This window comes from Heterocephalus glaber, unplaced genomic scaffold, assembly GCF_053883595.1.
Source record: "Heterocephalus glaber isolate CG9 unplaced genomic scaffold, H.glaber_assembly_v1.0 deba00001072, whole genome shotgun sequence".
Lineage (NCBI taxonomy): Eukaryota > Metazoa > Chordata > Mammalia > Rodentia > Bathyergidae > Heterocephalus > Heterocephalus glaber.
This window is the reverse complement of record NW_028258189.1, coordinates 1,153,697-1,604,602: the sequence shown is the minus strand read 5'-3', so window position 1 is coordinate 1,604,602 and position 450,906 is coordinate 1,153,697. Positions and strand designations below refer to the sequence as shown.

Below are 450,906 nucleotides of genomic sequence, written 5' to 3'. Positions count from 1 at the left end.
TGGATTTAAGCCTGTTTTCTTTTTCTGATAAGGTTGGCTAAGGATGTATCAATTTTATTTATTCTTTCATAGAACCAACTCTTTAATTCATTGATTTTTTTTTTTTTTTTGGTATCATTGTCTTAGTCTCCGTTGCATTGATTTCTGGTCTGATCTTTATAATTTCCTCCCTTGTATGAGCTTTGGGTTTGTCTTGCTCTTCTTTTTCTAAGAGCTTGAGGTTTAGCATTAGGTTGTTTATTTGAGTTCACTCTATTTTCCTAATCACTGCTCTGAATTTCCCTCATTGTGTCTGTTGAGCAGTGTGGCTGTTCATCTCTTCCTTCTTTTCTCTCAGGGCAGCAAAGTGGCCCAGAGAGAAGGGAGGGGAAAAAAAGTGGGATGGGGTGGGGCCGTACCTCTCTCAAAATGGCAGGTGGGACCCAGCTGCCATTCACTTTGGGTGAACCAAGTTTCTACTTTTCGACTTAAATTCCCTCGGTCTGTTGCCCAGCTGCCAGCAACCCTAAATCTGCCATGTCTGGGTGGCTTTTCCTCTTTGTCTTTCTGGGCCATAGTGTAGCGGGAAGGTGTGCAGCTCCAAGATTATACTTGAAAGTTGGGACAAGGTGGACCCACAGCTCAGTCGAGAGCTAATGGCCCTACATTCTTAACTGTCTGTGTTGCCACTCCTGTCTCATAAGGGTTTGTTGTTGTTGTTGTTTTCTTTCTCATTTTCTTTTTTTTTTCTCTCTCTTTTTTTTTTTGGTTCTGGGGATCAAACTCAGGATCTTGCACTTGCCAAGCAGGAATGGCACTACTGAGCTACATCCCCGACCTATCATGAGGTTTGTTTCTTTTTCAGATAGGCTCTTGCTGTGTAGTTCAGGATGGCCTTGAACTCATTTTGTAGCCCAGGCTGGCTTCAAATTCACACCAATCCTACTGTCCCAGCCTCCCAAACACTGGGATTACAGGGATCCACCACTTTACCCGGCCTGTCTCTTTTAAATCTTCAGTTAAAACCTGATTTAATGGAAAATTTGTGAGCCCTGTCCTCAAAGACATTGTGACTTGGTTGAAGAATCTATGATGTAAATCACTTAGCAGCTGTGTTGCCAATGCATTATGAGTGGGCTACACAGGTAAGTCATCATTTAAGGAGATCTCAAGTGATGAACATGAGAAATTGGGGCCAGTGTTTCTACAGGAAATGGAATTGCAAGAAATTTAAGCCATGATTCAGGGGTTGGAGAGTTTATGATGTTGTTTCAGAATAGTCATGACTGGTATTTGAATAAATGTAGATTTTTTTGTAAATGAATAAACGTATAATGTATGTGAAAAAAATAAGACATCTGAAAAAAAGCCCTCCTGTTTTGGAGCAAAAATTAATGTTGAACCTTGACTTAGCATGGTCAGTGTTTAGTTTTTCTTGATGCTATTGTTTTCCACATTTCTTTTTTGCTGAGTTCATTATTGGAGCACAAAATGCTGTTGGGTTTTTTGTATTACCTATCCTATGCTGGTAAATTTGGTTATTCTAGGAGGCTTTTGTTGAAATTTTTTTGTCTTTTATGTGAATCACCTGCAAATACTGTAATGATTATTTTGACTTCCTCCTCTGTTATGTACATGTCCCTTTTATTTATTTCTCTTGCATGATCAAGCTAATGTTTTCAGTACTCTGTTGAGCAGGAATGGTGATAGTGGACATACTTTTCTTGGTCATAACTTTAGAGAAAAACTTTTTAGCTTTTTCCTGTTTAATATGTTGACAGTAGGTTTGTCATAAACGGCTTTTGTCAGATTGCTATAAAATTCTTCTGTACCTATTTTCTAAGAGTTTTTAAATCATGAATGAATGCTGGATTTTGTCAGAAGTTTTATTCTGTACCTGTAGAGATCATATAATTTGTGTCCTGCTTCCAGTATTGATTCGTATTTGCTTCCTGTATTTGATATTGAAGCATCCTTGGATCCCTGAGAAGGAGCCTCATGATGTATGTTGATGTTTGTTGCATTCTTTCTGTCTGTATCTTGTTGAAGATTTTTGCATATGTGTTTACTAAAGAGACTGGCACATAGTACCCTTTTATAAATTTGTATGTTTGGATTTGGAATTGAGGTAATACTCTCTTTCAGGAATATGTTTAGAGATACTCCTCTTTTATTTCATTAAAGTGTTTGAGAAGTATTGGTATTAGACCTTCCTTGAAGTTTTTGTAGAATTCAGTGGTGAATTCATCTGGTCCTCAGCTTTTCATTGGTAGGATTTTTTGTTTTGTTTTGTTTTGTTTTGTTTTGTTTTGTTTTAATTCAGTTTCATTGTCTGTTCCTGGATTATTCAGGTTTGTTTTATTTTGATCTTGGTTCAGGCTAGGCATGGTAGCTCAAGCCTGTAATCCCAGCACTCAGGAGACTGAGGCAGGAGAATTGTTGTGAGTTCAAGGGCAGCCTAGGATATATTGTTCGAGGCAGGCCTGAACTAGAGAGACCCTGCCTCAAAAAACCAAAAAACAACAGCAGCAAAAAAAGTCAGTTTTCATATATATATGTGTGTGTGTGTGTGTATGTATGTATGTATATATATATGTGTATATATATGTGTGTGTGTGTGTATGTATGTATATATATATATATATGTATCCAAGAATTATCTTTATTCTGGATTCCCCAGTTTATTGGAGACAGGTAGATCTTCAAAGTAGTAATAATTTTCTGGATTTTGGTGGTGTTCCTTGTGATTCTGCCATTTTCATTTCAAGTTGCATTGATTTGGAACTTTCTTTTTTACTTGGTACTGGGGATTGAACTTGGGTCCTTGTGCTTGTGCAGCAGGCAGAGAAACCACTGAGCTAAATTCACAGCCCTATAACTTTACTTTTTGGGGTAGGAATGGGTAAGGGGTTTGTTTGTTTGTTTAATATTGTTTATTCTTAGAGGAGCAGCAAGTATCTAGCAGAGCCTTCAAACTAAAAAGAATTTAACACTTTACAGAATGTCTGTGTTTGCCTTCAGCAGTTTCAGTTATCATATAATCTTTATGCTCCATAGAAGCCATCATTGTCTCTGAGCTATTAAGTCTTTGAAGTTGTCTTCACATCTTCAAGTTTCAAGAAATTCAGTGGTAGCTGGGGATAGGGGTGCCTTTAGTGTCTAGTTCTTTGTTTCTATTATTTGAAGCATGAGCATTTTATTAATCTCAGTTTTTATGTATATTGTTGAATTTTCACCATTGATGAAAAGGTCACATTATTTCATAGATCACTATTTGTGCCTGGCAGTTTCTTACTGAACATAACATCCATCTGTCTGTAACCACCTATTATATGGGGATGTTTCACTTTGGATTTTGGTATTTATGCAAAAATGTGTCTGTTCATTGATATTTTGCTGTATTTGCCCATGTACTTGTGTGAAAATTTTAGTCTTAGAAAATGGTGAATGATCTGTGTCTTATTATTTGTGTGTATTTATTTGTATGTGTATTTATATTAAAATAATTTTAAGAACTTAAAAAATATTGTTTATTCTTTTGAGGAACAAGCTTTTCAATGTTTTTGTTTTGTTTTGTTTTGGGTACCAGGTGTTGAACTCTGGTCCTTGCGCTTCCGGGGCAGGCGCTGGAAACATTGAGCTAAATCTCCAGGCCCATTCAATGTATTCTTTTATATTTCTTTTTAAGTCTGAATTTATTAGTTTTGGCTCTGATTTTTCTTTTTTCTTTTTGGTACTGGGGATCAAATGCAGGACCTTGAGCTTGAGGGGAGGCACCGGAACCACTGAGCTAAATCCCTGGCCCTTCTCTAATCTTTATAATTTCTTTCCTTTTACTGGATTTGAATTGGATTGCCCTCATTTTTCTAGGAACTTGAGGTATATCATAAGTTATTTATTTGGGCTTACTCTTTCTTCTTCTTCTTATTTTGGCATGGGGATTGAACTCAGGACCTTGGGCTTGAGAGGCAAGCATGGTGCCACTGAGCTAAATCCCTGGCCCAGGGATTTACTGTTTCTTTTTGACTTACTCTTTCTGATACAGACATTCACACCTAGAAACTTCTCTTTTAAAACCTTTTTCTTTGTGTTCTGTAGGTTCTAGTATATTGTATTAGCATTATTATTTGATTCTAGGAACTGTAATTTCTTGATTCATGACCCGCTGACTGTTCAAGAGTGTATTATTTAATTTCTATAAGTAATGTATATGATTCCTTTTGCCCCTGATTTCCGTGTCATCACACTATGACATAAAACACAAGATAATTTTGAATCTTTTGACATTTACTTAAGCATGCTCTATGGGCTAGAAAGTGTTACACTACATTAAGGAAAATGTGTATTCTGTTGTTGGGTAGAAGAACACTATAGATACCTATTATGTCCAGTTTTTTCAAAACTGGTTCAACTCTGATACTTTTTTTTAAATTTTTTTTGTCTAGTTGATATATTTGTTATAATGGGGTATTAAGGCCCTGCTTCCTTATTTTTTAAGAGTTATGTAGGGACTGAACTCTGAGCCTTCATACTGAACTGCATCCCTAACCCTTTTTTCTTTTTAGACAGGGTCTCAGTAAATTGCCTATGACAGGTTGAAACTCTAGGTCCTCCTTTGCTGTGAGTTTGAGGCCCACCTGGCCTACATAGTGAGCTCAGCCCAGCCTGACCTACATAGTAAGACCCTGTCTCAAAAACCAAACAGCTGCACCCTCCCTGCAAGTCCTCCTATACTGGGATTACAGTTGTATACATTCTGGCTGAAAAACAGTATTTTTATTGTCCTTGATGGTAATTAATAAAAGGCAGACAATAGTATGGAACGTTTTTTGTTTAATTATTTTGAAGAATAGCTGAGCTAAAGGAATTGGTTGAAATCTTGAGTTCTTTTGTTTGGTTTGATAAAAGCAAGAATTGGAGGGCCAGAGATTTAGCTCAGTGGTTCTGTTGCTTGCCTCTCAAGTGCAAGGTCCTGAGTTCCATCCCCGGTACCAAAAGAAAAAAAAAATCGGAACAGCAGACATAAGACAGGTTCTTGCATAATTTCGATTCTTTCTATTGATTGACAATCCATTACCACAGTTGCTGCAGACAGCTACTACCAATTGTCAGACATGACAGACAGGCCTAATTATTAATACCTAAGGTAAATATTACCAAAAAATTGAAGTCGGTATGTCTCTGTTACATAATTATATTTGTTTTAGGAAATTGATAAAAAAAGGGAAATTGATAACATATATATCATATATCCTATCCCTACCCCTCCCTACCTCCCCTTTTCTCTAATCCCCTTCATCTCCAAATTACTTTTTTTCCTACGATCTTTTTTTTTAACTTTGTGATTTATATTTTTGGTTTATCATAAGCAAAACTATGAGAAAATTAGTCCTCTCTGTTTTATTTTACTTAACATTATGGTCTCCAGATTCATTTGTTTTTCTATATAACTGGCTCAAATTTATCCTTTATGTTTGAGCAATCCAGTGTATAAATAAACCACATTTTCTTTTATCAATTTATTGAGCATCTAAGCAGCTTACTAAGCAATCTTAAGTCAGTCTCAGTGCCCTTTGTTTTAATTTCTTCAGCTAGCTTCTTACACCATTAAAAACGATAAATGCGACACACACCTGAACTCAGGACCTTGTGTTTGCAAGGCAGGTGTGGTGCCACTGAGCTAAGTCCCCAGCCCAATGGAACCTTATTTTTTATCAGCATAGCTTTTTGTTTGGGCTACAGATTTCTGTAAATGAAGTCAGAGTAAATCAGGATCCTGTTGTGTAGCCCAGGTTTGCCTTAAACTGGTAATCCTCCATGGCTCAGCCTCCTGAGTGCTGTAATTATAGATATCCACCACTGTCCAACTTGTAACTTTTTTGTGTGTGTTACTGGGGATCAAACTCAGGACCTTGCACATGTGAGGCAGCTGCAGCGCCACTTAGCTAAATCCCTGGCCCTCCAACTTTTTACTTTTTTTCTTTTCAACTTTTTACTTTTGATAAGGATAACTATGTAATGAACACCTGGTTGGTTCCATTTTGTCCTTTATGAATTATGTTAGTATGATTTTTGGTAGATGCATTTTCCCTTGGGAACATTTTAATGTAGAATTTTGTAGTTTGCATCTCCTATTTTTTTTTAAATTTTACTGATACATTTTAAGTATACAATATAATGACGTTACCATTGGAAATTTGCCCCTATACATAGTCACTCTTGGTTCTAATTTTTTACCCCTTCCCCTGCCCTCCCTCAACCCCTCCACCCCTCCCTATTTACAAACAGTTTGTTTCCATTTTTTCATTTTCTCATATTAATTCCATTCCCTTTCCTCTTCCCTACCCCTCCCACTTCCCCTTCACCCCTTTCTTCCAATTTCACATTATCTATTAGACCTTTTAGTCCTTATTTACACTTGCAGTTTCTCACACTAGAGAAACTATTCAGTATTTACACGTGTGTGTCCTGTTTATTTCACTTAAGAGTACCTCCTCAATATGCATCCATTTAGGTATAAATGTCTCTGATTTCTTGTTTGTCATGGCTGAGTAGTAGTCCATTTTATAAAGAAACCACATTTTCTTTCCAGTTTCCAGATGATGGGCATTTAGGCTCTTTCCAAATATTAGCTATTACAAACTGTGCTGCTATGAACTTGGATGCACATAGGTCACTGTGGTATGATTCTTTTAATTCTTTGGGGAAGATCCCCAGCAGGGGAATAGCTAGGTCAAATGGGACTTCCAGTCCTAGTTCTTTGAAGTATCTCTGTACTGATTTCCACAGTGCTTGGACCAGTCTACATGCCCACCAGCAGTGGAGCAGTGTTTCTCTTTCCCTACAGCCCTGCCAGCATTGGCTATTGGTTGATTTCTTGATAGCAGCCATTCTCTCTGGGAGGAGGTGGAATCTCAGCATTGTTTGCATTTGCATCTCTCAAATGATCAGTGATGTTGAACATTTTTTCCTATGTTTATTTGCCATTTCTACTCCTTTGTCTAGGAAATATCCGTTCATTTCAGATACTCATTTTTGGATTGGGTCTTTAAATTGGGAAGGTCTGATTTTTTAAAAGTTCTTTATAGATTCTAAATAGTAGACCTTTGTCTGAGGAACAGCAGGTGACAATTTTCTCCCACATTGTGGGTTGTCTCTTCACACTGTTGGTTTCTCTTGCTGTGCAGAAGCTTTTTAGTAAGAAGAGATCCCACTTGTTGATTGTTTGTGCTAGTTCACAGGCAACTGAGGTTTCGTTCATAAAACCTTTTCCTATACCAATGTCTTCAAGAGTTCTACCTAACCTCTCTTCCAGCCAGTTTAGTGTTCCTGTTTGAATGTTTAGATCTTTAATCCATTTTGATTTTAGTTTAGTGCATGGTGAGAGATAAATAGGTGTTGTTTTAGTCTTTGGCAAGTTGAAACCCAATTTTTCCAGCACCATTTATTAAAAAGGCTATCTTTCCTCAAGTGAGGATGCTTAGCTCCTTTGTTGAAGACGCAAATGCTTGTTACATCAGGAATTTGACCAATTCCTTGGGGCTACAGACTGCTTCTGGTCATGCACAAAATTAAACCATTACCACTTCTGTATCATGTGCTATTTAAGGGGCCTCACTGGTAAGGGCGCTTTGAAATCTCAGCCATGGAGAGGATACTCAGCCTGGACCCTTCCCAGTTAGGATCCATATAATGGGATGCTCAACATTGGAATTTAAGTTTCAGGTGTTAAAGCTCTTCTGTTATGGTGATGTAACTTTTCTCTGTAAAATCATGCATGTGTCAGTAGTTTAATAAACTTTATTTTACTGCTTTTAACTTGTTGTTAAAGGCCTTTGTTGGCTGTGAATTTGAACATCTAAATTAAGCAGTTGTGACAGAGTATAGTCTCTTTTAAGGCCATATTGCCCCATGTCTTTCTCATTATTTAGTGTTATGGTTTATATCTGGATGTCCCTCTGGAGCCTTTTGTGCTCATATATAGGGCTTTTGAGAGATGACTGGATCACGGGGATGTGATATTCATTAATGGATTGGTCCACTGAAGTGTTTGTAACAAAATGTGATGTTGGGAGATGAGCACTGCTTAGAAGAGCTTGTTTCACTGAGGAGAAAGACTTAGAGAAAGGCCTTCCTCCTCCCTTGATTGCTCTTTGCTTCCTGTCACTATGTCACAGTATTTTCTAGCACATCCAGTGTTCCTTGGAGTCAGCCAACTAGGGACTGAAACCTCTACAAACTATGAGTAATAATAAACCTTTGTGCCTTTAAACTATAAGTGTTGGGTATTGTGTTTCAGCAATGAGAAAGACACTTGGTTTTTCACACAGTTTAGATCCTTAATGTGTTATTTTAATTTGGGTGGTTTTTGTTTCTGTTATTTTGAGACTGCATCTTACTGTGTAATTCAGGCTGGCCTTGAACTCATTGTGTGGGTCGGGCAAATCTCCAACTGTTATCTTCCCACCTCAGCCCTCTCAGTGCTGGTTTTATAGGAATATGTCACCACACCTGGCTAAATTTGTATTCTTGTAATAACTAATGATTGATATTTTAGCTGTCTATATAAGGGTCATATAGTCACAAAGTGCCTAGTATATAACTTGATAACTGCCTAGTAATAGGCCTAGTATAATCCTATAACTGGTGGCCTTTTTCTTTTTAAAAAAAATCTTTGTGGTGGTGCTGGTCTGTAATTTTAGCACTCTGGTTAGGCAGAGGCAGTTGAATCCCCAGTACTGCAAAAAAGAAAAAGAAAAAACCCAAATTGTTTTTTTTGTTGTTTTTTTGTTTTGATACTGGGGCTCGAACTTGGGTCCTTGTACTTGCGAGGCAGGTGATGGAACCACTGGGCTAAATCCCTGGCCCGAAAAAACCCAAATTGGATTAACAAAATATTGGAAATTGTTGGTTGACAGAACATAGTCCAGTAAATGATTTACTTTTGATGCTTAAAAATGGATAGTACCTGGCAAGTATACTGGGTGAGGACTCACCAGTGGACCAATCAGACAACCAATTTCATGGCTTACTTCATTTAAAATTGAAGGCACTCTATTCTATACCACTTTAACGTAGTCTACTATTGAATCATTCCATCTATCTCTAACATTTTTGCATGCATAACTATTTAGGGAATCTAGTGATAGTGCCTAATCTGCCCATTTATAAGTGTATGGATACAGTATCTCTTAATATCAGAGCAGACTCCCTGATGAGGTAGAATTGTGTATCAGCAGTAATTACATTACAGTAGGGCCAAAGAAAGTAGAGACAAGTCTGTCCTGACAACAAATGTGAATGATGTTACTGTGTGCTATGTATGGAGTTGTCTGGATAGAGGGATGGGCTATTTTAGAACATTTCTGAGTCAGCTCCTCTTCATCAATAGTCAACCAGAATATGGCCTTGAATCTCAGGTTACTGGTGCCATTTGCAAGGGTGCTAACGGTGGGCCAGGAACTTCCCAGCCAAAGTAGGTGGTGTGATTTTGTTTCTTGCTGGCAACCCAGGATATGATTGTGTGAGGCTGAAGCTGCAGGAAATTTTTTAAAAATAAATTTTATTTTATTTTATTTTGCAGGAAATTTATTGTATAGTCACGCATAAGATTTGAGACCATTTGGTCCTGGTGAAATTTAGGTGCTGACTCAGGTGAATATATGATATATCTTATGGCTGCATGGATTCCATAATTCTAATTTTCTCTGGGCTTATATTCTGTACGCTTTACCCTGCTTACTATTTTCATTTCTGAGAGATTACCAATTCTCTTCAAGAATTTTTTCATGAGCCAGAGTTCCCACCTGCACTAAAGCTCACTAGTCAGCACTTTACTGTCTGGAAGTAACATAAGAAGCAAGGAAAATTGTGTACTATTTCTGAAACACAAAAGATTGAAAGCTACGATGTGTCTGTTACTGACATCTGGAAAAAAAGATAGTGAGAGACACTCTCAGCAGTGCTTAGCCAAACTTTAAGTCAACTCACCCTGAGAGGAATCCATTGATATTTTTCTTTCTTTTTTCCTTCTCCCTATACTTTTACTTCCTTTGGCCACATTTCAAGCTAAGGAATAAAGTTCTAAAAAGCAAGCAAGAAAGCCTATAATCATTGAAAATTGTGTTAATTCCTGTTCACCCTCAGGTGTCTATGAGATTGGTTATCAAATAGAGACAAGAAATAGTTACTTCTTTTCCCAATACTAGGGAAGCTGTGCCATAGGAAACAATAAATAGCCATAATTTTTACAGATTTATATAGAGAGCTGAAAGTGTTAGAATTCTGTTACCTGTATATTAAGCACTAATGCAACCCCTGAACATGAGTAAAGTACATTTTTATGACACAATGACAACGTAACACATATTGCTGTGGTATGATTCTTTTAATTCTTTGGGGAAGATCCCCAGCAGGAGAATAGCGGGGTCAAATGGGACCTGTAGTCCTAGTTCTTTGAGGTATCTCCATACTGATTTCCACAGTGGTACAACCACATTCTTGACTTGAGAACTTAAATGAAGATGGCTGGAGGAGGAAAGAGAATAACTCAACTGATGTATTTCAGAAGTATCACCTAAACAAAAAGCTTTGAATCAAGGCACTTATTAAAACAGGAGGCTGAATGAAGTAGTGTGAGAGATAATAAAAAGAAGGTAAGGTGCAACAAAACCAGTAACAGAAAACAAACCAAATAAAGCAGGACCAATATACTTCTTTGTGGAGGTATTTATAATGGGACCAATTACTGAATACTATCAATGTATTGTTTTTTGTTTTGTTTTCTTTGTTGGATTTTTTTTTTGGTAGTTGTATTAGTTCCTGCTATTGCTTCTATAGTGTTGTATGTTGCTTTGTCATATTTTCCCACATCATTGGTTATTTCATAGGTTTATATAATTTTTACTGTTAGTTCATTAATTGAATTCAATCTCCCTATTTTTTTCAATTTCCATTTATTTTTCCTGTTCTTCCTTTTTCTTAATTTTTTTATAAGTATATATTTGTCATACATGTTCATTGTATTCATTGTAGGGAATTTGTGCATGTAGGTAATTTATCTTAATTTTTTTCCCATTCCCATCCCTTCCTTTAAAATGTTCTTCCCCTCTCCATTTACAAAAGTGTTGTTTCCATTTTACTCCTTTCATTGTCTTTTCTTTTCCTTTCCTTCCCTTCCCCATTCTTATTTGAACATGTTCTTCCTATTTTTGAGTATCTGTCCTTCATTATGTTCCTTATTTACCCTTTGGGTTTCTCACAGATGAGAATGTGATATTTAAACTTTTGTCTTACTGACTTCACTTAAGATTATTGTATCAAGGTGCATCTATTTTCCTACAAATGATTAAAGTTTATCCTTTATGTCAGAGTAGGACTCTATAGTATATAAATACCATGTCTTCTTTATCCATTCATCTTTTGATGGGGATCTGGTTTATTTACAAGATTTAGCTATTACAAAATGCTGCAATAAATCTGGGTATGGATATATCACCGTAGTATGATTATTTTAACTCTTTCAGGAAGAACCCTAGGAGAAGAATACCTGGGTCCAATGGAATCTCCATACTGGTTTCCATAGTGGTTGCACCAGTCTACACTCCCACCAGCAATGGAGCCGGGTTCCTTTTCCCCCACATCCTCACCAGCGTTTGTTATTGGTTGATTTCTTGATTACAGCCATTCTTTCTGGAGTGAGATGGGATCTCAGTGTTTGTTTTGTTTTGTTTTGTTTTGTTTTTTGTACCCGAAAATCCCCGGCCCATTCTCAGTGTTATTTTAATTTGTATTTCTCATATAACCAGTGATGTTGAGCATTTTTTCATAAATTTCTTTGCTGTTTGTATTTCATCATCTGAGAAATATCTATTCATTTCAGATGCCCAGTTTTAGATTGAGTCTTTAACTTGCAGGGCATGTCTGAATTTTTTTGGATTCTTTATATATTATAGATGTTAGGATATATATATATAGATATTATTTGTCTGAGTAGTTGGTAAAAATTTTTTCCCATTCTGTGGGTTTTCTCTTCACTCTGTTGGTTATTTCTTTTGCTGTGCAAAAGAAGCATTTCAATTTGATGTGATTCCAGTTGTTGATTCTTTGTAATATTTTCTGTACAGTCAGGGTTCTGTTCATAAAGTCTTTGCTAGGGGCTAGGATTTTAGCTCAGTGGTGCTGCTGCCTGCCTCACAAGTGCAAGGTCCTGAGTTCCAAATAAATAAATAAATATTTTAAAATACCATATACCAAATACATAAATACATAAAGAAAGTCTTTGCCTACACCTATGTCCTCAAGAGTTTTGCATATTCTGTCTTTCAGCAGATTGTTTCTGTTTTAATGTTAAGGTCTTTGATTCATTTTGATTTTAGTTTAGTGCATGGTGAAAGATATGGATGTAGGTTCAATTACTGGCATGCAGAAAGCCAGTTTTCCCATCACCATTTGTTGAAGACGCTGTTTCTTCCAGTGAATATGTTTGGCCTGTTCTTTCAGAGATAAGGTAGCTGAGTGGGCCTGGAATTGTTTCTGTTCCACTGATCCTTGAGTCTGTTTCCTTACCAATACTGTGAGACCTAACTAACTCCATTTTAAAGTTTGACTCCATCTTAAATATAAGACAGTAAAGTGGCCTTGACATAAATTCCACTTCACTGAAGTCAACTATTCCCCTAGTCTCCTTTGTGCCCATAAACTAATGCTAAAATGTCTTTGCTGTGGGACAACAGATAAAAGAGACACAGCTCCTAACTCAATCCTCTGTCTGCCCAGAAAACAGCTGCTCCCAGGCCCGTTATCTATAGAACATTCTGTCAATGTGCTGATTGTTCCTTTTTCTCATAAACTCTACATGTAGCCACCCCTCAACCCCCCATGCTTGCTAAATATCAACCAATCATGTAACTGCTAAATAGAACATCCCCAAACCTTGCAGTAGCCACTATAAAAATCCTGCTGATTTGGAATTTGGGGCTCTCAATCCTGATCCGCTGCGTTGGTGACGGTTGAGTGCCCCTGCTCAAGCTTGAATAAACAACCCTCATGTGTTTACATCGGAATTGGCTCCTTGGTGGTCTTTGGGGACTTCGTGATCTGGGCACAACGTTTAGGGTCTCGTCCGGGATCCCCAAGACCCTCAGGATTCCTGTACTGGAGGGTTGATGCCAGCTGGTGAGTGTTTCTGTGTCTGTAAAGTCTGAGGCCCATTTTCTGGGAAGGTCAGCAAATGGTCTAGGCGGACGAGCTACGAGGGCCGCCAACCCAGGATTCTGGAAGACGTTCCGGGATCCTTCTGGAGGGGATGCAGTGCCCCGTGAGTATAAGTCTGTGGGATACCTAGGGGGATGGTGCGGGTTGCTCCCGTGGTACAGCATGAGGCCATCATCCCATGCTTTTTGCTTTTCTGTTGTGTCTGTTTTTGTTTATTGTGTTGACTTGGACTGAGACGATGAGACAGACGGTGACTACCCCCCTTTCCTTGTTAACAGGTTGTTTCAGGGAAGTTAGAAAGTGAGCACATAATTTGAATTCAGAAATTAAAAAGAAAAAGTTAATCACCCTTTGCAGATCAGAATGGCCAACTTTTAAGGTAAACTGGCCACCAGAAGGTACATTTGACCTAGAAACAGTCAAAAGAGTTAAAAAGAAATTGTTTTTTGTCCCCGAACGGGACACCCTGACCCAGAACCATACATCGTTACCTGGGAAGACCTGGTGCAGAACCCTCTCTCTTGGATCAAGCTCTTTTTGCCTCCACAGAAGCAGCCGCCTGCGGCAGTCCTAGCAGTGCACGAAAGAACCACCAGAGGAGACTACCGGAGAGAACAAATCGACACCAAAGCCACGGCACCGCTATACCCAGTTCTCCAAGGAGGAACTGAGGAAGATCTCCTTTTTCCCCCTCCCTACCACCCTCACCCCGCTCCTCCACTCCCCCCGCCCCCGGTGGGGGTGGATGGAGGAGCCCCAGTGGGGGCGATAGCCAGGGAGGAAATGCATGCCCCGGGCGGGCATTGCTAGAGGGGATGGCCCCGCCCAAAACACCCGCAGCCACTGCACAGCCTCGCAGGTGGCGGGGCCTATGAATTCCACTGTCTTCCCGTTAAGGGCGACTGGACCCCCTGATGAGCATGGCACTCAGCCTCTCCAGTACTGGCCCTTTGTCAATAGTGACCTCTATAATTGGTGGACACAACACGCCAAGTTTTCCGACAATCCCAGGGATCTAATCCAACTCTTGAAAACTGTTTTTTTCACCCAGCAGCCCACTCAAAATGACTGTCAACAGCTTCTCCAGATCCTGTTCATGATGGAAGAACATAAAAGAATTCAGAACGAGGCCAGGAAATTGGTTCCTGGCAACAATAACCAACTTTGATACTATTAACCTTTCCTTCCCATTGCCCCGGCCCAACTGGGACTTCAACACAGCAGAAGGTAAGGAGAGACTCTGGGTCTACCGCCAGACTCTGTTGGGAGATCTCAAGGTGGCTACTTGTAAGCGCACCAATTTGGCCAAGGTAGGAGATGTACAACAGGGACCAAACGAAAGTCCTGAAGCCTTCCTAAAAAGAATTCAGGAAGCCTTCTGTAGGTATACTCCTATAGATCCAAAAACAGTTGAGACAAAGGCAGCTGTAGTAATGCATTTCGTCAACTAGGCGGTGCCAGATATTAGGAGAAAGTTACAGAAAGTAGACAGACTGGGAGCGAAGAGTATTCAGGACATAGTGGCAGAAACAGGAGAGAGACTGCAGAGGAAAGACAGACAAAGGCTGATGATCGACAAACTAGGAACCTAGCTCGGATCCTTCTTGCCACCACCACGGGAGAGCCAAAGGAACATGAACACCGACTGAGAAATATTGCAGCAAAAGGACAAGGTAAGGGGGAATGTAGGGATCGCCCCCGATTGGGAAAGAACCAGTGTGCTTATTGCAAAAAAAGAAGACTACTGGGCCAGAGAATGCCCTAAGAACCCAAAAAGCCACCTCCAAAGCCCCCAATTGACTCTGTTGCAATACGTAGATGATCTCCTTATAACAGCTGAGACACAGGAGGACTGCCTAGATGGAACCAAGAAACTCTTAACAGTTATAGGGGAACTGAGATACCGGGCGTCTACCCAAAAGGCCCAAATCTGCAAACCTGAAGTAAGCTACCTGGGGTACATACTTAAAAAGGGGCAAAGATGGCTATTGGATGCTAGAAAAGAGACAGTTCTTAAGATACCTACACCAGACTCTCCTCAAAAAGTTAGAGAATTCCTAGGATCAACTGGCTTCTGCCACTTATGGATACCCAGGTTCGCGAAACTTATGAGGCCCCTTTATAAGATAACTGAAAATAATCAGGCCTTTCGATGGACAGAAAAACTGCAAAAGTCCTTTGATCAAGTTAAGGCTGCTTTGTTGTCAGCGCCAGCCTTAGGCTTGCCTGATGTCACTAAGCCCTTCTACCTTTACATTGATAAAAACAAAGGAGTAGCCAAGGGCGTCCCAGTCCAGTATCTGGGCCCATGGCGCCAACCAGTAGCATACCTGTCCAAGAAACTTGATCCTGTTACAGCTAGATGGCCCCCATGCTTGAGGATGATCGCTGCCTTAGCCTTGATGGTCAGAGACACTGATTAGTTGACCTTGGGCCAGGAACTACATGTGACCACCCCCCATGCCATTGAAGGGGGTCTAAAACAGCCTCCAGATAGATGGCTCAACAATGCCCGCCTAACCTACTATCAGGGCCTGCTCTTAAACCCAACCCGAGTTGTCTTCCAGACCCCGGCCACCCTAAACCCAGCTACTTTATTGCCTAACCCAGACCTAGAGGCCCCACTGCATGACTGTGCTGACATCTTGGCTCAAGTACACAGGACCCAAGAGGATCTGAAAGATCAACCATGGCCAGATGCTGAAGATACCTGGTACACCGATGGGAGCAGTTTTGTTCAAGATGGCCAGAAGTATGCTGGGGCAGCTATGGTCATGAAGACTGAGGTCGTTTAGGCTAAACCCTTGCCCACTGAAACATCAGCACAGTGAGCAGAGCTCATAGCATTGACCAAGGCACTGACTCTGGGAAAGGGCCGAAAGCTAAACATATACACAGACAGCAGGTATGCTTTTCCCACTGCTCACGTACATGGGGCCATCTACAGAGAAAGAGGACTGTTGACAGCTGAAGAAAAGACTATTAAAAATAAAAAAAGAAGTTCTTGCCCTACTGGTGGCCCTATGGCTACGAAAAAAATTTGGCTATTATCTATTGTCCCGGGCAACAAAAAAATGATACTCTGATTGCCCGAGAAAATAATTTAGCTGACCAGACAGCTCGAAAAACAACCTTAGAGGCTGATCTGACACTGACCATTCAGCTGCCTGATCAAGGGGCACTGCTTTACCAGAAAAACCTCAGTACACTGAGGCAGACTTAAAATGGATGAAACAATTACCCATGCCCCAATGCCTCAACAGATGGTGGAAATCCTCTGATTGTAAAATCATCCTGTCTGAAGCACTGGGAGAACAAGTTCTCTCCAAAATACACTGAGCCACCCACATGGGCACCCGAAAGATGCAGGACCTCCTGAGACATGCAGAGATAAAGATTCAAGATGCCAACTCCAAAATTGAACGTATTGTTACCACCTGTAAAGCCTGTCAGTTGACAAATGCTACCCACAACAAAGCCAACCCAGACAATAGGCTGAGGAAAAACCGACCTGGAACATATTGAGAAGTGGACTTTACTGAGGTAAAGCCTAAAAGGTATGGCTATAAATATCTGCTAATGTTTACAGATACTTTTTCAAGATGGGCAGAGACCTTCCCCACCAAACATGAGACGGCACAGGTTGTGGCCAAAAAGCTGCTAGAAGACATCTTGCCAATGTATGGTTTCTCAGTAATGTTAGGGTCAGACAATGGACCCGCCTTCATTTCCAAGGTGAGTCAAAGTTTAGCACAGATACTGGGGCCAAATTGGAAATTACATTGTGCATACAGACCCCAGAGTTCAGGACAGGTAGAAAGAATAAATAAGACCCTTAAAGAGACGTTGACTAAATTAACCTTAGAGACTGGCAGTGGCTGGGTGACTATCCTACCCTATGCTCTCTATAAGGCACACAATTCGCCCTATAAAGTGGGACTAACCCCTTTTGAGATCATGTTCGGGATACCTCCTCCCGTCATCCCTAACCTTCAATCTGCGGTACTTGCTGAATTTAATGATCAAAAACTGTTATTTTCCTTAAAGAGCCACCAGCTTGTTCATGAAGACGTCTGGCCTAAATTAAAAGCCCTGTATGAGTCTGGACCACCACCTGAGCCCCTTCGCTATCGACCAAGGGACTGGGTTTTTGTCCAAAGATATCGACAGGGAAACCTTGAGCCTCGCTGGAAGGGACCCTATGTTATTGTTTTAACCACGCCCACCACTCTCAAAGTCGAGGGATTGCCTCCTGGATACATTACATTCATGCCCGCCCCGCAGGTCCACATGCTGTTCTAGAAGACTTCGTCCCATCATGGCAGGTGTCCAAAGACCGAGACAGTGCACTCAAACTCAAACTGCACCATTGTCAGTCATAATTATTGTAACTGTACTTTTAACATGGGTAATGGGAGGACAAAACCCACATGCTCCTCTAAACCTAACCTGGGTTATCATTAGTACCTCCACAGGTGACATTGTTAACAGTTCATTTAAAGTGGCAGTGCTGCTGACCTGGTGGCCTGCTATAGACTTTGACCTGTGCCTGCTAGCAGCAGGAACATGGGATATTAAAGACTGGGAAACAAAATCAAAGGAAAAGTCTAAATGTAGACAAAATATCAAGGATTGTAAGATGAAAATGCCAAACTCTTCTGCCCCCGGTGTAATCACTCAGTCTGAAGAGCCGTTTTACAAGTCACCCTGTTCTATGTTTGCCCAGGGGGAGGATGCAAACGAGCTCAATCCAATAGATGCAGAGGTCCTGATAAGTTCTATTATGCAGAATGGGGATGTGAATCCACGGGCACTGTCTCATGGACTCCATCTGTCAAAGATGATTTAATCTCATTAAAAAGAGTCCCCGGGCCCACTGGCCTTCAAACGCACTGTGGTAATGGTAAATTCAAGGTTGTTAATGGCACATGCTCAAGGTTCCTCTCTGACCCAGTTAGACTTTCATTCACCAATCAAGGAAGAAAATACACAAGATGGGAATCGGGCCGAACATGGGGACTTCGCCTGTATCAAGATGGTCATGACAATGGGTTACTATTCACTGTAAAACTAAAAATAGAACCATATATTGCAGGGTCTCCCCAACCGGTAGGGCCAAATTCTGCACTGGTCCCACTGGACCCCCTAATTCCTCCTAGACCCATCAAGCCCCCTCAAATAACCCTACCAACATCCCCTCGGCTCCCCACTCAGGCTGTCACCAGGAAAACTAGCCAGGAGCCCCTATGGGGACTAATAGTTCACAACTTCAAAGCCCTAAACACCTCTAGGCCTGATCTCAGTCTTGCTGGTTGTGTTATGATATCAAGCCCCCTTACTATGAAGGAATAGCTTACCTAGGCAACTTTACTGAGTCTGATAGCCCAACCCAGTGTAGTTGGCAACAAAATGGGACAGCCAGACTAACCCTACAGTCTGTGACGGGGCATGGAATTTGTGTTGGCAGTGTTCTGGCCACTCACCAACACCTTTGCAACCAAACGTATCAGTCTAGTCCAGAAAGATACCTTGTACCCCCTTCTGATGGATGGTGGGCTTGCTCCACTGGACTCACCCCTTGTGCACATGGAAAGGTACTCAACCAGACTGGGGACTTTTGTGTACTAGTACAATTGATTCCTAGACTATTATATCATTCAGAAAAAGATATTAGTCATCTGCCTGAGACCCCAAATAGAGTCAAACGAGAACCTATAACAGCTGTCAGTTTAACAGTTCTCCTAGGTTTAAGATTAGCTGGGGCAGGAACAGGAGTCTCATCGTTAGTGTTGCAAAACAAACATTACAATGACTTGAGAACAGCCATAGATATAGACATCAAGAGACTAGAAAGCTCCATCTCCCACCTGCAAGAGTCACTAACCTCCCTGGAGGAAGTAGTTCTCCAGAACCAAAGAGGCCTAGATTTAATCTTCCTACAACAAGGGGGGCTCTGTGCTGCCTTAGGTGAAGAATGCTGCTTTTATGTAGACCACTCAGGAGTGGTCAGAGAAACTATGGCCAAAGTCAGAAAAGGTCTCGCTAAGCGAAAGTGAGAACGAGAGCAAAATCAAGGTTGGTTTGAATCTTGGTTCAGTTCCTCCCCATGGTTGACCACTCTGATCTCTACCCTGCTGGGACTGTTACTCATTTTGTTACTCCTGTTAACATTTGGACCTTACATACTTAACAGGCTGGTATCCTTTATCAGAGAACACATTAGCACAGTACAGCTGATGGTACTTAGGTCCCAGTACCAACCAGTTTCTGAAGACCTAATAAAATTGGCCCCCAGAGGCCCATGATTGGTCCTCTATAGCTTCAGGAGAAGGGGGGAGTGTGAGACCTAACTCCATTTTAAAGTTTGACTCCATCTTAAATATAAGACAGTAAAGTGGCCTTGACACAAATTCCACTTCACTGAAGTCGACTATTCCCCTAGTCTCCTTTGTGCCCATAAACTAATGATATAATGTCCTTGCTGTGGGACAACAGATAAAAGGGACACAGCTCCTAACTCAATCCTCTGTCTGCCCAGAAAACAGATGCTCCCGGGCCCATTATCTAGAGAACATTCTGTCCATGTGCTGATTGTTCCTTTTTCCCATAAACTCTACATGTAGCCACCCCTCAACCCCCCATGCTTGCTAAATTTCAATCAATCATGTAACTGCTAAATAGAACATCCCCAAACCTTGCGTTAGCCACTATAAAAACCCTGCTGATTTGGAATTCAGGGCTCTCAATCCTGATTCGCTGCGTTGGTGACGGTTGAGTGACCCTGCTTGAACTTGAATAAACGACCCTCATGTGTTTACATCGGAATTGGCTCCTTGGTGGTCTTTGGGGACTTTGTGATCTGGGCACAACAATACCACATTGTTTTTATTTCTTTTGGTACCGGGGATCAAACTGGGGACCTTGTGCTTGCGAGGCAGGTGGGAGAACCACTGAGCTAAATTCCCGGCCCATAGTATGCTGTTTTTAATCACTGTACTTTGTGGTATAACTTCAAGTCAGAGATTGTGATGCCCCTCCTCCCCCCCTCCTTTGTTGCTGAGAATTGCTTTTGACATTGTAGGTCTTTTCTTGTTCCAAACGAATTTTGGGATTGTTTTCTCTAGTTCTGTGAGGTATGCTATTGGTATTTTGATTGAGACTGCATTATGGTCGTATAACAGTGTTGGAAACAGCCATTTTCACTATTGTGTTTCTTCCTTTGAAGAACAGAGGATTCCTTCCATTTTCTGATATCTTCTTGTATCTCTTTTTTCACAATACTTTAGTTTTCAATGTATAGATCTTTCACTTCCTTTGTTTGATTGATTCCTAAGTATTTCATTTTTCTTGATGTTATTGTGAAAGATTGTTTCTCTAGTTTCTGTGTTAATGAGTTTGTGATTTGTATTTAGAAATGTAACTGATTTTTGAGTGTTGACTTTGTATCCAGCTACGCTTTTGAATTTGATTGACTTATTAAATCTAGGAGTCTTTGGGTGGAGGTTTTGGAGTCTTCCATGTTGATTATCATTTGTTATTCACAAATAATGATAATTTGTCTTCTTCTTTTCCTATCTTTATTCCTTTTATTTCTCTTATCTAATTGCTCTGGCTAATGTTTTCAGAACTGTATTGAAGAGGAGTGGGCATCCTTGTCTTGTTCCTGGTTTTAGAATGAAAGCATCCAGTTTTTGACCATTTAGTATGATATTGGCAGTTAGTTTATTATAGATGGTTTTTATCAGATTGAGAGAAAGACTTTCTATTCTAATTTTCTGTAGGGTTATTATGAACAAGTGTTGGACTTTGTCAGGTGTTTTTTCTGCATCTGGTGAGATGATCTTGTGGATTTTGTCCTTGGCTCTGTTGATGTGGTGTATTACATTGATTGATTTGTTTATGTTGAATAATCCCTCCTGGGATGTCATTGTGTATAATCTTCTTGATTTGCTGCATTCTGTTTGTCAGCATGTTCACTAAGTAGATTGCCTGATGGATCTCTTTTTTGGTTGGATCCTTCTCTGGTTTTGGTATCAGGCTAATGCTTGCTTCCAGGAATGAGTTTGGGAGTATTTCAATTCCATTAAAGCATTTAAGGAGTGACTAGATTGTCAAGTTCTTGACTATTACGTGTCTTGGTATACTTTTTTTTTCTAATCATCACTATTTGGAGTTCTATATACCTCACTTACCTGTATCTCAAGATCTATCTATCATGGTTTGAAAGGTTTCTGCTATTACTACTTTTGTGAACAAGGGGGTTTTTTGCCCTTTTTTTTTTCTGGTTCTTCATTGATTCCAGTTAATCCTAAGTTAATCTTTTCATCATCAAGCAGATTTTGGATTGATTTTTCATGGTCTCTTGCTACTCTTAAGAGGTCTTTCATTTAATCATCACTGACCACAAGCCTGTCTTCTAGATATGATATTCTGTCTTTGCATTGGTTGATTCTGCTGTGAGTAGTTTTGGTAGAATTTTTAATCTCCTGGATTTTTGTTTAAGTTTGTTTTATTGAATCCAGTTCCTTTTTTCTGTTGAACATTCATGGTTTCCACATCTTTGCTAATATCTCTCTCTGTCTCTGTCTCTCTCTGTCTCTCTCTCTCTCTCATATCTGTATCTACCTCCTTTATTTATTTTTTGTTTTTTGAGACAGAATCTTATTATGTACTCTAGGCTGGCCTTGAATTCATGGCAGTCCTCCTGCTTCAGCTTCCTGAATGCTGCTGGGATTATAGTTGGGTGTCACTATATCCAGCTGTACCTAGGTTCTCTATTTCCTTTATCATTGTCATTATGTCTTTAATGATCTCTGTTGTTTTTGTCAAGAGATTTTTGATCTGTTTTGTTACTTCTGCTGCCACCATTTTATAAAATTCAGCTGAGAGTTTTTTATTTCTTCTACCTCATTCCATTCTTGACTTGCCCTGGGCTAGCTGGGGACTATTGGTTGCATCTTGCTTCTGTGTTTTCTGTTTCTGTTTTTTAAATTTTGTTTTCTGCATTGAGGGTTGTAAATTTCTTATGGTTGCTAGCTTTACTAGCCATATTAAGACCTCTTTGAGAAATGACTTTTTCAGAGATTTCTTCTAGGCATAGTTGTCTTTTGGCTTTTGAGTCTGTCCCAATTTATTAGGGATGAAATAGTCCTGCCTGTCTGGCCTTGCACCCAGTTCTTTGGTATTGTTTATGATCCCCTTCTAGGGGTTGGCATACAAAGATGATGAATTGATCACAATAACTATGTCACCTTGGCTAGAACTGTACAATCAGTAATAACAATAGCATCAAGCATTGACTAGAAAATGACAACCTGTGATAACTATAAATTTCCCAACTTTAATCTTAGGTACAAGATTTATAATTATACAATAAGATCTAAGACATATCAGACAATTATATACAGTAAACATCCACTCTGTAGGGGCCAGGGATTTAGATCAGTGGTTCTGCCGCCTGCCTCAAAAGCAAAAGGTCCTGTGTTCAATCCTTGGTACCAAAACAAACAACAAATACACTCTGTAAAGCAATTTTACCCAAGGGGGAGAAAATTCAAAGGGAATAAGGGAAAATTAAAGATAAATATAAGAAGAGCAAGAGATTAGAAGCAAGATTAAAGAACAAAGGATGATTACCCAAACTTTGGGTAACTCATGAAGAAGACGAGAGACAGAAAAAAGGAAAGAACAAAAAACCAAGATCAAAACAAAATTTAAAAATGTTTACACACAGGAAAAACAACAACAAACAAACCAGTGGTGGCAGTGGGGACCAAAAGCAGAGGGAAAAAAGTTCTCAGATTTCCAGCCTTGGCTATCTTCTGGGGAGTACAGTTTTGTGGTATTCTCCAAATCAGGGTGTGAATCTGCTCTTGCTGGTAGAGGAAGTCAAAGGAGGCAGTTAAAGCCCAGATCTGTGCTGTATAATCCCAGCAAGCCTGCAGTAGAGTTAAGGTAGGTTGCTGGTTCTGGTATTTCCTTTCAAAGCCACAGAAGTTCAGACTGATTTTGGCCTCTGGTTGTGGGGTCGGACCTGAGTTGTTCAGCTTAGAACACTATAGATGTCTCCAGCCATCCTGCCCAAGGCTGCCCAACTTTGAACATTTCTCGTGGTTGTCCCTCACCCAGTCACTATAGAATTTCCACACTGGGAACTCTAGAATGAAGCCAACCCATGGCTGCTCCAAGTCGCAGTTTCAGTTGCTCCCTCCCTAAACTGAGGTCTGACCAAGCATACCCTCCAGGGAGCACAGAAGTTGCTTGGACAGTCATTCACCAGGTGTATAGTGCCCAGCATCCACTGCTCCATTCCACTGATGTTTCTCCCTAGAGGCCTCTGGAATCACTCATCCTTACTGTATCTCTGTTGATTGGATCGTCCTCTCTCTAGGACCCGAGAGCCAGGGAGAAAGTGCTGTTTGCCACCTCCTTTTTCGGCCTCTTCACTTTTTCCGTAGGCTCTAATTTTCACTTCAGATCCTCCTTGGCTCCTGAGGGATCCACTTTCCTCCTTTTCCAGTGCCTGGATTCTGAATTTTTTTAGGTACTGGGGTTCAAACTCAGGACCTTGCACTTGCGAGGCAGGCTACAGAACCACTGAACTAAATTCCCCAGCCCATTGGATTCTGAATCTTACAAAGTTTGATTTGTTGCTGCTTACTGCTCCATAGGATATCATAGTCAAATTGCCAAAAATACAGAACACAGGAAAATGCTAAAAACAAGTTTCAAATCACACCAAATGGTAAACCCATCAGAATAACATTTCTCAATAGAAAACTGAAGACCAGGAAAGCTTGAAATAATATATTTCATACCCTGAAATACTGTAACTGTTAACCAACATTATATTCTGCAAGACCAGCCTTCAAAATTGGAGGAGAAATAAAGAACTTCCAAGATAGGTGTAAGCTAAAGAAATTTGTGACCACCAAACCTGCATTGCAGATAATACTGAAAGGCCTAAATGCAGACAGTTACAACCACAAAAGCAAAAGAAAGATGAACTGTCTTGGGAGAGTAGATATACACATTAGAATTAAGAATGAAAAAAAGAAAAAATGATAAGAATTAGTATATACTTTTTGATGATAACATAAATTGTTTTAATTGTCCATGTAAAAAGACAGAGGTTAGATTAAAAGACAACACCTACAGGTTGCCTACAAAAAAAACAAAGTGAAAGGATGGAAAATGATAATCCAACTGTTGCAGCCCAAAAGTAAGCAGGAAAGTACAGTTATACTTATATCCTACGAAGTAGATTTCAATGTAAAATCAGAAGTGACAAAGACCACTGTATTTTCTTCCTTTTTTTTGTTTTTTTGGTTCCAGGGATCAAACTCAGGTCCTTGTGCTTGCAAAGCAGGCATCAAAACTACTGAGCTAAATCCCTGACCCCCACCACTGTATTTTAATATAGGGACAAACTCATCAAGACAAAAGAATAATTGTGAAAATATAAGTACTGAATATTGACATACCCAAATTCATAAATGCACTGGACATAAGGGGATTGACAGATCCCAGTACAATTATAATAGGAAACTTCAATATATCATTCTTATAGATAAAAGACCTGCCAGACCAAAAATAAACACAGAAAAATTAATCTGTAGATCTGATGGACTTTGTAGACATCTGCAGTGTCCCATCCAAAAAAGAAATACACATTTTTTTTTTCAGCAGCTCAAAGAACTTTCTGCAAAATTGACCATAGTTTACAACATAATGCAATTCAATATCAAAAAACTGAAAAACTCATACATCCTATCAGATCACAATGGAATGAAAGGAGAAATCCATAGCAAAAGAAATCACAGAAACAAACAAATGAAGGTTGAAAAATACACATCTGGAGCCAGGTACAGTGGAACACACCTGTAGTCCCAGTACTTGGGAAGGTAAGGCAAGAGGATCACTGAGTTTGAGGTCAGCGTGGGCTACATAATGAGTTCGAGACCAGCCAGAGCTACGTAGTGAGACCCTACCTCAAAATACAAAAGAAAGGGCCGGTGATTTAGCTCAGTGGTTTTGTTGTAGAAATCTTGGAAAGAAATACACAGAGACACAGAATTCGGATAAAATAATAAAATTTCTTCTCGGGAGCAGATAGGCATGCCAGAAACCAGTCTGGTCAATATCCGTGCCCTTTGTTCAGCATTTCCCTTTTTATATCCTTTTTAGCCATTATCTCATCCCTAGTGGTCTTTGATATGTAAATACAGTTCCAGTTTCTATTTACAAGCCACAGACACAAGATGGCCATATACATTGTAAATTCACCCTCGCATGGTAACTTTGTTAGGTTAATGAAGTTACCAGTTAGAGTCAGATAATTGTCACCTTAAACAAGGAGTTATGGGAAAAGCAAATCTTGAAAGAACACATTACTTATTTTGCTTCTACAACTACCTTAATATTCAATTATTATTTTAGATAATTTATATAATTAGATAATTAAATTAGATAATTTAAATAATATATTATTTAGATAACTATTAAGTTATCTAAAACTTTTCCATATCATTCCTTCCTCTGTTTACTTCGAGATAATTCTATTACAAGTTCTATCCAGTTTATCTACATTTTTTAACACTAGCATTTGGTAGTCTTGAGCTGCAGCACTGCGCTACTGTATAAAGTTTGAAATCCATTGGATGACACAAGGACCAAACATTAATAGTAATATTATAATAAGAAGGGGACTCATGAGTTCCTATCCAAGTTTTTTTATTCTAAGTAAAATTAATCTCACAGGACAGCTCTCCTATACCAAATTTCTCATCAAAAGCCTTGATCTGATCTTTTAGTTTGGCTAGTGATTCTTCTACTACACCAGATTTATTAGGACATTAACAACTCTCTTCATCAAGAAATAAGCAAGTCCCTCCTTTCTGAGCAAATGGAGAGCATGCCTATTTTGTAATGACATTGGCCAATCTAGTTGAGTTTCTCTCAAGCCTGAAGTGTGTCTCGAATTTCCTCAAGATTTTTTAAAACTTGTCCTAATGAAATATATTACTCCTTGTAGCCAAATAAGATCCCATGGGGCTGGCATATACATAGATACAGGATTACATTGACCTTGTTTACAATTGTTACAATTACCAGTGGCTCATCCAACAAGGGAGCTGTTGATCCAAACTTGTGTTTTCTCTTTGCAATATAATTTTTCATTAGAATAGTCCCCCACAGTCAGAAGTTATCCCAGGTCCCCCTTAATGTTTTTATCAAAGAATATTTTAAATGCATAGCCCTCCAGTTCCCATTTTACCATTTTAAAAGTCACATATTGTTCATCAAACTTTTCATAACTAGGCCTAAACACCCGTAGTTCGAAAACGAAACTTAAGGCAGTGGTGATCTGGCACAGCACAATAACCCATGTCGTCCTTGTTGGTATTCTTCAGCCATGCATTGATTCACCAGCCTCTGGAGTGGTGAGAGCAGGGCTTTGAGTGCATTGTCTTCCTCAGCTTTCAGCATGAGCTTTGTTGTTACCTTGTGCAACGAAGTCTTTGCCTTTCTGATGTCCTGAACAATATATTACTGTGTTTGCTAGGTTTCTGTTGTGCCCAGATTGTGAAGTCCCAAAGACCACCAGGAAGCCATTCCTGATGCAAGCACACAAGCGTCATTCAAGCTCGAGCAGGGGCTCTCAACCGTCACCGATGCAGCAGATCAGAATTGAGAGCCCCGAATTTCAAATTAGCGGGGTTTTTATAGAGGTTACAGCAAGGTTTGGAGATTTTCCATTTAGCAGTTACATGATTGGTCAGCATTTAGCAAGCATGAAGTGTACATTTCTGATTGGGTAGGTACATCGGGGGTTGAGGGGTGGCTACATGTAGGTTTTATGAGGGAAAAGAGGGACAAAGGTTAGTGGTCGACTGTCAAGTACTGATGGTCAGCAGACAACTGACTATTAGTCACAACCACCTTGTACTAACAGCACATTGACAAATTGTTCTACAAATAGTGGGCCCGGAATGTTCATTTCCTGGGCAAACAGATGGCTGAGTAATTAACTTAGGAACTTTGGTTTGTTACAGATTGTATCTTTTGTCCCAGAGCAAACACATTTTAACCATTAATTTGAGAGGCTAGGGGAATGGTGGATTTTAGCAAAATGGAGTCATTTTGGTCTCACACGTGAAAGTGATTTATCAAAAAAAATGTATATTTGTTGGTTCCAATTATGTTATAAAAGGTTTAAATATGTTTACATTAGTTATCAAAGGGTTAAATTCTAAATATGTTACTATAATTTGTGTACATTGGGTTTAAGAGCCAACAGGTTACAATATGACCTGCTTTATGGTGAGTTAGAAAAAAGACTGTTGGAAAAAGGCACAAATATGTCAGACCAAGGTGCAATATTTGAGATTTGACTTTAAAAAGGATAAAAATGAGGCCCGGTCCAGAGAAAAAAGTCATTTATTCTCTGCCAAGACCCCTCCAAAATGCTTCAATTATTTGATTCTATCTTTGCTATCCATTGTCCTAATTGGGAGGACCATGAAAAACTTTGTGGAACTATGTTAACCTCTAAAAAATACAGAGCATTTTAGGAAAAATTAAAAAGTTAATGCCACTAGAATACCAGGTGCTATGCAGAATCCAGATGCTTGATATGAACAGCAATTCCCAGTAAGGTGTGGCCCAATTGGGATCCCAATACCCAAGCAGGACAGGAAAACTTAAGAAATTATCAGAAAACCCTTTTAGCAGGAATGCGGCCTGCAAGTAAAAGGCCTACAAATATGACTAAAGTGCTAGAAACACAGCAGGAGCCCAATGAGAGCCCTGAGAGATTTTATGAGTAGCTCTATAAAGTTTACAGAATGTATACACCTTTTGATCCTACTGTTCCTGAAAACCATCAGCTAATCAATACAACTTTTGTAACCCAATTAGCACCGGACATTAGAAGGAAAATCCAAAGGCAGGAGACTTGGGAAGGCATGAATATAATGCAAGTGTTGCAATTAGCTGGGAAAGTTTATATGACTAGAGAGACAGTGAAAGAGAAAGAGGGCCAGGAAGGAAGATAGCAGTAGCTATGGGAGCCAAGGAAGAGAAAGAAAAAGAAAGACAAGGCTCAAGGAAAAGAAAAAGGAGGACTTGAAGGAAAGGAAGGATACTGGCACATTGTTGCCTGTGATGGAGGACAGTGATTGACACAGACCAGGCTCAGTACAGCTAGGCCCCCATGAGCCCATGGTTGATATATAAATAGGGGGCCAAAATACATCCTTAAGGGTGGACAGTAGCACAGAGCATTCAGTGGTAACAGCTCCAGTTGCCCCTCTGAGTGGAGAGCACATCCAAGTGATTGGTGCCACTGGAATTTCAGAAAAGCACCAGTTTTGCTATGAAAGGACATGTGAAGTTGGAGGACATAAAGTGAAACATGAATTCTTGTATATGCCAGAATGTCCTAGCCCCTTACTAGGAAGAGATTTATTATCTAAATTGGGAGCTACAATAACTTTCACCCAATGAAGAAATGCATCTCTGCATTTAGACCCAGGAGGAGATCTCATCATGATGGTAACAACTAAAAGAGCGGGTGAATGGCAGTGTTACCATGTGGATGATGTTTTCCAGGCTCTGCAAGAATTAAGAACTATGTTTCCTAGAGTATTGGCAGAGGAATTGCCCCCAGGCTTAGCTAAGAATCATCCACCCACAATTATAAAATTAAAAGACAATTCAGCCCCATTGGTGTAAAACAATACTCAATGTCCAGGCAAGCCCAAATTGGAATTAAACCTCATATCATGAGATTAAAGGAATTGGGACTCATTAGAGAACATATGTCTCCTTGGAACACCCCTTTGCTGCCGGTTTGGAAACCCAATGGGGACTATAGGCCAGTGCAGGATCTACGGGCTGTAAATGACAGAACAGTGACGCTGCACCCAGTGGTCCCTAACACCTATGCTTTGTTGGGTCTGAAACCCTCAGAGGCAGCATGGTTTACTTGTTTGGATTTCAAAGATGCCTTCTTTTGCCTTCTCATCACTCCCCTCAGTCAACCCATCTTTGCATTTGAATGAGAAGACCCAAGTGATGGAAAAATACTCAGTTTACTTGGGCTAGATTGCCACAGGGACTTAAAACTCATGCTTTTGGGGGGAAGCCTTAGCCAAGGACTTGCTTGCCTTCCCTGGGGAACAATATAGCTGTGTCCTACTGCAGTATGTGGCTGACTTACTCTTTTGCGGCTCAACCCAAGAATGGTGCTGGGAAGGCACCAAAAAGTTGTTGCTGCACTTACAGGAAAACTGATGTAAGGTATCATGGGGAAAAGCCCAGATTTGTGTACAGCATGTTAAATATTTAGGATTTCAAATAACACATGGCATGCGTTGCCTAGGAAATGAAAGGTTATTAGTGCCATCCCTATACCCCAAACAAAGAAACAGCTGAGAGAGTTTCTTGGGGCAGCAGGCTTCTGTAAAAATTTGGATTCCAAGCTTTACAGAAATCTCTAAACTCCTTTAAGAAGCCCTAAAGGAACAAGAGGAAAATCATCTGCATTGGACTGTAAAACAGGAGGAAGCTTTAAAAAAAAAATTTAAAAATTGACTTAGGCAGCCATCCCAGCCCTATGCATACCAGATGTAAAGTGGCCTTTCACTCTATATGTGACTGAAAAAACCCCAGGTGGCCCTTGGAATGTTGACCCAAGAAGTAGGCCCGTGGTATCAACCAGTGGCATATTTGTCTAAGAATTTAGATTCAGTATCAAAAGGATGGCCTCATTGCTTTTGGGCCTTAGCAACTCCAGTTCTGTTGATTAAAAAAAACAGACAAGCTGACTCTAGGTCAGGAACATACTGTGCAGGTTCTACACCCAGTCCTAGAACTGCTGAAAACAAGGGAGCATCATTGGCTCTCAAATAATTGGGTTACTCAGTATCAACCCATTCTCTGTGAGAATCCCTACTTATGGTTTATTTCTATAAAAACTTTAAATCCTGCTACCTTCTTGCCCACAGAGACAGGCTTTCCTGATCATGACTGCTTCAGTGTCACCCATGAGCTCTTTTCCAGCCACCCTGACCTACAAATGACACCCTTGTCCAATGCTGACCTCGTTCTGGTCACGGATGGGAGCAGCTTCGTGGAAGATGGGATTTGTCATGTTGGATATGCGGTAACCATGAAGGATGAGGTGGTCCTAGCCAGGGCCGTTGGTGCAATGTGCTAAGCTCTGGGCACTCATACAGGCACTCCAATGGGCAAAGGGTAGAAAAAGTATAAATATATATGGACTTTTGCTATGCATTTGCTACATTATACATCATTGGCATTATTTACTGAGAGTGAGGTCTCATGGCAGAAGGGAAGCTAATTAAAAATAAACAGGAAATTATACAGTTGCTAGAGGCAGTGTGGAAACTGTGAGACCAAAGTGACTCCATTTTGCTAGAATGCACTAGTCCCTATTGTCCTCTCAAATTAATGGTTAAAATGTGTTTGCTCTGGGACAGAAGATACAATCTGTAACAAACCAAAGTTCCTAAGTTAATTACTCAGCCATCTGTTTGCCCAGGAAATGAACGTTCCGGGCCCACTATCCGTAGAACAATCTGTAGATGTGCTGACTGTCAGTAAGTAACGGTCGTGACCATTAGTCTGTGTGTCTGCTGACCATCAGTACTTGACAGTTGACCACTAAACTTTGTCCCTCTTTTCCCTCATAAAACCTACATGTAGCCACCCCTCAACCCCCGATGAACCTAGCCAATCAGAAATGTACACTTCATGCTCGCTAATTGTCAACCAATCATGTAACTGCTAAGTGAAAAATCTCCAAACGTTGCTGTAACCTCTATAAAAACCCCACCAATTTGAAATTCGGGGCTCTCAATTCTGATCCGCTGCGTTGGTGATGGTTGAGAGCCCCTGCTCGAGCTTGGATAAATGACCCTCATGTGCTTGCATGGAGAACGGCTTCCTGGTGGTCTTTGGGACTTCGCAATCTGGGCACAACACATGCATCTTTTGACATACCTAGACCTTCTGGTCTTGTATATCTTTTTATCTTTTTAACCAGACAAACATACAAAATTTTTTATATCAAAATTGTATCTCTTTTAAATATATATTTTTTATCTCACTATAGACCTTTTATCATAAACTAGTCTTTAGCTGTTAAAATTTTAAAGTGTCCCTTTGTTCATTCTCAGATTGTTACACTTTAAATGTAGTTGGCTGTCAATTGAATGGTAGTAACCTTGAGGGGTTCTTTTATTAACAAAGTGCAGAAAAGAGCAAGTTAATCTTATAATTACAATGGAAGAATTTGCAACATACAATACTTTAAGCACACCAATTAAACATCAACTCAAACAGATACATATATTAGTTAACTAAAATTTGTAACCCTTGCAAAATTTCTTACTTTCTCTGGCTTTATGTCCTTCAGAGCTTTTTTTAGCTGTTTTTAATCCATTAAAAACATCTTATTTTTTCTTACTAATTTTTAAAATTTGAGTGTAAGCCCTATTCCTTCCTCTCTTGAGTCTAACCACAGCAGGGTGCTCTGAAGTCAAGCAGTTTTCATGCTTTTGTCCCCACCTCCTCCAAACCTGTGAATTTAGCAACTCAAAAAGAGGGGGAAAGTCTAAAGTTTCTTGGTCTGGATCTGAAAGAACCAGTTACTTTTCAGCATCATCCCCTTTCTGACAGAGGACCAGGATGTTGCTTTTTGCTTCCAGGCCACACATATGAAGCCAAGGAGGCACAATTTTGAGCCTTAAATCAATATAGGGAAATTGATCTGGATATTCCCATCCAGGGGCAGTGACTGTTAGCCAGACAGACCAGAGGAGACCCTCACCTAGGGATCTCTCAGTTGGCCAAGCTAGGCAAAGCTTGGGCCATTCTAACTTACAAAAGGCTCTAAGTTTTGGAGTTTCATCTCAATACCATAATTTCCAGTAAAACCTTTCTTAAAATTCTTAAGCATGCATTCCAAAACAGTAGGATGAGATGTGTCTGTCCCCATGATCTGCCAATCAGAGTGTTGGCACCTATATAGGTACCCTTGTACAGAGACACAAGACAAAGGTGGAGGAATCACTTGCTCACCTGCGTGGCTGCAGGCCTCTTGCCCATTGTAAGGTCCATTCAGGCTATGGTGGGCTGTTGCCTAAGCTCACCATTGTACCTTTGTTAAATGCAACCACATACAAATTCTACAACTTGGGGAGGACTCTTTAAGCACAAGCGCTTCCTCCCTCTGTCGTGTTCCACAGCTTGTTTCACACACTCTCCTGTCCAGAACTCTTTCACTCACACATTTATTCAGAAATTATCACATTCCCTCCTGGTGACCCCCTAACCATAACCAAAATGAATGAAAGAAGCTACCTCCCCAGATGGCAAAGCACAAGGGGTGATCAGTCCCCTGCACTATGTTTGCCCAAAGTTCATAAACTGAACCAAAACAAATGGGAGGAGCTATCTTTCCAAATGGCAAAGCACAAGGGGTGATCAGGCCCCTGTGCTTTATTTGCCCAAAGTTACAGTCCAAATTCACAAGGTGAAACCAAAAGTTAATGACTAGGCGGTTTCCCGGGGTTTCTCACCCAGCAAAGGAAAGAGACAGACAAGACACCAAGAGCAGCAGTCCTCCTTCTGTAGCCCCCTTCTTGGGTTTGGGCAAACCTCCAATGGTGAGCGGATCTCTTTGTCCTGTTGGGGAGCCTAGGAAATTAGTCCCAGGGGCGTGCCCTTCCTCTCGAGGAGACAGAGAGCTGCTCCCTCCAGTGGGGTTTGGGCCAATGCCCAAAAGGGCTATTTCATTCCCGATTCTTGGCCAACACACCAAATGTTGTAGAAATCCTGGGAAGAAATACACAGAGACACAGAATTTGGATAAAATAATAAAATCTCTATTGATTGATTGATCTCCAATTTCATTGCACTATGGTCTGTTGATATACAAGGAATAACTTCAGTTCCTTTGCACTTAAACACGTTCTGTGAGCAAGTATGTGGTCTATTTTGGAGAGCAACTTGTGTGCAGCTGAAAAGAGTGTGTATTCTGATTTTGTGGGGGTGGAACTGGCAAAGAAACAGATCTGAGGACCAGTGTTCAGATTAAAAGATGCTGAAACAATGCCAGACACACTCAGCCATCTCATCTTCGATAAAGAAGCCAAACACCCTCACTGGATGAAAGCTAGCCTCTTTAATAAATGGTGCTGGAAAAATTGCGCTTCAGCTTGCCAAAGATTAAAACTAGACCTATATCTCTCACCATGCAGTAAACTAAAATCGAAATGGATTAAAGATCTAAATATTAGAATAGAAATGCTGAACCAGGTTGAACAGAGGTTGGGTAGAACTCTTTTTTTTTGGTACCAGGGATCGAACTCAGCTCCTTGGTTGGGTAGAACTCTTGAAGACATTGGTGTAGGAAAAGATTTTCTGAACAAAACCTCAATTGCCCATGCACTACCACAAACAATCAACAAGTAAGATCTCTTTTTACTAAAAAGCTTCTGCATAGCAAGAGAAGCCACCGGCAGTGTGAGGAGACAACCCACAATGTAGGAAAGAATCTTCACCTCCTGTTCCTCAGACAAAGGTCTACTATCTAGAATCTATAAAGAACTTTAAAAAAAATCAGACCTCCCCAATTTAAAGACCCAATCCAAAGATGGGCATCTGGAATGAACAGACATTTCTCAAAGAAGTAGAAATGGCAAATAAACACATGAAAAAATGTTCAGCATCACTGGTCATTTGAGAGATGCAAATGAAAATAATGCTGAGATTCCACTTCACTCCAGAAAGAATGGCTGCTATCATGAAATCAACCAATAACCAATGCTGGCAGGGCTGTGGGAAAAGAGGAACTCTGCTCCATTGCTGGTGGGAGTGTAGACTGGTGTGACCACTGTGGAAATCAGTATGGAGATACCTCAAAGAACTAGGACTGGAAGTCCCATTTGACCCTGCTATTTCACTGCTGGGGATCTTCCCCAAAGAATTAAAAAAATCATACCACAGTGATATATGTGCATGCATGTTCATAGCAGCACAATTTGTAATAGCTAAAACTTGGAAGCAGCCCAAATGCCCATCAGCAGGAGACTGGATAAAGAAAATATGGGGTTTTAAAAAAATAAAATGGAGTACTACTCAGCCATAAAAATGAGACACTAGAGACATGTATACCTAAATGGATGCACACTGAGGGATACTCTTAAGTGAAATAGGGCCGGGGATTTTGCTCAGTGGTTCCAGAGCCTGCCTTGCAAGCGCAAGGTCCTGAGTTCGATCCCTGGTACCAAAAAAAAAAAAAAAATGTTGTGCCCAGATCACAAAGTCCCCAAAGACCACCAAGGAGCCAATTCCAATGTAAACACACGAGGGTTGTTTATTCAAGCTCAAGCAGGGGCACTCAACCATCACCAACACAGTGGATCAGGATTGAGAGCCCTGAATTTCAAATCAGGGTTTTTATTGTGGCTACAGCAAGATTTGGGGATTTTCCATTTAGCAGTTACATGATTGGTTGATATTTAGCAAGTATGGGGTGTACATCGTGGGGGGGGGCGTTGAGGGGCAGCTACATGTAGATATTATGGGAAAAAGAAGCAATCAGCACATTGACAGAATGTTCTCTAGATAATGGGCCCAGGAGCGTCTATTTTCTGGGCAGACAGAGAATTGAGTTAGGAGCTGTGTCCTTTTTTTATCTGTTGTCTCACAGCAAGGACATTTTAGCATTAGTTTATGGGCACAAAGGAGACTAGGGGAATAGTTGACTTCAGTGAAGTGGAATTTATGTCAAGGCCACTTCACTGTCTTATTTTAAGATGGAGTCAAGCTTTAAAATGGAATTAGTTAGGTCTCAAATTCCCCCCTTCTCGTGAAGCTATAGAGGACCAATCATGGGCCTCTGGGGGTTACTTCTATTATGTCTTCAGAAACTGGTTGGTACTGGGACCTAAGTACCATCAACTGTACTGTGCTAATGTGTTCTCTGATGAAGGATACCAGCCTGTTAAGTATGTAAGGTCCAAATGTTAACAGGAGTAAGAAAATGAGTAACAGTCCCAGCAGGGTAGAGATCAGAGTGGTCAACCATGGGGAAGAATTGAACCAAGATTCAAACCAACCTTGATTTTGCTCTCGTTCTCACTTTCGCTTAGCGAGACCTTTTCTGACTTTGGCCATAGTTTCTCTGACCACTCCTGAGTGGTCTACATAAAAGCAGCATTCTTCACCTAAGGCAGCACAGAGCCCCCCTTGTTGTAGGAAGATTAAATCTAGGCCTCTTTGGTTCTGGAGAACTACTTCCTCCAGGGAGGTTAGTGACTCTTGCAGGTGGGAGATGGAGCTTTCTAGTCTCTTGATGTCTATATCTATGGCTGTTCTCAAGTCATTGTAATGTTTGTTTTGCAACACTAATGATGAGACTCTTGTTCCTGCCTTAGCCTCCCAGACTTCCGGGATCACAGAAGTGTACCACCACACCAGGCACCTTTAGTTTTTTTACAATAGAATAATCTATGCTTTCTGAATCTATAAAAGACTAATACAATCCCCTTTGATCTTTTAAATGCATAAACTGAAAAATAAGCATTTATAGTATATTTGACTAAAATTGTAGTCTTAAAGCACTATCTTTAAAGGACAATATGTTTTTTAATGTCAAAAGAGAAAGTGTAGTAAATGTCTAATTTTAAGCCGGAACTAAACCAGGTTTTTTTCATGTATTTTTAATTTCTGCATAAATTGTTATTCACACAGTCCCAAGATAAGAAACAATTTTTAATTGGCCCTTAGATTTACTTGTCTCTAGACAAGACTGGGAAGCCACCCAGGTCTGTCATGTGACTATGATTTCAAAAACCAGGACTCAGCATTTAAATTAGTAAAAGATCCTGTTTTGGTATGAATCAAACTGTCAGCTGCAGTAATGCATATTAATTCAATAATGCAAACTTTGTGCACTTTTTTTTTTTTACAAAATGTCAACAATACATGATTTGTAATTTTAGCAGAGCTTTTAACCTTTGGCACAATCATGTATTACCTCTGTAGAATCAAAATATTAAAAATTATTTCAAGCATTAGCTTCAGAAGGCACCTCTTGGTGTTAGCTGTTGTATTACAAACATCTTTCATATGTAGCTATCTTGGTACTCTAGACATTTAAAGTTGGAAAAAAATACGTTTTAAATTTAGCATGTTTCCAAGATTCTTAAATTACTAGCAAAATACAAAAGAACAAGGACATGTATTTAAATAATCTTCAAAGACAAAGGTCTAACATTAAAGAATTCTATAATCTTATATATTTCATAATTTAAACATAGGGCTTTATCTTTGTTACTGTCTCATCATTACATGGTAACAATTTTTACAAGCACAATGGCAATAAAGTAATCTTGATTTAAATTCTGAATTGTTAATTGTAAATGATGGAAACATGATTTGCCCTGTATCAAACTGAAAATATTATAAATGTTAGGGTTTGGGATTTAGCTCAGTGGTTTCACCACCTGCTGCACAAGCACAAGGACCCAAGTTTGATCATCAAATTCGGCAAGTACCGCAGATTGAAGGTTAGGGATAGTGGGAGGCGGTATACCAAACATGATCTCAAAAGGGGTTAGCCCCATCTTATAGGGTGAATTGCATACCCTATAGAGGGCATAGGGAAGGAAAGTCACCCAGCCATCGCCAGTCTTTAAGGCTAATTTAGTTAAGGTCTCTTTTAAGGTCCTGTTTTTTTTTTTTTATCTGTCCTGAACTCTGGGGTCTGTATGTACAATGTAATTTCCACTTTGCCCCCAGTACCTGTGCTAAACTTTGACTCACCTTGGAAATGAAGGCGAGTCCATTGTCTGACCCTAACATTATGGGGAAACCATACCTTGGCAAGATGTCTTCTAGCATCTTTTTGGCCACAATCTGTGCTGTCTCATGTCTGGTAGGAAAAGCTTCTGTCCATCCTGAAAAAGTGTCTACAAAGACTAGCAGGTATCTGTAACCATATCTTCCAGGTCTTACCTCAGTAAAGTCTAGTTCCCAGTATACGCCAGGTCGGTCTCCTCTCAATCTGCTGCCAGGGTTAGCCTTATTTGAGGTAGCATTGGTCAGTTAGCAGGCTTTGCAGGTGGCAACAATATGCTCAATCTTGGAATTAGCCTTTCGAATCTTTATCTCTGCATGTCTCAGGAGGTCCTGCATCTTTCGGGTGTCTATGTGGGTGGCTCAGTGTATTTTGGAGAGGACTTGCTCTCCCAGTGTTTCAGGCAGGATGACTTTATAATCAGAGGATTTCCATCACCCATTGCAGCATTGGGGCATGGGTAATTGTTTCATCCATCTTAAGTCTTTTTCAGTATACTGGGGTTTTTCTGGTAAGGCAGCACTTTTTGGATCTGGCAGCTGAGTGATTAGTGTCAGATCAGTCTCCAGGGCTATTTTTCGAGCTGTCTGGTCAGCCAAATTGTTTCCTTGGGCAATTGGGGCATCACTCTTTTGGTGCCCGGAACAGTGGATAATAGCCAATTTCTTTGGCAGCCATAAGGCCGTCAATAGGGCAAGAATTTTTTCTTTGTTTTTAATAGTCTTTCCTTTAGCTGTCAACAGTCCTCTTTCTCTGTAGATGGCCCCATGTATGTGAGCGGTGGCAAAAGCATACCTGCTGTCTGTGTAAATATTTAGCTTTCGGCCCTTTCCCAGAGTCAGTGCCTTGGTTAAGGTTATAAGCTCTGCTCGCTGTGCTGACATTCCGATGGGTAGGGGTTCAGCCCAAACAACCTCAGTCTCAGTGACCACAGTCGCCCTGGCATGCCTTTGGTCATCCTGAACGAAACTGCTCCCATCAGTGTACCAGGTATCTTCAGCATCTGGCCATGGTTTATCTCTCAGATCTTCTCGCATCGTGTGTACCCGAGCCAGGATGTCAGCACAGTCATGCAGCGGGGCTCCCAAGTCTGGATCAGGCAGTAGCATAGCTGGGTTTAGAGCGGCCAGGGTCTGGAAGACAACTCAGGTTGGGTTTAAGAGCAGGCCCTGATAGTTGGTTAGGCGGGCATTGTTGAGCCATCTATCTGGAGGCTGTTTTAGACCCCCTTCAATGGCATGGGGGGTGGTCACATGTAGTTCCTGGCCCAAGGTCAACTTATCAGTATCTTTGACCATCAAGGCTAGGGCAGTAACCATCTTCAGGCATGGGGCCCATCCAGCTGCAACGAGATCAAGTTTCTTGGACAGGTATGTTACTGGTTGGCACCATGGGCCCAGATACTGGACCAGGACGCCCTTGGTGACTCCTTTGTTTTCATCAATGTAAAGGTAGAAGGGCTTAGTGACATCAGGCAAGCCTAAGGCTGGTGCTGACAACAAAGCAGCCTTAATTTGATCAAAGGACTTTTGCAGTTTTTCTGTCCATTGAAAGGCCTGATTGTTTTTAGTTATCTCATAAAGGGGCCTCGCAAATTCCACCAACCCCGGTATCCATAAGTGGCAGAAGCCAGCCGATCCTAGGAATTCTCTAACTTTTTGAAGGGAGTCTGGTGTAGGTATCTTAAGAACTGTCTCTTTTCTAGCATCCAATAGCCATCTTTGCCCCTTTTTAAGTATGTACCCCAGGTAGCTTACCTCAAGTTTGCAGATTTGGACCTTTTTGGTAGACTCCTGGTATCTCAGTTCCCCTATAACTGTTAAGAGTTTCTTGGTTCCATCTAGGCAGTCCTCTTGCATCTCAGCTGCTATAAGGAGATCATCTACATATTGGAACAGAGTCAACTGGGGGCTTTGGAGGTGGCTTTCCGGCTTCTTAGGGCATTCTCTGGCCTAGTAGCCTTCTTCTTTGCAATAAGCACACTGGTTCTTTCCCAATCGGGGGCGATCCCTACATCCCCCCTTACCTTGTCCTTTTGCTGCAATATTTCTCAGTCGGTGTTCATGTTCCTTTGGCTCTCCCGTGGTGGTGGCAAGAAGGATCCGAGCTAGGTTCTTAGTTTGCCGATCATCAGCCTTTGTCTGTCTTTCCTCTGCAGTCTCTCTCCTGTTTCTGCCACTATGTCCTGAATACTCTTCTCTCCCAGTCTGTCTACTTTCTGTAACTTTCTCCTAATATCTGGCACCGCCTGGTTGACAAAATGCATTACTACAGCTACCTTTATCTCAATTGTTTTTGGATCTATAGGAGTATACCTACAGAAGGCTTCCTGAATTCTTTTTAGGAAGGCTGCAGGGCTTTCGTTTGGTCCCTGTTGTACATCCCCTACCTTGGCCAAATTGGTGCACTTACAAGTAGCCACCTTGAGACCTCCGAACAGAATCTGGTGACAGACCCAGAGTCTCTCCTTACCTTCTGCTGTGTTGAAGTCCCAGTTGGGCCGAGGCAATGTGAAGGAAAGGTTAATAGTATCGAAGTTGGTAGTGGGTTGGTTATTGTTGCCAGGAACCAATTTCCTGGCCTCATTCTGAATCCTTTCATGCTCCTCCATTGTGAACAGGATCTGGAGGAGCTGTTGACAGTCATCCCGAGTAGGCTGGTGGGTGAACAAAACAGTTTTCAAGAGTTGGATTAGATCCCTGGGATTGTTGGAAAACATGGCGTGCTGTGTGCGCCAATTATAAAGGTCACTATTGGCAAAGGGCCAATACTGGAGAGCCTGATTGCCATGCTCATCAGGGGGTCCAGCTGCCCTCAATGGGAGGATGGTGGAATTTGCTGGCCCCACCACCAGTGAGGCAGCACGGCGATGGCTGCAGGTGTTTTGGGTGGGGCCATCCCCTCTAGTGATGGCCGGGGGCAGGCACTTCCTTCCCAGCTGCCTCCTGGGCTCTTCCCTCTACCTCTGCCAGGGGTGGAGGGGGTGGAGGAGCAGGGTGTGGGTGGTAGAGAGGGAGAAAGAGGGGATCTTCATCAGCTTTTTGTTTTTTTTGTATTAAATTCTTTTATTGGTACGTTGTAGGTATACAACACAATTACATTTATCATTGGGAATTGTACCTTTATATAATGCATCTTGGTTCTTATTTTTTCCCCATTCCTAGCCCTCCCTTCATGCCCTCCACCCTTCCCTATTTACAAAGACTTTATTTCCATTTTTTCCATTTCTCATCATTTTTTCCTTTCCCTTCTTTCCTTTCCCCTGTGCCTCCCACTACCCCTACCCCTTTGGACCTTTTATTCCTATTTTACATTATCAATTATTTATTGTAATCATTGGTACATTTTAGGTATACAATATGACATTCATCATTGGAAATTTGCACCTTTACATAGTCTCTCTTGGTTCTTGTTTTTCACCCATGTCCAGCCCTCCCTTCAACCCCTCCAGCCCTCCCTATTTACAAAAATTTTGTTCCTATTTTTCCATTTTCTTATATTAATCCTATTCCCTTCTATCCTTTCCCTTAGCCCTCCCACTTCCTTCCCCTTTGCCCCTTTTTTTCCTATTTCACATTACCTATTATACATTTAGTCCTTATTTACACGTTCAGTTTCTCACACCAGAGAAACTATTCAGTATTTACACATATGTGTCCTATTTATTTCACTTAAGAGTATCGCCTCAATGTGCATCCACTTAGCTATAAATGTCTCTAATTTCTCATTTTTTATGGCTGAGTTGTACTCCATTTTATAAAAAAGTCACATTTTCTTTATCCACTCTCCAGTTGATGGGCATTTGGGCTGTTTCAAGTTTTAGCTATTACAAACTGCGCTGCTATGAACATGGGTGCACATATATCACTGTGGTATGATTCTTTTAATTCTTTGGGGAAGATCCCCAGCAGTGGAATAGCAGGGTCAAATGGGATTTCCAGTCCTAGTTCTTTGAGGTATCTCCATACTGATTTCCACAGTGCTTGCACCAGTCTACACTCCCACCAGCAGTGGAGCAGTGTTCCTCTTTCCCCACAGCCCTGCCAGCATTTGTTATTGGTTGATTTCATGATAGCAGCCATTCTTTCTGGAGTGAAGTGGAATCTCAGCATTGTTTTCATTTGCATCTCTCGAATGACCAGTGACGTTAAACATTTTTTCATGTATTTATTTGCTATTTCAACTTCTTTGTCTGAGAAATGTCTGTTCATTTCAGATGCCCATTTTTGGATTGGGTCTTTAAATTTGGGAGGTCTGATCTTTTTAAGTTCTTTATAGATTTGAGATAGTAGACCTTTGTCTGAGGGACAGCAGGTGAAGATTTTTTCCCACATTGTGTGTTGTCTCTTCACACTGCTGGTGGTTTCTCTGTTGCTGTGCAGAAGCTCTTTAATAAGAAGAGACCCCATTTGTTGATTGTTTGTGCTAGTTCACAGGCAACTGAGGTTTTGTTCATAAAATCTTTTCCTACACCAATGTCTTGAAGGGTTCTACCTAACCTCTGTTCCAACTGGTTCAGACTTCATCAGTTTCTCCTTGGAGAACTAGGTAAAGCGGTGCCATGGGTTTGGTTTCGGTTTGTCCTCTCTGGTAGTCTCCTCTGGTGGTTCTCTCATGCATTGCTAGGACTGCCGCGGGTGGCTGCTTCTGTGGAGGCAAAAAGGGCTTGATCCAAGAGAGGGTTCTGCACCAGGTCTTCCCAGGTAACAATGTGTGGTTCCTGGTCAGGGTGTCCCGTTCAGGGGTGGAAAACAATTTCTCTAACTCTTTTGACTGTTTCTAGGTCAAATGTACCCTCTGGTGGCCAGTTTACCTTAAAGGTTGGCCATTCTGACCTGCAAAGGGTGATTAACTTTCCCTTCTTAACTTCTAAACTCAAATTATGCGCTCGCTTTCTAACTTCCCCCAAACGACCTGTTAACAAGGAAAGGGGGGTAGTCACAGTCTGTCCCATCGTCTCAGTCCAAGTCACACAATAAACGGACAAACAGACACAACAGAAAAGCAAAATTCATGGGACGACGGCCTCACGCCGTACTGCGGGAGCGACCCGCACCATCCCCCTAGGAGTCTCACAGACTTGTACTCACGGGGCACTGCATCCCCTCCAGAAGGATCCAGAACGTCTTCCAGGATCCCGGGTCGGCGGCCCTCGCAGTGCATCCGCCTAGACCGTTTGCCGACCTTCCCAGAAAATGGGCCTCAGACTTTACAGACACAGAAACACTCACCAGCCCGCGTCAACCCTATGGGAATCCTGAGGGTCTTGGGGATCCCGGACGAGCCCCCAAATGTTGTGCCCAGATTCCAAAGTCCCCAAAGACCACCAAGGAGCCAATTCTGATGTAAACACATGAGGGTCGTTTATTCAAGCTCGAGCAGGGGCACTCAACTGTCACCGACGCAGCGATCAGGATTGAGAGCCCTGAATTTCAAATCAGCAGGGTTTTTATTGTGGCTACAGCAAGATTTGGGAATTTTCCATTTAGCAGTTACATGATTGGTTGATATTTAGCAAGTATGGGGTGAACATTGGGGGGGGGGCGGCTACATGTAGAGTTTATGGGAAAAAGGAACAATCAGGACATTGACAGAATGTTCTATAGATAATGGGCCCAGGAGCGTCTGTTTTCTGGGCAGACAGAGAATTGAGTTAGGAGCTGTGTCCTTTTTTTATCTGTTGTCTCACAGCAAGGACATTTTAGCATTAGTTTATGGGCACAAAGGAGACTAGGGGAATAGTTGACTGCAGTGAAGTGGAATTTATGTCAAGGCCACTTTACTGTCTTATTCCAAGATGGAGTCAAACTTTAAAATGGAGTTAGTTAGGTCTCACAACAACACATACATTCTTAAGTGAAATAAATAGGACACACGTGTAAATACCGAATAGTTTCTCTAGTGTGAGAAACTGAAAGTGTAAAGAAGGACCAAAAGGTATAACAGATGATGTGAAATAAGAAGGAAAGGGGGGAAAGGGAAGGGGAAGTGGGAGGGGTAGGGGAAAGGAAAGAAGGGAAAGGAATTAATATGAGAAAATGGAAAAATGGAAACAAAGTCTTTGTAAATAAGGAGGGATGGAGGGGTTGAAGGGAGGCCAGGGGAAAGGGGAAAAATAAGAACCAAGAGAGATTATGTAAGAAGGTGCAAATTTCCAATGATGAATGTAATGATATTGTATACCTAAAATGTACTAATAAAATATATACAAATATTTTTTAAAAAGACAAAAAGAAGTATTAGCAATGAAAAAAGTGATATTAATTCTGGAATGGTTAATAAATGGGCACTACAGACAATGCATTGCACATACTTTACCATCTTGTAGGGAAGGAATGGATTCTTTGAAGGGAACAAATCACCAAGACTCAATCAATAATTAAGAGATAAACTAAATTGTTCTAATAAAAACAAGACTCATAATTACAACCCCTTTTCATAAATATAAAAAAAGCAAATGAAAAGTGCTACACACACAGTAGATATTTTCAATGATTTAAAAGTAATAGCAATGAATTCTACATAATTTTTTTAGAGGATAGAAAGAATAAACTGGACTATATAGTGAATTAAAGGCCAGCCTGAACTATATAGTGAGACCTTATCTCAAAACAAACAAAATACAACACAGAAAACTTAACAAGTAAGGATATGATGAAAATATTCTACTTTGAATTAATCCTGCTTTTTTCTCTCCACTTTTACCTTAAATCTCAGTCTGTGAACTTTCTTGCTCAATTGCCTTTTTGTCAAAAAGAGCTAGCATTGCTGAAAACCTTTAAAAGCAATTGTGCATTTATAAGATTTTTATTAGGTATTCCTAAGTTTTTTCTTCCTTCCTTCCTTCCCCTCCCTCCCTCCTCTGTCTCTCTCTCTCCCCTTTCTTTCTTTCTTTCTCTTTCTTTCTTTTTCTTTCTTTCTTTCTCTTGCTCTCTCTTTCCTCCCTCCCTGCCTCTCTTTCTTTCGATAGGCTCTTGCTTTGTTTCCCAAATTGGTCTCAAACTACTACACTCAAACTGTGAGACCCAATTTAGCAACTTAGCAATACCAGCACCGTGTTGAGAACATTCTCTTCCATTTTTGTAAATATGTGACTTCCAGCTGCACTCTATCTCCGGGGAGAAAACACTACCCCTAACCGATGCATATAATTGTAAGGTAAAATAAACAGAAACTATGTTTCAGGTGATCTGCAACTATCCCTTAAGCAGGAGAATGGGGGGATCTAACTGCTTATTTTGGATTCTATAACCAGCTTCTGCAACAATCCGTAACCCCGGGTAATGGGAGGAGGGACTTTTTCTGCGGTTTTTCCCTTTAAATATGCAGTCCTCATCTCAGTAGGGGCCTTTTGTCCTCAATTTGGTTGGAGTGTACATAGGTCCCAGATGGAAAATAAAGTTCTCCAGTAAATTCTCATGACTGTGTTGTGCTTTAAGAGATTGTCACTAATCTAATCCAGGAACGAGGTCCAACAAAACCAGACTCAAGCAATTCTGCCTCAGGTTTCTGAATGCTAGGACTATAGACATATGCCACTACACTTGGCAACACCAAAAGTTTTGATAGCTCAAAGAAATTTGAGAAAGTTGTAAAGGTCTAAGAAAGATGGATCTTGTAAAAGGAATTTAATGCATGATCAAATTGGCCCAGATTACAGCCAAATTGTTTATACATTTTTCTGAGAAATTAAGCCTTGATATCAGTAGTTCATTGATGCAAAATTAGAATATGATCCTCACAATTTTCATAAAATATTTGTTCTGGAATAAGAAATTATAACTAGTGTAAGAAACAAAGATTGTGTGGTTTGCAAGATAATTTCTTGCTCTTCATGTTATGTTTTTGTTTTTGTTTTTAGTTTTTTTTGAGACAGGTTTTGGTCTGTAATTCAGTCTGGACTTGAACTCACTATGTAGCCCAGTCTGGCCTTGAGTTCTTGGCAATTCTCTTTCCTCAGCTCATGTTGTTACTATTAGGTATTTGATCACTTAGGAAAATGCAGTCCCCTTGATTAAAATTAAATCTATTTTATAAATATGTAATTTTTATCTTTTATCTTATTTTTTTCTAGACAGGGTCACACTATACAGTTCAGGCTGGCCTAGAACGTGCAATAATCCTCCTACCTCAGCCTCCTAAGTGCTGGGATGACAGGTGTGTAGCACCATACCTGGCTTTTGTCCTTTTCTTGAGCTCAAATTCATCGTGGAATTTTTCTGATGAGTTTTGGAATATCCCAGAGCTACATTCCTCTTATGCATATATTAAGTTACTTATGAGGAGGTCCAAATAGTTAAATAGGAGGAACACTGTCAAATAATAAGTAATCTAACCATTTTAGTTTTGTTTGTATTGATTTGTCTCATTATTCTTCAAATTGTGCAAAATTCCTAGAAATCTAACCTTACTAAGAATTCCCAAAATTAATGAAGAAACCAGCTGGTGTGGTGGCACACACCTATAACCCCAGCACTCAGGAGGCTGAGGTAGGAAGATTGCTATGAGTTTGAGGCCAGCCTGGGCTACATATTAAATTTAACATCTGTCTGGACTATACAGCAAGACTCTGTCTCAAAAAAATACGAAAACAGGGCAGGGATTTAGCTCAGAGGTGCCGCTGCCTGTCTTGCAAGTGCAAGGTCTTCAGTTTGATCTCTGGTACCAAAAGCAAAACAAAAACAAAAACACCTAAGAAAAGAAAAAACAAACAACAATATCAACAAAACCAGAAGAAGAAGAAACCAGTTTGATCCAAGCATAGTGATGCATGCTTGTAATCTCAGCACCCTGTGAGGTTGAGGCAAAAGGATTTCAAGTTGAGTTCAACCTGGGAAACTTAGCAAGACCTTGTCTTGAAGTTGAAAATGAGGATGAAGTGTAGAGGCAGTGGCTTTAATCCTTAATACAAAAGAAAAAGGGAGGTGGGAGAGGGAGAGAAGTATAATGGCTTTTTGTTCTGTTTTTTTTATTGTAAAGGTTTGTTTGTATTATTTCAGAGTATATATTCATCAGGTAAAAGAAGGATTTTGTCACTTATTAACTGATAACAAACAGACCTCTTTTGAGTTAGAACCTGGACTGGATCTTCTGGAAAGAACATCAGAGAAAGTCTACCTTTAAAACTCATGGGAAAGAAAATTTTTTATCACTTATTCTGCCACAAAGCTTCAGGGCTTTGAAACTTGAGTCCATATCTCTCAATTTAAAAGGGGTCTCCAGCCTTTTGGAACTGTAGACTTGTTGGAGACTTTAAGGTAATGTTAACCAGCAAAATTCTTCCCCCAAAGGAGATGGCATTATAATACACGGTTAGCTTTCCCAAGATCATGAACCTGTAAGTCTTTAGAACCCTGCAGGCCTTATTTTTTGTTTGTTTGGTATTTTTCTTATTCTTCTAATTACTGTCATTCTAACTCTTTTCCTTTCCATATAGGAGAATCCAATAATCTGTGGGTGGTTTTAACAAAGACTATGCTATAGCAAGAAACCAGAGTACTTGTTAGGTCTATGTGTTAATGCTAAAAATAGCTAGAAGCTATTCCATTAACGCTAGTACCTCTCTGTGTTCCCCAAAAAGAAAAACACTGAAATGCTAAAGAAAAACTAGGGAAGTGTTCTTGACATTTTAAATATCACATTCTCAACTTCCCCAGATTATAAGAAATAGGAGTGTAAACATTCCAGTCAATGGCCTTGTTGCTACCAGTTGTAGGAAACCTATTCAGGGCTAGGGATTTAGCTCAGCGGTGCTGCACCTGTTTGGTAAGTGCAAGGTCCTGGATTCAATCCCCTGCACTAAAAAACAAAAACAAAAAACAAAACAATATTTTAAAACCCCCAAAATGCAAAACTATTCAGGTGATGCTTACACAAGATACATTCTTGTTCTTCTAAGCAATATATATTTAAGACCTAGAGCTGTCTATATGGGTGTAAACAACTGCTTGTATAATATCACTGGAGCAGAAGAAGGGTTGCTTGTTCATAGTATGATTATACACATTAACACAGTAGAGCAAGCCCGTGAGAAATTTCTCACTGTGCCTTCTTTTTTTGGTACAGGGGATTGAACTCAGGTCCTTGGTGCTTGTGCAGCAGGTGGTGAAACCACTGAGCTAAATCCCCAGCCCTGTTGTGCCTTCTTTTGGAGATAAACAGATTTATGTTGAAATAGAGTTATTCACATTCAAATACCACCAAGTGGCCCTATTTTCAAGTTCCTGAGGACCTATATTAGATCTCCGCAGAAGTGATTTATTTTGATCTATCCCTCTTGGCTGGTTAAGGTTTTGCTATTTGGCATGACTCAGTCCTGCTTTTCAGTCCTGTTTTCCAAATAGCCTTATCTTTCATCCCTTAATCAGAGGTCAAAGCAGTAGGTGGAGTGGCTCATAGCTATAATTCCAGCATTGGAGAGCGTAAGGGAGGAGGATTTCCGTGAGTTCAAGGCAAGCTTGGACTACATAATAAGTTCAAGTCCAATATGAAATATTGAAGGCCAATATAAAATGAGATTCTCAAACTAAACTACATTTTTCTTATTCATTCTTCTGTTGATGGACATATACAAAGTTTCCAAGAATTAGCTCTTATATATTTTTTTTGTTTTTGTTCTTGTTTTTTGAGACAGGATCTATGTAGTTCAGGGTGGCCTTGAACTCACTATGTAGTTTGGCTGGCTTCGAACTCATGGGAATCCTCTTGCCTCAGCCTACTGTATGCTGGTATTACAGATGTGCACCACTAGCTAGCTATTATAAATTGTGCTATTATAAACGTGGGTATGCATGATAATGATACACAATGTGTTAGCTATTCTTATTCTTTTATTATTTTGTTATGAAATTTTTATTTTCACACAAAATAAAAAATCTGCTAATAAATAGAAGTGGTATAGTTCACTGATTATGTACTTAGCATCTGTGAGGTCCAGCACTCAATCCCTAGTGGTTCCCTACCCACAGTCAATAAATGAAATTAGTACTCGTTTTAAATGGATGAAAACAAGTCAATTTCTACTTAGAAAAGATTTTTAGTGTGGTTTACTCTTGGGTGTAATAGAGTTCAAGTTATATGATACTAAAAAAAAAAACTTTTCCTTTGTAGTACTGGTGATTGTAGGTAGGGCTTTTTAAAAATTTTTTAAAGATAGAATCTTGGGCCGGGGATTTAGCTCAGTGGTTCCACTGCCTGCCTCACAACTGCAAGGACCTGAGTTCAATCCCTGGTGCACCCCCAGCCCCCCCAAAAAGATAAAATATCAAAGTCATTACGTTTCCTAGGCTGGGCTGGGCTACAATTTGTGATCCTCTTGTCTCAGTCTCTCAAGAGTGTTGGAATTATAGGCATGTGCCATCATGTCCCTCAAGTTGTATAGGATTTCAGGTTAATAAGGTGGAAAATTTTTTGAACTCTGCAGTCAATCAGATCTCTAAGATACAAATGGAAAAGACCACCCTCTAACATATGGATGAGAACTTCGTGTTCAAAAAAACACTAAAAGGATCATTAAGGAAATAACTGAAGAGGAAACAAAACACATGATTTGTTTGTGGGAATGGCTAACAACTTGTTTGTTTGCTAGTATCCTCAATGGTAGACGGCAATGTTGGCTGTTTCAAACTTATCTTTTTTGAAGTGGATATCCATATTAGAATGGCTGTGTTACAGACTGCAAAATTAAATGCCACTTTGCAGCATTCTATTCTTTGTGCTTCAACTTTTTTTGTGTGAGCTTCAAACTTTTAAATGTTTTTTTTTGTATATCCTTTTATTGGTACATTTTAGGTGTACAATACAATGACACTCATCATTGGAGACATGCACCTTTATGTACTCTCTTGGTTCTTATTTTTCTTCATTCCCCTGCCCTCCCTTCAACCCCTCCATCCCTCCCTATTTACAAAGACTTGGTTTCCATTTTTTCACTTTCTCATATTAATTCCATTCCCTTCTTTCCTTTCCCCTACTTCTCCCACATCCCCCTCCCCTTTGCCCCATTTCTTCCTATTTCACATTATCTATTATACCTTTTAGTCCTTATTTACACTTTCAATTTCTCACACTAGAGAAACTATTCAGTATTTATACACATGTATCCTATTTATTTCACTTGAGAGTATCACCTCAATGTGCGTCCATTTAGCAATAAATGTCTCTAATTTATCATTTTTGATGGCTCAGTAGTACTGCATTTTATAAAAAATCCATATTCTTGATCCAGTCTCCAGTTAATGGGCATTTGGGCTGCTTCCAAGTTTTAGCTATTACAAATTGTGCTGCTATGAACATGGGTGCACATATATCACTGTGGTATGATTCTTTTAATTCTTTGGGGAAGATACCCAGCAGGGGGATAGCTGGGAGAAATAGGACTTCCAGTCCTAGTTCTTTGAGGTGTCTCCATACTGATTTCCACATGGTTGCACCAGTCTACACTCCCAACAGCAGTGGAGTAGTGTTCCTCTTTCCCCATAGCCCTGCCCGCATTTGTTGTTAATTGATTTCATGATAGCAGCCATTCTTTCTGGAGTGAGGTGGAATCTCTGTGTTGTTTTCATTTGCATCTCTCGAATGACCAGTGATGTTGAACATATTTTCTTATGTTTATTTGCTATTTCTACTTCTTTGTATGAGAAATATCTGTTCATTGCAGATGCCCATTTTTGAATTGGTTCTTTAAATTTAGGAGGTCTGGTTTTTTAAAGTTCTTTATAGATTCTAGATAATAGACCTTTGTCTGAGGAACAGGAGGTGAAGATTCTTTCCTACATTGTGGGTTGTCTCCACACTGTTGGTGGCTTCTCTTGCTGTGCAGAAGCTTTTTAGTAAGAAGAGATCTTACTTGTTGATTGTTTGTGGTAGTTCATGGGCAACTGAGGTTTTGTTCATAAAGTCTTTTCCTACCCCAATATCTTCAAGAGTTCTACCTAAACTCTGTTCCAGCCAGTACAGCATTTCTTCAACTTTCAAATGTTTGCATTTAATTGGTTTTATTAATGAAGTCTCCTATTGAAAATGTCTTTCAATTTCTTGGAACTGTGTTATACTCACTCTAATGTTCTAACTACCTGTATAGAATCATTCTTTGTCTATCAAATTATCTGAGAGTTGAATAAAAAATGAAAACTTACATTACCCAACCAATTTAATATTGAAATGAAACAGATTGCAGTGGAAGAAGACAATAGCACTGCATACATCCATGCTTCAGCCAAACTTTCTTAAGGAGAGGACAACTAAAAGGGGACAATTAACCAGGGACAGTGGCACATATTTTAATGCCAGTACTTGGGAGACTGAGACAGGAGAATTTGCAGTGAACTTGAGGCCAGCCTAAACTACACAATGAGACCTTGTCTAAAAAAAAAGGTGGGGTTAGGGCTGGGGAATAAGTTCAGTGGTTCCACCACCTGCCTTGCAAGTTCAAAGTCCTGAGTTCGAGTCCCAGTACCCAAAAAAAAGTGTGGGGGAGGGGATTTGTTAAACTGAGTTAAGCTTGACTTAAACCTGCTTTTGGGATAGGGAGGAAAGGATGCTTGAAAGGAGGGATGGCATAAAATAAAATAAAATTTGTTTTTTAAAATCTGTTTTTGGACATGCTGATAGTGCTTGGCCAATAGTGGCCTCTACATTTAGAAACTAGTTTAGCTTGTTGTGCAAACAATTATAATCTAACCTAAGAATGTACCTTATAACTAAGCAGTTGAGCATAATCCAATCTTAGTGGCCAAATCCTGAGCCATTCCCAAGTGAAACCTACCTAACTATGCTCAGTGAGGGGAAACCACCAATCAGATTAATTCTGCATGTCATTTCTTGTTTTTCTGGTTATACAAATAACTATCATCATGGAAATGGGGGCATTCTGAATCATTGTATGCAATTATAGAATTTTTGTTCACATAAATCGTGTTAAATTTAATTAATTGGCCTAAAATATTTAAAAATTTTTCTCTATTAATAAATTTAAAAATTCTCACAGTTTACCATTAACTTATGATAAAAATTCTCAGAAAGTGGAAATGAAGCAAACTGCCTCAACCTAATTAATCTATAAAAAATACTCCACCTCAAATGAGCACAACAGTTAATAATGAGAGTGCTCATTGAATCAGAATTTCTAACAAGTGGAATAAAACAAAAATAAGATAGAAAAAGTCTTTTAGAATGAAGAACTAAAATTTTACTTGCAGTTCAAGTAGTTTAATTATATTGACACTCAAAGAATCCACAAAATGAAGTTAAAAATTCTATTGATTTAACAACCTTTGCTTTTTTGGATATAATACCATCATTCAAAAATCAGTGGAAACAGCTTTTGCAAATGGAGAGAGGCTCTCTGGCCTGCCATACCGCCTTGAAAGCTCCCAATCTCTTCTGTAAATTCTGAGGGAAAAAAGGTTGGAAGGTGGTAGGGGGAGGTGGAAAATAATAATTAAGATCTATTATGCATAGGTATAAATTCCCCATGTTGATCATTATGTATGGCAAAGATGTACTCATAAAAAAGTGAATAAAAATCCGTGTATTTCTACACACTAGAAATGAACTATTTGAAGCAAAATTATAGCTCAGAAAATGGAATTCTTTAACATAAATCTAAAAAAATAATTACAGGGTTTGCATGATTGAAACTACAAAAGCACACTGAAATAAATCTTTAAAAAGATTGTAATTCAAGAAATAAGCCACATTCATAGATTAGAAGGGATGTTGGCCAGTGGTAGAAAACACACTTAGCAGGCGCAAGCTTCTGGTTTCAGTTAATCCCCAGTGCCAGAGATGTTGAGGAAAAAAAGGCAATAAGAAACAGCATACCTAACATCAATAAGCAAATATAGCCTATATTATTAGTTATTAGAAAATTTAAGCTACAATGAAATATCATTACACACCTGTTTCAGTGGCTAAAATAAAAAATTATGATAAATAGATATGGAGAATTCAGAGTAATAATGTTGGTGGGGATGTGAAATTATACAGCCATGTTGGAGAAACTGTAAACCTATTTGTCTCACCATGCACCAAACTAAAATCAAAATGGATCAAAGATTTAAATATTAAAACAGAAACACTAAACAGGCTGGAACAGAGGTTAGGTAGAACTCTGGAAGACATTGGTGTAGAAAAATATTTCATGAACAAAACCTCTGTCACACATGAACTAGCACAAACAGTCAACTGGGACCTTATCTTATTAAAAAGCCTCTGGACAGCAAGAGAAACCACCATCAGAGTGGAGAGACAACCAAAAATGTGAGAAAAAATTTTATCAGCTGTTCCTCCAACAAAGGTCTACTATCTAGAATATATAAAGAACTTTAAAAAAAATCAGACCTCAGGCCAGGGATTTAGCTCAGTGGTTTTGTCATCTGCTGTACAAGCACAAGGACCAGAGATTGATCCCTGGTATGAAAAAATAAAAATAAAAAAAAAGTCAGACCTCCCCAATTTAAAGACCCAGTTCAAAAATGGGCATCTGAAATGAACAGACTTTTCTCAGACAAAGAAGTAGAAATTGCAAATAAACATATGAAAAAATGTTCAACATCACTGGTCATTGAAGAGAGGTAAATGATATCAATGGTGAGATTCCTTACTCTAGAAAGAATGACTGCTATCCAGAAATCAACCAAGGGCCAGGGATGTAGCTCAGGGGCACTGTGCCTGCCTTGCAAGTGCAAGATCCTGAGTTTGACCCCTGGTACAAAAGAAAAAAAAATCAACCAATAACAAATGCTGGTGCTGTTGGTGGCAGTGTAGACTGGTGTGCCCACTGTGGAAATTAGTAGGGAGACATAAAAGTATAATTAGAGGTCTCATTTGTTCTAGTTATTCCCCTGCTGGGTAACTTCCCAGAAGAATAAAAGCATTGTACCACAGTGATATATGTGCACCCATGTTTATAGCATCACAATTTGTAATAGCTAAATCTTGGAAACAGCCCAAGTGCCCATCAACTGGAAACTGGATAAAGAAGATGCATACACACACACACACACACACACACACATATTTATAATGGAGTACTACTCAGCCATAAAGAATGAGAAACTAGAGACATTTATAGCTAAGTGGATGTGTATTGAGGCCATACTCTTAAGTAGTTTATTTACAACTACTCTGAGGTAGTTTTTTAAGAAACAAATAGGATAAACATAGTAAATAGCAAATAATTTCTCTGGTGTGAGAAACTGAAAGTGTAAACAAGGATCAAAAAGTATAATAAATAATGTGAACTAGGAAGAAAGGTTCACAGAGGAAGAGGAAGAGGAATTGGGGGTTAGAGGGAAGGAAAGAAGGGAAAAGAAAAGATATAAGAAAAGCAAGATGTGAGAAAAGAAAAGAAAAAAGAGAAGAGGGAAAGGGAATGAAAGAAATCTAGTCACCTGAATAAATAAAGGCAATTGTCTTAATTACTTTCTTGTTGTGGTGACAAATTACCCAATACCCACATGTTAAAAGAGAAGTTTATTTTGCCACATAGTTTGTAGAGATTTCAGTCCATAGTTGATTGGCTCCAAGGCACAATGGCATGGCAGATAGAACATGGAGAAATAGTTCATGGCATGGCAGGCAGGAACCAGAAAGTGATTAAGGAAGGTAGATGGATAAATACTTTTCCAGTGATCCACCCTCAGTGATCCATCTCTTTCCATCAGGTGTCACCTCCCAACATCATACTCAGGTATAAACACATCAGTGGACTAATCTAGTGATGAGTATCACACAACCATGATCCAGTCACTTTACAAAGCCCCATGGTGAGCTTGAGCACATGAGGCTTTGGGAGGATGTCTAGATACAAACCATAAAATGAGGACAAAAGACAGCAATATTTAATAAAACTGAAGAGAGAAATTGTAGGGGCATTGGCCAGAGGTATGTATAAGATTGATGAGCAGAGATAGAGGACTTTGGGGGATAATGTGTATTTATAAGTTAACACATTGAAACATTACATACATGTATTAACCTAAGTCATATGTAACAGGACCATGGATCTAGCTCAGTGGCCTGGCAAGCCCAAAGTCCTGAATTTGATTCTTGGTACTGGGAAAAAATCATATGTAATATTTAGGTTATCAAATTTTAAGGCTTTTATTCTTGTGTAAGCCTCAAGCTTGTCAGTCTCTGTCTGGTAATGTTTTAAATGAGTTTGGCTACCCTGAAAACCTACATAAATGCCTCTTCCATGGAAGGTTCTAAAAGAACCAAAAATTTTTTAAAAAAGAATAGAAAGAAAAGAAAAGAAAGAAAAACAAAAAAAAACTGTTGAGCACAAAAATATTTTTTTTTTAGATGAAGCAGCTGCAGGTGCTTTAACTAGTCATTAACACACATTACACATACAGCTAGATAAACATGTAATATGAACACACAAGACTTGTTTTTATTTTATTATTTATTTATTTTTATTTTTTATTTTTTGGTACTGGGGATCGAACTTGGGTCCTTGTGCTTATGCAGCAGGCAGTGAAACGACTCAGCTAAATCCCTGGCCTGAGACTTGTTTTTAAACCAGAGTGCACTCTCTATATATTGGCCAAGTAGAATAACAATAACACTTTTACAGTTTTTAGGTTCATCACTCTAAACAGATTAGTTAGAATTTTTCCTACAGGTCATCAATTAGATAGTTTGTCTAATAAGATCAGAAAGAAAAAACCCTTTTATACCTGTGAAAGGAAAGACTATTGTTAAGACGGTATGGTATCTACACTGATGGTTTATCTTACTCAAATAGACTTGTTAATAAATTCATAAGGCTTTCTAGGAATATTTTTTGTTTATTCAATGAACTTATGTGATGTGTACTATAAAAGCCAGTCCATTTCTCCTATAAAGCTGGTAGAAGGAAATGAAAGAGGTTAATTTTCAGTTCTGCCCAAGGTGTGCTGCTTTTGTAGAACCTAATGATTGTTTTTGGTCCATGTGCTCCCCATCCTTCATCTCCAAACTGTCCTACAGAGGAAACTGTGGACATTGTTGTCGAATAACTATCAATCATTTATTAAGTGGATGCCTTTAAGAAACATTGGAAATGTGGTTTAAATTGCTTTTCCTCTTTGGATAAAGTTTGATCCATTCTTCTTTTTTGGGAGGGGTTGTACTGGGGATTGAACTCAGGACCTTGCACTTGTGGTGCCACTTACCCATAAGTTTGATCCATTCTGTATGAATGAAAGAAAAACAAATGCACTGGCCCTGCTCACTTAGCAGATGGATAGCTAAAAGACTTCTGAGCTGGTAACCTTAACCTGTGTCCTTGCTATGATGTGTCAGGTTATTCTTGTGGCCATCTTTGTCCCCTTACCAGGATGAAGAGTTGGATATGTCCCTGTTCCTTTTCCAAGTTTTGGGAGGTCAATCCTCTGCAATGAGTTGCACAAATGGTGCCTCACTTGGACCCTACATTGGGTGCCACTTGTTGCTGTTCATGACCATGGCATGGTGCAAAAAATGAGAGATTACTCAGGATCCATTTCCAGTCTGACTTCCAAGAGGGCCCAGAGGGGCTGTCTTAACTGAGAGCTCTCAACGTGAGAGAATCTCAGTAAAAAAACCCAGCCCCAAACTGAAGATTCTGTGGCTTTTCTGTTTTTTCAATTGATAGAAAATGAAGCAAGGATAAAGGACAAAAGAAGGACATCTGTCCAAGAATTCATATAGGGAACAGAAGAAAGAGAGGAGAAGGACAGGGAAAGGTGAGGGTGGTTTGTTATTATGACTGACATTAGGGCCAATCCAAGTGATAATTTGGGAGCATGGGGAATACAAGGGCCAAAGCAGTCATTCCTTAAGGTAAATGTAATTTTTAAATTAATTTTTAAAATTTTTAAATTTCTTTCCCCCATTACCTGTGCACCCTTCACCCCCTCCACTCTTCCCTATTTACATAGATTTCCATTTTTTTTTCTTTTTTCATAATTTTTCCTTTCCCTTCTTTCCTTTCCCCTTCCCCTCCCACCACCCCTATACCTTTGGACCTTTTCCTATTTCAAATTATCAATTATTCATTTTAATCATGTTAAGCCTTATTTACACTATCAGTTTCTCACACTAGAGAAACTATTCGGTATTGACACATGTGTGTCCTATTTATTTCACTTAAGAGTATGGCCTCAATATGCATCCATTTAGCTATAGATGTCTCTAGTTTCTCTTTCTTTATGGCTGAGTAGTACTCCATTTTATAAATAAAACTACATCTTCTTTATCCAGTTTCCAGTTGATGGGCACATGAGCTGTTTCCAAGTTTTAGCTATTACAAACTGTGCCACTATAAACATGGGTGCATATATATCGCTGTGGGGAAGATAATTAATTCTTTGGGGAAGATTCCCAGTAGAGGCATAGCTAGGTCAAATGGGACCTCTAGTCCTAGTTCTTTGAGGTATCTGCATATGGCTTTCCATAGTGGTTGCACCAGTCTGCACTCCCACCAACAATGGAGATGGGTTCTTTTCTCCCTACACCCCCACCAGCATTTGTTATTGGTTGAATTCTTGTTAGCAGCCATTCTTTCTGGGGTGAGGTGGAATCTCAGTGTTGTTTTTATCTGCATCTCTCAAATGACCACTAATGTTGAACATTTTTTCATATATTTATTTTCTGCTTTTATTTCCTTGTCTGAGAAATGTCTGTTCATTTCAGATGCCCATGTTTGAATTGGGTCTTTGAATTTGGGGGGTCTGATTTTTTTCAATTCTTTATATATTCTAGATAGTAGTCCTTCATCTGAGGTATAGCTGCTAAAATTTTTTTCCCACATTGTAGGTTGTCTCTTAGCTCTGTTGGTGGTTTCTCTTCCAGTGCAGAAGGCTTTTAATAAGATGAGATCCCAGTTGTTGATTCTTCATGCTAGCTCCCGTGCTACTGAGGATTTGTTCATAAAGTCTTTTCCTAACCCAATATCTTCTAGAGTTCTACCTAAATTATCTTCTGGCAAGGTTAGAGTTTCCTTCTTAATATTTAGATCTTTAATCCGTTTTGATCTTAGTTTAGTGCATGGTAATAGATATGGGTCTAGTTTTAATCTTTGGGAGGTTGAAATCCAGTTTTTCCAACATCTTAAGGTAATTGTTTTGATCCTACTTACACTTGTGGCCCTATAGACTACCTTTTAATCTACAACCATGTATTCTGGGAGGTTTTAGTCTTGTGGCTTCTTTGCATATCTATCTCACACATACCTCTAGCCAATGCCCCCACAAAAATAGATATTAATAACTAATAATAAGAGAATTTCAATTCCCAGTTTTACTAATGGATAAAATAAAACAAAATAAAAGAAAACAAGGAAACAGGCTAAATGAACCTAACAGATATGTACAGAAAATTCTATCCACCAGGGGAAAAAAAAATACATACTCTTTTCAAGTGTACATACATCATTTTCCAGGATAGAACATATGTTATGACAAGAGAGAAAACAAGCAAATGAACAAATAAATAAGTATAATAAAAAATATGGTAATAAACAAGTCAACAAATTTAAAAGATTGAAATCATGTCAGGTTTTCTTTCAAAAAACAATTATGAAACTAGAAACCATTAACAGGAGGAAAGTGAAAAACAATCACAGAAAGGTAGCAATTAACATATTCCTGAGTAACCTATTGGTCAAAGAAGCAATCAAATGAGAAAGTGAAAGACATCTAGACACAAATGAAAATACTGCCTAGTAACACTTATAGGATAGAAGAAAAATGGTTTTAAGATGAAAATCTAAAATTACAACTTTATTTTAAGAAAAAAATTCCAATAAATAACTTTAACCTCAAGGAATTAGGAAAAAACACCAGAGTTATCAGAAGGATAGAAAAGGCAGAAAAGAAAACCAAATGGAAAATAGTTGAAAAAATAATAAAATTAAGATTTTTTTAAAAAAGATAAAATTGACAAAACTGTATCAAATCTAAAGAAATAAAGACACAAAATCAGAAATGAAAAAGACGTTGCAGCATGTAGCACAGAAATGTAATGAAACATGATTATCATGAGCAATTATGATATGGATAGAACTTAACATTACTTTAGCCACCTTGAGGCATAAGAACCCTGATTCCTTGGTGGTAACTCTACCTGGTTTTTCCTACATACTTACTTAACAAACCATAAGTAGATAAAGCCATTAAAGTCATATGTGAAGCTTAACAATAGGATTATGGTTCAAGGAGTACATCTTATCTTCAGTATTATGAGGTCACTTTTTCCTTAAATCATATGTATCTATAACCCTCTTTCATACCCAAATGACAGAGATCCAGCTGGTTTTCATGCCACCCAGAACCATGCTTCTGTCCTATACCATTTTGTTGTTTCATAAGGAGTTACTTCCTGTTAAGATTTACCTATTTTTGCATGGCTTGATATCTTTTTTATTGTTGAATAATATAAAAGTTTTTTGTAGACATAGCACAGTGTGTTATTCATTTATTAGTTGCGGGACAACTTGTGTGATTCTAGTTCTCAGTTATTTTAAATTGTACTACTATATATGTTCCTATGCAAATGTTTGTGTGGAGTTACACTGTTCCATTGACTGGCTACATACCTAGCATCAAGATCTTCACCATGTTTAGTTTTTGCATTCTACTAGCAATGTGTGAGAGTTCCTGTTGTGTCACCATGCATCTTTACCAAATGGTATTATCAGTTATAAAATTTTCAGCTATTCTAGGGGTTGGGGATTTAGCTCAGTTGCACTGTGCCTGCTTCACAAGTGCAAGGTCCTGAGTTTAATGCCCAGTATTGAAAAAAAAAAAATTTAAGCTATACTAATAGCTGTAAGTGGTATTCCATTATTTTAATTTGAACTGCACTAATGACATATGATATTGAGCATCTTTTCATCTTGTTACTATATTTTCTTTGGTGAGCTGTTTTTCAGATCATTTATCCTTTTTTGTTTTGTTTTATTTATTTTTGAGAGAGAGTCTTGCTTTGTAATTCATTTATTTTTTCATTAGTTTATTGGTACATTTTAGGTATACAATATAGTTACATTTATCATTGGGAATTTGTACCTTTAGATGATATATCTTGGTTATTTTTTCCCCATTCTCCTTCCCTCCCTTCAACCCCCCCATTTACAAATACTTTGCTTTAATTTTTCCTTTTCTCATATTTTTTCTTTTCCTTCTTTCCTTTTCCCTACCCCTCCCACTTCCCCTACCCCTTTAGACTTTTTCTTCCTATTTCACATTATCAATTATTAATTTTTTTGCGGGGGGGGGACTGAGGATCAAACTTGGGACCTTGCACTTGCAAGGCAGGCAGCAGAACTACTGAGTTAAATCCCGGGCCCCTATTCATTTTGATCCTTATTTATACTTTCTGTTTCTCACACCAGAGAAATTATTTGGTATTTACATGTGTGTCCTATTTATTTCACTTAAGAGTATGGGTTCAGTGTGGATCCATCTACCTATAAATGTCTTTAGTTTCTTGTTCTTTATGGCTGAGTAGTACTCCATTTTGTAAAAAAAAAAAACGATCGTTTTTCTTTTCGGTACAGGAATTGAACTCAGGACCTTCTGTTTGTGAGGTAGGTGGCAGAACCACTAAACTAAATTCCCAGCCCTAACCACATCTTCTTTATTCAGTCTAGTCGATGGGTACTTGGGCTGTTTCCATTGCTTTGTAATTCATGGTGGCTTTAAACCAACTATGGAGCCCAGGCTGGCCTCAGACAGCTGGTCAGTGACCCTTCTGCCTTATCCTCCCAAATGCTGGGATTATAGGCATGCCCCCAGGATGCCCAGCCTAGTTTTACATTTTGAATTTAGGTCTGTGATTCATTTAAGGTTCATTTTTGTGAAAGAATGACTTGGTGTTTGACTGCAACTTCTGTAACATCTGTAGGCAATTTTGTAATGACTATTCGTGTGAATGTGGCAATCTATCCATAATGACACAAGTGAACCTTATTGTTGAAAAAGACCATGTTTTAGATATTTGTGTAACAGCTTGTGCGAATGTGTATTTATGTGTCAAAAATGGCTGTATTGTAGATCACTATCTGTTATAATTAATGTACACGTTAGTATAGCTATGGGCAATATTCAGACCCATTTAGCTGTAATGGAACAAAGAAGGACATAAAATACGTTTCAGAGAACATAACGGACTATCATATTAGGAGTAAAATTTGGCTTAAAGTGAGAACGGAATTTTGGAGATACAAATTTATAGCAGAGAACTAGACCCTTTCGGCAATATTTCCCGGGCTTGGTAGGGTCAGTGGGACTTCATACTTTGTTTAGATGAGTTTAAGTGGGGTGGCCTTGAACACAGGCCCAACAAACAGTACTGACAAGATCCTAGGGCCAGCGGTCACTCCTAGAAAAGGCTATTTTCCTCCCTCTATTTTCACCCTCATAAAATTAATATTTTGGGGGTGAAACATTAGGGTCCTTTCCCGAAACGCAATCCTTTTGAGTGTATGCAAGCTTCTGCATGGACAATACATGGAACTGCCCAAGAGTTACTCTGAGATCTCCCGCTCGGCCTGGGAAGGTCAAAGAAGCGCTCACTTCCCTTGGCGGGAGGTGGCAATTGTTTTTTTCACTGTTCCCTTCCTCCTCGCGAGGCCTCCGTAGTTATGAAGTGACTCGATCTCATCGTTCCGTACTGTACCCTAATCAATTTATGAAGAATTTAAAGGCTGTTGATATGGTGCTACACTTTCTCGAAAATCTTATCAGTTAACCCGACACCCACAGAATTACTAGGTGTTCGGCTCCCTGGACCCTAGTATTTCTGAGTTAACCCAGTTTTAGCAGCTAGCAAGTTTAGTGGCACCACCGCTGTCGTAAGTCAACAAAAGTCACGTGAGAAAAACTGGATTTTTCCATTGGTGAATCTGACTGGCTGTAGGGAGAGGTCACGGCAGTTGCGTGGGGTTCACTCTGTGACACTATTTCAACAACTTTGTACCGGCTAAGTTTGTAATTCTAAGAAATCATCCCGGGTTGTCCACCATTGCGATCTTCCGTCTTCCTCCGGTCACTGCTCAACCAGTCTTGTAACCTGATAGTCGAGCTTTGCGGCCGCTGCATCAGCAGCTCTCGTCTTTGCCTCGGAGTTTTTCGCGACCACCCTTCATGGCGGCGATAAAGTTGGTGTTTTAAGTCTCAAACTGCGATAAAGGGTATCATTTCAAACTCTGTTTTTAAGTTGAGTGGGCGTCAACGCGGGAGTTGGAAATTTGCTGCGTTTTAATGAAATCCTGCGGATTGTTGCTCGCTACTGCCGCTGCTACCTTCGGTGATGAGGAAAAGAAAATGGCGGCGGAAAAAGCGAGTGGCCAGAGTGAAGACGCATCTCTTAGCTTGACAGTCGAGGACAGAGAAGCTCTCCGAGAATTGGACAGGTACGGTCCGCGGTCACCGGCAGGTTTTGGGTCTCGACCAACCTGGCGTCACTGTACAAGAAAGCCCGACTGCCGCTCGCCAGTGGTGGCGACGGGAAGTCCGCCTCAGCTTGGCGCTCACCAAGCGGCAGTCGCTTGCCGGGCTTCAGGTTCGGGAAGGGACAGGTTAGTGGCTTTTCGCTAGCGTTAACTGGCCGCGTATGCTTGTCCCCACAGCAGCCTCTTTGGGTTTCTGAGTCGTCACGAAGATGGCGCCAGGACGAAGACCCTTCTGGGCAAGGTAGGGCAACTATTGCGCTGACCGAAGTGCTTACTCTGTCTTTCTGGGCTTGTATCTTGATTTTCCCAGGTCTTGCAACCCCCACGACCAGCCAGGCGTTCATTGTAGTCGCCAACAATGCGCAAGGGCCATTCGGAATTTTTCTTGCCTTTGCTCTTTTGCGCCAGAACGCTTCGTCCACCACCTTGCCACATCTTTCCTAATAGCTTTAGACAGCATTCTGGGACCCGGTTTGCATAGAAGATAGCCAGTTAGTTTAGGGATTTTTGGTTAGGGCAATGGTCCCTGAATTTTAGTATCACAGATAATGAATCCGTAGTTTTCAGAACTAACGACTTACCTTCCATTATTTTTTTCTTTCCACTTGACATATAATTTGTGATGTCTAATATTAACCCAGGCTCTCATACACCTTACCTCAGAAAAACTAAGTTCCATCATTTACTGTGGTGAAGAGTTTGGATTGGTTGCTTCACCTATGTATACTGATTAGTGTATATTTGCGATGAAGTTATAAGTATTTACTTTTTTTGGATTTAGCATCCACACAAACAATGGTACAGATGCTATTTTATGAATGCATGGGCTCATTTTCTCTGTAGAATATTGTTTCCAGAGTATTTGACTAGATACTGGGGAGGTTTCCTTGTTTGTATGTGTGAAAAGTTGGCACTGACATTTAGTTAATGGCTGCTCCTATCTGCCAAGATGGCGGGAAATAGTAGGAAGAGAAATGAAGAAGGGCGCTTTGGTGGAAGGCGGAGATAAAAACGGAAATCTTAGCCAGTTGATTTTAAAGAGCTCTCTGGTGTATAATAAAAATTATTGCCTAGTATTTAAAAATAGAACACCTGGGTCTCTCAAAATTGAAAGCAACATTCTTAAAGCTGGTGTATGTTTATTAGTTATAGCTTATTTAGTTGCTTACTAGTAAACCGTTGCTTAAAGTCCACAGAACCTGTGTTAGATTGAAAGCAACATTTTTAAACCTGCTATGTGTTTATTAGTTGGAGCTCATTTGGTTACTTGCTAATAAAGGATCGCATAAAGGCTACAGAACCTGTTTCTGTCATTTTATCACCCAGCCAAAATCCGCTTAAAATGATACTTTTATTTTTTTTTACCTTATTACCATGAAAGGAGGATTATGTGCAACAAATGCTGCAACAACTCAATGGATATTAAATAATTCTCTTCTGAAATTTTATTTATTGATTGATGCTAGACATCAAATTCAAGGTTTTAAACATGGTAGGAAGTGCTCTACCACTGAGCTATATTCCCAGCCAGTAATTTTATGAAGTTAAAGATTTTTTTTAAAAGGATGCATAAAAACATTATTACTATGTAATTTCATTACATATATATTGGGTAATGTTTAAATCAGGTTAAATATCTTTATGGTGGAAGATTCCAAGATTGTTTTTCTACCTTTTTGAACTATAAAGTATATTACTGTTATCTATTGTTACTGTGCTGTGCTTCTTGCTCCCAGCTAACTGCAACTTACTATCCTGCATCCCTTCTCCCCATTCTGTTCTAAGCCTCTGGTAACCAGCATTCTATTTTCAACTTTTTGACATTGAATTTTGTTAGAGTTGACATGAGTGAGATGGTATGGTACTTAACCTTTCTGTGCTCGACTTACTTTGCTTAGCTAGCATAATGACCCCAAGTTCAACTTTGTTGCTGCAAACATTAGGATTTCATTAACTTTTATGGCTGAATATTATTCCATTGTATACATGTGGCACTTTTTAAAAAATGAAAACTTGCATGAATTTTTATCTATATTTATTTTAGCATAGTAATTTAAAATTTTTATTTCTTTGTTTTGTTTAAGACAGGATCTCATTATGCAGTTCACGCTGGCCAGGAACTCACTATGTAGCTCAGGCAGGCAATCATCCTGCTCTAGCCACCTGAGTAGTGGGATTACAGGAGTAAGGAACATGCTCAACAGTCTTTTTTTGTTTTGAGACAAGGTTTCCCTGCATTATATAGCCCAGACTGCCCTTGAACTCACAATCTTCCTGCCTCAGCTTCCTAAGCACTGAGATTGCAAGTGTGCATTATTAATTTACCAGCCACTGTTATTTTACCTGTAATCTTTTATTGTTTTAGTCACCAGCAAACTAAACAGTAATAATGTTCAGTAAATTCATTTGACTGATAAATGAAACTCAGACTTTGTGTAAATTAGAATTGCTCCATAAATAAGATCTGTGGCAAAATAGTGACCAGCTTTGATATAACATAAGCAGTAGTAACTGTTGGTCTCTCTCTTTTTTTTTTTTCTGGCATCTGGGATCAAACTCAGGACCTTGCGCTCCAAGCGGAGGGCCACTGACCTAAATCCCCGGCCCTCTTGGTTTTATTTAAGAAAAGAATATTTAAGTATCTTCAAAAAACTTGAATACTTTCAAAATTGTCATCCTAATACATTAAAAAAGATTTAAAGTTAAGGAATTTATTTTGGAGTGACTGTTGCTAATTTGGAGTTTGTGGAGTTGCTCACTTTGATAGTATTTAAAAAAATGGGTTTATTTATTGTTTTGGTATGGTAGGGCAGAAATAAATGCAGTCTGATGTTTCATATAGATGATATGGGAAAATACTTTTGTATTTTTATTTTCATTTATTTATTTTTTGAGACAGTTCAGGCTGGCCTTGAACTCACTATGTAGCCCAGGCGGGGCTCAAATTTGTAGCAATTCTCCTGCCTCTGCCTCCTGAGAGCTGAGAGTACAGGTGTGCACCACCATTTCTGGCAATGAGAAGATACTTTTGGGAACTTTAAATTTCAGAATATTAGAAGTTAGATTAATGTCCAATGAATTATACTTAATATTCATTTAAGTTTGGAATGGACTTTACAATCTATGCCATACAGACAGACATTCCTTCACGACCTGCCTGTTTGACGTCCATTCAGATTTATGACACACTGCTAAAACTTAAGACCTGTACTTGTTTGTACAGTTCTTTATTTCTTGTTTTTTTTCTGGTGCCCGGGATCGAACTTGGGACCTTGTGCTTGTGAGGCAGGCAGCAGAACCACTAAACTTAATTCTCGGTCCTATACCTTGTTTATATAATACTGTAATTTTTGGTGTATTGTATCTTACTGTTTTGTTATACATTACAGTTCTGCATGTAACAATATGCAAATAAAAACAAAGTCATCAAGGGCCTGAGATTTAGCTTAGTGGTTCTTCTGCCTGTCTAGCAAGTGCAAGGTCTTGAGTTCGATCCCCAGTACCAAAACCTAAAAAAACAAAAAAAAGTCATCAAGTTGGAGTTTCGTTTGACCATATCTTTGTCTTGAATATTGTAATGTACATATGATATTTAGTTCCTTATTTAGCTAGCAATGCAACTAATGACCCAGTCATAAGGCCTAATTTCTGTACTAGGTTTAAACTATAAGAAACTTATTAAGTATTAGTTGTGAAGGCACGAATGTTTTCTATAAGTCTGATAATAACATTTTAAAGATGAGAAATTGAAGTTCTTTTGTGCTTCCAATTATAGTTTTTTATTAAACACTAAATAATAAGTATTATATTACTATACATTTTCAAAATGAAAATATTAATTTGATTTAATTTCACATAGAGTTGACTCATTAAACTTAACATTAAAGTTATTTAATGTAACGTCACAGTAAATTATGCTATTATATGTGGGCTTAAAGCCTCATTGGAATTATTATTATTATTATTATTATTATTTTTTTTTTTTTTTTTTTTTTTTCCTTACTATTCCAGATTGAATTCAGACCTCAGCCATGCTAGTTAGGGATTTTACCAGCTGGGCTACATCTCCACCCTTTTATGTAGTATGTATATATTTATTTATTGGTTTTTTGAGATGGTGTCTTATTTTCTAGATCAGGCTGGCCTTGAAATCACTATAGCTCAGGTTGGTGTGGAGCACTCTGAGCTCTTTCTGATGCCTCAGCCTCTCTGATGCTTGAATTATAGGCATGCTCCACCACACCTAGCTTCCTTTTTTGTCTTTAAAAATAGTTTTTTTTAGGTATTATTGACTTAGACTAAAATTACATATTTTTATTTATTTATTTATTTTTGGTACCGGAGATTGAACTCACGTCTTTGTGCTTGTGAGGCAGGTGCTGGAGCCACTGAGCTAAATCCCTGGCCCAATATTTTTATTTTTTAAAATTTTATTTATTTATAGTTTTGGGGTAATGGAGTCTGAACTCAAGACCTTGCACTTTCAAGGCAGGTGGTGGAACCACTGAGCTAAATCCCCAGCCCCAAAACTGTATATTTTTAGCATATACAACATTTAAATTTTGACATTTGTATATACATGAAATCATCAGTATAACCAAGAGAGTGAACATGTCTATCACTTCTAGAAATTTCCTTCTGCCCTTTAAAACACTTCCGTTTTCTTCCTCATGTCTTGATATCATTATTATCTACTGTTCTGCTTTTTGCTGTTTTAGTTTTTCCATTCCTGGAATTTAAAAAATGGAATCTTTTACTTTGTACATTTTTTTTTTCTGGGGGTGGTGATTAAAGTGGCTTTTTTAATCATAATTTTTGACTTATTCATGTTGCAATGTAGCAGTCATTTCTTTCTCTTTTAAAGCTGAGTAGTATTTCATTGCCTCACATAATTCTGCATTGCTTCCTGTGAATCACAACATGACAGTGAAATGTTTACCTGGAAAGTTTTAAGTCAGTGTGTCTTCAAACTTTGTTTTTGATTTACTTGCTAGAAGGAATGAGCTGGAGTTCTGGTCAAGGAAGTATTTTTGGTTTTTAGTTTTCTGCTGTAGTTCATAAGCTGCACTAGGTGAAACAGCTGCTATTCCATCGAGTGTTGAACTATTGGTTTCAGGAAATAATTAGGCTAAGAAGGTTAGGTCAGTTTTTACCTATGGGAATTGATTAACTTGGACATTTAAAAATATCATGTATCTATCAATCTATCTTTTTTAGGGATGGGCTAACAAATTTAAGGCTTGCACATTTTAAGTAGGCACCCTCATATCCTAGCTTAGGTTTTTGTCATGCTCCTTCATTTTCTCTGCAAAATGTATGGTAAGACCTTCTTACCACTTTCGCAGAAGCTTGACTTTCACTACTGATTTTCAAAATTTTATTTTTGTCAATATTACTGATCTTTCCGCTTGTTTTCATTTTTATATAGTCTATATAAATTTTATTTATTTATTTCTGGTACTGGGGATTGAACTCAGGATCTTGTGCTTGCCAGGTAGGTGTGGCGCCACTGAGCCACATCCCCAGCCTATTCTACATAAATTTGACTTACAGGTTTTCCAGTTGTTAAGTGTTGACTTACAAACTTTTAAAGCTTTAAAAGTTGTGGTGAACCAGGAATTTAGCTCAGTGGTTTCACTGCCTGCTGCGCAAGTGCAAGGACCCGAGTTCGATCTCCAGTGCGGAAAAAAAAAAAATTAAAAAAAAAAAGTTGTGGTGAAATACCTTTCTCAACTTTTCTAGACATCAGAGATGCTTTATTCTTTGAAGATGTTTTTAATTCCAGTGCTTATTTTCTCTGAGGCCCTGATGTTTAAAAAAACTTAGATGTATGGGCAGGGATTTAGTTCAGTGGTTCTGCTGCCTCCCACACAAGCCCAAGGTCCTGAGTTTGATCTCCGGTACCAAAAAAACCCCCCAAAAACCCAAAAAACATATGCAAATTCTTACAATAGTTATAACAAACCCTCATAATGATCCTTTAAAAATTTTCCACCTAAAGGATTTTTGTTTTTATTTTACTTCTTATTTGCAGTACAGTGTTAGGGCTTTTAGATGAAATACAAATTAGCAGTAAATACTGTAACAAGTACTTTTAAAAATCAAAGTAGGGCCGGGGATTTAGTTCAGTGGTTTCGCTGCCTGCTGTGCAAGTGCAAGTACCCAAGTTCGATCCCTGGTACCAAAAAAAAAAAAATCAATTGTAAATGTTCTTTTGTATGTCCTTTTATTAGTACATTTTAGGTATACAGTATAATGACATTCATCATTGGAGATATGCACCTTTCTGTACTCTCTTGGTTCTTATTTTTTTCCCCTTTCCCCTGCCCTCCCTTCAACCCCTCCATCCCTCCCTATTTACAAAGACGTTGTTTCCATTTTTCCATTTTCTCATACTAATTCCATTACCTTTTTTCCTTTCCCCTGTCCCTCCCACCTCCCCTTCCCCTTTGCCCCTTTTCTTCCTATTTCACATTATCTGTCATACCTTTTAGTCCTTATTTACACTTTCAGTTTCTCACACTAGAGAAACTATTCGGTATTTACACGTGTGTCCTATTTATTTCACTTAAGAGTATCGCCTCAATGTGCATCCATTTAGCTATAAAATGTCTCTAACTTCTCATTTCTTATGGATGAGTAGTACTCCATTTTATTAAAAAACCCATGTTTTCTTAATCCAGTCTCCAATTAATGGACATTTGGGCTCTTTCCAAGTTTTAGCTCTTATAAACTGTGCTGCTATGGACATGGGTGCACACATATCACTGTGGTATGATTCTTTTGATTCTTTAGGGAAGATACCCAGCAGGAGAATAGCTGGGTCAAATGGGACTTCCAGTCCTAGTTCTTTGAGGAATCTCCATACTGATTTCCACAGTGGTTGCACCAGTCTGCACTCCCACCAGCAGTGGAGCAGGGTTCCTCTTTCCCCACAGCCCCACCAGCATTTGTTATTGGTTGATTTCATGATAGCAGCCATTCTTCCTGGATTGAGGTGGAATCTCAGTGTTGTTTTCATTTGCATCTCTCAAATGACCAGTGATGTTGAACATTTATTCATATGTTTATTTGCCATTTCTATTCTTTGAGAAATGTCTGTTCATTTCAGATGCCCATTTTTGGATTGGCTCTTTAAATTGAGGAGGTCTGATTTTTTTTTTTTTAAGTTCTTTATAGATTCTAAATAGTAGAGTTTTGTCTGAGGGAACGCTGGTGAAAATTTTTTCCCATATTGTAGGTTGTCTCTTCACACTGTTGGTGGTTTCTCTTGCTGTGCAGAAGCTTTTTAGTAAGAAGAGATCCCGCTTGTTGACTGTGCTAGTTCATGGGTGATTGAAGTTTTGTTCATAAAGTCTTTTCCTACACCAATGTCTTTTAAGAGTTCTACCTAACCTCTGATCCAGCCGGTTCAGTGTTTATGTTTTTATATTTAGATCTTTAATCCATTTCAATTTTAGATTAGTGCATGGTGAGAGATATAGGTCTGGTTTTAGTCTTTGGCACGTTGAAGCCCAATTTCTCCAGCACCATTTATTAAAGAGCCTGTCTTTCCTCCAGTTGAGGGTATTTGGCTCCTCTGTCAAAGATGGAGTGGCTGAGTGTGCCTGGAGTTGCTTCTGCATCTTCTAATCTGTTCCACTGGTCCTCAGGTCTGTTTCTTTGCCAGTGCCATGCTGTTTTTAATCACTGAAGCTTTGTAGTGTAGTTTCAAGTTGGGGGTTGTAATACCCCCTGCCATATCTCTGTTACCTAGAACTGCTTTTGTTATTCTGGGTCTCTTAGTGTTACAAATGAATTTTTGGATTGTTTTCTCCAGATCCATGAAGTGTGCTGCTGGGATTTCAAATGGGATTGCATTGAATCTATATAGAAGTTTTGGAAGTATGACCATTTTCATTATGTTGATCCTTCCTACCCAGGAGCAAGGGATGTCTTTCCATTTTCTGATATCCCTTTCAGTCTTTTTTTTCAAAGTGCTATAATTTTCACAGAAGAGGTCTTTGATTTCTTTTGTTAGGTTGATTGCTAGATATTTCAGTTTTTTGGATGCTATTGTGAAAGGAATTGTTTGCTGTATTTCTCTCAGTGAGTCTGTTGTTCATGTAGAGGAAAGCTATTGATTGTATCCAGCTACTTTACTGAATTTGGTTATTAAGTCTAGAAGACTTTTGGTGGAGTTCTTGGAGTCTTCTATATAGAGTATCATGTCATCTGCAAATAATGACAGTTTGACTTCTTCATTTCCTATCTTTATTCCTTTTATTTCTTTCTCTTTTCTAATTGCTGTGGCTAATGTTTCCAAAACTATATTGAAAAGGAGTGGTGATAGTGTACATCCTTGTTTTCTCCCCGATTTTAGTGTGAAGGATTTCAGCTTTTGACCGTTTAGTATGGTATTGGCTGTTGGTTTTTCACTGATGGCTTTTATCAGATTGAGATAGAGACCGTCTATTCTGATTTTTTGTAGGGTTTTTATCATTAATGCATGTTGGATTTTGTCAGATGCTTTTTATGGATCTATTGAGATGATCATATATGGTATTTGTCCCTGGCTGTATTGATATAGTGTATTATATTGATTGATTTGCATATGTTGAACCATCCCTGCATCCCTGGGATGAATCCCATTTGGTATGATCTTCTTGATGATCTTCTGCATTCTATTTGCCAGTATCTTAGTAAGGATTTTTCCATCTATGTTCATTAGTGAGATTGGCCTATAGACCTCTTTTTCGGTCGGGTCTTTCTCTGCTTTGGGGATCAACGTGATGCTTGCTTCCAGGAATGAATTTGAGAGTATTGCTTCCCTTTTAATTTCATTGAAGAGTTTAAAGAGTAGTGGCAGTAGTTCCTCTCTAAATGTCTTGTAGAATCCAGCAGTGAAACCATCAGCACCCGGAGTTTTCTTAGTTGCTATGTTTTTAATTACGTTTTCAATTTCAGTGATTGATAATGGGTTGTTTAGAATTTCATTCAACTTCAGTAATTCATATGTGTCTAGGAATCTGTCTGTTTCTTCTGTTTTCCATCTTACTCGCGTGTAGGTTCTTGAAGTAGGTTTTGATGATCCTCTGGATTTCTGCTTTGTCTGTTATAATTCCACCCTTTTCCTTTCTAATTGCATGCATTTGGGCATTTTCTTTCCTTTTTCTGATAAGGTTGGCTAAGGGTTTGTCAATTTTGTTTTTTTTGAAGAACCAACTCTTGACTTCATTGATTTTTTTGTATTGTTTTCTTAGTCTCCATTGCATTGATTTCTGCCCTGATCTTTATAATTTCCTCCCTTGTATGAGCTTTGGGTTGTCCTGCTCTTCTCTTTCTAGAAGCTTGAGGTTCAGAATCAGGTATTTTACTTGGCCTTGCTCTGTTTCCTAATATGGTATTCACTGCTATGAATTTCCCTAGTAAGACTGCTTTCATTGTGTCCAGTAGATTCTGATATGTTGTGTTGTCATTGTCATTTATTTGAAGTAACTGTCTGATTTCTTCTTTAATTTCCTTTGTCACCCATTGGTTCTTCAGAAGTATGTTGTTCAATTTCCATATGTTTATGAAGTTTTTGGAGTTTCTTTTGCTATTGATCTCCAGTTTTATCGCACTATGATCTGATAATATACAGGGATTAACTTCACTTTCTTTGGACATAACTAAATATGTTCTATGAGTGAGTATGTGGTCTGTTTTGAAGAATGACCTGTGTGCGGCTGAAAAGAATGTGCATTCTGATTTTGTGGGGTGAAACACTGTAAACATCTGTTAAGTTCATATGTTCAAGAGTTTGATTGAGTTCTAGTATTTCGTTGCTTGTTTTTTGTCCAATTGATTTATCTATTTGTGACTGTGACGAATTGAGGTCCCTCACTACTACTGTGTAGGTGCTTGTATGGTTTATCATGTCTGTTAGTATTTGTTTTATATAGTTGGGTGCACTAGTGTTTGGTGCGTAGATATTTATGATTGTCATCTCTTCCTCCTGGATTGTTCCCTTTACAAGGATATAGTGTCCTTCTTCATCTCTCTCAATCAGTGTTGGTTTGAAATCTACTTGATCTGCAAAGAGGATAGCTACTCCTGCTTTTTTTTCGGGTTCCTGTCACATGGAGTATTGTTTTCTGCCCTTGAACTTTCAGTTTATGAGTTTCTTTTTGAATTAAGTGTGTTTCTTGTATGCAGCATATTGTTGGATCTTGCTTCTTGACCCATTCTGCCAGTCTGTTTCTTTTGATTGGTAAGTTGAGACCATTAACATTGATGGTTATAACTGATATGAATTGATTTATCATTGTCATGACCTTTTCTTTTTGTTTGATCCTCCCCCTTTGATACTAATTTCTCGTTGTGCCTGGTGGATTCATTCTGCTGGGCTTCCTGGGGTTGTGATCCTCTTTGTCTTTTCCTAGGATTTTGTCTAAAAGTTTTTGGAGCGCTGGTTTGGTATTCATGAAGTTCCTAAGGTGCTCTTTGTCATGAAAGTATCTTATTTCACCATCAATATTGAAAGATAGTTTTGCAGGGTACGTCAGTCTGGTTTGGAGGTTGTTTTCCTTTAGGGCTTGAAATAATGTCACTCCAAGCTCTTCTGGCCTTGAAGGTTTGTGTTGAGAAATCTGCTGTGATTCTGATGGGCTTTCCTTTGTATATGATTTGTTTTTTTTCTCTAACTGCTTGTAGAACTTTGTTCTTCTGTTGGGTTTCTGGAATTTTAACAATTATATGCCTATGTGTAGATTTTTTTTTGATCAATGCTATATGCCTTGCTTATCTATATGTCAAATTCTTTCCCCGTTTGGGAAGTTTTCTGCCATGACTCCTGTGAACAGTTTTTTTACATCATCTGCACTCTCTCCTGTTTCTTCCTTGACTGCAGTCAGTCTTATGTTATTTTTCTTTGCATCATCTAGCAGTGGCTGGATTGATTTCTCCTGCTCCCTTACAATTTTAGAGCTGTGTATTTTTTTCTCTTTTTGGTACGGGGGATTGAATTTGGGACCTTGCCCTTGTAAGGCAGGCACCAGAACCACTGAGCTAAATCCCCAGCAGGCCTCTTACAATTTTAAAGAATTTTTTCTTTTCCTGGTCACTAATTGCAGTCTTATTGTCTATATCAGAAATTCTGTCTTCACATTGGCTCATTCTGCAACATAGACTTTCAATGGGGTTTTTAATCTCCTGGAAATCTGTTTGTATCTGTTTGATGGATTCCATTTGTTTCCTGTGTTGGGATTCCATCATGTTCCTCAGCTCCTCTTTTTTTTTATCTGTATCCTGTCTAGATTTATTAATTATGTCTTGCACTATGGGCACAATCTTTGCTGTTATATGAGAAGTTAATTCTGATTTCCTGTTTTCCAGATCCTGTTTCGTTTCTAGTTCAGAGAATCCATGTGGTGTTGAGTATGAGTGTTCTATCTCGTTTCTCTTTGGGGTTACTTAGGTAATCTGGAAGTCTGGTTCTGAGGATTGTTTACCTGTCTTCTAGGGGGTTGTTCCTGGCACCCGAGGGGGTCACCTCCTCTGTGCTGGGAGCTGTGGCACGCCTACCCCGAAGCCTCCTCCAGGGTGGGAGCTGTGGCATGCTGACCTGGAAGGCTTCTATGGGCTAGGAGCTGTGGCATGCTCACCCGGAGGCCTCCTCCTTCTAAATTTTTTTTTTTTGGTACTGGGGAGTGAACTCTGGTCCTTGCACTTGGGAGGCAGTCACTGGAACCACTGAGCTAAATCCCCTCATATGTAAATATATAAAAAATAAGATGTAAATCACGTCTCTTCCTAGTTTATCTCCCTTCCTCCCTCCCTTCTTCCTCCCTCCCTTCTTTCCTTCTTTTCCTCCTCTCACTCCCTTTCTACTGTCACTGGGGATTGAGTCCAAGGATCACTGAGCTACATCACCAGTTCTTTCCAGCCTTTTAAATTTCGTTTTGAAACAGGATCTTCCTAAGTCATCAGGCTGCCTTTGAATTTGAGATTCTTCTGCTTCATTCTCCCTAGTAGTTGGGATTATACTTAGCTAAATTAGTCACAGATTTAAAAATTGACATATAATCTTAAATACTTGGAAGGTAATACTTCATATAACTTACTTGTATTTAAATTACAGTGCGGTTTGAGCAATTAGGTGAAAAACTTTTTAATAACTGATTTTTAAAAAAATTGGTCAGAAGAACAGCTATTGCTTTTGACTTTGTGAACATTAACAGTGTAGATGAAATATAATTACAGAATAACTTAAAACATTTAATATAATGGTAGAGGTCTGGGGAGTATTAATCTTGCTAGGAAAGTATTACTAAAATACTCATAACTGGTGTTATTTACATTGAAGTATCTTTATCAACTTTGATGTGGATACAGTTACTGAGAATTTTGTTGGAAAAACAGTATCAGTGTTTACTATTGAACAATATGCATATATTGGTGTACTTTTAGAATAGTGGGTGCTTAGAAATTTGGGGCAGTGGTAGAACAAAACATGAGTTTTAAACATGGATTAATTGCTTGTATGTAAATAGTTGGTGAAAAATTTTAAGTATCTTCAGAAGTATTTCTGTGTATTGAAATATTTGAATGGTGATATTTAAGGTGATTTTATATTGTATATTCTTTTCTCTTTTTTGGTACACGGGATCAAACTCTGGATCTTCCGCTTGGAATGTATATTATTTTCTGTGAGATGATTTTTAACAGATACATTCATTTTCCATTTAAGAATGTAGGTAGTTGAGTTAAGTCATAGAAATGATGTCATATTCTGTTACTTAGAAATTAAATCATTAATTTGATGCATTCATTTAAAAAGGGGTTTTCTTAATGAGGAAGCTATCTTCTCAGTTATGACTTATCATTTATAAATACTGGATAAAGTCTTAAGAGGCATTAATCAGGAATGTATGAAATTTTGGCACAACATGATCATAAGAAGTGAAGATATTACAGAGTATAAGTACAATTCAGAATTAGGATTACAGACAAGGAGTTGTCTAGCTTCGGTTTACTTTTTCTTTCTTTGTTTTTTAAAGAGTTGTGTTTGGGTTTTTTTTGTACCCGGGATTGAACTCAGGTCCTTATGATTTCGAGCCAAGGTAGCAGAACCACTGAGCTAAATCCCTGGCTACTTTGTCAACTATGAGCTTTTAAAAATAGTCAAAGTGAGTAGGGACTGTACAACTACCATTAGTTATGACTGAGTAAACTTTTTGCTTCATATGAATTTTTGTGACTCAGGAGATAAAACTTATTTATAGGCCTCACAATGTTAACCAAAGTTGCATTTTAGTGTTTGGGTACAGTATTAAATTCTGTACTTTTCACTTTTTCTTTCCCCTTTCCTCTCTTTCAGCAACATGGAACTGCAGCCATGTCCTTCCCACTAAGATATTCCTAGCCCTTTTAATATTTTATTTATTTTTTTGTAATTTTTAATTTTATTTTCACAGGACATGTGTGAACTACATAAAGATTACATTCATTGTGGGGAGTTGGTACCTGTGGATTATACACCTTAATTCTTTTTTTTCTTCTGGTAGTGGGAATCGAACTCAGGACCTTGCGTTTGCCAGGCAGGCGCCAGCCCCACTGAGCTAAATTCCCAGCCCATCTTAATTCTTTTTTCATCACCTTCTGCTCCATTTTGTCCTTCTTCCTCCATCTTTTGGTTCCCTTCCCTTTTGTAAAATACCTGTCTCCACATTTCCTGTTTTCTTTTATTTTGCTTGTTAATTTATTTATATTTTGAGTTTCTCATTTAAGAGAGAAGATGCAATATCGAAGCTTGCATGTGTGATTTATTTCACTTAACATTATGGTCTCAAGATACAACCATTTTGTTCTGTATTACTCCAGTTTATTTTTCTTTATGGCAGAGTAGTACTACATTGTGTATAAATACTAAAGATTCTTTATCTGTTCACCCATTAATGGGTATATAAGCTGTTTCAAAGATTTACCTGTTATGAGTTGTGCTGCTCTAAAGATGGGAATAATATGTAACCATGGAATATGATATCTTTGTCTTTTGGGAAGATATGTAGAATGGGAATAGTTGAATTAAATTTTCAGTTTTAGTTATTTTGTGTTTTTTGAGGGGCAGAGTTTTTTGCTTTTTGTTCAGGCTGGCCCTGAACTCATTATGTAGCTCAGGCCAGCCTCACTTGTGGTGATCCTCCTGCCTCAGCCTCCTGAGTGCTAACATTACAGGTGTGCACCACCACACCCAGCTAGTTTTAGTTTTTTAAGGAGTTGCCATACTGATTTCCATATGGTTGTACTAGTTTACATTCCTAACAACAATGTAAAAGAGGTCCCTCATCCTTGCAGTCTCTCCAGGGTTTATTATTTGATTACTTGATGATAGCCATTCCCTTTGGAGTAAGATGGAATCTCAGTGTGTAAAATTGCATTTCTGTAATGGCCAGCAGTGTTAAATTTTTTTCATGAATTCATTGGCCATTTGTACTTCATTTTGTTTAATTGGGTCTTTTATTTTGGGAGGATTTATAAATTTAGAGTTATTTATAAATTCTGGATGTTAGTCCTATATTCAAGTAATGGGTGGCAAATGTTTTTCTTATTCTACAGGTTGATGCTTCACTCTGTTGATTGTTTCCTTTGCTATACAGAAGTTTTTGACTTGATATAACCCCATTTGTTGATTCTTGCACAACTCATAATAGCTACATCTGGGAAGTGGCCTCTAAGTCCATCAACAGATGAATGTATAAAGAATGTGTTTATACACAAGAAATACTACTCTGCCATAAAAAGGCAGATGAGTCACTTGTAGGGAAATGGATGCACATTGTGACAATAATGTTAAAGGAAGTAAATCAGACACAAATTTAAACATTGTATAATTCCTCATGTGAGAAATATAAAATATAAATAAAGAGCAAAATGAATATAGTAGGAAATGGGAAGATAGATTTTTTTGCAAAAGGAAAGGTGACCCAAGAGATGGAGAGAGGAGGAGTCAGAGAAGGGAAAGGAAATGAAAAAAAGTATTAAGATGTGTTATGTGCATGTACCAACTCTGCATTATGAATGTAATCCTTGTGTACTGCAAATATACATTAATAAAACATTTTAAAAAAGGACAATTTCACTTTATTTGAGCAGACGGGTCTGTAGCATAAGTGCCGGTATTTACTTCCCAGAAGTAGAATTTGTAACAATGTGTGTCTTGCTTTAAAGGGCCCAGATTAGTAATTTGTGGCTATGAGCCTGAGTGATCAAGTGTGGAAAGGGATAACAATTCATAGGATAGCTTTCTTTACACAATTTCTTGTGCTAATTTAAATAAAAAAAGAAAACAATCTCACCTGTAGATCTAGTAGATGTTTTTTCTCCTCTAATCTTTGTTTTTAAATGCCAGAGATGTAAATGCCCTGGGTTTGACCCCTGCCCTCGGTGGTGGGGAGTGGGGAAGAAGGAATAAAGGAAAATGACCTGGGATTTATGTCCTACTTCCAGATGAGTTACCCAAAATGAATGTTGAAATGACTTATCAAAGAGCACTACACAAATTAGGTTCAACTCCTATGTACTTAAAATAAGTTTTTAAGTTTGATATAATCTCATTTTGTTGATTCTTGCTGTTAACTTCTTGTGCAGTTGGGGTTCTGTTCAGAAAGACCTTGCCTATGCCTATGTGTTCACTAGTTTTACCTATTTTACCTACTAATGGACTGTTTTCTGTTTTAAATATTAAATTTATATCTTTAATCTATTTTGATTTTAGTTTAGTGCATAGTGGGTGTTCAGTCTTCTGCATGTGGATAGCCAATTTTCCCACCTCTACTTGTTAAGAGGCTATCTGTATTGGCTTGCCACCTTGGAAGTCCTTGGTTTCCTTGGTCCTCTGCTCTGTGTTGCCCCAGGTTCTTGTCTCCCTGTGAGGAGAACTGCAGAGACGGGGCCACATGCTGCCTCGTCTTCTCGTCTTCTGGCCCTTGAGTTCTAGCTGCTGAAGACTTGCGTGTGCAGCGTGGCTGCATGGTTAGCGTCCGCAGCTGGTTCCCGTGACAGCACTTGCACTCCCAGTCCGGTCCTCTGCCTGCCCTCGCTGGGCCCCTGTGGCTGCAGGACTCTGTCTGGGCCCCGACTCCGGGTCAGGTTCCCACTTTTCTGACCAGCACAGTGCTGCACAGGCTCTGCACCCCACCTGCCCGCCGAGGCCTTCCTCACACGCGGGCACCTTGGCGCCCCGGTGTGCGCTGCTCCTTTCAGGGTGCCGTTCCCTCCCGTGCTTTCGTTTGCTCACCCATTTCAGCCCCACCGAGCCCCACGCGCTGGACGTGGACCTTTCACTGTGCATCTGGGTTCCTGCGAAGCTTCCTTTGCATCGTGAGTTTTCCTGCCCGATCGTCTGTGGCAGGTGTTTCACAACGTGTGAAAAACCTTGTTCCAGAAAAGACTTTCCTGAGCTGTTTGGGTTTTTTCTCTTCTCTTTCCAGAGAAGCCTTTCCAGAAGAACAGCAAGGAGGAGGGGCCTAAGTTTAATCCGTGGTAACAAAAAAGAAAAAGAAAAAAGAAAATCTTTAAGTATGCAATAAATTTTGAGTTAACTCACTAACGTTTGATTTTCTTTAAATGAGATAGAAGCGCATCTTAGGAAAGCATGCTTTAAAATATATTTTTGCATGTTAACATTTGTTTAAAGTGTAATATGCTTTATGTTCTGTTTCTCTCAGATCAGTTTGGGACTTTAACTAAATGTTAATAGACCAGTAGAAGAAACTAGCAAGTTTTACAAACACTTGAGAATACTTAAACATGGTTATCTTTAACAATAAACTTTTCTGGTGTTGGGGGAGGGAAGAGCTTTAAACATTTTCTATATATTTTTTGATGCTGTTATAGTTTATTTTTTTTAATTTGTAAATATTACTAGTTTTTCTTATGGTTAAATAGATATACAACATAAAATTCACAAACTTAACCATTTCTCCAAAACCAGAGAGACTGGAAGTAGTTAAGTTTAGCAAGTGCTGCCACTCCACCAAACAACTTGAGTTGTAAAAATTAACATTTTGGTCTAGAGCTCCTATATCTTTGGTATTATTTTGTGGTTTTAAAAAATTTTTTTCAAATTTGCACTATTTTTTTTCTTTCCTACATGAAGGAAACATTTCTTGTTAGGGTGATAAGTTTTTTTATTTTGTGTATCTGGGACTGATTTTTAATAAAAGGATAGTAAAATTAGATATGGAATTATTTGTTGATAGTGTTTTTAAAAAACATAAATCTCCCTATTCTCCCAGACCATCAGTGTTTCCTGGTAAGAGGCCACTGATAGAATTATTTCTGTTTCATCTACATTATAGGTGATGTGTCATTTCTCTGTTGCTATTCTCAAGATTTTTACTCTTCTTTGCCTTTAGAATTTTGTCCTTTAGATTTTTTTTTATTGACTTTTAAAAACTGACATACATGAGTTATGCTTTGCGTTTCTTTGTGAATCTAGTACTTTTACTTACCTGCACTAAATTGTAAAACTATCTCCTGTGAATATCAGTTTAATAATTAACAAAAATAACTAGATGTTTTCTTTTGTCACTTGCCATAGATTATCTCTTTGTCTTCATATTTTGAAGTATAATTTGGGTAGAAACTTTGTTTAGTCATCTCAAAACTATGAAGTCAGGCAGTTTTAAGTCCTAGAGATATGTGATCAAGGGCTAAAGATTAATTAGCAGGACAGCATGCTGGGGGTCTGAAGTCGAGACTTCAAGTGGCCTCAGAGAGGCACAAGACCATACTTAAGCTTGGGGGCAATGGAAAGATGATGAATGCTTTGGGAGCTTTTAAGTTTCAGTTGGGCGGCTAGGGGGAGCTCTTGACAAATATTTTGGCCTTTTTAATGAAGGAAAAAGGGAAAAATAATAATAAAAATAGGTGGTGTATATTGAGGACAAGGAAGGAAAGATAGGAAATGGAGCATACTAGTAGGTTTTTTCCTGTTTCAGGTTGTGTTGGGGGCGTTGGCTGGGTTTGTTTCTTCTTTCCACTGCTGAGGGATTCATTGGAATTTTCTTTTCTTTTTTGAGTAGAAGGATGTAATTTACTTTGTTTTGGGTGAGGTTTTGGACTGTTGTTTGGATAAATCATATCATGGTGGGAATCAGGAAAGGTCCCACTGATCCTTAATTGTTATTAGGCTTTGTGAAATTTCATTGAGCCTTTCCTATAGTTCTGGTGATAAACTTTAGTAGAAGTTGAGAGAAATGGCTCATCTACCTTCAGGAGTCCCTCCTGTGGATATCCCCAATGTTACTAGAAGGGAAATTATAGTGATTGCTCTTTTGGTGAACATAGTCAGTAATGGGAATGAGGGGGCTTTGGTTCTGGGTTGCCATATTGATGTTGTAGAACAAATAGGCCAAGGGACATGTCTGTCCAGTTAGTGGACAGGCATAGGTAGGATTGCTGATTGCAAAGGAAAAAGATTCTTGATTGGAATAGGCAAGTTATGAGGTGGAGTGAAAGAAAGGTTCTGTGACGTATAGGTCCCCCAAATTGAAGGACTTGGCTCACTTTCCTAGACCAAGATGGAACCAGCCAAGGAGGCCTCCAGTTTAGGATGAAATAATATAGTTATTGGAAGGTGAAATGTTGAGATCTCATTGGAGGAGTTGAGAGGGCTAATGAGTAATTAGACTCAGGGAAGAGACTGAGAGCAGGGAACCTAGAAAGGGAACCTTACTAGAACCTCTAGAGTAAGTCTTAGTGTCTTGTGAGCCATGACAGCACAAGGAGAATTAATTAATACATAGACAGAAATGAGACTAGAGAAGAAGCTGAGCTTTGGCCTGATCATTGCTGCTCTGGGAGGCAAAGACCCCAGACCCAGAGCTTGTCACACCTTTATTCAGAATATCCGCAGAAACAAAAGTAGCAAATGACTCAGAGGTCGGGGAGATGATCCTAGAACAAAGTGGAATTATGCAGATGAAGATTTGGTTCCTCCTAGGATGTCTTCAGCTGGTGTAATCTTGCCCTGGAGCAGTGGTTTCTACTGCCTCCTGCACAAGTGCAAGGACACGAGTTTGATCCCTGGTACCAAAAAAAAAAAAATCTTGCCCTGGAGTATCACAGCATCACAGGACCATTGAGGTCTTAGCTGTAACTGGAAGTGAAAATTGTTATCTCAGAATATGCTGTAGCTGGCCTACAGACAGGAAAACTAGGCCCAGTCATGATTTAATGATGAAATGATTTTTCCCCAAAATCATGTAGAATTGCCCCTGACAACTGAGCCTGTGGGTAGTCTGAAGAAATAGACAGGTTAGGGTGATCAAGCTCATGACCTTGCACTTTCGAGGCAGGTAAAGTGCCACCGAGCTAAATCCTTGGCCCCGTCAGGTCTCTTGATAAGTGATGGTTTGGTTGTGATGAGGAGTGTTTCCCATGAAGAGACCATTAAGTATTGGCTCACAGAAAATAAAAACTGAGGCTTGATATTAATAGAGTATCAAGGGTTATGAGGCCAGTAATGTGGTAGTTGTAAGGAATTTAGAGAAGTTTATGAAACATGTCTAAAACAGTATGCTGGACTTGTCTGCCAAGACTGTTGGGTATGATTTAAGGAGGATGTTGGCCCAATCTTTGAAGGTTAGGTCCATGTCCTTTTTTTGTACAGCTGATTTGAGCTTGACATCACCATGTAAGCTGAAGATGATAGAAACGGGCACAACCAGAAGGCTTGGGTTGGAGAGGGATTTGTTCTGTTTAAAATGTTAAACTTGAGACTAATGAAGTGTTCTTTTAAAAAAAAAATTGTAACAGGGTCTTGCTTTGTGGGCCATGCTGACCTGAGACTTGGAGCTGTCCTCCTGCCTCAGCCTCCTGAGTGCTGGGATTACAGGTGTGTGCCACCATGCCTGGCTGAAGTGTTCTAAATGTTGGGCTAGAAGTAAATTTTTTTTGGTACTGGAGATCAAACTTGGGACCTTCTGCTTGTGAGGCAGGCAGCGGAACCACTGAACTAAATCCCCGGCCCTAGAAGTAAAATTTTTAATAGTGTTTCTGAGAAAAGAGGAGGATTGTAAAAGATTGGGTAGATCATGAGAAATATGGGGGTGGATGACTTGAGACCCTGTGGTGTATAGAGAGCTGTTAGCAAGGCTGAAAATATGAATTCTTCCTGTATATAACTATCCTACAGAAAAGAAATGTGTTTTTGTTCTGTCTATGAAAAGGACAGTAGTCTTTTTAGAGGAGCAAACAAAGGTCATGGAATTGTAGGAGACTGGTCATGGATTGGCTCATGGTTTCTCCTGTTGATCAGTTTCTTTTGGGATGTTTGCAAGAAAGAGAGATGTAGGACTTAGAAGTTGAGATTTGTACCTGTGAGCAAAGTGTGGGCTTTTTTTTCTTTCTTTCAGAAATGAGCTTTATTCTGGAGAAATAGATCCAAGAGGAAAGACCCAAAGTTACATGGCAGTTGGTAGGGAAAGGATAATTGTATAGAGTCTCTGCCATCTTGATTGTAGGGATTTGGGGTTGGAGGGTTTTGTGGTAGACCATATCTCCTGGCAGGATCCATAAAAGAGTGGAGTTGTCATCAGATTTTGAGAGTAAGGCTTCGGTAAAGTTTTGTGTAGATTGGCAGATTATAAAGAGCAATGGGGCCACTGTGTTCTTTGCATCGTGGTCCACCCTCATGTTGTAGGATGTGCTTTTCCTATTTTTCCTTTGCCCAATTTGCTGTGTAGAGCCCATTTCTTTTCCTACTGTTAATAAAACTTCGTTATTATTAAAAAAAAAAAGACAGCAGTGGGAGATAGTTTTGAAAAGAGGTTATATTGCAGGGGGTGTTGCTGAGAAGAAAGGGACACCTATACTATAGTTTGCAGGGGTTGAGGAGCAAAATGTGATGTGAATGTGCAGGGCGAAGGGTATGGCATCTACCATGTTTTAGGGGTTAGTAGCATTAGTTTGGTAAGTGTGTTTTTAGTGGGCCATTTGCTCTTTTATTTTATTTATTTATTTTTTGATACCTGGGATTGAACTTGGGGCCTTAGGCTTGAGAGGCAGGCAGCAGAACCATTAAGCTAAATTCCTGGCTCCATTTGCCCTTTTAACTTTGAGGCCTACTGGTTATGTGGAGTGCCCAGGTGAAGTTAAAGAAAGTTGAAATTTACTGAATTATTTGGAAGATGAAATGCTGGGCTGTTATCTGATGATAGTGCTGAGGAAAGGATATCAAAAAGGGGAATAATTTCTATTAGTAGGATGTGGGAAACTGTTTCTGCCATTTTTGAGGTGCAAGCAAACTTCTATTCATTGAATATAATCTACTAGAAGTAGTAGGTATTTTGTTCTTCTGATAGGGACCTTATAGGTGACCTATATTTGTCAGTTTTGTTTACATGTCTCTGTACTCTTGCCTGGTAAGTAGGGAAAGAAGGAAATTTACCATGACCTTGTGAAGAGTATTTTTTGAACCAAATCTTACATAATTTGGTGATGTAAGCTGTGTTTCTAGCTGCATAAATGTGTATAATTGGAAAGCAGAAGAGTAAATGGATTACCCCTACTGTGGAGCTGATTATGAAGAAAAGTGAGAATGTCAAAGCTCTTGAATTGGAGAAGGATGATCTTTTCTTCTTCAAGGAAAGAAACTATCCATTCAGAACGAGGTACCCTGGAATTTGTTCTTTTTTCTGTGAGTAGTGGGGTGTCTGTATAGGTAAGATGAGTAATTAAAAGTGACATAATGGTTTATTGGCCTGCCTTTTGGCTCGTTGGTCTCCCTTTTGATTTCCTTGGGGGCTAGGGATGATGTGAAGTCTAAGATAGGTTATTTCAGTTGAAAAAATTGACCATTGTATGGAGATACTAGGTATCTTTTGGTTGTTAGGAAGTTAAGTAAATGAACAGTGTGTATTACAGAATTAAAGAAGGATTTTATAGTAAAGTCATTGACACATGGATAAGATACCTAGGGTTTAAAGGAAGGGACAGGAGATCTTTGGGTAGTGAGTGTTTCTGCAGAAAAATGTGGACTGCCATTGGTAGGATGGTCCAAGTGAGTTGTTGAGAGTTTTTAGTGTCTGGATCCGTCCACGTAAAGATAAAAATATTTTGGGAATTATGATCAAGAGTGACTGGGGAGGTTGGTCTTTGGTTTCTTGTTTCCAGAATCTCTCCTGTAACATTTCAAACTTGTGTATTGCTCAGCCCAAATTGGGGCTGCAAAATCAGGGTAGTAATACTATGGATTTTTTCCCCTCATTTCCAGTCAAGTTTGTGACTTCTAGTGTGTACAGCTTTAGGTTCCAAGTGACTCCCTGAATTATAATTTACACCTGTCCCTCTGGCAGCACAGCCACTGATTTCTTACCTGCCAACTCTTGTTAGATTGAGCACCTTTTAAAGACAACCCTTCTACCCCAACTCCCCACAGATCTTGATATATAGCTCAGAGACTGACTTCAAACTTGCTTTGTATCCCAGGCTAGTTTTTGAACTGGTGATAACACTGCCTCACCCTCCTGTAGTGCTGAGGTTACAGCTATGTACCACCATGTCTAATTAAAACAAATGTTTTTAAAGCGTTTCCTTTGACATGTGTCCAGTATTCTGACATTTTTGATAGCTTTTCAGTTTATTTTTTCTTGTCTTCCACTATCGATAGTCCTTTCTCTTCCTTCTTTTTTGTGCAAGGTATTCCCTAATTTTATTATGCTAGTCTACTGGGAGTCTTTTTTACCAGGACATTGTGTTTACCAGGGTTTTGTGTTAGGGAAGAAGATTTATGTAATTGATGTTGGGTCTAACAATAGAGACTTACTACATGTTAGGGGTGGGGATTTAGCTCAGTGGTGCCAAGCCTACCTGGAAAGTGCAAAGTCCTAAGTTTGATCTCCAGTTCCCAGAAAACAAACACACACAAACAAAAAAATAAAATGCTGCTAACAAGTTAAATAGTATCATCTTGTAAAGTAGATTTAACTTTAAACTCAGGCAGTGGTTTAGAATTGCAGAGGAAAGAGATGCTTTATGTAATTAGCTTTTGTGGACCTTTTTAAAAAATTATTTTTCAATTTTTTTGTTTTTTTTCTTTTTGAGACAGAGTCTTCCTGTGTAGTTCAGGCTGGCCTTGAACTCTGTAGCCTAGGTTTGCCTAGAATTCAGCCTCCTGAGTGTTGGGATCACAGGTGTATGTCACCACACCTGGCTTCTTTTGTGGACCTTTAGAACATTTATAGCTTTTTAAAAAAAACAACTTCCTTAAAATCTGACACATACAGATTATTAGAGATGAAGTAACTGAATCAAACAGGTATATTTGTATTTATCTAGTTAGATTTCACAAATTTATACCAATTTATATACTAATTTAGTAGAGCATGTGAATAACATTTCTGTTATGTAGTTATGTTATCAGAATCCAGTCATTGCACCTTGGATTTGCTGAACATTTTTTTCATGCATAGAAAAGTCTTTTATTTGGGTATACTTTATTCTGCATTTATTATATATACTTTTCTCCATTCCTATGCAGTAGTTTTACTTATTTTTTACCTTCTTCTACCCTGAAAAGAATAGCACATTATGCTTTGTTATTACTTGTCTAGACTGTATTTAACTATGCCTTAGTCTATGTATCTATAAATACATTCTCAGAGCTCTGGAAAGAAATATTTGGTATTAGGGCAAAAGACCAATAAGAAGGCCTCTTTCCTGCAATTATATAGGGACAAGAGGGTCTAATAGAGTCTTAAGAATGTATTAATTTGTTAGAGCACCCCAAATTTTGTAATCTTTAAATTATTTCAGAGTAAATTCTGATTTTATTTTTAGTAGTAGTGATTTGGTACTAAATATCCTTATTTATAGATGGCTAAAAATGGAATAGGTACTGAAACAGTCATCTTTTGGTATGCATACATAACACATCTCAATTGCTTTATTATTATTATTATTATTGTTTTGGTACCAGGGATTGAACTCAGTTCCACTGAGCTAAATCCCAAGCCCCTAGTTTCTGTCTTAAAACTTATTTAGAAGTGGGTCTTTCTGTGTTGATCAGATTGGTCTTAAATTTTTCTGGTTAAGTGACCCTCCAGCCTTAGCTTTTTGAGTAGCTGAGATACAGACTTTCACCACCGTACTTGGCTCAGGCTTCTTTTAAAGGTTATTGTAAGGATCGTTGAGTCAGTCCAGGGTAATTTTTATTGCAGAGGGTCTTTGAACTTACTACTGAGAAATTATATATCTGCTTAGGTTATATCCTGTATTTGAAATGTTCCTTTCTTCAAAAGAGAAAAAAAAATAAGCCATTACATATGGGAACTCTGTCCAACAAGCCGTTTTTTGTCCTAACTGAATCTTCTGAGGAGGTTATAGAACTTCAATAATAATAGGAAATCACTGTAGTTCTTTAGTGAATGATTTCTCTTACTCTTAGATCCTTTTAAAGAGACATTAGAGCAGTCAGTATTCCTCAGCAGTGTACTTTAGACATCCAAGAAATCATATGTATTTTCTTTAGCAGTGGTTCTGTTAAAAGTAAATTTATGTGGAATTCAGGCAAGAAATTTTGAAAAATTTATTGAGAAACTTTGAGAAGACCTGGAAGAAATTAGAGTTTGACTTTTTTCTAATGAGAAGGAAGCAATTATTAAGTTTGTGTTTTGTGTTCAGCACTCCATAAACACATACAAATTTTCTAATTAAAAATTGCATTAGCTGGGTGGGAGCTGTAGTGCATGCCAGTAATCCAAGTTACTAGGGAGGCTGAAGCAGGAGGATTGTATGTTCAAGGCCAGCCTAGGCAGCATAGGGACCCTGCCTCTTACAAAAAGAAAGAAAAAGAGAGAGAGGAGAAAGGAAGAGAGAGAGAGAGAGAGAGAAAGACGGGAGGAGGTAGTTACAGGGAATGCAGCATTTGCCCATCCAGTATGCATACATAATGCCCAGGGTTTAATCCCAAATCTGAAACCAAAAACAAAAACACCTTGTATCAGCTCTTAAGACTCAGGTGAAAGAAGTTTTCCAAGATCTGTGATTAGTGATAACTCTTATTTACATTAACACTCATTTTTTCCCCTGATTTTTTTTTTTTTTTTTTTTTTTTGGTACTGGGGATCGAACTCGGGACCTTGTGCTTGGGAGGCAGGCACCGGAACCACTGAGCTAAATCCCCAGTCCTCCCCTGATGCTTTAAACAAATCTTCATCCATTGGTTTTTCCTACTGCAAACTTCCTGGAGTATGTAGAAGATTTGATTCTTTTAAGTATTCCTTTTCTTCTAAAAAAGTAAAAGAGTGTGTGGTGTGTGTGTGTGGGGCGGGCTGGGTAGGTTATATGACGTTACATATTTGAAACAGATTTATGGGATTCTAAAAGTTGATATATTTTCTGACAAAAAAATTACAATGAGTAAGTAAAATTTTAGGCATTATTTTTACTTTAAAGCTTCTCTGTCTCATAGCAGATGTGAGTTATATTTGCAGTTATTTATATTTGCAATTTATAGTCAAAAGAAACACGTGAAGTTAATTGTAATATTTTTTTCATTTTTTCTCTATCTCTTTTTTTTTTAATATGGTGGTATAGAGGATTAAACCCATGGCCTTCACATTGAGCTACATCACCAGTCATTTTTTTTTTATTTTGAGGGATCTCAATGAGGGACAAAATTGCCCAGGCTTACCTTGAATGTGCAATCCTTTGTTTCAACCTTCCTTACTGGGATTATAAGCCTATGCTTTATGCTCCTCCGTCCTCTTGAGTGCTGAGATTATAGGTCTGCACCACCATGCATAACTGTAGTAGTATTTTTTATTTAACCTAACATATTGAAAAATATTAGCTTATTGTGATTAGGAGAACCATTAAAGAATATTTATGCTTTTTGATATAAAATCTTTAGAATCTGTTGTATGCAATTATTTTTACACCTTACTTGAGAATAGTTTTGCTGTTTGAACATGGAGTACAGTAACAATTTAGATTTGCACTTTTATGTAATATTATTTAGGTGCTCTTAGATAATTTCATTCAACAGTACTTTTTGTAAGATGAGGATGCATTTAGATCATGATTACTGGCTTCATTAATACTTACGGAAGCTTTCTTTTCAGGAATACTGTACTGAATCCTATGTCCCTTGTACAGAATGAAATTTATTGAATGTGTTGATTTCTGTAGTACTTGTAAAATGTATGTATTCTTTTAGGGTTTACAGTTATTCTTTTAGGGAAATACAGTTTAGAGTTTTACATTTTAAAATATTGGTATTTTTCATTCCTAGGCTGTTCACTGCTATGAATCTTTAATATTAAAAGCTGATGGAAAAGTGGAATCTGATTTCTTTTGTCAGTTAGGTCACTTCAACCTCTTACTGGAAGATTATTCAAAAGGTAATGAATTTTTCTCTTTAAATTTCTGTTTGACTTATTGCATTATGTAACTACGATGTTTTTTAAAATCAAAGGCACTTGCTATAGTTTTTTATTTTCTCCTAAGAATTTCATAACTTTAGCAATGAAAAAGTAGAATAGATGGATATGTGAAAATTTAATTAACTATGTAAGTATTTAATCAATGGAATGATTCAATCAGTATTTTAACGTCCTACATTTGAATGGTTTGTTTGCCATTGTATGTTTTCTAAAATTTCATCACAGTAGAAAGAGGGTAAGTTTAATATCTTTATCTGTATGTACAAATGGACATTTTGGGAAAAGAGAAATAATATTTCTCATTTTTGTTCCTGATTTCCTTTTAAATTTTTCATTTTAATTGGAAAATGTTTAAAAGCATGCTATATATCCATATTATAAGAATATATTCTTCTAAGTTTGATCCTTAAATGGATTTTTCATTCATTTAAAATACTTTTTTTCAGAAATAAGTGGGAATAAATATTTTGAGATAATTGTTTAAGGTCTGTGATATTTATAGTACCAAACTGCTTACTTAGTAAAACTGTTATTCATTTAACACCTCAGACTTTGTCCTCGATACCAATAAAGATGAAAACTATCTTATAAGCAAGAACATTTTATATCTTTTGGGTAGAAATGCACATTTTAGTAGACAGATTATGATTTTCAGCAATCTAGTTAGTGGGAACAGTTAACTTCCTACTTTAGGATTAGAGCTGGGGGCTGGGAATGTAGTTTAGTAGTAGAAAACTTGCCTAGCACCTGCAAAGCCCTAGCTTGATTCCCAGCGACACACATACATGTACACACACACACACACACACACACACACACACACATTAAGATCTTCACCACAGTTTGAAGATACAAAAGGCAAAAATAAATGAAAATGTGTGTGCACACACAGAAAAATACACACTAACAAGTTTTATGAATCATAATACTTTTGGCCATGAGATTTCAGTTGTAAAAAACAACATATATAAAATAAGATTTTTAAAAAAAAATAAGATATTTTAAAACAGGAACACACATAAAATAAGACCACTGCTTGGTCTCATTCAGTTAATGAAAATGTTGTGATCTGAGGTTAATAGGAACTTAATTCTATATTTCTCTTTAGGAGGAAAAGTTCAGTAGTTGCAATTTAGTAGTAACAATGTAGATGAAAAATGATGTTTGTATGAATTTTTGCTATAATATCTTTCCTTTAGTATTTATAATATTTTCCAGTCAAATTTATTTCTCTTTAAAAAGGTTATACAAACAGTCTAAAGTCACATACTTTCTTAAACCTTATCTTCATACTTTCTGCCTCTCAGGGTATTGCTCTAGATTTCCTTTTTGGATTTCTTAAAACAGATGGCTTTTTTATTCTTTAGCCACTCCTTATAAAAACTCACTGAGAAACTTTTAGGTTGTGTAGTACCTGTAAGTGATAGATAGATAGATTAAATATCCTATGTCACAGTCAATGTAGGCCAGATTTAGAACTTGAGAAGACTTGACTTTAAAATCACTTTTTTTTGCTATATTCTGTTGCAGTTTTTTTTTCCCTTTGAGACAGAAAATGTCATTCATACAGGCCTTGAACTCACTGTGAAGCTTAGGCAGGCCTCAAACTCATCTTGGTCCTCTTGTCTCAATCCCCCAGGTGCTGTCTGTTGTCTTTTATGTTCTCTTTTTAACATTATTGATTATTCCTCATTTGAAAAACAAAACCCAGTTAATATTAATGTACATCATGTTCATAGTTTTAAAAAGATCAGAGTACAGATTACCAAAAAGATTAAGAAATGTTATGAATGCTGATGCTTTGTGTTGTTTTGTTCTCATCTGCATTTCCTGTACTGAGCTTTGTCATTGGTGCTTAATACTTGAGAAACATAGTCTGGGTGCTTCAGTGATTTCTTTTCTACTTAAAAGCATCTGTTAACATGTTGATGAAAATTCTAATAGGTCATTTTATAAATTAAAATTTTTCAAAATGTAAAATTTGGAGTATATTCTGCATATCATTTAATGACTTTAACTCAATGGAGTGTACTAATCTAACCATGTCAAATTTAGAAGCTATTATAAATTTATAATTTGTGTATATTTTATTACTTATGGAAAATATTTTCTTATTAGGAGTTTTGGTTATTTGTTGGTGCCATTAATAAAATCACTTTATTAGCACACTTAGCTAAAATTTTCACACTTCCTTAATTATTTCTGTATCTTTAAGTGTTACTGGCATTATAGAGGCAAGTGATAAACACAGCATGTACACACAAATGTACTAGAAGAGCTTTACAAATTTGCACTAATACACTCACTTGCTTTTCAGTAATTTTCTTTTTTAGTGCACAGTGTGAAATTGTCATTTGGAAAGGTTTTACTAACATGTATTGTACAATGACTGATCTAATGACTTGTGTACTTAAATTTTTATGATGAGAATACTTAATTAAAATCTATGGTCAGCAATTTCAAGAAAATAGCAGAATAGGGCCTGGGATTTAGTTCAGTGATTCCTCAGCCTGCCCTGCAAGGACCCAAGTTTGATCTCCTGTACCAAAAAAACCCCCAAACAACCCCCCAAATCACCCCAAAATAACAGAGTAGAGTTTGGTGACACAGTCCAATTCCAAGTACTTGGAAGTGTGAGGTAGGAGGAGGAACTTCTGGAACAGCCTGAGCATCATGGTAAGACTCTGTCTCAAAAAATGAAAAACGACAAGAAAAAAAGGAAAACAAAAATAAAAACAATTGTCCTTAACTATAGTCACTATATTGTGTAACAGATTTCTTAAATTTATGCCTTGTAATACCTAACTTGAATTTTATATTCTTTGACCAAAATGTTCCTATATTCCTCCCCCAAATCCTTATTTGAAAAAAGTGTAGCTCGGTCATGAAAAGACAAGTGACTGTAGGTATATAGCACCTTTTGTAATTCCTTTTTAATTTTTTTTTCTTGGTATTTTCATTCTTTTTTTTTATTACTGGGGATTGAGCTTGGGACCCTGTGCTTGTAAGGCATTTGGTGGAACCACTGAGCTAAATCCCTGGCCCAGTATTTCCATTCTTATAGTTTAAAATGTAGTGTAGGATTATGAAACCTTCCCGTTGTTCTTGTACCTAAATTTAACTTGACTTTTATTGTTTTCTTTTGAGATTTTAAAAATAAGATTATTCATTGTAAATACATTGTGTTTTTCTTTTTTTTTATTGGATTTGAACCCAAGACCTGGATTGTACTTTGAGCTATATATATCTGGGCCCTTCTCCTTGCCTTTTTTGTTGTTTTTTTTTTTGTACCAGAGATCGAACTCAGGTCCTTGCGCTTGCGCAGCAGGCAGTGAAACCACTGAGCTAAATCCCTGGCCCCTACCTTTTTTGTTGTTTTAAGTCTTTTGTAGTTCAGGCTGGCCTTGAACTAAGTATATATCCCAGGCAGGAGGTGATCTTCTTGTCTCAGCTTCCAGGCTCCTGGAAATACAAGCATGCACCAGCACCCCAGATCCCATGGCCTATAAAAAATTTTTGTTTTGAGACAGGGTCTTGTGTTGTTCAGACTGACCTTGAACCTAAAATTCTGCCTGCACTGTCCAAGTAGCTGCCTTTCAGTACCATGTCTGGTTTATACTGCTGATTTTTGCAACATATGTATTTAATTGGTATTTAGTTCATAATTTTAAGGTATGATTTTCATGAGGAAATGAATTTTATGTGCTTTGTGACACTTTTAATGAAATTAGGAATAAAGCATATCACAGACTAAAATGGAAGTAAAACAAATATTGTTTATAAGTGGGAAAAAAGGTCTGTGAACTCAACAGTCCAAGCAGATTTATTATTAAACCTGGGAGGGACTCTCTGTGTGAGCAGAACAGAGAGGGTGTCTCTTACAGGCTAAGAGGCTTTTAAAAATAGTGTGCTGGGCTTTTGAGTGGGTGGAGAAATGGCGAGCTTAGAGCTTGCTGACATGTCCTCTGTAACCTGCTTACATTTCCTCAGAGGACTGCTCGTAACCTGCTGACATATGCTCTGTGGCCCTCTGACATGTACTTGGGGGGACTATTTATAGCTTGTTTATAACTGATATGTCCTATGTAATGTACTGACATGTACTCTGTAACCTAAGTAAAGTGAAACCTATGTTTCTCTAAGGTGGTGCTGGGCTCATTCGAACTGCTGGTGTCCTTGTGTGGACTCTTATCATTCCTGCCTTAAAGGAGTATAGGAAAACAGGTCATTGTTTTCTTAGCTACTTCCTGCTGAGGGGGTGATAAAGTTTAAAAAAACAATATTTTGGAGAGGGCGGGGGATTTAGCTTAGTGGTTTCACTGCCTGCTGCATAAGCTCAAGGACCTGAGTTTTTGATCCCTGGTACCAAAAAAAAAAAAATTTTTGGAGAAGGCTGTTTGGAGGTGTTTTGAGTAATTGTCTGGGAGATAGTCACTATTCATTCCTGTAAAAAAAAAAAAAATCTTTGGAATAGATTAATTATACAGGGAAGAAAAAGAAAGAAAAGAATAATAAGTATTACAGGGTCTAGGAAGGATTGGTGCCAATGGGAACTTCAAGGAGTTTGGAAGCTTTCATAAAAGTGTTTTATTTCTGAATAGACCAGATTTGTTGGTGTAAAAGCAGCATTGTTCTTAGAGTAGAGCACATGCTGCCCTGTGAAGCTGTCAGGAGATCAAGGTCTCTGCAGTTTTGGAGGATGACTAAAGTCAGGGAGTCTGCTTGATCTTGCATGTCCCAGTTGGTTGGTGACTTTTTTGAGTCCTTTAGCAAGCTCTTTTTTTTTTTTAAAGCAAGTTCTTTTGACAGCCTGGTGAACTCTTAAGAAGAGAATCCTAGATCTTTAATCTCAGTCAAGTTCCTGTGATTATTTCCATGGTGGTCATTAAGGGGACCAGTGGTATGGTATGTTGTTCTCTGATGTGGATTATGGGGGAGATAGGATGGGAACATTGGATGTTGCTAAGGAAAGGGTGAGAATGAAGAGACTTAATGTACGGGTTCTGGTCCAGTTGGTTTATAGGCAACTGTATGCCTTCTTTCTGCACACCTAGAAGATGCCCATCTCTAGAGAAAGGAATCCTGTGAGATCAAATCTGTACAGAAGGAGGTCTGGGATGGCTTAGGCAGTAATTGTCTGCCTTGAACGTGCCATATGTTGAAGGAGGAGCTAAAAGTTGCAGCTGTCCAGAGGGAAAGGGGTGAAGCTAGTTGTAATAGTGCAGGACCCTATTGGTTAAGAGTGGCAAATTTGATTTAGGGAAGGCCCCTGTTTATTCTGAGAAGGTGTCAACTAGGACAAGGAGTTATCTTTATTTTTTTTCTGGAGGCATGTGAGTGATGTCTGTTTACCAATCAGTGCTGCAGTCAATCTCCAAAATTTATGGACAGGGAAGGGAAGAGGTCTGAGGTTGCTGTGGGGGTTGATGGTTTGGAATGTGGAACATTGGGTTATAATTGTTTTGTAGGAATGTAATAAAACTAGGGAGGAGATGTAGGTGAGTCTTTAGGAATTGGAGCAGAGGGAATAATCTGGCATGGGATTGGTCATGGAAAGATGAATTTGTTTTGTAAGCTTTCAGGAAGGACCAGTTTTTTTGTGGAGAAACCACTACTGTTTCTTTTGTTATGCCCATTGTTCTCTGAGTAATTTCTTGGGGTGAGTATGAAGATATAAGAGGAAGCATAGAATGGAAAGAGGGTTGGTAGCTGTCTATTTCACTGCTCTATCAGCCTTGTTATTTCCACAAATGAATGCCTGAGCTGTTTATTGCATGAGTTAGGTTTTTGATCATCTTACTATGAAAGACTAAAGTTCTGTGGGGTAGAAGATCTTGAATTCAGGGTGCATTTTTGCAGTTAGGAATCCCCTTTCATGCTAGATTTGGGTGTTTGAGTGTAAGACGTTATGTGAATGGGGCCTGGGGATTTAGCTCAGTGTTGCGGTTGCCTGCCTGGAAAATGCAAGGTCCAGAGTTCAGTCCCTGTTACTAAAAAATATATATATATAATGTGAATATTTGGAGTCTGTGAAAATATTGATTGTTTTATCTTTTGCAAGAGTGAGAGCTCTAGTGAGTGTAATGAGTTCTGCCTGCTCTGAAGTTGCTCCTGTGGAGGGCTGCTGTCTTAGTTACTTCTTGGGGAAAATGGGATGATTGGCTATCATGATGGCCTTCAGTGATGGTGTACCCTGCCTGGAAAGCGGTGGTCTTTGAAGTGCTTTCATCAGTAAACCAGTTGGGAAACCTTAGAATATGTTCTGAGATTATGTAATAGAAGCAGGTGAGAGTAAAATCAAGGAGCTCAGTGCACTCTTGTTGGGAGCTGGAGGCTGGGTATTCAGGAATTGGGAGGAGGTGGGCAGGGTTTTAGGGCAGATGAGTGGCAGAAGATAACAAAGAATGGTATGAGATGAGAGTGTAGGACTTTAACTTAGGCTGCAGCGAAAAGGGTTAAAGTACAGTGGCTGGGAAAATTGAAGGTCAGGGAGGTTGTATGAAGACTGTACCTGTAGGGACTTGTGGGTAGTAATCTCTTGGGTCTCGGGGATAAGGAGGGCAGCTGATACTCAGTCCTGTAAACAGAGAGGCCTACCTTTTATTACAGGGTCAGGTTGTTTGGACAGATAGGCAACAGGCTGGAGGGAGTCTCCAGCTAGTTGTTCAAGGATCCCTAATGACTGTCCTTTTCTGCTGTTTAGAAATAGAAACATAGGGTCAAAGTGGGAGCATGAAAGACTACCTGACTGAGGGCCCAAAAGGAAACAGCAGTTAAGTCTGTTTCTGGCATTCTTTCTTGGGGATCTCCATAGGAAACCTCATAGAGGGGTTTTGCAATGAGTAAGAAATTTGAGATTCAGAGTCTAAAATACCTAAGAAGCCCCAGGAAGGAAAGGAGATCTCACTTTGAAAGGAGGGAAAGGGGGAAAAAGGGAAAGGAATATTGTTCTTAGCCTGTTTTGGGGAGGTAAGTATGCAGAGAGTGGTAGGAGTGAGGTGAAGGGAGAGATAAAACAACCTCTTGTATCAGCTGGCCTTTGTGTTCTGAGACATGGTGTCCACTTTTCCCCAAGAATTTAAGGAGATAGTATGGGATATAGAGGCATTTTTTGAGGGGCTGCAAAGCAAAAAAGATCATCAACATGTAGGGGCAGGTGGTTGAGGGTAAAGTCAAGGGATTGGAGGTCCTTTTGTAATGCTAGGCCAAAGAAATTGGGGCTATCCTGAAATCCCGGGGGAAGAACTGTCCCTATGAGTTGTTGGGGGTGAATAGAGATATGGGGTCTGTCCAGGTAGGCAAAAAGTTATTTGGAATCAAGGCTGATGGAAGCAGTAAAGAAGGTGTCGTTGAGGTCTAAGACAGTAAAGTATTGAGCTAAGTAAGGGGTTATGGGAGAGGAGGGTACAGGGTTTGGGGACCACTGAGTGAGTGGGAGCAACAGTTTTATTCATTTTTCGGGGATCTTGAACTAATCAGAAGGAGCCAAGAGATTTTTTTTTTTTTTTAAAGTAGGAAGGATAAGAGTCTTGGGGGAGAGTGGGTAGTGATAAGAGTTTTGGCTTTAAGAAGCAAGTTGATAATGGTTTGGAGGCCAAATGCTCTTTGGAGGTAAGGGGGGATGTTTGATGTCTATGACAGTTGAAATAGGGGCACTCAGGGTTACTTTGAGGGGGTAGTGGTATAAAGCTGTGTATGGAAGGGTTGTGTCCCGAACAATAGGGTCAATTTGTGATTTGATGAGTTGGAACACCTCAGAGGGGAGAGTCTCATTAGGAAGGGGTATGATCAGTAGGATAAAGAAGGGCTCAGAAGGAAGAGAGGAACCATATATAGATTCTGTCATGTGACAGAGGGTATCTCTTCCTAAAACGGGTGTGGACAGTTGGGGGATAAACAAGAAAGAGCAAATGAAAGTTATGTGTCCTAAAGAACAGTATAACTGTGGAGTCTTAGGCCCTTCTTTCTAACAACTGAGATAGAGGAGGGAAGCAAAGGCCCTGAATACTCAATAAGAAAAGAGAGGCTGACTCCTAAGTTAACCAAAAAGGAATCCTGTTTTCTGGCCACCACAATTATTACACATAGATCCTTGGGAAGCATGCCAGAAGACTACATCAGTTGGCAGCTGAAGATAAGGCCTTAAAGGCCATCAGATGTTCTCTAGATGTGATGCCTAGAGGAAAGAACTCAGGGAGAGGGCCTGAGTTCTCCAGATGACAGTCCATTTTCCAGTGACCGCCCTCCCTCCCATGTCCATAGTTCAGACACGGGCTTGTGGGAGGCCTGGGATTAGGGCAAACTTTTGCCCAGTGGGCTGGATTGCTGCATCAAAAACAGTTGCTAGGTGGGGTTGAGGTGGAGCCTTTCGAAGGTTTTTTTGTCAGAGAGTTTTTTGGCTGAGGAAGGCCAGGATTTGATATTTGGCTTCAGTCTGTTTTTCTTATAGAGTTCTCTGTTCCTCATCTAGGTTGTTGAAAACTTTTGAAGGCAATATCTATAAGCTCCTTCTGTTTGGGGTCCATTTTCTGATTTTTGGAGCTTTTTGCTGGTGTTTGGATAAGATTGGGAAATCAAGTGGAAGTGTTCAAGAATTAGACCTCCAGGAGAGTTAAAGTGGATGTTTGTATATTTAATCATGGTCTCTGACAAGCAGTTTATAAAAAGAGGTCTGGGTTTTGTTTTGCCCCTCTGAGTGTTTTCTCTGAGGTGCTCTTAGTGAACTGTTTATTTTAATTTTTTTCATTCCTGCTTGGAGGGAAATGATCATATGATCTTGATCTGTCTAGACTCTCCAAGTTGATATGTCTGGTTGGGTTCTTGGGGTTTAATCCTGAAGACCACAAGAGCTGCCTCACTGATGTTGGATTGGGAGTGAGAATAGGAGTTTTTGTTGGATGTCGGTGTAGGAAGTTTTTGTTGGCGAGAAAAATTTGGAGGGAGGAAAGAAGATAGAGGGAGGGTTAAAAAACCTTGGATTTGCCATTCTCTGGATCAAGTTGTATATTGAAAGTACCCACAGCTGGCTAACATGACCATGTGGCCACACACCCATGGCTGGCTGTGATTCATTGTAGAGTGTACTGGGGCGACACTGAAATGGAGTAAAGAGTCTATTATTATTATTTTTTGGTTTATGTCTCCTTTTAATCCCAATTTGGAATCATTTCACAGGAAACAGCTGAGGAGCATGTCTCCTGATGTTTTTGAGGGAGAATTGCAGGGGGTGGAGCAGTAGAAGGCAGGTGGGTAGAGGTAGCCAGGGTCCAGAAACAGATTGCTGGAACATTTGGTTTCCAGAGCCAGAGGAAATTTTCCTGCATGCAGAAAGCATTTCCCAGACTTATAGTGCAGGAGGTCCCCCTTTTTGTGGTGGTCTCATAAAGAGATGAGAGGAAGGAAAAAAGAATTAGGAAAAGGAAAACAGCAGAGCGTCATTCTCTTGGCACCAAGAAAGTTGATTGGCCCAGAATATTTCCTTCCCAAGAGTGGCAGTGGATTAGCGGCTAGTGGTGGCTACCTGGTTTGAGGTCTGGCAGGATAGTCTCTGGAATGTAGTTTGTGAAAAGAGAGGTTTGGAGGAAGGAAAGGGAAGGGGGAGCTAGTTACCCAGTCAGGTGGTCAGGAGTTTTGAGAGCTCAACAAAGGATAGCCTTGCAACCCTGGCACAGAGCACAGTTGAGTCTGAACCAACTCTGGGAAGGAGTGAAACAGTGAAATAGGAGGCTCTCAGGATCTAGGAGAAAGCCTGGGATGAGTGGCTGCTGCTCATTACTTTCTTTCTTTTTTTTTTTTTTGATATCGGATATTGAACTCAGGACCCTGCACTTGGCAGGCAGGCTTGGTGCCACTGAGCTACATCCCTGACCTTGCTCATTGCAAAAGAGCCCTGCTCTTAACTCCCGTTCATAGGTTTCAGCACCAAGTGGGTGGGAGAGAAGGGACATGAATTCAGCAGGTGTATTGCTAAACCTGAGAAAGATCTCTCTGTGCCAGTGGCACAGAGAAGGTGTCTTTTAAAGGATAAGATGCTTTTTTTGGGTGAGCTTTAGAGACAGGTAGGTTGAAGAGATGGCAGGCTTGTGGCCTCCAGATCTGTACTCATTGTTCTCTGTAACTTTCTCTTTTTTTTTTCACTTCTTTTTTTTTTGTATTAAATTCTTTTATTGGTACATTGTAGGTATACAACACAATTACATTTCTCATTGGGAATTGTACCTTTACATAATGCATCTTGGTTCTTATTTTTTCCCCATTCCTAGCTCTCCCTTCATGCCTTCCACCCATCCCTATTTACAAAGACTTTATTTCCATTTTTCCCATTTCTCATCATTTTTCCTTTCCCTTCTTTCCTTTCCCCTGCCCCTCTCACTATCCCTACCCCTTTGAACCTTTTCTTCCTAGTTTGCATTATCGATTACTCATTCTAATCATTGGTACATTTTAGGTATTCAATATAATGACATTCATCATTGGAAATTTGCACCTTTGCATAGTCTCTCTTGGTTCTTATTTTTCACCCTTGCCCAGCCCTCCCTTCAACCCCTCCAGTCCTCCCTATTTACAAAGATTTTGTTCCTGTTTTTCCATTTTCTCATATTAATCCCATTCCTGATCCTTTCCCCTAGCCCTCCCACTTCCTTCCCCTTTGCCCCTTTTTTTCCTATTTCACATTACCTATTATACATTTAGTCCTTATTTACACTTTCAGTTTCTCACACTAGAGAAACTGTTTGGTATTTACACATGTGTGTCCTGTTTATTTCACTTAAAAGTATCGGCTCAATGTGCATCCACTTAGCTATAAATGTCTCTAATTTCTCATTTTTTATGGCTGAGTAGTACTCCATTTTATTAAAAAACCACGTTTTCTTTATCCAGTCTCCAGTTGATGGGCATTTGGGCTGTTTCCAAGTTTTAGCTATTACGAACTGCGCTGCTATGAACATGGGTACACATATATCACTGTGGTATGATTCTTTTAATTCTTTGGGGAAGATCCCCAGCAGGGGAATAGCGGGGTCAAATGGGACTTCCAGTCCTAGTTCTTTGAGGTATCTCCATACTGATTTCCATAGTGGTTGTACCAGTCTACACTCCCACCAGCAGTGGAGCAGGGTTCCTCTTTCCTCAAAGCCCCGCCAGCATTTGTTATTGGTTGATTTCATGATAGCAGCCATTCTTTCTGGAGTGAAGTGGAATCTCAGCATTGTTTTTATTTGCATCTCTCGAATGACCAGTGATGTTGAACATTTTTTCATGTATTTATTTGCTATTTCAACTTCTTTGTCTGAGAAATGTCTGTTCATTTCAGATGCCCGTTTTCGGATTGGGTCTTTAAATTTGGAAGGTCTAATCTTTTTAAGTTCTTTATAGATTCGAGATAGAGGACCTTTGAGGAAGAGCAGGTGAAGATTTTTTCCCACATTGTGGGTTGTCTTTTCACACCGCTGGTGGTTTCTCTTGCTGTGCAGAAGCTTTTTAATAAGAAGAGATCCCATTTGTTGATTGATTGTGCTAGTTCACAGGCAACTGAGGTTTTGTTCATAAAATCTTTTCCTACACTGATGTCTTCAAGGGTTCTACCTAACCTCTCTTCCAACTGGTTCAGAGTTTCTATTTTAATATTTAGATCTTTAATCCATTTTGATTTTAGTGTAGTGCATGGTGCACTAGTTGTAATCTTTGGCAAGTTGAAGCCCAGTTTTTTCAGCACCATTTATTAAAGAGGCTATCTTTCCTCCAGTGAGGGTGTTTGGCCACTTTATTGAAGATGAGATGTCTGAGTGTGTCTGGCGTTGTTTCTGCATCTTCTAATCTGTTCCACTGGTCCTCAAGTCTGTTTCTTTGCCAGTACCATGCTGTTTTTATCACAGTAGCTTTGTAGTAGAGTTGCAGGTTGGGGACTGTGATACCCGCTGCCATGTCTCTGTTACCTAGAATTGCTTTTGCTCTTCTGGGTCTCTTCTTGTTCCAAATGAATTTTTGGATTGTTTTCTCGAGGTCTATGAAGTATGCTGCTGGGATTTCAATTGGAATTGCATTAAATCTATATAGCAGTTTTGGAAGTATGGCCATTTTCACTATATTAATCCTTCCTACCCAGGAGCAGGGGATGTCTGTCCATTTTCTGAAATCATTATATTGTATACCTAAAATGTACCAATGATTAGAATGAATAATTGGTAATACAAAATAGGAAGAAAAGGTCCAAAGGGGTAGGAGTAGTGGGAGGGGCAGGGGAAAGAAAAGAAGGGAAAGGAAAAATGATGAGAAATAAAGTCTTTGTAAATAGGGAAGGATGGAGGGCGTGAAGGGAGGGCTAGCAATGCGAAAAAATAAGAACCAAGATGCATTATGTAAAGGTACAATTCCCAATGAGAAATGTAATTGTGTTGTATACCTACAATGTACCAATAAAAGAATTAAAAAAAGGATGTAACAATCCCAGGATGTTTTCAGCTCCCAGGAGAATCACAGGTATAGGTCTTTGTTATGTGGTTAGCCAGTTTTCCTAGCACCACTTGTTGAAGAACCCATCTTTCCCCTAGTGAAGGAATTTTGCCCCTTTGTCAAATGATTGTATAATTGAAGTTATTTCTGTATCTTCTGTTCTGGTCCTTTAATTCACAAATCTTTATTTTATTTATTGTATTTTTTTGCCAAAACCATGCTATTTTTATAACTGTCACTTTGTAGTATAACTTGGGGTCTGGGATACCCCCTGCTTTGCTTTTGTTGCCCAGAATTGTTTTGGGAGTATGGCCATTTTAACTATGTTGGTTCTGTCTATTTTTGGTGCTGGGGTCCAACTCAGGACCTTGTGTTTGTGAGGCAGGTGGCAGCACAACTCAGCTAAATCCCTGGTCTTCTTTCCATTTTCTCTTACCCTCTTGATCTCCTTTTTCAGAGTACTATAGATTTCATTTTTAAAAGTCTTTCACTTCTTTGGTTAGGTTAATTCCTAAATATTTCCTTTTTCTTGGTGCTACCGTATAAGGTATTGTTTTCCTAACTTCCCTGTCAGTGAGTTTGTGTTTGGTGTATAGGAATGCTATTGTGGTTTTATTTTATTCGGTTTGTTTGCATTTATTTTGGGTACAATTAATTAATTAAATAATTTTTTGTACCAGGGATTGAACTGAGGACCTTACACTTGCGAGGCAGGCAGCTGCACCACTGGGCTAAATCCCTTGGGCCTGTTTTTGTTTTTGAGACAGAGTCTTGGTATGTAATTCAGGCTGGCCTTGAACTCACTGTGTAACACAGGCTGTTCTCAAACTTGACGTGATCCTCCTACTCAGCCTTCCAAATGCTGAAATCATAGATATGTACCACTATGCTGTTGACTAATGAGTGTGGACTATATCTTCTGTGAAGAGTATCATGGAATTATCACTTGAAATGCCCAGTGTGAATTCAGTAAAAATTGCAAGAGCTGACCAAAATAGTTCAAAACATATATGGATAGTTCATTAAAGATGTAGAATCCACAAAATGATATCAGGCAGAAATAAATACTTGAGATTAAAAAAAAACTGTATAGAATTCATAAGTTGCAGAAATGAGCAATGTGATGACAGTATCTGAAATTGAAGACAAAATGGATCTTTTCTTTCCTTTTTAAAACTAAGATTGACTACGGGTTGTCTGTTTTGTTCAGTCTTTCAAAGAACTAATTCTTTAACTTTTTATTCCTGCAGTTTTTTGTTTTTTTTTTTTACTGGGGATCGAACTCGGGACCTTGCGCTTGCAAGGCAGGCAATGGAACCACTGAGCTAAATCCCCGGCTAACTTTTTTTTTTTTTTTAAGTCTCAGTTTCATTAATTTCTGGCCCAATCTTCTATTCCCATACTAGTTCTAGGTGTAAATTGTTCTTGTTCATCTGGGGCCTTGAAGTGCATCATTAGGTTATTTATTTGAACGTGTTCTGTTTTCCTGTCATGGGAATTCATGGCTGTACACTTCTCTTTTAGGAATACTTTCATTGTGCCCCATAGATTTCAGTATGTTGTACTGGCATTATTACTTGAGTGTAGAAACTAATTTCTTTAATTTCATGTTACCCACTGGTTGTTCAAGAGGATATTATTTAATTTCATATGTTTACATAGTTTTTGTGGTGTTTTTGTCATTTCTAGTCTCACTGTACTATGCTCTATGGTCGGCTTAGTGACATCTAGCAGCTGCTGAATGATCATTTCTTGTTCTCTTATTTTTTTGTGTACTGTATTTGGGTTGTACTGTATTTCCTTCCATTATTCCTGTGAATAGCTTTTTTTTAATCCATTGTGTTATGTTCTGATTTTTCATTGATTCCAGTTACTCTTAGTCTTTGCACCATCTAGCATTCATTTTTCAAGCTTTTTTGTTGTTTTTAAAGTGTCTTTGAGTACTTGCTGTCCAATTGTAAAAAGTATAGATAGGCTCTCTTCAGCTGACATCATGGAGAAGGATAGTATGGAAGCTTGTTGACTGCAAGCAGGGACAAAGATTTTCTCAGCATCCTACTTAGTTTTCTCTTAATAGCACCATGCAGATTTATATGATTAGTTTTGTTTGTTTGCTGCTGACCAAACCAAAGAAGGCTATTTATTTTAGTGAAAAGGAAAAGGACTTTATTTATAGCTATCTTTGAGGAGATGGAGGTGCTTCATTTCCTTCAAATCACCATCTCACTAATCCAAGTATGCAAGGGCCTTTTTATAGTAAGGAACAGAGGGAAGAGAGAATACAATCGGGCAATAGACTCCTCCATGTTTATTTCATCTTTCATGGCCCCCAACTTGTGATGGCCAGCATCTTACCTTCTTTTCTTCTGTTTTTTTCTATTTTATAGAACAAAATTTCATAAAATAGTAAGAGAATAACAGTACTGTACTATGTATCATTGTTGTTAAGGTTGTTATTTGGAGTACAGGACATAAAGGGAAAAGATTCTTGTAAAGAAGAAACAAACAGATAATAACACAAAACTTTCATTTCCATGAACTAAGGTAAACTAGTATAAGTGAAACAAATTAGCATATATATTAAAATATTTTTGAAGCAATAGATACTGCATGTTCTTTCCATTTAGCTGAGAGGAGTTGGTAGTTATCCCCTCAACTGGAGAAACTTTGAAAAAGTTGCTTGTCTTCAAAGGGAACAATTCTAACTTACGTAAATATTTGTTTGATTAGTGTTTTTAAGACAATTTCTAAAGATTTTAGGTAGAGATTTAAAAATAGCTTAGCTATAGCTATAGGTGCATTTTTGGGGAAAATATGTGTGGCTCTTCTCACTGTCTCTTTGGAAGTTGCTTCCTTCTACTTTTTTATTTTGAAAAAGAAATATTTTAGTCAATAAAATTCTCAGACTTGAAATGTACTTTATATCATGATGTGACTCAACATCCACACCTGTCCCTTGAGTATTATTAGGTTGATTCTTTTCAAATTCTAAGTCTAAATAAGTCTTGTCATTTTATGTAACATTTCAAAAAGCTTTACCTCATTAGACTTTTATTTTCTTTAACCACAGTTTGTCACAGACTTTCAGGTAATGTGTATAGTTCTATTATAAAGATATCTGAAATTTATACAAAATATAAAAATTCTCATCATATAACAGTATGTCACGTCTGCTGTTTCTTTGATATTTTGCTGCTTTCAGTTTTTCTTTTTCATGCTTATGACTTTTTTTTTGGCACCGGGGATCGAACATGGGACGTTCGGCTTGCACGACAGGTGCCAGAACCACTGAGCTAAATCCCTGGCCCTCATGCTTATGACTTTAAAGTGATGTTCATTTAAAAGTACCTCAGGGAACTTAAGTAAATACTTATTTTTTATTTAGAGATTCTGAGTCTGTTGTTCAGTGGTGGAGTTTCCTCATTTAAAAAAAAAACTGTCTTCACTAATGTTATGCTTTATGTATGCCCCCTTATTTTCACCCCTTTTACATCTGTCAGGATTTTATGTGATTTGAGAACATTTTATGCTAGGGGGCTGGGGATAATAAATTGTCTTGGAACTAAAGTGAAAGTAGTAGCCTAAGGTAACATTGATTGTGTGAAGGGGGGGACCACAAGGGTTACTTCTCTTTTAGGTAGTGTTTTGGGAAGTGAGTTGCATGTTAAGAAAAGTGAGATATATTTTATAGGATTATAGAATTTTCATCACTTTTATTTCGTGAGATTAATTGATTCGGGTAATTTTGAAGATTTTACATTTTTTAAGGGCATAGGTAAGACTTGGTGATTGTTCTACATACCTAAGTTGATAGGCCACAGAATTTATATTGCTTAGATTTGGGTCACTGGTTAAAGACTAACAGTTTTGGACGTTTGTATTAAAATAAATTTTAATGTCTTATTGTTAAGTGTAACATAATTTGACCAGTTTTTATTTTTCTTTTTGCAGCATTATCTGCATATCAGAGATACTATAGTTTACAGGTTGACTACTGGAAGGTCAGTACAAATTTGAATGCCTGCTTGGTTTTCCTTTTTTGGCATAAACTATATGCAATGTATGGTTCTTTTTTTAATGACAAATTGCTAATTCTAAGGATATGACATGGAAAGGGAAAAGAAAATTTTATGTGTGAGCATTTTGTATGAGTTTACTTTATTGTTAATTAGTATTTTTTCTTGTATTTTAAAAGAGAACCTAAGTGTGATACTTTAAAATCAAATGATTTAAGCAAAAAGCAAAACCAAACACAAACAAAAAATCCAACTAATCAAATAGTTAAGTATAGTAGATTGCTTCTCGAAAGCATGCATCATTATTCTAAAATATGAACTAAATTTATCTTGTGCCAAGACTGGTGGCATATGCAGGTACTTGGAAGGTTGAGAGAGGAGGATGGAAACTTCAAGTGCAACGTGGAGAATTTAGCATCTGTCTCAAAGTAAAATAAAAAAAACAAAAAGGTCTAGAGTCTAAGGCAACTCAGTGCTTCCAGGAGTCAGTCCCCTCAATCACCAGCATTACTGAAAATAGAGCAGGTCAGTGCAGGGCAGAGGCCAGGAGCCAGGTGCCAGGCAAAACAACAACAATAACAAATTTTTGAAAATGCTATAACATTAATCTTGGCTGAAAGTGCTATGAATTAAATAGGTAGTGCTATATAGATAAAAGGGAAAGCTTTTATATTAGCCACAGACTTTGAAAGTCAAATCGTTAATCCCTGACGACTGTTAGCTTTCATGAAGTATTTCAGTTGAAAAGAAATATAATTAAAAGCAATTTATTTTAGTCTGTTACTTTTTGGTAACCGACTTATGGATATATAGTTCATATGCCTTAGAATTCACATATTTAAAGTGTACAGTTCCTTAGTTATTAAAATATTCACATGTAAGTAATCACATATGTAAATTTGAGGACATTTTCATTATATCAAAATGAAATACTGTTCCCTCATGAAGCAGATACTAATCAATGATTAATCTACTTTTTGTATATTTTTGTATGTATATGTTAATATTTCTATATGCTCTATATGTAGTGTTTTGACTGACTTTTTTTTCAGTTGGTGGAATGTTCATCCAGGTATAGTAGTGTCAATATTTCATTACTTTTTATAACAGATAAATTCCAGTGTGTTAGGCTTCATACATTCCACAAGTGAGTTAAATGTACTGTACGTTCAGATTGTTTTTTCTGTCCTTTGATAAATTCTTGCTGCTTGTGTTTCCAAAGTAGCTGCACCATTTTATGTTAGTCTGCAGTGTATGAAGATCTGAATTATTTTTCAGTACCGTTTTCACAGACTGATTTTCAGTACTTTATCAGTGTTGAGAAAGTTCTTCACTTGAATATCACCACAGTCTTTTACAAATCAAGCCTGCTGTTTGCCAGGCTTGCAGTGCCTGTGGTTTATGTATTCATAAAAGTCTCAGAACTATCACTTTCTATTTGGGACTGGAACAGTGATAGGTTATTTTCCTGCTATTTAATGATTGAAATTCCAGTATTCAAATAATTTTTGTACTTACTGTGTCTCTGCCCTTGATGGGAGCCTTATCAGAAGAGAGTTTTGTCTTTGTGCTGCACTATTCTGGAGCTTTACCTATTGATAGGTGACTAATTTACCCCTCCTTGGAGTTAGAATACCATTTGAGATCTAGGATAGAGATGTTTTTAAGCTCTGGGCTGCCCTTTTTTGGAATTCAGGCTCTATTTTGAAGCTGAGAGGATGGCTAAGAGGCTTTTTTGGTTTTTGTTTTTTGGGTATCAGGGACCAGGGATCAAACTTTAGACCTTCTACTTGGGAGGCAAGCTGTGGAACCACTGAGCTAAATCCCTGGCCCAACCATACCTTTTCTTTAGCAAATGTGTTCTACATTTGCTGGTGATCTTAAGACTTCTTTATTTTGCAGTACTGGAGATTGAACTTAGGACCTTGAGCTCGCAAGGCAGGCATGGTGCCACTGAGCTAAATCTTCATCCCCAGAACCATTTTGACATTTATCTATGGCATTCTTTAGTTTTGTTAGAATTTCTGTTTTATTTTGTACCTCTGAAAATTATATGTATTAAATATTGTTTTACAAGTTAAGTTCTACCATTTAAGGGCTTTTCCTCTCTTTAAAGTTAAACTAACCTTTTCAGTCTATTTATTTATTTATTTACTTACTTATTTACTTAGGGCCCATCCTATCTAGAAAAATACAGGCTGGTTTTGCTTGATTTTTTGCTAATATCCGTGGAATATCTCCATGAAGATTTTTAACTCTGAGAATTTGAGGTATAATTACATACTAAAAATTTTATATTTAATATATAAACAGTGCATGCTGGAGAAGCACCCATTGTAAAAGATCTCCATGCTGCAGCTAATGTACACACACATTAAACAATTTCCATTACTCAAATGTAAAACATCCCATTAAAGAGTTTTTCCCCATTCTAAAAGTAATTGCTGGAGGATAGAATAAATTCAGAGCCTGTGACTTTTTTCAGAGAAAAAATTTATTTATTTATTTTTTCCATTACTGGTATGTTTTAGGTATACTTTATGATAACATTCATCACTGGGAATTTGTACCTATACATGATATGTCTTCATTGTTGTTTTTCCCTCATTCTCCTTCCTTCTCTTCCACCCCTCCACCTCTCCATGTTTACAAAAACTAAGTTTTTGTATTTTTCTTTTTTCTAAGTTCTTTTATTGGTACATTTTATCTATACAATTCATTTACATTTATCATTGGGTGCTTGTACCCACACATGATGTGTCTTGGTTCTTATTTTTCCCCCATTACCTATGCATCCTTCACCATCTCCACCCTTCCCTATTTACACAGAGATCATTTCTGGTTTTTTTTCTTTTCTCATAGTTTTTCCTTTCCCTCCTTTCCTTTCCCCTTCCCCTCCCTACATCCTTTTGTCTTTGGACATTTTTTCCTATTTCAAATTGTATTTTTCTTTTCTCATATTTTTTCCTTCCCTTCTTTTCTTTCCCCCACCTACCCTTTGTACTTCCCCTTCCCTTTTGGACCTTTTCTTCGTATTTTACATTATCTGTCATACATTTTAGCTCTCATTGACACTTTCAGTTGGGGTGGTATGATGATTTTAATTCTTTTGGGAAGATACCCAGCAGGAGATACCTGGATCAATTAGGACCTCTAATCCTATTATTCTGAGGAATCTCCACACTGATTTCCACAGTGGTTGCACCAGTCTACACTCTCACCAACAGCAGAGAAGGGTTCCTTTCTCCCCACAGCATTTATTATTGGTTGATTTCTTTTTTTTTTTTTTGGTACTGGGGATCAAACTTGGGTTCTTGCACTTGTAAGGCAGGCAGAGGAACCACTGAGGTAAATCCCCACCCCTGGCTGATTTCTTGATAGTAACCATTCTTTCTGGGAAGAGGTGGAATCTCAGTGTTTTTATTTGCATGACTTAGATGACCAGTGATCTTGAACATTTTTTTCATTTGTTTATATTTGCTGTTCGTACTTCTTTGTCTGAGATTAATGAGCTTTTTGTTTTCATTTTAATATCTATAGCTGTTCTAATTTTTGTTTCTTTTTGTTGTTGTAGGCGTATGTTACATTTAAAAAACACTGTTGAACACTAATCTATTTCTGACTTTATTTTTCTAGCACCATCATGTCAATTTCTTTCTATATTTGTAAACGTCTGCTGTAATATTTTTTGTTCATATTTCATTTTTATACCAGATTGAACATTTTCTGCCATCTTTTCAAAAAACTATTATTTTATCTATAATTACAATTATTTTGTGACAAGTCAAGTATTCAGGCTATTTAAATGTACAGTGTTGGTAAAATTTTTATGGTTGCATTTATGATTGAGTTCTAGTTTTAGTGTGCTATGATTTGATGGTATACCTGAGTTGATTGTGATTCTTTTATATTTATTTCAGTAAGCTTTATGAATTAATACATGGTCTGTTTTGGATAAAGTTTCATGTGGTGCTAGGAACAACATGTATTCTGATGTAGTATGATAGAACACTGTGTTGATATCTGTTAAGTCCATTTGTTCCAAGGTGTGGTTCAGTGTTGATTTCTTTAATTTTTTATTTAGTTGATCTGATTGTGAAAGTGAGGTATTGAGGTTACCCACTATGATTGTGTTGGTGTTTATGTCATCTTTTATTTCCAGTATTATGTTTCAAGTATAGTGTTTGAAGTACAATGTTTGATATTGAGTGCACTGACAGTTGTATTTGCTGTCTCTTGTTGAATTAATTACATTAATTTCCATAGAAACTGCACAAGTAGTCCTGCCCTTGCACAAAATTTGCATTTACCCCAGTTGATAGCCAATAAAAAAATCAGTGCCTGGGACTGGCCAGTGCCTTTGTTGATTGCACTGGGATTGGTAGTCTTGGCACCCTGCTTTCTCTCCTATTTCTGTCTTTTAGTTTTATTTCTCAGTACTGTGTCATATACTGGGCAGGAGACTGGAACCTAACTGCAGGGGTCTCCAGTAAAAACTAATTTCTTCTGATACCCATAAATTATTCTAGGGAGGTGTCTTTACTTTCCATGTGTTTGGGTAGTTTGTGTGGTTTCCTTTGCCATTTATTTCTAGATTCACTGCTTGGATAATTTTAGTTGTTTTGCATTTACTTAAGCATGCTTTATTAGCTAGTATGTGATGCATTTTGGACAAAGTCTCATGTACATTCTGTTGTTTAGTGGAACACTCTGTAGATATCTGTTAACACATTCTCACAGGCTTGAACCACTGGTAGCCCTGCAGAACGGTCCCAGTGGGCGGTTTGTATCACCCAGTGGGACTGTCCTATGGTGATCAGTGGGACAGTCATGCATGTACTACTGGTTGGTTTCAGCTTGCAGGAATGTAACATGTTCAAATGAAAGCCACCTGGAAGTGAGAAACATAAATTACAGCTTTGTCATGAATATATTGTCTATTTGTTCAAAGGTTTTTTTTTTTTTTCAATTGTCATATTTTTTTATCTAGTTAATCTCCATGTGGCAGTGCAGTATTGAGGTTCCTCATTAAAATTGTATTTTGCAGAGTCTGGATTCTGAATCTTGGAGAGGTTTAGTTGTTGTCACTCACTACACCACCATTTTCTCTCCCTATGGGGGATTCTGTAGTTTCCTTAATAGGCATTCAAATCTCTGTAGTCTCCTGAGTGCTCTATGTAGTTCTTTTAATTTAGTCTTCCTCTTTCCTCTGTGGTGCTAGAGTTTGAAACCAGGGCCTCAGTGGTGAACTGTGACCCAATTATATTTATTTTTTAAATTTTACAGCATGGTCTTTCTAATTTTTAATTTTACATCTGGATCTTGGTAAGTTATCCAAGCTGTGTTTGAATTTGTGATCCTCCTGTCTCAGCCTGCCAAGATGCAAGGGTTTTAGGAATGTACAACCACTCCTGGCTAATTTAGTTGTTGGGTCTTTCTCTGGCAAATAACTGCACATTTAGTCATGCTCTGATACAGGTCTAGGAAAGGTGGTTGTGAATGTTTATGATCTTTCTTGCATGGGATACTTCTATTGTGATGGACAGCCTAATGTTAGCCTTATAACCTGTCACAGTAGTTTATACTGTATATGTCTTTATGACTTTTGTCTCATGTGTGTCCAATTTATTCTTACCGAGATAGCTACTTTTTAGGAGAACCCTGATCAGGAGAGAAATTAAGTTTGGATATATTTGTCAGGTGAAACATTGAAGCCAACACAGCAAAACTGTGAAAAGATGCACTATATTACCTACAGATGCCAAAGAGAAGAGGGCAGCTTGCATAGCACAACTAACAGGAAGAAGGGAGCCATCTAGAACACATGTGTTCAATCAGTGAGTGAGGAGAGCTAATGAAAACAAAGTGGCTATGGGTTAAAAGCTTCACTGGGGCCTAGAGCTTACCCAAGCAGGTTTTTCCAAAGAAGATCCATCTAGTTAGTTTATAGCAAGTAGGTATGAGTTTCATGATGTCATATTAAGACCTAGAAATGATGATATGTGGCATATCAGTTCACATGGGGTATAAGGGAATAGTTCAGTGAATTAAGTAGGCAGGATCTAGCTGAACCATAAGGAAGTGATCAGCAAGAGGTTTGAAGCAAGTCATCCTCCTTGAAGAACTGGGAGAAAACTGAAAACTGGGTCAAGGGTGGCTAAACCTTGCTTCTGGTGTGAGAAAGTTAACTTTTTCCTTCTTTCTTTTTTAAAAAAATTTTCTCCTGTTGCTGAGGATTGAAGCTGCTAGGTCTTATGTATTCTTCTACCATTGAGGCATATCCCCAGCCCTACAAATTTTGTTTTTATTCAGAAATATGTAGTAAATAATCATTTATATTCCTTCTTAATTCTAACCACTTTTCTTGCAACACTGAACATAAAATTGATTTAAATTTAAAAAGTAGATTCAAAGAAAGTAGAAGAAAATTGGAAACATAATAATCTGAAGATTTAATTATTCTCAAATGTTTCTCTTGTATTTTCTTTGTAGACTTCTGTTAGACCTTAAAAGAACAAAAACAAAAACAAAAATCCAGAATGGGGTGATTAAAAGGAACCTAAAATACTACTTTAAGTTGCTTGCTTCCTATGTTATCTGTTTGACTCCTTGTTTCTTTTAAGCATGTTATACAATATGACTTTGGAAACATTATCTTATGTAGCAGATTTGTTAATATTTGTGGTAAATATAAAAACTTAATAAAACTTCCTTTGCCTTACAGAATGCTGCTTTTTTATATGGCCTTGGTTTGGTCTACTTCTACTATAATGCATTTCATTGGTAAGTTAACTTATTCCTGCTTTTTACAATAAATTATGATCTGTAAAAAGAAACACGAAATATTTTAATGCTCATAACCATACAGTTTTAGTAGCACCATATTTATCTCTAGGATTCAGATCAGATTTAATACCCCATTTTTTTCCTTGTATATCCATATGTTGGCTAATATAACTTAATTATAAGTAACTGTATTATAACTTAATTATAGGTAACTATAATTATAAGTAACTAGTAATTTAATTATGAGTTATTTTCTAATAATGACTGCAACTGGGAGGTTGATTATAAACTTTCAACATTTTACTAACAATTCAGTTTTGAGAATTATCTACAATTACAACATATAATAAGATGCAGTAAAGTGCAGAAAACTCTGAACTTTGTTTTCCTGTGTCTCTACTTTTTAAGAAAGATGAACCTGTATATGGCCAAGATTTACGAATATATTTAGGTTACCTTGAGTATCTATCAAATAGTTCTAAATATGCCTAGATGCATTGACAGTATTTTGGCTGCCCAGAGGTAAATAATTCAACTTGTACTGAAATAATTTTTGCTGCTATTTGTCTCCCTGCTCTGCTTTTGGTCTATTTATTTTATCAAGTCAGGTAGTACTTGTTACATAGTTGTGGGGTTATAGATGCTTACAGATTTTTTGCTATGAATTATACCCTAGTTTAAGTCATCTTAATACACATACTTTCATGTGAAGTTAGCCATATTCAATACCAATTCTGAAATTTTATAGTATGAAGAAGTGTAAGTTTAACCCTTTAATTTTGTTGATGGGGAAAGTGAGGAATATGTAAATTTTACTCGGTGTTATTTAATCATTTATTTAGTGATGTCTGCAGATCTGGTGTTTGGGTCTCTATTCTAAAAATTTAAAGTATAATTGTTATTGAAAGAAAAAGTAGTATATTTTGAGCTTGACTGTTACATACGTTGAAATCTTAAAGTCTTTTAGATCACTTGTAATTGGAAAAAGTACAGGAGTCTAAAAAAAGTTAATGATAGTACTGATAAAGATTTTTGGAAAGATTTTTACAGGTAAAGACTATGAGTTGTACTAAATGGTGTGCTTGTTGTATTTTGTCCTTTGTAAAGATAGCTATTTTAAAATCACTATGTAACTGTTCTTCTGAGCTTGTAGATATAATCATTTTATCCAGCTAGAACCAATTTCCATGAACTCTGGTCAAGAGATTCTACAGTTGAGGAATAAATGAGTACCTTATGTCATTCAATTCATATAGTTATAATAAATGATTCTTCCTAGATTGGAAGTAAGAACATAAAATCCATAAAGCTAAAGTGCTTATATTCAAATATTGTTTAGTTAGATGCTAATAGTTGTAAAACCTAAATAGATGTCTTAATATGTCATCTTTAAAAGATTTCTATGTTTCCCTCAGATTATTACTTTTAAAATGTGTTATTTTGTAATCAATATATACTAAACACATACTTTCAGATGTTTAAATTATCAAAATAACTTACAAAAGATATTCAGGGTATTGGTCATGCTTGGTAGTATGACTAGTGTCTACATTTTTTGTACTGTATAGAAAAATAATTTTGGAACCAGTTAAGATTCTAAATAGGTACCCTTCAGGTGTTTGTAGAATAATTAAAATTATAGACATTTTTTTCTTGTTTATTTCTCATATTCATTTTGAGAAAGTGATAGTTCACATGAATTAAGGAATAAAATGTTCAAAATACATGCAGTGAAAAATGAATCTTTGTATATCTTCATTTTCTACATTAGTAATCAAGACCTGTTAAAAGATACAGTAATTAGGATGGTACAAAATTAAGACAAGAGCTCATACTTGCAGCACATGGGAGGCTGAGGCAAGAGAATGGCCACAAGTTTAAAGCCAGCCTGGACTACAGTCTGGAATTCAAGGCCAACCTTAAGTACATAATGAGATCCTGTCTCAAAAACAAAAGCAAACAAATTAAGAGAAAGGTAGATTGGTAGATCAATGAAGATTGTGTCAGATGAGAAAAATCCAGTGTATCACGTGAATATTATTTATGAGGAAGGTGGCACCGTGTTGTTGTGGAAATAAGAATAGTCTTTTTGGGCCAAGGGTTTGGCTCAGTGGTTCTGGCACCGGCCTCACAAGCACAAGGTCCTGAGTTCGATCCCAATACCAAAAAAGAAAAAAGAAAAAAGAAAGTGAGAATAGTCTTTTCCACAAATTACACTAGACCAGTGGTGGTGAACCATGCCACAGTGGGCATGCAGAGCCCTCTCTGTCGGGATGCTAGCCAAATATATGAGTTTTGCTTTCTAAATAAACCTTAGTATTCAGGTTCAATTGCAGTCTTGGCACCTTATGATAAATAAGTGGGTTTGGGGGTTGCAGTTTGGGCACTTGGTCTCTAAAAGGTTACACCATCACTGTAGTAGACTGTGGGAATCTCATGGAAAAAATAAAGATGATCTCTTTTTTTTGTCACACCCACTTAAAGATGATCTCCAAAAGCATTGTAAACCAAAATGTAAAAAGCAAAAGTAAAGGTTATAAGAGTAGACTTATATGGAACAGAATAGAACCTGTATCGATATCCTCAACCACCTCACTTCAGGTACTTTCCTACTACTGCATTTTTTTTTTTGGTCATTGTCGTTTGCTTAAACTCACTGTGGAGCCCAGATTGGGTTTGAACTTGCAACAATTTTCCTGTCTCAGTTTCCTGAGTGGTGAGATTATAAGCGTGTGCCACCATGTCTTTCTAAAATCAATTATGTACAATGAAATTTTTACTGGAACTATAAGTGTTGTTCCATAATTAGAAAAATTGAGAAGAAATTATCTTGGGTTTCTTTCCTCATTTTATATATTTATTTTTGGTACCGGGGATCAAACTGGGTCTTTGTGGTTGTAGGGCAGGTGGTGGAACCACTAGCTAAATTCCTATCCCCCCCCCCCATATTGTTTTTATAAAATTGTGTGTCCATTATAAGTAGGGAGCCAGAATGTTTCCTGTACTATCTTGCAAAATACATGAATTAAAAACTTAACCATTTATTTGTATGTATTTTTTCAGGGCAATTAAAGCATTTCAAGATGTGCTTTATGTTGACCCTAGCTTTTGTCGAGCCAAGGAAATTCATTTACGACTTGGTCTTATGTTTAAGGTGAACACAGACTATGAATCTAGTTTAAAGGTATGTGGTTGGAATTTTCCCATACGTGTGTGTATGTGTACATGCTGTTAAATGTTCTTGAGAACATGTGTGTTGCAATGCTGATTTCCTAAAATGAGGGGAGAAGTGTTCCTTCTTTTTTCTGCTTTATATGTTTGATATAATTTATCAGTTTTTGGATACAAAATGCTAAGACTTGGAATGTAACCAGAATATTAAAGTTCCTAAATCACATATTTCTTTTGTTTTCAGTAAAGAACTTTGTGATTAGGGTGTAAGTATTGATTACATTTCATCATCAACATTACTTTGTTGTCAGTGACTGCCACCATTGAGAGGAGAGTTGTTGAGTGATGCTGTACTAATCATTGAACTTGTGTATGTGTGTTAATAAAAACATGTTCACCTGTAATAGTAAAATACATCATATTAAAATTATATAGTAGAATATTCTCTGGGATTTGTACTGCCAGTTGATGAGTATAAAAACATTGGCAAATACAACACATTATTTATTGTTAACATACTGTGTTAATTTCAGTGGAAGTTTGATTTCTCAAAACATATTTTCTTGGTTTTATGCATCATTTTTTGTTTTGTAAGGCATTTTATGGAAATAGAGCTTTCTTAGATGGCAAAAGTATTACTTTTTAAAATTAAAAAATATTTTTATCAATACCCGTTTGCCATATGTAATGATCACATTCATCACAGGGAATCTAGACATGTACATAATATATCTTCTCCTTTTTTCCCTATTTCCCTTCCATCTTTCTACCCTTTTCTTCCTCTCCATTTACAAAAGCTTTTTTTCTTTCTTTCCTTTCCACTCTCTTCCCCTCCCTTATTCTCCTTCCCTTTGAAACTGTTCTTCCCATATCTAGCCTTTTGCACTTGCAAGGGAGGCAGTGGCACCACTGAGCTAAATCTGAGGCCCCTGTCCTCCATTTTGTTTCTTATTTACATTTGGGTTTCTCACACAAGAGAAACAATCCAATATTTAAATTGTGTGTCTGATTTATTTCACTTAAAATTATGGTGAGAAGGTCCATCTGTTTACCTAAAGATGACTCAAATATATCCTTCTTTATGGCAGATATGTATTTATATCTGTTGCATTATCCTTTACATTATCCATTCATCTATTGATGGGATATGGGCTGTTTCCAAGATTTAGCTATTAGAAATTATGCTGCTGTAAAAATGGGTATGCGTATGTCACTGTATATGATGCTTTTAACTCTTTTGGGAGGTTACCAAAGAGAACGGTCAGGTTAGATGGAACTTCTAGTTTTAGTTTGTTGAAGAATTTCCCTACTGATTTTTGTAGTGGTTGTGCCAATGTAGACTCTCACCAACAACAGAGGTTTCTTTTTTCCCACAGCCTTGTCAACAGTTGTCACTGGTTGATTTCTTGATGATAGCTATTCTCTTTGAAAGGACTTTTTGAAAGGAAATGGAATTTCAGAGTGGTTTTAATTTCATTTCTTGAAAGACCAGTCATATTAAACATTTATTCATATACAGTGGTACCTCAGCTCATGAATTTAAATTTGTTTTGTGATTTTTGAGGAAGATAGCCATGTTTGTGTTCATGTGGAGAAGATGGCCGTGGTTGTGTTTGTCACTCGTTGTGGAGTTTGTGAATGAATGGAAGTAAAATTTTGTCAAATACTTTTGTTTGAGAACTGAATTGTTTGTGAACAGAAGTGATTGTGAACCAAAATATTACTTTATTTATTTGCTCTTCATACTTGTCTGAGGTGTCTGTTCATTTTAAATGCCCATTTTTTTGGTTGAGTCTGTAAATATGGGGTCAGGTCTGATTTTTTGAATTCTTTATATATGTTATTTTTTTGGTACCAAGGATCAAACTTGGGTCCTTCTGCTTTGGGGGTCAGGCTGCAGAACCACTGAGCTAAATCCTGGCCCTGTATATTTTAGATATTAGTCCTTTGAAGAGTAGCTGGTAAAAATTTTTTCCCATTCTGTGAATTGTTTCTTCACTCTGTTCATGGTTTCTTTTGCTGTGCAAAAGCTTATTAATTTGTTGTGCTCCTAGTTGTTGATTCTTTATAATATTTCTTGTGTAATCAGGGTTTAGAAAGCTTTGCCTGTAGTGTATGTCTTTTAGAGTTTACCCATCCTATCTTCCAGCAGATTAAGTGTTTCTATTTTTATATTTAGATATTTGATCCATTTCAATTTTAGTTTTAGTGCGTGGAGAGAGATATTGGTGTAGCTTCAATCTTCAGAAAGCCAGTTTTCCCAGCATCATTAATTAAAGAGTCTTTCTTCGGGGAAGGTATATGGCTTCTTTGTCAAAGATAAGGAAGCTGAATGCATTTGAAGTTGTTTCTGCATTTTCTCTTCTGTTCCATTGATCCTTGGGACTGTTTCTTTGCCTTAGATGCTGTTTTTAATTATGGTAGTTTTATAGTATAACTTCAGGTTTGGTATTGTGATGCCGCTTACTTGCCCTTGACACTCCCAGTTTTGCTTTTGCTAGTCTAGATCTTTTCTGGTTCCATATGAATGTTAGGGTTGTTTCTCAGGTTCTGTGAAATATGCCTATGGTATTTTGTTAGGGATTGTATTAAATCTGTGTAACGGTTTTAGAAGTATGGCTATTTTCATACTGTAAGTTCTGCCTAAGAACAAAGGATATCTTTTCATTTTCTGATAACCTCTTTGATCTTTTTCAGATTACTGTAGTTTTCAATGTAAAGGTCTTTTATTTCCTTCTTTAGATTGATTTCTTTTTTTTCTTGATTCTGTTGTGAAAGTTGTTCTTTCTCAGTGATTTTGTTATGTAATTTTTGAATGTTGACTTTGTATAATGCTATGCTACTGAATTTAGTCATTAATTCTAAGAGTCTTTTGCTGGGCTTTTGAGTCTTTTATGTAAAGTATCATGCCATCAGCAAATTATAATTTTAACATTTTCCTTTTCTATCCATATTTTAAATTTTTTCTTCTTGTCTAATTGTCCTGGCTAATGTTTCTAGAACTGTTGAACTGGAGTTTTGGTGGGAGGTGCCCTTGTCTTGTTCCTGATTTTAGAGTGAAAGCTTTCAATTTTACACCATTCAGTGTGATGTTAGCAGGTGATCTGTCATTGATGGCTTTTATTAAATTGAGATAAAGACCATCTATTCTAATTTTCTGTAGGGTTTTTATCATGAATGGGTGTTGGAGTTTGTCAGATGCTTTTTTCTGCATCTAGGTCACCATGTTATTTTTGTCCTTAGTTCTGTTAATGTGGTGTATTATATTTATTGATTTGCAAATATTGAACCATCCTTGTATACCTGGGATGAATTGTACTTGCTAATGGTTTATAATCATCTTGTGGATTTGCTGCATTCCGTTTGTCAATATCTTATTATGGATTTTTTACATCTATGTTCATAAGTAGATTGACTAGTAGTTCTTTCTCTTTCTGGGTTTTTGGTGTTTTTTTTGGTACTGGGGATAGAACTTGGGTCCTTGCACTTGCGCAGCAGGTGGTGAAACCACTGAGCTAAATCTCCGGCCCCTCTTTCTTGTTGTTTGTTCAGATCATTCTCTGGTTTCCATGTGTGAACTTGGGAGTATTGCTTCCTTTTCCCCAAAAAAGAGTCTGGACAGTAATGCCATTAGATCTTCCCTAACATTCTTGTAGAATTCAGCAGTGAATTCTTCAAAACCTGGAATTCTGTTTGTTGGTGGTTGTTTTTATTACAGTAGTACCTATGTTCATGAGCTTAATTCAATCCATGATTCCAGGGAAGATTGCTGCATTTGTGTTCATGCTGGGAAATGGCTGTCCTTGTGTTTGTCACCTGATGTGGAGTTCACAAATGAGAGCAAAATTTTGCTGAATGCTTTAGTTGCAAACCATATTGTTCACAAACAGAAGTGTTCATGAACTGAGGTATTATTCACCATTGATTGATAGATGCATTGATTCATATTGGGTTATTTAGAATTTTAAATTTTCTTGATTCAGTTTTGGTAGTTCATTTGTATGTAGGAATCTATTTTTTCTGAATTTTCCATCTTACTGTGGTATAGGTTGTCAAAGTGGATATTGTTCAATATAGATTTATGCAAAATATGCTGTGTTTTCAGTCTTGTCATTCCTAACTGAATGGATTTGGGTCTTTTCTTTCTTTTCATAAGGTAGGTTAAGGATTTGTCTATTTTATTTAATCTTTTAAAAATCCACTGTTTGATTCATTGATCTTTTGTATTATTAATCTCAGTTGCATTAATTTCTGCTCTAATCTTTCTAATTCCCTTCGTCACACAATTTGAGTTTAACTAGCCCGCTTTTTTTTGTAGAACCTGGAGGTTTAATGTTAGGTTGAGATTGCCCTCACTGGAGTGCTTTTTTTTTTTTTTTTGTGCTGGGGCTTGAACTTGGGTCCTTGTGCTTGTGCTGCAGGCGGTGAAACCACTGAGCTAAATCCCCGGCCCTGGACTGCTTTTATTCCATCCCACAAGTTCCAATATGTCATATTGGTATTATCGATTAATTGAAGAAACTATATAATTTCTTCTTTGATTTCATCTGTTACTTGTTGGTTTTTCTGGAGAGTATTATGTAATTTCCATGTATTTGTGTGGTTATGGTGGTTTGTGTGCCAGTGATTTCCAGTTCCATTACACTATGCTCTAACAGTATGCATGGGACAATTTCAATTTCTTTGTATTTTCTTAAATATGATCTTTGAGCTAGTATGTGGTCTATTTTAGAGACACTTTCATGTTCTGCTGAGAATGAGTATTATTTTCTTGGGTGGAGCACTGTAGATATCTACTAAGTTCATCTGTTCAAAGGTTTTGTTCAGAGCTGGTATTTCTTTTTTTGTCTTGTTCATTTATTTGCTTATGACAGTGGAGTATTGAGGACCCCCATTACAATTGTCTTAGTGCTGATTTTCATATCCATTACTGTTTGCTGTATATAGTTGGGTGTACTAGTATTTGGTGGATATATATTTATCACTCTTATCTCTTTCTCTTGGAGTGTTCCCTTATGAGGTGTGTAGTGACCTTTGTCTCTTCTGACCAGTCTGGGATTAAAATCCACTTTGTCTGCAAATAGAATGACGACCCCTTCGGTTTTTCTGGGTTCTTGTCAGAGTATTGTTTTCCATCCTCTGACTTTCAGTCTATGAATTTTTTTGAGTTAAATATATTTCTTGTATACAAGATATTTTTGGATCTTGTTTCTTGATACATTCTGCCAGTCTGTTTCATTTGACTAGTAAATTGATACCATTCACATTGATAGTTATAACTGATAGATATGACTTATTTTTCTCATTGTTATTTTCCTGTTCTTGGTTCCCTTTTTTTCCCTTCTGTTGTTTGCCTTGTGTAGTGGATTCATTCTATTGGGAATGTTGGAATTGTCTTTGTTGTCACTTTCTAGAATATCCTTCAAAACTTTATGGAGTTCTGGTTTGGTGATCATGAATTTCCTTCGTAGCTCTTTTTCATGGAAGTATCTTATTTTTTCTATTGATTTTGAAAGAGTTTTGCACAACACATCAGTCTGGGTTGGGGGTTTTCTTTTAGGGCTTGAAATACTTTATTCCTGACTCTTGACTTAAGGATTTGTGTTTAGAAGTCTGCTGTGATTCTGATGGGTTTCCTTTGTAGGTGATTTGTTTCTTTTACCTAACAGCTTTTTTTTTGTACTGGGGATCAAACTCAGGTCCTTGTGCTTGTACAGCAGGTGGCGAAACCACTGAGCTAAATCCCTGGCCCACTAACAGCTTTTTATAGTCTATTTTTGTGTTGAATTTCTGGAAGCTTGACTATTATACGTCTTGGTGTACTCTTCTGATCACGACTATTACTATTTTTTGTCTTAAATTCTTTTATTGGTACATTTTAGGTATATAATACATTTACATTTATCATTGGGTGCTTGTACCTGTACATGATATATCTTGATTCTTATTTTTTCCCTATTACCTGTGTGCCCTTCACCTCCTCCACTATTTACATAGGCTTTGTTTCCATGTTTTTCTTTTCTCACAATTTTTCCTTTCCCCTTCCCCTCCCACTTCCCCTACCCCTTTGGACCTTTTCTTCCTATTCCAATTTATCAGTTATTCATTTTAATCATTTTAATCCTTAGTTACACTTTCAGTTTCTCACACTAGAGAACCTATTCAGTATTTACTCATATGTGTCCTATTTATTTTACTTAAGAGTATGGCCTCAATATGCATCCATTTAGCTATAAATGTCTCTAGTTTCTCATTCTTTCCAGCTAAGTAATACTGCATTTTATAAAAGAACCACATCTTCTTTATCCAGCTTCCAGTTGATGGGCACTTGGGCTGTTTCCAAGCTTTAGCTGTTATAAACTGTGCCACTGTAAACATGGGTGCACATATATATATTATTATTTTTATTTTTTGGTGTTCTGTATGCCTCACTTATCTGAATGTCAAATTCTTTTCTTATATTGGAAATTTCCTATTCTGTCAAAAAGTTCTTTATGCCCTTTATTTTATCCTCTCATTTTTCATTGATTCCAGTTAATCTTCTTTACATTCTCAAACAGTTGTTGGATTGAGTTTTTGTTTTGTTTTACTTTTTTGTTGTTTGGTACAGGGATTGAACTCAGGACCTTGCACTTGCAAGACAGGCGATGGAACCACTGAGCTAAATCCCTGGCCCGGAATTGATTTTTTTTTTTGTGGTTCTTTGCATTTAGAAACGTGCCTTTTCTTTTTTTTCTCTCATTAAGTTTATTGGTACATTTTCAGTGTAAAATACAGTTACATTCATCATTGGGATCTTGTACCTTTACGTGAGTATCTTGGTTCTTATTTTTTCCCCTTGTCTTGCCCTCCCTTCAACCCCTCCACCCTTCCCTATTTGCAAAGAGCTTGTTTCCATTTTTTTTCCACTTCTCATATTTTTTTCTTTCCCTTTTTTCCCTTCCCCTACCCCTCAAAATTCCCCTGCTCTTTTAGACCTTTTCTTCCTGTTACACAATATCAGTTATACATTTTTTAAATTACAAATTAAGATCTAGGAGACATTACCACAGATTTTACAGAATTTAAAAGAATATATAAAACATATTACAAAAATCATTTTTGAAATAAATATGACACCTTCTAAGAAATACCTTGGAAGACAAATTAATGAAACTAACTCTGGAGGAAATATAAAATTTGAATAGCACCTATTAAAGAAAGTATATTCCTAGCTTGAAAACCTACCTATATGACAACAGCAGGCTCGTAAACATTTTAACTGATAAATTATATCAAACAATTAAAGCAGAAAAAAGAAGGAACACTTCTCTCCTCATTTTAGGACCTCAACATTGTGCTAATCCTAAAACTGGATGAAGATAATAGAAGAAAAAAGTATGAACATAGATAGAAATTTGTTTAACAAAACAAACTATTGGAAGTCAGATCTGGCAGAATGTAGAAAGTGGTTTTGCTATATGGATGGCAGTGTTGGTTCAGCATTGGAAGATCCACCCCCAAAAGTCATCATTTTAACAGGAAAGGAAAAAGCCATATGATCCTGTCACTAGTTGGAGAAAAAGTGTTGGACTAAGTTCTACAGCTGTTCATAGTGCAAGCTATCAGGAGCCTAGAAGTAGAACAGAACCTTCTCAACAGATTAAAGACATGTACTCCATACTTCCAGCGAGAATGCCTTATATAAATGGAGAAGATAAAATGCTTTCTCCTTAAGGTGGGGAACAAGGGCAGATATGCTTACTCTTTCTCTGTCCATTAAAACTTTGAAACCTAGGCCCCACCAAAATAGTCTGACAATAAAATGACACAACTAGGATAGGATTGGCACGGCAGAAGCAAAATCTTTACATGTAGATGAAATGATCATCTACACAGAAAACACTAAGAAATCTCTAGGAGCCCCTAGAACTTGTACTTGAATTTAGCAGGATTAGAAAACACAAGGTATATATAAAAATACAGGTCTGTGTATACTTGCTATTAATGAAGAATTGGATATTGAAATTTAAAAGTTATGTAGGAGTACAAATTACCTAGAAAAGCCAAAAACAAAAACAAAAACAGTGTCGGAAGACATTTAGCACCCAATTTTAAGACTTCTTCTAAAGCTACAGTAATCACGGCAGTGTTGGTGTAAGGAAGGACATACACATCTTTGGAATAAAACAGAGAATCTAGAAATAGAACCACACATATATGGTCCACTGAGTTTTGAAAGATTATTTAACATTAGCATTTTATAGACTATAAACTCAATTCAAGAGCCGAGGAAGAGATAGTGTTTTCAGCAAATGGCACTAGAACACCTGGTATCTGTATATAAAAAATTAACCTCAACCCTTTTTTTCCATACATGAAAATAACTTGAAGGGATCTGTGAACCTAAATAAGAAAGCCTAAAAGTATAAAGCTTTAAGAAGAAATTATAAGGGAAAATATTTATGAATTCAGGGTAGGCAAGAACAACCTAGGATACAAAACATATGATGTATAAAAGAAAAAAATTGATAAATGGGATTCCATCAGAATTTAGAACTTTAAATGACATCATTAAAATGAGAAGTAGTCCTTAAACAGACCATATTTACAATGCATATAACCTATGAGCAGAATATATAAAGAATTCTTAGAGCTTATTAATAGACAACCCAATTAAAATGTAGACATAAGAAGATGATAAATAGCCAGTATAGCAGAAGGAATGGTGTGTAATTCTAGAATGAGAAAAATACTAATCAGTACAATAGTAAGATTGACTTATACATTCATTAGGGAGATGAAGTTAATAGTTTTAAAAGCCTTATCATGACTTTTTCTTTTTGTTGGATTCTCCCCCTTTGTGTTTAATTTGTCACACCCTTTCGATTCATTCTGCTGGGTTTCCTGGGGTTGTGATTCTCACTGTCTTTTTCTAGGGTATTGTCTAAAATTTTCTGGAGTGCCAGTTTGGTATTCATGAAGTTCCTGAGGTGCTGTTTATCATGAAAGTATCTTACTTCTCCATCAATTTTGAAAGACAGTTTTGCAGGGTACATTAATCAGGTTTGGAGGCTGTTTTCCTTTAGGGCTTGAAATACATCACTGCAAGCTTTTCTTGCCTTGAGGGTTTGCATTGAGAAGTCTGCTGTGATTCTGATGGGCTTTCCTTTGTTATGTGATTTGTTTCTTTCCTCTCACTGCTTGTAGAATTTTATTCTTCTGTTGGATTTCTGGAATCCTAACTATTATATGCCTATGTATAGATTTTTTTTTTATTAAGACTAGCTGGAGTCCTATATGCCACACTGTTTTTTGCCGTCACTTCTGTGAACAGACTTTTTGTGTCATCTGCACTCTCTCCTCTTTCTTCGTTGACTCCAATCAGTCTTATGTTATTCTTCTTTGCATTGTCTAGGAGCTGCTGGATTGATTTCTTGTGTTCCCTTACAATTTTGAAGCAATTTTTCTTTCCTCCTCACTAATTGCAATCTTATCTTCTATATGTGAAATTCTGTCCTCACATTGGTTCATTCTGCTGGGCAGACTTTCGATGGAGTTTTTAATCTCTTGGAAATCTGTTTGTATCTGTTTTATGGATTCCATTTGTTTCCTATGTTGGGATTCCATCATGTTCTTCAGCTCCTCTATTTTTTTATCTGTGTCCTCTCTAGATTTATTAATCATGTCTTGCACCATGAGCAAACTCTTTGCTCTTATCTAAGTAATTATTTCTGATTTCATTTTTCCCAGATCTTCTTTTGTTATCAGTTCAGAGAGTCCAGGTGGTTGAGTATCAGAGTGTTCCATCTCATTTCTCTTTGGGGTTGCTGTAGGTGATCCAGAAGTCTGTTTTTGAGATTTGTTTATATGTCTTCTCATTTCCACGGGAGGGGGTGCTTCTGGTGCTCATGTGGCTCACCTTCTCTGCCTTAGGAGCTTGGGATGGCAGCAGGGGAGCTTCCTTCCGGGTGCTGGGACTGGCTCAGCTTCTCTGCCATAGGAGCCTGGGATGGAGACAGGGAGCTTCCTTCTGGGTGCTAGGACCAGCTGAGTTTCTCTGCCCTAGGAGCCTGGGATGGAGCGGGGGAGCTTTCTTCCGGGTGCTGGGACTGGCTGAGCTTCTCTGCCTCTGGTAAATCCTCAGTGTTGTTCCTGGCCAAAAAAGGCTTCTGGCGCTTAATTAAGAATTTAATCTCTTCAGGTATGCAAATGAGTTGAATGTAGTTAGGAGGAAATGTAGAAAGATTCTCAAGGAAACAAAGTTCTCTAGGAATGCTGGTTAGCTGGTTATAATTTATATTCCAACATATAGGATTTTTTTTTTCCATTTAAAACTTTAATGTTGTGAAAGACTCCATTCCATTTCTAAAAATTAGGTGTACAATCAAATTCACTAAAAAAAAAAATACTGACTAAAGAAACTGCAGATAAAACATTTAACCAAAAGAAAGTACACATAACAAAAAGCCCTATCACAGGAAACTATGATCGTCACATTTGTGTAGTAATAGTTCTAGTTCCATAGGTCTTTATGCCAATTTGTACCTGAGTTTAATGACAGAAAAGGCAGCAGTTTCTAAATTGGTAGTATATATTCCTTTACCATTTTTTAATGTAAGGCCATTATTAAAATACACAAAGTACAAGATGAAAATGAAGGCAACAGAAAAATTCAGCTTTTCACAACCAAAAAAATAAGTTTATGGCAACATTTTGTTTTCTAAGGTTAGAAACTTGATATGCTACTCTAAACTTGCTTATCATAGAAATTATTAGTAATATAGTGAACATTTACTTTTTTAAGTACATTTTTTCAAATATGATTTTGTTCTATTTTATATTTAAATGTTACTTAAGTTTTAACGCAATTGTTAAAGTAGTTCATCAGTATATATTTGCGATACTAACTTTGGTTTAATTTTAACTTTGCCATTGTTGATGATTATAAAATTGAGTTCATTGTCACAAAGAGCCTGTTGCTTGATTGCCTTTATCTTGGAATTTTTTTATATAATGTCATCTTCAGTTGGTTTATCTCTTTGCCTTTCACTAGATGCATTTATAGACAAAACATTCAGTAAACCTGTTTTGCTATATGTAATTACGTTTGGACAAAATATAAATTTACTTTCCTGATTTAGTTGATAATGTTAAAAACATAAAGTAAAAATAGGCTTGGAAAAGTTAAATGATTCTCAATAAGCAGATATACCAATAAAAGTTTCCATATTTTGGGGTGGGTAGTAGGGATCAAACTCAGGACCTTGTGCTTAACAGGCAGGTGTGGCACCACTGAGCTTTTAAATCTCTGGCCCAAAAATTTCTACTTTTAATTTTATTTGTGCTTTTTCTTGTACTATCTCGTGAAGTTAACATTAAAGATGTTTTAAATTTATAATCTGGATGTATTGCATGTACAGGCAATCTATTACATACACATAAACATATCCCTTATGTACACTGTTATAAAATATACTTTGAGTTAGATGATTTTGCCCAAGTGTAGGCTAATGTAAGTTTTCTACACATGTTTAAGTAGGCTAAGCTTGGGCGTTTGGTAGGTTTATGGAGATGTAATACCCTTGAAATCGAACATCTCTACTAAAAAGTCTGGTTGCTTGTAGCCATTTGATCAATCGTGGCATTTGACAGTACTTTTCTCATCTGTAGTCTGTTCATTGAGACACATTCACTTACTGTATAGATGGATTTTTACAACAATTACAAATGTATTGCCAGTTCCTAACAGTTCCTTTACTTTCTGTGCTTTGAATCCTCAAAACAATCATAGTAAGAAATGAGAACTATGGAAGCTATTTAGGTTTTGAGTGCTGTACTCTAATGATTGGAAAAAGGTTGATTATAAAGATTGAGGCCCGCTTTTCTATTTCTTACATGTGATGCTTTCTGCTATATTATGAAGCAGCCAGATAGTCTTGGCTAGTGTAGCCTCTCAGTCTTTCAAATCTTGGAACTGTGAACCTGACACTAATTTTCATTGTAAATTAACCAGTTATAACATTTTGTCCTGGAAGCACAAAACAGACAAAGGTAATGCCCAAACAAATAGTTAAACTACCCTTCATCCTCAGTTTATTCTTTGAGTAGTGTTTCTCCTCAATACTAGCTAAAAATCAAAGTCTTAAGTAAACCTTTTTTTTCTTCTTTAGTAAGGGGTATCGAACTCGGTCGGGACCTTGTGCTTGGAAAGCAGGCATTGACACCACTGAGCTAAATCCCTGACCCTTTAAATAAATCTTTGTTGTGAAATATTGAAAAAAGCACTTCATTCTCTGTTTGTGACAATTGGGTTTTATAATGGTTCATTATTACATTTTTTAATAATGCAAGAATTTAAGTGAAATAAGTGACTTAAGTGACACAGCACACCATAAGTTACTGCATTAATTGTTCAGTATTTGCAAACTACTGGACAATAAAGAAATAATAATTTCCCAGACCTGAAGCTAGGTTAGAGGCTTGTTGATACATGATCCCCAAATGTTTGGACTGTTCAGTCTGTGGGTCTCTGTTATTAATTATCCCCATGTAATATACAAATAACACTTTCTTTGAGTTGATTTAATGAGAAAGGAAAGAAATCTCCTTAGTTACTGAGTCACATATCCATGAACATGAAATGAGAGAGCAATAGATGGATGAGCAGGAAAACAATATTTTAGCTTTTTTCAACTTTTAGTTTTTATTAGTACGTTTGTAGTATATAGTGACTGCATTTCTTGTACTGGTAATTTATGTAACACATCTTAATTTTTTTTATCCCTTCCTCTTCTCACCCTCTGTCCTCCCGTCATTTCGTTTCTCTTCCCTTTTGCAAAGATCTGTCTTCCTAATTCGTATTATTTGTCTTAGTTTGCTTTTTGCTTATATTTTGGGTTTCTTATATAAGAGAGATTATATGATGTTTAAGCTTCTGTGTCTGATTCATTTTACTTAACATTATGGTCTCAAGGGCCACCTATATTGATAGAAATGACTCATTTATTCTTTATGCAGAGTGGTACTCTATTGAGTATATATATATAATTTTAGAATTCATTCACTTGTTAATAAATATATAGGCCACTGCAAGTAGTTATTATGGATTGTGATGCTATAAACATAGCAACGTAACTATCACTGTACTATGCTCTTTTGGGAAGATGCTAAGAAAGGGAATGAATGGATCAACTAGAATTTGTAATTTTGATTTTTGAGGAATGTCCATACTGATTTTCAAAATTATTGCACTAGTTTATACTGGCACCAACAATTTAAAAGTATTCCTCCTTTTTTTTTTTTTTTTTTTTACAGCTTTGTCATCATTTGTTAATTATTTAATTTTTTTTTCTTTTTTTAGTTTTGTTGTTGCTTTGTTTTTGCTTTTGATTTTGGATCTTGCTGTGTTGCCCAAGCTGGACTTAACTTTCTGGCCTCCATCAATCTTCCTGCTTCATCCTCTAGAGTGATAAGAATACAAGTGTGTGCCATTGTCCCTGGCTCAATTTAAGCTCTTTCTTGGCTTTATTTTTGATTTTTGTTCCTGCTTGTTACTTGCTGTCACTCTCCTGCAGTGACAGTGAGCCTGTCTGAAGGGTGTCCTTGAGAGCCAGCTGTTTATAAAGTCAGTGTCACGGAGTCATCCAGCCCTGGGCTCCCGCTGTGGCCTCCTCGTCCTTCCCCGCAGTGGACAGGGCTCTGGAACCCGGGCTCGGCCTGCAGGAGGCCCGCTTTCCTCAGAGCCACCAATTATTTAATTTTTTGATGGCGGATATTTTTTTTCCTGGAGTAAGATGGAATCTCAGAGCGGTATTAATTCGCATTTCTATAATGGCCAGTGATGTTGAATATTTTTTGCATGTATTTAATGACCATATGTACTCCTTGTGAGAAGTGTCTGTTCATGTTTGTAGCCCCCTTCTTTTTAAAATTAATTTTATTGGTACATTTTAGGTATAAAATACAGTTACATTCATCATTGGCAATTTGCACCTTTACATACTCTCTCGTTTCTTCTTTTTTCCCCATTTTCCTGCCCTCCATTCAAGCCATTCATCCCTCTGAATTTACAAAGACTTTGTTTCCATTTTTTCATTTTCTAATATTAATTCCATTCCCTTCTTTCCTTTCCCCTAGCTCTTGCACTTCCCCTTCCTCTTTGCCCCCTTCCTATTTCGTATTATCTATTATACCTTTTAGCATTTATTGACACTTTCAGTTTCTCACACTAGAGAAACTTTGGTATTTACACGTGTCCTATTTATGTCACTTAAGACATAATGTAACCCCTCAATGTACATTCATTTAGCTGTAAATATCTCTGATTTGTCATTCTTTATGGTGAGTAGTACTCTGTTTTATAAAGGAAAACACATTTTCTTTATCCAGTCTCCAGTTGATGGGCAATGGGCTTGTTTCCAACTTTTACCTATTAACAGTGCTGCTGTGAACATGGGTGCACATATATCACTGTGGTAGGATGCTTTTAATTCTTTGGGGAAGATACCCAGCAGGGGAATAGCTGGGTCAAATGGGACTTCCAGTTCTAGTTCTCTTGAGATATCGCCATACTAATTTTCCACAATGGTTGAACCAGTGTGGACTCCCACCAGCAGTGGAGCAGTGTTCTTTCCTCACAGCCCTGCCAGCACTTGTTATTGGTGGATTTCATGGTAGCAGCCATTTTTTTCTGGAGTGAGGTAGAATCTCAGCGTTGTTTTCATTTGCATCTCTAGAATGACCAGTGATGTTGAACACTTTTTCATATATTTATGTGCTATTTCTACTTCTTTGTCTGAGAAATGCCTGTTCATTTCAGATGCCCATTTTTGGATTGGGTCTTTAAATTGGGGAGGTCTGATTTTTTAAAGTTCTTTATAGAGTCTAGATAGTAGACCTTTGAGGAACAAAGTTTTTTCCCACAGTGTGGGTTGTCTCTTCACACTGTTGGTGTTTTCTCTTGCTGTGCAGAAGCTTTTTAATAAGACGAGATCTCACTTGTTGATTGCGGTAGTTCATGGACAACTGAGGGTTTTGTTCATAGTATCTTTTCCTACATCAATGTCTTTAAGAGTTCTCCCTAACCTCTGTTCCAGCTGGTTCAGCATTTCTGTTTTAATATTTAGATCTTTAATCCATTTTGATTTTAGTTTAGTGCATGGTGAGAGATACCGGTTTAGTTTTAATCTTTGGCAAGTTGAAACCCAAATTTTCCAGCATCATTTATTAAAGAGGCTATCTTTCCTCCAGTGAGGGTGTTTGGCTCCTCTGTCGAAGATGAGATGGCTGAATGTATTTGGAGTTGTTTTGGCATCTTCTAATCTGTTCCACTGGTCCTCAGGCCTGTTTCTTTGCCAGTTCCATATATATATAAATTTTTTATCACAGTAGCTTTGTAGTATAGTTTCAGGTTGGGGGTTGTGATACCCCCTGCCATGTCTCTTGCCTAGAATTGCTTTTGCTATTCTGGGTCTCTTCTTGTTCCAAATGAATTTTTGGATTGTTTTCTCAAGGCCCATGAAGTATGCTGCTGGAATTTCAATTGGGATTGCATTGAATCTATATAGCAGTTTTGAAAGTATGGCCATATTCACTATGTTGATTCTTCCTACCCAGGAACAAGGGATGTCTTTCCATTTTCTGATACCATCTTCAGTCTCTCTTTTCACAGTACTAAAGTTTTCAGAGAAGAGGTCTTTGATTTCTTTTGTTAGGTTGATTCCTAGGTATTTCAGTTTTTTGGATACTATTGTGAAAGGAATTGTTTGCGCCATTTCTCTCTCGGTGAGTCTGTTGTTCGTGTAGAGGAAAGCTATTGAATTTTGTGTGTTGACCTTATAACCAGCTACTTGACTGAATTTGGTTATTAAGTCTAGAAGACTTTTGGTGGAGCTCTTGGGGTCTTCTATATGGAGTATCATGTAATCTGCAAATAATGACAATTTGACTTCTTCATTTCCTATCTTTATTCCTTTTATTTCTTTCTCTTGTCTAATTGTTGTGGCTAATTTTTCCAAAACTATATTGAGTAGGAGTGGTGATAGTGGACATCCTTGTCTGGTTCCTGATTTGAGTGTGAAGGATTTCAGTTTTTGACCATTTAGTATGATATTGGATATTGGTTTTTCATAGATGGCTTTTATCAGATTGAGGTAGAGACTGTATTCCAGTTTTTTGTAGGGATTTTATCAGAAATGCAAGTTGGATTTTGTCAGATGCTTTTTCTGCATCATTTGAGATAATCATATGGTTTTGTCCTTGGCTCTATTGATATAGTGTATTACATTTATTGAGTTGCTTATGTTGAACCATCCTTGCGTCCCTGGGTTAATCCCACTTAGTCAGGGTGTATGATCTTCTGCATTCCATTTGCCAGTATCTTATTAAGGATTTTTGCATCTATGTTCCCTAGTACGATTGGCCTGTATTTCTCTTTTTCGGATGGATCTTTCTGTGCTTTGGGGATAAAAGTGATGCTTCCTTCCAGGAAAGAATTTGGGAGTATTGCTTCCATTTCAGTTTCATTGAAAAGTTTAAACAGTAATGGCAGTAGTTGCTCTCTGATTTGGCAGTGAAGCCATCATGACCCGGGCTATTCTTAATTGATAGGTTTTTAATTACGTTTTCAATTTCTTTGATTGATATTGGGTTGTTTAGAATTCTTAATGTCTTCTTTGTTCAACTTTGGTAATTCGTACATTGTCTAGGAATCTGACCATTTCTTCTGTGTTTTCCATCTTATTGGAGTGTAGGTCCCTTTTTTGATAGAATCTTTTTTGGGGGGGTATAGTTTTTTGAATTCTTTATATATTCAAGATACTAGGATTCATTAAAGGAGCATAGCAGTTAATAATGACTACTGGCATTTGGCAGTCCCATTCACCTCTTTTACTTCTCATCAGCTGTTTTTGTAAATCTTCAGTACCCCTTGCCCCATTTTTCTTATGTAGCATGTGAATAAGCTGAGAAGAGCTAGTTTATGTAGTTATACTTCGACAATATTGTGGGATTAGTGGAATAGATTAGAAGATGAAGAAACAACTCCAGACATACTCAGCCACCTCATCTTTAACAAAAGACCCAACCACCCTCATTGGAGGAAAAATAGCCTATTTAATAAATGGTGTTGGAAAAACTGGATTTCATCCTGCCAAACATTAAAACTAGACCCCTGTCTTTCACCATGCACTAAACTAAAATTGAAGTGGATTAAAGATCTGAATGTTAAAACAAACACTAACCTTGCTGGAAGATAAGTTAGGTAGAACTCTTGAAGACAGTGGCTTAGGAAAAGACTTAATAAACAAAACCTCAGTACCACAGGAACTAGCAAAAGAATCAACCACTGGGATCTCGTCTTATTAAAAACCTTGTGCACTGCAAGAGAGACCACCAACAGAGCAAAGAAACAACCTACAATGGGGGAAAAATTTTTAGCAGCTGTACTTCAGACAAAGGACTAATATCTGGATTATATAAAGAACTGAAAAAAATCAGACCCCCCAGATTCAAAGACCCAGTTCAAAAATGGGCATCTGAAATGAACAGACATTTCTCAGAAAAAGTAAAATCAACAAATAAATACATGAAAAAATGTTCAACATCACCAGTCATTTGAGAGATGCAGATGAAAACAACACTGAGATTCCAACTCAACCCACAAAGAATGGCTGCGATCAGGAAATCAACTAATAACAAATGTTGTTGGGGGTGCAGATTGGTGAAACCACTGTGGAATCAGTATGGAGATACCTCAGAGAACTGGGGCTAGAGGTCCCATTTGACCCCGCTATTCCCCTGCTAGGTATCTTCCCCAAAGAATTAAAAGAATCATACCACAGCGTTATATGTGCACTCATGTTAACAGTGGCACAGTTTGTAATAGGTAAAGCTTGGTAACAGCCCAAGTGCCCATCAACTGGAAATTAGATAAAGAAGATGTAGTTTTTTTTATAAAATGGAGTACTACTCAGCCATAAAGAACGAGACAGTAGAGACATTTATAGCTAAATGGATGCACATTGAGGCCATACTCTCAAGTGAAATAATAAGTTGGACACACATGTGTCAGTACTGAATAGTTTCTGTAGTGTGAGAAGCTGAAAGTGTAAATAAGGATTAAAATGATTAAAATGAATAATTGATAATTTGAAATTGGAAGGAAAGGTCCAAAGCGGTAGCCGTGGAGGGAGGGGAAGGAGAAAGGAAAGAAGGGAAAGGAAAAATTATGAGAAAAGAAAAAAGAATGGTAACAAAGTCTATGTAAATAGGGAAGAGTGGAGGGTGTGAAGGGTGCACAGTTACTGCGGAAAAAATAACAATCAGGATACATCATCTGCAGGTACAAGCACCCAATGATAAATGTAAATGTATTGTATGCCTAAAATGTACCAATAAAAGGATTTAAGGAAAAAAAAAGATATTGTGAGATTAGACTATAATAATGAAATAAAAATTTCATTGAAATGAATCACAGGAGTTTTTTTTATTTCTTAGTGTGCGTATATCACAGTATATTAAATGTGCACTAGCATGATGTCTAAAAAACAATATATGAAATATTTCTTAATTTTAGGAAATTAAATATTTCTAAATTTTAAAATTCTTTATTGCTAAACGATATTAACTGTTGTTTGAGACTTTAGCAAATTCTAATTATTATGCTAGGGGAGGGTCATGCTTTGATGTTAAGTGCTGGTGACTTGCAGTGGTGATGTTTCGTTAAAGTTCAATGAAATGACTTCCACTTTTAAAAATAAGACAGCTTGTTGCCTCAATATAGTCTTTCTTGGCTAGGATTGTATTTAGCTGGTAATTTGATCAGCAAATACAAAACAAGACAAAACATAAATCCAAAATAAACAGAAAACAAAACAAAAGAACAAGAGCAAAAAATAAGAGCACATCGTGGTGGGAAACTGACCCAGGATAACAAATGACAAAGTTTAACAATTTTTAATCCAGCCTGGACAATTCAGTGAGTTATAGAGACCTCATCTCAAAAATAAAAGAGTGAATAAAAGTAGAGGGTCCTTGTGTCTTAGTGTAGAATCCCTGGCTTAATCCCCAGTACTCTAAAATGAAAATAAAAAACAGCCTCTTTCTTTTACTTTTTTATTTGTACGGGAGATCGAACTTGGGTCCTTGCACTTGTGTAGTAGGCGGTGAAACCACTGAGGTAAATCCCTGGCCCATACCCTCTTTCTGTTTTTTCATCCTCTTTCTTTTACAAAAGATTTTTCTGTAACCTGCAGTAATCCTAGAGATAGAATTTTCCCTCATTTGCTATAGTAGCTGGGATTATAGTTACTTGTCATCAGAATTTGGCAGTTTTGCCTAAGTTGAAATTTCTAGTTAGCCAATATAGTTATATTGTAAAATAATTACATGTTTTAAGTTGCAATTTACTTTTTTATATCTATGCACAAAGAAAATACTTTTGGGAATATATGAATCACTTGGTATTTTAAACATTAAATGTCTGGATGTCTAGCACAGTTTAACATATTAGCATCATACATAGGTAGGAGCTTTTTGTAGTTGAGTTTTTTTTGTTTTTTTGTTATTTTTGTTTGTTTTTGATACCGGGAATTGAACTTGGGGCCCTTCGCTTTCAGGCAGGCAGCAGAATGTAGTTGAGTTTTAAAATGGCTTCTTTTAAAAAGCTACTAAGAAAAGCCTAGGTCCTAGGAAGTGCTGCCAAATTCCTCAAGAGCTTTAGAAAGATCTAATGCCAATAGTAGTCAAACTTTTTAATGAAACTGAAAGAGAAGCCATACTCCTCAAGTGATTCTTGGACACAACCATTGTCCTGATTCCAAAGTCAAGACAGGACCCAGCCAAAAAAAGGGAATTAAAGGCCAATCTCTTTATTTAATGCAGATGCAGAAATTGTAAGTAAGATCTTGGTAAACAAAATCCAGCAAGTCATGAAAACGAGCATACATCATGATGATATAGGTTTTAATCCATGGATGCAGGGAAGGTTCAACAAGTGCAAATCAACAAATACACCATATAAATAGAAGAAAAAACAAAAATTTTATCGTCACCTTAGTAGACTCAGAAGTATTTGATAAAATTGAACATCCATTCATGATAAAACCCTGAAAAAGTAGGTTTACAAGGTTTTCATTTTAATCTAATAAAACCTATCTATGACAAAGCAATGACCAACATAATATTAAATGGAGAAAAGCCAAAAGTTTTGTCTGTTAAATCAGGAATAGGATTTTCACTGTCACCACTGTTTCATTATAGTTCTTGAAATATTAGAGTAATTAGGGAGGAGACAGAAATAAAAGGGATATGGATAGAAAAAGAAGTTAAATTATTACTTGCAAATGGCATGATCATAAAAAAGTACAAAATAGAAGACAGAAAATGGGAAAAAATAGGAGAGAAAAATAAAGTTATTGTAATCCAGTATGACCAGTGTAATTAAAAGTGTACTTGTCTTACGTGTTTTTATTTTTTTGGCCTGTTAGTCTTGCTGTTAATCTGTTCTTAGGATTATTAACTTAGTAAAAATATAAGTATATGAATCTGATGCTGGCAAAAAAAAAAAAAGGATGAAGAAGAAGGAAAAAAACAATTGACGTGTATTATGTACATGTACCAGTTCCCCACAATGAACATAATCATGTACTTTAATCATGTACTAATAAAAATTAAAAAATAAGGCATCATGCTATTTTAATTCTAGAAAATTAGATGTTGCTCTTAAAATTGAAAATTTGTTCGAATATTTGGTAGAGCATTTCAGAAATTTACTGAGTTTTACTTAAGTTAAAAATAACTGTAGTGGTTATGTTCTCCTAGGTAGTTTATAAATGTTTTTAAAAAGTATAGATAAATTTATAAAGCTTATTAAACTGATAAACTTAATATTTTCACTTTCTTCTTGCAGCATTTTCAGTTAGCATTGATTGATTGTAATCCTTGTACTTTGTCCACGGCTGAAAGTAAGTATTTCTAAGTATATTACCTAGTTTTGTCTTTTGAGCAAGAGAATATCAAATACATTTATATGTTTGTTTGGTTTTTTTTGTTTGTTTTTTTGTTATATCACAACAGAGATGGAATAACTGTTGTGTTTCAGTGATTTAGGCTATTATAGTTCAGTTTATTTGAGTACCTGTTTTTAATTTAAGAAAATTGACAGTGATAACTGTAGAAATGCCTGTTTTCTTACAGAGCAGTAATACAAATTGCCTACTTTCTTCTTTTTTTTTTTTTGGTACTGGGGGTTGAACTTGGGTCCTTGCACTTGCCCAGCAGGCGGCGAAACCACTGAGCTAAATCCCTGGGCCCACTTTCTTCTTGTTTGAGGTAGGGTCTCCCTTTGTAGTTCCAACTGGCCCTGAACTCACAGTGTAGCCCAGGCTGGCCTTGAAATCAAGGGGATCCTCCTGCCTCAGCCTCTTGAGTGCTGGGATTATAGGTATATGCCACCACACCTGGCTTATATTGTCACTTTTTAGTTAGAAAAATGATCTAAATGATCTAAACCCTCTTTGACTGTCTTTGAAACTTTCAAACATTTTTGTTGTTTTTGCTTTTTTTTGGTACCAGGGGTCAAACTCGGGTCCTTCTCTTTACAGGGCAGGCAGCGGAATCACTGAGCTAAATCCCTGACCCTTTCATATACCTCTGATGTTAGAAAAATCATATTTTCAAAGCAAAGTTAAGAAAATACTAAGTGAAATTACTTTTATAACTAATAGACACAGTTATTTAAAATACACTGTTTTTGAAACTTACAGTAGATGACTATAATATTTGTGAATAATCAGTTAATGTGAAACAACAGTATATGATTGTCTTTTAAGATAATAATTTATTATTATTAAATTTATTCTAGAATTCTAAAAGTAATATTTTGGACTAAAGCTTAAGAAAGCTTTATTGTTAATTTCACATAGCTTCCCATGTAGATTATTTATCTTTATGACATCAAGAGTTTGTATGAGAAAGAGTGCAGATGAACAGAGAGGATTAAAAACATTAATGCCATGCAAATTTTACCATTGTGTGATGTTTCTTAAAAAGAGTCATTATAGTCTGTATATAGTTTTGAAAGGTATTTTTTCTAGGAATAGAAATCTCAAAAGACTTGTTTTTAATAAAAACAAAACAAAAAAATCAGATATTTCATGTTTATTTGTAATTATCCATTGTTATTTAGTTGTTTTGATCAGTATTATAGAATCATTTTTGCTCTGTCATTGGGGAACTGAGCATCAACATGATCTGGAAAAAAAAAGGCAAAATATTCTACTGTTATTTGAGTTTTGAGATATAGTTGTTTAGATGATTGACTTTATTTTTTTTTCACCTCTAACTCCTCTAAGTTTGAAGAATTGAGAGAAAATTTGTTATTCATAGTATCCTCATCTGTCACTTTCTAAGGATTTTTAAAAGAAATTTAATGTAAAGAAAAGATCTGCATTGAAACATGATCTTAATATATGATACCTTCAGTAAAAGAAAATGTTCAGTATCACATATGAAGATATTTAAAAAGTGTATTTCTTTTTTTGTTTTTTTGGTACCGGGTTTAGAACTAAAAAGTATATTTCTTTAATGTTTTTACTTGAACTTTTTTGTGAAGTACATTTGCTAAAAATTATTTATATTTATTAGAACTGTAAGAAAGATTAAACTTTTATTTAAAAATGACTTCATGAGTGTTTCTAAGTACGCTTACTTTAGTAGATTTAATTATGTTTTATTAACAAGGAAGCTTACCTAAATGGAATGTATTTCTATAGTTTTAACATGCTTAAGTTTTGTATTATTGATACCTTAAATTGATTACATGGAAATTGATATTTTTCATGGTCTATTCCAGTTCAGTTTCATATTGCACACTTGTATGAAACCCAGGTAAGTATTTTAATTTACCTTTCTTAAAAATATGAGCAAACAAATGCCCAAATTCTCACCCATGCATGTGAAATAAAATGAATCAATTTCATGTTTTAACGGAAATAAACATATTTTTGTTGTTATTGTTATTGTTCTTGTTCTGGGAATTATACTTTCATATACTTTAATGTTTCATCCTCATTAAATATGTTTCAAATTCTGGTTAGTGATTAACTTATTTATCACAAATAGAATTTGAGATTTCTTTTAATACATGTATAGTATTTTTGGTAGCTGCCGGAAACTCTAAAACTTGTTATTCAGGAAGTATGTTTAATAGGACTTTCTTCTCTGAGTATAACTAAGAAGATTTTACTGTTTTCATGTGTATTGTCCAGGCTTTTTTTGGTATGGAGGATCGAACTCGTGACCTTGTGCTTGCGAGGCAGTCAGTGAAACCACTGAGCTAAATCCCCAGCCCTATTGTCCAGTTTTTTAAAAAAGATACTTATGTTTTTAGTAATACATTATCCTAAAAGTTTCTTGTTTGTCTCTAAGATTGGGATAGCTCTTTAATGATTAGAAATAGCTAGGAGAATTATACCACTGTAGTCTGTGATGGGAAATTGGGAAAAACTTATAGAACAAAGAAATAGTATTTATCTGTAATTTAAATAACTGAACATTTTGAATTTTAAGTAGGAAATATAGTGTACATTTAATTGCACCATTTCAGGGTTAGAAAAGCGTTTTGCATGTGTATGTAATTTATAGGTCTATTGTTTCCTTCCTAACACAAATAACAAAATAATATGGTAGAGGTAAATTGATGTTTGATATAAGAATATACCCCAAACAGGGGTATACTAGTACAGTGTGTTCTGTTGTTCATTCCATTAGGAGATGTAGAAGATAAAGATCTATGGATGATGCAACACGGAGAATTTTTTCAAAATTAAAATTAGGTTTCACTATTCATCTCTTCCTACTTTCTATGACTCTCTCTCTGAATGATTATTGATATGCGCACAATTTGAGTTATTCTTCTATTCTAGGAATTAATTTATTTTTTAAAATTTATCTGAGAATTGATAACCTTACAAGAAAGCCATAGATAAAATTTTTAAAACTGCTTTTTGGATATTTAAAGTTTATTTTCATTTGAAATTGTTTAATCCATTGTTGTAGGGAGAGTAAATAAAAATGAATTTTTATCTATTAGAATAATTTGTGCATATTAGTATATTATGATTCTAAACTTCTGTGAAATTTTTAATGAAAATTATAAATGTTAAGCCAGAGTAGCCACTGCAGAATTTTACCATTTGACTCTTTTTCTTTCATTTTCTTTTTTTGGTTTTTATTTGAGATAGGGTCTCTCTATGTAATTCAGTCTGGCCTTAAACTCACTATTGTCCTTCGGGCTGGCATTGAACTTTTGGCAGTTCTCCTGGTTCAGCCTCATGAGTGCTAGGATTATAGGTGTGTCTTGCAATGGCTAGCTCTATTTAAATCTTTAAAAAATTTTTTTGAAACAAGACCTTGCTGTGTAGTTTAGGCTGGCCTTGAACTCATGGCTATCCTTATGCCTTAGCCTCCGACATGCTGAGATTACAGGTGTGCAGCACAATTCCTAGCCTCCATTTGAATCTTTAGAAAGTAAATTTTGCCTATCAATTATGTAGTAGATTTTTAAATAATGTAATGGGACGATGAGTTCTAAGTTTAGTAGAGTTTTCTGGGAAATAGAGATATAGGTAGTATATTTGCATGTGATAATTTTAGGCCAGTGAATTTTTTTTCAGTGAAGAATTTCATTTTTCTTGGTAATTTAAAACCAACCAAAATTTTAAGTCATGTTTTGTTAAAATAAACATACAGAAATATTGAAAGTAATTTTCTATGAGTAAATATATTGGTACTTTTGACTTTCTTATTTTTTAATTTCTTCACTGAATGTGAAAGTTTTTATTTATAAACACCTTTTACCCCCATCCTTGAAGTGTGATTTTTCCTGTCACCTGATAATTATAGTTACACCACAGCACTCCCACCCTGACCCCAGTGCTTTTGATTGAACTGAGGGAATTTACACTGAACTATATCCTCAGCCCTATTTTATGTATTTTTATTTTGAGAGAGTCACAATAAATGGTTGACTTGTCCAGGTTGCTCTCGAACTTTCAATTTTCCTGCTAGAGCCTACCAAGGTGCTGAGACTATAGGTGTGCAAAGTGATGTCCAGTTTACATTTTCTTAGAATTGCTAAATAAAAAAATCATTGGCAGTTAATGAAATAGTTTTTGTGCTTTGTTTTGTAAACATGATTTTTCCTTTAATTTTTATTCTTATGAGTTATGTTGATCCTAAAAAATAAATATAAATCCTCAACAAAATACCAGGAAAAATCATACTGGCAACAGAAAAGAAATACAAGAACACAGAAAATTAGAAATATTAGAATACACAAAATCAGTCATACATCAGAGTATCATAAATCATGAACAAATAGCATTTTTCCAGGAGCTATAACATAAAACAATGAGTAGGTATGATATATAGTGCATGAACAGAGTGGACAAAAGTATATGACAAACAGATGTAGAAGAAACCGTGATAAAATTTAGTACTTTTTGATGTGAAAGTCTTAACAAATTAGTATGGGAAGAATGTATCTCAGTACAATTAAAGCTATCTTTCACAATCCCACAATTAACATTATACTTACTTAGGAAAAACTGAATGTTTTCCCTTTAACAGCAGCAACAAGAAAAGGGTGTCCAGTGTCACTACCTCTCATGTATTTTACTGGAAATTTTAGAGTAATTAGGAAGATAAGGATGAACCATCCTTAGTGGAAGTGAGATTGTTTACAGAAGACACAATTTATAAGTAGAAAATCTTAGACTTTTAGGCCACATCAAAGAAAACCCTGCTAGCAGTAATAAACTCTGTAAACTTGTAGGACACAAAATCATCTTTAAAAAACCCAGTGGCATTTCCATATACTATTAATAAAACATCCCCAAAGCAATTAAGAAGACAGCTCTATTATGACCATATTGAATAATAAAAAACTTGGAAGTAAATTTAGTTGAAGAGTCCTAGGGCAGAGAAGCTCAGCTGGTGTCAGCATCTGGAAGGAAGCTCCCCACCTCCAATCCCAGGCTCCTAGGGCAGTGAAGCTTAGCCGGCCCCAGCACCTGGAAGGAAGCTCCCCACCTCCAATCCCAGGCTCCTAGGTCAGAGAGGGTGAGCTGGTCCCAGCACCCAGAAGGAAGCTCCCCCGCTGCCATCCCAAGCTCCTAGGACAGAGAAGCTGAGCCAGTCCCAGCACCTGGAAGGAAGCTCCCCCACTGCCATCACAAGCTCCTAGGACAGAGAAGCTGAGCCAGTCCCAGCACCCGGAAGGAAGCTCCCCCACTGCCATCACAAGCTCCTAGGACAGAGAAGCTGAGCCAGTCCCAGCACCTGGAAGGAAGCTCCCCCACTGCCATCCCAAGCTCCTAGGGCAGAGAAGGTGAAGCACCCCGCCCCAGGGAAATGAGAAGACACATAAACAAGCCTCCCAAACAGATTTCCAGATCACCTACAGCAACCCCAAAGGGAAATGAGATGGAACACCCTGATACTCAACCACCTGGACTCTGAACTGGCACCAAAAGAGGATCTGGGATAAATGAAATCAGAAATAATTACTTAGATAAGAGCAAAGATTTTGCTCATGGTGCAAGACATGATTAATAAATCTAGAGAGGACACAGATAAAAAAATAGAGGATCTGAGGAACATGATGGAATCCCAACATAGGAAACAAATGAAATCCATAAAACAGATACAAACAGATTTCCAAGAGATTAAAACCTCCACTGAAAGTCTGTGCAGCAGAATGAACCAGTGTGGGGACAGAATTTCACATATAGAAGATAAGATTGCAATTAGTGAGGAGGAAAAGAAAAATTGCTTTAAAATTGTAAGGGACCATGAGAAATCAATCCAGCAGCTGCTAGATGATGCAAAGAAGAATAACATAAGACTGATTGGAGTTAATGAAGAAAGAGGAGAGAGTGCAGATGACATAAAAAAACTGTTCACAGAAGTGATGGCAAAAAACTTCCCAAGGAGGGAAAAAGAACTTGACATACAGGTAAGTGAGGCATATAGGACTCCAGCTAACCTTAATAAAAAAAAAAATCTATACATAGGCATATGATAGTTAGGATTCCAGAAATCCAACAGAAGAATAAAATTCTACAAGCAGTGAGAGAAAAGAAACAAAACACATACAAAGGAAAGCCCATCAGAATCACAGCGGACTTCTCAATGCAAACCCTCAAGGCAAGAAGAGCTTGGAGTGATGTATTTCAAGCCCTAAAGGAAAACAGCATCCAACCCAGATTGATGTACCCTGTAAAACTATCTTTCAAAATTGATGGAGAAGTAAGATACTTTCATGATAAACAGCACCTCAGGAACTTCATGAATTCCAAACTGGCACTCCAAAAAATTTTAGACAATACCCTAGGAAAAGACAATGAGAATCACAACCCCAGGAAACCCAGCAGATTGAATCCATTGACGTGACAAATTAAACACAAAGGGGGAGAATCCAACAAAAAGAAAAAGTCATGATAAGGCTTTTAAAACTTTTGACTTCATCTCCCTAATGAGTGTATAAGTCAATCTTATTATTGTACTGATTAGTATTTTTCTCATTCTAGAATTGCACACCATTCCTTGTGCTATACTGGCTATTTATCATCTTCTTATGTCTACATTTTAATTGGGTTGTCTATTAATGAGTTCTAAGAATTCTTTATATATTCTGCTCGTAGGTTATATACATTGTAAATATGGTCTGTTTAAGGACTACTTCTCATTTTAATGATGTCATTTAAAGTTCTAAATTTTGATGGAATCTCATTTATCAATTTTTTTTCTTTTATACGTCATGTTTTTTGTATCCTAGGTCTTGCCTACCCTGAATTCATAAACATTTTCCCTTATAATTTCTTCTTAAAGTTTTATACTTTTAGGCTTTCTTATTTAGGTTCATAGATCCCTTCAAGTTATTTTCATGTATGGAAAAAAAGGGTTGAGGTTAATTTTTTATATACAGATACCAGGTGTTCTAGTGCCATTTGCTGAAGACACTGTCTCTTCCTCGGCTCTTAAATCGAGTTTATATTCTATAAAATGCTAATGTTAAATAATCTTTCAAAACTCAGTGGACCATATATGTGTGGTTCTATTTCTAGATTTTCTGTTTTATTCCAAAGATGTATATGTCTTTCCTTACACCAACACTGCCTTGATTACTGTAGCTTTAGAAGAGATCTTAAAATTGGGTGCTGAACGTCTTCCAACACTGTTTTTGTTTTTTTGGTTTTTTTAGCTATTCTGGGTCGTTTGTACTCCTACATAACTTTTAAATTTCAATATCCAATTCTTCATTTATCTCAAGTATACACAGACCTGAATTTTTACATATACCTTGTGTTTTCTAATCCTGCTAAATTCAAGTACAAGTTCTAGGGGCTCCTAGAGATTTCTTAGTATTTTCTGTGTAGATGATCATTTCACCTACATGTAAAGATTTTGCTTCTGCCGTGCCAATCCTATCCTAGTTGTGTCATTTTATTGCCAGACTATTTTGATTTAGACCTATGTTTCAGAGTCTAATGGACAGATGAAGAGTAGGCATATATGCCCTTGTTCCCTACTTTAGGGAGAAAGCTTTGTATCATCTCCGTTCATAGAAGGAGGTTTTTTTGGAAGTATGGAGTACATGTTTTTGATCTGTTGAGAAAGTTCTGTTCTACTTCTAGTCTCCTGATAGCTTTTTAGCATGAACAGCTATAGAATTTAGTCCAATACTCTTTCTCCAACTAGTGACAGGATCATGTGGCTTTCTCCTTTCCACTGTTAAAGTGATGACTTTTGGGGGTGGATCTTCCAATGCTGAACCAACACTGCAATCCCTATAATAAAACCACTTTCTACATACTGCCTGATCTGACTTCTAAGAGTTTGTTTTGTTAAACAAATTTCTATCTGTGTTCATACTTTTTTCTTCTATTATCTTTATCCAGTTTTAGGATTAGCACAATGTTGAGTTCCTAAAATGAGGGGAGAAATGTTCCTTTTTTGTTGTGCTTTAAATGTTTGACATAATTTTTCAGTTAAAATGTGTACGAGCCTGTTGTTGTCATATAGGTAGGTTTTCAAGCTAGGAAAATACTTTCTTTAATAGGTGCTATTCAAATTTTATATTTCCTCCAGAGTTAGTTTCATTAATTTGTCTTCTAAGTTCTTAGAAGTTGTCAAATTTTATTTCAAAAAAGATTTTGGTAATATGCTTTTTGTATCCTTTTAAATTCTGTAAAATCTGTGGTAATGTCTCCCAGATCTTAATATTGTAATTTTAAAAATGTATAACTGATATTGTGTAACAGGAAGAAAAGGTCTAAAAGAGCAGGGGAATTTTGAGGGGTAGGGGAAGAGAAAAAAGGGAAAGGAAAAAATATGAGAAGAGGAAAAAAATGGAAACAAGATCTTTGCAAATAGGCAAGGGTGGAGGGGGTGAAGGGGGAGGGCAAGGGAAGGGGGAAAAAATAAGAACCAAGAGACTCATGTAATGGTACAAGATCCCAATGATGAATGTAACTGTATTTTATACTGAAAATGTACCAATAAAGTTAATGGGGAAAAAAAAATTTACTTGAAGAGCTGTACACTATAGATTTTTACACTTATAAAACTTGGAAGAAATTGAATTGGAATTAAATGAAAAGAATATCTGGAAAAAATGAAATCAGAAATAATTTCTCAGATAATAACAGATTGTCCTCATAGTGCAAGATATGATTAATTTAGGGCAGACACAGATAAAAACTAGAGAAGCTGAGGAACATGATGGAATCCCAACATAAGAAAAAAATGGAATCCATAAAACAGGTGCAGACAGATTTCCAGAAGATTAAAAACTCCATCGAAAATCTACGCAGTGGAATGAGCCAATGTGAGGACAGAATTTCAGATATAGAAGATAAGATTGCAATTAGTGACCAGGAAAAGAAAAATTTCTTAAAAATAGTGAGGGACCATGAGAAATCAATGCAGCACCTGCTAGATGATGCAAAGAAGTATAACTGAAGGCTCATTAGGGTCAATGAAGAAACAGGAGAGAATGAAGGTGAAATTAAAAAACTCTTAACAGAAGCAGAAACCTTCCCAAGCAAGTGAAAAGAACTTGACTTACAGAAAAGTGAGGCATATAGAACACCAACTAGCCATGTTCAAAAAAACAATCTACACATAGGCATGTAATAGTTAAGATTCCCGTAACCAAACTGAAAAACAAAATTCTACAAGCAGAGAAAAGAAACAAATCACATACAAAGGAAAGCCCATCAGAATCACAGCAGACTTCTCAATGTAAACCTCAGGCAAGAAGAGCTTGCAGTAACATATTTCAAGCCCTAAAGGAAAACAACCTCCAACCCAGATTGATGTAACCTGCAAAACTATGTTTCAAATTGATGGAGAAATGAGATACTTCAACAAACAGCAGATAAGGAACTTCATGTATATCATATGGAGAATTTATGACTACCAGCACTTCAGAAAATTTTAGACAATATCCTAGGAAAAGACAGAGGATCACAACCACAGGAAGCCCAGCAGAATGAATTCATTGTGCACCATCTCAAATTAAAGGAGGAAAATCCAACAAAAAGAAAAGATCATGACAATGATAAGTCAATATGTATCAGTTATAACCATCAATATTATTGGTCTAAATTCACCAATCAAAAAAAATAGACTGGCAGAATGTGTCAAGAAGCAACATCTAACTATAGGCTGCATACAAGAAACAGACAATTTAACAACCTCATAGACTGAAAGTTAAGTAGTGGGGAACCTCAATATCCCACTGTCACAAATAGATCAACTAGACAAAAAATAAGCAATGAAATACAAGAACTCAAACTTTTGAACAAATGAAGTTAACAGTTATTTATGGAGTGCACCACCCCACAACATCAGAATATGCATTCTTTTCAGCTGCACATAGGTCATTCTCCAATATAGACCACATAGTCACTCACAGAATACGCTGAAGTAAGTGCAAAGAATTGAAGTTATTCCCTGTATATTATCAGGCCATAGTCAGATGAAATTGGAGATCAATAGCAAAAGCAACTGCAAAATTGGAAATGGAATAACACACTGCTGAATAACCAGTGGGTCACACAGCAAATTAAAGAAGAAATCACACACTTTCTAAAATTAAATGACAATGACAATACAATATACCAGAATCTGTGGAACACCATGAAAGCAGTCTTATAAGGGAAATTCATAGCAGTGAATACTTATATTAGGAAAACAGAGCGAGCCCAATTAAACAACCTGATGCTGAACCTCAAGCTTCTAGAAGAAGATCAGGACAAACCCAAAACTCATACAAAGGAGGAAATTATAAGGATCAGAGCAGAAATCAATGCAGTGGAGACTAAAGGAATGAAACAAAAAGCCAAGAGTCATTTCTTCGAGAGAATAAACTTGACAAACCCTTAGCCAACCATATCAAAAAAGGGAGAGAAAAGGGCCAAATCCAAAACATAATTAAAAACTCACCAACTAAGAAAAGCCTGTGTCCTGATGCCTTCACTGTTGAGTATTACAAGACATTTAGAGAGGAACTACCTCCACTACTATTTAAACTTTTCAACGAAATTGGAAGGGAAGCAATACTCCCAAATTCATTCCTGGAAGCAAGCATCACGTTGATCCCCAAAGCAGAGACAGACCCAACCGAAAAAGAGAACTATAGGCCAATGTCATTAATGAACCTAGATGCAGAAATCCTCAATAAGATATTGGCAAATAGAATGCAGAAGATCATCAAGAAGATCATACACCCTGCCCACGTGGGATTCATCCCAGCAAATGAATCAATGTAATACACTATTTCAATAGAGCCAAGGACAGAAAAAGCATTTGACAAAATGCAACATTCATTTATGATTGAAAACCCTACAAAAAGTTGGAATAGATGGTCTCTACCTCATTCTGATAAAAGCCATCTATGAAAAACCAACAGCCAATGTCATACTGAATGGTGAAAAACTGAAATCCTTCACACTAAACTCAGGAACAAGACAAGGTCGTCCACTATCAGCAGTCCTGTTCAATATAGTTTTGGAAATATTAGCTGTAGGAAACTGAAAGTGGTCATTGCTAGAACCTCTGTAGTAAGTCCTAGTCTCCTGCAAGCCACAGCAGCACAAGATGAATTAACTTATTATACATGAAAGATAGAAATAATGAGACTGAGAAGCTGAGCTTTGGGCCTGATCATTGCTGCTCAGGGCGACAAAGACCCCAGAAACCCAGCTTGCCACAGCTTTATTCAGAACATCAGTAGAAAGAAAATTAGTAGTTGACTCAGAGGGAGCAGTGAAGATCCTAGAATAATGAGGAAATATGCAGATGAAGATTTGGTTCCTCCCAGGATGTCTCCTGCTGCGGTGGTCTTGCCCTGGGATCATTGAAGTCTCAGTTTTGGCTGGAGGCCAAAATGGAATTATGTCTCAGAATGGTATAGCTGACCTGTAGGCAGGAGAATTAGGCCTAATCAAATGATTTTTCCCTAAAATCATTTAGCATTGCTCCTGATAATTAGCCACAGCAATTAAACAAGAGAAAGAACTAAAAGCAATAAAGATAGGAAATGAAGAAGTTAAATTGTCATTATTTGCAGATGACATGATCTTCTGTATAGAAGACCCCAGGAACTCCACCATAAGTCTTCTAGACTTCATTACCAAATTCAGTAAAGTAGCTGGATACAAGGTCAACACAAAATTCAATAGCTTTCCTTTACACAAGCAACAGACTCACTGAGAGAGAAATGGCGCAAACAATTCCTTTCACAGTAGCATCCAAAAAACCTGAAATACCTAGGAATCATCCTAACAAAAGAAATCAAAGACCTCTTCTCTGAAAACTAATACTGTGAAAAGAGAGACTGAAGATGGTATCAGAAAATGGAAAATCTTTGCTCCTGGGTAGGAAGAACCAACATAGTGAAAATGGCCATACTTTCAAAACTGCTATATAGATTCAATGCAATCCCAATTGAAATTCCAGCAGCATACTTCACGGGCCTTGAGAAAACAGTCCAAAAATTCATTTGGAACAAGAAGAGACCCAGAAGAGCAAAAGGATTTTTAGGCAACAGAGACATGGCAGGGGGTATCACAACCCCCAACTTGAAATTATACTACAAAGCTACTGTGATAAAAAACAGTATGGAGGGCTGGGGATTTAGCTCAGTAGTTCTGCTGTCTGCCTGGCAAGTGCAAGGACCAGAGTTCGATCCCTGGTACCCAGAAAACAAAAACAAAAAAATCCAACAAAAACAACCAGTATGGAACAGGCAAAGAAACAGACCTGAGGAACGATGGAACAGATTAGAAGATGCAGAAACAACTCCAGACCCACTCAGCCATCTCATCTTTGACAGAGGAGCCAAACACCCTCACTGGAGGAAAGATAGCCTCTTTAATAAATGGTGCTGGAAAAACTGGGTTTCTGCTTGCCAAAGATAAAATCGACATGAATTAAAGATCTAAATATTAAACAGAAATGCAAAGGGGCGGCGATTTAGCTCAGTGGTGCCACCTTTTGCCTCGCAAGTGCAAGGTACCAAGTGCAATCTGGAGTACCAAAAAATAAAAACCAGAAATGCTGAATTGGCTGGAACAGAGGTTAGGGAGAACTCGTGACATTGATGTAGGAAAAGATATTATGGACAAAACCTCAGTTGACCCTGAACTAGCACAAACAATCAACAAGTCGGATCTCTTCTTACTAAAAAGCTTCTTCACAGCAAGAGAAACCACCAACAGTATGAAGAGGCTACCCACACTGTGGGAAAATTTTTATCATCTGTCCCTCAGACAAAGGTCTACTATCTAGAATCTATAAAGAACTTACAAAAAGAATCTATAAAATTTAAAGAAACAATCCAAAAATGGGCATCTGAAATTAACAGACATTTCTCAGACAAAGAAGAAGTAGCAAATAAACATGAAAAAATGTTCAACATTACTGGTCATTTGAAAGATGCAAATGAAAACAACACTGGAATTCCACCTCACCCCAGAAAGAATGGCTACTATCAAGAAATCATTAACAAATGCTGGTCGGGGTGTGGGGAGAAAGGAACCCTTCTCCATTGTTGGTATGAGTGCAGACTGGTGCAACCACTGTGGAAATCAGTATGGAGATATCTCAGAGAACTAGAACTGGAAGTCCCATTTGACCCAGCTCTTCCCCTCCTGGGTATCTTCCCAAAAGAATTAAAAGGATCATACCACTGATATATGTGCACCCATGTTTATAGCAGCACTGTAATAGGTAAAAGTTAGAAACAGGCCAATTGCCCATCAACTGGAGAGGTGGAGAAAGAAAATGTATTTTCTTTTATAACATGGAGTATTAGCCGTAAAGAATGATGAATCAGACATTTATAGCTAAATGAATGTACATTGTGATGTTACATCATGTCTTAAGTGACATAAATAGGACACGTGTAAATACTGAATAGTTTCCCTAGTGTGAGAAACTCATTGTAAATAAGGACTAAAAGGTATAGGAAGAAGGTGGCGAAGGGGAAGGGGAAGTAAGAAGGGTAGGAGAAAGGAAAGAAAGGTTTGGAATTAATATGAGAATGAAAAAAAGGAAACAATGTCTTTATAAACAGAGAGGGGTGGATGGCTTGAAGGGAGAGCCAGGGGTATGGGGGAAAAATAAGTACCAAGAGAGATTACATAAAGATGCAGATTTCCAAAGATGTATGTCATTATATTTTATACCTAAAATGTACAACTAGCTCTTTTTTGCTTCCTGGGCATCTTGGCTGCTGCTTTTGGTTGGGGGCTATCCCACACCTGTGGTAGGAAGATGGTGGCCGCAAAGAAGACGAAAAAAATCTCTGGAGTCCATCAACTCTAGACTCCAACTTGTTATGAAAAGTGGAAAGTACATAGTGGGGTACAAGCAGACACTGAAGATGATCAGACCTGGGAAAGTGAAATTGGTCATCGCCAGCAACTGCCTGGCTTTGAGGAAATCTGAAATAGGGTACTATGCCATGTTGGCCAAAACTGGTGTCCATTACTACAGTGGCAATAATACTGAACTGCGCACAGCATGTCGAAAATGAGTATGCATACTAGCGATCATTGACCCAGGTGATTCTGATATCATTAGAAGCATGCCAGAACAAACTGGTGAAAAATAAACGATGCAAAATTTTTCATTAATAAAAAAATGTACAACTAAAGTTAATAAAAAGAGAATGTCTGAATGGAGTACTACTCAGCATCAAAAACAAGAAATTGGAGGCATTTACTGCTAAATGGATGCACATTGAGGTGATACTCCTAAGTGAAATAAACAGGACACATGTGTAAATACCGAATAGTTTCTCTAGTGTGAGAAACTGAAAGTGTAAATAAGGATTAAAAGATATAATAGATAATGTGAAATAGAAAGAAAAGGGGCAAAGGGGAAGTGGAAGGGGTAGGGGAAAGGAAAGAAGGGAATGGAATTAATATGAGAAAATGGAAAAATGGAAACAAAGTCTTTGTAAATAGGGAGGGATGGAGGTGTTGAAGGGAGGGTAGAGGAAGAGGGAAAAAATAAGAACCAAGAGAGTATGTAAAGGTGTGTATCACCAGTGATGAATGCCATTATATTGTACACTTAAATGTACCAGTAAAAGGGTATACAAAAAAAAATGTCTGTATAAAAGAATTTTCTTAAGTTGCTGGCCCAATAAAAAGATATTATTATGTTTTGAAAGTTTTTCTCTTGTGGTACAAGTAGATGTTTTATAACAAGCCTTTACTATCATGTGCCTAGTTTGACCAACTTAAGCCATTTTAAAAAATGACTAAAATTGTTTCTTCATCTCTTTTAACTTTTAAGCATCAACTATTAGGAATTATAGCTATTTAGCATTATCTGTAGTACCAGCAGTATTGGATAGATTTCATTTATGTAAACATATGAAAAATTCTAAGTTAAGGAAAACCAAATCCTATTTTGTTGTTTTTTTTTTTTAATTCCAAGTCCTTTCTGTTGTGGAAAATTTCACATCATGAATAAATGTCCTTATTCTTTTAATTAATGACAACTGAGCATAAAGGTATTATAGGAAACATTTTAAAAATAGAATTTCAACATTTAGATGAATTAATAATGTAGAAATTTTGTAAAAAGTATTCCTTCACTCAGTTTTTCTTTCTAAACAAATGTTCAGTGATATTGTCAAGAAAATAGAGAATAAATGTGTTTATTCAAAATTTCAAATGATGGAGATTAGGTCTAAAATCATGGAAATATTTTTATATGAAAATGGTGATACTGTGAGGACAAAGATAGGCATCCTAAGAAATGTGCTGCAACATTTGAAAAAGATTAACTGTATTTCACAAGATGCATAAGATTTATTTCAAATATGTTATAAGTTAAGTCTGGGATATATGTTATGTCTCTGATTAAAAATAAGAGTATTGATGTCTCCAAATAAGATTGTAAGATTTTTTTTCCTTTTTAGTTTCGTCTTGACTTACATTTTGGGACTTAGGTTTCACATATAATGTTTCTAATTTTTATTCATGAGTCAACCTGTGATGTTCCTTTTATCTTTTTTGACATCAATTTGATTTTTTCTTTTTTCTCTTTTCTCTTTTATTCAGTGCTGGTAATTGAACCCAGAGTCTAACACAACTTACCCAAGCATGTTACTGCTGAGCTGTACCTCCAGGCCTAGCTTAATAATGTACCTATTCTACCTGTCTTTTGGTTACTATTAATGTAGAGTGCATTTTTTCTTTTATTTTCTATCTTTTCTGTGTCTTGTATCTAAATTGTCTTTTCTGGACAGCAGAAAATTGAACTTGTTTGTATGCATTTTGCCAGTTCTGCTTTGATTGGAACATTTAGTTCATTTACATTAAAAATAATGAAGAATATCCTTTTGTGTGCCCTCTCTGCTTTCTTCCTTATTATTCTCTCCTGGTTTTATTTGTGCTCGATATTTTTGAAGTGCATTAATTTGATTCTATCCTTATTTTCTTTTGATGTTTTTAAAAAAAATTTTATGTTATTTTTTTGTTTTTTTGAGACAGGTTTTTATTGCATAGTTCAGGGTGGCCTTGAACTCATGGAGATCTTCCTCTGTCATCCTGTTAAGTGCTGGGAGTATAGGGGTGTGCCACCATATCTGCCTCTTAATGTTTATTTTTACCATAGGTTTTACTTTATCTTCTATTTGTAACAGTTGGAACATATACAAATATGCATATATGCTTACTGAATAAGCAACATGCAAAGTAGTAATGTTCAAAATAAGTAACATGGAAAATAGCTTCTGTGTAGATGTGTTCTTTTTATTGTAACTGTTACAAAATATTGTCTATATATTGTATATCTACTAGCATGTTTATAAGGATTATTTTTAACATGTATATCTTCAATTATGTAAAGGGAAAATATCTAAAAAATTGTTAATTCCAGCTTTTTAAATGTACCTGTTTATTACTGTTATCAGGCTCTTATTTCTTTAGTGTTTGAATTACTGTATAATGCCCTTTAATTTCAGCCCCCAAAATTCCCTATTACTGTTTCTTGAAGGCCAGCTACACACTGGGCATCTTGAAATTTCAAAATTTCTCCCCCATTCCTAAAGAATACTTTGGTCTTATGTTGATGATCCTTGTCTTTCTTTGCCTCTCTCACTCTGTCTCGCTCCCGCCCTCCCTCCCTCCCTCTCTCCCTTCCTTCCTTCTTTTCTTTTCTTTCTTTCTTCAGGGTCTGTGGTCTCATATTCTTTGCCGTCCTCCTGCTTCCAGCTACTGACAGCTAGGATTACAGGTGTGCACCACAGCACTACGCCTTGTTGTGTTTTTGTTTTAATTTTACTTTCATCAGTTTAAATATGACACCTTATTTTTCTTGTCTTCACAGTTTGCAGTGAGCACTATTGCTTTCAACATTCTCTTTGTTCTTAATGTGTCTTGAGGTTGCTTTGTTCTTAATCCTCTTTGATTGTTAAGCTTTTTGAATATAGTAATTCACATTTTATCAAATTTGTTACTTTTTGTCATTTCTTTAAGAATGCTTCCAGTTTTGCTTCTCTCCTTTCATTTTGAAATTTCTGTTGTACTTGAGTTTTTTAGTGGTTTGTTAGTACCTTTTACTTTTTCTCCATCTTTTTATTTTCTATTTAAATGTTTTAAACTTAACTGCTTGAGTTAATTTGACTTGAATTTTCAAGCTTTCTGATTCATCTCTCTGCTTATATCTGATATGACTTTCATTTCTTACATTGTAAAGGTCTATTTCTATATTTCTTTCCTGTAGATTTTCATTCTTTCCTGACTTTGTTCATTTATAATTTCCAGTTTTCTTCTACTTTTCTTCCTGTGGTTAGTTTTTTTTCCCAAACCTATTTAGATAGTTGTTGGAAAAGCTTTCCTCTAGTAGGTATAACTTTGTACTTCCACTGAGATAATTTCTTTTATTTTGTTTTATTAACTAATTAGACTACTTTACTTATTTTATTGGTGCATATAGAAATATAGAATGGTGAGGCTTGTTAAAGAAATTAGTACATACACTTAACATATCTTGATAATATCTATTACATTATCCCCTTTTACCTTTTTCCCTCCCACTGATCCCCTTGTGTTTTTCCAAAACTATCACCTGGTTTCCTATAATATTAATTTTTTTACTCATAGAGGAGAAAACATGACACCTAACTTTTTGAATCCTGCTTATTTCACTGAAATCCCTAGTTCCATCCATTTTGCTGCAGTTGACATGTTGCCATTCTTTGTTAGAATAACACATGTACATATAAAGTCATATCACTTTTTTATTCATTCATCTGTTGATAGGCATCTAGGCAGTTTCTGCAGCTTAACTCTTTCAAATTGTGGCACTATAAACGTGTATACATATAGCAAGATGTCTTTTATTTCTTTGTGAGCATACCCAGGAGTGATGTAGTTGGAACAAATGATATTTCTGTTTTTCTTTCATTCTTTCTGTTTTTTTCTGTTTGTTTTGCTGTGTAGTTCAAGATGGCCTTGTTCCCTGTGTATCCTATCCTAGGCTGGTCTGGAACTCCTGGTGATCCTTCTGTTTTAGTTTCCCGTGAGCTGGGATTACAGGTGTGTGCCACTACACCTTGCTTGTTCATTTTTTGAGTAATCCCATAGTGATTACACTAGTGCGCATTCCCTCCAACAATATGATGATAATCATATCAACTGAAGTGAGCCAGAACCTCAAAATAATTTTAGTTTGCATTTTGCTAATGGTTGAACATGTTGATCATTTATTTCTGAATTTAACACTCACTCGTATGACTTCTTGTGAGAAATATCTGTTCTGTTCATTTGCCTACTTCATTAGGTTATTGTTTTGGAGGAATTAATTTTTGAGTTCCTTATATTTTCTAGATATTAATCTTCTATCAAACAAGTAGCTAGGAATGATTTTCTTTCATTCTCTTGGTTGTCTCCTTGCTGTTGATTGTTTTATTGCTGTGCTGAAGCTATTTATGTTGATGTAATCTCTTTTGTTGACTCAATATTCTGTGCTTTTGGAGTCCTACTCAAAAAAGTCTTTGACTGTAACGGATTGCTTTGTTCATTATGGATCTTTTCTGATTTCATACGAATTTTAAAATTTTTTGTCTAATTCTTTGAATTATGATGGTCTTTTAATAGGAACTGCATTGAATCTGTAGATTGCTTTCAGTATCATGGCCAGTTTTACAAGTGTTGTCACAGTTATTTTCCAGCAGTTACAGAGCTTCTGGTTTTATATCTATGTCTTTCATCTAAAGGTAGAATAGGAAAGGTAGGATATAATTTAAGTCTTCTGCCTGTGACCAGTTTTCCGAGCATCATATATTAAAAAGGCTATCTTTTCTCTAACATGTGCTTTTGGCCCCCTTGTCAAAAATGACATGGCTGTGGGTTTGTTTCTGTTTCTCTTTCTTGGTCTACATGTCTTGTTCTCTTGGTTCACATGTGTGTATGTATTTTTTGTGCCAGTAACATGTTGTTGTTTCTATGGCTTTGTAGTATTTTTTAAAATTGGATATTGTGATACTGGCCTCATTACTTTTTGTTTTCCCCAATTCCGTTGCTTTATCCATTGTGGATATTTTCTTATTTCATATGAATGTTTTAATTTTTTTCTAGTTATTTGAAGTATGATCTTGGTCTTTTAAAAGGGATTGCATTGAATCTGTAGATCACTTTTTAACATGGCCAGCTTTACAGCATTAATTTTGCTACTCCATGAACAGGGAAGGATTTTCCATTTTTTGATGTCTTCTTTCATATTCTGTACAGTTTTCATTCTAGAGGTCTTTTAAATTCCTGGATAGGTTAATTCCAGGTGTTTAATATTTTATAAAGCTATTGTGAATGGGATTGTTTTCCTGATTTTTTTCTTGGTGAGCTCATTATTGGTGCACAGGAATACTATTATTTTTATGTGTGGTATCCTGCAACTTTGCAGAATTTGTTTATGCGATCTAGAAGTCTTCTTGGAGTTCTGTGTAAGAATTGTATCATTCATAATATCAACATATATGAAAAAGGGGATAGAGGAACCTGAGAGGGCAGGGAGGGAGAAGAAGGAGAAAGGGATTAAAAAAACAAACAAACAAGTTGTTTATAGTTTTGGTTTTTTCTTTTCGGTACCAGGGATCAAACTCAGGACTTTGCACTTGTGCAGCAGGCACTGGAACCACTGAGCTAAATCCCCAGCCCCCTAAAAAGTTGTAATATGTGCATTTAACTACACCCAAAGATAATTGTAAACTGCTTAAATTGCAAACATATACTAAATTTTTGTGGGATGGTGAATTCTGGGAATTGAACTGAGGGATTCACTCTTGCCAGGCAGATGCTGCATCACTGAACTATATTCCTCTCCCAAATTTCTTTTCTTTTGGTACCAGGTATTGAACTCAGGTCCTTGCACTTGCAAGGCAGGGGATGGAACCACTGAGCTAAATACCCGGCACATCCCAGAAATTTTAAAAAAAGAATTATATCATCTGCCGAGACAGATAACTTGACTTTCTCCTTTCCTCTTCCTATTGAGCTGACAGAAACAAAAAAAGAGAAAGAAAAAAAGAGAATAATTATCTTTCCTTTTTTGACTAAGTGAATATGGAAGAGTAGTTTGTCAATGGTGTTGACTTTAGCTGGCCATGTTCATAAACCTCTTTGTTTTTTAGTATGATGGTATGAGCCTCTTGCCTCTATCTCTGGAGGATCTCAGTCTTAGTCCTACAGCCAGGAACTAGTTATGGACTCCACAGTTAGCTCCTGCCCTTTCTTCTTTTTCTGTCCTTGGCACTCTTAGTTCCTACCTTTGCTGCTACTTGCCCGGTTCCCCTCCAATTGGCAATTTCAGGGACATCTGTGGTCAGGAAGGAGATAGTCCCAGCTAATGCCAATCTGGTAGTCTCTGTGTGACAGATGCTGTTGGTCTCAGCATCAGTTTCCAGGAAGGTGAAAATGAAATTCTAGGGCCGAGGATTTAACTCAGTGGTTCTGCCACTTGCCTTGCAAGCAAAAAGGTCCTGAGTTCAATCCTCAGTGCCAAAAAAAGAAGAGAAAAGAAAAAATAAAATGCAATTCTAGACTGCCTAGTTTACTGCTAACCCCACAGTAATCCTCTGTTTCTCTGGTTTAGGATTTCCTAGCACCTGGGGTGAGGGGTCTCTTTTCTGGGAATATCTTGGTCTCCTGCCTAAGTCCCAGTAGTGTAACCATTGTGGTAGGCAAGCATTTAGAGGGTGGGAGGCATTGCTCACTTTGCTTGTTTAGGAGAGTTTTGGGATTTCTGATGATTTCAAGTCTCTAAGCAGGTATTGGGAATAATGCTGAGGTTGAATGGCTTCTTCACTTCTTATTCTAGCTTACCATAATTCTATATTACACCATTTGACTATCTCATTCAAGATGTGTTCCTGTGGTTGGTCTCTCTTTTATCTGGTGTACCCCAGTATCTACTTGATACCACTTCTGCTAATCCACAGTGATGTCACCTCTAATCAGTACTTTTTAATGGAGTTTTAGTTTTATAGCAGAACTGAAGAAGATGCAAAGATTTCTGTTACACTTACTTCCATATTAGGCTGTTTTATAGCCCACTCATTATCAGCATTTGCAACTAGAGTGGCGCATTTGTCTTGTTAGTGAAACTACATTGTCCAGGTTAGTCATGCTTAATGTTTCACATTACGTAAGTTTGAAAATATAATCCATTGTTACAGTGCCGTGCCAAGTAGTATACTACCCTAAAAATCTGTCTTCTGGCTATACCAGTTTGTAACTGCAGTGGTTTTACTTTGTTCAATTTTATAAGAAAAGAAACTTTGACCCGGGGTTTAGCTGAGTGGTTTCACCACCTGCTGCTGCGCAAGCACAAGGACCCGAGTTCAATCACCAGTACCAAAAAAAAAAAAAAAAAAGAAAAGAAACTTTATTAGGTAGGTGAAAATGCATAATACTAGCTAAAATGTATATAGCAAAGCATCTTACATCCTCCAAGATTTGAATTGTATTTACAGGCACCATGGTTTTTTTCTTAGACCTGCATCATATGATAAGGGTAAAGCTAGTTTTGTAAGAAATTGCCAAAATGTTTTCCAAAGTGGCAGTATTTCATTTTCATCAGAAATACATGCAAAATCAGTGGTCCTCATATTTGAAAGCATTTGATATTATTGGTGTTTTGGATTTTGTCTATTCTGATAGGTGTGCAGTATTACCTCATTTTAATTTGGAGTTTCCTAATGATAGATGTGGTTGATCTTTTTATATGCTCATTTGTATGTCTTCTTTGGTGAGGTATTTGTCATGCAGTGGTCCATTTTTAAAATCAGGATGTTTGTGTTCTTACAGTTAGGTTTTATGAATTCTTTGTATCTTTTAGATTAGTCAACTGATATCTTTCACAAATATTTTGTCACTATATGGCTTATATTTTTTCTCTTGGTAGTGTCTTCTGCAGAGAATAAGTTTTAGATGTTATTAAAGCTCTTGATGCATTCTAAATTAATTTTTCTTGAAGTGTTTAACATCTGCACAGATCTTTTTGCCCATTTACTATTATAGTACCATTTGTTGTAAAGATTATTTTCTTTCTTGGATTGCTTTTGCTCCTTGGTCAAAGACCAACTGACTGTTTATGTGTGTTTGTTACAATGATCAGTGCTCTATGTGGATCTGTATATGCATTCTATTTTTCACTTCTACTAATATTAACTTTGTGATATGTCTTGGAGTTGGGTAGTGTCAATTCTCCAACATTTTCTTCCCTTTCAATTTCATGGCTTATCTGATCATGAAGACATTATATAAGACATCAGTACCGTTACATTGGCATCCAGAAAGTAATCTGTAGAAATATTGAGAGCGTGTGGAACTGTGGAATCTTGTAGATAGTTTTAATTATTTTTTTATGAGTTAAAGAACTGTCATTTTTGACACTGTTGGGTCTTACTGTAAAAGAACATGATCTATCTATCCTTTTTCTTTTTTTTTGTAGTACCTGGGATTGAACTCAGGACCTTGTGCTTTTGAGGCAGGCATGGTGCAACTGAAATAAATCCCTAGCTCTGTTTATCTATTTTTAAAGTTATTCTTTGATATCTTTTAGCAGTTTTATAGCTTTCCTCTCATAGCTTTTGTGCTCATTTTGTTTGATTTGTACATAATTATTTGGGGGGTTACTGTGTAAGTAGTATTGTGGTAATTTCAGAATCTACTTGTGTTTTGCTAGTATAAAAGAGTGACCAACTCTTTTGTACTTTGTATCTTGCAGCCATGAGATAATTGCTTAGTAATTCCAGGATTATTATAATGTGTCAATTCTTGAAGTTTTTTATATAAATAATCATATTATTTCTGAACAAAGCAGTTTTCTTTCTTTCTTGTAGATAATGTAGCTATTCTATTTCTAGTCTCTTGTTTTTGATCTCTCGCATTTCTTTTAGTTTCTATACTTTTCATCTGCTCATTTTGTCCTTGGTTCTTGTTATCTGCTTTATCAGTTAGATGTTTTAGGGTCTTAATCATAATTATATTCCTGATGTATTATTTCAACATCTAGCCATATCTGTTTTTTATTTTTATTTTTCCTCCATTTGTATTTTTTACCTTTTTCTTAACAGCTGGGTGTGATATACTGGTTGAAGGGAAGTAACATGATAGTAGTAAAGTGTGAGGGGAGGGGAAATGTATCATACTTAATTACAAGTCACCTTCAGTGCATTTCACCTGTGCACTGTGACCTCCTCACTGCACTCCCCATTTTGTATAATAGTAAGGCTAGAGTGTGCTGTGGTTGGCCATTTTCTCTTCTGCAGGTAGAAGACTAGAAGGAGCTGGAGTTGGATATGTGGTTTTTCTTCAGTCAGTTAGGCTCTGATAAATCCCAAATAAGCCTTTGATTAAAGTGTTTCTTCTAAGGTCAGATTTGTTAAAAAAGAATAGAGTGCTCTGGTATTTTAATTTTTACTTTATTTTATAAAAAAATTCTTTCCTTGGCACATTTTAGGTATGCAATACATTTACATTTATCATCGGGTGCTTGTACCTGTATGTGATGTATCTTAGTTCTTATTTTTTTCCCCCATTACCTGTGCGCCCTCCATCCCCTGCACCCTTCCCTATTTATATAGATTTTGTTTCCTTTTTTTTTTTTCTTTTCTCATAATTTTTCCTTTCCCTTTTTCCCTTTTCCCTTGCCCTCCCACCACCCCTACACCTTTGGACCTTTTCCTATTTCAAATTATGAATTATTCATTTTAATCCTTATTTACACTTTCAATTTCTCACATCAGAGAAACTATTCGGTATTTACACATGTATGTCCTATTTATTTCACTTAAGAGTATGGCCTCATGGGCTGGTGATTTAGCTCAGTGGTTCTGCCACCTGCCTCACAAGTGCAAGGTCCTGAGTTCGATCCCCGGTACCAAAAAAAAAAAAAAAAGAGTATGTCCTCAGTATGCATCCATTTAGCTATGAATGTCTCTAGTTTCTTGTTCTTTATAGGTGAGTAGTACTCCATTTTATTAAAAAAAACCCCACATCATCTTTATCCAGTTTCCAGTTGATGGACACTTGGGCTGTTTCCAAGCTTTAGCTATTACAAACTGTGCCGCTATAAACATGGGTGCACATATATCACTGTGGTATGATTCTTTTAATTCTTTTGGGAAGATAACCAGCAGGGGAATAGCTGGGTCAAATGAGACCTCTAGTCCTAGCTGTGTGAAGTATCTCCATACTGATTTCCACAGTGTTTGCACCAGTCTGCACTCCCAACAGTGGAGAAGAGTTCCTTTCTCGTCGTATCCCCACCAGCATTTATTATTGGTTGATTTCTTGATAGCGGCCATTCTTTCTGAGGTGAGGTGGAATCTCATTTTCATCTGCATCTCTCAAATGACCAGTGATGTTGAACATTTTTTCATGTATTTATTTGCTTCTTTTACTTCTTTTTCTGAGAAATGTCTTTTCATTTTAAATGCCCATTTTTGAATTGGGAATTTGAATTTTGGGGGTCTGATTTTTTTCAGTTCTTTATATATTCTAGATATTAGACTTTTGTCTGAGGCACAGCTGCTAAAATTTTTTTCCTACATTGTAGGTTGGCTCTTAGCTCTGTTGGTGGTTTCTCTTGCAGTGCAGAAAGTTTTTAATAAGATGAGATCCCAGTTGTTGATTCTTTGTGCTAGTTCCCTTGCTACTGAGGTTTTGTTTATGAAGTCTTTTCCTATGCCAGTGTCTTCAAGAGTTTTACCTAACTTATCTTCCAGCAAGTTTAGTGTTTCTGTCTTAATATTTATATCTTTAATCCACTTTGATCTTAGTTTAGTGCCCGGTGATAGGTATGGATCTAGTTTTAATGTTTGGCAGGTTGAAACCCAGTTTTTCCAACACCATTTATTAAATAGGCTATCTTTCCACCAATGATGGTGGTTGGGTACTTTGTCAAAGATGAGGTGGTTGAGTATGTCTGGAGTTGTTTCTGCATCTTCTAATCTATTCCACTGATCCTCGGGTGTGTTTCTTTGCCAGTACCATGCTGATTTTATCACAGTAGCTGTGCAGTATAGTTTTAGGTTGGGGATTGTGATAACCCCAGCCATGTCTCTGTTGCCTAGAATTGCTTTGGCCACTTTACGTTTCTTCTGATTCCAAATGAATTTTTGGATTGTTTTCTCTAGTTCTTTGAAGTATATTGGAGTTTCAGTCTGCATTGCATTAAATCTATATAGTAGTTTTGGAAGTATGGCCATTTTCACTATATTGGTTCTTCCTACCCAGGAACAAGGGATATCTTTCCATTTTCTTGTATCCTCTTCGATCTCCTTTTTCAGAGAGCTGTGGTTTTCAGTGTAGAGGTCTTTTGCTTCCTTTGTTAGATTGATTCCTAGATATTTCATTTTTTTGGATGCTAGTGTAAAAGGAATTATTTCCCGTATTTCTCTCTCAATGAGTCTGCTATTTGTGTATCAGAAGGGTATTGTTTTTTTGAGTGTTGACCTTGTATTTAGCTACTCTACTGAATCTGTCAATTAGGTCTAGAAGACTTTTGGCGGAGTTTTTTGGGTCTTCTATGTGAAGTATCATGTCATCAGCAAATAGTGAAAGTTTCACTTCTTCCTTTCCTGTCTGTATTCCTTTTATTTCTTTCTCTTTTCTAATTGTTGTGGCTAATGTTTCCAGAAGTATATTGAACAGGAGTGGTGATAGTGGGCATCCTTGTCTTTTCCTGATTTTAGCATGAAAGTTTTCAGTTTTTGACCATTTAGTATGATGGTGGCTGTTGGTTTTTCATAAATAGCCTTAATTAGGTTGAGATAAAGACCTTCTGTTCCAATTTTCTATAGCGTTTTTATCATGATTGGATGTTGGATTTTGTCAAATTCCATTTCTGCATCTATTGAGATGATCATGTGGTTTTTGTCCTTCACTGTTAATATAGTGTATTACATTTATTGATTTACAGATGTTGAACCATCCTTGCATCCTTGGGCTAAATCCAACTTGGTCATGGTGTACAGTCTTCTTGATGACCCTCTGTATTCTGTTTGCCAGTATCTTGTTGAGGATTTTTGCATCTCTGTTCATTGGGGAGATTGGTCTGTAGTTCTCTTTTTGGGTTGAGTCTTTCCGTGGTTTTAGAATCAAAGTGACACTTGGTTCCAGGAATGAATTTGGAAGCATTGCTTCCCTTTCAATTTCCTTGATGAGTTTAAAGAGTAGTGGTGATAGTTCTTCTTTAAATGTCTTGTGGAATTCAACAGTGAAGTGATCAGGACCTGGAATTTTCTTCGTTGATAAATTTTTTATTATGTTTTCAATTTCATTTATTGTTATTGGGGTGTTTAGAATTTCTGTATCTTCATTTAACTTTGGCAAGTTTGTATGTATCTAGGAATCTGTCCATTTCTTCTGTATTTTCCATTTTATTAGAGTAGAAGTTCTCAAAAGTAAGTGTTCATGATCCTCTGCATTTCCGCTGGGTCTGTTGTGATGTCACCTTTTTCATTCTTAATTGCATGGATTTAAGCCTTTTCTCTTCCTTTTTTGATAAAATTGGCTAAAGGTTTATCAATTTTATTTATTCTTTCAAAAAACCAACTCTGATTCATTATTTTTTTGTATCATTCTGTATTGATTTCTGCTCTGATCTTTATAATTTCCTTTCTTGTACCAGCTTTGGGTTTGTTTTGCTCTTCAAAACTAGGATCTTGAGGTTCTGCATTAGGTTATGTAACTGAGTTCTCTTTGTTGTCCTATTATGGGCATTCATTGAAAGAATTTCCCAGGTAGAGCTGCTTTCATTGTGTCCCATGGATTCCTGTATGTTGTACTGGCATTATCATTTACTTGTAGAAACTGTCTAATTTCTTCTTTAATTTCCTCTGTGATCCATTGGTTGTTCAGGAGGGTGTTATTCAATTTCCATGGGTTCGTGGGAGTTTTGCAGTTTCTTATATTATTGCCCTCCAGTTTTACTGCACTATGGTCTGATAATATACAGGGGATAACTTTAGTTCTTTTACCTTTACATAGATAAGTCCTAAGAGCTAGCATGTGATCTATTTTAGAGAATGATCCGTGTGCAGCTGAAAAGAATGTGTATTCTGATTTTGTGGGGTGGAACACTCTGTAAACGTCTATTAAATCCATTTGTTCAATAGCTTGGTTCAGTTCTGGAATTTCATTGTTAATTTTTTTTCTACATGATCTGTCTATTTGCATTAGAGGGGTATTGAGGTCCCCCACTACAATTGTATTAGTGCTTGTTTGGTTTTTCATGTCCATTACTATTTGTTTTGGGTAGTTGGGGGCATTTTTATTTGGTGCATATATATTTAGGATTGTCATCTCTTCCTCTTGGATTGTCCCTGTCACAAGGATGTAGTAACCATCTTTGTCTCTCTTAATTGGTTTTGGTTTGAAATCTACTTTGTCCGCAAATAAGATTGCTACCCCTGCTTTTTTTCTGTGTTCCTGTGGCATGGAGAACTGTTTTCCATCCTTTTGCTTTCAGTCTATGCATTTCCTTTCGAGTTCGATGTGTTTCTTGTTTACAGCATATTGCTGGATTTTGCTTCTTGATTCATTCTGCCAGTCTATTTCTTTTGATTGGCAAATTGAGGCCATTAACATTGATAGATATTGGCTCATCCTTGTCATAATGTTTTACTCTTGTTGGCTCTTTTATTTCTTATTTTACCCCCTTTCCCTTTAGTGTCTTACCTTTCTTGGTGGCTTCCCTCTGTTGGGCCTCATGGTGTTGTGCCCTTTTTCTAGGATATTGCTTAAAATTGTTTGGAGTTCTGGTTTGGTGTTCATAAAATTTCTCAGGTGTTCTTTGTCATGGAAGTATCTAAGTTCCCCATTGATTTTGAAAGATAATTTTGCAGGATACCACAGTCTAGGTTGGAAGTTATTTTCTTTTAGGGGTTGAAATACTTCACTCCAGGCTCTCCTTGATTTGAGGGTTTGTGTTGAGAAGTCTGCTGTGATTCTGATGAGCTTTCCTTTGTAGGTGATTTGTTTCTTTTCTCTAACTGCCTGTAAAATTTTCTTCTTCTTTTGGGTTTCTGAGAAATTGACTATTATATGTCTAGGTGTAGATGTTTTTGATCATGGCTAGTTGGAGTTCTATATGCTTCCGTTATCTGTATGTCCATTTCTCCACCTCTGTCTGGGAAATTTTCTACTATTACTTCTGTGAACTGATTTTTTATGTCAGTTGTACTTTCTCCTGTTTTTTTGTGGTCTCCTATCAGTCTTACGTTATTCTTCTTTGGATCATCTAGGAGCTGCTGGACTGATTTCTCATGGGCCCTTACTATCTTTAAGAAATCTCTGTTTTCATGGTCCTTAACCTCAGTCCGATCTTCTATATCTGATATTCTGTGTTCAGATTCTCTTAAGCTACTCTGCATGCTTTCAGTGGAATTTTTAATCTCCTGAGTATCTGTTTGAATCTGTTTCCTGGATTCTGTTTCTTTCTTATGTTGGGCGATCATGGTTTCCATTTCTTTCTTATGATGTGCATTCATGGCTTCCAGCATGTTTCTCATCTCATCTATTTTCTTATCTATGTCTGTTCTAGATTCTCTAATCATGTCTTTCACTCTGCTCACCATGTCTGTAGTTATCTGGGAGATTATTTCTGCTTTGAATTTTTTTAGAGCCTCATCCATCTGTTTTGTTACTTCGTGTGCTATCAGTTCAGGGTATCCAGGTGGTTATCAGACTTTTCCATCTCATTTCCCCCAGAATTTGCCGTTTGTGGGGTGAAAGCCTGAGTTTGTGCCTTGCTTAAATGTCTTCTCATTTTTTTTTCTTTTTGGTACTGTTCTTGGTTTAATTCCTGGGTTGATATTTCAAAATTGCTTAATGTAAGTATCTTTGTTGCTTGTGTTTAAAACCCTTGTGGAATGATTTTCAGAGCTGTCTTCCAGATATAGCTGGTCTTTAGGTTTTGAGACTAATGACTCCGAGACTATTTCATTTTCATTATACCAGGAAGGACAACTGATTCAATAGCTCAATCACAACATCTTAGTCCAAATGATACAATCAGCAACACCATAGCATCAAGTGCAGCTTAGAAAATGACAGTTTGTGGTAGTTACTAATCTATCACATTTAACTGTGTGAATTAAAACGGAGGACCACCCCAACATATGTTTATAGTGAATAAACTCTTAAATATAGCAACTTTACCCTTCTGGATGGGGAGTTAGAAAGAGTTGGGGAGGGAGGGCCAGGTAGGAAGATCAGGAAACAATAGCAGTGAGGGCAGAAGATACAGGAAGATCACACAAACTAAGAAATTGTTAAAGGCAAGAGGAAAAGGCAGAATGAAAGAACAAAGACATGAGCAGAGTCACCTAACACTAATAGGGAAGAGGCTAGATAGTGTATTTACTTTCCTTTAAAACTAATGATAATCAAGAGAAGGAAAAGAGAAGAAAAGAAAAGTAAAGGAGAAATGTGAATTCAGTCCAGAAAGGAACAAATAGAGATGAAGAGCCGTGTGGGCTGCAATGGGGGGGGGGGCGCGGAGAAAGAGAGCACAAAGATAAAAGAAAGGAAGAATAAGAGAAAAGTAAAAGTTTGAAAAGAGTAGAAAAAAGTAAAAAGAATTAAAAATAAGAGAAAAGGTTTTTTTTCTTTTTTGCAAACAACAAAAGATAAAAATGATGGGCCTCCTTCAGGGTATGTCTCTGCTGTCACAGCAGGCAACATAAGCAGGTGTGTGTATATATGAGTCAATGAGTCTCAGCAAGCCAGTAGCAGACCTGTGAGATTCAGGCAGATTTTTGGCTGCTAGTCCCCAGTTGAGCTCCCTGTCCTCATGCAGGGTTGAACTCTGTAAAGTTCTACTGCAGGTTCCAGTTGCCCTTCCCCTGAAGGTAGTGCAGGTTCCGATGTGAGGTGATGATCCCTCCAACTTACCAAGTATGGTGGTCTGATGTGCCTTTATTGTAGAGATTCTCTTTATTTTTCCGCTGAGCTTCAGTTTTCCGAGGAGCCTGAGAGGCCCTCTTTCTGTTACTAACTTCTGCTCTATCTTGTGGCGCTCAGGACAGGAGCCTATATAATCCCCTGTGCCTCTGTTGTGTGGAACCAGGTAGCAGAAGAGCCAGGAGGCCAGAGGTGGGGGTGGTGTCATGGACGATGGTGTGTGTGTGGGGGGGAACTGGGCCGTGAAGGCACCGGAGAGGCTAAGTGGAGCTTGTAGGGAGCAGGGGCTCCTGGCCTCACCTGGGTCCTCACCAAGCCCTGGGCGCAGCCCAGAGCAGGGATGGGGGATCAAGCTGCCTGGATCCTCAGCTTGTGCTGCTTGGTCGAGTAGAGCATAGAGCAGGACAAAGAGGGGCTCCAAGCCGCCTTGGGTCCTCACCATGCCATGGGCAGAGCCCAGGACGGAAAGGGGCCGGGGGGTGGGCTTCATGCTGCCTGGATCCTCAGCTTGTGCTAGTTGGTCAAGCCAAGTGAATGGGAGGGAGCTGGGACTCCAAGCCACACCTGGGTCCTCACAGTTGCTGTGGGTGGAAATTGGAATGGAGCAGGGGTCTTCATGCTGCCTGGATCCTCTGCTGCTCTGGTATTTTTAAATGGGTACTTTTCTTTTCCCTTGCCTAAAGCTTGAAGGAACTCTATTTACCTTGAGAAACTGGAAGTAAAATTAAAAAAGAGTTTGGGATCTTGTCTTATTCACTTTCAATTGCTGGGACAAAAATATCCCACAACTTAAAGGAGAGTTTTATATTGGCTTACACTTCGCAGAGGTTTCAGTACTTAATAGGCTGGCTCTAAGGTAGGAAGTCATGACAGGCTTCGTGGAGGAGAGCTCCTCATGGTCTATCAGAAAGCAGAGAGGGGAAACAGGATCACAGGAGAGAGGTATGCCCTTCCAACCCACGCCCAGTACTCCATGCATCCTCATACTTAGTTGTGAGTCATCAGTTGATTAATGCAGGGCAGGTTATCATCCCTCCATGTTCCAGTGATCTCCCAAAAGCCCCTGCTATGAGTGCATAAAGATGGGTGGTGGGGCGCTAGGTATAAAGTAAAACAGGTACCATGGTATTTTTCCTATCTCAAATTTGTTTAGGCAGAGCTTCTGTATTTTGTAACATGTACTGTAACATATCTCTGTGATTCCAGTACAAGTTTATTTTCCCCTCCACATTGCAAAGGACTGAACCTAGGGCATTTCGTATACTAGGCAAGCACTCTTACCACTGAGCTATATAGATATAGTGGTACCTCAGTTATTGAACTCAGTTTGAAAAGTTCAAGAAACCGTGAAAAACCATGAAAAGTTCAAGAACTGGACAATTTTTTTTCCCATAAGAAATAATGGAAAACTAATTGGTTCTCAGGCCCCAAAATTACACTTATAAATTGATTTTTATAGTACTTTAACAAATTTCCTAATGATTTCCTTTTTAAAGACTACGGTGGTTCTCACAGTTTTCCCCTTAACTTTACTGATATCATTAACTTTCTTTGGAGCCACAGTTATGATATTTTATGGAACCAAACAACAAAAACAACAACAGCAACAACAAAAGTACAATGATGAATGTTTTTAATGCACTAACATAAGCACTGTATGTTATCTGGGCTAGAGTGGCACTTACACTGAAGCACATCACTTGTGTCCTTGATGAAATGCAACACCTGACTCTCAGCTCCTAGAAGTTTTTTCAAGTTGGATTTTCAGTTGGATTGTCAGCGGAATTATGTACACTAAGAAGATTTTTCAAACTTTGCTGTTCCAGCAGTGTAAAGTTTGAGCTTGTGGCCATTAGACAACCAAAGTATCATGTATCTCTAGACCCAGGCTTTGAATTTTGGTTGGTGTCTGGGTTGCTGTCTGCAGATTCTCTGTATTGGGCTGTCACTCTTTTTATTTTGGATATGATCTCCTCTTTGATCAATTTTCATTCTTTTTTTTTTTTTTTGTGGTTCAAGCTGGCCTTGAACTCACTGATGAGACCATGTAGTAATCCTCGTGCCTCAGCCTTACAAGTGCTGCGATTACAGGCATGCACCACCACACCTGGCTTTTCTGATCAGTTTAAAACAGCTTTGATATTAGCATTTTTCTTGGCTTTTGACTTATTGCTATAGCATAGAGTTTTGACTTTCAACTTTTAACCTGCAAGAGGGAAAAACAGAAGTCTCTATCTTTTGAATGGATAAGTCTGTGTTGTTTCTTTATATGTATCATTATGTTTTGATGAACACTTGACATTTTGGGTTTTTTGGTTTTTTTGTACCGGGGATCAAACTTGGGTCCTTGAGCTTGCACAGTAGGTGGCAAAACCACTGAGCTAAATCCCGAGCCAACATTTTGGGTATTTTAATATGACAGTTTTGGAAGTCAGACTGCCTTTTCTCTCAGGATTTGATTTTGTTTTTTTCTGTCTCTTACAGCTATTTATTTAGTCACTGTATAAATTATGTTAAGTTTGTATTATTTTTATATGTTTTCCTTTTAGTTTGTGTTTAGCTAGCTAACAATATAGGTTTTTTTTTTTTTTTGCATACCCAAAGACAAAATAAGAAGTAAAATAAAATGCAGAAGAGGAAAATAAAAAGAAACCACCAAAAACCCTCTGTTTCTGGAAATTGTCTCTTTCATGGGTACTTTGTTAATTTGTAGATTATTTATAAGTCTTAGTCTTCATTTTCTTCTTAACCTGAGCCTTAAAATTAGTAGAAGTGAATTTTTATAGTCCTATATCTTCATTGAACAAAAGAATTTTGAAGGTATGAGCAGGCTTTCCAAAATGTCCTGCATATACCAAAACTTTCTGAAGTACTGTGGATTGAGCCCAGGGGATCTCCACCACTGAGTTATATCCTCAGGCCATTTAAATTTTTGAGACAAGGTCTTGTAAGTTGCCTGGGCGATCCTTGGACTTTCAGTCTTTTTGCTTCAGCCTCCCAAATAAGTGGTCTTAGAGTTGGGCTACACCAAAACTTTAGAAAGTTCTAATTTCTCAAAGTTCTTTCTCCAGCTTTTTGTTTCATGCATTAGTTGATAGGCTTTGATGACTATAACCTTATTTTCAGACAATTTTTACGTGTTTCTGTGGTGAAAGTTTTGGAGCTATTTATCTTTTTTTAAAAAAAACTGTATTCCTGTGCTACATAATGTTTTAATTATTTACAATTTTCCATTCTCATATTTTTAGTTTAGCTGTGTTGTTAAATTTGAAATGAAAGCTATATAATGCACCTGTTTCAAAATTTACTAAGGTAAATTCTTTTAATTATATGTTCAAAATGTTTTTAATTGGACATTGCATTTAAGGTAATTATTGACATCTTGACCAATGTTTGGCATTTTATTATTTTTTTAAATTTTTAAAAATTTTTTACTTCTGTCTCCTTTTTTTGAATTATCCTCCATTAGCTTACTTGACTAAAAAAATTCTGTGTGGACATACTAATTTTATGTTTGAGTAGATTTTCGTAATCTCCCCTCTTCTTATTTTTCAATGGTCTTGAAATTTACTTTTATAAATTTCATTGTTAAAATAATGTTTTATGTACAAGTAAATTTTATTTCATAATTCGAGGCTTTTCCTTTTACACAGATAATATATTTGGCAAATATTTATCATTATATATATGAAAGTTTTAAATATTGAGGCAGTGCTTTTGTGTAGATAGCAGCATCCCTGAAGATATGTGTGAGAAAGATAAAAAGCAGTGTTATTGTCTGTTTCTGTACTTTCCTTAATCAGGTTGGTTTAGTCTTTTTTGTTGTTGTTGTTGTTGTTAGACTTCTAATTCTACTTTTTTAGACCCAATTTATACACAATTGACTTAGGTACATTACTCATTTAATGTTATTATGACTAGTTCTTGAAATACACTTTCTTCTTCTTTTTCTCTTGTACATAAAAATAAACTGCTTAGGGTACTGAGTCTGTGAGTAAAAGCCACTGTAAGACATTGTTTCACTAAGTGTATTTTAAAGAAAATATTTATTGTTTTTGCTTTGTTAGTTTTTCCTTTTTTGGAAAAGTTCCCTAACTTTATGATCAGAACAGTAATAAATTTTAGTGTTAATTGTACTTCCTAAGGAAAAGCTATGCACAAATGGATTCAGTTAGAAATTTTTCTTTTACCTTAAATATTTTAAACATTGCTACATTTTATCAATAGGAAATGTAATGTCCTTTAAACCATGTATATTTGCTTTATATATATATATATATATATATATATATATATATTTTTTTTTTTTTTTGTACTGGAGAGCAAACTCAGGACCTTGTACTTGTGAGGCAGGCATGGCACTACTGAGCCAAATCCCCAGCCCAGAAAGTGTATATTTTAAAATTTGAGTTTTGAGTACTTTTGTGGTTGTAATAGATTTAGTGTCACTTGCTTTATTGCTCAACTATTCTCTCTTTGAAAGTATTTCCAGGCTAATAATACATTTTCAAATAGTATAATGTAGAAGTGACCTAAAGTATAAAAGGGGCATATAAAAACTTGAATATCTGCAGTTTTTGTTATGAGAATGGATGTATGTGGCTGTTTCCAAAACCCCTGTTGGTGTTGAAGGGGTGATTGAGTATTACTTTTATTTTTATTGTTTCATTACTAAGTTAAATTAAAGGCATTTATGCATTGTTAAAAATAAAGGATGTTTCTACTTAAATATTTACCATTTTATTTTATCCTCTTTTTCATCTGTTCTATAGAGGAAGTATCATGCTGCGAAAGAAGCCTATGAACAACTTTTACAGACAGAAAACCTTCCTACACAAGTAAAGGCAACTGTATTGCAACAGTTAGGTACATAGAAACTTAATTTTTATTTTATATTACATTAACACCATGAGATTTCTGTCTTAGGAACCAGTTTCTACTCTTCGGTTAAAAGTTCGTTTTCATTTTGAAGTCTGTGTTGCATTAAGTGTGACTTGTATTATTTTGAGATTAAATTCAAAATGATTATGTCTTTTATAAATTATATTTTTTTCCTCTTTTTTCCACATTTGGTTTATTTATACTCTATCTCACCATCCACCTAATCACAATAGTTCAGTGATTTTTTTCTTTTAAATTCTTCTTCTTATCTTCTACTTCTGGATCATAGAGCTGAGGATTTGAGTTCCTCCATATACTTACTTCTCAATAAACTTAAATAAGACCATTCACACAACTTACTAAACATTGAACTTACTTTCATAGTTTTGTTGATAATATTTTTAGAGGAAGCATTTCACCTAAAATTTGTAGAATATCTCATTCTGTATTTTCTCCAAGAAATCTGTTATATTCTCTTAATGAAGATGAAAGAATCAATATTTGTTTTTGTTTGTTTGTTTGTTTTTGGTACCTGGGATTGAACTCAGGTCCTTGCACTTGCGCAGCAGGCAGTGAAACCACTGAGCTAAATCCCTGGCCCGAAAGAATCAATATTTGAAAATAATGTAAAATAAAATGTTTCATCACTTTGAAAACAATGAGGCTTCTCCCCAGTTAATTTAGTTAAAGGCTTATCTGTATTTTCTGTATTTATTATTTGGATATAGTTTCCTTTTTTTTTTTCATTATATTTGGTCTGAAGAAATAAACTTGTATGTAATATGGATGTTTTTCCAATGTAACTGTTTTGTATATAATTTTAAAATCAATAATGGACATCATTTCTTACATTAATATTTTTGCTCAGAAAAATTTTTCTCTTTTTGGGTACCAGCAATCCAACTCGGGACCTTGTGCTTGTGAGGCAGGTGGCTGAACCACTGAGCTGAATCCCTGTCCCCAAGGAAATTTTTTTTTACATTCCAGTTGAGTTACTAATGAAACACTTTTTTCTTACCTTTCACTTGTCCCTACAGAGTTTTAAATCAATAGATTCAGTGTACATTTGTGGTACATACTCTGCCATTTTTCTGGCTCTTTGAACCTACTTCCCACTGAACTCTTCCCTACAGTCTTAGAGTGTCTTGATGTTTTTGCATTAAATGCCATTTGTTATGTTTAGGATGTTTCTGTGATCAAGGACTGTGAGGCAAGATCTGAGTCTTTGTAAGATTTTTAGTTTAGTTGAAATGAATTACTTTGGTTATATAAGCCTTTTATTTGGATTTAAAGTACTTGAATTACTAGATTGCTCTAAAAATGCTCTCAGATCATTATGACTTCAAAGGAAAAGCAAATGTATCACCTTTATACATGAATATTTTTCAAACTTAAATTAGAAGTTGAGAATTTATGGTTTTAGGTGATGAGCCAGTTCAGTGCCCCACATCAAATAAATATTTCCCTCTCATTTTAAAATCTTTTATTAGCTTTGATTATATCTTTTTATGATGAGATAGATTTTTTTTACAGCTGTATGTTGCATCTTTCAGTGTGGGGAAATTATGATCCCAGTAACACAATAAATTACTAAAACGGTATTTTGATTTATTCCAGAATGGTATTCTTGACACCAGCAGAATAGTTGGATGATGGATAAATACTTATAACATTTCTAAATTATAGGTTGGATGCATCATAATATGGACCTAGTAGGAGACAAAGCAATCAAGGAAAGCTGTGCTATTCAGTATCTCCAAAGGTCACTGGAGGCAGATCCTAATTCTGGCCAATCTTGGTATTTCCTGGGAAGGTGAGACTGGACACTTGGACTGCCTAGAGTTGATATACAGTGTAAAATGTGTATATTATAGACTTGTCAGGGACATTTTATGTTAAAATATAACAGATTTCAGGAAGATAAAAAATGGATATCTCTGAATTGGTTGTTCTGAGATATTCTTACTTCACATACTTTAGATTCACCTTATCTTAATCTAACTTAAATTATTGTTAATTATTAAGAAGTCCTTAAAAGTTTTCAAGAGTTTTATCTGATAGAAATTGTTGGTATTTAGTTCAGTGTTTAAATTTTGGATTTCTGAATTTTTTTTTTTTTTTGCATATTTACTTAACAGGAAAGCACCCTTATATTTTTTCCTATGACTAGTAGCCATCCTTGGATCTTGATGACTTATAATGTTGTCTGATAATTTTGTATGTTAATAAAGAAATATTATATTGGTCATATATCTCAAATTACAGTTCTACATGAAATCTTACCCAAATGAATAATCATTATTCACTTGTAAGCTGCGCCTGTTCAGTGCATCAAATGAATTAAATATTCCCTCTCTTCTCTTTAAAATTTCTTTATAGCTTTGCTTGTATCTTCTTAGGGTGAGACAAGATTTTTTTACCACTATGTTTGGTGGATTTCACAGTGGGGAAATTGTGGATATGGGAAATGGGAAAGAAATGTAGAAAGTAGTTTTTGTAATCCAGGAATCTTTCTCTGTTCTTTACTAACTTGAGTATTGATTGTTGATGTGTAATTACTGGATAGAGCTTCATAGATTTACGTGTTTGTGTATGTATATGTTGTTCTTAATCATCACATTGTATTTCAGTGTAGTGGAAAGATTAAGACTGAAAAATAAGAAACTTGGATTTCTTGGCTTTGCCAGTGATAACTTGTGGAATCACTGATAGTACAGTTGAATTGGTTGTGGTCCCAATTTTCATTAAATAGTGTATAAGAAGATGGATTAGATCTAGTATGTACCTTTCTGCAAGATTATACTCTTAATTTTCCTAACTTGTTTATTTTTCAGTCCTGGGAAATTGATCCAAGGCCTTCTGAAAAGCATGCTAGGCAAGCACTCTACCACTGAGTTACAGCTCCAGTTCTCTTAATTGATTCTAATTACAAATTTTGTCCCATTTACATCTATGTAGGATAGTCTGTTTTGAATACAATATTTGTCATACAGTTGGATTCAAATTTAGTTTTTATATTACTTTTAGTCTTCGTAAAGTAAATTTTTTCCTTTAAATTTAGTAAAACTTATTTCTGTGATAGGGAGACTAATCTTAGGTGGGCTTCTTCTTTATACAATATTTGATTGTTTGTTAATGTACAGTTAAAGTGAATTGGGAACCCAATTATGTATAGCAGTATTTTTCTCATCCCTCTGGGCTTATGAAACAGTCTGGTTAGCAAGATTTTTTTTTTGTTTTGGTACCGGAGATCAAACTCGGGTCCTTGCGCTTGTGAGGCAGGTGCCAGAACCACTGAGCTAAATCCCTGGCCCTGGTTAACAAGATTAATGTGCTACTTATGACTAAACTTTTCCATTCTCTTGCATTAATACTTACATGAAAAACTAAACACTTTCTTTGTATTTTTACTGACCAGTAAAGTGCATTAGGTAAATTGTCTGTATTACAAAGCAGAAGAAATTAAACAGACCTTGGAACTAATATTACAACTATTTGGTTTTGCAAAATGTAGATGCAGTGACTGTGGGAAACAACCTTACTGCCAGAAAAGGGGGTCGTAAGACATTGGGCTCTTTTGTTAAGTTCCTTTATTTCTTTTTTTTAAATTTTTTATATTTTAATTTAAAAAATTTTTTTAGCATTCCTTTATTTCAATCAAGATTTCTTTTGAACTAAAAACCCAGATTTATACCATATTAATGAATTCTAAGTATCTCTTTAGTGTAAAAGATTGTTTTTGCTGTTTAGTCACATGAGGTATGGAAGATGTTTTAAGGAAGCATTTAAAATTTACAAGTTCAGTCATAAGACATTTCTGGCTCTGAGTGAGGACAGCAGTATTATTCCTAGAGGTCTTTTCCTCCTCATCTTAGTTTAAATTGTTGGGATGTGATTTGTTTTTCACTCCTTTGGAAGAAATTTTCAAAGGTACAGTTCACTTTCTCAACCTTTCCCATAGAAGATATCAATATATTTTTAGTCAGGATTATCACATTAGAAATTAATTTTCTGTAATCTTTCTTAAAAATTTTGCTTTAATTTTACTTATTCTTACCCACTGCCTTCAATTTCATTGCTTCTAATGGCTTTATTGCTGGGGGGAAAAGCCTCACATTTGTGGAAATTTAAATATTTAAAAACATAGAGCTGTGGGTGAGTACCTCAGGTGTTAACCAAGGAACACTGGGATTTGATGGCCCAGTATTTTGGAGACTTTTACTATCCTTGTTCAGTATGGTGTTCAGTATTGAGGTAGCTTACTGTTTGGGATGCATATATCAACATGAAATAGAGTTAGGGTACTTTATTTGTGTAAGTTATTCTCACAGAATTTATCACCTTCAGATTTGTGAAGGATGCAGGAACAAGTTAGTTTATTTTCTCATTTTTCAGATGTGGGAAATAGGCCTAGAGGAATAAAGTGTTTTTCCTAACCTTTTGTGGTAATTGTTAGAAAGAGCAAGAAGCTGAGTTTACCCTGTGGTTCTTATTTGGCCGGGGTAGGGGGCTGGGAATCAAACTCAGGACCTTGGACTTGTGAGGCAGATGCAGTTCCACTGAGTGAAATCCCCACCCCACCCTGTGCTTCTTGTATTATAGAAGACCACAGAGGAAACTAAAGTTGTATTAGAGGGAAAGTGTTTAGCAATAGATGTAGACATCTGTGCTTGATTCTGTCAGAGTCAAACATTGTTTGTTTGTTTATTTATTTTTGGTACCTGGGATCGAACTGGGGATCTTGTGCTTATGAGGCAGGCAGTGGCACCACTGAGCTAAATCCCTGGCCCAGAATCACACATTATTAACAGACATGTTGCATAAAAGGAACTTCTTTGGGGACTAAATAGGACTTTAGTCTACTACACGTATACACAGGTGAGGATGACTTTTAGTGTGTCTGGAGAGCAAAGGAGAGGTAGAAGTTTTATTAGGAAAAAGGAACCTAAGCAAGCAATAAGAGAGTTCAGTGGAAATTTTAGTGCTTCAGAGAGCTGGCAAGCATGGGTTACCATATGGCAAACAGTTATTATTTAAAGGTAGGTTTAAGGCCATAGTTGGTGTTCTACCCTGAGTTGCCAAATAAAAATAGTCTTAAATGATAGGGCATGTGATGTTATTGAATTGATTCTGTGAAATAATTTCTGGAGAAGTATATGTGACCTGTTTCTCTTTTCTTTCCCTTTTCACATGACTCCATTTTAGTGGCGTGACAAGACTGTATTTATACAGTGAATTTTTATAGGTCCAACTGGCTTCTGATTTTTACTTTTTAAAAATTCATTGGGTTTATTGGTACATTTTGGGTATACAATATGATGACAGTCATCGTTGGGAATTTGTACCATTACATGATATATTTTGGTTCTTAAGTTTTTCCCCATTCCCCTCCCTTCAACACCTCCACCCCACCCTATTTACAAAGACTTTGTTTCTGTTTTTTCCTTTTCTCATATTCTGTTCCCTTCTTTCCTTTCCCCTCCTCCTTCCACTTCCTATTCCCCTTTGGACCATTTCTTCCTACTTCACATTATCTGTTATACATTTTGATCCTTACTTACAACTTCAGTTTCTTACCCCAGAGAAACTTCGGTATTTACACATGTATATCCTATTTATTTCACTTAAGAGTATCTCCTCAGTGTTCATCTATTTAGCTAAAAATGTCTAGTTTTCTCATTCTTTATTTATGGCTGAGTAGTACTCCATTTTATTAAAAAACCACATCTTCTTCATAGTCTGCTGTTGATGGGCAATTGGGCTGTTTCCAAGTTTTAGCTGTTACAAACTGTGCCACTATGAACATGGGTGCACATATATCTCTGTGGTATGATTCTTTTAATTCTTTTGGGAAGATACCCAGCAGGGGAATAGCTGAGTCAAATGGGACTTCCAGTCCTAGTTCTTTGAAGTATCTCCATACTGATTTCCACATTGGGTGCACTGGTATACACTCCCACCAGCAGTGGAGCAGGGTTCCTTTTTTTCCCCACAGCCCTGCCAGTATTTCTTTTCCTTTTTTTTCATTAAGTTTATTGGTACATTTTAAATAAACAATACAGTTACATTCATCATTGGGATCTTGTAACTTTACATGATGTATCTTGGTTCTCATTTTTTTCCCCATTCCCGTGCCCTCCCTTCACCCTCTCCACCCTTCCTTATTTACAGAGACTTTGCTTCCATTTTTCCTTTTCTCATGTTTTTTTCTTTTCTCTTTTTTTTCCCCTACCTCACACCCCCAGCAACTTCCCTGGACCTTTTCTTCTATTTCAATTATCAGTTATACATTTTGATCCTTATTTACACTTTTAGTTTTTCACACCAGAGAAACTATTTGCTATTTACAAAGTGTGCTGCTATAAACATGGGTATGCATATATCACTGTGGTGTGACTCTTAATTCTTTGGGGAAGATACCCAGCAGGGGAATAGCTGGATCAAATTTGACTTCCAGTCCTAGTTCTTTGAGGTATCTCCATACTGATTTCCACAGTGGTTGCACCAGTTGACACTCTCCAGCAGTGGAGCAGTGTTCCTCTTTCCCCACAACCCCTCCAGCATTTGTTATGGTTGATTTCATGATAGCAGCCATTCTTTCTGGGGTAAGGTCGAATCTCAATGTTGTTTTCCTTTGCATCTCTCGAATGACCAATGATGTTGGACATGTTTTCATATGTTTTTTTTGTACATGAAATCTTTTCCTATGCCAAAGTCTTTGAGAGTTCTGCCACACAACTCTTCTAGCCAGTTTATGTTTCTATTTTAATGTTTAGATCTTTGACCCATTTCAGTTGTAGTTCAGTGCATGGCGAGAGATATAGGTCTAGTTTTAATCTTTGGGAAGTTGAAACTCAGTTTTTCCAGCAACATTTATTAAAGAGGTTATCTTTCCTCCAGTGAGGGTGTTTGGCTCCTTTGTTGACAGTGAGGTGGCTGAGTGTCTAGAGTTGTTTCTACATCTTCTAATCTGTACCACTGATTCTCAGGTCTTTTTCTTTGCTAGTTCCATGCAGTTTTTATCACAGTAGCTTTGTAGTATAGTTTCAAGTTAGAGATTGTTATACCCCTACCTTGTCTTTATTTCCCTAGAATTGCTTTTGCTCTTCTAGGTCTCTTCTTGTTCCAAATGAATTTTTGGATTGTTTTCTCAAGGTCTGTGAAGTATGATGTTGGAATTTCAATTGGAATTGCATTGAATCTATACAGCTGATTTGAAAGTATGGCCATTTTCACTATATTGGTTCTTCCTACCCAGGAGCAAGGGATGTCTTTCCATTTTCTGATAACCTTTTTGATCTCTTTTTTGAAAGTGGTATAATTTTAGCAAAGAGGGCTTTTTAATTTCTTTTATTAGGTTGATTCCTGGGTATTTCATTTTTTTGTATGCTATTATGAAGGGAGTTCCAATTACCCTCTTAGTGAGTCTGTTGTTCATGTACAGGAAGACTATTGATTTTTCTGTGTTGATCGTGTATCTGGCTACTTTACTGAATTTGGTTATTAAGTCTAGAAGACTTATGGTGGAGTTCTTGGGGTCTTCTATATAGATTATCATGTCATCTGCAAATAATGACAATTTGACTTCTTCATTACCTATCTTTATTCCTTTTATTTGTTTCTCTTGTCTAATTGCTGTGGCTAATGTTTCCATAAATATTGAACAGGAGTGGTTATAGTGGACATCCTTGTCTTGTTCCTGATTTTAGTGTGAAGGATTTCAGTTGTCACCATTTAGTATGATGTTGCCTCTTGGTTTTTCATAGATGGCTTTTATAAGGTTGAAATAAAGACCATCTATTCCAATTTTCTGTAGGTTTTTTTTTTATCATAAATGATTGCTGGATTTTGTTGAATCCTTTATCTGCATCCATTGAGATGATCATAGGTTTTTGTCCACAGCTGTGTTAATATAGTGTATTACATGTATTGATTTGCATATGTTGAACCATCCTTGCATCCCTGGGATGAATCCCAGTTAGTCAGGGTGTATGATCTTCTTGATGAACTTCTGCATTCTGTTTGCCAGTATCCAGTTGAGGATTTTTGCATCGATTTTCATTTGCAAGATTGGCTTATAATTCTCTTCTTCGGTTGGTTCTTTCTCTTCTTTGGGGGTCAAGGTGATGCTAACTTCTAGGAATGAATTTAGGAATACTGTTTCATTTCCAATTTTATTGAAGAGATTAAACAGTATTGGCAATAGTTCTTTTCTAAATGTCTTGTAGAATTCAGCAGAGAAGACATCAGGACCCAGGGTTTTTTGTGTTTGTAAGTTTTTAATCATGTTTTCAATTTTGTTGTTACTGGGTTGTTTAGAATTTTTATGTCTTCTCTGTTCAACTTTAGTAATTCATACATATCTAGGAATCTGTCCATTTCTTCTGTTTTTTCCATCTCATTGGTGTATAGGTTCTTGAAGTAGGTATTGATGATCCTCTGGATTTCTACTGGGTCCATTGTAATTTTACCTTTTTCATTCCTAATTGCATGGACATGGGTCTTTTGTTTCTATTTTTTGATAAGGTTGGCTAAAGGTTTGTCAATTTTGTTTATTTTTTTAAAGAACCAGCTCTTTGCTTCATTGATTTTTTTGGTATCATTCTCTTAGTCTCCATTGCATTGATTTCTGCTCTGATCTTTATAATTTTCTCTGTTGTATGGGCTTTGGATTGTCCTGCCATTCTTTTTCTAGAAGCTTGAAGTTTAGCATTAGGTTTTTTTATTTGAGCTGTGTTTTCCTAATATGAGTATTCACTGCTATGAATTTGCCTCTCGAGACTGCTTACATTGTGTCCCATAAATACTGATATGTTGTATTGGCATTGTTACTTAATTGTAGAAACTGTCTAGTTTCTTTAATTTCCTCTGTGATACAGTGATTGTTCTAGAGTGTGTTATTCAATTTCCATGTGTTTATGAAATTCTTGTGGTCTTTTTTGTTGTTGATCTCCAATTTCATCACTTTATGATTTGATAATATATAGGGCATATCTTCAGTTGCTTTGCATTTATTTAAACATGTTCTGTGAGGAGACGTGGTGTTTTTTGGAGAGACTTGTGTGCAGCTGAAAAGAATGTGTATTCTGATTTTGTAGGGTGGAAGACTGTAAACATCTGTTAAGTCCATTTGTTCAAGAGTTTGGTTCAAAGTTTTTGAACTGTGGGGGTCCTCCACTACTATTGTATTAGTGCTTATTTGATTTTTATGTTTGTTAATATTTGTTTTATATATTTGGCTACAGTAGTATTTGATGCATATATATTTATGAGTGTCATCTCTGTTTGAATTGTTCACTTGACAAAGATGTAGTGGCCTTTTTGTCTTCATCAATTAGTTTTCATCTGAAATCACTTTTATCTGGAAATAGGATTGCTACTTTTCCTTTTGTTCAGGTTCCTGTGTCGTGGAGTACTGCTTTCTACCCTTTACGTTTCTGTCAGTGAATTTCTTTTTGAATTAATTATATGCAGCATCTTGTTGGATCTTACTTCTTGACCCATTCTATCAGTCTATTTCTTTTGATTGGTGAATTGAGACCATTAATATTGATAACTACAACTGATATTATTCACTTATTTGTGTCATGACCTTTTCCTGTTGTTTCACTCTTCTTTCCATTTAATTTCTTTTCTAGCCTGGTGGGTTCATTCTGGTGGCCTTCATGGGTTTGTGACCCTCATTGTCTTTTCTCAGGATATTAAAAAAAATTTTTTTTGAATGTTGGTTTAACATTCATGAAGTTCCTTAGGTGTCCTGTGTCATGAAAGTAGCTCATTTTTCCATCAATTTTGAAAGGTAATTTTACAGGGTACATCAATCTGTGATTCTGTTGGGCTTTCGTTTGTTTGTGACTTTTTTCTCTAACTGCTCATGGTGTATTTTCTTCTTGTGTTTTATTTGTGAAATCTTACCTATTATATGCCTAGGTGTGATTTTTTTTTTTTTTTTGGATCGTGGCTAGTCCTGCATCCCACAGTTATCTATATGTCAGATTCTTTTCCCCTGCTTGGGAAGCTTTCTGCCATTACTGCTGTGAACTTTTTTTTTGTTTTTGTATTGTCATTTGTACTATCTCCTGTTTTTTTATTTACTCTGAACAGTCTTATGCTATTCTTCTTTGCATTGCCTAGCAGCTGCTGGATTGATTTCTCATGGTCCCTTGCTACATTTAAGAAATCTTTCTTTTCCTGGTCATTAATTTCAGTCCTGTCTTGTTTATCTAATATTCTGTCCTTAAATTGGCTGATTCTGCTGTGTTAAACTATTAATGGAGCTTTTAATCTCCTGGATATCTGTTTCCCTGTTTTAAGGATTCCATTTGTTTCCTGTGCTAGGATTCCACCATGATCCTCTATTTTAAAAAAAATCTCTGTCTGCTCTTTAGTTATTAATCATGTCTTTCACTATGGACATAATCTCTTTTTATCTGAGAAATTATTTCTCATTTTATTTTTCTGTATCCTCTTTCATTGCCGTTTCAGGGAGTCCAGGTTTTTGAGTTTCAAATTGTTCCATCTCATTGGCCCTTTGGGTTTCCTTTGGTTATCTGGTAGTCTGTTTTTGAGTCTTAACTATCTTCTCATTTCAGGTGATGCAGTCTGCTGCAGTTTTATTGAGGTGACTATTTGCTCTTCCAGTGGGCTTCAGTTATCAGCAAAGCTCAGATAGGTCTGTCTACTGCTCACCACTATGCCGATTGATGGGTTTAGAATGATGGCCTACTGCATCCTGTGGTGGGCTGTTGTCCAGACAGGACTCTGGCTGGGGCCTGCTTGCCTTCATAGCTGTTGTCTGGGCAGGCCTTTGGCTGAAGCCTGCATGCCCAAGCCACTGGTGTCTGGTTGGGCTTCTGGCTGGGACCTGCTCACAGTTACCAATGGTATTTGGGTAGGTCTCTGGCTGGGGCCTATATGCCTGCACATCTGTTTTCTGTGTGGGCCTTTTTTTTTAATCTTTTAGAAATTGAATGTGAAAATGGCCTTAGGAAATACAGCATGTTTCTTTTAGCATTTAGGCAGATTTGTCTGATAATATGAATTTTGCTTTTTATTTTTAAAATGCCATTTTTCTCTCTATTAACATTCACCTTACCTGTGGCATTTGATGCTTTGTATTGTTGCTGTCTTTTGAATTCCTGTATTCCCCACCTCTTGCTAGATAGGTTATATGCATACTCTGAAATTGGCTTCTTTTTTCTCATTTATAGGTGCTTCTTTTTTTTTTTTTGGTACTGGGGATCGAATATAGGTGCTTCTTAAATTTCTCAACTTCCAAGTATTTTCATCCTCCTATAGGTAGATTTAAAGGTAACCTTCCATTCTCATTTTATATGTATGAAACTTTAGAACTACATCTTTTTTTTTTTACTGAAAATCTCCAGTGTTCACATCATATCTAGATTCACATTTTTAAAACCTCCTTTATATTGTACTTTCCTGCTGTGCTTCACTTTGGGGGAAAGGAAGACAATATTTTAAGCAGAACTAGGCTTACAAAAAGCTTTATATCCCACTGCACCTAGTCAAATCATTCTGTCGAATCATATAACCCCAATTCTTTATCAGTCTTAGGTTTACTGTTTTCTGCCCTTTTTCTTTGTTGTTATTTTCATTACTTTCTTTTCAGTTTTGGGTCACTGTGTGTTTATTGTCTGTCTTCCTAAATTTGTTTTCACTGAGACTTTATTTTTCAGTTTATGCACCTTTAACATGTTAGTGTTCCTAGAAAAAACATTAGTCATCATATTCTTTAAGTGAAATAAATCAGACACTCATGTTTAAATAATGCATTATTTATGTGGTATGAGAATGTGAAAGTGGAAATAAGGACCAATATATATAATAAATATTGGGAGGTGAAAAGAAAATGTTCCAATGAGAAGAGGAACAAGGGAAGGTAGAAAGGGAAAAGAAAGAAGAGATGAGAAGAAAAGAGAATAGAAGGAAAAAAATGGAAACAAAACTTTGTAAATGAGGAGGGGGGAGTTGAAGGAGGAGAGTGGAATGGGAAAAAAAAGAAGCAGCAAGATATATCATATACAGGTACAAATTTTTTGTGATGACTGTTACCATTGTGTACCTCTAAAATGTACCAATAAATGTTTTGCTTTAAAAAACAACCCATTTGTCATGGAGCTTGCCTTTTCAAAAATATGGCAGTTGGATTGTAGGCTGTAGTAAAATTTTTGATTAGTAGACTCCATGATGTTGGCACATATATGAGATACTTTCTATAATTTCAGCTTCTAAGCTTATAAGCTATGCCTTGTCTCTCTTATTTTCTGTGTCAATCTGTGTTTCTTATGTATTTGGAATACACAAATTAGAAAAATTTTATTGAATAAGTGTAGTAGTCAATATACAGAGCCTCTATCATTAGAAAGAAGAAAAAAACACTTTAGTTGTTTATTTTCCAATGTTATAAGTGAAATACTACAGATACATTTTTTCAAAACACTCAAACCAGAGAGGCAGAAAGAGAATTCTACATTGTAGGAATATAAATTTGCAAAAAGAGAACTACATGTGCATAGTTATACATTAATTTTTCTTTCCAAACACAAATAACAAATAATGCCTTTTAAATATTAGATAAGAAAAGAAAATGGAATTCATTACAGAAGTTTCTATCAACAAGTAATGTTCTCTTTGTACTTAACTGTATTCTACTGATGCAGAAAACCTAAGTTCAAACTACATAAGTAGTAGTCTGCATGTTTGTTTAACCCTCAATTTTACAGTGTTGGGGAAATTTGGACAACTAGTTTTGGTAGAATTGATTATTACAGCGTGGTCTAGCATTTCCAAGATTTAACAGCAAGGCACTGTAGGTTTACCATCTCTCTGCCCAAATATTTTTTACTCAGACTTTATTTTCTATTTTACACATTTTTAACATATTAGTGCTCCTGTAAAATTTATTACATAGAAATTTAGACATACACATAATACATATCATATATACATAATATCTTACTATTTTAATTGATGCATAGGACCATCGAAGGGCATACTGGAAAGTAATGTACCATGCGTTAATTTTTTTTTTTTGTATTGGGGATTGAACTTGGGACCTTGTGCTTGCAAGGGAGACACCAGAACCACTGAGCTAAATCCCTGGCCCTTCATGCGTCAATTTTTGACATCTTATTCTTTATATAAATTTAGATATGTGTGTAATGTATGTCACACACAGTAGGTTGATTGGACCTCTCACTTCTTTGAATATTGCTTTATTTTGGCAAATAATTAAAGTGATTAATTACTTATATATATATATATTTTTTTTTTTTTTCTCTTTTAGGTGTTATTCAAGTGTTGGGAAAGTTCAAGATGCCTTTATATCTTACAGGCAGTCTATTGATAAATCAGAAGCAAGTGCAGATACATGGTGTTCAATAGGGTAAGCTTTTACATGCATACTTATAAATGTGTGTATATATATATATAATATATATATGTAGATATTATATGTATATCTATAATATTTTACTTGGTGTATAAGGAGATTGAAAAACATACTGTGCAGTAATATTACAAGATATATCCAGTTTTGAAAACTTATTTTTTGTTCTCTTTTCAGTGTACTCTACCAACAGCAGAATCAGCCTATGGATGCTTTGCAGGCCTATATTTGTGCTGTACAATTGGACCACGGGCATGCAGCAGCTTGGGTGGATTTGGGTACTCTGTATGAATCCTGCAATCAACCTCAAGATGCCATTAAATGCTACTTAAATGCAACTAGAAGCAAAGATTGTAGTAATACTTTGTCACTTGCAGCAAGAATTAAGTTTTTACAGGTAATATTTTGAGTAGCACATTTTAAAAGACACAAATTTCCCTATCTTTAGGGTCAGGAAAAGAGAATCTATTAACTTGTAATGTTAACTTATTTCCATATTTTGTGATAGTATTTTACTTTTTATTTAAAGTAAGGTGTGTGGTGTTTAAAATATGTCCTCTTGCACATATACATGTGTATTAATTTACCTGTTCAACATTAATATACATGAACAATTTTTCATGTGCTGCCTACATTTTTAAGTTGTCATCGCATTTTAAAGAACACAAACACTGTTTTTCACTAGTGCTTGAAATTTTCTGTGAACTCTGGAAATTAGAGTTTTGGTCTGATTCTCTCAAGTATATTCCAGTTGCCCTCTTTACAACATCTACCTAAAAACCCTAAATTTAGAATAATATTTCTGACTGGGCAGGAGAACTATATTTCTGTAAAAATATACATTCTTAAAAAGTTGAGGAAGATTTAGTGGACTTGATCATATCAAATAGGCTTGTGTTAAATTTGCTTTTTACATAATTTTTCCTAGGCTCAGTTGTGTAACCTTCCACAAAGTAGTCTACAGAGTAAAACTAAATTACTTCCTAGTATTGAGGAGGCATGGAGCCTACCAATACCCGCAGAGCTTACCTCCAGGCAGGGTGCCATGAACACAGCACAGCAGGTGAGAAGTTGGGTTATCTTCTGTAGGTGCCCAGCTTTAAGGGTTCTTTTCAGTTTTTAGTAAAATCAAAGTTACTTAACTAAATGTAGGATTGGCTTTTTAAAATGCAAAACTTTTAATTGAAAAAGAAAAAAACATGAAATTAATTGTAAAGGGGTTTTAGATGAAATAAAACTTCCTTGTATATTAAGGAACTTGGGATACCAGTTTAAAACCTTTTGTATTTTTATGATTTGAAAGAGATTGAAGTAAACATTCTGCATGGTTTATTGAATTAAAAACTTGGCTATTTTTCAAAAACAGGTACACATTTTCCATTAATGACTCATTTATTTTTGATTTTCAGTATTTGAAATCAGGGATGTTCACATAGCTTTGAAAAGTAAACACTACATTTTATAATTTTAGGGAATATATATATATATGTAAATATCTCATATATCATATGTCTATATGAGAAATTTCGTTATTTTTTTATTTTTTACTTCTGTGATCCTTAGGCTTGTAAAGCTCATGATTCAAAAGCTGAACCTGTATTAGATCAGAATCAAACACCAGTTTCACAGCAGTCTTTGTCACTACACGTGATTTCTTCTAGCCAGATGGAAGGCCTGCCTGCTTCTGCCAAGAGGAAAAGAACACCTAGTCCAACAAAGGTATAGTGTGTGTACATGCACACACACTCACACACATATCCATACCCACACAAACACACACACACACACTTCTAAAAATAAATAGGGACAAATCCCAATGAAGCAAAACCTCAACTCCTCTGAAATTGGGCTTATCTTAGTATTTTAATCTTGTGGACATCAAAGAACAAAGCAGTATTTCTATCTCATAGTCTTTGCATCTTGTTATGTGTAGAAGGCAGGAACAGATTGATGTTCACCAATCATTTCATTCTTTGCTGATTTGCAATTTTAACAGTGTCACCATCCCTGTCTGCTGACATTGAAATAAATTGTATATATAGTGGACAACATTTCCAGCTTTTTGAGACATAATTTAGATTTAGATACTGGTCTTTCTCTGTAAATTTACGGGTTTGTAAACTGATTATGCATTTTAAGTTATTTTTAGGGTATTTAAAAGCACAAGTCCTATATGTGTTAATATTCTTTTTTTTTTTTTTGGTACCAGGGATCAAACTTGGGACCTTGCACTTGTGCAGCAGGACTGAGCTAAATCCCTGGCCCAATATTCTATATTGTAATTATTTGGTATCATAGGTATTAGTGTCTGAATTTAACCAAATACTCCGGTTTTCTTCTTAAATGACTTTTTCTTAGAATGGTTCTGAAAAGTGGAATAGTGGCCAAATTGCTTCATATCATCCAGTACAGCAACAAGTTCATTCATGGTGTTTGACACCACAGAAATTACAGGTATGAAATGTCCTGTTGAGAAATTATCTTTAATTTCAAAACAAAACTAGTAAGGGTTAAGTATTTTAGGTACTAGGTCTTAAAACTAAATGACACTCAACTAAGTTAATACATACATAGATAAAATGAGTTCCTATTTATCAAGTAGCAATAAAATCATAATAAAATCAATAATAAATCATAATCCATTTGGGTGGGCTTGAGGGAAAGGATTATTTTGGAGCCTTCCTTTGTCCCCCTATTTTCCCTTTCCCACAGACAGCTAATGCTAATAGTTTCTTTTGATACAAATTTTGCATATAGAAAGAAATATGTATGCCTTATAGATTCCTTTTTGTGCCTTTGAAATAGAAATTTAAGTTATATTATACACACACATATATAAACGCATGTATGAATATGTAATTTCAAGATTTTCTTTTTTTTTGTACTGGGGATCGAATTTAGGACCTTGTGCTTGTGAGGCAGATGGTGGTGCCACTGAGTTAAATCCCTGGCCAAGGACTTGCCTTTTTATATATCTTAAAATAGTATCTTGGGGATTTTTCCACATCTGTGTATTGCTTCTTTGTTCTTGCATGGTTCAGTTAAGACTCCATAGACTTTAGCCTTGCTGTAGCCAAATCCCTGTTATTGGACATTTAGATATTTCCAATGATTCTGCTACACCGCTATTTTCTGCTATATTCAACATCCAAAGTGTTAAGTAACTTTCTCTGTGAAATTTCATTCCTCCATAATTCAGTTCTTTCCAGACATACAAAAGTCTAGATTTTATTAGATTTCCCAGGCTTTGGAAAACTTTTCATTTGGCAGCTGATTACTAATACTAAGAGTCATTATCTTCCCTCACACTATGGCTGAGTTTCTATACTTTTCACTGAATGGTTGTCCTTATAATGTCTTTATTTTTAGATTAAACTTTGATTTTATTCCTCTTTTTCCTTTAGCACTTAGAACAACTGCGTGCAAATAATGATAATTTAAATCCAGCACAGAGACTGATGCTGGAACAGCTGGAAAGTCAGTTTATTTTAATGCAGCAACAAGTATGTACAACACTTTTATTCTTTCTAAAATGTATCAGCAAGGTGAATATTTTAAAAAAACAGTACCATTTCGAGGCTATTAGTGCTTGCTTCTCATTTCTATGTGTATTCAACAGAACTAACATATCCGAGTTTTCAGTACTCATAAGGAGTATATTTTCATAAGGAAGAGAAGCTTTAAATTCATTTAGAACAAACATTTGGCATTTTATGACTTATTTATGTACAACTTTGCTTGTATTCAGAGTGCTTATTTTCATTATTTAATTATTAACAAATTATCCTAAATTGAGGTGCAGGTGTTACAGTAGTAATTGGACTTGAGGAATTTGTCATCAGTGTAATAAAATGGAAACTTGAAATGTTAAAATCATAAAATCACTTGAAATCATAAAGGAAGAAAGGTACATAAATTCCAGACTTTCAGTCTGTAAGTTTCAAAATGAAATAGATTTCTTTTTTATCCAGGAATCACATCTGAAAATGAAAATAGTTGCTTGTTTTATAAAGTGTATGTTTTCTTAACCTAGAGAGATGAAATGCTATAGTAAAATTAGAGATGTATGGATTGCATATTTTCATAATGACACAAGTAGGTTTTCTTTTTTGTTTTTGAAGATGAGACAAACAGGATTTGCTCAGGTACAAACTACTGGAATTCCTAATGGGCCAATATCTAACTCATCACTGCCTGCACACTCATTGTCTAGCCAGCAACCACATGCAGCTCTAACCAGAGCACCTAGCATCTCTCAATATGGAGTTCGCCCTGCTTGTCTTGAAAAGCATTTGTCCAACGGACCTTTTTCTGCAGCCTGTGTTCCTTTCAGCATATCAAAAACTCTAGGGAATGCAGACACTGTTTTGGTAGGTGATAATTATGTAACAGGAAATGGAAGTAATGGAAATGTGCCTTACCTGCAGCAAAACACACTTACTCTACCTCATAAATGCACAAAACTGACCAGCAACACAGGAGAGCCGTGGCGAAAACAAGTGTCCAACTCTGCTCAGGTAAAAGATTAGTTTTTGGTAGCTCTTGTGAAATAGTTTATATTTACTTGGCTCAGATACACTTTGAGAAGAAAAAGGCATAAAAATTTAAGGAGTTTTGTTTATAAAGACTTTTAAGAAACTCGTAACTATTTGAGAATTTTAAGCAGTATAGGGCTATTACTGCACTGTAATTGTTTGTGCACTAAGTGTGTTTACTTCCCAATTACTTTATAGGATATGTACAAATATCTTGAAAAGGAGAACTACAAAAGTAGAGCTTTACATTTTCCACAAATCCAGCTGCTAATTAAAGTGCTGCAATCAAATTTTTAATGCAAGTAGTCTCCGCCTTTGATACTTCAACTCAAATTTTGAACACTGTGATGGTGCAAAAGTGAAAGGCATTCAGTAGTGATTGTATTTTGAATTTCATTCATTTTTTGACCCAGCAGTAGGGTATACTACACTTTCTTGAAATACTGGGCAGCAGTAGCAGCTTATAGGCCCTATCATGTGATCCTGAGGTTAAACTAACCCAATCTATAGAGTGAGCTGTGTTGGTTGCCAGTGATTTTTGGATATTGTTTTTCATTAAAGTTTTTGCATCCCATCCTGCCTACAGAATATCCATCTGTACCTCCTGTCTCCACACATGCATTTTGCTTTTCACCTTCAGAACCCAGTACATTACATACGCTAGTCAACATTTTATTATACAATAAGCTTTATGTTAGATGCTATTTGCTAACCATATGCCCGTGTATGTATTCTGAACAAGTTTATGAAAGTTAGGACAGGCTAAGCCGTGATGTTGAGTAAGCAGGGTGTATTAAATTTCATTTAAATTTCCAACTTAAAATGTTTTAAACTTGTGATGAGTTCTGCAAGATGTAATCCTATACTAGGTCAGGGAATATCTGTATCTGTAAGTAAATGTCATTTACAGTTACCTCTATATTTTGTTGAAAAAGTCATGTATTAAGTATTCATTATAGTGGGAGAAAAAGACTAGCAAAGTTTCCCTTTCCATGAATTATGGTAAAATGTGACCTGAACTATGGGCAATAAGTGCCTTAGGAGGGCCCAGATATTAAAGATTCAGACAATCAAAAGTATGTGGAGGGCCGGGGATTTAGCTCAGTGGTTCCACCGCCTGCCTCACAAGCACAAGGTCCTGAGTTCGATCCCTGGTACCAAAAAAAACAAACAAAAGAATGTGGAAAGAGAAAGGGCAGATAAAGCACAGGTAGGAGGCTTTAGTGAAGGCCTGACTTAGCAGAATGGAAAGTAGATCCATTAAGGCTTTGATGTCAAATCCCAGGGTGGAGGCACATGCATATAATCCCAGTGCTGAGAAGGTGAGCCATGAGGATCACATCAAGTCTCACCAGTTCAACTCCTGCCAGGGCCTAGTAAGACCCTGTCCCAAGATGAAAAAATAAAATATAAGGGCTAGTAATGCAGTTTTGTGGTAGAGTGCTTCTAGTTTATTCACTGGTACAAATCATTCTTGAAACTTTATATTATGAATGATTCATGGACTGTATTTGAAGTTCTTTTAACTATAGAGGAAAATTAAACAGAAAGGACAGAAAGATCTCATGCCCTCCTTCATGCCTCAGAGTTTCACCTTCATTAACATCTGCCAATAGTGTGGTACATTTTCTACAGTTGATGAGGCAGCCTGATGCATATTATTAAACTATGGAGTTGCTCTTTCTATTGTTTGCTTATGTGAGTTTTGGCAAATGGTTAACAACATGCATTCATCTTAGCAGTATCAAACAGAATAAACATACTCTATGCTGTGTCTGTTTCTTTCCTTCTCCCTCTACATGGACCTTTAGCAACAACTAAGTTCTTTTGTAGTAGTGCCTTTTCCATAATGTCATATACAGTAGTCATAGGCAGTGGTTAGCATTATACACTGTAACCTGTTCAGGTTGACTTCTTTTATAAGGAAATACACTTGTACATTCCTCTGTGTCTTTGTATGCCATGTTAGGTTTTTTTTCTTTTTAATCTCTGAAAGGAAGTCCCTTACATGGATAGAGTTCCTGCAGTTCATCCACTAACCTATTCAATTCCTAATTCATGAGTTAGCAGCTATGAATAAAACTAAGAGGAACTTCTGTGTGAAGGTTTCGTACACATATCTTCTCATCTGGACAAATATGAAGTGTCATTCCTGGATTAATTGTAAAAATATGTTCACTTTTATAACAAATTATCAAACTTTTCTAAAGAACTACATTGGTTTGGATCCTTAGTTGCAATGAATGAGCCTTAGTCTTGATGTGAAATCTAGCATGTGTTAGTAGGGTGTAAGGGGCATTTCCGTCGTCTTTTAAATTGAAATTTATTAGCAATGAATCATATAGAGATTCTTCGATATCATTTGCTGTTTCTACATCCTCTTTGTTGAGATAGTTTGGAGATCTTTGGATCATTTTAAAATTACTTTCTTCTTGTTGAATTCTAAGTTTTTGTAAATTTTGAAGAACAGTGCTTTTTTGGGTATGTCTTTTGCTATCATTTTGTTCCAATCTGTGACTTACCTCCATGTATATTTGGTAGTATCTTCAAATATCAATTGTATTGAAGTTCAGCTTATAAAATCTTTCTTTTATGAGCCATGCTTTTGCTATTCTACTTAAACAGCCATTTCCAAATCCAAAATGTCTTGATTTTCTAATTTCCAGTAGTTTCACAGTCCTTCATTTAGATAGATGATCCATTTTCATATGCTTTTTGTGAAGAGTAGGAGATCTGTATGTAGTAGTTTTTGTTTGAGTTTTGGTTTTTAGAGGGGAAACAAAAGAATGTCCAGTTCTAGTGTTATTTGTTGGAAAAATTATTTTTGTTTCATTGTATTCCTTTGCTCCTTTGTCAAAGATCAGTTGAGAATATTTCTATGTATCTGTTTCTGGGCCTGCCTTGACACCCTCCACCCCAGTATTACATTGTTTGATTAGTGGGCAGACAGATTAAAAGATCTATAACGACCACAGGAATTATATTCCGTTATATTAGGGTGGGTCACCCCCAACCACAGTAGACCTGGTCTTTCTGAAAACATATCAACATGTTTAGATGTCAGTTAAAAAACCCTGGTGGATATCAGTGGCCGGGGCAACATGGTCAGCTCACTGTCTTAGCAACTTTATCCTACTATAGGACTTGGGATGTGTGCCAGGGCCACCTGGTGGACGTGATGGCACTTACAACCAGGGTGTCTATAGTCAGGCCAAGTTGGATCACTACATTCCCTCCTTTGTATTTGTGTAGCTCTTACGAACTTGTCCCTCTCTGCCCCCCAACAACCCCACTTCTGAGCCCGAGAGGGCTTTTAATATTGTATCAACAGTATCCTCCTGAGAGAGACCACTTGTCTGGCTTGTAAACTGATTCCACAGCAGAAGTAGAAACATCTGCATGAATAGAGACAGACAATTATGCAAATGATAATGATGACTGGATTTTCTTTTTTAGCAAGAGCTTCAGGAGGCAAACCAAGAATTTAGCATCTTTCCCAAGGGTGCTACAGGTCAGAAAGAGCATCAGTTTTGGGTCTTCCCTTCATGTGTGACATGAAGTGTATGACACTGGCATTCTCACTAGAAACTCACATCCAACATTCTTTCTTGATATTGGAACAGATGCTTTTTTTAAAAGATAAAAATGTTGATTTCAAAAGCAAATTCTGTCAGGGAAAACACCAAAAAAAAAAAAAAAAAAAAAAAAAAAGCAGAACACTAAAGATTTATAAACAGAAGAAAATTCAGTGCTCTGTAAGGACGTATAATGGCAAAACCTTTACCATCCAGCAAGGCAGTACTGGTGGACTCAAGTCTGTTAAGACAGTATGGCAACAGCAGCAGCTGGGGGCTGATGCAATGGAATATATCACATGTATGGTCCAATGGGACAGGGCAAATGAGGGTTTTCTAAAACTAGTGTCAAAATGGCATGCCAGATTAAGAGGCAGACTGTAGATCCTAGAGGTATTGCCTTTGCCCTACTCAGTGCACAAGCCATAATATCAAGCCCAGAGCCCAAGAGGGTCAGCAGGAACTGTTTAGGCAGGCTAGACACTCCTTACCCTGTGGCACACACACAAAAAAGTGATCTACTGTGGAAGATCAGACCTTTGAGTTCCTATTTAACTGCACCCTCCTCATGGCTTGGTGTTCAGTTTTCAGAACAGTAGCTATCTTTGCCTTTGTACCAATTTATGCAGCACGAGATCTTGATATATGCCCTGGACATGGAATTTCTAGGGCAGGGCCACATACCCCAGGTTCAGGAAGGCCAAATGTGTGGGTATTTAGATTAGCACTTCTCCAGGGACCTCATTCCAGCTATCCAAGGTAAATGTGTCAAACAAGGGCTGTATTTGTTCTCTTAGTAAGGCATTTCCCCCCACTCTACAGACCTTGCATCTGAGGGTTATTTGGCAGTTGATACACCATATGTTGGCTAGCACGTCCAGTGAAATGGGTACCTTGATCACTGCCTCAGCTGTCAAGGCAAATAACCAGCATCCCTGGCACGTGAGTTACTGCTAGCCATGCTGGCCATAGCTCTGCCCACAAAGTTGCTCTGATTTTCTCCTGCCTCACACCAGATAGTATCTGTGGCAGGTTGTACTGCAATAGCAGTCCATACACATCATTTGCCTCTGTGGTACCCATCTGTACACCAGGTATTTTTGCGTATGGGGCCCATCCTGTCTTGGACTTGGGAGGTCATAGAGTCACCTGTAGTGGAAAAAGCAATTTCAGAGGTAACCAGCCCCACTATCTCCCACAACTTGGGAGTAAACAGCCTGTTGGATAGAGCACTTTGCTGCTGTAAATATATGTGCCACATACACAAGTTAGAAGTCTGTGCTCTTGTAGGTTGAATCCTGCAAAGTACATCCTCTACCTAGTTGATGGGCAGACCAGTCTGCAAAGTGATGAGCAGAGTCTCAGAGGGTCTACCCATAGGAGGAAATTGTATACAACTAGGAACTGATGGTCACATAGAGCGTGTCCAGTTTCATCTCCTTTCTAAAGCTGTGACCAAAACCCCAGGGGGTCCCTTTTGGACTTGTTCTACTTGCCAGAGGATCCATCCCATCTCATCTGTTGTCCCAGTGACATCTAATTGCAGTGGCCTGACCTAGGTAAAGGAATGCCCAGGTCTTGTGCGTGAGCCCTTTGTCTTTTTGTGTGCTCCCTGTTGGAGGACAGTCCTGTATTCCCCTTCTTTAATTAACCAAGGTAGTCATTACAGGTCTTGTGCTAAACAAGTAAGGGAAGTAGGAAGGTCTGCACATTTTGGGGCACCACTGGAAGTATTTGATGGATCTACCCAGGCAGAGTACCCTGGGGCTTTTGAATTTGGGGAGATCTGTAGCCCATCCTCTTACCTGGAGGTAGGTCCAAAGACTGCTGTACAACAAGCAGCACCTTCACCAATCAACGTAATACTACCAATATAGTGAAACATTATCAGTGAAAGATAAGTACAGAGCCAGCATGCCCTGACAGACAGTGGGACTGTGTAGATAGCCCTAGGGCAGCAACTGGAAAGTCCATTGACTGCCCCTCCATGTGAAAGTAAACTGATCTTTTGACTATGTGTGCAGAGGAATGCTGAAAAAGGCATTAGTTAATTCTAACACAGCATGAACAGAACCATTTGAGGAATATTAGTCTAATATTTACATAATGTTGGGAACAGCAGCATGTATAGGATATATCGTCTTTAAGGCCTCCATAATCTGCATTCTCTTAATCCCATCTAGCATGTCTGTCTGTCTGTCTGTCTCTCTTCATGTCTTTTGAGACAGGGTTTTGCTGTGTAGTTCAGGGTGGCCTTGAGCTCACTATATAGCCCAGGCTGGCCTTGAACTCATGGCTATCCTCTGCCTCACCCTCCTGAGTGCTATGATTACAGGTATGCACCACTGTGCCTGGCTATCTGCCATTTTAGAAAAACGGAGGAGAGCCATACACAACTACTGAAAGCACTCTTGTGGGTAGTATTAAGTATTTTAGATATTCCTAATAAATTAATGGTGTGCCCTTTCATGGTGCCCTCTGGGAAAGTGTGTACTACTGCCTTGACAGCCCTATTCCCTCCCCTCCCGTAGGGCAGGGAGATTGAGGGGATGGAAGTTTGGTTGTCATTGCAGCATGGTCTTTATCCCTCTGACTTTAAGCTAGAATTCACAGATACCTGTAGTCTTTCCCAAAAGGTAGTCCATTTCCAAGATGCTTTCCTGAGTCCAGATATGGTTGCTCCCTTGATATCCAAATGTAGTAATACCTACTTCAGCTTGTTAGCCCCATGGTCCTATTTCCTTTCCTTTGTATCCAGCTACAATTGTCCTGAGTCATGAAAGACATCTAGGTTCTTATGAATTAGCATGCATCTAGAGGCAGAGTTTACTATGGTGAGGTGATTCTTCTGCATTGTGTTGTGTGTGGGGGACAAGCAGATAGTGAGTTCTACATGAGTTCCTTTTGTGCCCCCTATTTCTCTCACTCTGCAGTGAATCTCAGAAAACAGAAAGGACCCATCCCTACTTAACCTGCAATGGCTAACCTCCCAACCTGATTTGTCACCCTCTGTGAAGGGACCTTTTGGGAGAGTTAGAACTGATGTGGACACTTCTTAGAGAAACTGTGATAGCATCTGCTTGGTTATCTACCTGTTCACAGAAACACAGGTGCTAATGTGATAGCCAACCCGACTCCATCTTGTGCCTCAATGCCATTTTGTACCTGTGCTGAACAAAGTGCCTGTGCTTGGACAAAGCACCCAAAACTCCCACATCTGGCTTGGTGGAAAACTTGCTGCAGTTGCAGGATGTTTTGTAGCTCAACTAGTGTGTGAAACTTCCTTGTGCCCCCCACTAACCTGGCACGGCTCTACTTCTGTAAGATTGCCCTTGCTCTCCTGAGCCCTCCCCAGCTGAAAGCATGATTTCAAAGGAGAAATCAAACTGCTTCCCATTGCTGAGAAATCTTTCTGGATCCTAGGCCCTCCTTGGCCACCAGCTTAATAAACGGGCTCAAATCTGCCACAGAGTATGGGACATCTCACATTGTTCGAACTCACTCGTCCCCAACACTAACAAACTTATGCCACATTGATTTTCTCACTATCTGGACCGGATTGTTTTACTTTTTCCCAAGCCATGGTTTGCTCTCCTCTATTGTTCTGTTCAGTGACAGGCTTCATTTGGTCTCTGTCAAGTCAACTTTGGCTTTCTCAATATCATACACATCCTGCGTTATAGACAGCTGGACTAAGGAGAGAGAGGATGGCAACTGTACCATTATGGATAGAGATGGTACCATTATGGATGTTTTGTCTTGCCTGTGGTAAAAACTGACTTAAACCTGGCCACACGTAGCCTTCCAAAAACCTGGTCACACGTAGCCTGCCTGCATCACACTGGGTTTCTTCTATACCCTTACATAGAGATGCCACCCTCTCTCATTGCCGTTAGGAACCTTTCTGTGAGGGAGTCATGGACTCCAGACCATGGGGGCATGGAAGGACCTCATGTAGATCTCCTTGTTCCCCCAACTTCCCTACACTTGCTTGAAGTTATATAATGTTGCCTGAGTGCCAGGTGGGTATTATACTCCTCATTTTTTCCATCTTCATTTAAAGCCAAACAAACACCGTCTCCCATAAATACTGACTCCATATTCAGAGTCTCACCACCCAGAATGTCAGAGTCCCATGGGGGAAGTTGTTTGAACAGTTTTGCAATGCCTAGCAGATCTACAGAGATAAAGGCATAGATTGGTAGGGTTTCCTTCATGGTAGGGATTGGGCAGGTGGGTGCTCCATCCTGACTGACCTAGCCCACTGCATTTGCTGAGTTTTGGCATTACACTGCCTGAGTGGTCAGAGAGAAAAGCAGAGCCCATAAGCTGCAGAACCCTCTCCAACTTCTCTCATTATTTTTGTATTTTTCTGTCTCTCATCCCCAGAATTCCAGTAAGTTTCCATTTTTCTCGCTTCGTTTTTCTTCTTGCTGCTGCTGTTTTTGTTTTACATCCCACTCAGTTGTGAGCCAGTAGCCCTTTTTCCACGGCCCCCCTTTCTTTTCCCCTCCTATTGACAAACTGGCCCAGACATCTCTAATTTATAATTGGGTTCTTCTACTTTCTCTACCAAAGTGGAAGATAGAAAGGAAGTAGAAAAGTCATTTTACTTTTGCTTCTGTGACCATTTTTGACATCAGCAGGGGACCAAACAGCCCAGAAAAACAGCTGTCTCTTCATGGTGGCAGTATCCTGGCCCTTCTGGGCACAGTGGGTTAAGCAACATTCAAATGTTCCAAACTCTTAACATTTTTCTTGCATTTTAGGACATATGGGGATTTACTGGTCACTCCCCTCCTTCCCTCTTACTTACAGGTGGTGGATAATACGGAATTTCCCCTGTGAAAGCTTGATTTTCTTTGGCCATTTCCTTGGCAAGTGACTCAGCAAGTGTATGAGAAAAAAAATCCAGTCCTAGTATATGAAACGCAGTCTTAGTATAAGAAAAGTATCTGCCAAAGGCAAAAGGTGATGTGACACCAAAGAGGCAAGCAGATTTGGGATTTTACAGAATGCAATTTGTTGGATACCTGTGCACAGATGTTTGTTTTGGGAAGCAAGAAGAAAGGAGGGTCCTCATATCCTGAGTCAGGAAGAGCAGGCTTATATGCTAAGCTAGACAACTTACGCTAAGCCACAGTTAACTAGAAAGTACATGGCCATTCTAAAAATGTATCAGCATATTTAGATGTCAGTTAAAAAACAGTCTGGCTGCCAGAAGCCAGCACAACATATTCAGATGAGCATATCAATGACTCTGTTACTCCTTTAGGGTTTGGGATACATGTCAGGGTCACCTGAGAGACAAAATGCTATTTACAACCAAGATGGTTGTACTCACATCAGGCTGAGCCCGATTGCCCACTCTACGTGTAGTCTACGTTAACTGTTTCTTTATCTGTGTGGAAGCTTTTTGGTTCCATGTTAGCCCATTTGTGTATTTTTGCTTTGTTGCCTATATTTTGAAGTCTCATCCAAATGTAGCCTTGTCTGGGCCAATAGAAAATGTTTCCCTTCCGATATCTTCTAGTACTTTCATAATTTTGCAGTCTTACATTTAAGCCTTTTAATGCACTTCAGTTGGTTTTCATATTTGGTGAGAGGTAAAGATGCAATTTCATCCTTAAGCCTATGGACATGTCCCTACAGTTTCCCCAGCCCTGCTGTTGTACTGGGTAAAGGTTGTGCTGACTGTGGACAGCTTTAGGTGTTATGGTTATTTTACCTATATGAATTCTTGCACTTCAGAAACACTCCATTTCAATTTCTTTCTCTGGTGTATTGCAGGTTTCATTGTAGAGATCTTTCTCTTGGTTAAATTTATTTCTATGTATTTTATTTTTTAGATAGATAGTAAATGGAATTTTAAGTTTTCTTTCAGATACAGCAGTTCAGATCCTACAAACTTTACTGAATTGGTTTATTAGTGTAGTATTTTTGTGACATCTTCAGGGTTTTCCACATATAGGAACATGTTATTTGAAAACATGGATGATTTAACCTCTTCCTTTGTGATTTAGATGCATAGCATTTATTTTTCTTAATTTCTTTGGGTAGGAGTCCCAATTTTGTGTTAACTGCAAGTGGCCGAAGTAGCATCTTTGTCTTTGTCCAAGTTAGAGGAAAACGTTTCAGCTTTTTTTCCACTTAGTATGATGTTGGTCATGGGGTTTTTCATAAGGCTTTTATTCTGTTGAAGTATGCTGCTTCCATACGTAGTGTGTTTGGAATTAATATCATGAAAGAATCTTGAATTCTGTAAGTGCTTTTTCTCCATCTATTGAAATCAGCTTTTTTTTTTTTTTTTTTTTTTTTTTTGGTCTTTTATTCGATACAGTATATCATGTATTTGACTTCCATATGTTGCACCACCATTAGATCACTGGAATGACTCTCGCTTAGTCATAGTGAATGATAGAAGGCTGTCGGACTTGGTTTGCCAATATTTTGTTGAGGATTTTTTGCATCATTGCTTCTCAGGGTTATTTGCCTATGGTTTTCTCTTTTGGTTGTGTTCTCTGGCTGGTTGTAGTAACAAGGTAATACTGGCCTTGTAAAATGAATTTGTGAGAGTTCTCTCTGCTTCAGTTTTCTAGAATTGTTTAAGAAGTGTTGCACATTCTTTTTGAAATACATAGTAGAATCTAGCCATCATGCCTTTTCTTGAGTGGTATTTTATTACTTAGTCTATTGCTTATCCAATTTTCTTCTTATTTAACCCTTGGTAATTGTGTATGTCATGGAACTTATCCATTTCTTCTGAGTTTTACAGTGTGTTAGTGTAGAAAATTTTCAAAACATTTCCTTTCGATCATTTGTTTTCCTACAGTAGCTGTGGTAACGTCCTCACCTCTGATTTTGTATATTTGTCTTTTCTAGTTTTCTTAGCCAAAGTAAGGTTTGTTCATTTTGTCTTTTCCAAAAGCCGCTCTTCCTTTTCTTGATTTTTTTGCAGTTCTTCTAGCATCTCTTTTGGCTGCTTTCTCTTTATTGTTTCCTTCTATCAATTGTCACTTTCGTGTGTTTATGTTTTCCTAGTTCCTTAAGAAAGAATGTTGTTAACTTGGTTTCACTCTTTTGATGCACACCTTTATTACTAAGCACAAGCCTGTCAGCTGCTTTTTTGCTACTTTCCCTTGGTTTGGGTATGTTACATATTCATTTCCATGCATCTCCAGAAACCTTTTTTTTTTTTTTGGTACAGGGGACACTGAACTCAGGATCTTGCCCTTGCAAGGCAGGCACAGTGCCCCTCAGCTAAATCCAGAACCCTCCAGAAACCTTCTTAATCCTGCTTTCACAGTTTCTTCATTGACCCATTGGTTTTTCCAAGTGTATGTTTAATTTATGTGTGTATGTAAAGCTTCAGAAGTTCTTCCTGTTACTGATTTCTACTTTTATAACATCGTTGCTAGAAAAGATTCTTGATTATGACTTTGATCTTCTTAAATTTTTTAAGACTCATAATTGTTGAGGCCTCATGTATGACCTATCCTGAAGACTGTTCCATGAGCAGGTGAAAAGAATGTGAATTCTACACATATTGCCAGAATTCTCTGTAAATGTTTGTAAGGTACGTTTGGTCTAGAGTACAGTTTAAGTCTGAGTTTTCTTTGTTGATTTCTCTGCCAGATGGTCTGCCCACTGTTGAAAGCATGAAGTTCCCTAAAATTATTGTATTATATAGTCCATCTGTACTTCACATCTGTTGTATTATTCCACATATTTAGGTGCTGCGATGTTGTGTGCATACATATTTACGGTAGTTGTGTATTGTTGCTGAACTATTCCCTTTTTACAGTTTATCTGATGTAAGTATAGCTACTCTTAGCAATACTAATATTGTGGTTTCCATTTGCATGAAATATCACTTGACTTTTGGTCTGTGCATCTTCACAGCTGAAGTGAGTTTCTTGTAAGACGACTCTGGTAGAGTTTCTTGTAAGATGAGTCTTTATCTTTTCAATCCATTCACTCTCTACCTTTTAGCCTGGAGAATTGAAACTTTTTACATTCAAGGTAATTATTCATAGGTAAAAGGACACATAGCTGCCATGTCTTTGTTTTCTAGTTGCTTTGTAGATCCTTTCTTTTTCACTGTCTTCCATTATGATTAAATAATTTTTTCTAACAGTCTGCTTTGATTATTTACTTTTTAAAAAGGTTATCTATTATAGATAGATAACCTTTGCTTGTGGTTACATGAATACTAATAATGTTAATTCATTTTAACGTACACACGGCCATTATATTTTCCTTCACTTTGTGTGTACCCAGAATGTAACTAATGGGTCAGGATTTTTATTAACATTTCATTATGCTGTCAGAGTACTAGTTTTCTTTTCATCAGATTACCAAGGAAAATTTGTAACTCTGTGAAACTGAGTTATGCACCATGTATTCAGATATGATTGCAAATGAAAACTGTGTAATCTCGATTACTCAACCATACAGAACCAGTACAAAGTTTGTAATTATTGCTATCTGAAAATGAAGAGATGTATTTTATGGAGTGAATATATTCAGATATTGTAGCTGGTAAGAGTGTCATTTGTTTGCCTTTCAATGAGCTTTGCATTAATGTAACAAATACGTGAGAGAATCCTTCTGCACACTGAAAAGATATTCCTCTCAAGGTTTTTGATCTTTAAGTCCATGACTGATTGTTTAGTTTGAATTTTGGCAGCATAGGACAGTAAGAACATGTGATGGGGCAATGTTGTTTACCTCCTGACTGAGAACAAAGAAAAACTGAAAGGGACAGGGTCATTGGCTCTTCCAATGGCACATCTCCAATTCTTGGAAGATATCATAATAGTCCCTACCTCTTTCAGTAGTGCCACGCTTGGGCATGCCTGTAGCCTAGGGGCCTGTGGGTGATACTTCTTTTGAAACTGTAGCATTCTTTTTCCTTTCTCCAAAGATTCAGGTTCATCTCACAATGCAAAAATGCATGCAGACCACCTCTCAGAATTCCAAAAGTTGCAGCTGTCCCAGAATTCTTAGAAGTTCAGTTCAGAATCCCCTCTGAGACTGAAAGGAAACTCATCGGTGAGCTGTTGTGAAAATCATAACAAAAGTTAATATGGTTCCAAGATCCTGTGGCACAGGTTAAACATCAACATTCCAAAAAGGTAGAATAGAGGCATGGAAATGAAGGGTTGGACCAGAGGAAGAACAAAACTTGGAAGGACCCTCTTGGGTCTTGCTTATCTGAAGTCCCTATGGCCTTTCTCTTGGGCTAACTCTGCCTTTCTCTTGGGCTAAACCTGCTGCTCCCTTGGCAGGTTTTCCACATTCCTATTATCTCTTAAATTCTGGGGTCTCCCTCAAAGGTTTGGCTTCACTTTCACAGCTTCATTAATCCCCCTGCCAGGAGGGTGCTTTCACAGACTGCAGTCTTGCTCCCCATGCCTTTCCACTGAAATCTCAGTAGAAACTTCCATGACCCCCCCTGTACATCTTACATTTTGTATGCATGGATCATGTTGACACCACAGGTCCTACTTGTGGGTCTTACCTGTACCCAAGCCTGCTGGAGCCAACACTGTAGTGCCCCTTTTTTTTGAGGCCTGTGACAGCTGAGACAAATCCAGAGAGAATAATTAGGTACTTTTGGAAATGCAGAGCATCCTCAGGCTCTCTTTTCAAAATACTCTGTCCTGTCCAGGAAGGCCTTTGAAACCACTTTGAAACCAATCTGTTTTCTCTATTTCTGAGCCTGTGATAGCTGTGGCTCTGCTTATTCCTGATGTTCCCTCTGGTGAGTTTTCCTATGTCCTTGTGTAAAGTGCGTGGCACACTCCTTGTTCTTCTGCTCCACCCCACTTCTCCTCCACCCCACTTCTCCTCCCTGTCCCTCTCACCTTTTTCTCCTTCCTCTTCCTCCTCTTTCTTTTCAGGAGGTACTGGGGATTGAAACCAGGACCTTCACATTGAGCTCTATCCCCAGCCCTTTTTGAGACAGGGTGTTGCTAAATTGTCCAGGTGGGATTGATCTTGGAATCTTTCTGCCTCAGCCTCCCAGAGGGCTGGGATTACAGATGTGTACCATGACATCCATTCAGCTTCCTTTTAATGGTATTAATCCCCTTAGAAGTTGCATATGCCTAAGCTGGGCTGTTCCTTTACATGTACTTCTTTTCTGCCCAAACAGCAAGATTTCCCAACTTTTCTGCTCCGAGCTTTGTTCCCTAGTCTCAGTGTAAGCGTGGCTAAAAGCCTGTAATATCCATGCCACTGCGGGGATGCTCTGCTCCCTAGAAATTTCCTCCACCACGTAAACTAGTCCCTCACTCTTAAACTCTGTTGTCACAGAAAACCATCGCTCATACACACACACGCACACACACAACTGAAAACAAAATTTAAGCTTAGTCATCAAATGGTGTCAGGAACAAGGTTTTATATAGACTGTTAGCTTTTTAATTCTTACAGTAGTATTTACTGAGTATCATATAAATACTACGTGTGTCATATTCAAAGCTCCAGGCATTAAACAGGAAATGCCTCTAATCTCTGTTTTAGTCAGCTAAGAAAACTGACATGGACCAGAAATTAACACTGTACAATGTTAGATGGTGAGTTGAAAAGTATGTCGTAGGAAAATGTACCTGCGACTGAACAGAGGAGTAATGGTATGAATAGGAAGGCAACAGAAGGCTGCTGTCATTGAGAGTGGGATGTTTGATTAAATATTTGAGGGAGGTCCATCGAGCTGCATTCAGAAGCTGGGATGTGGTGGCAGAATTTTGAAATCCTCTTCTTCGAACGGCTGAGGCAGAAGGATCTTTTTGAGTTTGAGTTCAGGTTTTGCCCCAGAGTACTTTCAATGGCAGCTTGAATGACAATATGAGCCTGTTGTCTTGAAGAAGAAGAAAAAAAATAGAAAAAGTACTGCAGCAAGTGGCAGTGCTTGTGGTTTGGTGCTACCAGCATCTGTCTCCAAAACAAGAGTATTATCCTAATCCTTTAACCCCCCTTTCTCTGAGCTCTTTGGAGTTTTTCCTACCTTTAAGTTATTTTAAGTATTATATGCAATTATGAATACCTCTCTAATAGTCTTTGTGGATATATTGTTTTTTTCTGTGCCTAGGAGTGGAATTATTATATAAAGGGGTAAATTGTTCATTTAATTTGCAAAATATTTTTCTGTACTAAAATTTTTTCTAACTCTAACCACTTTAAACCATTTTAAAAGATGACATATTTAAATTCTTTGAAGCAATATTTTAAGTGATGTTAGTTTTATTTTTTAATCTCATTTTCTTTTTTAGCCCATGTTTGTGGAATATAAAGTTGATATTTTTTGTGAAGAGTGGTACATATATTTAATGCCTTTTCATGTCTTTTGTATTCCCTTTAACTTTCTCTTCTTTACCCCTCCACCCATGTCCTCATAGTCTTTCCTTTTTTGCAGTATGTATCATTCACATTAACTCGATGGAGTTGGTAGATGTATGTAACGTAAGTCCTTTTTTCATCCCCTTTTCTACCTCCCCTCTATTTCTTTATTCCCATTGAGAAAGACTTAGCTCCTTACTTCATATTATTTTGTAGTTTGTTCTTTGTTTTTACTTTGGATTTCTTATAGAAGAAAGACAATGCAATATTTTATCTTTATTGTCCAGTTTGTTTCACTTAATATTAAGTGTTTTTTAAAAAAAGATTATGTTGGCCCAGGGATTTAGTTCAGTGGTTTCACTGCGTGGTGCACAAGTGCAAGGATCCTAGTTCGATCCCTGGTACAAAAAAAAAAAAAAGATTATGTTATACTTTTTTTCCTGTTCTCTAGTTTAGTGAGCTTTCTGTGGACCAGTGTTATTGTTTCTCTCATATTTACATTTTTTTTTTATATCCTCTTCTCACCTCTTAAGAGGATAATTGCTTACTCTGGTGATTTTGAAACCTTTCTTCCCACGACAGAAATGTTTAAATCTGCAAGGAATCTTTTAAATGTTTGTTTGAATGTAAGTTTGTTATGACATATTTTCATTTTCATCAAATGCCAGGTATTTTCCAGTTCCTTTTCTTACTTTTTTGTTTTTTTGGTACTGGGGATTGAACTCTGGACCTTGCGCTAGCCTGGCAGGCCCTGGACCGATTGAGCTAAGTCCCAACACCCGCTTTGTTTTGGTACCAGGGATCAAACTCAGGATTTTCTTACTTTTTTAATTTGCCCCTTGAAATATTTTTAAGCTTCATTTTATTTGCACATATGTATTGATTAGATTTTGTTTTTTGCTGATTTATGGATAACCCATTTGTTTAGGGAATATACTGCATATTTTTAAATTTTCTCCTTGCTTGACCTATAATTGATGTTATTCCATTAGAATTTGAAAATATGTGAATTTGTTCTTTAGTTCTTGAAAAGAGTAGTGTTCTATGTATTATAGGTTAATTGATCGATGTCATACATTTCAAGGTGGGTGTTTGGAAGGTGACTGGATCATGAGGGTGCTATTTTCACCAGGAGACGAATCCATTGAGTTTATAGCTGTTTAGTTAGGAGTCAGGTCTCTTGGGGTGTGACTTGGAAGGGTATATTGTCCTCCTCTCCTTCCTTCCCTGTCTGCTTGCTAGCTGCTAGGGAGTGAGCAGCTCTCCTTTCCATCATGACCTTCTTCATGCCTTGTTTTCCATGGAGCCAGGCAGCTGTGGGCTGAATCATCTGAAATTGTGAGGCAAATAAACTTCTCCTTTAAATTGCAGGTGTCAGGTATTTTGTGTCAGCAGTGGGAAAGTAAATAATACAACAGAGATGAAGCTTTCTTATTCTTCCTTATTTTTTTTGATTATATGCTATCAACTATTTGAATGTCATCCCTTGAAATCTATAGTACTGTTGAATTATATAATCCTTTCAAATCTGTAAGGTTTTGTGTAATATACTTTGGTATCTGTTATTTGGTACATATTTGTTGTTTCTAAAATCTTCCTGAAGTAGTGACTTTTTCCATTGTGAAATTTTCCTCTTTTTCTTTTTTTTTAAGTTTATTGGTACATTTTAGGTATACAATACACTTAGATTCGTCATTGGGATGGTGTACCTTTGCATGATATATCTTGGTTTGTACTTTTTCCCCATTCCCCTGCCCTCCCTTCACCCCCTCCACCCTTCCCTATTTACAAAGACTTTGTTTCCATTTTTTCCTTTTCTCATATTTTTTCTTTATTCTTCTTTCCTTTTCTCTACCCCTCACAATTCCCCTAGTCATTTAGACCTTTTCTTCCTATTACAGTTACCAATTATACATTTCAATCCTATTTACACTTTTAGTTTTTCACACCAGAGAAACTAGTAAGTATTTACATGTGTTTCCTCTTTATGTCACTTGACAGTATATCCTTAATGTGCATTCATGTAGCTATAAATGTCTGTAGTTTCTCTTTTCCTTTTTTTCTTTAGTATGTGTTTTCTTTAATATTTTGTATGGTACTAATATTACCTTTGAAACTCTATGGCTGTTGCTGGCTGCATTGTATCTTAAATACCTTTACTTTGAATGTTCCTGTGTATTTGAAGATAAAGAATGTCTTGCATATAGTCTTGTGCTGACTAATGATGTTTCAGCCAGCTGTGAACTAAGCATATAATGCAGGTTACATGAAACTGTATCAGCCAACATAAAAGACACTGTTCACATGAAATGGTGTTGTTTAGTGAAGTTGTAGTCATCTTAACTTACAGAAATACACTCCATCATGCTCACACAACAATATTACCTAAGGACCTGTTTCCTCAGACATATTCTCTCTATGATGCAACTCTTTACTGTGATTGGAACTTGGTGGGGTTTTTTCCCTGTTTAAAAATCTCTGTCCTTTATCAGAATATCCAGTCTGTTTGTATGCACTATAAGAGGATTGGTTTTCCACTTGCTGCCTTACTCATTGTTCTCTTTCCATTACTTTTCTTGTAATGTTATTGTTGTTTTCTTGCTTTTTACTACTTAATGTGTGTTGTTAAATAAATCTTTTGTATGTAGCTATTTGAAATTTTCTAATAATATATAAAATAACATCTGTTTTCTCTTTATGATTTTTTTGCCATGTGTATTACTACTTTGAAAGTTCTAAGTACAATATTTTTGTGTGTTTTAACTACTGTAAATATTCTTCTGTTTTAAAAAGAAAAAGATAGGCACAGTTTTTTATACACAGTGTTTTAGATATTTTCAGTGGTATTCCTTCTTGAGAAGCTAAGTTACTATTTGTTTTAGATGATTTCTGACACTATTTTATTGCTGTTATAATTGCCAATAGTTGTTTTTTGGGGGACTGTGTTTATTTCAAGTTTGCTTTTTCCATATACTTTCACTTGACATAGATGTCTTATTTGGCATTTTATTTATTTGGTGTGTTTGACTTTGTCAGTTCCAATAATTTGCTGTTGAGCAGTGTGAGTCACATTTTAAAAATTATGATTAGTATTTTCTTCCTTTTGGATTTCCTTTTTATCTTCAGATTTAGCAGTTTGATTAGTTCCTTTTGTGATTATTTTAAGTTTTAATGAGTAGCTGACTGTCATGGTGGCACACACCTGTAATCCCAGCACTTGAAGGCCTGAGGCAGGAGGATTGCCAAGGGTTTGAGACTAGCAGGGGCTACATAATGAGTCAAAGTCCAGTGTAAACGTCATTGTAATACCCTTTCTCAAAAAACTTAACAAAAAAAAAGCTTTAATGACTTTCTTAGATATGTATCAGCTTTTCATCATTTTGGGCCTTGTTCTTTTGGATATATTTGGATATAACCTTCTTTGTACATTCATTCAATTTTGGTTGAAAATTGGTCATTTTCTATTTTTTCTGAATTTTGTTTTCCTTTTTTGGTACCGGGGATGGAACTCGGGTCCTTGCGCTTGCAAGGCAGGCAGCAGAACCACTGAGCTAAATCCCTGGCCCAAGAGATGAACCCACAATTTTTTTTTTTTGGTACCAGGGATCGAACTCGTGTCCTTGTGCTTGTACATCAGGCAGCGAAACCACTGAGCTAAACCCCCAGCCCTACCTATTGGATTATTTTGATTATTTTAGAGTGAATTTGGATGATTGTGAATATACTTTTTGTTGAGTACTATACGTTGACAAAATGACACCTATCTAAAAAAAGGATTTTATCTAAATTATGGCAAGGGTGGGTCTTTTCTTCTAACCATTTAGCATAAATTTCCATCGGGACACTTGTTTTTATGGATTCCGTTTTCCTTTTCTCTTCTTCCTCTTTTTCTGTGGGGATATTGGAGATTAGTCCCGGAAGGGGTGAGCTGCATCTTTTTTTTTTTTTAATTCTATTTAGAAAAGATTATACTTTAAAATAGGGTTTGCTTTATTGCCTGGACTGGGCTGGAATTTGCAATCTTCCTACCTCCTCCCATCCTGAATAGCTGTAATTACAGGTTGCACTACCAAACCGGACTCTTTTTGTGTCATTTTTGAAATGTATCCAGTTTTAAAGATTATACATATTTTTTTCTGATTAGAAACATTGTGTTGTGTTCACAGAACATGATTTGAGGCATGTCAACAGAGAGAGGATTAAGTCACTTTGATGTTTAAATAACTAATGAGCATGTTTCTTACTTAGAGTTTATTACTGACTTAGAGTTTATTACTTACTTAGAGTTTATTACTGACAAATTCCAGTTTTACCTGAAAGCAAAAGGACTTTGCATAGGTAGGGGCAGGAATGTTGAAATTGATAGCTTTTTTAAAAATATCTTTATAAATTTACTATTTTTGCTTTTGAGGATTTTTGCTAGGTCTGCATTACAGGTTTACTAATAATTTTTAAAGTTTAATATGTACACTTTGTATATTAAGCTTACTATAAATTAAGTTGGTTTGTGTATTTATGACTTTGTTGATGCTGATTTGTATGTTTTCGCATTTAAACTCTAGGTATATTTTTCTTTGGAGAAAATGTATGATATTATAATTGAACACTTGAAAGTTTTAAACTTTCTGTAAGAAATGCTTTGGGCAACTAATAAATATAGTAGTCATTTTAATCATCAGGGTAGATTATTTACTCAAAGAATACTAAACACTTTGTTAATAATGGGAAGAAACAACTTTAGAATTTGGATTATGTTTCACATTGAGTTGTTTATTTTTGATGAGTTTGCTCTAATTTAATATTTTAATTATCGATGTTGTTCTGTGTGTGGATTTTGATTTTGATACAACTTCTAAATCAGTGTCCTTTGTTTCTTTAAAAAAAATTTAGGGGCTTCCTAAAGATCAAAGTTCACATTTGGCAAGATCTAATGATGAACAACCTCTATTTTCTGCTGGCTCTGCACAGTGTCTCCAGGCAGCTAGCACTGGCGTTCAGAATCAGAATGGACATCACAAGCCGCCTAGAAATTCAGCACCACAGGGTGATGTTTCCAGTCACCTCTCCTCTCACCTTGCTACCTCAGGTGCACAAGAAGGCATTACCTTTACCAAAGAGAGCAAGCCTTTAGGAAATAGATATTTGGCGTCTGAAACAAATAGGCATGCTGGAAAAGCATCTAATAGTTGTGCTGGTGTCAAAAGACTTTCTAAGCTTGTCCATCAAGTCACAGCAGTTGGTATTTCTGGTCATAACCATGGAGGTTCTACATCACCAAATTTAATAATTGCAGACAATCCTCAGCTCTCTGCCTTGTTGATGGGAGAAGCCAATGACAATATGGGTAGTGGAACCTGTGACAAAGTCAGTAATATTTGTACAACTATTCATACAAAGACTGATAATTCTGTTGTGTCTTCACCTTCGTCAGCCATTTCCACAGCAACACCTTCTCCAAAGTCCACTGAGCAGACAAACACACCCAGTGTTACTAGCCTTAAGAGTACTAACAGTGGGTCACACGCAATTAATGGAGAAGGGCTGGAGAATTCACAGATCTCTACAAAAGTAGATTTGCCTGTAATTAGCCACAAGAGTAGTCCTCAGATCATACCATCAATGTCTGTATGCATATATTCTGGTTCAGCAGAAGTTCTGAAGGCATGCAGGTAAGTATGGGAAAGTTTATTAAAAAGTAAAAATAGTTGAACACTGATCAGATCAGAAGACATGGAATATGATTTTTTCTTTAAAAGTAGAAATACTATTTTTTCTTAAATATTGCAAAAGACCTAGTTACATATCTAAAATAAATAGTTTCATAAGGAGCGTTAGTAGGTTTGAAAATTGTGGTTATACCTTATCAAAAGTGAGAAGTATATTTTTAATAAACAGCTTCTGGATTTAGATAAAAATTAAGTGACAAGGCAAATATCCCACAAGTGTCCAATTTAAACATTATTTTTAACCTATCTTGACTATTTTATTTCAATCCAGCTTCTAAATTTCAAATTTAAAGACATCTTTGTCTGATGATTACATAAATCTCCTCCTAAAATTGGAATTTCTGTGTTGCTGTACCTAAAAGTTGTTTATGCCCTGTCTTAGATTATTTTATTAGAAGCCATTATAAGTTAGCTATAAAATGTTTATTAACTGATATACTTCTAAGATGAATCTAGATTTTGTTATTTTTATATAGATTGGTGCTTGTGGAAACAATAATGGAGTAATAATGAAGATTAAGCTTTGTGCAAAAATTATAATTAAGTGAAACTGGTATCTTATATTTCTTCATGGCCTAAGGAATTTATTCTACTTTTGAGGATTTGTAAACATTCACCTCCAAGTGAAAAATATGTACTTAAAGATTTATTTTTGGCTTAAAAGTTTTAAAAGAATTTTTGCTTTACTGGAAGTGCATAATTTTATACAAGTGTTGAAAATATTGTAATTTTTTTGTAGGTGCAAGTGTTATTTCAGTAGGTAAATGTAGTTTAAAATTTAGTTTGTTACTGAAAGCTGTATCAGAAAATGGGGAGGGGGGGAAAGAGAGAGGTAGAAAGAAGAGAAAGAATTTAAAACTTTGGATTACAAAAGCTGGGGATAAAATTATTCTGAACCTTAAGAGAGAGAGTCAGATGGGAAATGACAGTATGTGGGAACCAATTGTCACTTGATAATGTCATTCCTGGCTTAGCAGGAATCTTAAAAGTTCAGAAAAATAGGACTGGGGATTTAGCTCAGTGGTTCCACCGCCTGCCTCGCAAACGCAAGGTCCCAAGTTCAATCGCTGGTACCAAAAAGAAAAAAAAGTTCAGAAAAATGGAAAGGAACATCTGTGTTAGAATGTAATATTACCTGGTTAAGGAATTCCATGAGGAAAGAATTGTTATTGATGAGTTTATCTACAGAGTGTCATTCATGTGTATATTAAACAGTATGGGTAAATGTGAAAGCAGATATAAGTAAGCTATATTTAAGATATTTAAAAATAAATTTTACATATGGCTGGATTTCTGTACTAAGTAAAATACTACATGGGGTAAACAATCGTTCTTACACTCTTTTTTTAGCTTCATTTTGTTCCAATTTTGGATTTTTGTAGTAAAGTTTCATTATTTCTCTTGAACAGTTTTGGGGCATTCAGAAGACAGCCCCTGTTGTATACTTGGCAATTTTTTTGTGTTAAGGTTGGATAGAATATATTTTTAGAGGGAAAAAAACTTACATATTTCTACTTTGTGAAAAAGTATATATTAGTTTCTTTATATTACTAGCTCTAATTAAATTTCTAGCTTCCTACTTAGATTCTAACAGGTAGGAGAATCCTTTTATTTCTAACATTTTCATACTTGAAGAGATTTTTCTAAACATATAAACATTCCTACATTGTTATTTCCATAGAAATTTGTAATGATGTTAGTTTAATAGATCTTCAAGTAAGTAATTTTTACTCATTTTAGGAATTTATAATTTAGCAAATACACTTTTCACTAAAGATAAAAATTTTTCCACACAACCTTAAATGATATTATTTGCAATAGGAGAATGAATACTGAGAATACATTACTTTTAAAAATATATAAGTTGTCAGTTTTGGAATCCTCCTAAATATTAGGTAGGTAATTATATATATAAAAGCAGTTTTTGTTTTGTTTTTTGGTACTGGGGATTGAACTTGGGTCCTTGCGCTTGTGCGGCAGGTGGCGAAACCACTGAACTAAATCTCTGGCCCAAAAGCAGTTTTAATATTATGAAACTATTGAACTTTCTGCATTTACATGCTTTAACAAAGATATTTTGGAATTTTACAATGTGTAGACTTTTATAGTTATTATTTATAAACTTTTTGGTCAGCTATTCTAACATTTAATTAAGAAAATTTAAGGGTAAAATATGTTAGAAAAATAGAAATGATATTTTTTCTTGAGGTAGGAAAATAACTTATGTACTTGTAAAGAGTAAGAGGAATTTTACCAATAATTCATGTCAACTCTAGAGTATATTTCCTTTAGTTCAATGATAGAAAAAAATCAAAAGTATTTCCTGAAATTATCAGCCATTCTCTTTTTTATTGAATTAATCTCAATATCTTAAGAGTGATTATGTTTTGGTAAATTCCTAACACGCAATCCCTAACTGTTAGTTTAGGGTTTTTTTTTCTGTTTTCAAAATAAATACATAGCTGATTTTTTTTTCTGTGTCTTTTTCTATGTTTAAAAAGGAATCTAGGTCAAAATGGCTTGTCCAGTAGTCACGTTTTGTTGGATAAATGTCCACCTCCAAGACCTCCAGCTTCGCCATACCCTCCTTTGCCAAAGGAGAAGTTGAATCCACCTACACCTAGTATTTATGTGAGTCTCAATTAGTTAAAAAGAAATAAATCAAATATTTGTCACAACTTGTTTGTGTTTAGAAGATAGATATATGTTTATGTCCATACAGATGTTCTATAAATAAAAATTTCTTTGCACTGATTGAATATTTCATAAATACATGTATATTCCAAGAGATGACACCTGAGTAGTACTTTCTGAATGATGCTCCATCATCTTTTTTCGGTAACATTTTATTGGAACACAGCCCTCGCCATTTAAAGATTTTTGTTTTTCTGATTGCACTTAGAGTTAACTGATTGTGAAGGGGAAAAATGTAGTCTATAAAATAGTATTTTCTATCTTCTGACAGAAAAGTTTGTTTGCCATTGGTGTATGAAAAAGTATCTTGTGAACAAAAGTTTTTTAATCTCTTGCCAAATATTTACTGATGATTTTCTAGAGATACTTGTTCCAATATGAGCTTTTGGTAAACACATTCTAAATTCTACATCCTTTGATCTTCTAGTTGGACAGTAAAATTTCAGTCAATTTATGTTTTTATAATAAAAGAATTTTTCTGCTTTCAGAAAGATAGCTGAGAATGTGAAAGTGATGAGAGCTTGTTATTTAAACGTTTAACATTAATTTAGATAGGTCTTTTAAAATTTTAATGTGTGCCCAGGCATGGTGCCACCTGCCTATAATCCCAGCACTTGGGGGACTGAGGCAGGAGAATCCCTGGGAGTTTGAGACCAGCCTAGGCTATATTGTGAGTTCAAGGTTAGCCTGAAGGACATAGCAAGACCATGTCTCAAAAAAATAAAAAAAAATTTTAATGTGAAATTAAGTACTATTTTTACATCTCAGCAATATGGACATTTGATACAGAAAGTAAAAATGAGTTAAACAAGATAATGTTCATATTTTTCTCCCAAAGAATTTGTGCTGTCCTTTCTATTCTCCTCCTAAGGCATAAATGAACAAAATCCAAGAAGCATAAGATCTAATACTAAGAACGAACTTGTATGTATGAGAAGATTTTGGAAATTAGGCTTTTTAAAATGTTTTCCAGATTTTATATTAATCTCTTATCCAGTTAAAATTTGTTGATACTTCACTTTTATATGGAGGGTTGGAATTGAGCGTGATAGTGCATACCTGTATTTCCAGCTCTTGGGAGAAGAGTTTAAAGCCAACTTGAACTATAGAACAAGACTGTATCTTAAGAAATGAAAAAAAACCAAAACAACAAAAGAAGGTTGATACTGACTTGAAAATAAACCTCTTAAGCAAAACTGTGAAGGAATAAATATAAGAAATGAGATTTGGGCCGGGGATTTAGCTCAGTGGTTCCGTCACTTGCCTTGCAAGCTCAAGGACTCGAGTTGGATCTCTGGTACCAAAAAAAAAAAAAAAAAAGAAATGAAATTTGTCCTTATTAATCCTTTTTAAATTTTTGTATTCATTTTGAAAACACTGATTTAAAACTTCTAAGTTACAGACCTCCCATCTCTTTTACTCAAGAAGTAATGAAATTACTCTTGATTAATACTCTTAGGAAATACTTGAATAACTGAAATATTAGTATTTTATATGAACATTTGTGTGATATAAGTAATATTTTTAAAAGTATCAAATGTACAGTTAATTTTTAAAAGAGAAATTGATGTGATTTTTATGATTTTTTTGTTTTGGAAACTTGTGTTTTATTTTCCATCAACCTCATTTCCATATGATTTTTAAATTTATTATCTGCACAGGTTTTTGAATGTACTAATGATTAAATTCTGTAATAGGTAGCTATACAGTTCTAATAAGACTCATCGTAACTTTTAAACTGTGTAATTGATGAAGATATGATTCAGATTTGCTTTATAATGTTTATTCATTTTCTTGAGTCCTAAAAAAAATTTTAACTTTACAGTTGGAAAGTAAACGTGATGCTTTCTTTCCACCATTACATCAATTTTGTATAAATCCAAAAAACCCTGTTACAGTAATACGTGGCCTCGCTGGAGCTCTTAAATTAGGTAAGCTTAAAAAAAAAAAGCTGAACTTTTTTTTAATCTTGAAAAAATTTTCACTATTACACATTTGGAGTACATAATTTTTACATTCCTTGTGTGGAGTTGGTACATGTACATAGCATATCTTAATTCCTTCTTTCATTGGCTTCGCAAACAATTTCTCTACCCCATCTCTGGAGCCCCTTCCCATTTAAGAAGGGCCTGTCTCCCTGCTTCCTGTTATCTAACTTTTCATTCTTTTATGATTTTTTAAACTTAGAACACTAGAACTCAATTCTCAGAACTCAATTTAGTCTCAGCCTTTTGAAATTGTATTTTAATGTTATTTGTGTCACTGTATCTATTTCTCTTGCCTGTCTTTATAGCTACCTTTTTCCTTTAACCCCTCTTTTACTATGTCTCTTATTAATGCTTTTAAAATTTTGCATATTTTTAAATAGGCATTCATATCTTTAAGCATATGTTGCAAAAATCCTGGTTATTGGCAACTTCTATGGTGGAATTTTACTTTTATTTAAAATTTGTTGTGGAACATGAGGAATTTAGATTATATCATAAAGTTTCAAATATAAAATATGCAGAATACTTGATACTGCTTATAAACCACACACACACACATCATGATTATTAAATCTGGGACTGCAATGCAAATTTGATAGTAAATGACTCAGAACTATCTGATTAAAGAGTCACTGGAATGCCATAAATATGTTTATAAAATACATTGAAATTATTGAATACAATTTTATTTATTAATAAAACTTATTTATTTATGAAGATCTTGGACTTTTCTCTACCAAAACTTTGGTAGCAGCTAACAATGAACATGTGGTAGAAGTAAGGACACAGTTGTTACAACCAGCAGATGAAAACTGGGATCCCACTGGAACAAAGAAAATCTGGCGTTATGAAAGTAATACATCTCTTACCACAATTGCTAAATATGCTCAGTACCAGGCCTCCTCCTTTCAGGAATCACTGAGAGTAAGTTTGTTTTCCTTCTCTCTGTCCCTTCCCATGTTAATAAAACATACTACTTTTATAGCTACCTGTTTGTTAGGTACTGTTACATGTTTTGTAAGTACTTACACATTATTAAATTTTAAAAATTTAAGCAGATTTATAGAAAATAAAACACATTGTAATTAGAGAAATAAAATTATCACCTTATTTTTTGGACTTTTTATTTTTTTATTGCTGCATTTTATAGTGTAGAGTGGAGAGTTTGTACATGCACATTAGTTATCTAAATTCCTTTTTATAAAAACTTCCCTTTTTCCCTTTCCCTTCCCGTTCCTCTTCCCTTTCCCTTTCTCCTTCACTTTGCCCCCTTCCTCATACTACATTGTTTGGACTGCTTCATTCCTTTATATATATGTGTGTTCATAGTACTTGCCGATCACACTGCTCATGGGGACTTGGTTCATGTACAGAAGGACTTCACAACCCCACCTGCCCCTTTAAAAAAAAAAAAATCTCATTTTTCACCCTCACTATCTCCTCCCTTTACTTCTTAGTTCCCTTTCCATATACCAAAGATTCATCTTGCTATTTTCTATTTTTGTCTTTTATTTTGCACTTCATTCATAAAATAATGGGGTTCTCATACAAGAGAAGTTGTGTGATACTTAAGCTTGTGTTTCTGATCTACTTAGCAGTATACTCTCAAGATATATCTGTTTTCCTACAAATGACTCAAGTTTATCCTTATTTATGACAGAATAGTACTCCATTGTGTATAGATACACATTTTCTTTTCTTTTTTCTTTTTTTGGTACCAGGGATCGAACTTGGACCTTGTGCTTGTGAGGCAGGGAGCAGAACCACTGACATAAATCCCTTGCCCTAGAGACACATTTTCTTTACCCATTCATCTGTTGATACTCAATTAATTTGCTTCCAAGATTTAGCTGTTAAAAAGTGTGCCGCTGTAAACATGGTATACATGTGTCACTGTAATAGAATATCTTTAACTCTTTCAAGAAGATACCTAGTAAGAGAATAGCTGGGCCAAATAGAATTTCTGTTTTTAGTTTTGGGGAAACTTCATACTGATTTTCTTAATGGTCATACCAGTTTATTTTCCCAACAACAATAAAGAAGGGTTTCTTGTTTCCTTACCTCTTCAACATTTGATGTTATTTTATTTCTTGAATATAGCTATTCCTTCTGGAGTGAAATGGAATCTGAGTTATTTTAATTTGACTTTCTTGAATGGCCAGAGATGTTGAACACTTTTTCATGTATTTTTTTGCCATTTCTGAGATGCGTATATTAATTTCAGATGTCTGTTTTTTATTAGATCATTAAATTTAGTCTTAATTTTTGGAGTTCTTTATATATTCTAGATATTTGTCCTTTTTCTGATGAATAACTAGCAATTTTTTTTTCACACTTTCTGTGGGTTGCTTCATCACTCTGTTGCTGATTTCCTTTGCTGCGCGTAAGATTTTTTCCCCCCATTAAGTTTATTGGTACATTTTAGGTATGAAATACAGTTACATTCATCATTGGGATCTTGTACCATTACATGAGTATCTTGGTGCTTATTTTTTTCCCCTTCCTCTGCTCTCCCTTCACCCCCTCCACCCTTCCCTATTTGCAAAGATTTTGTTTCCATTTTTTTCCTTTTCTCATATTTTTTCTCTTCCCTTCTTTCCTTTCCCCTACCCCTCCCATTTCCCCTGCTCCTTTAGACCTTTTCTTCTTGTTACACAATATCAATTATACATTTTTAAATACACAATATCAAGATCTAGGAGACATTACCACATATTTTACAGAATTTAAAAGGATATAGAAAGCATATTACAAAAAAAAAACTTTTTTGAAATAAATTTGACAACTTCTAAGAAATACCTTGGAAGACAAGTTAATGAAGCTAACCTTGGAGGAAATATAAAATTTGAATTGCACCTTTTAAAGAAAGTATATTCCTAGCTTGAAAACCTACCTATATGACAACAGCAGGCTCATAAACATTTTAACTGATAAATTATATCAAACATTTAAAGCAGAAAAAAGCAGGAACACTTCTCCCCTCATTTTAGGAAATCAACATTCTGCTAATCCTAAAACTGGATAAAGATAATAGAAGAAAAAAGTCTGAACATAGATAGAAATTTGTTTAACAAAAAAAACTCTTAGAAGTCAGATCTGGCAGGATGTAGAAAGTGGTTTTCTTATAGGGATGGCAGTGTTGGTTCAGCATTGGAAGATCCACCCCCAAAAGTCATCACTTTAACAGAGGAAAGGAAAAAGCCATATGATCCTGTCACTAGTTGGAGAAAAAGTATCGGAGTAAATTCTACAGCTGTTCATGGTCAAAGCTATCAGGAGACTAGAAGTAGAACAGAACCTTCTCAACAGATCAAAGACAGGTACTCCATACTTCCAGCAAAAACACCTTATATGAATGGAAAAGATACTGTGCTTTCTCCCTCAGGTGGAGAAAAAGGGCAGATATGCCTCCTTTTCATCTGTCCATTAAACATTGAAACATAGGTCCAAACCAAAATAGTCTGGCAATAAAATGACACATTTAGGATAGGATTGGCAATATAGAAGCAAAATCTTTATATGTAGATGAAATGATCATCTACACAGAAAATACTAAGAAATCTTTAGGAGCCCCTAGAACTTGAAATTTAGCAGGATTAGAAAACAAGGTATATATAAAATTCAGGTCTATGTATACTTCTTATAAATGAAAAATTGGATATTGAAATTTGAAAGTTATGTAGGAGTACAAAGGAGCTAGAAAAGTAAAAAGGAAAAGGAAAAAAAAACACTGTTGGAAGATTTTTAGTACCTAATTTTAGACTCCCTCTAAAGCTGCAGTAATCAAGGCAGTATTGGTGTAAGGAAAGACATACAGATTGTTGGAATAAAACAAAGTATCTAGAAATAGAACCACGCATATATGGTCCACTGAGTTTTGAAAGATTATTTAGCATTAACATTTTATAGAATATAAACTCAATTCAAGAGCCAAGGAAAAAATAGTGTTTTCAGCAAACGGTACTAGAACACCTAGTATCTGTATATAAAAAATTAACCTTAACCCTTTTTTTCCATACATGAAAATAACTTGAAAGGATCTATGAACCTAAATATGAAAGACTAAAACCATAAAGCTTTTAAGAACAAATTATAAGGGAAAATGTTCATGAATTTAGGGTAGACAAGAATTTCTTAGGATACAAAAAACATATAAAAGAAAAAACTTGATAAATGAGATTCCATCAAAATTTAGAACTTTAAATGACATCGTTAAAATAAAAAGTAGCCCTTAGACCATATTTACAATGGATATAACTTATGACCAGAATATATAAAGAACTCTTAGAGCTCATTAATAGACAACCCAATTAAAAAGTAGACACAAGAAGATGGTAAATAGTCAGTACAGCACAAGGAAAGGTGTGTAACACTAGAATCAGAAAAATACTAATCAGTACAATAACAAGATTGAATTATACACTGATTAGGGAGATGAAGTCAAAAGTTCTAAAAGCCTTGTCATTACTTTTTGTTGGATTCTCGCCCTTTGCGTTTAATTTGTCATCCCCAATGGATTCATTCTGCTGGGCTTCCTGGGGTTGTGATCCTCTTTGTCTTTTTTTAGGATATTGTCTAAAATTTTTTGGAGTACTGGCTTGGTACTCATGGAGTTCCTAAGGTGCTGTTTATCATGCAAGTATCTTATTTCTACATCAGTTTTGAAAGATAGTTTTGCAGGGTACATCAATCTGGGTTGGAGGCTGTTTTCCTTTAGGGCTTGAAATACATCACTCCAAGCTCTTCTTGCCTTGAGGGTTTGCATTGAGAAGTCTGCTGTGATTCTGATGGATTTTCCTTTGTATGTGATTTGTTTCGTTTCTCTCATTGTTTGTAGAATTTTGTTCTTCTGTTGGGTTTCTGGAATCCTATTATATGCCTATCTGTAGATTTTTTTTGATCAAGGCTAGTTAGAGTCCTATATGCCTCACTTATCTGTATGTTAAGTTCTCTTCACCTGCTTGGAAAGTTTTATGCCATCACTTCTGTGAACAGTTTTTTTATATTATCTGCACTCTCTCCTGTTTCTTCATTGACTCTAATCAGCCTTATGTTATTATTTGCATTGTCTAGCAACTTCTGGATTAATTTCTCGTGGTTCCTTACAATTTTAAAGCAATTTTTCTCTTCCTGGTCACTAATTGCAATCTTATCTTCTTTATCTGAATTCTGTCCTCACATTGGTTCATTCTGCTGAGTAAACTTTCAATGGAGTTTTTAATCTCCTGGATATGTTTGTATCTGCTTTATGGATTTCATTTGTTTCCTGTGTTCATATTCCATTATGTTCCTCAGCTCCTCTATTTTTTTATCTGTGTCCCCTCTAGATTTATTAATCATGTCTTGCACTATGGGCACAATCTCTTCTGTTATCTGAGAAATTATTTCTGATTTCATTTTTTCCAGATCCTCTTTTGTTGCTAGTTGAGTGAGTCCAGGTGGTTGAGTATCAGAGTGTTGCATCTCATTTCCCTTTGGGGTTGCTGTAGGTGATCTTGAAGTCTGTTCTTGAGGCTTTTTTATGTGTCTTCTCATTTTCACCGTGGGGAGTGTGCTACTGGTGCCCATGTGGCTCACCTCCTCTGCCCCGGGAGCAGTGGAATAGCAGCTGGGGAGCCTTCTCCTGCGCACTCTGATTGGCTCACCTCCTCTGCCCTGGGAGCAGTGGAATGGCTGCTGTGTGTAAGATTTTAATATGATGTGATCTGTGTTGAGAAGTCTGCAATAATTGTAATTTTTTTACTTTTATATTTGATTTGTTGTTTTTCTCAAACAGCTTTTAAAATTTTGTCTCTGTTATGGACGCCTGATACCTTGAGCATTCTCTAATGTGGATAAATTCTCTTGGTCTATTAAGGGTTCTATATACCTCATTTATCTCTATGCTTATTTCTTCCTGGATTATATTCATTATTGCTTCCATTACCCTGTTTAGTTGTGTATCAGATGATTCCATTACCTGTCTTCTTTACTTTTCTCATTGTGGAGACAAAATACCTGATACTCAGAGTTAAAGGAGAAAAGGGGTTTTTTTTAGCTCACACTTTGTAGAGGTTTAGTCCATTTTGGACTAGCTCCAAGACAGGATGCCATGGCAGATGGACATTGCAGAGGAGAAATAGAATGAGGCTTTGGAGGCATATTTAGATACATGCCATAACCTTCTGCCGTCGGCCTCCAAAAAGAATCCCGACCATCCCTCTATGCCGAAGGCACTTAGTCCACCTCTAGGAGTTGCCAAAGGACTGTTTCAGTATTGCTGAAAAGACCAAGGCCAAAGTCTCCTCTGAGATTCAAGGTAAACAGCTCAAGCCCTTGAACAAATGATGAGAAAAATAAACACTTCCAGCCTACAATGGCACAAGATGAACATTCCCATTCCAGAAGGTACAACGAGAAGGATAGAAGGAATGGAACCAAAATCAGGCAGGAAAAACATTAAATCCTGTATTTTCATGTCAGCATGTGTGGCAGTCTATGGCCAAAATTTGATGTCCAAAGGACTGAAGTGTTTGCACTCCTATGGCACTGTTAGTGGTTTTAGCTCCCATGGCTTCTGCATTGGATCAGTTTTACTCACTCCTTGCAACTTTCCCCAGACAATCCATTTCTTGACTTCTCCAATTTTCTGCAGTCTCCATTGCACTTTTGGCTTCACACAGCTTCACATACTGCCCTCCCAGGGGCACACTGCCTGCCCTTCCAGGCAGTCTTTCAAAATCTGGAGGAAAGCCTTCCTGACTCCACAACTCTTTTATTCCACATCCATGTAAAACAAGGTCTTCTATCAGCTGCAGCAATAGCTTCTTTTTCTCTTGACTATAGGTGTTGAGTGTTGTACTGCTGAGCACTATGAACCCAAGTCCCCTGGAATAAGTTCTCTAGGCCATGACCGTTCTGGAACATGGTGCTCTGGGGCCCTCTTCTCAGCAGAATCTTTAACCTTTGCAATTCTGAGTCTGCAAAGGAAGGAGTTCTCCTGGTTCTTGTGATGCTCTCAGGCCATCTTTTCTGTTGTCCTCATTGAAAATTCTTGGCCTTTGGGCTGGGGATTTAGCTCAGTGGTTTCGCTGCCTGCTACGCAAGTGCAAGGACCCGAGTTCGATCCCTGGTACCAAAAAAAAAAGAAAAAGAAAAGAAAATTCTTGGCTTTTTATTACTAATCTTTTCAGCAACCAAGTTCTTCTTTGTTCCATCTTTGCGGGCCACAGTGTTACTGGCTTTCTTTCTGGGAAAACTCAAAACTTTTTAAAATTATTCTTTTACTCTTGATTCTCAACATAGGTCTGGCAAAGAGCCCCCCCAGCTGTACCCATGCCATTGTCTCAACATTAGACGACCTTGAACTTTCTTCCACCAGATTAATTAGTCCATCATATTTAATCTCATTTTTCTGCAAAGTCTCTTGACCTGAGCAAAATGCAGAAGAATTTTCTGCTAGAGCATATCATACGTGGTCTGGCAGTGGGGTTTGTCTTCCCAATTGAAACCTTTTGACCCTGGTCTTTCCCACCTGCACTGCAGTCAAAATTCTGGTCTTCTGTGCTTCATCCAGAATCTCCCATCAAATTTGATTTATAGCATTCCAGGGATTCTTCTTTGGCCAACATCTTCAAACCTTTTCAAACTCTTCCCACAAGTCATACCAAAGGCTTCTGAAGCACATGGTTAGATCATGTTGCAGCAAAGTCTCCACTCCTGCTACCAAAATCTGTCTTAGTTACTTTTCTCTTTTGGAGACAAAATACTTGACACCTAAAGTTAAATGAGGAAATTTTTATTTTGGCTTACAGTTTGTAGAGGTTTAAGTCCATATTCACCTAGCTCCAAGGCAGGGTGGCACTGGAGAGAGGCATCAGAGAGGAGAAAGTCCATGGCAAGGAAGGCAAAAGGCAGCAAGCAGTGAGGCAGCCTTCTTTTCCTTTTTATTCAATTCAGGCTATTAGCCATCTGGTGGTGTTCCCCACAGCTAGAATGGCTCTTCCCATTATCCACACCCAGAACCCATCAGTGGAATAATTTAGTTATCAACTCCTTAATTCCTACCCATAAACCTTAAATCCACATTTACACACCATAAATCCAGCCACCTCTGAAAAGTCCCTTCTATGATCGTTGAGGCTTTGGGGGACATCTAGGTAAGAGCCATAACATTGCTTCCGTTACATGTTTTCTAACCTCCTCTGTTATCTTTTTTAGTAACAGCTTATTCTGTTCTCTGTCTTGATTCTCACTGGATTAACTTTGCACGAGTTGGCACTTTTGGGAGACATTTGATTGGCTTGACTTGATATGTCCCATTGATTTTGTTTGTTGACTAAAATTTGTGAACAATTATATTTAAAGACTTTGTTGCTAGTACAGAGGTTTCTTAGTTAATTTCTTTTCAGTAATACACTTTGGCTAACATAGTCTTCTTTCTTTGTCCCACGATCTTACCACCTTGGTTAATTTATGAGGAGGATGCAGTGTTATTGGTCTAACACCAACTTCTTTGAAAATGTATCCTAGTATGGTGATCATTACATTCACAAATGTATTATGGGTGTTATTTTAATTTTTTTTAATTGTAATTTTTTTATCTTTTGGTACCAGGGGTTGAAGTCGGGTCCTTGCGCCTGTGCAGCAGGTGGCAAATCCACTGAGCTAGATCCCCAGTCCCAGTGGGTGTTATTTTAGTAAAAATCCCTTTGTGACCAGTATCATTCAAATCTACTACGTTAATATCAAGCAAATCAGCTGCAAATAAAGTTAGCTGCAGTAGAATTAAGTAAGTCATTCATAGTAGTTTCAAGCATATCAGCTGCAGTAGCAATATACAAGACAAGTTGGAGATTAACATATTATAAGAGCCAATATGTACTACCTTTAATCCTAGGGAAGAAATACATAATTAGAGGCCAAACACGAAGGTGTTGACCCACAGCTAACATCCACTAACTGTGACAACTGTATCTTCACTAATGTTAGAAAAGAGCTCAAGAGTAATTTTAGAGAACAAATTAATAGTATCAAGATTAATAAAACTTTATGGTCATACCTTTAAACATATAAGGAGTTGGGACTAGAGGAGTGCAAAAAGAAAAATTTGAAAGTATGATTTGAGGAGGAGAGAGAAATAAAGCCAAGTATCTTGGTGAAGATAGAGGAATGTTAGTAGAATTTGTTGAAAGTAACAAAAAAACACGGATGAGAAATAGGTGATAAAAAACAGGGTAAAAAAGAAATTAATGCCAAAATGATAAAATCAAAGGGAGAAAAACTAAAATGAAGAAAATAAAGGGAAAAACAAACGGAGAATAAAGGAAGCATGAGAAAGGACAAGGGAAAATTTTCTAAATCTCAGTAAACTCATGAAGAAGAAAAGGAAAGAAAACTACACACTCATAAACAAGAATGAAAGGGAAAAGAAAGAAAGAAAATATCTCAATGAATTTGAATATGTGGTTTTCAGCTAAGATCTACTATTTTGAGGCAGTGTCCAAATCAACATCTTAGGCTGCAACTGACCATTTGCTGTTGGAGCAGGGGCTACCTTCTTTAGTTCTTACCACTTAAAGGGCTACTTTCTAGCCAGTCTTCCTGGGTGTCTAGTACCCAGTTACTATTTGAACCTAACAGTTGGACCCCTGAAGAAGAGCCTGTTGGCTTCTCTGTATCCTGGGTCAAATAGTCAACCCTTCCCTAGAATAGCATCAGACTAAGCACAGTCTCCAGAAATATGGCTAGCACTTGTACTAGAGTCACTCACCAAGTATTAATACAAAAGGACTCACTTGGAGCAGAGTCATGCACGCTCTTTGCAGATCACAGCTATTGCTAGTGGATTGCATTCCACTGTAGCATGGAAAGACTGTTCCTTTCACTTTGCTGGTGAGCCAACAGTAGGTGCAATCCACAAAGTACCGGTGATCCCTTCCTTTGTCTGGGTTGTATTCTGTTTCTTCAGTTTCTCTGTAATTTTAAATTTTTTTCCCAGGGTACTGCTTGTTTCTTTGTTGTTTTTTTTTCCTCCAAGTTTTTTAGCATCTGTGCTTTGAATCTTGGAGAATTTGAGTTGTTATCACAAACCGTTCTGCCAATTTTTACTTTTCTTTTCCCGCCTCAGGGCAGAGATTTACCTCAGTGTTATCATGCCTGCCTCACAAGCACAAGGTCCTGAGTTCAATCCCTGGACCACAAAAACCAAAAACAAACAAATAAAATTTTTTTCTGTAATATTTTTATTTAGAGTGATAAATCTAACCTGCTTTTTACTTGCATAGTAATAATAATGTGATACAAATTAGATGTTTATTCAACCAATGAACCAATATGCTTCCCTATTTTATCTGAAAGATTCTCCTGTAGGATGGATTAATGATCTTTCTATATTAATTGTAGTCTCTACATAAAACTGCAGAAGTACAAAGGTCTCAAAATGTATGGAGACTTGAAAAGCAAAAAATTCTTAAACTTAGTAATGGTTATTAAAATTCCTAATGGGAAATAATTGGCTTCCTTAGGTTTATTAAAATAAGAAATTTTCAATTCTTACACAAGTGAAGGTACTAAATATATTTGTGTAATATTTGTTTGAATTGTTTGTGCTTTACACGACCTCCTTAAATATGAATTTGAAATATATCAGATGAAAAGCATGCAGAAGTCTTACTTTTACAAAGCTAGTCTCATAAATCTTTCATGAAAGTCTATTTTTTTAAACTCAAAGTTCTATAGCTTAACATCTGTATCATTTGGAAGTTTTGTATTTGTGAATTTTTTAATATCACTCATCTCCTGGAAGTGTATAAAATTGGTTTTAATTCAAAATTTTATCCGCTTAATATTAGTATTATATATATATAGATGTGAACATAGGATATTTGTAGAACTATTACAGCTTAAGCAAAAAGTTATGCCTAGAAAGCATGTGCTCTGCCAGTGAGGTACATAAATAGTACTCATGTTCAAGCTAAAGTTTTGTATATATGTATCCGCTGTTAGAATTTGAGTTATTTCTACTTTTTAGCTATCAGGAATATCACTGATGGGAACATTGTTGGTAAATGTATGTTTTAGGTCCCAGTGGTTTGATCCTAGAAGTGAAAATTCTAGATCCTATGGAAATTACATGCCTAATTCTTTGAGAACCCTGCTGTTTCTCACTGAGACTGCCCTTTTATATTTTCACTAGCAGTCCCTGAAGGTTATAATTTCTACAGATTCTTAGCAACAATTTATATTTTTACTTTTAAATAGTAGCCATCCTAACACATGTGAAACCATCTTATGGATTTGATGTACATTTGTTTCATGAATTGTGAATTTGAGCATCTTTCATGTATTTATTTGCTGGCTATTGGTATATCTTCTTTGGATAAAATGAAATCCATTATCCACTTTTCAGTTAGGGTGTTATTTTGTTGTTCAGTTTAGGGGTTGTGTATTCTGAATATTCACTGTTCTTTAGATGCATGATTTGCAACTATTTTCTTCATTTTGAGGTTGGTCATTTCATTCTCTTTAGCAGTACCTTTTGATATACATATTTTAAGTTTCTGATAAAGCTGTTTATTTAATTTTCCTTTGTTTTCTGTGCTTATAATGTCTAAGAAATCTGTCGAATTATAAGTCACAAACATTTTCCTGTATGTCCTTCCAGTGGTTCTATACTTTCATCCCTTATGTTGGTGTCTTTGATCTATTTTTGACTTAATTTTAGTGTATATTCTCAGATAAGGGACCAGTTTAATTCTTTGGCATGTGGATTTCCAATTTTTCTAGCATCATTTGTTGAAAAATCTTATTTTTCTCCTTATTGAGTTGTCTTGATCCCCTTGTGAAAAATCATTTGATCATATATACAAAGATTTATGTTTCTGGGTTCTGTATTCTATTTTGCTAGTTTATATGTCTGCTTTTTGGTTTTTTGAGAAAGGGTCTCACTAAAGTAGTTCAGCTTGGCCTTGAACTCACTACCTAGTTCAGGCTGGCCTCAAACTCCTCCCTCAGGCTTCCAAGTACTGGGATTACAGGAATGCGCCACAGCACCTAGCCGCTACATGTCTGTCTTCATACCAGTACTCTATTATGCTTAATACACAGTGTTTTTATTATGGAAAGTTAGAGATTTTTTGAAGTTACTTTTAACTATCAATTGAAATGATCATGTTTTAATTTTTTTCATTTATGTTTGATCTTCATGTGATGTACCATCCATGAATTTTAGGGGAAAAGCTGATTTAGGTCTTGGGATATAGTCTTTTCTTTAATGTGTTTGTGAATCCAACTTACTAATATTTTTTCATTACTGTATATAAGAAATATTAACCTAATTATCTTCTATTTTCTTCAAGTAGTTTTTCAAAGTAAAGGTACCTTCATAGAACTAGTTAGTAAGCTATTCCCACTCTTCAGTTTTGGGGACAGTATTTGAAACTATTTCCAGTCCCTAGGTGAATTATATAATTCACTTCTCTTTCTCTAGTTTGAGGAAGCAAACTGGGAACTACTATGCCTAACAGGGAGTGAGGCAAGAGCAAGTAAACACACAAGATTTCTTAGTGATTTCAGCATAACTTTTTCTTAGATGTTTGCTATATTCTTGTAAATATGTGAATATACATAGATTTTCTAGGATTAATTCTAGTAGCTAAAAATATTTTTTCCATGGGAAAACAACAAAAGCTTGTTGCTTCTGTAATCACCATTTTAGCTGCTGTCACCTTTCTTCATTTCTTTTTATACCATTTTAATGAAATGACCTACAATTCACCAATTTTTTTCTCCTCAGCAGTCATGGTTGAGCACCAAGGGCCTTTAATCATATGTTGTATCACTGACCCATACCTGTGGCTGTGATCATCAGTTGAAAATATAGAGGACCAGGAACTTAGCTCAGTGCTTCTGCTGCCTGCCTTGCAAGCGCAAGGTCCTGAGTTTGATCCTCAGTACCAAAAAAAAAAAAAAGAAAGAAATCGTGTGTGTGTTCATAGTTGTACATTCATCCTCATAATGACTATTAAAATCTTTCAGTACCTTGAAATAAAAATGTATACCTATTTTAAATAACTCATAGTTCTCAGAGCTCCCACCATCCAAGAAACTATGTGTACTGTCTGTGTCTGTAGACGTCTATTTTTATATTTTGTGTGTCCATATAAAAGGTATGATATAATGTTTTTAGTGATTATATATTTTATATATATATATATATTTGATCTTAGAAATTTTTCTTGTTGCTGAGACAAAATACCTGGCACACAAAATTACAGGATAAAAGGTTTATTTGGCTCCCAGTTTGTAGAGGTTTCAGTCCATAGTTGGCTGGTTCCAAGGCAAAGTGACATGACAGAGGGGCATCACAGAAGAGAAGAAGTTTATGACAGAAGATAGCAAAAGCAAGCAAGCGTGCAATTTTCTACAAGTAACTACCAGCAAACCTCTTTCTGTCCTTTATATTGTATCCAGGCTGTCCACCCCATAGAGCTCACACCTTAATCTTAGTGCCCTTAATCCTACCATTGCACCATGAATCAGTTCTACATCCAGCTACCTCTGAAAAAGCCCTGTCTATGACTATGTGAGGCTTTGGGGGGTGGATGCGGACATCTAAACATAAGCCATAACCCTAACCATTTATTTTATTTTATTTTTTTGTTTAAAAGTTGCCAGGCATGGTGGGAAGCTGAGGCAGGATTGCCCTGAGTTCCAGGCCAGCCTAGAGTACATTATAAATTGAAGGCCAACCTGAACTACACAGTGAGACTTTGTGCTCCACAAAAAGAAATTCATCTTGTACCATGTATCAATGCTTCATTTTTTTCTTTTCAAATAAGAAAATAATGTAAAATATGCTTACACAGCCTCCTTTTTAATCTATTACCAGTTGTTTCCAGTTTGTAGGTCTTCTTAATAATAGTTATTTATATTCAAATAAGTCTCATGTGAATATATACCTTTATTTCTCTTGGGTACATGTATACTAGAATTGCTAAATTATTTGGCAACCCAGAGTTTATCTTTTAAAAGAACTGTCAGATTACTTTTAAACATTTTTGCCTTTTGAGCCTTAATTTTTTTTTTTCTTCAGCCAATCTCACTATGTAGTTCAGGTTGCTTTTGAACTCTTTATCAGCCCAGGCTGATCTTGAACTCATGATCATCCTGTCTCCCTTCCAAGTGCTAGGATTACAGACAAGGCCCCACCATGCCCAGTCCTTGAGCTTTGATTTTGAGTGTTTCATTTCTTCTTCTATTCCATTACCATATTTTCTTTTGATTTTAGCCAGCCATATGGTTGTGAAGTGTTATCTCATTATGATTAAGACTTGCATTTTTGAAAGGGCCATTTGCAGCATCTTTTCATTGAAATATTGTCCACTTATATATCCTCTTTGGAGAAATGTACATTTAATTTCTTTAACTGGGCTATTTATCTTTTAATACTGAGGTGTAAATGTTCTTTATACATATTCCTTTTTTTTTTTTTTTTTTTGTGCCGGGGATCGAACTCGTTAGTTTATACATATTCTTGTTGAAGCTTTATTGGAAGATATAAAAGATGCAAATGTTTTTTCTATTCTGACTTTTCTTTTTCTCTTTATTTTATTTAAATGGTATCCTCCGTAGTAGAGAGATTTTAAGGTTTTTTCTTTTCTTTTCTTTTCTTGGATTTTAAAACTATAAACATTAGGGTTGGGGATTTAGCTTAGCAGTGCCATCACCTGCCTCTTATAAACGCAAGGTCCCGAGTTTGATCCCTGATACCAAAAACAATTAAAAACTGTTGTATAACCTATGCTCCTACAGATTTTATGTGAATTTTATGCAGATGTTTCTTCTAATTGTACCTTTTATTTTTAACTTATTGATCCATTTTAAGCTTATTTTTCTGTATGATATTAGGCTGAAATTCAGCTTCATTTTAATGTTATTTTGGTAATCTTGTCACCTGTGTTAAAAGAATACACATATCTACATTAAACATTTGATTTTCTTTAATAATAATGAAATATTTTGTGTTTAATAATAATGTGTCAAAACTTTACATAAAAGAACTTCCATACATCCTTAATTTTATTAATATGATTAAAACAGGGAAGAAAGGGTAACTAAACAAAATCACAGTCAGACATAGAGCATTTTAACTTTTTAAACTTTGTACATTTATGAGTGTGTATTTATCTATGTACAGAAGCATAGTAGTTATGCTAGTTTACAATATGTGCCAACATTGTAATCAACATTTATTTCATAGATATCACTAATCTTTAATTTTTCTCATTGTTCTTTTTACTTGGAAGAAAGAATCTACAGATTTTCTTCTTGCCAAACAAAGTCTAAGTGCAACACTAAGCAGTGGTTTTTGATATTAAAATAGGGGTTTGGTATTTTCTTACAGATTTTTTTCGTGATAATTTGTTAGATTTTGCTTATTATTGTACTATTTTTAGTTATTTCTCAAATTCATTTGACATAATTTAAAGTTATATTTCCTTATTATTTAGAAACTGCTAGAACAAATGAGTTTTGCAGTATTAATTTTATGGTAATACTGGATATTGAGTAGTGTGTCACTGGGCTTTGACTTATATTTCATATTTGTTTACTATAATAATTGAAGGTATTTGCTGTGAAATGTACCTGTAAAGTCTTTGTTTTAAAAACACAAACATTACTTCTCACACAGATGATTAATTAATTTATTTTTATAGTAGAATTAGCCTGTTATAGGTTACTAAGTGTTAATGATTTTCTTAATATGTAGGAAGAAAATGAGAGAAAAACACAACTAAAAGCCTATTCAGATAGTGAATCCACATCTTCAGATAAGTAAGTAACTTTTAGCATTCAGTCAGTATTTTTGTCTGCTAGTCATGGGCTTAATACTGTCTCCCCACCCCCCGCCCACTTCTTGTTTATTTTTCTTTTTAAGTTCCAGAAAGAAAAGGAATGGACCTTTTAAAACCATAAAATTTGGGACCAACATTGACCTCTCTGATAACAAAAAGTAAGTTTCCCCATTACCCTGTTGTTTCCATGAACTGAATAAAAGGGGATTACAGGATTGGGAATTATCTAGTTACCCCTTCTTTTTTATTCCTAGTCTTTGTCTCTTTATCCCTTCCATATTGACAGATACATTTTGGTTAAAAAAAGTCTTAACATTTTAAGCCGGGCATGGTGGTGCCCACCTATAATTCCAGCTCTTGGAGATTGAGGCAGGAAAATTGCCAAGAGTTCAAGGCCAGCCTGTTTACATAGCGAGTTCAAGGCCAGCCTGAACTGCCTAGTAATACACTGTTTCCAAAACAAAAACAAGAACTTAGCATTTCAAAGTTATTTTTTAAATACAGATTTTTTTTCTTACTTAAGAAAGTAAAATTTAAATTTTATAAATTAAAAAATAGGAAATTGTTTATTTCATTTACTAGGTTATAAAGTTTTATGAATTTCAGTAATTTCTGTTTTAGGACTGTATGTGGAAAAAATTTAACACTAATACTACTTCTGATTGTTAAGGTAACATTTATAGGTATAACTTTTTCTGATTAGATCATAAGAGTTTTGAGGACCTGGTTAATTCTTACTACTGTTTGCTTGCACTCTGTTATTTTATTGCAGATGGAAGTTGCAGTTACATGAGCTGACTAAACTTCCTGCTTTTGTGCGTGTTGTATCAGCAGGAAACCTTCTGAGTCATGTTGGTCATCCCATATTGGGCATGAATACAGTTCAACTATATATGAAAGTTCCAGGGAGTAGAACACCAGGTGATCCTTTTGAATTAACTTATCTTGTATAGTTGAAAGAGAAGAGTTGATCAAAATGAAGATAAACAGACACTCCCGTTTATAACCAAGAAAACTAGCACATTTTTAAAAGTTATTTCTCATAGAATAAAGATGTTTATAATTTTTCTAAATGAGCTCAGAGTATTGTTTTCCCAATGTTTTTTACTTCTTTATGAGTGTGTGTGTGTGTGTGTGTGTGTGTGTGTATAAAATAATCAGAAAAATTTAAACTGGGAAAGGACACAGTAAATCATTTAATGAGTGAAGGTATACATTCCGTTCCCTGAAAGCTTAAAGTATTTTCCAGTTCACCATCACAATTAGAGTGACCAAGAACCATATTGTATCTTATATGAAACATACACAATAAAAATTCATTGATAGTGCTTAAAATACATGATGTACTATTATTTTCTGATCTGTTCCATTCTTTTTCATTTAAAAAAAAATGAATTTCCAAACTTTTCTATTATAGGAGTCAGCAAACTCTTCTTTAAAGGACTATGGAATAAGCATTTTACTTTGAAAACCAAGAGAATAAATTGAGTATATTCAGTAGGAATTTATATAAAAACAGGAGAACTAGTTTCCATGATTTTGTATTGCTGACAATAAAAATAAGAAATACTTCAGCACACTTTTGTCTCTTGATGAGAAGAATAGAATTTTGATGGAAGAGGAAATAATGCTTCAATTCATTTTGATTCAAAATCAGCATTCCATATCAGCAAAAGTGGCCTTCAATATGCATTATGAAATTTGTTTTGTAGAAATCTTTGAACATCTCTTTTCATATGGATTGGTAGTGCCTGATGTTGAAGACATTTAGTAAGCGTGTTTTCTTAGACACAGTAATTGATTGAAAGTGATTTATGGAGTTATTACATATTTACTTGATATATTCTGTTTTTGTGTCATAACATTACAGTCTAATTCTTTGTAGATAAGTGTTAGGTGTACTTTTTTTTTGAAAGGTTCTGTAGTTGCATAGATAGTTTTGTAAGTATTAAAAATTTCTGTGTACTTGCATTAAGGCTTGGAAAGTGTTTCGTTTGAGCATATAAATTATATGTCCCAAATATGTGTGGAATGAAGATCTAGCTTTATATTTATTTTGGACAGCATAGGAAGTGAAGTGTCCAAAAGAACATCATACTAATTTTCATTTGAAAAGTTTTCTTTTTTCAGAATGAGGTTATGGTAGTATAAGTTTTACATGAAGTTGTTTTGTAAGTTTTATATTGAATTTATTAGGAAACTTTTTGTTGTTGTTGTCACCGGGGATCGAACTCTGGTCCTTGCGCTTGTGCAGCTGACAGTGAAACCACTGAGCTAAATCCCTGGCCCTTTAGGAAACATTTTGAAAGCTGCAACAGAAGTATTTCTCCTTCTTTCCCCCTCCTTTTCCCGTCCTCTTCCTTTTTTAGCCCTGCTCTTCATCAACCTCCTCTCCTTTTTCTTTCTTTTCTTAAATCCAGGGTCTTCAAGCTAGCCTTCTATACTTTAGCCTTTTCCATTTTTAATTTTGAGATAGAATCTCACTAAATTGATGTTACCAGATTGGGCTGGACTTTACAGTTCTTTTACTTCAGCCTCCCAGAGGGATTTGATTGCAGGTGTAAGCCACCTGCCTAACTTAATTTTTTAAATAATATTTTTGAGATTGAGGAGTGGTTTATGGAGGCGTAAGCAGTAATCAGTGATGATACAATTGTATTTGATTTGGGTGCTTGTTCTAGGTGGGATTTTTACTCATTTCTTAAAATGTAACAGTTATTTTCAAGGACATTTCCTCCCTGAATTTATAGTGCATGCATGGCTTTCATTTTATTTTCCTTTTCAGGTCACCAAGAAAAGAACAACTTCTGTTCTGTAAACATAAATATTGGTCCAGGTGATTGTGAATGGTTTGTTGTACCTGAAGATTACTGGGGTGTTCTGAATGACTTCTGTGAAAAGTAGGTTTCAGAACTACACTCTTTTTTAACATATCATTTTGAGAAATCAATTGTGAAGGACAAACTACAAAGCTATTTTTTAAATGAAGCTGCTAGTGTTTACATAGTTGCTCAGCAGCAATTTAATTTCATTTGAAATTTTACGTGTTATATACTGTACTTAATTAAAAATGTAATAAAACCAGCTTCTAATAGCAATAGATACAAATTTGAATGGATAGAAAATTATTTTTATAAAATTATTTTTATCATATAAAAACATGTGATTACATTTTTTGATAAATGTCTTTCAAAGAGAAAGAAGGCTTATTATACTTTTTTTTAAAAAATGGCACAAATTCAGGCCAGGAATTTAGTTCAGTGAGTCCCGAGTTTGATCTCTGGTACCAAAAAAAGGGGGACAAATTCTAAAGTTAACTGCCCATATAGTTTGTTTATAACTTAATCTTATGTATCTTTGGTTTTTTTAGCGTAAAATAAGTGTCTAATAACAAAAGAATTCCATACATTTTTAAGAATTGGTAGTTAAAAATACAAATGGGTACATCACAAAGGTATTATGTACTTACAACACAAGATAAAAATTGGGCAGAATTCTCATTGTTCATATGTGAGATTTATTTCAAAATTACTCCATATATATATATATATATATATACACTCCACAAAGTGACTTTTTTAGGGGGAAGTGGAGGATGCTGGTGATTGAATCTAGGTCCTTACCCATGTGAGGAAGGGTTTTCCCATCAAACCATATCCCTAGCTAAGTATTTCCTTTTTTAAATTAAAAAAATTTTCGATTGATATATAAACATGAGATTTTTCAAAACATACATACATTGTATAGTACTCAACTCAAGTTAAATATCTAAACGCATTTAGTATTTGTGCCAAAAATACTCAGAATCACTTTTTATACCTTTTTTGAATACGTGGTGCACTGTTCATTCCTAAAAGTAACTTGTACTTTAAACTTTGTTTTTGTTTTTGGAGGTTTTTTTGGTACTGGGGATTGAACACCAGACCTTGTGCTTGCAAGGCAGGTGGCAGATCTACTTTAAACTTTAGTTCTTTAATAAGTATATTTTATTTGGTAAAAAGTGCGTCAAATTCAAAAGTTTGTCTAGCAAAATTTTCTGTGATATGTAATTTATATTTTCTTCAGCTTAGAAGAAGGAGCTTTATAAAGTTTAGCCTTTAGCAGCAAACACTTCAATTTAAACTTTTTTTTTTGTACCTGAAAATTGGTAGCTTAAGTGAAAAACAAATGTAATATGGGAAATCTCCATTGAGTACAGAAAAAGTTTCTTAAAATTATGAGGATATGAATTATAGTACTTTTTACACTTAAGTAGTGCTTTTGTTCATTATATCTGAGTAGGAACTGGCTATTGTCAAGGTTTAACTTTCCTGACAGCCAAAGATCATTTTGTGGGGAGTTTTTTGTTTGTTTTTTGGTTTTTTTGAAGTTATAGAAATAAACTTTATTTTTAATTTTCAGAAGTATAAAAGTTGTGACACTTTGTATAAATTGTCAACAATTTAGTTGATACCTAGTTAATCTCACACAGCATTATTTTTTCCTTTTCTTGAAAACTTATACTTGCATCCTTTAAAAGACAGACTAACATATATTAGCATTTAGTAAATTATTTGAAGAGCAAAATTCTTGAATATCCATGTTTGTCATGGTACTTGAAATATGTTTAATATATTAATTTAATGTATCCCAGAAGTAACAATTATAATCATTAGTTCTCTAACCTTTAGGTCTGAATAAAACCTATCATTTTTTACAATGAGAAAGCAGAAAATAATATAATAATCAAGTGGAGCTAACCTGAAATCATTTAATACTCTTGGGCCTTTAAGAGACAGGGCCTGGTGGGATGTCATTATGGAACCCTTCCATTTTCTGGCTTCCTGTCTTGCCATGCGATCTTTCCCTCTCTTGTGCCCTCCCACCAAAGATCATCTTGAAAAACACAATTAGTATCCAAAAACTTGACCTCAGAAGTAATTAAAAATATCAAGTTAAAATAATTCCTGTTTTAATTACCTCAAGGTTAAATGACTGATTTACTCTAACTTCTGGAAATTCCAGAATGCCCTTAAAAATTTTTATCATAATGTTATTTTCCTTATGAAATATTTCTCCTGAAATTTATAATTTCTGTAGTTAATTTATAATCATACATAGAAATCATTGTTTTGAACTTTGAAAAAATATTTGATGTTTATGCCTTCATTGATTTTCTTGTTTGCTTTCTTTCTCTCCTTTTAAAAATATGTGTAGTATATAGGAAATTGGAGCTAATGTTTGCATGGAATATTTGTAACTTTTCCATTTCTTCTTCCTTCTTTATGTCTTTTGACTCTTAATCACAACTCTTTAAAATTTAGAGAAAGCATAATATTTTATCTTTCAGTTTCAGCCTTTTGTAGACTTAGATTAAGAAAACAATACTGCTTTTCACTCGGGGGATTGAACTCAGGGCCTTTGTACTAAGCTCCATTCCCAGTTGTTTTGTTTTATTTATTTTAAGTTTGTAGGTTTATTTATTTTCTTTTTTCTTTTTAAGATAGATTCTCACTAAGTTGTCTTAACTGTGTTTTGAATTTGGGAATCTTTTGCTCAGCCATTCAGAGTGCTATGTGCAGCATTTTTAGGAGCAAAGAAATGGAAGAGAATAAGATTGCATTTAGATAATCCCAAAACACTTTTTCCCCACACTTTTAAAGAAGAAACAGAAAACAAAGGTCATTTGTAAATATTTAGAAATATTTCTACTGTATAAATTTCTTCTTGATAAAAATTTGATGTAAAATGTGTCACTAAATGTTTTATATAGAATGTATATATAGAATATTTATATAGATATAGAATACATCAGTGTATTTACAGTAATTATAATAGGAGTAATATGATAAAGGAGAGGAATAAAGCTGCAGTTTAAAAGAGGAGGCATCACAATCTTGGATTTGCAGTTATATTACAAAATTACAGTGAAAACAACATCGTGTTACAGGCAAAAAAAGAAACATGGATCCATGGAACAGAACAAAGAATGCAGAAACAATCCTAGTCTCATTCAGCTATTTGATTTTTTGACAAAAGGACCAAAAATATACACTGGAGGAAAGAGAGCCTTTTTCATAAATGGTCTCGGGAGAATTGGCGATCCCTATGTGCAAAATTGAATCTAGACCAAAATCACACTGTGTACTAAACTTAGATTCAAAATGGACAAAGAACTAAGCACTCCTGGATGATAAAATAGGAAAAACTCTTGAAGATACAGATTTAAGTAAGGCCTTTCTGAACAACACTCATTGATACAAGAAATAGCATCAAGAGTCAATAGCTGGGATCATACCAAATTTAAAAGCTTCTGCCCTACAAAGGCAAGAACAAATAGAAGAGATAGCCTTCAGAATCAGAAACAGTTTTCTCCAGCTACAGTATTTCTCAGAAAACTAATATCTAAAATATATAAAGAATTAAAAAGAATTAGACTCACCCAAATAAAAGACCCAATTTTTGAAAAAGGGCTTTTGAAATGAATAGACACTGATGAGATGAAGAAATACAAATGGCCAATAAATACATGAAAAATATTAATAATTGCTAGAAATTAAAGAAATGCCAGTTAACAACACTGAGATACTATTTTACTCTAGATAGAATGAGTATCATCAAGAAATCGTGTAGTAACATGCTAGCAAGTCTGGAGGGAAAAAGAAACCCATGTACATTGTTGATGGCAGTATAAACTAGTGCCGTAGTTATAGAAATCAGTGTGAAGATTCCTCAGGAAATTAAAACTAGAAATTCCATGTGATCCAGCTATTTCCTTGCCAGGTATCTTTCTGGAAGAGTTACAGACATCACATTACAGCGATACATGTATATACTCCTGTCTATAGCAGCACAATTCATAATAGCTGAATCTTGGATGAAGGGATAAAGAAAATGTGATATTTGCATACAGTAGAATACCATAAAGAAGGATAAATTTAAATCTTTTTTTGTTGTTGTTACTGGGGATCAAATTCAGCTCCTTGTGCTTGCGCAGCAGGCAGCGAACTGAGCTAAATCCCTGGCCCTTTTAAGTCATTTTTAAAAAAATGAATACATCTTCAGACCATAATGTTAAGTGAAATAATTTAGACCTACAAACTTAAATATTGAATGGTTTCTCCTATATTGGAAACCCAAAATATAAATAAAGAGCCAAACAAAGATAGGTAATAGTATATAGGGAGAGAGCTTTTTAGAAAAGGAAAGGGATCAAGAGACAGAGGTAGAAAAGAAGGGAGAAAAAGGGAACCAAAACATAATTGAGTTGTATTATGTACATATTCCCCTTTCTTACAAGGATTGTAGTTGTTATAGAATGTAAACATAAACTAATAAAAAGTAAAAACTGAAAAAAATAAAATTAAACATCTGTGCCATTTGTGGTGCTGATGTGTATGTGTGTGTATGTGTTGTTCTTTTATAAAAGAAGCTCTTGATTATTTTTATCAGCTACATTATAATCAACTAATTTCTAAAACCATGTAGAGATAACATTATGTCCCTGGTCTGTCTTCTGTTTATGGTCAGAACAGCAATAGAGGAAGAGTCTGACTTTGGTTTTTTTCATCACTGCCATTCTGCCACTGTTTTAGAGTAAGAATTTATGTGACTTGATATAACCCTTACCCATCACTTGCTTTTTGCGATGCCTGCTGTGTTAGTCACCTTCCTTATAGTTCAGGCATAATGCCCATCACCCACAAGTTACAGGAGGAGAGGTTTAATTTAGCTCTTGGTTTCAGAGGATTTGATACCTGGTTAACAGGCTGTAAGGCAGGAACATGATGGTGGAAATGCATAGTGGAACAAAGGTACTTAAGTGAGGGATTACTGTATATATAATTCCTAAAGTAATGCCTACATGATTCACCCAGACATGCCAAGAAGCATGCCTCACAATCTTCTTGGTATTTCTCAATTTTGTCAGATTGTCAGGATTAATCATCACAGTCCATCCCTTTGCCAATTTGACATTCTAACATGGTTCTTTAAACCATACTTAATCTCCAAATAAAAATAATAATTTATTTTGTGTAACATAATACATCTAACCTGTATAGATCTGAAAACACAATTCCCCAACATATCAATACTTGAAAATGTTTCAAAAATTCAAGTCATTCTGAGATTGAAAACAAACTCTTAACTGAGAACTTCTGTGAAAATATAAAACAGGTTACATAATCCAAGGTACAGTAGCACAGGATAAACATTCTATAGTATCCCCAGTGGGAGGAATGGAGGAATAGAAAAGAATCAGACCAAAGCAGGACCAGAACCCAACAGGACAAGCCTTACATTCTACAGCTCCACATCTGCCATCCCACCCATGTGTTGGTAAAATGTGAGCTCCAAAGGGCTTTGGCTTCTCAGGCTGGCTCCACTCACAGTTTTCTGCTTACCTCAGTAGCCCTATCACATTACTGGCACTTAAGACTTCATGTGGTCTCCGGTGTTTCTTTAGCTTCATTCCCACAGCTAAATATTCTGTGTTCTCAAGGCATCCTTGCCTGATCGTTGAAGCCTTTTGAAATCTGAATGGAAGCCTCCCTGACCCCCAACTCTTGCACTCTGTATGCCAAGAAAAATGCATACCACATGAATGATGCCAAAGTCTGCTGTCAGCAGGAGCAGCAATCTGGCCTCTTTGGACCATGCTGCAGCAGTCTGTGCCTGGAGGTCTGAATGTGATGAAATGAATCCCAAAGAAATTCTTATGGAGGCTGTTTTTGAGCAAGGGTCTTAGGGACTCTTCTGAAGAGAAGGCTTACACTTTTCCACTTAGGATCCTGTGATAGGTGGGGACTTGCTGGTTCCTAAGATTCCCTCAAGGCCTCTTTCTTCTTAACCTTGTACAAATCATTTCTTTTTTCTTTTTTTTTTTTATGGTGCTAACCTCTACAGCAACCATACTTACTTTGGCCCTGGTTCCTCTGGTTCCTTTTGGGCAACAGTTTTAAGTTTAAAATTTTTTTTCTACTTTGCTTTTGTCCCTGGTTCTCACTGGAAATTTGGATAAAACAGCCAGCAGTACCTGTACTGTGACCTTAATGTCGAGCTGGTTTGAAATTTCATCCACCAGATCAGGTTACTGACTTTAATGTCATTCTCCTGCAAAGCTTCAGACATAGGGAATCGTAGACACCTGCCAGTAGCCTGAGTATAATACCCATCACCAGCTGCCAATGGAATCCTTGTTGAGGCTAGCCTGCCCTGCCTACATTTCTGTTAGATTCCTACCCAGCACTATCAGGCTCTGCTTATAACATTCTATGGCAACTGTAGTCAACAGCTCCAAACACATCCTGCAAACCACAGCAGTCTTTTATACAATTGGGTTAGTTAGATACACACCTAGCAGTGACCCCACTTCTCATGTACCAGTGTTCTGAATTAGCTTTCCCATTGGGCGAGAACCCAATATCTAGCACCCACAACATTAAAGGAGAGGATTAATTAGCTCATAATTTTGGGTGTAGTCAGTATATTCTCCACAGGCTCTTCGTGAAAATGGGCAGTAGAAGAATGTTGGATGGTTCATGGTGTCTGGAAGGAGAGCTGGAGAGCAGTTCCAGAGAGGAATGGGTAACAAACCATATATAGTATCCAACTTTATGCCTTAATATTATCTACCAGAAACAACTAGAAATGTGTCCACCAATGTGCTCGGTGTTTCTTTTTTTTTTTTTTTGTACTGGGGATCGAACTCGGGTCCTTGTGCTTGCGCAGCAGGCAGCGAAACCACTGAGCTAAATCCCAAGCCCGTGCTAGTTGTTTCTTACTCCAATCACGTTGACGTACAAGGATTAATAGTCATACTTTTAAATACCAACAGGTTGTTCAGTAATGAATCAAAATCACCTCATTAAAACAAAAGTTAATACATTGAACTATAACTGGAAACATTAAGACTTTGGGACAGTAAGTTGAAAGTTACAGTACCTGATAAATCAGCCAAAATTTATATGCAATTTATTTTTAATTTTGACCCTTTTATATTGAAATTTTCATTGTTAAAAAACATTTCTAGCTGCAGTACTTTTGTGAATGGAGTAAATGCTGATGTCATATTTTAAATTTTGGAGATTATCTTCCCATGTTTTAAACAGTTAAGCCAGCATATTGTTTCTTTTTCTCACCCCTAGAAATAATTTGAATTTCCTAATGAATTCTTGGTGGCCCAACCTTGAAGATCTTTATGAAGCACATGTTCCCGTGTATAGGTTCATTCAGCGGCCTGGAGATTTGGTGTGGATAAATGCTGGCACTGTGCATTGGGTTCAGGCTGTTGGGTGGTGCAACAACATTGCATGGAATGTTGGTCCACTTACAGGTATTTTAAATAATCTACTAATGGTTTTTACATTTTAAAGGATTCTTTCTAATAGGTATTATTTTTCAGTTGGAAAATAACTCGCTAAAAGTGAGAAGTCTTATACGGAGGTTAAATTCAGATTTACAGTAGTAGCCTAAGCCAGGCACATATGCAATGTCAGCACATTAGAGCCGGAATCATAAGAATTGACATGAGCTCAAGGCCAACCTGAACTGCATAATGAGACCTTGTCTTAAAAAATAAAATAATATTTTTAAATGGCAGTTAACATTTTAGTAGATAATAAATACATTTCTCTGTAGATACAGAAGATGTATTTTGATACTTGAAGAGTATCATATTTTGTTTTTATAAAGCATACAGGTTATGGAAGAGTAAAGTGTAGCCATTATTCTTTTTTTTTTTTTTATTCTTTGCAATATTGGGATCAAACACAGGGCTTTGGGCATTCCAGGCACTGAAATACATTTCTAGGCCTTTAGTGTTATACAACATGCCTTAGTTTTCAAACTGTCTAATATATATAAGCTAAAGAATCTGGGCTTCCGTCACTTGAATTAAACCTCCACTTAGCACTGTTAACTTTGTGAGTTTGGGCAGTTTTTTTTCCCTCTGTAGCATTCCATTTCATTATCAACAAAATGGGTTGAAAAAATAAAGCTTTGAAAGAATGAAATATATAAGCTGTAAAATCAAACTAGTATCATGTCTCATGAACTGTGAATGCTTTTTAAATGATACATACGATAGTCCTAAATCACCATTGCCTTAAGACATACTGATGCAGTGTTTTAAGATTTTTCATAATTGGTATTAAAGTTATAAACTAAGATGTGATAGTTTTTTTGCCTGTTATTTGTATATTATTTTGTTTTATTAGTTTGTTTTTTTCTCCTAGCCTGCCAGTATAAGTTGGCAGTGGAACGATATGAATGGAATAGATTGCAAAGTGTGAAGTCAGTAGTACCCATGGTTCATCTTTCCTGGAATATGGCACGAAATATCAAAATCTCAGATCCAAAACTTTTTGAAATGATTAAGTAAGTACTCTCTAAAACTATTGTAGTTCCATTTTTTGAGACAGAGTAATTCTTTGTTATTTTTTTCCGTAAAGAAAGAATTGCATTGGCATCAAAAGACAGAATTGACCATAAGGCTTATCAAAATTTTATTAGAACACATATCTTAAAAATATTTTCTTTCATTCCAAATACCCCAGATTTTTATGCTACAAGGAAGAAAAGACATGGATAAATTTGCATGAGTAAAATCACAAATTCATATTTTCCCTGTGTTCTGGTAAAACTCATTTCCTAGAACTCCACTTGCAGTATTTTAATGTTTTTATTATTTATGTTAATGATGTAAGTGAAAAAAACAGGAGTTATCAAGACTTACTATAATTTTAGTTCCTTGAGATGTAGGTTATTACTTGAGAACACTCTTTTTAAAATGTAGGTGTTTATTGCTATAACCTCAATAATGTTTTTCTTGTATAGGTTTAGATATTCGGTGTTTTTGTATTTGTCTCTAGATGGTTAAATGTTTACTAATTTTGCACTTTCACCAAGTGGTTTTTCAATAATATGGTGTTTAGTTTTACATTTTTGTAAATATTCCCATTCCCATTTTTTTTGCACCGTTAATTTGTAGTTTAACATAGTTTTGGTTCGAAAAAATTTTTGGAATCATTTCATTCTTAAATTTTTAACATTTCTTTGTGACCTGATTTACCTATCCTGAGAATGCAGTGTATGTGCTTGAGAAGAATATGTCCTCTTCTGCTACGGGGTGCATAGTATTTTGTTACAAATTGTTCTTTGAGTCATCATTTTAATTTCAATGTCTAGCTGGTTCTTGAATGTATTATCAGAAGTGGGGTATTGATATTTAATGGTATTATTGTATTGTCAGTTTCTCCCTTCAAATCTTTCCATATTTACTTTCTGCATTTAAGTGTTCTAATATTGGATACATATTTACATTTGTTAGTCTTGAATGAACTGTTTTGTTACTATGTAATTACTTTTATATCTCTGGAGACAGTTTTAGATTCGAGAGGTATTTTTATGTTTATTGTTTCCCTTTTTAAAATTTTTAAATGTTTTTCCATTAAGTTTATTGGTACATTTTAGGCATACAGTACAGTTACATTCATCATTGGGAGCTTGTACTTTTACATGATGTATCTTGGTGGAGGGGTTATTCTGCTTTCTTTTGATCACTATTTGCTTGGAATGTGTTTTTTCATTCTTTCAATCTGTGTGTCATCTTTAAACTAAGGGAAGTGTCTTGTAAACGGTATATTCCTCCATTTTGTTTTTTAGCCCCCAAAGGCCCTCGCAGTTTATTTTATTTCGTTAATATAATTTGCTTACACATGGTAATTATAAGAGAGAATTTAACATTACCATTTTAATTGTTTTCTCTTTTGAAGTTTTCAGTATTTCTAAACTGTTTCTTTGTTTTTTGATTTTTTTGTACGTAACTGCTATAATATTTGTCTCGTTTTTAATAGTTTTTTTAAATTGTGTCTTTAGCCTTTCAACAAATAGCTTATAGTAATACTCTTCTATTCTTAATCCATTACAAATTAACTTCAAAGGCATACAAAAATATTATTCTCCTCACACAGTTCATATTCTTATCAGTTTGTTTTTCTAAAGTAATTATTAAACTGATCATGAATATTTAAAATTTATACATTTTAACATGGTACCATGTTATGTTCCATAGATACATTACTTAGGTCTTTTTGGGACTTTTTTTTTTTTTTGTACTGGGGATCAAACTTGGGTCCTTGCGCTTGCAAGGCAAGTGGCGGAACCACTAAGCTAAATCCCTCATTACTTAGGTTTAATGTTGAACATTTTTTCCCCTTAAATATTTATCACTTATTTCGGTGAAAACTCAAAATCTAACCCTTTAAAATGTACAGTACATAATTGCTATCTATAGTCCATCTTGTGCAAGATCACACTGGAGCTATTGTCTTCTGTCCAATTATAAGTTAGTCCCCACTGATGTCTCTCCACCCCACACACCACCCAAAACACACTGTACAATTTGTAGTCACCATCACTCTACCTACAACTTTTGAGAGCAACCTTTTTAGATTCTATAGATCCATTCACATGTGGTACTCATCTTTATGTGCCTTATTTCATGCAATACAGTTCTTTTCTTTTTTTTTTTTTTTAAGCTCCATCCATGTTGCCAGTGACAGGATTTCAGTCTTTTCTATGGCTTATATAGCGTTACATTGTGTGTATATGTATCATATTTTTTTATCCCCTCATCTGAGGGACACTTAAGTTGTTTTAGTTTCTTGACTGTTGTGAATAGTGTTGTATTAAATGTATTGAAGCTCAGGTTCTTCAACATTTTGATACCATTTTCTTTGATTCTATTCCAAGGATTGGAATAATTAGACTGTATGGCAGATCTATTTTATGTTTTCAGAGGAACATTTCATATTGATTTCTCTAATGGCTCTACTTAATACATTTTTCCAGCAATGTGCAGAAGTTCCCGGTTCTTTGCATTCTTACCAACAGTAGTTACCTTTAGTATATTTGATCTTACTTATTTTGTACTGGGGTGAAGGGCTGTCGCATTATAATTTTGAATTTTATTTTCCTGATTTTTACTGATATTAAGAATTTTTTCATGTTCCTCTGAACAAATTTAATGACAATGTGTGTAGATCTGTTGCCTATTTAAAATTTTTTTTTTCTAATGAGTTTTTTATAAGTTCTACATATCAACTAATTTTGAGTTTATGGATACTTCTTTACATTTTGTAGGTTGTCATTTCACTCTTTTGATTTTTTTTCTTTGCAAATACAAACTTTTTAATTTTCTGAAATCCCATTTGTTTATTTTTGGTTTTATTTCCTGTACTTTTGAGTTCCTATGAAGAAAAAAAACTCTCCTGATTCCAGTATTTTGAAGTGTTGCCACTGTTTTCTTGTAGTAGTTTCATAGGTTCAGGTCTTCAATCTATTTTGACTTGACTTTTAACTAGTGAGGGATAGGGATTTGGTTTTCATTTTTGTTTATGGGAGTGGTGAGTGTTTCTATAATCGTTTACTGAAAATACGTACTTTCTTCAATGCATATCCTTAATACTTTTGTCAAATATTTGCTGACTATAGATACATGTGTGTATTTATTCCAGCCTTTCTCTTTTATGACATTGCTCTATATGTCTTTTTTGCCAGTATCATTGTTTATTATTTTTTTGTTGTTGTTCTCATCTTTTATTTTTTGAGACAGGGTCTCATTGTATTGCCCAAGTTGGCCTTTAACTTGAGGTCTTCCTTCCTCAGCCTCCCTGGTAGCTGAGCTTATAAGATGTGTGCCACCAACCTACCTCACTATGCTGGTTTAATTATTAGAGTTTTGTTAGGTTTTGACTTCAGGAAATCTAATGACTCTTGGTTTGATATTTTTGCTTAAAATGGTTTTGGCCATTTTTTTCTCTTTTTTGCTTACTAAGTATTGAACCTAACCCTTAAAAAACATTTATATTTTGAAGCTAGTATCTCACTAATATGCTCAGCTGGGGCTTGAACTTTCAATTTTTGTCTCAACCTTCCAGAGTGCTGAAATTACAGTTGTGCACCAGCATACCTGGCGTGACCATTCTTTTTTTTGTTTTCTGTGTTTTTGTTTTCTGGTTCTGTAGATATTTTATACTTGTACATTCTAATTCTGTGAAGAATGCCAGTGGTATTTTGGTAGCTATTGAACTGAACCTGTAAGTTGCTTTTGGTAGTAAGAAAATTTTAATGATACTAGTTCTTGAAATCCATGAACATGGGGTGTCTTTTCACTTTTTTTTCCTTTGGTATACTTTTTTGTATTTCTTTTATGAATTTAAATTTTTCATTGTTAAAATCTCTGACTTCTTTGGTTAAATTTATTCTTTGTTTTTGTGAGGGATAATAAATGGATTGCCTTGTTGAAGAATTTTCCATTGGCTACCCTTTTTTATATATTGGTTTTGTATTTAGCTTGCTAAATTTATTTATTCTAGTCATTCTTTTAAAATATTGGGTATTTTCTATTTATGTATGATAAAATTACATGCAAAGAGTGACAGTTCAACTTGTTTTCAAAAATGGATGCCCTTTATTTTTTTCTCTGGTCTATTTGTTCTAATTAGAACTTCCTGTCCCATGTTGAACAAAAGTGATTCAAGGTCCTGGGATTTAGCTCAGTGGTTCTGTCGCCTGCCTCACAAGCTCAAGGTCCTGAGTTTAATTCCCGGTACCCCTCCACCACCAAAAAAAGTTATTCAAATGTATGTCCCTGTATTTCAGTTGTTAGAGAAAAAGCTTTCAGGCTTTCCCATTTAGTATTCAAATCCATGAGTGTTCAAAATTATTAAAGGGTGTTGAAGTTTTTTGGATGCCTTTTTAACATCAACTGAAATGATTATAAGGTATCCATAATAGCATTTGTCTTTTATATTGTTGATAGAGTATACCATATTTATTGATTTTTATATACAGTAATTATCCTTGCATTGCTATGATAAATCTCATTTGATAATGATGAATAATCTCTCACATTTTTTCTTTGGTTTGAAAGAATTTTATTGAGTGTTTTAAACTCAGTTTTATCAAAAATAATGGAGTTTTGTTTTCCCTTTTGTTTTGTCAAGCCTTTCTTTGGTTTTGTTAACAAAACAATGCTAGTCTCATAGAAAAATGTGTTTGAAGAATTCTGTCCTCTTCTATTTTGTCCTGAGTCAAGCAATATTGTCATTAGCTTTTTAAAAAAATTTTTAATGTTTCAGCAGTAAAGCCATATGGTTCTATGTTTTCTTTGATTGGTTTTATTATAATTCAGTCTTGATGGTTATGATTAGAAAGTTATGTATCCTGTTTCTTCATGATTCAAAGTGGTGAATGTGTATGTTTTGAAATTTACCCAGCTCTCTCGTGTGTTGATGCATAGTTATTCATAATAATTCTCTAATAATCTGTTTTATTTCTGTGGTTTCAGTTGTAATGTCTCCTTCTCATTTCTGGTTTTATTATAGTCTCATTCTGTTTACATAGTCTAGCTAAAGATTTGTGGATCCTCTTTATCCTTGTAAAGAACTAGGTATTTACTTCATTGATGTTTTAGTTCTAATTCATTTATTTGTGCTCTCATCTCTTTTATTATAATTAATGTACACAGTAATTCTACAAATTAATGAGATTCCCTGAGATGTTCCTAAACACATATGAATTGTACATTGATTATGACTCATCAGCTCATTCACCCACCTTCCTTCATCTTCCCAGTCCTTAGTGATCTCTTTTTTACTTTCAGAATTAACTTATTTATTTATTTACTTACTTACTTACTTACTTTTGAGATAGTCTTGCTTTGTTGTTCAGACTAGCCTTGAGCTCACTATTAGCTCAGGTTAACTTGTAGTGATCCTTCTAACTTAGCCTCATGAGTGCCAGGTTATAGACATGCACCTTCATACCTTCTCCTCTTCCTTCCCTCCATCTCCTTCTGCTCCTTTTTTCCTTCTCCTTTCTTCTTCTTGTGTTTCCCTATATGAAAAAAAAAAAGCTTGTGATACCTGTCTAGCTCATTACACTTAACATGGTATCTTCTAGTTCTATCTTTTCTCCTAGGATTTCATTCTTCTTTATGGCTGAAACAGATGTAATATATATTTTTTTCTTTATTCATTGATTTGTTTATGGCCGTTTGAGCTGATTCCATATCTTAGCTATTGTAAATACTACTCTAATAAACATATGCCAGTATCTCTTTTGTGTAATGAAAAGTATCTCTTTTCATGTCATATGTTCATTCATGAATATGTATAATGAATATACATCACAAATGTATATCAAGAATATATATTATTAATGTATCATGAATGCATATATTCAGAAATGTTATGTCTTGATTGTATGGTAGCTCTGTTTTCAGTTTATTGAGGGACCGGACCTCTACTGTTTTCTGTACTGGTATACTACTTTGTGTTTTTATTAGCAGTAATAAGGCTCTCATTTTTCCTGCATCTTTTGTTATTTTGGGGTTTTTTCATTATAACTAGTATTTCTTTGGCGTTTTGAATTGCATTTTCCTCATGACTAATGATATTGAACATTTTTTCAAATATATTCTGCTATTTGTAGTCTTTTGAGAAGTGTCTGTTCTGATCATTTGCCCCCTCGCCTTTGGATCACTTGTTTAAATTTTTAAAAATTTCTTTTATATCCTGCTTATTAACTTTCTGTCAGATGAATAGCTGGCAGATTTTTCTCCAGCTCTCTTAAGTTCTATGCAGAAGCTTTTTGTTTAATGTAATCCCATTTTACTTTTTTTTCTGTGCATTTAGAGTCCTGTCCAGAAAATCAGTGCCTGTACCAGTATCTTGAATCTTGTGTTTGAGAGTTGCAGGTCTTCCATTAAGATCTTTGATCCATTTTGAATTTGATTTTTTTGTTGGGGGCGGATACTGGGGTACTGGGGATTGAACTTGGGATCTTGCGCTTCTGAGGCAGGCGCCGGAAAATCCCCAGCCCTTGAATTTGATTTTTTGTATAGGGTAAAAGGAGTCTAGTATTTATATTATGTTTTCTCAGCACTGTTTTTGGAAGAGGCTGTTTTTTCTTCAATATAGCTTGATATTTGTACGAAATTACTTGACTATGGATGTGTTATCTATTTTGGGGTCTTCTTGTTGGGTTCCATAGGACTACATCTCTGTTTTGTGCAAATACCATGCTGCTTTTATTATGGGCTTATTATGTAGTATGTTTTGAATATTATTTTGCCTGCAGTGTTCCTCTTTTTATCAGTGATTCCTTTGTCCATTTGGGGTCCTTTGTGCTTCCACGAATTTTGGGATTGTTTTGGGAAAAAAGTCTATATAAAAAAGTGTTAGGTTTATTATCTAGTTCTGTGAAGAATGTTATTTTTATTTTGATTGCATGAAATAAGCAGATCACTTTGGATAATACAAACATTTTTAATAATATGAATTCTTTCAGCTTTTTAACAATGGAGATCTTTCAATATTTTAGTGTCCCCAGTTTTTTTCTTCAGTGTTTTAAATTTTATGGTAGAATATTTCACTTTTTCAGTTAAGTTTATTCTTACTTACCAGTTGTTAGTGTTTTATTTGGGGAATATTTAAATAAGGTTGCTTCAGTGATCTCTTTCTCAGAAAATTCATTTTTGTGAAAAACTGCTGATTTTTATGTGTTAATTTATGTATCCAGCTATTCTACTGAATTTGATTGTCAGTTCTTAAAGTCTTTTGGTAGTGTTGTTAGGTGTTCAGAATCATATCACCTGTAGAAATGAATAATTTGACTCTTTTGCTGTGTATATACTTTTTATTTATCTTCTGTTTAATTAATCTGGCTAAAGTTTCTAGCATTATATTGAATAAAAATGTTCAGTGTGAACACTCTTTTCTCTTTCCTGATCTAATAGGAAGTGCTTTGTTTTCCATTCAGCTTGCATTGGGCTATGGTTTGTCATATATAACTTTTATCATGCTGAGGCATAATCATTATTTACCTACATTCTTTTGGACTCTGATCTTAAAAGGGTACTGAATTTTAGCAAAAGATTTTTCTGTATGGCAATGACCATGTAACTTTTATCCTTTCTCTTACATATGTGATATATTGTATGCATTGATCTCTGTATTTTTTAAATTAATTTTATAGGTGCATTTTAGGTATACAATATAATGACATTCATCATTGGAAATTTGCAGGTTTACATAATCTCTTCTGGTTCTTATTTTTTACCCACATTCCCACCCTCCTTTCAACCCTTCCAACCCTCCCTATTTACACACTTTGTTTCCATTTTTTCATTTTCTCATATTAATTCCATTCCCTTCTTTCCTTTCTCCTACCCCTCCCACTTTCACCTTTTCCTTTGCCCCTTTTCTTCCTATTTCACATAATCAGTTATACATTTTAATCTTTATTTACACTTTCAGTTTCTCATACTAGAGAAACTGTTTGGTATTTACACGTGTGTCCTATATATTTTACTTAAGAGTATCGCCTCAGTGTGCAACCATTTAGCTACAAATATCTCTAATTTCTCATTTTTAATGGCTGAATAGTAATCCATTTTGTTTTTTTTAAACCTCACATTTTCTTTATCCACTCTCCAGTTCTTGGGCAATTGGGCTGCTTCCAAGTGTTAGCTAGTACAAATTGTGCTACTATGAACATGCATTCACATATATCACTGTGATATGTTTCATTTAACTCTTTGGGGAAGATATATAACAGAGGAATAGCTGGATCAACTGGGACTTGCAGTCCTAGTTCTGTGCGGTGTCTCCATACTGGTTTTTTTTTTTTGGTACTGGGGATTGAACTTGTGTCCTTGCGCTTGCAGGGCAGGTGGCAGAACCACTGAGCTAAATCCCTGGCCCTGATTTCCACAGTTGTTGCAACAATCAACACTCCCACCAAAGTGGAGCAGTGTTTCTCTTTCCCCACAGCCCCACCAGCATTTATAATTAGTTTATTTCATGATAGCAGCCATTCTTTCTTAGGTGAGGTGGAATCTCAGCATTCTATTCATTTGCATCTCCCAAATTACCAGTGATATTGAACATTTTTTCATATGTTTATTTACTAATTCTACTTCTTTGTCTGAGACATAGCTGTTTATTTCAGATGCCCATTTTTGGATTGGGTCTTTATTTGTTTTTATTTTATTTTATTTTTTTTAAATTTAATTTAATTTTTATTTATTTATTTATTTTTTTGGATTGGGTCTTTAAATTGGGGAGGTCTGATTTTTTAAAGTTCTTTATAGATTCTACACAGTAGAACTTTGTCTGAGGAACAGCAGGGAAAATTTTTTCCCACATTGTGGGTTGTCTCTGCACACTGCTGGTGGTTTCTCTTGCTGTGCAGAAACTTTTTAATAAGAGATCCCACTTGTTGATTCTTTGTGCTAGTTCATGGGCAACTGAGGTTTTGTTCATAAAATCTTTTCCTACACCAGTGTCTTCAAGAGTTCTACCTAACCTCTGTTCCAGCCGGTTCAGTGTTTCTGTTTTCATATGGTGATAGATAGAGATCTAGAATTAATCTTCGGCAAGTTGAAATCCAATTTTTCCAGCACCATTTATTAAAGGGGCAATCTTTCCTCCAGTGAGAGTGTTTGCTCCTTTGTCAATGATGAGGTGGCTGAATGTGTCTGGAGTTGTTTCTGCATCTTCTAATCTATACCACTAATCCTCAGGTCTGTTTATTTGCCAGTACCATTCTGTTTTTATCACAGTAGTTTTGTAGTATAGTTTCAAGTTGGGGATTGTCATACGCCCTGCCATGTCTCTGTTGCCCAAAATTGCTTTTGCTCTTCTAGGTCTCTTCTTGTTCCACATGAATTTGTGGATCATTTTCTCAAGGTCTGTGAATTATGCTGCTGGAATTTCAATTGAAATTGCATTGAATCTATATAGTAGTTTTAGAAGTATGGCCATTTTCCCAATGTTGTTTCTCCCTACCCAGGAGCAAGAGATGTCTTGCCATTTTCTGATATCTTCAATCTCTCTTTTCAGTGTGCTATAGTTTACAGAGAAGAGGTCTTTGATTTCTTTTGTTAGGTTGATTCCTAGGTATTCCATTTTTGTGGATGCTATTGTGATAGGAATTGTTTGCCTTATTTCTCTCTCAGCGAGTCTTTTGTTCATGTAGAGGAAAGCTATTGATTTTTGTGTGTTGACCTTGTATCCAGCTACTCTGCTGAACTTGGTTATTAAGTCTAGAGGACTTTTGATGAGGTTCTTGGGATTTTCTATATAGAGTATCATATAATCAGCAAATAATAACAATTCCTTTTATTTGTTTCTCTTGTCTAATTGTTGTGGCTAATGTTTCCAAAACTATATTGAACAGAACTGGTGATAGTGGACATCCTGGTCTTGTTCCTGATTTTATTGTGAAGGATTTCAGTTTTTGACCAGCTCTTGGTTTTTAATAGATGGCTTTTATCAGATTGAGGTAGAGGGTGTCAATTCCATTTTTTTATATTTTTGCTGTTGTTGTTTGATTTTTAATATTTTTCCCGTTAAGTTTATTGGTACATTTTCAGTATAAAATACAGTTACATTCACCATTGGGATCCTGTACCTTTACATGATGTATCTTGGTTCTTTTTCTTTTCCTCTTCCCTTTCCCTCCCTTCACCCCCTCCACCCTTCCCTATTTGCAAAGACTTTGTTTCCACTTTTTCCTTTTCTCATATTTTTTCTTTTCCCTTTTTTCCTTCCCATACCCCTCCCACTCCCCTGCACCTTTAGACCTTTTCTTCCTGTTATACAGTATCAATTATACATTTTTTAAATTACACTATCCAGATCTAGGAGATATTACCACAGATTTTACAGAATATAAAAGGATATAGAAAGCATATTTCAAAAATCTGTTTTGAAATAAATTTGACAACTTCTAAGAAGTACCTTGGAAGACAAGTTAATGAAGCTAACTCTGGAGGAAATATAAAATTTGAATAGCACCTATTAAAGAAAGTATATTCCTAGCTTGAAAATCTACGTATATGACAACAGCAGGCTCATACATTTTAACTGATAAATTATATCAAACATTTAAAGCAGAAAAAAGATGGAACCCTTCTCCCCTTGTTTTAGGAACTCAACATTGTGTTAATCCCAAAACTGGATAAAGATGATAGAAGAAAAAAGTATGAACATAGATAGATAGAAATTTGTTTAACAAAACAAACTAGTAGAAGTCAGGTTTGGCAGTATGAAGAAAGTGGTTTTGTTTTAGGGATGGCATTGGGAGATCCACCCCCAAAAGTCATCATTTTAACAGAGGAAAGGAAAAAGCCATATGATCCTGTCACTAGTTGGAGAAAAAGTATCGGAGTAAATTCTACAGCTGTTCATGGTCAAAGCTATCAGGAGACTAGAAGTAGACTAGAACCTTCTCAACAGATCAAAGACAGGTACTCCATACTTCCAGCGAGAGTGCCTTACATGAGTGGAGAAGATACAATGCTTTCTCCTTAAGGTGGGGAACAAGGACACATATGCTTACTCTTTATCTGACCATTAAACTTTGAAACCTAGGACCCACCAAAACTGTCTGGCAATAAAATGACACAATTAGGATAGGATTGGCAAGATAAAAGCAAAATCTTTATATGTAGATGAGATGATTATCTACACAGAAAATACTAAGAAATCTCTAGGAGCCCCTAGAACTTGTATTTGAATTTAGCAGGATTAGAAAACACAAGGTATATATAAAAATTCAGGTTTGCGTATACTTGCTATAAATGAAGAATTGGATATTGAAATTTAAAAGTTATGTAGGAGTACAAAGGACCTAGAAAAGTTAAAAAAACAAAAACAGTGTTGGAGGACGTTTAGTACCTAATTTTAAGACTTCTTCTAAAGCTACAGTAATCAAGGCAGTGTTGATGTAAGGAAAGACATATAGAGCATTGCAGTAAAACAGAGAATCTAAAAATAGAACCACACATATATGGTCCACTGAGTTTGAAGAGATCTATGAACCTAAATATGAAAGCCTAAAAGTATAAAACTTTACAAAGAAATTATAAGGGAAAATATTTATGAATTCAGGGAAGGCAAGAACTACCTAGGATACAAAAAACATGATGTATAAAAAAAATTGATAAATGAGATTCCATCAAAATTTAGAACTTTAATTGACATCATTAAAATGAAAAGATGTCCTTAAACAGATCATATTTACAATACATATAACCTCTAGGCAGAATATATGAAGAATTCTTAGAGCTCATTAATAGACAATCCAATTAAAATGTAGACATAAGAAGATGATAAATAGCCAGTATAGCACAAGGAAAGGTGTGCAACTCTAGAATCAGAAAAATACTAATCAGTACAATAACAAGACTGAATTATACACTCATTAGGGAGATGAAGTTAAAAGTTTTAAAGGCCTTGTCATGACTTTTTCTTTTTGTTGGATTCTGACCCTTTGCGTTTAATTTGTCACGGCCAATGGATTCCTTCTGCTGGGTTTCCTGGGGTTGTGATTCTCATTGTCTTTTCTTAGAGTATTGTCTAGAAATTTTTGGAGTGCCGGCTTGGTAGTCATGAAGTTCCTGAGGTGCTCTTTATCATGAAAGTATCTTATTTCTCCATCAATTTTGAAAGATAGTTTTGCAGGGTACATCAGTCTGGGTTGAAGGTGTTTTCTTTTAGGGCTTGAAATACATCACTCCAAGCTCTTCTTGCCTTGAGGGTTTGCATTGAGAAGTCTGCTGTGATTCTGATGGGCTTTCCTTTGTATGTGATTTGTTTCTTTTCTCTCACTGCTTGTAGAATTTTGTTCTTCCGTTGGATTTCTGGAATCCTAACTATTATATGCCTATGTGCAGATTTGTTTTGATCAAGGCTATTTGGAGTCCTATATGCCTCACTTATCTGTATGTCAAGTTCTTTTCCCCTCCTTGGGAAGTTTTCTGCCATCACTTCTGTGAACAGTTTTTTTATATCATCTGCACACTTGCCTCTTTCTTCATTGACTCCAGTCAGTCTTATGTTATTCTTCTTTCCATTGTCTAGCAGCTGCTGGATAGGTTTCTCAGGTTCCTTTACAATTTTAAAGCAGTTTTTCTTTTCCTGGTCACTAATTGCAATCTTTTCTCCTATATCTGAAATTCTATCCTCCCATTGGTTCATTCTGGTGCGCAGACTTTCAGTGGAGTTTTTAATCTCCTGGAGATCTGTTTGCATCTGTTTTATGGATTCCATTTGTTTCCTATGTTGGGATTCCATCATGTTCCTCAGCTCCTCTCTTTTTTTATCTATGTCCTCTCTAGATTTACTAATCATGTCTTGCACCTTGAGCAAAATCTTTAGTGTTATCTGAGTAATTATTTCTGATTTCATTTTTCCCAGATACTCTTTTGTTGCTTGTTCAGAGAGTCCAGGTGGTTGAATATCAGATTGTTCCATCTCATTTTCCTTTGGGTTTGCTGTAGGTGATACAGACCTCTGCTTTTGAGGCTTGTTTATGTGTCTTCTCATTTCTATTGGGGGCGGGGGGTGCTTCTGGCACCGGTATGGCTCAGCTTCTCTGCCCTAGGAACTTGGGATGACAGTGGGGGGAGCTTCCTTCCAGGTTCTGGGACCAACTCACCTTCTCTGCCCTAGGAGCTTGGGATGGTGGTCGGGAAGCTTCCTTCTTGGTTCTGGGACCAGCTCAGCTTCTCTGCCCTAGGAACTTGGGATGGCAGCCTATTGAAATTTTTTGTAGGGTTTTTTAAAATCATAAATGTGTGTTGGATTTTGTCAAATGTTTTTCTGCATCTATTGAGATGATCATATGGTGTTTGGCAATGACTCTATTGATATAGTGTAAATATTTATTGATTTGCATACATTGAACCCTCCCTGCATCCCTGGGATGAATCCCTTGTGGTCAGAGTGTATGATCTTCTTGATGATCTTCTGCATTCTGTTTGCCAGAGTCTTATTTAGGATTTGCCCGTGGTTCTCTTTTTTAATTGGTTCTTTCTCTGCTTTGCAGATTAAAATGATGCTTGCTTCCAGGAATGAATTCAGGAGTATTCCTTCCCTTTCAGTTTCATTGAAGAGTTTAAACAGTAGTGGCAGTAGTTCCTTGTAGGGAACAGGGGAAGGGGATGTTACCAGAACCTCTGCAGTAAGTCCTAGTCTCCTGCAAGCCACGGCAGCACACGGCAAATTACAGGAAAGGTAGAAAAATGAGACTGAGAAGAAGCTGAGTTTTGGGTCTGATCAGTGCTGCTCTGGGCAGCAAAGACAAAAGCCCCCTAGCTTGCAGCACCTTTTATTCAGTACATGGGGAAACAGATGTAACAAGTGAAAATGCAGAGTTCAGTACTTTACATTGGGATAAACAAGACTGGGATATAAAGACTGCGGGGGGGGGGGGGGCGGCAGTGGAAATCTAAGGACAATGAGGAACTATGCAGATGAAGATTTGGTTCCTCCCTGGTGTCTCCTGCAGGTGTGGTCTTGTCCTGGAGATTTAAAGCATCTGGGGATCACTGAGGTCTCAGTTGTGACTCAAGGCCAAAATGCAATTATGTTTGGAATGTCGTGGCTGGTCTGTAGGAAGGATAACTAGGCCTACTCAAAAGACTGTTTCCTAGACTTATGTAGCATTGCTCCCAACAGTTCCTCTCTAAATTTCTTATAGAATTTGGCAGTGAAGCCATCAGGACCCAGGTTTTTCTTTCTTTCTTTTTTGTTTATTATTACTTAAATTCTTTTATGGTACATTTTAGGTATACAACACAATTACATTTATCATTGGGAATTGTACCTTTACATAATGCATCTTGGTTCTTATTTTTTCCCCATTCCTAGCCCTCCCTTCACCCCTTCCCCCGTTCCCTATTTTCAAAGACTTTGTTTCCATTTTTTCTATTTCTCATTATTTTTCCTTTCCCTTCTTTCCTTTCTCATGCCCCTCCCACTACCCCTACCCCTTTGGACCTTTCCTTCCTATTTTTCATTATCAGTTATTCATTCTAATCATTGGTACATTTTAGGTATACAATATAATGACATTCATCATTGGAAATTTGCACCTTTACATAATCTCTCTTGGTTCTTATTTTTCACCCTTGCCCACCCCTCCCTTCAGCCCCTCCATCCTCCCTATTTGCAATGATTTTGTTTCCGTTTTTCCATTTTCTCATATTAATTCCATTCCCTTCTTTCCTTTCCCCTACCTCTCCCACTTCCCTTCTCCTTTGCCCCTTTTCTTCCTATTTCACATTACCTATTATAAATTTTAGTCCTTATTTAAACTTTCAGTTTCTCACACCAGAGAAACTATTTGGTGTTCATGCCTGTGTGTCCTATTTATTTTACTTAAGAGTATCACCTCGATGTGCATCCATTTACCTATCAATGTCTCTAATTTCTCCTTTTTGTGGCTGAATAGTACTCCATTTTATTTTTTAAAAACCACATTTTCTTTATCCAGTCTCCACTTGACGGGCATTTGGGTTGTTTCCAAATTTTAGCTATTACAAATTGTCCTGCTATGAACATGGATGGACATATATCACTATGGTATGATTCTTTTAATTTTGGGGGGAAGATACCCAGCAGGGGAATAGCTGCGTCAAATGGGACTTCCAGTTCTAGTTCTCTGAGATATCTCCATACTAATTTCCACAATGGTTAAACCAGTGTGGACTCCCACCAGCAGTGTAGCAGTGTTCCTCTTTCCTCACAGCCCTGCTAGGATTTGTTATTGGTGGATTTCATGGTAGCAGCCATTCTTTCTGGAGTGAGGTGGAATCTCAGCATTGTGTTCATTTGTATCTCTTGACTGACCAGTGATATTGAAGATTTTTTCATTCTTTATTTGGTATTTCTACTTTTTGGTCTGAGAAATGTCTTATTTATTTCAGATGCCCATTTTTGGATTGGGTCTTTGCGTTTGGGAGGTCTGATCTTTTTAAGTTCTTTATAGATTTGAGATAGTAGACCTTGTTCTGAGGAAAAGCAGGTAAAGATTTTTTCCCACATTGTGGGTTGTCTCTTCACACTGTTGGTGGTTTCTCTTACTGTGCAGAAGCTTTTTCAGAAAAAGAGATCCCACTTGTGGATTGTTTCTGCTAGTTCAGGGACACTGAGGTTTTGTTCATAAAATCCTTGCCTACACCAGTGTCTTCAAGAGTTCTTCCTAACCCCTGCTTCAGCTAGTTCAGTGTTTCTATTTTAATATTTAGATCTTTAATCTATTTCAATTTTAGTTTAGTGCATGGTGAGAGATATAGGTCTAGTTTTAATCTTTGGCAAGTTGAAACCCAATTTTTCCAGCACCATTTATTAAAGAGGCTATCTTTCCTCCAGTGAGGGTGTTTGGCTCCTTTATCAAAGATGAGATGGCTGAGGGTGTCTGGCATTGTTTCTGCATCTTCTAATCTGTTCCACTGGTCTTCAGGTCTGTTTCTTTGCTAGTACTCTGCAGTTTTTATCACAGTAGCTTTGTAGTATAGTTTCAAGTTGGGGATGGTGATACCCCCTGCCAAGTCTCTGTTTCCTAGAATTGTTTTTGCTATTCTGAGAACCCTGGCTTTTCTTAGTTGGAAATTTTTTATTATGTTTTCAATTTCATTGATTGATATTGGGTTATTTAGAATTTTTAGATCATCTTCGTTCAACTTTGGTAATTCATACATATGTAGAAATCTGACTGTTTCATCTCTGTTTTCCATTTTATTGGCATACAGTTTGTCGAAATAGCTATTGATGGTCCTCTCGATTTCTGCTTGATTCATTGTAATTTCATCCTTTTCATTCCTAATTGCATGGATTTGGGCCTGTTCTTTCCTTTTTCCTGATAAGGTTGGCTAAGGGTTTTTCAATTTTGTTTATTCTTTCAATCCATTCTTGGCTTCATTGAGTTTTTGTATTGTTCTCTTAGTCTCCATTGCATTGATTTCTGCCCTGATCTTTATAATTTCCTCCCTTGTATGAGCTTTGGGTTTGTCCTGCCCTTCTCTTTCTGGAAGCTTGAGGTTCAGCATCAGGTTAATTTGCCTCGCTCTGGCTTCCTCATATGGGTATTCACTGCTATGAATTTCCTTCGTAAGACAGCTTTCATTGTGTCCCATAGATTCTGATCTGTTGTGTTGTTATTGTCATTTAATTGCAGGAACTGCCTGATTTCTTCTTTAATTTCCTCTGTGACCCATTGGTTATTCAGAAGTGTGTTGTTCAATTTCCATGTGTTTATGAAATCCTTATGGTTTCTATTGCTGTTGATCTTCAGATTCATCACACTATGGTTTGATAATATACAGGGGATAACTTCAGTTTCTTTGCACATACTTAATCATGTTCTATAAGTGAGTATGTGGTCTATTTTGTGTGGCTGAAAATGTGTGCAGCTGAAAAGAATTTGTATTCTGATTTTCTGGGGAGGAACATTCTCTAAATTTCTGTTAAGTTCATTTGTTCAAGAGTTTGAGTTCTGTTAAGTTCATTTGTTCAGGAGTTTTTGCTTGGTTTTTGCCCAGCAGATCTATCTGTGACAGTGGGGATTGAGGTCCCCCACTACTATTGTATTAGTGCTTATTTGATTTGTCATGTCCATTAGTATTTGTTTTATATAATGCACTAGTGTTTGGTGCATAGATATTTATGATTGTCATCTCTTCCTGAATTGTTCCCTTTACAAGGATGTAGTGTCCTTTTTTGGCTCTCTTAGTCAATGTTGATTTGAAATCCATTTCATCTGTAAAGAGGATACCTACTCCTGCTTTTTGGGGCGTTCCTGTTGCATGAAATATTGTTTTCCACCATTTAACTTTCAGTCTGTGAGTTTCATTTTTGTATGTGAATGTGTGTGAGTCCTTTCTGTTTTTTACAGCAATAGCATATTAACATGCATAATCTTTTTCATCTTATTTTCTTGTTAATCTCAATTCTGTTTTCCCATCAGAACAAATAGATCTTTTCCACCATTTTTTACTCCTTTATTTTATTTATTTTTTTGCTTTAATTCTTTTATTGGCACATTTCAGTTATACAATACGTTTACATTTATCTTTGGGTGCTTGTACCTGTACATGATGTATCTTGATTCTTATTCTATCCCCATTCCCCCTCCACCCTTCCCTATTTACATAGACTTCGTTTCCATTTTTTTCTTTTCTCATACTTCTTTTTCCTTTCCCTTCTTTCCTTTCCCTTATGAGTTTCTTTTTGAAAGTGTGTTTCTTGTATGCAGCATATTGTTTGTTGGATCTTGGTTCTTGACCCATTCTGCTAGTCTATTTCATTTGATTGCTAAAATTGAGACCATTAACATTGAAGGTTATAAGTTGTCCATATTGATTTGTCATTTTCATGAATTTTTCTTTTTGTTGGATTCTCCCCCTTTATTTTTAATTTTCTTATCATGCCCAGTGGATTCACTTGACTGGGCTTCTTGGAGTTGTGATCTTTGTTGCCTTTTCCTAGGATAGTGTCTAAAATTTTTTGAAGTGCTGGTTTGGTATTCGTGAAGTGCCTAAGGTGCTCTTTATCATGAAAATATCTTATTTCTCTGTGAATTTTAAAAGATGGTTTTGCAGAGTACATCAGTCTGGGTTGGAGGCTGTTTTCCTTTAGGTCTTGCAATACATCACTCCAAGATCTTCTTGCCTTGAGGGTTTGCATTGAGAAGTCTGCTGGGATTCTGATGTGCTTTCCTTTGTATGTGATTTATTTCTTTTCTCTAACTGCTTGTAGAACTTCATTCTTTTGAGTTTCTGGAATCTTAACAATTACATGTCTAAGTGTAGAATTTTTTTGATCAAGGCTATTTAAAGTCATATGTGCCTCAGTTATCTGTATGCCAAGTTCTTTCCCCCTCCTTGGTAAGTTTTCTGCCATCACTTGTGTGAACAGTTTTTTTTATGTTGTCCGCACTCTGTCTTGTTTCTTTGTTGACTCCAATCAGTCTTATGTTATTTTTCTTTGCATCATCTAGCAGCTGATGGATTGATTTTTCATTGTCCCTTACTATTTTAAAGAGATTTTTCTTTTCTTGCTCACTAATTGCAGTGTTGTCTTCTATATCTTAAATTCTGTTTTCACATTGGCTCATTCTGGTGTGTAAACTTTCAGTGGAGTTTTTGATCTCAAGGAAATCTGCTTGCATCTGTTTTGTGGATTCCATTTGTTTCCTATGTTGAGGTTCCATCGTGTTTCTCAGTTCCTCTATTTTTTTCATGTGTCCTCTCTGGATTTATTAATGACATCTTGCACTATGGGCACAATCTCTGCTGTTATCTGAGAAATTATTTCTGATTTCATTTTTCCCAGATCCTCTGTTGTTGCCAGTTCTGTGAGTCCAGGTGGTAGAGTATCAGATTGTTCCATCTTGTTTCCCTTGGGGTTGCTGTAGATGATCTGGAAGTCTTGTTTTGAGATTTCTTTATGTGTCTTCTCTCTATGGGTGAGGGGGGCAGTGTGTTGCTGGAGCCCACATGGCTCACCTCCTCAGGGCTAAGGGCGGTGATATGGCTGCCTGGAAAGCACACTTCCTTGGTGCTGTGGTTGTTGCTTTGGTTGCACAGCAGGCTCCTTCTTGGCTATGGGGGTGGTTCTGCTCCTTGGCTCTTGGGGTGGTGATATGGCTGCCTGGAAGCTCCTCCTCAGTGCTGGGGCCATGATTTGTATATATAGAAGTCTCCATTTTGGTGGAATGAACTCAACTTGATGGTAATAAATAATTTTGTGTGGCATAACAAACAAAAAGCTCATGCAAGAAAGGAAATTATAAAGTTCTGAGCAGAAATCAATGCAATAGAGACTAAGAGAACGATACAAAAAATTAATGAATCAAAGAGTTGGTTTTTCAAAAGAATAAACAGATAAAGCTTTAGCCAGCCTTATCAAAAAAAAGGAAAGAAAAGGCTCAAATCCATGCAATTGAGAATGAAAAACGTGTAATAACAACAGACCCAGCAGAAATCCAGAGGATCAATACCTACTTCGAGAACCTGTACTGTAATAAAATGGAAAACACAGAAAAAATGGACAGATTCCTAGATACATGCAATTTGCCAAAGTTAAAGGCAGAAGATACAGAAATCCTGAACACGCCATTTACAATGAGTAAAATTTAAAATATAGCAAAAAATTTACCAACAAAGAAAAACCAAGGTCCTGATGGCTTCACTCTTGAATTCTACAAGATATTTAAAGAACTATTGCTATTACTTTTTAAACTCATCAAGGAAATTGAAAGGGAAGCAATGCTTCCCAATTCGTTCCTGGAACCAAGTGTTACTTTGATTCCTAAACCAGGGAAAGACCCAACCCAAAAAAAGAAGTACAGGCCAGTCTCCCTAATGAACCTAGATGCAAAAATCCTCAGCAAAGGGCCAGGGGTTTAGCTCAGTGTTTCCAGTGCCTGCCTCGCAAGCACAAGGTCCTGAGTTTGATCCCTGGTACAAAAAAAAAAAATCCTCAACAAGATACTGACAAACAGAATACAGAGGGTTATCAAGAAGATCATACACCCTGACCAAGTAAGATCCCAGGGATCCAAGGATGGTTCAACATCTGTAAATCAATAAATGTAATACACTATATTAACAGAGTGAAGGACAAAAACCATATGATCATCTCAATAGATGCAGAAAAGGCATTTGACAAAAACGAACACCCATTCATGATAAAAGCGCTACAAAAAAATTAGAATAGAAGGTCTTTATCTCAACCTGATTAAGGCTCTTTATGAAAAACCAACAGCCAACAGCATACTAAATGGTCAAAAACTGAAAAACTTTCACACTAAAATCAGCAACAAGACAAGGATCCCCACTATCACCACTCCTGTTGAACATACTTCTGGAAACATTAGCCACAGCAGTTAGAAAAGAGAAAAATAAAAGGAATGAAGATAGGAAAGGAAGAAGTTAAACTGTCCTTATTTGCTGATGATATGATACTTTATATAGAAGACCCAAAAAACTCGGTCAAAAGTCTTCTAGACCTAATTGACAGATTCAGTAGAGTAGCTGGATATAAGGTCAACACCCAAAAAACAAGAGCCTTCTTATACACAAATAGCAGACTCACTGAGAGAGAAATTTGGGAAACAATTCCTTTTACACTAGCATCCAAAAAAATGAAATATCTAGGAATCAGTCTAATGAAGCAAAAAACCTCTACACTGAAAACTACAGCTCTCTGAAAAAGGAGATTGAGGAGGATATAAGAAAATGGAAAGACATATCTTGTTCCTGGGTAGGAAGAACCAATATAGTGAAAATGGATATACTTCCTAAACTACTATGTAGATTTTTTTTTTTTTTTTGGTACCGGGGATCGAACTTGTGCAGCAGGCAGTGAAACCACTGAGCTAAATCCCTGGCCCACTACTATGTAGATTTAATGCAATCCCAATTGAAATTCCAACAATATACTTCACAGAACTAGAGGAAATAATCCAAAAATTCATTTGGAACCAGAAGAGACCTAGAATAATAGCAAAAGCTATTCTAGGCAACAGAGACATGGCAGGGGATATCACAGTTCCCAATGTGAAACTATACTACTGTGATAAAAACAGCATGGCACTGTCAAAGAAACAGACCTGAGGATCAGTGGAATAGATGAGAAGTTGCACAAACAACTTCAGACATTCTCAGCCACCTCATCTTTGACAAAGGAGCCAACCACCCTCATTGGAGGAAAGATACCCTGTTTAATAAATGGTTTTGGAAAAACTAGATTTCAACCTGGCAAAGATTAAAACTAGACCCATACCTATCACCATGCACTAAACTAAGATCAAAGTGGATTAAAGATCTAAATATTAAGACAGAAGCAGTAGACTTGCAGGAAGATAAGTTAAGTAGAAGTCTTGAAGACATTGATAGGAAAAGACTTTATGAAGAAAACCTCAGTAGCATGGGAACTAGCACAAAGAATCAACAACTGGGATCTCATCTTATGAAAAAGCTTCTGCACTGCAAGAGAAACCACCAACAGAGCTAAGAGACAACCTACAATATGGGAAAGAATTTTTAGCAGCTATTCCTCAGACAAAGGTCTACTATCTAGAATATAGAATTTTTTCTATATTGAGGCCCCCCCAAATTCAAAGACCCAATTCAAAAATGGACATCTGAAATGAACAGACATTTCTCAGACAAGGAAATAAAAGCATCAAATAAATATATGAAAATATGTTAAACATCACCAGTCATTTGAGAGATGCAGATGAAAACAGCACTGAAATTCTACCTCACCCTAGAAAGAATGGCTGCTATCAAGAAATCAACTGAAAACAAATGCTGGTTGGGGTGTGGGGAGAAAGAAACCCTTCTCCATTGTTGGTGGGAGTGCAGACTCGTGCAACCACTGTGGAAATCAGTATGCAGATACTTCAAAGAAGTAGGATTAGAGGTCCCATTTAACTGAGCTATTCCCCTGCTGGTTATCGTCCCCAAAGAATTGAAAGAATCATACCACAGCAATACACGTACACCCATGTTTATAACAGCACAGTTTGTAATAGCTAAAGCTTGGAACAGCTCAAGTGCCTGCCCATCAACTGCAAACTAGAAAAAGATGTGATTTTTTTATAAAATGGAGTACTAACCAGCCACAAAGAATGAGAAACTAGAGACATTTATAGATAAATGGATGGATATTGAGGCCATATTCTTAAGTGAAATACGGAGGACACACGTGTAAATACTGAATAGTTTCTGTAGTGTGAGAAACTGAAAGTGTAAATAATGATTGAAATGAATAATTGATAATTTCAGATAGGAAAAGGTCTAAAGGTGTAGGGATGGTGGGAGAGAAAGGGGAAAGGAAAAATTATGAGGAAAAAAAATGGAAACGAAATCTGTGTAAATAGGGAAGCACGGAGAGGGTGAAGGGTGCATAGGTAATGGGGAAAAAAATAAGAACCAAGATATATCATGTACAGGTACAAACACCCAATGATAAATGTAAACGAATTGTATACCTAAAATGTGCCAATAAAAGAATTTTTTAAATAAATAAATAATTTTGTTGTGATGGTTCTTTTGTTTTTCTCAGGTTTTGGTAACAAGATACTGAGTTGAGAAGGTTTACATTCTTTCCAGAGCTATGGAATATTTTGAAAAACACTGCTGTTACTTATTTTTTATTTAGTTTTTAAAATTCAGCATTTAAGACTTCAGTCCTGGACTTTTCCTTGTACAACTTTCATCTGATCATTTCAATGTGATCATTTGTAATTGTTTTACTCAAAAGTTTTTTTATCTCTTTGTTATTCAACTATTTTAGGTCACGTGTATAAAAAATTTGTCCATTCCTTTTTTTTTTCAGTTGTTAGCATGTAGTTTTTCAAAATTATCCTCAGTGATCTTTTGAATATCTATAGTAAGAGTACCAGTGTCTTATTTTTCACCTCTGATTTCTTTTTAGGTCCTGCCCCTTTTATTTTCATCCCTAATTAATTGATTTATTTGGTTATTGTAAAAAGTTCTGTCAGGTTTTTAAAAAGGTTTTATTTATATATTTGTGAATTGTGCCGATTACATTCATCCTGGAGGACTGATAGATACACATAAAAAATCTGGATAACTTTACTTACCACTCTCCTGCCTGTGCTTCCTTCCCAAGATTCCCTATCTGTACAGTCTTTTTTCCTGTTTCTAAACATGTCTCTTTATTTTGCTCTTTAAATTATTTATATTTTGGGTAATTCATATTTAAAAAACGTGATATTTAACCTGTGACTAACTTGCTTCACTTAGTATTATGGTCGCAAGATCCTTGCATTTTCCAACAAATAATATAATTCATCTTTATGAATAATTAATATGTGTGTCACATTTTATTTACCCATTCTTCTGTTGGTGGGCATAGAAGCCACTTCTGTGATTCAGTTATTGTGTATGAACATGGTATGTCTCAAGCCCTTTGGGGAAGATATCTGGAAGGGGGATAGTTCGGGTCATATGGAATTTCTAATTTTAGTTCTTTGAGAAATATTCATACTGATTCCCATAATAGTTGTATTAGTTTACATTCCCGCCAACAATGTAGAAGATTTCTTTTTTCACCATAGCCACATACCTCTTTTTGTTCCAGTACCAAGCTGTTTTTTTATAACTGTTGCTTTATAATATAGCTTGAAGTCAGATGTAAGGCCTCCTGCTTTGCTTTTGCTATTTTGGGTCTCTTCTGGTTCCATATGAATTCAGGATTGTTTTCTGTAGATCTGTAAAGCATCTGACATATGCTTAGATCTTTGATACATTTTGATTTTAATTTAGTACACAGTGACAGTTTCAGTCTTATGTGAACTTTTGGCTCATTTTCACTTTGAATTCATTGAATTTCTTCATCCCTTCTATAAAGTTTTCATAGAGTGGTGATATTTAGTAGTATTGCTTTTCTGTCCTCTTTTGCCCCTTTACTCTGCCTTTAAAAAGTTAGGAGACCGTGGGGGTTTTCTGTTGCCTTGCTTCTCTATGGTCCTGTGTGTATATATACCCATTTTTAAATGTTTATGATCCCTAAGAACTCCAGATATTGGTAGGGAGAAAGACCTGTTGTTATCCACTACCATACATATTACCTTGGCTGTAGTAGTACATTCCCTAACATCTATGATATCAAATGACAACTGAAAAATGCCAAGCCCTGTGACTCACTCATGAATATCCCTTAACCAGAACTAAGCAGACAGATCTCCTGTATATTAGCCTATAATAATTCAAATCACTGGATTCTGTTAGAGGTAGGCAGTGGGTGCCAGAGACTGAAGACATTGCTAGATTATCCCTCCTTCATGACTAGCCTGTCTGATGATTTCATCCTTTAAACCTGGCATTCCTCAATGGAATATAGTCCTTGTGAATTTCCTGGTCCAAACCCAGGTCTTACAAGAGATCCTAAAAGATACTTATTTAGCTCTTAACCTCTTTAGCCTATCTCTCAAGGTTTCTCTGAGCTGTTCTCATTGGTAGAGTAATACTTAGTCCTGAAGTGAAATTTTCTGTCTGGATGTTGGATGTCAGTTATGTAGGTCTGTGGATTATTCTGTTGACCTGTGTTGACTTGACACTAGGTGTATGCTCCTGCAGTTGGTCCTGGAGCCTGTGTCTGGTCAGGTAGTGAATGGTGGCCCCCTAGCATGCAGCTGGGGTAAGGCATGGAGCTGTGTCATGTCTCAGAGTCTGCTCCTAGGGGCCTTGGTGCTCAGTAGGATCCATGGGAGGCAGGTGCAAAGCTGTAGCTGTCCTTCCCTCAGCCACTCTGACAGTGGGAGGCCTGGAATGGAGCTAAATGGCTACTCTAGGACTCAAGTTTGAATATTGAGTTGTCTCTGCCGCTCCTCATTCTGCACTTAAGGCAGTGAGCAGGAATGTGGCTCTCACCTACTGTTGTCTGTGGGAGGGTACTCTGGAAGCTATTTCCTGCACTTGCCATGCAGGTTCCAGCTTCCATGACTCTTTTGGGTCAAAAGATTTTACTTTCACTTTGTCTCTCAGAGGGCAAGCCACTTCCTGCCACTTCGTTTACTGGGGGTCCCTTCTCTTCTCCATGATATTATTTCCTCCATCTTTTAATATTTTTTCTTTTTTGTCAAATCCTGGTTCTTGGAGAATCTCACCTTTTCCTCTCCGAGTGCCTGCTTTCCAGACTCTGAACACCAGGAGATGCTGGTGTTCAGGAAATGCTGAGTTGATACTCACTGCACTACTGTCTTCTTATCTCCCTCTTCTTACGACCTTTTTTCATATACAGGCACCTGCTATACACACATACATACACATACCATATGAAAGGTAGAAAAGAGGTGATGGAAGATAGGGGATAGGTAAAATAAATAAAAGTAAAGTATAGAATAAGGAAAGTTCTCTGGTGTGAAAAACTAAAAGTGTAAGTAAGGATCAAAATGTATAATAGTATTGTGAAATAGGAAGAAAAGGTCTAACGGAGTAGGGGAAGTGGGAGGGGTGGGGGAAAGGAAAGGAGGGAAAAGGAAATTATATGAGAAGAGGCAAAAAATGGAAACAACGTTTTTGTAAATAGGGAAGGGTGAAAGGAGTGAAGGGAGGACAGGGGAAGGGGAAAAAATAAGAACCAAGATACATCATGTAAAGGTACAAGATCCCAGTGATGAATGTAACTGTATTGTATACCTAAAATGTACCAGTAAACTTAATGGAGGAAAAAAAGAGTAAGAAGGAAAGAAGCTGCAGATGAGACCAAAAAGGGAGTAAAGGGGGAAAAAACTTCAGAAAAAAAATTTAAAGAAATACAAAATAAAAGTATGGATACAGAAGCAAAAATGAGGAGAGAAGGGAAAATGAAAAAGAATGAAAGAAAAAAACAAAAGACAACTGGAGAGAAAGGAACAGGCACACACAAGCAACAAAACTTACGGGCAGCCTCCATGTGGCTGCTATTCCACATAGCTAAAGTGTACACACAGTTCCCTTTTTGCTCTAGTGGTAGTCCTCTTGCAGGTAGCCACATTGATTTTCCCCCGGCCTTCAGGGTGCTTAGTTTCTGCCTGGGAATGGTGAGGGATGTCACTTTCTTTGGGTGCACTTCCTTGCTGTAACTCTTTCTTGGGCCATGATTAATGCCTGTCTTTTGTTTCTTTCACAAGATCCAACTACCTTTATTAATTTGGGAAGAGGAGGATGTGAAATAAATTTCTTAACAACAAACTCTCGGTCACCTTTGCCCAATGTCCTGTCCTTCACCTTCCGGCTGAGTAAAGTCCTGCACAGTTCTCCATGTTCTCCCTTCAGGGGCTTTTTGCTTGTTACATCAGTACAAGTTCTCTGCCTCACCAGATCCCCTCTGTCCTTTATGCACCTATCTCAAATCATCCCTTACCCAAGAGCTCTTCTTGCCAGCCTGCAGACACCCCTTACCCTTGACATGAGACAGTGGTTGGTGGTTAGAATTTCCTGTAGATTTAGATGTTTTCTGGGCTTTCAGAAAACAACAGAAAAGTAACTACTCTGGACTGACTGTTTAATCCGTCACCATGTCCCTCCCCTGTGACTCCACACGTACGATCCTTGGGTTCCTCCTGCTTGTGTGCTTGGCAGGTGTTTACCTTTTCCTGGCTAGGATTAGGTTAGGGGTCTTCCTTTACTGGGGATGGGTAAGATGTTGCTTGGACACAGTGTTCCCCAGTGTTTAGGAAGATATTGTCAGGAGGGACAGCTAATTTCCTGTTTTTTCATTGCCATTCATAGATTCCCTGGGCTACAACCACTGTTTACTTCAAGGTGGGTTTCCCTTACTAGATAGAAGGGAGTGTACATTAGGAACCTGTTCTAGGAATATGGCCATCTTCCAGCTATTAGAGCTGCCTGCAAAATAGTGTGTGCTCCCAAGGTAAATAAAGCAGGCAAAGATGCAGACCAACAGTGGCACCATTTTTCCTTTTCAATGATTCAGGCATTTGTCTTGATCTCGATGGTTCATGTTTCAGATTGATTTGTTGGTTCTGGTTGTGATTGCCTCCCATGTTGCAGAGTACCTATATTTTTTAGCAACTCCTTTCTGAGTATCTGCAGTGCACCTCCTTTTCTAATTAGCCATCTTGGAAGCAATTTATTTATTTCTTCTAGATCCTCCAATTTATTGGAATATAGATCTTCAAAGTAGTTTTGTATAATCATATGGATTGTGACAGTGTTCATTGTGATTTTTCCTTTTTTTTTCTAATTGCGTTGATTCGGTCTCATTTTTTTCTTTTGGTAAATTTGACTAGGGGGTATCAATCTTATTTATCTTGCAGAGAACCAATTTTTTTATTTATTTGTCTTTTGTCTTGTTTTTTAGTTTCAGTTTCACTAATTTCCCCTCCAGTCTATAATTTTCTGTCTTACACAAGTTTTGTCTTTGTATTGCTCATGTTTTTCTAGAATCTTTAGTTGTATTATTTGATTATTTATTTTGGTTCACAATTTTTCTAATGTGGGAATTCACAGCTATAAACTTTCCGGTTAAGACTTCTTTCCCTCTGTCTCATAGGTTCTGGTATATTTTGCTTCCACGTCATTTGATTCTATGAACTTTTAAATTTCTTTTGTAATTCACTGATTATTCAAGAGTGCATTATTTAGTATCCATATGTTTGCATAGTTTCTGTGATTTTTTTTTTGCCATTCTAGCATTGTGCTATGATCTGGTAATATGCATGAGATTATTTCAGTTCATTTGTATTAAATAAATACAATAATTAAATAAATTATGCCTTATGGCCTGATGTGTAATCCATTTTGGAGGAAATTTCGTATACTGTTGAGAAAAATGGCTCTTTTTTTGTTGTTTTTGGATAGAAGAGTGTGTGTATTATTAAGTCCATTTGTTTGAAAGTCTGATTCAACTTTGATATTTCTGTGTTGACTTTTTCATCTGGTTGACCTATTTGTGACAGTGTGGTATTGAAATCTCCAGTATGATTATGTTAATTCTTATCTGATGATTATGTTCAGTAGTGTTTGTTTTATCAAATTGGATGCACTGGCATCTTGGCATGTGTATATTTACAATTTTTATCTTTCTGTTGATTTGTTCCTTTTATTGGTATATAGCCACCTTGTCTCTTCTTTGTCTGTTCTGTGAAAATAGCATAGCTACTCCTCCTTTCTTTCCAACTCTTGTTGCATGGGATATTGTTTTTCCTTCCAGTGGCCTTCAGTATATGTGTTTCTTTAGAGATATCAAATGTCTCTTGTATGTAGCATACAATTAGCTTATGATTTTTGACTCAGACTGCCTTTCTGTCTCTTGATTTGGGAGCTAAGATCATATACCTTGAGAGTTAAAATGGATTTATTTAATGAATCCTGACATTCCATTTTTGTGTTGCTGATTCTTTTATTTTGCCTTATCTAATCACCCTACTAAATGTGTTCTTTCCAATGGGCTCTTTGGTGGTGTTGGCTTCATTGGTTCTGTGTAGGACTGAGTATTCTTTTTTGCTGTGCTGGTTTGATGTTCCTTTTTTTTTTGATGTTCTTAAGGTTCTTTTTTCATGTCTTCATTTCTCCATCAGTTTTGATAGGTAGTTTTGTGGGATATATTATCATGGGTTGAAAGTTTTCTTGTAAGGCTTGAGAAACTCCACTCCAAGCACTCCTAGCTTTTAAGGTTTGAATTGGGAAATGTGATTTTCTGATAGGTTTGTCTGTATAAATTATTTGATGTTTTCCTTAACTCCTTTTAGAAATCTGTCTCTGTAATGGACTTCTGTGATTTTAACTACCATGTGTTATAGAAAAGGTCTTTTCTGATTATGATTCTCTGGAGTTCTGTATGTTTTATTTACTTAGAAGTAGAATGTTTTCACTGAACTTGGAAATTTTTTGTTAAAATTTTGGTGAATACATTCTGTATACCCTTTGTGCTATCTTCTGATCTTTTATTTACTCCCGTAATTCTTAGGTTAGTTTCTAGCAGCTATTTGAATCTATTTTCATGGTCTCTTATTTTTTAAGGTATCTCTGAATAAATGATCTGTTACAGCAAACTTATCTTCTTACTTGTGAAAATTTTTCCTTATTTGGTTGTTTCTGTTGCCCATATTTTCAGTAGCCCGCCCTTTTTTAATTCTGGGTTTGTTTGATATCTTTTTCGTGGTCTCTAAATCTTTTCTGAAATGGTCATTCATACCTTATATTATCTGGATTGGTTCAACCAGTTTCTTGTTTGTGTCTTCCAGATTGCTGATCTTTTTTATCAACTAAGTCCCTTATCTATTATTTACTTCACTTTTGAGCTTGTTGAATGTCTTACTTTCTCATTACTGAGACAAAATATCCAAGGAGGAAAGGCTTATTTTGGCTCATACTTTCTAGAGAATTCCACCCATAGCTGGCTGGCCCCAAGGAGGATGGCATGACAGAGAAGAAAAAGTTCATGGGATGTCAGGCAGAAATCAGTGAGTGCTTAAGGTAGAAGGAATATATAGATATTATCCAAGCCACATCTACAGTGAGCGCCTTCTCCCACCGGGTTTTACCTCCCAGCATCACAGCCAGCTATAAATCCATCCGTGAACTAATCTGATATCACATATCCATGATCCATTATCACACACCCATGAACCAGATATCTCCCAAAAACCCCACCTGTGATCGTTGCAGACTTTAGGGAGACATCTGGATATTAGCCATAACATTGGACACCCTATGGACCTATTTATTTGTTCCTTCTTTTATGCCTTTAAACATTTTAACCATTTGATTTCTTACTTCCTCCATATCAGTACCTGTGTGATCAGCTTTGGGGGAGTTAAGAATTTTTGGAGGTATCTTGTTATCTTGTTTTCTCATTTTTCTGTTTTATTGTTTGTTTGGGGGGGTGGTTTGTGTGTGTGTGCATAGGTTTGGGGATCAATTGGAGTAGAAAAGTTCTGTTTTGCTGTTACGGAGATCTCTTTGCAAGGAAAGAACCACTACTGGTTATATCAGCATCTACAGAGCCCACCATGAATTAATCAAATAATTTGAAACTTGGTTTTCAGTGACCTGTAAAAACTATGATATATTTACTGCTGACAGGCTGGTAGAGGATAAGAGAAGGAAAGAGCTGTGGAAAAGGGAGTAGATCAGACAGTAGAAAAAAAGAAAAACAGCAAGTAAGAAAAGGAAAATGGGCCAAACTTTATCGATACTTTTATAACTTGAGTGAAGGGCTGGTGAACAGGATGTTTGAGAGAATATATGTGGGGTAGGAGAAAAGTGAAGAGTGAGTGAATATAAATGGAGATTAAGGTAAACTATAAAAGGGTCAGAACTATTAATGTGCTGGCGGTAAGCTTGTATTTGAATCTTTATAAGCAATATTTGATGAGATTTACTCTAGCATGCCTGTGAAAGAAACTAATTAAAACACTGATTAATCTTTATTTTTCTTTTCACATATAAAAAAGGAAAAGAGAAAGGAATAAGAAGAAAAAATCATGCAGTTAAAAAACAAAATTAAAGCACCCTCTCAGTTCTATTTATTTTACTCTAATTTCAGCCACTGTACTCTTGTCCTTCCATTTACAAATGAAGAAACTTTGACTTATAGAGAGGATTGGGGTAGACTGCTGGATGTGACTCTTTCTGTATCTCTGCACTCACAAAATACCACAAAATTCCACAAAGCTCCTTTTCTCCTCCCTCTTGGCAACCATAGTTGGCCTCAGCCATTCACTGAGCCCACTCCTCTCCTATGATTTGCTCTTTTCCCTGCCAGTGACCATGTACATGTGAGGCTGTAGTGGCTCCATGTGTTCTACAATAGCTATGTTAACTACTGAGGATGTTAGCAGTAAAAACTGTTGTCTTCTGCATCAAAGGCTTATGAGGATATATGGGTTGTTCCTGCTAAAAGGGTGTTAGTAGTAGCTCTTCCTTATCTTTGTTCCTATGTCTCCAAACATGTTCCCTCATTGAGATCTGGGTGAGGTAAAACAGAAGCACATCTTTTGGTTAGTGTCCTCAAACATTAGTTTCTTACTTTGCTTTCTCATGGGAGAACTCACTTGCCATGGCGATTGGTCTCAGCTGAGCTGTAGTAGCTTGAAAAGATGAAATAATACTGGTAAATTTTTTCCTTGCCTTTATTGTGTTTGTATTTATAACATCAGTGCTCACTAGAAACAGATTTAATATAAGACATATAAATATGTAGGGATTTACACGGTAAGCTTATAGTGGCCACCTACATAGTCAGATATGGAAGAGTGCCAAAGGGCTGTCTGCATACCAGCCAAAGGTTGAGGGCCAAGAACTTGCTGTGCTGTTATAGAAAGGGTAGCTTGCTTCTGAAAAATGGACTGGCAACTAGACATAACTTGGTTTGGGGTTACTTGCTTCTCCTTCTGGAACTGGACTGCAGGTTCTTCTTGTCTTGAAGAAAGAATTGAAGAAAAGGAGCAAAAAACAGTAGCAAAGTTTATTTATAAAAGTAAAAGTGAAGAGATGGTAAGAAATTGGCTCTACAGAGAGAGCTTGGTATAAGTAAAGAGAAAAAGAGGGTAGAGCAAAGATGAAAGTATACACTGCATCTGGAAAACAGTGTGGGCTATTTGGAAAGCTATGATACCAGTCTTCGTGGTATCGATGTGTCCTTTTATGCTTTCCAAATCTTGAGGAAACTTAATAGAACTTCTACAAGTAAGTCTTAAGAAGCGGTCCTTGGATCCTGTGTCTCAGGCTGACATCAGGTCTAAGCTATCCTATCCTATTTAAAATGTGCTCAAGTTCTCGTGAGAAGCCCAGGTGCAGGGCTTTGGGTACTGTTCTGTGTGTGTGTCTGGGATCTTGTAGTTAAAACAGAACACAGCTATTCCCCGGCCAGTTTTTGCCACACTAATTTCCAGTCTCAGTGCACCATTCCAGTTTGCCAGAGGGTCCAGAGGCCAAAGGGTCTGTGATAGAAGAAAGTCAGGAGACAGCATCTGAGGTAAAGGTAAAGACTGGAGCACCTGTGAAGAAACAGAACTGAGCCTTCCTTCTTTGTTACCCTTTTTATTCCATTCAAGCTACAACTCAATGGGTTGGTGCTACGCATACCCAGGGTGAGCCTTTCTATTATTTATACTCAGATCTATTCTAAACCTATCAGTGGACTGGTTTATTTATCACACACCCGTAACACATTTATATACTCTATATTAAGCCAACTCTGAAAAGTCCCACCATTGAGCGCATGAGGCTTCGGAGGGCTAATTAGATGCAACCTTAATAGTTTTTCTTTATTTCCTTATTCCTAACCTAATCCATATTTGGGTTCTGAACTAGACTTTTGAGTCTCCTAGAGCTTTTCTAATTTATAGTCAACTATCTACTCATTTTTTTTGTAGGAGACTGATACTCTACAATCTTGCTGTCAATATTCCTAGATAATTTCATCATCTTAGAGGTATGCCTGCTTCAGTGTGAAAATGATATCACAATATAATCACCACATAAAGTAACATTTACTTTTTAATAGATTATCAATTAGAATATGTTACAGTTTCTCATTTGTTAGCATAGTTTCTATTCTGGCTTTTTTTCAGATTCTATTTAAAAAATAGTTTGTACAACGTGGCCACATAACTTTTTTCTTTTTTTTTTTGTACTGGGGATTGAACTCAGGACCTTGCGCTTGTGAGGCAGGTGAAGCGCCACTGAGATAAATCTCTGGCCACATAACTTTTTTCAAATTGTGTTTTACATTTTCTTTTTTGCTATGTTCTTCCACCAGAATGAAGAATCACACTAGTCAGAGAAACCTCAGGGAACTTTGTGCTACAGAGTCAAACCAGTGTTGTTCTTAAAGTCATTTTAGAATCTGTATCTGTTCATATATTTTGTTTGTAAGAGATAAAGATTTCCATCATGTCCAAATTTTTAAGCCAGTATCATTGAAAAAATAATTTTGGCTTATTTTCTGCTAACAGTTTTACAACAAAATGCAAATTTTTGTTCAGACAAATACATCCATACAAAAATTTTGCGACCTGTATAATGTGCCATGCACCATTTACTTTATTTTTAGTCTATGTTAATTTGTGATCTGTACTGGAAATTGTAAAGGAATTTAAAAAACATTTAGTCAAATGCTAATACACTAATAATACACTTCCATCTTATACAATAATCACTTCTCATATTCATGGTTTGTTAATTCATTGTGTAAATTATTATTTCAATTTTACTTCTTTCAAGAATGTAGTAAACTATACTATTAGTCTAGATCAGTGATGGTAAACCTTTTAGAGCTTTCAGTAACACAAACAGCTGCTGAAGCACATGTATCATAGGTTTGCCACCACTGGTCTAAATTTATTTAAGATTCATGCAAAATTTGGGACATCAAGAAATGTTTTGAGACCCCTAACACTGTGTCATACACTGTTTTTTATGTAATTGTGTATGTGTAAAATCATGTAAGATTATGTTTTAGCAGAGCCAGAACAAATCCTAGGCAGATAAATAAATGTTAAGCAATAAATGAGTCCAAATAAAATCAGTGCTTGTGAGTTCACTTATTGGAGAAGTCAATAAAAAGTTTAGGTCCTGATTGTGAAAAGTTCTGGGTAGCCACTATAGAAAATGAAGGAAAAAGGTTCTAATTTATATTTTTAAAACATAAATTTATAATTTTGTGGAAACTACTTTAGGGTGTTAGATTAAAAGTGGAAAACACAATTAAGCAAATGGAAAGTATATGCAGACTTGAGATTGTGGTATAGCTGTGGAAATCTTTGTTTGAAATGGGAAACATTGAGACTAGACTTTATGGTGTATTCCGGTTGAAATTGAATTTGTTTTTATTTTAACAATTATCTTAAAGTTAAGCATACAGATTCTGAGGTTTATTTCCACTTACATTACTGGAATTAGTTTTCCTTTATACTGCCCTTCTGTGACTGACTTTTCTTCTTTAACCTCAAATGCATCGATATTTAAACTCCATTTGACATGCAGAGGTTTTGCTTTGTATTTGTTTTCAATACTTGCTTATAAAATTTGACATAATTTTGAATAGTAATTTCATCTAATATTAAGTAGTCTCCTAATTTTAGTTGCCTGAAATTAGTACCTCTTGTTATCATCACTTCGGCTGAAATTTTCTAGAATCATTCAGCTTCTTCTGAATGTGTACTTTTACCCATCAATAATGCTATTATATCCAGCTTCGTTCATTTAATTAATATTTGGGTGTTAATTCCAAGCACTGGATTAAGCCATGCAGGATTATGCATATTCAATACAGCTTCTTTATATATTTTTTCTGTCAGTGAGTTGGTGAAAGACAGTGGAAGTAGAAAGATAAGAATTAGTACATGGAATTACATTGATAGAACTTGTGGATAATGCCATGTCTTTTGGATCCTACATAATCAGGAAAATTTGAGAGTAGCTAGCTTCTGAAGAGGAAGATAGTTTCTGAAGAATGAAGACCATAAGAAGATTGGGAGCGGAAAACAATAAATGAAATATCCTTTTGGGTTTTAACATCAGGGAAGTTCTAGATGGCCAGTACTAGGTATTTGGTTTAGGAAGTTCTAAGTACTTTATGAACATTATCTCGACTCCACTGCTCCCAGTGTAGAGGAGGTGAGCCAATCCCAGCACCCAGGAGGCTCCCAGGCCACCATTCCACTGCTCCCAGCACAGAGGAGGTGAGCCAATCCCAGTGCTTAGGAGGAGGCTCCCTGGCTGCCATTCCACCACTGCCAAGGCAGAGGAGGTAGGCCGCACAGGTGCCAGCACACCCCCCACTCTCCCAACTCCCCACCCCTGTGGAAATGAGAAGACACATAAACAAGTCTCAAAAACAGGCTTCCAGATCACCTACAGCAACCCCAAAGGGAAATGAGATGGAACAGTCTAATACTCAACAATCTGGACTCCCTGACCTGGCAACGAAAGAGGATCTGGAAAAAATGAAATCAGAAGTAATGTCTTAGATAACAGCAGAAATTGTGCACGTAGTGCAAGACATGATTAATAAATCTAGAGGGGACACAAATTTAAAAAATAGAGGAGCTGAAGAACACAATGGAATCCCAAAAGAGGAAACAAATGGAATCCATAAAACAGATACAAACATTTCCAGGAGATTAAAAACTCCATTGAAAGTTTACGCAGCAGAATAAGCCAATGTGAGAATGGATTTCAGATATATAAGATAAGATTGCAGTTAGTGAGGAGGAAAAGAAAAATTGCTTTAAAATTGTAAGGAACCATGAGAAATCAATCCAGCAGCTGCTAAACAATGCAAAGAAGAATAATATATGACTGACTGGAGTCAATGAAGAAACAGGAGAGAGTGCAGATGACATAAAAAAACTTTTCACAGAAGTGATGGCAGAAAACTTCCCAAGGAGGGGAAAAGAACTTGACATACAGATAAGTGAGGCATACAGGATTCCAACCAACCGTGATCAAAAAAAATCTACACATAGGCATATAATTATTAAGATTCCAGAAACCCAACAGAAGAACAAAGTTCTACAAGCAGAGAAAAGAAACAAATCGTATACAAAGGAAAGCCCATCAAAATCACAGTAGACTTCTCAGTGGAAGCCCTCAAGGCAAGAAAAGCTTGGAGTGATGTATTTCAAGCCCTAAAAGAAAACAGCCTCCAGCCCAGATTGATGTACCCTGCAAAACTATCTTTCAAAATTGATGGAGAATAAGATACTTTCATGACAAAGAGCATCTTAGGAACTTCATGAATGCCAAACCAGTACTCCAAAAAATTTTAGACATAATCCTAGGAAAAGGCAATGAGGATCACAGCCCCAGGAAGGCAAGCAGAATGAATCCACTGAGCGAGACAAGAAATTAACTGCAAAGGGAGAGAATCCAACAAAAAGAAAAAGTCATGATAATGATAAGTCAGTACATATCAGTTATAACCATCAATGTTGTTAATGGCCTCAATTCACCAATCAAAAGAAATAGACTGGCAGAATGGGTCAAGAAGCAAGACCCAACAATATGCTGCATACAAAAACACAATTCAAAAAGAAACTCATAGGCTGAAAGTTAAAGGGTGGAAAATAATACTCCATGTGACAGGAACTTGAAAAAAATCAGGGGTAGCTATCCTCTTTGCAGATCAAGTGGATTTCAACCCAAAATCTGAAACACTTCTGGTCCCAAGGATTTCAGATAAGGGATCATCAACCTGTATGTACAAATCTGTTGTGAACATGTGTTTTCATTCCTCTTAAGTAAAAACTTAAGAACAGAACTGTTGGTTCTTAACATTAATGGAAGTAATTTCTATATTGTTTTCCAAAATGGTTTTATCATTTACATTCACAGTAGCAGCATTAGAAAGTTCTAACTGGTTCATGCCTAAGCTGGCATCTGTTCTTTTAAAACTTTTAACTTCATCTCCCTAATGAGTGTATAATTCGATCTTGTTATTGAACTGATGAGTATTTTTCTGATTCTCGAGTTGCACACCTTTCCTTGTGCTGTACTGGCTATTTATCATCTCCTTGTGTCTACTTTTTAATTGGGTTGTTTATTAATGAGCCTTAAGAGTTCTTTATATATTCTGGTCATAGTTTATATGTATTATAAATACAGTCTGTTTAAGGACTACTTTTCATTTTCTTAACGATGTCATTTATAGTTCTAAATTTTGATGGAATCTCATTTATCAATTTTTTTCTTCATTACATCATGTTTTTTGTATCCTAGGAAATTCTTGCCTACCCTAAATTCATGAACGTTTTCCCTTATAATTTCTTCTTAAAGGGCCAGGGATTTAGCTCAGTGGTTCTGGCGCCTGCCTCACAAGCGCAAGGTCCTGAGTTTGATCCCTGGTACCAAAAAAAAATTTCTTCTTAAAGTTTTATAGTTTTAGTCTTTCATATTTAGGTTCATAGATCCTTTCAAGTTATCTTTATGTATGGAAATAAAGGATTAAGGTTAATTTTTTACATACAGATACAGGTGTTCTAGTACCATTTGCTGAAAACACTACTCTTGAGTTTATGTTCTATAAAATGTTTTTGTTAAATTATCTGTCAAAACTCAGGGGACTATATATGTGTGGTTCTATTTCCAGATTTTCTGTTTTATTCCAGTGATCTATATGTCTTTCCTTATGCCAACAGTGACTTGATTACTGTAGCTTTAGAGGAAATCCTAAAATTAGGTATTAAGGCCCCCGGGGATTTAGCTCAGTGGTTCCACTGCCTGCCTCACAAGGGTTCAATCCTGAGTTCAATCTCTGGTACCAAAAAAAAATTAAGTAATAAATGTCTTCCAACACTTTTTTTTTTCTCTTATAGGTCCTTTGTACTCCTACATAACTTTTAAATTTCAATATCCAGTTCTTCATTTATAGCAACTATACACAGACCTGAATTTTTGTATATACCTTGTGTTTTCTAATCCTGCTAAATTCAAATACAAGTTCTAGGGCCTCCTAGAGATTTCTTAGTATTTTCTGTGTAGATGAGCATTTCACCTACATATAAAGATTTTACTTATATCTTGGCCAGTCCTATGCTAATTGTGTCATTTTATTGCCAGACTATTTTGGTTTGGCCCTAGGTTTCAAAGTTTAATGGACAGACAAAGAGTATGCATATCTGCCCTTGTTCCCCACCTTGGGGAGAAAGCATTGTATCTTCTCCATTCATGTAAGGTGTTCTCACTGGAAGTATGGAGTACGTGTCTTTAATGTGTTGAGAAGGTTCTGTTCCACGTCTAGTCTCCTGATAGCTTGGACCATGAACAGCTGTAGAATTTAGTCCAATACTTTTTCTCCAACTAGTGACAGGATCATATGGCTTTTTCCTTTCCTCTGTTAAAATGATGACTTTTGGGGGTGGATCTTCCAATGCTGACCCAACACTGCCATCCATATAACAAAACCACTTTCTACATACTGCCAGATCTGACTTCCAGTAGTTTGTTTCGTTAAACAAATTGTTATCTATGTTTATACTTTTTTCTTCTATTATCTTTATTCAGTTTTAGTATTACCACAATGTTGATTTCCTAAAATGTTAATTTCCTTTAAATGTTTGATGTAATTCTTCAGTTAAAATATATATGAGCCTGTTGTCATCATGAGTACGTTTTTCAAAGTAGGAATATACTTTCTTTAATAGGTGCTAGTCAAATTTTATATTTCTTCCAGAGTCAGTTTCATTAATTTGTCTTCCAAGATACTTCTTAGAAGTTGTCAAATTTATTTCAAAAAAGGATTTTTGTAATATGCTCTCTGCATCCTTTTAAATTCTGTAAAATCTGTGGTAATGTCCTCTAAATTTTGATATTGTAATTTTAAAAGTGTATAATTAATATGTATTAGGAAGAAAAGGTCTAAAGGAGTAGGGGAAGTGGGAGGGGTAGGGGAAAGGAAAGAAGGGAAAAGAAAAAATGAGAAAAGGAAAAAAATGGAAGCAGAGTCTTTGCAAATAGAGAAGTGTGGAAGGGAGAGCAGGAGAAGGGGAAAAAAATAAGAACCAAGATACGTCACGTAAAGGTACAAGATCCCAAAGATGAGTGTAACTATTTTATATCTAAAATGTATCGATAAACTTAATGGAAAAAAATAATCATTATTTCAGTTGTTCTTAGTTATCTCACCCATCCAGTAAGAAAGAATTGGCCTTGAGAAATAACTCATTTCCATCTGATATGAAAGCATTTCTAATTGTCAGAGTAACTTCATTTAAGGCAGTGACTTCATTTTGTGGGGACTTTATTTCCATTTGAAAAGCTAGATAGAGATGTAAGACAAAGCTGTTGAAATTGCAAAACTTCAGACAGAAGGTTAAGCTATTGCAGACTAAAGAGTTTCTCTCTGGAAGTATATCATTCCTCTTAGGGGAAGAAATCAACAGAAAACAAGGAATAATGAAGAGACTTTGAGAAATTACTTCTATTTAATAACAGGAAAAAGGAAAAGAAAAAAAAAAACCAGGAAAAAGGAATAACTAGTTGAGAATGAACAGAAAGACTGTGGTTTCCCCATGAGCACAGTTTTGCTAAATAACTCATGTCCATGTTTTTATTTGGTCCTGAAACTTTATAGATAAAATTTAGTGTGTAGATTATTTTATTTTTTGGGTTTTTGAGGCAGGGTCTAGCTATGCAGTTCATGCTGACCTGGAACTCACTGTGTAGGCCAGGCTGGCCTTGAACTCATGGTGATCCTCCTGCGGTAGCCTCTTGAGTGCTGGGATAACAGGAGTGCACCACCACACTCAGCCCAACTGTATAGATTCTTATTAAACATTTTCTTTTGTAATAATTCCCTCTACTTTTTTTTTTTTTTTTTTGGTACTGGAGATTGAACTCGGGTCCTTGCGCTTGCACAGCAGGTGGCAAAACCACTGAGCTAAATCCCCAGCCCTAATTCCCTCTACTTTATATGATTTGATGTTACCACTAGAGTATTTTCTTCATCTTTACTAATCATAGCACTTTGGCTTTTATCTTTTAATAACTACTATAGATGTGCTCACAAAGGTTAAATGTAAAATATGGGAATTGTTAATTTTCTTTAGAAGTCCACATTTTTTCCCAAAGTCCCCATGTTTAATCCTAGCACGACTTCAAAATGTGATTCTACTTATCTTTATAACAATTTGTTACTGCAACTGTTAGATGTATGCTGAATTTTTGTTTTATCACTTTACTTTTTAAGCCTCATCTAAATTATATTAAAACAAGTTTTATAGTTTAAAACAATTTCTTCTTCCATACATAAATTATTGACAATTGAAAAAGAATAGAAAAGCAGTTTGAGGCAAGAAATGGAATGGGAAAGGTATATGCAGTGATGAGATTCTTTTTTCAATTTTCATTCTGGTTTCTAAGTCTTTTGAAGCTGCAGAATGTGGTATGGATATTTTATAGATTTTCATAGTTGATTCTTTAAGTTTATTGGTACATTTTAGGTATACAATATGATGACATTTAGCTTTGGGAATTTGTATGTGTACATGATTCATCTTGGTTCTTATGTTTTCCCTATGCCCTTCCCCTTCCTATGATCAGTTCTTAGGATAGTAAAAGTAATCAGGAAAAAGAAGCAAAAATACATATTCATTGCTTTAGAGTAAGTGATGATAAGACATGACTGGGAAACAATGTAGAAGACGCTCTTGAGAGAACATTAAATTTTTTTGACCATTGCACAGTGTGTCAGTCATTAAGGCACAGTGAGTTTTGCAAGATGACCAAGCATGAAGGTGTGAAGACTCAATTCTCAAATCTATGTCCTTGAGGATACAATTTGGGGATATTTATGGGATTAAAAATGAAGTGGTGATAAGTGGTGAAGAAACCAGTGGTCTGTGTATTTGTGATCGTACTTTAATGGGCTTCTTGTAATGTATGTTTACACATTGGTAGCAGTTACCAATCATTTGAGCATGGAGTTTTCAATGTTCTGATATCAAAAGGGCACCTACTGTAAACCTGTGTAGGCCTGAGTAGACTCAGTGTTTTCAATAAAAGCAGCCTTCAAGTCTCTGAGGAGTAACTTAGGCATCCATTATCATGAACCACATGTCAAAGGTAATAAGTACAGGAAAAATAGTGGTAGAGTAATAATATATTGCTCACCTACATAACTTTCCAAATGAGTAATTTTTAAAGTCAGGTGAAAGCAAGTGAAGTGAGGGGATTTATTCAAGGTTTCCTTTGGTTTCCAGTTGTGAACCCAAGAAAGGGTTCACAGAAGTCCTGTGTATAATAATTCTTTTCCTTTGAGTCATTAGAATAACCAGTATCTCTAATATCATATTTTGAAGACTGTCAATTCACCATTGTATATTCATGTACATTCAAGGTCCAAAGACACCACTTACAACAAACATTGCTACATTTGAGATGCCTTCAACACATGAGCCTTTAGGGGAAACATTTAAAATCTAAATTGTGATAGTATATTGCACTTACTTTCTCATGTATACACTCATGCACTCTTACTAACTTTCCCACTCGTGTAATAGGATGAAAGCAAAGAGCCCTTCACCAGATGCTATTTTCTGTCTTGGGCTTCCTTGTCTCCAGAACCATGAAAAATAAGTTTCTATTAATTTTTTTTGGTACCGGGAATTGAACTCAGGTCCTTGTGCTTGCTCAGCAGGTGGCGAAACCACTGAACTAAATCCCAGGCCTATTAATTTTAAATTATCCAGCCTTGGATGTTCTGAGCCAAAAGCACAAATAGACTAAGATAAAAGTGCTACAGAAGTGAGGTGTGTCTATAACAAATATCTGAAAATATGGCAGCAATTTTAGAAATAAGGGTCAGAGCCTGTAAGAGGGGAGAAGCAAACTAAAGAAAACCTTTGTAAGTGTTGTTCTGCTGATGGCTCAGAAGAGAACTTCAGAGAATGTGTGAAACTGATTAAGTAATCATGATCAAATTGGTAGAAATATAGATGAAAAGGTTAGGTAAAGTCTTGGAGAGAAATAAGTATTTCTTATAAGTGAATGTTTGCAGCTGATGTAGTTTACAGTCATCTTGAGGAGTGGTTACATGTATATATTACAACTTTCATTTTTTCTAATACCCATACCTATTCTTCTCCCTCCCACCTCCTCTTCTGGTTCCCCTTTGGTTCATACTTGTTGATACTGTGATAGCTTTTGTTATGGCGTATAATATTTACATTGCAGTTACTAGGATTGTCTACATGACACTTGTTATTCCTCTCATTTCCCCAGCTTCTCCTCCTCATCCTTCACCTTCTTCCCTTGGAACACTTCCCTGTCGGATGATAGCCATCCCCTTGTCCCTCACTACTATCCATCCTTTATCAATTTCTTTGTTTGTACTTTGCCTTACCCAATTGAGGTATACCATGCAGTATTTAAGCTTGTTTATCTGATTTATTGCATTCAACATTATATTTTGTGGGTGCATCCATTTTCCTACAAATGTCTCAAATTGGTCATTTTTATAGATGAGTGCTATTCCATTATATTTAGAAACCATAGTTTGTTTATTCAACCATCTGTTGATGGTTATACAGGTTGTTTTCAGGATTTGTCTATTATGAATTATACAGCTATAAATATTGATAGGCAAATATTGCTATCATATTATGACTTCAGTTCTTTGGGGAAGGTACCTAGGAGGGGTATGTAGCTGGATCATACGGAATTTCTAATTTCAATTCTTTGAGATATCTCCATACTGATTATACTAGTTTTCATTCTTACCAACAATTCAAAAGGGGTCCTCTCTTGCCACAGGCATGCCAGCATTTTTTATTTGATTTCCTAATGATTGCCATTCGTTCTGGATTGAGATATAGTCTTAGTGTTGTTTGAATTTGCATTTCTCTGATGGCCAAAGACATGGAATATTTTTTTCATGTATTTGTTGACCATTTGTATGGTTTTTTTCTGTGAAATGTCTGCACATTTAGCCTATTTCTGGACAGAGTCTTTAATTTTAGGTGGTTTAATTTTTTTTTTTAGTTCTTTGTATATTCCATATAATAGTCTTCTGTCTGAGCAGTAGCTGGCAAAAACTATTTCCTATTTTTTAGATTGTCCCTTCACTCTAGTGATTGATTCTTTTGCTGTACAGAAGCTGTTAAGTCTGATATAATCCCATTTGTTGATTCTCACTGTTCTTTCTTGGCAATTGAGGTTCTGTTTAGAAACTCCTTTCCTGCTCTCATGCCTTTACATGTTTTACCTATTTTTATCTTCCAGTTGGTTTAATGTTTGTTTTAATGTTTAGATCTCTGATCTATTTTGATTTTAATTTAGTATAAGGTCAGAGATAAGGATCCAGTTTCACTCTTCTACAAACAGATAACCAGTTTTCCCAGCACCACTGGTTGAATAGGCTGTCTTTTCTCCAACATATGTTTTGGCCTTTTGTCAAAGATCAAATAGTTGAATATGTGTGGGAGGTTTCTGTATTCTCAATTCTCAATTCTGTGCCATTGATTCGTATCTGTTTTTGTTCCAGTACCACGTTATTTTCATCACTGTTGCTTTATAGTATAGCTTGAAGTATGGTATTCCTGTGCCCCCTGCTTTGCTCTTATTGCCCGAAATTACTTTTGCTATTCTGGGTCTCTTCTGGCTACATATAAATAACTTAAGTGTATTCTAATGTATGAGTAGTGCTCCATAATGTATATACACCACATTTTTTACCCACCCATCTTCTTTAATTTATTTTTAAGTTTGTACTTTTAACATTCATCATGGAGAATTTGTACCTGTACATGATGTATCTTGACTTTTTTTCCCATTCCCCTCCCTTCCATTCAATTTTTCTTTCCCTCTCTGTTTACAAAACTTTGTTTCTATTGTTTTCTTTTCATTTAAAAAAAGTTTTAAATCTATTCCCTCCCTTGCTTCCCTTTCTTTATCCTGTGCCTTGTTCCCCTTCCCATTTGAATATTTTCTTCCCACTTCCGAGTATCTATCATTTACCCCTTGAGTTTCTCACACAGGAGAAACGATGTGATGTTTAAATGTATGTCTGATTTATTTCACTTAAAATCCTGCTCTCAGGGTTCATCTGTTCACCTAAATATGTCTCAGGCTTATCCTTCTTTATCTGATTTTATTATCTTTATATATTTTAGATATTAGTCCCTTTTTCTGAGGAATAACTGGTAAGTTTTTTTCCCATTCTGTGGGTTGTATCTTCACTCTATTGGAGATTTCTTTTGCTGTGCAAAAGATTTTTAATATGATGAGATCCCAGTTGTTGATTCTTTGTAATACTTGCTGTGCAATTGGGGTTTTGTTCATAAAGTCTGCCCATACCTGTGTCTTCAATACTTTTACCCACTCTGTCTTCCAGCAGATTATTTGTTTTTATATTTAGATCTTTGATTCATTTCTAGTTAATTTAGTACATGGTAAGAGTTATGGGTCTAGATTTAATCTTCAGCATCATTTATTGGCAGGCATCACAATAAATATTTAGAAAAGGTACATTATGGAGGTGTATAACACTCATGTTTATTTTTAGGAGTATTTCAATTAATGAATTATATTAATTTTATGAGTTTTATTTTAAAGAATGTATACTTAGCAGGAAAATAAAATATTAAAAATTTAATATGTAATGAATATGAAGAATAAAAAAATTTTCAACATCAGCTGCTTACAAGTTCTAAAAAATAAAGAAATAAATTCCTGTATGAACTACAATGAAAATACAAACAAAACTGCCAGAAATAATCTTCACTTCATTTATCATGTCTTCAGAGATGACAACAGCATGTTCCATGCACAAATTTTGCTCACACTGACAGCACTTGTACTTAATTTTTCTTTGCTGTTTGGCAGGCCATACCCATCACTTGTCTTCCTCTTTTGTGGAACTTCCTATTATGTTATTCAGTAAAACAAAACATCATATATGTAATGAGTGGTTACAGTAAATATCACCATTTTCTACATGAACTGTTTACTTGCTTATGAGATCTGTAAGTAACAACAAATATTCCTATATGAACTACAATAAAAATACAAATGAAACTCTCCCACAAAAATAATCTTTGCTTCAATTAACATATAAGGCAGTTTTAATACATCAGAACAGTATGTTCTATGTAAAGTACTGCTTACACTGGTAGCACATGTGTTTTGCTTTCCTATCTTCTTTGGAAGGACATAGTTGACATCTTGCTGGTCTTCCTGTTTTCTTAGGAGGTTCTTTTGTTGCTTCACCTGTCTGTTCACTGATGTGCTCCAGAATTCTTTTGTGGAGTTCTTTGGAAAGATACATATTGTTTGTCTGCTGTTGAAACTGATCATTTACCAACTCTAGTACCAGTTCTCTAAGAAAATTTCTTTGATATTTTATATCTGACACATATAGGACCCAGTAAACCACAACCATTGGCCAATGCTTTGTGTTTTGAGTAACCTCATAATTGCTGTATAAGTCATCAACATCTACTCTGCCTTTGATTTTATTGTAACGTGTGACCATTTCTAGCTTCTTTTGTCCTGAAGACTTACTGTCTTTTTTTTTTTTCTGAGATTGGTTCTTTTTATGTAGTCCAGGCTAGCCTTAAACTCATTTTGTAGCTCAGGCTGAGCTTGAATTCACAGATCCTCAAGTGCCTAAGCCTCCTGTCCCCACAGCATACCACCAAGCCCAGCTGCACTATCAGTGTTATCATCATGCTGTAATGTTGATAGTATCAGTATTACTTTGTTTTTCTTTACCATAATGTAGTCCAGGCTAGCCTGGAACTCACTGTATCACACAGACTGACTGAATCTATAGGATCCTCCTGCCTCATACACACACACACACACACACACACACACACCCCTTAGTGATAGGATTACAGGTATGCATCACCGTGTTTCTCTTATTGTCATGGTGTAATGTTGACTATCAATACTACTTTGTGTTTTTTTCATCATATGAGACCAATGTTTGTCTTTCTGAAGTCCAAGCATTGTATTATATGTTTCTATATGGTGAACATGCAATATTTTTTTAGGACTCTCCACTTTGTTCTTGCAAGTAGTTCTTGTGTTGATCAACTGTTGTTTTTTAAGTAAACGTAGCATCAGTGGTTACTTGTCAGTCAGCTATCATGTGACATTTGGGTCATCTTTTGAAATAGATGCAAACATCACAACATCATATTGTTATCAAGTAGCTTGTTTCTAAACAATGACTCACCAAACATTAATGAGGTTGCTTGCCTCTCCTTCAGAGTTGAATTCCAGATTCTGCTTATCTCAAACAAAGAATTAGACAAAACGACCAAAACAAGTGACAAAGTTTATTTGAGAAAGTAAAAGTGAAGAGTCAGAGAAAGTGGCTCTCTAGAGTCTGCTTGGACTGAGTAAATAAAGAGGGTGAAAGTACATCCTGGGTCTGGGAAACACACATATGAGCTGTCATAGAAAGTTATGATAGCAGAGTCTTCATGGTGTCGATGTGTCCTTTTATACTGTCTAAATAAAGAGGAAACCCGTCTTCTTGCAAAATTTGAGTTGACTGAGGAAGCTCCCCATCTCCATCCCAGGCTTCTACTGCAGAGAAGCTCAGCCAGTCCCAGCACCTGGAAGGAAGCTCCCCACCTCCATGCCAGGCTCCTAGGGCAGAGAGGGTGAGCCGGTCCCAGCACCCTGAAGTACCCTCCCCCACCACCATCGCAGGCTCCTAGGGCCAAGAAGGTGAGTCAGTCCCAGCACCCGGAAGGAAGCTCCCTGCCTCCATCCCAGGTTCCTTGGGCCAAGAAGGGCAGAGAAGCTGAGCCAGTCCAAGCACCCAGAAGGAAGCTCCCTGCCTCCATCCCAGGCTCAGAGGGCAGTGAAGCTCGGCCGGTCCCAGCACCCACAAGGAAGCTCCCCTGCTGCCATCCCAGGCTCCTAGGGCCAAGAAAGTGAGCCAGTCCCAGCACCTGGAAGGAAGCTCCCCGCCTCCATCCCAGGTTCCTAGAGCAGTGAAGCTCAGCTGGTCCCAGCACCCAGAAGGAAGCTCCCCGCCTCCCTCCCAGGCTCCTAGCACCTGGAAGGAAGCTCCCCCACTGCCATCCCAAGCTCCTAGGGCAGAGAAGCTGAGCCGGTCCCAGCACCCGGAAGGAAGCTCCCCTGCTGCCATACCAAGCTCCTAGGGCAGAGAAGGCGCCAGAAGCGCCCCCTGCCTCCTGTGGAAATGAGAAGACATATAAACAAGCCTCAAAATCATACTTCCAGATCACCTACAGCAACTTCAAAGGGAAACGAGATAGAACAATCTGATACTCAACCACCTGGACTCTCTGAACTGGCAACGAAAGAAGATCTGGGAAGAATGAAATCAGAAATAATTACTCAAATAACAGCAAATATTTTGCTCATGGTCCAAGACATGATTAATAAATCTAGAGAGGACACAGATTAAAAAAATAGAGGAGCTGAGGAACATGATGGAATCCCAACATAGGAAACAAATGGAATCCATAAAACAGATACAGACAGATTTCCAAGAGATTAAAAACTCCATCAAAAGTGTGCGCAGCAGAATGAACCAGTGTGAGGATAGAATTTCACATATAGAAGATAAGATTGCAATTAGTGAGGAGGAAAAGAAAAGTTGCTTTATAATTGTTGAGAAATCAATCCAGCAGCTGCTAGGTCATGCAAAGAGGAATAACATAAGACTGATTGGAGTCAATGAAGAAAGAGGAGAGAGTGCACATGACATAAAAAATCTTCACAGAAGTGATGGCAGAAAACTTCCCAAGGAGTGGAAAAGAACTTGACATACAGATCAGTGAGGCATATAGGACTCCAGCTAGCCTTAATCAAAAAAATCTACACATAGACATATAATAGTTAGGATTCCAGAAATCCAACAGAAGAATAAAATTCTACAAGCAGTGAGAGAAAAGAAACAAATCACATACAAAGGAAAGCCCATCAGAATCACAGCAGACTTCTCAATGCAAACTCTCAAGGCAAGAAGAGCTTGGAGTGATGTATTTCAAGCCCTAAAGGAAAACAGCCTCCAACCCAGATTGATGTACCCTGCAAAACTATCTTTCAAAATAGATGGAGAAATAAGATACTTTCATGACAAAGAGGACCTCAGGAACTTCATGAATACCAAACTGGCACTCCAGAAAATTTTAGACAATACCCTAGGAAAAGACAATGAGAATCACAACCCCAGGAAACCCAGCAGAATGAATCCATTTGGCGTGACAAATTAAACGCAAATGGGGGGAGAATCCAACAAAAAGAAAAAGTCATGACAAGGCTTTTAAAACTTTTGACTTCATCTTCCTAATGAGTGTATAATTTAATCTTATTATTGTACTGATTAGTATTTTTCTGATTCTAGAGTTGCATACCATTCCTTGTGCTATACTGGCTATTTATCATCTTCTTATGTCTACATTTTAATTGGATTGTCTATTAATGAGCTCTAAGAATTCTTCATATATTCTGCTTAGAGGTTATATGTATTGTAAATATGATCTGTTTAAGGACATCTTTTCATTTTAATGATGTCATTTAAAGTTCTAAATTTTGATGGAATCATTTATCATTTTTTTCTTTTATACATCATGTTTTTTGTATCCTAGTTGGTTCTTGCCTACCCTGAATTTCATAAATATTTTTCCTTATAATTTCTTCTTAAAATTTTATACTTTTAGGCTTTCTTATTTAGGTTCATACCTCCTTTCAAGTTATTTTCATGTATGGAAAAAAAGGGTTGAGGTTAAATTTTTACATACAGATACCAGGTGTTCTAGTGCTGTTTGCTGAAGACACTATCTCTTCCTTGCCTCTTGAATAGAGTTTATATTTTATAAAATGCTAATGTTAAATAATCTTTCAAAACTCAGTGGGCCATATATGTGTGGTTCTATTTCTAGATTCTCTGTTTTATTCCAATGATCTGTATGTCTTTCCGTACACCAACACTGCCTTGATTACTGTAGCTTTAGAAGAAGTCTTAAAATTAGGTGCTAAATGTCTTCCAACACTGTTTTTGTTTTTGTTTTTGGCTTTTCTGGGTCCTTTGTACTCCTACATAACTTTTAAAGTTCAATATCCAGTTCTTCATTTATAGAAAGTATACACAGACCTGAATTTTTATATATACCTGGTGTTTTCTAATCCTGCTAAATTCAAATACAAGTTCTAGGGGCTCCTAGAGATTTCTTAGTATTTTCTCTGTAGATGATCATTTCATCTACAAAGATTTTGCTTCTGCCATGCCAATCTTATCCTAGTTGTGTCATTTTATTGCCAGACTATTTTGGTTTAGACCTATGTTTCAAAGTCTAATGGACAGATGAAGTGTAGGCATATCTGCCCTTTTTCACCACTTTAGAGAGAAAGCATTGTATCGTCTCCATTCATAGGAGTTTTTGCTGGAAGTATGGAGTACATGTCTTTGATCTGTTGAGAAGGTTCTGTTCTACTTCTGGTCTCCTGATAGCTTTTACCATGAACCGCTGTAGAATTTAGTCCAATTGGCTTTCTCCTTTCCTCTGTTAAAATGATGACTTTTGGGGGTGGATCATACAATGCTGAACCAACACTGCCATCCCTATCATAAAACCACTTTCTACCTACTGCCAGATATGACTTCCAAGAGTTTGTTTTGTTAAACAAATTTCTATCTATGTTCATACTTTTTTCTTCTATTTTCTTTATCTAGTTTTAGGATTAGCACAATGTTGAGTTCCTAAAATGAGGGGAGAAGTGCTCCTTCTTTTTTCTGCTTTAAATGTTTGATATAATTTATCAGTTAAAATGTTTATGAGTCTGCTGTTGTCATATAGGTAGGTTTTCAAACTAGGAATATGCTTTCTTTAATAGGTGCTATTCAAATTTTATATTTCCTCCAGAGTTAGTTTCATTAATTTGTCTTCTAAGTTACTTCTTAGAAGTTGTCAAATTTATTTCAAAAACAATTTTTGTAGTATGCTTTTTATATCCTTTTAAATTCTGTAAAATCTGTGGTAATGTCTCCTAGATCTTAATATTTTAATTTTAAAAATGTATAACTGATATTATGTAACAGGAAGAAAAGGTCTAAAAGAGCAGGGGAATTTTGAGGGGTAGGGGAAGGGAAAAAAGGGAAAGGGAAAGGAAAAAATATGAGAAGAGGAAAAAAATGGAAACAAGGTCTTTGCAAATAGGCAAGGGTGGAGGGGGTGAAGGGAAGGCAAGGGAAGGGAGAAAAAAATAAGAACCAAGATACTGATGTAAAGGTACAAGATCCCAATGATGAATGTAACTGTATTTTATACCTAAAATGTACCAATAAAGTTAATGGGGGGAGAAAAAAAAGAGGAAACCCATGAAAATTTCTACATAATTGGTCCTGAAAGGGGGTGCTGAGATTCTATGCCTCAGGGCATCCTATTGAAAAGATTTGAGTTCTCAGGAGAAGTCCATGTGCAAGGCTTTGGGAACTGTTCCACACATGTGTCTAGGATCTTATAATTAACAGATTATGCCCATTTCCCCAGCCAGCTTTTGCCATGGATAGATCTATCTCAGTATAGTTTTTTTACTGCACAGATAAAGACCTGGTGGCTGACTTCCAGGATAAGTTTCTAAATTCAGTGTGTAAAATGTCTTTGTATCTTCCAGGGCATAATTTTTTTTTGTACTGGGGATCAAACTTGGGACCTTCACTTGTGAAGCAGGTGGCAGAACCACTGAGCTAAATCCCTGGCCCCAGGGCATATATTTTTATAGCATATTTGGAAAATATTGCCAAAACCTCCAGTAATCACAAAGTGATGCAAGTTGTTTGTGAATTGTGTTCAGACAATGTATAGATTGCTTGACAGTTTAAAACAAGGCTTTCTAAAAATGAGTGAATAGCAACCAAATTGTCAGATTATTTTCTTTCTGGGTAGGTCTTTTGAGCCTCAAACATAGGCAATTTTGAAAGCTACTAAATCTCTTGAGTGTCATTTTTCAAAAAAATTTCAATGTCATATCTTTCACTTCTCCTTAAATCCTTTAGAATCTGATTTGCACCATCAGAACGATAAAGTCCTGCTATGAAGGTTTTAGTTCAGATAGTGAGGTATCATGACACATTTTTTAGTGTTACTATTGATGCATAAGAATATTTAACTTGTGTTTTATTATTAGTGTATTTCAAAATATCTTGTGGCATATTATCTATTACAATTTCCAGTCTTGAAATTCTGACCAATATCTTTCACCTTTGGCAAAAATTGATATTTTCTGACCTAGTTCTATTGTTAAATTGTTCAGGTATACATGACCGTTTTGTAGCATTTTGACTAGTCAAATGTTTATTTACATCACTGTTTTCTTCCTTATCCAAATCAAGCTCTTACTTCATTACTTCTCTGTTGTACGTTGCTAACTTCTTTGGCTTACATGATCCAAGTCATCAGTAGTAGAACACCTGATGAATCACATCAGCCTCCTCTCAAAGTTGTAAAGTGGATTTTCATGCCACATTATACTGAACTGGGCTAATTCAACAAGAAAACCTGCAATTTAAGAAATTATAAATACACAGAAATGTAAAAAGCACATGATGTGGGTAAAACTCACTCATTTACACATGCACACACCTTGCTGTTCATTGTACCAAGTGGGTGAACACAAGATTGCTTCCTATATTCCCCATGCAACTACTGACATACACACCATATACAATTTTGCCAAAGTATATATTTTCATTAGAAAAATATGATCAAGGTGTGTTTTACCCACCATAATGCCCTTCAAGTTTTAAAGAGATTATCTTGCTTTCGGTGAAGATGTTTGACCGTTCTGTCGAAGGTGGCTGAAGCCCAATTTGTAATAGGTAAAACTTGGGAACACCCCAATTGCCTATCAACTGGAGACTGGATAAAGAAGATTTATTTAAATAAAATGGAGTACTACTCAGCCATGAAGAACAAGAAACTAGAGACATTCATAGCTAAATGGATGCACATAGAGGCCATACACTTAAGTGAAATAAATAGGACACACATGTGTAAATCCCAAATAGTTTCTCTGGTGTGAAAAACTAAAAGTGTAAATAAGAATCAAATGTATAGTTGATATTGTGAAATGGGAAGAAAAGGTCTAAACCAGTAGGGGAAGTGTGAGGGGTAGGGGAGAGGAAAGAAGGAGAAAAAAATATGAGAAAAGGAAGAAAATGGAAACAGGGTCTTTGTAAATAGGGAAGGGTGGAAGGGTTGAAGGGAGGGTAGGGGAATGGGGAAAAAATAAGAACCAAGATACTCACGTAATGGTACAAGTGCCCAATGATGAATGTAACTGTATTGTGTACCCAAAATGTACCAATAAACAATGGAAAAAAGAAAGGAAGGGAGGAAGGAAAGAAGGGAGGGAGGCAGGAAGAGAGAGGAGAGAGAGAGAGAGAGAGAGAGAGAGAGATATCCGCATTTATACCAAAAAAAGAGATAAGGTAGCTGAGTGTGTTTGGAGTTGTTTCTGGATCTCTTCTGCTCTGTTGGTCTTTTGTTTTGGATAGCTTTTTTTTTTTCCCCATCACCATGCTCTTTTTACCACTGTAGCTTTGTAGTGTAATTTCAGATCAGGGATTGTGATGCCCCCCTGCCTCGCCTTTGTTGCTTGGAATGGCTTTTGCCATTACAGGTTTTTTCTGGTTCCAAATAAATTTTAGCAATGTTTTCTCTATAGTTTTGTGAGGTATGCTATTGGTATTTTGATTGGCATTGAATTAAATCTTTGTAACAGTTTTGGAAGTATGGCCATTTTCACTATATTTGTTCTTTCTATCCAAGAACAAGGATATCATTCCATTTTCTGATATCTTCTTTGATCTCCCTTTTTAGAGTATTGTAATTTTACAATGGTAAAAGTCTTTTATTTCCTTTATTAGATGGATTCCTAAGTATTTAATTTTTCTTAATGCTGTTCTACCTATCTTTTAATGGACATTTATGCTGTTTTCAAGATATAGCTATTATGAATTGTGTTGTTATAAGCTTAGGTAAGCATGCATTGCTGCAATATTTTTTCCTTAATACTTTCAGAAAGATAGCTAGTAAGAGAGTATCTGGATCAAGTGAAATTTCTATTAGGTTTTTGAAAAATCTCTATACTGATTTTTCCATAGTATTTGGTGCAGTTTTTGTTTGTTTCTGTGCAGTGTCTGTGTATGTGTGTATGTGTTCCTTGTTTTAGATAGCATCTTGCATTGTATTGCTGGCTGATGTTGAACTCACTATGTAGCCTAGGGTGTGCTTGAACTTTGGGTGACCCTTCTTCCTCGGCTTCCCAAGTGCTGATTACAGGATTATACCACCATGCCTGGCTCCATAGGAGTTATGCCAGTTTCCATTCCCACCAACAGTAAAGCAGCCTGTCCAGCATTGTTGTTATTTGATGTCTTCAGTATATAGAGATGGAATTCTTTCTGGAGTGAGGTGGAATTGTTTTAATTTGAATTTTTAAAATGGCCGGTATGGTTGAATATTTTTCAGGTTTTATTGACCATTTGTGTTTCTTCATCTGAGAAGTGTATGTTCATTTCTGATGCCCATTTTTTGATTGGGTCTCTAATTTGAGGGGAAGGTCTTTTTTTTTTTTTTTTTAGTACTGTATATATTCTAAATAATAGTCCTTTGAGGAGTAGCTGGCAAAAAATATTTCCCATTCTTTTGGTTGTTTCTTTACTCTGTTGGTGTTTTTCTTTGCTGTGTGGAAACTTTGTATCTTTATGTGATCCCATTTGCTGGTATTATTTCTTATGCAGATGGGGATTTGTTGAGAAAGTCTTAAACTACATGTCTTCAAGAGTTTTACATCTTTTTGTCCTCCAGCAGATTGTTTCAATTCTAATGTTTAGATCTTTAATGCTTTTGGTTTCAATTTTGTCTATGGTGGTGAGAGGTAAGTATTTAGCTTTAATCTTCAGCGTGAGTTTTTCCAGCATCATTTGTTAAAGAGGCTTTCTTCCAGGAAAGGAATTTTGCTTTTTTGTCAAAGGTAAGATAACTTAATGTGTCTGGAGTTGTTTCTGTCTTCTATTCTGTTTCATTGATCCAGAAATTGTTTTGTTTCTGATTTGCATATATTGAAATATCCTTGTATCCCTGGAATGAATTTCTTTTGGTCATGATATACGCTCTTTTTGATGATTTGCTGCTTTACGTTTGTCAGTATTTTGTTAAAAATTTTCACATCTATGTACATTAACAAGGTTGGCCCATAATTCTCTTTTTTCTTGGGTAGTTCTCTGGTTTTGGAGACAGGATAATACTTGCTTCCAGGAAGGACTATGGGAGTGTTGCTTTCTTTTCAGTTTCATTAAAAAGTTTGAGGAGTATTGGCATTTGATCTTCTCTAAAGTTCTTGTAGAATTTGATAGTGAATCCTTTGGGACTTAGACTTTTTTTAGTCAATAATTTTTTATTCTTAAGTTTCATTGACTGACATTAAGATATTCAGATTTTTTTATCCTTTTGGTTCAGCTTTGGTGCTTTATATGAATGAAGAAATTTATCCATTCCGTGATTGTATGAAAGTATAAGTTCTCAAAGTAGCTACTGATATTCAGGATTTTAGCATATCCATTGTGATTTCACCTTTTTTATTTCAAATTGCATAGATTTGTATTTTTAAGATTGACTGAGTTTGTCTATTTTTTAAAAAATCTTTTAAAAAACCAACTGTGTGATTCACTGCTTCTCTGTACTTTTTGAGTCTCAAATTTATTAATTATTGCTCTGATTTTTATAATTTCCCTCATTATACTAGCTTTGGCTTTGATTTGTTCTTGTTTTCCTAGGACTTTGAAGTGCATCACTTGGTTATTTATTTCACTCCATTTTGTTTTTCTGATGTGTGAATTTACTGCTATAAACATCTCTCTTAGGAATGCTTGAACACAAGGAAGACAACAGTGAATTTCAATTAGACAAAGTAACTTTCAAGCCAAACTAATCAGAGAAGATAAAGAAGGTCATTACATATTGATTGGGGAACAGTTCAACAGAGAGAGTGAACAATTATAAACACATAGGCAAATTATGGCATACCTGGTATTTGTAAGACATCCTTGAGAATTTTTTATTATGCTAGTTTAGTGGTCATGAACTTTGTGATGTGCTCCTTATCATAGAAATACCTTATTTCTCCATCCATTTTTCAAGGGAAGTTTTGTGGGATGCATGAGTTGGGGTCAGAAGTTCTTGTGCTATATGGCTTGAAACAATTCATTCCCAGCCCTCTTGGCCTTAAAGCCTTGTGTATTTATTTATTTCCTCCCATTAAATTTATTGGTACATTTTAGGTATAAATTTTAGGTACATTTATATACATCATGGGGATCTTGTGCCATTACATGAGTATCTTGGTTATTATTTTATTCCCCTTCCCCTGCCCTCCCTTCACCCCCTCCACCCCTCCCTATGTGCAAAGATTTTGTTTCCATTGTTTTCCTTTTCTCATATTTTTTTCTTTTCCCCTCTTTCCTTTCCCCTACCCCTCCCACTTCTTCTGCTCCTTTACACCTTTACTTCCTATTGCACAATATCAATTATACATTTTTAAAATTAAAATATCAAGACCTAGGAGACATTACCACAGATTTTACAGAATTTAAAAGGATATAGAAAGCATATTTCAAAAATCTGTTTCAAAATAAATTTGACAACTTCTGAGAAGTACCATGGAAGACAAATTAATGAAACTAACTCTGGAGGAAATATAAAATTTGAATAGCACCTATTAAAGAAAGTATTTTCCTAGCTTGAAAACCTACCTATATGACAACAACAGGCTCGTATACATTTTAACTGATAAATTATATCAAACAATTAAAGCACAACAAAAAAGGAACATTTCTCCCCTCATTTTAGGAACTCAACATTGTGCTAGTCCTAAAACTGGATAAAGATAATAGAAGAAAAAAGTATGAACATAGATAGAAATTTGTTTAACAAAACAAACTCTTAGAAGTCAGATCTGGCAGTATGTAGAAAATGGTTTTATGATAGGGATGGCAGTGTTGGTTCAGCATTGGATGATCCACCCCCAAAAGTCATCATTTTAACAGAGGAAAGGAAAAAGCCATATGATCCTGTCACTAGTTGGAGGAAAAGTATTGGACTAAATTCCACAGCTATTCATGGTAAAAGCTATCAGGAGACTAGAAGTAGAACAGAACCTTCTCAACAGATTAAAGACATGTGCTCCATACTTTACAGCAAGAACGCCTTATATGAATGGAGAAGATAACAATGCTTTCTCCCCAAGGTGGGGAACAAGGGCAGATATGCCTACTCTTCATCTGTCCATTAAACTTTGAAACCTAGGGCCAAACCAAAATAGTCTGGCAATAAAATGACACAACTAGGATAGGTTTTGGCAATGTAGAAGCAAAATCTTTATACGTAGATGAAATGATGATCTACACCAAAAATACTAAGAAATCTCGAGGAGCCCCTAGAACTTGTACTTGAATTCAGTAGGATTAGAAAACACAAGGTAAATATAAAAATTCAGGTCTGTGTATACTTGCTATAAATGAAGAATTGGATATTGAAATTTTTTTTTTGTTTGGGTACCAGTGATCGAACTCGGGTCCTTGCACTTGCGCAGCAGGAGGCGAAACTACTGAGCTAAATCCTTGGCCCCTGGATATTGAAATTTAAGTTATGTATGAGTACAAAGGACCTAGAAAAGAAAAAAGAAAAAAACAGACAGTGTTGGAAGATGTTTAATACCTAATTTTAAGACTTCTTCTAAATCTACAGTAATCAAGGCAGTGTTGGTGTAAGCAAAGACAATATAGATCATTGGAATAAAAGAGAAGCTAGAAATAGAACCACACATATATGTTCCACTGAGTTTTGAAAGATTATTTAACATTAATATTTTGTAGAATATAAACTCAATTCAAGAGCTGAGGAAGAGATAGTGTTTTCAGCAAATGACACTAGAACACCTAGTATCTGTATATAAAAAATTAACCTCAACCCTTTATTTCCGTACATAAAAATAACTTGATGATCTATGAAACTAAATATGAAAGCCTAGAAGTATAAAACTTTAAGAAGAAATTAAAAGGGAAAATGTTTATGAATTTAGGGTAGGCAAGAACTACGTAGGATACAAACGACATGATGTATAAGAAAAAAATTGATAAATGAAATTCCATCAAAATTTAGAACTTTAAATGACATCATTAAAATGAAAAGTCCTTAAAACAGACCATATTTACAATGTATATAACCTATGAGCAGAATGTATAAAGAGCTGTTACAGCTCATTAATAGACAACCCAATTAAAAAGTAGACATAAGATGATAAATAATCAGTTCAGCACAAAGAAAGGTGTGCAACTCTAGAATCAGAAAAATACTAATCAGTACAATAACAAGACTGAATTATACACTCATTAGGGAGATGAAGTTAAAAGTTTTAAAAGCCTTGTCATGACTTTTTCTTTTTGTTGTATTCTCTCCCTTTGTGTTTAATTTGTGATGCCCAATGGATTAATTCTGCTGGGTATCCTGGGGTTGTGATCCTCATTGTCTTTTTCTAGGATATTGTCTAAAATTTTTTGGAGTGCTGGTTTGATATTCATGAAATTCCTGAGGTGCTCTTTAACATGAAAGTATCTTATTTCTCCATCAATTTTGAAAGATAGTTTTGCAGGGTACATCAATCTGGGTTGGAGGCTGTTTTCCTTTAGGGCTTGAAATACATCACTCCAAGCTCTTCTTGCCTTGAGGGTTTGCATTGAGAAGTCTGCTGTGATTCTGATGGGCTTTCCTTTGTATGTGATTTGTTTCTTTTCTCTCACTGCTTGTAGAATTTTGTTCTTCTGTTGGGTTTTTGGAATACTAAAACTATTATGATTTCTCGTGTTCCCTTACAATTTTAAAGCAATTTTTTTTTCCTGGTCACTGATTGCAGTCTTATCTTCCATATCTGAAATTCGATCCTCACATTGGTTCATTCTGCTGTGCAGACTTTTGATGTAGTTTTTAATCTCCTGGAAATCTGTTTGCATCTGTTTTATGGATTCCATTTGTTTCCTATGTTGGGATTCCATCACGTTCCTCAGATCCTCTATTTTTTTATGTGTCTTCTCTAGATTTATTAATCATGTCTTGCACCATCAGCACAGTCTTTGCTGTTATCTGAGTAATTATTTCTGATTTCATTTTTCCCAGATCCTCTTTTGTTTCCAGTTCAGAGAATCCAGGTGGTTGAGTATCAGAGTGTTCCATCTCCTTTCCCTTTGGGTTTGCTGTAGATGATCCCGAAGTCTCTTTTTGAGGCTTGTTTACGTGTCTTCTCATTTCCGGCGGGGCGGGGGAGGGGGGGGGTTGCTTCTGGCACCGGTGTGGCTCAGCTTCTCTGCCCTAGGAGCATGGAATGGGGTGGGGGGAGCCTCCTTCCAGGTGCTGGGGCTGGCTCACTTTCTGTGCCCTAGGAGCATGGAATGGTGGTGGGGAAGCCTTCCCGGTGCTAGGACTGCAAGGCTTGTGTATTTAAATCTGCTCTAATTCTAATGGGTTTGCCTTTATATGTGATGTGTTGCCCGTCTTTAACAGCTTTTACAATTTTGTCCCTGTGATGGAGTTTTAGAAATTTTGAGTATAATGTGACATGGAAAGATTGTATTTTGGTCATGGCATTTTGGGTTCTATTTGCCTCATTTATCTGTATATATTTCTTTCCCTATATTTGGCATGTTTTTGGCCATTATTGCCTGAATTTTATGCCATTTACACTGTCTTTTTCATTTACTTCACTTATCTTTAGATTACCTTCTTTTCATTATCTAGCAGTTGTTGGGCTCTTTTCTTTTGTTTTAAAGTATTTTTGAGTAGCTGATCTTTGAAGGGGTTGGTCCTGCTACTGTAAATTCAATAAGATTTTTAATCTCCTAAATTTCTGATCAAAATGTTTTCATGGAGTCATATTTTTTGGTAAACTGGTCATTTATGTTTTCTGTAATTTTGTTTAGCTCAGCTAGCTTTTCATTAGTGTATTCTGAGAATTCCTACATCTTTTTGATTATTACATCCATTATCTTCTTAGTCATAGCTTTGTAAAATGCATGGAGTATGTCTTTGACCTGTTTCCTGACCTCCTGTGTAATCTTTTCATGTAACTTGGGTGCCTGCCTATACTGTTCTAACCCTCGCTATGCCCTGGATTGGCTTCAGTGGAGTTGAGTTTTGGGAGGCATTTTGTTGCCTTGTTATGTTTCTATTGTTTTATTTTGTGTTGAGGTTTGTGGTTACTTATAGTCAGAAAACTTTGTTGCTATTATAGACATAAGACTGCTTTCCAGTGTTGTATTTTGAGCATGGCTGACTATAAGCTTTTGCCACGGCTCCAAAATCCAACCATCTTGATTATTTTGGAAGGCAAGGATGCAGTGTAGTTAGTGCAGCAACCAAGTTCTCTGTGAATGTATTATGACAGTCTTAATATCATAAATGTAACTTCAGTTTTGGTTTACAGAGACATGGTAATAATTATGTGACTGTTAATGTCAAGTGAATAAGCTACAGTAATGTTGCTCAAAAGAAATTAGATATTAACATGCCAGAAGAACCAACTGTTCATCACAGTTAGTCTTGGAGAAGAAATCATCAATTGTTATGTAAACAGTAGGGTGACCCAAGTATTAACTTCCAGCTAATAGGTACTAAATATGAAAGCTGTATAGAAATGGTAGGAAAAAAAGTTCAACAGTTAATTATCAAAAGAACAAGCTTTATTATCATATGGTGAAAGATATGGGATATGGAAATGGCAATGCTAAAGGCAAACTTTGAAATCCTAAATTAGGATATGTGAAGAAGAGAGAAGTGGTAAAAGATTGCACTGGTAAATAGAAAGGTGTCTAGAATTTGGCAAAGGTAAGGCAAAAAGCTGATAAAAGTGGAAAGTAAAAGAAAAAGAGGGAGAAAAAAGAAAGAAATTATACAATAAAAATAAGGGAGAAAAATTAAAAGGGAGAGGAGGATCAAATTGAGAAATAAAAGAAATTATTAGGAGAAAAGCAGAAAGACAAATATTTTCCTAAGCTCCAGGAAACTGATGAAGATAGCAGGAAGGGAAAGAAGAAAAAAAATAACAAAAACTCAAACTAGAAACAGGGCTCACACTCATAAAACAAAATCAAAAAACCAAAAGCCAAAAACTAATAAATAAGTAAAGAAATATATGTAAATATCTCTCAGATTTTTAGCTTGTAGTTGTCCTCCAGGGTCTACAGTTTCAGAGCAATGTCCAATTCAAGATTTGTTCTTGCTCTTGCTGGTAGATGACAAAGGCAGTGAGAGCCCAAGTGTATGCTGGATATAGATACCAGCAAGCAGGCAATAGGATTAGAACAGGGATTCTGATTCTTGTGCTTTCAAATCCACGGAGATTCCCCCTGAAGTTTGCTTCTCATCATGTGGCTGGGGCCTGGATTGTTTAGCTTGAAATACTCTAGGCTTTTGCCAGCCTGACCATGGCTCCCTGAACATGGATGTCTTCTTAACCAGTTGTTGTTGGAGTTCCACACTGGGAGTCCCCAAATGAAACAAACCCGTGGCTGTTGACTCCTGGGTTCAGTTGCCTCTCCCAGGAAAGGCTGCTGACAAAGCACTGTGCACAGAAGATAACAGGTACTTGGACTGGAGATACTCACTAGCTGTTGCATCACACAGCATCTGGTGGTCCATTCCACTGCTGTATTTCTCCCTTAAGGCTTCTGGAGTCACTTGCTTTCACTGTTTCTGTAGATTTGGTCTTTATTTCTTAGCTAGGATCCAGGATCCAGGGAGAAAATGCCGATTGCCCCTTCCTTTTTCCATGTTGTGTTGTCTCTTTAATTTCTCTGCAGACTCTAATTTTCCTATCAGATTATTGGTTCCTAGGGATCCACCGTCCTCTCTACCTTTTGTTCCCTAAATTGTTATTTCCCAGTATCTGAATTCCAAGTGTTGGAGAGGCTAATTTGCTGCTACTTACTGTCCTGCTGTTTCCCCAGAAGTAGCCTTTTCATTTCAATTGATGGTTTGGGTGTTTTCTTTCCCTGTTTTGGTAAGATTGGCCTATGGTGTGTCTATTTTGTTTCATCTTTCAAAGAACAAGCTCTGGTTTCATTGTATTTTTTGTTTCAGCTTCATTTATTGCTGCTGTAATCTTTCTAATTTCCTTCCTTGTGCTAGCTTTGGGTTTGGATTGTTATTGTTTTTCTAGGATCATTAAGTTCATTATAAGGTTTTTTATTTGAGCCTGCCTTGTTTTTCTGATATGTGTTCTCCTGTATAAACTTTCCTCCCTTCAATATGTCCCATAGGTTCAGGTGTCTTTTACTGGCATTATCATTTGCTTCTAAGAACTGTCTAGTTATTTTCCTAGTTTTTTCCTGATACCCATTGATTATTCAGGAGGGTATTGTTTAGTTTCCATGTGTTTGCAGAATTTCTGTGGTTTCTTTTGCTACTGATTTCTAGTTCCATTGCACTGTGCTCTGATAATGTATATGCATGTAGTAAATTCTGATTTTTTGCTTTTACTTATGCATGCTTTATTGGCTGGTATGTGGTCTGTTTTGGAAAAAGTCCCATGATCATTCAGAAGAATATATATTCTGTTGTTTTTGGGTTCAACATTCTGTAGACATCTATTAGGTCCATTACTTCAAAGATTTGATTCGCTTCTGATATTTAGTTGTAGATTGTTTGTCTACTTGATTTGTAAATGACAGTGGCATATTAAATTCTGTTACAATTGTATTGTTATTGATTTTTCATGTCCAATAGTGTTTGTTTTATGAAGTTGGTGCCAGTGTTTGGTCTATAAATGTTTATACTTAATATCTTTTCCTGTTGAATAGTTCCCTTAGCCAATAGGTAGTGACCTTATCTCTTCTGATCAGCCTTTGCTGGCCACTGTAATTGTGCTAATTTTTGTGTTCACGTAGATGCACATTCTGTAAAACCATGGCATTTTTCATTAGAATTTAAAGGCTCTATTAGACAACCTGGAGGCCCAGGAAGAAACTCATCAGGCCCTTCCATGCACAAAGCTGTTGGAGTTAGAACCTGTAAGGCTGGGGGCTCACTTCTCTTGGTGTACCTAGAAGATAGCAGACTGAGTGAAAGATTTTTCTCATGCTTTGAAGTTTAGCATTGAGACTGGGGCTTTAGCTCAGTGGCACCACGCCTGCCGTGCAAGTGCAAGGTCCTGAGTTCAATCCCCAGAACCAAAAAAAAGTTTAATATTGTTTTTACCTGTTGGATTTTGGACTTAATTGGTACTAGTTACTTTTTTTTCTTTTTCTTCTTGTGTCCTTCTGGAATGGAAATATCAATTTAATGCCTATCCCATCATTGTTCCTTTGAAGTAACTAAATACTTTTGATTTCACTGCCTCACATCTGGAAGAGAATTTACCTCAGGATGAATTTTCTAAAGTCTTTACACATACCCGATTTGAATGAAGTGGACTTTAGACTTTCGAGTTGATGCTGGAATGAATCAAGATTCTGGGGACTAATGGGATAAAATTAATACATTTTATGCATAAAAATGACATTAATTGAGAGAGCCATAATGTTATAATGTGAATGTATCCCTTAAATTGCTTGTGTAGAAAAACTTAATCTTCAAATAGAACAGTGTTCAGGAGGATTAACTTTAAGAAATGATTAACTAATGGGGTTTAATGGTGGTGTTGTAGTGGGATCACTATAAAAGCAAGTTGGCTCTTCTTTTGTTCCCCTTCTCTCCTCTCAGTTTTTTACCCTTCCAGCCCTGCCATGGATTAATGAAATTGACCCTTGCCAGATGTGACCGCTGTAGTTTTGGGTTTCCCACCTTCTGTAATTTGAGAAATGATATTGTTTTTATTATAAACTTACCAAGTCTCTTTTTCTGCTAGAACAGCACAAACCAAAGGTTTCATCCTAGTCCTGAATCAGGATAAGAACCCTTTCTGCATTGCAACATGCCTGTACTGTTAATTTTTCTCCCAGTTTTTCTCAAAAGGGCCTACTGCTTTTCAGCAGATTGACAGCATTAGGGAAAAGAAAGAAAATCATGTTTTGGGGTTATTCGATACTATTTTTTGAGTGACAGCAGTCCCAAAAGAACTTTGTGGTATACCATAGAAATCTCATAGAAGTCATGAAACCAATGCAGAGTTAGTTGCAATCCATCTCAGCATGGGTCTAGTGGGTCACTGAACCTGTTCTGCAGTTGTTTCTCTAGTTCTAGATGCACAATTAGGATAGTTTTAGCAACAGCCAAAACTTTCCCATTTGCTCTTACCTTGTGGAGTGGAACAGTTTTGGTTGGAAAGGCAAAGTGTAATCTATTAAAACTCCTTCTATCTAGAAAATATAACCTTGAGCAAGTCTACTTTCCTGGGATGTTGTAGAAATGAATGCCACCACATGGACCTTGAAGGGTACTGATTCTGTGCAAAAATAGCTGGAGCCCACAGAATGACAGTAGATTGTTGTAAGCTTAACCAGACAGTGACTCCAATTTATTGCACTACCAGATGTAGTTTGATTGCTTGAGTAAGCTGATGCATAACTTGGTAGTTATTATGCTGGTTTGTAAAATGCTTTTTGCCTAATGCTTTTTCGTTCTTATTAATCTATTCAAAGTTATATCCATAATCAATCCATAATTTAGTTCTCAGGAATCTTATTGCTTTTCTACAAGATAGCATGGTTTGTTACATTGATGACAGTCTGCTGATTGAACCTGATGAGAAAGAAGTAGCAACTACTCCAAACTTATTTATTTAACCTTTATTTTATTTTAATCTTGATCCAAGAGAATTATATGTTCAGAAATACCACTAATAGGATTTTTCTTAAACTCATTTTCTGTTTTTCAGGATGAGTTCAGAACAGAAATGTACTTTACAAGTCATCTGCTTTAGCTTTGCCCTAAGACACTTTCATTCACAGACACTAAGCAATGATAGCAAATTATAGGAAAATTAGCATTATTTGTAAGAATTCCTTGTATTGTTAGCAACATGTGTGTAGGAAAGATAATTTATGAGCAATATTTGTGTTAATACAAATAAAGGACTACTACTTCCAAATGGAACAGATAAATACTGGTTTTCCTTTTTTTTTTTTTTTTTTTTTATACTGGGGATCAAACTTGGAACCTTGTGCTTGTGAGCCAGGCAGCGTCACCACTGAGCTAAGTCCCTGGCCCAATACTGTTTTTCTTTGATACTGTAATTAAATTAATTTTGCTTTGTATCTTTTTAATGATTAAATTAATAATTCTGTAAGAGCGTCAGATTTATAATTTATTATATAAATAATACTCTCCCTGAGTACTTGTCTATGATCATAAAAATTTCAACTTGAAACTTAAAGCCTTTATTTAAAAGATCAGTCAGTCACTCTTAGAAAAGTTTTCTCCCATCCAAGTACTAATCAGGCCCAACACTAATCAAGCCCCAACAGTGCTTAGCTTCCAAGATCAGGTGACATTGGGCATGTTCAGGGTGGTATGGCTGTAGACAAAAAGTTTTCTTATTTGCCAAATTAGAAGAAAAACTAAGATTCTATTTATATGAGTTTGTTATAGATTAAAATATTTTTAATCTATATTTTATACTAAAATATCAGTTAACTTTGCTTTCTTTAACATTGTTTTTGTTAGGCCCATAACATATAAAGAACTGACAAAATTGCTGTATGACTAGACTTTTGAAACATAGATTTTAAAGTTATCTTTAATTGGTATGTTTTTAATTTAAGTAGTAATTGTTTTAATATTCAGTACATAATGGTCTGAATTTTCCCCCATATTAGATATTGTCTTCTGAAAATTCTAAAGCATTGTCAGACATTGAGAGAGGCACTTGTTGCATCAGGAAAAGATGTTACATGGCATGGACGAACAAACAATGAACCTGCTCATTACTGTAGTATTTGTGAGGTATCTGTTCTTACAGATAATTGTTTTTGTTTCAGAATTTTCCATGTTCCTCTCTTTCTCCCTCTCACAGTATAAATTTATGTATACTTTTATGTAATCATTTTTCCTGAAATCAACTGTTATGTTAAATTCTCAGGCGAAGGTAAAATATTTCATTAACTACATATATGAACCAAGGAGTATCTTTCACAGAAACATCCATAAAGTATGTCTCTACTAGATGGTTATAATTTTAGATTTTAAACTAGAAATAGTCTATAATAAGAACATAGATGCAACCAAACTGGATTCAGTTCACATAAATCCAGGCAGATTAGTATAAGATCCTTTCTAGAAAATTCATTTCATAATACACTAGCTAAGCATTTCTAATATAAAATCAGAAATACTGCAAAGTCTGGAATTTTTTGAATGTTGGGAAGATGCCACAAGTGGGTCCTGACCTGATGTGAGGGATCTTGAAATATATGTACACTAGAAATACTGTATAAAATTGTTTTCAGCCTATGTGTATAATACATATCTGAAATATAAATGAATTTTGTGTTTAGACCTAGGTCCCATCCAAGATAATCTTACGTATATACTCCAAAATCTCCAAATACTCCAAAATCTGAAACACCTTTTTTTATTTCTAATATTGGCATAAGAGCATATAGATAACATTTGAATTTCTCTGAAGATTTTGTTTAATTGAAACAAAGAAAAATGACTGAAATGGCTTTGGAACATCATTAGGCTTTGGAACATTGTTTGGATGGAGAAAGGAGTATTTTCAGTAATGATAACCAGTCCCCTGTGGCTGGAAAACAAACTACAAATTCTTAAAATTCTGTCAGGGTAGTCTGTCTATAGTTTACAAATAATCTTGATTATTTTAAGGTCATTTGATTTTCATTCCAAAGTCACTAGTTTTTGAATAGGGGATTAAGCTAAGATAGTATTTTGGAGACAGAGGTGGTTGATAAAGAAGGTATAGGTAGAAAGCAGGATCCATTCTAAGAGGTATTTGTTATTGGAGGACCTACACTAGAACCTGTCCATAAGAATATATAAGAAAATTTAAAATTTCAACAAGTAAAAGTGAAGACAGAACATCAAATGAGGAATAATGACAAATTGGAGACCCCACATTTTAAAATTCAGGCCACTAAAGTATTGTTACAATCTACTGGTAGAAATAGAAGACCTTACAAACTTTAGACTTGTAACAAAAATTTAAAAACAACTTGAAGTAATTAGTTATTATTGGAGAAATCAAGTAGAAGTCAAAGGAGCTCTAGACTAAGAAATGAAGGTTCAACCTAAACCCCGAAATTTAGTAATTCTGAGATAAACTAATTAAAACATAACTATTTCTACCTTGTACAAGATGAAGTATTTTATTATGAGATCAAATAGATTCTGATTAGTGCTGTACTTCAAAATAGTATGTATATATGTATCTTCCCACCATTTGAAAACAAACATTAAAATAACCCATAGTATTATCCTGCCTGAGCCTTTGAAACTCATTAGTCTTTCTGTGGAAAGTACACTTATTATCTCTTATTTTGTTAAGGTTAATGAATTTAATTTTCATTGTAAGGCTGAGAACTGAACAGTTTTGTTACTGAACCATCAGTTTCTTGGTCTTAAAAGAAATCAGATTATAGTCATTGAAATTTTTTGTTGTTTTTAGCTCTGACTAAATATTTAACATCACGAAATGCTCATTATAAAAAATTAATAAAATACAGTATCTTGATAAAGTTTAGGATATGGGAAAAGACAATCCCAATGCAATATGAATACTATCATACAAAAATAAAAGGTAAATAATGACCACTCATCTGATTGTACACTAGTATTTGAAATAAAAATAGGCAGACATCAAATTTTTATTAAACTTTTGCTAATGATTATGATATTTAATTCTGTTAAAGTTAGCTTCTAAATATGTAGTACTACCTTTGCTTTTGAGTGCGCTCTAAAATAAATCTATCTAACATGTACAGCTGTGGTTTTAAAATTACATCCATTTAATCAAAAGTACTGCTTATGATTTCAAGTAAAATAACGTTCTGTAGTTATACTAAATTGGCATAAAATTAACTACTGAGGTACTTCAGTATTTATGTTAATTGGTTGTGGGAGGTTCAACAAGTCCCCAGAATGAGGAGTACCAAATTGTTTTGGTTAAAAAGGGTAGTGAGTGAATCAGGAGGCCACTGACACTGACATGTTCTAGCTGGAATGATGATTACCACACAAAATTTTCTAGTCAAAATGTGCAGAGTACCAAATTTGAGGAATTTCAAAGCAGTCAAGTACCAAGATATGGTATATCTTTATTGATTGCTTTTTTTTCTCTTTTATAACAATAGGTGGAGGTATTTAATCTGCTTTTTGTCACTAATGAAAGCAGTTCTCAAAAGACCTACATAGTTCATTGCCAAGATTGTGCACGAAAAACAAGTGGAAATTTGGAAAATTTTGTGGTGCTAGAACAATACAAAATGGAGGACCTGATGCAAGTCTATGACCAGTTTACATTAGTAAGTGAATTCACCATGTCAGTAAATAGTTACCAGGTTTGTAAAGTGGTAGTGTTTGTTTTTTGCTGCTTGATAAATAGAACTCAATTACACATTTAGATACCACACGGCCTCAGTAGACTGCATTAAAAAAAATTCATGTTCTCCCTCATACTGAATTTGAAGTTGCTAATTATTACCATTTTTCCTACTGAATGAGAATGTCTTAATAATCACAATAATTACATTTTAAGGGCCAAGGATTTAGCTCAGTGGCACTGCACCTGGTTGCAAATTCAAGGTCCTGAGTTTGATCCTTGGTACCAAAAAATAAAAATTTACATTTTAAAATCTTTGTGGAATTTTACAATGTTACAGTAATGTTTTTGTTATTTAGTCTGGGTGATAAAACATTTGTCAGATTACTTTGTTCTTTTGTAGTAGTTACATAGATAGAAATAAATGTATCTGTGTTTTAAAATATACTTGAATTTTCCAAGCTAATTGTATTTGTTTAAAATATAATCCCTCCTGTAAGTATTAAAATGGTACTGTCTGAAGGAGCTTAACTAAATGGTATAAAATTCATGAGAACATTCCAGGATCATAAATGGCATTTTTTTAAACTTCAAAGGCAAGTTGTTTAGGATAGCATTTACTTTTGACTTTCATTGGTTTTTATAAATGGAAACAGGCAATAATTTAAGAGTTGTTAATATTATTCCAGGATCTTTTGCTCTGATTTGAAATTTATTTGCTAAAAACTGGTATCAAATGGTCCTCTTAAGTGAAAATAAAGTAACTTCAGTGGAATATGTAAAATACGTAATGTATTCCCAATGAATTGCTAGTGAAATTTTAATTGAGTTTTTTTAGTTGTTTTCTCACTAGACTTTCCTTTTAGTATTGAAAAAATCTGTCATCTCAGCAAACTAGCAGGCTAAGCTGGAAGTTTGCAAGTTTGAGGACAGACTGGGAAGTTAATGAGATCCTGCCACAAAATAAAACCTAAAAAGGGGTACACTTCTAATTTATTGATCTCTGACCTAGCTTGAGCAAGGCTCCAGGTTCATTTCTCACTGTCCCCCTGCCCAACTCAACATGGTAATATTCTGAAAGTTGTGAGTAATCGTTGAAGTACAGCAATGTTGGGAAGATAATGAATGGTATAGGAGTCTCAGAAAACTGGTTCCAGTTAGACAGTAAGAGTAACCTGTTGAGATTTGGAGTTTATTTTCAAATTCTCACAAATGGGTGCTTGTTGTTTGTAACTATCTGCCATAAAATATTCTTTAAGCTTTATATAAAAAAATAATTTACATACTTTACCTTTAATTTTAGGCTCCTTCGTCATCATCCTCCTCATCTTAATACTGCTGCATGAACATTGAGACCTTTCTGCTCTTCAGGAAATATTTGTACCACTGGTTTTGTAGCTATTTCATAAAACTGCTGGCTTAAAGCTATGTCTATGCAACCTTCCAAGAAGAGAGGATCAGGTAACTGGACAGAGAGGATTTCCTCTATTCTAATGTTTAAAAAGCTGACCCAACTGTATTTTAGAAAAAAATGATAATAATTATGTTTTGTGTATATCTGACAACAGTGTCAGTGTTCACATAGACTCCTGACTTGAAGATAAGCCTTTTTAAAAGTAAAAATGTTTCTGAATTTCCAGGCAAATGGTTTTCATCTGTATTTTACTCTTTCAGAGCTTTCTTGGGAAAAAATTATTACCTAACTGGTCATTATTTGTAAGGTGTTTAACAAATTTAAGTCTTTTAAAAGAAAAATTTTTTTCCTGACCAACTTTTTCTTTTATGTGAAAAATGAGGTGAAACAATTTTTTACTCCTGTTTTTTGCATTGTTTTGAGGCTATGATAATTACACTTGTGTTTCTGAAATAAAATGAATGAAAAAGATTAATAGCCAAGATGAAAAAAGGATTACACATAAACATCAGATTTGTGATTTTTGTTTATAATCTTGTTACAGGTTTAAGCTATTTATGAATACATATTTATTGCTTGAAAATATTTGTGAATGGAATATTGTTTTTTCCAGACTTACTTGCCATTAAATACTAAGGAGTTCTGTAATTTTAGACACTACTCCTGTTACATTTTCTATGTGTAAATGAATGTGTTTAGAATTGTACAGAAACTTTTATTAAAACTGTTTAATGTTTAAAGGGTTTTCCACTGTTTGAGTTTTAAAAAACTTCTGTAAAGACTCAGTTTTTGTTCTTTTTCAAATCTAATGAATATATGTATTTTATTTGTGTACACACCTATGTATACTATATAGAAATCTCAGTATATAATTGTATAAGGAAAACACAAATTTTAAATTTTTACATTTATGATAGTTTTTGAGGTGCCTACTACAAAGTATTGCTTACAAAAAAAGTAATGCTTATTTTTAAAGTAAATGTCTTTTGGTCTGTTTTATTAAGTTGGCCATGATTGCAATGATAGCCAATAAATAATTGCTAGCAAAGTATATAATAGTAAAAAGCAAAATATGAAGTAAAGTTATGGTTTTAAAGGGAACGTTTTATAAATGTGATAAATCTTGTTTGTCATATTTGATCATTTTATGAATGAGAGATTCAGAATGGTGATTTCTGTTTTAGAGAATAGATATATTAAGTGACTTTTTCCCTTTTTTTAGTTTAATGACTTAGAAATTCCATGGTTCAGTGATTTTACAACTTAGTGGGTGAGGGCTGAGGTGAGATGAAAGTATTAAAATTATTTTCACTAGTGAATTTTTTAAATTTTATGAAAAGTTTTATTTCATCTGAGAACTTATTTAACTATATAACCTGATATTATAATAATAACACTTGACTTTTCTACCTCTTCTTTCTAAGTCATTGATCTATATTCTTGTCATTTGTTCTAAGAGTTATTTGAGAATCTTTATTGAATAGTTATAGAGTGCTATATGTGAACTTACATAAATTTCTGAGGAGAATTTATACTTCAATGTGGTGAAATGCTTGATGAGTCCATTATGAAGTATCTTTTTAAAAATGATACTGGAATATTTTAGCATCCAAAAATGAAGAAATATTTTACTGTTTAATATTATTTTGAAGTATTAAAATCCTCTGGGTATTCATCACATATATATAATTTCATAAAAAACTGCAATTTTTGGTTAAAGAAGAAAACTGCTAAATCCCTCTAGATATTTGAAATGTTAGTACTTATGATTTTCATGTAAATCTTCCCAAAGATCACAAAGTCAGGACAGACTTTTCTTCAAACAAAATTTGTAGTTGAATGTGGTAGCATATGCCTTTAATCCCAGCGGTATGGTAGACTGAGACAATAACTGAGACAAATTTGAGTCTTGCCTGAGCAACTTAGTGATTTAGTGATAGTGTCTCAAAAGAAAATGCAAATACAAATAAAAAAGGGCTAAGAAGTAGGTCAGTGAAAAAGCCCTGCTTTTGTTCCTCAGTACTACCCCTTCCACCTCAAAAACAAGTCAATCATCAGCAAAATTATACAGTACTAGAGCCACACTATTGGTGCAATATCCTATATTACAACTATGTTAAGATGAATTTATTACCAATGTCTATGTAATTTGAATTTACCTAATTTATCTAAACCTGAAAATGATTTGGCTTTTTAAAAACCATGTTTGAATTATATTAAGGAGAATACTTTTCAGAAGCTAATTAAATCTTTAAGTGGATAGACAAGAAATGAAAAATACGTCAAAGTCATTTAAAAGTATTACCAAAATCTTAGTTTCTTTTTATCACTTTATCATTTTTATAAGGGGTTTTAGATTTTAGAAGACATTCTTTTTCTTGTTTTTACTATTGGATGGGTAAAATTGTTAAGAAAAACTACTCATGTTTCAATTAAACAAATTTATATTATACCACATATACTACTTATAAAAGGGCCCTAATCTACAAATTCTCTGAAGCAGCAGGGGTTTTTTCCTCAAATAGGAAGTGAAAACTCAACCATATTCCTTTCACTTTGTTAGCAATTAAATACCACTTTTTACTGAAGATTAAGATCCATTTCTTCCATGATTATATAACTCAACTTGCTTATTCAAGGTAGATACAAAACATTTTAGCTTCTGTGTTTTAATATTGAAATAAGTCACTTTTCCCAAGTAGATTACAAAATAAAGCCTTCACAATAACTAGCATGTGGGCAGATGGTGTTTATGCTCAGACTTGAACTCAAAGGAGGAGTATATTTCTCAGAAATATTTCACCCTTTTGCTTGGTTTATGTATTTTTATTTGTTCAAAATATTTTATTTGTTCTAAATTCCAGATATAATTATGATGTGCAGTTACACATTGTTTTCCATACCATTAAAGATTTTCCATCCAATTTGAGAGCCATGGAAATAGCTAAAAAAAATATTACTAAGGTTGGGGCTGGGGATTTAGTTCAGTGGTTACGCCACCTGCCTCAGAAGTGCCAGGACCTGAGTTTGATCCCTGGCACCAAAAAAAAAAAGGAAAAAAATTACTAAGCCTTGTATTCAAAGATTTATATGTATTATGTGTATGTTTCACCAAAACATTGTTTTGGCATAATTAAACCATTAGGAGAGTTAACAGATAACAAAGCTAGAAATTTAATGACTCCTCGGTCATGTAAGATTGTCATATCATATTTCAGATAGTAATAGAGTTGCTGATTAGTTTTAAATAAAAGCATGTCATGAAAATTTGAAAATCATTTTGTTGAACACAGTCCCTTTTGTTTATGCCAGGGACATATTTGTAAGGATACAAGTTCAAGGGGAAATATAGACAGAGATTTAGAAAACATTTAAAAAATAAAGTCCAAATAACCCATTAGTCGTTTTTCCAGTGGAGAGGTGGGTTTTTGAGAAGACAACAAACGCCAGAAAGGACAAAGCAGAGATTAGAATTTACTTGAAAAGAATGTAAGAAGAAATCAGATGGATATATGTGTCTGTGATTTAGGATTAGAAATTAATCTAAGGGAATAGAGAAACAGACTAAGCACATATCTTAGAAAATCAGTATAAAATGGTATGAGACAGTAAAAAAAGAAAATTTAAATATCAGGAAGAGGTAGTACTTGTAAAAAGTGACTACATCATATCGAATAGATACAAACTTAAGAGATTCTTTTGAGTTTTACCACAAGGTTTCTGTGACATTAAATTGAGTAGTTTTAGTAATGTTGTAAAACATGATTACCATGTTTAAAAAAAGATTTGAATGCATTGTGGAATTTTGCAGAATTATTGGAATGTGAGATTATCTTGATGTTCTCAGACTACCTACTTCGAGCAACATTTCTTTAGCATTTATATAGTATATTTTGTATACTGTTGTTATTTCAACATTATAAACAACCCAGATGATGATTTGCCTTGCAAGTCAATATTTTTAGCTTGCTTCTAATATGATCTAACTATACCTACTTTTTTATTGTAATCTTGTGAATAACATCATACTGAGAACCTTCCATATATTTTTGTTTAGCTTTCACAGTGATCTTCAGCAGTAGATAATCATCTTTTTATCTTCATCTTATGTGTAAAGAATTAAAGGGATGGAAAACTGGAGTAAAATTCAAACTTGGGCTGACTCCAGAGTCAGTGGTATTCCACCTTCTTCAATAGGAAATTGGAATTGCTAAACCCTTGGAAGACTATTTGTGTTTGAAGAATTCGTTTCATTATGGTAACTTTGAATTCAGTATCCTATTAGGATAACTACATGTATTTTGTTGTATTTAATTCTTTTTCCTATCCAGCATCATCATGGTAGAAGCCTTAGTCCTAGCACTCTGGAGGCTGAGGCAGAAAAATGCAAATTCTAGCCCACTGGGGGCAACTTAGTGATTTAGCAAACCCTGTCTCAAATAAATAAAAGGGGTTGAAGGAGGAATGTAGCTCAGTGTGAAGGCTATAAGTTTAATTCCAAGTACTAAAAAATTATTTTCTCATAACTGGCATTTACATGCAAAGAAGTAAATAATGTAAAGGTTTAGTATACCTATAACTTGGTTTCCCACAATGGTGGCATTTTGCAAAAGTACAGTTAAAAGTTACTTCAATACTAGTGGCAATACAATCATCGCACAGAATTTTTCTGTGACCTCCAACTCTATTCTTTTCCCATAATTACTGATTCAGGTTCCAGATTACATATTGATTTGTTCTGTTTCTATAATTTTGTCATTTCTAGAATGTCTTAAATATTTTCTGTACATGTTTACAGTATGTAATGTGTTTATATTCATCATGTAGAATTGATATGTGTATATAATACATCCCAGTTCCTTTTTTCATCTCTTTACCTTACCTCCTTCCTCTTTTCCTACCTCCCCCTGGCCCTATCTCTTGATCCCCTCCCCCTTTGAGAGAATGATCTAACTCCCTACTTCCTATTATCTACTTTTTATTTGGCTATTTATCTTTACTCTAGGCATCTCATATAAGAGAAACCATGTGATATTTAAGCAAGAGTTATAAAACATGTAGCCTATGGGTATAGACTTATTTTTACAAAGTATAGTCCTCTGCAGTGCTGGAGTTTTTGTTTGTTTTGTACCAGAAATCAAACTCTGGACCTTGCGCTTGCAAGGCAGGTGGCGGAACCACTGAGCTAAATCCCGGTCAGATTTTTCTCCAGTGCTGTTTTAAGTCCTCTGGAGATGTTATTGGGGTTATGTCATATATCAGTTCTTTTTATTTGTGGATATAGATGTACTACTACTTATTTAGAGGTTGCTAAAATCTTAGTGATTGATCCTTATCCCCAAATGAGGGTTGATAGGAGGTGATTACATTGAGAGGTTGGTGGTTCCATTAGTCATGAGTTCTGAATCTTCATCAGTAAGATTAATGCTCTTATAAAAATGAGACCTTAAATCTTTAGCTTGTCCCTTCCACTATCTAATGGCCCAGAAAAAAAGATACACTCTGTGAACCAGACATTGGGTCCTTACAAGAAAATGAATCTACAAGTGTTTTGATGTGAGACTTTCCTCCTCCAGAACTCTTGAAAAATATTTCTGCTGTTCATAGTGATAGAAGCCCAAATGGACTAAGACATTTACTCATAAGGACATGTATATTTGTAGTTTGAAGTGATTGTGAATAAAGCTGTACAGATTTTCTGTAAACATTTAATTAATCTGAGTAACCAAGAGGACAATTGCTGGGTTCTACAGCTGTTGAATGATTTAGTTAAAAGATACTGCTAGACTTTAATTTTAGCCATCCTGATGTGTAATGATAGTTTATGGTAGCTTTAAATAACATTTCTTTAATGACTAAATGAAATTGATTATCTTCAGTTGCATTTATTTGCCACAAATGCCATTTTTAGTGAAATACCTATTTATATCCTGTTTGTTTCTAATTTGGTTTTTATTGAGTTCTTTTCCATTTATTTAAGCATGCTTTATGGGCTAATATGTGGTCTGTTTTGCAGAAAGTCCCGTGTTCTGCTAAGAATGTGCATTCTCTTGTTCCATGGAATACTCTGAGGATACCTATAAGTCCTTTTGTTTGAATGTTTGGTTTAACTCTCTTATTTCTAAGTTGGTTTGTTTTGTTTTGTTTGTCCATTTGATCTATCCATTTGTAAAGTAGTATTGAAGTTGACCATTGCAAATGTAGTTGTGTTCATCTGGTTTTTTATGTGCATTAGTGTCTGTTTTATGAGATCTGTGTGCCAGTGTTTGCGGTGTATATGTTTATAATTGTTAACTTTCTTTTAAATTGTTCCCTTAACCGATATGTTATGAAGTACTTTGTCTCTTTTGATCATTCTTGGCTTGAAATTCACTTTTTTTTTAATTAAGGGAACAATCCATTCTTTTATTATATTTCCTTACGTGTAATATTATTTTCCAGTCTTTGATTTGTTTAATCTATGTGCTGTTTTGAAATAAATGTTACTTGTATAGTGCACATTTTTAAAATTTCTTGATCCATTCTTCCAATCTATGTCTTTTGATTGGAGGATTGAGACCATTCACATTGAGAGTTATTACTATGAGGTGTTGATTTATTCCTATCGTTGTATTAGTTTTCTCTTGCCAAATTCCTTTTTTTCCATTTTCCTTATCTGCCCAGTCTACCAGGTGTGTTCATTCTTTTTGAGATATTGGCATTGTGTGCTTCATTATTTTTTTCTAGGATATCCTTCACATTTTTTTGTAGCCCTGGTTTTGGTGGTCATAAATTTCTTGAGGTACTGATTGTGATGGAAATAACCTTTTTCCTCCATTAATTTTATCTATTTATTTTTTCTTAAATTCTTTTATGGATATATTTTAGGTATACAACACAATTACATTTGTCATTGGGAACTTGTACCTTTACATGATGGATGCATCTTGTTTCTTAGTTTTTCCCCATTCCTTGCCCTCCCTTTACCCCCTCCACCCTTCCGTATTTACAAAGACTTTGTTTCCATTTTTTCCATTTCTCATCATTTTTCCTTTCCCTTCTTTCCTTTCCCCTGCCCCTCCCACTACCCCTACCCCTTTGGACCTTTTCTGCCGATTTTGAATTATCTATTGTTCATTCTAATCATTGGTACATTTTAGGTATACAATATAATGGCATTCATCATTGGAAATTTGCACCTTTACATAGTCTCTCTTGGTTCTTATTTTTCACCCTTGCCCAGGCCTCTCTTCAATCCCTCCATCGCTCCCTATTTACAAAGATTTTGTTTCCATTTTTCCATTTTCTCATATTAATTCCGTTCCCTTCTTTCCTTTCCCCTACCCCAACCACTTCCCCTTCCCCTTTGACCCTTTTCTTCCTATTTCACATTATCTATTGTACATTTTAGTCCTTATTTACACTGTTTCTCACACCAGAGAAACTATTCAGTATTTACACGTGTGTCCTATTTATTTCACTTAAGAGTATTGCCTCAGTGTGCATCCACTTAGCTATAAATGTCTCTAATTTCTCATTTTTTATGGCTGAGTGGTACTCCATTTTATTAAAAAAACCAAATTTTCTTTATCCAGTCTCCAGTTGATGGGCATTTGGGCTGTTTCCAAGTTTTAGCTATCACAAACCGTGCTGCTATGAACATGGCCGCACATATATCACTGTGGTGTGATTCTTTTAATTCTTTGGGGAAGATCCCCAGCAGTGGAATAGTGGGGTCAAATGGGACCTCTAGGCTTAGTTCTTTGAGGTGTCTCCATACTGATTTCCACAGTGGTTGCACCAGTCTACACTCCCACCAGCAGTGGAGCAGGGTTCCTCTTTCCCCACAGCCCTGTCAGAATTTGTTATTGGTTGATTTCATGATAGCAGCCATTCTTTCTGGAGTGAAGTGGAATCTGAGTGTTTTCATTAGCATCTCTCGAATGACCAGTGATGTTGAACATTTTTTCATGTATTTATTTGCTATTTCTACCTCTTTGTCTGAGAAATGTCTGTTCATTTCAGATGCCCATTTTTGGATTGGGTCTTTAAATTTGGGAGATACGATCTTTTTAAGTTCTTTATAGATTTGAGATAGTAGACCTTTGTCTGAGGAAGAGCAGGTGAAGATTTTTTCCCACATTGTGGCTTGTCTCTTCACACTGCTGGTGGTTTCTCTTGCTGTGCAGAACCCTTTTCATAAGAAGAGATCCCACTTGTTGATTCTTTGTGCTAGTTCATGGCAACTGAGGTTTTGTTCATAAAATGTTTTCCTACACCGATGTCTTCAAGGGTTCTACCTAATCTCTGTTCCAACTGGTTCAGAGTTTCTATTTTAATATTTAGATCTTTAATCCATTTTGATTTTAGTTTAGTGCATGGTGAGAGATATAGGTCTAGTTGTAATCTTTGGCAAGTTGAAGCCCAATTTTTTCAGCACCATTTATTAAAGAGGCTATCTTTCCTCCAGTGAGGGTGTTTGGCTCCTTTATCGAAGATGAGATGGCTGTGTCTGACGTTGTTTCTGCAACTTCTGATCTGTTCCACTGGTTCTCAGGTCTGTTTCTTTGCCAGTACCATGCTGTTTTTATCACAGTAGCTTTGTAGTAGAGTTGCAGGTTGGGGATTGTGATACCCGCTGCCATGTCTCTGTTACCTAGAATTGCTTTTGCTATTCTGGGTCTCTTCTTGGCTCCAAATGAATTTTTGGATTGTTTTCTTGGGGTCTGTGAAGTATGCTCCTGGGATCTCAACTGGAATTGCATTAAATCTATATAGCAGTTTTGGAAGTATGGCCATTTTCACTATATTAATCCTTCCTACCCAGAAGCAGGGCATGTCTGTCCATTTTCTGATATCATCTTCAATCTCTCTTTTCAGAGTGCCATAGTTTTCAGAGAAGAGGTCTTTGATTTCTTTCGTTAGGATGATTCCTAGGTATTTCAGTTTTTTGGATGCTATTGTGAAAGGAATTATTTGTCCTGTTTCTCTCTCAGTGAGTCTGTCATTGGTGTAGAGGAAAGCTATTGACTTTTGTGTGTTGACCGTGTAACCAGCTACTTGACTGACTTTGGTTATTAAGTCTAGAAGACTTTTGGTGGAGTTCTTGGGGTCTTCTATATACATTATCATGCCATGTACAAATAATGACAGTTTGATTTCTTCATTTCCTGTCTTTGTTTTATTTCTTTCTCTTGTCTAATTGCCTTGGGTAATGTTTCCAAAACTATATTGAACAAAAGTGGTGATAGTGAACATCCTTGTCTTGTTCCTGATTTGAGTGTGAAGGATTTCAGTTTTTGACCATGTAGTTTGATACTGGCTGTTGGTTTTTCATAGATGGCTTTTATCAGTTTGAGGTAGAGACCATCTATTCTGATTTTTTGTAGGGTTTTTATCATAAATGCATGTTGGATTTTGTCAAATGCTTTTTCTGCATCTATGGAGATAATCATATGGTTTTTGTCCTTGGCTCTATTGATATAGTGTATTACATTGATTGATTTTCATATATTGAACCATTCCTGCATCCCTAGGATGAATCCCACTTGATCAGCATGTATGATCGTCTTGATGATCTTCTGCATTGTTTGCCAGTATCTTATTAAGGATTTTTGTATCTATGTTCATTAGTGAGATTGGCCTATAGTTCTCTTTTTCAGTTGGGTCTTTCTCTGCTTTGGGGATCAAGGTGATGCTTGCTTCCAGGAATGAATTTGGGAGTATTGCTTCCCTTTCAATTTCATTCAAGAGTTTAAGCAGTAGTGGCAGTACGTCCTCTCTAAATGTCTTGTAGAATTCAGTAGTGAAACCATCAGGGCCTGGGCTTTTCTTAGTTGATAAGTTTTTAATTACATTTTCAATTTCATTGGTTGATATTGGTTTGTTCAGCATTTTTAGGTCTTTATTCAACTTTGGTAATTCATATGTATCTAGGAATCTGTCCGTTTCTTCTGTGTTTTCCATCTTATTGGCATATAGGTTCTGGAAGTAGGTATTGATGATCCTCTGGATTCCTGCTGGGTCTGTTGTAATTTCACCCTTTTCATTCCTAATTGCATGGATTTGGGCCTTTTCTTTCCTTTTTCTGATAAGGTTGGCAAAGGGTTTGTCAGTTTTGTTGATTCTTTCGAAGAACCAACTCATGGCTTCGTTGATTTTTTTTTGTATCGTTCTCTCAGTCTCCATTGCATTGATTTCTCCTCTGATCTTTATAATTTCCTCCCTTAAATGAGCTTTGGGGTTGTCCTGCTCTTCTTTTTCTAGAAGCTTGAGGTTCGGCATCAGGTAATTTAATTGAGCTCATTATGTTTTCCTATTATGCATATTCACTGCTATGAATTTCCCTCATAAGACTGCTTTCATTGTGTCCCATAGATTCTGATATGTTGTATTGTCATTGTCATTTAATTGAAGGAACTGTCTGATTTCTTCTTTAATTTCCTCTGTGACCCATTGGTTATTCAGAAGTGTGTTGTTCAATTTCCACGTGTTTATGAAATTTTTTGAGTTTCTTTTGCTATGGATCTCCAATTTCATCACATTATGGTCTGATAATATACAGGGAATAACTTCAGTTCCTTTGCACTTTATTAAACATGTTCTATGTGTGAGTATGTGGTCTATTTTGGAGAATGACCCATATGCAGCTGAGAAGAATGTGTATTCTGATTTTGTGGGGTGGAAGAACTTAACTTAACATCTGTTAAGTTCATTTGTTCAAGAGTTCAATTGAGTTCTTGTATTTCATTACTTATTTTCAGTCTAGTTGATCTATCTGTGACAGTGGGGTGTTGAGGCCCCCCACTACAATTGTATTAGTGCACATATGACTTTTCATGTCTGTTAGTATTTGTTTTATATAACTAGGTGCACTAGTGTTTGGTGCATAGATATTTATGATTGTCATCTCTTCCTCTTGGATTCTTCCCTTTACAAGGATGTAGTGTACTTCTTCGTCTCTCTTAATCAGTGTTGGTTTGAAATCTACTTGATCTGCCAAGAGGATAGCTACTCCTGCTTTTTTTCAGGTTCCTGTTGCATGGAGTAATGTTTTGCACCCTTTAACTTTCAGTCTATGAGTTTCCTTTTGAATTAAGTGTGTTTCTTGTATGCAGCATATTGTTGGATTTTGCTTCTTGACCCATTCTGCCAGTCTAATTCTTTTGATTGGTGAATTGAGACCATTAACATTGATGGTTATAACTGAAACGTATTGACTTGTCATTGTCATGACTTTTTCTTTTTGTTGGGTTCTCCCCCTTTACATTTAATTTCTCGTCATGCCTGATGGGTTCATTCTACTTTGCTTCCTGGGGTTGTGATCCTCAATGTCTGTTTCTGGGATATTGTATAAAATTTTTTGGAGTGCTGCTTTGGTATTCACGAAATTCGTAACATGCTCTTTGTCATGAATGTATCTTATTTCTCCATCCATTTTGAAAGATAGTTTTGCAGGGTACATCAATCTGGGTTGGAGGCTGTTTTCTTTTAGGGCTTGGAATATGTCACTCCAAGCTCTTCTTGCCTTGATAGTTTGTGTTGAGAAGTCTGCTGTGATTCTAATGGGCTTTCCTTTGTATGGGATTTGTTTCTTTTCTCTAACTGCTTGGAGAACTTTGTTCTTCTGTTGTGTTTCTGGAATCTTAACACTTATATGCCTATGTGTAGATTTTTTTTGATCAAGGCTATTTGGAGTCCTATATGCCTCACTTACCTGTATGTGAAGCTCTTTTCCCCTCCTTGGGAAGTTTTCTGCCATTACTTCTGTGAAGAGTTTTTTTGTGTCATCTGCACTGTCTCCTGTTTTTTCATAGACTCCAGTCAGCCTTATGTTATTCTTCTTTACATCATCCAGCAGCTGTTGCATAGATTTCTTGTGTTCCCTTATAATTTTGAAGCAATTTTTCTTTTCCTGGTCATTAATTAAGGTCTTATCTTCTGTGTCTGAAATTCTGTCCTCACATTGGCTCATTCTGCTGTGTAGACTTTCAGTGGACTTTTTCATCTCTTGGAAATCTGTTTGCATCTGTTTTATGGATTCCATTTGTTTCTTATGTTGGGATTCCCTCATGTTCCTCAGCTCCTCTCTAGATTTATTAATCATGTCTTGCACTAAGAGCACAATTTCTCTTGTTATTTGAAAAATTATTTCTGATTTCATTTTTTCCAGATCCCCTTTTGTTGCCAGTTTAGTGGGTCTAGGTGGTTGAGTATCAGATTATTCTGTCTAATTTCCCTTTTGGGTTGCTGTAGGCGATCTGGAAGTCTGGTTTTGAGACTTATTTATGTGTTTTCTCATTTCGACTGAGTAGCACAAGGGGTTCTGTTGGCACCTGCATGGCTCACCTCCTCTGAGCTGGGAGAGGTGGGACAGGGGCCAGGAGCGGTGGTAGGGATGGTTGCCCGGAAGCCCCTTCCTCTGGGCTGGGAGCGGCAGGAAGGATGGTGGCCGGGAAGCCTCTTCCTCTGGACCAGGAGTCGCAGGACAGATGGCCTGGAAGCCCCTTCCTCTGGGCTGGGAGTGGCAGGACAGACAGCAGCCCAAAAGCCCTTTCCTCTGGGCCAGGAATCTCTCCATTAATTTTAAAGGAAACTTTTACAAGGTGCATAATCTGGGATTGGAAATTGTTGTCTTTTAGTGTGTGTAACACCTAAGCCTTCTTGGCTTTTAAATTTTTTGTGGCGATGTCTGTGGTAATTCTAATGAGTCTATCTTCATATGTGATTCATTGACTTCCTGTAACAGCTTTTAAGATTTTTATCCCTTTGATGGACTTCTGATACTTTGAATGTAATATGGCACAGTTTCTCTTTTCTATTACTTAGGTAGTTGTCTACCATTAGTTCTCTGAATAAGTTTTTAAAATCCTATTTGTGTTGTCCTTTGATTTTCCACTTATTTCAGTTATTTTTAGATTACAGTTTCAATCATCTAGCAGATTTTGGATCCATTTTTAAAGTTCTCTTGTTTTTGAGATGTTTTGAGTAGTTGGTCTTTAAATCAAAGTCTTTTAGATCTAAAATTCCATCCTAACATTGGTTGTTTCTGCTGTCTATACTTTCAATATGGTTTTTAATTTCCTGGTTTTCTGATTGAAACCTTTTCATGAACTCTAATGTTTTGGTACACTGGTCATTTATGTTTTGTATGCCTTTGTTTAGATCCTCAAGCTTTGTATTAGTATTTTGTAAAAACTCCTAGATCATTTTGCTTATTACTTCAGTTATCTATTTAATTTTCTCTAATCTAACTAATTACCTCTTTGATCTGTTCTCTGACGTCTTATTATCCTTTTGACTAAAGTTTCTAGGCTATGCAGTTGTCCCAGTAACATTGACAACATCTTTTTAAAGCTAAATATTTTGAAATTAATTGCACAAGGCAGTAAAAGTGTTCAATAGTAAAAGCCATAAAAAACTTATGAAAGAAAATGAGACGTAGGGCCGGGCATTTAGCTCAGTAGTTCTCCCGTCTGCTTCTCAAGAGCAAGGACCCGAGTTCAATCCCTGGTACCAAAAAAAAATAGAGACATAAATAAATGAAAAGATATTTTCTGTTCATAGTGTGAAAGAATTTATATATATGAATACACACACACACACACACATATATATTTTGGGGGGGACGGGGGGGATACTGGGGATCGAACTTGGCCCTTGTACTTTCCAGTCAGGCTTTGTAACCACTGAGCTAAATCCCCGGCCCTGAAAGAATTAATATTTTTAAATGAGGGCCGGGGATTTAGCTCAGTGGTTCTGGCACCTGCCTCGAAAGCACAAGGTCCCAAGTTCAATCGCTAGTAGCAAAAAAAAAAAAAATACATACATATATATATATATATATGCACACACACACATATATATTTAAATGTTGACAGTATATCCAATATGACTTACAGATGTAATGTAATTCTTTTTTTTTTTGATACTGGGGATCAAATGAGATCTTGGACTTGTGAGGCAGGCATTGAAACCACTGAGCTAAATCCCTGGCCCATAAATTGCCCATATATATATATATATATATATATTCCTCATGCTTGCAAAGCAGGTGGCAGAACCACTGAGCTCAATCTCCGGACTGTTATGAAATTCTTATTGAAACATCACTGACGTTGTTTATAGAAATTGAAGAGCCCCACTTTAGAACCTAAATCATCAAAACAATGTAGAGAAAAATGAACAAAGCTATAAACTATACACTACCTGACGCCAAAATAAGTAATACATGTATAGAATGCAAACAGCTCAGCATTATTATGAAAATAGAAACAGAAACCAACAGAAAGGTTATAAAGAAATGCACACACAGGCAACTGATTTTGATAAAAGTCCAACGCGTTGGCATAAAGAATTCATTCAGTAGGGCCAGTGATTTAGCTCAGTAGTTCTTGCCGCGGCCTTGCAAGCACAAGGTCCTGAGTTCAATCCCTGGTACCAAAAAAAAGAATTCATTCAGTGAAGAGTGAATAAGTAAACAGCATAAAAATGGACACGTTCATGTCATTCTAAAAAAGAACTAAATCACCATTACAGTAAAAAATGCCAGATGAAAAATTGGATAAAATAACAGAGTAAGCATTTATTAAAAGATTTATAGAGACATCAACAAGTAAATTTTAGAATGCTTGTCATCAGATTCAGTAGAGTAGCTGGATATGAGGTCCACACTTAAAAAAACAATAGCCTTCTTATATACAAATAGACTCACTGAGAGGGAAATTCAGGAAACAGTTTCTTTTACAGTAGCATCCAAAAAAATGAAATATCTAGGAATCAACCTAACAATGGAACCAAAAGACTTCTACACTGAAAACTACAGTACTCTGAAAAAGGAGATCGAGGAGGATATAAGAAAATGGAAAGACATATCTTGTTCTTGGGTAGGAAGAACCAATATAGTGAAAATGGCCATACTTCCAAAACTACTATATAGATTTAATACAATGCCAACTGAAATTCTAACAATATACTTCACAGAACTAGAGAAAACAATCCAAAAACTCATTTGGAACCAGAAGAGACCTAGAATAACAAAAGCATTTCTAGCCAACAGAGATGTGGCTGGGGGTATCACAATCCCCAACTTGAAACTATACTACAAAGCTACTGTGATAAAATCAGCATGGTACTGGCAAAGAAACACACCCGAGGATCAGTGGAATAGATTAGAAGATGCAGAAACAACTTCAGACATACTTAGCCACCTCAGCTTTGACAAAGGACCCAACCACCCTCATTGGAGGAAAGATAGCCTATTTAATAAATGGTGTTGGGAAAACTGGATTTCAGCCTACCAAAGATGAAAACTAGACCCATAGCTGTGACCATGCACTAAATTAAGATCAAAGTGGATTAAAGGTCTAAATATTAAGACAGAATCACTAAACTTGCTGGAAGATAAGTTAGGTAGAACTCTTGAAGACAAAGGTGTAGGAAAAGACTTCATGAAGAAAACCTCAGTAGCAAGGGAACTAGCACGAAGAATCAACAACTGGGATGTCATCTTATTAAAAAGTTTCTGCACTGCAGGAGAAACCACCGGCAGAGCTAAGGGATGACCTACAATGTGGGAAAAATTTTGTAGCTGTACCTCAAAGGTCTACCATCTAGAATATATAAAGAATTGAAAAAAATCAGACACCCCCCCCAAATTCAAAGACCCCGTTCTAAAAGGGCCGACTGAATTGAACAGACATTTCTCAGACAAAGAAGTAAAAGCAGCAAATAAATATATGGAAAAATGTTCAGCATCACTGGTCATTTGAGAGATGCAGATGAAAACAACACTGAGATTCCACTTGACCCCAGAAAGAATGGCTGCTATCAAGAAATCAACCAATAACAAATCCTGGTGGGTGGTGTTGGGAGAAAGGAACCCTTCTCCATTGTTGGTGGGAGTACAGACTGGTGCAAGCAGTGTGGAAATCAGTATGGAGATATCTCAGAGAACTAGGGCTAGGGGTCCCATTTGACCCAGCTATTCCCCTGCTTGTTATCTTCCCAAAAGAATTAAAAGAGTCATACCATAGCGATATATATGCACCCATGTTTATAGTGGCACAGTTTGTACTAGCTAAAGCTTAAAAACACCCCAAGTGCCCATCAATTGTAAAATGGATAAAGAAGATGTGGTTTTTAAAATAAAAATGGAGAAATACTCAACCATAAAGAATAAGCTACAGGCATTTATAGCTAAATGGGTCCATATTGAGGCTATACTCAAGTGAAAAATAGGACATACATGTAAATACCGAATAGTTTCTCTAGTGTAAGAAACTGATAGTGTAAATAAAGATTAAAATGATTAAAATGAACAATTGATAATTTGAAATAGGAAGAAAAGGTCCAAAGGTGGAGGTTTGTGGGGAGGGGAAGGGGAAAGGAAAGAAGGGAAAGGAAAAATTATGAGGAAAGAAAAAATATGGAAATGAAATCTATGTAAATAGGGAAGGGTGGAGGAGTTGAAGGGCACACAGGTAATGGGGAAAAAAATAAGAACCAAGATAAATCATGTACAGATACAAGCACACCATGATAAATGTAAATGTATACCTAAAGTGTATCAATAAAAGAATAAAATAAAAATTTAAAGAAATGCTTGTCATTACCAGTCATTAAGGAGGAACATTGAAACCACAGTGAATTGCTATCACTTCTCTATATTTATGATGACCATTATTATAAACACAAAAGATAACAAATGTTGGTGAGCATGTGGAGAAAATGTTACACAATGTTGGTGAAAAATACAATCAAGTAGAATCTTTTTAGACTAGTAAAAGGAGTTCTCAAAAGATATTAAAAATTGAGGGCTGGGAATTTAGCTCAGCAGCACTGTGCCTGCCTCACCTGTGGTAGGTTCTGAATTAGATTGCTAGTACCAAAAAAAAATTAAAAATTAAAAATTGAGGGCTGGGTATTTAGCTCAGTGGTTCTGGTGCCTGCCTCACAAGCGTAAGGTAACGAGTTCAATCCCCGGTACCAAAAAATAAAAAATTGAGCTACTATATGACCCAACAATCCTACTCTTGGTTGTAAATCTCAAAAAAATTAATGAAAACATATGTCAAGGAGTTGGCTACTTCTCTATATTTATTGCAGCGCTATTTATAATAAGACAAGAAATTAACATGTTTTCATCATTAGATGAGTGGATAATGTTACATCTACACAGTGGAACAGTTTAAGGCATAAAAAAAGAACTAAATCTAGTTTTTTAAATAGTATGAACTATCTAGGTTAGTATTTTGTTAAGTAGAGTAGACCAGAAAACAAAATACTAAAAATACTATACAAAAAATAAAAATGGATTACTTGGTAGGTATATTAGTAGATTTGACACGTTTGAGAAAACACACAGTGAACCTAGAGAAGTATCAATGTAATCAGAGAAACCAAAGTGCCAAAAGTAAAAAAGATTTTAAAATAAGGCCAAAAATTCAGAAACTGGGCAATTGTGAGAATTATACATAAGTGTAGACTGTATCATAGAGATTTAGCTCAGTGACACCATGCCTGCCTTGAAAGCACAAGGTCCTGAGTTCCATCCCCATTACCATTAAAAAAAAGTATCATGACAAAAATAAAGAAGAGAAAGGTAGTATAAAGCAACAGGAGAAAGTTGAAATAATGGCTAATTTTCAAAAATTAATAGACACTAAATCACAGATCTAGAAAACTCATATAACAGAAGGCAAAATAAACACTTAGAGATACATACCCTTGTTAATACTTATTGCCATCATTTATTTGCCTTGAAAGCAAAGTGGAGTTCTCCTGAAAAATGAAAAATTATGTTAATCTAAAGCTAGGATATTCACACACAAAAATGAATATTAGGTAACTAATTTAAAATCTGTAAAACATGTTTAACTGTTCTAATAAGTATCAGTTCATTCAAAATAATAGTAAAATTGATGAGCTGGCTTTGGCTTGTAAACTGAAATGAATCAGCAATGTTTTGGCAAGGAGAAACTGGGAATATACTAAAATACTTGCATATCTCTGAAGTTTATAATTTCACTATTACTAAAGTAGTAGACTCACTTAAATATAGTCAAGAGAAAAACTTGTAATCCATATGTTGGTTGGGGAAAAATGAGAAGCATATAAAATGCTAAATTAAAATCACTGAAAAAGAATGGAAAATTTTAAAATGTGTAAGAGCTATAATTGAAAGTAAGACTATCTGGTAGATATTTATTCACTTACATTAGTCATTTTTGAATCAACAGTTTTAAGTACACATAGTAAAAAGCAGGGATTGATTAAGGAGTGCATTAGAAAACAAGTCTTGCATCAATCACTTTTCCATCACTAGGAGAAAAATACATGACACTTTCAACTTAAGGGAAGAGAAGCTTATTTGCTCATGGTTTCTAATAGATTCAGCCTAAAATTTGTATGCTGATGTGGCAGGGCAGAAGAACCTGGTAGAGTACAGTTATTCATTCCATGGCAGCCAGGGAGCAAAGAACCAGTGACAAGCATATGTCCTTCTGAGTCACACCTCCAGTAACCCATCCCCTATGACCAAGCCCTTCCTCCAAAAAGAGACTTTTAGGGGACATTTGACACCCAAACCATGAAATTCCACTCCAGTGCTCAAAATTCTCAGGTCTATCTCATTACAGAATTCATTTAGTCCATCTTTGTGATGATTTGGCAATGCTTAGCTGTGAGCCCTGAAAAAGTAAAAAACTTAAGTACAGTACTTTTAACAGAAACTGGCATCAGTAAACATTCCTATTTCAAAGGGAGTAGGAGGAGGATAGAAAGAATTGGACAAAAGACCAGAACTCAGCAGGGAAAACAGTATCCTGTAGTTCTTTGTCAGTCTCACATCTTCACACATTGTCCTCTTGGAGATATATTGGCTGGCTTCCTGGACAGTCCTTCCTTTAAAGTTTGTGTAGAAACCTACATGATCTCAAAACTCTTAACATTTGGCATGGCTAAAATGGTAGCACCAAATGTATGATGTCAGTGTCTGCTGGAGTTTGAACAGTTTGAGCCCTTTGAACCATGGTTTCAGTGTTCTCTAGGTGCCTAGGCAGCTGAGCACATTAAAATGAATCTCGAGGAACCAATTCCCTAGTGAAGCCTTCTCAAGAAGGGAACCTACCAGCAGTTTTCTCACTTGAAAGTTTACATTTTTCACCTTTAAGCCTGTGATGGTGTCTTGATTCTTGAGATGCCTTCAAACCATCTTTCCTGTTGTATTGATAGTATATGATTGATACTGAAAGTATATGATTTTTTAAAATGCTGGTCTATCTAATGCTGTCCTCTCGAAAGAAAATATTTTGTACCTTTGATCATGTGATAAGTGGTGTCTTGCTGGTTCCTGAGACATCTTCAAACCATTTTTTCCTTGTCTTTTCTAATATTGACTTGAAATTTGCTTTTTTAGATGTGAGCATAGATACTCTTCTCTGCTTTCAGATATTACTTGCACTGAGTAACATGTTCTATCCTTTTCCTTTCAGTATGTGTATGTCTGGTGAGTGAATTATGTTTTATCCAATCAGTATATGGTTGGGCCTTGTTTTCTTGTTGATTGAGTCAGAGTCTTGCTTTGTAGCCCAGACTGGCCTGGAATTTGCAGTAATCCTTCTGCCTGCTCCTCTCAAGTGTTGGGATTACGGGCATGCCCCACCATCCCTGTCTCTGGGCCTTGTTTTCTTAACCCAATGCACCAGCCTCTATCTTTTAATTGGAGAACTAAGATGATTTACATTGGGGGTTATTATGAAAAGATGTATTCTAATGCCTGTCATTGTAAATTTTTCTGATACTAGATTTTTTTTCCTCATCACTCCCTTGTCTGTTTATCTTCTTTGTTCAGTGCTCCTTTAAAATCTTTTTTAAAATTCTGTTCTAAGAGGTCATGAATTTCTTTAGTCCCAACTCATTTTGGGAGGAATTTATTTCTTTTAATTCTGAAGGAGAGCTTTGGTGGATATGGCAATCAAGGTTGTCAGTTATTTTCTTTCAGAAGTTGATATACATTATTCATGATCTCCATAATCTACTGACCTTAGTTTCTAATTAGAGACTGCAAAATTATTCAGATGAGTTTGCTTGTTTAAGAAATTGGATGTTTTTCTCTTAATACCTTTCCATTTTCTTACTTTATTTTATACTCCTTAATAATAAGGTGATATGTGCAGCTTCTTTTCTAATCATGTCTGTTTGGGGTTCCAGTGTCTCTAGTATTTAGATATCTATGTCTTTCTCAAAATATGAGAAACATTCTGCTGTTACTACACTTAACAGAGTTTCAATTCCCATACTGTATTATAGTCTAAAGATTCTTAAATATTTTTTAAAAATCACATTCCAGACCCTTTTCTGTAATTTAATTTTTTTATTGCTATCTGAATGTAATATTTCTGCTGTTTTGTCTTAAAGTCATGAGTCTGACTTCCATTTGATCAAGCGTGCTGTTATGGTTTTCATTTGAACTGTTGGGAGGGGGAGTGAAAAATGCATGTTCAATTTTCATATTATAAATATAGATTTCTAGTTTTCTCAAGTCCTTTCAAGAGGTTTTTTAGTCCAATTTACATTTTTGGCACAATGCTGAGAATCAGTTGTATATAAATGGACTTACTTGTTGGTCCTTATTTTTCTTTCCTTGCTATATATCTCTGTATTTATTCTAGTACCATACTCTTTTTGTTACTAGGTCTCAATACTGTTTTTACATTAGGAACTTTGATGCCCCCAGCAATTTTCTTATCTTTTTTTCCCAGGCTTGTTTTGTTTCGTTATTTAAAGAACCATTTGATGGCTTTTTGGGGACTTCTATGTGCAGGATCACGACTGCTGCAAATAATGATTATTTGACTTATTTCTTTCCTGTACATATCCACTTTATTTCTTTTCTTAACTATCTCTTGATAATATTTCAAGTACTATATTGAACAGGAGTAATAATGTGGACATCCTCTACTTCCTGATTTTAGAGGTAAAGCTTTTAGTTTTTCTAAATTTAATATGATGTTGGTCATAGGTTTGTCATAAATTGCTTTTGACAGATTGAGGTAGCTCCCTCTGTATGTATTTCTTGTATCATATCATGAAATAATATTGGAAATTTCAAAGACTTATTCTGTTGGGTGTCTGTTGAGATTATTGTGTCATTCTTGCCTTTCATCCAGTTTATGCAATATCTCACATTTACTGATTGGCATATGATTTATCACCCTTGTATCCTAGAATGAAAACTACTTAGTCCATGAGTTTTGGATTATTGATTCCCAGTATCTTGTTGAAGATTTTTGCAACTGCATTTATTAAAGAGATTGATCTATAGTTCTCTTTTTTTGGTTTTATCATTGATCTTGGATTCAGAGTAATGGTAGGTTCTAGGAATTATTTTAGGTGTACTCTTTCCATTTCAATTTCATTAAAAAGTTTAAGAAGTTTTAGTGTTAGTATCCTCCCAAAAGTTTTTGTAGAATTTTGAAGTGAAGTCACCTGGAGTTGGCTTTTTAAAAATTTGTTTTAGTTTTTTATTACTCCCCCAGTATTTTCCCTGTTATTGGATTACTTAAAGTTTTAAAATTTTCTTGTTTTAGTTTTGGTAATTTATACGTATCCAAGAATCTGTATCTTCTGCACTCTCAAATTTATTCCCATGCATGTTTACAAAGTACTTGTTAATAATCCTTTTGATTTTGGAAGTTTCTATTGGAATTTCACTATTTTTTATTTCTAATTGCATTGATTTGGGTCTTCTCTTGCCTTTTTTTTTAGACTAGAAAAGGTTTTGTTTTTTAATTTTGTTTATTCTTTTGAAGAACTATTCCACTGACTACTTCTCTGCATTTTTTGGTCTTAGTGTCATGGTCCCCTGCTCTGATTATTACATTTCCTTCCTTGTGCTAGCTTTTCATTTGTGTAATCTTTTTCTACGACCTTGTGGTGCATCATAAATGTTATTTATTTGGATTCACTCTGGTTTTGTGATACAGTCTTTCAAAGTTGTCTCTTAGGAGTGCTTTCATTGTGTCCTACATGTTCTGCTTTACTGCATGTTCTGTTTTACTGGAATTATCATTTGGTTATAGAAACTGGCGTATTTTGTCCTTGATTTTCCATTACACATTGTTTATTAAAGTGTAGTTTAGTTTCCATGCATTTCAATAATTTTTGTGTTTTCTTTTGTCTGTGGTTGCTAATTTCTTTGTCCTACAAGCTGATAATATGCATGGTGTAATTTTAGTTCTTTTATATTGACTTAAGTTTGTTATATTACCTACAAGGTGTAGTGTATTTGGGGAAAAGTTTCATGTGCTGCTGAGAAGAATATGTGCTCTGTTGTTTTTGGGTAGAATATTATGTATACATCTGTGAAGTTCAGTTTTTAAAAGAAGGCTTGGTTCAACTTTGATATTTCTTTGTTGATTCTTTTTGTTTGGTTGATCTATATAGTTGTGATATGGAGCAATTAATTTGCCCACTATAATTTTGTTTATCTGATTTTTTGTGTCAGTAGTAGTTGTTTTGTGAAGTTGAGTGCACCATTGTTTGGTGCATATATGTTAATAATTGTTATCTCCTTCAGTTGGATTGTTCACTTAACCAGTAAGGGAACCAATTACTCTTGAGTCTTTTGAGTGATTTTGGATTGAAGTTCATTTTGGCTGAATAGGGTGTAAACTACCCTTGCTTTTTTTAAGTTCGTGTTGTAGGGAATGTTGTTTTCTATCGTTTGATTTTTATTCTGTTTCTTGTTTGGGTTAAATGTTTCTTATATATACTCTGTGATTTTATTTTTTGACCCATTAGGCCAGTATATACCTTTTGCTTGGGGAATTGAGACCATTCACATTGAACATTTTTACTGATACGTATTTAATTATTCCTATCACTGGCTTATTTTTGTATTGCTAATTCCCCTTCTTTGCCTTCTACCTGTTTCTGTTTACCCTTCCTTGAGTATTCATTCTGTTAAACCTTTCCTATTTTTAGGTTCATTGTCTTCTAGAATATCCTTGAGAATTTTCTGGAGTGCTGGCGGTATGGTCGTCATGAATTTTTTTAGGTGCTCTTTGTTATGAAGTTACCTTATTTTCCTATCAAATTTTGATAGTAGTTTTCCAGAATATTTTAGCCTGGCTATAAAAGAGCTTGAAACATTGCACTCTGTGCTCTCCTGGTCTCTAAAGTTTGTATTAGAAGACTGTGGAATTTCTTTTATAAGTGATTTGTTGCATTTCTCTAAATGCTTTAAAGACTCTGTTCTTGGCTCAGACCCATGGCCCTGGCAGAATGCTTAGATCTCTGGGCTGGTCACCAACCAACTCCACAACTGGATTTCATGCCTTGGATCAGCCTCCACCAATTTGGAGCTGGTTCTGTGTTGTTTCCCCCTCTCCATGTGACAGCAAAAGCACCAACAAACAACAGGCCTAATCTTGAACAAGGCAAAAGTCTGGAATTGGGGATTCAACATGGCTGACTAGAGGAGGAGTCATACCATAGATGCTCAGAAGAACTGGAGTGATCTGGAACCTGGCTGAGTAGAGGGGAAGCCATGTCAGAGACTCAGAGAACATCAAGAAGAAACAGGAGGGGAATTTATCACAAATGGAAAGAGATGTAAGAGATAGATTAACCAATATGGTGAGCATGTCTGAATTCTGCTTTGAAGATTCCAACCTGAAGAACACCATTCAGAGACAACTGTAGAACATTCCACAAGAAAGACAGAACCATATTAGTACTGAAAAATTCACTGTCAGTTGGAAAGGAAAGGAAAATACAGGACACTGATCCCAAAGTGGGCTTCTATAAGAAACAGTTAGTGACTGACCTGGTTTAGCACCTGCCAACACAGTTGTGGAACAAGAGCTGGTAGGGTTAAAGTAGGAAAGTGCTCAGCATTCAAACCTGGGTACCAGAGCAGCCCCTTGGCTCTAAATCATGGTCCACAAACTCTAGTTCCCAGAATGGATGAGGGAAGAATAGCTATGAAAGATGGTTGTTGGAGAGCAGGCTAGAGGGAGTCCTGCTGCTGATCTGTAGCTGGGGAACACAGACTGGCCTTTTGAGGTTGGAGTCCAGGTTCAGCCTGAATTACCCAAAACTGGAAGGTCATATTGATATCCCGTCCTCACTGTATTTAAATGTATGCATCCAGCACCATGCTAGGACAGAATGGCATCTTACACTTCCAGTGTGAGTAGTCACATCTTGGCTTGAGCTGTCCTCCTTATTCCTATGCAATGGGAAAGAGTCACATGTCCAAAACAATAGAAAACATTTTATTTTTCAACTGTTTTTCTGTTCATTTCCCTCCACTTTTATTCCATCATTTGCTGCTTTTTTTCTTTTAAGAGGTGTGTGTGTGTGTGTGTATGTTTCTTTTCCTCTTGCCCTTTTACACCAATATAGTTTATAGAGGAGGTAAGAGTATTCTCCCATTTTAGTCCTTCTACTTTTATCCCTATCTTTTCATCTGACTTCTGTCTTCTATTTCTCATTCTTCCTCTCTTTTCCTTGTCTTTTTCTCCCATCTCATCTGTCTCCATTTAACTTTTCTTCTAATATTTATATTACCATAGAATCCTTTCTCATCCCCATGTCTCACTACCAATTTTATACCCAGTTTTCCCTGTTATCCTATTTAAATATATAACTACACAGTTAGGATCCTTTGCCTCCTACCTATTTCCTCTTTCCCATGCCACATAGCAGAAGAACTTTTAAAATACACTTTTTTTTCTTTTCCCCTCCTGGCATTTCCAACTCCTCAACCTTCTGGACTTTAGATAATTGAGTCTATAAAATTGCTGTTGAATGATTCTTCCCCCCACACCCCCTTTTTTTTTTTGGTACTGGAGATCAAACTCAGGACCTTATGATTTCAAGGCAAGCCCAGTGCCACTGAGCTAAATCCCCAGCCAAAAGCTTTTTTAACCATAGAGGAGACATATTAGCTACGGTTCTATAAAAAACTGAAAAATATTCATAGAGAGGCAACATTCTACTATAACTCTCCAAATAGACCACAAACTCTCCTCACTTTTCTAGTCCTCAGCCTGCAGTACCGCCCAAAAAGATACATGTGGAGATAATTATGTATATATATATATATTTATGTGTGTGTGTGTGTGTGTGTATATATATATATATATATATATATATATATATATTCAACACAGATACATATACAATCATGGGGAAGCAAAAGATCCCTGAGTTATCAAACTCTCCCAAGGCAGAGTAAGGGATCACAAAAGAAGAAAATGAGTGCCAGATAGCATAAATCTATGAAAAATTCAAAAAAGGAATGAAGAAAATGCATGAGGTCAAACAGGAAATAAATCAAAAGTTTAAAGCAATTTCACTCAATATGCCACATTGAATTTTGGGGAAGTAGATTTAAAAAAAAATTGAGCTAAGCAAAACAGTTCAAAATTTGAATGACAGAGTCAACAAAGTGGAATTCTTAAGAAAATGTCAGACAGAAATACCTGAAATTAAAAAGCTATAGGATTCATAAATTGCAGAAATAACCAATTTGAAAACAGAATGTCTGACATTAAGGACAAAATAGTGACGTACACAGAGCTCAAGCCAAAAAGAAAGTAAGAAAACAGGATTATCCAGCAACTGCCAGATGACAATAAGATTAAGGTGAATTGGAGTTTGAGAAAAACTAGAAGATACCACAGATGGGTTTACTAATGTTTATAGAAATCAGAAGAAGTTTCCCAAATACAAAAAAGATTAAAATAGGAATCAGCCCACTGCAGACAGGCAGGTCTGTGCACGCTCTACCAAGGTCCTGAGTCATGCAGAAGATGCCGAATCACCCTGCTGCAGACAGGCAGCCACCTGGTTCCACACTACAAAGACGCAGAGGACACCAGACCACCAGACCAAGGTACTGAGTCCCACTGTTCCCTGCCTGGAGGTAGGGGCTTCTGAGCCGTCGTCCCACTGCTCCTGGTCCAGAGGAAAGGACTTCCCAGTCACCATCCCTCCCGCTGCTCCCAGCCTAGAAGAAAGGGCTTTTGGGCCACCTTCTGTCATGCTGCTCCAGGCACAGAGGAAGGGGCTTACAGGCCACCATCCCTCCCACCGCTCCCAACCCAGAGGGAGGGTCTTCTGAGCCACCATCCCACTGCTCCTGGTCCAGAGGAAGGGGCTTCCATGGCCACCATCCCTTCTGCTGCTCCCAACCCACAGGAAAGGGCTTTTGGGTCACCATCCCTACTGCTGCTCCTGGCCTCTGCCCCACCTCACCCAGCTCAGAGGAGGTAATCTGTGCAGGCACTAACAGCCCCCCGCCCCAATTGAAATGAGAAAACACATAAATAAGTCTCAAAACCAGACTTCCAGATCACCTACAGCAACCACAAGAGGAAATGAGATGGACCATTCTGATACTAAACCGCCTGGACCCACTGAACTGGCAACAAAAGGGGATCGGGAAAAAATGAAATCAGAAATAATTTCTCAGATAACAGGAGAAATTGTGCCCCTAGTCCAAGACATGATTAATAAATCTAGAGAGGAGCTGAGGAACATGATGGAATCCCAACATAAGAAACAAATGGAATCCATAAAACAGATGCAAATAGATTTCTAGGACGTGAAAAACTCCATTGAAAGTCTACACAGCAGAATGAGCCAGTGTGAGGAGAGAATGTCAGATATAGGAGATAAGATTGCAATTAGTGACCAGGAAAAGAAAAATTGCTTCAAAATGATAAGGGAACATGAGAAATCAATCCAGCAGTTGCTAGATGATGCAAAGAATAATAATATAAGACTGATTGGAGTCAATGAAGAAAGAGGAGAGAGTGCAGATGACATTAAAAAAGGTGTTCACAGAAGTGATGGCAGAAAACTTCCCAAGCAGGGGGAAAGAGCTTCACATACAGATAAGTGAGGCATATAGGACTCCAAATAGCCTTGATCAAAAAAAATCTACACATAGGCATATAATTGTTAAGATTCCAGAAACACAACAGAAGAACAAAGCTCTACAAGCAGTGAGAGAAAAGAAACAAATCCCATACAAAGGAAAGCCCATCGGAATCACAGCAGACTTCTCAACACAAACCGTCAAGGCAAGAAAATCTTGGAGTGACATATTCCAAGCCCTAAAAGAAAACAGCCTCCAACCCAGATTGATGTACCCTGCAAAACTATCTTTCAAAATGGATGGAGAAATAAGATACTTTCATGACAAAGAGCACCTTAGGAACTTCATGAATACCAAACCAGCACTCCAAAGAATTATACACAATATCCTAGGAACAGACATTGAGGATCACAACCCCAGGAAGCAAAGCAGAATGAACTCATCTGGCATGACAAGAAATTAAATGTAAAGGGGGAGAATCCAACAAAAAGAAAAGTCATGGCAATGACAAGTCAATACGTTTCAGTTATAACCATCAACATTAATGGTCTCAATTCACCAGTCAAAAGAAATAGACTGGCAGAATGGGTCAAGAAGCAAAATCCAACAATATGCTGCATACAAGAAACACACTTAATTCAAAAGGAAACTCATAGACTGAAAGTTAAAGGGTGCAAAACAATACTCCATGCAACAGGAACCAAAAAAAGGAGTAGCTATCCTCTTGGCAGATCAAGTAGATTTCAAACCAACACTGATTAAGAGAGACGAAGAAGTACACTACATCCTTGTAAAGGGAAGAATCCAAGAGGAAGAGATGACAATCATAAATATCTATGCACCAAACACTAGTGCACCTAGTTATATAAAACAAATACTAACAGACATGAAAAGTCATATGTGCACTAATACAATTGTAGTGGGGGGCCTCAACACCCCACTGTCACAGATAGATCAACTAGACTGAAAATAAGTAATGAAATACAAGAACTCAATTGAACTCTTGAACAAATGAACTTAACAGATGTTAAGTTAAGTTCTTCCACCCCACAAAATCAGAATACACATTCTTCTCAGCTGCATATGGGTCATTCTCCAAAATAGACCACATACTCACACATAGAACATGTTTAATAAAGTGCAAAGGAACTGAAGTTATTCCCTGTATATTATCAGACCATAATGTGATGAAATTGGAGATCCATAGCAAAAGAAACTCAAAAAATTTCATAAACACGTGGAAATTGAACAACACACTTCTGAATAACCAATGGGTCACAGAGGAAATTAAAGAAGAAATCAGACAGTTCCTTCAATTAAATGACAATGACAATACAACATATCAGAATCTATGGGACACAATGAAAGCAGTCTTATGAGGGAAATTCATAGCAGTGAATATGCATAATAGGAAAACATAATGAGCTCAATTAAATTACCTGATGCCGAACCTCAAGCTTCTAGAAAAAGAAGAGCAGGACAACCCCAAAGCTCATTTAAGGGAGGAAATTATAAAGATCAGAGGAGAAATCAATGCAATGGAGACTGAGAGAACGATACAAAAAAAATCAACGAAGCCATGAGTTGGTTCTTCGAAAGAATCAACAAAACTGACAAACCCTTTGCCAACCTTATCAGAAAAAGGAAAGAAAAGGCCCAAATCCATGCAATTAGGAATGAAAAGGGTGAAATTACAACAGACCCAGCAGGAATCCAGAGGATCATCAATACCTACTTCCAGAACCTATATGCCAATAAGATGGAAAACACAGAAGAAACGGACAGATTCCTAGATACATATGAATTACCAAAGTTGAATAAAGACCTAAAAATGCTGAACAAACCAATATCAACCAATGAAATTGAAAATGTAATTAAAAACTTATCAACTAAGAAAAGCCCAGGCCCTGATGGTTTCACTACTGAATTCTACAAGACATTTAGAGAGGACGTACTGCCACTACTGCTTAAACTCTTGAATGAAATTGAAAGGGAAGCAATACTCCCAAATTCATTCCTGGAAGCAAGCATCACCTTGATCCCCAAAGCAGAGAAAGACCCAACTGAAAAAGAGAACTATAGGCCAATCTCACTAATGAACATAGATACAAAAATCCTTAATAAGATACTGGCAAACAATGCAGAAGATCATCAAGACGATCATACATGCTGATCAAGTGGGATTCATCCTAGGGATGCAGGAATGGTTCAATATATGAAAATCAATCAATGTAATACACTATATCAATAGAGCCAAGGACAAAAACCATATGATTATCTCCATAGATGCAGAAAAAGCATTTGACAAAATCCAACATGCATTTATGATAAAAACCCTACAAAAAATCAGAATAGATGGTCTCTACCTCAAACTGATAAAAGCCATCTATGAAAAACCAACAGCCAGTATCAAACTACATGGTCAAAAACTGAAATCCTTCACACTCAAATCAGGAACAAGACAAGGATGTTCACTATCACCACTTTTGTTCAATATAGTTTTGGAAACATTACCCAAGGCAATTAGACAAGAGAAAGAAATAAAACAAAGACAGGAAATGAAGAAATCAAACTGTCATTATTTGTACATGGCATGATAATGTATATAGAAGACCCCAAGAACTCCACCAAAAGTCTTCTAGACTTAATAACCAAAGTCAGTCAAGTAGCTGGTTACACGGTCAACACACAAAAGTCAATAGCTTTCCTCTACACCAATGACAGACTCACTGAGAGAGAAACAGGACAAATAATTCCTTTCACAATAGCATCCAAAAAACTGAAATACCTAGGAATCATCCTAACGAAAGAAATCAAAGACCTCTTCTCTGAAAACTATGGCACTCTGAAAAGAGAGATTGAAGATGATATCAGAAAATGGACAGACATGCCCTGCTTCTGGGTAGGAAGGATTAATATAGTGAAAATGGCCATACTTCCAAAACTGCTATATAGATTTAATGCAATTCCAGTTGAGATCCCAGGAGCATACTTCACAGACCCCAAGAAAACAATCCAAAAATTCATTTGGAGCCAAGAAGAGACCCAGAATAGCAAAAGCAATTCTAGGTAACAGAGACATGGCAGCGGGTATCACAATCCCCAACCTGCAACTCTACTACAAAGCTACTGTGATAAAAACAGCATGGTACTGGCAAAGAAACAGACCTGAGAACCAGTGGAACAGATCAGAAGTTGCAGAAACAACGTCAGACACAGCCATCTCATCTTCGATAAAGGAGCCAAACACCCTCACTGGAGGAAAGATAGCCTCTTTAATAAATGGTGCTGAAAAAATTGGGCTTCAACTTGCCAAAGATTACAACTAGACCTATATCTCTCACCATGCACTAAACTAAAATCAAAATGGATTAAAGATCTAAATATTAAAATAGAAACTCTGAACCAGTTGGAACAGAGATTAGGTAGAACCCTTGAAGACATCGGTGTAGGAAAACATTTTATGAACAAAACCTCAGTTGCCATGAACTAGCACAAAGAATCAACAAGTGGGATCTCTTCTTATGAAAAGGGTTCTGCACAGCAAGAGAAACCACCAGCAGTGTGAAGAGACAAGCCACAATGTGGGAAAAAATCTTCACCTGCTCTTCCTCAGACAAAGGTCTACTATCTCAAATCTATAAAGAACTTAAAAAGATCGTATCTCCCAAATTTAAAGACCCAATCCAAAAATGGGCATCTGAAATGAACAGACATTTCTCAGACAAAGAGGTAGAAATAGCAAATAAATACATGAAAAAATGTTCAACATCACTGGTCATTCGAGAGATGCTAATGAAAACACTCAGATTCCACTTCACTCCAGAAAGAATGGCTGCTATCATGAAATCAACCAATAACAAATTCTGACAGGGCTGTGGGGAAAGAGGAACCCTGCTCCACTGCTGGTGGGAGTGTAGACTGGTGCAACCACTGTGGAAATCAGTATGGAGACACCTCAAAGAACTAAGCCTAGAGGTCCCATTTGACCCCACTATTCCACTGCTGGGGATCTTCCCCAAAGAATTAAAAGAATCACACCACAGTGATATATGTGCGGCCATGTTCATAGCAGCACGGTTTGTGATAGCTAAAACTTGGAAACAGCCCAAATGCCCATCAACTGGAGACTGGATAAAGAAAATTTGGTTTTTTTAATAAAATGGAGTACCACTCAGCCATAAAAAATGAGAAATTAGAGACATTTATAGCTAAGTGGATGCACACTGAGGCAATACTCTTAAGTGAAATAAATAGGACACACGTGTAAATACTGAATAGTTTCTCTGGTGTGAGAAACAGTGTAAATAAGGACTAAAATGTACAATAGATAATGTGAAATAGGAAGAAAAGGGACAAAGGGGAAGGAAGTGGGAGGGCTGGGGAAAGGACAGAAGGGAATGGGATTAATATGAGAAAATGGAAAAATAGGAACAAAATCTTTGTAAATAGGACTGGAGGGGTTGAAGAGAGGGCTAGGCAAGGGTGAAAAATAAGAACCAAGAGAGACTATGTAAAGGTGCAAATTTCCAATGATGAATGTTATTATATTGTATACCTAAAATGTACAATGATTAGAATGTATAATTGATAATGTAAAATCGGCAGAAAAGGTCCAAAGGGGTAGGGGTAGTGGGAGGGACAGGGGAAAGGAAAGAAGGGAAAGGAAAAATGATGAGAAATGAAAATAAAGTCTTTGTAAATAGGGAAAGGTGGAGGGCGTGAAGGGAGGGCTAGGAATGGTGAAAAAAATAAGAACGAAGGTGCATTTTGTAAAAGTACAATTCCCAATGAGAAATGTAATTGTGTTTTATACCTACAGTGTAGCAATAAAAGAATTTAATACATTTTTTAAAAAGATTAAAATAAAAGCAACACAGCACACCAAATAATTATGATGACAATAAAAACTTATCAAGGAATATGCTTATTGTACCAGATAGCCACCAAAAAACCAGAATTTTAAAAATAACCAGAGGGGGAAAAATCATATATAAAAGTGAACCATTTAGAATCAAAGCAGACTTCTGAATACAAACCATAAAGCCCAGAGCTCGCAGTATTATAAGCCCGAACAGCAAATTTCAACTTAGATTAACTTACCCAGCAAAGCTATTCTTTAAATAGATGGAAAAATAAAGTATTTCCATGTATAGACCATATCAGAGGATATTTGAGTATTAAACCAGCTCTTGAGAAAATACTTAAGAATATTCTCAACAGAAATCATGAAACGGACACAGCTAAAAACGAAATTAGTGAGGTCAGGGAATAAACAGCAAAAAATCAGGAAAAGAAAAAGCCTCCAACAGATAAGGCAATGATAATAATGCATCTCAATAATAATTTCTCAACATTAATGGACTCAACTTGCCAAAAAAAGACAGATTGGCAAATGATTAGAAAACAGTCTAACAATTTATTGCACTCAAGAAACTAATTCAGGTTTCTGGTTCCGGCTCCAGGGCCTAGTGATGGCATTTGTTTCTGGCAGTGAGTTATCAAGGTTGATGCATCATAACCTAGGCAAAATGCTGCAGAATCTACTGACTCTTTGACAGATTTCCCAGAGAACCATCAGCACTACTTCACTTAGGCATTTTGAAAATAAAGTTCCACAGAAGCAAAAGCTGTTTCAGGAGGACAGTGGAATTCCAGTGCACCTAAATGGTCAGCTAGCTGATGATGCCCTTTTGTATAGAGCCACTATGATTCTTTTTAAAATTAATTTTATTGGTACATTTTATTGGTACACTTTAGGTATACAGTTCATTTACATTTATCATTGGGTGTTTGTACCTGTACATGGTACATCTTGGTTCTTATTTTTTCCCCCATTACCTGTGCACCCTCCATCCCCTCTACCCTTCCCTATTTACATAGATTTCATTTCCTTTTTTTTTTTTTTTATTTTTGCATAGTTTTTCCTTTCCCTTTCCCCTCCCTTCACCCCTTCGTCTTTGGACCTTCTTTCCTATTTCAAGTTATCAGTTGTTCATTTTAATCATTTTAACCCTTGTTTACACTGTCAGTTTCTCACAGTAGTGAAACTATTCAGTATTTACACATGTGTATCCTATTTATTTCACTTAAGAGTATCGCCTCAACATGCATTCATTTAGCTATAAATGACTCTAGTTTTTCATTTTTTATGGCTGAGTAGTACTCCATTTTATTAAAACACATTTTCTTTATCCAGTTTCCAGTTGATGAGCACTTGGGCTGCTTCCAAGCTTTAGCTATTACAAACTGTTCCTCTATGAAAATGGGTGCACATATATCACTGTGGTATGATTCTTTTAATTCTTTTGGGAAGATACCCAGCAGGGGAATAGCTAGGTCAAATGAGACCTCTAGTCCTAGTTCTTTGAGGTATCTCCATACTGACTTGCACAGTGGTTGCACCAGTCTGCACTCCCACCAGCAATGGAAAAGGGTTCTTGTCTCCCCACAACCCCACCAGCATTTGTTATTTGTTGATTTCTTGATAGCAGCTGTTCTTTCTGGGGTGTGGTGGAATCTCAATGTTGTTTTCATCTGCATCTCTCAAATGACCAGTGATGTTGAACATTTTTTCATAAATTTCCTTGCTGCTTTTACTTCCTTGTCTGAAAAATGTTCATTTCATACGCTCATTTTTGAATTGGGTCTTTGAATTTGGGGGCTCTGATTTTTTCAGTTCTTCATATATTCTAGATAGTAGTCCTTTGCCTGAGGTACAGATGCTAAAAATTTTTCTCATATTGTAGGTTGTCTGTTAAGAACCTGTTGTCATGATTCTTACAGTTGGTGGAACTGCAAATGCCATCTATCAGTTGGCTATGGCATCATTTCCCAAGAAGCCAAATGACTTCAGTCAGACTAGCAGTCACATGGCTCAGTTCCAGTCAACTCCTTGGACCAGTAATATGATAAATAACTGAGCTCTTCTTTGGTGGTCAATATTTATTGACTTATACTAACTGGCACCAAAAAAGCAGTCTTTACTATGAAAAAAAAAAAATTAACTCAAACCTAAAAGATCTTCATAGATTAAAAATTAAAGGTTAGAGAACACCATGTCATGAACTAGAACTTGAAAACAACATGGTACTGGAACAAAAACGGACATAGATCAACACCACAGAATTGAGAATACAGAAACCTCCCACACATATTCAACTATTTGATCTTTGACAAAAGGCCAAAACATATGTTGGAGAAAAGACAGCCTATTCAACCAGTGGTGCTGGGAAAACTGGTTATCTGTTTGTAGAAGAGTGAAACTGGATCCTTATCTCTGACCTTATACTAAATTAAAATCAAAATAGATCAGAGATCTAAACATTAAAACAAACATTAAACCAACTGGAAGATAAAAATAGGTAAAACATGTAAAGGCATGAGAGCAGGAAAGGAGTTTCTAAACAGAACCTCAATTGCCAAGAAAGAACAGTGAGAATCAACAAATGGGATTATATCAGACTTAACAGCTTCTGTACAGCAAAAGAATCAATCACTAGAGTGAAGGGACAATCTAAAAAATAGGAAATAATTTTTGCCAGCTACTCAGAGGACTAATATATAGAATATACAAAGAACTAAAAAAATTAAAGACTGTCAAGAAATAGGCTAAAGATAGGCTGAGGATTTAGCTCAGTGGTGCTGCAACTGCTTGGTAAGTGCAAAGTCCCTGAGATTGATTCCTGGTTAAAAAAAAAAAGAGGCTAAAGAAATTTACAGACATTTCACAAAGAAAAAAATACAAGTGGTCAACAGATACATGAAAAGAAGTGTTCAGTGTCTCTGTCCATCAGAGAAATGCAAATCTGAACAACACTTAAGACTCCATCTCCAGAAAGAATGGCAATCATTAGGAAATCAAATAATAAAAAATGCTGCGATGGCTGTGGCACCGAGGACCCCTCTTTTATAGTTGGGAAGTAGTTTGTAACAATGAAAACTGGTATAGTTGGTAAGGGTGAAAACTAGTATAACTCGTGTGGAAATCAGTATAGATATACTTTAAAGAATTGAAATTAGAATTTCATATGATCCAACTATCCCCCTGCTAGGTAACTCTCCCAGAGAGCTGAAATCATCATGTTACAACAATTTTTACATACCAGTGTTTATAGCTGGACAATTCAAAATAGGTAATCCTGAAAGCAGTATGTATATCCATCAACAAATGATTGGATAAGAAAAATATGGTATCTGTATATAATGAAATAGTACTTACCTATAAAAAATAACAAATTTCAGATAGTTGTAGGAAAATGAACACAGTTGGAAAATATAATGTTGAGTGAAATAAATCAGATACACAATCTCAAATACCATATGGTACCCCTCAAAATACAAACAGAAAATGATAAAGGATGGATAGTGAGAAACAAGGGGATGGCTGTAATTCAATAGGGAAGTGTTCCAAGGGAATAAGGAAGAGGAGAGGATGCAGAACTGAACAGAATAGAAAAGTGCCAGTCAGATGATCATCATAACTCCAATCAATGTAAATATTCCATGAGCTAAGACAAATGAGCAAGAATGAAAAATAGGGTTGAGGAAATGGAGGAGGGTGGCAGGAGGGGGAAGAGAGGAAAAGTATAGTAAAAGAAACACTAATATATACACAACCACTTTTAGATGACTAAACTTCATGAATTGCAAGCATGTAATAGTAAAAAAATAAACTCAGAAAATTCACCTCCATCAATAACAATAGTAAATGTGAATAGGTGCTACCTTTAGAGATCATCAAACTAGATAATAAACCATGATTAAACAGTTCCCTCTATATGAAAAAACTACTGTACATTGAAGTACAGAAATTTCTTGAATTAAAACAAAATAGTTATTTCTCTAATGCCATTAAAAAAAGTTTCACAGACATGCTATCTCACAGAAATTTTTCTTGAAAATGTGGAGGCTAGAAACCCTAGAATACAGTATTGACAGAGTTGATTTCAAGATTTGTCTCTTGGGCTCTTGGATAATAGTCTTCCTCTATGTTCAGTTGGTTTTCCCGTCTCTGTACCTGAACATTTTTTCTTTAAACTGCTACTAGTCATAATGTGTTATGCCCCACCTTCATAATTTCACTTCATAATCTCAATTCCTTATCAACAAATAACAGTTCCATACTAAATTAAAAGTTGTTACAAGCTTCAAATTAGAATTTTGTGAAGACACATTTTAGATTGTAATGGATAACAAAATATACTATATAAACAGTAACAGAAGAGCAGAGCATCTTTGGCATGCTATTTTTGTCCTCACAGAAACATCAATATGAACAAATACACACTCATGAAAATGCTTCACAAGAGCTAAGGAAACCATGGGAGAGGCCACCATATCTAAATGTAGCAAATTAATAAGAAAACATGCATTGAATAATTTGGGAATGCAGTTTTACATGAACCATAGCTCTCTTTTCATAACCCAAGACAACAGAGAATGAAAAAAGATAACTCATGAGAAGGAAGAGAAAACGTGAGCATTCAGTTTTGCTTTAGATCTCAAACTGTACCTGGTTTTGTAAAATCCACTGATGGACAAGTTTCCATGTCCTCAGACTCAAGGCCAGTACCCAGGGAATGAACCTCTAATACTTCCATATACCTGACTCTTTAACTCCAAGTCCACTTGTTGACTTACAGTTTTATTCCTTTGTGGCCCCAGGTGATATATGGTATAATTGATTCTCAAGTAATTTGTCAACATTGATTTGTAGTCTATAATCTATCCTGGGTAATATTGCATTTGCTGATTAGATGAATATGTGTTTTGGACATGTATATGCATCAGAGTAAAACCAGACCCTCTTCTCATAAAACAACTCAAATTACTTCAAAGACAAACACAAGATGAATCTATTTTGGAATTAAAAATATAGAAGAACCATACATGACATTAATATTGGCGGAACTGTTTTTTCATGAGGATCTGAAAAGTACAATCAACAAAAGTAAAACTAAACAAATGGCATTTTATGACATAAAGGCTTTTGCAAAGCAAAAATATTAAAAGTTAAAGTGCCACACTGATGATACAAGAAAAGACACAGCATAATTGGAGATATTGCAAACTATTCATGTGACAAAGTATTAATTTCTAATATTTAAGGAATTCAAACAAAAGTAAAAATGAAATTTTTTTAAAATGGGAAAATGATCTAAAACATTTCTCAAAAAAATGGTCAAGGAACGTAAAAAATGCTTAATATAATAAATTATCAATAAAAGATAAAACCACCATGAGATAACATCTCATGAAAGTGAGAATGGCTATTATGAAAATTTTATTTTAAATACTGGTGAGGATGAAGAGAAAAGAACTTCACATGGTATTGGTGGAAATGAAAATTAAATACAGCCACTGAGCAACATGGTGTCCCTGAAGAACAAGAACAAAATACTACTGTATGATTGAATAATAGCACTTTGGGGAATATATGCAAAAGAAGAAATGAGTATAATTGAGAGATTCCTGCATCCCTTGTTCACCTCAGTGGTACGTAGAATATATGACAAGAAATTAATCCAAGAATGGTCGATGGACTCTTAAGTTTCTCCCTCAGGTATTTAATCAAACATCCCACTCTCAATGACAGCAGCCTTCTGTTGCCTTCCTATTCATACCATTACTCCTCTGTTCAGTCGCAGGTACATTTTCCTACGACATACTTTTCAACTCACCATCTAACATTGTACAGTGTTAATTTCTGGTCCATGTCAGTTTTCTTAGCTGACTAAAACAGAGATTAGAGGCATTTCCTGTTTAATGCCTGGAGCTTTGAATATGACACACGTAGTATTTATATGATACTCAGTAAATACTACTGTAAGAATTAAAAAGCTAACAGTCTATATAAAACCTTGTTCCTGACACCATTTGATGACTAAGCTTAAATTTTGTTTTCAGTTGTGTGTGCTTGTGTGTGTGTATGAGCGATGGTTTTCTGTGACAACAGAGTTTAAGAGTGAGGGACTAGTTTACGTGGTGGAGGAAATTTCTAGGGAGCAGAGCATCCCCGCAGTGGCATGGATATTACAGGCTTTTAGCCACGCTTACACTGAGACTAGGGAACAAAGCTCGGAGCAGAAAAGTTGGGAAATCTTGCTGTTTGGGCAGAAAAGAAGTACATGTAAAGGAACAGCCCAGCTTAGGCATATGCAACTTCTAAAGGGATTAATACCATTAAAAGGAAGCTGAATGGATGTCATGGTACACATCTGTAATCCCAGCCCTCTGGGAGGCTGAGGCAGAAAGATTCCAAGATCAATCCCACCTGGACAATTTAGCAACACCCTGTCTCAAAAAGGGCTGGGGATAGAGCTCAATGTGAAGGTCCTGGTTTCAATCCCCAGTACCTCCTGAAAAGAAAGAGGAGGAAGAGGAAGGAGAAAAAGGTGAGAGGGACAGGGAGGAGAAGTGGGGTGGAGGAGAAGTGGGGTGGAGCAGAAGAACAAGGAGTGTGCCACGCACTTTACACAAGGACATAGGAAAACTCACCAGAGGGAACATCAGGAATAAGCAGAGCCACAGCTATCACAGGCTCAGAAATAGAGAAAACAGATTGGTTTCAAAGTGGTTTCAAAGGCCTTCCTGGACAGGACAGAGTATTTTGAAAAGAGAGCCTGAGGATGCTCTGCATTTCCAAAAGTACCTAATTATTCTCTCTGGATTTGTCTCAGCTGTCACAGGCCTCAAAAAAAAGGGGCACTACAGTGTTGGCTCCAGCAGGCTTGGGTACAGGTAAGACCCACAAGTAGGACCTGTGGTGTCAACATGATCCATGCATACAAAATGTAAGATGTACAGGGGGGGTCATGGAAGTTTCTACTGAGATTTCAGTGGAAAGGCATGGGGAGCAAGACTGCAGTCTGTGAAAGCACCCTCCTGGCAGGGGGATTAATGAAGCTGTGAAAGTGAAGCCAAACCTTTGAGGGAGACCCCAGAATTTAAGAGATAATAGGAATGTGGAAAACCTGCCAAGGGAGCAGCAGGTTTAGCCCAAGAGAAAGGCAGAGTTAGCCCAAGAGAAAGGCCATAGGGACTTCAGATAAGCAAGACCCAAGAGGGTCCTTCCAAGTTTTGTTCTTCCTCTGGTCCAACCCTTCATTTCCATGCCTCTATTCTACCTTTTTGGAATGTTGATGTTTAACCTGTGCCACAGGATCTTGGAACCATATTAACTTTTGTTATGATTTTCACAACAGCTCACCGATGAGTTTCCTTTCAGTCTCAGAGGGGATTCTGAACTGAACTTCTAAGAATTCTGGGACAGCTGCAACTTTTGGAATTCTGAGAGGTGGTCTGCATGCATTTTTGCATTGTGAGATGAACCTGAATCTTTGGAGAAAGGAAAAAGAATGCTACAGTTTCAAAAGAAATATCACCCACAGGCCCCTAGGCTACAGGCATGCCCAAGCGTGGCACTACTGAAAGAGGTAGGGACTATTATGATATCTTCCAAGAATTGGAGATGTGCCATTGGAAGAGCCAATGACCCTGTCCCTTTCAGTTTTTCTTTGTTCTCAGTCAGGAGGTAAACAACATTGCCCCATCACATGTTCTTACTGTCCTATGCTGCCAAAATTCAAACTAAACAATCAGTCATGGACTTAAAGATCAAAAACCTTGAGAGGAATATCTTTTCAGTGTGCAGAAGGATTCTCTCACGTATTTGTTACATTAATGCAAAGCTCATTGAAAGGCAAACAAATGACACTCTTACCAGCTACAATATCTGAATATATTCACTCCATAAAATACATCTCTTCATTTTCAGATAGCAATAATTACAAACTTTGTACTGGTTCTGTATGGTTGAGTAATCGAGATTACACAGTTTTCATTTGCAATCATATCTGAATACATGGTGCATAACTCAGTTTCACAGAGTTACAAATTTTCCTTGGTAATCTGATGAAAAGAAAACTAGTACTCTGACAGCATAATGAAATGTTAATAAAAATCCTGACCCATTAGTTACATTCTGGGTACACACAAAGTGAAGGAAAATATAATGGCCGTGTGTACATTAAAATGAATTAACATTATTAGTATTCATGTAACCACAAGCAAAGGTTATCTATCTATAATAGATAACCTTTTTAAAAAGTAAATAATCAAAGCAGACTGTTAGAAAAAATTATTTAATCATAATGGAAGACAGTGAAAAAGAAAGGATCTACAAAGCAACTAGAAAACAAAGACATGGCAGCTATGAGTCCTTTTACCTATGAATAATTACCTTGAATGTAAAAAGTTTCAATTCTCCAGGCTAAAAGGTAGAGAGTGAATGGATTGAAAAGATAAAGACTCATCTTACAAGAAACTCTACCAGAGTCGTCTTACAAGAAACTCACTTCAGCTGTGAAGATGCATAGACCAAAAGTCAAGTGATATTTCATGCAAATGGAAACCACAATATTAGTATTGCTAAGAGTAGCTATACTTACATCAGATAAACTGTAAAAAGGGAATAGTTCAGCAACAATACACAACTACCATAAATATGTATGCACACAACATCGCAGCACCTAAATATGTGGAATAATACAACAGATGTGAAGTACAGATGGACTATATAATACAATAATTTTAGGGAACTTCATGCTTTCAACAGTGGGCAGACCATCTGGCAGAGAAATCAACAAAGAAAACTCAGACTTAAACTGTACTCTAGACCAAACGTACCTTACAAACATTTACAGAGAATTCTGGCAATATGTGTAGAATTCACATTCTTTTCACCTGCTCATGGAACAGTCTTCAGGATAGGTCATACATGAGGCCTCAACAATTATGAGTCTTAAAAAATTTAAGAAGATCAAAGTCATAATCAAGAATCTTTTCTAGCAACGATGTTATAAAAGTAGAAATCAGTAACAGGAAGAACTTCTGAAGCTTTACATACACACATAAATTAAACATACACTTGGAAAAACCAATGGGTCAATGAAGAAACTGTGAAAGCAGGATTAAGAAGGTTTCTGGAGGGTTCTGGATTTAGCTGAGGGGCACTGTGCCTGCCTTGCAAGGGCAAGATCCTGAGTTCAGTGTCCCCTGTACCAAAAAAAAAAAAAGGTTTCTGGAGATGCATGGAAATGAATATGTAACATACCCAAACCAAGGGAAAGTAGCAAAAAAGCAGCTGACAGGCTTGTGCTTAGTAATAAAGGTGTGCATCAAAAGAGTGAAACCAAGTTAACAACATTCTTTCTTAAGGAACTAGGAAAACATAAACACACGAAAGTGACAATTGATAGAAGGAAACAATAAAGAGAAAGCAGCCAAAAGAGATGCTAGAAGAACTGCAAAAAAATCAAGAAAAGGAAGAGCGGCTTTTGGAAAAGACAAAATGAACAAACCTTACTTTGGCTAAGAAAACTAGAAAAGACAAATATACAAAATCAGAGGTGAGGACGTTACCACAGCTACTGTAGGAAAACAAATGATCGAAAGGAAATGTTTTGAAAATTTTCTACACTAACACACTGTAAAACTCAGAAGAAATGGATAAGTTCCATGACATACACAATTACCAAGGGTTAAATAAGAAGAAAATTGGATAAGCAATAGACTAAGTAATAAAATACCACTCAAGAAAAGGCATGATGGCTAGATTCTACTATGTATTTCAAAAAGAATGTGCAACACTTCTTAAACAATTCTAGAAAACTGAAGCAGAGAGAACTCTCACAAATTCATTTTACAAGGCCAGTATTACCTTCTTACTACAACCAGCCAGAGAACACAACCAAAAGAGAAAACCATAGGCAAATAACCCTGAGAAGCAATGATGCAAAAAATCCTCAACAAAATATTGGCAAACCAAGTCCGACAGCCTTCTATCATTCACTATGACTAAGCGAGAGTCATTCCAGTGATCTAATGGTGGTGCAACATATGGAAGTCAAATACATGATATACTGTATCGAATAAAAGACCAAAAAAAAAAAAAAAAAAAAAAAAAAGCTGATTTCAATAGATGGAGAAAAAGCACTTACAGAATTCAAGATTCTTTCATGATATTAATTCCAAACACACTACGTATGGAAGCAGCATACTTCAACAGAATAAAAGCCTTATGAAAAACCCCATGACCAACATCATACTAAGTGGAAAAAAAGCTGAAACGTTTTCCTCTAACTTGGACAAAGACAAAGATGCTACTTCGGCCACTTGCAGTTAACACAAAATTGGGACTCCTACCCAAAGAAATTAAGAAAAATAAATGCTATGCATCTAAATCACAAAGAGGTTAAATCATCCATGTTTTCAAATAACATGTTCCTATATGTGGAAAACCCTGAAGATGTCACAAAAATACTACACTAATAAACCAATTCAGTAAAGTTTGTAGGATCTGAACTGCTGTATCTGAAAGAAAACTTAAAATTCCATTTACTATCTATCTAAAAAATAAAATACATAGAAATAAATTTAACCAAGAGAAAGATCTCTACAATGAAACCTGCAATACACCAGAGAAAGAAATTGAAATGGAGTGTTTCTGAAGTGCAAGAATTCATATAGGTAAAATAACCATAACACCTAAAGCTGTCCACAGTCAGCACAACCTTTACCCAGTACAACAGCAGGGCTGGGGAAACTGTAGGGACATGTCCATAGGCTTAAGGATGAAATTGCATCTTTACCTCTCACCAAATATGAAAACCAACTGAAGTGCATTAAAAGGCTTAAATGTAAGACTGCAAAATTATGAAAGTACTAGAAGATATCGGAAGGGAAACATTTTCTATTGGCCCAGACAAGGCTACATTTGGATGAGACTTCAAAATATAGGCAACAAAGCAAAAATACACAAATGGGCTAACATGGAACCAAAAAGCTTCCACACAGATAAAGAAACAGTTAACGTAGACTACACGTAGAGTGGGCAATCGGGCTCAGCCTGATGTGAGTACAACCATCTTGGTTGTAAATAGCATTTTGTCTCTCAGGTGACCCTGACATGTATCCCAAACCCTAAAGGAGTAACAGAGTCATTGATATGCTCATCTGAATATGTTGTGCTGGCTTCTGGCAGCCAGACTTTTTTAACTGACATCTAAATATGCTGATACATTTTTAGAATGGCCATGTACTTTCTAGTTAACTGTGGCTTAGCGTAAGTTGTCTAGCTTAGCATATAAGCCTGCTCTTCCTGACTCAGGATATGAGGACCCTCCTTTCTTCTTGCTTCCCAAAACAAACATCTGTGCACAGGTATCCAACAAATTGCATTCTGTAAAATCCCAAATCTGCTTGCCTCTTTGGTATCACATCACCTTTTGCCTTTGGCAGATACTTTTCTTATACTAAGACTGCGTTTCATATACTAGGACTGGATTTTTTTCTCATACACTTGCTGAGTCACTTGCCAAGGAAATGGCCAAAGAAAATCAAGCTTTCACAGGGGAAATTCCGTATTATCCACCACCTGTAAGTAAGAGGGAAGGAGGGGAGTGACCAGTAAATCCCCATATGTCCTAAAATGCAAGAAAAATGTTAAGAGTTTGGAACATTTGAATGTTGCTTAACCCACTGTGCCCAGAAGGGCCAGGATACTGCCACCATGAAGAGACAGCTGTTTTTCTGGGCTGCTTGGTCCCCTGCTGATGTCAAAAATGGTCACAGAAGCAAAAGTAAAATGACTTTTCTACTTCCTTTCTATCTTCCACTTTGGTAGAGAAAGTAGAAGAACCCAATTATAAATTAGAGATGTCTGGGCCAGTTTGTCAATAGGAGGGGAAAAGAAAGGGGGGCCGTGGAGAAAGGGCTACTGGCTCACAACTGAGTGGGATGTAAAACAAAAACAGCAGCAGCAAGAAGAAAAACGAAGCGAGAAAAATGGAAACTTACTGGAATTCTGGGGATGAGAGACAGAAAAATACAAAAATAATGAGAGAAGTTGGAGAGGGTTCTGCAGCTTATGGGCTCTGCTTTTCTCTCTGACCACTCAGGCAGTGTAATGCCAAAACTCAGCAAATGCAGTGGGCTAGGTCAGTCAGGATGGAGCACCCACCTGCCCAATCCCTACCATGAAGGAAACCCTACCAATCTATGCCTTTATCTCTGTAGATCTGCTAGGCATTGCAAAACTGTTCAAACAACTTCCCCCATGGGACTCTGACATTCTGGGTGGTGAGACTTTGAATATGGAGTCAGTATTTATGGGAGACGGCGTTTGTTTGGCTTTAAATGAAGATGGAAAAAATGAGGAGTATAATACCCACCTGGCACTCAGGCAACATTATATAACTTCAAGCAAGTGTAGGGAAGTTGGGGGAACAAGGAGATCTACATGAGGTCCTTCCATGCCCCCATGGTCTGGAGTCCATGACTCCCTCACAGAAAGGTTCCTAACGGCAATGAGAGAGGGTGGCATCTCTATGTAAGGGTATAGAAGAAACCCAGTGTGATGCAGGCAGGCTACGTGTGACCAGGTTTTTGGAAGGCTACGTGTGGCCAGGTTTAAGTCAGTTTTTACCACAGGCAAGACAAAACATCCATAATGGTACCATCTCTATCCATAATGGTACAGTTGCCATCCTCTCTCTCCTTAGTCCAGCTGTCTATAACGCAGGATGTGTATGATATTGAGAAAGCCAAAGTTGACTTGACAGAGACCAAATGAAGCCTGTCACTGAACAGAACAATAGAGGAGAGCAAACCATGGCTTGGGAAAAAGTAAAACAATCCGGTCCAGATAGTGAGAAAATCAATGTGGCATAAGTTTGTTAGTGTTGGGGACGAGTGAGTTCGAACAATGTGAGATGTCCCATACTCTGTGGCAGATTTGAGCCCGTTTATTAAGCTGGTGGCCAAGGAGGGCCTAGGATCCAGAAAGATTTCTCAGCAATGGGAAGCAGTTTGATTTCTCCTTTGAAATCATGCTTTCAGCTGGGGAGGGCTCAGGAGAGCAAGGGCAATCTTACAGAAGTAGAGCCGTGCCAGGTTAGTGGGGGGCACAAGGAAGTTTCACACACTAGTTGAGCTACAAAACATCCTGCAACTGCAGCAAGTTTTCCACCAAGCCAGATGTGGGAGTTTTGGGTGCTTTGTCCAAGCACAGGCACTTTGTTCAGCACAGGTACAAAATGGCATTGAGGCACAAGATGGAGTCGGGTTGGCTATCACATTAGCACCTGTGTTTCTGTGAACAGGTAGATAACCAAGCAGATGCTATCACAGTTTCTCTAAGAAGTGTCCACATCAGTTCTAACTCTCCCAAAAGGTCCCTTCACAGAGGGTGACAAATCAGGTTGGGAGGTTAGCCATTGCAGGTTAAGTAGGGATGGGTCCTTTCTGTTTTCTGAGATTCACTGCAGAGTGAGAGAAATAGGGGGCACAAAAGGAACTCATGTAGAACTCACTATCTGCTTGTCCCCCACACACAACACAATGCAGAAGAATCACCTCACCATAGTAAACTCTGCCTCTAGATGCATGCTAATTCATAAGAACCTAGATGTCTTTCATGACTCAGGACAATTGTAGCTGGATACAAAGGAAAGGAAATAGGACCATGGGGCTAACAAGCTGAAGTAGGTATTACTACATTTGGATATCAAGGGAGCAACCATATCTGGACTCAGGAAAGCATCTTGGAAATGGACTACCTTTTGGGAAAGACTACAGGTATCTGTGAATTCTAGCTTAAAGTCAGAGGGATAAAGACCATGCTGCAATGACAACCAAACTTCCATCCCCTCAATCTCCCTGCCCTACGGGAGGGGAGGGAATAGGGCTGTCAAGGCAGTAGTACACACTTTCCCAGAGGGCACCATGAAAGGGCACACCATTAATTTATTAGGAATATCTAAAATACTTAATACTACCCACAAGAGTGCTTTCAGTAGTTGTGTATGGCTCTCCTCCGTTTTTCTAAAATGGCAGATAGCCAGGCACAGTGGTGCATACCTGTAATCATAGCACTCAGGAGGGTGAGGCAGAGGATGGCCATGAGTTCAAGGCCAGCCTGGGCTATATAGTGAGCTCAAGGCCACCCTGAACTACACAGCAAAACCCTGTCTCAAAAGACATGAAGAGAGACAGACAGACAGACATGCTAGATGGGATTAAGAGAATGCAGATTATGGAGGCCTTAAAGACGATATATCCTATACATGCTGCTGTTCCCAACATTATGTAAATATTAGACTAATATTCCTCAAATGGTTCTGTTCATGCTGTGTTAGAATTAACTAATGCCTTTTTCAGCATTCCTCTGCACACATAGTCAAAAGATCAGTTTACTTTCACATGGAGGGGCAGTCAATGGACTTTCCAGTTGCTGCCCTAGGGCTATCTACACAGTCCCACTGTCTGTCAGGGCATGCTGGCTCTGTACTTATCTTTCACTGATAATGTTTCACTATATTGGTAGTATTACGTTGATTGGTGAAGGTGCTGCTTGTTGTACAGCAGTCTTTGGACCTACCTCCAGGTAAGAGGATGGGCTACAGATCTCCCCAAATTCAAAAGCCCCAGGGTACTCTGCCTGGGTAGATCCATCAAATACTTCCAGTGGTGCCCCAAAATGTGCAGACCTTCCTACTTCCCTTACTTGTTTAGCACAAGACCTGTAATGACTACCTTGGTTAATTAAAGAAGGGGAATACAGGACTGTCCTCCAACAGGGAGCACACAAAAAGACAAAGGGCTCACGCACAAGACCTGGGCATTCCTTTACCTAGGTCAGGCCACTGCAATTAGATGTCACTGGGACAACAGATGAGATGGGATGGATCCTCTGGCAAGTAGAACAAGTCCAAAAGGGACCCCCTGGGGTTTTGGTCACAGCTTTAGAAAGGAGATGAAACTGGACACGCTCTATGTGACCATCAGTTCCTAGTTGTATACAATTTCCTCCTATGGGTAGACCCTCTGAGACTCTGCTCATCACTTTGCAGACTGGTCTGCCCATCAACTAGGTAGAGGATGTACTTTGCAGGATTCAACCTACAAGAGCACAGACTTCTAACTTGTGTATGTGGCACATATATTTACAGCAGCAAAGTGCTCTATCCAACAGGCTGTTTACTCCCAAGTTGTGGGAGATAGTGGGGCTGGTTACCTCTGAAATTGCTTTTTCCACTACAGGTGACTCTATGACCTCCCAAGTCCAAGACAGGATGGGCCCCATACGCAAAAATACCTGGTGTACAGATGGGTACCACAGAGGCAAATGATGTGTATGGACTGCTATTGCAGTACAACCTGCCACAGATACTATCTGGTGTGAGGCAGGAGAAAATCAGAGCAACTTTGTGGGCAGAGCTATGGCCAGCATGGCTAGCAGTAACTCACGTGCCAGGGATGCTGGTTATTTGCCTTGACAGCTGAGGCAGTGATCAAGGTACCCATTTCACTGGACGTGCTAGCCAACATATGGTGTATCAACTGCCAAATAACCCTCAGATGCAAGGTCTGTAGAGTGGGGGGAAATGCCTTACTAAGAGAACAAATACAGCCCTTGTTTGACACATTTACCTTGGATAGCTGGAATGAGGTCCCTGGAGAAGTGCTAATCTAAATACCCACACATTTGGCCTTCCTGAACCTGGGGTATGTGGCCCTGCCCTAGAAATTCCATGTCCAGGGCATATATCAAGATCTCGTGCTGCATAAATTGGTACAAAGGCAAAGATAGCTACTGTTCTGAAAACTGAACACCAAGCCATGAGGAGGGTGCAGTTAAATAGGAACTCAAAGGTCTGATCTTCCACAGTAGATCACTTTTTTGTGTGTGTGCCACAGGGTAAGGAGTGTCTAGCCTGCCTAAACAGTTCCTGCTGACCCTCTTGGGCTCTGGGCTTGATATTATGGCTTGTGCACTGAGTAGGGCAAAGGCAATACCTCTAGGATCTACAGTCTGCCTCTTAATCTGGCATGCCATTTTGACACTAGTTTTAGAAAACCCTCATTTGCCCTGTCCCATTGGACCATACATGTGATATATTCCATTGCATCAGCCCCCAGCTGCTGCTGTTGCCATACTGTCTTAACAGACTTGAGTCCACCAGTACTGCCTTGCTGGATGGTAAAGGTTTTGCCATTATACGTCCTTACAGAGCACTGAATTTTCTTCTGTTTATAAATCTTTAGTGTTCTGCTTTTTTTTTTTTTTTTTTTTTTTTTTTTTGGTGTTTTCCCTGACAGAATTTGCTTTTGAAATCAACATTTTTATCTTTTAAAAAAAGCATCTGTTCCAATATCAAGAAAGAATGTTGGATGTGAGTTTCTAGTGAGAATGCCAGTGTCATACACTTCATGTCACACATGAAGGGAAGACCCAAAACTGATGCTCTTTCTGACCTGTAGCACCCTTGGGAAAGATGCTAAATTCTTGGTTTGCCTCCTGAAGCTCTTGCTAAAAAAGAAAATCCAGTCATCATTATCATTTGCATAATTGTCTGTCTCTATTCATGCAGATGTTTCTACTTCTGCTGTGGAATCAGTTTACAAGCCAGACAAGTGGTCTCTCTCAGGAGGACACTGTTGATACAATATTAAAAGCCCTCTCGGGCTCAGAAGTGGGGTTGTTGGGGGGCAGAGAGGGACAAGTTCGTAAGAGCTACACAAATACAAAGGAGGGAATGTAGTGATCCAACTTGGCCTGACTATAGACACCCTGGTTGTAAGTGCCATCACGTCCACCAGGTGGCCCTGGCACACATCCCAAGTCCTATAGTAGGATAAAGTTGCTAAGACAGTGAGCTGACCATGTTGCCCCGGCCACTGATATCCACCAGGGTTTTTTAACTGACATCTAAACATGTTGATATGTTTTCAGAAAGACCAGGTCTACTGTGGTTGGGGGTGACCCACCCTAATATAACGGAATATAATTCCTGTGGTCGTTATAGATCTTTTAATGCAATTAATATTTCTCTCCCCCTAATAAGCAATAATGTATCACTGCCCAATAATCTCATCTGGTTGACTTCTTGTATGCAATTTTAATATAGTTCATCTGAGTTTTACACATTATGTACTCAGAGAATGTGCCAAAGCATGGGTCTCCAGTAATGTCACTCAAGAGTGAATGGGAAATTCTATTGCACAACACATAAGTGATTGAGTACATCAGACAAAAGCATTTTCTAGATATTTTTATTGTAATTATTCTTGCAGCTACTAAATTCCCAATTCTGCTGTGACTGCAGAAGTTGCTTTGACACATTCCAACCAAACTTCTCAAACAATGAATTGCTATTTCCAAAATGTTACCTCAGAAATATTTACTCATGCCAATTTTGATAAATAACATCTACAAAGTCTTGATGCCCTTGGAAAAAAGTCTATGTGTATATGCACCTTTGTTGTGATTCTGGGTATTCCTTGATGTGTGTTACTCCTGTTCTTTTCAATCATTATGAATCTTGGTAGGAGATTCAACACCTTCTCCACTGCATTTTTTTTGTAAATCTGGATAGAGATATCTGCAAGCCTGGCTTCAGGTCCAACTTCATAAACTAAGGAAGCCTGGCAGCATTACTTTGTGTTATGTCAATGATAATGCCTACTGACTCAATTGTATACACTCATTGTCTGGTCTCAATTTTCACATTTGGATTCTTATAGCTATTAGAATAATCGTTGGTGTTTTTTTTGTTTTTTTTTTTTAGTACTGGGAATTGAACTCCAGTCCTTGCACTTGGGCAGCAGGTGGCGAAACCAGTGAGCTAAATCCCCAGCCCTAGAATAATCTTTTTTCTGTTTTCTTGAAGCCCAAAGAGTGCATTATATGCTGTTTCAATGCATCTTCTGTGTGGAACCCATGATAACCAACCTCCAACAAGCCCAACACCCATATATGACATACTCTCCCCACCCCCTGCTTAATCTAGATTATTAACAGAGAAGGAGAAGTGATAGGGAAACTCTGGACAAATGGGTGTTTGAAGTGAATTTGAAAAATGGAAGAGACTCTTTGGACAACATTTCAGGATTCCTGGAAAGAATGGGTTAAGGTTAGAACAGATCTACATGGCAACAGTCAGCAGAATCAACAGAGATATTTGCTTTGGTCATTGTGTCCCCTTTGCTCAAATGAGAATGCTTAAAATAGGTCAAAATGTGTCACATAATAAACTATCCCATTCCTTTTCTGTTCCCTGATCAAAACTTCTATAAAAATATTGCAAATGATTTTCTTTGACATCTTTGTTTCCATATCATTCAGTTACAAATAAATAACCACAGGTCTCTCAGCTCATTGCTTTTTCCCTTTGCTCTCCTATGCTGAAGAAGCAGCCCCCTATAAACCTTCCTAGTTATTGAACTGTTTCATCTCAATAATCTTTACATCCTTTATACCACCATCATCACACACTGTGACACCTGATTTACATTAGTGTTGCCTTTCCTTTAAATAATCATCTTCCAACTGCTAACTACAGTATTTTAGTATTATAACTAGTGTTTAGAAATTATTGAGTACAAGTGTTTGTGAAAACATTTTCTTAAAAATTCCACTGGTTCCCTCCTGACAGCAAAATCATAACAATTTAGTCTACACATTTTAATCTTTTTAAAGCCATCAAAAACTTACTATTGATGAGAGAACCATAAAGCCCTCTGAAATTAAAAATTCCATCTTTGTCATGATTTCAGATTCTTATCATTGCATTTTCCTTTCCCTTCTAAAATAACTTCTTTTCTCTCACCCTATTGATATATTATCTATAGTTTAGGACAATAATTCTTTCTCTTTGAAATCTTCCATCTAGTAACATTATGAAAATCATATGAAAACTATAGATCCCATTCCCATTCAAACACATACACATAAATCTTTGTATATAATCTAATGGAATTCACAGGTCCTTTCTGAAGCTATAAGCTTTAGTTAAGAATGTCATATATGAACATAACTAGAGATGATAAATAAATTCCCCTCCAGAGACCTGTTTTGTTTGCCTTTTCATCTGAACATAAATTCAATGAGAAAGAAATGGGGTAGGGTCTGGCAGACAAACTACTTTCAGGAAAGGGTGAATGGAAAAAGTACAGTTTAAGTAAATGTGATTTAGCTGATATATAACATTGAGAATACATGCCCCTTGCTTTATTGTAATTACCTACTGTTGTTTCTATTTGCCTCATCAGCAATCCCCATCAATATCTGATCAAACTTTAATCTTCTACATAGACTACATTCTTAAACTATGCAAAAAATGTTGAATAAATTGATGCTGAGAAATGGAAATGATAGGTTGCATCCTAGAAACCTTATGGTTTCACGAGACATAGTGTTTAGTATTATAATTTCTTATGATTTTTGGAATTTATGCCTTTCAACCAAAATGATTAGTATATATCATTCAAACTGTTCCATTAGATTCTTATTGAATATCTATGATATATTTTCTAAAATTATATGCATAGACTTTATATCTGTAGTTAATAGTTTTTTCAAAACATTGACCTCTTCCCAACTCATCTGAATTAAATTAGATTTAGAAGAATAAATTTTTATGCTTAGAAAATATATGGCCAGAGGAAATTAATTCAAGGAGAATAACAACATTCCTATTTTAGGCAATGTTCAGTTTTCATTTTTATTTTGACAGAAAAGAATTGAAGTAAATACTTTTTAATTATAATTGTTAGTATCTAAAAGTACTAGTGTGGAGGAATTCCAGGAAGATGGTGGAATGGTGAGCAACAGTGAAAGAGCTTCAGTGAGATTTGGTGTCCTTATATTGGAATATAGCAGTGCAAGGAGGAGAAGGAGGAGGGAAGTGGTTGCCTAGGAAATAAAAAACAGGTTATTTGTGCCATCCCTATACCCCAAACAAACAGCTGAGATGGTTTCTTGGGCAGCAGGCTTCTGTAAAATTTAGATTCTGGGTTTTACAGAAATCTCTAAACTCTCTTATGAAGCCCTAAAGGGACAAGAGGAAAATCATCTGCATTGGACTGTAAAACAGGAGGAAGCTTTAAAAAAAATTTTTTAAATGACTTAGCCAGCCACCCCAGCCCTATGCATACCAGATGTAAAGCAGCCTTTTACTCTATATGTGACTGAAAAAAAACCCAGGTGGCCCTTGGAATGTTAACCCAAGAAGTAGGCCCATGGAATCAACCAGTGGCATATTTGTCTCAGAATTTAGATTCAGTATCAAAAGGATGGCCTCATTGTTTTTGGGACTTAGCAACTCCAGTTCTGTTGATTCAGAAAAACAGACAAGCTGACTCTAGGTCAGGAACAGACTGTGCAGTTTCCACACCCGGTCCTAGAGCTGCTAAACACAAGGGACCATCATTGGCTCTCAAATAATCAGGTTACTCAGTATCAAGCCCTTCTCTGTGAGAATCCCCACTTGTGGTTTATTTCTATAAAAACTTTAAATCCTGCTACCTTCTTGCCCATGGAGACAGGCCTTCCTGATCATGACTGCTTGAGTGTCACTGATGAGCTCTTTTCCAGCTGCCATGACTTGCAAATGACACCCTTGTCCAATGCTGACCTCATTCTGTTCATGGATGGGAGCAGCTTTGGGGAAGATGGGATTTGTCATGCTGGATATGCGGTAACCATGAAGGATGAGGTGGTCCTAGCTAGGGCCATTGGTGCAATGTGCTAAGCTCTGGGCACTCATACAGGCACTCTGATGGGCAAAGGGTAAAAAAGGTATAAATATATATGGACTTTCGCTATGTATTTGCTACATTATACATCATTGGTATGATTTACCAAGAGTGAGGTCTTCTCATGGCAGAAGGGAAGCTAATTAAAAATAAACAGGAAATTATACAGTTGCTAGAGGCAGTGTGGAAACCTAGCAAAGTCACAGTAATATGTTGTTCAGGACATCAGAAAGGCAAAGCCTTCATTGTACAAGGTAACAATAAAGCTCATGCTGAAAGTCAAGAAAGACAACACACTCAAAGCCCTGCTCTCACCACTCTGGAGGCTGGTGAATCAACGCATGGCTGAAGAATACCAACAAGGACGACATGGGTTATTGTGCTGTGCCAGATCACCACAGCCTTAAGTTTCTTTGTTTTTGAATTATGGGTGTTTAGGCCTAGTTATGAAAAGTTTGATGAACAATATGTGACTTTTAAAATGGTAAAATGGGAAACGGAAGGCTATCCATTTACAATATTCTTTGATAAAATTATTATGGGGGACCTGGGTAACTTCTGACTGGGGGGGGCTATTCTAATGAAAAATTATATTGCAAAGAGAAAACACAAGTTTGGATCAACAGCTCCATTGTTGGATGAGTCACTGGTAATTGTAACAATTGTAAACAAGGTCAATGTAATCCTATATCTATGTATATGGCTGTCCCATAGGATCTTATTTGGCTACCAGGAGTAATATATTTCATTAGGACAAGAAGTTTAAAAAGATCTTGAGGAAATTTGAGACACACTTCAGGCTTTAGAAACCCAACTAGATTGACTGGTCAATGTCATTACAGAATAGGTGTGCTCTCGATTTGCTCACAGCCCAGAAAGGAGGGATTTGCTTACTTCTTGGTGAAGAGAGTTGTTATTGTGCTAATAAATTTGGTGTAGTACAAGAATCACTAGGCAAACTAAAAGATCAGATCAAGGCTCTTGATGAGAAATTTGGTATAGGAGAGCTGTCCTATGAGATTAATTTTACTTGGACAGAATGAAAAAAAACTTGGATAGGAACTCTTCTGAGTCCCCTTCTTGTTACAATAACATTAATATTTAGTGCTTGTGTCATCCGATGGATTTCAAAATTTATATGGTAGTGCAGTGCTGCAGCTCAAGACTGCCCAATGCTAGTGTTAAAAAAAATGTAGATAAACTGGATAGAACTTGTAATGGATAGAAGAATTATCCTGAAGTAAACAGAGGGAGGAATGATATGGAACAGTTTTAGATAACTTAATAGATTGAGTATTAAGGTAGTTGTAGAAGAAAAATAAGTATTGTGTTCTTTTAAGATTTGCTTTTCCTGTAACTCCTTGTTTAAGGTGAGGATTATCTGACTCTAACTAGTAACTTCATTAACCTAACAAAGTTACCATGCCAGGGTGAATTTACGATGTGTATGGCCTATCTTGTGTCTGTGACTTGTAAATAGAAACTGGAATTATATTACATATCAAAGACTACTAGGGATGAGATAATGGCTAAAAAGGATATAAAAAGGGAAATGCTGAACAAAGGCAGCATAGATATTGACCAGACTGGTTTCTGGCATTCCCATCTGCTTGGGAGAAGAAATTTTATTATTTTATCTGAATTCTGTGTCTCTGTGTATTTCTTTCCAAGATTTCTGCAACACTCTGAGAGGGAATGGCAGGCCAAAACTGAAGATGCACAGTGACTACTGATGACTCCAGAGGCCTCCACAGGGAAACACACCAGTGGAAGAGAGCAGTGGATGAACTGGACTTTAGCCACTGTTAAGTGTGTTCAGACCTCATCCAGGAGAGGGTGACTGGCTGTAGTCAAATTGGAAAGGGGCCTACCAAGCTTGGAATTCAGAAAATCTGTGGACAGAGTCCATTTAATGGCTTCTGGTGCCTCAGCACATGTCAAGTTCAAGGTAGCAGGAGGTCAGGGTGCAGAATTCAAGGTGACAGGAGACCCAAAGACTGTTGTGGGCTCAAAAGAATCTGGTTCCAGCCTCATAGCCAGAAAAAAGCCTGAACTTCAGAGGAACTGAAGGGGCAGCTGGTTGGGATTATCCACTACCCAACTGTGAAGATGCAGCTAGCTTGCTAGGATTAATCAATTTGTCTCTGGACTCTGTTTGGCCACACTGGTTAACAGTGACAGAAGGGACACAACTTGAATTGGATGTTTTGGTCTTTTTAATCTTTTTTATCCTTTTCATTTTTTTCCTCCTTTCTATTTCTTGGAGTTTTTTTATTTAGCTTTTTTCTTGATCATTTGAACACAGTTTGTGGTTTTTGTTGTTGTTCTGTTCCATTCTTTTTTATTTTTCCTTTTTTCTTTCTCACCTGTCTTCTTCACCAGTTTCCTGAAGTTTGTCCTCCAGCCTTTCATCTAACCTCTTCCTCTTCTTCTGTTGATGTTTTCTACCCCCAACCCCTTTTAAATCTTCTCCCCTAAGGGTGAAAAAGCCACATTAAGGGCTACAATTTATCATTTTGTAGGCTGTATTTAATGCAATTGTTACTGTTGATTGTACTACTTTAGTCAAGGTGACATACTTGTGCTAATCAGTTGTTCCTCCTGGTTTACCAAGACTGAGATTACCTAAGGATCATTAAAAAAAACCCTATAGGCCTGTGCCAAAGAGTTGGCAGCTGGGCCAAGTAAGCAGAAATTTCTCCTCCTAATATATTGAAGAGGTAGGATCTGGCAACAGACTCAAAACCAAAGAGCTAGTTACACCTGGAACACACTTCTGAGAAGTAGTCATTTCCTAAATGTTCTGAATACTGGCAATAAAGCTACACAGCATAAGCAATTTGCAAGCATCAACTCAAGAATCAAACTTTTAAAAACATAGAAAATGAGAATATACTTAAAGACAATGTGCCCTCCACAGACTTTCAGCTCACCAAAGGCAAACTCCAGGAGCAATGAAATGGAAAAACCCAAAATCAGATGTAACAAAACAGATGAATGAGGCTCTAGAAAAAAATCAAAGCAGAAATAATTTCCAAAATAATTACAGAGATGGTGGCCAGAATGAAAGATAGAGATTTAAAAAAAAATAGAGGAGCTCAGGAATGAGATGGAAGCCATGAACACCCAGCATAGGAAAGAAATGGAATCCATGAAACAGATTCCAACAGATATCCAGGAGATTAAAAACTCCATTGAAGGTATATGCAGCAGAATGAGCCAATGTGAATGTTAGCGTTCTCAAAAATAATAAAGGACCATTCAATCCCCAGTACCAACAAAAAGGGGGACCATAAGAAATCAATCCAGCACCTGCTATGTGATGCAAAGAAGAGTAACATAAGATTGATTGGAGTCAATGAAAAGCAGAGGATAATGCAAATGAGATAAAGAAATTGTGCACAGAAGTAATGGCAGAGAACTTCTCAAAGAGGGAAAAACAATTTGACATACAGATAGGCGAGGCATATAGGACTCTAATTAACCATGATTTAAAAAAAAAAAATCTTCCACAAGGCATATAATAGTCAAGATTCCAGAAATTCAACACAATCATATTAAAAGCTGTTAGACAAAAGAAATCACCTCTAAAGGAAAGCCCATCAGAATCACAGCAGACTTTTCAATACAAAATCTTCAGTCTTGAAGCCACACTCTCATGAGAAATAAATAGGACACACCTGTGAATACTGAATAGTTTCTCTGGTGTGAGAAACTGAAAGTGTAAATAAGAATAAAAATGTATAATAATGTAAAACAGGAAGAAAAGGTCAAAAGGGAAGAGGAAGTGGGAGGAGTAGGGGAAAGGAAATAAGGATAAGGAAAAAAATATGAGAGAAGGAAAGATGGAAACAAAGTCTTTATAAATAGTGAGGGCAGGGAAATGGGGAAAAAATAAGAACCAAGATATATCATGTAAAGGTACAAATTCCCAATGATGAATGTCATCATACTGTATACCTAACATGTACCATAAATTTAATTTTTAAAAAACCCTCTCAAGTCAAGGAGAGCTTGGAGTCAGGTATTTCAAACTCTAAAGGAAAACAACCTCCAATCCAGATTGATATACCCTGCAAAATTTTCCTTCAAAATTGATGAAGAAATAAGATACACCCATGACAAAGAACACCTGAATAAATTCATGACCACCAAACCAGCTCTTCAAAGTGTTCTGAAGGATACAGTAAGAGACAGTAAAGATTACAACTCCATGAATCTCAACAGAATGAATCCAACAGGCAAGGCAAGAAATTAAACAGAAAAGGAAAACAGGAAGCCAACAGCAGGAAATTAACATGAGAGACATAAGACAATACATACCAGTTATAACCATCAATGTTAATGGTCTCAAGTCACCAATCAAATGAAACAGACTGGCAGAATGGATAAAGAGGAAGATTCAACACTATGTTGCTGTTATGGTTTGGGTCTAGATGTCCCCCAAGGTCTAATGTGGTCATAGGCTTGATCTAGAGTGTGTGAAGCTGGAATTGATTCAGGATGCAATGCTAGGATCAAGGGCACTAGGACTAAGAGTGTGAGGGCTACCAGCCCTAAGTAGTCTGAGTAAGATAAAAGAGGAAGGGAGATGCTGTTAACTCTGTTGCCTTTGCTGCCTTGTGTGCACTAAGTTGTTTCTGCTCTGTCATGCCTGTTTGTTGTCCCTGCCTTGGAGTTGGTTGATTATGGACTGAAACCTCTAGAAACTGTAAGCCAAATAAACCCCCTCCCTCTAACTTTAACACAGAAATTTGGTACCAGTGGGGCATTGTGACGGACCAGCCGTCACCAGTCAAAAGGTTTCTGAATGGGGGAAAGGAGGACTGAGAAAATAAGACAAAGAGACAGAGTCGGGAGGGCTCCCAAGACCGAGCGAGCAAGTTTATTTACACCTCTCTTTTATACACTCAGTGAGTTAGGTCATTAATCATGACCTTTATACAAAAAACACCTGCTTCCTTGTTTACTAGTTTTCAGAACATTCCCCACCCTCAAGGGCTACTTTGTTTCTTGAGGTCACAGAACATTCATCTTGTTTCTAAGGCAACCTCTGAAGGTAAGCATCAGAGTTGGCAAGGACATGGTTCCCCGTAACATAATCTCCTATTTACAATGGAGGGTAAACTTAAAACGGAGCTTTTTTGGCTGCCACCACTCCCCACAGGGCATGAACCCACAAGACATACTTGGATACTTGGTGTGATGTTGCCTGGCCATGTTTTTTAAGCTTAAAAGCCTTGGGAATTAGTTTGGAAAGGTTTTGAGAGGCCATCCAAAGAGGCAGCCCTGGTACACTCTGAATTATATGACTCCAGTAAGAGCCCAGAAAAATCAGAGTACTGCTACCAGTTGGGATGAGGCTTGAAAGGCTTCTGTTGGGGACTGCATTGACTGCTGGATCCCAGGCACTGTATGTTGTGCTTCAGGAAGAAGTAGCTCTGCATTTTGCTTGTGTTTTTAAACATTGCCTAGTGGCAGAAAAAATTTCAATGGAGTATATTTTTGGGATGTACCATGATTACTGATGAGGGCTTTTGGACTGATCTGTGTTAGAAATTAAGAGCAGAGAATAAGCAGTGTGATTAGAAGCATTTGGCCAGAGGAGAGGGTCCAGTAAAGCTGTACATTGCAAGGATGAAACAGAGGAGAACATGGTTGTTGAGAAAGAACAGGACAATGGAAAAGTTAATTGAGATCTTTTACCTGAAGGGAAGAGTGTATTTGGGCTGCAGAAGATTCCTTGGGATGTCTTTTAGTGTTGCCACACCTCTTGTCAAAATTAATGGAAAGCAAGGATTGTGATTTTAATAGCTTTCTCCTATTATGATTTGTTGATTATCTAGGAGAAGTTAGCTGTGGATGGTTTTCCTGAAGCAAACTAAGCTGTTCTCATCAGAGGAGGAGCTTAGGACCTCACTGCCACTGGGATTGACTGTTGCTTTCATCAGGGGAGCTCTGATCTTTACTATGAACACTTCCTGGCTGCAATGGGGATCCCTCAGCTTGGTTACAAAAATCCTTCATCTCACCATCATAGATTTTTCTGGCTTCCACCACTGGTCTTTGGGCCTTCTAGGTACAGATACTCAATACAGACAAGCCATGAGACAGTACTCTAGGCTCTAGGCCACTGCTGGACTTAAGGAGAACATTGCCTTGGACTCTAAGGATTTAGCTGGACTTGTGTGGAGAAAATTCTGGGATCTAGACCCTCAGTTGAATGTTTTGTACTTCTAGTGTATGGTTAATCTCTTGGAGTCCTTTGCATTTGACTCCGTAATTATCATAAAATAACCTTATAACTTATGTGTGCTGTATTTAATGAATTCCCTTGCCAAACCCTGGTGACTATAACAAAATTTGTAACCAGAGTGGGGCAGGGAGATGCTGTTAACAATGCCTTTGGTGTCTTGTGTGCACCATGCTGTTTCTGCTCTGCCATGCCTGTTTGTCATCCCTGCCTTGGAGTTGGCTGATTATGGACTGAAACCTCAACAAAACTAAGCCAGGGCTGGGGATTTAGCTCAGTGCAAGTGACCTCACAAGTGCAAGGACCTGAGTTCGGTCCCTGGTACAAAAAAAGAAAAAAACCCTGTAAGCCAAATAAACCCATTCCCCTCTAACTTTGTCAGGTATTTTGTCTCAGCATGAGAGAAAAGGAACTAACAAAGGTGCATACAAGAAACACATTTAATTGATAAATTCATAAACTGAAAGTCAAGGGATAGAAAACAATATTCTATGCAACAGGAAACTGGAAAAAAAACCAAGGGTCTATTAGTAGACAAAGTGGACTCCAAGCCATGACTGATTAAGAGAGACAAAGAAGGTCACTGCAGCCTGGTAAAGAAAACAATCCAAGAGGAAGTGATAACAATCCTATATATATATGCCCCAAATAGCAGGGCAACCAACTATGCAAAACAAATATTAATGGACATGAGAAATCATATAAGCACTAATACAGTTGTAATGGGTGACCTCAGTACCCCACTGTCACAAATAGATCAACTAGACAAAATATTAACAATAAATTAGAATTGAACCAAACTTTTGAACAAATGGACATTGGAGAGGTTTACAGAGTGTTCCACCCAACAACTTTAGAATACTCAATCTACATGTGGGATGTTCTCCAATATAGACCATATACTAGCTCATACAACATGATTAAATAATTGCAAAGAAATCAAAATAATCCCATGCATATTAACACACCATGGTGCAATGAAATTGGAAATCAATTGCAAAAGAAACCACAAGAAAATCATAAACACATGGAAATTAAATAAGGCCCTCCTGAACAACCAATGAGTCACAGATGAAATTAAAGAAGAAATCACACAATTTCTATAATTAATTGATAGTAACAATACAATATATCAGAATTTAAGGGACACAATAATTTATAGTGGTAAATTCCTATATCAGGAAACCAGAGTAGGCTAAAATAAACAACCTAATGTTGAACCTCAAGATTCAAGAAAAAGAAGAGCAAATAAAGGCTAAAGCTTGTTTGAGGAAGGAAATTATAAAAATCAGACCAGAAATTAATGCAATAGAAACTTAAGAAAATAATGCAAAGTATCAATGAATGAAAGAATTGCTTCTTCAAAAGGTTAAATAAAATTGACAAACCCTTAGACAACCTTATGAAAAAAGTAAAGACTCAAATCCATGCAATTAGGAATGAAAAAAGTGAAATCACAATGGATCCTGCAGTGTTTCAGAAGGTCATGAATACCTACTTCAAGAGCCTGTATTCTAATAAGATGAAAAATATAGAAGAAATGGACACATTCCTAAATACATATGAATTACCAAAGCTGAATCAAGAAGATATAGAAGTATATAAAAGTTCATAATAAACCAATATCAGTCAGTGAAATGGAATATGTAATTTTTAAACTACCAACAAAAAAAGCCCTGCCCTTGAAGAATTCACTGCTGAATTCTACAAGAAATTGAGAAGACCTAATGCTGCTACCCTAAACTCTTTAATGAAATTGAAAGGGAAGAAATACTTACAAATTCATTCCTGGAAGTAAGCATTACCCTGATTCCAAAAGCAGAGAAGGATCCAACCAAAAAGAATTACAGGCCAATCTCCATAATGAACATAGATGCAAAAATCTTCAATAAGATACTGGCAAACAGAATGCAGCAAATCATCAAGAAGATTATACACCAATGCCAAGTTGGATTCATCCATGGGTTGCAGGGATGGATCAACATATGCAAATCAGTAAATGTATTACACTGTATTAACAGAACCAATGACAAAAACTATATAATCATCTCAATAGATGCAGAAAAAGTATTTAACAAGGTCCAACACCCATTCATGATAAAAACCCTACAGAAAATTGGTATAGATGGTCTTAATCTCATTCTGATGAAAACCATCCAAGACAAACCAATAGCCAACATCATATTAAATGGACACAAACTGAAGGTTTTCACTCTAAAATCAGGAGCAAGACAAATCACCATTCTTGTTCAATATAGTTCTGGAAACATTAGCCAGAGCAATTAGACAAGAGAAAGAAATAAAAGGAATAGGGAAAGGAAATGATGAAATTAAATTATGATTATTTGCAAAAGACATAATATTCTACATATTAGATGCCCAAAACTCCACCAAAAGACTTCTTTATTTGATAACCAAATTCAATGGGATAGGTGGATACAAAGGCAACACTCAAAACTGAATAATCTTCCTGTATACAAATAACAGATTCATGGGGAGATAAATTACAGAAACAATCTCTTTTGCAATAGCACCCCCCAAAATGAAATATCTATGAATCAGTCTAACAAAGGAAATAAAAGACCTCTACATTGAAAACTAAAGGACTCTGAAAAAAAGGGAACAAAGAGAATATCAGACAATGTAAAGATATCCCTTGTTCTTGGACAGAAAGAGTTAATACTGTGAAAATGGCCTTACTTCCAAAATTGTTATACAGATTCAATGCAATCCCAATCAAAATTCTAACAGCATATATCACTGAAATAGAAAAAACAATCCTAGAATTCATTTGGAACCAGAAGGGACCTAGAATAACAAAGGCAATTCTGAGCAACAAAGGCAAAGCAGGGGGCATCACAATCACTGACTTTAAATTATAGTACAAAAAGCCCACTGCAGACAGGCAGGTCTGTGGATGCCATACCAAGGTCATGAGTCATGCAGAATATGTTGAATCAGCCCATGCCCCAACAGCAATCCACTGGACACCCACCCACCCCTGCTCCTCTGTACAGCCACCTGGTTCCACACTACAAAGACACAAAGGACACCAGAATACCAGACTACTGTACTGGGTAAATTGGAGTCATCTTCACCTCCCATCAGGACTAGGACTATCTTCAGGGGAAGGGCAGCTGGAATCTGCAATACAAGTCTGCAGAGTTCAACCCTACAGGAGGACAGGGAGCTCAACTTGAGACTTGCAGCCAGAAATCTGCCTGAATATCATGAGTGAGTCTGTGACTAGGTTGCTGAGAATCATTGACTTATACCTGCACACTGCAACCCACGTTGTCTATTATGACAGCAGAGACATACCCTGAAAGAGGCCCTTCATCTTCATGGTTTTTTTAATTCCCAAAATTAGTATTATTATTTTATTTCTCTTTTCTTTTCTTTTGCTCCTCTTATCTCTAATTTTTTTCCTACACTTTGAAAATATTTGGTTTTCTCTCCTTTTTTCATTTCTTTTCTTCTTTCTTTTCCCTTTCCTTACTCAGTCTCTTGCTCCCCCACATTGTTCATCTTCACTTTTTGTCCCTGTTTTGGTTGTCATTCAGAGTTCTTCTTTATTTTCCTATTATTCTCTTTTTCCTTCTCACCTGTGTCCTCTGACCACACTGCTAACCTTCCCCTATCCTTCTTCCCATCTGTCTCTCCCTCCCCAACCCCTTCTAACTCCCCATCCCAAAGGGTAAATTTGTTATATTGAAGAGTTTATTCACTATATGTTGGGTTGGTCCTCAATCTTATTCTTTTTTTTCTTCTCACCCGTGTCCTCTGGCCACACTGCTAACCTTCCTCTATCCTTCTTCCCATCTATTCCTACCTCCCCAAATACTTCTAACTCCCCATCCCAAAGGGCAAAGTTGTTATATTGAAGAGTTTATTCATATATGTTGGGTTGGTCCTCAATCTTGATTTAATTCACACAGCTAAAGGTAATAGATTAATAACTAGCACAAAATGTCAATTTCAAAGATGTACTTGATGCAATGGTGTTGCTGATTGTATCACTTGAGCTAAGGTGTTGGTATTGATCTAGTCAATGAACCTTCCTAGTAGGAAAATGAGATAGGCTTAAAGTCATTAGACACTCAAAACTTAAAGACCAGCTACTTCTGGAAGACACCTCTGAGAAGCAATCATTCCATAAGAGTTCTAATTGCAAGCAACAAAGATACCTACAATAAGCAATTTCAAACTATCAACCCAGGAGTTAAACCAAGGACAGTACCAAAAACAAAAATGAGGAGACATTAAAGCAAGGCACAAACTCAGACTTCCACCCCACCAAGGGTAAACCCTCAGGGAAATGAGATGGAAAAGTCACATAACCAACCACCTGGATACCCTGAACTGATAACATAGTAAGTAACAAAACAGATGAATGAGGCTCTAGAAAAATTAAAGCAGAAATAATCTCCCAGATATCCACAGAGATGGTGAGCAGAGTGAAAGACATGATGAGAGGATCTAGAACAGAAACCGATAAAAAAAAATGGATGAGCTCAGAAACATGCTGGAAGCCATGAATACCCAGCATAAGAAAGAAATGGAATCCATGAAACAGACTCAAACAGATATTCAGGAGATCAAAAACTCCATTGAAAGTATCCACAGCAGATTAAGGGATTCGGAAGATAGAATATCAGATATAAAAGATAAGATCATGGTTAGAGACCATGAAAATAGAGATTTCTTAAAAATAGTAAGAGACCATGAGAAATCAATCCAACAACTGCTAGATGATGCAAAGAAGAATAACATAAGACTGTTAGAAGTTCATGGAAAAACAGAAGAAAGCACAATTGACATTAAAAAACTAGTCACAGATGTAATAATGGAAAAGTTCCCAGACAAAGGTAGAGAATTGGATATACAGATAAGTGAGGCATATAGAACTCCAACTAGCCATGATCAAAAATTCTACATCTAGACATATAATAGGATCCCAGAAACCCAACAGAAAAACAAAAACTTACAAGTAGTTAGAGAAAAGAAACAAATCACCTACAAAGGAAAGCCCATCAGAATCACAGCAGACTTCTCAACACAAACCCTCAAATCAAGGAGAGCCTGGAGTGAAGTATTTCAAGCCCTAAAAGAAAATAACTTCCAACCTAGACTGTTGTATCCTGCAAAATTATCTTTCAAAATCAATGGGGAACTTAGATACTTCCATGACAAAGAACACCTGAGAAATTTCATGAACACCAAACCAGCACTACAAGCAATTCTGAACAATATCCTAGAAAAAAGAAATGAAGATCACAACTCCTTGAGGGCCAACAGAGGGAAGCCATCAGGCAAGGTAAGACACTAAAGGGAAAGGGGGAAAAAATAAGAAATAAAAGGGTCAACAAAAGTAAAACATCATGACAAGGATAAATCAATATCTATCAATTATAACTCAAACTGTTAATGGCCTCAATTCAGTGATCAAAAGAAATAGACTGGGAGAATGGATTAAAAAGGAAAATGCAACAATATGCTGTATACAAGAAACACACCTAACTCAAAAAGAAACTCATAGACTGCAAGTAAAAGGATAGAAAACAGTTCTCCACACCACAGAAACCCAGAAGAAAGCAGGGGTAGCAATCTTATTTGCAGACAAAGTAGAATTGAAACCAAAACTAATTGAGAGACAAGGTCACTACATCCTTGTGAAGGGAACAATCCAACAGGAAGAAATGACAATCCTAAATATATATGCACCAAATAAAAATGCCCCCAACTATACAAAACAAATATTAATAGACATGAAAAACCAAATAAACACTAATACAATTGTAGTGGGGGACCTCAATACCCCACTAACACAAATAGACAGATCATCTAGACAAAAAATTAACAAGGAAATTCTAGAACTGAACCAAGCTTTTGAACAAATGGACTTAATAGATGTTTACAGAGTGTTCCACCCCACAAAATCAGAATACACATTCTTTTCAGCTGCACACAGGTCATTCTCCAGGATAGACCACATGTTAGCTCATAGGACATATCTAAGTAAATGTAAAAGAATTAAAGTTACCCCCTGTATATTATCAGACCATAGTGCAAAAAAATTGGAGATCAATAACATAAGAAACCACAGAACTGCAACAAACACATAGAAACTGAATAACACCCTCTTGAACAACCAATGAGTCACAGAAGTAATTAAAGAAGAAATTAAACAGTTTCTACAAGTAAATGAAAATGACAGTACAACATACAGCAATCTATGGGACAAAATGAAAGCAGTTCTGCATGGGAAATTCATAGCACTGAATGCCCATATTAGGAAAACAGAGAAAACTCAGATAACTAACCTAATGCAGAACCTCAAGCACCTAGAAAAAGAAGAGCATAATGAACCCAAAGCTTGTACAAGAGAGGAAATTGTAAAGATTAGGGCAGAAGTCAATGCAATGGAGACTAAGAGAACAATATAAAACAATGAATCAAAGAGTTGGTTTTTTGAAAGAATAAATAAAATTGATAAACCTTTAGCCAAACTTATCAAAAAAAGGAAAGAAAAGGTGCAAATACATGCAATTAAGAATGAAAAAGGTGAAGTCACAACAGATCCAACAAAATTCCAGAGGATCATCAATACCTGCTTCAAGAACCTGTACTCCAATAAAATGGAAAACACAGAAGAAATGGCCAGATTCCTAGATACATACGAATTGCCAAAGTTAAATGAAGAAGATATAAAAATTCTAAACACCCCAATTACAATGAGTGAAATTGAAAATATAATAAAATATTTACCAACAAAGAAAAGTCCAGATCCAGATGACTTCACTGATGAATTTTACAACACATTTAAAGAAGAACTATTGTCATTACTCTTTAAACTCATCAAGGAAATTGAAAGGAAAGAAAGGTTTCCAAATTCATTACTGAAAGCAAGTGTTACTTTGATTTCAAAACCAGGGAAAGACCCAACCCAAAAAGAGAACTACAGCCCAATCTCCCTAATGAACATACATCCAAAAATCCTCAGCAAGATCCTGGCAAACAGAATAAAGAGGGTCATCCAGAAGATCATACACCCTGACCAAGTCAGATTTATCCCAGGGATGCAAGGATGGTTCAACATTCGTAAATCAATAAATGTAATACACCATATTAACTGAGTCAAGGGCAAAAACCATATGATCATCTCAATAGATGCAGAAAAGGCATTTGATGAAATCCAACACTGATTCATGATAAAAACCCTACAGAAAATTGGAACAGAAGGTCTTTATCTTAACCTGATTAAGGCTATCTATGAAAAACCAGCAGCCAACATCATACTAAATGGTCAAAAACTGAAAACTTTCACACTAAAATCAGGAACAAGACAAGGATGCCCACCATCACCACTCCTGTTCAACATAGTTGTGGAAACATTAGCCACAGCAAGTTTAAAAGAGAAAGAAATAAACAGAATAAAGATAGGAAAGTTAAACTGTCAGTATTTGCTGACGATATGATACTTTACATAGAAGACCCAAAAAACTGTGCCAAAGACTTCTATATGTAATTGACAGGTTCAGTAGAGTATCTGGATACAAGGTCAGCACTCAAAAAGCAATACCCTTCTTGTACACAAATAACAGATTCACTGAGACAGAAATTAGGGAAACAATTCCTTTTAGAATAGCATCCCCCAAAACAGGAGAAATATCTAGGAATCAATCTAACAAAGGAAGCAAAAGACCTCTACACTGAAAACTACAGCACTCTGAAAAAAGAGATTGAAGCAGATACAAGAAAATGGAAAGACATCCCTCATTCCTGGGTAGAAAGAACCAAAATAGTGAAAATGGCCATACTTCCAAAACTACTATATAGATTCAATGCAATGTCAATTGAAATTCCAACAATATACTTCACAGAACTAAAGAAAACTATCCAAAAATTCATTTCAAACCATAAGAGACCTAGAATAGCAAAAGCAATTCTAAGCAACAGAGACATAGCTGGGGGTAGCATGATCCCCAACTTGAAACTATACTACAAAGCTACTGTGATAAAATCAGCATGGTATTGGCAAAGGAACAGACCTGAGGATCAGTGGAATAGATTAGAAGATGCAGAAACAACTCCAGACATGCTCAGTCACCTCATCTTTGACAAAGGAGCAAACGACCATCATTGGAAGATAGCCTATTTAATAAATGGTGTTGGAAAAACTGTATTTCAACCTGCCAAAGATTAAAACTAGACCCATACCTATCACCATGCACTAAACTAAGATTGAAGTGGATTAAAGATCTAAAAATTAAGACAGAAACACTAAACTTGCAGGAAGATAAGTTAGGTAGAACTCTTGAAGACATGGGCATAGGAAAAGACTTCGTGAACAAAACCTCAGCAGCATGGGAACTAGCACAAAGAATCAACCACTGGGATCTCATCTCACTAAAAAGCTGCTGCACTGCAAAAGAAACCACCAACAGAGCTAACAGACAACCTACAATATGGGAAAAAAATTTTAGCATCTGTACCTCAGACAAAGGACTACTATCTAGAATATATAAGGAACTGAAAAAAATTAGACCCTTCAAATTCAAAGACCCATTTCAAAAATGGATATCTGAAATGAACACACATTTCTCAGACACAGAAGTAAAAGCAGCAAACAAATATATGAAAAAATGTTCAACATCACACATCATTCAAGAGATGCAGATGAAAACAACACTGAGATTCCACCTCATCCCAGAAAGAATGGCTGCTATCAAGAAATCAACCAATAGACCCTGAAGGAAGCGCCCAGCCTCCATCCCAGGCTCCTAGGGCAGAGAAGCTCAGCCAGTCCCAGCACCGAGAAGGAAGCCCCCCCGCTCCCAGTCTCCTAGGGCCAAGAAAAGCAGAGAAACCCAGCTGGTCCCAGAACCCAGAGGGAAGCTCCCTGCCTCCATCCCAGGCTAGGGCAGAGAAGCTCCCCACCACCATCCCAGGCTCCTAGGGCAGAGAAGCTCAGCTGGTGCCAGCACCCGGAATGAAGCTCCCTGCTGGCATCCCAGGCTCCTAGGGTAGAGAAGCTGAGCCAGTCCCAGGACCCAGAATGAAGCACCCCACCTCCATCCCAGGCTCCTAGGGCAGAGAAGGTGAGCTACATGGGTGCAAGAAGCACCCCCTCCAATGGAAATGAGAAGACTCATAAACAAGCCTCAAAAACAGACTTCTGGATCACCTACAGCAAACCCAAAGGGAAATAAGATGGAACACTGTGGTACTCAACCACCTGGACTCTCTGAACTGGCAACAAAAGAGGACCTGGGAAAAATGAAATCAGAAATAATTACTCAGATAACAGCAAAGATTTTGCTCATGGTGGCAGACATGATTAATAAATCTAGAGAGGACATGGATAAAAAAAATAGAGGATCTGAGGAACATGATGGAATCCCAAAATAGGACACAAATGAAATCCATAAAACAGATACAAACAGATTTCCAAGAGATTAAAAACTCCATTGAAAGTCTGCACAGCAGAATGAACCAATGTGAGGATAGAATTTCACATATAGAAAATAAGATTGCAATTAGTGAGGAGGAAAAGAAAAATTGCTTTAAAATTGTAAGGGAACACAAGAAATCAATCCAGCAGCTGCTAGACAATGCAAAGAAGAATAACATGAGACTGATTGGAGTCAATAAAGAAAGAGGGGAGAGTGCAGATGACAAAAAAACTGTTCACAAAGTGATGGCAGAAAACTTCCCAAGGAGGGGAAAAGAACTTGACATACCGATAAGTGAGGCATATAGGACTCCAAATAGCCTTCATCAAAAAACGTCTAAACATAGGCATATAATAGGATTCCACAAATCCAACAGAAGAATAAAATTCTACAAGCAGTGAGAGAAAAGAAACAAAACACATACAAAGGAAAGCCCATCAGAATCACAGCAGACTTCTCAATGCAAACCTTCAAGGCAAGAAGAGCTTGGAGTGATGTATTTCAAGCCCTAAAAGAAAACAGCCTCCAACCCAGATTGATGTACCCTGAAAAACTATCTTTCAAAATGGATGGAGAAATAAGATACTTTCATGACAGAGAGCACCTCAGAAACTTCATGAATAACAAACTGGCACTCCAAAAAATTTTAGACAATACCCTAAGAAAAGACAATGAGGATCACAACCCCAGAAAACCCAGCAGAATGAATCCATTGGGCTTGACAAATTAAACGCGAAGGGGGAGAACCCAACAAAAAGAAAAAGTCATGACAAGGCTTTTAAAACTTTTGACTTCATCTCCCTAATGAGTGTATAATTCAATCTTATTATTGTACTGATTAGTATTTTTCTGATTCTAAAATTGCACACCATTCCTTGTGCTATACTGGCTATTTATCATCTTCTTATGTCTACATTTTAATTGGGTTGTCTATTAATGAGCTCTAAGAATTCTTTATACATTCTGCTCATAGGTTATATGTATTGTAAATATGGTCTGTTTAAGGACATCTTTTCATTTTAATGATGTCATTTAAAGTTCTAAATTCTGATGGAATCCCATTTATCAATTTTTTCTTTTATACATCATGATTTTGTATCCTAGGTAGTTCTTGCCTACCCTGAATTCATAAATGTTTTCCCTTATTATTTCTTCTTAAAGTTTTATACTTTAAGGCTTTCTTATTTAGGTTCATAGATTCCCTTCAAGTTATTTTCATGTATAGAAAAAAAGGGTTGAGGTTAATTTTTTATATATATAGATATATAGATATATATATATATATAGATTTTATATATAGATAGATACCAGGTGTTCTAGTGCCATTTGCTGAAAACACTATCTCTTCCTTGGCTCTTGAATTGAGTTTATATTCTATAAAATGCTAATGTTAAATAATTTTTCAAAACTCAGTGGACCATATATGTGTGATTCTATTTCTAGATCCTCTGTTTTATTCCAATGATCTATATGTCTTTCCTTACACCAACACTGCCTTGATCACTGTAGCTTTAGAAGTCTTAAAATTGGATACTAAACATCTTCCAACACTGTTTTTGTTTTTAACTTTTCTAGTTCCTTTGTACTCCTACATAACTTTTAAACTTCAATATCCAGTTCTTCATTTATAGCACGTATACACAGACCTGTATTTTTATATATACCTTGTGTTTTCTAATCCTGATAAATTTAAGTACAAGTTCTAGGGGCTCCTAGAGATTTCTTAATATTTTTCTCTGTAGATGATCATTTCATCTACATATAAAGATTTTGCTTCTGCCATGCCAGTCCTATCGTAGTTGTGTCATTTTATTGCCAGACTATTTTGGTGGGGCCTAGGTTTCAAAGTTTAATGGACAGAGAAAGAGTAAGCATATCTGCCCTTGTTCCCCACCTTAAGGAGAAAGCATTGTACCTTCTCCATATATATAAGGCATTCTTGCTGGAAGTATGGAGTACATGTCTTTAATTTGTTGAGAAGTTTCTGTTCTACTTCTAGGCTCCTGGTAGCTTTGACTATAAACAGCTGTAGAATTTCGTCCATTACTTTTTCTCCAACTAGTGACAGGATCATGTGGCTTTTTCCTTTCCTCTGTTTAAATGGTGACTTTTGCAGGTGGATCTTCCAATGCTGAACCAACGCTGCCATCCATATAACAAAACCACTTTCTACATCCTGCCAGATCTGACTTCCAATAGTTTGTCTTGTTAAACAAATTTCTATCTATGTTCATACTTTTTCCTTCTATTATCTTTATCCAGTTTTAGAATTAGCACAATGTTGAGTTCCTTAAATGAGGAGAGAAGTGTTCCTTCTTTTTTCTGCTTTAATTGTTTGATATAATTTATCAGTTAAAATGTTTATGAGACTGCTGTTATCATATAGGTAGGTTTTCAATCTAGGAATATACTTTATTAGGTGCTATTCAAATTTTATATTTCCTCCAGAGTTAGTTTCATTAATTTGTCTTCCAAGGTATGTCTTAGAAGTTGCCAAATTTATTTCAAAAATGATTTTTGTAATATGCTTTCTATATCCATTTAAATTCTGTGAAATCTGTGGTAATGTCTCCTAGATCTTAATATTGTAATTTTAAAAATGTATAACTGATACTGTGTAACAGGAAGAAAGGTCTAAAAGAGCAGGGGAATTTTGAGGGGTAGGGGAAGGGAAAAAAGGGAAAGGAAAAAATATGAGAAGAGGAAGAAAAATGGAAACAAGGTCTTTGCAAATAGGAAAGGGTGGAGGGGGTGAAGGAAGGGCAAGGGAGGGGAAAAAAATAAGAAACAAGATGCTCATGTAAAGGTACAAGATCCCAATGATGAATGTAACTGTATTTTATACTGAAAATGTACCGATAAACTTAATGGGGGGAGGAAAAAGAAATCAACCAATAACAAACCCTCTCAGGGGTGTGGGGAGAAAGGAACCCTTCTCCATTGCTTGTGGGAGTACAGACTGGTGCAACCACTGTGCAAGTCAATATGGAAATACCTCAAAGAACTAGGACTTGAGGTACCATTTGACCCAGGTATTCCCCTGCTGGTTATCTTCCCAAAAGAATCATACCACAGTGATATATGTGCACCCATGTTCATAGCAGCACAGTTTTTAATAGCTAAAGCTTGGAAGTAGCCCAAGTGGCAATCAACTGGAAACTGGATAAAGAAAATGTGGGTTTTTTAAATGAGTTGGAGGACTACTCAGCCATAAAGAATGAAAAACTATAGTCATTTATAGCTAAATGGATGGATATCAAGGCCATACTCAAGTGAAATAAATAGGACACACATGAGTAAATACCAAATAGTTTCACTAGTGTAAGAAACTGTTAGTGTAAACAAGGGTTCAAATGATTAAAATGAATAACTAATAATTTGAATTAGGAAAAAGGTCCAAAGATGAAGAAGTGAAGGGAGGGGAAGGGGAAAGGAAAAGAGGGAAAGGAAAAACTATGAGAAAATTCAAAAAATGGAAATGAAAACTATGTAAATAGCGAAGGACAGGGGGGTGAAGAGTGCACAGGGAATGGGGGGGGAGGTAAGAACCAAGATATATCATGTACAGGTACAAACACCCAATGATGAATATAAATGAATTGTATACCTAAAATGTACCAATAAAAGAACTAAAAAAAATTATAGTACAAAACTATAGTAATAAACATAGCATGGTACTGGCAAAAGAAGAGACCTGATGATCAATGGAAAAGACTAGAAGATGCAAAAACAACTCCAGACATACTCAGCCACCTTATCTTTGATAAAGGAGCCAATCAGCTTCAATGTAAGATAGACTCTTTAATAAATGGTTCTGAAAAAACTGGCTTTCAACATGGCAAAGATTGATACTAGACTCATGTCTTTCACCAGGCACTAATTTAAAATTAAAATGTATCAAAGAACTAAATATTGAAACAGAAACACTAAATCAGCTGGAAAGGAGAATAGGTAGAATACTTGAGGACATAGGAGTAGGCAAAGACTTCATGAACAAAACCCAGACCACATGAAAAATACTACAAAGAATCAGCAACTGGGACCTCATCTTAAAAAGCTTTTGTAAAGCAAGAGCAACCACTAACTGAGTGAAGAGGCAATACACAGAGTGGAAAAATATTTTTACCAGCTATTCACATAAAGGATTATTATCTAGACTATAAAGAACTAAAAAAAACCCCCTAATTTGAATGCCCAATGCAAAAAGTGTGCCTCTGAAATAAAAAGACACTTCTCAGATGAAGAATTAGAAGCGGCAAAGAAATACATGAAAAAATGTTCAACATCACTGGTCATTTGAGACATGCAAATAAAAACAATACTGAGACTCCATCTCATTCCAGAAAGAATGGCTGATATCAAGAAATCAACCAGTAACAAATGCTGGAGGGGCTGTGGGGAAAGAGGAACCCTGCTCCACTGCTGATGGGAGTGTAGGCTGGTTCAACCAGTGTGGAAATCAGTATGGAGATACCTCAAAGAACTACAACTAGAGGGTATTTTTGACTCAGCTATACCTCTTCTTGGTATCTTCTTGAAAAAATTTAAAACATCATACCAAAATGATGTGTTTATAGCAGCACAGTGTGTAATAGCTAAATCTTGGACACAGACTAAATGTCCATCAACTGATGAGTGGATAAAGAAGATGTGGTTTTTTTTATACAATGGAAGTACTACTCTACCATAAAGAAGGATGAGCTTCAGACATTTATAGCTAAATGGGTGGACCTTGAAACCATACTCTTAAGTGAAATAAATCAGACATATATGTTTAAATATTGCATTGTTTCTCTTATATGAGAAACTGAATATGGAAATAAGGACTAAGATATATAATAGATGTTTGGAAATGGGAAGAAAGTGTTCAAATGGGACAGGGAACAAAGGAGAAGAAAGAAAGGAAGGGACAAGAAAAAAGTGAAAATTGAAAAAAATGGAAACAATGCTTTTGTACATAGAGATGGCAGGGGACTTGAGAGGGGAATGGGATTAAATCAGATAAAATTTATATAAATAAATAAGATACTTTTAAAAATAAAGCTGTTCTGGGGGAAAAAGAAAAAAGAAAAATAATACTGTGACAGATTTACCCATATTGAAAAAAATCTGTAAAATGATTTTGATGAAAAATATTGATGGTATTGTTTAAACATTTCACCAGGAATAAATAGTAGAAAATAAATTTTCTAAACATCCAATGTCCCCTCTTTCTTTCAATATATTCCATTCCATCAGATCATTTACCTAACAGACTGAGGCAGTAGCATTGACTCTTCCAAGAGATCTCCATTCTATTAACTTCAGTCTTCAACACCACTAACTCATGTTGCAATTCCTTGCTAATCTTTTTCAACAATGCTTGCTAATGTAAAATCAAGGCTTACTCAAGTAATAAGGAGTGACTATAGCTAATAACATTGAAGAGAAGTGACCTAGAAATGCACTGTTAATGTATAAATTTTCATAAGGGAACATTATGCAACCTCAGGTGACATTTATTCTTATTATTTACTAATTCTATATCTATACATCAGTTTAATTTAACATATGACTTCATCCAAATTATAAGTATCATTTTTTGTCATATTTATCATCTCTAAAATCTTTCAAATTAAATCTGTTTTAAACAGCCTCAATATATTGAACTGGAACCCAAATTATTTGTTTTCCTATTTGAAAGAATAACATTTTAGCTATGTTGAAACAAGCCAAATAGAATTTTGCTGTTGCCCAGTACTAGTGTTTGAATATATATCCTTGTACATGCTAGCCAAGTGCTATATGAGATATAGCCTCATTTAAAAAAATTTAGACAGAGCCTCATGCCAATGATATATAATGTAGCAAATGCATAGCAAAAGTCTGTACATATATTTACATTTTTACCCTTTGCCCATTGGAGTGCCTGTAAGAGTAGCGAGAGCTTAGCACATTCCATTGACTAAGGAAAGGGCCCTGGCTAGAACCACCTCATCCTTCATGGTTACCACATATCCAGCATGACAAATCCCATCTTCCAAAAAGCTGCTCCCATCCATGAACAGAATGGGGTCAGCATCGGACAAGGGTGTCATTTGTAGGTTAGGGCAGCTGGAAAAGAGCTCATGGGTGACACTCAAGCAGTCTTGATTGGGATGGCCTAACTCCATGAGCAAGAAGTCAGCAGGATTTAAAGCTTTTACAGGAATAAACCATAAGTGGGGGTTCTCATAGAGAAGGGCTTAATACTGAGTAACACAATTATTTGAGAGCCAATGATACTACTTTGCATTCAGTAGTTCTAGGACTGCAGGTAGAACCTGCACAGTCAGTTCCTGACCTAAAGTCACCTTGTCTGCTTCTTGGATCAACAGAACTGAAGCTGCTAAGGCCCAAAGACAAGCAGGCCATTCTTTTGCTACTGGATCTAAATTCTTAGACAAATATGCCACCAATTGATTCCATTGGCCTACTTCTTGGGTCAACCCTCCAAGGGCCACATAGTTCTCAGTCATATAAAGAACAAAAGGCTGCTTTACATCAGGTATGCCTAAAGCAGGCGTGGCTGCTAACGTCAGTTTTAGTCTCTTAAAAGCCTTTTTTACCCTATAGCTCAAAGTAAATGATTTTTTCCTTTAGAACTTTATAAAGAGGTTTAGTGATCTATGCAAGACCAGGAATCCACATTCTACAGAAGCGTGTCACCCTAAGAAACTCCCTCAGCTGTCTCTTATCTCATTCATCTTTCCTCTTAGCCCATTCCTTCTCTCGCTGACTCTTTTCACGTATACTTTTTTAGCCAATTGTAGCAACTGTGTTATATTTATACCCTCTCAAGTTTCTTGTCTTTGCATTTTCTTCTAATATCTTGAGCTGACTGGGTCACAAAGTCATATTGATTAACTAGCTGATGGTTATCAGGAACAGTAGGATCAAAAGATGTATACATTCTGTAAACTTTACAGAGCTACTCATAAAATCTCTCAGGGCTCTCATCAGGCTCCTGTCATGTTTCTAGCACTTTAATTATATTTTTAGGGCTTTTACTCACGGCTCATATCCCTGCCAGAAGGGCCATCTGATAATTGCTTAAGCTGTCCTGGTCTCCTGGGGTGTTGGGGTTCCACTTGGGCCATTAATTCACTGGAAATTGCTTTTCATGTCAAGCACCTGTATTGTGTTTGCCTGCTGGCATTCTAGGAGCATTGATCTTTTTAATTTCTCCTAAAACTCTCTGCATTTTTAGAGGTTAACAAAGTTTTACCAAGATCTTTACAGTCCTCCCAATTAGGACAAAGGGGAGAAAAAATGGAATCAAATAATTGAAGCATTTTGGAGGGGTATTGGCAAAGAATAAAAAACTTTCCTTTTCTCAGACCTAGCCTCCTTTGTCTTTTTTAAATCAAATCTCAAATACCGCACCTTGGTCTGACATATTTGTGCCTTTTTCCAACAGTCTTTTTTTCTAACTCACTATAAAGGAGGAGGTCATATTGTAACCTGTTGACATTTAAACCCTTTGAAGATGACCAATGTACACATATTATAGTAACATACTAGAATTTAACCCTTTGATGACAACTAATGTAAATATTTAACATATTTATTTTTAATGTATTTTTTATAACAAACTTGAAACCCACAAACAAACATACATATTTTTTGATAAATCACTTTTGCACCTCTTTTGACATACTTAGGCCTTCTGGTCTTGTATATTTTTTTTATCATTTTAATAAGACAAACATACAAATTTTTTGTATCAAAATTGTATCACTTTTACTTATAGCTTTTAAGTATATATGTTTTTATCTTACTTTAGACCTTTTATCACAAAGTTGTCTTTAGCTGTTAAAATTTTAAAGTGTCCCTTTTTTGTTCTAAGATTTTTCCACTTTAAATTTGGTTGGTTGCCAATAGAATGGTAGTAAACTTGAGGGTTTTTTTTAATCAACAAAGTACAGAAAAGAGCAAGTTAACCTTATAATTACAATTGAAGAATTTGCAATGTACAAGAAATACTTTAAGCATGCCAATTAAACATCAACTCAAACTGAAACACAGATACATTTATCAATTAGCTAAAATTTGTAACCCTTGTAAAATTTCTTACTTTCTCTGGCTTTGTTTTATGCCCTTTAGAGCTTTTTAAACTGTTTTCAATCCATTAATTATTTTTTCTTTTTAATTTTTTTTTAAAAATTTGAGTGTAAGCCCTATTCGATCCTCTTTGAGTCTGACCACAGCATGGTGCTCTGAAGCCAAGCAGTTTTCATGCTTTTGTCCCCACCTCCTCCAAACCTGTGAATTAGGCAACTCAAAAGGATGAGGAAAGTCTAAATTCTCTCAGCCCAGATCTGGTTACTTTTCAGCATCGTCTCCTTTCTGATAGAGGACCAGGATGTTGCTTTTTGCTCCTGGGGCACACATATGAAGCCAAGGAGGCATGCTATGGCACAATTTGAGCCATAAATCAATATAGGGAAATTGATCTGGATGTTCCTGTCCAGAGGTGGTGACAGCCAGATGGACCAGATGAGATCCTCACCTAGGGATCTCTCAGTTGGCCAAGCTAGGCAAAGCTTGGGCCATTCTAACTCACAAAAGGCTCTAAGTTTTGGAGTTTCATGTTAATACCATAATTTCCAGTAAAACATTTCTTAAAATTCTTAAGTATGCATTCCAAAACAGTAGTATGGGATGTTTCTGTCCACATAATCAGCCGATCAGAGTGCTGGTGCATATATGGGTACCTTGACCAGAGATGCAAGATAAACAAAGGTGGTGGATCACTCACCCGCCTGCCTGGCTGTGGGCTTCTTGGCCATTTTAAGGTCTGTTCAGGCTAAGGTGGGCTACTGCCTAAGCTCACCATTTTGCCTTTGTTAAACACAACCACACACAAATTCTACAATTCAGGGGGGACACTTTAAGCACAACTGCTTCCTCCCTCTGTCTTGTTTGATGGCTCATTTCACACACTCTCCTATCCAGAACTCTTTCACTCACACATTTATTTAGTTATCACATTCCCTCCCTGTGACCCCCTAACCATAACCAAAACAAATGAAAGAAGCTACCTCCCCAAATGGCAAAGTACAAGGGGTGATCAGGCCCCTGCACTGTATTTGCCCAAAGTTACAAAATACAAATTCACAAGGTGAAACCAAAAGCTAATGACTAGGGGGTTTCCTGGGGTTTCTCATGCAGCAAAGGAAAGAGACAGATGAGTCACCAAGAGCAGCAGTCCTCCTTCTGTCATCTCCTTCTTGGGTTTGTGTGATCCTCCACTGGTGAGCAGGTCTCTGTCCTGTTGGGAAGCCTACAGAATGAGTCCCAGGGGTGTGCCTTTCCTTTTGAGGAGACAGAGAGCCGCTCCCTCTGGTGGGGTTTGGCCAATGCCCAAAAGGGCTTTTTCATTTCCAATTCCTGGCCATCACACCAAATGTTGCAGAAATCTCAGAAAGAAATACATAGAGACACAAAATTTGGATAAAATAATATAATTTCTTCTCATGAGTGGGTGGAAACACCAGAAACACATGTGGTTAGTATCCACACCCCTCTTTGTTCAGCATTTCCCTTTTTAGCCATTATCTCATCCCTCGTGGTCTTTGATGTGTAAATACAATTCCAGTTCCTATTTACAAGTCAGAGACATGAGATAGGCACATATACATTGTAAATTCACCCTGGCATGGTAACTTTTGTTAGGTTAATGAAGTTACAGGTTAAAGAGTCAGATAGCTATCATCTTAAACAAGGGGTTATGGGAAAAGAAAATCTTAAAAGAGCACATTACTCATTTTGCTTCTACAACTACGTTAATATTCAATCTATTAAGTTATCTAAAACTTTTCCCTATCAACAATATTTGGTTTTGAATCATACAAAGCTATGTGGATGTATAAAAATAGTACTAGTCCTAAAAATGCTTATATGTACATGGCTAGTTCCTGATTTCCTGAAAAATCATTGCTGTGTCAGTGAAGGAGAAGTGGCACCACTTTGATTCTCATTATTTGTCACTTTTCTACCATAGCTGCATAGAGGACAAAAAAGATTACTAGGAGAGAGAAGATTTTGTTCACCCTGAGATCCACAGAGCAGCTGCTTATGTTTACCAGAGCATTTGAAAAACATAGCCATGATCTGAGAACTCTGTAGTTGTTTATTTTTAACTCAAGGACATGACAATGAAAGAATAGAAGAAAATATTTCTATAGGAATTTTGGCCAAGAGATGGGGAAGGAGCAGGTGAATTTTTTCCCTTAGATTCATTTTTTGGTACATTTTAGGTATACAATGTATTTATATTTAACATTGGTACTTGTTCCTTTACATGTCTTGGTTCTTATTTTTTCTGCATTTCCTGTCCTCCCATCACCCCCTACATCGCACTCTATTTTCAAAGACTTTGTTTCCATTTTTTCCTTTTCACATAATTTTTCCTTTCCCTTCTTTCCTTTCCCCTTCCCCTTCCACCTCACCTACTCCTTTAGACCTTTTCCTATTTCAGATTATCAATTATTCACTTTAATCATTTTAACCCTTATTTACACTTTCAGTTTCTTGAACTACAGAAACTATTCAGTATTTACACATGTGTAATCTATTTATTTCACTTAGGAGTATGACCTTAACATGAATCCATTTAACTATAAATGTCTCTAGTTTCTCTTTCTTTATGGCTGAGTAGTACTCCATTTTATTTAAAAAAAAAACCCCACATCTTTATCCAGTTTCCAATTGATGAGCACTTCCAAGCTTTACCTATTAAAAATTGTGCCACTATGAACATGGGTGCACATATATCACTGTGGTATGATTCTTTTAATTCTTTGGGGAAGATCCCCAGCAAGGGAATAGCAGGGTCAAATGGAACCTCTAGCCCTAGCTCTTTGAGGTATCTCCACACTGATTTCCATAGTGGTTGCACCAGTCTACATTCCCACCAACAATGGAGAAGGGTTCCTTTCTCTCCACACCCCTGCCAGCATTTGCAATTGGTTGATTTCTTGATAGCAGCCATTCTTTCTGGAATGAGGAGGAATCTCAGTGCTGTTTTCATTTGCCTCTCTTGAATGACCAGTGATGTTGAACATTTTTTCATATATTTGTTGGCTGCTTTTACTTGTTTGTCTGAGAAATATGTGTTCATTTCAGATGCCTATTTTTGAATTGGGTCTTTGAATTTGAGGGGTCTGATTTTTTCAATTCCTTATATATTCTAGATAGTAGTTCTTTGTCTGAGGTACTCCTGCTAAAAAAATTTTCCCACATTGTAGGTTGTCTGTTAGCTCTGTTGGTGGTTTCTTTTGCAGTGCAGAAGCTTTTTCTTTTGCAGTTGTTGATTCTTTGTGCCAGTTGCTGGGCTACTGAGGTTTTGTTCATGAAGTCTTTTCCTATGCCAATGTCTTCAAGAGTTCTACCTAACTTATCTTCCTGCAAGTTTAGTGTTTCTGCTTTAATATTTAGATCATTAATCCACTTTGATCTTAGTGATAGGTATGCATCTAGTTTCAATCTTTGGCAGGTTGAAATACAGTTTTTCCAATACTATTTATTAAATAGGCTATTTTTCCTCCAATGATGGTGGTTGGATCCTTTGTCAAAATGAGGTGGCTGAGTATGACTGGAGTTGCTTCTGCATCTTTTTTTTCTTTTTTTTTTTTTGCATCTTCTAATCTATTCCATTGATCCTCAGGTCTGTTCTTTTCCCAGTACCATGCTGTTTTTAATCACAGTAGCTTTGTAGTATATTTTCATGTTGGGGGTCATGCTACCCCCAGCCATGTCTCTGTTGCTTAGAATTGCTTTTGCTATTCTAGGTCTCTTATGGTTTGAAATGAATTTTTGGATAGTTTTCTTTAGTTCTGTGAAGTATATTGTTGGAATTTCAATTGGCATTGCATTGAATCTATATAGTAGTTTTGGAAGTATGGCCATTTTCACTATTTTGGTTCTTTCTACCCAGGAATGAGGGATGTCTTTCCATTTTCTTGTATCTGCTTCAATCTCTTTTTTCAGAGTGCTGTAGTTTTCAGTGTAGAGGTCTTTTGCTTCCTTTGTTAGATTGATTCCTAGATATTTCTCCTGTTTTGGGGGATGCTATTCTAAAAGGAATTGTTTCCCTAATTTCTGTCTCAGTGAATCTGTTATTTGTGTACAAGAAGGGTATTGCTTTTTGAGTGCTGACCTTGTATCCAGATACTCTACTGAACCTGTCAATTACATATAGAAGTCTTTGGCACAGTTTTTTGGGTCTTCTATGTAAAGTATCATATCGTCAGCAAATACTGACAGTTTAACTTTCCTATCTTTATTCTGTTTATTTCTTTCTCTTTTAAACTTGCTGTGGCTAATGTTTCCACAACTATGTTGAACAGGAGTGGTGATGGTGGGCATCCTTGTCTTGTTCCTGATTTTAGTGTGAAAGTTTTCAGTTTTTGACCATTTAGTATGATGTTGGCTGCTGGTTTTTCATAGATAGCCTTAATCAGGTTAAGATAAAGACCTTCTGTTCCAATTTTCTGTAGGGTTTTTATCATGAATCAGTGTTGGATTTCATCAAATGCCTTTTCTGCATCTATTGAGATGATCATATGGTTTTTGCCCTTGACTCAGTTAATATGGTGTATGACATTTATTGATTTACAAATGTTGAACCATCCTTGCATCCCTGGGATAAATCTGACTTGGTCAGGGTGTATGATCTTCTGGATGACCCTCTTTATTCTGTTTGCCAGGATCTTGTTGAGGATTTTTGGATGTATGTTCATTAGGGAGATTGGGCTGTAGTTCTCTTTTTGGGTTGGGTCTTTCCCTGGTTTTGAAATCAAAGTAACACTTGCTTTCAGTAATGAATTTGGAAACCTTTCTTCCCTTTCAATTTCCTTGATGAGTTTAAAGAGTAATGGCAATAATTCTTCTTTAAAGGTCTTGTAGAATTCAGCAGTGAAGCCCTCAGAACCTGGGCTTTTTTCTGTTGGTAAATTTTTTATTACATTTTCAATTTCACTCATTGTAATTGGGGTGTTTAGAATTTCTATGTCTTCTTCATTTAACATTGACAATTCATATATATCTAGGAATCTGGCCATTTCTTCTGTGTTTTCCATTTTATTGGAGTACAGGTTCTTGAAGTAGGTATTGATGATCCTCTGGATTTTTGTTGGATCTGTTGTGACATCACCTTTTTCATTCTTAATTGCATGGATTTGCACCTTTTCTTTCCTTTTTTTTGATAAGGTTAGCCAAAGGTTTATCAATTTTATTTATTTTTTCAAAAAACCAACTCTTTGACTCACTGATTTTTTTGGCATTGTTCTCTTAGTCTCCATTGCATTGATTTCTGCTCTGATCTTTATAACTTCCTCTCTTGTGTGAGCTTTGGCTTTGTTATGCTCTTCTTTTTCTAGCAGCTTCACCTTTTTTATGTTGGAAATCTTGTTTCAATTTGAAGACAAACAGCTCACATGACTAATTGAAATCATTTAAAGATATGAAAAGGAATTGCTGGGTGAATACCATATATCCTTTAAAAATCACCATATCACACAAATTCAGGAAAAGTCTCCAGATGAATTTCATGTCAAAATGTAGATTAGAAAACAATTGATGCAGGATGTATTTTGACTGATAATTGTGTAGCTTCTCCTTTCCATCATAATTAGATATGAATAATATTAACAATCTTATAACAATCTAATATCTAATATATTCTATATATTAATTTAATACATTATGTGTAATATGTAACATATTAGATTAATACTATATTGCTAACTGTTGTTCCTGAGTATTGTCACAATATATGACTCGTGTTATCTCCTACTAAGCTTATAATAAAATCAATTTTTAAAAACGCAGAAATAGGAGTAATCTAATGAATAATTTGTGCAAGTAACATGTACAAAATCAACTAAGCCATTACCAGAAGTGCTTAATTTCAGACCAAATACTCTGAAACTGGTTTTGCTGTATGTAATTTGCTTTTGCTGCTATTTTGTGCACAAATGGAAGAACATTTTAAAAATGTGAACTGATAAACAACAGATTTTTTTGGGGGGGGGGACCAGGGATTGAACTCAGGTCCTTGCGCTTGTGCAGCAGGTGATGAAGCCACTGAGCTAAATAAATCTCTGGCCCTACCGATGTTTTTGTTACTACCACATAATGTTTTTGTTGTCATTTTGTAGAAAAATGGAAGAATGCTTTTGAATATAGAGTGAAACTACAAATATATTCTTTAGATATTGAGATATTATGTATTTATTATTAAAATAAATATATGGTGATTAAATAAAATTTGAGCACTCAAAATAAAACAACAGTACAAGAACTCGTAATTTCATTTTATAATTGACTATAGATTCTGAATCTTTGAGCAAACACTTCATGAAGTTCATGGTGCTATTGTTCTTTCAGTATAATGTCTACTCTATTTGAGGGCTACTGTAGGAATTTTTCTGTATTAGATTTGAGCTTTGTTAACCTACAATTAACATTATTTATACAACATACTCAGTCATGTTGTTTGCTTTAAGTGCTTTCTCTTCCTCTTTTTCTTCTTCTACCTTGTTATGATTTAGGTCTAGATGTTCCCTCAAAGCCTCATGTGATCATATGGCTTTTTCAGAGGTAGCTGAATCTAGATTGTAAGATGCTGGTATTAAGGGCATGTGATTACTAAACCAGTCCACTGATTGGTTTGTCACTGCCCTAATCCCAGTAGTCTGGAAAAGATAAAAGGGGCAGAAAGATGATGGTAAGGCCCTTGTTGCTTTGCTGTCCTGGCCATGCACTGTTGTTCTTCTGCCATGTGCCACCCTGCCATGGGGCCAGCTGATTATGGACTGAATCCTCTACAAGCTGTGAGCTACATAAACCTTTCTTCCTTTAACTTTGAGTGTTGGGTATTTTGCCCCAGCAATGAGACAAGTAACTAAGACATACCTTATGATGAAAATATTTGGCTAAATTATATAAACCTTGGCTAAATTATACAAATATGTGTGTGTTATATGTTATATCTTGTGTTGTGCACTCATAAATTGGGGCTTTTTGAAATTGCCTGGATCTAAGATGTGGAATACTTAGATTAAGGATGTGTAATGACTAAATTGGATTAACATAATTCTTGGTGTGGATAATGGAAGCCCTATCTTGGGTATGGGTGTCACCAGTCAAGAGGTTTGTACCCTGGATGGATTATAAAGGGACAGAAAGAAGTCAGTCTTACTGTTGACTGCTTTTTACCTGCCCTGCCATGGACTGATTTTCCTCTGTTATTCCCCTCTGCCATGGTGCCCTGCCTTAGAGGCAGATAATGGACTGAAATCTCTACAAATTGTGAGCTAAAATAAGTCTTTAAATTTGGATGTTGGGCATTTTGGCTAAGGAATGAGAGAAAAGTAACTAAGACAGTATAAAATTCAAACAATGTCTTGTTCAATAGCTCAGTATTTAAATTTAATACATAATGTCAAATATTCTTTCAGAATATTGCATCACTGTATTCTATCCCAATAGTACATTAGTAGTAATTTCACGGTTCCTCACCCTGAACAACACCGGGTAACATTCAGTATTTTCATTCAGTTTTTGCCAATTAGCAAAATTAAGTATCATACTCTGTTATTCTTTTGGTTTGCATTTCTTTTATTTTTGTTAAGATTTTTTTTCTTCTTCATTGTCTCTGGAAACTGAGCTCAGGGAATTTGCACTGAGTATAATACATGTCATTTTTTTTTGAGGCAGAGCCTTGCTAAATTGTGTAAAACTGTGATACCAATGAGGAGAGAGGTGAGAGCAGGAATGAAAGGACTATGGTGGGGGCAACAAGTACTCAATATCAGAGTCATGACTGGGGACACAGCAGGGAGAGGTTATTGTTTGGTAGGTAGGGTGTGATACAAAAGAGGCAGCATAAGGGTCAGGGATTTAGCTCAAGTGCAAGGACCCGAGTACCATCCTGGGTACCAAAAACAAAATGAAACAAAACAAAAACAAAAAAACAAAAAAGGTAACATATAGACATAATTTTTTTAAAAAGAAAAAAACTTTATCAATACATAGAATATGAACAATGAAATCCCCTGTAATTTCATCTCAGTTAATACCCTGCTATATTTACACTTCATATGTATTCCAATGGTATTTTCCAGTTGGACTCATCCTGTGTACATGTTAACTTGTCCTCCTTCCTTGATCTGTTTTTCCATTATATTAGGAAATCTTTAAAATATTCAACAAAATTGAAAGAATTGACAGTAAACATCCAAAAACATAATAAATCTTATCACTCATATTACTCCACAGTTAGCTCCCTGAGTGTAGGGATCCAATTAACTGCAGATTAAAAACATTTGGAAAAAATGTATCAAATGTGCATTGATTTTTTTCTGATTACTTTTTAATCAAAACAGTACAACAACCATTTAATAGTATTTTAACTGTTAGATACTATAAGTCATCTAGAGGTGATTAAAACAGAGCAGAGAATGCACACAGGTTATTATCCAATACTAAATGATTTGGTCAAAGGAACTTGAGAATCCTAAGAGTTTTGGGTTATTTGGAAAATCCCAGAATCCATTCCTTGTGCAGAGCAAAGCACAAATTTTTTTTGGAATATGCTTGTTCATTTGCCTATTTCTCTATGCAAGTTATCCTTTGAGGTATTTTAAAATAATTGGAAGGAATCAGTGCACATCTTCCTAATGACTTCATCAAGCATGCCACTAATCAAGGTTCAATTAGTGCTTACAGTGCTTTTCTTTTGGGAATGAACTATACTTGCACTAAAATGTACCAGAAGCATTGTGTGTGGCATAGGACATAGAGATTGGAATTGAACCACTAACTTTTAACCTTGATTAATTTTATTACTGTTTTATTTTGAGAGAAGGAATAGCTAAGTCATGAGTCAATCTGTGCTCCAACTTGTGATTCTTTTGCCTCAGCCTCCCAGAGTCTTGTGATTACAGGCTGGTACCACCATACCCTACATCGCTCTTACTGCTCATGGATTTATTCATTTTTTTTTCACTTTTCTTTTCATCATAACATTTTATATAATGTCACAGTAAGCCAACAACTTAATCTAAGAAGGCAGAGCAACTTTGCAAAATTTTATCCATCCACTTGGGACTGGAGCATTTCTTTGTAGATTCGTTTTGGCTGTAACATGGAGGGGTTTGTACTACACAGAGTCTTATACAGCAAATTATTCTTGTAGTTAGGTTTTAAAGGATTTGCTTTTTTTCCTAAGGGGCTTTGTTTGGTTCTAATTTTAGTGAAAGTCCATAGAAAGATTACTGGTTTTTGTGTTAATTATTATCTGGTTACTTCAGTGACATTTCTGTTGCACTGTAGTAACTTTCCCAGGATTCTCTTGGGTCTGCTAGATAGAGGATCACTTTCACTGAGGGTATGACTCACATTCTCATCTAAGACAATTGGACTTTTATTCTCTATTTTCTGGCTTCTGTCTTGCTGCCAGAAATTTTTGAGGAATTTTATGTGATCAGGGTAATGACAAATTTTGCAATCTGGTTCCTCATGTTGAAGGAGTTGTCTTGCATCGTTGGATCCAGCATGAAGGGAGATAGTGTTTTCTGGGGTGAGGAAGAAGCACCATTATGTGAGAAAACTCTATAGGTGACTCGAAGATGGACACAGTCCCCAGTGGTAGGAATAATTTAGGAAGGAATACTTGTTAAAGTTACATTCAAGTGTGTCTTTAAGAAAATATCATTGAGGGAGAGTCAAGGTAGCAGAGCAAAGACTGACACTAAAGTGGGCTGTGTCTGGGGAATGGAGTTGAGCCATCTGGTGTCTTTTTTTTTTTTTTTTTTTGGTACCAGGGATTGAACTCAGGTCCTTGAGCTTGCACAGCAGGCTGCAAAACCACTGAGCTAAATCCCCGGCCCGAGTTGAGCCATCTGGAAGACAATAATTTTGTGAAGAATAGGAAAGGGGTGAATCTCTGGGATTTGGAAAGGAGCTGTCAGCAAGACTACAAAGTAGGGAGAAGCTGGAGAGGTGGAGCACAGTGCAGAGAAAGGCACAAGGCAGTGTGCAAGTCACACCCCGGCTTCTGGTGATGGCTGCCTTCCTCCACTGAAGCCAGTTAAGCCCAGGGGTTCAGAATCTGAGATAACCAGTAGACTTAGCTATCAGTGCTGGATCCAACAGAAACCATGGCTACAGTAAATTGGATAATCTCCATACTCTTTACCCAGAGGGTGATAACTTCTGCATGGCATACTGGAATTGGGGATACAATCTAGCGCAGTTCTTACCCTATTTGAGAGGGTTCAATCTTAAGCCATTTTTTGAGGGGGTTTATTATTGGGGACTGAACCACAGAGCAACTACAGAACAGCCATACTCCAGATTTTCTGGTGTCATCCTGCCATTGCACTGGAGAGACTGCAGCTAGTGAGAGACATTCAGAGAATGAGAATAGGCCAGTCATAGATCTCCTGAGAAGTTGAATCTTGCTCTAGAGGGATTCAGTGACCCACTACTATGCTAAAAAGAAGGCCCTGAATATTTCACTTTCAGAGGCAGCTGGTTCTCAGACTGCTAGCCTTAAGTCCAGCAGTCTTGCAATCCAACCGTGCCCTAAATCAGTGACTTTATTGTTTTTCCAATCTAGAAAAATGAGCAAAGATAGTATGAATAGTAGTGCATGCTTGAGTTACATGAACAGAAGCACAGAGGATAGCTCACAAACCACAGAGCTTGGCTGATTAAACCATGATTTGGGGTGCACAGAGGGATACAGAAAGTGGGAGCAGCTGAAATAACTAGCATTATGGTGGACACCACTAACTCATCCACATCAAATGGGAAAGTCATAACAAAATCCAGCATTCACACAGACAAAATAAAATAAGTCTTAGCTGTGACTCATCATTCATTCCTCATATATGCAGACCCTGGAAAGAAAAGACATGTCCAAAAATGCAGGGGAATATTTTGGACTCATTCCATTTATTATTTTTTGTATGATTGGGGGTGGGTAAGTATGAGCCTTTTTCCTTTCTTTCTGATTCTTTTTTTCGTCCTGGTCTCCATTTTTTTCTTTTTCATATTTTTCTGCTAGTTTTATCTAACTCTATGAATTTTCTTTCTCATCAGTAGGATTCATTATTTCTCTCCTCAGCTTTCTTTTCTTTTGTTTCAAATTTTACATGTCTCCCATCACCTTTATCTTTACACATATAACCATTAAGCTTCATATTTTTAGATATTTAGTTGATTATTTGGTATTATTGTTGAGTTCTTTTTTATTTTTTGCAGATGCACAGTTGTTGCATTCTGTATATATTTAGCACATGTCAATATGTGGTTTGTCTTTGTGTTGGTACTAAATTATTTCCTTTCTATGGTTAAATTTTATTGCTTATTATGGTGTGTAAACATGCAGTTTGTTTTTGATGCTATTCTTGCTGCAGACTTTGTTGCTATTATCCTTGTAACAATGTCTTTCTAATATAATCTACCCCAAACTTCAGCACGCGCGCACACACACACACACACACACACACACACACACAAAAGCACATGCAGGAAGTCCAGGCAAAAAATACCTCAAAAACTCTAAACTCATTGAAATCTGATTTACAGGGCATGAGTGGAGAAGACATCAAAAGCCATACAGTTGAATTTTTTTCAAATATTAAAGATCAGTAAATAGAGCAGAACAATAAATTTCAAGGAGATATTACAGAAGATATAATTGAACAGATAATGAATTTAATGAATGTATTAGTGAGTTTAGAGAAGACACTAATTATAAGCTACTCGAGCTAAACAAAATGGTAAAAAACATGAATGACTTGTTGAGCAAAGGTTAAAAGTCTATGAAAAGATTCCAGACAGAAACCCAGGAGATTAAAATTCTATTAAATGTTTGGGCAGCTGAAGTGTTGAATTTGAGTACAGAGCATCACCATATATGCAAGGACATCTTAAGAAAAAAATAGAATATGAATTATGGATTCACCAGCTGACAGATGATGCAAATAAGAACAATCTAAGATTAATTGGAGTTAGTGAAAAATGAAGAGTATAAAATGTCTGTTTATAGTAAAAATAGCAGGAAACTTTTCAAACACATTGAAAGGATTTAATGTACATAAAATGAGGTATGGGGCACTCCAAATGCCATCAAACAAGAACTTGTTCATAATATGTAATTGTCAAAATTTCAGAAGTCTAACACAAGGACAGAATGTTAAAAGATGTTAGCAAAATTCAATTTGAATTAAAAGATTCAAAGAAAATGTAAAGGTATACCCACTAAAATTGCAATACCCTTCTCAGCACCTACATTACAGAACATAAGAGCTTTCAGTGAAGTGTTTCAAGTCTTTAAAAACTTTCTAACTCATATACTGAAAAAATGATGGAGAAATAAGTTTTTCCCTGACAAAGAGCACCTTAAGAAATTCATGGCTACTAAAATTAATCTCAAGGGTATCCTAGAAAGAGGCAATGAGGCCAATTATTTCAAAAAGTCTAATAAAATAAATACAGCAGGCAGGAGGTATATTTATTAAAGAGAAAGGGATAAAAAAGAGATGAGCAAAGAAAAATAATGAAATGATAGTAATGAATCAATACAATTCAGTAATAACTCTCAATGTGAACAGTCTCAACATGCATATTCTCTTATAAAAAGTAGTGAGATAGCCTTCTAAAGGTTTGTGGGTGACCAGACATCAAGTTATAAGGGGCACTGCAGAGATTTCATAAGGGGCACTGCAGAGATTTCATTCAGAGATTGTCAAAATTTACAGCAACTTTCAGTGACATAGAATGAGTCAAAAATTTTCCTTAACTCACATATTAATTAAATTGTGTCACATATTAAAACTTATCAATGAACTTAATCTGCCATTTTATGTTAAAACAACTATGTTCAAGTGTATAGATAAAGAAACTGTATTCCAAGGCACACTGGAATTATGGGGAAATGAGTGAATATTGGTATTTCTAACATGTTTCAAACATTAGCAAACATTTTCTGAGTCTGAGCCAGAGCCTCTTTTCTTTTGGCTGGTACATGATAACTTACCTCAGATTTCAAAGAATTGAGCATTAATGCTCAACTACAAAAGACTCTGGAACCAGGGTGGAGGGATTGAAGAGAGCACAGGTAATGGGGAAAAAATAAGAACCAAGATATATCATGTACAGGTACAAACACCCAATGATAAATGAAAACACATTGTATACCTAAAATGTACCAATAAAAGAATTTAAGCAAAAAATATATTAAAAAAGACTCTGGAATTGGAAAGACTCTGGAAAGGAATGATTTTTATAATCAATTTGTATAATCAACTTGTTGGGTGAATTGAATTTTTCCTAGCTAGATGAAGATTAAATGGTTGAAATCATCACAAATGATGGTATCCTTAAAAGTGTTTCAGACAACTTCAATTCATGATATATTTTGGATTGAATTCTAGGTGGCATATTTTGAAATTTTCAGAAAAGTACTTTAAAGCCCTCTTTCACTTCTAGCAGCCTATGTGAAACAGGCTTTTCTGTACTGAGAGCAGTGAAAACAAGATTTCAAAAAGATAGATAGAGTGCACATAAGCAACATACCTTAGTTGACATGGTCTGTCATCACCCCCAGATAGAACCATCTAGTGGTAGGAAACTAAGCATATAACTCCCAATGTTTCTGCATTAGTGTGTGTTGTATAATTATTTTATTATATATTACAATGCAATAATAATAATAGAAATAAACTTCACAGTAAATATATGCTAAGTCATCTCAAAATCATCCCATCATGATGCTTTCCCTGACTCTTTGGAAAAACTGCATTCTACAAAACTGTTCATTGGGCTAAATAAGTTGGAAATTACTGTTCTTAGTTAAGGATCATATGTCTGCAAATATGGGTAATTTGACTTCTTTTTCTATTCTCATCTCTAACACTTGCATAATTGCTGTAGCTGCATGTCATGTTCTACACTGAACAAAAGTGGGGAAAATGGATGTGATTATCTGTTCCTAATTTTAGAGGAAGTGGTTTCAGTTTTCCCCCATACAATCTGATTTTGCATAATATATTTTTTTTTCATTAAATCTATTGGCACATTTTACATATACAATACAGTTACATTCATCATTGGGATCTTGCACCTTTACATGATGTATCTTGGTTCTTATTTTTTCCCCATTCCCCTGCCCTCCCTTCACCCCCTCCACCCTTCCTTATTTACAAAGACTTTGGATTTTTTCCTTTTTCATATTTTTTCTTTTCCCTTCTTTCCTTTCCCCTACCCCTGCCACTTCCCCTATATCTTTAGACCTTTTCTTTCTATTTCACATAATCAATTATGCATTTTGAACCTTATTTACACTTTTAGTTTTTCACACCAGAGAAACTATTCAGTATTCACACATGTGTGTCCTATTTATTTCACTTATGAGTATCACCTCAGTGTGCATCCATTTAGCTATAAATGTTGCTAGTTTCTCATTCTTTATGGCTGAGCAGTACTCTGTTTTTAAAAAACCCACATCTTCTTTATCCAGTCTCCAGTCGATGGGCACTTGGGGTGTTTCCAAGTTTTAACTATTACAAACTGTGCCACTATAAACATGGGTGCACATCAAATGGGACCTCTAGTCCTAGTTTTTTGTGGTATTTCCATACTGATTTCCACAGTGGTTGCATCAGTCTGCACTCCCACCAACAGTGAAGAAGGGTTCCTTTCTCCCCACAGACCTGCCAGCATTTATTATTGGTTGATTTTGTGATAACAGCCATTCTTTCTGGAGTGAGGTGGAATCTCAGTGTTGTTTTCATCTGCGTCTCTCAAATGACCAGTGATGTTGAACACTTTTTCATATATTTATTTGCTGTTTTTACTTCTTTGTCTGAGAAATGTCTGTTCATTTCCGATGCCCATTTTTAAATTGGGTCTTTATATTTTGGAGGTCTGATTTTTTTGAATTCTTGATGTATTCTAGATAGTAGACCTTCTGTCTGAGAAACAGATGGTAAAATTTTTCCCCCACATTGTAGGTTGTCTCAGCTCTGTTGGTGGTTTCTCTTGCAGTTGGAGAATATTTCTTAAAGGGACTTTAAATCTGGGGTGGGAATAGAGCTCCACTAGCACTTTGTAAACTCTTGAGTGAGGACTGTGTCATTCACAGCAATATTCTTTGCATCATCATCTGCACCATAACATCGAGACTGATGAACTTGAAAGGAACAAATCAGAATATCACTTTTTTCTACCTCTGTGAAGACAAACCATCAAAACACTATGTTAGGTGAAAGAAATTAGAAATAAAATATCACAAATATTATATGAGTACAGGTTTCATTCAGAGTGATAAAAATGTTCTAAAATTGATAGTGAAGAGGGACACTGCCACACAACTGCAAGAGTAAGAAAGCCTAGAATACCCCAGACAACTGATATGACCACTGGACACATGCTGGGCCCCACACTGTGCACCCTGCCCAGGGAGAAATCCAAGAACTGATGGGTCAGTGCAACCAGGGTTGGCTTCTGGGGTGTCCTCAGCACTGGGCAAAACAAGTGTGAACTAAATTGCTCACCTGACTGAAGAGGAGACCAATACCCAGCAGGAGAATTTTACATCAGGACTGATGTGTTACTCTACCATAGACCAGGTAAGAGAATCCTTGGGTCATAAGCTTGGACAGGGAGATCTAAGTAGAGATCTCCTGATTGATAGGCCTAGGGTAAGACCAAGAAATTCACAGGGCCTGTATTCTGTTAAGTAGGGCAGATTTGGAGGATGAAATATCAGAGGAAGTAGTCCTAAAGAAGAAGGTAGTCTTGTGGTACCTTTGATCTCTGGCACAGCTGCCTTCATTTAGCAGAATCTAATAGTCTGAAGTATTATAGGATAAGATACAGGTGGTTTATCTGCACTAAAATCATAATATTTTTAGTTTGAATTAAGGAATATGCAAGAGTGCCTCCTAAGTTTTGGCAATATTTAGTTGTCATTTGACACCACCATTTGATCCAGGGGGTTGTAAACAATTTAAAAAATACATGCAGGAGCGTGTGGAAGAAAGGCAACAGGAGAACTTCAAGGTCTTCCAACTCTCCTAAGACATAAATACAGAGAGGAAAGCAAATGCCAGGTAGCAGAACTCTATGAAAAGTTATAGCAGAAACGAAGACTTGGCTGGGATGGCACACACCTATAATCCCAGCAGTGGGAAGCCTGAGGCAGGAGGCTCACCCTAAGTTTTAGGTCATCCTAGGCTATATGGTGAGTTCAAGGGCAGCCTGAACTGCATAGCAAGACCCTGTCTCAAAAACAAAAACAAAAACAAAACACAGCCAAACAGAAAGCCAACCAACTAACCAACAAACAAGTGGGGAAAAATGAAGAAGCTGGATGAGCTCAAAAAGGAAATAAATACAAAATTCACAGCATTATCACTCAATATGCTTCAGGTGAATTTGAGGGAAATTAGTAAAAAATTGGATTACTTGAAAAAATGGTTCAAAACATGAATGACAGATTCAATAAGAATGTAGAATCCTCAAAAAGACACCAGGCAGAAATCTCTGAAATTTAAAAAGCAACTATATAGAATTCATACATGGCAGAAATTACTCATGCAAAGATAGTGTGTCTGAAATTGAGAACAATGTGGTAAATTTTGAAAAAAATATTCAAAATTTTCAAAAAATACTCAAGTCACAAAATATAAGACCATAAGAAAAGTCCATCCAGCAGCTACTAGACAATACCATAAGGAACATTCAGTCTACCTAGAGAAGAAGACCTATAGGCAGTCTGATTCTGTGTGAGAACTGTCTTTTTGGTACCAGGATTGAACTCGGGACCTTGTGCTTGCCAGGCAGGCAATGGAACCACTGAGCTAAATCTCCAGCCTGACTAGACAATACCAAAAAGAACAATCTATGACTAACTGGAGCTGGAGAAAAAGCTAGAAGGTAATGAAGATGGAATTATTATTATGTTAGCAGAAAAAATCCCAAGTACGAGAAAAGAGTTCAACACACAAGGTAGTCTTACAAAGCAACAAGAATGATAAGACAGGACTCACCAAGAGATAACCTTATTGAATTACCAGGTATCCAACAGAAAAACAGAATTCTTAAAACAGTCAGAGAAAAACAAATCATAAATAAAAGTAACCCAATTAGAATTACTACTCTACTAGAGTAGACTTCTCAACACAAACCTTAAAGGCCATAAGAGCTTGGACTGAAATATTTCAAGCTTTAAGAGCAAAAAACTTACAACCTTGGTTAACATACCCAGGGAAACTTTCTTTCAAAATAGGTGGAGAAATAAAGACATTTCATGAAATAGCCCTGCTAAGGAGATACATGACTATGAAACTAGCACTCTAGAAAATATTCAGCAATATCCTAGACAGAAATAATGAAACTAATTTAGCTAAAACCCAAAGTAAACAAAAACTCTAGGTAAGGTTAATGGATAAACAACAGTAAAAAATGGCAGGAAAGAAAAACAAAGGAGTCATCAACAGAGAAAGAATGCAATAATAGCTAACAGTCAACACATCTCTCAAGAAAGACTGTGGGTGCCAGAAGGTACACACATAAAAACACAGGTTTGTTTTATTCAAGGAATGCACATAATTTAAAAATATAACAATAGACTAAAAAGTAAAGGATGAAAATCATATTTAATGCACTGGAATCTTGAAAACAACTAGGGGTAACAATTCTGATCAACAAAGGATAGTATTCAAGCTAAAGCTCATTACAAGAGACAAAGGAAGGTCACCATATATTAGTAAAGGGAACAATTCAACAAGAAGGGATAAAATTGATAAATATTTATTTACCAAATACTGGAGCATTTATCTTCCTAAAACAAATACTGCTGAAATTAAAAGATCTAATAAATACTACCACAATCCCAGTTAGGAATCTCAGCAGCTAGCTCACTTTCATGAAGAGACAGATTAAAGAAATAAAAACATCAGTAAAGGGCTGGGGATTTAGCTCAGGAGCACAGCACCTCTCTTGCAAGCATGAGGTCCTGAGTTCAAACCCTAGGACAAAAAAAAAAAATTGGTAAAGACACATTAAACCTGAAGAACAGCCTTAAACATATGGACTTAATAGATATCTATAGTGAATTCCTCCCCACTTTAATGGAGTACACATTCTTTTCAACAGCTCATGGTCCTTTTTCCCAAAACAGATCAGGCCTGCTTAATTTAAAAAACTAACTCAAGAAGACATAAATATGGTTAACAACTCAATAAATAATGAAATGGACACAGTAATAAAGAATCTATCAACTTAAAAGAGCCAGGACTTGATTGATTCACAGCTGAATTCTGTAAAATCTTTATGGATGTTAAATTACCAATACACCTGAAGCATTCAAAATATGATGGACTGCTCCCAAATTCATTTATGCATGGTAGTATCACCCTGATTCCAAAACTGGATGAAGAACCAACTGAAAAGGAAAATGATAGGGTATTCTCCTTAGTGAATATATATGCAAAAATCCTCAACAAGATATTAACAAATAGAATTCAGCACATCATCATAAAGATCATACATCATGATCAACTAGGTTTAACCCTAGCCATGCAATGATACATAAGTAAAAACATGTAATACACCAAATAAACAGAAGCAAGGTAAAAATCTACATAATCATATCAATAAATGTGGAAAGGGCTTTAGACAGGATCCACCACCCTTTCACAATACAAAATTTCTCTGAAGAAAACAACTATAGAAGGACCATACCAGAATTTGATAAAATCTATTTATCAGAAACCAACAGCCAACATCATATTAAATAGAAACAAAACTAAAACCAGGAACAAGACAAGGATGCCCACTGTCACCTCTTCTATTCAACGTAGTATTTGAAACATTAGCCAGAGCAATCAGGCAAGAGAAAGAATTGAGAGATATACATGTAGGAAAGGAAGAACTCTAGTTATCATTATTTGCAAATGACATGATACTCTACATAGAAAACCCAAAGAAGTCCAATAAAAACTCAGAATTAATAATCAATTTCAGCAATGTACCAGGATATAAGATCAGTGGATAAAAATGATTAGCATTTGTGCACACCTATAATGAACTCAATGGAAAGAAAATTATGAAAACAAGACTACTCACTATAGCTTCATGAAAAATGAAATACCTAACCAAGGAAGTGAGGGGCTTCTACCAAAAAATATACAGTACTCTGAAAAAGGAGATTGAAGAGAACATCAGAAAATGGAAAGTTGTCCCCTCCTCCTGGATAGACAGAACCAATATTTTCAAGATGGCTATACTCCCAAAACTGATTATATATTCAAAGCAGTCCCAATAAAAAACAACAGCATACTTCACAGCTCTAGAGGAAACAATCCTAAAATTCATATGGAACAAAAAGAGATCTAGAATAGCAAAAACAGTCTTGGACAATAAGAACAAAACAGAAGATGTTACAATACTTGATTTCAAACTATACTACAAAGCAACAAACCAGTAGTGATAAATACAGCATGGTACTGGAACAAAAATAGACACAGTAAATAGACTCATGGAACAGACCAGAGTATACAGAAATATCTCCAGAGACCCACTCCAGGCCCAGTGAGGAAGATAAATTCTTGGCAATTGTTCCTTTATTCTAGATTAATTTGTTGGCTTCATTTGTCCCTGAGTAAAATATGTATGATGAAAGCAAAAATGAATAAAATCTGAATATATTAGAAGCAATGCATTTTATTCAAGTGTGTCATAGTATCACTGGTGGACCCAGTGCTCTGGGATGCTGAGGCAGCAGAATCATAAGTTTGAGCTAAGATGGGGGAACTTACTGACTTAACAAGTTATGTCTTAAAATAAAAAATATTTTTAAAACTTTAAGGGATGTAGTTCCTGTGAGCAGGACCTGGGTTCACTCTCCAATAACATACTTATACAAAATAAATTTTGTGTTCTTTCCGTGTGTATAAAGACAACTTGGAAAAGAAAAACACAGTAAACACATATTGATTCCTACTTTCTGGCATGCTTGCTAAAATAATCAAAGAAATGTACTGAAGTGTGTTATTTAATACAAAACACAATAAGAAATAAGATGGATTTATCAGTAGATAATGAAAGTCATAGAAAATGAATAGATATAACAAAAGAAAATACAATTATTTACTAGTGTCCGCAGATGACTAGTTCCACGATTTCCCACGGACAAACAAACACCACAAAGCTCAAGTCCCTTGGATCAAAGGATACAGTATTGCATATAACTTGTTTACATTCTCTGCTCCAATTTAAGTCACCTCTAGATAATTTATAATACCTAAGGCAATGGAAATACTATTAAAGTTGTTACACTGTGTTAATTAAAAATAATCACAGAAAAAAGCAGTGCAAATTTGATACATATTTCCCCAAACATTTTTAATCTACTGTTGGTTTTACTCATGGTGGCAGAGGGCTATTGGTAGGGTAAAATATGAAATGATAAGCTCTAGGTGGTTTATTTTTGAATGGTCACTTTGTTGAAATTTATCAAATGAACATATTCTCCTTTCCCTTGTAACAGCCCAAGGAGAGGAAAATAAGGGGCACCTTAAAGAAATAAAAGTCAAACTGTGCTCATGTCTGTCCTTATGCTTTATTCACTCCAGTGTGAGATTTTTCAGTTGAAGTTGTCACTGAGAGCACTTTTGCCATAGCCTTAAAGACTGTATTAAATTCTGGCAATTCTAGGACAATACAAATTGATCAGAATATAAACTTCAATTTATTTCCCATTCCCTAGTCAAATTCAGCAACTATACTTTGAGACCCTCAATAGTTTAAAAGTCTCAGTGAGTGTGTTTGCCTTTGGTACTCTTCTCATAAACTATAAAAAATAAAATAGTTCAATAATTAAGAAATGTATCACCAGGAGTCTGTAGGTCTGATGGAATTATTCTGTGGTAATTTTATGTCTTTGCAGTTTAAGGAATAAAACTCAATAATAAACATAGAATGTTTTTCATATTTATTTGGGGAAATAGAAATAATAAGGAACCAATATGAGCAGTTTGCTGTTTGTCAGAATGACTGGTAATGAAAACTACTGCTTTCTTCCAGTACCTGCTGTTACTAATCCCACAGGTTCTGGGAATGCAAGTGTTGTAAGGATGAACAGTCACTCTCACTGGGAATGAAGATTATACAGAAATTCAACAAAGGAGCTATTCATATAATACAAGGTTCTCAGTAGTCTAATCAATGAACACCAAAGGCTGGGCATACAGGTTCATTTATACCAGGAACCTATTTGTCTTCTTGGGTCCTAGATGGTGTTCTAGAATTTTGGTTACTAGAGTGCTCCAAGTATGAAAAAATAAATAAATAAATAAATAAGGATTAGGAAAGTTGATTCATTTTTATGATAATAGTATACTTGACAAAATGCACATGATGAATAAGCTTGGGAAAATGGATTTTGGAATCATGTCATAATCAGATTGGAATTTTTAAAGAGTTTATTAGAGTATGTGTTTTATGAATTAGGAAACATGATGTATCAGTGGATTTTGACAATTAGCAATACAAAAGCAGTTCTTTTTCTAAGGATTTGAATAAATGATGTCAGACACAAATTCATTTTCTGATTTTAATTAATCAATTTTCTTTTTAATAATGCATTAAATATGGACTCCTATCCTTTTGGGTTAGGATACAACTGCAATTTATTTGTAGTAAAAGTTTAGGCCTATTGTTTATTAGGAGACCACAGAGTTTTGCATAATTTTTTATTTGGGGTTATTGTATCAATTTATAGAAATATGATTTACGGTGGAAAAATCATATGTGAAATCAAGCAATGTAATACATCAATCATATGTTCCAAATTGTTGTATATTTTATTTGTTATTTAAATACATTGCTATATAGCTGATGACTTTATGAGTGTTTGAAGGTCATTTTAAACTGCGGTGAGTACATGCAGTGTGACAGGCTCCAAGAATCATGATATGCTTAATTTACAAGGAAGTATTCATTTCATTTCCAGAGTCCTTGATCAGATGAGATCACAGTAATTGAAATGGCATAGGCAAAAGGAATTTAAGATTGAAATCCACAAGTGCTACTATTAGAAAGTTACTATAAGATGGCAGGTACTACATAAATACTTTTTGGGTTAACCAATTGCACAGTCAAGGTATAAACAATAAGTACACAATTAATTATGGCGATTTCAATTGATAAAAACTATATTCTATGTGGTATAATAATTTAAAAATTTAAATATATATAACTTGTTTAACATTTAAAATGAAAATTTTATACCCAGTAAATACTTGATGTCCTATTTTCACATTAAAATACACTTCTTTGAAAAGTCACAAATGTTTTCATACGTTTCTAAGTAATTGGCTATCAAAGGGTTTTTTGGGGTTTTTTTGCACCAGGGATGGAACTCAGAACCTTGCATTTATGAGGCAGGCAGCAGCACCACAGAGCTAAATCCCCAGCCCCTATCAAAGTGTTGTGATACATAAATCTCAATTGCTTGACATTCAAGACCATATAAGACACACATCATAACTTCAAGATTGAAAGGTTCATGAAGATTTTGAAGAAAGAATTGTACCATTTAAAGAATAATTTGCAAAAGGTATTAGGTAGAAAAGGTAGAAGCCTACTTGATTAAGTACTCATCCCATAGTAAATACGGAGTTGTCAATGGGTCAGCTTTTAGCAACTCAAGTAAGACTCCAGCCCTAATAGAAATTCACTCAGGAGTCTCAGCTCCAGGACATATCTGGTATAAATGGTATTCACATTCCTAGGTCGAAGCGCCGACCAGTTGCCATTCTCTACTCCCACCAGCAGGGGCACCGTTTGGTCTCCAGGCCAGGGCTCTTCTGGCCTCCCGGAAATTCTCAGTTCCCTTCCGGTATTATTTCCGTTCCTAAGGGAGAACTTCCGGGAGCGACAGAAGTAAAGGTTACCCAGCTAGAAACTGAGTCAGGTTTGTCCACCTACGGAATTCTTACTTTATTCTCAGTTCGGAAACAAATTTCGTAGGGTCTTGAATTCTGTTACCAGTTTCATTGTTTTCTTTTCCTTTCTGCGCGGAAAGGATCCTTCTGCGTTATTACCGGTTTCCTGGATTCTGGGGAAGGCGCCATCGTGGAAGAACCGTTCCCGGACAGGTAACGTGTCTTCACTTTTCAGAGGGTTTTCATGCTTATGCTGCACTAATATTCTTTATATTTCATGGAGATTCCAAATACTTATCAAGCTAATAAGTGCTATGCAAGGCTGGGCAATTAATTTAGTGAGACCCAGTCTTTAAAGAGGGGGAAGGGACTTGGGATGTAGAGTTGAGCGTGTGGAGACCCAAGGTTCAACCTCCAGTAGGGAAAAAATATTTAATATCTGTTTCCTCAACACAAAATATTTCCATTTTTATAAATAAAATGGTCTTTTATTTGATTGACGCTAGTGACAAAGCCAAGCATGGGCAAAAAAAAAAAAAGTGCAATGAAAATAACAAAGCCAAAAATACCTTTAAAAATCTGGATAATCGATAGATAGATATGCATTAAAGCAGTACAAACACATTCATAGGCAAAACATGGGTGTTGTTATCATTCTTGATCTGATGCTAATGTTGAAGAAGATGGGAACTTGTTAAAATTCTTGCTGAAAAAATGAAGTGACTCTTGTGTTATTTATAACAAAATATTTTATGCCTATAGTCCTATATTTATAGAATGTGAAATAATGTCTTGCTTTGGAAAACATCTTCTATTGCTGAAATGACTCATAGAAAAAGAGTGCACATCATAACCAATTCAGGGACAAGAAAGTGAATGTTAGTGATAATAACTAGAATATATATGTATAGGTACTTAATATAAGTACTTTTGATAGTCAATTATGAAATAATATATTCTTTGACAAATTATCTTGATAAAATGCATATATAATATATAATAAGTATTAACTGACATTTAGTAGGAATATAATATATACTTAGTGGAAATTAAACAAGATATGACTTTCATCCGGTGACAGCAGACTTCGGAAGGAGTAGGCAGTGATCCTTTTTTGTTACTTTGTGAATGTATATGAAACTTCATAACAAAAGGACTCCCTTTATTTGTTCTCTTCTCAAATATTTTTTAAGTATTCTTGCATGAAATCAAGTAAGTTGATTAAGTCTAATTCACTTTGCCTATCAATTGTCTTAGGTATATGTTTTTCTCTGATTGCAAAAAACATTAAGTTTACAGTTTGAGAAATGGTGCAAATTATATATTTTACATCTAAAATAATACATATCATATTTTACTTCAAAGACCCAGCCTTTCAAAATGCAATAATAGGAAAAAGACTGGGTACTCATCCATATAATTTTCCTATTCATGCTCTTGTTCCCTGTAGGTAGTTTTCCATCAAGGATTTTTTCCCTTCAGTCTGAAGAATGTCTTGTATGATTATGTGTTACTGTGTGGATGGGAACAGATATTCTCCAGTTTGTTTCATCTTTCTTTCAGTCTGGAAGGAGTTGGAGTTAATGAATTCTGTGTTGACTTTTCTTTATTTCATTATTGGTAAATTGCTGATCCATTTTTTTCACCACAGATTGCCTGAAAATGTAACTGTCAGATTCCAGTGTCAGTAAGTAATGTACTTTATTTTTCCTAAGGTTTTCATTGGTGTACAATTGTATACATCATTAATATTTGTATTTCACACAGATATTCAATATTTAGGTTTGAAACACAACAAAAGTACAGTAGCTATTTAATCAATTCAGTTTTTAATGTATTTGTATAAAGAAAACTTTGCAACAGCAAAAAAAACTAAAGTGAAAAGCCTCATGAAAAAATGTTTTGGAAAAGCCAGACTATACAATTTTTATTTCTTAGTCAAATACAAACAAATGTCTTTTTTTTTCCTTCAGTTTTTTGAAACAGGGTCTCACTATGTATTTCAGGCTGCCCTTGAACTTGTAACCCAACCTGGCTTTGAACTTATGGTGATCCTCCTGCCTCAGGCTCCTGAGTGCTGGGGTTACAGGAGTGAGCCACCACACCTGGCTCCACAAATGTCTTCAGACGTGAATAAAATAAGCGATGCATTTTCCCAAGCAAAATAGTTTACTTTAATTGTTAATTTGATGTAAATTTTGACATGCATGAGAAATTGTATGAGAACAGATAAAATTTTGGTCAAACAAAATGAAGGGATGCATGCTAAAAGCAAAATATTTTATATCTACTGTAATTATATAATATTAGCATTCAAGTGTGGCAAATACATCCTAATTTGAACTGATTTATCTAAATAGTACATATTTTAATAATTGTTATTAGGCAATATGTATATATTGGTGTGAAAATAATGTATGTATATGTATAAGCTTAGTATATGTGACAGTTTCCATATTTCAGATATTTGCAAAATGATAGAATATTTAACCAATCATACATCAAACAATTCAGAAAATAAGTGAAAACAAGAACAATATATTTCTGGTTTTCTATAGCAAGAGATATGGCCATTATCTTCTATGTTTGGCAGGGATGCAATAATCTTCAGGGAAGTTGGAAAACTGTAGCAGAAAAAATGGAAGGCTTTGGGGGCACCCTGGTAGTATGTTTTTGGCATGGTGAAGCTAGTCCTAGCCCAGCTAGAGGCGGAACATTTTACATGACTGACCAGGGGAGCATATTTGGTCCCCTCCACTTGGTCCTGAGTTAGAAACAGGGGCCACAATGAAGTGTTGGCAGTCCTCACTGTTTGAGCCTGGTTACTGTAGAATTTGTGGTTTGGCTTCAGTGGCTTCTTTCTGCATAAGCTGTTGTTATTTATGGTCTATTGATTGTCGATTTCTGGGGTGTTTCTTACAGTAGATACAAAAATAAATGTACATAGAAAATTAATATATTTAATGTGATTGACAAATATAACATTTTCAATAAATAGTAAGCTTTTCTGTTATCATGATACCAAAGAAAAAATGATACTGGGTTTGGGGAAATTAAAGTGGTGTCTTTAAGCAAATTTTAAATTTTTCTTACCAATTATAAATAGTAATTTTCCTTCTAGAATTGTAGTCAACAAAGCTACTTACAAATATGCATAAAATTTTGGTTAATAAATGGTGAGAAGTCTGTCTTTTGTTTTGGGGATTTTTGTTTGTTTTTTTGAGACAGAATCTTGTTTTGCAGTGCAGGCTGGCCTTGAACTCACTGTGTAGCCCACACTGGACTCAAACTCGTGTCAATCTTCCTGTCTCAGCCTCCTCAGTTCTACGATGATAAGCGTGAGGCACAATGCCCAGCTGAAAGTTCTGTTTTTTCAGTAAATATTGTTGTGTTCATACAGTGAGAATATAGCTCTTACATACTTGCAGAAGCTATGTTCAATTAATATTACTGATGAAGAAAAACATTTTATTTCACATGTATGTGTACATATATAAACATATCACATATGTCAGTGAAGCCAGGGCCTCACTTGTGCAGGACAAGTGCTCTACCATTGAGTTGTATCCCTTGCCTTTCTGTGTTTCAAATAAGCATTTATCTTGGATAGTTGTCTTCCTATGCCTACGTTTTAAGGTATAAAATTTTCTTTAAAGGCAAATAATCTTCAGAAGAGTGGATCATATTCATTTTTCTTTGTTTAATGTATTTCTGTTAAATGTTTTCATTAATTGCCCAGTTCCCAGTATGTACTAGGTATGGATTATGTGGTGGAGGTACATTACTGAGGCAGAGCCTAGTGGAAAACACACAAGTAAATATGGCATATGCTATAGCATTGAAGTTTTGTAGTCATTTTTAAAGGTACAGTAGTAGCTGGGCATGGTAGCACACACTTATAATCCCAGCACAGGGAGGCTGAGCCAGGAGGGTCACATGTTCAAGTCCCACCTGGGGAATTTCATGAGACCTTGTTTCAAAATAACAATAAAAAAGGAATGGGGCCAGGGCCGTGATTTAGCTCAGCAGCACAGTGCCTGCCTGGCAAGTGTGAGGTCTAGAGTTCAAAACCCTGTACCAAACAAACAAAAAAACTAGGAATAAAGCTCAGTGTGACATTCCTGTGTTCAATCCCTAGTACAAAATAAATGAGCTACATTGGTAACAAAAATATTGCTTATATCTCTTTGTGTTATGATTACTTGTTGCTCCAGTAATTGGCATATAAATCCTTTTTTTTTTTTGGTCTCCTTATGAGAGACCTAAGTTAGCTTAGGAGACTCCATTTTGTCTGAACTGCCCCAGTCCTGATGGGAAAACTGTCCCCTGTGTGAACTCTGAAAAGGGGGGGATCTTATCTCACATTTGTACTACTGTGTGATGTCTCAACACACGAGATGTTCATATCTCATGCCTATACTCCTACTTTTAATTGATGCTTAAGGGTTTAGATGCACAACCACAAGGGTGCATATGGAACCCACCCATGATAAATAATGGGATGTGTTTATCTGGTAACCCAGAGGTGCTAACCATGCGTTTTTTCTTGTTTCTATAGATACACTTACTGCAAGGCTAGGGGAAGAGGGGAGGAGGAAAGGGTTTTCTTTATAAAACCTGGCTGAAAGTTCAGTCCAGGGCCAGTCTTCTTGCAGGGAATTTAGTCCCAGCTGGCAATAAAGTTCTCTGTGGACTTTACATTGTGTCATGACTCAAGTGATTATCATTGCTGGGGACTTAGGCCCAACATTCTTGGAGGCCCCAGTGAGATAGCCCTGAGCCAATAGTCTTGGAGCCTTCTCTGCTGCTTGGGCCTTCTCTTGACGTTCTTGAGTCTGGGGAGCCCACCCCAAGGTGTTCTGGGCCCTGGGTCCAGCAGCCGCAGGTGGAGGCAGGCAGACTTGGACTCTACCACTGGGAACAGCCTCTAGATGTAAGGATCAAATGGTCTTTTGGATTGCACACTTAGTGGGTAGAAGGAGGTCAAATGTGACATCAACTCCTCTGCTCAGGGACTCATTGTGACAGCAGGAGTTGCCCCTGGGTTTTGGTAGTGGTCCACAAATTTTAGGTAGTTGTGTTTTTGGTGCCTTGTCAGTGTGATCTCTGTTTTGTGTTTCTTTCTGTCCTTTCTTGTTGGGAGCAATGGTACATAATTCTAGGGATAAATCATTTGGTTAGCCTAGTTCTCTTGCCTACAGCCCAGCTACAGAATAACTCCAGTTTGGCCTCCGGTCACAACTGAGACTTCAGTGATCCAGTGATGCTGTGATTCTCCAGGACAAGAAACATCCTGGGAGAACAAACATCTGCTCAGTTCCTCATTGTTCTTGGACTGATGAACATCTTGTTTGCCGGAGATGTACTGAACTCTCTGCAAGCCTTCCGTTACACCTTGTTTATCCCAATGTGAACTGTTGAACTCTCTGCAAGTCATTTGTTACATTTGTTTCTCCCGATGTACTGAATAAAAGGTATGGTAAGCTGGGGGCTGTGTCTTTGCTGCCCAGAGCAGCACTGATCGGACCCAAAGCTCAGCTTCTTCTCGGTCTCATTTGTCTACCTTTCCTGTAATTCGCCGTGTGCTGCCGTGGCTCGCAGGAGACCAGGACTAACTGCAGAGGTTCTGGTAACATCCCCTTCCCCTGTCCCCTACACTTTCTCCCACAGGACGCCATGGGCAGCTTGGAGTCCAAGTCCTCTACTCCTTTCGAATGTGTTCTAATTTCAGAAAAATCTGCACTCCAGATAAAGAAAGTAAGTATGGGACTAAATTTTCTAAACAGAAAGCCTGCACCCTTTGTGAACTTGTATGGCCTCCACTTGGGGAGGGGTAGCCTCAGCAGGGAACCTTCCATTTAACTGTTGTCTTAAATCTTTGGGAAAAAGTCAATGGGAGTGGCAGGCCCTGCCTTCCTGACCAATTCCCATATATTGATATTTGGCTGAATCTCATAGAAGAGCCACCTGTGTGGCTCCTCCAGTGTTCCCTGTGGGGAGGGGATCCTATTTTCTCTGGACAGAGGCCCAGTAACAGGCCCACACAAGCCCAAGTTCTTTTGGCCTTGGCCAGGAAGCCTTGGTCATCCAATCAGCCTGATGTCCTCCAAGCTCCATCAGAAGAAGATTCCCAGTGACCACGAAGGGACCCCTCCCCTCCTCTGTATCCCTCAGCCTCACCATTGAGCCCCGACTCCACTGCTAGAGGTTCTCCTAACATTTTCTCTCCTCCCACACCAGGTCTGGCCAAGATTATGTTCATGAGGTAGACCCCACAAAGAGTCAAGGACCTCATTCCCCTGCCTCTCCCACCTCTCCATATAGCCCAGCACCTCTCTTCCCCTTGCCCCAGGCTCAGCGGGGGGGGGGGGCTTTATATATATTCCCTTCACCACTAGTGACTTTTACAATTGGAGACATCAAAACCCTCCTTTTTCAGAGATGCCCCAGGCCTTAATTTCTCTCCTTGAGTCTGTTTTCCACACTCATCAGCCCACCTGGGATGATTGCCAGCAGGTCTTACAGACCCTCTTCACATCAGTGGAGAGAGATTGTATTCCTCGGGAGGCTCTATGAGATGCCCTGGGGCTGGAGCAAATACTCTCCCAGACTGGCCAGCTAGGAGAGAGGCAGTCATGCCTACCCAGAGACCTCCATGGGACCCAAATGCTAATGATGGTAAGAGGGATGCCTACTGCTAGCATCTTTTGAGAGGACTCCAAGTGGTGGCAGAAAAGCTGACTAATTTGAACAAGGTAAGTGAGGTTAAATGGGAAGATGGAGATCCCAGCACATTCCTGGAAAGGCTTTTAGAAGCCTACTGGGTTTGCACCCCCATAAACCCAGATTTTACAGAAAACACAGCCACAATAAATCTTCCTTTTGTTTTCCAGTCTGCCCCAGATATTAGAAGAAAGTTACAAAAGTTAGAAGGAATTCAGGGAAAGAATAGGACTGAGCTCTTGAGTATTGCCCAAAAGCTTTGTGGAAATCATGACTCCCGTGAAGAAGTGGTGGCCAAGAAATTGGGAAAAGTCACTATTGTATTGTAGCCTTGGATGCCTGTGAATCTAAGGGACCAGGGAGGGATGGGCAGAGGGAGAAGGGACACCCACCCTTAAAGAAAGATCAGTGTGCAATTTGCTAAAAGTTTGGCCACTGGCAGAAAGAGTGCCCCTTCTGAAAGGATAAAAAGGAGACAGCCCCCCCCCCCGAGAGAACACAAGGTCCTGATAATGGAGACTGCTGAAGATTAGAGGGGTCTGGGCTCTTTCACTATCAGCCCCTGGGAGCCCATGGTAAAGATAAAGGTAGGGGGAACTCCAATAAGATTTTTAGTGGATACTGGCATGGCTTATTCTGTTTTGACTCAGCCATAGAGGCCTGTGACTACACAGAAGACTATAGTACAGGGGGCAACAGGAACAAAAGACAAAGGATATTCATGGACAACCTCCAGGGCTGTTGATTTAGGAAAACATCAGGTAACACATTCCTTTTTAGTCATCCCAGAATGCCCTTACCTGCTGCTGGGACTGGATCTTCTGAGAAGACTTAAGGCAGCTATTTCTTTCACTGAGCAAGATGCTAGTTTACAGTTGGGTATGCTGACTAAAGTTTTGGTCACCTGTCCTGTCTGGAGAATATCTTCTCCATTAAAAGCCTTTGCAAGGAACTGAGTTCAATCCCTAGTACCAAAAAAAAAAAAAAAAATCTCCAACCCTGAGAAACTCTAGATCAGGATGTAAAAGTGTTGCAAGAGCTACAAAGCCTCTTTCCTCAGGTATGGACAGAAATGAATCCACTGGGTCTGGCCACTCATCAGCCGCCTATTGCAGTCACATTGTTGGCATTCTGTACCCCAAGAGCTGTTCAACAGTATCCGATAAACTGGGAGAAGACAAGATCAAAATACATCTACAGAGTTTCATGGACTCTGGGATCCTGGTACCATGTAAGTCTCCCTGGAATACACCTCCCTCTACAAAAAACAGGTACCAATGGCTACTGGCCTGTCCAGGACCTACTAGAAATAAACAAGTGAGTTGAGACCATCCATCCCATGGTGCCCAATTCCTACAGCTTCCTGCCACCAGATTGCCAGGTGTACATGGTCCTGGATCTCAAAGATGCCTTCTTCAGCATCTCACTGGCACCTGTGAGTCAACCACTGTTTGCTTTCAAATGGGTAGATACAGACTGGGAGTTCTCAGGATAGTTGACATGGACTAGACTTCCATAGGGATTCAAAAACTCTCCCACCTTGTTTGATGAAGCACTGACCTGGGACTTGTCCCCCTACCAAGCTGCCCATTCAGAAGTGACATTGTTACAATATGTTGATGATTTATTCATGGCTGCAGTGGACTTTTAAACCTGTAAAGAGGTGACAAAAGACCTCCTGGAGCTATTGCAAACCTTGGGGTATAGGGTATCAGCCAAAAAGGCACAACTATGTGTAAATAAGGCCACCTACTTAGGATATCAGCTGTCTGAAGGAAAAAGACTGGTCTCAAACCAGAGAATACAGAGTATTCTTCAAATCCCAACGCCTATTACAAAATGCCAGGTCTGAGAATTCTTGGGAACAGTGAGTTACTGTCACCTTTGGATACCAGGTTTTGCAGAGATAGTGAAACCCCTGTGTTTGACCATGGTGGGTGGAAATTCCCCCTTGGTTTGGACCACAGAGGAAGAAACAGCCTTCCAGGAGCTAAAAAAAAAATGCCCTGACTTCAGCTTGGGCATTGGCTTTTCCTGATACAACTAAGCTGTTCTGCTTGTTTATAGCTGAAAGGGAGGGGATCACCAAGGACATATTAACTCAGGTTTTAGGCCCATGGAATAGGCTGGTAGCCTACTTATCCAAGAAGCTAGACCCAGTGGCCACTGGGTGGCCCACTTGTCTGCAGGCCATTGCAGCCACCACCATATTAGTAAAAGAGGCAGACAAACTTAGTTTAGACCAAAATCTGATCATAACCACTCCACATGCAGTTGAAACTTTATTGCAGGGAACCCCTGACCATGGGCTCTCCAATGCCCTACTGACCCAGTATCACACCTTACTCCTAGATCAACCCTGGATTCACTTCAAAAAAGAGCCCTCAACCTGTTAAGCTTGTTTCCCAATCCTGACCTGGACAAACCAGCTCATGTTTGCCAGGATGTGATTACCTCCTCTACCACCAACTGGCCAGACCTCACTGATACCCGTATCCAAGAGCCAGATGTGGTATACTTCATGAATGGGAGTAGTTACATGGAGAACAGGGTCAGGTCTGCCAGGGCAACTGTGGTCACACCAGAAGGAGAAATTAAATGGGCTCAGCCTCTAAATAGGGGCTCCTCAGCCCAAAAGACTAAAGTGATAGCACTGACTCAGGCTTTGTGGCGTGGCTGAGAAAAACCTGTAAATATTTGCACTGACAGCTGGTATGCATTTGCCACAGCCCACGTTCATGGTGATATGTACTGGCAGTGAAGCTTATTCACCTCAGAAGGAAAATATTAAAAATAAGGAAGAAATTTTGGCCCTATTGGAGGCAATATGGGAACCAAAAGCAGTGGCTATCATTCATTGACAAGGCCATCAAAAAGGAAACCATTATGAGGCCAGAGGAAATTGCACAGCTGACCAGATGGCCTGACAGGTAGCCAAAGAACCAGTGGCGCCCATGGACATACTGTCCATCCAACCTTTTGGCTACTTACCGGAACTGCCCACGTACACTCAGGAGGAAGAAAGAAAATGCCCAGCTAGGGGCAGTAAAACAGGACTCTGGGTGGTGGAAGTGACCCGATGAGAGAATCTGCCTACCTCAAGCCATGGGCAGACTTCTTCAACAGCTTCATCACCTCACCCATCTAGGGGAATCTAAACTGAAGAAACTGGTGAGTTCCAAATTATGTTCGAGGACTAATTTCATTGGTTACAGATATCTGTTCCAGGTGCCAAGTATGCACCTGAGTCAACCCCCATGCAGGGCCTCATAAGGAGATGGCCTGATTGAGGGGAACACAACCTGGAGAACATTGGGAACTGGACTTTACAGAGGTAAAATCCAGCCAAGGGTACAAATATTTACTGGTCCTAGTAGATACTTTTTCAGGATGGGTAGAAGCTTACCCTACCAGGACAGAGTTTGCTAATGTGGTTACTAAAATATTACTCCAAGAGCTCATCCCCAGATTTGGTCTCCCATGGTACCTGGGGTTCAACAATGGCCTGGCCTTCATGGCTCAAGTGTCTAAATTATTGGTGAGGGTTCTAAATATTGAATGGAAACTACATTGTGCCTATCATCTGCAAAGTTCAGGGCAAGTGGAAAGGATGAATAGAACTTTAAAGGAAACTGACAAAGTTCATTTTGGAAACTGGTGGTACCTGGCCTGATTTGCTCCCTCCTGCCTTACTCAGGGTTTGATGCACACCTTATGTTGAAACGTTTACTCCCTTTGAAATTATATATGGGAGGCCACCACCTCTTCTCCCCAAGGTTAACTTAGAACATGTCACTGAGACCATTAATAATTCTTTGATTCAGTCTCTCCAGGCATTACAGGATATCCAAATCCATCTTCATAATCAAATCCACCAGACCAGGAGTGATACCATGCCATTCCTGCCTCATCAATTCAAACCAGGGGACCTGGTTTTGTTGTGCAGACATCAGACAAAGAGCCTTGAGCCCTGTTTGAAAGGGCCTTATCCTGTGGTGTCGACAACTCCATCAGCCCTCAAGGTTGCTGGACTCACTGCATGGATTCATCAGTTCCACATCAAATCAGCACCCAGAGAGGATGACCCAGGATCCAGCACTACAATGATGGAAAGTCCTCAGCAAGCCTGAGGACCAAAAGATAAGACTGGGATGGGAAAAATAACTTGGCTATTTGTTCTGCTTGTTATGGGCTCAATCTGGAAGAAAAAGGCAGTAACCCTTATGCTCCATTAGAGGACATCTGGGAACTCAGGCTGACCTCTAATGGAAAAGTCCTTAGCCAAATCACTAAAAGACAAGACCAGACTGAGGTCACTTTCCAAATAAGCTTATGTAACTTAGACTCAAGGGGAAACAACCAGCCATGTGAAACTCATTATGTCAAAAGGAGTTTCTCAGGATTATCTGACCTAGGGAGCCTAGACTTTGGAGATTGCTCTGGTTATTGAAACCCCACACTAATACAATTTTGTGTGTCCAGAAAATGGGGATGAATACTATGAAGATAGCCCAGGGGACTATGACTTTTCTAGGTGGGGGTGTGAGACTATAGCTCCCTGGTCTATTCAGGCTATAGATCCCTGGTTAAAAATGAGTCCTACAGAGGTCTGTGGATGCTATATCAAGGTCCTGAGTTGTGCAGAACACACCAAATCAGCCTGCTGCAGAAGATAGGTCTGTGGACGCCATACCAAGGTCATGAGTAATGCAGAACATGCCAAATCAGCCTGCACCCTGGCAGCAATGCACTGGACACACCCCCACCCCCACCCCTGCTCCTCTGGCCTCTCTGTACAGCCACCTGGTTCCACACTACAAAGATTCAGAGGACACCAGACCACCAGACCACTCTACTGGGTAAGTTGGTGTCATCTTCACCTCCCATCAGGACTGGGACTATTTTCAAGGGAAGGGCAGCTGGAACCTGCAATACAACTCTGCAGAGTTCAACCCTACAGGAGGACAGGGAGCTCAACTTAGGATTTGCAGACAGAAATCTGCCTGAATCTCATGGGTCTGCAACTAGCTTGCTGAGACTCACTGACATATATCTGCACACTGCTACCCACATTATCAGTTGTGACAGCAGAGACATACTCTGAAAGAGGTCCTTCATCTTCACTGTTATTTTTATTCCCAAAATTAGTATTATTAGTTTTTTTCTCTTTTCTTTTGCTCCTCTTTTTTTCCTACTCTTTGCAAATATTTGTTTTTCTCTCCTTTTTCTTCTTTTCTTTTCTTTTTTTCTCTTTCCTTTCTCTCTCTCTCTTTTACACTCACTCTCTTGCTTGCCTACATTGTTCACCTTCCCTTTTTGTCCCTGTTTGGGTCCTCATTTGGAGTTCTTTATTTTCCTATTATTCTCTTTTTCCTTATCATCTCTGTCCTCTAATGGACACTGTTAACCTTCCCCTATCCTTCTTCCCATCTGTTCCTCCCTTCCCAACCTCTTCTAACTCCCCATCCCAAAGGGTAAAGTTGTTATACTGAAGAGTTTATTCACTATAAACATATGTCCTCAATCTTGATTTAATTCACACAGCTAAAGGTGATTGATTAATAACTACCACAAAATGTCATTTTTGAAGATGTACTTGATGCAGTGGTGTTGCTGATTATATCACTTGGGCTAAGGTGTTGGTATTGATCTAGTCAATGAACCTTCCTAGTATAAGGAAAATGAGATAGCCTTAGAGTCATTAGAGACTCAAAACTTAAAGACCAGCTACATCTAGAAGACATCTCTGTGAATCATTCCATAAGGGTTCTAATTACAAGCAACAAAGATACCTACAATTTCTAACAACAGCTACCTAAGCAATTTAAAACTACCAACCCAGGAGTTAAACCAAGGACAGTACCAAAAACAAAAATGAGAAGACATTGAAGCAAGGCACAAACTCAGATTTGCACCCCACCAAGGGTAAATCCTGGGGGAAATGAGATGGAAAAGTCCCATAACCAACCACCTGGATACCCTGAATTTATAGCACAGGAAGTAACAAAACAGATGAATGAGGCTCTAGAAAAATTCAAAGCAGAAGTAATCTCCCAGGTAACTACAGAGATGGTGAGCAGAGTGAAATACATAATTAGAGGCTCTAGAACAGAAACATTAAAAAAATAGATAAGCTCAGAAATATGCTGGAAGCCATGAATACCCAGCGTAAGAATGAAATGGAAACCATGATTGCCCAACATAAGAAAGAAATTGAATCCATGAAACAGATTCAAACAGATATTCAGCAGATCAAAAACTCCTTTGAAAGTATCCACAGCATATTAAGGGAATCTGAAGACAGAATATCAGATATAGAAGACAGGATCCTGGTTAGAGACCATGAAAATAAAGATTTCTTAAAAATAGTAAGGCACCATCAGAAATCAATCCAACAACTGCTAGATGATGCAAAGAAGAATAACAAGACTCATAGGAGTCCGTGACAAAACAAGAGAAAGCACAAATAACATAAAAAAGCTTCACAGAAGTAATAGTAAAAAACTTCTCAGACAGAGGTAGAGAATTGGACATACAGATAAGTGAGAGATATAGAACTGCAATTAGCCTTAGCCATGATAAAAAAAAAAAATCTGCATCTAGATATATAATAGTCAAGATCCCAGAAACCCAACAGAAAAACAAAACCCTACAAGTAGAGAAAAGAAACAAATCACCTACAAAGGAAAGCCCATCAGAATCATGGCAGATTTCTCAACACAAACCCTCAAATCAGGGAGAGCCTGGAGTGAAGTATTTCAAGCCCTAAAAGAAAATAACTTCCAACCTAGACTGTTGTATCCTGCAAAATTATCTTTCAGAATTGATGGGGAAATTAGATACTTCTATGACAAAGAACACCTGAGAAATTTCATGAACACCAAACCAGCACTACAAGCAATTCTAAACAATATCCTAGAAAAAAGCAATGACGGTCACAACTCCATGAGGCCCAACAGAGGGAAGCCACCAGGAAAGGTAAGACACTAAAGGTAAAGGGGGGAAAATAAAAGAGCCAACAAAAGTAAAACATGATGAGGATAAAGCAATATCTATCAATTATAACTCTCAATGTTAATGGCCTCAATTCACCAATCAAAAGAAATAGACTGGGAGAATGGATTAAAAAGGAAAATGCAGCACTATGCTGTATACAAGAAACACACCTAACTCAAAAATAAACTCATAGAGTGAAATTAAAAGGATTGGAAACAGTTCTCCACACCACAGGAACCCAGAAGAAAGCAAGGGTACCAATCTTATTTGCAGTCAAAGTAGATTTCAAACCAAAACTAAGAGAGACAAAGATGGTCACTACATCCTTGTGAAGGGAACAATCCAAGAGGATTGACAATCCTAAATATATATGCACCAAATACAAATGGCCCTAACTATACAAAACAAATATTAATAGACATGAAAAACCAAATAAACACTAACACAGTTGTAGTGGGGGACCTCAATACCCCACTATCACAGATAGACAGACCATCTAGATAAAAAGTTAAAAAGAAATTCTAGAACTGAAACAAGCTATTGAACAAATGGACTTAATAGATGTTTACAGAGTGTTCCACCCCACAAAATCAGAATACACATTCTTTTCAGCTGCACACAGGTCATTCTCCAGAATAGACCACATTCTAGCTCATAAGACATATCTAAGTAAATATAAAAGAATTGACGTTACCCCCTGTATATTATCAGACCATAGTGCAAAAAAATGTGAGGCCAATAACATAAGAAACCACAAAACACCAACAAACACATGGAAATTGAATAACACCCTCTTGCACAACCAATGGGTCACAGAAGTAATTAAAGAAGAAATTAAACAGTTTCTACAAGTAAATGAAAACACCAGTACAACGTACAGGAATCTATGAGACACAATGAAAGCAGTTCTATGTGAGAAATTCATAGCACTGAATGCCCATATTAGGAAAACAGAAATCTCAGATAAATAACCTAATGCAGAACCTCAAGCTCCTAGAAAAAGAAGAGCATAACAAATCCAAAGCTTGTACAAGAGAGGAAATTATAAAGATTAGGGCTGAAATCAATGGAGTGGAGACTAAGAGAACAATACAAAACAATCAATGAAAAACTCCACTGAAAATCTAGGCAGAAGAATGAGCCAGTGTGAGGACAGAAATTCAGATATAGAAGATAAGATTCCAATTAGTGATCAGAAAAGAAAAATTTCTTTAAAATAGTAAGGGACCATGAGAAGTCAATCCAGAAGCTGGTACACAATGCAAAGAAGAATAACATAAGACTGATTGGAAACAGTGAAGAAATGGGAGAGTGCAAGTGACATAAAAAAAAACCTGTTCACAGAAATGATGGAAGAAAACTTTCCAAGCAGGGGAAAAGAACTTGACAGAGATAAGTGAGGCATGTAGGACTCCAAATAGCCTTGATCAAAAAAATCTACACATAGGCATATAACAGTTAAGGTTCCAGAAACCCAACAGAAGAACAAAGTTCTCCAAGGAGTCAGAGAAAAGAAACAAATCAGATACAAAGGAAAGCCCATCAGAATCACAGCAGATTTCTCAACCCAAACTATCAAGGCAAGAAGCTTGGAGTGACATATCCCAAGCCCTAAAGGAAAACAGCCTCCAACCCAGCTTGATGTACCCTGCAAAACTATCTTTCAAAATTGATGGAAAAATAAGATACTTTCTTGAAAAAGAGCACCTAAGGAATTTCATGAATACTAAACCAGCACTCCAAAAAATTTTAGACAATATCCTAGGAAAAGACAATGAGGATCACAACCACAGGAAGCCAACCAGAATGTCCATCAGGTAGGACAAGAAATTAAATCCAAAGGGGGAGAATCCAACAAAAAGAAAGTCATGACAAGGATAAGTCAGTATGTATCAGTTATAACCATCAATGTTAATGGTCTCAATTCACCAATCAGAAAAAATAGTCTGACAGAACAGGTCAAAAAAGCAAGATCCAACAATATGCTGCATACAAAAAACCACATTCAATAGAAAAAGAAACACATGGATTGAAATTTAAAGGGTGGAAAACAATACTGCATGTGAGGAACCTGAAAAAAGCAGGAGTAGCTATCCTCTTTGGAGATCAATTGGATTTCAAGCCAACACTGATTAAGAGAGACAAAGAAAGACACTACATTCTTGTAAAGGGAAAAATCCAAAGAGGAAAAGATAACAATTATAAATATATTTGCACAAAACACTAGTGTGGCTAACTTTATAAAAAATATTAATGGATATGAAAAATCAAATAAGCACTAATACAATAGTAGTGGGTGACCTCAGTACCCCACTGTCACAGATAGATCAACTAGACAAAATTAAGAAACAAAATATTAGAACTCAAACTCTTGAACAAATGAACTTAACAAATGTTTACATTTGTTACAATGTTTACCCCACAAAATCAGAATACACATTCTTTTCAGCTGCACACCTATTGTACTCCAAAATGGACCACATACTCGCTCATAGAACATGTTTAAGTAAGTGCAAAGGAATTGAAGTTATCCCTGGTATATTATCAGGCCATAGTGTGATGAAATTGAAGATCAATAGCAATGGAAACCACAAGAATTTCATAAACACATGGAAATTGAATAACACACTTCTGAATAAACAATGGGTCACAGAGGAAGATGAAGAAATTAGACAATTCCTACAATTAAATGACAATGCCAATACAACATATCAGAATATATGGGACACAATGAAAGCAGTCTTACAAGGGAAATTCATAGTGGTCAGTACTCATATTAGGAAAACAGAGTGAGCCCAATTAAATAACCTGATGCTGAACCTCAAGCTTCTAGAAAAAATTGCAGGACAAACCCAAAACTCATTCAAGGGAGGAAATTACAAAGATGAGAGCAGAAATCAGCACAATGGAGACAAAGAGAATGATACAAAAAAATCAATGAAGCCGAGTTGGTTCCTGGAAAGAATCAACAAAACTGACAAACCCTTAACCAACTTTATCAGAAAAAGGAAAGAAAAGGGCCAAATCCATGCAATTAGGAATGAAAAGGATGAAATTACAATAGACCCAGCAGAAATCCAGAAGATCATCAATATCTACTTCGAGAACATATATGCCAATTAGATGGAAAACAGAAGAAATGGACAGATTCCTAGATAAGTATGAATTACCAAAATTGAACAAAGCAGACCTAAAAATTCTAAGCAACCCAATATCATTCAATGAAATTGAAAATATAATTTAAAAACTTAGCAAATAATAAAAGCCCAGGTCCTGATGACTTCACTGTTGAATTCTACAAGACATTTAGAGAAGAGCTATTGCCATCACTGTTAAAACTCTTCAATGAAACTGAAAGGGAAGCAGTATTCCCAAATTCATTCCTGAAAACAAATATCTTCTTGATCCTAAAAGCAGAGAAAAACCCAACTGAAAAGGGGAACTGTAGGCCAATCTCACTAATGAACATAGATGCAAAAGTCCTTAAGATACTGGCAAATAGGATGCAGAAGATCATCAAGATCATACACCCTGACCAAGTGGGATCCATCCCAGGGATGCAAGGATAGTTCAACATAAGCAAGTCAATCAATGTAATACACTATATCAATAGAGCCAAGGACAAAAACCATATGATCATCTTGGTGGAGAAAAAGCATGTGATAAAATCCAACCCACATTTTTGATAAAACCCCTGCACAAAATTGGAATTGACTGTCCCTACCTCAATCTGATAAAAGCCATCTATGAAAACCCAACAGCCAATATCTTACTAAGTGAACAAAAACTGAAATCCTTCCCACTAAAATCAGGAACAAGACAAGAATGTCCACTATCACCACTCCTGTTCAATATAGTTTTGAAAACATTAGCCACAGCAATTAGGCAAGAGAAAGAAACAAAAGGAATAAAGATAGGAAGTGAAGAAATCAAATTATCACTATTTGTAGATGACATGATACTCTATATTGGAGACCACAAGAACTCCACCAAAAGTCTTCTAGATTTAATAACCAAATTCAGTAAAGTAGCTGGATACATGGTTAACACACAAAAATCAATAGCTTTCCTCTACACAAACAACAGACTCACTGAAAGAGAAATAGGGAAAACAATCCCTTTCACAATAGCATCAAAACAAATCAACCTAACTAAAGAAATCAAAGACCTCTTCTTTTTCAATTTCAGCACTCTGAAAAGAGAGATTGAAGATGATATCAGAAAAGGGAAAGACATCCCTTGCTTCTGGGTAGGAAGAACCAATATAGTGAAAGTGGCCATACTTCCAAAACTGCTATATAGATTCAATGCAATCCCAATTGAAATTCCAGCAGCATATTTCACAGACCTTGAGGAAAACCAAAAACTCATTTGGAACAAGAAGAGACCTAGAATAGCAAAAGCAATTCTAGGCAACAGAGACATGACAGGGGGTATCACAATTCCCAACTTGAAACTGTACTACAAAGCTTCTGTGATAAAACAGTATGGTACTGGCAAAAAAACAGACCTGAGGACCAGTGGAACTGATTAGAAGATGCAGAAACAACTCTACACACTTAGCCACCTCATCTTTGACAAAGGATCCAAACACCATTGCTGGAGGGAAGATAGTCTCTTTAATAAGTGATGTTGGAAAAATTGAGTTTCAACTTGCCAAAGATTAAAACTAGACCTATATCTCTCACTGTCCACTAAACTAAAATTGAAATGGATTAAAGATCTAAATATTAAAACAGAAATGATGAGCTGGCTGGAAGAAAGGTTAGGTAATCCTCTTGAAGACATTGGTATAGGAAAAGATTTTATGAATGAAACTTCAGTAGCCTATGAACTAGCACAATCAACAAATGGGATCTCTTATTAAAAAGCTTCTTCACAGTAACAAACCAACAACAGTGTAAAGAGACAACCCACAATTTGCAAAAAAACTTTCACCTGCTGTTCCTCAAAGGTCTCCTATCTAGACTCTATAAAGAACTTAAAACAATCAGACCTCCCAAATTTAAAGACCAAATCTAAAAATTGGCATCTGAAATGAATAGACATTTCTCAAACAATGAAGTAGAAATAGCAAATAAATATATGAAACAATGTTCAGCATCACTGGTCATTTGACAGATTCAAATGAAAACAACGAGATTCCATCTCACCTCAGAAAGAATGGGTGCTATCATGAAATCAACCATGAACAAATGCTGGTGGGGCTGTGGGGAAAGAGGAGCATGGCTCCACTGCTGGTGGGAGTGTAGGCAGTTGCAACCACTGTGGAAATCAGTATGGAGACACCTCAAAGAACTAGGACTGGAAGTCCCATTTGACCCAGCTATTCCCCTGCTGGGTATCTTCCCCAAAGAATGAAAAGAATCAGGCCAGGTGGCAACCTGCCCAGTGAGACAAGACAAGCAACTTGAGGCTCCTGCAGCCATCCTGGTCCATGCCCATGGCACAATGAGGTCCACTTAGCCACTTGGGTGCCTCTAATGCTCAGTCCTATCCCCCCTGTGCACTGCCTACCTTCTGGTTTTTCTGCTACCTGGTCCCACACTACAGAGACATGGGAGATTATAAAGACCCTTGTCCTGAGCACCACAAGATAGAGCAGAAATTAGAGAAAGAGGGCTTCTCAGGCTCCTCGAAGAAAACTGAAGCTCAGCAGAAGAGTAAAGAGAACCTCTACAATAAAGGCACTGTACTTGGTCTGCTGCTGGCTTGTTGAGACTCATTGATTTGTATATGCACAGGGATTCCTATGTTGCCTACTGTGACAGCAGAGACATATCCTGAAGGAGGCCCATAATTTCTGTTGCTATTTGCAAAAAAGAGAAAAAAATATTATTTTCTTAATTTTTACTTTTTTTCTACTCTTCAAAGTTTTACTTTTCATTTTTTCTTTCTTTTATCTTTTCTTTCTCTCTCTCTTTCACTGTCCCACATTGCTCCTCATCTCCCCATTTGTTCCTTTCTGAACTGAATTCGGATTTCTCCCTTACTGTTCTTTTCTCTTTTTCCTTCTCTTGATTATCATTGGGTTTAAAGGAAAGTAAATTTGGTATCTAGCCTTCCTGTTGCTGTTGGGTGATTCTGTTCACATCTTTGTTCTTTCATTCTGCCATTTTCTCTTGCTTCTAACAACTTCTTAGAGTTTGTGTGATCTTTCTATGTCTTCTGGCCTCACCGCTAATCTTACCTGTTCTTTCTACCTGTCCCTCCCTCCCCAACTCCTTTTAACTCCCCACCCTGAAGGGGAATGATGCTATATTGAAGAGTTTATTCATTATAAACTTCTGTTGGGTTGGCCCTTGGTTTTAACAACGCACATAGTTAAAAGTGTTAGATGAATAACTATCACAAATTGTCATTTTCTAAGCTGTGCTTGATGCTATGGTATTGCTATGTCATTTGGGCTAACATGTTGTGATTGATCTAATTAGTTTTCCTTCATAGTATAAGGAAAATATAATAGCTTCAGAGTCATTAGAGTCTCAAAACCCAAACACAAGCCATATCTAGAAGACACCTCTGAAAAGCAATCATTCCACAAGGGTTTTAAATATAAGCAGCAAAGATACCTACATTAAGCAATCTTGAAATATCAACCCAGGAATTAAATCAAGGACAGTACCAAAACCAAAAATAAGACACTTAAGCAAGGCACAAATGCAGGCTTCCACACCACAAAAAGGAAATTCTGGGGGAAATGTGGAAAAGTCTGATAAGCAAACACTTAGACACTCTGAACTGATAGCACAGGAAGTAACAAAGCAGATGCATGAGGCTCTAGAAAATTTCAAAACAGAAGTAATCTCCCAGATAAATACCAACATGGTGAGTAGAGTGAAAGACATGATTAGAAGCTGTAGAGCAGGAACAGATAAGAAAATAGATGAGATCAGAAACATTCTGGAAGCCATGAATGCCCAGCATAAGAAAGAAATGGAAAACATGATCACTCAACATAAGAAAGAAATGGAATCCATGAAACAGATTCAAATAGATATTAAGGAGATTAAAAACTACATTGAAGGCACGCAGAGCAGACTAAGAGAATCTGAAGACAGAATATCAGATATAGAAGGCAGGATTGCAGTTAAGGACCATGAAAACAGATTTCTTGAAGATAGTAAGGGACCATGAGAAATCAATCCAACAGCTGCAAGATAATGCAAAGAAGAATAACATAAGACTCAGGAGTCCATGAAACATGGGAGAAAGTACAACTGACATGAAAAAACTGTTCACAGAAGTAATAGAAGATAACTTCCCAGACAAAGGTAGAGAATTGGATGTACAGATAAGTGGGACATATAGAACTCCAGCGAGCCATGACCAAAAAAATCTACACCTAGACATATAATAGTCAAGATCCCAGAAACCCAACAGAAGAACAAAATTCTACAGGTGGTTAGAGAAAAGAAACAAATCATCTACAATGGAAAGCCCATCAGAATCATGGCAGATTTCTCAACACAAACCCTCAAATCAGGGAGAGCCTGGAGTGAAGTATTTCAAGCCCTAAAAGAAAATAACTTCCAACCTAGACTGTTGTATCCTGCAAAATTATCTTTCAAAATTGATGGGGAAATTAGATACTTCCATGACAAAGCACACCTGAGAAATTTTGTGAACACCAAACCAGCACTCCAAACACTTTTAAGCAATATCCTAGAAAAAGACAATGAAGGTCACAACTCCATGAGGCCCATCAAAGAGAAGGTACCATGCAAGGTAAGATAATGAAGTGAAAGGGGGGAAAATAAGAAATAAAAGAGCCAACAAGAGTAAAACATCATGACAAGGATGAGTCAGTATCTGTCAATTATAACTCTCAATGTTAATGGCCTCAATTCACCAATCAAAAGAAATAGACTGGCAGAATAATCAGGATTAAGAAGCAAAACCCAGCAGTATGCTGTATACAAGAAACCTAACTCAAAAGGAAATCCATAGATTGAAAGTAAAAGGATAGAAAACAGTTCTCCATGCAACAGGAACCCAGAAAAAAGCAGGCATAGCAATCTTATTTGCAGACAAAGTAGATTTCAAACCAAAATTAATGAAGAGAGACAAAGATAGTTACTACATTCTTGTGAAAGGAACAATCCAAGAGGAAGAGATGACAATCCTAAATATATATGCATGACATACAAATGCCCCCAACTATACAAAACAAATATTAATGGATATGAAAAATCAAATAAACACTAATACAATTGTAGTGGGGGACCTCAACACCACTCTATCACAAATAGATCAACTAGGAAAAAATTAACAATGAAATTCTAGAACTAAATGAAGGTATTGAACAAATGGACTTAATAGATGTTTACAGAGTGTTCCATCCCACAAAATCAGAATACACATTCTTTTCAACTGCACACACGTCATTCTCCAAAATAGATCACATGCTAGCTCATAGGACATATCTAAGTAAATGTAAAAGAATTGAAGTTATCCTCTGTATATTACCAGACCATAGTGCCATACAATTGGAGATCAATAACATAAGAAACCACAAAACACCCACAAACACATGGAAATTAAACAACACCCTCCTGAACAACCAACGGGTGACAGAGGAAATTAAAGAAGAAATTAGTTTTTACAAGTAAATGAAAATGCCAGTACAACATACAGGAATCTATGCAACACAATGAAAGCAGTTCTATGCAGGAAATTCATAGCAGTGAATACCCATATTACAACAGAGAGAACTCAGTTAAATAACAATGCAGAACCTCAAGCTCCTAGAAAATGAAGAGCATAACAAACCCAAAGCTTGTACAAGAAAGCAAATTATAAAGTTCTGAGCAGAAATCAATGCAATGGAGACCAAGAGAACAATACAAAAAAAATCAATGAATTGAAGAGCTCATTTTTTTTGAAAGAATAAATAAAATCAATAAACCTTTAGCCAACCTTATCAAAAAATGAAAGAAAAGGCTCAAATACATGCAATTAAGAATGAAAAAGGTGAACCCACAACAAATCCAGCAGAACTCCAGAGAATCATCAATACCTACTTTGAGAAACTGTACTCTAATAAAATGGAAAACACAGAAGAAATGGACGGATTCCTAGATACATATGGATTAGCAAAATTAAATGAAGATATACAAATTCTAAATGCCCCAATTACAATGAGTGAAATTGAAAATGTAATAAAAAAACTTAACAACAAAGAAAAGCCCAGGTCTTGATGGCTTCACTGCTGAACTCTACAATTCTTAAAGAAGAACTATCACCATTACTCTTTAAACTCATCAAGGAAATTGAAAGGGAAGCAATACTTCCAAATTCATTCCTGGAAGCAAGTGTTACTTGTGGGGAGTGGTGTCAGCCAAAAAGCTTCATTTTAATTTTACCCTTTGTTATAAATAGCCAGGAGACTATGTAATGGGGAACCGTGTCTCCACTAACTCTGATGTTTCCCTCTAGAGTTTGCCCTAGCAACAAGGTGAACCTTCTGTAACCCCAGGAAACAAAGTAGCCCATGAGGGCAAGGAGTGTCTAGAAAGCTAGTAAACAATGAAGCAGGTGTTTTGGATAAAGGTCATGGTTAATGACCTAACTCACTGAGTGTATAAAAGAGAGGTGAAAATAAACTTGCTTGCTCGGTCTTGGGAGCCCTCCCGACTCTTTGTCTTATTTTCTCAGTCCTCCTTTCCCCCATTCAGGAATCTTTCAACTGGTGATGGCTGGTCCATTACAGTTACTTTGATTCCAAAACCAGGGAAAGACCCAACCCAAAAAGAGAACTACAGACCAATCTCCCTAATGAACATAGATGCAAAAATCGTCAAGATACTGGCAAACAGAATACAGAGTGTCATCAAGAAGATCATACACCCTGACGAAGTAGGATTTATTCCAGGAATGCAAGGATGGTTCAACATTTCTAAATCAATAAATGTAATACACTATATTAACAGAGTCAAGGACAAAAACCACATGATCATCTCAATAGAGGCAGAAAGAGCATTTGACAAAATCCAGCACCCATTCATGATAAAATATGCAGAGAATTGGAATAGGAGGTCTTTATCTCAACTTGATTATGGCTATCTATGAAAAACCAACAGCCAACATCATACTTAATGGTCAAAAACTTAAAACTTTCACACTAAAATCAGGAACAAGAAAAGGATGACCCTATCACCACTCCTGTTCAATATTGTTCTGGAAACATTAGCCATAGCAATTAGACAAAAGAACGAAATAAAAGGAATAAAGATAGGAAAGGAAGAAGTGAAACTGTCTTTATTTGCTGATGATATGATACTTTACACAGAAGACCCAAAAAACTCAGTCAAAAGTCTTCTAGACTTAATTGGCAGATTCAGTAGAATAGCTGGATATAAGGTCAACACTCAAAAAACAATAGCCTTTTTATATGCAAATAGCAGACTCACTGAGAGAGAAATTCAGGAAATAATTCCTTTTACAATAGCATCTAAAAAAATGAAAAATCTAGGAATCAACCTAACAAAGGAAGCAAAAGACCTATACACTGAAAACTACAGCACTCTGATGAAGGAGATCGAAGAGGATATAAGAAAATGGAAAGATATCCCTTGGTCCTGGGTAGGAAGAACCAATATAGTGAAAATGGCCATACTTCCAAAACTACTATATAGATTCAACCCAATGCCAATTGAAATTCTAACAATATACTTCACAGAACTAGAGAAAACAATAAAAAAAATTCATTTGGAAACAGAGGAAACCTAGAATAGCAAAAGCAATTCTAGGCAACAGAGACATGGCTGGAGGCATCACAATCCCTAACTTGAAACTGTACTACAAAGCTACTGTGATAAAAATAGCATAGTGCTGGCAAAGAAACAGACCCAAAGATCAGTGGAATAGATTAGAAGATTCAGAAACAACTCCAGACATACTCAGTCACCTCATCTTTGACAAAGGAGCCAACCACCCTCATTGGAAGAAAGATACCCTATTTAATAAATGGTGTTGGAAAAACTGGATTTTAACCTGTCAGAGATTAAAACTAGACCCATAGCTATCACCATGCACTAAACTAAGATCAAAGTGGATTAAAGATCTAAATATTAAGTCAGAAACACTAAACTTGCTGGAAGATAAGTTAGGTAGAACTCTTGATGACATTGGCGTAGAAAAGACTTTATGAACAAATCTTCAGTAGCATGGGAGCTAGCACAAAGAATCAGCAACTGGGATCTCATCATATTAAAAAGCTTCTGCAATGCAAGAGAAACTATCAACAGAACTAAGAGACAACCTACAATGTGGGAAGAAATATTTAGCAGCTGTAGCTCAGACAAAGGTGTATTATCAAGAAAATAGAACTGAAAAAAATCGGACCCCTCAAATTCAAAGACTTAATTCAAAAATGGACATCTGAAATGAACAGACATTTCTCTGACAAAGAAGTAAAAACAGCAAGTAAATATATGAAAAAATGTTCAACATCACTGGTCATTCCAGAGATGCAGATGAAAACACTGAGATTCCACCTCACTTCAGAAAGAATGGCTGCTATCAAGAAAACCAATAACAAATGCTGGTGGGGGTGTGCAGAGAAATGAAACCTCCTCTGTTGTTGGTGGGAATGTAGATTGGTGTAACCACTGTGGAAATCAGTATGGAGATACCTCAAAGAACTAGGACTACAGGTCCCATTTGGCCCAGCTATTCCCCTACTGGGAATCTTCCCCAAAGAATTAAAAGAATCATACCACAGCAATATATGTGCACCTATGTTTATAGCAGCATAGTTTGTAATAGCTAAAGCTTGGAAACAACCCAAGTGCCCATCAACTGGAAACTGGATAAAGAAGATGTAGTTTTATTTATAAAATGGAGTACTACTCAGCCATAAAGAATGAGAAACTAGAGACATTTATAGCTAAATGGATGCATATTGAGGCCATACTCTTAAGTGAAATAAATAGGAAACACGTGTAAATACCAAATAGTTTCTCTAGTGTGAGAAATTGAAAGTGTAAGTAAGGAGGAAAATGATTAAAATGAATAATTGATAATTTGAAATAAGAAAAGGTCCAAGGGTTTGGGGATGGTGGAAGGGAAAGAGGAAAGGGAAGAAGGGAAAGAAAAAGTTATGAGAAAAAAAACCAGAATCAAACTCTGTTTAAATAGGGAAGGGTGGAGGGGATGAAGGGTGTACAGGTAATGGGAGAAAAAATAAAAACTAAGATGCATCATGTTCCGGTACAAACACCCAATGATAAATGTAAATGTATTTCATACCTAAAATGTACATATATGTGTGTGTGTGTGTGTGTGTGTGTGTGTGTATACATACCACAGTGGTATATGTGCAGCCATGTTCATAGCAGCACAATTTGTAATAACTAAAACTTGAAAGCAGCCCAATTTCCCATCAACTGGAGACTGGATAAGGAAAATGTTTTGTTTTGTTTTTTATAAAATAGAGTACTACCCAACCATAGAAAATGAGAAATTGCAGCCATTTATAGCTAACAGACTGCACATTGAGGTGATAACTCTTCAGTGAAATAAATAGGACACATGTGTAAATACTGAATAGCTTCTCTAGTGTGAGAAACTGAAAGTGTAAATAAGGACCAGAAAGTATAATAAATAATGTGAAATGGAAAAGGGGCAAAGTGGGATGGGAATTGGGAGGGGTAGGGGAAAGGAAGCAGGGAATGGAATTAATATGAGAAAATTAAAAAATGGAAACAAAATCTTTGTAAATAAGGAGGGATGGAGGGGTGGAATGGAGGGTGGGGGAATGGGAAAAAATAAGAACAAAAAGATTATGTAAAGGTGTAAATTTCCAAAGATGAATATCTTTATATTGTATACCTCAAATGTACAGATAAAATTAATTTTTAAAAAATAAACCAGGAGCACAAGAGTCTAGAGAGGCCTTATAGCACTCTTAGGTAAAGTCTGTTATTGGTAGAAGCTTTCATCAGAGCCACTATAGTTGAGCATTAATGCTAAGGACAGTGACATCCTCCCTTTTTTCCTTTTTCCTATAGGTACTGATTCTTCAGTGCCCACTCTGTTGACTTTCCTTTGTCCTGCATTCACACATGTCCTTGTGTCTCAGTATCAGGCAAATCTGGAATGCCTAGGGGATGAAGACCTTCAGATATGCAGTGAGACCCAAGGCCTAGAGATTGCACAGGTCTTCTGGGCTGAGGAAAAGAAATTTGCCTCCTTGTGCCATCCTCTTGTTCCTGGCACTTTGAAGGAGGCACCTATGGCTGAGTCACCCAATACTTCTGAGGGTCTTCAGTATTCCTGTTTCTCTCTGAGCAATTCTGAGGAGGGTATTAGTAGTCAAGGAAATAAGCAGGTCTCAAGTACCAGAAAGCTGCAGCAGCCCCTGTGAATGTGCCCCATGGTGCTCTGGATGAGAAAGTGTCCTTCTTAGTGAGTTTCATGCTGCTCAAGTATCAAAAGAGCCAGCAAGGAAGACAGATGTTGAAGGTTATCATGCAAAGGAATGAAGCCTGCTTCCTCTAGCTCCTACTGCAAGCCTGGGAGCACATGGAGGTGGCCTTGGGCTTAGATGTGAAGGAAGTGGATCTCATCAACCACTGCTATGGTGTCTTCATCAAGCTGGGCCTCACCTGTGATGGAATGCAGAGTGATGAAGAGAGCATGCCCAAGACTGGCCTCTTGATAATTGTCCTGGGTGTGATCTTCAAGAAGGGCAACCATGCCACTGAAGAGGAGGTCTGGAAAGCACTGAATCTGGCAGGGATGTATTCTGGGAAGGATCACTTCCTGCTTGGGGAATCCAGAGAGGTCATCACCAAAGAATTTGTGAAGGATAATTATGTGGAGTACTGGCCAGTGGGCCAACAGTGATCCTCTGCAGTATGAATTCCTCTGGGCGCCAAGAGCCTATGCTGAAACTACCAAGATGAAAGTGCTGGGGGTTTTGGCCAAGATTCTGGGGACTGACCTGTGTCATTTCCCATCTCAGTATGCAGAGGCTCTGCTAGAGGATGTTGAGAGACCACCAGCATCTCCCTGAGCACTGCTTCTGGTTCCAGGTCCACTGCAAATTACTGTGGCTGGGGCAGTAGTTTTTTCTTACACCTAGTCAAGTGACAGGTGGATTGTTCACTTATTGTTTCAAGAGTAGATAGTTTGTTCCAGGAGAATGCTAGTATTGAAAGAATATAGGTACTGGTGGTGGGATGGGTCTGACAGGAAAACAGAATATATCATTCATATGTTAGTTTTTAATGTTTAATCTGACAATTTAGTGTTTTATATTTTGAAGGTTGTATTTTTCAACAAAGATTTTGAGATTTAGTTTCAATATCTTGAATATCCAAATGATACTATTTACACATGCCATTTATGATATTAAAAATATGATCATTTCTGTATGACAAAACAAAATCTAAAATCATTTTGTAATGGTCACATAGAATATTGAATTTACATAGACATTTCTTTGGAAATATGAAAGATCTCAGTCTTAATGCACCTGTCATCAGCTGAAGTTGAAATTATAAAAGCTGCTCACTTTTCTTATTCCTTTTAGTCTCGTTCTGTAAAATTAAATGACTTATACATGGCTTTGTTCAGCCGTTTTAGAGTTTACGAGAAATAAATCTTAATGAATTACATTATGTGGATACTGGTTCTGTATTCTCCAAACCTGAATTGTGTACCTGCTCTGAGAAAGCAGTGCACTACTACTGGAGATCCTGGGGTCAGGGAGACTGAGAAGCCCCCTGTAGAGTTTTAACTTAGGAGCAGTAGCCTTGGAGAGAGGAAGATATGTCTTCAGATATACAAGGACAAGTAGAAAGAAGGTATGTACGTGGAGGAGGAGGGGGACAAGTCCACATCAGTTTCTGTTTAAGTGTTTCCTCATAAGCATTTGCTTGGAACATCTGAAAACCAAATTCTTTAAAGGAACTCAGCATTAGTTTAAACTGGACTGTGTATCAGAGAAGGATGAAGGAATGGTGGGCAGGGACTACCCTCTCAAAATGTATTTCTCAGATTTGAATCCCAAAAGCCTGTAGTAAAAATTATCTATCAGTGTTCTCTGTTGATCCTGGGTAATTCTGAGAGGCTTCTCACCTGTACCAGACATGGTAGACATTCTTCTCTCTTCTTCAATACAGTTTATCACTACACAAACAGAATGTTTTATTCAGGTCATCTCCAAGTGTTGTTTGAGGAATAAGGATGGTGCTCCTTGAGACTAGTTACTGAAAATCAAGTGTGGTTAGGGATGCACTGCCATTACCAAGGAGAGACAATGCTCACTTCATTCAGGGAAACATTTTTGGAGGGAGGTACTGGGTATTGAACCCAGAGCCTTCCACTGTGCTCCATCCTCAGCCCTTTTTATTATTTTTGTGTCAAGATCTGGTCAAATTGTTACATTGCCCAGGGTGTGCTAGAACTTATCCTCCCAGTGCCGCCTCCCAGGGTGCAGGGATTGCAAGTGTGCACCACCACATCCCCCTTAAAAGGGAATTGTATGTTGCTTATCTTGCTTGTGATTTGACAAGCCATAAATAAGGACAAACATTTGGTGGAGGGGTGTGAAATGAATAAAAGCAGGATTTGGATTGAAGGACAACTTTGAGCAGGGACAGGAGTTTGAATTTCCACTGGATTTCAATCATACTACTGAAGGCAGCCTTAAACCTAAATTAAATACTGAACATTGTGGGCAAAACATGGATTTACTTGCTGATGATAATTTTTGTCTGATTGGATACTCCAGGCCCCATGGCATTTTGTTTTCTGAGAAAGCCTGTATTTAGACCATACACAGATAAAAGTAGAAGACCTGAAGTCAACATAAAGGAATAACTGCTCTCCAGCAAAAACTTGAAATATACCAGGCATATATATCTTCTCCGTATACTTTACACACTGTACATGGTCCTAGAAGATGGGAATTATCAAAGCCAATTGACACCCTGCCCTGAGTGCGTGTGATTGTGTCCTCTTTCACATACCTGGTCATCAACTCTGGGGTGAGACCTCTTTATTGAGTCCATCTAGAATTGTCTCTCTCACCTGGATCACACCCCAGTCCCTGGGCTGATTTCTATTGTCAAAATCCCTTAGTGACTCTCAGGCTGTAAAAGGAAACATGCTATGACCAATTAACTTAAACCAAGCTTAAGAAAGAAAGGTGAAATAAGATTCAAACACAACTTCAGGTTTATCTGTGGGATTCATTTCGAGAGTATTGCTTTCCTTTATCCCAAGATTTCTTGAGAACTGCCTGGGTCTCTGTACTGATATTTTGCCAACTCCTTGCCTTACAGTACATTTCTCTTGGTTCCCTACAGTGTGCCCTCTTGTTCATATTGGAATCAGACTTGCTGGCCTTCAGCACACCCTCCTGAAAAGGTTGTATGCTGTTTTCATGGGGAGAAACAGTGCAGAATGTCCTGTCCTTCCCCTTCCAGAGCACACTCCCACTCCTTGTTGGTTTCTTCACACTGGTGTTCCTCTGAGGGCAAATCATGTTCCAGTTAGAAGATAAATTTGACAGTGAAATTCTGGCATGACCACCCTGTTTGTTGTCTCTACCACATTCAAAGAAGTTTTCCAGAAAGCTGGTGAGGAGAATCTCTTTTGCTGTGTCATCCACTGGGAGGTCTAATACTGAAGTTGTAGAGACTGCAGGGAAGTCACAGTGACATTGGCAGTAGAACTTTCATAAGATATACTAGGAACTGGTTACTGATCACACAGATCTTTGATTGAGCTTACCCGTGTAATCAAACCCAGTAAGTAAACTGCATATTCTATACATGTCAGCTCTGAGGGGTTTCTGAAAAGAAGGATATCTCCTGAGATTGGTGACCTAAAATCTCCTGAGGTGGGTGTAATATGGCAAGGGCATGGAGAGGCAGCACTCATTTCACTCAAAGAGAAGTGTAATAGGTTCCCCTCATTGCAATTTAGCAAACAATAAGCTCAGGGCATTTATTTTGGCAGGGGTTTAAAGAATGACAAAATATGAGTTAGAAGAATCTGTGGTAACTTATGAAGCCTCCATCCATGGAAAAGAGGTATGGTAAAGCACACAGAACTCACCAGATGACACATCTTGTGGATGTTTTCGTGACCTTCCCAGACTTCTTCAGATAATGAAACCTGTTTTATTGCCAGATAGGGCATCTTTGTTCAGCAGAGACAGAAGTAATTCAACATATTTCCACTGTGTCTTTTCTGACTTACAACCCAGGGGGGAAATCCTGTTTTTCTTTTTCCTCTTTTCTGTGGGTGTAGCATGCTGTCAGGTGTGTTCTCTCATCCTGAAGATAGTAGAAATTTAGACTTTGACCATGAATCAATAGAAAGTAGAAAACTGTCACCCTCTCAAGGCGTTAGAAATTATGGCATAGCTATGTGCAGAAAGGTATTGTCATACTTTGTATTGAAATTGTACCCCAAAGGCCTGGTGATGAGATTGTGGGGATTGCTCTGGCCCAAAATCAGTAGAGCCAGCTGACCATGGACTGAAATCTCTGAAACCATGAACCAAAAGAAATATTTCTTCCTTCAAGTTTACTTTCTCAAGAATTTGGTCACAATGACAAAAACCTTACTAATACAGGTATGATTTGATGAAAAATATCATAACACAAAATACCAACAAGGCATGGTGATGCATGCCTGTAATCCCAGGAATCACATAGGCTGAGGGAAGAGAATCTAAAGTCATCCCAGTGCCATATAACAACTGAGATAGATCAAGTCTGAAAACAATAAAAAAAAAAAATAGAAATAGATGTTTATACAGGTAGCTCTGTGCAGTGGTTCTGTGTTCAATGCCCAATCCAAAAATGTAAGGGGATTTCAGTGCTTAGATTCACTGTATGGGATCATTTAAAAAACTGGATGTTAGCCTGTGTGTGGTGATAATGTCCGAAAAAGAGTGTAAGATTGAGGGCCTTACCAAACGCTCTGAGGAGCTGATTGCAGCGAAGAACACCCGGGAAAGAACACACTAGACAAGTTGGAAAGTAAAACCTTTATTAGTCTGACCAGACGGCACTCCCAAAGCAAAGTAGCTTAGAGAGGCAACTGGCTCAGAGTCCGAGGCTGTTCTTATAGGGGGTTAAGGGGGAAGTTAACATATAGAATTAAAGAAAAGGGACAAAGGTTAGTGGTCGACTGTCACGTATCGATGGTCAGCAGACATTTGCAGATTGTTCTATAGATTGTGGTGTCCAGAACATCAGTTCCAGGCAAACAAGGAGTTGAGTAGTTTACTTTGGGACTTTAGGTCTGTTACAGACTTTATCTAGTGTCCCAAAACTTAACAAGCATCTTTATCCATTAACTCACATTCAATCACACTTGGGGCCAGGAGGTTTTATGATTACAGAGTTATGCAGTCCAACATTCCCCACTGATTTTATAGCTTAAGTAATCTTACGTATAAATGTAGGCATCCATTGTATACAACAGCATGACAATAGTAAGCATACACACACAATAATAATGACAAGAAAAAGTTGATTTAACCATTGTAGGTTGGGCAACCATTTAGTTAACCATTTGAACAAGTCCCTGCCATCTTTATCATGTACTCTTTGAGCCGGATCTTCTAATTGTTTTACCTTTTCTTTAATTTTTGGACCATTATTGGTAAGATTGAAACAACACATTTTTTATTCTTTCACAACCTTGGTGGTGGAAGAGCAACAAATAAGTCTATTGCTGTTCTGTTGTCTAAGATTGCCTGTCTGTTCCTGCAACTCTTGGTTAATTAAGACCAAGGCTGATGAAGTAGCATTTAGCCCTTTGACCACCTTGTATGCTAATTTCTATACTGCCTTTTCAGCATGGACTCCTATGGAAGTCAAAGCAACAAAAGATGCTATCATTGTGATCACTTCAGGATCTGATAATAGGCCTACATCATCATCACATGCTGGTGCAGTATAAGGTGACCAATGTTTAGTCCTATTTGGCATAATCAAATCAGTTCTATCTGGTAAAACTACAGCCAGATGACTCAAGGAGAAATGGGTCTTGGTTAAATTGGCTGGAATATAATTCAAAGTTATAGCTTCACAGGTATAAAACCATCCTGTTGGTAGGGAGATATGGCAATTGCTATATATAATTTTCTGTTTTATATGGCAGGGTATCTCTTCTGACCATTTTACTCTTAGACACTTGGTTGTACAATTTTCATATATAGCACATTTGGTATTATTTGACATAATTACCCTGGGTGTATATAATTTGACAGCATTTTTAGGTTTATGACATGAGACAGGTCCCCAATTATAACTATATAAGGAAGATTTTTTCCTGGGATGTCTTTAAACAGGGCATAGGGTTGCATTAATTCTAAAGGGGTGCACAGTGGAATGAGACAGCTTCCCAGTACATAATGGAAATTTATATCAACATTTAGACAGAATTCAGACAAATTAAGTGAGTTTGCCAATTGAATCCATACTTTTTTTGTATAATCTAGTCCTCTTGGGGACAATGCTGCCAATGTCCCAGAGAATATTATCATGAAGGTGAAACATCTCTAACCTGCTCCAATCTTAGCTTTTGGTCACCTGGTTGGCCGATAACCTTCCATTTGTCCTTTGTGACATCTGCAGGGGGTCCTGCTTTTAGATGGTTGTGATGTATCCAGGCAGAATGTCCAGCTACCTTCACTGCCAAGGGACAGGACAACAGGAACCGGTCCCTTCCAACATGGTTCCAGGGTCTTGGAATCAAATCTGCAAATAAAAGCCAAATCTCCTGGCTTATAGGGTAAAAGTTGTAAAGGTTTTTCATTGGGACTAGTCATTTTCTCTTGTAATGTCTCATGTAGCTCTGACTGAAGCTGATGAACTGCTTTTAAGGATTTAAGGAATCAAAGGTGGAAGAACTTATTTTTCAATTGTACATCTACTAGCAGGATGATTGGGGAAGATCATCCATAAACAATCTGGAAGGGGGACAGATTCAGGGGAGGTTTGGGAGTACACCTAGTTCAGAGGAGGGCAAAAGGGAGAAGCTCTGCCCAACCTAGTTCAGTCTCCAAGCACAATTTAGTCAGAATCTTCTTTAAAGTTTGATTTGTTCTTTCTATCTGTCCTGAGCTTTGAGGCCTATAGGCACAGTGTAGATTCCACTTTATTCCAAGGATATTACTAATTAATTTAGATATCTTAGCTGTAAAGGCTGGACCATTGTCAGATCCCAGGGCTAAAGGCAAACCAAAACGGGGGAATATTTGTCAAGAGCTTTTTGACTGTTACTTCAGCTGTCTCCCTCTTAGGGGGATATGCTTCTACCCATCCTGAAAAAGTGTCCACGAAAACTAGTATTTAAACCCATACATGCCAGGCTTCATTTCAGTAAAGTCCAATTCCCAATGTTCTCCTGGAGTTAGTCCTCTGTGTTGGACCCCAGGGGGCCCGATTACCTGATTGGCATTTACCTTGAGGCAGGTAGGGCATTGTCTCACCATGTCCTGGGCCTTTTGCGCCAATCCCTCGCTGATGAAATGAGGTTGCAGGGCAGCCATCATCCTTTTCTTGCCGAGGTGGGTGGACTCATGTAGTTCTTGAAGCAACGTATCTGCTACAGTGGCTGGGAGCACCACCTTTCCATCATTAGTTGTCCACCATCCATGTTTTCCTTGAGTCCAGCATCTCCTGTTCATTTCTGCTACTTCTTTATCTGTGTATTCAGGTTTTTCTGGGAGTACTGGCATGGGAAGCAGAACCATCTGCTTCACCACTGATTTTTGGGCAGCTTGTTTTGCTTCCTGATCAGCAGCATTATTACCAATCATCTCGCGGCTAAGCCCCTTTTGGTGCCCATGGCAGTGAATGATGGCGACCTCTTGAGGAAACCAGATGGCTTGCAGGAGGGCCAATATCTCAGCGTTGTTTTTAACTTCCTTTCCTTTGGAGGTTGGCAGCCCTCTATTTTGATAAATCTCCCCATGTACATGGGCGGTGGCAAAAGCATAATGGCTATCAGTGAATATATTTATCCTTTTTCCTTTTCCCAATTCCAGAGCCTTAGTTAAAGCAACCAGCTCAGCCCTCTGTGCTGATGTCCCTTGAGGTAGCTCCTGCTCCCATTCCACCTGTTGGTCCTGGTTGACCACTGCCGCTCCAGCATACTGTACACCATCACGAATGAAACTGCACCCATCAGTGTAGAACGTAGTCTCTGCTTGGGGGAGGGCCTGGTCCGTCAAGTCCGGATGCCCTCCCCTAAAGTTTTCAAGAGTCTCAAGGGAATCATGGATGGGCATTTGTTCGTCAGATTCCAGGAGTAGAGTAGCTGGATTGAGGCTAGTGGTAGTGGTAAACTTAATGCATGGCTGTTCTAATAGGAGTCCTTGATATTGTAACAGTCTGGCATTAGACAGGCATTTGCTAGGTGAGCTATTCAACAAGGGCTCAATGGCATGGGGAGTGATCAAAGTCAATTCCTGTCCAAAGGTCAATTTTCCAGCCTCTCGGGTTAAAACAGCTGGTACTGTCCTCGGACAAGTAGGCCACCCTCGGGCCACTGGGTCGAGCTTCTTTGAGAGGTATGCCACAGGCTGCTTTCATGGCCCTGAAAGCTGAGTAATCACTCCCTTAGCTACCCCATTTTTCTCTGCCACATACAGGGTGAAGGGCTTGTTTAAGTCTGGCAATGCCAGGGCTGGTGTCGATGCAAGTGCAGTCTTAAGCAATTGAAGTGCCTGCTGGCAAGACTTAGTCCATTCAAGGGGCGTATTTCCTCCAGCAGTGGCTTCATGCAGGGGCTTGGCAATTTCAGCAAAGCCAGGAATCCAAATTCTGCAATACCCAACTGCCCCTAGGAATTCTTGCAACCTGTTTTTTTGAGCTCAGCTCTGGGATCTGGAGAATTGCAGATACTCTCGATTCTGCCAGCCTCCTCTTTCCCTTCTCAAGAATATAGCCCAAGTAGGTTACCTTGGTCTGGCAGAGCTGAGCTTTTTTCCTAGACACCCAATATCCCAGGTCTTGGAGGGCTTCCAGGAGGCCCTCGGTGGTTGCAAGACACTCTTTATTGGTCGAAGTCACCACCAGGAGGTCATCTACATACTGAAGAATAGTCACTTAGGGAAACACTCTCCTTACTTCTTGTAAATCTTTGCTGAGAGCTTCCCTGAACAGAGTGGGGGAGTTTTTGAATCCCTGCAGCAGCCAGATCCATGTCAGCTGTCTGGTTGTCCCAGTGTCTGGGTCTGTCCATTTGAAGACAAAGAGGGGCTGGCTCACTGGTGCTAGAGACAGGCTGAAAAATGTATTTTTGAGGTCTAATACTGAGTACCACACATGAGCAGGAGGGATGAGACTCAACAGAGTATAGGGGTTCGGTACTGTTGGGGGGACGGTCTTCACCTGGCTGTTTACCTCCCACAAATCCTGTACTGGTCTGAAGTCTGAGGTGCCAGGCTTCCTTACAGGAAGCAGGGGTGTATTCCAGGCAGATTGGCAAGGGATCAAGATGCCGGCTTCCTGGAGTTGGTGGATGTGCTTGGATATCCCTACCTTGGCCTCTGGCCAGAGGGGGTACTGCTGCACATGGGTAGGGGTGGCAGAGGTCAACAATTGAGCCACCACTGGGGCATGGTGTTTGGCCAGCCCAGGTGGGTTGGTCTCAGCCCACACCAGGGGAAACTTTTTCTGAAGGTAATCCCATTTTTGTTTGGGAGGTTCTGCACCCTCCTTTAGCAGCTTAAATTCATCTTCAAGGGGAACCATTACCATAATGGCAGAGGGTGACTTGAGTTCAAAAGTTCCTCCTTCAGGCTCTAAGGAAATAACAGCCCCCAATTTTCATAGCAAATCTCTTCCCAACAACGGGTAAGGGCACTCCAGGTTAACTAAGAAGGACTGAGTAACAGTACCTTTTCCCAGATTTACAGTTCGTTTAGTGGTCCAAGGATAAGAAGCTGACTTTTCTGTGGCTCCAGTAATGGAGGTCTTTAGGGAAGAAAGTGTTCCAAGGGGGGTCTTTAGGATAGAAAGGGCTGTGCCAGTGATCACAAGGAATTGGACATCTATTCCCCCTATTTCCAAAGTCACCATAGGCTCACTAGGGTCAAGTGGCCATGAGCCTTGGCCTTGTCAATCTTCTTCGTCTACCAGAAGAACTCCATCTCTTATTCTCCTTCTCTCTCTTTCTTTTCAACTTTTCACAATCCCTTTTATAATGGCCCTTCTCTTTGCAATATGCACATTGATGCTTCTCTAACAAGGGCTGTCCTTTACTTTTATCCTCTTTTTTATTCTCTCTGTATTCCTTTTGGACAAAACCTCCATCTGCCAAGGCTGCAATGTTCAACTTTCCTATCTTTTTAGCCATTCTGTCATCAAAAGGATCCCTGTTACTAAATACCTTCATTGCCACTCTCATCAATTTTTCCCTATTTTCTCCCTCAAATCCCTCCATCCACTGTAAGTTCTAATATCTGGTGCTGACTGAGTAACAAATGCCAAATTAATTGCCTGTCAATTTGCAGGGGCATCTGGGTCAATCTGAGTATATGTACGATATGTTTCCAACAGACACTCCAGAAAGGCAGAAGGGGATTCCTCAGGTCCTTGAAGGACCTCGCTTATCTTGCTCAAATTGGTAGGCTTTTGAGCAGCTCCCCTCAATCTGGCTAGATGCTGACGGTAGTTTTGGAGAGCTTCTCTCCCACCTGAGGAATTAGCTTGCCATGAGGGACAGGTGGACGGAACTTGCGCCTCGATATGGGCTCGTTGTTGCTCATCAAGTGGGCCCACTCTTCCTCCCAACACTGACTTGATGGCTTGCTCTTGGATCCTTTCTCTTTCCTCAGAGGTGAAGAGGGCTTGGAGGAGTTGTTGACAATCATCCTAGGTAGGATCATGGGTATGAAAAACAGATTCTAGGAGGGAGATCAAAGACTGGGGTTTTTCTGAAAAAGGGGGATTTTGATGTTTCCAATTATACAAGTCACTGGTAGAAAAAGGAATATAGACATAGTGACCCTGCTCTGTTTCCCGAAGAGGCAAAAGAGGAACTGAACCAGTGCCCTCAGAGGGAGCTTCGCTGGGACCATAAGTGGCCCCTGTTCACGTGTGGGAAGGAGAGGTTACAGAATCCAGAGATTTTTCTTCAAGAAGAGCATAGAAAGGGTTTTGAGATCTGGGGCTGGCTTTATCAGAGGAGGAGGATGGCTCCACATAGGGTGGAGGTCTTATGAAAGGATCTAAGGGACCAGGATCTTGTGAGAACACCAGCCTGGGAGCCCGGGTTTTGGACCCTCAGGGTTCCCTTGGAGCCATAACCCGAATGCAAGTGTTTGTTTGCAAGGAACAACGCTGCCACCAAGCCAGAGGCTCTTGACAAGCCTGAACCCAGATATTTATATATGGAAACTGATCAGGGTGACTACGGTGACCAGTGGCCTTTTTCCATACAGCCCGACAGAGGCTTGGGTCAAAAGAGCCCTCAGCTGGCCATCCAACTCCGAAAGCTGGCCATTCCAATTGACACAGGGAATGGAGTTTTCTGTGAGAGAATTTAACCCCATATTTGTCCCCCTGTTCAGAGGGAAAAGCCAATTTAAAATTAGTAAGAAAACAGTCCAATGGGGTAGCCTTGGAGCAGGATCCTCCAATCTCTACCCTTGATGGTTTGGAAAGAAATACAAGGTTAAACACACAATGGACAGGACACTAACAAAGGAGAAGATGAACAGGCACCACAACAAGAGTGAAACTAAATCTTCCCTTGTTCCTCGTCAGGAACCTTGGGGTCAGGGGAGGCTCGCCGGCTCATCAGCCACATCACTCCTGACTTAACAAATGGTTGCAACCAGCCAAAAAAACTTACGTCTGGAGGTTTTCTGAGGTGTGCCTGAGAGTCTCCTGCTGGATCCCACTACAGAGTCTCAGCTGAACCAGGGTTTCTGCCTGGGGATCTCACTGGGGCCTCCAAAATGTAAGACCAAGGGCCTTACCAAATGTTCCGAGGAGCTGACTGCAGTGAAGAACACCCAGGAAGGAACACACTGGACAAGTTGCAAAGTAAAACAGACCTTTATTAGTCTGGCCAAATGGCACTCGAAAAGCAAAGTAGCTTATAGAGGCAACTGGCTCAGAGTCCGAGGCTGTTCTTATAGGGGGTTGAGGGGGAAGTTAACATATAGAATTAAAGGGCAAAGGTTGGTGGTCGACTATCACATATTGATGGTCAGCAGACATTTGCAGATTGTTCTATAGATTGTGGTGTCCAGAACATCAGTTCTGGGCAAACAAGGAGTTGAATAGTTTACTTTGGGACTTTATGTCTGTTACAGATTTTATCTAGTGTCCCAAAACTAACAAGCATCTTTGTCCATTAACTCACATTCAATCACAGTTGGGGCTAGGAGGTTTTATGATTATAGAGTTATGCAGTCCCACAAGAGAAACACAACATGACAGGATGTGGAAAAAATGTTTGGAAAATTTCACAGAATTTGACCTTGGAAAATGAGCCTTGAACTGAAAGGGGTATTAGAAAAAATTCTACCAGTTTGTCTATTGGAAACGTACTCTGTAAAGTGCAAGCCAGGCCACAACTACTCCTCTGTATCTGGATTTTTTTCTCCTTCCTGAGCTTAGGGAGAGATAAAAGTGTTCTTGTAGTTAGAAATAACATTACTAGGCCTTGCCATTTGTGCATGACTCATAATAGTGTTCATTCCAGGTCAGATTTTTAATATTCACTGTATCACCTTCCATGCTTTTCTTTCCTTCAACAGCAAATACAGAGATCATGAGTTTCGAAGAACTGTGAGAAGAGAGCAGCATAGACTCTTTGCTGTCCATTAGCACAGAATGGCTGGCAATGCACATGTATGATATTTAGTGTCCTCAGGTGGCCCAGTGCTTCCAGCCAATCTTCATCAGAAGTAGAAGTTGTATAATGCATAAGTAAATCAAAATTATGAAAACAGGCAAATACCCCCCAAAACAAGCTAATGTTTCAGATGCATTAAAATTGAAATGAGAAGGCTGTGGAAAACATACAAATACTTAACTTTGTCTGTTAGAGAATATTACACATTTAAGAAATATGTATTGGTTTTTATGACTTACTTTTTGTCATTCAGCACAGTGACATGGAGATGAACTCAGATTGTGGCCTGTACCACTTTCTTATTGTTTTTGCTTATGGCTTGGTATGTCTTATAGAAAGTAGACTTGTTCTGTTTTTTTCTCAGTAGTACTGGGAAACAAATCCAGTGACACTCTACCAGCGAGTTGATACCTGGCCCCATTTTTTAATTTTTTATATTGTCACAGGGACTCCCTAAGTTACCCTGTTGAGCCTTTAAGTTGTCATCCATCCTACTGTGTAACAGGGATTACAGATATGCACCATAAGCTTCTGACTAATGGTCTTTTATCCATTCCCAAAGGTAAGGACATTTGGTTTTCTCCCATGATTTGGTCTTTACCCAAAATTCTGCTATGAACATCCACGTGCAGTTTTTGTGTGTGCCTGCAAGACTGGCCTCTGGCTACTTGTCCCAGGTGTGATCTTCATGAAGGCAAGCATGCCATTGAAGAGGAGATCTGGTCTGGGGAGCACTGGATCTGACAGAGTTGTATGCTGGGCAGGAGTGGATTCTTTACGGGGAGCCCAGACAGCTCCTCATCAAAGACGTTGTGAAGCAAAAGTGCCTGGAGTACCAGCAGGTGGCCAACAGTGATCCTGTGCAATAAGAGTTCCTGTGGGGCCCAGAGCCCATGCTGAAACCAGTAAGATGAAAGTCCTGGCCTTTTTGGCCAAGGTTCACAGGACCAACCTGGGAGCTTTCTCATCTCAGCATGTAGGGGCTCTGGTAGAGGAAGGAGAAAGAGCACCAGCCAAACTTCATTCACAGCTGCTTCCAGTTCAGGACTTCTCTAAGTTCCAATATCCATGGGAGCAGTTTCTACTAATGTAGTCACCTCAGAGTGACAATGTTAACTTATTGTTCCAAGATAGTATTTCTTTAGTTTGTTCCAATAGAATGTGTTTTCAAAGAATGTAGGTCCTGTAATGAATCTGAAGAGAAACCAGAATATATCATCCATGCATTTTTTACTTTTACCTGTAATCTGGCAATGCACAGTTTTGGAAGTTTTAATTTTTCTAATATTGTTCATTTAGAACAGCTTTAATACTCTCTGTCAATGCTTGATGTCATTAAGGTTTTTTTCCTCCAAATATGGAAACTGAAATTTTGTTAATGTTTGCATACTTGTTGGCATCTGTATCAGTACTGATTGGGTAATTAGAGGGAGAATTCCAGAATAGCTTAAAATTTAGTTTGCATCCTCAAGGAGTATGGCCTTTGAATAGCCCTTTTCCACCCCAGAATAGTTGTGGCTAAGACAGCTTTTTCTGAGGGCCAGTGTTTGATTTGTTTGGAGATCCTACCTGAGCATGTAACCTTCCCTTGTAACCACAGTGTGTAAGCAATGCTTTGAGGTTATCTTGGAGAAGGCAAACTCATGCTGTCCCTTCTGTCTCCTCCTGATCACTTTGTGTGCTCAGTACAACTACATACAGTCTCCAGTATGAAACTGCGGGAGACAATTCAAAGGCACTATCCCAAAGCATGCTGCTCTGGTTGGCAAGGATTCCACTTGTAGAAATCATGTGGTGAGAGTGGGGCTACCTGTCTTATTCTTGATCTTAGAGGAAAAACTTTGACTGTTTTCTACTGACTATCATAAAAGGCTGTGTCCGATTTCCAAAACAAATACCCAACATCCACAACTTAAAAGCAGAGAGTTCTAATCTGGCTCATGGTTTCAAAGGTTTCCGTCCAAGGTCTACTGTTTCTAAGATGGAGTCATCATGGCAGAAGGTGTCGGAGAACCAAACTGCTCACTTCATGATGACCAGAAAGCAGACCACAGGGGAAGAGCACCAGTGAGAGATGTACCCTCCAAAGGTACACTCCCAGGGACCCACTGCTAACTGGGCCCTACTTCCAGCAGCACATGTAGCTGTGAACATCAGTGGATTAATCTGTGGATGGTGTGTTGCCCCTGTCATCCAATCACCAGTCCAGGAGTCTCTTCATCCAGGGAAGTGGACAATTAAGCTTAACCACCACAACTATGATGCTAGCTGTATGTCATACGTAGCCTTTCTTGTTAGAGGTATATTACTTTTGTACATATGTGGGGAGAGTTTTCTCTGATCACGAACACAATGTTTAATTTAAAAAAACATTTATTTCTGCATGTATTGAGACAATCTTTTTGTGTCACTTATTCTGTTGGTGTGCTGTTTCACATTTATGGATTGATCTCTTTGTAAATATTAAGCCATACCTGTCTACGTGAGATAAATCCCACTTGGTCATTATGCTGGTTTCCATATTTTTTATTTTGGTGATGATGATCAATCTCAAGGCATCACACTTGCCACACAAACACTCTGTCATTGAGCTACATCTCTATCACTTGATGTGTGCAAGATCCTTTTTTGGGGGGTGACAGCAACCTGCTAGTATATTTTTGAGGGTTTTTTGTTTCCACATTCATCAGGACTATTGGCTGATAACAGTGTCTTTGTTCTGGGCTTGGTATCAAAATAATACTGAACTAGGAAATCAGACTGGAAATGTTCTCTTCAGGTTTCTGGAAAAATTTTACAATGAGACATTAGTTCTTTGGTACAAAGCAGGAGTGAAGCCATCAGATCCTAGGCTTTTGTGGATGGGAAACTTCTCAAATGTTGATCAATCTTCCTTCTTCATTATTTGCATAGTCAGATTTTCAAACTCTTCTTAATCTTGTTAGGTGTTTCCCGTTAAGAATTTACTCATTTTTTCTTCTAGGTACCCAATTTGTTGAGGTATGGCTCTTGATAGTAGTGTCCTCTGATGCTTTGTATTCATTCTATTACTTCTTTCCCTTCTAATGCTGAGTCTTCTCTCTTTTTTCCTTTTTTAGTCTATCTGAAAGTTTTGGACTGTTTGTCTTTTCAAAA

At 36.8% G+C, this 450,906-nt stretch overlaps 2 protein-coding genes and 1 pseudogene across 13 annotated transcripts; all 3 read left to right on the top strand.

Annotated features, from left to right (window-relative positions):
• The first annotated feature begins 60,949 nt into the window (after positions 1-60,949).
• Positions 60,950-319,426, top strand: LOC147828441 (histone demethylase UTY-like). 11 transcript variants are annotated; one of them, XR_015450784.1, is made up of 31 exons: positions 60,951-61,472; positions 61,689-61,752; positions 87,772-87,880; positions 104,327-104,376; positions 111,116-111,174; positions 114,241-114,361; positions 135,239-135,293; positions 137,183-137,217; positions 170,102-170,195; positions 171,897-172,023; positions 183,517-183,615; positions 183,796-184,015; positions 184,547-184,681; positions 185,182-185,337; positions 185,977-186,072; positions 187,023-187,121; positions 187,740-188,135; positions 207,965-208,743; positions 211,302-211,431; positions 213,320-213,425; positions 214,201-214,406; positions 229,234-229,298; positions 229,402-229,476; positions 230,091-230,239; positions 232,104-232,218; positions 239,446-239,633; positions 240,535-240,676; positions 304,936-305,062; positions 307,429-307,599; positions 308,920-309,077; positions 313,088-319,426. XR_015450784.1 is itself a non-coding variant. In XM_087209909.1 (30 exons), the coding sequence occupies exons 1-30, from the start codon at positions 61,321-61,323 to the stop codon at positions 308,947-308,949; spliced, it is 4,347 nt and encodes a 1,448-aa protein (XP_087066035.1). In that variant the 5' UTR covers positions 60,951-61,320; the 3' UTR covers positions 308,950-313,071. The 11 variants fall into 11 exon arrangements, 10 of the variants coding, with proteins under 10 accessions (XP_087066040.1, XP_087066035.1, XP_087066039.1 ...); XM_087209909.1 differs by lacking the exon at positions 313,088-319,426 and having other exon boundaries at positions 61,692-61,752; positions 308,920-313,071; XM_087209913.1 differs by lacking the exon at positions 313,088-319,426 and having other exon boundaries at positions 188,046-188,135; positions 308,920-313,071.
• Positions 137,224-150,960, top strand: LOC147828442 (large ribosomal subunit protein eL30 pseudogene; annotated as a pseudogene). Its single transcript, XR_015450785.1, has one exon. The product of XR_015450785.1 is annotated as a large ribosomal subunit protein eL30 pseudogene (transcript).
• A 96,837-nt stretch (positions 319,427-416,263) lies between the features above and the next one.
• Positions 416,264-436,269, top strand: LOC101716259 (melanoma-associated antigen B16). Its single transcript, XM_087209891.1, is given in 4 exon segments — positions 416,264-416,359; positions 417,368-417,455; positions 435,254-435,759; positions 435,761-436,269. Coding segments are annotated over 4 exon segments (870 nt in total). The 3' UTR covers positions 435,941-436,269.
• Positions 436,270-450,906: the final 14,637 nt, after the last annotated feature.

Bases quoted from the DNA above. Each gene is read 5' to 3' on its own strand.
- LOC147828441 (XM_087209908.1), top strand. From the start codon at position 61,321: ATGAAATCCTGCGGATTGTTGCTCGCTACTGCCGCTGCTACCTTCGGT. The intron at 187,122-187,739 runs GTATGTACAACA...TTGTTTTTGAAG, and splicing joins TTATTTTAATGCAGCAACAA to ATGAGACAAACAGGATTTGC. The intron at 230,240-232,103 runs GTGATCCTTTTG...TTTCCTTTTCAG, and splicing joins TCCAGGGAGTAGAACACCAG to GTCACCAAGAAAAGAACAAC.